This window comes from Melozone crissalis, unplaced genomic scaffold (genome assembly GCF_028551555.1).
Source record: "Melozone crissalis strain CALT ecotype California unplaced genomic scaffold, PUWL_Pcris_2 ptg000043l_1, whole genome shotgun sequence".
In the NCBI taxonomy this organism is placed as follows: domain Eukaryota; kingdom Metazoa; phylum Chordata; class Aves; order Passeriformes; family Passerellidae; genus Melozone; species Melozone crissalis.
In genome coordinates, this window is record NW_026535821.1 from 2680673 (window position 1) to 3255850 (window position 575178).

General features: G+C 50.7%; 1 protein-coding gene across 1 annotated transcript; it reads left to right on the forward strand.

Annotated features, from left to right (window-relative positions):
- Positions 1 to 274737: 274737 nt before the first annotated feature.
- Positions 274738 to 275064, forward strand: LOC128942805 (serine/threonine-protein kinase pim-1-like; the record flags this gene model as incomplete). The annotated part of the gene is made up of 1 exon (XM_054285459.1): positions 274738 to 275064. A coding segment is annotated over one exon (327 nt), but the record flags the coding sequence as incomplete, so codon positions are not given.
- Between the last annotated feature and the right edge of the window lie 300114 nt (positions 275065 to 575178).

Below are 575178 nucleotides of genomic sequence, written 5' to 3' on the forward strand. Positions count from 1 at the left end.
GCAATGGAAAATTGTGGCTGGGAAGAGACAGTCAGTTGTATTGTAGTTTTCCCTTTATTTTATCCCTTCTGTGACCAGTATTATTTCTGTTCTTGTTTGTTCCTTATCTCGTTGCTGTTCCCAATAAATTGTTCTTATCCCAGCCTGGGATCTTTGCCTTTTATTCTTTCCACAAGAGGTGGGAGGGCAGCAAGGGCAGTGTGGTTTTAGCAGGAGCAGGAAATTGAGGAATCCCATTCCTGAACCCCGGCCCATGGAAACCGAGCATCCCAGCTGGTCCCAGCGCTGGTGGCCATGGCAACAGCCTTGGGAGCAGGTCCCTGGCGGGGGTTTGGGAACCTCTTCCCTCTGGTGCCCAGGGACAGGAGCGGAGGGAACGGCTGCAGCTGAGTCGGGGCAGGCTCAGGTTGGATGTCAGGAAAAGGTTTTTGCCCAGAGGCTGCTGGGGCCCTGCCCAGGCTCCCCAGGGAAGGGTCCCAGCTCCAGGGCTCTCTGAGCTCCAGCAGCGTTTGGACAGCGCTGCCAGGCCCAGGCTGGCATTGTTGGGGTGTCCTGTGCAGGGCCAGCAGCTGGACTGGAGGATCCTGATGGGTCCCTCCCAGCTCAGCCAATTCTGTGGTTCTGGGATCCCATGAGCCTGGGGATGGGTCTGCAAATGGTTGCCATGGCAACGGGCTCTGGCTGCAGGCCTGAGCTGGTGTCCATGGCAACCACGCCCGGCATGGGGTCTCCATGGAGCTGCCAAGGGACTGACCATAGCAAAAGGGGTCTGGGGATGGTTGCCATGGAAACTGACCATAGCAACAGGGAGTTTGTGATGGTTGCCATGGAAACTGACCATAGCAACAGGGTCCTGGTTATGGTTGCCTGCTAAGGATCAGATTTGTCACAGACCCTCAGAGGGATTCCATGGGGACTTTCCAAGAGTCTCCACGCTGTTCCAGAGCTGGAATGTCACAGGCACAGACAGGGGCTCCATGGAGACCTCCCAGGGCTTTCTGGGATGGTAAAGAGCTCTTTGGTCAGAGGCAGTCACAGCCATTCCATGGTGACATCCCAGGGCACCTTGGGCTGCAAAGGCACCGATCTGTCACAGGCACTCCCGGGGGCTCCACGGTGACATCCCAGGAGTCCCCAGGATGCCAAAGATCCAGGATGTCCCAGACACTCACAGGAGTTCCTGTCATGGGCACAGTGGGAGCTTCAGACAAAAGCTTTTTTTGTTTATTGGAAAAACTCCTGCTAAATCATGAGGTGGAGAAATGACACTGAACAGCCACCATGGATCCTCAAATCCCTGCAGGGCCCCTAGACTTCTAAAATTCCTTCAAATAGAGGAGACTGGGAGTGGCTGGATCCAATCCCAGCCCCAGACTTTGTCAAAGGTGTAAAGGATTGGAGAGGTGGAATTGAACCTTTAACCCAATTTGTCCCACAGAATTAATGATGGGATACCCAATAGATTTACATAAATATTCCTCTAATTGATTTTAACCATGATTAGAAGAAAGAACTTAACCATATTCATTGAGTCCACAGTTCAGGAGCTATAACAATTATTAGAATATAGTGCTCTAGGAAGCAGTTTTGAAGTCAACAGGGCTTTGCTGGAGTTGTTGGAGTCCATTGCAGGCAGAGCCTCCTGCTCCAGCAAGAACTGCCTTGCCTGTGCCATGAGCAGGGCAGGTCCCACTGCAGGAAAAGCCCCAGGCCAGCCCCAGCACAGGGAAGGGCTCGGGCACAAGGGCAGAGTGCCATGCTGGGAGCTGTGCCAGGGAGAGTCTGAGGCACCAAAGGCACCTTGGCAGCAGCAGCTGCTTGCAGGCCACGGCCAGAAGCCTCCCTTGGCAGCCCAGCCTGGTGGCCACCACTGCAGAGCTGCTGCCTCAGGCCTCATTCCTGGCTGGGCTCTGAAAAGCCACTTCTGCTCCAGGAGCCTGACTGGGAAGCCATTGGCCCCAGCACCTTGGGGACAAGATATTAATGACAAAACTCTTCATGCCAGCAGAGCCAAGGCAGGGGCAGAGGAAAGGCAGAGCCAGGCCCAGGGGACAGGGCTGCCATGGTGATGGCTGCGAGGTCACTGCCCCAGCAGCAGCCTGGCTGCCCTCAGCAGACATTCTGGCCAGAAGCGTTGTGAGGGCTCCCAGGACATCAGAGAACCCACACTACAGGAATTCTGTCACTGGGGAGGAGAGGGTTTCAGTGGGACCCAGTAAAAGTTAAAGAATCTTTGGACTTTGAATCTGATTTTGAGTTTTTTAGAAGTTGTTTGAGCACACTGTCGGGGACTGAGTCTGATGCAAAGAGCAGCAAAGCCCCAGAGGCTCATTAATGTCCCTGTGCTGTGTCTGTGCTGCTGAGCTGGGCCACGCTCCTGGCCCAGAGGCAGCTCCTGGCAAGGGCAGCGCTGCAGAGAGACAGCTCTGGCCAGGAGCAGCTCCTGTGCACAGCCCAGCAGGGCTGGGGCACTGCCAGGGCCCCTCAGGGACACCAGCAGGGCACAGAAAGAGCTCACAGGGGCTCAGCACTGGCAGGGCCTGTGGGACGGCCCCGAGGGGGCTGTGTCACAGCAGCACCTCTGGGGCTGTGTCATAGAGGCACAGAGCAGCTGTGATGTCAGTAAGGGACTGTGTGACAGCACAGAGTGGGTTGTGTGAGGTCATCGAGCAGCTACAGAATCATAGAGGGGTTTGTGTGACATCACAGAGCAGACTGCGACATGATGGCATGGCTGTAAGACATCATAGAGCAGGCTGTGAGTTGCAAATGTGTGCCATGACATCACAGAGTCATCACAGAGAAGGTTTTGTGACATCACTGAGGGGGTTGTGAAATAACAGATGTGGCAGTGACATCATTGAGTAGGGTGTGAGGCCATAGAGCAGATTCTATCATCATGGAGGGTGGCTCTGTAACATGAGAGAGTGAGTTGTGACATCACTGGATGTCTGAGTAACATCACAGAACAGGGTGTGTCATCACAGGACAGTGACATCATGGGATTCCCTTGTGACATCACAGTGATTTCTGTGACATCGCAAAACGGCTGTATGACATCACAGAGAGATATGCCAGCGTTGGCTCTGTGACACAGGATGGCTTTGTGACATCCCAGAGTGGGCTTTGGACATCACAGGGTGCTGTGTGACATCACAGGGTGCTGTGTGACATCACAGGTGGTTGTGTGACATCACAGGGGCTGTGTGACATCACAGGGGCTGTGTGAGGTCACTCTGCCCCGTACCCCTTCACAGTTCCCCCCCAGAGCAGTCCAACCCTGCTCATGCACAGCGGGGTCCCCTGTCCCCCTGGGTCCCCCTGGGTCCCCCCAGCCCCGCAGCCTCCCCCAGAGGATGTTCCACAGGATCGACCCCAGAGCCTGACACGGGGACCAGGGGCCGGGGCCCTGGGGGGGGACAGTGGGATAGGGACCTTCCGGCAGCATCCCCGTGTCCTCCAGGGCCAGAGCCTGGGCCAGGGCTCCTTCACCCTGCTACCAATGAGGCCTTGAGAGCACTGAAAAAATCCCCAATAAGGGAGCAGCAAAAACCAGATTTAATATTAAGGGACAGCAGCACAAAGTTCCTTGGCAAGAGTCACTCTGCTCCTGACTGGACACTTCAGGCACACCAAGGAAACAAAGCAACAACAAAACCAAACAGAATCCAGGCAATCAAACCAGAAATTAACTGAGAACAGTCCCTGTCTGTGTGTGTGACACAAGGACAGTAAGGGCAAGGATAAAAGTAATATGGCCTAAAAGCTTAACAGAGCTCAAACTTAACAGGACTTAACTTATATCTTAACCTTAACTGATACTTTCAACTTCACAGTTTAGCAAAAGAACAGCACTTAACAGTATTTAACGTAACTTAAAAGTTGACTTTGTAATTTAACAGAGGAATAACACTTAACAATTTTTACCTTAGCTAATAAATTAAACTTAACATCTTAGCAAAAGAACAACTCTTAGCAGCATTTAACTTAGCTTAGATCTCCTGACTTAACCTTCTTTGCTGATATCTGGATATCTGCCTGACTCAGCTATCCAAGGCACTCCAACCCCTCAGAGAGCAGCATTTCTGCCACATTTCCCCAGCACAGGCACTCCTGTGTGCACACAGACACAAAGAGTCAGTGCAAGGCACCTGTGAGAAATTCCCCTGAGGGCAGGCAATGCTCCCTGTGGATACTTTGGCATCTCCCCAGTGGGTGAAGGGTTGAGCCTGGAGGAGTCGGGGAATCGGCCCAGGCTCCGTCGTTGTTCAGGATCCCCAAGTGCAGCAAACAGGAGAGTTCCCAGCTGGGAGAGGCCCCACTCAGAGGGAGTCGCTGGCCCAGGAGAGCTCCAAGGGCTCCTTTTGGAGTGCTGTTTATAGGGCCCAAGAGAGGGGCTTCAGTCCCAGCAATGGTTCATCCTGGCCGCACTTGGCACCAACAGCTTCCTTTGCCAGTGTGAGAACAGGGATGTTGTTCCACTGAGGGAACAAAAAAAGTTCCCAGGGCTGCTCCTACAGAAAGCAGGAGCGGGTTGGGCAGCAGCAGTGCCTGGAGCAGACAGTGTTTGTGATGAGCTGCAGGGGAGCTGAGCCCAGGGGCTGTTGGCCAAGGCCGAGGCCCAAGGAGCATTTCTCAGCTGGCAGAGCGGCCTGAGAAGGGGAGGGGGGAATGCAGCAGCACAGGGCCATGGAACCAAAGGGACCATTGTGACACTGTGGGGCCCTGTGAGACCAAGGGACCATTGTGACACTGTGGGGCCCTGTGACACCAAGGGACCAGTATGACACTGTGGGGCCCTGTGAGACCAAGGGACCATTGTGACACTGTGGGGCCCTGTGACACCAAGGGACCACTGTGACTCTGTGGGGCCTCATGGAATCATGGAGAGCACTGTGACATTGCTGGGCCTAATGGAACCAAGGGGACTGTGCTGACGCTGTGTGGCTCCATGGAATGTAGGGATCATTGTGACACTGAGAGGCCCCATCAAACCAAGGATCCATTGTGAATCTGTGGAGCCTTTTGGAATCAGTGAGACAATTGTGACCCTGGGGTTCCTTACAGAACCAAGAGGACCATTGTGATACTCTGGGGCCTTGTGAAACCAAGAGGCCTTTGTGACACTGCAGGACTACATGGAACCAAAGGTCCACTGTGACATTGTGGGACCTCGTGTCATCAGTGGTCCATTGTGACACTGTTGAACCAAGGGAGAACATTGTGACACTGCAAACTCCCAAGGTCCAATGGTCCATTGTGACATTTCAGGGCTCATAAAATAGAGGAGTCACGTGATATTGTGGGGCCAGGAGAACTACGGAGACCATTGTGACACTGGAAAGCCTCATGGATTTGTTGGGACCTTTGTGACACTGCCGCGCCTTATGAAACATAGGGACCACTGTGACACTGCTGGACCCATTGAACCAAGGGTCGGTTGTGACACTGCAGGTCTTCTTGTAATCAACAGGTGATTGTGACACTGTAGGGCCCCATAAAACTAGGGGAACACAGAACAGGTCTGGCTTCACCACCCGTGGTCTGCCTGACTGCTCCAGCCAACCTTGGCACATTGAGAGTCTCCTCATATGCTATTGAAACACTGGGGCTCTGTGCTTTCCTTCTCATGGAAAAGAACTGGCCTTCTCCTCCAGGCACCCATGGCCAGAATTGGGATTTCACCTCCAAAATTCCATATATCCAGAAATTGTTCCAACAGGAAGATTGTCAGGACAAATCTGGCTGGTAATGGTTTCACAAGGGTCACCTTTCATCTGTCCCCAAAACACTGGAGAAGGCTCTGTGCTTTCCCTTCCTATGGGAAAAAACTGTCCTTCTCAGCCAGGGGCCTATGGCCAAGATTGGGATTTCACCTCCAACATTCCCTGTTGTGAGAAACTGGAGGAGATTGTTGCCTCAAAACATTTTGTCAGGGGCGGGGGGGGGGGGGGAGGAAGGGGCAGGTCCTGCCCTGCCCCATAACCCCAATCCCCCCAGAGCCTCTATCCCAGCCCAGCAGTGGCTGCCAGTCCCTGGCACAGCACAGGCAATGCTCCACAGCCACCTCTGCAGCCCCCAGCCCAGCTCCTGAGGGACCAAATGAGCCCAAGTCCACCTGGGGGAAGGGCTCAGGGAGACCAAGGGGTATTGAAGGCTGACTACAAGACAAGCACACATCTTGACCCTACCTCCTCTTGGAATTTCCATCTGAAATGTGCTGGAATCCAGGAGTTGGTACCTCTGTTTGTGCCCCTCTGTATCTTTTCTGCCTTTCTTTCTTTCTGTCATTTCCTTCTATTTCTGTCATTTTGCAAATCTGAGTAATGTAAAATTCAAATAGCTTAGAGTTTGTGAAGTCAAATGTGCCAAGTCAGTGCTTTAAGAAGTGTTCTGTGTTGATTGAATGTTGTATTAAACCTGTTGCTAAAATTTCTCTGACTATCTAAAGTTGCCAGTAAAGGCTGTTTGGTTGTTTGGAGTTCCTGAGAATCTCTTGTTGGTATTTCTCCAGTGCATCCAATTCAGAGGACACAAACAATTGTAATTCCTTTGAAATGTCTCATTAAGAGAATTGTTTGGGAGATGGGGTTTCAGGGCTTGTCTGTCCTGCTTGGCACAGCCCAAGCAGGGCTTTCCCAGCCACATTCCACACTCCATTTCCCACCTGGAGCCACTGATGCCTCTGAGTTGTGCTGCCCCAGCCCCAGGGACGCTCTCCTTGTCTGCCCATTCCCCCATAGTCTCTGGGCAGGGATGGCCTCAGTAGGGGCTGCTGACATCCTCAGCAACTTGGAGGCTGCTGCTGAATTTTCCTGCTCCAGAGGCTTGTTCAGCGTTCAGCTCTTCAGTGCAGGAATTCAGTGTCCCAGGGCTCATTAACATTGAGAACACCTGAACAAGCCAAGCCTCTGGGAATAATTTGATTAAAGTGTTGAGATAATTTGTGGTTGATTAGTCAGATTTCAGAAGCCAATTCAATGTGAATACCCTGAATTTAATAAAACAGCAACAAAATATTTTCTTAGGTCCTGTAATTTATTTTTACTAGTAATTCATTGACATGTGCAATCTCCAATTGACATTGAATCCAAGTACCTCCTCATGCAGTTTGACTGGGTATGAAAATCAAGACCCTTCATGGCTGACAATCAATTTGACTCTGTCCCCAACCCACCATTTCCCCCATCCATGGCTGGCACTCAGAGCAGCCTTGTGCAAATCTGAGCTCCCTCCAACCCACACTGGACCTAGCCAACAGACCACAGTTGAACAGGATACAACTTAATAAAAATTACACAAATAAAATAACAATCACACAATTACAAACTCTTCCCTGAACTATGTGCAATGTCCCAGCAGTGTCTGATGAGTCCACTATTCACAACTGCTTTGCATAATAAAATTAATTTTTGACAAACGTGGTTCTGCAGTAGATATAAACACAATTAAGTTATTGTTTCAGGATTCTTGTCCTGGACTGAGGACAGAACAGCTCAAACAATTCCTGATTTGCGAAGCTGTCTGTGACATAGGAAGGCATCATGGGAACCAAGGAACCGCTGTTGGCAGTAGGGAAACTCATGGAACCAGGGGCCCTGGTGGCACTGCAGAACCAAGAGAGCTGCTGGACCTTGTCCCCTGGCCCTGCACAGCTCCTTGGGAGGCACGGCAGGAGCAGCACCCTGGGAGCCTCGGGAATGCCCCTCTGGGATCCATGGCACATACTCCCAGGGGCTGGAATTCCAGTTCCCAGCCAGGAAAAGATTTTTCTGCCCTTGAAGGCAAAACTCTCAAGAAAGAGCCAAAGGCCAAGTGGAGCAAGATCTTACAGTGACATTTCACTGCCAGCCTTCATAACTTCCCCCATGGTTGTTGTAGCTCCTGGAGTGGGAAATAAATCAGGGCAGGGTCTTTGGTGGGAGCTGCCCTGGGTCAAGGGAGACACTGAGAGAGAAATAAGGCAGGCAAAGAAAGGCAGGAGAGAAAGGAGGACACAAACACAATCAGCTGAGAAGGTGGCACTCTGAAAAACAAAGCGAAACTGATGGAAAATGAATGGGACAGAAATCAATAGTTCTGAAAGTTTTATTTACTATCAAAATACATCCCACACACTCAGACCTACACAATCCTGATCCCACACCCTCAAATTTGGATCCCACTTCTCCCAATCTCCTTTTGACCCCATCTCATCCTGGAGGCTGAGGAATTGAGTAATTTTGGCATGGGACTGAGTTTTTTTGATGTTGGAACAAGCCAGTTTTAAGTGGGATTGAGCCTCTTGAAGGTAAGATTGAGGTGTTTTCAGTGGGACTGAGTCATTTTGAGGTGACAGATCAATCCATCATGACTTTTGGAGTACAAAGATGTGGAGAACACTTCCTGAAATTCCCCAAGAACCAACAAATCTTTTGGAATATGTCCCAAACCCATAAATTCCTGCTCAAGTACCTGTTAAGTGATGGAACTTTTGACATCTTTGATCAATTTCTTTCATTTTAGTCCTATTTCATGTGTTTTTAAGTGATAACGACAAATCAAGAGGAAATTGGGGCCAAACTAAAAGGATAACCAGCCAGGTGTCCTCCCAGAGCAGATCACTGGGAATGTGGGTCAGCAAGGCTCTGCCCAGCGTCGATCCTCGCATGGGGGATGAAGCTAGGAATCACCAGTAAGGGAAGCCCTGCAAATGCTCACATTGGGGCATTTGTAGGGCTTCCCTTACCGGTGATTCCGTTGGTGTCTGGTCAAGTGAGAGCTCATGAAGAAGCTCTTCCCACATTGGGGACACTCATAGGGCCTCTCTCCAGTGTGGATGCGCTGATGGGTGAGGAGAGTGGAGTTGTGCTTGAAGCCCTTCCCACAGTCAGGGCAGCGGAAGGGCCTCTCCTCTATGTGATTCTGCTGGTGGTGGAGCAGATGGGACCTGGTATGAAACCTCTCTGACACTCGCTGCACTTGTATGGCCTTTCCCCAGTGTGGACCCTCTGGTGATGGATCAAGTGGGACTTCTTCGTGAAGCCCTTCACACATTCCCCACACTCATAGGGCTGTTCCATGGTGTGGGTCGTCTGGTGGGAGATCAGGTTAGAGCTCTGGCTAAAGCTCATCCCACACTCCCCACACTCATACTGCTTCTCCCCGGTACGGATGCGCCGGTGCCTGATGAGGTGGGATTTCTGCTTGAAGCCCTTCCCACAGTCAGGGCAGCAGAAGGGCCTCTCATCCGTGTGAATCTGCTGGTGCAGGAGGAGATTGGAGCTGGTCTGAAACCTCTTCTGACACTGGGGATATTCATAGGGCCTCTCCCCAGTGTGGATGCGTTGGTGGGCCACAAGGGTGGAGCTGCAGCTGCAGCCCTTCCCACATTTCCCACACTCATAGGGCCATTCCCAGTGTGGATCATCTGGTGCTGGATCAGGGTGCTGCTCTGCCTGAAGCTCTTCCCACACTCCAAGCACTTGTGGGGCTTCTCCCCATCATGAAGCTGCTCACGGACCACCAGCTCTGAGCTCTGGCTGAAGCTTTGTCCACCTTACTGGTACAGGGTGGGTGTTTCCCCCTCAGAGCATCCTGGGCTGGGTTTGCAGCCCCTCCTCCTGTGGGACATCCAGGGCTTTTCCTCCCCATTGGATTCCTGCACCATGGAGCCACTCAAAACAGCCTCTTCCATGAGGTTCTGCCCTGGGGATTTGTCCTCTCTAATCTCCATCCTCTGCTTCTTGTCTAGTGGAGGAAAGACAAGGACACGATGGGATTTGCCTCCATTCCAGAAGGAAGGGGGAGGAGATCCCCCCAGTGCATCCCCAGCAGGATGGTGTTGGCACCGGGCTTGTCCTGCAGCCGGAGACCATGCTGGGCTGGGAGATGGAGCAGGAGAGAGGGAGAAAGGGGCACTGACTTCCTCCTCCCCTGCCTGGGTGTCCCTGGGCATCTTCCACTTCCTCAAAACCTCCTCCTCCTCCATGCGGCCAAGATCTGGGAATGGGAAATCCTGGTTGGGGGAAAACAAGGAATGAGCACATTGAGTTTGAAGGTCTCTTTGTGCAAGTTTATCTCTAGAAGTCACCAGCCATCTGGTGACCATTAAAAACTCCCAAACACCAAGATTCAGCCCTGAAAATGCCTCCTAGGAGTTCCCTGTCTCTGGTCTCTCCGTTTGGTGTTTGGGGATTCCCCCCTGTTGCAGGTGCTGGGGGTCACACTTGTATTGGGGGTCCCCGTCTACCCGGTCCCTGCCCTCCCCAGGCTGCTGGGAGTCCCAGAAATCCAAAAAGATTTCCCCTTTTCCATCTCCCCACTTAGGGATGCTGGGGATTTTGGGATCCCGGGATCCCTTCTCCCCTTATTCTGTGCTTTGGGGTGCAGGGGCTCCAAGGAGTCCCCCCTGCCCCTCTCCAGGCTTTTGAGGCTCCCACCCATGGCGGCACTCCCCCCTCTCTGGGCTCCCCCCTTTGGGCTCCTGGGGGACACAGGGCTCTGCTCCTCCAGGCTGCCTCTGCTGGCAGCCGCCACCGGCACCCTCCGATGTCCCCCCGAGGGACCTTTTCCGCTCAGCCTTGGACTTCTTCATTCTCCAAACATCCCCCCAAAAAAACCCAAGCCAGGGACCTTCCAGGATATCTGGGCTGAGCTCTCCTGTCCAGGGCACCTGCAGGATGGGGGGTGTTGATCCCATGGGTGGGGGCTGTGAATTCAAGGAGTGCTTAACCTCATGGTTCCTTCTCCTTTCCCTGATCCTCGTTTGTCCCTCCTCTTCCTCTGACTCCTCCTCTTCCATCCCTCCTCCTCCTCCCCCAGCAGCAGCCACACCCTCGGTGCCCTGTTCCTGCAGCCCTCGCAGCGCTCAGCAGGAGCGGGGATGGAGCCGGGACAAGTCGGGATGGGCAGCGCAGGGCTCTCGGCTGCTCCCAGCAACTGCGGGCACAGAGCACCCGGCATGGGGAAAAGGGGAAAACTGGGCAAACTGGGGGCTGCACATCCCAACTGGGCCTTGCTGGGGACCCTGCCTGGGCGCTGCCAGCCCTTGGGGCTCCTCTCGGCACATCTGCCACGGGGGAACCCACACAGGGCTGGTGGATCCCAGCAGTGGCAGCACTGCCAGGGACTGGGCTGGACTGGGATCGTACTGGGAGTGACTGGAACTGTACTGGGTTTGTACTGACATCATACTGGGATCGTACTGGGAGTGGCTGGGACTGTACTGGGTTTCTACTGACATCATACTGAGATCATACTGGGAGTGACTGGGACTGTCGTGGGTTTGTGTCTGGTCAGCTGTTTGTCTCTGCCTGGACAAGCATAGGATGGCTCTGGGGCAGCCCGCACTTCAAAGGACTAGTCTGGACTCTTCAGATTTTCAGTCTTCAAATTGTTTATTATTTCTTATCTACAGAATTTTCTTTCTGCCCAACAGAGGTCTGACTAGCAAGGCAGCCAAGGGCACTCTGACCTCCCACTGGGCAGTTGTCTCCTTTTATACCAAAAACGACATACATCATCCTTACCTTTATTTCTCAATACCTTTCACCCATATTAGCAAGTGCACCTTCACCATGGACCAATCCCAAAGTGCTAACATCACCACAGAAAATGGATTAAGAGAAGAAGAAAGAAGAAGGACAAGACACACCACGATCCCTCCATCTCATCTTCATAACCCCCCTGTACCAAAACCCTAAAATCTATATTTCACCCTGTAAATACATCATTCTTGCACCATTCATTCCCAAGTGACTCTCATGTCCTCAAACAGGTGGCACATCGCTAGAGGGATCGAAGTCAAGCAACCAGATGCTGCTGGCAACATTCCAGGATTTCCGAGCCTCCCATGGGTTCTCTCAGTAACTCTGGATATCCGGAGTGATGTGCTGAGTTCCCACAATTGTCCATTATTACAAGCAGGCTAGACTGTGCATCAGCTAAATATGGCCATTGTGTAGCAAAAACTCCTCAACCTGCAAAATGTCCTCAACAGTTCCCTGCTTTTGTTTTTGCACAAGCCAGACTGATTTAAAAGTACAGTCAATTATTTTCTGCTCAAAGCGCAGTAAGCAAGGCACTATAGCAGAATTGAAAAAAGAATACAGAGTATCATAACACCAAAGCATACTAAGTCCTTGAGCCAGCCTGTTGTTCCCCAGGATTTTAGCCACTCGTCAAAAGAATTCTCAACAACTGTGAACTTTTTCATATTCTCCTTAAGCAATGACAGTTTCTTGTCAATAGATTCAGAGTGGTCAGAGAGATTCATGCAACACATCCCTTCAAAATCTTCACACTCATCTCCTTGTGCTAGCAACAACAAATCTATAGCAGCCCTATCCTGTAACACAGCGTGGTGTATGCTGCCTACATCAGTGGTAAGCTCATTCAGTATTGCAGATGTAATGTTAATTTGTTTTCCTGTCCAACAAGCCAATCGTTTGAATTATGTAAAGGCCTTTGATGAAGCTAATACTGGTGTAAAAAGTGATGCCAATTTAACCGAAGGCCAATTCCACAATTCTACATTATCCTTGCAGTCTGAGCCTAATAGATGCACACTATGTTTTGGACGCTGGAATTTGTGCCTGATGTCAAGCATCTGTTGAATGCTAGGGGCAAACAGAGTCAATTTCCCAAAATAGCATGGTCCTCCTAATGCTTTCTGAGGAATTGCAGGCCAAGCTTAATATCCACAAAAGAGAAAAGAAAGTAGAAAAAAGCTTTGCAGAAGTTATTGTAGAAGAGACTTTTGTCTCAAATGATGTAGAAGCTTTTCCTGTAGTAACTAATGCTGCAAGTAGAGTTTGAAAACCTTTCGATTGGAAGATTTTAGAAAAGTGGAGAGCTGCAATTTCACAGTTTGGTTGAAATCCCAACTTGCACAGTCACTTCTGCAGTGTATTTTTCCATCTAACACAATAATTCCAGCTGATGTGCATACCCTAATAAGACTTAGAATGCCACCCCATCAGCAGGCGATGTGTCATAAAAGCTGGGAAGAAAAGTGTGCTCAAGAAGCAGCAAGGCCTAGAGTGCAGGGTGATCCTCTGTTTGGTTTAACAGCACAACAGTTATACTTGGCAAAGGGCCCTGGGCTACTGCCACTGCCCAGGCTAGGAGCATTGATCAAGTCTTACAGATGAGCCAACAACTAGCATATAATGCATTTCTTGCACTTCCAGATAAGTTACACACTATGTCTTTTACACAGATTTGTCAAAGAAAGAATGAAGACTTTGATACATTTGTAGACAAATTGCATGAAACTATCTGTAATCATTCTGATTTAAATTCAGACACAAAGATACAATTGTATGGACTTTGGGATCATTACTCCATTCCAAATGGCTTTCCCTTCAGTCACAAGAGCCTTCCATCTCTTCCAAAAATTGCCTGCTGAAAGTCTTCTGCTCCCTTCCAAATCAGTTCACAACTCCAGCCTAACCCTTGAAGCATGGACAGATGACTCATCAACTAATTATAGTAGAAAAGAAGGGTATTTATTGCAGCGCTGGAAACATGTGAACTAGTTTCCAAAGACACACAAAAGGAGTTGCAGACTCCTGCTCTCTATTTCTTGTCCTGGTTTAGGGCAAATTTGTTAAAGAATCTGCAAAGGAGGGCCCCTCCAGAAAGCAAAACCCACATGGCCCCTCCCCCCAACCGGTTCGGGAAAAAATTCCTCGGAGAGAAGTGGAAAGAACCTGTTTATTTGACTGGCACAGCACCCCCCGCACACAAAATGAACAATACGAGCTGACACCACTCTGAGAAAGATGACAAAATCAGAAAGTCTCTTTCGGGGTGGTTGCTCTGCTCTCAGTCCCTCCAGCGCTGGGCCAGCTGCTGCAGCCAAACCTTCGGTGTTCCCGGGTCCCAGTCCGGAGCAGGTTCGAGATGGTCACAGGAACAGGAGAGGAGAAACAGTCTGGGAAGGAATTTGGACTGTTTAGCTAAACTAGCTAATAAGCAGAAGCAAAAGCGAGAGCAGAAGCAAGAGCAGAAAAGCAAGCAAGCAAAAGCAGCAAGCTGTGAGCTAGAAGTGAAAACAGCCCTATGTACTGCCTTGTCTCTGTGTCCTGATAAGGGAAACCCAAACAAAACTTCCACTTTTCAGAGTCAGTCTTAAAGGCACAGAACGGATGAATGGGGATACAAGCATCATAACGTCACCCCAGGACATTCCACCCCTTATCCCCATATCATCAACATATTACAACACATCATGCATTATTCACACAAAGTTTCCATCTGTTTCCCCAAAATTACAAGCAATACCCATCATGCCTTCATCATATCCCCACACTGGACCACTGAATCCAGGCCCTATATTACAGAGCTGCAGGATCCCCCCTTTTCACTTTAGTAACTTAAAGCTCCATCTATCACTTGCTCAGACCGTCGACACTTTCACATTTCCTTCTGCATCTTCCACTTGCCCAGACCTTCAACTCTTACACATTTCCTTCTATCTCATGTCTGTATGGTTTAATGTACAGACAATGGCAGTAACATCCAATGAACAGTGATATTGCATATCATTCTATCCCACAATCAGATCTCCCTGAGGTACACATCGTTTTGTTCCATCTCTTTGCATTATCCACCACGTGCAACCTGGTCCCTGAGCAAAGACAACCCCACGAATGGGTTTGTCTCTACTCGAGGCAGAGTTGATCCATACAGTCTTCCCTAACAAACCTCTGATATGTACCACTGGGACTTTGTCTCCTTCTATTACATTCAGGGACTCAGACTGGGCAGGACCTGCTCGGTTGGTGGAACCTCGGGTGTTGACTAACCAGGTGGCCTTTGCTAAATGCTGCTCCCAATTCTTGAAAGATCCCCCACCCAAAGCTTTCAACTGGGTTTTTAGTAGTCCATTGTACCTCTCCACTTTCCCTGCAGCTGGTGCATGGTAGGGGATATGGTACACCCACTCAATGCCATGTTCCCTAGCCTAGGTGTTGATAAGGCTGTTCTTGAAATGAGTCCCATTGTCTGACTCGATCCTCTCAGGGGTGCCATGTCTCCACAGGACTTGCTTTTCAAGGCCCAGGATGGTGTTCCGGGCTGTGGCATGAGACACAGGGTAGGTTTCCAACCATCCAGTGGTGGCTTCCACCATGGTCAGCACGTAGCGCTTGCCCTGGCGTGTCTGGGGCAGTGTGATGGAGTCAATCTGCTAGGCCTCCCCATACTTGTACTTGGACCACCGCCCACCGTACCAGAGGGGCTTCACTCGCTTGGCCTGCTTGATGGCAGCACACGTCTCACAGTCATGGATAACCTGAGAAATACTGTCCATGGTTAGATCCACCCCTTGGTCTCGTGCCCATTTATAGGTGGCATCTCTGCCCTGGTGGCCTGAGGCATCATGGGCCCATCTAGCTAGGAATAACTCTCCCTTATGTTCCCAATCTAGGTCTATTTTGGACACCCCTATCTTTGCAGCTTGGTCTACCTGCTCATTGTTCTGGTGCTCCTCATTGGCCCTACTCTTGGGTACATGGGCATCTACATGGCGGACTTTCACAGGTAGCCTCCCTACCCTGGTAGCAATATCTTTCCACTCATCAGCAGCCCAAATTGGTTTCCCTCTATGTTGCCAGTTAGCCTTTTTCCACCTCTCCAGCCATCCCCACAGAGCATTGGCTACCATCCATGAATCAGTGTAGAGGTAGAGCTTTGGCCACTTCTCTCTCTCAGCAATGTCCAGGGCCAGTTGAACAGCTTTGAGTTCAGCAAGTTGGCTTGATCCACCTTCTCCTTCGGTAGCTTGTGCAACCTGTCGTGTGGGGCTCCATACGGCTGCTTTCCACTTCCGGTTCATCCCTACGATGCGACAGGAACCGTCAGTGAAAAGAGCGTAGCGTGTTTCCTCTGGTGGCAGTTGGTTATAGGGAGGGGCCTCTTCAGCATGTGTCACTGGTTCTTGTTCCTCTTCATCTGTGACACCAAAATTCTCACCTTCGGGCCAATTTGTAATGACCTCCAAAATCCCAGGGCGATTCAGTTTACCTATACAGGCGCGCTGAGTGATGAGAGCAATCCACTTGCTCCATGTAGCACTGGTGGCATGGTGAGTGGAAGGAACTTTGCCTTTGAACATCCACCCCAGCACCGGTAGTCGGGGTGCCAGGAGGAGTTGTGCTTCAGTGCCTTTTACCTCCGAGGCAGCCTGGACTCCCTCATAGGCAGCCAGGATTTCTTTCTCTGTTGGAGTATAGTTGGCTTCAGACCCTCTGTAGCTTCGACTCCAAAATCCCAGTGGTCGACCCCGAGTCTCCTCAGGCACCTTCTGCCAAAGGCTCCAGGACAAGCCATGGTTCCCGGCTGCAGAGTAGAGCATGTTCTTTACCTCTGGTCCTGTCCTGACCGGGCCAAGGGCTACTGCATGGGCAATCTCCTGCTTGATCTGGACAAAGGCTTGTTGCTGCTCAGGGCCCCACTGGAACTTGTTCTTCTTGCGGGTGACCAGGTAAAGAGGGCTCACGATCTGACTGTACTCAGGAATATGCATCCTCCAAAAACCTATTGCACCCAAGAAAGCTCGTGTCTCTTTCTTATTGGTGGGTGGAGACATTGCTGTGATCTTGTTGATGACATCTGTAGGAATCTGACGCCGTCCATCTTGCCACTTCACTCCCAGGAATTGAATCTCACAAGCTGGTCCCTTTACTCTTTTTAATGGCGAAACCAGCTCCCAGGAGGATCTGGATGATTTCCTTCCCTTTCTCGAACACTTCCGCAGCTGTGTTCCCCCACACAATGATGTCATCAATATACTGCAGATGTTCCGGAGCCTCTCCCCTTTCTAGTGCAGTCTGGATCAGTCCATGGCAGATGGTGGGGCTGTGCTTCCACCCCTGGGGCAGTCGCTTCCAGGTGTACTGCACTTCCCTCCATGTGAAGGCAAACTGAGGCCTGCATTCTGCTGCCAGAGGAATGGAGAAAAATGCATTGGCAATGTCTATAGTGGCATACCACTTTGCTGCCTTGGACTCTGGCTCATACTGGAGCTCTAATATGTCTGGCACGGCAGCACTCAGTGGTGGAGTCACTTCATTCAATGCATGGTAGTCCACAGTCAATCTCCATTCTCCTTCAGATTTTCGCACAGGCCAAATGGGGCTGTTGAAGGGTGAGTGGGTCTTGCTGACCACCCCTTGGCTCTCCAGCTCTCGGATCATCTTATGGATGGGGATCACGGCATCTCGAGTGGTCCTATACTGCCGTCGATGCACTATGGAAGTGGCAATTGGCACTTGTTGCTCTTCTCCCGTCAGGCATCCTACTGCAGATGGATTCTCAGACAACCCAGGCAAGGTGTTCAATTGCTGGATGCCCTCTGTCTCTACAGCAGCTATTCCAAATGCCCATCTGAGTCCTTTTGGGTCTTTGAAGTACCCACTCCGAAGGTAGTCTATGCCCAAAATACATGGGGCCTCTGGGCCAGTCCCAATAGGATGCTTCTTCCACTCATTTCCCGTTAGGCTCACATCAGCTTCCACCAAAGTGAAATCCTGGGATCCTCTGTCACACCAGCAATAGAAACAGACTCTGTCCCCACATGTCTTGATGGGATTAATGTGCATTGCGCACCAGCATCGACCAAAGCTTTGTACTCTTGTGGCTCCGATGTGCCAGGCCAACGAATCCACACAGACCAGAAAACACGATTTTCCCTGGCCTCTACCTGGCTAGAGGCAGGGCCCCTCTAAGCCTGGTTATCCTTCTTTCCCTGGGCGTATGTTTTGGATGTTCCTTCGAGAGGATCAGACATGTCATCATCATCATACCTGGCCGGTCGGCTACGGGCTACTGGAGCTGCTTTCCTCCTGGTGGCTTCCTTCAGTTCACGCACCCATCGTGCCAGAACAGCAGTAGGTTTCCTATGCCACCTTCTCATGTTCTCCCCACAATCACACAGGTAGAACCACAGCTCAGCTCATGGGGTGTACCTTCTCTCGCCATCTGGGAAACGTCTGCCTTGGAGACCAGAACCTCGGATCTGTACTGCTGAAATTTGGAGAAGGTCTTCTTTAATCTCCTCTCTAAGCTTCTTATGGTTCTCCTCTATCTTATTCTCTAAGTTCTGCAGACGTGTTTCTACCGCTGCGATTCTGGCATGTGTCGGGCCATGTACAGCATCTGCATGTGCTCGGAGCTTCCTCGCCATGTCAAGCACCGTCTCATCCCTCTCATCCCTCTTCATGATGGCTAAGGCAGAAGCATATTCGTGTGGCCCAAGTCGTACGAGTTTTCGCCACATCACAGACGTGCATGGTACTAAGTCTGGGTTCCTGGTTGTTACATCATCTGAGAAGATAATTTCTGCCACAGCCATTTCTCTCAAGCGTTGGATCCCTTGCTCTATTGTCTTCCACTGAGTTTGCTGCATATAGAGATCTTCTGCACACAGGTATCTTTCTGCTACGCTTCTTAGGACCCGTTCCCAGAGGCTGTGAGGGTTGGTTAGCCCCCCTCATCATTCCTTGGTCTATGACAGTATCCTGTGACAGGGATCCCAAATGCCTGGCTTCAGTGCCATCCAGAATTGTAGCCTCGCCTGCAGCATCCCAGAGACGGACAAGCCAACTAATTATGGATTCATCAGACCTTCGAGTGTAATCCTTCCGTAGGCCATGAAGGTCTTTCAGGGAAAAGGACTCATCTGATCTTGCACCTGCTGCTTTGACTCCTGATTTTATGTCAGAAGGCATTGAGGTTCCGTCTCCTTCATCATCATCATCATCATCATCATCATCCCCTGGTCGATTGGTCGTGTCCGTGCATTTCCCACTTCTAGTGCTGGTAGCAACAGCCATGGGTTTAGCTGCTGGCTTCAAGCCTGGAGTGTTAGCTGCAGCCTGAGTCACCGGGACAGTTGCTGATTTATCTCCCTGCCCCCCTGCCTCTGTCTGCTGCCCGACAGTATCTAGCAGTGTGCGATAAACATATGCCAGGGCCCAGCTCACTGCAATGACCTTCCTCTCCTTAGGCTCATCCTGGTACTTCTCTTTCAGATATTTCCCCACCTCAGCTGGATTCTGAATTTGTTCATGGGGAAAATCCCAGACTATAGGGTCAGAGAATTCCTTCAGGATTTGGCCCATATCCTCCCATTTCCCACATCACTTAGGATTTTCCACACCGGGGTCTACTCCTGAGTCAGGGGTCTCATCAGCCCACCTAGAAATCTCAGCCCTCATTCTAGAGAAGCAGCAGGCTGTATAGAGGAAGGTTATCAGATTGGATACCAGGAAGATGGTCTCTTTAACATTGAGGGGAAACTGAACATCCTTCACTAGTGATGCAACTGATTCATAGGAGAAGGAGGAAAGAAGAGGCTGAAAAACCTCATTCCCTCCTGCTCCTCCTGCAACAAACTGGATGCATAACCATAGCCATGAACCATTCATACCTGGAGCAGACACTAGCATGTTTATAAACTTCTTGCGCATTATTGCCACCAAGCCCAGCAGGATAGCTACTCTGGTCACTGCCCCTCTGATGTAAAAACTACGTATTAGGGGCAATACTAAAGCTATTTCTGGATAAGAAAATAAACCTAGGGACCAGAGAGGTATTAAAATCTCAAAAAACCCTAGGGACCAGAAATGCATGCAAAACTTCACCCCAATAGACATTATCAATTCAAAAACCATGGCTATTAGCTGATTTAAACGAACACAGAGTAATAGCAACCAAAATGCAGTCAAAACAGGGTTTTTCCACCCTCTCTCGAGCCTCACGTTTGGGCACCAATATTTTGTCCTGGTTTAGGGCAAATTTGTTAAAGAATCTGCAAAGGAGGGCCCCTCCAGAAAGCAAAACCCACACGGTCCCTCCCCCCAACCGGTTCGGGAAAAAATTCCTCGGAGAGAAGTGGAAAGAACCTGTTTATTTGACTGGCACAGCACCCCCCGCACACAAAATGAACAATACCAGCTGACACCACTCTGAGAAAGATGACAAAATCAGAAAGTCTCTCTCGGGGTGGTTGCTCTGCTCTCAGTCCCTCCGGCGCTGGGCCAGCTGCTGCAGCCAAACCTTCGGTGTTCCCGGGTCCCAGTCCGGAGCAGGTTCGAGATGGTCACAGGAACAGGAGAGGAGAAACAGTCCGGGAAGGAATTTGGACTGTTTAGCTAAACTAGCTAATAAGCAGAAGCAAAAGCGAGAGCAGAAGCAAGAGCAGAAAAGCAAGCAAGCAAAAGCAGCAAGCTGCGAGCTAGAAGTGAAAACAGCCCTATGTACTGCCTTGTCTCTGTGTCCTGATAAGGGAAACCCAAACAAAACTTCCACTTTTCAGAGCCAGTCTTAAAGGCACAGAACAGATGAATGGGGATACAAGCATCATAACGTCACCCCAGGACATTCTACAGAAAAGGTTTTACATTAGGTTTCTAAGGACCCATAATACATAATTATTACCTGCCTGCTTCGCATTTTTATCAGCTGAATATCTATTACAACTGTGCAATTGTACTCCCTTAACTGGGTTGGTGGGATTTTGAAATGAGGGAGTGGTTGTATGGGAGGAAGAAAGCCATCTTCCTCATGGTGAACTCTTCTCCCATGGCCAGTTGGCAAGACCTTTGGACCTGCTGCTCATGGCCCAAGCCTCTCCTAACTGTTCAATTATTCTTAAGGCAAGTTATTTCTATGGTCTCTGCTCCTTCACTATTGCTTCCTCTATCCCTGTCACTCCTAGCTTTACATTCCTAATATATCTGGTACTCTTTAACTAAGGGACGTGATTTCTTCTAGCTGAATTACTAACTTAGCTTCTCACCTCATTTGAAAATCTTAACTAAAACATGCAATCTTCTACTATCCCAATTCTATTCCCAGCTGGCCCCTCGACTCATCTGCACTTTTCAATTATCCTAATTACATTTTCAGCTAATCCCTTGGCTCACCTCAGGCATGTGGGATCTCAGTCTCTCAGAACTGGGGTGCAGGGTGAACAAGACCCCCCCTGGGGGGCTCGGGAGTCCTGGAATGCTGCCAGAAATGTCTGGTGGCTGGACTTTGATCCCACATGGGAGATGACATCAGTATGAGGACGGGAGGATTTCACTGGGGTGAATGGTGAAGGGACAAGTTAATTGGAGTGTGAGATACAGGGTTTAAGATCCCTGTACAGGGGGGTCTAGAGAGGCAAGATGGAGGGATTGGGGCGTGCCCTTCTCCTTCTTCTTCTTCCTCTAGGCCTCCATCTTCTGTGGTGGAGTTGGCACTCCAGGATTGGACCTTACTAGGGGAACACTGGTTAATATGGGTAGAGGGTATTGGAGAAAAATGATAAATATTGTATACGTAACTCCGGGTATAAAGATAGGTGACGGCCCCAGGGGCTTTCAGTGTGTGCCCATGGCTGACTGCTGAGCAGAACTCTGTCAGGCCAAGAGAAAATCTTTTAGATAAGCAATTAATAAACACCGAGACCGAGAACAAATCTGAAGCTTCTTCTCGTCCTTTCGAACCCGGGGGCCCAAGGCCATCTTTGGGCTTTTTCCCAGACCATCTAAACAGCCCAGAAATCCAACAAGGCACATCCCCAATGCCCTCCCTCCCAGCAGCTCAGAGCTGCATTGCACAGCACTTGCTGTGTGCCAGAGAGCACAAAGCAGGCTGGCCTGGTGGGCCTGAATATTTCTGCCAAACACTCTGCATCTCACACCTTTGCTCAGGCTCAGTGCAGAACTGCAGGATTGCAGGTGCTTCCTCCCAGAGCTGCATGAGGCGCTGGCTCCTGCAGATGTGCCCTGCCAAGCTGTGCCTGCCTCACGCTGGCCTCGCTTCCCTGGCACAAGTGCCGGGCCTGAAGGAGGCTGCCCTGTGCTCCAGCCTGCTGAGCAGCCTGGCTCCCTGCCCTGGTGCCTAGAGTGCTGCACACACTGCTGGCCTTTGCCAGGAGTTGCAGAGCAGCCGGCGGAAGAAGAGGAATCCTCAACCAGCCCAGCGGCCCGCGGCTGCCCTTGGCCTTTCTCTGCTCCTGGGCACACTCCAGACAGCCAGTGCCTCCAGGCCGGGCTGTGCCCAGCACGGATGCGCTTCTCCTCGGCAGCAGCCAGCTGCCACCTGGGCTCTGAGAGCAGAGGATTCGCCCGCTCCCAGGAAGAGGCAGCCAGGGCCCGGCTGCTGCCTCTTGCAGCTCCAAGGGCCTTCTTCCAGCCTGCCTCTGCCGGGGCTCAGGCTGCTCTGGCCTCTGCCGGGGCTCTGCTGGGGCTCCAGTCCAGGCAAGGCCGGGCCCGCTCTCACCTCACAGGCGCTGACAGCTCTGCACCACAGGAGACCTTCCCGAGCACCCTCTCTGATCTTTCTGCTTTCTCACTTGAGCAAGGCTCTCCTCCAGCCAAAGAGATTATTGAATTTAGGGCTCCAAATCCAAGTGGCAGGAACCCCAGTGCTCTCCAGTCACAGCTGAAGACCTGCATCTGCACAGGGTGTTTGGGCTGCCTCATTCTTCCTTTGGTTTTGCTTTCAAATGCCATTGCCCTTTCTGCCTCAACTAGAAGTGTCACAGATGTACCAAAACGGGCCAGTGTGCTGGCCAAGGGCAGTGTGCTCTGGAGATGATGAATGAAGGGTCTTCCCAACTTTCAAAGCACACTGCGAAAAACACCAATCACCAATCACTTTTTTAAAATTTTAAAAAGTTTAATAGCAATAAAATGGTTATTAAGATAAAAATAAAAGTTAGAGTAATAAGAATTTGGACAATCAGATTTAGAACAGTAAAAGACAATAAAAACAAAGACATACGGACAGTCCTGGTGCCTCCTGGGCAATTATGCCCCAAAAGCACACAGGCTAACAAAGGATTAGCCCTTAAAAGCAATAGCCTGTTGCATACTCATATATCTCATACATGATGCATAAATTCTTTTCAAACAAAGGGTGTTCTCTGGTTATTGTCAAGTTCTCCCTCTTAATCCTGTTGGCTCCTCAAAGTCAGGAAGGAGGTGCAAGAAAGTTGGTCTTTTCCAATAAGGATGCAAGAATTCTTCTCTTGGGGCTTTAGGTGTCCTGTTGCTGTTATCTCTGGGCAAAGAATTTCTTGATTATCCCATCCCTTTCGTGAGCTAGTTAAAAAAGTATCTTACATCACATAGTTTCTATTTTACATAATGTTATAACCTAAAATTATATTTACTACTGAAATAATTATCAATATAGTCGGACGGGACGTACATGAGCTTGTCTGGCCTTTGCTGCCTGACTAAATAGTGGCAACTGTGGAATTTTACCCCAGAGACACTGTTGGCTAGCTGGATGCTGCAGCTGGGCACTTGGAGGCAAGTCCAGGCATGCAGGAGCTCAGGTTTACCTTTGGTGGAGAAGCTTTAAGGCGAGGTGAAGGAAAGGAGTCAGTTCTGGTGGAGGGTTTCGATCCAGAGCTTTATTCCTGGCCCACAGGCCTCTGAATCCAGCAATGGCTCTAGGAGAACTCCCAACCACATGGTTTGCTCGCCCTTTTACCCGGGGCAGAGGGGGAGGGAAGGAACACGGGGGACCACCAACCAGGTACGGGGCGGGGAAGTCTCAAGGGGCAGAGGACACCTGGATGGCCCAATGTCCTTCCAGGAGGGGAGGGCATCTTCTTAATTCTGCCAATCACTCAACGCCCTTCTAGAATGCCAGGATTGGCAGACAGCGCTCAGCAGGGGTCAGGGTGTGGAAAGGAGGGATGATTGATACACCTGGAAGGGAATTATCAGGGAGGAACTTGGGGTACCTGAAGCAAACCATGACATCACACCGCAACATACCACACTACTTAAAAAAATACAGTACTACTAACTAAGACAGCATAACACCAATAGTATATTAATTTATATATATATATATATTTATTTTAATGTGTGTGAAGAGCCTATCCTGTAATATGTACTTTTCACAACACCAAAGAAGCCATTTGCACCTTTAAGAGACAGCTGACAACTCAGAAGGAAATGCTCAGCTTGTTCACAGGGTGAGAAAGAAATGATTCTTCCAGATGAGTTAAAGTTTCAGAAACTTTATTTATTTACAATCCTACTCTATAATCCTGTAGGGTGGTATTTACAGAAAAATGGACACGCACTAAATGAACCAACCTAACCTTCTGGAGCTAACTAAACTAACTAACCTTCTAGGACTAGGTCAGGTTTTTAATAAAGCTGCATTCAACTTTGTGGATAAAAAGGTGATGTTGCGAGCAGAAAAAAGAAGCAGAAAAGTTGCTGACAGACAAAGGGGTAGCAACCCAAATAAAATGACCCTTACAGCATCTACCAATTAGATTTAGAAAAAGATGCATGCTTGCCTCAGGACAAAATAGAGCTACCAGTCAAGAGATGCGTGGACAAAGTGCAGCAACCAACCAAACAATGCATTACTATAGAAACCTTTAGGATAGGATCCAATAATAAACTATGTTTAGAAGCACAATAAATGGCTTCTCCTTGATTCACATGGAATTGTGCAGAGTCTTTTGTCTTTTCTCCACATAGTCCTACTCTAAATCCTACTCTACAGTCCTACTCTACAATCCTACTCAAAGATGGCTATGGAGAAAATGGTCCTGATATGATTATAGCACTGTTTGCTTCTCCATCCTCCTCTTCACTGAGATGATGGGTGGTGCCAGGTTGGATGCAGCCTCAGCTGATGTTACAGATGGATGCTGTTCATAAAAAAAACAAAAACCCAAAAAACAGATACAAAAACAAAACAAAAAAAAAAGAAAACAAAGAAAACTCAAAAAACCAAAACCAGTACAAAACAAAACAAAACAAAACAAAACAAAACAAAACAAAACAAAAAAAAAAACAAAACAAAAAAAACCCCCCAAACAACAAAAAGACAAGGAACAGTGAACCATTACTTTCTAACCTCAGTGCTTCACAGGCTCAATGAGGATTGCTCTGGGTCCTAAAAAGACCCAGAAAAAGGAGTAATGGGACCATCTGCTACCCAGCAGTCATGTGCAGGACCCTGCCATCACAGGCAAACCTGGCCCAGAATCCCAGTCATCCATTTATTCAGGTTTCTTTATCTTGTTGGGATTTTTGCCCTGCCAGTGCTCTAGAAATGGCACTTTCTGTCCCTGGGTTTTCTTCCTTTCAGGAAACTCCAATGACTCACATAGGCCCCTGCCACTGAAAGACAGGCACTGTGCTAATTCCCACAGGGACAGAAAGCAGTGTCTACCGTTCCATGCCCTGCCCCTCGTGTGCTGGATGGCACCTTCCTTCCCAGCAGGGCCAGCCCAGAGGCACTGGGCTCTGCAGTTCCCTTTCTGCCACACAGCCTGGCAGTAACCCTGGCACAGTTCCTGTCTGCTTGAGTGTGCCAGGCAGCAGATGGGGATGGGACAAGTCCCTCCCAGCTGTCCCTGTTTGCGTGGCAGAAACCTCTAAGGGTGGGCTGGAGGCACAAACCAGGGCCCCTCAGAGGCTCACAGTGAGCCCCCCACAGCCCCTCCTGCCCACAGCCAAATCTCTGACCCCTAGTCTGGGACTGGCTTCCTTGGGTTCCTCCATCACCATTTCATGTCTCTGTACCCTGCATTGCTCTACTTCAATTCTTTTGCCATTAGATAAAATCGAACACCCCACCAAATCACAAAAGAGGGCAACAGAAAGAGTCAGAGGACAGAGGACCTCTCCTCTAGGGAAATGCGAAGAGAGGTGGAGTTATTCAGTTTTGTGAAGAACAGGCCCCGAGGAGACTTTATTGCCAATTTCCAAGACTTCACAGTGGCTTTGAAGAAAGTGGGGGACACCTTTTTTAACAGGACCAGTTACAATAGGATATGGACAAATATTTTTAAACACAAAGGGCATCTAATCAGAGTAGGTCTAAGGAAGAACTTGCTTACTCGGAGCATGGTGCCACCCTGGCACAGCTTGCCCCAAGAGCTTCTAGGAGCCCCATCCCTGCAACCATTCCGGCTCTGGTGGCAAAGGGCTCTGAGCAACCTGATCTCTTTAAAGATGTCCCTGCTCATTGCAGGACACTTGCACCAGAGGACCTTTACAGGGCCCTGCTAGCCCAGCCCAGTCTAGGATTCCTCACCATTTTCATTTGAAGAGCACCAAGAGTGGAGGTGACGAGGAAGTGGGCTCATCTGCTGCCTTGGGCTTGAGTGGAGGAGGAGCCCATCCCTCAGAGCCTTTTTCACCTGCAGCCCCTTCATATTTTACCTGCAGGAGCTCCTTGGCAGACCAGCGCCGCTCCTCGGCTCTCTGCAGGCAGCAGCTCAGGAAGTCACGCTGAAAAGCCAAGAGGAGCTTGGGCTGCTGCAGCTGTGGAGTCCCTACTGTGACTATCAGGTGTGTAGCCTGGAGAAAAAGGAGACACCAGGCTCCATCTCCTGCCTTCACATCTCTAAGGCTCTCCCAGATCCCTTTGTTTAACCTCTGTTCTGCAGTGGCAGTTTCTGCTCTGGCAGAGACCCAGAGATGACTTTCCTTTACCAACCAAAAACCCAAGCCCCGATGCAGCCACAGCTTTTCCACCATCCTGCAGATCTTGCCTTGGCAGCTGACTTCATTGCCAGACCTAGTTAGTGGGAACTACATCAGCAAAAGGACATTTGCTTCTCTGAGGATTCATACCAGCTTGAGAGGGTTTTTGGAAGAGGGACTGTGCTATACTAACTAATTTCAAGGGTTAGTACATGAAAGGCATCTCTGCAGTGAGGACCTTGTTGGTCCTTTAAGCGCACGTGCCCTAGAACAAAACTCATCAAGCGTTTTGCTTTGTTCTTGAAAAAAATGGGAATTGGAAAAAAAGAAAGGAAATCCATCAGTTAGTACCCAGGTAGGAAAACAAACATTTACAATCTCCTCTTCAACACAGACACATTAAGATGCCTGCACAAATGTATTGGGATGAAAATGCCTGCTTGGGCACACAGGAGCCACCTGCAGCTCTGTCTCTCAGCAGTCTGAAAATTGCAGCTTCCCATTTTTACAGCAAAAGAAAAATTGTCTAGGTCAGAAGAAGGAGAGATGCCATCCCTACGGTCACCCTCTGCTTATTTGGCTTCTCAAGTCAATGCATGAATGGTAGGCCCATTCCAGAAAGTGCCAGGAATCACTGGGACGTTTTGGCAGGCTCTCCCCATCACCAGGCTCTGGCTTGGTGACGGGCAGCATGTGCCTTGGGCTAGGAGAGAAACACGGTCACTGAGTGTTTCAGCAGCACTGCACAAGAAGCAGAAGAGACTCTGTAGACTCTCTCAGAAGAGACTCTGAGACCCTTTACGCCCTCATGCCCAGGTTTGAGGCAGGTTTCCCAGTGAGAAGAAACTGCACAGAGGGTTAGGTCCCTCTCCTAAGACCACAGTTTTAGAAACTTTTTTGGGTTTGGGTTTCCGTCCTTCATTTCTGGAAAGACAACCGTTTTAAGATGCTTTTTTCCTGTTATTAAGGCCATCTACACTGACAAAAGAACTGGAACCACTAACCCAAAGGAAAGTGTTGCCTGAGAATGGAGTTTGTTTGGAGTTTTTTTGCATGTGGTAAGGCTTGAGTTCCCCCACTGATGCACCAAAACTACAGCAGATGCTGATGTGTTGCAGGGACATTTGTAGGAGGGGACCTTGGTGGAAGTAGTTCCAGCAGATGGCAATGGGATTTTGTCCAATGGCACACAGAACATGGGACAGGTGAGAAAGACAGTGGGATCAGTGAGTATTTGCTCCTTACCATGCCAGAATCTTCACTCAAGTAAGGAGGTTCTGGTTCTATCATTTCAATTCCCACAATTCCCAAAGACCATATGTTCACTTTGGGGCCATATGGTTGACCTGTCACCACTTCAGGCGCCATCCACCAAGGAGTCCCAGTTCGCGAGCACCATTTGCTCTGCTCAGGGGTGAGCTGAGTAGAGAGGCCAAAATCAGCTGAGGAGAAAGCAAAATACTGCTTTTATTTGAATTCTATGCAATTAGGAAAGCAAGCAAAAGAATTCCCCAGTAGAAGTTTGAAAATGTGCTGTTGAATCTCCTGGCATTGGCAACTTTAAAAATCCCCACATTTTTTACACTGCCTCCAGTAGTGGCTTTTGTTCTTTGGAAACTTTACATTTGTAACTCCCTCCCTCTGGAAGGGACACACACAGAGCAAGGCCACTCTTGGCTGCTTGTGGTTCCTTATATCTCTGTGCACGTTGCAACTGTGCCTTCAGCTCGCAGCAGGGGTCCCTGCACTGCCACCAGCACCATTTTTGGGGAGCTGGCAGTCATGCCAAGCAGCCCCACACCCACATCCCTGGAATGCTGCACCTGACCAAGAATATACCGACCCAGCTTGACAGAACCGTCGGTTCTGAGAAGGATGTTGTCACTCTTCACGTCTCGATGGATCACATTGTTTGAATGAAGAAAATCCAGTCCTTCCAGGCACTGAGGGAGAAAACAGAAACAGCAGGGCAAAAATGAGTGATGTGATTTCATCACACAAGAAAGGAAATAAAGAATCTAAAAGGTTCCCTCTCCAGGAGAATGGGGAGTAATGGCAGAAGAGTAATGGCCACTGAGAGGAAGAGCTTGCTGCTCCAACACTTGCAGAGCAGGACCTTTCTAAGGAAAGGCATGTCAGCTTTTGAAAGAGCAACAGCACCTGCTGTTGTAGGTTGTCCCCTGCAAACCAGCCAGGATGACTTCTGCATCAGTTCATGTGCTCAGAAGCAAAGAGCATTTTGGCTGCACTCCTATCCTTTTTAGCTGAGGACTGAGAGAAATGAGTCTCTCTCTTTTTTCTTTGCTGTTTGTGTTGCCTTCAAGGCATGGCAACCTTGTTCTCAGTCCGGCACGGTGGCCCAAAGCCCAGGGTCACTCGGTCCATATGCTCCTGACACCAATGTGGTGGACAGCAAATGGCCTTTATTGAGGGGTCACAAGGGTTTTTATAGCTTGGGCAGTCAGTGTCATTTCCTTCTGTTCACGTCTGGCTGGGTGCGGCCAGGTACGGAGCAAAGGTCTGACTGCAGGGGGGCGGGGGTGTGTCCTGACTGACCGTACAGCCCGATTTCTTCCACACGCATGTCCCTAACTCTCCACAGTTTGTTTCAAATCCTGCCACCAGCACCTTTTCTTTTACAGGCAAGGAATGCAGTGAAGACAGACTCCAGGCAAACATTTAGAGAGGCAAGGTGGAGAACAGCAAATACAAACAAGAGACAGAGCGAGAATACAACAGCAGGAGATAAGAGTACTGGCACTGAGTACAGGGAGTGCAGGGGCACTGGCAGGCCTTTCACTTTAGATGCTTTTACTTGCCCATAGCATACCAGCAACACAGAAACAAGCTTGGCACGGGAAATCACTCCAGCTCTGAGCCCCTGTTTCCCAGACAATGCTGCCCAAGCCCTTGGAAACACAGCTGGGATTGCTGACCTCCCGACTGATGGCTGCCATCTCATCTTCAGACAGGCAGGTCTGGCTGATGATATCGCTCAGGACACCTCCATCCATGTACTCTATAACCAGCAAGAGTTCCTCGCCCAGAAGGTAGCTGAAAGTAGGAAACAAGGGCGTGGAGATAAACATGCATGGTTATGTTGATTTTTGCTTCAAGGTTTCTTATTTCCAGATGTCTTTGTGACAAAGACAGAATCAAAGGAATAGATATTCCCTCTTGGCTGTGCATTTTTTGCAATCTGTGCAGTCTCAAGGAGAAAGGCGCAGCTGTGAAAAAGAGATGTCTTAGATGGGCAGCAAATGAAAAGTACAGTTTAGAAACAGCCCAGATAAAAAAACATGTCAGGCATGGTGTTTCTGGAAATAAGCACCTAGTCTTCCTGGCATGCATAGCAATGGCAAAGAGGGGTAACAATCCAAGGGAAATCCACTTTAGGATGGTTCATCTGCACTTAAAAAACTTTAGAAAATCAATCCCAAATAAATGTGGAGGCAGTGAACTTTGAGGCTATTGAGTTAGGAAGATACAGCTGATCCAGGTTTTGAATAATTTTGGAATAATTATCAAACTAGGTGTGCCGAAGACTCATGCAGACAAGATGCACTCTCTTCTCATCCATTGGATATGAGTAGAGAAATATGAATAAATCAAAATTAACAGCTCTACTTGCTCCACTAACCAAAGTGGGTTTTTAACTTCTCATGTTTGCTTTATGTAAACACACATTCATGGGGTAAGACCATGACCTCTCACCTGTCTAAATAATTCACAACATTGGGACTCTAATACCTCTTCATGATCATTATTTCATTAAAGGTTAGCTCCTTCCTCCTCAGTCCTTGAAGATGTATTTTTTTTATTGCCACCTAAAATGACATTGAAAATCAGTAACTTGAGAGGTTGGTGGCACGAGACCACAAGGCACCTGGAGGGAGTGATTTTGCAATGACACAGCTGAGCTGTGCCAAACTGCCTTGTGATTAGGCACTGCAGTAATTAGGAACTGACATTCCAACAGCCCATTTCTGTGCTCCCTTGGGAGCCAGTTACAGGACACATGGGGCCACTGACATTTTGCCTTGACCACTTGGTAACAGCGGTGTCTCAGTTATCACCCACAAACCTCTGACCACACTCTCTGCTGCTTTGTTTGGGATTCAGAAGAAGTAATCCATGCCTTAATACTCTGTGGATACATCTTGTGATATGGGCAGGGCTTAGGGCTTTCAGGGACACCTTGCAGATCTCTCCCTACGTGCACTTCCCAAGTGCAGCATGGCAGGTGGCTAAGGAACTACCAGTGAGTTTCAGATGGATTTGCTGGCAGCCAGAAATGAGAATTCAGGACGCTGAAGCTGTAGCCCCAAAGAGCAGTGAGGCTCTCAAAGGCACCACCTTTGTTTTAGCAATGGAGAGCGAGTGAGCGCGTCCTTCTCTGAAAGGCACCCTCCGTGCCTTCCTTCCGGCAGCTGAGGAGGACAAATTCCCAGATGTGTTCTGTGGGCTGGCACCAGTCTGTGCTTCTTGTGCCTTTTCAGCACAGCTCTGCCCAAAGCTCCAGCCACAGCTCACACCAGAGGGGAAAGCCCTCGAGTGCAGCAGAGTCTGCAGGGGCTGTTGACATTTACCTCTCCTCCTGTGGCAGTGTCGAGTGCTCTATTAACATCTCCAAAACTCCTAGAAACAAAACAGAAGCAGAGAAAGGAGAAGCCATTTAGATCTTGCAGTGAAAGCCAGCCCACACAGGAGATCTCTGCTGGAAGTGTCAATACCTGCAGGATGCAGGAGGGCTCTGCCAGAAGGCAGATGATGCATTTCTCTCTCAAGTGCATGGGCACTGGGCCTGTTCCTGAAGCACTGGGGTTCAACTTCTAAAGGGAGGTTAGTCTTTCCTCTTGGGTTTCACTTTCTAAACAGTGTGGTTTGTATCCTGACCACAGAGTGTTTCCTTCTTCAAACCAGGGGAAAGAATTGTTCCTGGGAACTGTTATCTCACAGCTTTGATAGGGCGTAGGTTGCTCTTTCAGGCAAGCAAGTTTCTTCTCTTTTCTTTAGTGTGCCAGTATGATTTTGAGACATACAAAAAATGCTAAAGAAATTAACACAGAGCTGTCCCACACTTGAGAGACAAGGAGATCTTCCAGGTCCTGTTCCTTGATGCAGGCAAGACCTTGGTAGCAAGGCATCTCTGACAATGCCTTCTGAGCCCACTCACAAATTCTGAGCAGCATTGAGAGATGAGACAATCTAGCCCCAGTGTGTGAACATCTTTGCAGCTGGCCTGACTTCACGCTGGATAGACATTCCACCAGAAAAACACCTGGCCCATGGTTGTACAGGAGTAACTGCAGTTGGACTCACCCTCTGCCAATATATTTCAGATGCGTGTATTTCATCAGGGGATTTTCAGTGGGGTTCACCATTCTCCCTGAGGGAAACAAAATGCAAGATGCTGACTTTAAAGCAGAGATCCCAGCTTCCAGGAGATACAAAAGGTAGCCCCAGTGCCTGGAGCTCTGAGCCCTTTGTGGTCGGCTGGGTAACAACGACCACAACCAGGAAGACAGCTCTGCAGCACAGGTGGCCAGCACAGAGACTGATTTGTACAGTCTTTTGAAGAGTTCTCTTGACAGGAAACAAAGCACAGGGACGTGCAATCCCAGGAGAGGAGGACATCTTCCCCACCTTTCAGCAGTTTGCCAAAAGAAAGCCTTCCCATTTGTAAACCAGAGCAGCTCAAGCTGTAAGCGATCCTGACAGGGCTTTCAGCATCAGGACCCTGACCTGTTTATGAGCAGGCTGAGCTCAAAGATGCCCCTCTCCCAGCTAAGGAAGGCTCCAGCCTCTGCAGTCCCTCCAGCCCTCAGGGGCATGGCAGCGACCACAACAAGGCTGGCAAAGCCCAAGCATGAGCACTGACAGGCACTGATGGGAAGAAGCCAGAGTGAGCCTGAGCCCTGGACAAGCTGTTGTCCCTATTGAGGACACAACAGGATGGGCTTTGAGATCAGCCACACTGAGGCACAGATCAGTGCCCTTTTTGTCCCAACAGGTGATGCAGACACAGAATTCACTGGGCTCTGATCTCAGCCCCACCATGTCTCTTATCTGGGAGCACAGCACTGGCAGCTGTTATGGGCAAAAGCAGATTCATTGGGTTGTGCTGCAGAATCACAAAGGGCTTGATGTGTTCTCCTAGAGACTCATCTGAGCAGGGCCTGGGCCAATGGATAGGATTCTAACAGTTATGGGAAAGAGTGGGAATCAGGTATGGAAAAGTGCCATGGATCTGAGGAATATACCATGGCTGGGCTGGAGGCTCTCTCCTGAGAAATGCCTGAAGTACACTTTTATCTGATCACGCCACTTGGATGTGTCTCCTGGACACATCTTGACAAGCATAAAACTAGAAGATGAAATAAAGGTTGTTATCAAAGTATCTGGTTTTTCTTTGGGGGCACATGGAAAACACCTCATGCTCTCTATTTGTCCTGTAACCTGATGTTCTTTCAAAGTAGTTCTTATTGGCAAAAAGATAGCATTCTCTTATTGACAAAAATATAGCATTCTCATGAAAATAAACTGCAGATGTAGTAGTGGTAACAGTAAGAGTCATAAAAATGACATCAGTAAGACTTGGGGTAAAAGGGCTCCTTCAGGATGGAGAAAACATAACAAAAAACCCCCACCAAAAATAAACAATACAAAAGCAATCCCCCCCCCCGCCAAATAAAAAAAAAAAACCAACCAAAAAGACAAAACTCCAAAGCCAGTCCATTTCTGTGAAGTGTTTTTGCTCTGATGACCAGTTGGAAGTCAGGAGTCTAAGGAGAATTTAGGAAGCTAAAAATTCTGTTCAGTTTGGCCACTAGCACTCAGGACTTGCCTAGATCATTTGCTAGGTCACAGCCTTCTGCAGATCCAAGAACAATTCCTGCTTCAGCCTTTGGCAGAGAGGGAAGCTCAGGCAAACCCAAGCCAGTCCCAGGTACCCTCAGAGGCAGCAGGAACACCCAAAGCGCTCTCTTGCTGCCTCGGAGCACAGCACTTCCTCTGGGGAGTCCTAAATGGCCCTGTGATGCCAAACTCAGGAGGAGCATTTGGTACAGCTCTGCTGACACCTGCACACAACACACTGTCCCTCAGACAAGAAACACCCCAGATGTACCCAGCAGCTCCAGGTACTCCTCCTCAATCTCCTGTTCCCAGGAACTGCCTGAGCTCGAGTTCCCAGGTTTAACAGAAGAGCTTCCTCGAGGTGATGCTGCTGCAGCAGCAGGTTCAGAGCCCATGATGTGCTGGACCTGGAGCATTTCTGGTGGGCACTGTTCCTGTGCCTCACTTCTAACTTGGGGTCCTTCATTCCCACACATTCCCTGCAAGTCTTCGCAGGCTGCCCGGTGAGATGTCAACACTTGCACCTCAAGTCAAACAGAACAAAGCAGTCAGACACTACAGCTTGTCCCTGTCAGCCAGGAGTCATCAACTGTGAGGAAAGGCAAAGAACAGATTGACAGGGGATACAGACAGCTTGTTTCAGCCCTCCATCTGGGTCACTACGTTCCACTGTAGAAACACTTTAAGAAAAAAGGAGAGCAGAAATAGGCCAGAAGAACAGAGAAGCAGTGGAGATTCAGCACACCAGGAAATGTCCTTCAGAGTGACTGTGATACACACTAGAGCAGGATGGCACACAGAGGCATGGCCCCACTCCCTGCTGCTCTGAGTGGAAAGGCAAGAAGGGCAGAAACCACCAGTTTGGTGACTGCAGTGGCTGCATCCCACTTTCACTCATTCTAGAGCCTGAGGGAGGCGATTAAGTTTCTCTCTGACAATTTTCATTTCTTCTTTCAGCCTCTTCTCCCTTGCCCTGTTGCTAGCCTCAGAGTCCTGCAGCTCTGCCTGCACGTGTCGCTTGATAGACTGCAAAGGAGAAGGGAGAGGACATTTCATGAGTGGAGTGGCTGCCACTCTTTCACTCACCTGGTTTTGTTGACCGCTCCTGTGCTGATGGAGATTATCCTCCTGAATTCTTCCCATGTCTTCCTTGTTCCTTCTCTTCATATCCATGATGGCATTCTGAGCTTCGGGCAGCTCTGCTTGTGGCTCTGCCTTGATCTGCTGTGCACACAAATGCAGAGCAAGTGACTGGGAGCTGCCATCAAGCTCAGCTTTTTCCTCTTGCAGCCTCAAAATCACATTTATTCAGCCACTTCTTTCTGCTTCCCTCCCCACATCTGCTTCCATTGCAAACCTCCTGTCCCAGGGCTGATCTCTGCAAATTCCAAGGCCCTGTGCTTCCAGTGCCTGTGGGACTTCCTGGCCTCCTCAGTCCCAAGAGCTCTGGTTTATGCCCCTCTTCCTGCCCTTCCCTCTGTCCCCTGGCCAGTCAGGCTCACCTGGTCATTCTCCTGTGGCTCTTCCACCTGCTGCCTGAGCTGCTCTTCCTGCTCTCGGGCTTGGAACAGCTCTCCCTGAGTCTGGCATGGCATCTCTGATGAAGCAGTGTGCTCCTGCTCTTTCTCTAGAAGCACCTGCACAGAAAGCAAGAGAAGATGGGCTTCAACTTCCCATATGCCCTTTGTGGGCCGAGACTCAAAGACTGCTGGGCTCACACGTTCCCAAAGCACTGTGCTGCTGCTCTCCTGGGTCATTCTCTGCCCGAGGGGAGACACAGATTCCAAAGTGACCCTGGCCTTACAGTCAGGGCCATCTGGGACTGAAGCTCCAACAGCCTCTTAGGCAGCTGACAGGGAAGGGGTGGCATTTCTCAAGGGTCTGGTGAGGGCCTCCCTCTGCTTCTGCCATGTCCTGTTTGTCTTTCAGTAGTGACTGACACCCCACCCTGTCCCACAGCTCCATCCTGGCTCTGCAGGTGGCATCCTGGGTGAGCTCAGCCCTTGTGAGAGACACTTCTGGAGTTCACGTTCTCTTCAGGCCTGCACCAGCATTTCTGCCTTTCTGACATCCACTCTCTTGTTGGAAAACCTGGTCATTCAGGAGATGAGGATGCATGCAAAGATCTCTGATGGAGGTCACAGAGCCTCTATGGCCATCTCAGTATATGGAGGAGGACCAAAGTGTTTCTTCTCCCTCTTTTGTCAACTGAGAATTCTGACCAGCAGAAACAGACACTCTCATAAGGCCCCATTAGCGAATGCACTTACACAGCCCTGAGGAAGCCAGTGAAGGAAACCATGTGTCATGTAATGCATGGCATGTATGACCAGAGTCACCAAAGACCACCTAAACATGGAATTGTTCCACCTCTCTAGGACAGGCAGTAATTGAAAGAATTAACTGGAGACATCAGGGCACAAGAGGCCAGAAGAGGAAAACAACTCTGAATGGAAAAACCATCATATCTGGAGGGGGAAACATCTCCGCCTGCTCAGAACTGGTCGAGGGAAAATGTCTCTAATCCTCTCCAGAAGGGATGGTTTTGGTGATCTTTGTACCTCCAACTGCCTTGGACCAGAGCCAGGAAGATTCAGTTATGTAAATGTTACATAGATAGATAGGTAGGAAGATAGACAGATAGATCTCACTACTATAATCTCCCGTTACTGCCCTCTCTGTTGCTGCACACATCAAAACATGATAGCCAGTGTGCCGATCAGCAGCAATCCTGAGATTGCTCTCCTGTTCCTCAAAAGAGCACACTCTTGGGGAATGTGGAGATTGTAGGTCCTTATGGAAAGGGATCAGACCCAGAGCATTGCAATGGGAACTGCACTCTTTGTGCATCTGTGCGGCAAGTTCTTCTCTTGGACACGACCACACTGATGGTGCTGAAGTGGCTGGAATCAGAAATGCAGCCCAGCCCCTCCCAGCTCCTGTGATCTCTGAGCACCAGCTGGAATGCAAGGGCATTGATTTCCTGCTCAATTCCCAAACACAACACACACTGGTTCCCTGGGCTGCAGAAACTCACAGGCATTGTTAAGCTCAAAATGATCTGTAAGGACATAGGGGCTGGCCTAGAACCACAAAAGCTCCTTCCGCATCAATGTCCCTGCACCAAATGATGAGTTCTCATGCAAAAATACTGTATTCCCCAGAAGTGACACCTTGGAATAGAAACTTCGAGCAGAACCAGTGCCAGTGCTCTATAAGGGCAGGAAATAATTGCGAAAAGAACCTTAGCTGGGAGAAAAAGAAAATTAATAAGCCTCCTCCTCCAAGTAAAGCAAAAAATAACAATTAAAAAAAGAGAGGGAAAGTCAAGTCCAAAAGTGGCTAAATATTTGAATGCACTGAGGAGATTCTCAGGAGACTCCCAATGTCCAGGCTAAAGCTCCCTCAGCACCTCCTCCCTGGCCTTGTGCTGCCCCCCCTTGCCCACCTCCCCTGTCCTTCTGTGCACTCGCTGCAGCCCCTCCATGACTTTCTGCTTCCCAGGGCCCACAGCTGCACACAGCACTCCAGCTGTGGCCGCAGCGCTGCCCAGCACAGGCCACGCTCACTGCCCTGCTCCTGCTGCCCCACTGCTGCTGGCACAGCCACCGTGCCCTTGGCCTTCTTGGCCCCCTGGCCCCACGCTGCCTCATCTGCAGCTGCTCAAGGCCGCCAGCCCTGCGTCCTTTTGGCCCACGCAGCTCCCCAGCCACAAAGGTGCCCATTGCACTTCAGATACTGCATGTGCTGTTTCAAGATGGCTGTCATGTTGTACCACCTCATGTTCCAAGTAGATATCATCAATTTTGATAGGAATAGGATTCTAAGTCCCTCTGTTTAAATTAAAATGATCCAATTCAACTGTACAGGAAATTGCTCTTAATTAAATTTTCCCTATCTGCTGTCAGCAAGCATTGTTCTCTTTTCAAAAGTAGGTTTTTAGTTCTTCAAACTCTGAGAAGGAAATTTAAAAATACCTATCTCTGCCTTTATTATTTTTGCTACAGGCATGAATATGGATTTTCTTTTGGCCTTCCTAGCTGGCCCTGTACAGTCTATTGCTACTGGCCAAGCTTACATCTTCCTCTACAATTCTTAAACACCAGGAACATGAAATGTTCCTTTCTCACTCACCTCAGGATCTTCAGCACTGCTAAATACACGCTTCAGTTGTTCTGTAGTGGGAAGGGAAAATGAACCAGATGCTCTCATGAAACTGCCTGGGCTGCTGAATCCCACAGAACAAGTCAACCCAAACAGAGATGATTTCCTGTTTCACAACATCCCTCTAGGAGACACATTTCATTCACACAGTCAGCAAGAGATCAGGACAATATTCTTGGCTGTGCCTACACTTCGGCCTGTTTTGCCAGTAAATTGCTACAAACAGGACCAAGAAAATGCAAATTCTTCTTTAACACTCAATGCTCCTGTTCTACCAAACACATAAATCTGCTTTTTAAATCCTCTTCTTGAGGACTTTTTTTTTTTTTTTAAATCACTTGCATGCACTAATTCTCATTTACTTGCTGGAAACAGTTGCCAGGAAAAGCTTCCCCAAAATTCCCCTGAGCTGTGGTAGACACTCACTGCTTTAGAGTTTGCACTTCCTTTCAAAGGGAATAACTATTTTAGCACTTGGCAAAAGGTCATGTTAGACAGTCAAATCCTTTCATGACAATATTAAAAAAGAAATAAGCTTTCTCTGAATTCTGGGAACAACTGCAGAGTTTTCACATGGCCTTCCAAGATGCTCTGCCAGTCTACATTTTCAAAGGTGTCTTGCTTGTCCCAGCAACCTGAGGAAATGACAGACTCTGCTGCCACAGACTCTCCCATGGAGGGAACAGAAGCCCTGCAGGTTCCCCTGCAAATGCTGCCCCTGTGGCTACAGACACCCCCTTTTTAGCTGAACGTCATGACAGGAGCTTTACCAAACCAGTGGCATCCTAATGCTCTTTCTCTTTCAAAATCAGAAAGTCAGCCACCAAGAAAGAGAAGGGAGACATGCAAAAGTCAGGTTAGGATGCACCCTAACCTAAGCAGAAGGGAAACCTCTACTTACGTGCAAAGTGTGTCACGTAATATGCAGAAAAAGAAATGCCATAGGCAGCAAAAGCTGCCGTGGCCAGATGGTGAAACATTGTCATTTTTGAAAGTTTTGTAAATAATAGACAAAACAAGGCTCTTGTCAGTGGGCAGCTACCCACTGACAAATTCCCCAACCAGGAGGGTTCTCCTGATCTGAGCAAGCACTAGGGCTGCTCTGACACTCAGGCCTTCCGTGCACCAAGGGTAAAAGGGTAAAAGGTATTGGAAAGAATAGGTAAATATTGTATACGTAATTTTGAGTATAAAGATAAGTGACCGCCCCGGGGGCGAGGAGTGTGCCCATGGCTGGCTTGCTGGGCAGACCTCTGTCGGGCAGAGAGAAAATCTTTTAGATAAACAACCAATAAATACTGAAGTCCGAGAAAGACCTGTAGCCTCTTCTCGTCCTTTGAAGCGCGGGCTGCCCAAGGCCATCTCCGAGCCTTTCCAGGCCATAAAACAGCCGAGAGAACAGACACCAACCATTGCATTACTCATCTAGAACACACAGAACCAGGAGAGAAGCCACTGTTGGCATCACAGCTGAAATGCTTCCTAACAAATCTCCCCACATATTTGCACCTTTATTGGACATGCCCAGGGCTCCGGTGCATGTACATCTCTGCCTTTCTTCCCCTTTGGCAGCAGTCGAACTGGCAGCATCTGCCCGCCAGCAGCAGCTGCCCCAAGCTGGGAACGCCACTGGCACTGCTGATTTCCAGAGGCTTCTGTGTGCCAGGGGAAGCCAAGGCAGGAGCGGGCTGAACGGTGCTGGCGCTGCTGCTGCTCTGTGCCAGAGAGCCCCGGCTGGGCAGGGCACGGTGCCCACTGCGCTGCGGGCTCCTTCTCCTGCCACAGCTGGGCACACCTGGCAACAAGGCATGACAACTTGTGGGCAAGCCAAGGGGTTTCTGGGGCTGCACTGCTCTGCACACACCCAGGTCATCTGCAGCACAGAATTTTAACCCTCAAACAGGTAAACCAAAGGGAAACAGCTGGAAAAGATTTCATTTCAACCATTCCTTATGCTTCAATAGGAATGACCAAAATGAAAGTTTCCAAGCAGGGCCGATCCACACTGCCAGCTCAGTGTGAGAAAAGAGGCATTACTTTATTTCAGTGCTGGGTGTGTGAGGAATCACTTCCCTGAAACATGCACACCCATGTGTTAGTATCCATGGAACTAAGACATTACTTTCATTACTTTTATTCATTACTTTGCTCAAACTCACAGGCTAAACATTCTCCCAAAGTTTTTGACATGTTTAAATCACTTCCCCAAAATTACTGACATTTAGAGTAGGGGTCTCTTGAGGGTCTCTGGTGGTCATGTGGTGAACATCCCGTTCCTCAAATTCTCCTCCCATGGTTAAGAGCCTTCTTCTCCTTGAATGCATTGCAGCTACCTCCTCAGTAGGCCCACTGTCTTTATTCTCAAGGCTAAGACATCCACTTGCACACATTAACCACTGGTGTGAGGGAAGGTACGACTGAGCACTGCCTGTTAAAGCTTAACAAATTCACCATTTGTTGCAGGTCAACACTTCCCCAACATCTCTCGTTCCTTCTCTGGGAATCAAACACAAGCATTTTGTGATCACTGAGCCCAAGGCCGCCTCCAACCCTCCTGTCACCCAGCAGCCCTTCTCTCCTCACAAACAGCAGGCCCAGCAGTGCCTTCCCTCACTGGCTCAGTCACCAGCTGTGTCAGGAGTTCTCTGTCACACACTCCAGGACCATCCTGGACTGGTTGCTCTCCGCTGCACTCGGTTGCCAGCAGACATCCCCACCCTGTTCCATGCCCCGTGCAGAACCCTGCACCTGCTGTCCATGGGCACCTGGAAGGGGAGGCACTCACGGCAGAGATGCACCAGCTGCCCTGGGCAGGAACCAAAACCCTCTGGCGGCACAGCTGCTGGCCTGGGTCTGGCACAGCTCTGCACGCCCCACTCCTCATGGGCTTTGGGCTGGAAATGCAATTGCACTTTCTGCCTCATGGAGAAACACCAGGGCTGCAAAAACAATGGCCAGCAGGCCACATCCCAAAGGCACTGCAGCATGGAGTTGAGAGGGAAGAAGACCCTTCCCCAGTTCCTAATCATACCAAAACCACCATAATGGGGACTTTTATTCTTCTGTATGTAGAGTTGATTCACAGGGTGACAAGGGAATCTTCCAATGGAGTTGAAGTTTGGTAGAGTTTTTTTTCTGAGTCCTACTCAGACTGTTGATTTGAAAATTTAGTTGAAAATATTTTTTAAAAGGCTGTGCAGTCATATGGTTTTGTTCTAATACCAAAATGGCTAGATGAAATGTACTGGCATTTTAATTACATCCAAACTGATTAGTCTGTAAAAGCTTTCCTGCAGAATAGCCACTAAAAAAGAAATGAAAATCTGTGGACTATTGACTTAGCAAATTTCTACTAAACTTATCAGACAATGAGGCATTTTTAGGTAGATCATAGAGCAAATTAATTCCTATGGATAACTTGATTTGGATAAACCTGTTGATTTCAAATGAAAACTGCCTGCAGGTACTAAGTGGAAATCTGAATACTCACTTCTGTGAGCTCAGAATTATTAGATAGTCATTGTTCACCATATTAACAAAAATTAACTTTCTGGCTGTTTTTTTTTTTACTTACAGCCAGCTCTTAAACACTCTTTGTAACATCAAAAAGAGAGTTTGTAGCAATCTGAACCATGGGTTGGTGGAGCATTGCAGAAGGCTCCTATGTCAGCACTAAACGTTCATATTTACCATGGCATCACTTCTTGCCTTTAATTGCAAGCTACAGCTCAGTTCCTGCGGTATAGATTCACACTTGTAGTCTGTATTTGCAGCTGGGTCTTACTTTCCTGTCCAGAAAAAAATCATGCTTGGATCTCAAATCAAAATAAAATGAGGAGAGAGTCAGATTCTGGATAGGTATAGCAAGAATGAAGAGATTTTTTTTGCAAATATGTTGAAAAGTTGTTTGTACATGCTGCAAAAACGGCAGATTAAAGACTTGCACTCTAACTTGCAAGCTGAGGTTTGCCTGTTCTTTCTGGACTGATTTCTTGAGGCCAGACACTGAACCTAATCAGTAAGAAAATCAAAACCACAGGAGTACTTTGGAGAATATTGAAAATTATTCTGTCATGATGCTTTTTGCCTAAAAGTTCTGGCCATCATCCCATTGGAGTAATTAGAGGAGACTGAAGCCATCATACTGTGCCTGTGCACACAGTTCCTTCCCAGGAGTAATCCATGAAGCAACACTGACACATCCACACCAGCAGCTGTTGCCACACAGTCATGAAGCAGAGAATATGTATTTCTGCTACACTAGGACAGCTGAAGATGCCTCTGCTGAGCTAATTTTAGTGACTGCCCACCACAGATGAGACCTTGTGGTCAGTCTCCAACAAGTCAGGGCAGTTAATATTCTGCCTAAATGAAGTAAGTCTAGCAATATATAGACCATGGAGCCTGAGGAAAGCCAGAAGCTGTGGGAGATTTAATTTGTTTCTGTATCTTTCTTTTAACTAATTTATTACAATCAATTATTTAAAGCATGGAAACTTTTGGCATACCATTGGCTGGAAGGTTGGTCAATCTTCCATTCATGACTCCTCTGAAAGTATCACCCCAGTGTTTTTATCAGTAGCCTTTCCATCATCATGGCTCACACAGCATTTCCTGCAGCTCTTCCTGGAGTCAGGGAAAGGCACCAGGAGAAGGGGGAGAAAGCTGTGTGCAGAGACTGTGTCAGCTGAAGAGACATTTGTTTCCTCTGATTTGGCTGAATGGCTGCAGGAACCTTGCTGGCACTGCTGGCGGGGTGGCCTTTTGCAGGGCTGGGCAGAGTTTGGGGCCCAGGATCCCTCCTCTCGGTGGGACACCAGGGTGAGCAGCCCCTGTCCCAGGCAGGAGCAGAGGTTCTGTGGCTCTGCCCTGGGCACAGGGACCTGCCACTGCCATGAGCTCCTGCCGCGGCTCCTCTGGGGCAGCTCCTGCTCTGCAGTGATGATGGGCGCAGCTGGGGGTGGCTGCAATGGAGGGTGGCTTCCAGTGGGCTCTGTTGGTCTGCCACACTGGAGCCAGCAGAGCTGCTGGAAGGAGTCTCCTCTTGTGAGCTGCTGGAGCTGGAGCTGGCACTGGCCACAGAGCCGCTGTGTTCATCCCTGACAGGAGCAGAGCACAGCAGCCTCTGGGCCTCCTTGCTGCACGATGGCAGTGAGGAGGCCATGGACCAGAGGTTCAGTATGTATGACTCAGTTTCCTGATAAACTGTGCTAAGAAAACCCTGCATCCCTCCTGCCAGATCTACGACACTCCAAGAAATCTGTGGGCACATTGGGAACTCAGAATTGTTTGCATTTTGAACAATTGTCTTATGAGTGCTTTTGATTGTTTTTGTCATTTTGTTTTGATTCAGTTGATCCTTCAGAGAAGCTTTCCTAATAATATAAAACACAGGGAACTGTGGAGACCCTGGGGGGGCATTCCCTGGTCTAGGGAGACACAAGAAGCTTCCCTCAAAAAGCTGTTAGACCCCATTTGCTACTTCCCCTGTTCCTGTGTCTGTTCCTGTGCTCCTGAGCCACACCTTCCCTATTCCCTGATTGGCCCCCTTATCTTTGTACTGCCCTGAGATCAGGGTCAGCCCCCAGGCCCCTGTGGAGACAAAGTGAGACCCTCTGTGTGTGGGTGCTGGGACCTGAACATCTCCCTGCACAGCTGAATAAAACATCTGTGGAGATTATGCAAAGGCCCTTTTTGCTTCTTTACCCTGGACTACGGTAGCAGCAATTCAGACTGCTACAGAGGAGAAACTGCAGTACTGGCACCAAGATTTTGGCAACTTGACCATAGGCACAGAGGGCGTGCAGGATGCTGCTCTATGAATTCCTTAACCAGCCATCTCTGGTGCTGGCATATTCCCTCCAGCTTCTGCTGCAGCCAGGGCCACCTTTGGTCCAGTAGATGACATTGTTATTTGAAAAATTTGGCCCACTCCTTGGGCAGGAGGCCATCCACAGGCTCTGGTCCTGCAGCCCCTGCCTAGCTGGGGACAGTGTTCCCTGTGGGGAAGATGGAGCAGCCATCACAGGGTCTGGGGAGCTGTTTTCAGCAAGGTGGCCAGGCTCTCTCCCTGCTGGACTCTAGCAATTGTTTGGGGGAGCTGATGGCCCACTGTATGTAGTCCTGTTCATCCTACTCAGAAAACGTGACAGCTTCTATCATTCCTCTGCAGAGTGGGCACGATGGATTTCTCTTTGCCCACTGCAGGATGCAGCCCAGGCAGAACTGGTGGTGACAGGGCAGAGAAAAATTCACATCCTTCTTAGTGACCTGGCAGATGGGGCAGCTCCATTCTGTCCCCATGGCCATGTCTGTCTGTCCCAGCAGCAGGGAAGAGCTGAGGACCATGAGCTGCTCTCATTTTCAATCTTGCTTGGCCAGAGCCCAAGCTCCAGCCAGAGTGGTCCAGGCTCTGTCAGTGCCCAAATAGAAGCAGAAAGGGATGTTGTATCACAATCCATTCCTTGGTGAAGGAGGTCCATAGCAGCCTCAAGAGGCACCTCAGACACTCAACAGTCAAGGCAGTAATATATGGACAGGACACAGATGGCAGTTCATGGCTGGGAGAGCATTCGTAGACATATCCCAGGACAAATTTCCCAGGAACTCTCCACAGCTCTGGGATCTGCCCATCAGCTCTGTCAGAAGCTTCAGCAGAACAACCAAAGTCCTAAAAAGCAGCTTCCAGACACTTTTCCTACCATCCTGCCTGAGTAGCCGGGTTGCTTGCTGCAAAACACTCTTTTTCTCCTCTTCCCCAATGCCCTGTGGACACTTGCAACCAAAATAAAAAAGCTCCTGGCCCTCTGTGTGATGTGATAATATAGTTTTTATATTTCCATGCTGGGATGAAAGAAAGCTGTGCTGTGCGTCAGGAGAGGCCAGGACCCACCTGGCCTTCCTGCAGGCTGAGGTGGTTCCAGCAGACATCGTGCTGCATTTTTGGGGAATGTGTGAGGGGGAGTGGAGGGGGTGACAGAGAGGCTGAGATCATAGATTGGAAACTCAGCTCCAGAGTGGCAGTGCAGACTCTCCCTGCTGAATGCCTGCTGGGGCTGACAAAGAAGGAAAATGCCCCAATAACAGCCCGGTGGCACTGTGCCTCAGGGACAGGTACAGGGAGGTGACAACAAACAGCAGCATGGCCCGGTCTCACAGCTCCTAGGAAGCAGTGACAGAGGGGCCTCATGTGCCAGAGATTTCAGAAAGGCTGTAATCTCAAATGGCCACTCTGAAACCGCTCTCTTTGCCTCTTGGGTTTGTGAATGCTTTTGACAGCCACAGCATCCTGGGGCAACGCGTTCCACGATTTCATTAAGCACTCCTTGAAAAGCACCTCCCATTGTTCAACTGAGCTGCCAGCCTGGTCATTTCAGAGGTTGCTGCCTTGGTGGAGAGAAAAATCAATCTTCTGCCTTTCAGAGAGCTGAAGGAGAAGGGACTCTTCACCATCCAACACCTGGCTGGGTCCCATTCAGAGCTCCTGCTTTGTAGACTTGGTGAGGTTTGCTTGGCAGTTACCAGCGAGGTAAGAACATTGTTCTGAATTGTCCCCCATACTTCATACACAGTGTGTAGAGTAGGTGTGTGCTTGTTCATCTCCATGTGAGCTCAGGGTCTGCCTTCATTTCTGGTTTAGACCTGAGATTTCTAATGTCTGTCAGCTGTCTGTAGGATCTGTGGGCACATGCAGCTATATTTATTGGCAGGTCGGGTATCTGACACTCATCTTTGAGTGTGGAGCCTTTATAATGCAATGTGCAAATGCAGAAACTGAGACACTAATGACGTTATTTGCCAGAGTCCCAGTCTCTGCCCAAGCTGTAATGCAACACTGTAAATTATTCTGTAGACCAGAGCCTGTGTTTTCCGTTTCCTGGCTGAGTGCTTCAACTGCTGGTGTTGCTTTTTGGAACAGGAGCACCTGACTCTTATACCTTTATGACTTTTGCCTTCATGATTTGAAAGCAGCTCTTGTTTTAATTTTCTAGTAAAAGGGCCTAAAATCAAAGCTGTGGACATTTTAGAAGGGTTAAGTAGAACACTGAATGAAATTTTTATTTTAGGCCTGCAGTAAGCAGGTCTGAAGCCAGAAATTGGTGCCAGAGTAAGTGCCTTTCTGTGCTTGTGCTCTCCTGCTCTTCCTGTACTTTTATGTTTTTCTGGACACAACAGAGTGGGATGTGTTGTCCTTTCCTGGGACTTCTGTTGAAGGCAACTGGTTTTCTTTCCAAGGTGATTCCTATGTTTCCCCTCATGGCTTCCCCAGGTGACCAACGTCTGTTCCAAGGTGTCCTACTCTGCCATTGTCACTCTGGGAGAGCTCTTTGTGACCTTGAAGAAGGACATGGACTCTGAGGTGGATGAGGTTGCTCGGGTCCTTCTCCAGATGGTGTCCAGCTCCCCAGAATTTGTTCAGAAAGCAGCCAGTCAGAGCCTGGGGATCATGGTGGAGAATGCGACTCCTGCACGAGCAATGACTGCTCTCATGGACATGGGAGTCAAGCAGGTTCTTCTTTTAGTGATGTTCTTCACCTTCGTGTGTGTGGGAGGGAGAAGGGATGAGACAGAGAATGAGAATGGTGGGAGGGAAGGGTCCTGTATCCTGCATCTTCTGTGAACTCAGTGACTTGATTCTCTGACCAACTTCTTCTCACTTCTTCCCTCTTGTCACCTATTTCTGCCCTCCTGCAGCCTATTAGTTCTCAGAATCACAGAATTGTAGAATATGGGGAGTGTGATGGGCCCATCAGGACCATCGAGTCCAGCTCCTGGCCTTGCCCAGAGCAGCCCAAGGGTCACACCAAGTGCCTGAGATTGTTGTCCAAATGCTCCTTCAACCCTGTCAGGCTTGGTGCTGTGACCTCTGCCCTGGGGAGCCTGTTCCAGTGCCCAGCCACCCTCTGGGTGAAAAACCCTTTTTCCTGATATCCAAACTAAAGCTCCTCTGACTCAGATTCCTGCTGCTTCCTGGAGTTCTCCCAGTCTGTCAGATTTTCCTAGATGTGGTGACTGATGGAGAAGTGAAAGTGCCTGCAAAGGCCAAGGATAGAGCCTTGTGCTTTTGTGGGCAGAGGGACAATTGCAATTGCAGCTGTGAGCAGTGTTTGGTATTTCACAGCTCTAACCACAGAGGCCCTGGGAAAACCATGTCTCCTCGTGATGCCATTAACTTGAGAAATGAGGAGGGTCCTTGCTGGGGCATGGAGCACATGGGGGACAATCTGCTGGGTGTGGCACAGCCTGCACAGCAGGTGCAGCTCCTGCTAAAGGAGCCTTGTATGACTGTCCTGGCCTTAGAGCTCTACTTTCTATTCAAACTGATGTTTCATGTTAGCCTTGACATGATGAATCACTTTACAGCCACCTTCACAGGCTGACTGCCATGGGACAGTTGAAGCAAATGCTGCCTTAAATGTTGGTTCTGGGCCTGATAGTTCCCAAGAGATGCTCTCTAGAACAGGACAGCCTGGCTAAACTGCCTGCCACCCTTTCCTCAGCTTTGGAATAGGGTGAAACATTCAGATGGATCCATTGCCAAGCCCCAGAGAAGAAACAGGCTGCATTGCTGGATATTCTGCAACTTCACGGCCCACAACGTGTTTTCCCTGCATTTGTTGTTTTCCAAAGTTCTGCAGATTTGGGGATAAATGGCTGGAAAGAGCCTCAATCCTGCTGCAGCTCTGTGTACTGGGTGCCCTCTGATGGATCAGCATCAATTATCCTTAATTTCTAAATTATTCATATGTCATCTATTTCTTTAATCTTTCTCAGAGTAAATACTGTGAAAGTAACTGAGTATCAGACAGTGCAGGGAGACTGAATTCCTCCCTCGTCCGTGCAGGCAGGCCTTGTGTGCAATGCTAACTTTGTGTTTCCCTGAGGCCAGAACCTTCTGCAGGTGTCTGAAGGTGCAGGGAGAGCCCAGGCCCCTTCACCCAGCAAGGGCAGGGAGCAGCTCTGGCCAAGGCCGGCGCTGCTGCTGCTCCTTGTCCCTGTGCCCGGGGTTTGCTCTCTCCTCCCCAGCAGCCGCCCCGCCCCGGTGCGCGAGTGTGCGGCCCAACTCCTCCTGTCCCTGATGGAGAGAATTGGAGTCACCCAGCTCGCAGGCACAGCCAGGGCTGAGAGGCTGCCACACGTGGCAGGGAAGCTTTCTCAGGACTGCCACAAGGACACAAGGTAATGATCTTCATTTCACCTCCCAAAACAGGAAAACCATTTTGTGTCTGGCTGTGAAGGTGAAACCACAACAGAGTGGAAACTAAAGGGAATATGAAGTTATCTCACAGTGTGAATAAGGGTCATAGAATCATGGAATATGCTGAGTTGGAAGGGACCCATCAGGGTCATCGAGTCCATCTCCTTGCCATGTGCAGGACACCCCAAGAGTCACTCCATGTGCTTTAGAGCATTGTCCAAACTCTTCTTGAGCTCTGTCAGCCTTGGCACTGTGACCACTGCTCTGGGCTGCCTGGGCAAATGTCTGTACTGGGAAACCTGAGGTTGGCCAGCAAAAAGGAACATTGCCAACTTTTTCCTGTGCCTTGAAGGATTCTTTACTGAGATCAAAAGAGCTCAGATCAGCCAGTCCAACACTTTTGTTTGGCCTTAGGTGCACAACACAAAGCCAAAGCGTTGGCTAATGTTCATCGCTGAAGGATTCCAAACATCAATTTCTCATTAACTTCAGACTTTCCTAGAAATAGTTCAGGGCTCTTTAGCCAACATATTCAGTCTTTCTAAAGTTGTTCTGAAGATTTCTAGAACGCTGTTATCTTTGGCTCAGTGAGCTCCACATTTCTTCTTGAAAAAAAACTGTGGTTTCCTAGTGGCAAAATCAACCCGAACTGCCAAAATTCCCTTCTTTTTGTGATGAAATTCCCGTTAATAGCTGCCAAGAACATCAGAGCAACTAGCTGCCCCTCTGCATACACATAGTATAGAATAATCAAGAGGATGCATGAGGTGTTTTGTCTTGGCTTCCCTGCCAGTTAAAGAAAGGCAAATTACTGTGCAATGGCAGCAAGACATGTAATAGGCTCTGACAACAAAGCAGATGTGTTTTGCTTGTTCCCTGGGATCCTTTGATGCCACAGAAGCACACCCCCAGTTTCAGAGTGAAATGGTGTTTTTCTGTTGCCCCACATTCTCCTCTTGCCTCTTGTGTTCAGCTGACAGCACTGTGCAGTGTCCAGTGAGGTAAATCTCCCTCTTTGCTGAGTAGGTAATGCCTTCTTGTGCAAGGATTGCACCTGATGAGTTTAAGGTATCAGCCTCTTCTGTTAACACTCTTCCTGTGTTTGTTCACCTTTCTTTCACTTCCTTCCTTCCTTCCTTCCTTCCTTCCTTCCTTCCTTCCTTCCTTCCTTCCTTCCTTCCTTCCTTCCTTCCTTCCTTCCTTCCTTCCCTCCTTCCTGCCTGCCTGCCTGCCTGCCTGCCTGCCTGCCTTAGGCATTATGGACAGGAGATGGTGAAGATGTTGCTCAATCATCAACAATTTCAAATGCTTTTGGAACGATCTCTTCCCACCCATGACCTGGAAGATATTTTGACAAGGATTAAGAAGAAAGTAAGTGCTGGCAGGAGAAATGTCTCCTTTGTGCAAGTATTGTCACAGCTAATATGAGAGCAAACACACCCAATCTGTCTTCAGCTCATTCCTCTTCTGAATCATTTTGCTCCTGGGAATGAGCTGTTAATCCTCAGCCTGTTCATCTGCAGACCACAAAGGAACTGATATTATTAGGGAAAAAGTGAGGTTTCGAATATTTTCAATATCGGTCACAAAGAGGAAAGGCAAAGAGGAGAAAATGGGTTTACATTTAAGCATAAGCCCCCACCATGCTCTCCCTACTCTGCCCCCTGTAAAGCAATTAAGTGAGAACTGTGCTTCTGAAGATAACAGAGTCTTTGCAAAGGACACTGGAAGTAGTAGCGCCAAGAAAATTTCCAAATTTACAAAAGATGCCCTAGTCAATACTAGTTACTACAATTACTGTCTGTCTTTTGGGAATACTGCCCTGCTGTCAAGCCCTGTGGAGCTGGAAGAAGCTTGGTGAATTCAGCAGCATCCAGTGGAAAATCCTTTCTTTGTTTGGGGGAGGATTTTATTTTTTTTATCAACATTACAGAAGGGAGCCTGCCTTTGTGCAGGCACAGGGAGAGTGAGTGTTGAACCAAATGGACTTCCAACACAATGGGCCAACCCCCAAAGAGTCCAGTTTTTTCTGCTGCTTCCTTCAAAAACTCTCGTTGCCTGCCAGTTTGCATTATTCCCATTTCTGCTCATGACTAAGGAATTTGGGATTTTAGACTGCTGCTCAGTGTGGTAGCACCCATAACCTGTATTGGGCTATTGAAAACAAAGAGTTGGCATCACTGAATCTCTGGTCTGTTTCCATCTGTAAGTTAGGAAATGTTTCCCTAAGCCTTGGTAGCAGTGATCCTGGTTCTAACTTGTGTTTTCAACAGGGAATTTCCTGTTCTATATTCTAATGATTGATGGGGTTTCTCTATGTCTTTGTAGGGGATGGAAAACCAGAAGGCTGAAGGCCCATCTGTCAAGGAGCCGGTGAAGGAGAGGAACGATGGCTCAAAGGAGCCCCAGGCCACATTGTCTGCTAGCAAACAGTACTGAGCACTTTTGTCAGATGTGACAAAGCACATGACAAGCTTTACCTGTCTCTTCCTCAGGAAAAACTGTCTGGCAGAGATGAACAATGCCACAGATTGTTTCCTTTCCCTACAAATGCTCCAGGATAAAAAATTTCTACTTGTGCATTGTGCTGAACACAACTTCTCTGGAGGGGTTTCCACAAAAATGGAGAGACAAAAAGACACCCATTGGTTGCAGATCAGATGATCCAGTGCAGTGGCAAGGGCAGTGTTGTGGAGGCTGGGAGAGGGCCAAGTTTCTGCTGCCTGATTTGGGACAAGTAAATTCAAACAGGGCTTATTTTTCATCTGAGTGGAGACTTTTTTAGATGGGTGTTTTCATGAGAAATCTCAGTCTGGAAGCAAGATGCTATTCCACAAAGATGCAGTTCTCATCCGTGTGGTTTGGCCTGGCTGAATCAGGGTTTTCTTACTCTCAAACAGTACCAAGTTTGAGTAGTAAGTAGCAAGGCAATTCCTGAACAACTTCAGTCAACAGGTGTCTCAATGTGGACTTTTTGTCTTGATATTCCTGTCCTTCATGTAATTTGCTTGGTGGACAGCATGTTTGGTTTATTTCCCCCTGTGCTGCAATCAGCATTTAAGACAGGAATTGCTCCTTGCTGTCCCTTCATGGCAGTTGCAGAGCTGCTTGTACCTGTTCTCCTCTGATAGCAGAGGGGATTTATTTAGCTCTGTCCTGCTCAGCAGTGGCAGGAAAGTAATCACATGCCTCAGTAGCACAGCTGGCATCTTCCTGTGCTCATGGAAGAGACAGGTTGATCCAGGAGAATTGTTCCCAGGGGGGTTGTTAAGCTGTGCATCTGGTCTCTAGGGAAGCAAATGAAAGGCGAGTGTAGTTCTGGGATGTCTGGCTTCTGTTTTTATCTCCCTTACTGATTTTCTGAATCCTTCAAATATGGCCCTGTTCATCTCTTCAGATGCATCTGAGCTAATTTTCCAGATTGTCATGCCTGGTTGTAGAGACACTTCTCCAGAGTGATGAGTTCCCTTATTCTAAGACACACACATCCCTTATGAGGAGGCATTTAAACTTGGCAGTAGTGTCTCTCTTTCTCCACAAAGCAATGTGACCTGTGTGCCCTGGTAGCCATCTGAAGATAGATCAGATGCAGCTCAACCTTGGTTTTCCTGAGTGAGCAGTGGTGAGAATGTCACTTGCAGATTGTCTCCTGTAATGATTGTCATGAGGTCCACGTTGTTCTTCAGAGCCTCATGACTTTCCAGCTTAAAATGACATAATTAGGAAAGCTGCTCAAGATGTTTTGCTCACATTTAAATGAAGATATTGTCTGTGGCTGCAGCTCTCTCCATAGAGAGCAGAAGGCACAACTTTCCCAGGCATTGTCCTGAGGAAGGCTGTGAGAAGATCAGAGAAAAAAATTAGAAACAATTCTTATCTTCACTTCTGCACCTGTTGTTGTGAACACGTGGAATGTGTTATGGAGATTTATTTACCAAAGAGTAATTTCTTCATTGGCCACTGGTGATGGTGTTTTGGATTCAATTGACCAGTCTGGTCTGTCTGTATCAGACTGTAAGGGCAATGAGTTTCAGGATAGGATAGGGTAGGATAGGATAGGATAGGATAGGATAGGATAGGATAGGATAGGATAGGATAGGATAGCATAATAAAGTGATTGATCAGCCTTCTGGAATCATGGAGTCAATGCTAATTATTTCCACTATGGGGATGCCATGCTACGATAATTATCACCACCAGGTCCTCATTTGGTTTTATTTCCTAGGGTGAAATCTCCCTCTGATGGACACCTCCTACACTGTGCAAAAGCCCAGGTCACATCACCTCCAGCTGTGGAAGAAACAGAGCTGCTCCAGAAGCTTTACCATCTCCTGGAAGCCAAGGGGTTTCAGACAAGGATGGAAGGAGTGGAACTCCTCCTAGACCTGTGCAAAACCAGCCCCCAGCTCATCTCCACTAACATTGCCCAAGTATGTAGGGTATCTCCACTGCTCCTTTCCTTTAGCTCCTTTCCTAAGCCTGTAGCAGCAGAGTTAATTCAGTGTGTCTTGGCACTCCATCCTGGCTGTTTGGGACCCGCTGGTCCCTCTTACCCAGACAAATGTAATTCAGTTTCAGGCTTCAGGACAAGTTATTTCAGTCCAGCTGTATTTGTCTGGCAGGTGCATATTGATGCTGTTCATCAGATGATGGCAGAATTTTCTGCTGGTGTAACTGCTGCTCTCTCCTACTCCCAGTTGGGTGAAGTGAAGGGAATCCAGCCCCTGAAAGCATGGCAATTGTTCCCTAGACCAAAAACGGGTTTGCATAGGGAAGAGAAGTATCAGGCTGGGTTGGTTTAAACCCAGTTGTTTTTTTTAAAGAATACTTCTATATACTCCATCTTGTCACAGCTCTGGCTACTCGTTTCCATCCTTGTTCCTATTCCTCTTGGTAAAGACAGTGCTCACCCTTCTTGGGGGTCTTTTTCTCTCTTTGGAAAAGGAGGAAAACACCTAAGGACTCATCTCTGCCTTCTCCTCCCAGTAGCTTCTTTTTCCCTTTTTCCAGGAAAAGGTGCCTGATAATGTGGCTGTCAAGGGACTGAACCTGCTCTAATGAGAGCTGTACAGCACATTACATTTCAGAAGTCCACTTGTTACTTAGAGAAATGGTCTGGATCCTGGAAGAGTTGATCAGAGCCCTGCACTTCTCCAGACACTGGCTCTGAGAAAAACAAGAGAAAACTTAGATCTCTTCCAGCCATAGTTTTGGCAAAATCATAACTGCCCTCAGTACTGGAGGCAACTGTATAGAAAACCGGGCATTGTAAACATCTGCTTCCACTCAAAGCAAAGGTACTCTTTAGCATTATAAATGGAATTGATTTAATGATTTCTAGATGGAGAGAAATACCATAGGAACTATCCTGTCCCCAGCCAAAACTCCTAAAAACAGAAGAAAATCTTTCAACCAGCATGAGGCTGTGCCACCATTCCAGTGAGTGGCCCACAGGAAAACAGTGAAATTGTGCAAGCGAGTGCTGACCTGACAGAAAGGATCACTTTCATCTTTGACATTGTTGACTGCTACACCCAGTCTTCAAACAAGGACATTTGAATCCAGCTTTCATGTGGCTTGTTCTCTTCACAGATTTTTGATTATTTTGTCCTGAGAATATCTGACAGCCACAAGGAAGTGAAGCAGAGGGTGCTGGATGTGCTGGCTGAAATCACAGGAGCCCTGAACGATGCCTTGAACCCGGTGATCATTGGTTTGGTGGAAGGAATAACAACGAACCTGAACTCAAAGGATCCCAGGGTTCGTGGGGCAGCTGTGAAAGCACTGGAGGAATCCATTGCTCATTTGGGTAAGGCTGAGCCCTGGCAGGGACTCTCCTCAGCTTCGTCTCTGTCTCTCCTGCACATGAGAGCGCTGAGTGCCTTGACAGCTGCTCTTGTCTGTGGAACACTCCAGCTGACACCCACCAGAGGCTGTGCAGGTGCAGCCCTTATGCACCATCCCCAACAGGCTGGAATGGGATCAGCATTTCCCAACAGTCCCAGGAGCCCTTGGCTCTGTGCTGCTTGTCTGAAGAGCAAGTCCTGGGCTACAGCTTTGCTACAGTTCAGAGGCAAAGGGAGTTTGGAGTTTGCTTGGGCCCCGTCTGACTTCCCAAATGAACAGCTTTGCTGTTGGCATGAAGGGACACTGACCCATCAGAGCTTCTGCAGAGCAGCCACCTGCAAGGCTCTACATTAGAGGCATTAGCTGCCTATTTTCCACTTTTCTTCTTTGTCTTCTCTGTTCAAAGGGGAACTGATAATTCACCAAGTTCATTTGTTTAGAACAAACAGGTATAAACCCAGCTGTCAGTGATGCCTTGTTCCACTTGTTGTTTTGCATGGGGCAAGATGGCCACAGCAATTACCTACATAGGCAAGGGCTGCTGTAAATTCCTTTGCCACACACATTTATGTCAGCTCTGAAAATTCCGTACTGGGGGAATATGCCTGAAAAAAGGAGTGTTGAAGAGGCAGGTCTTCAAGGGGAGTTTCCACTTTCTCCTCCCCAGCTGCTCTGTGAACTCAGGAACTGCCTGACTCAGTGCCTTTTTGTGACCCAAGTATGGGGCTCTTCCTTTTTGCTCTGGGTTGCCAAACCTTTTCACTGCTTCCATGGGACTGAACTCCTGAGGTCCCTGGTGTGAAATGTTTTAACACAGCTCCTGCTACAGCAGACAAGTTTGGATTTACAAATGTGAAGGGAGAGCTTTTCTTTTGGAATTTAAAACCCTGCCAAGCAAGCTGGAAGGAAAGAAGAAAAGGATTCATACATCTGCAGAAATGTACTTTATTTTATAAAATGAGGTTGGCCCTGCCCTTTCTCCTATGACCTGAGAAAAGTGAGCAGAAACGTGTGTTTCCCTTGTAGATAAAGTGTCACTGCTGAAAGAGTTCAGCTACCAATGGAATCATCTGAGTGGTCAAGCCCTGCTGGATGTCACTGAGCGTATCACAGGTATGGCCTCCCCTTCTGAGCCAAGAGCTCTTCCCAGGGAGCATTTACAGGCAATGCCTGTGAGCAGACAGCAGAGCAGCTCCTCCAAACCAGGAGGTGCTGAGCGTGTCCCTGCTGCCCCATAGCCAAGGCAGGTGGGTTTGGCAGGTTTTCCCTGGCTGCTGCAGATCTGGGCAGCATCTGAGATGGGGGCAGCGCTCGGCCCGGGGCTGAGCTCTCACTGGGGCATCTCAGAACCACCTCCAGCAAAGGGAGGGCTAAAAAAGCCCCAGCTGGCTCCTCTCTGGGGAGCTCAGGGACAGCTGTGATCTTTGAGGGGAAATGGTGGCAAATGCTTTTTCAGGGCATCAGTTTGTTTTGTCCTTACAGAATTCTTGTTTTTCTCTTGGAAAGTTTTGAGGCTGAACCGTGCAGAGCCTGGGGGTCACAGCTTAGGCCAGAACTCAACAGAGGTATCAGAGGCACGGGTTTAGTGCAAGGCACCTCTGGGGCACAGGGACAGAAGCAGAGTGCTGAGGCTCCCTGCCTGTGCTGTCAGAGTGGCCTTGGACTGAGCCTTTCAGGGTGTGCAAACAGTGTCTGCCTGTGTCAGTGCTGTCCAAAATGCTACAAATGCAGCTGATAATTGATTCCTCAGAGGAGCTTGCTATGTCAGCAATAGCCAAGGAATGGAAAAAGGATAATCTCAATATATAGCAGAGAAGATGATTGATAGCCTTGCTTTAACTGGGGCTAAATCCACTGCTAATTATGCCAACATCTTTGAATGCAAGGTTTAATACACTTTGTGTCTTCATTAGGAATCTCAAAAGGGCATGTTCAGTGATTGGGAATGTCAAAGGTCCTTTAAAGAGCATTTGAATAAAGTAGATCTCCAGCAATAGGGCATTTAGTTTAGCAGTTCTTTTGACCTCTTTTTCAGAAAAACGATTTAACCATAAATTAGGACTACTTTAGAAAGAGCAGATGCTCGCTCTGCAATTCAGTAGGAACAGACAGGTGCTCCTTACGTTCAGTAGTCACCGATGTCTTCAATTGCATTTAAACTCAAATGAATTCCCATTTTAAAATGGGTACCATAACCCTTTCCTGCTTAGCAGAATTGGTTTTGGGTACTTGCAGGAGCTCTTTCAATGCTGATGACTGCTGGTGGATTAACAGCATAGAGAAAATGTAGTCTCTTCCGCCACAGAATATTAAATGCTGCTAAATAACATTTTGTCTGATCAGAAAATAAGAATGGTCTCCAGAGCATTTCAGGTTTTGATCTCTCAGACAAATCTGCCATGCAAGAAGCCTGTTGGTAGTAACTTTTTGTCTGTGATTGATAAAGTTCAGTTCAGAAAATGGGCAGAGGTTTCAGAGACAATATGAGAAAACACTGTTGTTTTGGTTACATTTCAGTCCCCTGTGTAGCCTTTTTCTTTCTCTATGCCCCTATTTGAGTGGACATTACAAGAAAAAATGCCATTAACGTTGGGAAGGGAAGTGGCATTAAAATGTGGAGATGCCCAAATGCCACAGCAATGGGGTCTGAGTAATTACCTAAGGTTTGAAACAGCTCTTTGTTGGAAGCCCCAAAAGCATTCTGCCAAAGACACCAGCTGGTCACTGATGTTTCTCATCCAGCTGCCAGGCAGCAGCCATCTCTGGTGGGCTGGAGTTTTGAGGTGTGTTCTAACCCTGCCCTTTGCTGTGTGCCACTGAGCACAGGGAAGAGCAAGAATAGACGTTTGGCACTTGACATCAAAGTTACAAAAATGGAATCATCCCTTTTATTAGAAATCTCTCCATTTCCTCTCTATGGTGCATTTCCAAATCTTCAGTGTGGGTTTAGACAATTTGTTAATGGAAATCAAAGGCAATTGGACATTTCATTCATTGTTCATGCAGAAAGAGATTGTGAAATAATTTAGTAAAGGTAGGAAGTCTGCCACGGGGACAAGGCTCTGGTTGGAGCAATTAGTGCTGAGGGGTGGGTGGTTCTGTTTCCAGGATGCTCAGCTGCTTTGCCCGTTTCTGGATCAAGGGGCTCTGGGTGCTGTTTTGCTGCTCTTGGCCAGAGAGGCTGGCAAGAAGCAGAAGCAGAGGTAGATCCTTGTTTGCAGTGAGGCTGGTGGGTAAGGAGCTGTGTCTCTGTCCCGGCAGTGCTTGTGCAGGGGGTTCATGCCAGGAGCCCTGAAGTCGTCCAGCGCGACACCCTGCCCGTGCTCTGGTCCTTCCTGGGGAACAAGGTGCTGCCTGTGCGGAGCGCCAACGTCCTCACCGTGGCCACCAAGCTCGCCTCTGCCCTGTGCAAGGTGATGGGCACCCAGCTGAAGAAATGTGCTGCCAGCAAGCCTCCACATGTGCAGGAAAACCTCTCCAAAATGCTGGGCTGGTGAAGGCAAGATGTTCTCCAGAAGGCTGAGGAAGTGCTGAGTTGGACACCTCTGGATTTGCCTTTTGAGCTATGCCAAAAATGACGAAATCCTAAGGAAGGGTGTTCATCTGCCCCTGCTCTCTCCATTGCCCTTCCTAGTCATGGCATGGGGGGCCTGGAGCAGCTCCCGACTGAGGACAAGGTGAAGGCAATCATGGCTCAGCCTAACACAGAGGTGAGGGGGGAGCTGGGCCAATAACTGCTGGGAGGAAGGGTCTTGTGGCAGCCCAGAGAGGCTGTGCACATTGCCAGGGAACAGCTGTGCCCTGCATGTGCCCCTGCACTGAGCTGTGCTGCTGCCAGTGCCCCTGGAGCTGTAGGGCTGCTGAGCTGTGGGGCAGGCAGAGGAGCAGGAGGGTGCATGTGCAGCTGAGCCATTCCTGGGGAGCACAGGGCTCTGGGCTCCCTGCTGTCCCAGGGCAGCCCAGGGGCCAGGCTGTGCCTGTGCCAGCTCTGGGCAAGTGGCTCAGGGTTGTGCCCCGGCCTGCCTCAGTGTCTGCCAGAAGGAGCATGTTTCCCTGTGCAGCTGTTTAGACATTTCCAGGAAATGTGTCCCAGGAAATATGGAGCTTCAGATGCTTTAGGTTTGCATTGTGGCCTCTGTTAAACTTTGTGTCTCCATTTTGCAGTTCTGACTGGTTACAGTCTTACCAAGAAGTTTTCTCTGGACACTTCCAATGTTCCCTCACCCACAAAGTCCTCACCTCCCATCCAGAAGAGCTCTCTTTCCTCCAAGCTCAGGAAGAAGCTGCCGCCTGTATGGAGAGTGTTTGAAGAACAGGATTGATGCATTAGGCTTGATAGTTACAGATGTACATATGTTCTGATCCTTAGATGTAGTTTTGAATTAATGTATTTTGATTCTGTCTTTAAGTTTTGATGACATAGTTTTAATTCTACATATTGTATTTTGATGATGAAAAAAAAACTAAATTTAAAAAAAAATTAAATAAACCAAGAGGAGAATGTGAGACCAGGATCTGCTAGCCTAGAGATTATGGGAGTGCAGCTCACTCAATGTGCCAGTGTCTCACCACATCCTTTCCTCATTGGGCCTCTCCTCTTCCTCTTTGGCCATGTTTTCTTTGTATCATTTGTGCTGCTCTTTGTTACTTGGAATAACAACGGGGCCACACATTGACCTCTTTGGGGGACAATGGATCCAAAAGATCCTGTCTAGTCAAAGGTTTTCTACCTAGGTGTGTTCTGTGCTCACCAAAGGCCTGAGCAAAGAAACCAAGAGAAGTGTGCCCAAATCCCAAAGCTTTGCTCCTTTGAAATCTCCCACAGATCTGGCTCACAGGTGTCCTCAATCACAATTCCATAGGTAAGAAGAGGTCATGTATTTCACTGGGAAAAGATGCACTGCTTTGGAAAAGCCACCTGTATGTATGTTTACCCAGGACAGCAGTGCATCTGTGTTGTTTGCACCTTGTTTGCAGAAGGATGAGTGCAATGGGAGGCCAATAACAAGCAGCTGCTGGCCGCGTCTCAGGGTTGAGCAGGCAGGGGAGGCTGGGGTTGGGCACAGGCAGCGCCCGGCCCAGGGGCTGAGCCCGCGCCAACCCTTCCCTCCTGCCACTCTCTCCAGCTGGCAGAGGACAGGAGCAGAGCGGCCGAGCACCTGCGCCAGGCCCTGAGCTACCTGGAGAGCCCACAGGAGCCGCTGCGAGAGGCGGCCATCAGGTTCATGGGTGAGTCCCGAGTTCGGGCTCCCTCCCAGGCCTGGCCCGCCGCACCTCGGCCCCAGCCCCAGCTTCTGCCCCGGCAGCACCAGCCGGGCCTGGCGCCATGGAGCCCCGCCTGGCCTGGGCATTGCTGCTGCCGCCCACTGGCAGCCGTGCCCTGGGGCGGCAGCGAACAGCAAGGGCCGGGAGCTGTGCCGCTGGTGCCGTGACAGCCTCTGTGTTCACAGGCATGGCCGGGCGGCGCCTGAGGGGGCAACAGCAAGAGCTGCAGCTGATCTGCACTGGTGAGTGAGTGAGGGCAGCCGGCTGACAGCAGGGGCTGCTGGGGGGAGCTGCAAGCCCTGCCCCGGCTGCGGGGGGCTCTGCTCCCATGGGCAGAGCACACGGAGCTTTCAGGGCCACATGGGTCATTCGTGGCCAGCAGCTTCGGGCTGATCCCCTTGCTCCCTGCTCCCTCCTGGCCATGGAAAGAGCCAACTGGGATGGCTCTTGCAGGGGGCTCTTCTGGGGTCCTCGCAGGTCCACCTCTGACCGTGCCTCTGTTCCTCTCTCTTGCAGCCCTGGAACGCCTGACGGAGGACACGAGCAGTGCTGTGTCACAGCTGGCACTTGAAACACTGCATGTCCTCCTGGCAATACAGCGTGAGCGATATTCCACCATCCAGAGGCTGCACGATCAGCTGCGCAGGGCATGGAGGACTCGTGCTCGCCTGTCGGGGCTCGGCTGCTGCACTGCCAGATGACTGAGGAGGAGAGCTGATCCCGGAGGCTGTCTTTGCTGGGGCAACCTGAGCCAGGGGTAATTTTCCTTTTCTTTAAGATTTTTCTTTTCTTCTTTTCCATTTTTTATCTATATTGTAAATAAATAAATTATAGAGTATATAGAATTATATATATTATTATAGATTATAGATTACTATAAATAATTCTAGAATGTGTTATGATACACAGACTGCCAGGAGCTTTTCTTTGCTGCCCAAGGTCTGCAGGGCAAGAGGCAGGAAAGGGTGAAAAGGAAACTTGTGCTCAGCAGCACAGCACGCTGAGGGGTGATGAGGCCCTGTAGGCACAATTGTTCAGAAGGAGCAATGAAGGGGGAAAAGAGTGCTTGTGCTCAGCCAGCTGCCCAGGTGTGCAGTGGGCAAGGGGAAATGGCCAGAAGCCCCTTGGCCTGTGGTGGTTCTGCTGCAGCCTTTGTGCTGCCCACAGAGCGGCTGGGCAGGGGCCGGGGCTGCGGGGATCCCTGCCAGAGCGGTGCCTGGAGATGGCCACAAGCCCTCTGCCAGGAAGGAAGCTCCATCCGTGTCCTCCTGCCCGTGTGCTGCTGGCTGCCTTGCTGAGGGCTCCCAGGTGCCTCTGGATGGGGCTGCTCTGGAGCTGCTGTGGGGCTGTGGCGCTGCTGCCAGGCAGCTTGGCCAGGCTGGGGCAGCCCCTGAGGGGCTGGGGCGCTGGCAAGCCCTGAGCAATTGGCTGTCAGAGGCCACAAGCAGCCCCCTGGCAGCCGCCTTGATCCTGACAAAGTTGACTTGCAAGACGGATCCTGGGCACTCTGCAACTAACAGCATTGCTGCTGTGGAAAACCCAAATGCAGGGAAATCGCAGACCTTTGGTCTTGTCAGCAAAGCTTAGAATTAAACACAGGATTTGATCGGAGACCTTGGAAAGGGCTTCCAAACTTAGGTGCTAGAAGCGAGAATGAAGATTTCTGGTTTCTAGCAGAGACACGGGGAGGAATGTTGAAGTGGAGGAAAGTTTAGAGTTTTGGAGTCCAAGATCTAGAAAAAATAAAAGTAGTTACAATGGAAAACAAGAAGCTTAGGATGCAGTGCTGTAGGTTTGTGTGTCATAACATGATTGGTTAAGGAAGCTTACACTGTAGCATGAGTCCCTAAGACGAAATATTGAAGGGTTGGCTCCAAAACACAAATATCCTTGTTGGCCGTGTCTTCTTGGCCAAGAAATCCTTCAAAGCTCTTGTAACTACAAGTCTTGTGGCCTTGTGAGCCATACGGTGGAGATGTGAGCCAAACTCACCCTTCCTGTCTATGTAGAGGAGAAGAAAAAGCAATGGCATCATGTAAAAAACTCAGAGATCCGCTCTCTAGCTCGTTCCAAACTCCTTCAACTCCCCCAAAGTAGAATTTAGCTGCAAATAGATGACAGGGACTCTTAGTGATGGCTCTTTGACTCCAGAGCAGCTGCTTTAGAATCTTTCTCATAACCCTGTGTAGTTATGTGCCAGAAATGGATTATTGGAAGAAACTTTCCCAACTGACTTGCGTGGAGGTTTGTTTGAAGGGTATTTGAGGAGAAAAGCTCCCAGCAAAGGTCTGGGCTTTGGCCTAGCTGTGTCCCCTGCTGATTGTGAAGTGTGCCATCAGCAGCAGGGCTTTCTAAGCTGAAAATATCATCAGGACACTTGGACTTGCTCTTTTTAGCCTCTAAAAGCTGGACCCAATTTCGAGGCAGTTTTGGAGACCTCATCTATGGGTGGATGGAGCACCTAGGATTTTCCCAATTGCTGGGAATGGTTCTCCAGGTCCCTGGAGTATCCAGGGCCCTGGTAAGTTCCAGCCCCACACATGCCATGGCAATGAGAAGCAAAGGAACCCAGAGCTTTTTGTGCTGCCTGTGTCACTGCACCGGAGTCATGGAATGGGAACACACAGCCCTTGTGCTGGAGCTGAGCTGCTCTGTCCAGCACTGGTGGCCGCCATCCCAGCTGGTTTTGCTTGTCCCGGTTCCCTGACAGCTGGGGCCCTGGGCAGAGCCCTGAGAGTCTGGTCTTCCCCCAGGGAAGGAGAAGGAGCCCCTGGAGAAGCTGTACCGAGTGGGGATGCTGCTGCTGCTGCTGCTGCTGCTGCTGCTGCTGCTGCTGCTGCTGCTGGAGACAGCGAGGGTGACATCAAGGATGACAAGCTCTTCCTCAGCCTGGCCACTGGAGGCTGAAGGTGATGGACTTTGATTCTGGCACCTTTTTTCAAAGCCAAACTCCACAGGGGATTTGCAGATGAGTCCCCAGCCGGGGAAATTCTCCCAGATTTGGGCATGACCCAGCGTGGTGGGGAACCAAAGACTCCCCCTTTGCTGGGGGCGATGCAAGTAATTCTTCAGTCGCTGCCCGGCTGCTTTTGGCAGGGCCGGATCCTGGGCTGAGGTGGGTACGAAATGGGAGTGGGCTCCTGGCCCTGCCAACAGCCCCCAGCACCCACTGTGCCCCGGGCTGGGGTTTGGGCTGGGGCAGCCAGCCCGACACAAACAAAGCCCCATGGTGGGAGCAGAGGTGGGACTCCAGAACCTGTGCACAGCTGCTTTGCTGTGCAGGCAAGGAAGGGCTTGGGCTGCTCCACTGCCCTTGTTTGCTTTGGGATCATCGTGATTTTGGGGGGCAGTGCAGGGGGGAAGAGAGTAAGTGTGGGCTTCCCTCAGCCATGGCTGGGTTTTTCTCAGACATGCAGGGGTTGGGCCTTCCTCAAGGCCCTGACAGAGATGGGAGTTTTTACCGTTTTTCTTGTTTTCCCTTTTTGCATCTAATCTCTTTTCAATAATGTGTTGTTTGTTTTAGCAGAGGAAGCGTTCCAGGTGGTCCAGTGTGGATGGGGAAGTGCTTGGGAGCAGCTGTGGCGTGGATGGGCCGTGCCCTTGGAGAAGGCTGAGGACATGGTTTGGGAGCAGCTTTTCTTCCAGCCATGGGTGGCGTGAGGTGGGTTGTCGGATTTTTGGGCTGTTTAGATGGTCTGGGAAAAGCCCAAGATGGCCTTGGGCCCCCGGGTTCGAAAGGACGAGAGGAAACTTCAGATTTTTTCTCGGTCTCGGTGTTTATTAATTGCTTATCTAAAAGATTTTCTCTTGGCCTGACAGAGTTCTGCTCAGCAGTCAGCCATGGGCACACACTGAGAGCCCCTGGGGCGGCCACCTATCTTTATACCCGGAGTTACGTATACAATATTTATCATTTTTCTCCAATACCCTCTACCCTTATTAACCAGTGTTCCCCTAGTAAGGTCCAATCCCAGAGTGCCAACACCACCACAGAAGATGGAGGCCTAGAGGAAGAAGAAGAAGGAGAAGGGCACGCCCCAATTCCTCCATCTTACTTCTCTAGACCCCCCTGTACAGAAATCTTAAACCCTGTATCTCACACTCCAATTAACTTATCCCTTCACCATTCACCCCGGTGAAATCCTCCTATCCTCATACTGATGTCATCTCCCATGTGGGATCAAAGTCCAGCCACCAGACATTTCTGGCAACATTCCAGGACTCCCAAGCCCCCCAGGGGGGGTCTCGTTCACCCTGCACCCCAGTTCTGAGAGACTGAGATCCCACAGTGGGTCCCTGTGTGCTTCGCAGGGTGGGATCAGAGCTTTTGGGAGCTGGCAGCGAGCACAGGAGCATCCTACTCTGGGCAACTGCTGAGAGCTGCATTTGCGGTGACTGGCTGCAGGCTGGACACATGTGCTGCCCTCCTGCTCTGCTGCCAAAGGCAGCAGGGATGGGCAGCTCTGGGCACAGCTCTGGGCACAGCCAGCATGGCCTGGGCACCGCAGGCCTTGGCACACGGGGACAGGAGCCCTCAGCTGACGGGCGGTTTCTGCTTTCTCTCCTTGCAGCCGGGCTCTGCGGGTGCTGAGGCTGCTCTGGGCTCTGCCAGGGCTCTGCTGGGCTCAGCCCTGGGCCCAGCTGGGCTGGCTCTGCCCTCACATTGCTCTGACAGCTTTGCATCAGACGAGCCCGTTGCGAGCACAGCGCCTGAGCTTTCTGCTTTGGCAGGTGAGTGAGACTCTGCTGCAGGCCCAGAGATTGCAGCTGGGGACACACATGCAACTGGCAAGGACCCAAACTCTCCACAGTCCCAGCTGAATGCCTGGATCTGTACAGGGTGTTTTGTGTGTCCCGTTCTTCCATCTTGATTGGCTGGAATTGTGCAATTGCACTTTCTTCCTCCTCTAGCAGTGCCACGAGTGGGCCAAAGCTGGCGAGCAGGCCGTGTTCCTGAGGCAGTGCAGTCTGGAGCTGGTGGATGGAGAATTGCCCTTCTGCACTGCCAAACCAGAGCAAAAAGCTGTCAGTGGGACTTTGTGTGTCTAAGAAACTCCTGGCAGTTTCAAAGGGAATGTGCAGCTCATTTGCAGGGTGAGAAGGAAGGTGATCTTCTAAAGGATTTGGGGTTTGACAGAGTTTCCATTCCCAGTCCTGCTTGGAGCTGGAAGGGCACAAAGCAATTTCCTCTTGCTTCAACCACAATTTCAAATACCAGTGTTGGGAACAAAGCCCAAAATCTTTTAAGAGGCTGCTGAGGTCAGTAAGATGGATCCATGCCATCAGCACATTTACAATGTAAAGAACTGAGTTCTCTTTTGAAAAAGATCATTTACCTCTTAATGCAAAGAAGGTGTCTTTGCATTTATGTTTTGTTTTTTTTCACTAACATTGTGTTATGTTTTTTCACTAACACTTGGATTTTATTCTTATGTTTTACAATTTACCTAGATTTTTCCTTTTTCCTTTTTTTCCTTCTAAATAGAAAACATGTCCTACAGAAGAAATGTCCTTTGCTCCTGGTTCCCGTGTGGAGCAGCTCCCTTCCTGCTGGCTGAGCTGCTCAGGCAGAGCCCGGCAGCTCCTGGCCCTGCAGGGCTGAGGCTTTTCCCTGTTGCTGGGCACAGACTGATGGAGCAGCACTGCTGAACACGGGCACACAGAGGGACCAGCAGCAGCTGCCTTTGGCCACCTGAGGCTCCAAGGCCCAAACTCTGATCAGCCAGGGCTGGAAGAGACTGGCAGGATCTGATCCCTGACTCTGGGCCAGGCCTGCACAAATGACCCCACAGCAGCAGCAGCAGCAGCAGCAGCAGCAGCAGCAGATGGAGCTGATTTTGAGCACAGCCCCTGCCCCTCTTCCCTCCTGTGTGCAGCAGTGTCACAGCAGCCTGAGGCACCTGGGAGCCCCCAGTGCCGGCAGGGACTGGAGATGGCAGCCCTGGGCTCCTGGAGGCTGTGCAGGGAACGGAGCTGGGCACTCCCTGTCCATGGGGAGCTTCCAGATGGAAAAGGCAGCTGTGCCCAGGCAGCTCCAAGGGCACAGAAAGGAGGCTCTGGAGCACTGGATCTGTGCCAGTGCCACAGTCCTGGGCAGCAGCCAGCGAGCCCTGGGGGAACAGAGGGCACAGCAAGAGGGACAGAACCAGGCAAGGGCTGAGACTGGAGAGAGCCAGGCCTGGGAGCAGGAGCAGCTGCTCCATTGCACTCTTGGAGAAAGCTCTTGGCTGGTTCAAAGCGCTGAAAGACGTGAAGGGCAGAGAGGAGGCCACAGCAAACAATGCTCCTGTTTGCACAGCCTCCCCTCTCCGTGTCCCAGAAGGAATTGCATGGACTGTGCTCTTCTCTCCAATTGGTCTCATTCAGCATGAGCACCTCAGCACCAGGAGCGGAAGGAGCTGAAGCCTCAGGCCACAGGAGCTGGGCAAGAGGAGACTTTCTGAGCAAAGTAATGCTGCTAAAATAGCCCCAGCTGAATGCAGTGGATATTAGCATGGAGCCACAGAATCCTTTCTGTTGGAAAAGCCCTCTGAGCTCACCCAGTGCAGCCGCTCACCCAGCAGTGCCAAGCCCAGCACTAAACCACGTCCCTGAAGTGCCAAGGTCTGGACACCAGCCCTGAGTGCGGCCTGAACAGCAGGCCCTGAGCCAAAGATGGCCTCTGGATGAACCTTCCAAGCAAAGGTTATCTTTGTATCTGCTCCCTGATGAAATATGCATGGTCATTAGCACTGAGATAGATGTAGCCACTCATTAGTGAAACATGTCTTGACCTTTGTGTATTTAGAAGCCAGACAAGGCCATGAAATCTGACATCTTGTTTGGGGCTGTATGGTCAAAGTCAGCTCCCTTGGTTCCTCCTTGAGCCCTGGCCAGGCTTTGGGAGGAACCCAAGAGGAGGATGAAAGCAGATGTTGCCACACTAGCAGTGCTGTCAGTTTGTTCATTCAGCACTGTCAGAGCTGGGCCCTCTCCCAGCAGGATTGGAGCCTCACCTGGGGCTGGAGGCACCTGCAGGAATGCCCAGTGCCCAGGAGTGGCTCTGCAGCCCTTGGCTGTGACAGCTTCCCCAGCTGCTGTGTGGGTCTGGGGGATGGTAAAGGTTGAGGGTAAATGCTGCTGGATCTTTGTTAATCACTGCTGCAATCTTTGGTGGTGATTGCTGGGTGCATTGCTGAGCTGCTCCTGTTGTGATTCTTTGCTGCTCTGAACTGCAGGAAATGACACTGATTCCTTCAGTTGGAGTCTGTGTCTTTGGTGCTGACCCTGCCCACTGGCAAAACAAAACTGGCACAGTCTGTCCAGATGCCAACAAAATGTCACTTGTTCAGTGTAAATGTGAGGAATCAGTCCCATCAGAAATTCCCAGCTGGGAAGCCCTTTCCTGGAGTTCCCTGGCTCTGGAGTGGGCTGAGGTTGGAGCCCCGTGGGAGCAGTGGGGCAGTTGGGTAAAAGAGGCTGCACCCCTGGATGTCTTCAAATGCATCCAAAAATTGCACATGGAAAAGGAAAAGACCTTGTGGGTTTGGGCAGACAAAGATGAATTTGTTGAGAGTACTAGGAAACAGCACCTTCAGAAGGAACAATGATTGTTGGAATGCTCCCACATGGAGGGAGAGAAGAAGGTTTTAATCTTGAACTGATATGCATTTGTGCAAGTGAAATATCTATATACATAATAATTATATATGTATTTATAGTATAATAAGACCTCAATCTATCTATTTATACAAATTTATTTATGTCTGTATCTATCTATATTTCTATATCACTATCTATCTATGAAATTATATAATAACGTGAAATAGTGCTGACAATACTAATTTGGTAGCTTTGGCTGCTCAGGGATGTAACACTAAATACCCTACAGAACAGGACTGGCCAGGACCCTAATGTCAGTGGTCAACTTTTTGAGATTGTATACAATGAAAAAGGGAGAAAGGGAGAAAATTGTCTATTTTTGACGGGTTGCTGATACTGTGGTGCAGGGTGCTTTGTCTGTTCCTGTGAAAAATACAGTGATTTTGCCTGCAGGGTTTTTCATGTACCAGATTATGCACAAGCTGCAGGATTGGGTGCACGGGTGAAGGGGTTGTTAAAAGAGCAGTTGGAAAAATAAGGAGATGGGAACCTTTGTCCATGGAGAACCAATCTCCCAGATGTGCTCCATGCCCTTCACAATGGCCCACTGGGGAAATGGAACCCCCTGGCTGTGCACGGCTGCCCCCAATTTGCAAATCCAACCATGGGCAGTGAGACTTGGGCTGCCTGGGAAATTGTTCTGGCTGTGATGGCCCCTGGCAGGGCCAGCCCAGAGGCTGCAGGGCTGGGCCTTCATGCACTGGAATTAATTAGGAGAAATTCAAAGCCAATGACAGCTATCAATTCTGAAACAGGAATTCAGATTCCTCCAGGACACTTTGCTTTGGTTACTGCTCCCTTGGAGCTTGGCCTTGCAAAGTGTTCCTGTCATGGCAGGAGGAAATGATGCAGAATATCAAGGAGAAATTACAGTAATTCTGTAAACAATAGTGACCAGGATTGGATTAGTCAACCCTGTGACAGGGTAGTACAATTATTGATACTGCATTTTTAGGAATGATTGTGAAAAAAGGAGATCCACCTCCAATCACCACTGTTTGTGCAAATAAAGGGTTTGGGTGCAGCAGTCCTAATAATGGAGCCAGAGTGTGGGTCCCGAGGCCAAAAGGCCCTCCCAAGGCAGCTGAAGGAGCAACTCCTGGAAAAGACAACTCTTGAGTCCTGAAACCTGGGCAGGAACAATGGGAATGTGTCCCTGCAGCCAAGGATTCTGTGTGAGAACAAGGAGATCTGACAGGATATGGTTTTACACATCCTGCCAGACCAGATCTCCCTGTTTGCCCCAAGGGCCCCTTTGGGAAATGCTCTGATCCACGGGGCTCCATGTGAAGGCTGCTGTGACACTGAGGGACTTGCACAGCAATTCCATCCAGGAGCCTGGGTGCCCCTCAGGGACTGGGACCCAGCCCCTTCCAGACAGAGGGGAAAGGGCCCCCCCAAGCCTTGTTAGCCACTAACAGCATGGGAAAGCTGAACAGCAAAGGGCCTGGGGGCATTATTGTGGAATTAAAAAGGTGCCAGCTCCATGCAAAACAGAATTCTTGTTCCTAATTGGAATGAGATTGAGAAAAAAGAATGAAGAACGGTATCACTGAAGTACTGCTGATGTCTGTAAGATGTACCTTGATAGTCAGCCAGAATCTTTGTCTGCCACAAACACCTCTGGTGTTTCACCAAGGGATTGGTCATCAAAATGTAATGATGGGTTATGATGGATTGCTGAGCTTCTTTTGTAATTCATTGCTAATGATGATGTGCTTTGCTGAGCTTATCCTTTTGTAAATCTTTGCAGCTGTGCATGATATAAATGACACAATTCCTTCAGTTGGTGTCTGTGTCTTTGGTAGTGACCCTGCCCACTGGTGAAACAGGGCCCCCTCTTGCCTAAGTGTTCCCTGGGAAGGCAAAAGCCCTCCCTCCAAAATTCCCCCCTTCCTCCCTGTTCCCCCCTTCATACCCTGAGCATGATGTGCTCTGGTGTGGGGTACCCCGGGGTCAGTTGGGGTCCCCTGTCCTGGCTGTGTCCCTGCCCAGCTGCCCCGCAGCCCCAGCCCCTCCCCAGCGTGGCTGGACAAGGGGCAGGACAGGCCTTGGCTGTGCTGCAGCTCAGCAAGAACAAAACCATCTCTGCGTGCTCAGCCCTGTGCTCAGCACCCGGCCCAGCAGTGTCTCAGTGCCAGGGGCTGTGCCCTCAGTCCCTGCCAGGGGTTTCCATGGCAACTGCCAGGCCAGGTGACCCAGGTGTCCCCCCAGTGCCGGTTGCCATGGAAACAGTGCCCAGCCCTGCCCCTTTCTGTCTGGCTGACCTGGCCTTTGGCCCTGGCAGTGCCGTTGGCTGCTGGTTCCTGGTGCCTGAGCGGCCAGCGCGGCACAGGGCAGGTGGCCATGGCACAGCCCCCAGCAAGGGATCCCCTCTGGCTCTGGGCACTGACACCAGCCCTGAGCAAGGGCCCAGGGCAGCTTTCCATGGCCACCAACCATCACAACAGCTCCAAGCATTGGTTGCCATGGCACCAAACCAAGGAACGGGTCCCCGTGGCCATTGCCATGGCACCTGGTGGCACCAACGAGTGTCACTGCAATTGTACCTGGAACAGCCCGGGCACTGCTTTGTCCCAGGGTTGCCATGGCCGCTGAGGACAGCAACAGCTCTGCAGGCAAGTGGCCATGGAACCTGGCTGCAGAAATGGCTCCTTGGGCTGGTTTCCAAGGAAACCTGAACTGATGGGGGTTGCCATGGCACCCAAACCCAGCAGTGGGGTCATTGCAGTGTCCATGGCAACAGTCCCTTGCAATGGCACCACTGCATGTTGGGATGATGATCCACCCTCACAGCTGGCCCAGGGCAGGTCTGGAGTGCTCCTGGTGGCAGCTTGTGCTTGGCACACACTTGAGGAGGATGTCTGTTTGCAATGGGGAAACTCAGGAGTTTTAGATTGCTTCAAAAATCAAAGAAGGAAAATCCCTCTTTGGCTGTGTGCAGCCAGTTCTTCAAGCAAAGCAGGTTCCAGGTGAGTGAGGAGAGACACAATGGGCTTGGGGAATGTGGAGCAAGGTTGTCTACACTGGCTCAGAGCTCAAGGCACAGCTTCTCTGAGCAGGCCAGGGCTCCTTAGGAGAGTCCCTGGATCAATATCAGTCACTGAATGCTGCAATCACCTCTTGTGTAATAGGAACAGCAATAAAAGACACCCTTTAAAATAGGACTACATATTTCCTGGAAGCTCTTTGAACTATTTCTCCATAACTGTCAAAGGAAACCGTCCTAATGAACTGCACTGGAGCAGAGGGAAATCAAGGCAGAGCCAGGGTTTGTCAGGACTTGCTTGATCCTCATGAGCCTCACTGTGCATTTGGAGCTGAGCCCTTGAACATCAGGGCCTGGCAGGAGATTGCACAAACCTTGCCAGGAGTCAAAGGCAGAGGAAACACCCCAAGTTTCTCCAGGCATTCATGGCTCCCACTGAGGTCCCTCTCCAACACAGGCTCCTCATGCATTCCTTGCAGGAGAGAACTGGTGGCCAGAATGGCACAAAAACCTCTCAGACACTCAGTGTGGAAAGGAAAATCCAAAGCACCTTCAGCACCTTGAGTGTCTCAAAGCATTAATGAGCCCCACTGAGTGTCAGTACAAAGCTCTCCAGGGACTAATTCACGCAGATAATTGGGGCCATGATTGGACAAATATCTCCCAGAGTCTATCCAAAAGGAAATACCAAGTACCTTGAAAGAACTGAAGTACTTTGAAGCATTAATGAGCCCCACTGAGTGGTGTTACTGACAAAGCCTCTCTAAGAACTAACTACAACACATAATTGGAGGCCATGACTGCACAAAGCTCTCAGAGACTCCAAAGCAAAAGCAAAACTCCAAGTCCTTTGAAAAGCCTGAAGTGCCTGCAGGGAGCATTCAGGAGCCCCCAGGGCCATTGCTGAGCAAGGCTCCCCAGGGACTCCTTCCAGCAGATCCTTGAGGCCACTGGGATGTGGGCTAGGGGGAGATGCTGAGGACAGGACAAGGGAGTGACAGTGCCCAGCTTGGCTGGGGCTGTGCCAGGAGGCCCCAGTGCCTCAGGACAAGGTGTCTCCTCCCAGCCCTTGGTGACACAGACCCTGCTGCTGTGCCCCAGGGCACCAAGACTTGGCTTCTCTTTGTCCGCAGCTGCCATCAGTGCCTGCAGTTCTCTGCTCTGCCTGGGGCCTAGGGACACTTTCCCTGTCATGTCCCTTACAGGGATCTCTTCAAAGTACAAGAAACTTCAGTGTTTCAATAGAACTGAGTTCTTGAGGGTTCTTGAAGGTTCTGTGACATCCCAGAGCTGGCTGTGACATCACAGAGTAGGGTCTGAGGCCATAGAACACAGTCTTCCATCATAGAGGGTGGCTCTGTGGCATCAGAGAGTTGGTTGTGACATCACCTGGTGGCTGTGGAACATCATAGAGCAGGCTGTGACATCACAGAACAGATTGTGACATCAGAGGGTGACTTTGTGACATCAGTCTTCTGTGATGTCACAGCACTGCTGTATGACATCGCAAGGTGACATCGAGTTGGCTCTGTGACATCAAAGGGGCAGTGTGACATCACAGAGAAGGCTGTGTGACATAACAGGGGCTCTGTGACATCACAGGGGCAGTGTGACATCACGGGGGCTGTGTGACATCACGGGAGCTGTGTGAGGTCACTGGGAAGGTCACTCTGCCCCGGCCCCCCTCACAGCTCCCCCCAGAGCAGTCCAACCCTGCTCGTGCACAGCGGGGTCCCCTGTCCTCCCGGGTCCCCCCACCCCTGGCCCCGCAGCCTCCCCCAGAGGATGTTCCACGAGATCGACCCCAGAGCCTGACACGGGGACGGGGGGCCGGGGCCCTGGGGGTGGCACAGGGGGACAGGGACCTCCCGGCAGGGTCCCTGTGTCCCCCAGAGCCAGAGCCTGGGCCAGGGCTCCTTCACCCTGTTACGAACGAGGGCTTGAGAGCGCTGAAAAAATCCCCAGCAAGGGAGCAGCAAAAACCAGATTTAATATTAACCAACAGCAGCACAAAGTTCCTTGGCAAGAGTCGCTCTGCTCCTGACTGGACTCTTCAGGCACACCAGGGAAACAAAGCAACAACAAAACCAAACAGAACCCAGGCAATCAAACCAGAAATTAACTGAGAACTGTCCATCTGTGTGGGTGTGTGTGACACAAGGACAGCAAGGGCAAGGATAAAAGGAACACGGCCTGAAAGCTTAACAGAGCTCAAACTTAACCGGACGTTACTTATACATTAACCTTAACTGATAGTTTCAACCTCACAATTTAGCAAAAGAGCAGAGTGTAACAGCATGTAACCTAACTTAAACCTATGACTTCGCAATTTAACAGAGGTATAACATTTAACAATATTGAACTTAACATAAAACTTATATTAAAGGTAACCACTTATCAAAAGAAAAACTCTCAGCAGCATTTAATTTAACTTAGGCCTCGTGATTTAACCTTCCCTACAGGCCTGACTGACTCAGCTATCCAAGGCACAACAACCCCTCAGAGAGCAGCATTTCTGCCACATTTCCCCAGCACAGGCACTCGTGTGTGCACACAGACACCAAGAGTCAGTGCAAAGCACCTGTGAGAAATTCCCCTGAGGACAGGAAATGCTCACTGTGGATCCTTTGGCATCTCCCCAGTGGGCAAAGGGTTGAGCCTGGAGGAGTGGGGGGATTGGCCCAGGCTCTGTCGTTGTTCAGGATCCCCGAGTGCAGCAAACAGGAGAGTTCCCAGCTGGGAGAGGCCTCACTCAGAGGGAGTCGCTGGCCCAGGAGAGCTCCAAGGGCTCCTTTTGGAGCGCTGTGTGCAGGGCCCCAAGAGAGGGGCTTCAGTCCCAGCAATGGTTCATCCTGGCCGCACTTGGCATCAACAGCTTTCTTTGGCAGGCTGAGAACAGGGATGTTGTGCCACGGAGGGAACAAAAACAGTTCCCAGGGCTGCTCCTACAGAAACCAGGAGCTGGTTGGGCAGCAGCAGTGGCTGGAGCAGTGTTTGTGATGAGCTGCAGAGGGGCTGAGCCCAGGGGCTGGGTGCCAAGGCCGAGGCCCAAGGAGCATTTCTCAGCTGGCAGGGCGGCCTGAGAAGGGGAGGGGGGAATGCAGCAGCACAGGGCCATGGAACCAAGGGACCATTGTGACACTGTGGAGCCTTGTGACACCAAGGGACCATTGTGACACTGTGGGGCCCTGTGAGACCAAGGGACCATTGTGACACTGTGGGGCCCTGTGAGACCAAGCGACCATTGTGACACTGTGAGGCCCTATGAGACCAAGGGAGCATTTTGGCAATGTGATGCCTCATGGTGTCATGGAGACCACTTTGACATTGCTGGGCCTCATGGAACCAAGGGGACTGTACTGACGCTGTGTGACTCCATGGAATGTAGGGATCATCATGACATTGAGAGGCCACATCGGACCAAGGGTCCATTGTGATAGCACCGGGCCTCATGGAACCATGGAGACCATTATGACACTTTGTGGTGTCATGGAACCAGGCAGCCATTGTGACACTGTGGGACTCCATGGAACCAAAGGTTCACTGTGACATTGCAAGGCCTCGTGGAACCATGAAAAGACAATTAAGACACTTTACAGCCTCATGGAACCAAAGGGCTATTGTGACACTGAGGGGCCCATGGAATCACAGAGACCATTGTGACACTCAGGGGACTCATGGAGACCATTGTGACACTATGAGGCCCCATGGAATAAGCAAAGCATCGTGAGACTGTGAAGCCTCATGGAACCAGTAAGACCATTGTGACCCTGAGAGGAGCATTGTGATATTGTGGGGCCGCGTGAAACCAAGAGGCCTTTGTGACACTGCAGGGCTGCATGGAACCAAAGATCCATTGTGACACTGCATGGTCTCATGTCATCAGTGGTCCATTGTGACACTGGGCAACCAAAGGAGACCATTGTGACACTGCAGGGTTGCATGGAACCAAACCTCCAGGGCGACACAGAGTGGCCTCCTGTCATCAGTGGTCCATTGTGACACTGTGGAGCCAGAGGAGACCATTGTGACACAGCAAAGCCCCAGGGTCCAAAGGTCCATTGAGACATTGCAGACTTCATGGAACAGAGGAGTCACATGACATTGTGGGGCCTGGGGAACCACGGAGACCATTGTGACACTGCAAGGGCTCATGGAATCCTTGGGACCATTGTGACACTGCGAGGGCTCATGGAATCCTTGGGACCATTGTGACACTGCAGGGCCTTATGACACCTGGGGGCCTCTGTGACATTTTGGGACCCCATTGAACCTGGGGGCCAGTGACACTGCAGGTCTTCTTGCAATCAAGGAGCCATTGTGACACTGCTGGAACCCATGGAATCAAGTCACCATTATGACACTGCGGGGCCCCATGGATCCAAGGAACCATTGTGACAATATGGAGCCCTACAAAACCAAGGGAAAACAGAACAGGTCTGGCTGCTTTGGCTTCCCATGGACTGCCTGACTGGTCCAAGTGACCTTTGCATGTTGAGTGTCACTTCTCATCTGCTGCTGAAACACTAGGGCTCTGTGCTTTCCTTCCCAATGGAAAAGAACTATCCTTCTATCTCCAGGCACCCATGGCCAGAATTGGGATTTCACCTCCAAAGTTCCTTATATCCAGAGATTGTTCCCATAGGCATATTGCCAGGATAAGTCTGGCTGGCAGTAGTTTCACAAGGGTCACCTCTCATCCGTCCCCAAAACATTGGGAAAGGCTCCATGCTCTCCTTCCCATGGGAAAGAACTGTCCTGCTTCTCCAGGTGCCCATGTCGAGACTGGGTTTCCACCTGCAAATTCCCTAAATCCAAAATCTGCAATTACTGACAAGTCTAGCTGGCCTTTGCCTACTGTGGCTCTCACCTGCCTTCCAAATCTTGGGGCTCTGTGCTTTCCTTCCTATGGAAAGAACTATCCTTCTCAGCCAGGTGCCCATGGGCACAATTGGGATTTCACCTCCAGCATTGCCTGTTGTGATAGACTGGAGGAGATTGTTGGCTCTAAACATTTTGTATGGGGGGGAGGAAGGGGCAGGTCCAGCCTTGCCCTGCCCTGTAAGCCCAACCCTGCCCTGCCCTGCGACCCCAATCCCCTCAGGGACCTCTAGTGGGTTTACGGTTTCTACCTGACCTGCGGCACACTGAATCCCCAGCACTGCCATCCCACCCTGGGCACTGGGGCCCTCTTGGCTCTACTCAGTGCTGCTGCTGTACTCGGGGCACCCTAAACCCCACTAGGGACCCGTGTCCCCGCACTCCAGGGATTGTGTGCGACTCACACTGCCCCGATCCTCCACGCACCCGGAGCTCCGTTTGGGGTTTGCGTGCTAACTCACAAATTCACCTGCCACCTTTATTCGAGTTTGGTGCACAGGGAAAACACCAACCAGATATCTTCTAGAGGTCAGGAATTACACAAATTTTTACAGGCAAAGTACAAAAAACCAAGAAACTTTGGAAGAGGATTTCATGCAACATCCAATTACAAAGAAAACACTTATCATAGCAATAACTTCATTAACTTAGTTCATTTGACATAGAAATCAATGAACACGTAAGCTGTTGAGGTACCCAAAAATGTTCCATATAAAGAGCATTAGAAGGAGAAGAATGAGAGAGAGACAGACAGAAGCTCTATAGAAAGACACACATGACTAACAGCTCCTAGGGTTCCAGCGTGTGTGAGACACAAACCCCAGGAGAAGGCGGAGTCCATACCAGGGGCTGACCTTGCACTCCATGTTTTTACGCCTCCAGGCCTTTGTGGGCCTCCCCCCAGGTGGGATTTCTGATCACACAGGCAATCAGGGCTGGGTTAGCACTGTACCCACTGTGAGACTGATTGACAACTCATCCCAGGGTGTCTCAGGACATTGATCTCATCCATCCTCTGATAGTGACTATGGTGACACTGGGGAACCTCATGGAACCATGGGTCAGTTGTGACCAGGTGTGTCCAAGGACACCATGGTAACATCAGGGAATCTCGTGGGAACAAGTGGCCATTGTGATGCTGTGGATCCCCATGGAACCAAGGGAACATGGAACAGGCTGATGCCTTCAGTTTTAGCTGTCATATTTCCAGATTCTCTACTGCATTAGTCTGTAACTCTGGACTTCATACACAGTGTTAGCAAGTTCTCTTCACAGTGTAGTCAGACAAAACAATCCTTTTCCAGCCCCAGAACCGGACACTGTTGCAGCTTCAGGCACAAAAAGTGCAAACAACAGCAAATTGCGGAAAGCAAAATGGGAGGATGGGACTGCATAATCTGAGGCTGTAACTGGACAACTAACCCCAATATTTAAATGGACCAAACCTTATAAAAGTGTGAAAACTCCTGACCAGTCATCCATTTTGAGTGTAGCCTCAACTGGGCTCTTGTCCTGCTCAAGGTGAATCCTTTGAAGGCCTTTTAATAAATCCCAGCAAGAGGAAGAAGCCATGAGAAAGCTGACAACTCTTTGTGAGAACCGAGTTGTGGAGCAGTGAAAAACAACTTGTTTTTCCTGAGAAAGAGCTCTAGGACTGTGGAAAAAAACCTACTTTCCCTGAAAAAGAGCTGTAAGACTGTGATAAACACCAGCCACCCGTATAAACTGTATTTTCCCTCTTAGACAGAAAAATGAAAACTATCTCTCACAAACAACTTTTCCTGCACATACACACCAGGGGTTTGAGTGACCAGTCAATACTGGGTAACAACTTGTTGCTGACCAACTGGGGATAGACAGGGGATGTTCTTAAAAAACCCTACGAAAAGGCCTATAAAAAGACTGTATAAAAATAGCACAGGATCGATCCTTTCTTTTTGCACCATAAAACGTGTCCTGCATCCCTCTATATTGGGCGCTGTTGCAGTGCCCTTTTATTTCATAGCTTTTTGGATGGTCTGTTCCAGTTCACCCCCTGTATGTTGTCTTTCCCCAAACTGGATTATTCCCAGGTTATATCCCTCCCCTTTTACCCTTCAATCATTATAATCCCCACCTTGTATTCCACTGCCTTCCCTATCCATCCCTGTAAACTCTGCCCCTGTTCTGAACCCTTCCGTGTCAGTCTCCTGTAAACCCCTCCCCTGCAGGTTCCACCCCTTGGGAATTCCCCTCATGGATGATGCCCCATTGGCCCATGTGACCTGCCCTCTCCACCCCCTTATCCCATTGGTCCCTGAGATGTATTCCCCTCCTTTTGCTCCTCCCTCCCTGATTTCCTATTGGCTCAGCGATCATGCCCACCCACAGTTCTAGTGCTCTATAAAATCCTGAGCACACTGGTGCTTGAGGCTCTTTGGTGCCTGTTCCCTCTGATGAGTAAAGCTTCCTCAGAATCTCACACCAAAGGCCTCCCTCTCCTCTTTAGTCTGCTCCCTGACGCTGACACCATTCCAGCTGTGGAGCAGGTGGCTCCAAGGTTCAGCTCTCCCTGTTTCAGGGGAAGCTGTTCCCCACTCATGGCACGCAGCACCCCTGAGCCAGCTGTGTAGTCCATCGCGGTGTCAGTCCGGGGCTCCTGCTGGGCTGAGTCTGCCCTCAGGCAGGGCTCAGGTCCCCACAGCATCTCGGTGTCACCTGTGAGCCCCGAGGAGAAGACACCTTTGTGCCCTCTGCTCAGAATTTCACTGCCAGGACAGCAGGAATGCAACCCAAACCTGCCTTCAATCTGCTGGGGTGGGCAACTCCTGCACCAGCGGCTTTCCGGCCATTCTGCTGCTCATGGCCAAGACATTTTCCCTGCCCCTCTGCCAGGGGAATGCCCTGTGCCAGTTCTGCTGTGAGGCTTCCTTGGGGCGATGCTGGCACCAGTGGTTCCTTCAGTATTGGAACTGGAGTCAGCGAACATGACTGGTGAGCTCTCAGGATGGCCGGGGACAACTGATCCACCTGGCCCACCTGAAAATTCACCCAAGTGCTGCTGGAGCCGATGGACCCAGCGGCCAAGAACGACCCAAGAGCCAGGTAGAACCACTCACCCTTTTCCAGGACACTGCGGTGGCTCTACCCCACCGTGGCCAGGCATTACAGTTGACCGTGTAGGGCCCCTCACCCAGGAAACCCCAGAGCCCCACAGTGGCCCATAGACAGGTAGACCCAGCAGCCCCATCCCACCAGGAAACCAAATTTCAAGACCAATAAATAATGTCAACATACTTTTGACATAGGAAGATTTTTTTGGCATTTAAATTCTTTTGAGTAAATCAAGAATTTTGGGGGTTTAGTATTCTATTTGCAGGGTTGCCCAATGAAGGCCGGAATGATGCATTTAACTCCATGTTCTCAGAAGGCTAATTTATTACTTTATAATACTATCTTATAATAAAGTATGCTATACTATACTATACTATACTACACTATACTATACTATACTATACTATACTATGCTGAAGAACAGAGAAAGGATTCTTAGTGAATGTTCAAAAGATAATAATGAAAACTCGTGACTCTTTCCAGAGTCTCGACACAGCTTGGCCATAATTGGCCAATGAGTCAAAATAACTCACACCAGAATCCAATCAAACAATCACCTGTGGGTAAACAATCTCCAAACACATTCTGCACATGAGCACAACACAGGAAAAGCAAATGAGATAAGAATTGTTTTCCTTTTTCTCTGAGGCTTCTCAGCTTCCCAGGAGAAAAATCCTGGGCAAAGGGATTTTTTCAGAGAATGTGAATGCCACAATGTTAGAGATGAGTAATGAGATGGTTGGCTCTCCCAATTAAAGGGTGAACATGATAAGTATGTTAAGAGAAGTTGTACAGATGTATAGTTATGTTACTGCAATATGTCCCCCCCACCCAGCATTGTTATCCCGGGCTGATATTGGTAGTCCGAGCATTTGGGGAGGGGCAGATTGTTCCTAAGAGGCACGGCCTAGCAACACCTGCCCTCCAATGCAGTTCCACGAAAGCAGTCTACACCAATGGACAGTGACCAAGAGTCAACAGACAGCCTTTGGAAGGAACTAGGGCTGCCTGTTGCAGCAGCAAGGATATAAAAGGGAGAGCAGCCATTGTGTGGATGAGCCAGCCACGTGGTTACCAGCCACCAAGTGGGGGAGGCTCCCAGCACTGTAACTTTTTCCTTATTTAATCCTTTTGTTGTAAGTTTTATTAAGTTTTTAATAGACCTTTCAAAATATTGAGAAGTAAATGGTGATTTCTCACGGGGAGAAAAAGTTGTAAAAGAAAGTTTCTTTGAAATTACTTCTTTTTCTTTTAAACCCAGGTCATTCCTACCATGCTGACAGTGAACCACTGCCTTTCTCACCACTTGGACATCCACCCCCCCCATCAAGCCACTCCCCCTGGACTCTGCACAACTCCCAACACACCATTTGTCTGGGGGAAGGCACAGACTGTGTAAAGGTAGCAAAGCCCAGACCTGGCCTGACTTCCCTGGACCACTGGAAAGGAGGAAATTCAGATCCATGGACACACATGGACACAGAGCAAAGCTTTGCTCAAAGGATTTATTGATTCTTGATGATTGATTCTTCAGGGGAAATGGCCCAGGGCTCAAAGAGTTCAGGGGTTTTCTCCAGTGATGATCATCTCCTCATGCCACTGGAGAGGAAAAAGTACACTAGTCCTTCACACGCTAAAAGACAAACCCCAGAACGTGACCTCTGGAGCCCACTGGGACATGGATGGGCTTTGTCTCCAGCCCTGTCCCTGCAGGCACGGCTCACCTAGGCATCCAGAGAGGCAGCCAGGCGCTTCTGCCGCAGGAGAGCCCGCAGCTCTTCAGCCACAGGAGGCTGGGGAAAAGGCAGCATTAGAGACACAATGGGGGCAGCGGGCTGCACTGGGAGGCAGGGGAGAGCAGGCGGGACTTGGGGAAGGGGCTGTGGCAGCAATGGGGTGCAGGAACTGCTGTGCTGCTGCCCAGAAGCACTGGGCTCCTGGCCAAGAGCCACAGTTGGGGCAGGGGCTGCGTCCTGGCTCATCCAGGGGGTCCTGGGGTGACAGGGGTGGAATGCAGCAGGGCCCTGGGCAAAGGCTTCCCTGGGGAGGAGCCCTGGGGCAGGGCATTGTCTGGGCTGTCAGGAGGGGTGCACTGGGCTGTGCTGGGTCACACTGGGATGGCCTGGGCTGTGGTGGCCATGCAATGGGAGGGTCTGGCACCGGAAGAACTCATGGTACCCACCAGAGGTGTCTCCAGGACCGCGACATTGTCTAAATCCAACTGCAGAGAGACCAGGAGACCTCGCTGGTCACTGGCATGTCCCCGGTGCCAGCAAGGGATGGGGGGACAGCACTGCCCCCCAATTCCCTTAGGGGATGCCCTCCAGCAAGGGATGGGGGGACAGCACTGCCCCCCAATTCCCTGAGGGGATGTCCTCCAATGCCAGCAGCCCACTCACCTCCCACAGATCATCTTGGGTTCCTTCCAGGAGTGCCTGGAAAGGAGAACAAAGGCTGGGTCCGGACTGGACCTTGTGGGGCTGGGGTGGGAAATGGGTGCAGGGAGCAGGGTACAGGCAGAGGGATGGGAATTCAGGGCCTCCAAAAAGATCTGTTTGAGGTGGGGGGAGACCCAAAAACATTGAGAGTCCAGGGGACAGGGCTGGGGGTGTGGAAGGAGCAGCGTGTGAGGTACAGGGGAGGAGAAAGGAATTGAGGCGTAGGGACATGGGAGTGCAAGGGAGGGGCTTGGTGGGGACAGGAGAATGAGGACAGGTGGGGACAAAACCAACAGGACTGGGAGATGGTGTGGGATTGCGGGGTGAGTCAGGGAATTGTACAAGGGGACCCCTCTGCAGTGGCCAGGAAGAAAGGCAAAGGATTGAGGGGGGACATGAAAGGAAAGGCCTCAGGAATGGTCAGTGGGAGGGCAGCTGGGGACCCTGAATGGGACACAGAGGAGGGACCAAAAGGGTGGGATGGGAGGCCAGAAAGGGCAGGATGTGGGGACAGCGTTTGGCTGGTGCCTTACCTTGGCCTGTGGATGGAGGAGGATGGAGAAGAGCAGGGCCACGCTGAGCACAGCCACCTTCATCTTCCTCTCGCTCTGGACAGCGCTGCCTGAGGGTGCAGCAGGTGAGGAGCACCTTTATCCCTGCCGGGACTCCTCCCCGCACCCTCCCTGCAAGCCCCCAGGCCAAAGCCCGGCCTGGCACAGCCCCCAGCCCTGGCCACAAGCCCAGCCCTGGCACAGAGTCCATCCCACCCCACCTGTGGCACAGATCCAGCCCCCTTGCTCGGCATCCCTCCAGCTTCCTGCACGGGGCAGCTGCCCCTGGAAGGGCCCAGGCACCTGGGGGGCCAAGGGGGGCAGGCAGGGAGTCAAATGCACCTGGGGACCCTGTGGGGACAACCCCCAGTCCAACACAATCCATCCTCCAACAGCCCCCAGTGCCAGATCCCCCATCTCCTGCTGCCCCTCCCCTCCCAGAGCTTTCCCTGGGGGACACCCCAGAGCTGAGCCCGGCCCCAAACCCAACACGTGGGAGAACAAGGGGAACAAGGGACATGTGATCAGATGGCTGATTGGCATCTCCGGCACTGCAGACACTGGGGAGCACTGGGCAATGCTGATCACCTGCAGACAAGGCTGAGGGCTGGGGAATGGCTCAGCAGTGACAATTCCCACATCCACACAACCCGATACCCCTTTCCCCGCAAATGCCAAACCCGACCAAGCTCCATGCCCAGAGCACTGTCCAGAGGGGAATATGCCCTGCCCTGCCCCTCATCCTGTAACACCTGCAGCCACGGAGCCCTCCCAGAGCTCCTGGGTCATGGCCCTGGCTCTGGGCCCAGGCCAGCACTGGCCCCGAGCAGGATGTGCCCATCCCAGGTACATGGGGAAGTGGGCACCTGTCCCCAGGCAGCCACTCGGAGCTAATTGGGGTAACAGAGGTGCCCTGTGAGGAGGAGGGGTGTTGGTGCCCTGCCAGCATCTCTGACAAGCCCTGTTTACCCAGGGCCTGAGGCACCAGGAGGACATTCAGACATCTTGGGCTTCCGGGAAGGAAAATCCACGGTGAAGTGGTTCTGAAGAGCTGTCTATGGCTGTGATTCCTGTTTGACATTCCAGGGCATTAGTGAAGGGTTCTGCACATCTCTTTCCCCAGGGACAATGTGGATCCATCAGAGAAGTCTTATGACTCAGCTGGGAAAACATTTCAGGCCACTGCCCTGACTGTTTGCTCTGGAACTCACCCAAGGAGGCGCAGGGCCCAAGGGGGAAGATTTTCCATGGGGGTTTTGCTGCTTTGTGCCCTTGGAGAAGACACCAGAGTGTCCTCATGGGGGATTCTTGACCAGATGGACAAGAGCTGTGACATCATTGGTGGGTGGGGTCACCTTGGAGAGAAATTGAGGAAGTGTCTGCAGCGCCCTAAATAGTGAATGAATGGATGAAGGAGATTCTCACTGTCCTGACCCACTATCCAGCACAACCACGTCCAAGGGAAGAGGCCTGGTGGAATCAGGGGGGAAGCAGACCTTGTTGAGCCTGGTGCACACTGGGCAGTGTGGGGTGATCCCCTGCTGGTGTCCCAGCTCTCAGTGCAATACCACCGCTCTGATGGACTGGATCCTTAAGAAACAAAAGAAGTGATCAAGCTCAGGGGAGGAGGGGATCTGGTCGCACTTCTCTTGTCTGGGAGTTTCTCTCCGAGGGGGGACATTCCATGAGAATTGGGATGCGGTAAAGGACAGGGCTGAGGGCAGCTGCTCCCTCTCTCTCTGGGCTTCGGAGGAGGACGCTGGGAGCTGCTGCTTGGAAAAAGGAGTTGGTTGCTGCGGGTGGCCAGAGCAGCTTCCCCAGGCAGGTGCTGTCAGGTGCCTGCAGCACCGAAAGCGTCTCCACTTGGGACTGCCTTGACAACTCCCCCAGCCCAGCAGATCCTGAGCCCGGATGGTGCAATCAAAGCCTCAGCAGAGGGACGAGAGGACTCCTCGCAGAGCAAATCCAGCCGGGTTTACTAAGGGAAAATCCAAGGGTCCAGGGGAAGTGAGGGTGCAGAGGGAAACAGGAGCAAGCAGGAACACAACATCTGCTGAAGGGAACCAGAGGCGAAGAGCCAGGAGCAGGACTGGGGCCAGAGTATATAACTGGAGGAAGGTAGGAGGGGTCAGGGTACAAATGATCCAATGGAGAAGGGAACCAGGGCTGGAGATAAGGTGGGGTGACACAGGATGCACCAATAGGGGAGCAGCAATTTTTTGGAAAAAGAAGACAAAACACAGCAATTTCCTGGTGCCAAGTCTGTCACCACCCAGACCTGGTATTTGATGGCACTGCCCATGCCCAGATCTGGACATTTCCCTGTGCCACCACAGCCCAAGTGCAGCAATTTGCTGGCAAAGAAAGCCAAACCAGGCAAATACCTGGTGCCTACACCAGCCCAATCTTGTGTTTGCAAACACCACCAGTGCCCAGATCTGGAATTTTTCAGATGCCTGCACAGCATAATTCCAGCAGTTTGCTGGCACAGAAAGTTAACATTTGACAATTTCTCAGTGTCATCACATTCCCTTCCAAGATCTGGTGTGCGCTGGTGTTGAAGATTGCAATGCAAGATGTTTTCCATTACCATCTGTATGGCAGATTACCTTTGTCAAGTAGGCAGTTTGCCTTATCTCTCTCTTTGAGTGACCACATTCACACCTCCCTCGGGAGGGGACATCTGCTGATAACAGACTATTGAATGTCACAGCATGACTGATAAGAACTATAACATCCCATTGTGAGATGTTCCACCCAGAGGGAGGAGCCAAGCATTGCTACCCAGATATAATCCAGAGGTTTTTGAGACACCGGCACGGCTTTCTCCACGGGATTCCCCAGAGGAACAGCAGCTGTCTCTTCTACCACTGGGTCTTCAGAAGAAGAATACATCCTTCTCTACAGATCCCCCCTGCTCCAGCAGAACCACATCTGACACTTCAGGAGGGCATCAGCCACATTTCCAATTGGACTGCCACCAACACTGTGACCCACAGGGTGTCAGGTTGGGTTCTGACTCTGTCAGTGTTGTTCCAGTGTACTGCATTGTTTATTTTTTTTTTTTTCCTATTAAAGAACTGTTATTTCCTGCTCCCATATTTTTGCCTGAGAGCCCCTTAATTTAAAATTGATAGCAATTCGGAGGAGTGGGGAGGGTTTACATTCTCCATTTCAGGGGAAGCTCTTGCCTTCCTTAGCAGACTCCTGTCTTTCCAAACCAAGACAGATTTTGGCGCCTAACGTGCGGCTGGAGGGCACAGAAACAAAAAAGGAATAACAGTTCTTGAGTAATCTAATTTTTGTGTGTAGCTATAGAAACCTCATTATGCGACGCCATGTGGTCCAGCTGGCCCTGGTTTGGGTGGCACGTGATCATGGCTGTATTTCTCCCATTTATAGGCCCTTATCTAAACATTGGTCCTATAACCAAGGCTACTATGTCTGTTATCCGGTTTGTTTTATGGGTGAAAAAGGTGAGGAATTAATGGATTTTTAACTTCCTCTGGAAAGCAGGCACACAGATTCACAGCTATCACATACTAACAGTATGTTTTTGAGGTTACTTTAATAATGGCACCTGCTATAAGGAAATGACACCAGGTGAAATCTTCTCCCAACCCTTTAGCCATCTCTTTGGGTCCGCCCCACCAGTTTTTGAAGGGTTCAGATCCACTCTAAATATTAATGATATCATACAGTGGCTGGTGTTGCTGATAGGCCTGCTCTATTTAGCATTTAGAGAGAAGGGGTGACTAACCTGGATAACCACCCTGACACCAACCCCAGAATCTAATACACCACCAGAGTCTAGGGATGCTGCTGCCTCAGACCCTGACCCTGCCCCACATCCCACCCCAGATGTGAACTACCCAGATTGGCTGGGGGGTCTGGTGAAGGAGATACGTGAGATGGGCCGGATGCTGAAGGAATACACTTCCCCAGCTGGTGAGAAGCCCTTCCTCTGCCTTGAAGAGGGAAAGTCTAATAGCGCGGCAGCAGAACCCACAGATGTTGCAACTGTCCAGGTTCCAGCTGAATTGCAAAGGCAGACACAGCCAGCAGCAGTTGCCCCTCTAGAAACAAAGAGATCTAAGACAAAAGCAGAGCACCCAGATAAAAGAAGGCCCTCACAACCCACAGGGGAGCCAGAGGTTGCGATCATCACCAAGTCCCTGATGTACAAAAGTCTCCGTAATCTGTGCAAAGACATTGTATGACAGGGACGTGAGGCTTATACAACCTGGCTACTTCGCATCTGAGATCTTATGAGTACAAGCGTCCAGCTGGATGATGGTGAGGCAAGGAATTTGGGACCCTTGACCCACGACTCAGCTATCAATCAGATTGTTGTAAAGGAGCCAGGGTCTCTTTCCCTCTGGGAGCGGCTTTTAATGAGTGTCAGAGAGAGGTTTGTCCACAGGGAGAGAATGCAGGACCAGCACCATAGAATGTGCTGGAAGACCCTTGAGGAAGGGATTCAACAGCTGAGAGAAGTGGCAGTATTGGAGGGACTCTTTGGGAGGGATGGACAGCATGATAATGACCCCGACAAAGTCAGGTGCACAGGGCAAATGTTGTGGAGACTGGCAAACCTGGGACCATCCCAATACACCACCTTTATTGCAACAATTAATGCTGATAACAACCAAGAGACAGTGGGTTCTGTAGCTAACAAGCTTAAGAATTATGAAAATATGATCAATGGACTGATGCAGGCTCATATGTCTGCTGTGATTAAGGATATCAAAGAGGAGATGAGGGAGGTGGTGAGGGAAGAGGTGAGGAGGAGCAATTCCCACATTGCACCGCTGTGAGTCACAGGCCCCAGAGTCAGAGCCCAACGTTCCCCAGCTAGAGAGAGGGGGGGTACACCCCACGGGCTGACCTGTGGTTTTTTCTGCGTGACCATGGGGAAGACATGGGAAGGTGGGATGGAAAATGCACTTCTGTCCTGGCAGCACGGGTGCGTCAGCTCAAGGAGGGAAACACAAATCAAGGGAACTCCAGTAAAGTGAAGGCAGCCTCAACCTCCCATGACCGAGCTGCTGAGTATGATCTGTCAGGTCCCCTGGAAGGTACCTCTACCATGAATACCCAGGGTTAGAGGGGTCCTGCCTCCAGCCAGTGAGAGGCACGGGAAAAGCGGATTTTCTGCGTGGTGTGGATCTGATGGCCGGGCACATCAGAACCACAAAAGTACAATGCTTTAGTTGATACTGGTGCACAGTGTACCCTAATACCATTGGGACATGTGGGGGCAGAACCTATTTCCATTGCCTGGGTGACGGGGGGATCACAGCAATTGACCCTGTTAGAAGCTGAGGTGAGCCTGACTGGGAAAGAGTGGATAAAACATCCTATTGTGACTGGCCCAGAGGCCTCGTGTATTCTGGGCATAGGTTTCCTCCTGAACGGCTATTACAAAGACCAAAGGGACTCAGATGGGCTTTTGGCATAGCTGCTGTGGAGGCAGAAAACACCAAGCAGTTGAACACTTTGCCTGGACTATCAGAAAACCCGTCTGCAGTAGAACTCCTGAAGGTGGAAGAGCAAAGACCACCAATTGCCACCTAGACAGTGCATCGCCGGCAGTATCAGATGAATCAAGATGCCATGATCCCCATCCACAAAATGATCCGTGAGCTGGAGAGCCAAGGGGTGGTCAGCAAGACCCACTCACCCTTCAACAGCCCCACTTGGCCTGTGCACAAGTCTGACAAAGAATGGAGATTGACAGTGGACTATCGTGGCTTGAATGAAGTGACTCCACCACTGAGCGCTGCTGTGCCGGATATGCTGGAACTCCAGTACAAGCTTGAGTCCAAGGCAGCAAAGTGCTTTGCCACCATTGACATTGCTAACACATTTTTCTCCATTCCTTTGGCAGCAGAATGCAGGCCTCAGTTTGCTTTCACCGTGAGGGGAGTGCAGTATACCTGGAACCGACTGCCCCAGGGGTGGAAGCACAGCCCCACCATCTGCCATGGACTGATCCAGGCTGCACTGGAAAAGGGTGAGGCTCCAGAGCACCTGCAGTACATCGATGACATCATTGTGTGGGGGAACACGGCAATGGAAGTATTTGAGAAAGGAGAGAGGATCATCAGGATTCTGCTAGAAGCCAGCTTTGCTATCAAGAAGGACAAAGTCAAGGGACGGGCCTGAGAGACCCAGTTTCTGGGAGTTAAGTGCCAAGACGGACTGCATCAGATTCCCACTGAGGTCATCAACAAAATCACCGCGATGTCTCCACCAACTAGCAAGATGGAAACAGAAGCTTTCCTGGGTGCCATAGGTTTTGGAGAATGCACATTCCTGAATACAGTCAGATTGTGAGCCTTCTTTACCTGCAAGAGGAACGAGTTCCACTGGGGTCCTGAACAGCAACAAGCCTTTGCCCAGATCAAGCAGGAGATCGCTCATGTGATTGCCCTTGGCCCAGTCAGGACAGGAGCAGAGGTGAAGAACGTGCTCTACTCTGCAGCTGGGAACCATGGCTTGTCCTGGAGCCTTTGGCAGAAGGTGCCTGGGGAGACTCAAGGCCAACCACTGGGATTTTGGAGTCAAAGATACAGAGGGTCTGAAGCCAACTCCACTCCCACAGAGAAGGAAATCTTGGCTGCCTATGAAGGAGTCTAGGCTGCCTCAGAGGTGACTGGTATAGAAGCACAACTCCTCCTGGCACCCTGACTACCGGGGCTGGGGTGGATGTTCAAAGGCGAGGTTCCTTCCACCCACCATGCCACTGACATGACATGGAGTAAATGAATTGCTGTTATCACACAGTGCTCCTGTGTTGGAAACCTGAATCGCCCTGGGATTCTGGAAATAATTACAAACTGGCCCAAAGGTGAGAACTTTTGTCTGACTGATGAAGAGGAACAAGGACCAGTGACACGTGCTGAAGAAGCTCCTCCCTAAAACCAACTGCCACAAGAGGAAACACGCTACGCTCTTTTCACTGATGGTTTCTGTCTCATCACAGGGATGAACCAGAAGTGGAAAGCAGCCGTATGGAGCCCCACCCGACAGGTTGCACAAGCTAGCAAAGGAGAGGGTGGATCAAGTCAACTTGCAGAACTCAAAGCTTTCAGCTGGCCCTGGACATTGCTGAGAGAGAGAAATGGCCAAAGCTCTACCTTTATACTGATCCATGGATGGTAGCCAATGCTCTTTGGGGCTGGCTGGAAAGGTGAAAAAAAGCCAACTGGCAGCCTAGGGGAAAACCCATCTGAGCTGCTGATGAGTGGAGAGACGTTGCCGCTCGGTTAGAGAAGCTACCTGTGAAAGTCCACCATGTGGATGCTCATGTTCCCAAGAGTCGGGCTAATGAGGAACACCGAAACAACGAGCAGGTAAATCAGGCAGCAAAGATAGAGGTGTCAAAGATAGACTTAGATTGGCAACATAAGGGGGAGTTGTTCTTAGCTCAATGGGCCCATGATGCCTCAGGTCATCCGGGTAGAGATGCCACCTATAAGTGGGCACGAGACGAAGGGGTGGATCTAACCATGGACAGTATTTCTCAGATTATCCATGACTGAGACGTGTGCTGCCATCAAGCAGGCCAAGCGAGTGAAGCGTCTCTGGTAGGGTGGGCGGTGGTCCAAGTACAAGTATGGGGAGGCCTGGCAGATTGACTCCATCACACTGCCCCAGACACGCCAGGGCAAGCGCTACGTGCTGACCATGATGCAAGCCACCACTGGATGGTTGGAAACCCACCCTGTGCTTCACGCCACTGCCTGGAACACCATCCTGGGCCTGGAAAAGCAAATCCTGTGGAGACATGTCACCCCTGAGTGAATTGAGTCAGAAAATGAGACCCATTTCAAGAATGGCCTTATCAATGCTTGGGCCAGGGTACATGGTATTGAATATATCATATTCCTTATCATGCACCAGCTGCCAGGAAAGTTGAACAGTGTAACAGATTACTTAAAACAACCCTGAAGGCACTCAGAGGGGGACTTTTAGAAATTGGGAAATGAACTCAGCAAAAGCCAGCTGGACGGTCAACACCAGAAGCTCCATAAATTGAGCTGGTCCTGCCCAGTCTGAACCCCTGCACACAGTGGATGGAAATAAAGTCCCTGTTGTACACATGAAAGGTATTTTAGGAAGGACTGTTTGGATTGATCCCATCTCAGGCAAAGACAAAACCATCCATGGAATTGTTTTTGCTCAATGACCTGTTTACACTTGGTGGGTAATGCAGAAAGATGGAGAAAGCCATTGTGTACAACAGGGAGACCTAGTCTTAAGTGAGAACTGTGTGAAATTTTTTTGTTGTTGTTGTTGTTGTTTGTTTTTTTTTTTTTTTTTTTTGTGGTGCAGATGGAAATAGAAAAAAGGGTGGATAATGTTGAAGATTGCATGCAAGATGTTTTCCATTACCATCTGTATGGCAGATTACCTTTGTCAAGTGGGCAGTTTGCTTTCTCTCTCTTTGAGTGACCACATTCACACCTCCCTCGGGAGGGGACATCTGCTGATAACAGACTATTGAATGTCACTGCATGACTGGTAAGAATGATAACATCCCATTGTGAGATGTTCCGCCCAGAGGGAGGAGCCAAGCATTGCTACCCAGATATAATCCAGAGGTTTTTGAGACACTGGCACGGCTTTCTCCACGGGATTCCCCAGAGGAACAGCAGCTGTCTCTTCTACCACTGGGTCTTCAGGGGAAGAATACATCCTTCTCTACAGATCCCCCTTGCTCCGACAGAACTACAAATGATAGTTCAGGAAGTCTGCAGCCACATTTTCAATTGGACTGTCACCAACACTGTGACCCACAGGGCATCAGGTTGGGTTCTGACTCTGTCAGTATTGTTCTGGTGTACTGCATTGTTTTATTTCATCCTATAATTTTTTTCTTTTCCCCCTTAAAGAACTGTTATTTCCTGCTCCCATATTTTTGCCTGAGAGCCCCTTAATTTAAAATTGATAGCAATTCGGAGGAGTGGGGAGGGTTTACATTCTCCATTTCAGGGGAGGCTCCTGCCTTCCTTAGCAGACTCCTGTCTTTCCAAACCAAGTCACCAATGAACTCCTACCAAATTCGGTGAAACAAATTTATTGGTAAAGGCTGCCTGGCTTATTGCTTGAAACCTGGCTCCCCGGTTGCAGACGGGGCAAAGAGCTCCGGAGTGGAGTGACCACCCACTCCGTTCTCGCCGTAAATGTGGCCCCAATTCGATGGCTCAAAATCCGGATTTTGTCCTTAGGGGGGCGGGGGTGGGTGGTCTGGGGGCTGCCAGTACGCCTGTCCAGGGTATCGGTGGGCACTCAGACTTAGATCCTAGCCTCCCACGAGACACTGAACCATTTGTGCTTGGTGAGGGAAGCGGCAAAAAGGTGAGTGAAGGCACACCAGAGGCATTGCCTCTAGTGCCTGGGGAACACGGAGGGCAGTCACCGGATAACATGGTGAAGGTGACTGTTCCTGACAAAAATCCACCTTGTCCCTGTTGTGTGGTACCCGGGTAAACTCTGTGTTAAGCCTGATTGAACATCTAAAGGAGTCGCACTGGAAAAGGAGGGTTTGCTTTTGGTGTGCCAAGTGTGTAAAGCAAAATATTAACTATCATAGTGTTGTTTGTCATTTTGCAAAATGCAGAGGTCCAGAAACTGAAAGGGTTCCAGCTGGAGAGTGGATATGTGAAGTATGCATCAGAAACTTCAGAACCAAAATTGGCCTGGGACAACACAAAAGATTGGCACACCCATTGATAAGAAACCAAAGGATCATTACTTCCCAACTGAAAGAAACATCAAATCCAGGAGCCCACAAAAGATGCTGGACAAAAGAGGAGGAAGAACTGCTGATAAGACTGGAGGCACAGTTCGAGGGAAACAAAAACATTAATAAACCTATCGCCAAACACATAACAACAAAAACAGCTAAGCAAATTAGTTACAAAAGAAGATTGCTGCCTAGGAACCAACAGATGGAGCTGACAGAGGACCTGAGGTGAGTCATCACACCAGGAGAGCAGCTGAGGGCATGGGAATGGAGCCTGGGTTGAGTCAGCAATCCCAGGCAAGAACCGTGGACAATGGACCTGGGGAGAACCATCCACCAGGGAGGCCAGCTGCCAGAGAGAAAACAATGGATAAATTAAGACGACGCCCTGATAAGGACAACCAGCGCCAGAAACCAGCAGAGGGCGGGGCAGCTGCAGGCTCATTACCAAAAGACAGTCAAGGAACGCTTATCAGCTGGAGCAATTAACCACTTCCCCAGAGCATTCAAGCAATTGATGGACAGCCAGGAGATGCTGGCAATGATTAATCAGGCAGTGCAGGACTGCTTTGGATGCCTAGAATCAATAAGCCAGATAAGAACTGCTACACGTGGTAAAATGGGAAGGAGACCCGGGAGAAGCAACCAAGAAAGCCATTTCAGAAGTGGATGAAGGACAGAGCGATCAAAAAAGGTAATTACCTTTGCTTTCAGCATTTATTCCATCTTGACAGGGGGAAACTAGCAAAAATTATTTTGGATGACGTAGAGTGTTTGTCCTGGGATATATCATCCAGTGAAATTTACTCGGTATTTAAAGCCAGATGGGAAACACCTGGTACTTTTGCTGGCATCAGGGACTTTGAATTTAATGGGAAGGCAGACAACAGCACCTTCAGAGGCTTAATCATGGCCAAAGAAATTGAAAGAAATGTGCAGGAAATGAGCAAGGGCTCGACTCCAGGTCCAGATAGGGTTACTCTTGGGGACATCAAAAAGATGGATCCCAGGTATTCCCGGACGGCTGAGCTCTTCAACTTATGGTTAACATCTGGGGAGATCCCAGACATGGTGAGGGGGTGCAGAACTGTTTTGATTCCCAAATCTACAAAACCGGAACATTTAAAGGACATTAATAACTGGAGGCCTATCACAATCAATTCCATCTTGTTGAGACTATTCTCCAGGATTGTAAAAGCAAGGCTGAGCAAAGCGTGCCCCCTCAACCCAAGGCAAAGAGGCTTTATTAGAGCAGCAGGATGCTCTGAAAACCTGAAACTCCTGCAAACTATACTTCAGACTGCCTAAAGTGAACACAGACCACTGGGTGTTGTATTTGTGGACATCGCCAAGGCTTTTGACACCATAAGCCACCATCACATCATACATGCTTTGCAGCTGAGGGGAGTGGATCCCCACATCATTGGCCTGATGAACAATATGTACAAAGACATCAGTATGTATGTCACCACAAAAATGAACACACACACAGACAAAATCCAGATCCGGGTTGGAGTAAAGCAGGGTGACCCGCTGTCACCCCTTTTATTTAACCTGGCAATGGACCCCGTGTTGTGCAAGCTGGAAGAGAGTGGTAAAGGATTCCACCGAGGACAGAGTATAATAACAGCAGTGGCATTCGCCGACGATCTGGTCTTGTTGAGCGACTCCTGGGAAAACATGAAAACAAATATCAAGATATTAGAGACTTTCTGTGATTTCACCGGTCTCAAAACACAAGGGGAAAAGTGCCACGGCTTCTACATCAAGCCCACGAAAGACTCTTACACCTTCAATAACTGCGCTGCATGGACCATCAACAGCGCACCCCTGAACATGATCAACCCCAGGGAATATAAGAAATACCTTGGCCTACACTTTGACCCCTGGACTGGGATAGCAAAAGCCAACCTCCCCACAAAACTAGAATTCTGGCTTGAATGAATTGATCAAGCTCCACTTAAACCTCTGCAAATACTTGATATCCTCTAAACATACACCATCCCTCGACTGACCTACCTGGCTGACCATTCACAAATGAAACAGGGGCCCTTGAAGCCCTTGCCCAGAAGATCCGAACAGCGGTCAAGGACTGGCTGCAACTACCTCCATGCACCTGCAGTGCCATCTTGTACTCGAGCACGAAGGACGGCGGTTTGGGCGTCACCAAGTTGGCGGGACTGATCCCCAGTGTACAGGCCCGGAGACTGCACTGGATTGCACAGTCCTCGGATGAAACAATGAAGGAGTTCCTAGAGAAAGATCAAATGGAACAACTGTATAAGAAATTGTGGATTCAAGCTGGAGGGGAAAGCGAGAAGATAACCTCAATTTGGGAAGCACTCCCGGCGAATGAACCACCCAACAGTGCAGACACAACCTCGGAGTGGGAAGCACCGACCCTTAAAACTAAATTTCCTAAACCTTGTGATTGGCGGAGAAAAGAATTCAAGAAATGGACCAAATTAGTATCCCAAGGCCGTGGAGTTAAAAGCTTTGAAGGTGATAAAATTAGTAGTGATTTGCTCCAATACTATAGATGCATTCCTCACAGGAAACTCCTCACTACACTACAACTTAGGGCCAACTTCTACCCCACAAGAGAATTTCTCTGCTGGGGTAGAGAGGAAAATTACATCAAGGCCTGTAGGCACTGTGATGCGGACAACGAAACCTGCGCCCTCATCCTCGGCTACTGCCCAGTGATTCAGGACGCTCAAATCAAGAGGCACAATCATATCTGTGAAAGGCTTATTGAGGAGGCGACGAAGAGGGACTGGGTAATGTTCAAAGAACCACCCATAAGGGAAACCATCAAGAAGCTGTACAAACCAGATCTGATATCTGTTAAGGACGGACGTGCATTCATCGTGAAAGTGACAGTACGATACGAAGCCTCCAGAACATCTCTGGAAGAAGTGGCTGCAGAGAAAGTAAACAAGTGCAAACATTTGGAAACCAAGGTGCAAAGCCTCACCAACGCAAAGGACGTTGTTTCTATGGGCTTTCCCCTTGGAGCGCGGGGGAAATGGTACAAGGGGAACTTTGAACTTTTGAGTACACTTGGCCTCTCCAAATCGAGGCAAGCAATGGTTGCAAAGACTTTATCCACAGAAGCACTCCTATCGTCTGTGGAGATTGTACATATGTTCACCAGTAGGGCCAGAAGATTACACGATTCAGGGTAGTGAATTTTTGCATTTTTTGTACTTTGTAATGTTTTGTAGATTTTTATTGCTGTTTTAATAGGTTGATTTTTGTATGCAAATTTTTTTTTTTGTATCACTTTTACACTTTAATAAACTAGAGAGTAGCTAGGTTCGTAAGGAAGCCACAAGCCAGTTAGGTAGCTCATAGTGAGTAGGGACAAAGACTTTAATTCATAACGCATCAATTACCACCCAATTCAGACCAATTTACTGTATTTGAAACAATTTACCGGATTTGTCCAAGGTGGACGGGCCACCTTTATTTAACCCGGAAAAGGAACATATATTATTTATATGTGTTTGAAAAATAGCCAAATGCCTCATCATCTAATTAGTGACGTGCATGAATGGATGAATGGATTCCCACTGTCCCTACCTACTATCCAGTGAAACCACAGCAAAGGGAACGGGCTTGGCAGAATCAGCGGGGAAAGAAGACCCTGTTGAGCTTGACTCTAGTCTGGCACTGTGAAGAGACATGAGAGGTGTAGAATAAGTGGGAGGCCGGGCATGCGCTCGGCAGTGCGGGGTGACGCGCTCGCTGGTGTCCCGGCCATTGGTGAAATACCACTACTCTGATTGTTTTTTCACTTACCCGGTGAGGCAGGGGGGAAACCCTGAGGGGGGCTCTCGCTTCTGGCGCCCACCCCCAGGGTGGCTAACGGCCACTCTATTGGATAGTGAACCCCCATCTCCCAGTCGCTCTATCGACTGATCTGCCTGCAGGCACAGGAATGAGGCTGAGCACTCAGACATCTCTTAGTGGGCAGCAGAGGGCACAGCCGCACAGCAGCCAGTCCTTTCAGGAGTATTGGCAGCCACGGCAGGGCACGGAGGGGCTGCAGGGTGCTTATTTAACACAGCCAGACTGCTCCGGGCACCTCCACCACTGACTCCAGGGACGGCACACTCAGCTGACGGCGCCCTCCCGCCGGGGGCAGCGGCACGGCCCCGGGTGACCAGGGGACATTCTGCTGGAAAAACACCTCTGCCAAGGGTGGCAGCACAGTCCTGAGGGCAGCGGGGCACTCCCTGGGCAGGTCACTCTCACCTGGGGAGGCTCCACGGCTCTGCCTGGTGGCCTCCTGGTGGGCTGTGCCTTCTGCACTCATCCTCTTCCCTTGCTCATCCAGCACAGCGTCTGCTCTCCCTGCTGCCTTCCCCAGTGCCCTGCTTTCTCCGTTAGCCTTGGTGGAGAGCCAGTGAATGCCCCATCCTTGGAAACATTCCAGCTCGGATGGGCTCTGAGCAACATAATGGAGTGAAAGATGCCTCTGCCCCCACCCCACAGGAGGCCCTGTGGTGTCAGCTACTGGAGTGGTCAGGGTCTCTTGTAGGACGCAATTCCCCCAGAGAGCAGAGAGAACACAAACACCACAGCTGGCAGGAACACCCTCCATGGAGATAGGAATATTCTGGATCAACAGGCTCAGGCTGCTGACTTTTGCCCCCTTGTAGATGGACACAAGTGTCTGAAGTTACTGAGAGCCAGGAGGCCCCACAGTGTCTCTGAGTCCCCTTGGTTCCCTGCAATCACACAGTGTCCCAGTGTCCCTTTGGTTCCATGAGGCCCCACAATGTCACCAGAATCCCGGGACACAACAAGGTTCTGGGGGATCCCAATGGATCGTTGGTTCCAACTGGCCTCACTGAGTCACAAGGGCCTCAGGATTCCTTGAGACTCTACAGTGCTACCGTGTCCCTTTGGTTCCACAAGCGACGGCTTCACAATGGTTCCTGAGCATCTTTAGGCACCAGAGTCTCAGAGCATCCCCTCAGTTCCATGAACTCCACAGTGTCACAATGTCCCCTTTGTTCCATTTAGTTCTGCAGTGTCACAAGGATTCCTGGAAAGAATGAGGCCCTGAGGTATCACAATGGATGGTTCCATGAAGTCCCAGAGTTTCACAGTCTCCTCTTGCTTCCATGGATTCTACAAGACCCTGGAGTGTCACAGGGCCCCTACAGTCCCATGAGTCTTCACAGTGTGACAGTGTCCCCAGGAGACACTGCAGTGTGACAATGTCCCCAGGAGGCAGTGCAGTGTCACAGAGGAGCAGCACTGGAGTGGGCACAGCACCAGGGGAGGTTTGGCAGTGCTTCCATGTCTGTGACACAACAGTGGTGGCAACACCAACGTTCCCATCTCTAAGATAACACAGATGTTCAAGACCGAGCATTCCCCTGTCAGTGACACCCCAGTGGTGGCAACCTCAAAGTTCCCCTGTCTGTGACATGACAGCAGTGGCAATACCAATGTGCCCCTGTCTATGACACCAAAGCAATTGCAAGCCCAGTGTTCCCCTCTCTGTGACACCACAGAGGTGGCACCCGCAGCATTCTCCTCTTTATGACAGCACCACAGTGGCAACACCAACATTGCTCTCTCAGTGACACTGCAGGGGTGGCAGCCCCAAATGCTCCCCTGTGACACCACAGCAGTGACTCCCCCAACATTCCCCTCTCTGTGATACCACTGAGTTGGCAGTTCCAGCATTGACTTCTGTAGGACACCACAGGGGCAGCAGCCCCAAGATTACCCTGTCTTTGAGCCCGCAAGGATGGCAGCCCCAACATTCCTCTCTCTATGATACCACAGCAGTGGGAGCCCAAGAATTCCCCTGTCTGTGGAACCCTAGCAGTGTCAGCCCCAACATTTCCCTCTCTGTGACATCATAGTTGTGGCAGCCCCAAGTCCCCCTCTCTGTGACACCAGAGCAGTGGAAGGCCCAGAGTCCCCTGTCTGTGACACCACAGCTTTGGCAGCCCCAACATTCTCCTCTCTATGACTCCACAGCAGAGGCAGCCCCAATGTTCTCCTCTCTATGACTCCACAGCAGAGGCAGCCCCCAGCCCCCAGCATTCTCATGTGTATGATACCATTGTGGTGGCAGCCACAACGTTCCTCTCTCTGTGACGCCTCAGTGGTGGCAGCCCCAGTTGTCCCTTCTATGACACTACAGCAGCACCCACCCCAACATTCCCCTCTCCATGACACCTGAGCTGTGGCAGCCCCAGAGTTCCCCTCTCTGTGACACCACAGCTGTGGCAGTCCCGTTGTCCCGGTTTCTGTGACACCACAGCAGTTGCTGCCCAAACGTTCCCCTCTCTGTGACACTGCAGCTGTGGCAGCAGAACTAAAACAGAAGCAGCAGACGTGGAAGAACAGGGGAGCAGGGGAGGAGCAGAGAAGGAGCAGTGGAACAGTGGTAGATGAGCAGTGTTGGAGCAGCAGTGGAGCAGTGGTGGAGGAGCTGAGGAACTGTGCTGAAACTGCACCACACAGCTTTTGAACAGCAGTGGAGTGAGCATGGAAAAGGAGGAACAGTGGTGGCACAGGAACTACAGCCGTGGAACAGTGGTGGCACAGGAGCTACAGCCATGGAACAGTGGTGGCACAGGAACTGCAGCCATGGAACAGTGGTGACACAGCCCCACAGCTGTGGAGCGGTGCCTGAGATGCTGAAGCTGTGGGACACAGAGCGGCTCCCAGCGCTGTGTCCTGCAGGAGCCGGTCCCGCACACACCACAGCGATGCCCCTCTGGCTGAGCCAGAGCTGGGGGCACAGGTAGGAATTGCTGCTGGGCTGTGCAAGGCGTGGATCGAGTGCAAATAATGGTGACCTGGGCATTTGATCCTGCTCATTGTGGCTGCTTTTGTGCAGTCAGGACCATTCCAGTTCATCTGAAGTCATGAGTCATGAACTCAGGAGAAACTTGGGACATAAGGAATCAAAGTGCCTTCTGTCCTGCTGTCTTGGTTTGAAAGACAGGTGCCTGCTAAGGAAGGCAGGAGCCTCCCATGAAATGGAGAATGTGAACCCTCCCCCTCTGAATTGCTATAATTTTAAATTAAGGGGCTCTCAGGCAAAAAATAAAAAGTATAGGAGCCGGAAATAACAGTTATTTAATAGGGAAGAAAATAAAAGGATAAAATCAACAATGCAGTACAGTCAAACAACACTGACAGAGTCAGAACACAACCTGACACCCAGTTGGTCAGGCTGTTGGTAGCAATCCAATTGGAAATGTGGCTGCAGTCCTCCTGGAGTGGCAGGTGTGGTTCTGTTGGTGCAGGGGCTCCCGTAGAAAAGGGTGTAGTCTTTCTCTGAGGGTCCAGTGGAGGAAAAGGCAGCTGCTATTCCACTGGGAAATCCAGTGGAGAAGTTGTGCTGCTATTCCAGAATCTCCAGATTCTATCCAGTTAGGAATGCTTGGCTCTTCCCTCTAGGCGGAGAATCTCCCAATGGGATGCTGTAATTCTTATCAGCCATGCAGTGACATTCAATAGGCTGTTATCAGCAGATGCCTTCACCCCTGGAGGGAGGAGTGGTTGTGGAAGAGATAAGGAAAACTGCCATACAGATGGCAAATAAAATCCATTTTGCCTTGCAATCTGGGACACCTGCAGAGGAAGACATCTTGGTAGAAGTTGAATGATTTCTGATTTGGGAACCAAAGTGGGTCAATTATTGGCCTGTGGTTTGTTCTCATCCAGAAAGATGTTCCAAAGTACTGCAATTTGGAAATAAAACCAGGAACGTGCTTCTTCGTCTGGATATTGCATATGGACTATAGAGCTATTTGTGGTCAATATGATAAGAAAACAACTGGAAATCTTTTCTTGATTTCACTCTTTCTTCCAGTCTCTGGGATTAGGCCTCCAACACTCCCTGCAGGTCTTCTTTCCATAATCTGCTCCTCCGGAGTTGGGATATGACAAATCAGCAGTGGGAAGAGGGAGGACAATGGACCATTACAACTGCAAACTCCGGGTTTTATAGTCTTTGGATTTCCAGTGCTTAGAAATTGTCATGTATTCAACTGTCTGAACATATCCCACATTTGTCACTTTTTCCGTGGCAGAAAACCTTCCTTTGGCCTTATTTAGGAACCGACCCTGGGAAACACCTCAGTGCAGATGCTTTTTTGTTGGTTTTGCTAAGAGATGACAAGAAAATGAGTACACAGGGCACAGATGAGAGAAAGGGAAGAAACAGTTCCTTTCTTTTCTCTTCCTTGTGGAAACTCTCCTCTAGAGGTTGTGCTCCAGCCGGAGACGTCCTGGGCCAAGGGCTGAGGGAAGTAATTCAGCTGAGGCAGTTGAGGCATCTCCTCCCTGGTCTGTAGCCCTGGGGCTGGGAGGGGACAAAGGTGCCCCCCTTGCAGCCCTTGCAGCCCCTGGAATGGGGGATTCCTCCTGCCTCTGCCAGGTGCTCCTGATCCTGGCGTTAGCCCTGGCCTGGGTGCTCCTGCTCTGAGCTCCCTGCCATGGTCATTGCTGGTGCTGGAGGGCAGGAGGGAGGGATTCAGTGCAAACCTTGGAGGCGCCGGTGGGCTCAGAGATGGCTGGAGGTGACAGTGACAGAGTGACGGGAGGTGCAGATGGACACAGGGGCGAGACAACACCCCAAAGAAAACCTCTTGGAAATTTGGGGGACTTTGAGTGTAAAATACACATGAACACAGACACACAGACAAAGAATACTGCAAAGCATTTCCCAGCTGTCTTAGGTTGGACAGTGGGGGTGTATTCTATTCCTATCTGATGGGGCAGTTATCTTATGTTAATTGGGCAGTTTTCTTTATCTCTTTCACAACCCAACCTCCCTCCCAGGAGATATCTTTTGTTAATGGGCCATTGAGTGCCACTGCATGACTGATAAAATTCCATCATCCCATTGTGAGAAGCTCCACCCAGAGGGAGGAGCCAAGCATTCCTACCTGGATATAATCAGAGGGCTGGAAGACCAGAGTCAGCCTTTTCCACTGGATTGCCAGAGGAAGACCAGGCCCAACACCACCACCACTGGATCTTCAGAGGAAAACCCCACTGTTCTGCAGGATCCCTGCCACCGCCACTGTGACCCACAGGGTGTCAGGTCGTATTCTGAATCTGTTAGTGTTTTTTCCTTGTACTATTGTGTTTATATTTTAATTTTCCTGCTAAATAGCTGTTATTCCTATTCCCATATCTGTTTCCTTAGAGCCCCATAATTTCAAAATTATAACTGTTCGGAAGGAGGTTGTTTACATTTTCCATTTCAAGGGAGGCTCTTGCCTTCCTTAGCAGACACCTGTCTATTCAAACCGAGACAATGCCCCAGGACACCCAGGCGGGTGAGGAGGAAGTCAGTGCCCCTTTCCCCCTTTCTCCTGCTCCATCTCCCAGCCCAGCACAGCCCCCAGCTGCAGGACAACCTCACTGCCAATGCCGTCCTGCTGGGGAAGCACTGGGGAGATCTCCTTCCCCTTGCTTTTGTCACGGAGGCAAATCTCATCCTCTCTTTGTCCTTCCTGCCCCGGACAAGGAGCTGAGGATGGAAACCAGGGTGGACAAATCCCCACAGCAGAACCTCGTGGAAGAGGCTGTTTTGCGCAGCTCCATGGCACAAGAATCCAATGGAGAGGAAAAGCCCTGGAGATCCCACAGGAAGAGGGGCTGCAAACCCAGCCCAGTGTGCTCTGAGGAGGAAAGACCCACCCTGGGCCAGGAAGGTGGACGGAACTTCAGCCAGAGCTCGGAGCTGGTGGTGCATGAGCAGCTTCACAATGGGGAGAATCCCTACAAGTGCTTGGAGTGTGGGAAGAGCTTCAGGCAGAGCAGCACCCTGATCCGCCGCCAGGTGATCCACACCGGGCAATGGCCCTACAAGTGTGAGGAATGTAAGAAGGGCTTCAGCTGCAGCTCAGAACTCATCAGGAACCAACGCATCCACACTGGGGAGAGGCCCTACGAGTGTTCCAATTGTGGGAAGAGGTTTCGGATCAGCTCTCATCTCCTCCTGCATGAGCGGATTCACACTGAGGAGAGGCCCTTCCACTGCCCTGAGTGCGGGGAGGGATTCCAACACAACTCCCACCTCAGCATCCACCAGCGCACCCACACCGGGGAGAGGCCCTACAAGTGTCCCCAGTGTGGGAAGAGCTTCTCAAACAGCTCTACCTTGTCCCGACACCAACGGAGGCACCGGTAAGGGAAGCCCTGCGTGTGCTCCAACTACAGGAGGAGCTTTGTGCACTGGCGCAGCTTCATCCCCCATGGGAGGACCCACATTGGTCAGAACACTGGTGACCCACATTCCCAGTGATCCATGTTGGGAGGACACCTGGCTGGTTATCCTTTTGGCCCTAATTTTCTTCTGATTTGTCTTTATCACTTAAAAACACCTGAAACAGGACTAAAATGAAACTAATTGATCAAGGATGTCTGAAGTCCCACCATTTAACAGGTATTTGAGGTGGAATTTATGGTTTGTGAACATTTGTTCTGTAGGATTTGTGGGTTCTTGGGAGATTTCAGCAAGTGTTCTCCATATCTTTGCACTCCAGAATTCCAGATAGATTGGTCTGTCACCTCAAAATTATTCAATCCCATTGAAAACACCTCAATTTTACCCCAAAATTGACCAATCCATGTCAAAATGCCTTATTCCCACCTAGGAAAAATTCAGTCCCATGACAAATCTACTTGATTCCACAGTGTCCAGGGTGAGATGGGGTTGGAAGGAGATTGGGAGAAGTGGCATCCAAATTTGAGGGTGTGGGATTGGGATTGTGTGGGGCTGGGTGTGTGGCCTGTATTTTGATAGTAAATAAAACTTCCAGAATGACTTATTTCTGTCCCATTCATTTTTTGTCGGTTCCAGTTTGTTTTTCAGAGTGCCACCTTCGCAGCTGTTTGTGTTTTGTGCCCTTCTTTCTCTCCTGCCTTTCTTTGCCTGCTCTGTTTCTCTCTCAGTGTCTCTCTTGACCCAGGGCAGCTCCCACCAAAGACCCTGCCCTGATTTATTTCCCACTCCCGGAGCTACAACAACCACAGGTGAAGCTATGAAAGCTGGCAGTGAAATGTCACTGTAAGATCGTGCTCCACTTGGAGCATCTTTTCCTGCCTGGGAATGGGAATTCCAGCCCCTGGCAGTGTGTGCCATGGATCCCAGAGGGGCATTCCCGAGGCTCCCCGGGTGCTGCTCCTGCCGTGCCTCCCAAGGAGCTCTGCAGGGCCAGTGGACAAGGTCCAGCAGCTCTGTTGGTTCTGCAGTGCCACAAGGGCCCCTGGGTCCATGAGTGTCCTTACTGCCAACAGCGGTTCCTTGGTTCCCATGATGACCTGCTGTGTCACCATGGATATTTGGTGCCATGAAGTTCTTCAGTGTCACAATGGCCTCCCTCGCTCCATGAGCTTCCGCAGTGTTACAATGTCTTCCTTGGATGGGCAGTGTTACCATGGGCCATTGGCTCCATGCAGCCTCGCTGGGTCACCATGGACTCCTTGGTTCCACGAGGTTCTGGGGGTGTCTCCATTGTCTCCTGGGATCCACAGTGCCACCATGGACCGCTGGATCCACGTGGCCCTGCTGTGTCACCATGGCCCCTTGGTTCCATGGCACCCCAGGGTCATAATTGACTCCTTGCTTCCACGTCACCTCCTCAGTGCCAAAATGGCCCCTTCGTTCCATGAGGAACAAAAAAGTTTTGTAGAAACTTTGAAAAATCAATACACCTGGGAGCATCTGTTTGCATTCAAGAGAGAGGCAAAAGGTGAGGATGGCAGGAGCAGCTTCATCTGCAACAGAGATCCAGGGAAACAACAGGGACAGAGAATTCAGGTGCAAGACTCAGAGAATTCTGCTCCCAGAGATCATTTCTGCTCACACTGTCCCTTGTAGAAAGGTGACATCATTCCAGGCAGTCTGGACTGAGCAGGTTGTTTCTGAGGTGGGTTTGTTTTTCAGGAAACCCACTCAGGGTTTTCCATTTGTTCTGGTTTGAAAGCAAAACCAGAGAGAGACTCGATGTCAGAAATACAATTTATTAGGAAAAAAAATCAAAAATCATGCAATAATACATAAGAAAAAACACTGATAAAGTCAGAATATAACCTGTCACTCTCTTGGTCAGGGTGCTGATAGCAGTCCAGTTGGAATGGTGGCTGCAATCCTCCTGGAGTGGCAGATGTGGTTATGTTGGAGCAGTGATCCTGTAGCAGGGTGTAGCCTACCTCTGAAGTTCCAGTGGAAATGGCAGCTGTAGCTCTGGGGAATCCAGTGGAAAGGCAGCTTGTTTTGTCCCAAAGCCCAGATAATATCCAGGGGGGCATGCTTAGCTCTTCCCCCCTGGGTGGAGCATCTCACAATGGGCTGATATCATTCTATGAGTCATGAGGTGGGTCCATTAAACAGAAATGGCTCCTGGAGGGCATTATCTCTGAGTCATGCAGAAAGGCATTGATAGGCCTATTAACAGGAGATAAGGAATAAAACAATACCCCTCCTGTTTCAACAGCTCTTGAGGATGGGAATAGAGTACATCTTTATATTGTAACCTAGGTCGTCTCTCACCAATGCAAGGGTGGGACCGAATAACTTCATATTTGGTGTCATTTCGTGCTCTGCTGGGAGTTTCCTGAGGGCTGGTAGTGCTGTTGGCTTCAAGAACAGTTTGGGTAATGGCTGTGGGACTGAGGGTTGGGTAAAAAACCAGAACAGTATTCTTGTATTTATAATCTTTTGTTACATGTCCAGTTTTCCTGCAGTTATAACAGTTTCCACTGCCTTTATTACATTCTGTATTGTGGGGAAGCACGTTTGCTGCAACCAGCATTTCAATTGCACCCTGGCTGGTGGCCTTGGCTAGGCTGGAGTCTCGGTCTGAGACCGCTTGGAATATGCAAGCATCAACCATCTGAGCAATGGTAGGCTCAGGGTCAAGGGGGAGGCTGTGAAGAACCTTTCTGCAGTCAATACTGGCATTATAGAAAGCTAATTTGCTAATAAGATCATCCTGGACCTTTTGATCATCTACCTGTTTTTCCAGGGCTTTCATAAGGTGCTTTATGAACTTGATATAGTTCTCATCCGGGCCCTGGTGAATGTCAGTGAAGTCAGTGTGGGGTGCAGAATTATCAGGTGTTTGGAGGAGGGTGGACCATGCAGCGCCTTTGAGATCTTCCAGTATTGACTGGGGGAAGACTTCAGCCTGATACTGCAGTCTAGTATAGTCTCCTTCCCTGGTAATGCGGTCCATTGTGAGGCGTTGTCGCCCTTCTTCCTCAACATAACCTTTTGATAACTCATGAACTTTTTTTATCCAAACTCCTTTCCAGAAAATAAATTGATCAGGTGACAATATAATTTTCATACACCGTTTTAAATTTTGTGATACCATTGTGTGGGCAGTAAATGGCATGTCCAGCAAATTGTTAAAATAGGGAGAACCCCTCCCATAATCCTTGGCAGCCTTTACTAAGTCATTCATTTCCCTATGGAGGTAGGGAATCCAAGATTCAGGTGGCACCTGTGCAGTATAAGCAGGGGCCAAAACCTAAATGGGAATCTATTCCCTATGGATTCCCATTTAGGTTTTGGCCCCTGCTTATACTGCACACCACCTGAATCTTGGATATCACCTCCCGGTCCCCCTCCTTTGCAGCTTTTCTCCGCATCCTCTGCCAAGAATCCTTGGGCTCATCCTCACTCTCAGATAAGCTATCACTCTTTTCCTCTGTAGAGGAGGCAGGTCTGCTGGCAGAGGCGCAGGCCTTTCTGCTGACCGGCAATGCCTGGCGTTGAAGGCCTTTGGTAGCCCAAATGGCTTCCTTCCAGTTGGCCCCATGTCCGGTTCCAGTGATGTGGGAACTGGAAGAAGCTGGACTGGAGAAGGGGTCTGGAAGTGGAGAGGTGGAGCCTGCGCCGGGGAGGAGCTTTCTGATGACAGGGGAGGGACCCAATGCAGCGGTGGAATTCAACATTAAGGTGAGACCCGTCACAGAGGAGGCACCTGAAGCAAAGGTGGGAAATGGGGATGAAGGTGGGAGGGAATCTAAAATGGCGGTCTCTCTAACAGGAGTATTGCCATCTTGTGATTTATAGGAAGGAGGATTAGAACTAGGGAATGAAGGAATGTGGGTGAGGGAATATCTCAAGGCAGTATGGCCACTACCACCCTGAGGAGAGGACAGAAAAGGAGGAGAGATGGCAGACAGCAGATGGCTTGTCTGTGCCAAAGGGCGGGCGCCATCTCCCATCCTGTTCTCAGGGAACCTGGGTTCGGGAGCGTGAAGGGCGGGTTGAATAAACCAGGGAAAAGGGTTGGAACCATGAACTCCTTAAATGATCCTATAAATTGAATGAAACAACAGATAAAATTTCCCAACTTTTAAAACCCCTTGTGTTTGTAAAATATAAAACTTTTCCCCGACAGCATCCCAAAACGATAACTGATAGACAGAATCAACAGAGATATCAGGAAGCTCCTCAAATAACCATGAACAATCCCTTTTAAACTCCCTTCAGAAATATAACTCCCCTCTAAATTTAAAACTCTCCAAAACTTCACAAAAACATCCTTTTCAGCTTGGGAATGAGTATTTCCCGTAGCTGCCCCCAATGGAAGAGGGAATGCACACCCACAGGAACAGAAAATCAGACGCCCAAACCCCTGGGAGCTCTCTGCCACTCAGTCACTCACTCTCAGTCTCACAGGCACAATCTCCAGCCAATGTGGGGCTTGTGGGGAGCACCAGAGACAGCTTTCCCTTGCTTGTCCCCACCTGGCATCACTGCCTGCAGGGTTCTGTTCTAGCTGGAACCTGGGGACGCTTTCTCAGTTGTGTCCCTGACAGGGATCTCTTCAAAGTACAAGAAACTTCAGGGTTTCAACAGAACTGAGTTCTTGAGGGTTCTGTGACATCACTGAGGGGATGGTGACATCACAGAGCTGGCTGTAACATCCCAGAGCTGGCTGTGACATCCCAGAGTAGGATGTGAGGCCATAGAGCAGAGTCTGCCATGAGAGAGGGTGGCCCTGTGGCATCAGGGAGTGGGTTGTGACATCACCGGGTAGCTGTGTAACATCACAGAGAAGGCTGTGACATCACAGAACAGATTGTGACATCACAGGGTGACTTTGTGCCATCAGACTTCTGTGGCATCACAGCACTGCTGTATGACATCACAAGGGGACATAGAGTTGGTTCTGTGACATCACAGGGTCAGTGTGACATCACAGGGTCAGTGTGACATCACAAGGGCTGTGTGACATCACAGATGGCTGTGTGACATCACAGGGTCAGTGCGACATCACAGGGGCTGTGTGACATCACAGGGGCTGTGTGAGGTCACTGGGAAGGTCACTCTGCCCCGGCTCCCCTCACAGCTCCCCCCAGAGCAGTCCAACCCTGCTCGTGCACAGCGGGGTCCCCTGTCCCCCCGGGTCCCCCCACCCCTGGCCCCGCAGCCTCCCCCAGAGGATGTTCCACGAGATCGACCCCCGAGCCTGACACAGGGACGGGGGGCCGGGGCCCTGGGGGTGGCACAGGGGGACAGGGACCCCCCGGCAGTGTCCCTGTGTCCCCCAGGACCAGAGCCTGGGCCAGGGCTCCTTCACCCTGTTACGAACGAGGGCTTGAGAGCGCTGAAAAAATCTCCAGCAAGGGAGCAGCAAAAACCAGATTTAATATTAACCAACAGCAGCACAAAGTTCCTTGGCAAGAGTCACTCTGCTCCTGACTGGACACTTCAGGGACACCAGGGAAACAAAGCAACAACAAAACCAAACAGAAACCAGGCAATCAAACCAGAAATTAACCCAGAACTGTCCCTCTGTGTGTGTGTGTGACACAAGGACAGTGAGGGCAAGGATCAAAGGAATATGGCCTAAAAGCTTAACAGAGCTCAAACTTAACAGGACTTAACTTATATCTTAACCTTAACTGATACTTTCAACTTCACAATTTAGCAAAAGAGCAGAGCGTAACAGCATTCAACCTAAATAAAACCTTTTGACTTTGCAATTTTACAAAGGAATAAAACTTTACAATATTTTGCTTAGTTTATAACTTACACTAAAGGTAGCACCTTAGCAAAAGAACACCTTAGCAAAAGAACAACTCTTAGCAGCAATTAACTTCACTTAGGCCTTGTGATTTAACCTTTCCTACAGGCCTGACTGACTCAGCTATCCAAGGCGCTCAAACTCCTTAGAGAGCAGCATTTCTGCCACATTTCCCCAGCACAGGCACTCCTGTGTGCACATGGACACAAAGACTCAGTGCAAGGAACTTGTGAGCAATTCCCCTGAGGGCACGGAATGCTCAGTGAGGATGCTTTGGCATCTTCCCAGTGGGCAGAGTGCTAAGCCTGGAGGAGTGGGGGGATCGGCCCAGGCTCTGTCGTTGTTCAGGATCCCCAAGTGCAGCAAACGGGAGAGTTCCTGGCTGGGAAAGGCCCCACCCAGAGGGAGTCGCTGGCCCAGGAGAGCTCCAAGGGCTCCTTTTGGAGCGCTGTGTGCAGGGCCCCAAGAGAGGGGCTTCAGTCCCAGCAATGGTTCATCCTGGCCGCACTTGGCACCAACAGCTTTCTTTGGCAGGCTGAGAACAGGGATGTTTTGCCACGGAGGGAACAAAAACAGTTCCCAGGGCTTCTGCTAAAGGAACCAGGAGCTGGTTGGGCAGCAGCAGTGGCTGGAGCAGTGTTTGTGATGAGCTGCAGAGGAGCTGAGCCCAGGGGCTGTTGGCCAAGGCTGAGGCCCAAGGAGCATTTCTCAGCTGGCAGGGCGGCCTGAGAAGGGGAGGGGGGAATGCAGCAGCACAGGGCCATGGAACCAAGGGACCATTGTGACCCTGTGGAGCCTTGTGACACCAAGGGACCATTGTGACACTGTGGGACCCTGTGACAACAAGGGACCATTGTGACACTGTGGGGCCTCATGGAATCATGGAGAGCACTGTGACATTGCTGGGCCTCATGGATCCAAGGGGACTGTACTGACGCTGTGTGGCTCCATGGAATGTAGGGATCCTTGTGACACTGAGAGGCCTCATCAAAACAAGGGGCCATTGTGACAGCGTGGGGCTGCATGGAACCATGGAGACCATTTGGACACTTTGGGGTGTTATGGAACCAAGGGGCCATGGTGACACTGAGGGGCACCATGGAAACACAGAGACCATTGTGACACTCAGGGGACTCATGGAAATATGGAGACCATTGTGACAGCGTCGGGCTGCATGGAACCATGGAGACCATTCGGACACTTTGGGGTGGTATGGAACCAAGGGGCCATGGTGACACTGAGGGGCACCATGGAAACACAGAGACCATTGTGACACTCAGGGGACTCATGAAAACATGGAGATCATTGTGACGCTGTGAAGCCTCATGGAATCAGTGAGACCATTGTGATCCTGGGAGGACCATTGTGATATTGTGGAGCCTCATGAAACCAAGAGGCCTTTGTGACACTGCAGGGCTGCATGGAACCAAAGGTCCATTGTGACACTGCAGGGCCTCCTGCCATCAGTGGTCCATTGTGACACTGGGCAACCAAAGGAGACCATTGTGACACTGCAGGGCTGCATGGAACCAAAGCTCCAGGGTGACACAGAGTGGCCTCCTGTCATCAGTGGTCCATAGTGACACTGCGGAGCCAAAGGAGACCATTGTGACACAGCAAAACCCCAGGGCCCAAAGGTCCATTGTGACATTCCAGACCTCATGGAACAGAGGAGTCCTGTGACATTGTGGGGCCTGGGGAGCCACAGAGACCATTGTGACACTGCAAGGGCTCATGGAATCCTTGGGACCATTGTGACACTGCGGGGCCTTATGACACCAGGGGGCCACTGTGACATTTTGGGACCCCATTGAACCTGGGGGCCAGTGACACTGCAAGTCTTCTTGCAATCAAGGGGCCATTGTGACACTGCTGGAACCCATGGAATCAAGTCACCATTAGGACACTGCGGGGCCCCATGGATCCAAGGAACCATTGTGACAATATGGAGCCCCATAAAACCAAGGAAACACAGAACAAGTCTGGCTGCTTTGGCCTCCCATAGACTGCCTGACTGGTCCAACTGACCTTTGCATGTTGAGTGTCACTTCTCATCTGCTGCTGAAACACTGAGGCTCTGTGTTTTCCTTCCCAATGGAAAAGAACTGCCCTTCTGCTCCAGGCGCCCATGGCCAGAATTGGGATTTCACCTCCAAAGGTCCTTATATCTAGGGATTCTTCCAATAGGAATATTGCCAGGACAAGTCTGGCAGGCAGTGGTTTCACAAGGGTCACCTCTCATCCGTCCCCAAAACATTGGGAAAGGCTCCATGCTCTCCTTCCTAAGGAAAGAACTGTCCTGCTTCTCCAGGTGCCCATGGCTGAGATTGGGTTTCCACCTCCAAAATTCCCTAAATCCAAACTCTGCAATTACTGACAAGTCTAGCTGGCCTTGGCCTGCTGAGGCTCTCACTTGCCTTCCAAACCTTGAGGCTCTGTGCTTTCCTTCCCATGGAAAAGAACTGTCCTTCTCAGCCAGGTGCCCATGGCCACAATTGGGATTTCACCTCCAACACTGCCTGTTGTGACAGACTGGAGGAGATCGTCTTCTCTAAACATTTTGTGTATGTGGGGGAGGAAGGGGCAGGTCCAGCCTTACCCTGCCCTGTAAGCACAGCCCTTCCCTGCCCTGTGACCCCAAGGGGCCTCCAGTGGGTTTACAGTTTCTACCTGACCTGCGGCACACTGAACCCCAGCACTGCCATCCCACCCTGGGCACTGGGGCCCTCTTGGCTCTACTCAGTGCTGCTGCTGTACTCGGGGCACCCCAAACCCTGGTAGGGACCCGTGTCCCCGCACTCCAGGGATTGTGTGCGACTCACACTGCCCCGATCCTCCACGCACCCGGAGCTCCGTTCGGAGTTTGCGTGCCAATTCACCAATTCATCTGCCACCTTTACTCGAGTTTGGTGCACAGGAAAAACACCAAGCAGATATTCGTAAGAGGTCAAAATGACACAAAATTCTACTGGCAAAGTGCAAAAAATCAAGAACTTTGGAAGAGGATTTAACGCAACATCAAATTACACATAAAACACTTACCATAGCAGTAACTTCATTAACTTAGCCCATTTATCCTGGAAACATTAAAACATGCAAGCTGTTAGGGTATCCAAAAATGTTCCATAGAAAGAGCATTAGAAGGAGAAGAAAGAGAGAGAGACCGAAAGACAGAAGCTCTTTAGAAAGACACACATATGACTAACAGCTCCTAGGGTTCCAGTGTGGGTGCGACACAAACCCCAGGAGAAGGCAGAGTCCATACCAGGGGCTCACCTTGTGCTCTATGTTTTTAAGCCCCTGGGCCTTTGTGAGCCTCCCCCAGGTGGGATTTGTGATCACACAGGCAATCAGGGCTGGGTTAGCACTGTACCCACTGTGTGACTGATTGACAGCTCATCCCAGGGTGTCTCAGGACATTGATCTCATCCATCCTCTGACAGTGACTATGGTGACACAGGGGAACCTCATGGAACTGTGGGTCAGTTGTGACAATGTGGGTCCAAGGACACCACGGGAGATGTCATAGACAAGTAGAATAATGATAAAAGAAAAGCCTTTTGAAATGAAGCCTTGTTCAGCCATATCAATAGCTGGCCTATCATCTCTTCTGTGTGCAACTAAGCAATTACAAGTTCCCATATGAAGCTATTTTGAGAATGAGACTTTGTGACCATTCTATTCTGAGGGTGAAAAACAAATGCACCTGCAATAACAAGTAATTTGTCCCATGAGAATCAGTGAAGAGGTAAACAATACAATAGAGAGATTTGATGCACAAGTAAAATCTATTTTATTAACCAATAATCAACTAACTGATAAGAAATCTTTGAATGAACTAAAGGTGCACACAAGGTCTGTTAAACTGTGTAAAATGAGTTGTATGAATAAAGACTAAAGAGTTCTTCTCCATCTTAGCTTAGTCCTTTGGGATTTCAGTTCCCCCCTTCTTGACAGCTTTGGGTTCTCCCTTCTTTGGAGCTTTGGGTTCCGCCTTCTTTGGGTCTTTGTCTTCCTTCTTCTCTGAGATTTTGGTTTCCTTCCTCTCTGATACTTTGGTGTCCTTCTTCTCTGATGCTTTGATTTTCTTCCCTTCTGATGCTTTGCTTTCCTTCTTCTCTGGGATTTTGATTTCCTTCCTCTCTGGGATTTTGGTTTCCTTTTTTGGGATTTTGGTTTCCTTATTCTCTCGGGTCTTGGTTTTCCCCTTTGCTGGTATTGGAGGTTGCTTGCCAACAGAGACACTCTTCTTTCCCTTCTTCTGCCTCTCTTCCTCCTTCCTCCTCTCTTCCTCCTCTAAGGCTTTTGCCTCCTCCTGCTCAAGCTTTTGAGCTGGCTCCTTCAGCTCCCTTCTGCAGACAAAACAGAAAATATGGCTGAGAGTCCCACCAGAACCTTGGGCTCCCTAGTCCTGACTGGCCCTGCACTTCATTCCTTGACCCTGAGGCCATTTCCGTGAATTCTCCTCAACCCACATAGGTTGGGAACATCCCAAGTGAGGGCATGGGTGGAAGGGGACCTCCAGGACCAGCCAAACCGGAGCTTTGCCATCATAAGGTGTTGACTGTGCCAGCTCCCTCTGAAGGCACAGCCAGACCCCTCCAGCCCCTGCCAAAGGCTGATCCAGCAGCTCTCTGCACTGGTGCCTGGAAACGCCCTTTGTCTCTTGGCTTCCCAGTTTAAAGCAGAGCACAGATTGCTGACATCTGCTTAGCTCTCCTACAGTTCTTACTCAGCTCATTCAGCCCCCTTCTCCCTGGGCATAGCTGAAGCATGATTTTAAAGAGTTCAGATTTCAGCTGAGGGTTAGAAGCAATTCCCATTGATCAGGATGTAGGTTAGATAGGCAGACCATAGGTTAATGATTATGAGATGCTTAAGCTGGAGCTGATTGTTCTATTATTTACCATTAGGAGCTTCTTTCTAGAGGGAAGTGGAGGAAGTGAACTGTTATAAGAACATCTTGAAACCAGTAGAACAATGGTTAGCACCTGGGCTTGATGTCAATCAATCACTAAGCAGGGGACCTTGGATGGTGCCAGAGGGTCACAGAGACCTGATGAAGACATTCCTGACTTCATCCCTTAAGACCACTGACCCAATTCGAGACCACCAATCCAATTCAAGGGAAGAATTGCACAGGAGTGAAGGACCAATGACCTCATTTGAATACAGAGCAGGGATGGGAGGTGCTGGGGTTGTGCAGATGTATTTTATGTAAGATCTTGGGAAATAAAGAGAGGGCAAAGAACCTTGGACAACGCGGGCACGCCTTTTAGGGACGGCTCTGGTGCCGCCCACCGGTGTTAATAAACATCCCACTGTCTAACTTTAATTAGTTAGAGAGTCTCTGTCCGTGATCTTCGGTTTTAATGACTCCTAGCCTGCTCCTTCATGAGAACAATCCTATCAGTCAGAAAGCAAAGGCTGCAGGAACTCCTCTCCTGCAAGACAGGCTCTTGTCAGGCAGATTTCCTGCTGCAACCCAGCTGGGACCAAGCAAACCAGTGCTGGCTGCCATGGAAACCATTGGAAGCAGCCTCGTCCGTCTCCTCCCCATGAAACCAACTTCACTCTGGCCTGAAGAAGTCCTGATGCACAGGCTTGCTTTAAGCACCTCCACTCCCAGCTCCACACTTGTGCCTGTGTGTCCTGAGCTGGGCTGCCTTGCTGGAGCTGAGCTTCTCCTGTGCTTGCCTACAGCTGCAGCTGCAGGGGAGCCTAAAGGACAGGAGCTTTTCTGGCTGCTCTGCCACCATAAGGAGAACCCTGGCAGATCAGCAGTGCAAGGACTTCATCTGTGGCAGGAGCAGGACCCAAAGCAAGGTTTGCTCTGTGCCCCACACCTGCCCATACCACAATCCCACTGTTCTGGTGAAGAAGGCAGATGATGAAGAAGATGCCACTCAACACCATGGACTTCAAGACACCTCTAGATGCGGTGCCAAGGCAAGCCCAGAGCCCAGCTCTCCGCAGACAGCAGCTAAGCCAGGAGGGCTCGGCACTCAAATAGAGAAGAAGATGTTCTGTCTCAACAGAAGAAGGTCCTTCCTCTCTTGGCAGCCAGGGAGCTCAGAGTGGCCATCCCTGTGTTGCTGCTGGCCTTTGCTCTGCAGCTCCTCTGAGCTCAGAGGCCTTGGAGCAGGGAAGCCCTGCAGGGACAATAACCCATGGCAGAACAGGAACCCATGGAAGGCTGACTCACCTGTCCCTGAGAGGGGCCTGAGAGCCACAGCTGATCTCCTGGGGGCTCAGGGAGGAGTTGACACATGAGGCCTCCCTGGGCACCAGCACCTCGGAGGTGGAGCCTGCCTCCATGTGGCACAGCTCCGGGACATTGCAGGTGGTGTTGAGCTGGCCAGAGAAGGTGGAGGAGACCTGCTGGCTCTCTCCTGGCATGCAGCACACCTGGCAGTGGCAGGATATTGAAAGCCTGGATGGAAGACAGGAGAGATTGAGGTGTTGAGCATGGAAATGGATCCAATGGAGCATCTTGGAGCAAAGTGCAGCTGTAGCCAGAGGGGCCTATTCCCCAAACACTGCCAGAATCACCCTCACCTCATCCTGCATCCATGCCATTGACCAGTGCAGGGACCATGGGGAAAATCTTCTCCCATACTCACAGCTCAATGCATTAATTAGTACATTACATGAAAGTGAACTAGGATGTCTCCTGGCAGTAGAAATTCTCTCTGATGCACAACTTGCCTTTAAAAAGTTTTAAAACTACCTGCTTTTAGAAAAGGAGGAGACTCAGAGTGAGAGCTCTTGGAGCTGAGGGAAGGAGTCCAGCCCAGCTCATCTGACTCCTGAGGCTCTTCCCCTCTCTCTCTGATTTAAATGCTTCTTTCTCAAGGTGCTACAGCAAAAGCTCCTGCAAAAATTTCCTGTGGAGCACCTGAGGAGTTCCAGAGGGAGCAGTGCCCTCCACAGGTGCTGCACAGCGTCCTTGGGCAGCCCTGCAACGTGTCCTGCACGGCCTCTCCAACAAGCAGCTGCTCCAGCAGCACTTTGTGATGGGCCTGCAGGGATGGGAGGCCCCTCTGTGGCCAATGCTGAGGGCCCCCAGTGGCACTGGCAGCTCCAGCCCTGCTTGCCACACTGACAATGGGCAAGGGAGACAGATTCCCTCTTGCCTTCTCTGCTCCCAGGGCAGTGTGCGCCACGTCCAGGGAGCACCTGAATCCCTCCAAGCCTCGAGGCAGGTGAGGGTGCTCAGGAGTTGGTGCTGGCACCCAAAAAACAAGCCATTTTTTATGCTGGGAAGAAGAGACAGCCCCTCTGCAAAGTCTCCCTTTGTCAGACAGCTCCAGGGCCAGCAGTGCAATAGCAGCTCTGGGTGAAAGCAGAGCCCTGCAAACAGGGAGTCTGGCTGCTTTGGGAAGAGGCTCCATGGAGATCAGGATCATCCCAGCTTGCTCTGGGAGGGAAGCTGGAGGTGTTACCATTATAATGCAGAGAAAAGCCTCATCTTACATTGGGAAGGAAACAAGGCAAAAAATCCCACACTCAGCACAGGCCTGTAGGATCTGAGCCAGCTTCTCCAAGGAAAACTCTCCTATTTCTCCCTCCCCCTCAGCCCATGTCCAGCCACTGGCCCTGCTGCCCAGCCCACTGTCAGGGCACAGCACAGCAGGGCAACAAAAAGGGAGCTCAGCATGAGCAGGACTTGGTGCTGGCAGGCTGGGGAGGCAAAGCAAGCAGTAGGTGTACAAGAAAATCTACCTTTGCTCCTGAAGAGTGGGTAAAATCCTGCACTTCTTTCAGGGCTCTGGCTGCCTCCTCCTTTCCAGTCCTGAAGTGCCTCCATCGAGTTGCTGCACAATCCAGACTGGTTCTCCTCTCCTTCGGTGGCTGGCGTTTGAATTTAGGTGGGTGGAGCTCATCTCTGGAAATAAAATAACTATGAACAGGGACCTGCAGTGGGAGGGAGGGAGGGACACCTGCATGAGCAGCTCCTGACCCGGATGCAGCCCCTGGCTGAGTGCTGGCACGTTGAACTGAGAAATGGTTTGATCCAGCCCTTCCCAATCCAGGCTGGGGCAGGTCTGTTCTAAAGGCAGCCCAGGGATGGCACTGAGGTGCTGCAGCAGCTGCAACTGCTTGCATTGAGCAACTACAGAGGACAGGCATTAACACCTGGTGGGGATGCAAAAAGCACAGTGGGAGAGGAAAAGACAGAGAAGGCAGCAAAAAGGTGAGATTTGAGACACCGAGGGGCAGACCCAGCCTGTGCCCAGCCAGCACAGCCCACCCAGTGCCCAAGGCCAGAAACTCGGCAGCTCCACCGGGGATTTATCAGGAATGTTCCCCTGACACCGCTGGGGGGTTGGTTGACATTTTACAACACTCCCAGGTGACTCAGGTCGCATTGCCCATCCATCCATCCATCCATCCATCCATCCATCCATACATACATACATACATACATACATACATACATACACAGGCTGTGGTGCTGGGATCCTGCCAAGCTCTGCCAGCCTTGGGCTTGGGGAGATTTCTGCCAGCCGTCCTGAGCTTCGTAATTGTGCTCTCTGTTCCAGGAAGCAAGCAAGAAAGATTTTAAAAAACCCAAAACAAACCACAACAGACAAACCTAAAAACCTTCAACAGCTCAACCCTGCTCAAGTTTTTTCTTTAGGGACAGCTACCACTCTCCAGCTGAAATGCTGGGCTTTTGGGGAAAAAGAAAATTACATGTTCACCTCCAAATTGAAAAGGATTAAGGTAAGAGAACCTTTCAAACTAAAAATTATTGGCCCAAAGCTTTTATTTTTGCAAGAAATCTCTAGGTAAGACCAGCCTGACAGTTAAACAACTGGTTCTTCTGGTGGGGAGAAACCCTCCTCTTTAAGGGAAGCAGCCTGATAGTTGAAAGCAACTGTTTGGTTAACCTTCAGGCTCCCTGGCACAGCCTGCATTGCCTTTCCTTCCTGTTCACTGATTTACAGGCAGTGCCACGATGGCCCGGGTTCAGATGTTTGGTGCCATCCAGGGAATTTGGCATTGCCATTTCCATATGTTTTAATCAAAGTTTCAGTCCTTGCAAACACTCTTCAAATGCCAGCTTTCCTTTCTTTTACAGAAAGCTCAAGGTTCCCACAAGTCTTCTGACATCCTCTTTTGCACTCAGAGAGATGACATTTTCAAACAGATGTTTCCAAAGTTAACAGCATTTGAAAGAATAATGAACTCAAATGCCCCTGGATTCCAGCTTAGCCCAACTCCATTCTGTGTCAGACACTGAGATTCCCACCTCTAAGGCAGGAGCTGTTTGTGCCCCCCATCCCTCCTGTCCTTCTCCCCAGCAGCCCGTGCCTGTTTTCCCCGGCACAATCCCTGTCCCTGTGCACCCTGCCAGGAGCAGCTGCACACAGGCTCACATCTCCCCTTGCCCTCACCAGGGGGTTTCTCTCATCCCCGAACACGCCGATGAGAACGTTAGTGCGATGATTGCCCAGGGCCTGCACTGCCACCACAACTGGGATCTCTGCTGTGCTCTGGGGCTGCACAATCCCACAGGGCTTGGGGCTGGAGTAGAGCACAGCAGAGTCCTCCTTGCGTTTCTGGAAGGGACACAATGAAACGCAGATTCAGAGGGACTTCTCAAGAAACTTTAGGCTCCTTAACATCCACCACAACAGCAACTTACACACACCTTTAAAACTCCCCAGGACAAAGGTCAAAGGCACAAACAAGATGCAAGTATTGTAGGTTTAGCACTCCCAGGGCATCCTGCAAGGAGGCTGCCAGCACAGGCACTGGTGTCTGTGGCTGCAGCAGCTTTTCACAACCCTCTAAGATCTCCCACAGGAAAACACGCTGACGACTAGAACATCAACTGTTTCCTCAGGAGCTTAAACTGCCTCCTCAAGTTTACAGCTGGGTAGGATCGTGTTCTCAGCAGATCTTTAAGACTGAATAGAAAGCAGCAAGGTCTTATCCAAACCCTTTGTTCCCCTAATAATCTCCTCAGGAATATTTGACAGGAGGAGGTGGATGTGATGCCAAACCTGGGGAATAAGCCCGTAGCAGCCAGGAAGGTGGCTGGGATTCCTAATGAGGATCTTCCTCTCGTAGGGCACCTTCAGGTGGCACTCATCACACAGCAGCACTGGGGAGGACACTTGGAGCTCAGGAACGAGACATCTGGGCAAAGAGATGACCCCAGGACAATCAGAGATACTGAGAGAATGGAGAATGCCTACCCCCAAAGATTGTGAAATGGAGCAGAACACATTGGTCACTGTCAAATGCACACTGAAGAGCCCTACAGGGATAAATTGCCTTCTACCTCTTCCCACTCCAACATGTCTTGTCAAGGAGGGGCAAACCCTGAGAGGCAGCACCCAGAGGCTGCCAAGTGCCCCAGGCAGAGCACTTTGCCCCACAGCTGCCTCAGCCCCTGCTTTACCCAAGAAGGCTTGCAAGGACTCCTGGAACAGTGCCAGTGACCCACGAGCTCTGGGGGAGCCTTGCCAACAAGGATCAGTGCTCCCTAAGGCTCAAGGAACACACAACTCCAGGGTGTCAGTAAAAATGACTCCCTTCTCTGCCATGGTGCTGTTGCCCTGCCTGAGAACTCAGCTCTTTGCCCCAGCCCTGGAGGGCACGAGACAGCAGCTGCCCCACAGAGGGGCTGATCAGGCCCTGCCAGGCCCTGCAGCTCCCTGGCTCCTTCACTGCACAGCTCCAGGCACTGCCTGGCCCCAGCTCCACCTGCTGTACACAATGGCAGCCCAGGCACTGCCTGGATGGCTCTGCCTGGCACAGGGAACAGCACCAGGGAGCTGCATCCCTCTGGGCATCACACTGACACCCACAGCAGCACAGCAGCATGGAATTCTGCTGCAGCAACAACGACTTTTGCTCTCAACTCTGACGACATTAAAGCTCAAAATGGGAAGCAGAGGGAAGGACAAAAACTGGAGCTGACCTGCCACATCAAGGGCTGCTTTCCCCTTGTCAGACCTTGCCCTCCCCACTCTTGCTGGGAGCCACTTCCCCCCTGCCATGTGCCCCCACGGACAGAGCCAGAGCCTGACTCTCAGCAGCTGCTTGCTGTGGCCCAAACCAATGCACCGTGCTCACAACCAGCACAACCCCACCTCTTGCAGCCTGAAGGAGAGGAGGCCCTTGGGAAATTTGTTCCACCTCAAGCACCAAAAACCAGGCCAATCAATGATATCATTCCTGGTGCCTTTAGAAGAGGGCCCATGACCATGCTGGGCTGTGAGCAAACGTGCTTTTCACCACGGGCTGCTGCCCAAGCACTGCTGTTCTCGTGTCCAGCTGGCACAACATGAGGGCATTCAGCAGCACTTCTCCTTGGCAGCTGCAGCCAGCACAGCCTGGGCAAGGCAGTCCCTGGGGGAGGCCAGGCAAGGGCTGGTACCTGGCTGTGATGATCAGGGCTGCCACTCCCTTGCCAATACCCTCCAGGTCCACCAGCAACCTCCGGTAGAACTCCATCACCGTGTTGGAGCACAGGGTAACCTGGTGGAAGAGAAGAACAGTCAATGCTTCCTTACAGAAGCTCATTACCCACGGGTGATAACCTCCAGTTCCTGAGGGAGGATTTGGCCTTCATTCTTCTGCTGCTCCATGTGTAGAGCACAGTCTCAGAGTAACAAAAGCCTTCTGGCAATACCAGATTTGTTAAACACACCTTGCTATCAGGGCACAGGTCAGCTACATTAAAACATTAGACTACAGCTCCAGGCACCACTGCATTCAAATTATGGGGCCAATTTCTCATCTGACTACAAAGACATCCATGCAGAGGAAATCTGACTCGACCACAATGAGTTCAGCTTTACAGCAGGAGGCTGAGGGCAAAGTGTGGCCCAGCAGGTGCTGGGCAGTTCATGGCTGCCCTGGGAGCCTGGGCCCGGGCTGGCTCTGAGAACTCCGGCCCCACACCAGGAGTGGGGAACTGCCCCAGGGTGGGCATTGACCAGAGGCAGAACCCTCAGAACTGCCCCAGGGTGGGCATTGACCAGAGGCAGAACCCTCAGAACTGCCCCAGGGTGGGCATTGAACACAGGCAGAACCCTCAGAACTGCCCCAGGCTGGGCATTGACCACAGGCAGAACCCTCAGAGGCTCTTGCTCTATGCCACAAGAGACAAGCCACCAATGGGACCAGGCAGAGGAGAAAGGAGGAGGATCTCTGTCTTGAAGTTCCACAAGGAAGGGTTTATTCCAAGCAAAAGGATAAAAGCCAAAAGAGCCCTGGACACTCCTGTGCAAGGGCTTTTGTACAGATACAAATCAGGGGGTGAATACAAACAGCAAGCCAAAAGGGAATCCTCAGGGGAGCACTGAGGGGATTACATCAAGTGTCTGGGGCCACTTTGGGTAGGAGGGTGGGGAGGATGGCTCACATGGGCCAATGGAGCCTCCAGGAATAGGGGAATTCCAAAGGGGCATTGCAGACAGGGATTGGCTCCAGGTTAAATTGGCAAAGAAGGTTGGGGAACAAAAGGGGCTGGGTTTGACAGGCAGGGAAAGAGCTGGAACAAGGGGCAGGGAATGGCATGAGGGACAGCTTTGAGGGAAGGTAAATCCCAGGGGTAAACCAACTCGGGGAGAACACGGGGTACCACAGAACAAACCACTTAACAAGGAATCAATACAATAAATTTGAACCGCTACACATGGCTGCAGATTTTTTTGTCTCCACTGGAGCTTCCTGCAGTGAACACAAATCTTTCTGCTCCCCAGGAGGGGGGAAATGACACCACGAAGAAAAGCTCACTGCTTGATACAATGACATCTCTCTAACAGCCACCTTCTGCCCTCATCCTTGCTCTGCCCCGTTCCAATCAAATCAATCGCTCTCAAAAACACAAGAATGGCTTCAGGCCTTGACCAAAAGGTCTGTGAACTCAGGCATATGATTTTGGAAAGCAAACAGTGCTCTTTGAGGAACATCCTGAGTAAGCCAGCTAGCTGAGGCCTCCCAGCAGTGCAGATCCCGGGTCGGTGTCCCTGCGGATCTGATCCATGCTGTCCACAGCCGGCTGCGTGCCATCGTCCGACATGCGGAGCTGGAACGTCAGGGGCACCGCGGAGCTGTTGGTGAGGCGGCAGCGCTGCGTGTAGGGAAAGCCTGGGCAAGGACACAAATATCCATTCAGGCACCCAGCAGGGCATGATCCTGGGGACAAGATCCTGGCAGGATCAAAGTGGGATTGGAGTTGAGCTCTTTATGGTCTGAACTACAGCTCACCCAGAAGCTGCGTGAGGAATTAATCGTCACTTAGTTCCCTTTGACACAGATTCCAGACTGCAGCCTTGAAAATGCCCACTCCTAGCCCTGCTGAACACTGCAAGCTTCTCTCTTTGGGATGGGGACGAGCTCCCTCACCTGCCCCAAACCAGCACCAGTTCTCTCTCAGTGATGAGTGTGCACCCAGACCCAGAATTTACTCTGAGAATTCAAGCTGTCCAATTCCCTGCTCAGCCTGCCAACACTGCCACCTTTTTCAAGACATATAAAGAGTGAGTTGTCAGTGAGAAGAAGCTACAGCAAAAGAAAGTGAGGATGGAATCAGGAACTAGAACGTGAGGCAAAGCACCCTAATGCAGCTTCTCTCTGCAGGATCCTTACGGCATCTCTTGCTTTGGGCCAAACAGCTGAGCACGTGACAGCTCAGAGCCCACTCAACTGGGGGCACAGCCAAGCCTTGCTTTGAGATTAGCAATTAGGAACCAGGTCCCACCTCACCCAACAGACAGGGACATCACAGCCATGCTGCTCACTGAGAGTGCTGCCTGCAAGGGTTCACCCCACTTTGGCTCTGAGATTTGCTTTCCATCCTGCAAAGCAAAGCCAGAGATACAGCCACTGATGGTGGGGATGTCCTGCAGAGCGCGCAGGGCAGCCACAGCCTGCTCTGCACTGCACATCTGGCTGGGCTGGCCAGCTCTGTGGGGAGGAGACTTCTCCCCAGGCCTGCTCACCAAGAGCATCTGGGACACAGATGGGGAGAAAAAACAACTGCAGCTGCAGCCCAGAGCTTCTCTGTGCCCATCCAAGTGGCCACTGCCAGCTCCAGCAGGGACTCCAGCAGGGAGGCAAGAGAGGCACAAAAAGGACAAACCCAGATGTCAAAACCTCCAAGGAGACTGAGGCCAGCACATGCAGACAACAGTCAACAGTTACAAAGAAGCAAAGATACAACAGCTGCCTTCAGCCGAAGAGCCCTTTAGGAATGAAATTGGATTCAGCAGGATCAATCTCCTGCTTCAGAACCATATTTCCATCTCTTGCCTTTCGTGTTTCGTTCCTTCCAAAGGCAACTTGACAAGCGCCTCCGTGGTGATGCAGGCTGGGGAAGAAGCAGCTCAAAAAAGGCAATGAGTTTCCTTCAGAAGTTCATGAACTTCATTGTTCTGGCTTTAGGCTTGGCCGTGAATGTTGCCCTTGGTCTGGGAAGGGGGATAGGGGTTCTGGGAGGTTCTGGGGGGTTTTGGCCCTGGGCTGGGCTTTTCCCTTGGGGGTTTTGGGAGTTGTGGCGTGATGCCGTGGGCGGCTGTGCAGTGGGAGCTGAGGCTGGGCAGGGAGCGGAGCTTCCCTTCCTCCCGCTCGGGGGTCGCAGCTCGGCCGCTGCTGCTGCGGGAGGTTTGTGCTTGGCCCAGGGCTGCCCTGGCTGCAGCTCAGCGCTGGCACCGACCCTGCCTGCCTGTCCCGCCGCTGCTGCTGCTGGGCACTGCCCACATCCCCCTGCCCTCTGGGGCTCTGCAAAAGGAGCATTTCCTCCTTCCCTTCCCTTTCCGCACCGGCTGGGGGGGATCCCTGCCCTGCCAGAGCCCACAGCTCCTCCTGCTGTGACCAGACCTCCACCAAAGGGGAAAAACAGGACTTGGCATCTGGGAAATGTCTGTTCTTGCCTTCTTGTCTGTGCTCTCCTGAGATAGTCTAGCAAAGAACTGTTACTCCTTTTCCCACAGTTTTGCCTGGGAGCCGTGTCTTTTTAAAGGGATAATCATTTGGAGGGAGGGGATCATCCTTCCATTGCAGGAAGATTTCCACCTTCCTTGGCAGACATCTGTCCTTTATAGCAGCACAGACACACCAGAAAATACTGCCTTCCTATTCCTTGCTTCCATTGGATCTCACAATGGCAAAATGCCCCCTGAGGCAGCAGCAGCAGCCCTGCAGTTCACAGCCTGAAGCGGCTGCTGGGGCAGGGCAGGAGTGAGGGATGCTTTTCTGTTGGAAGGCACAGATCCCTGAGGCTGTGTCCCAGCCCAGGGAACACTCACCAAAGGAGATGTCCCCGAAGTCGAGCTCAGCGAGGTCGAAGTGTAAACTCGGTGCAGTGACGCTGCCCCTGCAGGCCGAGGACAGGGCAGGCAATGGCTCGGTTAAAGGCATTGCAAAGGTGCGGCTGTCGTGGCTCAGGGGCACAAAACCCGGGCTCAGGGCACCCTGGGTTTCCAACCAACACAGCCCCGTGTGCTCAGCACAGGGCCCTGGGCACAGGAGGCAGCTCAAGCCAAGGGGCAGCAGCCAACAGCCCCTGATGGGCTCTGGGCACAGGGCAGGCAGGAGAAGCCCCCGGGTTGCTGGGGGTCCCATGAAGGACCCTGAACACACACCCAGACATGGCTCCGTGCCTCAGTTTCCCCATCTGCAATGGCATGGACATCAAGGTGTCCCCACAAACTTCTGTAAGCAGCTCTTCCAGCCACAGCTTCCCTGCTTTGCTCCTTCTGAGCTGCAACTGCTGTTCCCATGGAGGAGCTTTCTCAAGAGAGTTTGACCCACACAATCATTACAGACACTGTTCTGAGACACGAGTCCAGGGCATTCCCAAACATCCTCTGAAAAGAGCAGCAACAGTTCTACCCAGGGCACAGATGAATCCTAGAGGAAAGGACCAGCTTGTCAGCAGTGCACCAGCTGGCACAGCCAAGAGCAAGAGCTTCAACAACCAAACTTGGCTGTCCTGAATCTAGCACAGCACCTCACCTGTCCTTCAACTCAGCCGACACACTCCAAAAGCCACCAACATCCACTGAAATCAGCACTTGAAGCTGCACAACATTCACCAGTTGATTTCATGGTTGATCCAATCAGTGCCCACTCTGCCTTTTGGTTCAAAATCAAGAACCAGTGAACTGTGTCCTCTATTGTATTCACAGGACTGCCCCTGGCTCTGCTCTGCACATCTCAACAAGAGACACCTGCCCTTGCTCAAGGAGCAAGCTGCTTATGCAGAAACACCCCATGGCCACTTTGGGGGAGGGACAGAGGAGAATCAATTATTTGATGGTGAAAGGTTACCTCTTGATTTCCAAATGAAAAAAGCAGCACTTTTCCTCCAAAAACGAAGGCAGCGTCACTGTTTCTCCACTATGGGCACACCTGCTCACCACATTTCTCTTTCTAAGGAAAACCTTCCTCGTTCTACTTTATCCATCTCCCTTATCTCATTGGTATCACCCAGTGCAGATTGCTTTCATTTCTTCACTGCCTGGAGCCAGTGCCGCCCAAGAGCAGCAGCCCAGCTCCAAAGCTGCAGAGCAGCCAGCATCAGCTCTCCTGCTTCCACTCCATTATCCTGCAGCACATGGCTCAGGCTGGCAGGGACAAGGCCTCCTGCCGCTGTGGTGCTGAGCACTGAGCTCTGCCTCCCCTATGATCCGCCCTTCTCCCTTTGGCTGGGCCACGATTGTCTCTTGCCCACGGGATGGTGCCCCAGTCCTTGGCACAGTTCCTGCTGCACAGTTCCTGACTCCCACATCAGCCCTTTGCTGGCTGTGCAAAGGAGGCACCAGAGCCCTCTGGGCACAGGAGCTGGGAGCACAGCTTGTGCCCCACAGCATGGCCATCAGAGGTGAGCTGAGGCTGCTGCTGCCCATCTGGCATGGAGTATTCACACAAGGTTTTACAAACACTGCTGCTGATGCAGAATCAGCCAGGCTGGCCCATCTGCAAAGCCCTGGGGGCCTTGCTGGGGGTTCAGGTGGGACATCCCAGAGCAGCTGCTGCCCAAAGCTGATCCATCCCACTGCCTGCCATGGCCCAAGGCACAGGGAGATCCCTGCAGGGAGGAGTCATTCCAGCTCCCAGCTACCACACAGGGCAGCAGGCAGCCTCACACTAAAGCAATGCCAGCAGCAGAGCAGAGATTCACACCTCAGAAAACACCTTTTTCCTCTGCTCCACCCCAAAAGGAGGTAGGTGGGGGATGTCCCCGAGAAAGCCACAGATGTGCCCACCCAGCACCCAGGGTCCTTACTTGATGGTCAGGATGGCAGGCACAGGAGATCCAGCCACACTGAACTGGAACTCCTCCTCAAAGCTCCCCAGCACGGTGGCACTGAAGGAGATCTGCACAGCCTGGCTCCCACCTGCTGCAATGATGCCCTCCTCGGGGGCAAACTTGAAACACAAACCCACATTTGTGGCTGAAGGGAGACAGGTGAAGGGAGCATCAATAGCTCCTTGGTTCATCAGTTTCACCTGCAGCAGCAAGAAAGCAAAATGGAAATACGTGTGGAATCTTCCCTTCTTGTGAGTTATTGTCTAATGATGCAATGAACACCCAGAAAAGGCAGAAGATGCTTTGTGCTGCTGAATGGCAGAAGTCCAAAGATACAACAGGACAAGTTCTGCCTTTGGGTTTTCACGCAGAGCAGTGGCAACTCCACAGAACTGCAGTCACCCTGGGCTTATCCCATGGACACAGAGCAGTGCCCCTCTGCTCAGCAGCACCAAGCGCATTGAGAGCTGGCCCTGAGAGCAACGTGGGCTGATTGCAGCTGCGTAGGGAATCACCCCAGAGCTGCTGCTGCCCCAGTGAGCACAGCTCCAACAGCACCATCTGCTCATTCACCTTTTCCCAGACCATGAAAACAATATATTGAGAATGAGGCATCAGCATCAAAACGTACAGACAGCACCATCTTTTGGTGAGAAAATTCAGCGTGTCTTTCCCATCCACAGCACAAGATTTTGAAAGTGTCGGCCATGATGCAGCGCCTCATGAAGTTTTTGCAAGCTTGACTCTAGTGGGGGGGAGGCAAATAGGTAGAAAAAAACCTTTGCTTTATTCCCAGGAACACTTTTCTCTTTCTAGAGCCAGAGATGCACCGAGGCTGAAGTGTGGTGAGGGACTGGTCAGCAAGGGAGAGAACTCCCAAGGCTTTCCTGTGATTGCAGCAATAAGCAGAAGACACTTGGCTGGGAGCTGTTGGCAGTGGGCTGAAGCTCAAAGGCAGCCAGTTTGTTGCAGCTGCTTCTGCACAGCCCAGTCCAAAGGTGCCTTGTGTCTGGCACTGCCACAAAAGCCTCTGAACATGCAGCTTTTGGAGCCAGCGATGGTTTCATGTGCCAAGGAGTTGTTTTGCAGGAAGCCTCCCAGCTGATCCCTAAGGAAGGCTGCCCAAAAGCAGGGACTGGGGCTTCAGGAACAACTGACACACCTTTGTGATCCCCCAGATTTCAGCAGTCCATCAAATATTCCCTGCTCACAGCTGCCCAGGTTGGCAGCAATTCCACAGCTGCACCAGGCTTGCTGCTGCCTCAGGAGCCATCAGCATCCATCCCAAGCCCTGCTGCACACCTCATAGACATGGGGGGTGTTGACGAAAACGTTCCCAAGGTTCAGAGTAGGAGAGCTGAGTTCAACCAAGGGTCCTTGGCCTTCCCCTCTGAGCTGCAGGGGCAGCCTGCTCTCACAGCCTGGGGAGAGATGTCCATTGCAGTACAATCATTCCCTCTGCTCCACTGCATTTTCCAGGCTGCCTCAGTGCTAGTCCCCGACTCTGAGCTGGATGCAACCAGCTCCTGATGCTGCAGGAGAAGATATGCACCCTTCTCTTCCCTCAGGACATATCCCCTGAGGCTGACTTGCAATTTCTAACCCGTTTCCTGGGCTGCTTTCCAATTTGAGCCACCAGTTTGCTGAGTTTAAAACATCTCTGGTGCCTGTAGTGACAGGCCATGGAGTTATGGGTAGAAATGGAGAGAAAGGAGATTTAGGCAAGATATTAGGGAAGAAATTTTCCCTGTGAGGGTGGTGAGGCACTGGAGCAGGTTCCCCAGGGACGTTGTGGAGGTTCCAGCCCTGAAAGTGTTCCAAGCCAGGCTGGATGGGGCTTGGAGCACCCTGCTCTAGAGGTAGTTGTCCCTGCCCATGGCAGGGGCCTTGGGACTAGATGATCTCTAAGGTCCATTCCATCCTTACCATACTGTGATTCTGTGGTTTCCTTCCCATGCACCTAGAGGAGCTTTGAAATCCATTCAGTGCAGGCACAAAGCTCCTACAGAGTTTGGCAATTCCCAAACTCCCTGGCCCAGGAGCACAGGACTTTGTTGCCCAAGTGCTCCCCTTGTGACACTCAGCACTGTGTTCTATTGCCACAGACTGAGAGCTGCAAGGTGACAACTGCCACACAGGGAGAGAAGCAGCTGCTGGCCAAGGCTGCTCCCTCTACCAACAGCCCGGGCTCAGGGGGGCTCAGCCCCCTCTGCTCTGCTGCTGTCTGGGCACTGGGAGGTGATCCAGGCTCAGGGAGCCCATTTCTAACTCAGCTCCTGCTTCCTGATGATGGATCCATGGCAAATGGAGCCATCCTGGAGGCCAGGGGCCTGCAGGGGCTGAGTGCTTGTTCACTAAAGCTGTTCTGCTCTGCAGCTCTCTGGCCTTTGAGGGAAGGCTGGCAAAGCCATGGCATGAAAACCTCTCCCTGCACTGCCTGGGCTGTTCTGGGATCACTCAGGCACACACAGCATTCTGAGCCCTGGCCTGGCACGGGAGACTCCCTGGGAGCTGCAGGGCCAGGGGGGATGTGCCAGCACTGCCCTGCTGACCAGGGACTCTTCCCAGCACTTCCATGGGAGCCCAGCGGGCTCAGGCTGGCACCATGGCTTCACTGAGGGGGAGAGAGGCAGGGCAAAGGAGCTGCACCTGAGATGCTGCAGTAAGCCACACTTCCATACTCCAGTGCTTCCAGGGGTTTGAAGGTCACCTTGATTTCAGCTGAACAATTCGGCCCGATTTCTCCCTCCTACAGCAGAAAGAGACAGCAAAACATTGCTTTGCAAACTTCACATTGCTTGTTTTCACCACCCTCCTGTAAGCCTTTGTTTAGAGCATCAGTGATGAGTGAACAACACAAGGAGCCAAGGAAACACTCCAAACCCAGCCCAACACAGCTCTCAATGCTCAGCTGATCAGCTCCCACTCTCCACAATATTCCTGCTGCTCTGACACAAGCTCTTGGGCACATCATGCTGCTGTCAGCTACAGTGGGATGCAACTGCCACTGTGCCCTGCTGGCTCTTGGCCTTAGATGGGCCATAGCTGTAACCAAGAAGAGAACATGATCCCCTTCCTTGCAAATAAAAATATTAGTTTAACCTGTATTGAAAGAAAGCAGAGGCTGGCATTATTCTAGGGTTTACTCCAAGATGAGAAGGGATGTTGCACTGTGCACACACCAGGCATTCATCATCTCTCACAATGCCAGTACTCAGAATCAAGGCTCTGGTTGATGGCAGCATGTGGCAGTTTGCTTGCATCACCAGAAAAGGACAAGGTTTTCTGTCCCTGTGTGCAGGACAACTCCAAAGGCCCATTTCAACCTTCCACCCTTGTGTCCAGGCTCAGAGATGATGCTGGAAGGGACACTCAGAAATAGTGCAAGGCATGGTTACAGGAGGGGATTGGCATTTCTGTCATTAACCTTGGGCTGAATTTGGCCTCCTTTTGCCAGGGAACAATTGCAAGCTCCAGGTCAGTGTGTGAGCTGGCAGTGCTCCAACAGCCTCTGCTGAGCCCCACGTGTGGGGGGAGCCCCTGTCTACAAGAACTGCTCCCTGGGACACTGACAGGACACGCAGGCAGTGCCTTGAGCTCGAGCCTGGCAGCAGAGCTGGGCTTTGTCAGGCTCCCAGCCCTGCCTGGAGCCTGCAGGGCACAAATGCTTTCAGCAGCGAGCCCTGCAGCCTCACCGGAAACTCCATGTCCTCCCTGCCAGCACATGGGGCCAGCTGAGGATCTGCCCAGTGACCGCAGCCGGGGAAGGGGTGAGTGTAGGGAGTAGGGTGGGTGGGAGGAGGAGGAGGAGGTGAAGGAGGAAGAGAAAGTTCTCAGCTATCACTTACCATTGGCTCAATGAAAAAAATGTCATCAGAGAACAGCATGGGGTCTTCTTGCACCTTTGCCATCTTCTCCTGGACCGTGCTGCTCAGGAGGGCACTGTGATCTCCACAAGAGCCCTTCACCTTCTCCATTTCTTTCTCCTCTGGGAAGTTTTCCTGAGACACCTCTTTCGGCAGCCACAACAAACACTTCCTGCAGCCCCAGGGAGAGACAAGGCCAGCAGATGGTTTCATGAGCCACAGATTTGCAGAGAGAAGTGTGAGCGCAGGAGAGCAAAGCACTTGATGAGGAGCAGCAGCAGCTCCCCAGCAAAGGCTGAGCCCAAGCCACGAGGGTCCCACAGGGATCAGAGGACAACTTGCTGTTCCCTGGCCCAGCAGGGAGTTTCACTCCACACTTGCAAGCTCAGCAGAGGTTTCCAAAGCCAGCATCCCTCCAGAGAACCTCCTGCCTCAAAGCCTCTGCCACAGCTGAGGGAGAATCTACCAGCCATTTCAAGTGGCTTTTCCTCCCACTCAGCTGCTCGGGGGGGCACAGAAAGATAACAGAGCACCCACTGCAGCATTTCCCTGCCAAGGGGAGACAAAGCTGGCTTGCAGCTACGTGTTACCAGCATCACTCTCTGTTTCTTCCATTTTGGACCTACCCAGTTCCCTACTCTGCCTTTCACAAGAGCATCCCAGAGAACTTCCACAGGAAATTGATGAATTCAGGCACCGAATCCCTTCAGGGACATTCAAGTTTTTATATGTAATATGCATGAAAACAGAGCCTCTGAGAGGGGAAGGAACTTTGTTGTGCAGGAGGGAGACAGCAAACTCCTAGAGAGACCTTTTCATGAGCCAGAGCTTTTTGGATCCCATCCCAGTGCATGGCACTAGAATGTCCTGAGAGGGAAAGGACCCTGCACTATCTTCTCTCACAAAAAATCCTTTCTGCTCTGAGAGCTCAAAACCTCTCTGACAGCAGCACAGGGACACACAACCAGCCCGCATGGGCAAGGAGCTTTTGAAGGAACTAAGGGGAAAAAAGAGGGTGTGTCACCTTTGGAAAGAGGGACTGGCAACTCAGGAAATGTTTAACGATGTTGCCAGGTCATGTAGAAAGAAGAGAAGAGAGACAAGAGCCCAATTAGGACCTGAGGAAATCCAGTCATCACAATCAACCTTTCCTTCCCAAAATGCCATCCCTGGTTGGAGTATAAATGACCTGGAATGCTGAGTGATGAGCTCCTGAAGCCCAGGGACACACACCCCAGTGCCAGGCATGGTTTACTCGGCCTTAACCATTCAAAAGCACCAACATCCCCTGAGGCCACATGTTAGCTCAGTCTTGGGCCTGAATCTCACTGAAATGCATCTTTCAAACCAACCTCCTCTTCTCTTCATTCTCTTCTTCCTCAGTAGCAAAAGCCTTCCACTGGAAGTGGGCTGTGATGTTACTCCTGTTTTCAATGAACAGGGTTCTGTGGCTTGATATGGTGGTGAAAGTCTTCTCAAGCTCCACGGAATTTGTGCTCAGCCCAACGTTGACATCTACAGCTTCTCCCTGGAGCTTTGTGTGGATTCTTTCTTCACCTGGAACAAAGCAAAGGGGAGTCTTTGCTCAGCTCACTGGCGGATGGAAGCACAAGGAACAGAGCAAGGCACAGGGCACAGAAGAAAGTGTCCCAGTTTTGTGCTGAAGGAGCAGTTCTGTGGACCACTCCATTGATCACATCCTTCAGCTCTGTGTGTACAGCATGAGGATGTCCTGGGCACCTCCTCAAACACCTTATTTCTGAGGGTGTTTGTAGAGATTTGGCCCCAAGGTGACAGGATGGACAGGGAGATTGGTCCATGTGCTCCAGTGACCCACTCAGATCACCAGGATTTCTGCATCCAAGTCCTTCAGGTGACAGGGCTGAGGAGCCCTGCTCAGTCCTGCCTTGCCCAGGCTCTCGCCGGGCATCCCAGGAGACTCCTGTCTCTCCTGATCCCTTGGATCCCTTCTTGCTGACCAGCAAATATGCCTGGGGGCAGGTGGGCAGCAAAAGGAGGCCCAGAGGAACAAGTGAAGTGACAGCCCACAGCAGGAGGGGACACAGGTGAGGAAACACAACCAGCCTGGCTCTGCAATGTGACAAACCACTACAGAATGAGCACCATGAAAATCATCTCCCTGTCCAAACCCACAGCCACATCAGTCTTTAAATATTTTATACTGTTCTGATCTGAAAAACCAAGCTGGAGCATTGCAAATCAAATAAGAAAGGGACAAAGGAAAGATTAGTGAGTACAGAGCAGTTCCTACATTAAGACTGAATGGGATCCCTCAGTCTAGAAATCAAATGGGAGATAGATGTGAGAGGTTTGTAACAGCTTGAACAGCCTGGGAAATGGGGACAGGGAAAAATTTGTTTTGATTTGTAAGAAAAAAAAGGAACTTGAGGGCCTGAAAATGTTATTAGGCAGAAACTACATCTATGTGTAAGGGCCACATAGAGAAAGGGTCCTTGGCAAGCCAGTGGAGAAGCAGCATATGGGACAGAGGTGTGCAAGAAACCCATTGCATTGGAGAGAGTCTGATGGAGACCTCACCTACAGCACTGCCCAGGAATCAAATAAAACTTCACCCAGGCATAGCCACATGGGAGTGGAGAATCAGAGTTCCTCCTTCCTCCACTCAGCAAGTCCCAGCAAAACAGCAGTCAAAAATCTTTGCCTTTCTCAAGCCCCTAAACACCAAGGAGTTCTCAGTTTGCTTTGGGGTAAAGGTGAACAGGGCAGGCACCTCTGGAGGGAATGCAGGGGATGGACAGCAGGCAGCCATGTGCAGAACTGTCCTGTGCCCTGCAGGGCCCAGCACTCACCTGAGCTGCAGCACACGGCCAGGGAGCCGCAATGGGCACCGCTGGCCAGCGGGTGAAATGCCACTGTCACCTGCACGGTGTCACCAGCGCCCAGAGCTCCTGTGGCCGGCACCACGGAGAAAGGACTGCAACACAGAGAGAGGGGTCAGGCCTGGGGGACACCTGGCCATGAGATTCCTGCTGCACTGCAGCTCCCTGCAGCGCCCTTGGCCAAGCAGGGAGCAAACCAAGCACAGGCAGCACAAGAGACAGAACAGACAGGATCACAAACAGCCACTGAGCCTCTGCTGACAAGATCCAGCCCTCACAAGATCCTGGGGGTAAAATGACCTCAGCTCCCCATACTCTGCATCCAGCTCTCTGCAATGAGCCTCAAGGCTCCCACTGCCAGCAATCCCATCAGAGAATGGTTTGTGAAAAGCACAGAGAGGGTTCAGAGCTCTTTGCATGCACAACTTGACACTGACTGCCTCAGGAATTTCTCTTTTCCTGCTGCCTATAAAACTCATCTCAAGAGATGAAAATGTTAGGGCACTCCCTGTCCTGGGAGATTACACCCTAGGAATCAGACAAGGAGAAGGAACTTTTCCCTGAAGACCAAGGAATAGTTCCTGTTGAATTTGCAGTGTGCTTCTTTGGTTTATTTTACCTTGAAATCATCGTGATTTAGCCTAAAAGGGGCAACTTTTCTAAGCATTTCAATGAAAGCTGCTCTAAGAAAAGGAGCAATCAAAACTCTGAAAGAGTGCAAATGCAGATTAGAGCAATACAGTGACATGGAAACCCAATAGGATGATGCCATTTACAGTCTGAAGGGTCCAATCCCAGCTAAATGAAGCACCATGAGCAGGAGCACATCAAGGAAGCAGAACAGGAGGTTTCTGTGTGTTTACCAGCAATGCAGTCTGGGACTCTGGGCTGTCATGCAGGCTGGTAACTGTTTGCTTGGCCCAGCAGAGAAACTCTGTGCAATGTGTTGGAAATAATGATGCAGATGTGTTGGTGCACTTTGGATTTAACAGGAGCAATCAGGATTTAGTCACCAGGTAAACAGCTCTTGCCTGACAAACACAAGACTCTGTGCTTTGATGCTCGGGGACAGCTCAGGGGAAATGTGCTTCTGCCCAGCAGCTGCTGGGCTTTGTGCCCTTCTACAGCCCCAGCGAGGAAACAAAAGTTCCTGGCCTTGGTGCTTTGTTGCTGGTCAATCTGTCACTTCAGATGTGTTCTGGGGACTTTGCTGATGAATGCATCACACACAAAAACAAAGAGAACATCCGCCAAGCTGAACTTTGTTCATGTCAGTAGTAACAGCTGATGAACTCGCTTCAGGTTCTGCTCATTAAGGACCTCTTGCTGTAATTATGGGCTGACCTGTTCCCATTGCCACTGGTGAGAACATCACTGCTGGCTGATGGAGAAGCCTTGGGCCAGCAATGTTCATGTGCTGGACGTGAGACTTTGGAGGGAGGGGAGGAAAGACAAGGCCCCAGCAGCCCCAGAGCCAGATCAGTGCTCGTGCTCCTGCATCTGCCCCGGGGCTGATGCCAGCACGGCTGCAGCTCTGCTGGGGCTGGGGGGATCAGGGCCTGCTGGGGGCAAGGCACAGCATTCTGTTCTTAGTCTTTGGCCAGAAATTTCACCGCAATAGAGAAGCTGCCAGTTAGGGGAATCCCTGGCCACGCTTCAGCACTACCTTCCATTCCATTCCCTTCCCACTCCTGCCCCATGTTACATGCTCCTGCCTTCAGGTGGCAGGATGGGAATAACATTCCAGGGATGACTTCAGGGCTTGCCTGAGAAAGAAGGTGTCTTCTTCTTTTCAAATTATCAGGAGAAGAGGATCCAGCCAAGTTCAGGACTCAGCTGTCAGGACTGGAAAACTGAGTGCAAATCAGCCCCCACATCTCCTCCATCCCTGGGCTGTACCCACCAGACTCCTCTGTTCCTGCTGTAGCACTCATCTCTCACACACACCTGGCTCCCCAAGACCCAAAGACACAAGCTCCACAGCTAAACTTAACTCCTCTGAATTTCAGCCAACATCACTAAACTGCTCCCTGAGCCCACAGCTAGAAGAGCTGTGAAGGAGACATCCCTGACACTGTAAGAACCAAAGGAAAATCACTGCCAAGACATAGGCCTGAAAAGCTAAATTTTGGGCTTTTCTCTGTTAATTGTGAGCTGCTCCTTAAGACACTTCTCATCCTGTTAGATCCATCCTCTCAATGAATCACTACTGCACCTGACAAGCAGAAAAGATAAGGTATGGAGGGGGTTTTAAAAGGTTGTTTTCTTCTGCTTTTATAACTAGGTCCATTGACATGTTTGTTTCCTTGTATGGCATCTAAAGACAGGTCCATGTCTCCCAATGGCACCTTGCAACCCCCAGACACTGCTCTTGCTTTGAGCAGTGTGTTTGCTCAGATGATTTCCAGAGGTCTCCTCCAGGAGCACTGCAAAGCCACGTGCCTGTGGCCTCCCAGAGAATGGCTCTGTTTGGCTGACAGTGCTGAGGAAGCATTTCCGAAGCTGCTTGTGCTCAGCAGGGTGCAAGCCAGCTCCCAACATGTTCCAGCAGCCTGGGAAATCTGGGACACAGAAAGCTCCAAGGCCACTGAAAGCAAGAGCAGATGCCTTCCATCCTGCTCACTTCCAGCCAGGCTGCAGGGCAGCAGATCTGATGCTTGGTTCCTTCTGTAGCTCTTTCCCAACTCCGCTCTCACCCAAAGCTGTTTGCACAGGGACAGATGAGCTGCCTCACCTCTGGGTGCTCAGCTGGTACCGAGCTGCCCGGGCATCGACATTGCGCACCAGCAGAGTCTGCTGGGTGCTGACCTGGACCTGACACTTGGAGAAGTCCAGCTGGGCAGGGAAGTCCAGCACAGCTCGGGCACCAATGGCCCGAATTGGCACAACGATCCTTTCCCTTGCAGTGAGGCACACCAGCTCATGGCAATAATCCTGCAGGAAAAGAAACTGGCTCAGCACAGGACATTTAGTGCCATCCCCATGGCAGAAGAAAAACCATTTCCTATACCCCTTCAAGGCCATCAATTTACCTATTGCACCCTCAAATGAACACGAAGTTCTACTACTATGTCACATTTTAAAGGCACCAGTGCATTTTGCAAAATCTGTCTCAGTGGCATTCAGCTCTTGTGTCACTTGGGTCATACAGATAACAACCCAAGGCCACCATCATTTTTACTCTAAACTTTAATGATGTTAAAGAATTCCTAAGCCCCTTCTAAGCAACATGGAGCTGGGGAACACAGGACATTGCTCTTTAATCTTCTGTATTCCCACTGTCTGAGAATAGGACAAAGTGTTCAACTGACTCTAAGCAGCAAAAGGAAGAGGAGAAAACAGCTGCACCCAAAGACATCCTGCACCTCTGGCTTGGTGCAGAAACATCGGTTGGCTCACAACTCCCCTCTAACTTTGCCTGTCCAACCAAGTCAGGAGAAGAACAGTGCTAAGAGGTAGCAGGATGCTGTTGGAAAGGGCCTCTCTTTGTTTCCCTGCCAGGCTTCCTCCCTTCCATGCCATGCCCTCAACCCTTCTGTATGAACAAGCCTCCAGATCAGAACATGAACCCTCCAGATCCCAGCACTGAGATCAGACTTGCCAGGGCCTCAGCACTGCTGTTCAAACCTCCCCACAAAAGCAGCTTTGGCACAGAATGGGTGCCAGCTGACAGAGCAAGCACAGCGACAGGCATGAAGACAGAGCCCCAGCAGTGTCACTGCCACGGGCTCTGGGCTCACAGCTCTGCCTGCAGCTTGTACCTGCCCTACACCAGCTCCTGCAGGCAGGTGTCCAAGTCCCCTGCAGCTCAGCAACCTCCTGCTGACCAAGGGCACCCAGAGCCCAGTGTGCCTGTGCCAGGCCGGGCTCACGGGCACAGCACGTCCTCTGCCCTGGCCCTGCAGCTGTGCCATGCTCACTTGTGCTCTGGGACAGCACAGCTGCAAGGCTGCACAACAGAGGGGCTGAAAAAGCACCGGCTTTGCTCCAGCCTAGGGGCACGCAGGGAAGCTGTTGGCAGTCCAGGAAGGAGGAAAGCTCTCTGACCTCTTTGTTCCTCTGGTGTTTTCCATCAGAATGATACCCCTTCCACTGGACCTAGAGATGGCCCAACATCTATCAACAGCCCTCTGTCATTTTCATCCTGTTTCCTGTTCATCTTCCCTTGGCAATGCTCAGCAATGTGCACGGAGGGGAAGCAGAGCCTCTCAGGCCTGGCTGCAGTGCCTGCCAGCAGTGCCAAGGTGTGACTGGCTGCAGGCTGCCTGCCCACGCCTGGAGCCCAGCTCACAGCATGCAATGGGCTGGAGCCAGAGTGCAGGGAAAACAATGGCTGTGGAGATCATTGTGTGCTTTGGCTCCTCCAGCCTCACCTGGTTCTTGCTGGGGGTGAAGCGGATGCGCACAGGGGCAGAGGCGCCCGGCGGCACGGCACGGTACGCATCGCTGGAGCTCACCAGCTGGAAGTAAGGTGAGCTCTTCATGGAGACCTTCACCACGTGAAGAAACTGCAGCAAAGACATGAAATTATCATTTTGCCACTTGTGGAAACAGGACGAGAGGAGACCTGTCCATGCCCTGCTAACATCCCTCCCTTGACCCTTTTCCAAAGCACTTTCAGCTGAGCAGGCACAGGCACATCATTCACAAGGCTGAACTTGAATCCCTTCTCTCTGGCTCCAGCATTTGGCCAGGGCCATAGGGCAGTGCCTGCTGGGAAGGAAGGGCTGAGCAGGTCAGCGCCAGCAGGATGGAGACACAGCACCTGAACCAAGTCACCTGCATATTCAACAAGGCCAAAAACCTGCTGGCTTCTGCCTGCACACAGGCATCAAGTTGTCATGTTCCAGAGGGGGAATGTGCTACCTAAAAGCAAACCAGCACATTACTGTGGGGCAAGGAAGAAATTCCCTTCCAGCAGATCAGGTTTGGGTAGGGACCTTCTGGGGATACAGTCAGGCAGGCAGAGCAGCAAGACAGGAGACCAAACACTGTGGTCTTACTGGGAATAAAAGCAAACCTGAAAAGCAAAAGAAGGAATGAACACAGCAAGACAATCCCTAAAACAAGGAGATGGCAAAGAGAATTTAAATGGGCAGTAAAGCAGCAAGGAAGAATCATAAAACCATGAGAGCAACCAGCTTGCCAAAAGTGACAGAAACACAGACAGGCCGTGTCTATTGACCATGGGGCTTCAGAGGCATTTTCTGCCTGGAGAAACAGGACCAGCACTGACTGACAGTGTGGTTCCAGTATGCAAAGCCAATCTTGGCTCTCCAGGGCTTCCTGCTGCCTGTACAGGCAAGCTGGGCTGCTGGGCATTCCTGCCTGCAGCCAGCAGGCCAGGTTCTGCCCTCTGGGGCTCACAGACAGAGCACACATGCATTTTCTAGCACACTGATATCATCAACCCCTGAGCACCAAAATGCTCTCCAAAAGTCTAAACCAGATGATTTGGACTCCCTCCTGTCTCCTCCCACCAGCCCACTCTTGCCACAAGCCTCACTTGAGAAAATGTTTCCCTGACTGAAATTCAAATGGTCTCAAGTTTTCCTCTTTACAGTGGAACACAACTGACAGTTTTCAACTGTTTCCCTCTCAGCTCTCTTGGGAAACTGCAAAACAATCCCAATTTCTTCAGCTGAAGGTGGAAACCTCCAGGAGCACATGGCTTTGGATGTGCTGTGCTTCTGCAAAGGGAAAGCAGCGCACCGTGTTGCTTTTGGAAAAGCTGAGCAGAGCTGGATGAAGCTGAGCAGGAGCCTCAAGTTGCACCTAAAGGCCTCTCACTGCTTCTGCTCCATCACTCTGATTGCAGGGCTCTTGCAGAACACGGTTCCTGCAGGGCCAATGCCATTAATGAGAAGTGATTCCAGCATAAAGTGCAGAAGGCTCAGCCCCTGAGCTTTGCCTGTGAGCTGCACAAAGGGAGCCAAACTGGCTGACAGAGGCAGAGATTCCTACCAGGAGCCAAGATTAACCAAGGACACACAGGGTGTGCTATAGACCCAAAGCAAAGCATGAGAGCAGGTAAGAACTGTACAGCCCTCAACATTCCTGTCAATCCAGAGCTTTCAAGAGAAGGAAACTCCTTTGGGATAGACACCATCAACGCCTGGCCAAAATCTGGGGACAATTCCCAGCAGGAAGATTTCCACCATCTTGCAGAAGAAGGTGCTGAGACATTTTCTTCTGCATGTGCTGCAGCACATAACTTGCTTTGCTCTACACTGAGGGAATGACAGCACTCTCCTCTTCCAGCAGAGTGTTAAAGCTTCGCGTGCCAACACTTACCTTGTCCTTATTCATGAGAGACAGCACCATTTCAGAGACCTCCCGAGCGACGAAGTTCTGAAATACCAGCTCTGGTGGGGAAACCCCAAACCAGCTCTGTTTTGGGGCAGCTGACGGCAGCTGGAGAGGAGAGAGAGCAGGGAGAGCTTCAGCTGCTGGGAGGAAGGTTCATGCAGGAGAATCTTCCACTGATCCCCAGTGAAGTACAGACTCTGGGGGAGCACGTCTGCCCGGCCCACACTGGGCAAACAGTGGCTCACCCACCTCTGCTCTGAGCTGATCCACAGCTGCTGGGCCACACAGAGCAGGCTCAAGCCAAGCTGCTCTTCTGGCATGGATTTCTCCAGGTTTCTTTCTCCAGAATGCCAGGCAGCACTTTCCTAAAACACAGCCCTGTGCCCATGTGGTCACAGAGCTCTGGGGCACTGACTGAGCACTCATGGAGTAAGTAAAACCCATGAATTTACAGGAGACTCCATGGGAAAGGATTTGGGATGTCTTTTACTCTGAGACAGGGAAACCGAGGCCCACACAACTGCAAATATCTTTTTTGCTCTACAACTTAGACATCTGTAAGAAGAGCACAGGACCAGAGGAGGTGTGAGAGATGAGGTGACACTTGGATGAAGCCAAAAGGTTATTAAGCAAAAGAATGGAATTTGTTGGTTCTGTGTGTTATTTGTGGTTTGCATTTGTTCAGGTTGGTTTGTTGAGTGTCACAGTGAGAGGGACAGGGTTGAAGACCTGACCAAAAGGAAGGAGGATGAGAAGGGAGGGGACAGAAAAGTTGGTGCTCAGTAGAGAATGGAAGCTCCTGAGTAGCCATCCAATGGCAAAGGGCACAGGGACCACCCCAGCCGGGTACAAAGGGGATACAAAGATTGCCATTTTCTCAGAGGGTGTGTGTGTGCGCTTGGCTCTCAGGGAGGGAGACATCCCCAGCTCAGCTGAATCCTTACTAAGAAACACTTTTCTTTTGCTTTGATGATTTTGTTCCTTTTCATCGTATTTAATAGTTAGTGTGTTCCAAAGAGAGGAAAAGGCAAAAATAAAAAGACAAATGAGCTGAAAATAAAAAGACAAGTGAGGTGAATGCTGAATGAGGATAAGGTTCAGTTATTTTCTCAGCAACTTGGGTAAAAGTAGAGTTGGTATCTCCTTTTTCAATGGCCTTTAAATGGGTGCTTTCTTGTCATTACTGCGATCTTATTTCATGCCATTCTAGAGGCACGTCTGGAATGACACAACAACAGCAAATGCTTCTGGAGCAGAGACATTGCTTGGAGAAAACTCTGCCCTGCTTTCTCTGCCTTCTCCAGCCACACTGCTGTCACTGCAGAGATGCAAGCAGCTCTCCTCTGTGACTTCACAGCAGACACATTCTGCTGAAGGGAGTGGCTGCAGCACACTGTCCCTTAGCTGTGCCCTTCCCTGAGGTGTTCCCAAGGCTCCCCTCCAGGACAATCCTTTACCTGGATTTTGTCTCTTGCTGCCAATTTCCTGCTCAACAGCCCACCTCAGTCACTTACCCGTTTTGGACTGTGCTTTATACCGAGCTAGTCCTGCCAGAAAGGCAGCTTTAAACACACCTCTGAGTAGGCACTGATCCAGATAAAGCACATCCATTCCCCTCTGCCCAGGGCCAGTCCCCTGGACATCTGGCAGCCGGCAAAATCTAACACCCCATCAGAGTCCAACACATTGTTCCAGCCCAAAGCAGTAATGCAATTTGTTGTGTTCAATCTGAAGTAATTCCTGCAGATCCTTGGCCTTCAAAGGCCAACGCTGCCACTCTGCAGGGAATCCTTTGATCCCGAGCATTTGATGGTGACCACACCAAAGCAAGAGGTGGCTCCTTCAGCAGGAGAATGGCAAAGGGCAATTTTGTGCCTTTGTGTCCCCAGCCTTCCTCCCATTGTTTTAGCAATGGCAGCTGCACTCCAGCACACCCCAGCAGCTTCAGCAGAGGGTATTTGTGTTGGCTTAGTGCAGATCAGGACTCCCAGTCCACCACTCCCAGCACCTTGCAATGACAGCAGGACCTGGACACTGAGGTATTTTGCTGGAGGCAAGCCTGTCAGAAACACACACCCTCTTCAAACTTCATGTGAAACAGAAAGGAAAAGAGCAGGAAAAGGCTACCTTTGGGCGAGTCTCACTCCTGTCTAGAAATGGGCCAATTCTGGGCAGGATACCTTCCCCAGTGCTGGCCTCCTTCTTCCTGCTGAGAAACTTCTCCCTCTGGAACTTAGAGGGAAGCAGCTGAAAGGCAATAGTAAACCAGCTAGAGCCTCAGAGTTGTGCTTGTTCAGAAAGGCTTTTCTTGAACAAGTGGCACTGCTGAATAACTTGTGATCACAGCCACTAGGACAGTCCTGGAAGCCCTGGGAGTTTCCTGCTGAAATACTTAGCATCAGTGAATTAATAATACAGAGTGGAACACATATACTCCAGCCATATGGCTCTGTCCCATTGGCTTCTCCATGATTGCATGGGACATGGTTGGGGATTTCTGCTCTTTGGGCATTTGTTTCCTCTTACGTTTCGTTGGATTGAGGCAGTGTCCTTTCCAGAGAATGGGGAGGAGCTCTCAGAACTGCCTGAACTCCATCCCTGCACAACGCTCAGAACTCACAGCAAGGAGAGATCGCTGCTGGATGAGTCCAAGAGATGCAAGAAAGGAACACTGTACCAAGAGTGAGGTGCACAGGAATGTGTCTAGGTTTTAGTTCTCCCTGTTAATTGTTTTCTCTGTCTGAGCTGACAGAGCCCTCCACAGAAGAAAACAGAGGCATCTCCTTGACAGAGCCTCAGCAGTGGGGCATCTTCAGCCAAGTGAGCTGCAGACAGCAAGGGACCTTTGTGGCCCTGGCTCCAGCGCTGCCTGCAGGGCTGCATCTGTGCCCACACAGGAGCTGGGAGAGAACAGCTGCTTTGGAAGCTCTTCCAGCTGGGACCAGCCGTGCCTCTCAAGGCTTTGGGCAGAGTTTGAGCTTCCCCCCCCGGCACATGCCCAGGTGCCCAAGGGCAGGATGGTCAGAGCAGCACAGGTGAGTGCCCAGCCTGACAGAAGGAATTCCTGTGGCAAAGGGAAAGGGACAGAACACATGCTCAGGCCTTCAGCTGTACATTGGTTTCACTCGGCTCTGCTGGCACAGACAGGCAAGACACAGCTGAAGCATCCTGCTACCTCTTAGCACTGTTCTTCTCCTGACTTGGTTGGACGGGCAAAGTTAGAGGGGAGTTGTGAGCCAACCGATGTTTCTGCACCAAGCCAGAGGTGCAGGATGTCTTTGGGTGCAGCTGTTTTCTCCTCTTCCTTTTGCTGCTTAGAGTCAGTTGAACACTTTGTCCTATTCTCAGACAGTGGGAATACAGAAGATTAAAGAGCAATGTCCTGTGTTCCCCAGCTCCATGTTGCTTAGAAGGGGCTTAGGAATTCTTTAACATCATTAAAGTTTAGAGTAAAAATGATGGTGGCCTAGGGCTGTTATCTGTATGACCCAAGTGACACAAGAGCTGAATGCCACTGAGACAGATTTTGCAAAGTGCACTGGTGCCTTTAAAATGTGACATAGTAGTAGAACTTCGTGTTCATTTGAGGGTGCAATAGGTAAATTGATGGCCTTGAAGGGGTATAGGAAATGGTTTTTCTTCTGCCATGGGGATGGCACTAAATGTCCTGTGCTGAGCCAGTTTCTTTTCCTGCAGGATTATTGCCACGAGCTGGTGTGCCTCACTGCAAGGGAAAGGATCGTTGTGCCAATTCGGGCCATTGGTGCCCGAGCTGTGCTGGACTTCCCTGCCCAGCTGGACTTCTCCAAGTGTCAGGTCAAGGTCAGCACCCAGCAGACTCGGCTGGTGTGCAATGTTGGTGCCCGGGCAGCTCGGTACCAGCTGAGCACCCAGAGGTGAGGCAGCTCATCTGTCCCTGTGCAAACAGCTTTGGGTGAGAGCGGAGTTGGGAAAGAGCTACAGAAGGAACCAAGCATCGGATCTGCTGCCCTGCAGCCTGGCTGGAAGTGAGCAGGATGGAAGGCATCTGCTCTTGCTTTCAGTGGCCTTGATGCTTTCTGTGTCCCAGATTTCCTGGAGGCTGCTGGAACATGTTGGGAGCTGGCTTGCACCCTGCTGAGCACAACAGCTTCGGAAATGCTTCCTCAGCACTGTCAGCCAAACAGAGCCATTCTCTGGGAGGCCACAGGCACGTGGCTTTGCAGTGCTCCTGGAGGAGACCTCTGGAAATCATCTGAGCAAACACACTGCTCAAAGCAAGAGCAGTGTCTGGGGGTTGCAAGGTGCCATTGGGAGACATGGACCTGTCTTTAGATGCCATACAAGGAAACAAACATGTCAATGGACCTAGTTATAAAAGCAGAAGAAAACAACCTTTTAAAACCCCCTCCAAACCTTATCTTTACTGCCTGTCAGGTGCAGTAGTGATTCATTGAGAGGATGGATCTAACAGGATAAGAAGTGTCTTAAGGAGCAGCTCACAATTAACAGAGAAAAGCTCAAAATTTAGCTTTCCAGGCCTATCTCTTGGCAGTGATTTTCCTTTGGTTCTTACAGTGTCAGGGATGTCTCCTTCACAGCTCTTCTAGCTGTGGGCTCAGGGAACAGTTTAGGGTGTTGGCTGAAATTCAGAGGAGTTAAGTTTAGCTGTGGAGCTTGTGTCTCTGGGTCTTGGGGAGCCAGGTGTGTGTGAGAGATGAGTGCTACAGCAGGAACAGAGGAGTCTGGTGGGTACAGCCCAGGGATGGAGGAGATGCGGGGGCTGATTTGCACTCAGTTTTCCAGTCCTGACAGCTGAGTCCTGAACTTGGCTGGATCCTCTTCTCCTGATAATTTGAAAAGAAGAAGACACCTTCTTTCTCAGGCAAGCCCTGAAGTCGTCCCTGGAATGTTGTTCCCATCCTGCCACCTGAAGGCAGGAGCATGTAACATGGGGCAGGAGTGGGAAGGGAATGGAATGGAAGGTAGTGCTGAAGCGTGGCCAGGGATTCCCCTAACTGGCAGCTTCTCTATTGCGGTGAAATTTCTGGCCAAAGACTAAGAACAGAATGCTGTGCCTTGCCCCCAGCAGGCCCTGATCCCCCCAGCCCCAGCAGAGCTGCAGCCGTGCTGGCATCAGCCCCGGGGCAGATGCAGGAGCACGAGCACTGATCTGGCTCTGGGGCTGCTGGGGCCTTGTCTTTCCTCCCCTCCCTCCCAAGTCTCACGTCCAGCACATGGACATTGCTGGCCCAAGGCTTCTCCATCAGCCAGCAGTGATGTTCTCACCAGTGGCAATGGGAACAGGCCAGCCCATAATTACAGCAAGAGGTCCTAAATGAGCAGAACCTGAAGCGAGTTCATCAGCTGTTACTACTGACATGAACAAAGTTCAGCTTGGCAGATGTTCTCTTTGTTTTTGTGTGTGATGCATTCATCAGCAAAGTCCCCAGAACACATCTGAAGTGACAGATTGACCAGCAACAAAGCACCAAGGCCAGGAACTTTTGTTTCCTCGCTGGGGCTGTAGAAGGGCACAAAGCCCAGCAGCTGCTGGGCAGAAGCACATTTCCCCTGAGCTGTCCCTGAGCATCAAAGCACAGAGTCTTGTGTTTGTCAGGCAAGAGCTGTTTACCTGGTGACTAAATCCTGATTGCTCCTGTTAAATCCAAAGTGCACCAACACATCTGCATCATTATTTCCAACACATTGCACAGAGTTTCTCTGCTGGGCCAAGCAAACAGTTACCAGCCTGCATGACAGCCCAGAGTCCCAGACTGCATTGCTGGTAAACACACAGAAACCTCCTGTTCTGCTTCCTTGATGTGCTCCTGCTCATGGTGCTTCATTTAGCTGGGATTGGACCTTTCAGACTGTAAATGGCATCATCCTGTTGGGTTTCCATGTCACTGTATTGCTCTAATCTGCATTTGCACTCTTTCAGAGTTTTGATTGCTCCTTTTCTTAGAGCAGCTTTCATTGAAATGCTTAGAAAAGTTGCCCCTTTTAGGCTAAATCACGATGATTTCAAGGTAAAATAAACCAAAGAAGCACACTGCAAATTCAACAGGAACTATTCCTTGGTCTTCAGGGAAAAGTTCCTTCTCCTTGTCTGATTCCTAGGGTGTAATCTCCCAGGACAGGGAGTGCCCTAACATTTTCATCTCTTGAGATGAGTTTTATAGGCAGCAGGAAAAGAGAAATTCCTGAGGCAGTCAGTGTCAAGTTGTGCATGCAAAGAGCTCTGAACCCTCTCTGTGCTTTTCACAAACCATTCTCTGATGGGATTGCTGGCAGTGGGAGCCTTGAGGCTCATTGCAGAGAGCTGGATGCAGAGTATGGGGAGCTGAGGTCATTTTCCCCCCAGGATCTTGTGAGGGCTGGATCTTGTCAGCAGTGGCTCGGTGGCTGTTTGTGATCCTGTCTGTTCTGTCTCTTGTGCTGCCTGTGCTTGGTTTGCTCCCTGCTTGGCCAAGGGCGCTGCAGGGAGCTGCAGTGCAGCAGGAATCTCATGGCCAGGTGTCCCCCAGGCCTGACCCCTCTCTCTGTGTTGCAGTCCTTTCTCCGTGGTGCCGGCCACAGGAGCTCTGGGCGCTGGTGACACCGTGCAGGTGACAGTGGCATTTCACCCGCTGGCCAGCGGTGCCCATTGCGGCTCCCTGGCCGTGTGCTGCAGCTCAGGTGAGTGCTGGGCCCTGCAGGGCACAGGACAGTTCTGCACATGGCTGCCTGCTGTCCATCCCCTGCATTCCCTCCAGAGGTGCCTGCCCTGTTCACCTTTACCCCAAAGCAAACTGAGAACTCCTTGGTGTTTAGGGGCTTGAGAAAGGCAAAGATTTTTGACTGCTGTTTTGCTGGGACTTGCTGAGTGGAGGAAGGAGGAACTCTGATTCTCCACTACCATGTGGCTATGCCTGGGTGAAGTTTTATTTGATTCCTGGGCAGTGCTGTAGGTGAGGTCTCCATCAGACTCTCTCCATTGCAATGGGTTTCTTGCACACCTCTGTCCCATATGCTGCTTCTCCACTGGCTTGCCAAGGACCCTTTCTCTATGTGGCCCTTACACATAGATGTAGTTTCTGCCTAATAACATTTTCAGGCCCTCAAGTTCCTTTTTTTTCTTACAAATCAAAACAAATTTTTCCCTGTCCCCATTTCCCAGGCTGTTCAAGCTGTTACAAACCTCTTACATCTATCTCCCATTTGATTTCTAGACTGAGGGATCCCATTCAGTCTTAATGTAGGAACTGCTCTGTACTCACTAATCTTTCCTTTGTCCCTTTCTTATTTGATTTGCAATGCTCCAGCTTGGTTTTTCAGATCAGAACAGTATAAAATATTTAAAGACTGATGTGGCTGTGGGTTTGGACAGGGAGATGATTTTTATGGTGCTCATTCTGTAGTGGTTTGTCACATTGCAGAGCCAGGCTGGTTGTGTTTCCTCACCTGTGTCCCCTCCTGCTGTGGGCTGTCACCTCACTTGTTCCTCTGGGCCTCCTTTTGCTGCCCACCTGCCCCCAGGCATATTTGCTGGTCAGCAAGAAGGGATCCAAGGGATCAGGAGAGACAGGAGTCTCCTGGGATGCCCAGCGAGAGCCTGGGCAAGGCAGGACTGAGCAGGGCTCCTCAGCCCTGTCACCTGAAGGACTTGGATGCAGAAATCCTGGTGATCTGAGTGGGTCACTGGAGCACATGGACCAATCTCCCTGTCCATCCTGTCACCTTGGGGCCAAATCTCTACAAACACCCTCAGAAATAAGGTGTTTGAGGAGGTGCCCAGGACATCCTCACGCTGTACACACAGAGCTGAAGGATGTGATCAATTAAGTGGTCAGCTGCCTAATGGCCAGGAGGTGCCAAACTGTTTGGGTCACTGGTGTCCTCTGCCTGCCCTGCAATTCATAACCACCATTTCTCTCACCTCTTATTTCTTCTCCCTGGTACCTCTGCCACTACTTCAGCTTCTCAAACCTTTTTTTCTGTTTCTCCTCCCCTCTGGAAGTTGCCAGATCTTCTCTTCTCTTCCCAAGGAAGTGATGTGGGCTCATTTTCTTTCTCCAGTCTTCACACCTGGTTTGTTCCTTCCATGTGCTGGAAGATGCATTGGCACATGGATGTGGAGAAAACATCAGAGAGTGAACCAAGTCATTTACACCAAGAGAGATTAGATTATGTTATCACTGGGTTGTTTAGAATCATGGAATCAGAGAATCCTTAAAGTTGGGAAAGACCTTCACAATAATCAATTCCAACCATCAACCACACCATCACTATGTTCACCACTAAACCACATCCCAAGTCCCGCATCAACATGTCTTCTGAGCTCTTCCAGGGATGGTGATTCTACCAGTGCCCTGGGCAACCTGTTCCAATGCTTTACAACCTTTTCCAAGAAGAAATGTTCCCTAATTTCCAATCTAAACCTCTCCTGGTGCAAGTTGAGACCTTTTCCTCTTGTCCTGTCCCTGTTCCCATGGGAGCAGAGCCCCACCTGGCTCCACCCTCCTGTCAGGGACTTGTGGAGAGCCACGAGGCTCCCCCTGAGCCTCCTTTTCTCCAGGCTGAAACCTGGGGAAACTCCAACCCACAGTGTGAGTTGATTCAGAGGAACCAACAAATCTGTTTTAGGTACTGGTAAATGATGCTGGCTGTTCTTAGTAGTAAAAACCAGAAAACAAACGAGATATGCCCAGGAGCTCAGTGTGGGGAGTTGTGCTAGGAAAGAGCCCACTCCAGACTCCAATGGCACAAGCATCAGCACCAGATTTTGCCTGGGATAACCTCTGTGAATTCCTCCCTCAACTTAGGCAGCTGAAATAATAATTGATCCACATGAACCAAATCTTGACAGTGGGTACATTTTTCCCCTACTGTCTCCAAACAAAAATCAAACATAAACAGTGAGAAATTATTTCATCTCTACTAATGAGTGGCAGCATGAGAACTCAGCAATATGTTAAGAGAAAATCTCCCTGGTACTCTGAATTACACTTTTCCTGGAGTGAAGCAAGAACCCCTGTGATTGAAAAACTCCCTTTCCAGACTCAGAGATTGTTTTTATAAAGTATTAAAAAAAAAGTATAATGTTCCAAAACTCAGCCAGGAAAGCAGCGGTAATAATTCTTCCCTAATGCCTCTGAAATTAAGCTACACTTAGACTGATTTTTTTCAATTTGGAGTGCATGTATACACAATATTGCTAACATATCCCTGCAGTAGATGTGTGCAGTGTGTGCTGCACTGCCCAGCTGCTGGCTCTGTCACACCAGAAACTGCTGCTCCATCCCCACGGGCTGCAGGCCCCCATGGACAGGGCTGGGGTGTGGGGGCTGCTCCCCTGCATGGCCTCCCCTTCACATCCTTGCCAGAGCCATGGGCAGCTGCCTGTGGCCACCGAGTGCACTCAGGAACTGACCAGTGCTGCTGGAGGCCTTGGTGCTGAGCCCCTGAATCATCTCTCACTCGGACATGCTCACAAACAAAGGAGGAACAGAGCCTCAGTGGCCCGAAGAGCTGCCCACAGAACCAGCAGGACCTGGACCAGTGGCATTGCAGAAGCGGCGCGGGGAGAACATCCAGGCAGGCTGCCAGGGGCTGAGGCTGGGGCAATGGAAAATCTGCAGTGGGAAGGAAGCAACACAGCATCTGGTATTTTGAAACACAGCTAGAGTTTTCCTGTGCATTCTGACTATGAGTCACCAATGGTAGGCTGTGAAATTCCTAATACCTGTCTGGCCCTTGGGGCTGAGCTGTGGGATGAAGCTGTGGGAGGAGACCTGGGAGAGATCCTAGAGTGAGCCAGGGTCCTCCATGTCAGAGCAGAACCTGGAACAGCGGGAAGGGATCCATGGCAGCCTCGCTGCCCCGCTGCTGCTTCCATGCCCTGCAGGGCTGTTTCCCAGCCTGGCCTGGCTGCAGCTTCTCCCCAGCCTCTGCAGGAAGGCATTGGGTATCAGCTGCCACGCAGCCCAAACTCACCAGGGATCCCCTGCATTTTCCCGGTCCCCAGTCACATCCTGAGATGTGGCTGCTTGGAGGAGGTAAAGCCATAGCCAGCCCCAAAGGCCTGGAGGGATCAGGCTTTTAGCGATCCTTATCCATGTTTTGGAGAAGTATTGCCTCCTGAAGAGGCCACCTCCTGGATGTGCAATGATTCCATCTGATCCAGCTGTGCCTCTTCCTTTCTCAAGGGATGGACAGAGGGGCTCTATGGAAGGTGGCATTTCCTGCAGGAAGGGAGGCGATGCCAGGCACAGTCACAGGAGGTAATTGCTGTGCCTCTGGGCCTGAGCCCTGCTGAGGCTTGAGCTGCCCTCTCTGCTGCTTGGCACTGCGGGCACAGCCCAGAGGAATTGTCCCGAGCAGGCTCATGGCACTCGGGTACTGAGCTGTCCTGCTGGGCTCCCTCCCTGGGAGACACGTCCCGAAACCTGGGAACGGCTGCACGGGGTGCCCATGGTGGGGAAAGGGCCGAGGGGGAGGGCAAGGCTCCAGTGTGTCCTGAGAGGGCCTGGCTGTGTGCCCGTGTGCTGTGGGAGCTGTTCCATGGGCAGGTGGGCAAGCAGGAGGGAGGTACGGAGGTTGGGAGTGACAGCAGTGGCACTGCAGCTTTGCCCAAGCATTTAGTGAGGGTTTCCTGCATGGGAGGGAGAGAGCCCCAGGGCCCTGGGCTGCTCCAGCTGCCCCTCCAGGCATGTTGCACAGGACCTGCAAAGAGCGTGGAGAGTGACCAGGAGCCACAGCACAGGCTCCCACAGCCTTACTCCACCCCTTTGCAGTGCCCAATACCCCAAGGGAGAAGGGGATCCCTGCACACCATGGAAATGCTTCTGTAGGATCTGTGCTCCCTTCTCGACTGGGATCATGACTTGGATTAGTTGGAAATGCTGGTGAATGGTACTTTGAAGTCCTTGCCAGATGTTGGAAGCATGTTCTGAATGTACCTTTCCTGACAGAATAATCCGTGGCTGTGTGGCAAGAGTTTACTCATGAGACAGTTCCCTTAAATTTCACTGAAGGATGATCAGTTCTGGAAACCTTGCCCTGCTCCCTTCTGGAGCCCTGAGGGATCCCACAGGATCGCTGTCAGAGGGAGGAAGGGGCAATTTGCTGTCTATCCTCCTCCCATGTGCAATGCCACTGTGGCCTTCTGTGTGCTCTGTGCAGCCACAGAGAACAGCAGAGAGGGAAGGGGCTGGGCCCAGGGCTGTGCCCCGGGGCTGAGCCTTTCTCAGCTCATTTGCTGCCCCCAGGGAGCCTGAGATGCTCCTGCTGCCTCTGCCAAGCCCTGGCCTTGCCTGGGGCTGGGTTTGGAGGTGCTGGCAGCTCCAGGGAGTCCTTTCTGCCCCCAACTGCCCCACAAGGGGCTCCTTCAATCCCAGTATGGGGCCACTGCAGGCACAAGGTCCCCCTGGCCCTGCTCCTGAGTGGAAGGCAGAGCCAAGGGAGTGCCTTGGAGGGCACCAATCACCCAGGTGCCCTCACTGCCACTCGGGCCTGAAGGGGAATCTTCAGCAGTGCCATTGGAGCTGTTCTGTCCTGCCTTTCTTTGCAGCTGAGCTTGTTGGCAAAGGTGATCTGGCTTCCCAACCCACATTCAGGACTGAGCCTCTGGGAGATGGTGAGGGTAGGTCAAGGCCTTTCCCCTGGGAGAGCTGCCAGATCGGAGCCCAAAGCTCGGCCAGGGGGGCATTTCTGCAGGTGCCACGACAGAACCATGGCCGTATGTGCCCTCGCCCTGCACGATCCACTCATAACTTCTGCTCAGCACTGGCAGCTGTTTTGAGGAGGGTGGGCCCTAGCCCAGCTGAAAAAGACCAGATGATTTGTTGATTTTATCCGATTTTGCATAAGCATGACGTCCTGAACATGCCGTTAAAGAAATGGAGAATTTCTCCATCTGTTAAGGTGTACTTTTTGTTTCTCAAGTGATGGGCCAAAATTCAGGACAGAAGGAGGTGTTTCCCCTACGAAGCAGAGACCGATTGGCAGCCCCTGCTGCAGGAAGGAAGGCCAAGCCAAACACAGGTATGGGCACGGGCACAGGCTCAGAAGGTAATTGCTGTGCCAGGCTCATCAGGGCTCAGCCCTTGGCAGGGCTGGGTGGCTGCAGCTCTTCCCCCAGGGCCTGCCCTTGCACGGCCCGGCAGCAGCCAAAGCTGGAGGCGCCTCTGGAGTCCTTGAGGCCTCTGGAGCTCGTTCACAGCCCCGGGGAAAGGGGACTCATGCACCAACGTCCCTCCTGCTGCAGCTGCTCTGGAGCTGGCCCTGAGTGCCCAGAGGCCCAAGGCACAGGAGCAGCCCCGAACGGGAGCCCTGCCGCGAGCCCAAGGCCAGAGCCAGCCTTGGCTCCCGACTGGGCAGGGGCTGCACTGGGTCCTGACAGGGCCTGACTCTGTGCCCTGGGGCTGGGGGAGCTGTCACGGGGCAGGGAGGGCCAGGGCTGGCAGGGGCTGCTCAGGGATGGGTTTGGCCCGTGTCCCTCCAAGCAGTGACTGCCCAAGAAGCTGCGCTGCCCCCGGACTCTCCTCCTGGCCTCCTGGGCTTGGTTGGGTGGCACAGCCTGTGCCAAGGGGCGCCAAGGTGCCTGAAGGCCCCAGCTCTGGGGGAAACGGAGAACGTCCTGCCCGCATCCACCGTGCTGCCAGCTCAGAAGTGCAGCACAGCACGGGCTGCTGTGACCAGCGGCGGGGTCCCCAGGGCTGGGGGAGCCCCGGGGGCAGGCAGCAGCATGGGGCTCCTGAGAAAAAGCAACCCCAGTTGCTTAGTTTTTCAGTTTTAGAAATTAGAAATTTGTAGACATATTTCAAAACATTTTTTCTGTAGAGAGACACCCCCAAATATATCTTCCCAATTACTATAGTGTTTAAAGATTTTTGTAAGTATTTTTAGAATCAAGAGAACAAGTGACCCCATTTTTTCATTCTTAAAAATATTTAGAAATATCTTTTGTAGAGAGCAATCGCCAAATGTTTCGCTCCTGTTTCCACAACACATCTCTATTTTTGAAACTAGTTTTAGTGTTCTGGAAAATATTTTCCCCTTATACAATAAAAAATAAAATTACATTTCAGTGGTAATCTTTATTCTAGGAAGAAGTAAGACCCCTGCAGCCAGCCAGCCTGCTGCAGAGGCTCTTTTCCCGCAGGAGCTTTTTACCTAGTCACGACCAACATACATAAAACCTTTTCCCTGATACTTAAGATTTTTGACAAGCTCACGTCTTAGTCGTCTCAGAATAACTATGAGCACAGTGGGCATCTCTTACCATCTTTGTTTGCTTCTGGTGGAACTCCCTCAGTTCTAGAGCAAGGCCTTCTCTCAGCTTCCTGCTGCCCCCGGGCTCTCCTCCCAGCCTGCTGGGCTTTGTTGGGTGGCACAGCCTGTGCCAAGGGGCACCAAGGTGCCTGCAGGCCCCAGCTCTGGGGGAAACCGAGAATGTCCTGCCCGCATCCAACGTGCTGCCAGCTCAGCAGTGCAGCACAGCACGGGCTGACCCTCCCCATTGCTCCCACAGGTGCAGCTGGAACCACAGCACATGTTCCTGATGCCCAGAAGGGCCTTGGAAGGGGTTTCTGTCAGGAACCAGGCTGCTGGCTGGGGTTCCTGGCAGGCCTGCTTGTTTTGGAGCTTATTTTCATCTTATGCTCTATCCGAATTTGGACTTAAGAGAAGACAGTGAGTGTTTAGTTCACCTTTCCCTCAAACAGCTTCTTTTGAAAGTCTACTGTACATAGGAAACATTGCCAGTGAGGCTGCAGTGTAGGTGTGGCCAGTCCATGATTGTCCAAAGAATTCTGCTGAGGGTTCTGCTGCTGCCCAGAGCTTTCATTGGCCTCCTAATTGCTGGGCCTTGTCCTGGGGGGCCCGCTGGGGCTGCAGCCAGTGCTGGCTCCCACTGAGGCTGCCTGGCCAAGAGCAGCCCCAGGGGCACAGGGCAGAGGCAAAGCACGGTGGGGAGGAGAAAGAGCAGGGACAAGATTGCCCTTGAAAGGCAGAGGCGCTCTGGGGCCCGCTCCTGGCCAGGGAGCCTGGCCAGAGCCGTGCCCTGCTGGCCGGGGCCTTGAGGGACAGCTGTGCAGCTGGGCCAAGCTGTGCCAGCAGCTCCAGCTGTGCTGGGGAGCCTTGCCAGCTCTGGGCCCTACTGTGCAAGAGGCTCCCTGTGTGCCACTGGCAGCTGGGGCCTCAGCTACCCCCTCTTTTCATAGGAGCGCCTCTGCAGCTTCACAAGACCAGCCAAATAACTCAGCCAGGGAGAACTGGACCTGTCATCTCTCATTCCCGTGCCAGTGTCCGTTGTCCCTGCCATGGCTGCAATACCAGTTTGTTGCTGGGGTCATGCTGTTGCCACCACCACCCAGAACAGGACCCTCTACCACCAGTTGGCCTGGCTCTGCTCTACAGCCAGGCCAGGAGGTGCAGCCCTCCAGACAGGGAAGGGCCTGAGTACAGCAATGTCTTTGGGCTTCAGCTCATGTGTCCGTGAGCTACCACCAGCACAGGCGGAGCTGCTTGTCTGGGCACAGCTGTGAGTGGGAAGGCAGTGGCCAAGCATGGGGCTCCTGAGACACCATATTTTGGCTTAGTTCTTCATTTTATTAATTAGAAACTCTTAGAAATAGGTAGGGTTTATTTTTTTCCTAATATAGAAATTGTCAAAAGTTTGCCCCCTTTTTCCATAGTCGGTAAGGATTTTTCAAAGTAATTTTAGAATTCAGAAGAACTTTGAACATTTTTACACTTCTAGAATCAACTGGACTTGTCATCTTGCATTTCCATGCCAGTGTCCATTGTCCCTTCCCCACAGCTGCATTACCAGCTTATTGCTGGGGACATGCTGTTGCCTCCACCATCCAGAACAGGACCCTCTGTCCCCAAAGGTGCCGGCCCTGGTGTCCAGCCAGGCCAGGTGGTGCAGCCCTCCTGCCAGGGAAGGGCCTGAGTCCACCAACATCTTTGGCCTTCAGCTCAGGTGTCTGTGTGCTACCACCAGCGCTGGCAGAGCCGCTTGTCTGGGCACAGCCAGGGCTGGGCAGACAGCTGCTGGGAACGGGGCTCCTGAGAAAAAGCGACCCCATTTTGTCTTCATTTTACATAGCAGAAATTGTTCGGGATTTTTACATAGCAGAAATTGTTCAAAATATTCAGAAACAGTTTTTGTAGAAAAAAATCCCCATATATTTCTTCCCTTTTCCCACAGGAGTTCAGGATTTTTCAAAGTAGTTGTAGAATTCTGAAAAAGGTAGAACACTTAAATACTTGCAGAATAAAAAATAAAACTGAATTTAATTGGTGATCTTTACTCTAAGAAGAACTAAGTCATCACAAAGCACCCAGCATACTGGAGAGGCTCTTTTCCCACTGGACATTCTTACCGAGCGACAACAACCAACTAAAACCTTTTCCCTGATATTTTCTGGGATTTCTGAGAAGCTCACCTCTCAGACTTCAGAGGCAAACTTTGAGCACAGTGGGAATCTCCTGCTGGGCAGGAGGGTCTCTGTGTGCCAGCTGCAACTGGGACCTCAGCAACCTCCTGTCTCAACAGGCGTCCATCTGCAGCTTCACAGGAGCGGCCAAACACCTCAGTCTGGGACACCTGTACCAGACATTCCCCATCGCCATGCCCATGCTCAATGCCCCTGTCGCAGTTGCTTTACCAGCTTGTTGCTGTGCAGGTGCTGCCACCACCCAAACAAGGTCCCCTCCCCCTGAAGGCACTGGCCCTGATCTCTGGCCCCTACTGAAGGTGGGCAGAGCTTGGCCCAGCATTTCTGTTACAATAAAGAGATGGAGCTGTCACCCCAATGTCCGGGTGGCAGCAGCAGCAAAGCCCGCACTGGCTCAGCTCCGTGCCCGGGAGCAGCCATGCATGCCCACAGTGTGGGCAGGCAGGAGCCAGGCAGGGGCTGCTGTGACCAGCGGCGGGGTCCCCAGGGCTGGGGGAGCCCATGCTGAGCGTCCCTGGGCTGAGGGCACATTTCCTTCCCTGGCATCATCTGGGCCTGGACCTCCTCCAGTGGCAAGCCCAGGAAAAGAGGGAAGCCATCAAGAGCATCTCCATGGACACAGTCTGACCCACAATGTCAGCAGGAGACGAATAAGGTTTTGCTGAGCAATGGACCTGGGATACACAAAAACAATCAAGGCAGTCCATTTGTACAGATGCGGGCGCACTCTGGGGGTACAGCTGAAGCCATGAGGTCACAGCAGGCTCAGGGGTCACAGCAGGCTGAGGTCACAGTTGGCTCTGAGGTCACAGAGGTGCCAGACCCGGAGGTTGCACAGCAGCACAAGGAGCGAGCACTCAGTCCTTGAGCACAACTGTTGCGGCAGCAGCGGCAGTGGCAGCAGTGGTGCTGACATTGGGACAGCACTGTCAGGACAGCGGTGGCAGCAAGAGCTACGGGACTGGCAGAGGGCAAGGCACCATGGCCCTTGCTCGGCGCCTCTTCCTCCTGCTCCTCCTGGCCGTGGCCCTGCCTGCCAGGGCTGCCCAGGCTGCTCCACTGAAAGCATGGCGAGCACGTGAGCCGGCAGCCTGGCTCCCCTTTCCCGGGACAGCGCTCCCTGCTCCCTGGGAAGCGCTGGGGATGGTTTTCCCCAGGCCTTTAGGGAAGGTTTCCTCTGGGGGAGGGAGAGAGCCCCCATGGCCCTGGGCAGCCCCAGTTTCCTCTCCAGGGATGAGTCAGAGGGCCTGCAAAGAGGGTGCAGAGTGACCAGGAACCAGGCCAGAGCTCCCTAGGCCCCTGTGCAGTTTGACCTTGCCCATTCACACCTGGCTCCCGTAGCCTTAGCCAACCCCCTTGCAGTGCCCTGTTCCCAAAGGCAGAAGGGGATCCCAGCACACAAAGGAAATGGTTCAGGTCTTTGCTCCATTCTAGATTTGGATCACGCCTTGGAAGATTTGGAAGTCCAGGTGAATGACACTATGAATGTCTTGGCGAATGCCAGAGGCAAGTCCTTATTTTCCCTTTTTACTGGCAAAATAATCAGTGTCCATGTGGCAAGAGCTCACCTATCGGCCATTTTTGTTAACGTTAAGTCACGGCTGAAGAAATCTGTAAAACTTGCCTGCTTCTTTCTGGAGCACTGAGTGATCCCACAGGATTGCTGTCAGTGGGAGGAAGGAGCATTTAGCTGTCCATCCTCCTCCCGTGTGCAATGCCATTGTGTCCTTCCATGTGCTCTGTGCAGTCACAGAGAAGAGTAGAATGGGCAGGGGCCAGGCCCAAGGCTGTGCCCCAGGGCTGAGCCTTGCCTGCAGCCTGAGGATCTCCTACAGTGCCACAGGTGATGTTCTGTCCTGCCTTTCTTTGCAGCTGAACCTGTTGGTGAAGGTGATCTGGCTTCCCAAACCACATCCACGACTGAGCCTCTGGGAGATGGTGAGGGTAGGTCAAGGCCTTTCCCCGGGGAGAGCTGCCAGCTCAGAGCCCAAAGCTCGGCCAGGGGGGCATTGCTGCAGGTGCCAGGACAGAGCCATGCACGTGTGTGCCCTCGCCCTGCGCGATCCCCTCACCGCTCCTGCGGCTCAGTGGTGCCCGTGCAGCTGAGCAGAGATGGCAGAAGCTTCTGCGGCTGATGTGTTACAGATGTGTCTGCAGGGAGGACTTTTCCTGTCCCTGTGATCATTCCTACACAGAAGCCAGGCTCCCGTCGCAGGGGTGAGTAGTGTGTCCCTGCTGACCCCACAGGCTGAGCCCTGCTTTTGTGGCATCCATTCACGGGAAATGGAACCGTGTTGCTCTAAGGCCCTCCAAGGGGAAAGAACAAAGCTACAGGACAGAAGAAACCCCATGAGCCATCTGAACAAATGAGGGAAATGCTGAAGGAAATGCAGCAGGCAGGACAAGGTGGGTTCATTCCCTCAGCCTTCACCTGGGGCTAAGTAGCCGAGGGTTCTGGCTGGACATCTGGACACGCCGAGCCTGGCCCAGCAGGAAGGGATCCATGGCAGCCTCACTGCCCTGCTGCTGCTTCCATGCCCTGCAGGGCTGTTTCCAAGCCTGGCCTGGCTGCAGCTTCTCCCCAGCCTCTGCAGGAAAGCATTGGGCATCAGCTGACAGGCAGACCAAACTGCACCACAGGCATGAGATGCCCTGCAATTTCCCATCTCCTGGCAAATCAGAAGGGGCACCTATATGGAGAAGGGAGAGCCCTGCCCTACCCAAAAAGTTGAAAGGGATTTCCTGAATCTTAACCATGTCTTTGAGAGGCATTGCCTCCTGAAGATGCCACCTCTCCAATGGGGAACAGTCCAATATGATCCAGCTCTCTCTTTTCTCCAGAAGCAGATGGAGAGGCTGTGCAGAAGGAAGCATTTCCTGGAGGAACCAGTGGTTCATGGACAGCCTCTTCTGCAGGAAGGGAGGCGATGCCAGGCACAGCCACAGGAGGTAATTGCTGTGCCCCTGGGCCTGAGCCCTGCTGAGGCTTGAGCCGCCCTCTCTGCTGCTTGGCACTGTGGGCACAGCCCGGACAAGACGGGCACAGCCCAGAGGAATTGTCCCGAGCAGGCTCATGGCACTCGGGTACTGAGCTGTCCTGCTGGGCTCCCTCCCTGGGAGACACGTCCCAAAACCTGGGAGCGGCTGCACGGGGTGCCCATGGTGGGGAAAGGGCAGAGGGGGAGATCAAGGCTCCAGTGTGTCCTGAGAGGGCCTGGCTATGTGCCTGTGTCCTGGGAGATTTGTCCCAGTGGAAAGACGGTTGGAGAGATAGAAGTAGGTAGAAAGGGAGGGAGAAAGGGCAGGAGGGGGACAGGGGGATAGCTGTGCCACTGCCTGCTGCAGTTTTCCCCAGGGATTTAGCAAGAGTTGCAGCTGTGGAAGTGAGAGTTCCCAGGGCCCTGGGTTGCTTCAGCCGTCCCACCATGGATGTTGCACAGGGCATGGAAAGAGGGTGCAGAGTGACCAGGAGCCTGCCCAGAGCTCCCCAGGCCCCTGTGCAGTTTGACCTTGTCCATTCACACCTGGCTCCCACGGCCGTACCCTACCCCCTTGCAGTGCCCAATTCCCAAAAGCAGAAGGGGATCCCAACACACCCTGAAAAATGTTCTCATCTGTGCTCCGTTCTAGATGAGGTTGCTCGAAAGGCTTCCCCATTAGATTGGTTGAGAAAAGTGTTGAAGCCTTTGGAGCCTCCTTCAGGTATGTTCTCACTGTCCTACACAGTAATAATTGTTGACAACTTCACAGCAACCAGGTTAAAAAACTACTGTGGCTGTTGTGTTACAGATGTGTCTGCAGGGAGGACTTTTCCTGCTCCTTTGCTGATTCCTACCGAGAAGCCTGGCTCCCATCGCAGGGGTGAGTAGTGTTGTCCCTGCTGACCCCACAGGCTGAGCCCTGCTTCTGTGGCATCCATTCCTAGGAAATGGAACTACTTTCCGTTAAGGTCCTCTGAGAGGGAAGAACAAAGCCCCAGGACACAAGAAACCACATGAGCCAAACAACATCTTGAAACGAATAGTGACAGAACTGCTAAAAGGGAATGGTGAGAGCATTTCCCTCAGCCTTGTTCTGGGGCTCAGCAGCCGAGGGCTCTGGCTGCACATCTGGACACACCGTGCCCGGAACAGCGGGAAGGGATCCATGGCAGCCTCGCTGCCCCGCTGCTGCTTCCATGCCCTGCAGGGCAGTTTCCCAGCCTGGCCTGGCTGCAGCTTCTCCCCAGCCTCTGCAGGAAGGCATTGGGCATCAGCTGCTGTGCAGCCCAAACTCAGCAGGGATCCCCTGCATTTTCCCGGTCCCCAGTAACATCCTGAGGTGTGGCTGCTTGGAGGAGGGAGGGCCATAGCCAGCCCCAAAGGCCTGGGGGGATCAGGATTTTCCTGATCATAACTCATGTCTTGGAAGAGTATTGCCTCCTGAAGAGGCCACCTCCTGGATGGGCAATGATTCCATCTGATCCAGCTGTGCCTCTTCCTTTCTCATGGGATGGACAGAGGGGCTCTATGGAAGGTGGCATTTCCTGCAGGAAGGGAGGCGATGCCAGGCACAGTCACAGGAGGTAATTGCTGTGCCTCTGGGCCTGAGCCCTGCTGAGGCTTGAGCTGCCCTCTCTGCTGCTTGGCACTGTGGGCAGGGCCCGGACAAGACGGGCACAGCCCAGAGGAATTATCCCCAGCAGGCTCATGGCCCTCGGGTACTGAGCTGTCCTGCTGAGCTCCCTCCGTGGGAGACACGTCCCGAAACCTGGGAGCGGCTGCACGGGGTGCCCATGGTGGGGAAAGGGCTGAGGGGGAGGGCAAGGCTCCAGTGTGTCCTGAGAGGGCCTGGCTGTGTGCCCGTGGGCTGTGGGAGCTGTTCCATGGGCAGGTGGGCAAGCAGGAGGGAGGTACAGAGGTTGGGAGTGACAGCAGTGGCACTGCAGCTTTGCCCAAGCATTTAGTGAGGGTTTCCTGCATGGGAGGGAGAGAGCCCCAGGGCCCTGGGCTGCTCCAGCTGCCCCTCCAGGCATGTTGCACAGGACCTGCAAAGAGCGTGGAGAGTGACCAGGAGCCACAGCACAGGCTCCCACAGCCTTACTCCACCCCTTTGCAGTGCCCAATACCCCAAGGGAGAAGGGGATCCCAGCACACCATGGAAATGCTTCTGTAGGATCTGTGCTCCCTTCTCGACTGGGATCATGACTTGGATTAGTTGGAAATGCTGGTGAATGGTACTTTGAAGTCCTTGCCAGATGTTGGAAGCATGTTCTGAATGTACCTTTCCTGACAGAATAATCCGTGGCTGTGTGGCAAGAGTTTACTCATGAGACAGTTCCCTTAAATTTCACTGAAGGTTGATCAGTTCTGGAAACCTTACCCTGCTCCCTTCTGGAGCCCTGAGGGATCCCACAGGATCGCTGTCAGAGGGAGGAAGGGGCAATTTGCTGTCCATCCTCCTCCCATGTGCAATGCCACTGTGGCCTTCTGTGTGCTCTGTGCAGCCACAAAGAAGAGCAGAGAGGGAAGGGGCTGGGCCCAGGGCTGTGCCCCGGGGCTGAGCCTTTCTCAGCTCATCTGCTGCCCCCAGGGAGCCTGAGATGCTCCTGCTGCCTCTGCCAAGCCCTGGCCCTGCCTTGGGCTGGGTTTGGAGGTGCTGGCAGCTCCAGGGAGTCCTTTCTGCCCCCAACTGCCCCACAAGGGGCTCCTTCAATCCCAGTGTGGGGCCACTGCAGGCACAAGGTCCCCCTGGCCCTGCTCCTGAGTGGAAGGCAGAGCCAAGGGAGTGCCTTGGAGGGCACCAATCACCCAGGTGCCCTCACTGCCACTCAGGCCTGAAGGAGAATCTTCAGCAGTGCCATTGGAGCTGTTGTGTCCTGCCTTTCTTTGCAGCTGAGCCTGTTGGCAAAGGTGATCTGGCTTCCCAGCCCACGTTCAGGATTGAGCCTCTGGGAGATGGTGAAGGTGCGTCAAGGCCTTTCCCCTGGGAGAGCTGCCAGCTCAGAGCCCTAAGCTCAGCCAGGGGGGCATCTCTGCAGGCGCCAGGACACAGCCATGCACGTGTGTGCCCTCGCCCGGCACGATCCACTCACAACTTCAGCTCAACACTTGCAGCTGTTTGGAGGAAGGTGGGCCCTGGCCCAGCGGAAAAAGCCTAGATGATTTGTTGATTTGACCTGATTTTGCATAAGCATGACGTTCTGAACATGCCATCAAAGTAATGAAGAATAGTTCCGTCTGTTAAGGTGTACTTTTTGTTTCTCAAGTGATAGGCCAAAAGGCAGGACAGAAGGAGGTGTTTCCCCAAAGAAGCCGAGGCCAATTGGCATCCCCTGCTGCAGGAAGGAAGGCCAAGCCAAACACAGGCATGGGCACGGGCACAGGCTCAGAAGGTAATTGCTGTGCCAGGCTCAGCAGGGCTCAGCCCTTGGCAGGGCTGGGTGGCTGCAGCTCTTCCCCCAGGGCCTGCCCTTGCACAGCCCAGCAGCAGCCAAAGCTGGAGGTGCCTTTGGCGTTCGTTCACAGCCCCGGGGAAAGGGGACTTGTGCACCAACGTCCCTCCCACTGCAGCTGCTCTGGGGCTGGCCCTGAGTGCCCAGAGGCCCAAGGCACAGGAGCAGCCCCGAGCGGGAGCCCTGCCGCGAGCCCAAGGCCAGAGCCAGCCTTGGCTCCCGACTGGGCAGGGGCTGCGCTGGGTCCTGACAGGGCCTGACTCTGTGCCCTGGGGCTGGGGGAGCTGTCACGGGGCAGGGAGGGCCAGGGCTGGCAGGGGCTGCTCAGGGATGGGTTTGGCCCGTGTCCCTCCAAGCAGTGACTGCCCAAGAAGCTGTTCTGCCCCCGGGCTCTCCTCCCGGCCTGCTGGGGTTTGTTGAGTGGTACAGCCTGTGCCAAGGGGCACCAAGGTACCTGCAGGCTCCAGCTCTGGGGGAAACGGAGAACGTCCTGCCCGCATCCAACGTGCTGCCAGCTCAGCAGTGCAGCACAGCACGGGCTGACCCTCCCCATTGCTTCCACAGGTGCAGAAGCTGGAACCACAGCACATGTTCCTGATGCCCAGAAGGGCCTTGGAAGGGGTTTCTGTCAGGGAACAGGCTTCTGGCTAGGGTTACTCGCAGGCCTGCTTCTCTTGGAGCTGATATTCATCTTATGCTGTGTCCGAATTTGGACTTGCTGGAAGAGAAAAGGGTGAGTGTTTAGTTCACCTTTCCCTCAAACAGCTTCTTTTGAAATTGTATTTCAGACAGTAAACATTGCCAGTGAGGCTGCAGTGTAGGTGTGGCCAGTCCATGATTGTCCAAAGAATTCTGCTGAGGGTTCTGCTGCTGCCCAGAGCTTTCATTGGCCTCCTAATTGCTGGGCCTTGTCCTGGGGGGCCCGCTGGGGCTGCAGCCAGTGCTGGCTCCCACTGAGGCTGCCTGGCCAAGAGCAGCCCCAGGGGCACAGGGCAGAGGCAAAGCACGGTGGGGAGGAGCAAGAACAGGGACAAGATTGGCCTTGAAAGGCAGAGGCGCTCTGGGGCCCGCTCCTGGCCAGGGAGCCTACCCAGAGTCGTGCCCTGCTGGCCGGGGCCTTGAGGGACAGCTGTGCAGCTGGGCCAAGCTGTGCCAGCAGCTCCAGCCGTGCTGGGGAACCTTGCCAGCTCTGGGCCCTGCTGTGCAGGAGGCTCCCTGTGTGCCACTGGCAGCTGGGGCCTCAGCCACCTCCTCTTTCCACAGTTCCACCTCTGGACAGGAGTTGTAAGATGGTGGCTGCACCTCACACCCAAAGAGCAAGAGCAGCTCCTCCAGCAGTTAGAAGAGCCTGGGTAGCCCGTTCAAGAGTTCTGAGAAGAAGACTCCAGAACAGCCATTGTCAAGGAAATCTCCTATTCTCCTGGAGATCCCACTGCCACCTCCTCGTCCCATGTATATCTCCAAGCTACTTCCATCTCTTTTTTGATCCTCCTCTGTCCCATCCTGACTTCTTCTTTAGACCCCAGGAGCAGCCCAGCACCCTCCAGCCCCTCCTGAGACCAACACGTCCCTTCCTGTGCCCCTGAACCCCCTGGTCCTGCCCTCTAAACAACACTGAAGTTATCCCCGCTCTCTGCCAGTCTGGGTGATGGCCCTTTCTTTAGTTGCACTACAGGGAAGGTGCCGTCACCCCAGTGTCTGGGTGGCAGCAGCAGCAAAGCCCAGCCGGCAGCAGCACTGGCTGAGCTCCATGGCCAGGAGCAGCCGTGGATGCCCACGGTGTGGGCAGGCAGGAGCCAGGCAGGGGCTGCTGTGACCAGCGGCGGGGTCCCCAGGGCTGGGGGAGTGCAGGGGGCAGGCAGCAGCATGGGGCTCCCGAGAAAAAGCAACCCCATTTGCTTAGTTTTTCAGGTTTAGAAATTAGAAATTTGTAGAAATATTTCAAAATATTTTTTCTGTAGACAGACACCCCCAAATATTTCTTCCCAATTCCTATAGTAGTTAAAGATTTTTCTAAGTAGTTTTAGAATCCAAAAAAATGACCTCATTTTGTCTTCACTTTTCATTTTTAAAAATATTTAGAAATATCTCTTGTATAGAGAAATCCCCATATGTTTCATTCCTTTTTCCACAAGACATCTGTATTTTTGAAACTGGTTTTAGAGGTCTGGAAAATATTTTCCCCTTATACAATAAAAAAATAAAATTGCATTTCAGTGGTAATCTTTATTCTAGGAAGAAGTAAGACCCCTTCAGCCCGCCAGCCTGCTGCAGAGGCTCTTTTCCCACAGGATCTTTTTATCTGGTCACAACCAACATACATAAAACCATTTCCCAGATATTTCCTGGGATTTTGGACAAGCTAACATCTTAGTCTTCTCAGACAAACTTTGAGCACAGTGGGAATGTCTTCAAGTTACCATCTTTGTTTGCTTCTGGTGGAACTCCCTCAGTTCTAGAGCAGGGCCTTCTCTCAGCTTCCTGCTGCCCCCGGGCTCTCCTCCCAGCCTGCTGGGCTTGGTTGGGTGGCACAGCCATTGCCAAGGGGCACCAAGGTGCCTGCAGGCCCCAGCTCTGGGGGAAACCGAGAATGTCCTGCCCGCATCCAACGTGCTGCCAGCTCAGCAGTGCAGCACAGCACGGGCTGAACCTCCCCATTGCTCCCACAGGTGCAGCTGGAACCACAGCACATGTTCCTGATGCCCAGAAGGGCCTTGGAAGGGGTTTCTGTCAGGGAACAGGCTGCTGGCTGGGGTTCCTGGCAGGCCTGCTTGTTTTGGAGCTTATCTTCATCTTATGCTCTATCCGAATTTGGACTTAAGAGAAGACAGTGAGTGTTTAGTTCACCTTTCCCTCAAACAGCTTCTTTTGAAAGTCTACTGTACATAGGAAACATTGCCAGTGAGGCTGCAGTGTAGGTGTGGCCAGTCCATGACGGTCCAAAGAACTCTGCTGAGGGTTCTGCTGCTGCCCAGAGCTTTCATTGGCCTCCTAATTGCTGGGCCTTGTCCTGGGGGGCCTGCTGGGGCTGCAGCAAGTGCTGGCTCCCACTGAGGCTGCCTGGCCAAGAGCAGCCCCAGGGGCACAGGGCAGAGGCAAAGCACGGTGGGGAGGAGCAAGAACAGGGACGAGATTGCCCTTGAAAGGCAGGGGACAGGAGAATGTCGCTTATCGGAGGAAGCCCCAAAGAGCGGCTGGAAGGGGTGCCAGCTGATCAAGGACCCCCAAGGAGTGGAGGGAGGGTGTATAGGCTGATGGAGTGTCCCGAGGAGCGGTTGGGGAGCGTAGGGGTGTCCATTGGTGGGGAGGAGCAGCCGGAGCGCTTGCACGGTCCGGTGATGGGGAGGCCAGCGGGGCCTGTCAGAGTAGGCTCAGCCCGGCTGGTGGGTACGGCCAACGCCGCCCGCCCGCAGGACCATGGCGCAGTTCCTGTTCGAGGCGGACCTGCGCGGGCTGCTGAAGCTGGACACGCTGATCCCGAATGCGCCGCCTACGCGATGGCAGCGCATGGCCAAGGAGAGTGGCCCCGGGCCCAGTCCCATCGGCGTGTCGCCCATGAAGCCGACCAATTGCTCCTGCAGCTCCAGCAAGACGCCGTCCAAGACACCCGGTGAGCGCCGGCCCCCAGCGACAGAGGTTGAGTGCGGGAGCCTCGCCCAGGATGCTTGTCTGTAGCCATGGGGCTCTGGGCTCCCTGCCACGCTGCCCTACTGGCTGCTGCTGAGGCAGGAGGAGGTGGGCTGTGCTCCTGACAGCCACCCACCTCCTTGCCAGCATTAGGGGCAGAGCTCTTAGCACTGGGGCTGGCGAGCTGCTGTTTGCCCAGCTGAGCCTTGCTGGCACAGCTGTATGCTAGGACGAGTGTGGGCAGGACTGTTAGCTGACAGCTTTAAATCTTGTGAGCGTTTTAGTATCTTCCCCTTATCTGTGGACTCTAGAATTGTTGCACTAGACCCAAGGAGTTGCACCACACTGTCCCTAACCAACTTGGTGGCAGGGAGGAAAATATAAGTTAGTTGTGACTGGGTGGCATGAGACCTCAGAGTCCTACTTGTCTGGTGGGTGTGATGTGGAGGAGTGTTGGGTTTGCTCCCATGAAAGCTCTAATACAGGCTGTTAAATAGCTGTAAGACAATATTTTCATATGTGAATGCAGGTAAATCTGGATCCAAAATTCAAAGCACCCCCACAAAGGCTGGGGGGGATCGCTACATTCCCAAACGCAGCACTATGCAGATGGAGATGGCAAATTTCCTTCTAACCAAAGAGAATGACCCTGATGAGGATTCCCCTACCAAGAAGGTGAGAATGTTGCTAAGTTACAATTACTTCACAACCGCTACTCCTTCCTGCCCCTTTACTCTATCAAGTGGGCACATGGGACTGACAAGTCCCAGCCATCACTACTTGCAGCTCTGGGCTTCAGGAGCCTAGGATGAGATTGAAGCTGTAGAGACTGCCATGCACTCTAAGCCTATGCTGCTTCTAGCAGCAAAATCTACCTTTGACTAATGAGGCTTTAAAATGTAGCAGGCAACAAAAACACAAAGCTGTGAGCCTATGCAAAGTGAAACTGCTGGTGGTAGCTATTCTAGGACAATGTCTCCACAGGGAACACTTCTGGAATGTTTTACACTGTGTTCTGAAATCTGTTTATGAAGCATTTGGTCGCTTTGTGGCTGTGGCTTTTCCCACTGGCAATGACACTGAGTTTGCCATTGTGTGAAAATGTGAGCAGGACGATGTATGTAAGTCTGAGGGAAAACTGCTTTGACCTGCCTCTGTGTGACTGACCCTTGCAGCACAGTCAAACATCTTCAGATTCTAAGAGAAGGGGACTTAGGTGTCTGTTTAAATTGCAGTGTGGGAATTGTTTTAAATGCATTGCACTGAGGGTGATTTGTCTCTGTAGGAGCAACAGAAAGCCTGGGCAGTGAATCTGAATGGTTTTGATGTAGAAGAGGCAAAGATCCTCCACCTCAGTGGAAAACCACAGAATGCTCCAGAAGGTATGATACAGAGTCGTGTGAGCTGAATCAGCAGGAGAGATCAGGTCAGGGGAACAGCAACACAGAGGCTCTGTGTGTGGTCACAGGAGAAATCAACTGGTTTCTGAGAGCTGTACAGGCTGGAGTCTCCTTTCTTACAGTTCCTGAGGTCGAGGGAGGGCATAACAGTTACAGTGAATTTATTTAGGAGAGTTGCTATGACTGCCAGTTGGTCACCTGTTACAGGGCTTGCAAGGGTCTTCAGGGTGGAGAGAGAAATGAGAATCTGACCTCATGTTCAGAAGGCTTGATTTATTATTTTATGATATATATTACATTATTACTGTACTAAAAGAAATAGAAGGAAAGTTCTCAGAAGCTAGCTAAGCTAAGAATAGAAAAAGAATAAATAAACAAATTTCTGTGTCTCAACAGAGAGTGAGACCCAGCTCTGCTCTGAGTGGTCAGTAAATCCAAACATTCACCCAAGACCAATCACGCATCCACCTGCTGCATTCCACAGCAGCAGATAACCATTGTTTACATTTTGTTGCTGAGGCCACAGCTTCTCAGAAGGGAGAAAAATCCTAAAGAAAGGATTTTTATGAAAAGATGTCGGTGACAGTCACCTGTACTGCAGGTTCCAAGCCTTCATGAAGTCTGTAAGAGCATCAAAGTCTCTGCTGTGCATTTTCTAGCTTAAACTGCAACTAAATATAATGGGATTCAAAAACCCAAGTGTTTGTTAAATTTGTTTCCATGAATGAGCAAATTGTAGCTCACCCCTGTTCAGCAGTTCATTCTGCCAGTGATTTTCGTGCACGGCAGGCTTGTGAGTGTTTCTCTTAGGACTTTATTTTCACTCCAAGGGATTCCTAGTTGGGTGAGCAGCACTCAGCTGGGAGGAAACTAACTCAGGTTAACAAACCTGTTCCCCTGCACACAGGCTATCAGAATAACCTGAAAGTGCTCTACAGTCAGAAAATGGCACCTGGATCCAGCAGGAAGAAGAGCAGATATATTCCCTCAAAGCCAGACTGGGTCTTGGATGCACCAGAGATGTTCAATGACTACTGTAAGTAGGCTACAGGGTTGAGTGCTGGGCATCCAGAACATTCTGCATTGGATTGCTGTTCCTAGGACAGTGTGACTGGGCTGTCTGTATTATTTTGTGTACCCAGGCTAGCACAGACCACTTCTGGAGTGTCCCTGTGTGGCCTTACAGGGACAGTGGTCTAGGGCACTGTGTAGGTGCCTTGGAGCAGGGTACCTGGCCCCAGCAGCTGGGCATAGTGACACTCAGAAGGCTGCCCCTCACCTGTACGTGTGTGTGTGCACATGTGCACCCGCGCCTGCTGCATCAGCACGGGTGAAGGGCAGGGCTCTCTAGCCAAGCATGGTGTGACCTGCACTGCTCTTTCAAATTGTAGATCTGAATCTCGTAGACTGGAGCTCCCAGAACTTCCTTGCAGTGGCTCTGGACAACGCTGTTTATCTGTGGAATTACACTACTAGGGAGATTATCCCCCTACTGCAGACAGAGCATCCATATCCTTACATTTCCTCTGTGTCATGGATTAAAGATGGAGACTACCTTGCTGTTGGCACAAGTAGTGCTGAGGTTCAGGTGAATGCAGGACTAAAACTAGAGGTGTTTTCTAGGGATTGACAGAACTGTGGGGCCTTGGCTGGCAGAGGAAGGATGCCATGCACCTGACTTGTCTTCCCTGGTGTGGGGTGGAACTGCCCAGTGTGCAAGGCAGGGTTTGGTCTGGGGGTTTTCTGATAAGTAGCGTAACCTTCTGTGCTATAGTCATGAGATACACATTTTCTCTGTTCCCTTACTGAGTAAGCTGAGAGAGCCTGTGCAGTGAGGTTCCTAGGGCATAGAAACAGGATTGGGTTTCTTCTGAAGAACTTTTTGCTTTGCCTCTCCAGCTATGGGACGTTGAGCAACAGAAATGTCTCCGAACCATGACCAGCCATTGTGGCCTTGTGAGAACCCTCAGCTGGAAAGCTGCATCCTCTCCAGGTAAAGCAGTGGGTCAAGGGCAGTTTCCAGTTGTTGCAAACTCCTATCCCTCAATCTACGTGTGGCATGGGTTAGGGATGGCAGAGAGAAGTTTGTCCTGGCTTGGGATTCTTGTTTAGCCTTATCTGTTGGGGCTGTGAGGAGAAGGCCTCTTTCCTGTATTGCAATTTGTGCTGAAGTTGTAAAGAGCTTGTGTGGGTGTTTCACTCACACCAACAGACCTGTGTTGCTGGTAACACTGGTTGAAACCCAGTGGCAGGTATAGCAGTCTTGCAATAACAAAAATGGATTTGGGTGAAAATGTGCAGCCTGACCCTGCAAGCCTTCTCTTCTCTCTGCAGTGGTGCACAGACTGGGCACATCCATCACCACGATGTCCGAGTGGCTGAGCATCACGTGGCCACCCTTGCTGGCCACACAGACGAGGTGTGTGGACTCAGATGGTCTCTGGATGGCCACTACCTGGCCAGTGGTGGCAGTGACAGTCTCGCGAACGTCTGGCCATGCACCCAAGGTGGGGGTGGAGACTTTGCTCCTGTGCAGACCTTCACTCAGCACCAGGGCACTGTCAAGGTGAGCACAGAGCTGCCACGGGCGGATATGTGTGTGCAAGGCAGGCATGCAGCACTGGCTGGGCGCAGGTTGCCTCTTGTATGTTTTAAAATGAACTCTCCTCGCTCAGGCCTGGCGTGGTGCCCATGCCAGATGAATGTTCTAGCCACTGGAGGTGGCACTAGAGACAGACATATCTGCATCTGGAACGTGTGTTCTGGCGCCTGCCTCAGTGCTGTTGATACCCGTTCCCAGGTGAGATATGAACATCAGCTTGGAGACAAACACCTTCTGGCAGCACACCTACACAGAGCTGCTGGCTCCTCAGGCCCAGAGGCACAGGGAAGGAGGGGGACCATGCTCACCTCCGAGTGGTGAGCATCAGCGCAAGGACCCTGTATCACCTGTGTTACTGCCTCTGTGCAGGTCTCTTCTATCCTATGGTCAACAAACTACAAGGAGCTCATTTCAGCCTATGGCTTTGCACAGAATGAGCTGATTATATGGAACTATCCAACTATGACCAAGGTTGCAGAGCTGCAAGGTAGGTGGACAGGGCCTGGGTGTGGGGGGGCTGTTAGAGGCTGAAGACAGCTGCACTCCTTGGTTTGAGCCTGCAGCATCACTGATACAGGACAGTATCCGGGGCCATGCTGCTAGGAGTAAAGCATGCCCACGGGGCTGTGGAAGAGATACCACTGATCCAAGTGTGTGCTTGGGGTCTGAAATCACACTGCCACAGCCACTGGGGGGACAGCTATGCAAGCTGGCAGGGCTCATGGGAGCATACAGGAGTAAATGTGCATGTGCTGATCAGCTCAGCCTGGATTGCACATTCCTTCTCCTCCTCAGGTCATACTGATAGAATCCTGAACCTGACCATGAGTCCTGATGGTACAACAGTGGCCTCAGCAGCTGCTAATGAAACAGTGCAGGTCTGGAGCTGTTTTGAGATGGATCCCATAAAGAAGAAGGAGAAAAGAGAAGGCAAACAGTGCCAAAAGTGGGATTCTTCACCAGAGCATCCGCTGAGAGCACGGGATTGTTGTGGGGAGGGGGATATTTGGTTTTACACACTGTACAGTATTTTAAATGTCAATGAACTGCTTAACTTGACTTTTTCTTAATGGAGTCTTATGGAAGAAAAAGCCGTGGCTCCTAAACCCAAGTCCTCCCTGAGGCTGGGGATCTGGGCAAGGAGTGGAGACCTAGGTCTTAAGGGCCAGTTTAGAGGCCCCTGAGCTTAGCACAGCCTAGCAGAAGGATGCTGTGCAAGGGCTGTACTTCTGTTTCTGTCCCAGCTAAGACAGATATGTCACCTGCCCCATCTGGATGCTGACTACAAGCATAGCAGCTCCACCACAGGCTCAACTGAAAGCACAGCATGGCTATGGCCTCAGTTTGTGTTGTCCTGGCCTGTCTCACAAGCCCAGAGACACCTTACCATGGCTCTGCAGGCAGATCTCAGTTTGTCTTGTTAGCTACAGGCAGCCATCACTGCCTGCCTATGGTGCTGGAGTAGAATAGCTGTTGGAAAAAAAAGAAGGGAGAGAAATATAGAGCAACAGCTGTAATCACCCCAAAGGCTGGAAAGGGGCTGGCTCTGGCATGAAGCCTGATGCAAAACAAAAGGTTAGCTTACACTGCCACAGCCAGCCTGGATGTCATGCAAGAGCCATGCAAAGCACCACCAACCCTGTGCTCAGCCTTCAGTCACGTATTCTTCCAACAACTCTGATCTCCCTTCCCCTCCTGCTGACAGGAGGCCCTGGTGCCTCACTGAGGCTTCATGCAGGGGAGCCAGCACCAGGGCTCAGCTGACATTTATTGGGGCTTGACTCCCCTACACTTGGAAAAATGCCTTTTTTCCAGGCTGAACTGTGCTGGAGCAAGTTGCAGAAAATATATTTGAGCCCTTACCTGACCAACAACCAGCTCAGCCATGCTGCTTTGCACAGTGGAGCCGCAGTGTCTGAGGTTGTGGGGCTGCACCAGACCCATCAAGCCTGTCCTTCAGCTGCACCAGCATTGCCAGGGGCTGCTGGGGACACCGCACAGCTGATAAGCACCTTGGCTTGTACAAAGCAGCTCCACCAAGCCTGTGCCTCCCATCAGCCCTCAGTGATTAGCTGAGGGTGGATTATTAACTGTTTTCACCTTTCCCTCAGCACAGTGCCACACTGTGCCTAGCACCAGCTCTGCCTCCTGAGCCTTACAGCAGCTGGAACCTTCCAAGGTTCCAACTTGTGCTCTGCCAAAGCCAGTGAGTGTGTAACCACACCCACCACAGCACCCCCACACACACACATAAAGCTGATATGGGGGGCACAGTCTCAAAAACAGCCACTGAGCCAGCACCTTCCCAGCAGTGCTGCTGGTGCATCCCCATTTGGACTCTTGGGAAAGATCAGGAGGTCCAAGGATGTGTCTCCCTCAGACACAAATCCTAGGGCCACAGCTGTCTCTAAAGGGGAAGCAGGCAGGAACCCAGATGCAAGGCTGGGCTCTCACACAGAGCTGTGCTGTTGTTGTAGGAGCCCTGCCCCACACCCCTGCACTTGGTGCTGGGAGTTAGCACAGACTTGCTTTGTGGGGCCACAGCTGATTAGGCCTTCCCTGGTCCCTGACCTGGAAGGAAAGCTTTATATGCCAAAAAGTTCCTGTCATTTTTGCAGTCCCATGTAAGAGCAGCTCAGCTTTCTCACAGACTCTTTCTTTCTCCTTAGCACATGCCCCACACCCAGATGCTGTGCATTACATAGCCCTTAGAAGACCTCTGAGCATTACTAGAGAATAATGATACTGCAGGGTCTTTGACCCCATGCTGGTCTCTTACAGTCCTGGAGTGAGGAGGAGCAGAGGAAGGAAGTGGGCACTGATCCACCAGGCCCAGTAAACACAGCCCTGTAAGGTGTGAATTCAGTTCACAGCATGACAGCATATTAATTACCAAGTACCATGGCCAGCCCATAGAAGAGCACAGCTAACAGTGTTATGAATCAGAAGCTTGACTAGGCCAATATTCAAGCAGCAATCAATTTATTATTTAATATGGCAAAGTATGAGCAATACAGCGCTGGGTACAGTGGGGGAAGTTTTCCCTCCAACTGCACACTGATAATTGAGGATTACAGGTATTCATAGGGGTACTCATCAGTTTTTTTCAGCAGTTTCTATTTCCAATCTTTTACTCATCAGCAATTTTTGTTCAAAATTATTACATCACAATTCTATACACTACTGTGATTTTAATTTCTCAGGATATATCTCAAAGGAGTATCCCCAGATGGTGACGGTCCAGTTTCCAAAAGAAGAAAGATGAATCTCATCTGGTGGGGTCCAACCCCCAAAGATGTGTGTCCACCTTTTAATTGCAGAGACTCCAAATCTCATAACAGTGATGTCCAGCTTCCCTTTGGTCGAAACCATAAACCCTTGAGGTGATGTTCATCTTTCTTTCTCAAACTGTTTTTCTCTGCTTCAATAAGGTGTGAGATAGGCATATTTCCTTTATATATATCCCAAAGCTACAGTTTCAAGGATACAAGTAATATTCTAAAATTATACTTCAAAAGGTTATTATTGCAGAACTCTTTATGGATTAAATGCAAGCAAAAAGCAACATCTATAATACTTTAATTCAAATGCTCCTAAATCAACTAGGGTTAATTTGCAAACAAAAGATAGGTTCCAAAGTCTTTTTCCATGCTTTATTTTCCTCAGTTATTATTAGAATTCACAGCTCTCCCATTGTTGGGGTCCACACATTTTGCATTCACAAATACACACATCACCTGTTTGTGCCTGACACGAAACACAGCTTTGCATCTCACAGCCAAGAAAATGCACTCCTTGCTCTTCTGACACAGCTCTCTCTGTTCATGATGTGGGACAGCAAGTGCTGATGATGTGCAGGAGCTGATGCAAGGGACAGGGATGAGGATGCAGCAGGCACAGTGCCAAGCTGACAGAGGGATGATCTCTGGCAGTGGCACTGAAGGAGAAGAGTTTGCAGGCAGCACAGAAAATGGCTCTTTGTTTCACCTCTTCTTTCAGTGCTGCTAAGAATGTAGCCTGGAGCAAGCTGGGAACACCAGAGCCTGGAGCCCTTTCCCGGCAGGGCTGCATCAGACACAAACCAGCAGGGGACTGAGGAGCCCCTGGGGTAGCAGTGAGCAGCCTCGGGCTCTGCTCACTGCTGCTGGCATTTTCTATTGAACCATCTCCAAGGACTTCTCTTGAGCTCTGTATTTCTAAGGGTTTCCCCCCTTGTTTTTTTTTGTTGTCTCCTGCACCTTTTTTTCTCCAAATTTTCCTATCTTGTCAGCAGCAGCCCCTGTCCGGAACTGGCTCTAAAATATCAGCAAAGTAGCTAGGAACAACAATGGGTGGAATCCTGCGGCTCAGGAATTCGTATGTCAGAGCCCTGCCTCTGCCTCATGTTTTGTCAGGACCTCCTTCTCTGTGCAAAACAAGGGACTAGTGGAGTCTTTTTGCCAAAGAACTCCTGAGAAGCAAATGTTGTGCTAGGTTTCTCAGGAGTGTATCCGTTAAGTTCATTGCTGGCAAACAGAAAGTAAGGCCAGGGTAGCAGAGCAGCTGGGAGCTGGTCACTCCCTGCAAAGGGCTGGTGTAGGATGTGGGAACACCAGGTTCCAGGATGGGCGAGCAGGGTCAATGTGCTCAAGGTGCTGCCAATGAGGTTTGGGTTCACTTAGAGAGTAATCAGGAGCAGTGAGCACTGCAAGATCCAGCTGCAGTCCCCATCCATGTCCCTGTCAGTGATGGCTTTAGGGTGTCTGCAGCCTGGATCCAGAGCGCCCTGGGGGGCTCCTGAGGCTGCCTTTGCACTCAGGGTGAGGATGCCCAGGAGCCCCTGAGGCCGGCAGTGGGCACCAGGGCTGGGGCTTGTGGCCTGGCAGGTGTGGCTCTGGGGGCTGTGACATGCCAGGGCATGGGTCACTGTCACTGCCCTCCGCAGCCCTGGCTTGCTCTGTGATGCTCCAGAGACAATGGCAAGAGGGGGGAATTGGCTAGGTTGGGGTTTTGCCTGAGCCAGAACCTCTAGGCCAAATGCCGAGCAGTAGAAACCCCTGGAGGACCGAGTGAAGGAAGCAGAGGAGGCTCTTCTGCGGTGTAAAGGGCAGCAATTTCATCAGGAGAAATAGGGGGAAGGTTCACAGCTGAGAATTCCCAATGGAACAGATGTTGCAAAAACCCCCACCATCCCTGTGACCGGATTTTTAAAATCTTTCAAAACAGGGGGTGGACACCATACAGTAACCAATAAGCGACTCTTGGGGTGTGGTTTTGAGGGCTACAACAAATCAGAACAAGGGGAGGAGAGAGCGTTGGCATAGGGATTGGATCTTAGGGTGAGGGACAGGGAACTTTCTGGAGCAAAGGGTAGGGTTTGGGCTGATGGATGGGGCAAAGGGGCTGTGTTGACTTGACAGACAGCGAAAAATCTGGTGAGGAGGGAGGGGATTCCTTGAAGGACACTTGGTTAGGAGAGCATAACATAGGGGAGAAGCTAACTGTAATAACTCGGGGAGCACTTGAACATACCACTATATAACAGAACATTTGACTCAATAAACTAACACAGTGCAACACAGAAATTCAGGCTTTCGGCAGCTGAGAGGTGGCACTGTTAGAACCCGCAGCAGCTGGTGAAAGCCATCTCTGTCCTTCAGGTTCTTGCTGTGTGGGAAGGTGTTGCGAGTTGTGGTGGCTGCACTCCCCCTTTGCTGGGAGGATGATCTGTACCAGGGCAGAGCAGAAAGCTGCCATGGTGAGCAAAACATGCTCAGAGCATTACAGTTCAGAGAAGGGCACTGCCCCTGAAGGGCAAACAGCTTGAAAGCATAGAATTCTGTGCAGAACTGTTGCACAGATTTTCTCTTCTAGAACATGCCCATTTTTGTATACTGTAGATGAATACTCTGGGTTTTATAGAATACATGGGGTTTTTTCTTAAGTTTTTTGGGAGAACTCTCAAGTTTATTTCTGTTTGTATTTTACATCCAGCATGCATACAGTTTTTTTTAAATTATTATTATTTTTCTTCAGTAAATACTTAGGGAAAAGTACCTAAGCATTTTTTAATCCTTTGGGATATTGTGATTAATATTCTTAGAAAGAAAACCTTGTTGAACAAGTGTGAAAACACAGAGAGAGGGAAAACAGTATAAAAGTCTTTTAGAACAGGGCATGTAATAAGGACTGCAGAACTGAGTAATTCCTCCAAGTGCAGAATTAGCAAGATATATCCCCAAGAGTAACTGCCAAGATACTTCCTTAAACCAAGGGAAATGTGACCTGCAGCCATACAAAGCACTGCCAAAGCGAATGAAAACCTTTGGAAAACAGGGAATTTTGCCAGTGACATCAGTCTGTCTGGATAACTGAGGGATGCCCATCAATATTGCACTACATTCCTCAATATTTGAAATGTCTTTTCTCCCAATTTCTGCAAAATGAATAAGCTGCAGTTGTTTACCATTAACTTAAGCTCTTAGGGGAATTACCAAGCACCATGTATGTCTTTCTGTAGCTGAGCAGGACTTGAGTTTCCCAAATCTTCTGCAAAGCAGAAGGGAATCACACAGTTACTTGTGCTAATGTTAATGAAGGATTTAATGAAAGCAGGTGAATGAGAGCATTGCATTGTAAAACTTCCACATGCAAGAAAACAGGAGTCCACTTAGAATAAAACATAGAAGGCTAGCATAACATCAGAACAGGATAAAATGAAATTGCTAGACAGGAACTGATGCGTCAGAAATTAGGTGTATCATTTCTGATACATCTGCATGCATTTGCAAGCTAAAACAGAAAAGGAAGGGCAGAGATAATAAGGAAGGAAGATTTTAAAATTGCACTGTGCAGAAGAGACACACAAACCACCAGTGTGAACACAGCTGGGAGATTCAGCTTGGAGATGGATTAGAGTGGAATCCATTCACTGAAGGTCTCTGGTGCACATGAGTGCAAAGACTGAGGAAAAAAGGAGAAAAGTTTAATTTCTGAAAGCTATTTAGATTCCTGGAAGCATTGTCTAGAGATCTAAAAATCTAAAGCCTCAGAGAATCTGAACCTAAACCATCCCCAAATGGATTGATCAGGTATGATGTGCACATCTCTGCTGTTTTCAGAGTCAATGAAATTGACAATGAGTGTCTGGACATTAGAAATGCCCACTCAGATTTTATCTCTATTACTTTAAGAACACCTTAATAAGGCACTTCAGGAACTGAACACTGACATTCTCACCCTGCTCTATTTACTTTACATTTAAATACAGGCTGGTAGAAGGAGAAATCGGGCTTTAATTTCTCCCCAAATTACCTGTTGCACTTTCAGGTTAGGAGTAGATGTAAAATTCAGCTAATCACTCTCTCTATGCATGAATATTCCACTAGTGAACTGACATACAGAACATCCTTTTTCTCTTTTGTACCTTCCTAAATGGTGCCCAATGAACAGGACTCTTGCATAAATCTCACAGAAAATCACAAAAATTGCTGAAATTAACACTCAATTCCCTGATAAAAGCTTCTGAGAAAAGGCTTGAGCGAATCACTGAACAAACTGAAACTTGGAAGAGAAACACACATTTCAGCACTGATCAAGGGGAAAGAAAAAGAAATGCTGTAAAAATTCCAGGTGGAAGTTAAGGAGAAACACAGGAAGCACAGAAAGAACAAGGCCCTGTCTGATGACCTGTGCAAAGTAACTTTGTGCCCCAGCACTGTTGGAGGACATTCCCTGTCATTGGTGCAAGCAGCTGGAGACATAAATGCTGATTGATTTGGGGGCCACAGTCTTGGTAAGTGCAGAGGTGGTTCAATAACCTGACATGAGGGAGTTCCCTCAGAGCAACTGGGATGCCAGAAAGAAGTGAACAGCTCACCACAGCCCGGCCCGCTCAGCTGCTTTTCCTTCTGACCCCCCTGGGGAGGCTCTGACATTTCCTCTTCCCTGATGGAAGTGCAGCTGCTGCCAAGGGAAACGTCCCCACACTCACTCAGTGTTCCCTTTGCTTGCCAGATGTCCCATCCGCTGTCCCTGTCCAGGAGAGCTGCTCTGCTCGGGAGGAGGAGCCTGAACGAGAGCCTGGGAACATCAGCGGCTGCAATCCCTCCTGATCTAGCGCTGTTTATGGATGTGTAGTTGGATTTGGATAGTTACAAGTATAGGGATATTTACATACATGGGCTGATATTTGTATAGGGATAGTATGTGTGTATATTGTTATATTGATGCGTGTATATTCATCTGTTTACATACTTGTACAGCTCTGTAGCTGTGCATTTCTATTGCTGGGGTTGTATGGATTTTTTTATTGGTCCATTGATATTTGTGTATTTATAGACAGGTTTGTTATATTTGTATTATATTGTTGTGTTATATGTCATGAAATATGTAATGCATGTTTACATCTCTGTATTGTTATGCCTATATATGTATTTACTTCTATTTATTATGTATGGAGTTGTATAGTTCTAAAATTCTATTTATTTAGTTCTGGATCTGAGATTCTTTGGAAAGGGATATTGATGTTTCTGTATTTGTATATGGGCTGTATTGTTGTAGTAATATGTAATAAATTTAATTGTTAAACTTCAATTCAGTAACTTCAATATTTGTGTACAGTGAGTTGTTGCAGAGGGTTGCAATAAAGTAATTTTTTTTTCACTGAAGTTGATATTTGTATATATTTACATAGCACAATTATCAGAATAAATTAGATTTTAATCATAAATTGATATTTCTGTGTTTCTATATTGGTAACAAAGGGTTTGTAATTTATAATAAATTTCATTTTTAAACATAAGTTAATGTTTGTGTATTTGTACATTAGTAGTGCGGGTGTAACTATCTGCAATAAATGCAGTGTTTCAACTGAAGTAAGCGTAGATTTGTGCTACCCAAAGCCATGGGCAGATGTAAATGCTGGAGGATTTTGGCCATGCCAATCTCCGGCCATGCCCAGCACATGCCCCACCTGCACTCAGGCTGGGCAGGGGAAGCGCAGATTTGGGCTGGCAGCAGAGCCCCACGTTGGCTCAGAACTCGCTGCAGAGGCTGCTGAGAAAACTCCGGGGCTCCATGAGCACAGAATCCAAGCAGGAGCCACCCGGGGAGGACAAATCCCTCATCCCACGGGCAGCTCTTTAGGAAAGTGCTCCAAGTGTGCCCCTGAAGCTCATCCCGGAGACCAGAAGCCAGCAGGGATCCTGAGCCAGCTCTGCTGCCTTTGGCAGCACTTTGGCAAATGAGCTGCAGCAAGGGGGAGGCAGCAGCGACTGTGACTGCTGCAGGCTGGGGATGAAGGAAGGGCCATGGACACAAGTGCTGAGATGCCCCAAAATCCAGAGGGAGGCTGGAGAGCCGGGAATCAACTTGGCATTTCAGTGCCAAGCTCTCACAGGCACTGAAATGATGGAATCCCTTTGTGTGAAGTGACCTGGAAGAACTGACAGGGAGTTGCTGCTAGGATCAGCAGTAGCAGAAAGCAAAAATGTACAAACACTAGGAGATCATCTAATATCCCCCACAAGCAATGGCTTCAAAAATGATCTCATGTATATATTATATTATGTTATATTATATCATGTTATGTTATTATTATATTAATCAAAATATATAATATATAATATGCATGAAATTTAATGCACATGTATTTTTGGACAGTTTTATTTTTTGATATATATTTTCATTTAAGATGTATATTTGAAATAGTCTTTCAGCTTGGGATAGTGAAGATTTACAACAGTGCAAAACCATCTGCCCACAGAGCAGTCAGCCCCCGGGTGTGTGCATGCACACCCACCCACTGTGCTTGCTCTTCTCAGCACCTCAGGGCTGCTGTTTGCACAGAATTGGGATGAATTTAACTCAACAGAGCCACGAGTGGGGTTTCCAGCTTGTCATGAACACTCATGTGGCAATGAACAACAGAAAGCTCTCAAATCCCATTATCACATGTCGCTTCATTCCTGCTGGGCACTGCGGAACTCTTAAAAGACACAGAAAAGGGGTGGAAAACATTGGCATCATGCTACTGCTGGTGTCCTCCTGGAGGAAAATCTGTTGGGTTTCTTAAGGTGGTAGCTTTCCAAAACCTAGGAATACTGCTCAGTAGTGGTAGCCCAATTCTGAATGGTTTTCTTGACTTGGCAAAGCTGGGGTGTTAACAATGGACTCCGTCCTTGGTTCAAATCACCTGCCCTCACCTGCAGACAAAAGCACCACCAGCAGCAGCAGCAGCTACATCTGTCAGTTTTCTCAAAGAGCTGTGTTAAATTTGGGAGAGGAAAGGAAAACACGACAGACACTGTGGATTAATGACAAGACTCTGAGGAGCAGTTCCAAAGCAAAGGGCAGCAGCTTCTCTCTGGGCCACTCCTTGTGCCCCAAGGCAGCCGGGCTGCCCTGGCTGCCCAGGACCCTGCACCCCGCGGGCTCTGCAGAGCTGCACAGCGGGGAGGCAGCTTCGGGCACCTCAGCCCCTGGGCAGGAGGGGCTGCTTGCTCTGCAGGGCTGCCTGTGGGCAAAAGCAGGGTGCTGGCCTTCTGCTCTTGGCCTCAGCCTGGCCTTGCAGGGCTAATCCTGTTCCCTGTCTCAAATGTGCTAAAGACAGACTTGTTTGTTTGCAGCTCTGCACAGGTGTGATTTGCACCACAAAATACTGAAGGACTAAGGCCTGAACAACAGACCCTGACTGAAGCCTCAACAACAGGACCTGAGCCAAAGCTGCCCTCTAGGTGACCTTTCCAACCCAATATTCTATGTATCTGCTCCTTAACCAAGTGTTATTATCAAAAGGATTGTTGCATCCATCCACTGGTGAAACACGTCTTCACCTTTCTGCATGAGGAAAATGGACAAGGCCACACCTGGCCTTGGTTCCTCCTTGAGCCCTGGCACGCCCTGGGGAGAAAACCAAGAGGAGAATGACACCAGCTGTGCCCCCAGCAGAAGCTCTGGCACATTGCTCGCCCAGCACTGTCAGAGCCGGGCTACTCTCACAGCGCACTCGGGAGCCTCGTGGCTGCCAAAGGTGGAGGCACCGCAGGATTTCCCGGTTCCCGGCTGTGGCTCTGCAGGGCTGGGCTGGGACAGCTTCCCCCAGCTGATGTGCAGCTCTGGATGAAGGGGAAACCATTGGGCTATCTGGTGATGGATCTTCCTTAATCACCAGAGGCACCCTTTTGTAATAATGCTGAGGTGCATTGCTTAGCTTATCCTTTCCTGACTCTTTTTTGCATTTGTGCCTTACAGTAAATTACACTGTTCCTTCAGCTGGTGTCTGTGTCTGCATCTCTGACCCTCTCCACCATCAAAACAAACACACAGCCCGTTTAGCATGTGTGGTGGTTTGACCAGGAAGAAGCGGGAATTCTGGGATGCTGTGGTCAAACCAATGGGTGCTCGGATTTTGATATTGGCACCTGATGTGGCCAGTGGGATCTGGACACACCTCCGAGAAAACACAGGGGTTAAAAGCAGAGCTTCGGCCCTGGGAGGCTCTCTTGGGACTTCGAGGGATGGAGGTCGGATCTCCCTTCCCCCGTCCAGCCGCTGCTGCTGGGCAGGGGAGGGGCAGCCATGTGGTACGCCTGGGCCTGGACAGAGATGGGGGGTGAGGAGGCCCTGGAGGATGGAAGGGTGGAGGAGCCCCAAGAGACATCGGGCAGCCATTCCCCCCCGGAGAGAGAGAGGGAGAGCTGGCGACAACGAATGTGATAGCAGCCGGCCCAGGAGGGGAAAAGGGGGGGAATGCAGCGAGGGAGGAGGTGCCCGGCCGGAGCAGCAGCAAGTGTGGGAGTGCCGGAGTTCTGGGACAGACAGAGACTGAAATTTTTAACTCTTTTCTTTCATGATTGGGGCATTGCAAAAAAATACTGATCCTCCTCGGAGCTGAATAAGACAGGAGATAAGAGATGAGATGAGACAAGGATCTGGCCCGAAGGACATGGAGAAGGCTTGCTGAGTGGAGAGAGAGATGATTGGAGTGGCCTTTTGGCTGGACTCTTCTTGTGTAGCCATAGACTGAACCAGTTTTATTCCTGTGGCACAGAGACTGCATTTAGGGGGAGGCAGTGCCTCAGAACCAGGAGGGTTCATTGTGGGGACCCCTCGGCCCCAGGGGGTTGGATAAAAATGGGGGGGGACAGATGTCCCAAAGCAGAGACTGTGCCTTTTTGGAGTGAGACAAGCCATCCTTAAAAGACAACCCTAAAAGCAGCTCTGGTCCATGCACAGTGGTGAGAGCACTGGGCATGGAAGGAAGATGTCACAAATGGCAAAAGGACTTTCTGGGCAGTGCTGAGTGACATGGAAGCACACGAGGTTTCAGCGTGTTTCCAGGGGAAGCCTGTGGTGTAAGAAGGACTCCTCTCCTCTTCATGGACTGAAGTTTGAATATCCTAAAGGGTGGTGCCAGACTGGGCAGTTGGTGATTTGGGGGAATGTATCGGATTGGGAAATATTGGTGGTGGGGAGGAGGAAAGTGCTTTTTGTAAGGTTTTCAATTTTTTCCCTTATAGTTTTCTTCCTTCTTCTCTTGTAGTTTAGGTAATAAAGTTTTCTTTTTTTCTAAGCTGGAGCTTGCTTTGCTTATTCCTGGTCACATCTCACAGCAGACACCAGGGAGAGGGTATTCTCATGAGGGCACTGGCTCTGTGCCAGGCCCAAACCATGACACTAACCCAAAGGGAAGAGGGAGAGGACTCTTTGTCAGGAAGTGTAGTGACAGGACAAGGGGGGAATGGGATCAAACTGCAAGAGGTGGAAGAGATTTGATGATGGGAAGAAGTTCTTTACTCACAGGGTGCTTGTCCCGGACACAGGGACCAGTGCAGAGAGGCTGTGGATGCCCCATCCCCAGGAACATCCAAGGCCAGGTTGGACAGGGGCCACAGCAACCTGGTGTGCTGGGAGGCTGCTCAGCTTGGAACCAGATGAGCTTTAGGGTCCCTTCCAAGCCAAACCATTCAAGGATTTGATCATTCTGCCATCCCCATCTCCCACTACGCAGTGGGCATGGAATTTCAGTGCATCACAGCTCCCAGAGGGTTCCAGGTGGAATGTCCAGGACCTGGAAATGAGCAGAGCAGACACTTCACTGGCTGCCAAGGGTCAATTGCCACTCGCTGTGTGCTCTGCCCCTCACTGCTGAGGTGTTGCTGCTGACTGGGCTTTTCCTGCCGCCTACTCTGGAGTGCCAGTCGCAGCAGGATGTGCACTGCTGTGCCAGTGGAGGTACAGTGCCATGCCAGGCAGGGGGCACCTGGCTTGGGCAGGCTGCAGCCATGTGGGAATGGATGGTGTGGGACAGGAAGCCCAATGGGGGATTGTGCTGCCCCATGCAGAGTGCCAGAGACACCGTGGAGGAAATGGAAGTGGATATGGAGCTGGAGAGGGAGGAGATGATGGAGGTGGACGAGAAAGATCCTGTTGAGGACATGGAAGTAGAGGAGGGGGACAACATAGAAGAGATGGAGGTTGATGAGGAGGATGACATCGAGGTAATGGAAGTGGACGAGAAGGATGAGGAGGAGCCCATGGTCCTTGGATGAAGATGGAGCCCCACAGGTAAGACAGGCAGATGCTTCCCATGCCCTGCCCACACACACACTGGGTCCCCTGATGCCAGGCTGGGGCTGGGCTGGATGGCCCCGCTCAGGGACATGGTGCCTAAAGGGGGTCTGGATTGTGGTGGCAGAAGCACCAGTCCCGGCCTGCCCTGCGCTTGCCTGGGGCCACGCCAGCCCTGCCAGGCCCGGCCCAGCCCCTGGGGCCCAGCTCCCAGCCCTGCTGGGCCCAGTGCTGCCAGCTGAGTCCAGCTCTGCTGCTTCCTTTCTTCCAGGACTCATGCAGACGATGGCACAGTTGGGATGCCTTTGTGAATACGTTTCAAAGTTTGGAAGTTGCTTGTAAATACGTTCAGTATATTAGAAGTTTTCTGTAAATACGTTTGAAGATTGTTAGTCCATCAGATCCCATGTAAATACGTTCTGTACATTGTTGTTGTTGTTGTTATAAGGATTGTTATAATGAAACTTGTTCTGTAAATCCGAGCTTTTGCCGATCTTCAGCAAATAAATACTGTTTCTTTTTAAAACATCTCTACTTTTTGCCATTCTTTTGGGTGCAGGCAGCGTTTGCACACTTGTGGGTTCCTCTTCATCCGAGTTCGCAGGGCTGGAGGTCCCTGGGGGTGCTGGCACAGGCACCCTGGGGCTGGGGGTCCCTATTCACAGGGGCTCCCACTGACACCACTCCTGCCACTGGGCACTGCTGCTCTTCCTGGCCTGGGGCACAGCGCTGTCCCCAAGAGCTCAGCTCTCACCAGCTCTCACACAGGGGGCTCTCACAGCACTGGCCCCTGCAGTCATTCCACCAAAGCAGGCAGCAAACCTTCAGCCACCCTTCCTGCTGCAGCCACAGGCACTCCTGGGCCCAGAGCCGCCAGCAGGCCACAGCCATGCAAAATCCACCTGCACACTCTCAAGGCCACCACAGACTTGGCAACTGGGGCACCTGCATCTGGGCTGCTGCAGGGGCTGATCTTTAAGCCTTGCAGCCTCCAAAGGCCCTGGGCTCTGCTTCCCAGCCTGCTCTGCACTGCCCTGAGCCCGCCTTGCTCAAGAGACAAAAGCCAAGCCAGGGCATCCTCGCCATGCCCGCATTCCTGCTGCTGGCAGTGGTCACTGGCCCCTGGGCCCCACTCGGGTGACAGCTGCCGGGACAGGCCTCTGCTTTCAGCACAACTGAGCTCCTCACCCAGCAATGAAGTCTCAGGAAGTAGTAGTTTTGTGGAGGTCCAGGGGCCTACCACTGGAACCGCAGTACCTAAGGGCAAAGATAATGAATTAAAGTGAGACACTCCTCTAAATGCAATGATCTTGCCCAAAGGCTTTTGCAGGCCTTTGGGGATTCAACAGGGTTTCTTGGTATGATGAACTTTTTTTTTTCTTTATATGTACTCCCCCAAGTTGTTCTCACCTGTCTTTTCCCCTGTTGGTCCTGGGTTGCTGCATATAAGACCCTTTTATCCCCCATATAAACCCTGTGTTCCCAGCGCCATTTTGTCTCTGGCCCTGGACCCTCTTCAGCACAATCCACAGTGTTTGGAATTCCACACAAAGACCCCTCTCTTGCCCCGTTCATCAGCAGTTTAAGCGAGCCTGCTCCCAGCTCTGGCAGTGCAGGTGTCTCACAGAGGCTGGCTGTGGACATGCCGCAAAAAGTGCTGCCCAAACAGGGACCATCTTTGAAAATTCCTGAGAGCGACTCCAGTGATGATCCGGCTGTTCCACTGTCACTGGATAGAAAAACGCCTCGGGTCAGCCTCCGCCCTGGAGTGGGACCTGAGTTTTATCAGGGCTTGCTGAAGGCAGCGTTGGCACCCTCAAGGGGCAGGAGGGCCAGCTCAGCTGGTGAAGCCCATGGAACATTTTGAAACACCCGCATCCAGAGCGCCAGAGCAGTGAGTTGCGGGACAGTGCAGTGCAGGATCCTTGGGTGATATTTTAGTCCTGTGGGTGGGCGACCCTTTACATAAGGGGCAGCTATGGGTAACCAATTATCCAAAGCTGAGAGGGACATATATGTTCCAGTTAGGGAGGTTCTCCTTTCAGAGGGGAACACTTTTACTAAGGGAAGTTGGAAGCCTTTTGTTCATTGGCTCTTTAAGGAGTTCCCAGACATTTCTGTTGATTCAGTTCTTCATGGAGCATTTTGGGACTCAGTTAGGGGGAAGACTCTTTCTTTTGCAAACTCAGGGAGTGGTAAGAGTCACAAAATTTTACCCAATTTTTCACATGACTTATAGAGTTTTCCCAAGGGTTCAAAGTTCTAATATTCAACCCAGATTTTGTGCTCTGCCCCCAGCATTCCTGAACCCACTGATACCAAGATTAAGATGAGAGACAGAAACTGCTCTAAAGCACAGACGAGCCACCTGCTGTCTGCCATCTCCTCTCCTTCTCTACCCCCTGTCCAGGTCTGTACTGATCACACCGGCCTGGATTCTACCCTAACCCATTCTTCAGTACCTCTTCTCCCTGGATCCCCCTTCAGATAGCTCACAAAATGTCAAAATCCCTCCCACCCCCAGGGATGTCTCATTGGGTCATCCCCCGTGTGAAAAATGCATATATTTTATGATTGGCTTTTCGGAAATATTAAAATGAATATTATACGTGTTGTGTTAGAAAGCAATGCTGTATTAATTTTCTTAAGTACTGTGTTAAATATAGTTTTAGGTTATAAAAATTGTTATGCTATGTAAGATGCATTGTTTAAAAGAAAGGACTTGCAGCAAGATAGCAGCCACAGGACACCTAGATCTTTAAGAGAAAAAGAATTTATTGCCTTCTTATCAGAAGAAACTAACTTCTTCCAGCCTCAGAGGCGCTATTAGGATTAGAGGGAAGAAGTTGACACTGACCAGACAGAATCCTGTGTTTGAATGGAATTTATGCATCATGTATGAAGTGCATTAATATGCAACAGGCTATTGTTTTTGAGGGTTAATGCTTTATTAACGGGTGTCCTTTTTTGGGCTCGTGATGCTCAGAAAAAGGTACCCAGACATCCGTAAGTCTTTGTTTTTCTTGCCTCATATTGTCCTAATTCAATTTGTCCAAATCGTTATTACTCTAATTGTGTTACTATTTTTATAACCATTTTACTACTATTAAGCTTTTAAAATTGTAAAAACAAATGATTGGCATTTTTCACAGGGAAAAACACGTTCAGTCTCCTGTTAAAATGTACAAAGTTTAATAATGGATAATGGGAGACCAGGACCATGGAGCAAAGGTTATTACGGTCAGGTGCATCTTGGCACTCAGCCAGGAGCACCCTGTTACCTTTGGGGATCCCCCTGAAATACCTTTCCTTTACATCAGCCTGTTGCATATTCATAGAACCTCACGCATATCCATAAACTACTTTACATATTCCAGGAACAATTTTACATGGCCCCTCTTGGGTCTGCCTTTTCAGAGCATGTGTGTTTCTTGGCTGTGGTTTTGGCTCCTGCTCTTTATCACCGCCAGTTTTTGGGCCTTGGTCCACTCTGCTTCAGACGGGGAGTGCTGATAGTTGGCAGATCTATACAGGTGTCCACATCCTGTGTGCATTGGATGTGATCCCATCCAAGCAGGCAGTTTAACACAAGCAGCTATTCCACTGAGCTTAATTAACAACAGAAATAAAAACTGTATCTTTACAACAAAGTTACTTTAACACCACGCATATAAAATCCATTTTAATATTTGCGAAAAGCCAATATTATAATATGTATCTATAACATTGCCCATATCTGTCCTTACCCTTTGGTTCCCCTGAGTGCAGCAAGGAGTGGGAACTGCCAGCACGGCACAGAGTTGCTGCCGTCTCTCCATCACCCCGTGTCCCTCTCCCGTAAGAACCTGAATGAGAGATGTGGGACTCCAGGCAGCTCTTCAAAATACAGTTTATTGTATCCAAGATGTTACAGCAGTCCAGGATCGTGGGTGGCAGTGCCTGTGCCTACAGCTGTCAGCTCCAGCTGCACACAAGCCTGGAGACCGTTTAGCTTTGGTTACAGTGCATTATAGACTCTTCTTTGCTGAGCATCTTCACACAGAAGAACCAATCTATACCTTTACTTTTACCTATAGCCTATCATAACTCCTGTAATTACCATATTGATGTTACTATTCTTCAATCACTAAAAGTTAGTATGTGTGTCTCCCTGCCTGTGCTGAGAAGCCCTGATTCCCTGGAGAGCACTGCTTTTGACCTTTGTCCATGGAGAAAGCTTCCAAGGCTTTGGGATGAACTGGAATCTACGAGTGTGTGAAATAGATAGTAGCGTAGTTTATCACAGGATGAAAAACTGAGAGCTTTGGGATTTTAGTATGAGGGTGAACAGAAGACAGGATGGAGGATTTTGGGCATTGTCTGATCTCCTTGTCCTTCATCTACTCCATTTTCTCCTGTGTTGGGAGCACAGGGTGATTGGTTGGAAAGAGCGGCAATGCAGATGCTGAGTGGCAGACAAAGAATTAGTCACTGGCTGAAAGGTAGAAATAAAATGCATTCTAAGATTTAATTGGACAAAATCGTTTTAAAACACCTTGAACCTTGTGTCCTGTGACTTTTGGTGCCTTCTCTTTTTACGCTAAGTCTGGTGTGCAGCCAGCGTGCTGAACTGTTGACGATAGAAAAATAAACAACAACCTAAAGACAAAAAAACCCAAAAGTCCCGTTCGTTTCTCAGTCCTGGCCCAAAACTTTTTAGGGGTGTCCCCATCAGGGGATCCTCGGGGGGGGTTTCACACCTCCTTCCCTCCCCCCCTTCCTGCCCCACTGCTCAGCCCCCTCCAAGCCCTGCACCCGGGGCCCTCACGCGTCACAAAAGGACCCAAAATTATCCCAAATCCACCCAAAATTACCTCAGAGCCCATCCTGAGGAGCTCTGGGGGAATTTTAGGGGAGTTTTGAGGGAATCTGGGGAGATTTTGGCTGGGTTTGTGTGGGGGCCTGAACATATGTATGTATTGTTATGGAGAGAGTCCCTGTTAAGATCTATGTGTGGGTCCTAGTTACTCCAAATGAGCTACAGCTGCAAAGTCCTTAGTTGGGCAGCAGCTGTGGCTCCTGAGGGTAACTAGAATAAATAGGGGTGGGTCGAGAGCCCAGGAGGAGCCCCTGAGAAGACACACGAAGAACTGCACAGCAGAAAAGAGCAGCTTGGTGCAGTGTGTGGGACCTGAGAAATATGACTACAACAAGAATGCAACAGGTTTGCATCCTACATCAAATTTGTTGTCCAGGAGGTACCAAAACCACCCAAAATCCACCCAGAATTGACCCAAAATTACCGGAAATTAACCCAAAATTACATCCAAATCTATCCTGAGGAGGTTTGGGGAAGACTTGTAGGGATTTTAGGGGAATTTTAAGGGGAATTTTGGGTGGGTTTGAATCCTATGCCCACTTCGGCATCCACAAGGTGCCAAAATCACCCAAAATTACCTGAAATTAACCCAAAAATTCATCCTGAGGGGGTTGGGGGGAGGTTTGGGGGTGGAGGAGTTGAGGAGATTTGGGGGTTTGGGGGGCAATTTTAGGGGTGTTTTTGGCAGTCATCATCATCCAAAACACAACACCCCATGCCAAAGCCAAGACCAAACCCTAAGGACTGTGCCCCTCGTGAAGGAGAGATCAAAGAACTGCACCCCTTCTGGGGAGGAGATCAAAAGCCAGAGGAGACTGAGCTATTAACTAAGCAAAAATGTATTCATTTCATCAAGTATCATCATTTCTGTTACTTTATCCTTTGTGATTAGGTCTGGAATGCTTTTCTAGTCCTTGTTAATTTAGCTGAATAATATTCATTTTGGTTTCGTAAACGATTAAGTTATATTCCTGATGTTATATATGAAGTCCCATATGTCTAATTTAATAAACCACAAACTTAAAATTTAGCAGCAGTTTTACTGAGATAAAATAATACAATCAAATAGAACCCAGTAGTTACAAAAAGAAATTTGGCAGTGGTTTGGATAAAGCATAAGCAAAACCGATCGATCGGGGTTTGGGGAGGGCTTCCCACCCTGCCTCACATGCAAAAGGCAAAAGAATCCAAACACAGCTTATATACTGTGTGCTAATACATATTCATCAATATTTTCCTGTAAATCTCCTCCTATTTCCAATTCCTGAAATCTACATCACCACACATACAGCACATGCTCCCGCTGTGGCTAAGGGGGCTTCTGGCTCTTTGGTGCTCTCCTTGGATGAAGGCTGACAGTCTTCCTCGCTGTCCTCTGAATAACTTGACAGGTTGTGCCTGTGCCCCAAGTCCTGTGTTATGTAAGTAAGCACTATGCTCCAATTAAGCCTCATTATTTTATAGATAAGAGCACTATTTTAGACTCCCTGTCTGGAATTGTCCCAGCGTTATTCATGTCACGGCCGATCCTGTCCTGGGAGTTGTCTTAACTTTGTCTTGATGCCAATTCTGACTTGGGAGGCTTCCTAAATTTTGTTCATCAAGGCCATTCCAATCTCCTGTATCCTGTTTCCCACAGGTATCATCTACAAAGAAACCCATTTTCTTCATAACATTAATCACATATACCTTTCCAATTATTTTCCAAAAATATTGAAATAATTACAATTTTGTTAGAACTAATCACATCCATCTATCACAGGAGGCCAAAAGCTTGGAAAAGGATGAAAGAAATTCTCCAATGATGACGATGACAAAAAAATCCCAATTTATTTTTGACAGCAAATGAACACCGGCCACCCTCCAGCCCTCTCAGCCTGGCAGGCCGAGCGGGGCTGTTCCCATGGCATGAGGTGGTGGCAGCCTGCGGAGAGAAACCAGAGAGCCACGGTCAGTCACAGCAGGCTCCTGTCCCCCTGTTCCACCATGGCTGTGCCCAGGCCAGGCTGCTGGCTGTGCTCAGAGCCCAAACCTCCCGAACCATTCTCTGTTTTTAGAGAAGGGCAGTGGGGCAGGCAACGTTCCACCTCCTCTGCTTAATCAGGGCACAGCAACCTCCTCAGCAGCTGCAGGAGCGGCATGCCCGTGTGCCCGCTGCTGCTTGCCCGGAACCCTTCTGCCAGCCCAGCTGTGGAGCCGGGTGCCCACCTCTGGAGAGCTGCTGCCAGGAGAGGAGCCAATCATGCACCAGGTCCTCATCCTTCTGGAAGGGGCTGTCTCTGCAGACCCTGGCCCCTGGGGTAGCGCTGGCACTGGACGCGCTCCCCGGATGCTGCAGGTGCTTCCCTGTCCGGTCCGGGCACCAGGTGTAATCCTCCTGGGGAAAACAAAGAACAATTGCATTAAAGTCAATTCAAAACAAGACCTGGAAACAAGAAAAAGCACAAAGCCTGTCACTGTTTCACGGGCCTGAGGAGGGTCTGACCACTCCATGGGAGAATTAAATCTGTCCACCTTTCCCACCCATAAAGGCACTCCCCACCTTTCCCACCCATAAAGGCGCTCCTTCCTCAAGGGCCTGCAGAGCAGGCCAGCTGGGGCACTGCTTCGGAACTTGCCCCCTCTGCTGCCCCTATCCACATGGATGGATGCTTTTGTCAGGCTGGGTGCCCCCACCTCAGCCCGTGCCAGGCTGGCTGGCAGAAGCTGCCAGCAAGGCCAAGATCTGGCTTCCCTTCCACAACATCAGTCCCGTGTCCCGCCAAAAAGCAGCTCAGCGGCCGGCGGAACAATTAATATTCCCCAGTGCTGCCGAGCGGGGAACCTCCGGTGCATGGCCAGGCCGAGCCCTGCCGTGCCTGGGAGCACCAGCATCCCCCCGCCCCGGTGCCGGCTGGGGACTCATCTTGATTCCATCGGGGCGCAGAGCGTGTCCTCCAGGCAGGGGCCACAGCCAAAGACAATGGGCTCCAGGATGGTGTTCCCAGCTCCACGTCGTGCTCCAGAAGAACATGCCAGCTGTACCTCAGCTTGTGGGGACGTCACGATGCCATTGAGCTGCAGGGGGATGTTTCCCTTGTCCCAGTCTGTGGCACCTTCACCGCACTGCCACCACTTCTCCAATGGGATGGGCAGCATCGATCCGCTCCCTCCACAGCTCACGGGGACCAGCGGAAGCATCTCCTCGGCTACGCTCTCTCCTCAGCGCTGTGGCCACAGGGAAATGCTCTGGGGTTTTCTTCCAGCGCCACAAGACGCGTGCCGCTGCTACATGCTGGCTCCTGGATCCTACTGTGCACAGGGATGAATCTCTGCTGTCTCCTGGGCCAGGCAGGGCTCCTGCAGCCAAGAATGCTCAAAAAGGTCCTCCAGTGATGGCCCGTCTGTGGGGTCCATGCATAAACACCACCTGATGAGGTGCTGGCACTCTGCGGAGAGAAACCAGAAACCGCCGCTCAGCAGGAAGGGGCTCCTGTGCATGCTCTCCCACATTCCACAATGCCCAGGCCACCAGGAGTGCTCAGAGCTACAGCCAAAAGCTTCCTATTGATCCTCTCTTGCAGAGGACACCAGCACAGAGGCACAGGTGCCACCTCCTCCAGCTGAGCCCAGGAGATCCACTCCTCACCAGCTGCAAGAGTAGGACGCTTATGCGCCAGCTGCCCCTCCCAATCCCGTTCTTCCCCTCATGCCTTGAAGGTGCATCCCCACCTTGAGACACCCGTGGCGGGAAGAAGAGCTGGTCCCGGACGATGTCCTCATTGGTGTGGAATGGAAGGTGCCTGCAGACCAGCTCATAGAGCAGGATGCCCAGGGACCAGATGGTGGCTGGCTGGCCATGGTAGCAGCCAAAGAGGATCCACTCTAGTGGGCTGTACTCTGATGTTCCTATGGGACATAGGCGCAGCTCATCAGGCCCATGCTACTCCCTCCCTCCCAGCCAGCTCCCGTTCCACAACAGCCAGCCCCTGCCCTGCCAAAAAGCAACTTGGCTACAGCTGGCTGAAGAAGGATTCCCCCTCCTTCCCTCCCTCCTTCCTTCCCTCCCTCTTCCCCCTCTGCCAGCCAAGGGGGGAACTTTGCTGCCCTGCTGGGCCCCCGGCTTTGGGCTCACCTGACATCTGGGTGTAGAACGTGTCCTGGAGGATCGTGCTGCAGCCAAAGTCGATAAGCTTCGCCTCACCTGTGGCCAGGTAGATGAGGACGTTCTCGGCCTTGATGTGGCGGTGCAGGACACCCCGGCTGCTGCTGCACCACACGGCCTCCAGCACCTGGCGGAGCAGCCCCTGCACCATGGGCTCCGTCAGGAACCGCCGCTTGTGCAGGAAGTACCAGAGGTGCTGACAGCGCTGCGGATGCTCCATGAGCAGCGCGAAGCTCTCGGGCACCTCGAACTAGTCCAGGAGCTGCATGACGCCGCGGAAGCCAGGCCGCGACACCTTCCACAGCAGCGCCGGCTCCAGGGGCACAAGGGCGCCCTTGCACTGCGGGGGGACCGCAATGCCGTCAGCGGGGCCAATGCTGCACCGCACCTCGGGCAGCCCCTGCCCGGCCCCGCCACGGCTCGCCATGGCCTGGCCCGGGGCGCTGCGCGGCCTCCACTCACTCCACGCTTGCGCTTGCTGCCCTCGCTGCCGCCCTGCCGGGCCTCGCCCGGCACGCCCCGCCGGCTCCTCCTGCTGGCCCCGCTCACTCACCAGCCGCGCCCACTCCGAGATGCGCTCCTGGGACACTCGCTTGATGGCCACCTGCGAGCCAAGGCAAGCGGCGGACTTAAGATCACACTTGGTTAAGAGCGTATAAGCCAGAGAACACGCAAAATAAAAAAAACTTTTTTCTTCTCGTACCCTGATCACATGTGTATTTCACGTCTGGCCTAATGGCGACAGTTGCCCCATCTCTGGGTCAAGAAACAAGTATTATCTGACAGGTAACTTGTCAACAAACTGAGAAAGAAATTAGTACCTGGGCATGCAGATTTCTGAAGGGAGGAAAGAAAAGTGTTGACAAGAATAAGCCTGAATTTTAAATGCCTGAAACACTCAAAAATGACATGTTTTGGGATATTGTACCAGATGTTACACAGAGTTCAAGCAAACCACAACTCATTAGTATCTGGACTTCATTGCCCACTATGCTTTGAAATGTTGCTTGAAGGCACTTTGTGTCAAAGATCCAGTTCCTGTAGGCCACTGTAGATGTAGATCAAAATCCTACCAAAAAATCCATGTCCAAACCAGCAAGAGTGAGACTTTTGTCCTTGGCAGTAGCTTCCAGGTGCTCCTGGAAATCCCCAGGCCTAGACACAAAGATGTGTATTCAACGGAGGGAGAGAAGCATCATGCTTAGCTCTAACTGTGACCTTTGCTAGCAGATCTTACTAGCAGGTAACAAATTCCATTTGTTCTGCTCTTAGCCAGAGCCAAGATGGGAATCACAGTTTAGATCACAGGAGAAGATCACAGGAGCCTCAGCTTTTCCAGAAGAGGAGAAATACAAAGGATAGTAAATTTGGGTTGGGTTTTCAGGGTGTTTTTACAAATCCATAGACAAGTGATGAAGCTTAAGAGATGACAGCAAAGGAAAATCAACAGATATGCTGAAAGTGAGTGAAGAGGAAGGAGACTTTAAATTCACTGAAAAGCTGCACAGAAAGCTTCTCTACTTTTTGCAGTTGCTTCAAATTTGAAATGACAAATTCTTGTAGCACTTCCAACTTCTTTTTATTAATTCTAGATTAAAGACAATCAAAACTGTGTACTCCTGCTTACAGTATGCGGTAAAGCACAGGAAGCCATTAGAGTAAGAAAAATTGTGTTTAGAAGGCTGAGGCAGCCTTAGGGGTAGGAGGAATGGGGAGGTGTGGAAATCAGGCCTGTGGGCACCATTCAAGGAGCATCCAGGCCCTGAGCAGTCCCTCACAGTGGGTATCCCAGCAGATGGAGTCCATATGGAGCCACAGCTGGGCGGGAAAAGTGCCGGGCTGGTGAGCCGTGGTTAGCAGGGGCTCCTGCATCAAATTGCTCCCTGATAGGTGTGGTATGCTGTGTGTGTGTGTGCCCAACAGCTGGCAACAGCAGGCTGGCCCAGATGTGGGAAAAGGCCAAGGAAGCAGCAGAGTGGGAATGGGGCTCTGAGGAGGCCCTGGTGGTTGCACACACCCGTGGGGGATGAGGCTGGCCCAGATGGGCCCTGGGACTCTGGGTTGAAAAGGGAGGAAAAGAGAATCAGGGAGGAAGGGCCAGAAGCCGCTATGACAATGCCATTCCATCCCATAGGTGACATAGTGAGAGGAGGGTGGGAACCAAATGGTGATTGCTGCTGATCACCCTGACATCTCCAAGACAAGAGGCCCAGCAAGGACTGCACATCTGCCTCCTAGTGTTGTCCTGAATGTGAGCTCATCTCCTGGCGTTCATTACCCGCAAGTCTCTCAGCTTCCCACGGGCATTCCACACTTCAGGCAAGCAAAGCTGCTTACCTCACTATGTTCTTTGGGCCTCTGAAAGGGACTGTCCCCTTAGCTACAGCCTGGCAAGGAAGGGAGTCTTACAACACTCTGGATATTTTAGACTTTTATTGGCACTCGGGCTGAAACAAAGTATCCCCTCGCCACTTCTCCATCTTCATCCTTCTGTCCTGCAGGTGGCCTGTTCAGGCTGACAGATTGGAGCACCTGCAGGCTCCAGTTGGGCTGCAGCCCAGCTTTTCCTCTCACAGCTTAATTCTTATTATGACAATTCTTTCGTTTCTACTTAAAAGATACCTCAGAGCTTCCCTAAATTAACAACACTCTACTCTAAGCTAAACAATCCTCTATTATCTAAGCTATCTATGTTCCAAATGTTGGGATTCATAAAATTTGAGGGTTTTGAGAAAGTGGTAAAAAAGACAGGCCTCAGACAGCAGATTTGTGAACATTGCTAATACAGCAAAAAGTTTTCTAAGCAGTAGAGCAGACATGAGAAATAGAACAATAAGCCCCTGTGATTTACCCTTATAGGTTGCAACAAGTTTATTTAATGTATATCTTTAGAAGGTTAGTATGAATGAGCCTCTGTGCTTTGTCTCTCATAAACGAGCCATTGTGTTAGAAAATAAGTCCTTATTTTGTTAACTACTGTTACGTGTGTTTCATATGATTGGATAGAATTATTGTCAATATGTTTTGCTCTATGTGTGATTGGCTGAAACTTAGGCTGAGAGGGTTTTATGCTACCCTGTAATGTGACGTTTCCTTGGCATTCCATTTGAATCAGCGAGCTGTAAACATATCCTGTCTCCATTGTCCTAACAATGTACTGAGACTGATGTTTGAAATAAACAGCTCATGACACTGATTCAGAGTGTCCCATTCCGTTTGTGGCTGTATATAGTGTGCCAACAGCACCATAGTCCTTAGAAGTTGATCCCTATATTTCCTAATTTTTTAAACGTTCATCTTTTTGAGAAAGAAAAAACAACAGAGTTTTAAATGGAACCTAACACACCCAACCTAACCTAACCTAACCTAACCTAACCTAACCTAACACACACGTAATCTAACCTAACCTAACCTAACCTAACCTAAGACCTAAACTGAGCAAATATGAAAAATGTCACATTTCCTATCTAGGGCACAGCTCCTCTTAATACTTGGGGGATGGCTGAAGCTCTGCCTCAAGATGACACATCCCCTTTTCCCTCCTCTCAGCTGGCGGGGCATAAGGGTCTCCTCAGGTGCAGGTGTCTCCTCTCCAGTCTTCCTGCACTTGCTTGGCTGAAATGATCAGAGCAGCCAGGATGGAGGCAGGATGGCCTGAGGTCACAAAGGGATGCTGCCCAGAAGAAAAAGAACAAAGAAAGGAACTCTTACTTTCCAGGACCCATCCTCATGGGCTCAAGCAGGATTCCCTGGCTACCAGGAAGACACACCAAGAGCACCGAGGGCAGCATGTCCCCCTGCACCTTCCTGTCCTGGGAGCTGTCTGCGCCACGTGGCCCACACTCCTCCTCATCCCTTCATGCAGGTGTCCTCAGCTGATAGGGCTTTTTGCCCCTTTGCTTTTTCTTACCTGCAGGAGTTCCTGGGCAGAGCAGCGCCTGTCCTCGTCTGCCTGCAGGCAGCAGTGGAGGAAGTTGTGCAGGAGAGCCGAGTGGTGCCTGGGCTTCTGCAGTTTTGGGGGCCCATTCCTTTCTATCAGTTCAAAAACCTACAGCACAAAGATGCAAGAGGACACTGCACCTGCTCCTTTGCTAGCCACATCAGCTCTCTCCATGATAGTGGAGCTCTGGGAAAAGTTAAAGATAGAATCTAAAATGTTAGGCTTTGTGCTTTCCCAGATCAACTGCACCTGCGTAAGCAGTATGATAAAGTACATAATTGTTAGATGTGATGATTGTTTAGTAATTAAATATAATTACTATATAACCAGAAGAAGAATAATGAGAAAATATGTTGGAAATTCAGAGAGGGGCTAAATTTATGTATACAATAGAACAATATAAGTTTAATAATTAACATGAAAGTTATATAAAGATAGAGTATAAAAACATGATCATTTTGGATGTATGGTTGGAATCAAATTTGGGTAATACCCTGATTCCCAGAGCTCTTGAATAAAAAGCACCACATATAATCCCTACGTGAGTATGTGTTTTTGAACACTAACATTTTGGCGACCCAGATGGAACCGTTGTGAGTGCTGCTGAGCGAGTTCGCGACTTGATCACGCTCCAGCCGGCACCGAGGGATTCTTGGGGAGCCCATTGGCCGCGACCGCTCCTGCCGCTCACAACGTCCCCAGGAGAAAGGTAAGGTGCTTTTTTTACTTTGGTTTGGTTTTGGATGCCTGCCAAATAAGACACAGCAAAAGCTACGCTTGGTTGGGCTAAAGGAATTCCTGGTGGTACAAGCCTAGGCGCCGTTCCATAAGACAATCACAAAAGCATTGCGGGTTCAGCATTTGTGGTGTAATTGAAATGGAGAAATTTAAAGGGATTTTGGGCAGTAACACCCCTATCCCGCAAAATTCTCCTTTGAGGTGCTTATTAGCACATTGGAAACAGGGTAACTTTGGGGAAGAATTACGTAAAACTAAGTTGATTGATTACTGTAATTCATGGTGGCCAGAATATGCCTTGGAGAATGGCGAAAAATGGCTAAAATACGGTACTCTGCAATATAACACTATTTCGCGATTAATGTCGTTTTGTAAACAAGAAGGAAAATGGGATGAAGTCCCATATGTTGATCTGGTTTTCTATTTACAGGGAAAGCCAGAATGGCAGGATGAATGTGGATTATTAGTGGTTAAAACATCTGCAAAGTGTGGGGTTTGTGAGGAACGTTGTTTAGAACACTTGGCATTGAAAGAAAGCTTGAGTAGGGAAAATTATACAGATGTTGAATTACAAGTAGCTCCAATAGGAGCTAAGAAAGCTACACTATTTCGCGATTAATGTCGTTTTGTAAACAAGAAGGAAAATGGGATGAAGTCCCATATGTTGATCTGGTTTTCTATTTACAGGGAAAGCCAGAATGGCAGGATGAATGTGGATTATTAGTGGTTAAAACATCTGCAAAGTGTGGGGTTTTTGAGGAACGTTGTTTAGAACACTTGGCATTGAAAGAAAGCTTGAGTAGGGAAAATTATACAGATGTTGAATTACAAGTAGCTCCAATAGGAGCTAAGAAAGCTACAAGAGAACCTAACCCTATCCCACCTGTTTCACCTGTTTCACCTGTCCCTATCCCACTACCTGCTCCTCACCCACCTAGTCCTGAGCCCGTCTCGTCTAGTACACCTTTCCCTCTTTATCCTCCTCTCCCATCATCAACCGGTCCCTCTTCCTCGGAAGATGAGCAAAACCTAACATGATAGAAAGGAGAAAGAGGTATGCGAATGAAAAAGATAGCAATGGTAATGAATCAGTGACCCCAATTGCCCACAGAACCCGGAGTCGGTCAAAGCTCGCCCCAGTTGTGCATAGAAAAGGCATAAGCAAACAAAAACGGACTGTGATTGCCCCCTTACAACAAGGTGTCGGAATAGAAGGGCCAGTATTTGTAAAAGTTCCTTTTTCCGCTGCAGGCTTAGTTATTTGGAAACAGTCAGCCGGAACTTATAGAGAAAATCCTGATAAAATGGCACGTGTAGTAAAAATGGTTATGAAAACTCAAAATGCTGACTGGGATGACATACAAGTAATATTAGATACTCTGATGGATTCTACTGAAAAAGAAATGGTACTTAAGGCAGCCAAAGAGAGGGCAAGAGAAGATATTAGATATGGGCTAGTAACAGGGAATTTAGATGTGAATTTCCCAATTGAGTATCCAAATTGTGACCCTAATTTATTGTGCGATATGAGGAAATTATGTAAATATCAAGAGTGGATCCAAATAGGAGTTCAGAACGCTGTGCCCAAAACTATAAATTGGTCCAAACTATATGAGGTTCGACAGGAAAAGAAGGAATCTCCCACTGCGTTTTTGGAAAGGCTTAAGGAGGTAGCAAGGAAATATACAGACCTCCAAATGGATACAGAGCAAGCAAAGGTTCAGCTCACTCTCATATTCTTGGGCCAATCACAGGATGACATTCGTAGAAAATTGGAAAAATCAGAGGGGGAAGAATTAAGGAATTTGGATAAGTTACTTGAGGTTGCTTGGATGGCATATAGCAAACGGGAAAAAGAAGCTAGTAACAGACAGCAGCAGAATCTATTGGCAGTAATACAAGGAGAAGGTGACCCAAATTTCAGGGGATGTAACAGGAATATCCGCGGTAAGAGACCAGTCACACAAAGGTTAAGCCTGAATCAATGTGTGTATTGTAAGCAGGAGGGGCATTGGAAGTGAAATTGTCCAAGCTTGAATAACCAGTTTGACCAGGGCAATCAGTTCAAGCAGGGAAACGCTGCCAAAGCCATGGTGTTAGGAGAATATAACTAGCTGAACCTGTGGAACAGGTTCAAGAACTCACCACAAATATAGAATAGAATTTAATCCACCAATATTTCCAGTAAAGAAAACAAATATCTGAATATAGGTTAGCGCAGGATTTGAGAGCAATAAATAAAAAGGACATTTATCCAGTGGTAACAAATTCTCACAAATTGCTAACATCCGTAAAGGGGATTTATAAGTGGTTTACTGTAATTGATTTAAAAGATGCCTTTCTCTGCATACCCTTTGAGAAAGAAAGTAGGAAACTGTTTGTTTTTGAGTGGGAAAACCCAGGGAACAGAAGAAAGACCCAGCTCACCTGGACACGACAAGAACTCGCCGACCCTATTTGGAAACTAACTGGCAAAGGAACTGGAGATTTGGACCGAAAATGGGCTAGTACCAAGAGACCAATACTTATTGTTGCAGTATGTTGATGATATACTAATAGCTACAGAAGAAAAAGTAACCTGTATAAAGGTAACCATTGAGATTTAAATTTCACAAGGGCAACAAAAACTAGGTACTAACCATATCCAAGCTATTTGTGCTATTCCAGAGCCCCAGAATTTACATGAGCTGCGAGTCTTCCTCGGGATGGCAGGATGGTGTCGCTTGTGGATCATGGACTGTGGACTGATTGCGAAACCCCTGTATGAAGCTCAGAAGATGCAGCCATTCACCTGGGGCAACCACAGAAAGAAGCCTTCCTAAAATTAAAGGAAGCACTGACAACTGCTCCAGCATTAGGGTTACCTGATCTGTCTAAAGATTTTCAGTTGTTTGTACATGAAAGGCTGCGCCTAGCACTGGGAGTCCTGACCCAACATCTGGGAAGCTGGAAAAGGCTGGTGGGCTACTTTTCCAAACAACTCGACAACATAAGTGCCGGGTGGCCCCCATGTCCGCCGGCAGTCGCAGCTACTGTGATCCTGATACAAGAAGCCAGGAAACTTACTATGGGAAGGCACATAGATGTCTATGTACCACACATGGTAACCACTGTCTTAGAACAAAAGGGGGGCCATTGGCTATCTCCCAGCAGGATGATGAAATTCCATGTAGTCCTGACTGAGCAGGATGTCACATTAAAAACAACTAACCTTTTGAATCCAGCTTTGTTCCTAGGTACCACAACTGAACAAGGCCCATTAGAACACGACTGTGTAGAAGTAATAGAGTACACCCATTCAGCAAGAGAAGACCTGAAAGATGTCCCACTAGAGCAGCCTGAGTGGGAGCTGTTTACAGATGGGAGCAGCTTCGTGGAAAACGGAACCAGATACGCTGGATATGCAGTAACAACAGTCAATACAGCAGTGGAGGCAAAGGCATTACCACCAAATACATCTGCCGTGAAGGCAGAACTGGTTGCTTTAACCAGGGCACTAGAATTAAGTGAAGGGAAAAAGGTAAGTATGTGGACTGACTCAAAATATGCTTTTGGAGTGGTGCATGTACACGGAGCACTATGGAAAGAAGGAGGACTGTTATCTTCTCGGGGTATGCACATTAAACATCAGGATGCAGTCCTGCAATTGATAAAGGCAGTGCAAAAACCTGAACAAGTGGCAATCATACACTGCAAAGCACACCAATCAGGAAACTCCAAAATCTGTGAGGGAAATCGAAAGGCAGACTGGGCAGCCCGACAGGTTGCTCGAGAGGTACAAACAACAATGGCATTGATACCTTTGAAGCTTAATGTATCCCAATTCAATTTGCCTCCAAAACCAAAATATTCAGTAGAAGATGAGAGACTGGCACATTTGCTAAATGCACAAAAGAATTCACAGGGATGGTATGTGACTGCACAAGGACAAATAGTGGTACCCCCCTTGATAATGAGAGAAGTTCTATAAATTAAACATAATGAATGTCACTGGGGAGCAGAGGCATTGGTAAAATTGCTAAAGCAGAGTTTAATTTCAGTACGGATGTTAACAATGGCAAAATCAGTAATGACAAAATGTGATATCTGCTTGAAAAACAACCCAGTGGCCAGGCGACAAGCACAGCTAGAAAGAATTCGGGTAGGAATAGAGCCAGGAGACTATTGGCAGGTAGATTTTGTAGAACTACCAAGGACTCGAGGATACAAATACCTGTTAGTGGGGGTTGACACATTCTCTGGGTGGCCAGAAGCCCTTCCCTGTCGCACAAACCAAGCAAAGGAAACAGTTAAGTGGTTACTACAGGAGATTATTCCCAGATTCAGGGTACTCCTAGGGGTATAATCACATAGGGGACCCCATTTCATAGCTACAGTAGTAAGAGAGGTAAGTAGATTGCTAGGGATAAATTGGGACCGACACACACCATGGAGACCCCAGTCAAGTGGACAGGTAGAGAGGATGAATCAGACACTAAAAAGGCAAACCAGTAAAATATGCCAAGAAGCCAAATTGCAGTGGCCCCAGGCTTTGCCAATAGCACTGTTGAGGATTCGGATAAAGCCTAGGAGTGGGATGTCAGTCAGTCCTTATGAGATATTGTATGGGAAACCATATGAATCTCCTGAACCCTAATGTACACATCACAGGAAAGAAGGAAGTGTATAATTATGTTCTGTCTCTTGGGAAAACTTTAGCTCGGCTCTGGAGTATCCTCGTGTGGAATAGACCACTGACTCTCGAGAACCCAGTCCATAACATACATCCAGGAGACGAGGTGTACATCAAGAACTGGAACAAGGAACCGCTGAAAGAAAAGTGGAGTGGACTCCATCAGGTACTACTGACCACCTTTACAGCAGTCAAAGTAGCCAGTGTGGACCCCTGGATTCACTATACCTGAGTGAAGAAAGTCCATCCTGGATCACAGACTGTATAAACTCTGGAATGAACAAAGGCTGCAGATAAGATGTGTTTAATTGCTTTCAGAACGCTATCAGTAATTGTGCTAATGTTATGGTTATTAATATCTTTGGGATGTGGAGTGCAAAATGATCGACTAACCATTCTTCATTCTAGAATGAAGAGAGAGGTACAAACAGAAACACAGGTGATAAAGGTTTCTAATGCAGTTCGGGCTTAGAATGTAATGATTGGATTAGTCAAAGATTTTGCCAAAATGCAAAACACCAGTCGAATAACTGCCTGTCTGCCAATGCCAAAGACAGCAGGAGACCCAGTAAATTGGAGAATCATAACATCAAAACTACCTGAAATACAAAAGAACAAAACAATTACATGTAAACAGGTACCCGAATCGAGGCAAGTTACAGAAACCACTCTTGTATGGAAATGTGAGGCCAAGGATAGGAAAGATCAGATAGAACCTTGGGACAGTGTGTGGTGTGTGAGTATTCTTCAAAGATTCCAATATATGGCAAAAACCCCTTGGTGTATTAAGTGGGAAGGCCCTGAGAATGAAACAGATCCAGCAATAACGAACACTGACACTAGTAGCAGAACGAGGGCAGACAAAGTAAGTTGGTGGACATGTAATAAAACTTTAAACTGCACTTCAGATGATGTAGAGATAAAGCAGATGCCACCCCTGACAATAGCCCTACAAATTGGTTGTGCTTGCAGAGGGATCAAACATAAACAAGGCAGAGTGAATTATAGAGTAATTATAGGGTGTACCAGGGTTACAGTCTGAGGTCCAGGACAATTTGTATGGGCAGCAAGTGATGGTACCTGGACAACATATCTGCCTGTAGACGGGAAAGTAAAGGAGAATACTTTAGGCCTCCCAACCTTATGTCCAATTTGGAAAAAGTCCCCATTTAATGGAAAACATGAACTTCTGCAGATAAGAGCAAGACGAGAAGTTCTAGACGATGAAAATCCAGATGACATTTGGCAAGAACCCTCTAGTGGAGTGAAATTTGGATGGGCCCTAGAGTCATTGCTTGGTCCTATAGCAAACTATAAGAGCAGAGAGATGCTGTACAAACTTACAAGTCAGGTAGGTAGACTGGCAAGAGTCACCTGGGAAGGATTTAAAGAATTAAATATACAATTACAAGCCACCACAAAAATTACTTTACAAAATCGATTGGCCCTAGATATGTTACTCCTGAAAGAGCATGGAGTATGTGGATTCTTAAAGGGACAAGTTGATCATTGCTGCGTTCATATCCCAAATGTAACTGCAGATGTTGAATGTGACATCAATCAGTTGAAACAAATAGAGCATGAAGCACAAGAAGAGCAAAAGGATTTGGCTACAAGTTGGTTAGGAAAAATCTTTAATAGATTAGGGTGGAATGTGAGTTCATGGATTAAAATCTATCATTGAGAGCGTGACAATCTTAATAATTGTATTCTTAGCAATTTGGTTCGTTTACAGCATCTTAAAGGGAGAGATACAGAAGAAAACGTCCTGGAACCAGAGGATAATAAAGGCACTAACACGAGATCCACGCCCACCATCTTCTGGTTCTCCAGTTCGTAACAGCATCCACGACAATGTTTACATCAACCCTGGATTTGAAGAACCAAGTACGAACTGAGGAATAAAGGACTGTATCAAGTGAACATTTACACCTATAGTGAAGTGAAAGTGCTTTCAAAGGGGGGAGAATGATAGTGGAGCCCTGGAAAAAGTTAAAGATAGAATCTAAAATGTTAGGCTTTGTGCTTTCCCAGATCAACTGCACCTGCGTAAGCAGCATGATATATTATATAATTGTTAGATGTGATGATTGTTTAGTAATTAAATGTAATTCTTATATAACCAAAAGAAGAATATTGAGAAACTATGCTGAAAATTCAGAGAGGGGCTAAATATATGTATACAATAGAACAATATAAGTTTAATAATTAACATGGATTTATATAAAGTATAAAACATGATCCTTTCGGATGTATGGTCGGAATCAGATTTGGGTTGAATATACCCCGATTCCCAGAGCTCTTGAATAAAAAGCACCGCATATAATCCCTATGTGATTATGTGTTTTGAATGCTAACATTGCCAGCAGTTGCTCCAGGTGCTCCTGCCATCAGCCCCTGCAGGAAGGAGCACAGCCCCTAATGCATGTGGGCTTTGGCTCCCTGTGGCACAGAAGCCCCCGGGGGCACAGGTCTCTGGGGCAGCAGACGGGCACCAGCGCTGCCAGGGCTCGGGGGGTGGCAGCTCTGCTTGGCCAGGGACTCTGCTCCAACTGCTGATGGCAGCGCTGCCCGGGCCCCAGGGCTCAGAGCAGCATTGGTGCCCGGGCCTACACGTTCCTTGTGCGTGTCACACCTGTGGGTTTAGGATGGCCACGGGCCGGGACGTGTCCCAAGGAGGCCCTGCCAGCTTCCCTGGAAGGCCCTGTGCCCTTCCCAGCGTGGCTGCGTCGGCAGCCAAGGGGGCTCCTTCTGCTGCCCTGATCCCGCAGAGCAGGGCAGTGTTTGCTGATGCTCTGAGCCCTTCCTAAAGATCCTGTCAGGCTGCCTTAGACACCTGGGGCCAGGCATTCCTTCCAGCCTGGGCCACTTTGGCTGGGCTGGGGGCAGCCCCAGGGCAGGCGGCAGTGTGTGCAAGGGCCCTTGGTGACACACTGCAGCACGGTCACTGTGACATGGAATGGAACCCGGTGTCCAAGGTCCCTTTGTGACACGTGAGAAATAGAAGCGTGCCCGGGTGCTGGGAGAACGCAATGGGACAGGACAGGACAGAGCGGTGCCGTGAGGAGCCCCCGCACAGCGCACTCGTTCGTCTCCCACCTGGAAGTTTTCTGAGGCGTTGTTCTTTTAGCTGAGCTCGAGGCCAGACCACAGGACTTGCTGACCCGTGGTCTCCCTGAGGCTTCTCTTTCGCAGCTGCCCTTGAGGGCAGCGTGTGGGACTTGGTGCCCTTGGAGCATTTCCAAGGTATCTCTTCTGCAAGAAGCTAGTGTCACTGACATGAAGCACAGAACCCCAGGAGTGCCCAATCTGGCCTGGGGGGAAGAGGAGGAAGAAGGCCCTGGAGCTGCTTCACCACTGGTGACTAAACAGTTGGAGCCATTCCAGCCACCACAGGAGGGTGAGTGGCAGAGCTAGGCCACAGGACTAGTGCCTGCAGCCAACCTGACCCCATGCCATGCCATGTCGTGCCATGCCATGCCATGCCATCCCCTGGGGACATGCCCAAGGACAGGACGGAAGAGGGGCCGGGCAGACACCCCGCAGTGGTCGTGCCCCATCCCCTGGGCCATCCCGGGGCTCTCCCTGCCTGGGGATCGCAGGGCTGGGCTGTGTTCTCCGACCTCTCCCGCAGCCCCTCATCTCTGGCTGCGCTTGCTCTTTGCCAGATGCAGCCCTGGAGCGCACACAGGAGCAGGAGTCCAGCCGTGGCCGCTTCCGCAGAACAGCGCAGGTACCTGCAGCCACCCCCACCTGGGCTGGGCCTGCTGTCCCTGCTCAGCCCAGCACCGTGTGTGCAGCACTCCATGCAACATCCCCGGCTTCTTGCCCTTCTCCTACAGTTCGTTTGCAACTTCCTCAAGAGAATTGAGGAGCAAGAGACCATCGCCACGGGCGTAGGCCTCAGACCGTACTCGCCCATCTTCCAAAGCAAGACCAGTGCTGCCTTGCTCTCTATGCTTGTAGAGGAACATTTATACACTCCAAAACAAGTAAGCAGCCTGTGGCCAGGCTTTGATCCTCCCAGCAATTGCTTGGCCTCCCCAGCCACGCGTGCTGGTTGCTGTGAGCCTTTCAGGCCACATGGCAATGGGGTGGGAAGGGAAGCACTTCTCTGGGGAAGCTGGGAACATTGCTCCCTCTGGCAGCTTTCCAAGTCTCCCCGTGCCTTCTCCAGGTGCCTGCCATGGTGAGCTACATCCACCAGTGGCTCATGGCAAATGATTCTGCTGAGCACAGGCTGGACAAGACCCTGCTGCATCTCACCGAAGCACAGCCAAATGACACGGTCATGACGCTCCTGCGTGTGGCCCCATCCTGTGACAGGTATGGGGCCCACCTGCCCACAGAGCTCAGGCCTCCCCAGCCCATCACCCTGTACAGCCTGCCCAGGTGTCTGAGCAACAGAGACTTCCAGGGCCCTCTGGCTGCTCCCTTTCCCAGCGCTGCTACGACAGCCCCTGAGCCTGCTGCCATGCTCCCTTGCCGCCTCTCAGGGCTCTGTCCCCACAGGCCTGGGCTGTCGGGCTGCTGCTGGCAGGGGGGCAGTGGGCCCAGGCAGAAATGGCAGCCAGCTCAGCTGCCCATGGTGCTGTGTCTGACACCCCCCTGAGACACAGCTCTAACCCTGCAGAGCTGCCATGGCCATGTGGAAGACCATCATGGGCTCAGCCAGGACTGTGGAGCTGGCGCAGCTGATCCTCCTGGATGTGCTGGGCAGCTGGCCAGAGTACAGCACCTGCACCTCCGATGGGGACGAAACGGCTGTCTTTGCCCTGGCTGTGAGTTTCTGCAACTGGCCTTTGCTGGCCCCAAGGCTGCCTCTCCAGCAGCTCTCCATCCTCCTTCCCCCACTGCATCTCCCTGCCTCAGGCGCTGGCCTGAAACCTGGCCCAGGGGCAGCTTCAGGCCCACCAGGCCCTGTGCTCCCCCTGCCAAGGTCTCTCCGGGCCTCTCCCTGCTACGCTCGGGCCCTGCCACACGCACACCTCGGCACTGAGCGCTGTCTCGGGGGGCTTTGTCCTTTGCAGGCAACCGTGGTGACGTGGAAGATCCTCCAGGTGCCCTGTCTGCCACGGATATTGAAGGTGTATTTCCCCCGCCTATTGGCGCATCTGCTATTCCAAGTGTTCTTCAGCACTCTGGATATGCCAGAGGCGGTGGACACCTTCTGGAAGGCATGCCAGGAAGAGCACGGCCTTGCCACCAGCCCCAACAGGTGCTCCATGCCACTCCTCCTGTCCCTGCCACGTGGCCTGCCAAGGAGCCAGTGCTGCCAGTGTGACCTGGGCTTTGCTCTGCACACAAGTTTGCAGTGCGCACCCTGAAGTCCCTGCTCTGCCTTCTCCGCTGCGAGGATGTGGTGGTGGCAATGGAGCGCAGGTGTGCCTGGGACACACTGCTCTCTCTTGACACTCACCACTTTGCCATGGCTCTGCTTGCCAGGTGAGACCCCCTTCTCCCCACTGCCTCTGACATTGCTGCTCTGTGCCCAGATGGCCCACAAAGTGTTTGTGGTGGCCATGGGCCAGAGGGCCTTGTCACTAAAGGAACGGCCAAGCAGACTGGAAAAGGCTGGCAGAGGAGGGTGCCCATGAGCAACCAACTGCCAAATGGCCCACGCCCCTTTGCTGGAAGGGTGCTGGGGAAAGATGAGAACTGGATGAGTCACGCCTGGGAGAGGTTTGCCTCACTAGCTCAGGCTCTTGTTTCCTTTTTCCCCTCTTCAGAGAAATTTGCCGCTTAGCCATCCACTTTTGTTCCGCGGTTGCATTCTACCTGCTCGCCATGCTCAGAGAAGAGATGCCATACTGGGATTTCCCTGCCCTGGCATTCCTTGTGGAGGTGAGCCTCAAGGCCAGCGCTGCCTGGCTGAGCTGCCTCCCAGCCCTCTGCCCACTCACAGCCACAGCTGCCAGGACAGTGTAAGCCCGTGCCCTGTGCTGCTGCCTGGGCCCGGCCCTGTGCAGCTCCGGGCTCCTGCCGGACGGCTCCCCTGTCACTGCCCTGTGCCTTTCAGGTCCTCGAGTGCCTGGACTTGAGCCAATGCAGTGACAGCGTTCTGGAGATCCTGGCACAGAACCTGCAGAGCGAGCACATGGCCAGGTGTTACTTAGCACTCTGAGGCCTCGTAGTGCTGGGCAAGAATCCCTTGATGGTGAGAAGGGGGCAGTGGCTGAAGCCGTGCAGGCAGCGGGGGGCTGGGCAACATTGTCGCTTGGCCTTGCATGGGTTTCGGCCGCTAGGTCAGCTGCTCCCAGCTCTCCTGCCTCCCGCTTCAGCTGCCCCAGTGCCTTGGGACAGGCCTGTGGCCTCTGGGCCCTGCGGCAGCAGGGCGGCCTTTCACAAAGTGGTGTTCCGCACAGGCCGAAAAACTGCGGAGCCTGACTGGAAGTCTTGTGGAGCTCCTGGAGGAAAATGACAGTGACATCATCAGGATGAGCATTCTTTTACTGAGATATTTGCTCCTGGATAATGGTGGCCCCATAGCCACCCCCATCGCCCTGCAGCTGGTGGAGGCGCTCCTGCCACTCTTTGACAGCGTAAGGCTCTGTGCCCACAGCCACGGCCACTGGCTGCTGTCCGGACCCTTGGTGCCCTGTGCAGATGCAGGCCTGTGCCCTGGGGGGCCTGAAGCAGCTGATGCCTACGTCTTTTGCCCTTTCCTTTCATCCAGGATGATATCCAGCTGCAGCTGAGCTCCATGGCTGTCTTTCAAGAGATGCTGGACTTATTAACAGAAGAGGGAAGAAAGGCCCTCAAGTCTCACGTGCACCAGAGCCTGCTCCCTCTCTACTTCCACTGCCATGATGAGAATCAGATTGTTGCTGAGGTGAGCACTTGTGGCCACCTGCTGTCCCCCTGGCAGGGGCTTGGGCTGCCTCCTGCCCTGGCACCTTGCGGGCTGCAGCCTCCTCCAGCCTGTGCCACTGGCATGCTCCTGTGCCCTGGACTGTGGGGCCATCTCTGCGTCTCTGCTGCTCTCCAGGCCTCCTGGGAAACGCTGCATTCCTCAGCCAGATTCCTGAAGAGGAGGGACATCGAACAAATGCTACACCTGGATCAGAGCTTTGGTGAGTGCCTGGTAAGAGCAGCCGAGAACCCCCAGCCTCAGCATGGCCAAGGTCCCTGGGGGCGGTGCTCAGTGTGCGGGGCTGGCAGCTGTGCCCGCTGCTGCAGCCCGAGGCCACGCGGGCTCTGCTCCAGGCTCCCGTGGGCCCGAGCCGCGTGGCCTTGGAGCCCCGGCCCGGCAGGGCTGCAGGCCGGCACCGCGGCTCCCCGGGCAGCAGCCGGCCCTCCGCCCCCTCCCCTCGGGAGCCCTTGGCCAGCGGCTGCTGGCCGCGCCTCAGGCCTGTGCGGGCAGGGGAGGCCGGCGCTGGGCGCAGGCAGCACCCTGCCCAGGAGCTGAGCCCACGCCAACCCTTCCCTCCTGCCGCTCTCTCCAGTTGGCAGAGGACAGGAGCCGAGCGGCCGAGCACCTGCGCCGGGCTCTGCGCTACCTGCAGAGCCCACAGGAGCCCCTGTGAGAGGCGGCCATCAGGTTCATGGGTGAGTCCCGAGCCCGGGCTCCTCCCCGGCCCGGCGCAGGTCGGCCCTGGCCCTGCCTGCTGCCCCCGCAGCGCCAGCCCGACTTGGCGCCGTGGAGCCCCGCCTGGCCTGGGCATTGCTGCTGCCGCCCTCTGGCAGCCGTGACCTGGGGCGGCAGCATGCGGCAAGGGCCCGGGCTGAGCCCTGCCCAGACAGCAGCCCGTGTGGCCACAGTGCCGGCAGCGCCGCTGGCAGGGAGCTGTGCCGCTGGGACCGTGACAGGCTCTGTGTTCACAGGCATGGCCGGGCGGCACCTGAGGGGGCAGCAGCAAGAGCTCCAGCTGATCTGCACTGGTGAGTGAGTGAGGGCAGCGGGCTGACCGCTCCAGGGGGCTGGAGGGGGCAGCTGCAAGCCCTGCTCCGGCTGCGGAGGGATCTGCACCCGTGGGCAGAGCACACAGAGATTTCAGGGCCACGTGTGTCATTCATGTCCAGCACCTTCGGGCTGATCCCCTTGCTCCCTGCTCCCTCCTGGCCATGGCAAGAGCCGACCGGGATGGCCCTGGCAGGGGGATCTCCTCGGCTCCCTGCACATGCGGGATCTGACCTTGCCTCTGTTCCTCTCTCTTGCAGCCCTTGAAGAAATGGCCTATGACAGCAGTCCTGCAATCAGAGATGCTGCAGTTGAATCTTGTTTAGTTCTCTGGGCCGTACAGAGAGCTTCCTACTCCCCATGGCGTAAGCTGCGAGATCAATTCCGCAGTGCATGGAGGAAACGGCCTCGTCTGTGCGGCACTGCTTTGCTGTTCTGCTGGAGCTCCGCAGAGAGATGACCTGCAAGACTGTCTGCTAGAGCCATTTGAGCCAGCAGGGATTTTCTTTTTGTTCTTCGAGATTTTTCTGTTTGTATTTTCCTTTTTGTTGAGTATAGAATATCTTAGAGTAGAATAGAATAGAATATCTTACAATACACAGAGTCCCAGGATCTTTCTTTTCCTGCACAGGGTCAGTAGGGCATAGGAGAAGAGGGGGAAAAGGGTGCTTGTGCTCAGCCAGCTGCCCAGGTGTGCGGTGTTGCAGGGAAAATAGCCAGAAGCCCCTTGGCCTTTGGTGGTTCTGCTGAAGCCTTTGTGCCCGCCACAGAGCGACTGGGCAGGGGCCGGAGCTGCGGGGATCTCTGCCAGAGCAGTGCCTGGAGATGGCATCAAGCCCTGTGCCGGGCAGGAAGGGCCATCCGTGTCCTCCTGGCCGCGTGCTGCTGGCTGCATTGCTGAGGGCTCCCAGGCGCCTCTGGATGGGGCTGCTCCGGCGCTGCTGTGGGACTGCGGCGCTGCTGCCGGGAAGCTTGGCCAGGCTGGGGGAGACCCTGAGGGGCTGAGGCACTGCTAAGCCCTGAGCAATTGGCTGTCAGAGGCCATAAGCAGCCCCCTGGCAGCCGCCTTGATCCTGACAGCCGGCTGCTCTGGTGCTTCTAGGTCAGTGGCTAGTGGGAGGGACCCCCTGGAATCAGGCGTGGAACCCTGGTCCTGGCCTTTCAGGGCTGTGAGGCCAGCTGTTGTGGGGCTGGGCGTGTGCCCTCCCTGTGCTCCAGACTGGAGGCCCCTGCCCCTGAGCCTTAGGCATTGAGCTCCACTGCCTGATATCCAAGTCTTGTTCCTGTTGCTGTGGGGGAGGCCGAGCTCTGTGGCTTTAGGCCCCATTGAGCCAGAGAGCAGCAGCTTTGAGCCCAAAGGGGCCACAGAAAGGCCCTCTTGGACCACGGACATTCCTGTCCTTCCCAGGCCAGGGACACATGAGAGTGCAGCGGGCACCTTCAGGGTGCCATGCTGGCTTTGCACTGGGCCACCTCCCTGTGCTGCGCACGGCTGGCTCTTTGCTTTGCTGCTCTCGGCCTTGTGTCGTCGTACTCCTTTGGCTGCCTGCAGCCCTATCAGGAGGCTGAAAGGCCCCATCTCCAACATCTCAAGGGGGAAATGGAGCTCTCCCAGCCCTCAGCCCACGCTGTAAGCAGAGCAGAGCCTTTTCCCCAGCCCTGATGGCTTTCTGCCTGCTTCTGGCCCCTGGCCACCATGACCCTCTGCACTCGCTCTGAGTCACCTACAGCATGGCTGGTGCCTCTTGATTTGCTGACCCTGGCATGTGAGGCTCACTGAGGGAAAGGTGGCTGTCCCAATGCTGAGGGCACACGCGGCTCACTGAGCAGACTTGAGGCTTCCCCAGCAGCTTGCAGGTGCCTTAGGTGTCGTGTTACAGTGCTTGTGCTCCTGCCTCTTCCTGTCTCTCTTCTCACCCTCACCCAACCTGCACCCTCTGACCTACCTTCAAAAAACCCTGTTGCATCAGACACTGTGTCAAGAGCCCTCCTTCGGCTGCCGGTCGAGCGCACATTACAACCTCCGGGCCTGAGAGCAGGGTGGGCTGGGGGAGCTGGTCTCTCAGACCATGAGGGAACGGCTCTCGACAGCACCTGCCCATGGACCTTCCCCGCACCAAATAAAATCATCTCCAAGCTTAGCTAGTAAGCTAGTAAGGTATAAACCATTAATTGCCTGGAAATCTGGCACTAGTCTCTAAGTTCCATTAGGTTTCTTTATTGCTGATGTAGCAGTATTAAATTTTGGCTGCCATTCTTCCAATAGTCCTGATGTCAGGGATTTCATTGATTGTTGGCTCTATTCCTTTCCTAGCTTCTAATCTTCAAGGGTATTGCTTTCTGACTACTGCCTTAACTCTTGTCTGTAGCTCAATTTTCATAGGGTCTGCTCGTTTTGATTTTCCTGGGCTATCAGTATCCCATACTCTTGGGTATACCTGATTCAATACTTCCTCTAACTAGTTCTTCTTGTTTGTTGGTCTGGTGTCAGTTGTCAGTCCTACTGCTAAAACCACTCATTTGTGTTCAGGTACCTTCCATTGAAGTTTTCTTTTTCTAAACGGAAATGTTGCTTCCAAATTTTCAAGCAAATCCCTGCATAGGACAGACTTGGGTGAGTTTGGTAAATAAAGAAACTGATGTATTCCCATTTTCTACTTGATTTTACATTGAAGTGGTTTCAGGAAGAATGCATTTTCTGGCTGGCCAGTGGCTCCTAGTGCTTGAAGATAGTTTTCACTTTTGGGTATCAGTGCTTGATTCAAGAGTGAAAATGTGTCTCCACAATTAGTTAAAAATTCAACTTCTTTATTATTCGTTAGCTGTATTTAAACCGGTAACCTGCTAGGGTAAGAATTGCCAGTCTCGGTCATTTCTTATCATCTACAGTGGCTGCAAGAGTTTTGTGTACTTTGTCTGCTAACTCTGGGCACTGGCCTTATTTCCAGTGTCCTGATTTCTTACAAGATGCACATTGATTTGGCCCCAGCTTGGTCTGTGGCTGCTTTGAACCTCCTCTGCCTCTGCTCTTTTCGTCCCTGCCTCTGCTTCATCCACGCCCACGTCTGGCCTCTGCCTGGTGCCAATCCAGAGCTGCCACCATGGCTGCAGGGAGCTCTTTTTTATTTTCTCTCTCTTGATAAACACTCACTTTCTATGCTTTTCTCATTCATGCCTTTAAGTCTCTCTTGACAGGCTCTTTCAGCTTCTGAAATTTCTGCCTGACATCTGGGCTAGATTGCCCTGACATCAGGGAAACCCACTGCTGCTTCTTTCCCATATCCGACCAGGGATGCAGGGCTGCACATTTACATGCAGCTGCTAAGAGCCTGTCCACAAAGTCAGTGGGTGACTTGTGCTGTCTCTGTGTAACGTTATCTCTTACTGACCAAGTTATTGCTTTTGGAAGGGCATTTTTTAATTCCAATGTGACTACGTCCTGGTATCTAGTTAACATTGCACAGCTGCCTGCATTGTTCGCGTCCCACAAAGGGCTTGCAGTAGGACACAGCTGGTCCATTGTACCTTGCAAGGCTCCACTAGCAATTTGTCCCTGCACACGTGCTCTGGCCACCTTGATCACCAACTCTTTTGCTGGTTTTGTTATCTCTGTCAATATGAAATCACTATCACCTCAGTCTGGCTCTTGACTCTTGACTATGAACTCCAATCTTTTTGCTGCTTTGCTAGCGTTTTCTCTATCCTTTTCAACTTTTTGCCACCAACTCTTGAGGTCACTAGTAGAAAAGCAGATGTTCACCCACATGGCTTCTCCTGGGGGACTCAAGACTTGCCTTAAGGGGGTGACTAAAGGCCAAGCTTTCTTGGTTTTATTCCTTGTGTTGGTTGTCACTGGGGGTCCCTGAAATTGTCCCCTCACCTGGATTATTCATCTCATCCTCACGGCCATTTGGCTTTCATTCAGGTGCCGGAGTGGTTGCCTGAGGTGGAGTGTACCCGTGCTGGCCTGGGCTAACTCAGCTCTAAGTCTTGGACACCTAGAACACAATCTTCCTGGTGAATTTGAGCCTATTTCAAACATCTCTGCCTTATGCTGAGTGCTAAATGACATCTCTTTCTTTTCTGCCTCTTATCTGTTTCCAAAGTTAGGACTAAAGGTCTTGTGGGACCAAATCAAAGCCACATTCTTTCTGACACTTGGGTTTATTCTTCAGGGTAAAAACCATGTCTGCATATATCACTGGATCTCATTTTTCTCCTTGTCTTAAAAATAACATCAACTGTAACAATGGATCATAACGTTCCATTAGGGGGTCACTTTTCAGCATTTTCTAATTGATACTAAGCCTACCATTGGGTAAGAGTATTTCATCAGATTACCTTACATGAAAAATTACCCTCTGGGCCTCCTCCCAAATCTTTCTCATCTGCTAAATTACATTCTAGTGGACTCTTATTAATACCATCTTTACTTCTTGTGTTATTCATTCTTTATGCTAGCTAAATTTCCAAACTTAGCCGGATGTATTAGTACTTGTTGTTTCCTTCTCTTTATCCCCTGTAGACTACACTTAACATACACAGGCTGTCTCTGAGTCACCCAGCACGAATATTCTTTTTGATAGTCCTAACAAGCAGTGAAAACAAAAGGATTCCACATTCCACACAATCTACAAGGATTTGGGGTATGATCGGACATAAAACGAGTTTCTTAAAACACTGCCTAAAGTCATACTCAGGAGTATATACTCATGTAAACCTAGAGGTCACTACCCTTGACTTTGGATGTAGTGTCTAAAAGCTTGAGTGACTGCTCCAAGTTGTTCAAACACTTCTCAAACTCAGACGGGATTGATGCTGTGCCCATTTCCCTGGGGTGTTCCGGTTCGTGTTTATTTATCAGTTATGGTAGAATGGTTTCTTTTCATGTACCCCGTATTTTCCCCAAGTTGGTTTACCCCTAGGTTTTTCCCTCCCTCAAAGCTGTCCCTCATGCCATTCCCTGCTCTTTGTTCCAGCTCCTTCCCTGCCTCTCAAGATAATCCAGCTCTTTATTCCTCAACCTTCCCTGTCACTTTTGCCTTGGACCAATCCCTGACTGCACCACCCCTTTGGAATTCCCTATTGCTGGAAGCCCCTCTGGCCCATGTGACCTACCCTCTCCTCTCATCTGTCCTAATTACTGATGGAATTCCCTCGCTCCTCCCCTGCAGATTCCTTCTTGCTCAATCCTTTGTATCCGCCCCCCTGAGTTGTACCCCGATAAAATCTCATGCACAGAAGTGCTGGCGGCTCTATGCTGCTGAATCCTTCCCTTGGGATAAACCTTTGCCTGTGGAACCTCACCATGGAGGAGCCTCCTCCTTCTCTTTGGCTGCTCCGTGCTGCAGTTAGTAGATCCTGAACCACTGAGCAGTGGCTCAGCAGGTTCAGCCGCAGGCAGAACCCACGCCTTGGCCGTTGCCCACTCCTGGCGCAGCGCCGCAGTTTTCCCAAGAGCCAGCCCGGGCTCCGCTGGGCTGTGTCCATGGGGAACCCGTCCCAGTGCCTGACCGTGCTGCAGCGTGCCACCCAGGGCCCTTGCACACACTGCCTTCTGCCCTGGGGCCGCCCCCAGCCCAGCCAAAGTGGCCCAGGCTGGAAGGAATGCCTGGCCCCCCCAGGTGTCTAAGACAGCCTGCACAGGATCTTTGGGAAGGGCTCAGACCATCAGCAAACACTGCCCGGCTCTGCAGGCACAGTCCTATCCCCATATCTTTCCCTGAGAGCATTTGAATTTCTAAATGAGAATCATTTGAAGGGAGGAGATTTACATTTTCCATTTCAGAGAAGGCTTCTGCCTTCCTTAGCAGGCACCTCTCTCTTCAAACCAAGACAATTGTTTATCATTTTGCTGATGCGCAGTTGCTGGGGAGCCCTGTTTTACACCCGGGACCCGGAGAACCATTCCCAGCAACTGGGAAAATCCTAGGTGGTCCATCCACTCACAGATGAGGTCTCCAAATGTGCCTGAAATTGGGTCCAGCTCTTAGAGGCCTAAAAGAGCAAGTCCAAGTGACTTGATGATATTTTTAGCCCAGAAGGCCCTGCAGCTGATGGCACACTTCACAATCAGCAGGGGACACAGCTAGGCCAAAGCCCAGGCCTCTGCTGGGAGCCTTTCTCCTCAAATACCCTTCAAACAAACCTCCATGCAAGTCACTTGGAAAGTTTCTTCAAATGATCCATTTCTGGCACATGACTACACAGGGTTAAGTGAAAGATTCTAAAGCAGCTGCTGTGGAGTCAAAGAGGCAGCACTAAGAGTCCTTGTCACCTCTTTGTAGCTAAATGCCACTTTGGCGGATTTGAGGGAGTTTGGAACGAGCTAGAGAGCAGAGCTCCGAGTTTTTTAGATGATGCCATTGCTTTTTCTTCACTTCTACACAGACAGGAAGGGTGAGGTTTGCTCACATCTCCACCGCACGGCTCACAGGGCCGCAAGACTTGTAGTTACAAGAGCTTTGAAGGATTTCTTGGCCAAGAAGACACGGCCAACAAGGATATTTGTGTTTTGGACCCAATCTCCAGTATCTCGTCTTATGGACTCGTGCTCTCGGGGTCTCTAGCTGGTCAGAGTGACCCCAAGATAAGTTTGAAAGTCTCTTTTCCCAGCCCGGCGTTCAAAGAAGGAGTCAGAGCTCTTCATTTCCCGGTCCCCAGGTTGTTTATTGTATCTTATCTATAAAATTCTTTCTCCTCTCTTCCAAGGTCCACTCAGCCAGACAGTCTAAGGCACTCTGCCTCCCGTGGAGCGGTGTTATCTTTTTATACTAAAAACAACTACGTGTACAATATTTGCCATTACTTTCCCATACCTATCATCTACATTAGACAGTGAGCTTCTACTCTAAACCAGCCTAAAAGTGCCAACATCACAGCAGAAGATGGAGGCCAAGAAGAAGAAGGAGAAAGGCTCGACATGCCCAGATTCCTCATCTTCCCCCCTGAAGCCCCATTCTAAAACGCCCCAAAATCTATTTCTCCACTCTGTGATAAATTCACTGTCATTCTGCTTAAACCTTTGTGGCTTGTCATTCTTCCTACAAGGTTGGTAATTGTTTTTTCCAAGGGCTAAATCAAAGGCACAGGGGTCTTGGGCTCTGTTCCAAGGCCTCTGAGCCCTCTGACAGGGTCTCGAGTCCTGCAGGGCAGCCAGAGGAATTTCCTGGGTTCCCACATCCTGCTACAGTGTAAGCCTCCTTAGCCAATCATGCTGTGACACACAAACCTACAGCACTGCATCCTAAACTTCTTGTTTACCACTGTAACTGATTTGATTTTTTCTAGATCTTGAACTCTAAAACTCTAAACTTTCCTCCACTTCAACTTTCCTCCCCATGTCTCTGCTATAAACAAGAAATCCGCATTCTCACTTCTAGCACCTAAGTTTGGGAGCCCTTTCCAAGGTCTCCCATCAAATCCTGTGTTTAATTCTAAGCTTTGCTGCCAAGACCAAAGGTCTGAGATTTCCCTGCATTTGGATTTCCAACAACACTGATGCTGTTAGTTCCAGAGTGCCCAGGGTCCCTCTTGCAAGTCAACTCTGGCAGGAACAAGGCGGCTGGCAGGGGGCTGCTTGTGGCCTCTGACAGCCCATTGCTCAGGGCTTGCCAGCGCCCCAGCCCCTCAGGGGCTGCCCCAGCCCGGCCAAGCTGCCCGGCAGCAGCGCCGCAGCCCCACAGCAGCTCCAGAGCAGCCCCATTCAGAGGCACCTGGGAGCCCTCAGCAAGGCAGCCAGCAGCATACGGGCAGGAGCACACGGATGCGCTTTCTGCCTGGCACAGGGCTTGTGGCCATCTCCAGGCACTGCTCTCACAGGGATCCCCGCAGCCCCGGCCCCTGCCCACCCGCTCTGTCACCAGCACAAAGGCTTCAGCAGAAGCACCAAAGGCCAAGGGGCTTCTGGCCATTTCCCCTTGCCCACTGCACGCCTGGGCAGCTGGCTGAGCGCAATCATCCTTTTTCCTTCTCCTCCCCTATGCCCTCCCTACCCCACCCTGCCCCACCCTGCTCACCCCTGCGCCATCCTGCCCCACCCTACTCTGCTCCACCCTACCACACCTTGCACCAGCCTACCACACCGTGCCCCTCCCCTCCCCACCCTGCTGCAGCCCGGCCCTACCTCACCATGCTCCACCCTATACTGCGCCATCCAACCCGGCCCCGCCCTGCCCCACCTTGCCCCACCCAACCCCGCCCTGCCCCACCCTGCCCCACCCTGCCACAGCTAGGTCCTATCATTTCCTGGGGGTCTTTGCACAAATCACCAGCGGGACGGGACTGCTGGGGAACGCGTCTTGAGCTGTTTATCTTCCAGCATCAGTCTCATTACATGGTTATGACAATGGGAAAATGCCAGCAGCTCACATCTGTCGCAGACATCTTTTGTGAAAAATCCTTTCTTAGGATTTTTCTCCTTTCTGAGAAGCTGCAGTTTCAGAAACAAGATGTAAACAATTATTGTCTGCTGATGTAGAATGCAACAGGTTCGCCTGTGATTAGCCTCTCTTCGATAATTATAATTAATGGCCAATCAAGATGGAGCTATCTCGGACAGAGTCTGAGAGAGCTGCCTGTGTTATCATTCTTTTCTATTCTATTCTTAGCTGAGCTAGCTTCTGAGGAAACCTTTTCCTTTCTTTTCTTTTAGTATAGGTTTAATGTAAAAAAAATATATATAATAAAATAAAAAATCAAGCCTTCTGAACATAAAGTCAATATTCTTGTCTCTCCTTTCACCTGAAAACCCCTGTGACCACAGTCACACACATCCCCAGAAGCAGACAAAGAACTTCATGTTAGAATTTACTTTAAAAGTTTTTGACCAATCACACAAAGCAGAAGCATATTGACAAGAGTTCTATCCAAGCGCTGTAAGCGCATGTACCTTCAGTCAAAAAATGCTTGCTTATTTTGAATATAATACCTGCTTGTAAGCATTAACATACAATCCACAGGGCTTCATTATTGAGCTTAAAACTTCCTAATATCTTGGTAGATAAACTTTTCTGTAGCTTAGGGAGGAATTCTAGCCAAGCATTAATACTCAGACAATTGTCCTATTTTTCCTTAGTTTTCTACTTCTTATAAAAACTTTCTGCTGACAAATCTTATAGCTACTGCCTAACTCTAATCGCACTTCTGCTGTCTCTGAGGCCTGCCTTTTGTAGCAATCCTAAAACGCTCTGATTTTCAGGATGCCCACAGGCCCCGGCCCTGCCTGCTGCCCCGGCAGCGCCAGCCAGGCCCGGCGCCGTGGAGCCCCGCCTGGCCTCGGCATTGCTGCTGCCACCCTCTGGCAGCCGTGCCCTGGGGCAGAAGCGTGCGGCAAGGGCCCGGGCTGAGTCCTGCTGGGCCAGCAGCCCATGTGGCCACAGCGCTGGCAGCGCCGCTGGCAGGGAGCTGTGCCGCTGGGGCCAAGATGAACTCTTTGTTCTCAGAGATGGCTGGGTTTCCCATGATGAAGGAGCAGCAGGAAGAGCTCCAGGATCTCAGTCAGGGTGAGTGAGGGCAGTGGCCTGGCCAGGCGAGCTGCAATCCCTGTCCTAGGTACAGTGGGAAAAACTCCACTCCAGAGAAGGAGATGTCAGGCCTGATTCTGGGTTGGAGGGATGAAAAGGACAAAATGCCCATCCTTTTGATGCAGGGGATGCCCTGAATGTGGGAGGCCTGCCTGCCCTTTCCACTGGAGCACCATGCTGAGATACCCTGAGAGCAGCCCAGTGCTCCTTGCTCCTCTCTGCTGACCCGTGAGCATTTCTCTGCTCTTGGGATGGCCCTGGCTGTGTCAGGGCTGCTCCGTGGACACGAGACAGCCGGTCCTGTCGCGCTGGGTCGCAGCAGTGCCTGGCAGCAGCCCTGCACCCATGCCAGGATGCTGGCCAAGAGAGGCCCTGGAAGCTGAGGCAGCTGATTTGAAGCTTTTGCAGATCCACACAGGGGATGGCCACACACAAGGGATGGCCAACAGCACTCCTGAAGGGTCTCCCTAATTCAAAGAAATCGACAGACAAATGCATTGTCCGCCAAAAGCCCTTTTATTGAGGTGGCAGGAGGGCAGGGGTCTGCACGCCGCTAAAATGCTTCTCTGCCACATGTACATTTCAGTGGGATGATGTCAGAAATGGATCTCCAAAATACCATCCATCTTGTCTCTGCTGAGGTGATTCAATAGGCAGGGCGTTAGAAATACATTCTGTCAGATTCCTGTACTTGAAGCTGATGTCCAGGCACTGGCCAGGAGTGGCCTCCATGCCCTAAAGCAGCACTTCTTCCTCATGGCTTCCCTGCACAGGGCTCATTTTACACTTGCCCTTAGTTCTTCTGGTAGAATGTGTCTAAAGCTTTTTGTCAAGTCCCTCTCCTGTCAAGTTAGGCCAGTCAGGTTTTTCTAATGCTAACTGGTGCTAAGTGCTTGTGTAGGTCTGTGCTAAGTACTTGTTTACTTATGTGAATTGCTTGTGCTTATGTCAAACAAAGGCCTTGTTTCATTCAGCTGTTCTCTTTATCCTGATGCAAACTCTTTTGCAAGATCCTCTGGACAGTCCACAGTACATATGTACTGCTCTGCTGCTGTTTTAATTTTCTACCACATCCATAGGTTTATGATGGTTAAGAGGAGAGGGGTAATTTTTTAAAATTAGAACTGGTTTGCTGAGGAAGCTAAAAATCTGAGGAGCTGTTGGTGGTTCCAGATTTGTCCATCACAAGAAGACATCTGACTCATGATGTTCTCTTTCTTTCTCTCTTTTGGTGATGATTTTGGTAACAACTTTGATACCGGATTTGAGTGTCCATCAGGCTCTGTGAGATGCATTTTTGACTTCTGCCACTAGCCATTCTATATTAGGCTGGTACGGCATTTGCTTTAGAATGTTAGCGTCCTGTGCAGTTTGGAATTTGGGCACTTGGTGGTACCCATCATGTGCATTCTGCAGAATCTCAAGAGAAGTTCTAGTGTGGTGCAGCTGAAGTTGCATCCACTTTTGGTTGTTGTGAAATTACAAATAGAGAAGTTAGTAACATTAGTAGTTTCATTCAAAGACTCTATTGTAATAGTTGTGCAAGCAGATCTCACACAGGCACAGCCGCTTCCCATATAACACACCTGTGATTGTGCACGGGTAACTGGGCTCATTTCAACAATACAAGTGCTGCCCTCAGCATGCAGACACCGATCCTCTCTTTTGAGGATCCCTTTGGAATTCCTCTATTGCTGGAACCCCCACTGGCCCATGTGACCTACCCTCTCCTCTCATCTGTCCTAATTAGTGCCAAGCAACTGATGGAATCCCCTCGCTCCTCCCCTGCAGATTCCTTCTTGTTCAATCGTTTGTATCCACCCCCTGAGTTGTACCCCGATAAAATCCCGTGCACAGAAGTGCTGGCGGCTCTTTCGTGCTGAATCTTTCCCTTGGAATAAACCTTGGCCTTTGGAACCTCACAATCGAGGAGCCTCCTCCTTCTCTTTTGCCTGCTCCATGCCGCAGTTAGTAGATCCTGAACCACTGGGCAGTGGCTCACCAGGGTCAGCCGCAGGCAGGACCCACGCCTTGGCCGTTGCCCACTCCTGGCGCAGCGCCGCAGTTTTCCCAAGAGCCAGCCCGGGCTCCGTCAATGGGGAACCCGTCCCAGTGCCCGACCATGCTCTGGGTGAAAAACCTTTTCCTGCTATGGAAATGAAACTTGCCCTGTCCCAGCTCCCTGCCCTTTTCTCCAGTCCTGCCACTGGTCCCAACAGTGACGAGAGCTGCAGCAGCCCCTCTGATTCCCCATCAGGAGGACGTTGAAAACCACAATGACGCCCTTTACCCTCCTCCAGGCTGAACAAAGTGGCCTCAGCTGCATCTAGGCCTTCCCCTCCACACCACACTCCATCCTTGCAGTCCTCCTTTGCATTCTGGCTAATGGCTTCATAACTTTTTCTATTGTGCTGCCCAAAACTGCGCCCGTCTGCTTCCAGCGCTTCTCTTGGCTGCTGCTTCAGGGTGTGGGCACCATCATCAGAGACACAGAACAGCTTCTCCTCCCAGAGTTGTCCTTATCCTCCGCACTTCCACGTCTCTGCCTTGATGTTCACTGGGGAACTTGCCACTTTGTGGCCGCTCCTTGCTGTGCTCAGCAGGGACACAGTTTTGTTTGGACATGAGCTGCCAGAGCAAGACATGCAGCAACTGAAGCTGAGAGTAGCAGAGGCTGGGCAGAATGAGGAAAGGATGTGGTGAGACACTGGCACATTGAGTGAGCTGCACTCCCATAATCTCTAGGCTAGCAGGTCCTGGTCTCACATTCTCCTCTTGGTTTATTTAAATGTTATTTATTTTTTTTTCATCATCAAAATAAAATATATACAGTTAAAAATATGTCATCAAAACTTAAAGACAGAATCAAAAGACATTAATTCAAAACTACATCTAAAGATCAGAACATATGTACAGCTGTAACTATCGAGCTTAACACATCAATCCTGTTCTTCAAACACTCTTCATACAGGCAGCAGCTTCTTCCTGAGCTTGGAGGAAAGAGAGCTCTTCTGGATGGGAGGCGAGGACTTTGTGGGTGAGGGAACATTGGAAGAGTCTGGAGAAAACTTCTCAGTAAGACTGTAACCAGCCAGATCTGCAAAGTGGAGACACAAAGTTAAACAGAGGCCACAATGCAAACCTAAAGCATCTGAAGCTCCATATTTCCTGGGACAGATTTCCTGGAAATGTCTAAACAGCTGCACAGGGAAACATGCTCCTGCTGGCAGACACTTGAGGCAGGCCAGGGCAAAACCTTGAACCACTTGCCCAGAGCTAGCACAGGCACACCCTGGCCCCTGGGCTGCCCTGGGACAGCAGGGAGCCCAGAGCCCTGTGCTCTCCAGGAATGGCTCAGCTGCACATGCACCCTCCTGCTCCTCTGCCTGCCCCACAGCTCAGCAGCCCTACAGCTCCAGGGGCACTGGCAGCAGCACAGCTCATTGCAGGGGCACATGCAGGCACAGCTGTTCCCTGGCAATGTGCACAGCCTCTCTGGGCTGCCACAAGACCCTTCCTCCCAGCAGGGATTGGCCCAGCTCCCCCCTCACCTCTGTGTGAGGCTGAGCCATGATTGCCCTTCACCTTGTCCTCCATCTGGAGCTGCTCCAGGCCCCCCATGCCATGACTAGGAAGGGCAATGGAGAGAGCAGGGGCAGATGCACACCCTTCCTTAGGATTTTGTCATTTTTGGCACAGCTCAAAAGGCAAATCCAGAGGTGTCCAACTCAGCACTTCCTCAGCTTTCTGGAGAACATCTCACCTTCACCAGCCCAGCATTCTGGAGAGGTTTTCCTGCACATGTGGAGGCTTGCTGGCAGCACATTTCTTCAGCTGGGTGCCCATCAGCTTGTAGAGGGCAGAGGTGAGCTTGGTGGCCACGGTGCGGACGTTGGCGCTCCGCACAGGCAGCGCCTTGTTCTCCAGGCAGGACCAGAGCACGGGCAGGGCGTCGCGCTGGACGACTTCAGGGCTCCTGGCATGAACCTCCTGCACAAGCACTGCCGGGACAGAGACACAGCTCCTTACCCACCAGCCTCACTGCAAACAAGGATCTGCCTCTGCTTCTGCTTCTTGCCAGCCTCTCTGGCCAAGAGCAGCAAAATAGCACCAGAGCCCCTTGATCCAGAAACGGGCAAAGCAGCTGAGCATCCTGGAAAGAGAACCACCCACCCCTCAGCACTAATTGCTCCAACCAGAGCCTTGTCCCCGTGGCAGACTTCCTACCTTTACTAAATTATTTCACAATCTCTTTCTGCATGAACAATGAATGAAATGTCCAATTGCCTTTGATTTCCATTAACAAATTGTCTAAACCCACACTGAAGATTTGGAAATGCACCATAGAGAGGAAATGGAGAGATTTCTAATAAAAGGGATGATTCCATTTTTGTAACTTTGATGTCAAGTGCCAAACGTCTATTCTTGCTCTTCCCTGTGCTCAGTGGCACACAGCAAAGGGCAGGGTTAGAACACACCTCAAAACTCCAGCCCACCAGAGATGGCTGCTGCCTGGCAGCTGGATGAGAAACATCAGTGACCAGCTGGTGTCTTTGGCAGAATGCTTTTGGGGCTTCCAACAAAGAGCTGTTTCAAACCTTAGGTAATTACTCAGACCCCATTGCTGTGGCATTTGGGCATCTCCACATTTTAATGCCACTTCCCTTCCCAACGTTAATGGCATTTTTTCTTGTAATGTCCACTCAAATAGGGGCATAGAGAAAGAAAAAGGCTACACAGGGGACTGAAATGTAACCAAAACACCAGTGTTTTCTCATATTGTCTCTGAAACCTCTGCCCATTTTCTGAACTGAACTATATCAATCACAGACAAAAAGTTACTACCAACAGGCTTCTTGCATGGCAGATTTGTCTGAGAGATCAAAACCTGAAATGCTCTGGAGACCATTCTTATTTTCTGATCAGACAAAATGTTATTTAGCAGCATTTAATATTCTGTGGCAGAAGAGACAACATTTTCTCTATGCTGTTAATCCACCAGCAGTCATCAGCATTGAAAGAGCTCCTGCAAGTACCCAAAACCAATTCTGCTAAGCAGGAAAGGGTTATGGTACCCATTTTAAAATGGGAATTCATTTGAGTTTAAATGCAATTAAAGACATCGGTGACTACTGAACGTAAGGAGCACCTGTCTGTTCCTACTGAATTGCAGAGCGAGCATCTGCTCTTTCTAAAGTAGTCCTAATTTATGGTTAAATCGTTTTTATGAAAAAGAGGTCAAAAGAACTGCTAAACTAAATGCCCTATTGCTGGAGATATACTTTATTCAAATGCTCTTTAAAGGACCTTTGACATTCCCAATCACTGAACATGCCCTTTTGAGATTCCTAATGAAGACACAAAGTGTATTAAACCTTGCATTCAAAGATGTTGGCATAATTAGCAGTGGATTTAGCCCCAGTTAAAGCAAGGCTATCAATCATCTTCTCTGCTATATATTGAGATTATCCTTTTTCCATTCCTTGGCTATTGCTGACATAGCAAGCTCCTCTGAGGAATCAATTATCAGCTGCATTTGTAGCATTTTGGACAGCACTGACACAGGCAGACACTGTTTGCACACCCTGAAAGGCTCAGTCCAAGGCCACTCTGACAGCACAGGCAGGGAGCCTCAGCACTCTGCTTCTGTCCCTGTGCCCCAGAGGTGCCTTGCACTAAACCCGTGCCTCTGATACCTCTGTTGAGTTCTGGCCTAAGCTGTGACCCCCAGGCTCTGCACGGTTCAGCCTCAAAACTTTCCAAGAGAAAAACAAGAATTCTGTGAGGACAAAACAAACTGATGCCCTGAAACAGCATTTGCCACCATTTCCCCTCAAAGATCACAGCTGTCCCTGAGCTCCCCAGAGAGGAGCCAGCTGGGGCATTTTTAGCCCTCCCTTTGCTGGAGGTGGTTCTGAGATGCCCCAGTGAGAGCTCAGCCCCAGGCCGAGCGCTGCCCCCATCTCAGGTGCTGCCCAGCTCTGCAGCAGCCAGGGAAAACCTGCCAAACCCACCTGCCTTGGCTATGGGGCAGCAGGGACACGCTCAGCACCTCCTGGTTTGGAGGAGCCGCTCTGCTGTCTGCTCACAGGCATTCCCTGTAAATGCTCCCTGGGAAGAGCTCTTGGCTCAGAAGGGGAGGCCATACCTGTGATACGCTCAGTGACATCCAGCAGGGCTTGGCCACTCAGGTGATTCCATTGGTAGCTGAGCTCTTTCAGCAGTGACACTTTATCTACAAGGGAAACACACGTTTCTGCTCACTTTTCTCAGGTCATAGGAGAAAGGGCAGGGCCAACCTCATTTTATAAAATAAAGTACATTTCTGCAGATGTATGAATCCTTTCCTTCTTTCCTTCCAGCATACTTGGCAGGGTTTTAAATTCCAAAAGAAAAGCTCTCCTTTCACATTTGTAAATCCAAACTTGTCTGCTGTACCAGGAGCTGTGTTAAAACATTTCACACCAGGGACCTCAAGAGTTCAGTCACATGGAAGCAGTGAAAGGTTTGGCAACCCAGAGCAAAAAGGAAGAGCCCCATACTTGGGTCACAAAAAGGCACTGAGTCAGGCAGTTCCTGAGCTCACAGAGCAGCTGGGGAGGAGAAAGTGGAAACTCCCCTTGAAGACCTGCCTCTTCAACACTCCTTTTTTCAGGCATATTCCCCCAGTACGGAATTTTCAGAGCTGACATAAATGTGTGTGGCAAAGGAATTTACAGCAGCCCTTGCCTATGTAGGTAATTGCTGTGGCCATCTTGCCCCATGCAAAACAACATGTGGAACAAGGCATCACTGACAGCTGGGTTTATACCTGTTTGTTCTAAACAAATGAACTTGGTGAATCATCAGTTCCCCTTTGAACAGAGAAGACAAAGAAGAAAAGTGGAAAATAGGCAGCTAATGCCTCTAATGTAGAGCCTTCCAGGTGGCTGCTCTGCAGAAGCTCTGATGGGTCAGTGTCCCTTCATGCCAACAGCAAAGCTGTTCATTTGGGAAATCAGACAGGGCCCAAGCAAACTCCAAACTCCCTTTGCCTCTGAACTGTAGCAAAGCTGTAGCCCAGGACTTGCTCTTCAGACAAGCAGCACAGAGCCAAGGGCTCCTGAGACTGTTGGGAAATGCTGATCCCATTCCAGCCTGTTGGGGATGGTGCATAAGGACTGCACCGGCACAGCCTCTGGTGGGTGTCAGCTGGAGTGTTCCACAGACAAGAGCAGCTGTCAAGGCACTCAGCACTCTCTTGTGCAGGAGAGACAGAGACGAAGCTGAGGAGAGTCCCTGCCAGGGCTCAGCCTTACCCAAATGAGCAATGGATTCTTCCAGTGCTTTCACAGCTGCTCCACGAACCCTGGGATCCTTTGAGTTCAGGTTCTTTGTTATTCCTTCCACCAAACCAATGATCACCGGGTTCAGGGCATCTTTCAGGGCTCCTGTGATTTCAGCCAGCACATCCAGCGCCCTCTGCTTCACTTTCTTGTGGCTGTCAGATATTCTCAGGACAAAATAATCAAAAATCTGTGAAGAGAACAAGCCACATGAAAGCTGGATTCAAATGTCCTTGTTTGAAGAGTGGATGTAGCAGTCAGAAATGTCACAGATGAAAGTGATCCTTTCTGTCAGGTCAGCACTCGCTTGCACTATTTCACTGTTTTCCTGTGGGCCATTCACTGGAATGGTGGCACAACCTCATGCTGGTTGAAAGCTTTTCTTCTGTTTTTAAGAGGTTTGGCTGGGGACAGAATAGTTCTTATGGTATTTCTCTCCATCTATAAATCATTAAATCAATTCCATTTATTAATGCTAAAGACTACCTTTGCTTTGAATGCAAGCAGATGTTTACAATGCCCAGCTTTCTATACAGTTGCCTCAAGTACTGAGGGCAATTATGATTTTGCCAAAACTATGGCTGGCGGAGATCTAAGTTTTCTTTTGTTTGTCTCAGAACCAGTGTCTGGAGAATTGCAGGGCTCTGATCAACTCTTCCAGGATCCAGACCATTTCTCTAAGTAACAGGCGGACTTCTGAAATGTAAGGTGCTGTACAGCTCTCATTAGAGCAGGTTCAGTCCCTTGACAGCCTCATTATCAGGCACCTTTTCCTGGAAAAAGGGAAAAAGCAGCTACTGGGAGGAGAAGGCAGAGATGAGTCCTTAGCTGTTTTCCTCCTTTTCCAAAGAGAAAAAAAGACCTCCAAGAAGGGTGAGCACTGTCTTTACCAAGAGGAAAAGGAACAAGGATGGAAATGAGTAGCCAGAGCTGTGCCTGTGTAAGATAAGATGGAGTATATAGAAGTATTCTTTAAAAAAACATCTGGGTTTAAACCAACCCAGCCTGATACTTCTCTTCCCTATGCAAACCTATTTTTGGTCTAGAGAACAATTGCCATGCTTTCAGGGGCTGGATTCCCTTCACTTAACCCAACTGGAAGTAGGAGAGAGCAGCAGTTACACCAGCAGAAAATTCTGCCATCATCTGATGAACAGCATCAATATGCACCTGCCAGACAAATACAGCTGGACTGAAATAACTTGTCCTGAAGCCTGAAACTGAATTACATTTGTCTGGGTAAGAGGGACCAGCGGGTCCCAAACGGACAGGATGGAGTGCCAAGACACACTGAATTAACTTTGCTGCTACAGGCTCAGGAAAGGAGCTAAAGGAAAGGAGCAGTGAAGATACCCTACATACTTGGGCAATATTAGTGGAGATGAGCAGGGGGCTGGTTTTGCACAGGTCTCGGAGGAGTTCCACTCCTTCCATCCTTGTCTGAAACCCCTTGGCTTCCAGGAGATGGTAAAGCTTCTGGAGCAGCTCTGTTTCTTCCACAGCTGGAGGTGACGTGACCTGGGCTTTTGCACGGGGTAGGAGGTGTCCATCAGAGGGAGATTTCGCCCTGGAAAATAAAACCAAATGAGGACCTGGTGGTGATAATTATCGTAGCATGGCATCCCCATAGTGGAAATAATTAGCATTGACTCCATGATTCCAGAAGGCTGATCAATCACTTTACTATACTATACTATACTATACTATACTATACTATACCATACTATGCTATGCTATGCTATGCTATACTTAACTGTACTATACAGAAACTCATCGCCCTTACAGACACTCTGATACAGACAGACCAGACTGGCCAATTGAATCCAAAACACCATCACCAGTGGCCAATTAGGAAATCACCCTTTGGTAAACAAATCTCCAGAACACATTCCACGTGTTCACAACAACAGGTACAGCAAGTGAAGATAAGAATTGTTTCTCATTCTTTTCTCTGATCTTCTCACAGCCTTCCCCAGGACAATGCCTGGCAAAGTTGTGCCTGCTGCTCTCTGTGGAGAGAGCTGCAGCCACAGACAATACCTTCAGTTAATTGTGAGCAAAACATCTTGAGCAGCTTTCCCAATTTTGTGATTTCAAGCTGGAAAATCATGAGGCTCTGAAGAACAATGTGGACCTCATGACAATCATTATGGGAGACAATCTGCCAGTGACATTCTCACCACTGCTCACTCAGGAAAACCAAGGTTGAGCTGCATCTGATCTATCTTCAGATGGCTGCCAGGGCACACAGGTCACATTACTTTGTGCAGAAAGAGAGACACTACTGCCAAGTTTAAATGCCTCCTCATAAGGGACGTGTGTGTCTTAGAATAAGGAAACTCATCACTCTGGAGAAGTGTCTCTACAACCAGGCATGACAATCTGGAAAAGTGGCTCAGATGCATCTGAACAGATGAACAGGGCCATATTTGAAGGATTCAGAAAATCAGTAAGGGAGATAAAAACAGAAGCCAGACATCCCAGAACTACACTTACCTTTCATTTGCTTCCCTAGAGACCAGATGCACAGCTTAACAACCCCACTGGGAACAATTCTCCTGGATCAACCTGTCTCTTCCATGAGCACAGGAAGATGCTAGCTGTGCTACTGAGGCATGTGGTCACTTTCCTGCCACTGCTGAGCAGGACAGAGCTAAATAAATCCCCTCTGCTATCAGAGGAGAACAGGTAAAAGCAGCTCTGCAACTGCCATGAAGAGACAGCAAGGAGCAAATTCCTGTCTTAAATGCTGATTGCAGCACAGGGGGAAATAAACCAAACATGCTGTCCATCAAGCAAATTACATGAAGGACAGGAATATCAAGACAAAAAGTCCACATTCAGACACCTGTTGACTGAAGTTTTTCAGGAATTGCCTTGCTCCTTACTACTCAAATTTGGTGCTGTTTGAAGATAAGAAAACCATGATTCAGCCAGGCCAAACCACATGGATGAGAACTGCATCTTTGTAGAATGGCATCTTGCTTCCCGACTGAGATTTCTCATGAAAACACCCATCTGAAAAAGACTCCACTCAGATGAAAAAAAATCCTGTTTGAATTTACTTGTCCCAAATCAGGCAGCAGAAACTTGGCCCTCTCCCAGCCTCCACAACACTGCCCTTGCCACTGCACTGGATCGTCTGAGCTGCAACCAATGGGTGTCTGTTTGTCTCTCCATTTTTGTGGAAATCCCTCCAGAGAAGTTGTGTTCAGCACAATGCACAAGTAGACATTTTTTATCCTAGAGCATTTGTAGGGAAAGGAAATAATCTGTGGCATTGGTCATCTCTGCCAGAAAGTTTTTCCTGAGGAAGAGGCATGTAAAGCTTGTCATGTGCTTTGTCACATCTGACAAAAGTGCTCAGTATCGTTTGCTAGCAGACAATGTGGCCTGGGGCTCCTTTGAGGCATCGTTCCTCTCCTTCACCGGCTCCTTGACAGATGGGCCTTCAGCCTTCTGGTTTTCCATCCCCTACAAAGACACAGAGAAACCCCATCAATCTTTGGAATATAAAACAGGAAATTCCCTGTTGAAAACACAAGTTAGAACCAAGATCACTGCTACCAAGGCTTAGGGAAACATTTCCTAACTTAGAGATGAAACAGACCAGAGATTCAGTGATGCCAACTCTTTGTTTTCAATAGCCCAATACAGGTTATGGGTGCTACCAGACTGACAGCAGTCTAAAATCCCAAATTCCCTAGTCTTGAGCAGAAATGGGAAAAATGCAACGAGTGTTCGTGAAGGAAGCAGCAGAACAAACTGGACTCTTTGGAGGTTGGCCCAGTGTGTTGGAAGTTGATTTGGTTCAACACTCACTCTCCCTGTGCCTGCATAAAGGCAGGCTTCTGTGGAAAAATGGCTACATGACAGAGGTCACGTAGACATTCGCATGTTAGCCGATCAGGAGCTGGGAAAGTACCAAACACAGCTAGTTTGAGTTTTTGCACCTGCAAGATAGCGTGTCCTTGGGCCTAGCTGGGTATGATAACAAGTAGACAGAGAGACATGGGAAATAGGGAATGTAGGCCCAAACGAATGAGGAAGAGTTGATGGTATAGTTTAACCAATAGATCGCTTGGCTTACAGAATATTCATAAGCTTAGTACTTGCTGTATAAGTGTCTGATGCTCTCTTCAATAAATGGAACTTGCTTATCACTCATATTGAGTGTCCGAGTCTCCCCTCACCAACAAATGGCCCATCCCCGACAAAGGCCTCATTCTGCAATAGGTAAGCAACAGAAAAAATTAAGAGCATATAGGAGTGAGTGTAGTCACAAGGACCTGGAGAAGAAAGAGCCCCAAAAGGCCAGACATGATGTAATATCACCCATAATAAGGGTAAAATATATGTTGCTATTCATCATGTATCCAAAGAATTATGGAATGGTTTGGGTTGGAAGGGACCTTTAAAGGTCATCTGGAATGACAGAGTACTGACAGCAAGAGAAAAGTATCTTAAGTGCCAGGGAAAACTGTGTTGAAAGCAACCTAAGATTAGAGCCAAAACAGCAACACCTTATCTTTGAACTAAAGATTTATCAATCACTAATGCTGTCTGCCACTAAACCAGGGGCACACTAAACCAGAATCCTCCACTCCAGCTTTGCCATGCTGTGCTATCAGAGCTCTCCATGCTCCCCAGCTCCTGCAGAAACTGGACTTTGTGATGTGACCCCAGCATGGCAGCAGCCCAGGTGAAGCATCACCACTCCTACAGAATAAAGCAGTTTTTACCTGACTATCAAGCAACATCAAACTTCTCTGGGAAGCACTGGGTGCAGGAAAATCAGGGACAGAAAAGGGATGTGCCTGTGGAGCAGAGGGCTGGTAAAAATTCTCATTAGGTTGTTAACAGCTGGTTTCATTAGTCTGCCTACAGACAATCATAATTACTTAGTGGCTACTGCAGGGTGAAAAGCCATTGCAGTTTATTAATGTTCTCAGAGCTGCAAACCTGGCAGTGAAATTATTTTTAAAGTGGCTTGTAAAGTTTGTCTCTTCTCAAAGAACGTGTCAGGCTGATAGACCAGGCTGTGAAATTTATGCCCCAATAAAAGAGAGTTTGAATGCAGTTTAATGGCACCTTGAAATGTTCTGCTCTGAGAAACTGTCCCCAAAGTCCAGGTGGACCTTTCTCCATTGGAACTCTTAGAAATTTGTAGAAGCTATAACTTAGGCATTAATTTTACAGGAGCATTTATAGCCCAAGGGTCAAGAGCAAAGCCATAAAATGCTGCTCAAGCCCTGAGCTTTCTCGAACCAGAGGTAAACTTGTATCCAAAGGTCTGTCTGTAGACCAAATTTGCTCTAGTAGAATTCTGTTTTAGAGCTTAGCCTGCAACAAAGGTAGACTTTTATCTCAGCTTAGTTAAGCTGAGTTTAGCTTAGTTAAGCTTAGTTAAACCACCATAAATTATAATTTCCCCACTATAATACATGTTTTGTCCACTCCTAATTACTCTTTCTTCTTGCCCTAAGCACAATCCTTACTCATACAATACATTTTATGACTCTCATTAAATTTATTATTCTACAGACATATGTTAAAGTTTACCTGAATGAGAGCTTTATCCAGTTCCTGCCAGAGCTAATGGAGAAGATATTTCAGTTTATTCAAAGCAGCTGTTATCTCAAAAAGAGGATGATGCTTAAATTATAATAAAAGTTCTGCCAGAAACAGTATTCCTTTGTTTCCCCCATTCACTAAAAGCCCTCAGTCACTTAGGAACTTTTTAAATAATTTCTAGTATTCACTACATGGCCAATTACTAAAGGAGCTCTGACCCTGCAGTGCAGTTAATGACCATCTCTGACATATTTCTTACATGTATTTTTTTCCCCACCATTTTCTTCAACAGCAGCTAACCAGGTGCCTTGCCCTTTTTATCTCCTGTTTAATCCATTTACTCTCATCCTCCATGGCACAGCACACGATGTTTCCACAGAACCAGCCTGCACCAGACACTATTTCACAACTCACCCATAAAATCCCAATCTTTCACACTTCCACCTCTTCATCTTCCCATCCAGGGAGGGCAGTCAAGGTCAGCCAGATGCAAACGAGGTGTTTGAAACTGAGGTGTGATGAGGCACTGATTGCTTGATGAGCACAGGAGGAGGAAAGGTCTTGGCTGTGCCTTAGTTCTTAAATCATCCTCAGTTGTGCAGGAAAATTAAGGACAGAGCAGTGATGCTCCTCTGACCAGCTTCCCCTTGGCATTGTTCCTGTCACGAAGTCAAAGACAGGCAGGTCACACGTATTCTCTTTCTCTGACTCCTGCTGGGATGACAACATTGAAAAATAAAAAAAAAATATAATGATCAGGGCTTTTCATAGTGTGAACTCAGGATTTCCCACACTCTTGCAAAGGGGGAATTTTCCTCAGGCAAAGGATATGAGAAGGAGCCTCAAATTGTCCAAAATCCCAGTAAAAATATTTTTTCCTATGGAAAGCTTCACCAAAGCTGGTCACACTTCAGGCCCTTTGTGCACCCATTTCCTGCTGTGCATCTCCCAGTGGGGTGTTCCCACTGCTCCAGGGACCCCACACAAACCTTACAGCCTCCCACAAACACACCCCCAGGAGCTGCACCCTTGCCTCCAAACCTGGGTACCTGCATCAGCCACCTCTGTGCTGAGCTGAGCCTGGTTCTCACCAAAAAGAAGGTGCTCAGTTTATCCTTGAAAAGATTGACAACAGCATTCTTGTCTTCTTCAAAAGAGCCATTATTTCACAGCTGTAATCTCCACACTGAGACTTTATTCCCTTAAAGTGTCCAAGTACACAGGCAGCATCAAGGAAGGCACTGAAGTGAGTCAAGTTTAACCCCAAAGAGCTCTCAGCTCCCTGTGAAAGCTCAGACAAGCAGCAGAGAAAGAATGAATGCTCCTGTAATGGCATCTAACAGCCACAGGGCAAGGGAGAAGTTGGGTTTAGAGAATGAAGAAAAAGCACTAAGTAATAAAAGGTGAGAAAAATCCATCACTCGAACAGGTAAACAAAGGTAAACCACTTGAAGAGACAGATTTAAGATGGAGAGAAAAACCCCACAATTAATAGTGTTCATGACACCCAGAGGCAAAACAAGCCCAGGGGATCAGGAAAGAGGTAAGCCTGTGCTCCAAGGAACAGCAGAAATGAAGTGAGAGCTCTGGAGGGACCAAAAGAAAGAGGCACTCTGAAGAAAGGAAAAAATGCCTCCACACAAGGTGCTTTGGTTTTTTTTAAATCAAGAGTCTCTTTTATGACTTTTTAGAAATACAGAAAAATAAAGGTCAGGAGAAGCATAGTTGATTGGGAACATTCCTGCATAGCAGACAAGATATATCCTTGTGCAAATTATTCCATGCAGCACTCACATATTTAATTACTTCTTTTCCTCTTCCTGGGGAAGCAGAGTTGCTTTATTGACTTCCAAGCAATATTTTCTCCCTGCTCCCTGGCTAAGAACAAGCTCCCACCTTGGCAAGGGCTCGCTGGTTTACTTAATGCTCATCACAGCCATGCTAAGGAGAGTGGAGCAGGTTAATTTATCACTTGTTACAATGATTAACTTGTCCAGCTGCCGGGTCCAAGAGCCCCAGAGTGCCTCAGGTTATACAGGGTCACAGAAGGAAAAGCTCCATTGCATTAAGCTGCTGCCACACTGGCCCTCTCTGCCTGTCAAACACACTCAGCTGCTCTTGCACTGCCCTCTGAAAATCCCCCATAAAATACAAGTGAAAATCCCTCATCACCTGTGAGAAAGCACAGCTGGGTTCTGCTCAGAGCATTTCAGACTATGGCGTATTTGTGAGCTCCCCTTGCAAGGGCAGAATCTCAGGAAAACCAAAAGTTTCTTTCCATGGACTCACCATACTCAGGACACTTCCCCTAGACCAGGTTGCTCCAAGCCCCATCCAACCTGGCCTTGAGCACTGCCAAGGGTGACACAACCACAGCTTCTCTGAAACCTGTTCTGCTCCACCCAGATCTAAAATCATACCCAATTTAGCAGCCTCAGACACAGATTTCTATTAAATATCTACATTTTTCTAGGAAAGAAACATGGCAAACCTTGTTTGCATCCAACTTTGCAAAATCAACACAAGCTCTTCAGAAAGGGCTGCCGCCCACTTTTCTTATTTTTCCCCATTTGGTGGAACATTTTCATTCTGCTGTTGTTTGGAGCAATATTTTAATATATCTGGCTGAGCTGCTTAAAATAGTACAGCAAAACACTTGTGTGAGGGGTGGAAAACTGAGCTCTTGCACATCTAGTGTCTCTGTTGTTGGAAGTCTTCAATCCCACTTCTCTGGTGGGATGAAATAGGTGCTACTAATCCAATTTCTAAAGTATCATGCATCAAGCTGACACTGTTTTAAGACTTTAAAAACCCCAGTCAATTTAAACAAACCTCTGCTCCTTTCCATTTTCTCTGTTCCACAGTTTATGACAGAAGACAGGAGAGAAAGATTGTTTTGCGAACAATGTTTTCAGCACTCTAAAAATAATATAAAAACTGCTGTGCCACACTCTCAGCTGTTACAGCCCCAAAAAGCACAGGCTGTCTTTGCTCACAGAGTCACAATTGTGGTGGGATTTCTACCACACCAGAGGACAATCAATTTTTTGTTTTCTCCTGGAAATAACTACAGCACTTCTGGGTAGCAAGGCAAACATGAGCCTCTTTCAATGGCCCTTGAAACTGGCCATGTGAAATGAGGGACACAAAGCCAAAGGCCAGCTGAACCTGTGATCTCTGAATGTCTTCACAATCTTCCCAGGAAGATGAATGGCAATCACTGTTCTGCCAGGGAAACTGCATCTGCTGAGAATGGGGTGTAGAAAATGGGCTTTCTGCTCCTCTCAGAGCCAAAATTCCTACACATTTCTTGTAAGTCCCTCTTAGAAAAGGACCATGTTCAGCTGAGTGACAGTGAAGCAGAATGGCAATCCAGGAATAAATGTTCCTGTGCACAACATCCTCCATTTACATGGATGCTTCCTCACTGGCACACAGGAACAAGGAAGGAACAAAAATGCATCATTGTACATAAAGTCAGATGTGTTGAGGGATGAACAGATCTCACAGGCAAATGGAAACCTTCCCTGAAAACCCAGTCCAGGGAGAGCCTGAGCTGTTTTGTGGTTCTAGGCATGAAGATGCTCAGGATCTTCCACAGATGCTCAGGATTGTGCCTGGATCTTGCTCTGGAAATGCCAGTGGCTCAGCTGAGAGCTGTGGGGATGATTTACACTGCACTGAGAGGGGCCACAGTCCTGCAAGGGTCTTTTATCAGGAGCAAACAGCAGCCTGGAGGGTGGGGAATGCTGGGTCTGAACCACTGCTCATCCTTCACCTTAATGTGGAGCTGCCCCCAAAGTTGCCATGTATCACTTTTTATTTTTCTCCTGTTGGGTATATTTTGGAGCAGCTGTTTTATGTGGCTTTTTATGGTGATCCTGTGGGAAGCAGCCATTTGCCTGATGTGATATCCTCACAACTAACACTAACTCCTCATTCCCTTTGGTTTTATTTGGAGTTTTTTATTTGTTTGATTGGTTTGCATGGGTTTGTTTATTTGGGTTTTTGTCTGTTTTGGTTTGAGCTTTTTATTTGCTTTTTTATAAATGACTGGTTAAGTTGGCATAGCCAAACTCAAGAAAATGTAAACCAGGCTTGACTTTCCAGAAATTACTTTTGGCTGGGTTTAGCTGCATCCCTAGACTCAGGATCACCAGTATATTTGCAGGTTTTGCTCTGCATCATCAGCCTGCCCAGACTCTGCTTGGTGTTTCACAAATGGAGAAGACAGTGGACATTATGCCAAGCTTCCTTTCAAACAGAAAAACCATCAGCATGACAGAAAAGAAGAAAAAAATAAAATTCACCAGTTAGACCAAGTGTCCCACCATCTTTCCCTCCACTGTTATTAATTTTGTACATTTAGAGGCAAATCTGGGTCTAAAACTTCCATCTCTCAGTTCCTGATGCTATTTGCTACCCTTCAGCCTCGACGTCCCCTGATCTGACTGACTGCTGTCCAAGTGGGACTGGGGATGCTCAGCCTGAAAAGAGGAGACATTGGGAGGCCCCACTGTGGCTGTGCAGGACTGGGAGGGTCCCACAGGAAAGAAGGGGACAGAGAGTTCAACAGGGCCTGTGGTGACAGGGCAAGGGGGGTGGCTTTCAACTGCAGGAGGCTGATTGAAGCTGGATCTAAGGAAGCTGCTGTTTTACACTGAGGACAGTGAGGCACTGGCCCAGGCTGGGCACAGAGGCTGTGCATGCCCCATCCTTGGGAACAGGGCTCCCCCAAGGTCTGGGGGAAGATTGCTCAGCTTGGAACAAGATGATCTTCAGGGTCCGTTTCAAGCCCAACCATTCAGGGATCCCCAGTGACCACTTCTGTTGACCCTGGAATCTTGGGATCTGTGTGATGTCACATCCCATGTTCCAACTGGAAGTGCCACCACCCAGCACAGAGAACAACTCAACCACTGGCCCTTGTGTCAGCCAACCGTTCGGTCCGCTCCTGCTCACCCTCGTCACCGTTCTTGCCGCCCTTCTTGTCACCTGCCCGCTGCTACTCCCATCAGTGCTGAGAGCTCCCTAGTGCCTGGATTTTGTCATCCATCACTTCAGGATGCTCACGTTTATCCTTTGTCTCATTTGTCAACTGAGGGAGGTACGGTGCCATTCCATGGAGGTGGACACCTCCAGCTGCCCGAGTGGGCTGCAGCTCTGTGGGGATGGTGTGGGACAGGGACCCCACTCTGAGGTTTTGCCACCTCTGCAGGCTGTCATGGACAGAGAGGAAGAGATGGAGGTGGACATCCAGACTCCTACAGTGGAGGACGTGGAAATGGAGGAAGAAGAGACTGAAGAGGAAGAGATGGAGGTGGATATGGATATGGAAGAAGAGATGGAGGTGGATGTGGAAGAGGAAATGGAAGTGGATGATTATGAGGAAGAGGAGGAGATGGAAGTGGAAATGGAAGAATACATTGAGGACATGGACATTGATATAAAAGATGAGGAAGAGGATATGATTTTGGGATGAAGACCAATGCCAGCAGCAGGACAGGCACGTGATCCCCACAGGCAGAGTGGGTCCCCTGCTGCCCGACTGGAGCTAGGCTGGTCCCTGTGCAGAGACATGGCACCTCGCGAACTGGAGTCTGGTGGCCACACACCGCCTGTCCTGTGCTCACTTTGGGCCACTCAAGCTCCATCCCACAGCCAGCCAGGCTCAGCTCTGGTAGCAGAGTCCTGCTTTGCCCACATGTGCCTACCTGGGGACACATGGAAGAGCCCTCTGTGCCTGACTGCAGTGACCATGGCACCTGCTTTTCTTCCAGCACTGATGAACATTCCGGACAGAGATGCCACCCTTTTGTACATATGTTCTACAGTATTTTGTCTTTAGGCATAGGATTTAGGACTTAAGACATTTTTTTATCTTCTACAAATGAATTTCATATATTTTAGCTAGATAGGTTCTTATGTATATACGTTCTACGGATTGTTGTTGTTACAAGTGTTCTTACATTGTTCAAGTGTTCTGTATTGTTGTTGATGTTCTTCTGTAATAAACAATTTTTTTTTCACACCCCGTTCTCTTACCATTTGCATTGGGCACAGGCAGCATTTGCAAAGTTGTGGTTTCCACTTGCTCCAGGTTCTCAGGGCTGGAGGTCCCCGGGGGAGCTGGCACAGCCACCCCAGGAGTGGGGGCACCTGTGCACAGAGGGGTCCCACTGACAGAGGTCACCCCCTCCCTGCAGTTTCTCTGGACACACCTGGTAGCTGCAGGGGCAAATCCCAGCGTGCCCTGTCCCATGGGATCCCATGTTGGAGCAGGGCTGAGCCTGCCTGCTCCTGCAGAGCCTCAGCCATGGCTCTGCCCTTGGGAGCCCCAGGGCTAAGGAGGGTGCACTGGGCTGTGGGGAACCCCTGTTCCTGAGCACCCTGAGGGGCTGGACCAGCCTGGAGGGAGCCCCAGCCCTACATGGACCAAGATTTCCCTTGGAAACCCCGTCTGTGCCCAGACTCTGGTACAAGCACAACAGGAATTGATCCTCCTAGTTAAAGGTGTTAATTGGCACAAATTTATCCCTTGGACTTTCTAGTACAGTAAATGTCAGCACTTGTAATCCCTGTTCTGCACTCCCTGGTCAGGCACCAAAACATCTGAACCTGACAGAACATCTTTAATTAGCACCAACCTGCAGAGAGCTATGGGGGAGAACCTACCCCCAACACCCAGAGAAACACTTGACATTGATAGTCTGGGGCAGAGCTGAAACTAAAGCATTTTAATGCCAAGAGAGAGGATTTTTTTATTGAACAATAATGAAAGCTTTTGGTCTCCTCACCTGCCACAGATGTGTATTGCCAAGGTTTGCTTCTGGGTTATGACTGATTTTTATTAATCTGTTCAGAACTCTGCTGCTGTTCCTGGCTAAGGTGCAGAGATGATATTTCAGAGCCGGATGAGCTCAGCACAGCTTGTGCAACACACAGTTTCCACACCAGACATTCACGCCATGCAAACTGATACTTTTTCATCTCTGTGCAAAGATGAGTGTTAGGACATCACTGACGTACCAGACACTTCTCAGAGCTGTCCCTTTCATCCAGCTCTCCCCAGTCACTTCACAGACTTCACTCCAAGCAGTTTATCTCTGATAGAGTTCAGTGGCACATGGGATTTAATCCTGGTTTTTCTTCATCTTCTCCTGAGCTGTCTCCAGACACAGTGTGTGGGCACTGTCTGACAGCAGCAGCATTAACGTGTCACCTCCCTCACACTGAGGTTCATGTCACAACTTTTCACCAAAAACAGCAAATAAATGATTCCCACTGTGTCCCACACAACTCCATGGGGAGTTTGTGTGGCTGCAGTTCCAGCACCAGCCCTGCTGCACAGGAATTTCAGGAGGAGATACAGAAGGAATCAGCCATTCACAGAGAAAAACATCAGTTTGCATGGCCCAGATCCCCACAGCACTGCAGACTCTGGTGACCCAGACTCTGCATTTACACTTTGGCCTCTGTGCCTTCCTTTTCTTCTCACTAAACTCCTCCCAGTTTCCCTCATGCTCAGGTTCCCAAGATAATTAAAAGCAGCATTAGGAGCAGAGATAGATGACGGGAACTGTCCCAAGGCTTGATAAAATTTATCTTTTCAGAGAATTCCAGCCAAGGAGAGAGGAAAAGCCTGCATGAAAGAGGTGTGAAATCAAAGCAGTAATCAAATTTAGGTACAATGAGAGAAGCTGAGGAGGTTTTCAATGTTCAGAACAAGATTAGCAGCTCCAGGCACAGGAGGGATGGGACAATTTCCCTGCTGTAACAACTCTGTGATGCAAATTGCATCTCAAACCATTCTCCCCAACTCTGGGACCTCTTCAGCCACAAACGTGGTGCTGAATTTTTTAAAGCAAAGTGGAAGCTGGTCAGGGAGGTGGTCTGCAAATAAAAACCACAGAGGACAGCTGGGAAGCACCACCTGGAGCAGAGAGGGGCAGAGTCTGGCCCTGAGGTGCAGCACAGCCTGAAACTCTAACAAATTAAAGAACTTACCACTTGGGGTTTTTTCCCCCAGGAGCTACAGAAGCTGCTTTATGGAATCCCTGCCTCCTTCACACCGCATCAGCCTGCAGGAGAGCCCAAGGATGAAGATTACAGCCCCTTCAGCTGCTGCTTCCATCTCCTGACTCAAATCTCACCAAAATCTGTCACCACTGGGCCTTCCCAAAGCCTCAGATTCACTCGGTCTGTGCAGGATTTCAGTTCTGAGGAGCACGAAGGGAGATAAAGGCACTTGCAGACACCAGAGAAGCAATTGCTGCCTGAGGTGCATTTCACTGCCCAGGTTAGTGCCTCTAAAACCATCAAAATCAGCCCCTTTGAGAGCACCAAGCCAACAGCAGGACATCAGGGCCTGCACATGGTTGGAAATGCCATTTTTTAATATTCTTCTCTCCGTCTCTCATTTCATGGTGCCATTGCAGGAGTTATTCCCATCACTTGGCAATCAGCTTCAGATGGATTTTTAGTGCTGAGCAAATAAGAGGCAATTTTACTTTGTCTCCAATGAATGAAATTTCACCTAAATCAGACAAACTCTGTGTTCTGAGGCTGGCCAGGCACTAACCACTGCTAGGTCCCCAACCTGGATGTCAAACTGCTTTAATACTGAAAAGTTAAATTTATTTGGCTTTGTGTACAAGATTAGTCTCTCTCAAAAGAATTGGAATCCATATAATTGCATTTCCAAGCACTAAACTCAGACCAGCCACAAAGAGCACAAGAGACAAGAAAAGAAATAGAGATTTCTAAGGAGATGGAAATTGAATGCTGAGTTTTTTCCCATTATAGAAAGTTTCATAAATTATCACCTGCCAGCTCCTTGCCTTCACTTGTGTGGCCACCACTGAATACACTCACAGATAATGTGAAAATGTTTGTCCTACTGAAAAGTGGGACTAGAAGTAGAAAAAGGCTCAGATATCTGAATTAAGACAACATAATGAAAAGAGCTGCCTTATAATAGCAAGATATGATGGACAGCAGGAATGGCTGAAGCCAGCAGAGATAAGTCCATGAACTATTCATGCTACAAAGATTTCTGACAAAACCCCCAATAACCCAAATACAACGTTTTGTCTGGCAGAGCTGATAGGAACCCTGTGCATTTAATTCAGTCATTGGCAGCAAACAGAGATCAGCTTGAAGCTCCTTTGGTCCACTACTACTTATTTTTGCACCCAAAAAATGTAATTACATCTACTCTTTGGGAAGAAATTACTGCTTTGAGTGGTTCAATGCAAAGAGATTCTTCCCATACCCACTCATAATCAGTCACCAAGAGAAATATTTTCTAAAAGGATCTCTTCAAAATTTTGGAGTGACTTTCAACATAAATAACTGGGTTATTTTGCTCAAAATGATAAGGGAATTGAATTGGGCTCCCTCATCTTAAAAAGAAGTGTTTCTTCCTGGTTCTTCACAAAGAGGAACAAAACACTGTTGCAGCAGACTGAAGGGAGGAAGAGGTTTTTTTCTCCCTGAGCTGCACAATAGGAGACAATTTTTTTGCCAAGAGGCAACAAAACCCAGCCGATTTCCAGTTCTTTTAGTCTAAGGGAAAAGCTCTGAGGATCTCAGCTGTGGGAGACACAGAGTGGCAGGAGCAGGGGATCTGCTGGGGGGTTTTTGGGGTGGGGGACAGATTAAAGAAATACTCAAGCGAAACCTGTGAGAGGTCAAGACTCCATCCCTCAGAGGAGAAACTCGATTTGACCCAAATGCCATTCAAATCCAACCAACACTGAGGCATTTCCCCAAGCTCTGCTGAGCCATCAGGTACAACCCAAATCACTCTGTGGGACCAGGGCAGCAGATCCCAGGCATGGGACAGGGATGCTCCCCTGGGAAGTCACCTCCATTGCCCATGGGACTCACAAAATCTGCTTCTAAAGACCCCAACATCCAAAAAACTCCACATTAAAAGTCTTTAATTTGGGGTTTCCCTTCTCCACCTGTCTGCTGTCACTAGGCAGCTGCTCCACTTCAACACCCTTCTGATGAGTATAAATTTTCTCCTGATTCCCAGCCTAAAAAGGAAGTTATTTCCATTTATTCTTCTGCAAGTACTGGGAGCTTGTACCTGCTTTGCTCTTTCACTCCTGGTGTGCACATAAAATGCCAAAGCCAAGAGCATTTCCTTGTTTAAATCATGTCATTTGTCCTTATTATTTCTTTCCCATAAAATTGCATGGATTCGGTGCTGGCTCAACACTCAGAATATTGACAGCACAAAGTCCAGTTCTTACACTGACCTCTCCAAGTTTTGGACCAAGCCTGCAAAGAAGGAAATACAGCAAAGAAATTCCAAACAGGGGCCCTAATAAAGGTAATAAAATGCCACCTGTGTTTGCTGCATGGAAGAATAGTGCTGCTTATTAAATCATTACAAACAATTAAAGCAGCCGAGGGGAGGAAGACAGCACTATCCTTTCCAGCTCCCCAGCCCTCTGCTACTGGCAGGAATTTCAAAATCACAAATCTCCCAGCAGAAATACCTCAGCAATTGATTTGCTGCTCGTGGAACACAGCAGGCACACACCCTGGTTTTCCTGACCAGAAAAGGAGAATTTGCCTCGATATTTTTCCCCGATGTTTTGTGATGTCAAATCCCCCTCCCTGCCCTGAAGTGACATGTTTCTGTAGGGTGGCAGCCCTCTGGAGAGGCACAGAGAGCTTTGTGTCAGTGTAAGGGATCCCCACAAGGGCAGATCCCTAATTCAGGCTCCATCTCTGCTTACATGCAGTTCCTAGCAGAAAATTCATTGCATTTCCCCAGAACAGGTAATTTCAAGCACAGAGCTGTTCTGCCTTCCACAAAAGCAGCGTTCCAGGGATTGCTTTGGAGACCAGCATCAGGAAACACAGCAACACCTAACAGCCAGGACCATCCAAACCCACTTATCAGCTCACCCCCACATCTCCTGGACTCACTTGAATGCCCAGGAGAGTCTGAAGAGCCAACTGTTTTCTAAGAAATGGTTGTGCAATCAAAAGGTAAATGACAGGGACAACCAACCCCACACAGGTGCCCCAGGCAGGAGAAAGAGCAGGAGGGATCCATCCCTTACTGACAGAGGTGCAGCTCAAGTGATGCTCTCTCACTGTTTGGGTTGTCTTTGTTACTTTTACATTAAAAACACATCCTCTCAGGAGACAGTCTCATTTAAATCTTCTACCTCTTTAGCTTTGTACACTCAGCCCATTACATTGAAAGATTTTATCTTAATTTCTTCTCCAGGAAAGAAGTAATTGATCTTTTATTTGTGGCACTTTAAATTGGCATGTTGACTACAAAAATCCACTGCTCATCACATCAAAAGTTGATCCAATAGTGCCAATTACTCCAGTAATGGAGATCTTTAGAAGGATGGGTGGAAAGGAACAGGATCAAAATGGATGGGTCTTCTCAGAGGAAGAAGCAGCATCTGGGAAGACAGCACAGCTTTAAATTAGGATATCTGCTGTGCATGGCAAGACAAAACACAGCCCATTCCTCATCCTGGCTCTGGATGTGGTTCAACCCACTCGTCCCCAGCTCTGGAGGTGTGGTGGAGTCTGATCCTCACTCCCCTGGCAAATGACAGAGCTGAGCTGATCTCAGCCTGGAATCCCTGAGGGTTGACAGCAAGGACTCCTACCAGATGTAACTTGTGTTTGCAACAAGCACAGCATCCACTGGCAGGGAATGATTTGCTCTTCATCCTTCCCACTCTCCAGGTATTTCTCTAGGAAAATCCACTCTCTAATGGGGACAAAGCAGTAGATATGGAAGGCTCTGTGTGCCCCAAAAAGCCACCAGCCTGTTCACCCCACAGCTTTGCCACTCACAGCCACCAGCTCTGCACAGAGCAGGCAGCAAACTGGTGACTACTGGCACTGCCTGTGGTCTGAACTGGGAACTGTGGATCACCATCAAGCTGCAAGTGTTTTCTAGTGGGAAGTATTTTACCCAGTTCCATACAGATTCTGGTTCTGGGTCAGCCCCACAGCAGCTTTGGGGAGTGTTTAGGTCAACAGGATCTCCCCAGGCTGCAGCTGGAGCTTGGGGCCTCCTTCCAAACTACAGCACAGTAAAAAAGATATACGAAGGTCACAATGAAAAATCCTCTGCTTAGCCTTCTTTAGTGTCTCTCAACTCCTAATTGTGATTGTAAAATGCTATTTAGGAAGATCAGACTGATCAAAATCAGGACACCTTTGTGGATTTTTGTAAAAATGTGTTTTGAAGCTTTAAGATGACGGATTTTCACTGAAGTCGTTATTCCTCTTACAAGTTTTTCAGCATCCTGTTGTTTTGACTTTCCACTCTTATCTCCTGCCAACTTTTACCTGCCCAGAGCCAATTGTTTTGCTGACAGCTGCCATGCCCATGTGCCATTTTCTGAGCATCACCTGCATGAAGCCTCAGGGGCTCACTAAGGAAAACTCACTCCTTCATATTCTTTGCAGAACCAGGGAAGATCTTGCTTGGAAGATCTCTTGCCCAATAGAAAAAAAGAGTTTTTTATTCAAACCTACTCTATGTGCCATCACTGATGTATTTTTGACTCAAAGAAATTTGTTTATTTTCTGTTCTTAAATCAGGAGTGAGCAGCTCCATGAGCAGCACCACAGCAGAGGAAACACAAAGAGGCTGTTACTCAAACACCATCTCTGAAGGGATTGTGCTCTGCTTTTCAGATGAGATTAAGAGCTCAATTACAGTAGAGAAAAAGGCTTTCATTAAATCACACATAGAACATAATAAGGACAAATTACAAATCTCTTCAGAAGCAAATCTGTGTCAGACTGCTGGGTAAGGAGGCCCTTTAGGGGAGGCCTTCAGAGGTCTCTCCTGCCCTTCTGAAGAAATGAGTCCTGCACACCTCATCTCACCATGTTTTTGAGGAAAGCTTACAACCAGATTCCTATGGGGCATCCAGTGTGCAAATCCCATGGACAGAAATATCCACTGGCCTCTGGATTTGCAGATGTGAACCTGGAGGTGAGGGACTGGATGCTTTTCCCTCCCCAGAAACCCAAGGCACTGCATGGCAGAGCTCAAAGTGGCCAGCAAAGGGTTACCCAGAATCCTGCACCTGAGAAAGGGGAAGCCCAGGTTCAGTCACAGAGTCGTCACCACTTGATTTTGTTCCCTTGTTATTTTGCTCTCCTGGAATGTATTATGGTTAATTAAAGGCAGTTAGCTAATTGGATGGTAAGCAGATGCTGGTTAAAAAAAACCAAACCACTGTTCCCCTTTGAAATGTCAGATAGGAGATTAATTGAAATTCCCTTTGAAAAGATATCCCCAAACCTCCTAATCTGTTGATGGAAAAAGTCAAGGAAAAGTCAAGGAGAAAAGAAAGAACAATGTTTTTCAGGAGGTTTCACAACTGAGGCAACTGCAACCGCCATCAAGCATTAGGATTGAGGATTGTCATTGCCACACAAGGAAACCTTTCAAAGTCTCAAAATCTTCCACTGAACAGCAGTGCCAGAATGCCCCAAAGCTGAATAACAATCTCATGAAGGCATAATATTTCCACCAAGACCAGGATGAGATGAGTAGGAGAGGATGACTGGGGCTCTTCAAAAGCCAGACCTCAGAGCTGAGACAGGATTTAATCCTGATATCCCTCTGGTTATCCAGAAAAGGATCAAGACATGTGAGGGAGCTCAGAAAGCCAGAGTGCTCAAAAAAGCAGCATGTACACAGAAGGAAGAAGAGAAATGATACAGCTGGATGCTTCCTAATGCTCTTCTTTGGACCGACCTGGTGCAGTGAGTCACAGAAAACTTGCTCTAAACATGAGTGACAGAACTGAAAATGCTCACTGGTAAGTGTGGAGAAATGGCTACATGACAGAGGTCATGTAGACATTCGCTTGTTAGCTGACCAGGGGCTGGGAAAGTACCAAACACAGCTAGTTTGAGTTTTTGCACCTGCAAGATAGCGTGTCCTTGGGCCTAGCTGGGTATGATAACAAGTAGACAGAGAGACGTGGGAAATAGGGAATGTAGGCCCAAACGAATGAGGAAGAGTTGATGGTATAGTTTAACCAATAGTTTGCTTGGCTTACAGAATATTCATAAGCTTATTACTTACTGTATAAGTGTCTGATGCTCTCTTCAATAAATGGAACTTGCTTATCACTCACATTGAGTGCCCGAGTCTCCCCTCACCAACAAATGGCCCATCCCCGACAAAGGCCTCATTCTGCAACAAATGGTGCCTGAACAGTGACCCTATGGACCCTACAGACTCTACAGACCCTACAGACCCTACGGACTTTACAGAAGATTTGGGCCTGCGAGCCACGGTCGGTACAGTATTTGGGTGTCAGTCCCGACGCAGCCCAGGAGGCACAAAAAGCGGGCCCTGCCTTAGGCGACCATACAGAGGAGTCTTGGAAAAAGGCGAAAGGGTGGGCTTCAGTGCCCTGGCAACCTCACAGGAGAGTCCAGCTGACTGAATGCCTGGCGACCTCACAGGAAAGTCCAGCTGATTGAATGCCGTCAACGTTTTGCAAAGGGTTGCAGCAGCGCTGACTATCAGGTTAGAAGGTAATGGAAAGGCAAGAGGCTAATCACCTTTTTAGATGCTTTTTAGAGAAACGAGGATTACAGGGTATAGATTTGCTTTTTAGAAAAGCGGGGACTATAGACTGTTGACTTGGGAAGAGAATTCCAGAGATTGCTGCATATACACTTGCAAAAACGTGCGTTATGGTGCTGGCACTGCAAGTATATGCACAGTGGGTCAGCGACCCTGCTGTGATGGCGGCAGCAGCCACGGCTCGGGGCACCTGCGGGGCTGTGCCACTCCGAACTCGGCATGGGCGCTGTGCCGTGGGGAGCAGCCACGGCGGGCAGCTCACCTGAGATGCTGCGCTGCAGCGGCGGTAGCGGCGGCAGCCGCAGGGGGAGCGGAGCCGCCACTGGGGGAGCGACCCGCGCCGCCATGGGTGCAGTGCTGGGTGCGGTGCAGGCAGTGAGTCAGCCTGCTGACGAGTCTCGCGAAACAAGGAGCCCAGCGCGGGGGGTTCACCCGCTCCGACACAAGCGGCGCAAGACCAGAGCGCTTTTCCAGTGCGAGCGCTTCTCCCTCCGCCCCGCAGCCAGCAGGGGCCTTAGTTTCGACTTGGCAACCTAAACAAACTGTACCTTAACAGACTCCAAGTATAGCTGCGCAGCTCAGCCGGCGCCGCCATGGACAGTGTCTCCGGGGTGCAAAACTTGGTGCGGCCAGCCGGCGCTCAGCGAGCAGCAATACGAACAGCCACAGAGCCCGAGCGAGGCGGGTGGTGCCGTGCCCGCGGTGCGGTGCGGTACGCACCGGCAAGGCTGGGTGTGCGGAACTCAGCGGCAGGTGGGCAGCCCGTGGTGGGGGCCGCTGTGCCCTGCTGGCAGCCTGAAGCGGCGGCGGCGACGGCGCAAAGAGGGCGCAGCGCGGTGGGGGGGGCCCACTGCCGTGGGGCTGCGACTCGCGCCGCCGAAATGCTGCGCTGCGTCCAGCAGCAACTCCGTTAACCCACTGCACCACAGTGACACGAGCAGCAGCGACCCAATCCCAGGGCCTTCTAAGCGTGACTACTTTCCCACCTCCGCCCCGCGGCCGGCAAAAGCTTCAGTTTTAGACCTAACAGCCGTAACAAATGTGACTCTTGTCAAAAAAAGAAAAGATCCCTACTGCAATTAAGAAACCAGTGATAATAAATAAGCGACACCAAGGAGCATTACTATCAAGACGTTCCTCACCTAAGTTTTGTTCTTCCTGTCAGAGACTGTGAAATAGAATGAGTAGTGAATGCGTGGGCCAAATTTCGGCCGATTTGGCTTAGCGTCCATTATTGCTGCCTTAAAATCACCTGTATTAACATAGACTTTAACATCAGAAGCCCGGATAACTCAGTCGGTGGAATATCAAACTCTGAAATTGTATTTTGAAAAATTTAAAAATGTTAAAGACATGTTAAAGCGATTGTATAAGCAAGATGTAATAAGTGTACTTTTTGTATTCTTTGAGCTTTGCTTGGACGTAGTAGATGTAAAAGCAAGCACTGAATTCAAAAGAATTTTTCCACAGCTATACCTTGGACAAACTCCTTATGTTTAGGCGCATTCAAGTGTAAAAATGCTGTAGCAAACACATGAAAGAAGTTGTTTTAGCTTAGTATTTTAGAGTCAGGCCTGTAAGTAAGTTATAGTAAATTCTACATTCTATTCTATTTCTATAGTAGGTTCTATCTGTTGCTAATAGTTTAAGTTAAATTATCTATTTAGTGCCAATAAATGTTAAATACTGTTAAGGTTGTTTTGTTAAGTTTATGTCCTGTTAGGTTTAAGTGCTGTTCAGTTTAGTTTCTGTTAAATTTAGGTGTTATTAGGTTTAAGTGAAGTTAGATTCTGTTACATTTAAATTATATTAAGTTTAAGTTATGTAGAATTTAAAGTCAGTTGATTTCTGTTAAAATTAATTTCTGTTAAATTTAAGTGATTTTACATGTAAGTTCTGTTGATTTGAAAATCTGTTAAGTTTAAGTTCTGTTAAGGCTAAGTTTTGTTAAGGTTAAGGTCTGTTAAACTTAAGTCATGGTAAGTTAAAGTTCGTTGAGATTAATTTCTGTTAAGTTTAAGTAAAGATAAGTTTAAGTGATGTTAAGTTCTGTTAAGTTTAAATATTTTAAGTTTAAGTATTTTAAGTCTAAGTGCTATTAAGTTTAAGTGATGTTATACAGATTTATGCTTTTATGCTAGGCATTTATTTTATGACTTTTGTGCAAGGTGTTGTCGTGAACATCAGAGAAACTCTAGTTAGAAGAGACAATCAGAAGCATTTGTGAGTAGAGCCACTCCTGTTTGAAATATATCTGCTGTTTGAGAATGGAAAGCAAACTTACCAGACAATTGACGCAGATGAAACCTGCGCACATGTTGCTCCTGTAGCTTATTTTTGTAGGTTGTATTGGCACACCTGAGTTTTGTTTGAGCCTTGTAGCAGCATAGAATCCTTTTTGTATCTGTCTTATGGCATATCCTATAAATAGTGATAGCCTTTTCGGTTTGTCTCCCTGGCTTAGATCCCTTGTAAGAGAGAAGCCTTGCTAGTGGAGAACACTGCTTGTAATGTAATAGTTGTTAGAATTGCCTATTCTTGAATTGCAAAGAGTATGACGCAGTTAACCCATCAAACCTTGCCTGTGCAACAAGAAAACAGGGGAATTTTGGAGAAATGGCTACATGACAGAGGTCACGTAGACATTTGCTTGTTAGCCAACCAGGAGCTGAGAAAGTACCGAACACAGCTAGTTTGAGTTTTTGCACCTGCAAGATAGCGTGTCCTTGGGCCTAGCTGGGTATGATAACAAGTAGACAGAGAGACGTGGGAAATAGGGAATGTAGGCCCAAATGAATGAGGAAGAGTTGATGGTATAGTTTAACCAATAGTTTGCTTGGCTTACAGAATATTCATAAGCTTATTACTTACTGTATAAGTGTCTGATGCTCTCTTCAATAAACGGAACTTGCTTATCACTCATATTGAGTGTCCGAGTTTTCCCTTACCGACAAATGCCTCATCCCCGACAGAGGCCTCATTCTGCTACAGAGACCTATTCTACAAAGTTCCCTTAGCCAAGGTGCAAAGCTCTGTCCTTGGAACAAATCATCTAACCATGACCCACCATCTTCCTTAATTGGAGCTGTCAAATCTTTCAGCTTTTGTATGCTTTTGTGGATGGATTCAGATTGATCAGAAAGGTTCATGCAACACAATCCTTCAAATTCCTCACAACCATGTCCATGTGCCTGTAAAAGAAAATCAATTGCTGCTCTGTTCTGTAAAGTTGCATGTCTGACAGCACTAACATCAGTCATCATGTCACTAATTGCAATGGAAGTAGCACTGTCTTCTTTCTTCAGACAACACCCCAATCGGTATAGTGGTTTCATGCCTCGCCCGAGGCAAGTTGATGGAGAAATCAAGTTGATGTACCTCATTTTGCAGGGCCCTAGGGTCTGAAATTGCTATTACAGTTTTCTTTATAATGATGGGCACATCTTTTTTCTCTGTGTTTTCTCTTGATGGCTTACTTAACACTAGGTGCTATCACAGTGAGTTGTCTGATGCTACATGGGCCACATTTAATTTCTGAGGGAATGTCCTGCCAGGCTCTATCTCCACAAATGAGCCAATATTCTGTTGCTTATTGTCATGGGGACTCATCTAGGTCATCTACTCGTCAGCAGTTTCACCCTTAGGGGGCACTGGGGTAGTACAATTGCACCACAAACTTGAGTATCTATCCTCAGGATGATGGGGAGTAACATTTAACTGTGGCTCTCCCTGGTACTGAAACTCAGCACAAAATTCCATCACCAATGAACCAGGAATTCCAATTCTTGAGATTCAGAAGGTGCTTTAAGAGGATCAGGGGCCCAATGATGCCATCTGGTTATGGGATTGGTCTCGTTGGCAGCCTCACACCAATATTTGTCACCATTGGGTATTGGCTACTCCTTGGCTGGCACAGGCACACCGACCAAACAGGTTGCAAAGGGTTTGTCTGGGCTCAAATTGGTCAAACACATGGCGTCTGAGCCTGCTGACTTGGCTAAAGCAAGGCAAACATTCATTTTTGGTTGATCTACAGGCATGTATGCACAGCAAAAGCAAGCAAGCAAAACCAACAAGCGCCAGTATATCATTTGATCAAACTCGGTGTTCCTGTTCAGCTGTTTTTTGGCAAAAGCTTCCCCATCTATTTCAGTTCTCAAGCAAATCTTTTAGCACTTGTTCAGGGACTGGCCAACTATAGGGCACTAACCTTCAATTTTTACAAATTTGGATATCTTAGACTTCTTTTGAACACAATGGACACCACGCTTTTGCTGAAAGAGCTCTATGATACAAACCATTTCCACAGTCCAAAAATCAACATCAAACTCAAGATTTGTAGCTTTCACAGGTTGAACAGGGAACGTCTGGCATGAACCGTAGCTTCTCCGTGCAGCTCACGTCTGCGTGCTCATTTCCCTGCTAGTGGAATTGTCGCTGTGCTCTTTCACATCCTTCGTGGGGACCTACTTAGGTCCAGCACCTGTGCAAATACAAGCATACCCTTTGCCCCAAGCGATTAGTGCAAATGGTCCTTCAATTTGTCCTAACTGAAGGTTTCTGATCAAAACTGAAGGATTTTCTTTCAATTTTGCCTGTGTGCTGTTTGAAAAGTGCCTAAAAATTGGAGGATTAGGTCCTGCAAATGAGCTATTCGAAACATAAAGACGTCTAAAGCTTTGCTCAACCTCATCTGGGGTATTGCTTCGGCCATTCCCCCTTTTGTTGATCTAGAATGGGTTTTAGAGTGTGGTGCGTCCTTTCAACAATTTCCTGACCTGTATGGGAATAGGGAATTCCAAAAGTGTGGCGAACACCCCAGTCCATCAAAAATGTGGCCAATTTTTGAGCTGTGTATGTGGGACCATTTGTCAGTTTTCATCTCGTGGGGGATCAGTTTGGCGAGCTGTGGACCCAGTGACACTGACAAGGACAAAAGCAAAAGACGAGAGGCGCTCTCTCTTCCCGGGACCAAAATCCCACAGCTTTAATGGAGAACAGCTCCAGGAGAGAAAAGGAGTGTCCAAGGGAGGAAAGAGGATGTCCAGGGGAGGAAAGAGAGTGTCCACCTCGTGGCAGAAGACTTTAAACCCTTGGGGAAGGGGGTGGTAGAAAGGAACTGCCATAGTTCAACATGATAAATCACCACACTGTAGTTTTCTGCATAAATTGCTGCACTTGTTGCAAACAAAATCCTAAAATCTCCCCAAACACAACCGTGCAGTCCCAAATGACCACAGTGTGGGAGAAAAACCACTCAACCCCCCTGTATACCCAAGCACCAGGTGTCACAGGGAGCACCAACCCCTGCAATTAGAAAGTCCACACACACAGGCTCACGGGAAAAGGAGTATCTCTTTACGAGGGGACAGAGTGCTCACTTTTCTCAACACATCACACACCATAAATCACAAAAGATCCATCCACATCATCTTCCTCAAACATTCACACACTGAAAACACAACCACAATTACAACACACAGGAAAAATTGCAGCAATAAAACAGGAATTGCTCAATTCACCCCCAGAATTGCTAGCAGGTCCTTATTGACACAGCAAATGCTTTCTGCCAGCAGCCAGACCCAAACCCAAAAGGTACAGGTGTACGTTGTGCACAGGACATCTCTGTGTGACTTGTGAACAGCCCTTTCCCTGTGTACGCCTTACAGGTTACTTTATACAGAGTTAAACGTTCCCTTTCTCCTCAGTCCCAGCAGTCTTGTCTGTCCCCCATGAGGAACAGCCAAGAGCGGAGGTGCCTCCAGGAAAGGAATGTCCTGGCAGCACCCAGAGACATCCAGAGCTCGGTTGTTCTCGCTGGAGCAGAGAAGCGTTCCTGCTGAGGTCACCAAATGAGGTGTGGAATAGAACTCGCCACAGTTAAAGGTAGAAGGTGGTATGTTTATTACAGCCAGGCACACGAGGAGTTGTCTCCTAAAGACATGTGTGAAGAATCACTGCCTCTCTACTATCTAAAAAAGTCTTACATATTAATATAATTCCCAAAATTATTAATACATATTCATTAGGTAAACCCACCTGCTCCCTTTGTATTCAAATGTATTATAACTGAGTCCAAAGTTCCTTCACATTTGCGGATTCTTTCACTTCAAATGGGTTGGTGGCTTTTAAAGTGGCAAATGGTCTCCTTCTGATGAAGGCCAAGATGTCTTCCTCAATTTGACCTCTTTCCTTATGACCTGTTGGCAGGCTTTCGAACCCCTTGGCTATAGCTGAAGTTTCGGGGCCCAGGTGCAGGCTACAGTCCTCTTCTTTGTCACAAAGAAATCCGCATCCCATCCCGCTTCTTTAAACATAGTAAAGACAGGCAAGTGATATATTACCCTAGCCTTAACTACCTTATCTGCTAAAAATTAACCATCCCTTATTATTTCTACTCTTCTTGCTATACTCTTTCCCCCAAACTAAATCTTACTAAAATGTTAACTCTTCCAGTTCTTTTAAATCTTTGATTCATTGGCCTCATCTCACATGTCAGCCATGTGTGAACCGATGCCATAACTGGGAAATTCCACTCTTGAGCAGGAGATGTAAGGCCTGGTTCTGAGCTGGAAGGATGAGAAGGATGAGATGCACAGCGTTTTGATCCAGGGGATGTCCTGAAAGTGCACTGCCTACCTGCCCCTGCTGCTGAGCACCACGCTCCATCTCCTTCTCCTGCTCAGCAAATTTTTAGGAATCCAGGGCTTGGTATGTATTATTTGCTACTGCAACAAATAGAATGAATTTGCTTTGCAATCCCAGTTTTGTCCTGGGTTATTTTGTGCATGGGTCTCCTCCTGAACCCGTGTCAAAGACCGGCAGGGACCTACAGGATGCTCCTATTTTCATGAGAGTAAATTCGGAGAAGTGATTTAAGTATCAATAAGTCAATAAGTATCAATGAGTAAATCAAATAATTTGGGGGAATATTTAGCCTGTGAGTTTCAGCAAAGTATTGAATATGTCTTAGATCCATGGATACAAAGCAGTAAGTGAGATTGCTGGGGGTGCATGTGTTAGGGAAGTGATTCCCCACACACCCAATGCTGAGATCAAGGATTGCCTCTCTTCTAACCCTGAGCTGGCAGCAGGGATCGGGCCCTGCTTGGTAACATTCATTTTGAAGACCTATGTTGAGCAGGTAAGAATGGTCAAAATGAAATCTTTTCCAGCTGTTTCCCTTTGATTTACCTGTTTGAGGGTTAAAATTCTGTGCTGCAGGTGTCCTGGGTGTGTGCAGAGCAGTGCAGCCCCAGAAACTCCTTGGCTTGCCCACAAGTTGTCATGCCTTGTTGCCAGGTGTGCCCAGCTGTGGCAGGAGAAGGAGCCCGCAGCGCAGTGGGCACCATGCCCTGCCCAGCCGGGGCTCTCTGGCACAGAGCAGCAGCAGCGCCAGTGCCGTTGAACCTGCTCATGCCTTGGCTTCCCCTGGCACACAGAAGCCTCTGGAAATCAGCACCGCCAGTGGCGTTCCCAGCTTGGAGCAGCTGCTGCTGGTGGGCAGATGCTGCCAGTTCGACTGCTGCCAAAGGGGAAGAAAGGCAGAGATGTACATGCACCGGAGCCCTGGGCATGTCCAATAAAGGTGCAAATATGTGGGGAGATTTGTTAGGAAGCATTTCAGCTGTGATGCCAACAGTGGCTTCTCTCCTGGTTCTGTGTGTTCTAGACAAGTAATGCAATGGTTGGTTCTGACAATTAAAGAAGCAGATGTTATGTGGATGTTCAAATGTGTAGTGATGGTATTGTAATATATCCTCACATAGTCCTCTTTCTCGTCCCCCTTGTAACAGCCTTGGTAGTCAGGGCATTTGGGGAGGGCTGGCTTGTGACCAGCAGGCAGGGTGTAACAACACCTGACCTCCAGTCAGGATGCAAGAAAGTAATCTCCGCCAATGGACAGCAGAGAAAGAGTTGACTGACAAAACTTTTGGAGGGGGCTAAGGGTATAAAAGGCAGAGCGTCCTTTTTGTAGATGAGCACATGGCTGCTAGTCACAGAGACTCCCAATGCTGCAATTTTTCCTTAGTCAGTCCTTTGTTGAGGTTTACTAAATCTTTAAAATTTTAAAAGTGAGAGTCATTTCTCACATGTGCAATGCTGTGGGCCATTTTCTTGGTCTGGTTTCCTTTGCTTGTGTCCCATCTGAGTGCTCAGCTGGGGTACAGGCTGTAGGTGCTTGGGGCACTCTTGGAGTTCCTCTTGGATCCCCTGAACAACAGGGTTTGGCCCATGAGGGGAATTTTTGCTGCTTTGTGACAGAGAAGAATTTCCCAGGCTCTTTTGTGTTTGCTGTAGGAAATGTTGGTTATTGCTTTGCATAAACTCACAGACCAACAGAGAGCTGTCCCTTTGTGATGTCAGGGCACGGTTGTCACCTTGTTGTAGTGACATCAGAAGGTTGCCTTGGTGCACGGAAGGCCTGAGTGTCAGAGCAGCCCTAGTGCATGCTCACATCAGGAGAACTTTCCTGGTTGGCACCTTTGTAAATGGGTAGCTGCCCACCAACAAGAGTCTTGTGTTTTCCTTTGTCGTGGCGAACTCCCACAACACTGCTACCATGTTTCACCATCTGGCCACGGCAGCTTTTGCTGCTTATGGTGTTTGTTTTTCCACGTATTATGTGACACACTTCTTTCATAAGTACAGGTTTCAATTCTACTTAGGCTAAGGTGTATCCTAACCTGACTTTTGTATGTCTTCCTGCTCTTGCTTGGTGGCTGAGTTTCTGATTTTGAAAGAGAAAGAGCATTAGGATGCCACTGGTTTGGTAAAGCTCCTGTCAAGAGGTTCAGCTAAAAAGGGGGTGTCTGTAGCCACAGGGGCAGCATTTGCAGGGGAACCTGCAGGGCTCCGTTCCCTCCACGGGAGAGTCTGTGGCAGCAGAGTCTGTCATTTCCTCAGGTTGCTGGGTCAAGCAGGACACCTTTGAAAATGTAGACTGGCAGAGCTTCTTGGAAGGCCTTCTAAAAACTCTGCAGTTGTTCCCAGAATTCAGAGAAAGCCTATTTCTTTTTAAATTTTGTCATGAAAGAATTTGACTGTCTAACTTAATAACCTTTTACTGAGTGCTAAAATAGTTATTCCCTTTGAAAGGAAGTGCAAACTCTAAAGCAGTGAGTGTCTGCTCCTGAACCCTAGAGGTGCTGCTGTGCTCTTCCAAAATCGAACTGCTGCTGCTCAGGGGGATTTTGGAAAGCTTTTCTGGGCAACTGTTTCCTGCAAGTTAATGAGAATTAGTGCATGTAACTGAAAAAAACAAAAAAGGACCTGAAGGAGAGGATTTCAGAAGCTCTTTTATGTCTTTGGTAGAACAGGAGCATTGAGTGTTAAAGAAGAATTTGCATTTTCTTGGTCATATTTGTATTCATTTACTGGCAAAACAGGCCAAAGTGTAGGCACAAGCAAGAATATTGTCCTGATCCCTTGCTGGCTGTGTGAATGAAATGCGTCTCCTGGAGGCATGTTGTGAAACGGGAAATCATCCCTGTTTGGGATGACTTGTTCTGTGGGATTCAGCAGCCCAGGCAGTTTTATGAGAGCATCTGGTTCATTTTCCCTTCCCACTACAGGACACCTGAAGCGTGTATTCAGCAGTGCTGAAGAACCGTGAGGTGAGTGAGAAAGGGACATTTCATGTTCCTGGTGCTTAAGAATTGTAGAGGAAGATGTGAGCTTGGCCACTAGCAGTAGACTGTAGAGGGCCAGCTAGGAAGGCCAAAAGAAAATCCATTTTCATGCCTGCAAGAAAAATAACAAAGGCAGAAATGGATATTTTTTGATTTCTATATCAGAGCTTTGAAGAACTACAAACCTAATTTTGCAGAGAGAACCTTGCTTGCTGATGGCAGATAGGGTGGAATATATACATAGGAGGGACTTCCTGTACAGTTGAATTAGGCCATTTTAATTTAAACAGTCTCTTAGAATTCTGTTCCTATCAAACTTTATGATGTCTACTTAGAAGATGTGATTATAGAACAGGAAGGCCATCTTGCCATGGTGCCTGCAGTATCTGAAGGGAAATGGGCACCTTTGTGGCTGGGGAGCTGCGTGGGCCAAAAGGATGCAGGGCTGGTGGCCGTGAGCAGCTGAAGATGAGGCAGCGTGTGGCCAGGGGGCCAAGAAGGCCAAGGACACGGTGGCTGTGCCAGCAGCAGTGGGGCAGCAGGAGCAGGGCAGTGAGCGTGGCCTGTGCTGGGCAGCGCTGCGGCCACAGCTGGAGTGCTGTGTGCAGCTGTGGGCCCTGGGAAGCAGAAAGTCATGGAGGGGCTGCAGCGTGTGCACAGAAGGACAGGGGAGCTGGGCAAGGGGGTGCAGCACAAGGCCAGGGAGGAGGTGCTGAGGGAGCTTTAGCCTGGACAATGGGGGCTCGTGAGGGACCTTCAGGCAGACTGCCATAGATCCCTGCCTTAGATCCATAGATCCAATGCTCAGCACAAGGGGTGTTTCCCTGCCAAACATCCCTTCACTGCATCCAAGTGCTTTAGACACTGGAGTAGGTAACACTTTCATATTTTGTTTGTTTGTTTGCTAGAAGGGGAAGCCTTGTGTAATTTCTCCTTCTGCAGGGAGCAAGGGAGCTTTTTCTCAGTTTTCCTGCCCTTTTCCAGCACTGGCAGAAACACATCACTTTCAGGGTAACGGCTCCCATGTCTTTTGGCAGCCCAGGGAATCAGTGTGTATTGTGTTTGGGAATTGAGCAGGAAATCAATGCCCTTGCATTCCAGCTGGTGCTCAGAGATTAGAGGAGCTGGGAGGGGCTGGGCTGCATTTCTGATTCCAGCCACTTCAGCACCACCAGTGTGATCGAGTCCAAGAGAGGAACTTGCCCGAGCACAGATGCACAAAGAGTGCAGTTCCCAGTGCAATGCTCTGGTTGCATTACATAAGGACCCACATGCTCCAGATTCCCCACGAGTGTGCTTCTTTGAAGCAACAGGAGAGCAATCTCAGGATTGTAGTTGAGCGGGGCACTGGCTACCAAGTTCTGATGTGTGTAGCAGCAGAGAAGACAGTAAAGAGAGATTTCAGTCATGAGATCTGTCTGTCTATCTATCTATCTATCTATGTAACATTTACATAATTAAACCTTCCTGGCTTGGGTCCAAGGCAGCTGGAGGTGCAAAGGTCACCTAAAGCATCCCTTTCAGGAAAGGATTAGAGACATGCTCCCCCGACCAGTTCTGAGCAGGCGGAGATGTTTTCCCCTCCAGATCTGGTGGGTTTTTTCCCCTCAGAGTTGTTTTCCTCCTCCGGCCTCTTCTGCCCTCAAGTCCCCAGTTAATTCTTTAAATTTCTGCCTGTCCTAGACAGGTGCAACAATTCCATGTTTAGGTGGTGTTTGTTGACTCTGGTCACACATGCATTATGTGACACATGGTTTCCTTCACTGGCATCCCCAGGGCTGTGTAAGTGCATTTGTTCATGGGGCCTTAGGAGAGTCTCTTTCCCTCAAGAGCAGCAGCAGCAGCAGCAGCAGCAGCAGCAGCAGCAGCAGCAGCAGCAGCAGCAGCAGCAGGGAGCGGTGGCAGGGTCAGGACGAGGAGCAGGTGGCTGTCCTGGCCCTTTGCTCCCAGGCCCCAGGCCAGGAGGGCTCTGGCTGCAGCAGGGCGCTCTTCAGGCAGCCCCTGGCAGCCTCTGAACGGAGCACGGCACGCTGCCCCCTCCTGCTGGTGCCACTTTTCTTCAGCAATACCCTAGCTCCTCTTCACAAGGAAAAAACTCCAGCAATCTAAAAAGAGATCATTCAAGTACAGTTCTACCTGCCTTTGCATTGTAGTTCAGGGCATGCATTTTTTTGTCTATAATTTCATTATTTTTATGAAAACATGCATTCACATCTTCACATTTTTGTGGTTTTAATTATTCATATACCTAAACACTCCGTTTTCAACTCTTGATTTATTGCAGTTGGTAATTTTGAGGTAGTATATTTTAAAATGTCACAAAACAACACCTTTTGGGTAGTTTTTCTCACTCTTAAAAAAATCCCATACGCCATTTTAGTCTCTGTCTCTCCAAGTTGGTTCATATCGGCCTATTTTAAATCAGGGCTACAATATTTTTATAGGATTTAGAGAGGTCCAATGAAATGCACACCAGTGATTCCTCTTGTGGAACATCAGGGCCCTACCATAAAGGCTCTATTTACTTTTTTTTTTCTCTCATTAGCTCAACTGCAAACACATGTTTAGTTGCAAACTTACACAAGATGAGCAAAATCAAAATGATGTGATGGGCCTTTGGGAGCTCCTTGCTGATCTTTCTGCTTCTTCAGCTGAGCAAGGCTCTGATCGAGGCAAAGAGATTGCACTTAGTGCTACACAACCATTTGGCTGGAACTCTGCTGATTTCTAGGAACAGCTGGAGGCCTCTATCTCCCCAGGATGTTTTGGCTGAGCCAAGCTTTGCTGGGTTTTGGCTGCAAATACCTTTTGCCCTTGCTTTCTTATATCCACAAGTACCATGGCTGGGCAAAAACTGCCACGTGGGCCATCTTCCAAAGGCACTTTGGCCTGGAGTTTGTGAATGAACGAGAGCCTCATCCACTTCCAAACCACATGAAAAAAATCATGAAAGAGAACTTCCCATCCTTAACAAACAACTGACAATTCACAAGTGGATGTAGAGCTTCTTTACGCAATGAAAAGGAAGGCAATCTTCCAATGGAGTTGTGCTTTCGCGAGTTTTTCTTCTGACTCCCACTCCCAGCTGGCACTGGAAAAAGTCACGTCTCTGCAAGCGTCAGTGTCTTCTGTCTGCCTTGAGTTGTTTTGCTGCAACAATCAGAACAGGCATCAGGCTGCAGAGAGGCTCAGCTGATGCTAGCAACAGGAGCTGCCCCAAGGAGAAAAAAGACATGAACTTTTACCTCCCAAACCCATCTCCCCAGAGGCTCAAGCAGGATTCCTCTGGTTCCCAGAAATACAAAGAAATAGGGCTGAGAAGACCCTTTGCAGCTATGTGTTCATGCCCAAGACTTGACTGATGCCATTTGAGTTTTGCCTTTTTTCTTTTCTCTCTTTTCTGTATTCCCTGTGCATCAATTTAGAGCTCTGTAGGCTACTCGATTAGTGACTACTTTTCCCAGTCCTTTTCCATGGCCTTTGCCTAAGCAGAAAGACAAACTTCCAGAGCTCCAAGCGCCAGGGGGTAGAAGACCCCAGTGTTATCTTGGTTCTTCCTGGGACAGACCCCTCCAGGGAGCTGGTGGACTCACCATCCCTGCAAGCCTTTGAAAGAAGACTGGATGTGGCACTCGGTGCTGTGCTTTAGTTGAGGTATTAGGCCACAGATTGGACTGGATCATCTTGAAAGTGTCTGTCTTCCAAGCCAGGGATTCTGTGATTCTGTGACTGAGGCAGCTTTTCCTGCAGCCCTGGAAAGGGCTGCGGGGGCCCTTGGCCAAGGACGGGGATCAGGGCTCGTGGAAAAGAAGCAAAGGGCTCAAGGCAAAGGCTGACAGGGCAGAGCTGCCCCAGCGCGGCGCAGAGCGAGCCTCATGTCCTCCTCCTCAACCTGCGCCCTCTGCGCTGCACTCTGCGGCGCCGGCGGCTCCTCTCGCTGCGGGGCTCCAGGGCGTGCTGGGGGCCGGGCCCCTCGTCTTCGGGAAGCGCCGGAGCCTCGGAGGCGAGCGGCTGCTGCTGTGGCCGGCAGGGGAGAGCTGCGGCTGTGGCCCCAGGCACGGCGAGCTGCTGCGATGGCCGGCTCCTGCCGCGGCTCCTGCCTCTGCTGCGGGCTCTGCTCCTGCCCTGTGCGCACAGACACGGCCGAGGGCTGCCCGGCAGCTCCGTGCCGCTCCGCAGCGGGCCCGGCCGGGCTGCTGCTCTCTGCGGCCTCTGCCCGCCGCTGCCGGCCCCGGTGCGCTCCCGCCTGCCTCTGCCGCAGCCGGGCTCACACGGGAGGCAGCACATTACCGCTGGCTCGGAAAAGCCCTGCCCGCAAACCGCCCGCCACGGCCTCGGCCTCAGGGCACAGGCTGCCGGCGTCCTCGCAGCTGCGAGCCGGCCCGGGCCGCCTGCCAGCCTCGGCCACAGCTCCCGCCTGTGTCTCCATGGCCGTGGCTGCTCGGCACAGCGGGCTGAGCACAGCCAGCGCCAGCAGCAGCTCCTCACGGGCCCAGGCCCTGGGCGCTCCGAGCCCACCCAACCCCGAATTCCAGCCCTGAGGGGCTTTGCGTCCCAATGCATCCCCTGGGGACAGCAGAGTCGGCCACTGAGCTCAACCCATGGTGACACCACCAAGTGACCAATGGAAAATTCACCAAATCCTCATCAGAGACAAGACAAAACTCCCATAGTCCCTGACAGCCTGAAGCAACTGCCAATTCCAGATCATTCCATCCATGTATGAAAAGAGGCTTTTGCATTAAAGCAGAAAAGACTTATCGAAAAGGAGGGCAAGAACAAACAACAAAGTTATTTGGACTCATGCTTCTTGTGTCCGTTAGAAAGGCCAAGAAAATGCACTCCTTGCTCTTCTGACACAGCTCTCTCTGTTCATGATGTGGGACAGCGAGTGCTGATGATGTGCAGGAGCTGATGCAAGGGACAGGGACGAGGATGCAGCAGGCACAGTGCCAAGCTGACAGAGGGATGATCTCTGGCAGTGGAACTGAAGGAGAAGAGTTTGCAGGCAGGACAGAAAATGGCTCTTCGTTTCACCTCTTCTTTCAGTGCTGCTAAGAATGTAGCCTGGAGCAAGCTGGGAACACCAGAGCCTGGAGCCCTTTCCAGGCAGGGCTGCATCAGACACAAACCAGCAGGGGACTGAGGAGCCCCTGGGGTGGCAGTGAGCAACCTGGGGCTCTGCTCACTGCTGCTGGCATTTTCTATTGAACCATCTCCAAGGACTTCTGTTGTGCTCTGTATTTCTAAGGGTTTTCCCCCTTGGTTTTTTTTTTGTTGTCTCCTGCACCTTTTTTTCTCCACGTTTTCCTATCCTGTCAGCAGCAGCCCTTGTCCAGAACTGGCTCTAAAATATCAGCAAAGTAGCTAGAACGACAATGGGTGGAATCCTGCGGCTCAGGAATTCGTATGCCAGAGCCCTGCCTGTGCCTCATGCTTTGTCAGGACCTCCTTCTCTGTGCAAAAACTAGGGATTAGTGGAGTCTTTTTGCCAAAGAGCTCCTGAGAAGCAAATGTTGTGCTAGGTTTCTCAGGAATGTATCCATTAAGCTCATTGCTGGCAAAGAGAAAGTAAGGCCAGGGTAGCAGAGCAGCTGGGAGCTGGTCACTCCCTGCAAAGGGCTGGTGCAGGATGTGGGAACACCACGTTCCAGGATGGGCGAGCAGGGTCAATGTGCTCAAGGTGCTGCCAATGAGGTTTGGGTTCACTTAGAGAGTAGTCAGGAGCAGTGAGCACTGCAAGATCCAGCTGCAGTCCCCATCCATGTCCCTTTCAGTGCTGGCTTTAGGGTGTCTGCAGCCTGGATCCAGAGCGCCCTGGGTGCTCCTGAGGCTGCCTTTGCACTCAGGGTGAGGATGCCCAGGAGCCCCTGAGGCCGGCAGTGGGGACCAGGGCTGGGGCTTGTGGCCTGGCAGGTGTGGCTCTGGGGGCTGTGACATGCCAGGGCATGGGTCACTGTCACTGCCCTCCGCAGCCCTGGCTAGCTCTGTGATGCTCCAGGGACAATGGCAAGAGTGGGGAACTGGCTAGGTTGGGGTTTTGCCTGAGCCAGAACCTCTAGGCCAAATGCCGAGCAGTAGAGACCCTTGGAGGACCGAGTGAAGGAAGCAGAGGAGGCTCTTCTGCGGCATAAAGTGCAGCAAATTCATCAGGAGAGGCGGGGGGAAGGTCGTGCAGGCAAGAATTCCCAAAGGGAACAGATGTTTAAAAAACCCCCACCATCCCTGTGACCGGATTTTTAAAATCTTCCAAAACAGGGAGTGGACACCATACAGTAACCAATAAGCGACTCTTGGGGTGTGGTTTTGAGGGCTACAACAAATCAGAACAAGGGGAGGAGAGAGTGTTGGCATAGGGATTGGATCTTAGGGTGAGGGACAGGGAACTTTCTGGAGCAAAGGGTAGGGTTTTGGCTGATAGATGGGGAAAAGGGGCTGGGTTGTCTTGACAGACAGGGAAAAATCTGGTGAGGAGGGAGGGGATTCCTCGAGGGACACTTGGGTAGGAGGGCATAACATAGGGGAGAAGCTAACTGTAATAACTCGGGGAGCACTTGAACATACCACTATATAACAGAACATTTGACTCAATAAACTAACACAGTGCAACACAGAAATTCAGGCTTTCGGCAGCTGAGAGGTGGCACTATTAGAACCCGCAGCAGCTGGTGAAAGCCATCTCTGTCCTTCAGGTTCTTGCTGTGTGGGAAGGTGTTGCGAGTTGTGGTGGCTGCACTCCCCCTTTGCTGGGAGGATGATCTGTACCAGGGCAGAGCAGAAAGCTGCCATGGTGAGCAGAACATGCTCAGAGCATTACAGTTCAGAGAATGGCACTGCCCCTGAAGGGCAAAAAGCTTGAAAGCATAGAATTCTGTGTGGAACCATTGCACAAATTTTCTCTTCTAGAACATGCCCATTTTTGTATGCTGTAGATGAATGCTCTGGGTTTTATAGAATACATGGGGTTTTTTTCTTAAGGTTTTTGGGAGAACTCTCGAGTTTATTTCTGTTTGTATTTTATATCTAGCATGTATACAGTTTTTTTATTATTAGTTTTCTTTAGTAAATACTTAGGGAAAAAATACCTAAGCATTTTTTAATCCTTTGGGATATTGTGATTAATATTCTTAGAAAGAAAACCTTGTTGAACAAGTGTGAAAACACAGAGAGATGGAAAATAGCATAAAAGTCTTTTAGAACAGGGCGTGTAATAAAGACTGCAGACCTGAGTAATTCCTCCAAGTGCAGAATTAGCAAGATATATTACTGTGATAAATAGGTATGATTTGTGCTGATAAAGATTGAAACAGTAATCAATAATGATACTGTAATTAATATTTGAGAATAATAAAATAGTTAAAAGTTGTGATGCCAAGGAGGAGAGGGAGAGGAGGGGCTCCACCCCCCCAAAATGAGCCTTGCTTGGTCTTATCCTAGGCAAGCTATTACAGCTCCAGAGCTCGGTCTCCTAGGGGACTGGGTGCCAGAAGCCAGCTCGCTCTCAGACCAAGGCCGCAGGACAGCCCTAGCAAGCAGGGAGTATTCAGCTCTTAGTGATTAGGCAGCTCTTGTGATTTCAGCATTGCTTGCTAGGTAGCTTTTCCCTTGGCCTAAGGCTCCAGCAGACAGTAGAGAGAGAAGAAGATGCCGGCTGTTCCACAAGTATGGCTTTAATGGAGGGGTTCGTGAAGGGTCTCAGCTCTTCTTCTTCCGAGTTAGTAGGGGTACAGTATGCTACTTTTATACCCTTGGCCCGGATCCAATCCTGACCAATGGCAAAGGTGTTAGAGTGACCATCAGTGACCAATAGTAGGGTTAACAACATATTGCCTTACATGGCTATAGGGATAAGGTACAAGGCAGATGTCCCTGGAGACAGGAAACTTCTTTGCCGCTGTGTCAGCTTTCTATTCTCCAAGGGGCCCTGGCTAAAGCTGAGGGGTTTACTACACCCCCCCTTCCCAGCAGATGTTCTCAAGGACCACAGGAAAGAAGCTGAAGATACAGTTGCTGAAAATGACCAAGAACCTGGTTGGGTACCAGAAAATGCTAATTATAAGGGATTTATTGCCTTGATATGTAGATGCAGTGATACGTTAGTCTTGGCTTACATTGTACTGGCTTGATGCGCATGTGTAACCCAAAGGTGAATTAAAAGACAAAGAGGAAGAGGAGAGGTCTTCATCCAAAATGACCCCTAAAGACTTGTGTGAACACCAAACCGAGTGGTGGCGCATGCGTGATAAGGGTGGTAATGAGGGCGGAGATAGAGATATGATGAACCGAAAATGAGAAGAGATGGTATTGACACAGGACATATAAGGGGTGATTTTCATTTGGCAAGCTTGTACGTGAGGTGGCAAGAGTCCCAGAACTCTGCCCTCCGTACCCCGCGGTTGTCGTTTGTTTATGCACTATTATTGGAACCAAATTATCTCTTATTTTAATCAAATTGTATTGTATCAAATTTTAATTTTTTTATTTTAACTATTCAATTAAAATTGTTACTACTTTTAATATTGTTTAGCTTTTTAATGATGGGATAATTGAGCAAACGTAACAATTTTGGTGCCGATACCCGGGACTCTCTTAAATCTGAGGAGGTGGATAGCTTCTGGGAAGGAGCTCCCCACCAGACTTTTAAGTGGTCCCAAGGCTAGACCACTCTCCCTTGGGAAAAGAGAGTCTTTTTTACAATAATGCATAAGCAAATTAGTTTTTAAGAGCACGCAAGAGAGGCTCCCATCAGAGTGCCGGCTTGTAGGAGAGAGAGTACCCATAGAAAACTGCTTTGTGCACGAAGACCCTTGTGAGAAAAGGAGGCTGTGAATATCATGAGGTTTTGGGTCGGGGGGCGGCTGTATGCATGTGTGAGTGTGTGTGGAGTGTCTGAGATGGGGGCTGGGCAGTCCCGGACCCCCGAAGCGAGTGGGACCTTCCAGTACCGCGTTTTCGCGCTGTCCGAGAGGAGGCCGGCCGGGAAAGGAGGGAAATGAAAGAAAAGTGAATGAGTGGGGACCCCGGGAGGGTTTGACCCAGGGGGAAGGAGGGGATCCCTGGTCCAGGCACCTGTGGGAAGGTCCTTGGGCAGGAGGGATTGACTCAGTGGGGAGACTGAGAGAGTGAATGAAGAGGTTCAATTTCTTTGGATGGGTTGGTAGCAGGCAATTTAGTATGTGATTAGATGGTGAGAGGATGGGGCTAATAGATTGAGAAAGAGGAAGAGATAGGAGTGGAACAAGTAGATTGCAGAGGGAGAGATAGGAGTGGAACAGGTAGATTAAAAAGGCAGTGTGGCAGAGTAGTAAGTGAGGAAGTTGAGCCACGAGGTGAGTGTGGGAAACTAAGACTCTCCTGGTACCAGGGATTTCTTAGTTTGTTGCCGCCAGAAATGGGTCAGGGAAAAAGTAAGTTCCTTGACCCAGGGGCTGCGAATTGTAGGAAAAATTTGCAGTGGTTTGAGGTATCTGGGAACCGTGAGGGGGGTTCTCGGGGGGGGAGCATTCCTCAGGACAGCCCACTGGGGATGATGATACGGTTGTGGGATGAATGAGAATCCCAAAGGAGAAAAAGTAAACAGAAAATAGTTAAGTATTACATGTTTAAATGGACAAAAGAAATGATCCAGAAAGATAATTTATATTGGCCCAAGTTCAGATCATTTGAGGATTGGATTTGCCAGGCTCTAAATATGTATGTGAGTTCAAAAGACCCTGTTAACCAGGAAGAGAGTAAGTATGCTGCCTTTTAGAGTCCTGAGGGGCGGCATCAGGAAGAAGCTGGAAAAATTAGAACACTGGCAGGACAGGGGACTTCAGGAGTTACTGAGAGAAGCACAAAGGGTGTGTGTGAACAGAGATGAGAAAAAGCAGAAAGCAGATGACAGAATTTTGGTGGTGGCAGTTAGAGAAATGCAGGCAGCTTTGAATACAGAAAAAAAGAAAAAAAAGAAAAAAAATCTGCAGGGAAAAACAAACTGCAGATGTCAGGATCTATTTTTAAGAACACGGGACCTGTGTGTTTTTTCCCGCCACAAGAAAGGGCACTTACAAAATTCTTGCCCTGCCTTGAAGGGTGCAGGACCCACCTGTTTTTACTATTATAAAAAGGAGCACCTACAAAAAAAGTTGCGGGAAAAAACAGCACGATGAGGAAACTTTTCAGGGAGGTCAGGGGCTCTGTTTAATGAAGGCGACAGAAACGCCACCAGAAGAGCCCTTGATAAGTTATATTTTTAGTAAATATAGGAGTTTCTCAGTCGACAGTGACAAAATTACCCCAGGGATGTGAGATAAGTCGTGAGCGAGTTTCAGTAATTGGAATTACGAGAGAAGCTTTCCCTGTTCCTGTAATAAAAGGAGTGCAAATTAAAAGAGATGAAAAATTTGGAGTAAATGATTTATTGTTGATATCAGAGGCCAAGAATAATTTGTTAGGCAGAGATCTAATAATAGCCTTAAATTTACAGATAAAACCCTGTGAAGGAAAACTTAAAATTTATTCTTTAACTGAAGAAGATAATCTAGAAATTAATGACACGGGTTGGCATTCAGGTGAAGTGGGAAAAAGTTTAGGGTAAAGGAGTCTGGTCCCCTTAGTCCCTCCTGGTCAGCACAAGCCTGTGAATTGTATGCATTACTCTGTGCATTATTAATACTAAAAGGGCAAGAAGGGACTATTTATACAGACTCCAAATATGCTTTTAGCGTAGTACATACTTTTAGAAAAATTTGGAAAGAAAGGGGACTTATAAGCACTCAAGGGAAAGGGTTAGTACACGGGGAATTGATAATTCAGATACTTGAAGCTTTAAAAGGCTCAAAGAAAATAGCAGTAGTTCATGTAAAGGAACACCAGAGAGGGAGGGATATTAGGGTCAGAGAAATAATTTGGCCAATGAAGAAGCAAAAAGAGTGACCTTAAGAAAAAGAGATACTGAAATAATGATCTTACAAAAAATAGAAATTCAGCAGGAGACACTTTCCCTTCCGCTAGCAGAACTGGCAACTATAAAGAAATTAGGAGCAACATTTAGGGAGGGAAAGTGAGTTTTTCTTGATGGCAGGATTATGATGCCAAAACCAGTGGCACATTAGATCTTAGATAACTTGCATAGACGGACACACTGGGGAACAAGAGCCTTTTGTGATCACTTTTTAAAATTTTATGGGTGTATAAGGATATTTGAAATTGGAAAGCAAATTACCCAGGGGTGTCTCACCTGTCAAAAAGTAAAAAAGAAAGTGTTAAAAACCCCTCCCTCTGGAGGATGCAAAAGAGCCTACAAGCTATTTGAAAAGATCTAGGTTGATTTTATAGAATTGCCTAAAGTGGGTCAGTGGAAATATTTGTTAGTTATAATAGATGAATTAACTCAATGGGTTAAAGCATTTCCAGCAGCTCGGGCTACAGTTCAAACTGTAGCTAAAATATTGTTGGAACATGAAATTCCAAGAATGTGATAATATGGTGGGATTTAAGTTGATTTATATTAACCCTGATTTATTAAGAATGAACTAGGCATCCTGGATGGCTGCTAACCGCAATTCCCTTGAGCTCGGAGGCAGAAGAACGCCGGTGGAAAAAGAATAAAAGACTTTCTGAATCAGTGGGAATGGCCTAAAAAGATTGAAGATCTCCTCCAGGGTCATGCACCAGCAACATTATTAGAATTGATTACAGAACTGCAATTCCAGAAACTGAGATTGATAACAGCTGTTGTTGAAAGAGAGCAGAGACAAGTAAAACATTGGGAGTGCAGTAAACATGGTTTAAAGTGTCATCCCTGAATATGTATTGTTTGCACACTTTGCTTTAACTCATGGTGGAAAGTAAGAGAGAAGAAAAGAAGAGACAATTTATTTGCTTGCTTTGCTATGATTATGTATTTAGCCAGCTAACTATAGAACGTATTGTTAATAATTTTTTTTGGGATACCTTTGAGACTGGGAGATGAGACCCTTCCAGCAGCAATTAGATTAATAGAAAACTTAGATCAATTGGTTCTTGCTATATTTGCTATAGCACAAATAAGAGAACGAGCAACTCATAATATTATAGACCAGTGTCTCAAAATTGATAGTTGTGGCGGAGAAGAAGTCTATACACCACATCATAGGCGCATTCCAGGGGCACATTGGCGCCGCGAGTGTGCCTATTGGAGATGGTGACTTAATGCACTCCCCGCCCCTGAAGCACAAAATAATTAGAAAAATCTTCTTGTAGTTGGCACATCCCTGAAATTTTGGAAAATACAGGTTTATGGTATTCCGGCCTAATCTTTTCCCTGTTCTTTTTGTTTTAATTATTGCTTCTTAACCAGCTAGAACTGGAAAACGGCATTTAAAAAGAGACAAGCAAACTCTGTGGGGCTATGGGTACCAAAAATACTAAAAGCACCGGTGACTAGATGCCGGGATATTACCTTTGCTACCAAGAAGACTGGCATCTCGGCCCTTGGCTGCAACCCAAGGGGCCTTGAGAAAGGTAAAATGGTAGATTTCCTGAGGATTATTTTCACTGTGATCATTCTGGTACCCTGGGCAGTTGGCCAAAGCCAGAAAGCCACACTGGACAGAGTTTCAGCAATGAAAAAGCAAACAAGGCAAAAACCAAGTCCCAGCAATTGCAACATTTGTGACTATTGTAATCAACCTGTGTGGATTAAGGACAAGGTGGAATCTGTGTTTGTAACACACCCATATGCTAGTTCTGCCTGCTACAATCGCAGCAGTGTTATAGATGTTTGTATTAAGGAAGGAAAGATGTATTGGGTAGAAAAAAAATTGGGATATAATGGACGAGCTCCTTATCCCCCTAGTAATCAGATTGGCCCTCAATATGAAAGGTTTTTTTGTTTTGAAAGAAATCATAATAAAGATGATCCAAGTATAAGAATAGGAGGCCGGGCACTAAAAGAAAAATTGAAAAAGAAAATAAAAGAAAAAAAAAGAAACAAAGGGGAATAGAAGAAAGAACAAGAGAAAAGAGTCAACAGAATTAGCTGAATTGTATGAACAGCTAAAACAGTACTTCAAAGATTGGAATTTGCCAGCCTTGAATAAGAATCGGTTTGTAGGATTGATGCAAAGGATTGCTACAGAATTGGAATTATCCAAATGTGAGATTTGTAGAGGTCTAAAAAATGGCTAAAAGATGGCCGTAGAAAAGTGAGAGCTTAGCTCCAGAGCAATTTTTAAAGTAGAACCACACCCAAATTTCTGGAACATTGAAGAGACCTGAAGGATGGATTTTAAGCCATCAAGTAATTGGAACCATTTGTATAACTTGAGAAGGAAGGAAATTTAATAAAATAGTAGGGCATACTCCTTGTAAATCCACGTTGGTGGTTAATATGGATAATCATTCAAAAATTTGGCGACCTGAAAACCCCATTGGATATTGGGGACCAATAAAAGAAATAAATTGTGAATAAGATGAACAGATTAATGTATGCTGGTACAGAAGTCCTGGAGCTAACCCCTACCAGTCCATCAACAGCCTGAGGTCTTATTGGGAACAACCTGAGAAAACTGATAAGAAATGGAAAGCCCCAGATGGGATATATTAAATTTGTGGGCAACGAGCATACAGTGAGTTATCTCAAAAATGGGGAGGAACTTGTACTTTGGGAGTAATACAACCCTCCTTCTTTGTTTTACTGAGGTCTAGGAGCAATGTGCTAGGAACTCCACTGTATGAAACCCTGCAGTGGAATAAAGGAGATTTGAATTTAAATTTTCCAACAGCAGGAGGGAATCAAAACTGGGGGGAGGACAAATAGCCTGCAGAACAAATTATAGCATATTATGACCCAGCAACATGAGCTCAGGATGGGTCATGGAGATATAGGACCCCAGTTTATCTGTTGAATCGATTAATAAGGCTCCAAGCAGTAGTAGAGGTGGTGTCAAATCGCACCTCCGATGCTTTAAAAATGTTGGCCAGGCAATATACACAAATGTGGGTGTTTGTGTACCAAAACAGGATCACCCCAGACTATCTGTTAGCAAAAGAAGGAGGAGTTTGTAGGAGATTTAATGAATCTGAGTGCTATGTAGAAATTAATAATTATGGAGAAGCTATCACAGAACTTGCAAAAAAGATTAAAAGAGTAGCTCATGTGCCGGTACAAAAGTGGAATTCAATCTTGAAAACAGATTGGTGGGGAAACCTCTTTAGAAGTGTTTGGAGGAAAATGTTAGAGTTCATGTTGTTATGCTCAATTCTAGGACTTATGTTTCTGCCTTGTATGATTTTGTATTTTATTAGGCTAATTCACTCAGTGATTCAAAAGATGCAAATTTCAACAATGTCTCTAGATTCAGAATCAGCAGAAAAAGGAAAACCAAGATCTATAATGGTATTAAAAGCTAAATCAACCCCTGTTAAAGACAAAAAGGACTTAAAAAGATTGAAATAGACCAGGACATGCTAACTAAACTTGAAAGTGTGAAAGACTAGAAGCAGTAATAGAAATGCTAGAAAAGTTTGAAGCTGAAAAGGGACAACAAGAAAACCAAAATTCTGAAAAATATAAAAGACATCAGGGCACAGCTTTGTAAATGTAGCACCAATCATAATGATCAAAAAGAGAAATGAGAGATTTGTGATAAATAGGTATGATTCGTGCTGATAAAGATTGAAGCAGTAATCAATAATGATACAGTAATTAATATTTGAGAATAATAAAATAGTTAAATGCCAAAGAAGAGAGGGAGAGGAGGGGCTCCACCCCCCCCCCCCTCCCCTTCCCAGCAGATGTTCTCAAGGACCACAGGAAAGAAGCTGAAGATATAGTTGCTGAAAATGACCAAGAACCTGGTTGGGTACCAGAAAATGCTAATTATAAGGGATAAGGGATTTATTGCCTTGATATGTAGATGCAGTGATACGTTAGTCTTGGCTTACATTGTACTGGCTTGATGCGCATGTGTAACCCAAAGGTGAATTAAAAGACAAAGAGGAAGAGGAGAGGTCTTCATCCAAAATGACCCCCAAAGACTTGAGTGAACACCAAACCGAGTGGTGGCGCATGCGTGATAAGGGTGGTAATGAGGGCAGAGATAGAGATATGATGAACCGAAAATGAGAAGACATGGTATTGACACATGGCATATAAGGGGTGATTTTCACTTGGCAAGCTTGTACGTGAGGTGGCAAGAGTCCCAGAACCCTGCCCTCCGTACCCCGCGGTTATCGTTTGCTTATGCGCTATTATTGGAACCAAATTATCTCTTATTTTAATCAAATTATATTGTATCCAATTTTATATTTTTTTTATTTTAACTATTCAATTAAAATTGCTACTACTTTTAATACTATTGGGTTTTTTTATGATGAGATAATTGGACAAACATAACACTTTCCATTTTCATTTCACCTGTGGAAAGCTGTTTCACTTCCCCAGGAATCTTCTCCACACTCCTGTCTGCCCTTTTCAAGAACCTTTCCTGGAGAACGAGGTGCAGCTTCTGTCACAAGATGTGCCCCCAACTGCAGCTTGTCTTGTCTTTCCACACCGTGAGCAGCATGACTTCTCCAGCAAAGCCAGACAAATGTTTGGATTCCTTGACAACTTGTCCTTTCTTTTCCTTGTGGGCTGGGCAATTGTGCCATTGCTGAGTTTTCCATTGTGCCTGTTCTAACCCAAGAAAACAGGAGGTTTTATTGGGGACTTGCTGGGGAATGCAAGCCTGATCGAATGCAGAAAGAATCTCCAGGACACTCTGGGAGCTCCCTGGGCTGGGCTCAGGTTCCCGCTGGGACTCTGCAGAGGGCAGGGCTCCAACTGGGATCAGCAGCAGTGCAAAATACCTCTGGGCATCTCCATTTTCTGCTGCTCCGAGGAAGCAATGAAGCCAGCCAACTTCAGTATTTTCGTTCTCCTGGTGGATTTTTTCATTTGATTTGCCACTCCAGAGGCAATTTCTGTGATGGTCTCTGTAGGTTGATTCTATTTCAACAGCACCAGCAGCAGGGCTGTGTTTGAGTGCTGCAAAAGTGGTCTGTGATGCTTTCATTCCCCTCGACTTGGTGCTCAAGGACTTGTGAGCATTTCAGTCTCTGCTAATCATGATGCCTGTGACAAAAACACTGAGTTCACCATCACAAAAGCACAGTGGGCAGCAGTGATTGAAAGAGGCAAGTGCAGTTGTACTGATAAAATTCAGGTGGCAAGCAGAAGAGGGCCAAGAGCAACCGTGATCTGGAATTCCCAAGGCAAAGGCACCAGCAGCCTCCTGCTGTCAGCTCAGGGTGAGTAAAATAGCCTTGAAAACAGCGCTGGAGCCCGATCCTTTCTTCCTCTGAGGGCTGGCTCAGGGCAGCACAGGCGGGCCCTGAGCAGTCAGGGCTGTGTGTGGGTGATTGCTGCTCTGCTCCAGAATTGAGCTGAAAAAAGCCCTTGGGAGCCGAGGCAGGAGCAGGCGGGAAGGGGCCGGCGCTGCTGCTGCTCCTGGCCGGGAGCCCCGGCTGGGCCGGGCCGGCGCCCCCTGCGCTGCGGCTGCTGCTGCTGCCAGAGCCGGGCGGGACTCGGGGACAGGGAACGGACACGGGGGGACAGCAAAGGCCTGGCGGCTGCAGGGATGGTGGCGCTGGGGCCAGCGCCAGCACAGAGCTTCAGCCCGCAGTTAACCCCGAGGGAAATGCTGGGGAAACGCTCCATTTCAGCTTTCTTTGCTTGTTGCTGTAATGAAGGGACTGAAATGAAAGGGGAACAAGCAGGGCCCGACCCCTCCTCTGGGAGGAGCCCCAGGACTGGGCCTGTAAGGGGCCGTGAGGGGCTGTGAGGGGCCGTGAGGGTGTTATGAATCAGAAGCTTGACTAGTCCAATATTCAAGCAGCAATCAATTTATTATTTAATACGGTAAAGTATGAGCAATACAGCGCCAGGTACAGTGGGGGAAGTTTTCCCTCCAACTGCATACCGATAATTGATGGTTACAGGTATTTACAGGGGTACCCATCAGTTTTTTTCAGCAGTTTCTATTTCCAATCTTTTACTCATCAGCAATTTTTATTCCAAATTATTACATCACAATTCTATAAACTATTGTGATTTTAATTTCTCAGGATGTATCTCAAAGGAGTATCCCCAGATGGTGACGGTCCAGTTTCCAAAAGAAGAAAGACTAATTCCATCTGGTGGAGTCCAGCTCCCCAGATATGGGTCCACCTTTTAATTGCAGAGACTCCAAATCTCATAACAGTGATGTCCAGCTTCCCTTTGGTCGAAACCATAAACCCTTGAGGTGATGTTCATCTTCCTTTTTCAAGCTGTTTTTCTCTGCTTCAATAAGGCATGAGAGAAGCATATTTCCTTTATATATATTCCAAATCTACAGTTTCAAGGATACAAGTAATATTCTAAAATTATACTTCAAAAGGTTATTATTGCAGAACTCTTTATGGATTAAATGCAAGCAAAAAGCAACATCTATAACACTTTAATTCAAATGCTCCTAAATCAACTAGGGTTAATTTGCAAACAAAAGATAGGTTCAAAAGTCTTTTTCCATGCTTTATTTTCCTCAGTTATTACTAGAATTCACAACTATCCCATTGTCAGTATCCACACATTTCTCATTCACAAGTACACACGTTGCCTGTTTGTACCACGAAAGACAGCTTTGCATCTCACAAGGGGTTGTGAGGGGCCGTGAGGGGCTGTGAGGGGCCATGTGGGGCTGTGAGGGACCATGAGCAGCTGTGAGGGGCCCTTGCCCCTCTATGGAGAACTGTCATTCCTGTCCAGGAACCCATGGCTGAAATGGAATTCCACCCCAAAACTCCCCATATATCCAAGGGTTGCTTTCAGACAAAAGCTGCAAGGACAGACAGGTCTGGCTTGCCTTGGCCTCTGGGGACTGCTTCTCATGTGCCTTCAAAACCCTGGAGTTCTGTGATTTCCTTCCTATAGGAAAGAACTGTCCTCATTGTCCAGGTGCTCCTGGCCTCAAGCACTTGACCACTATACAGGGATGCAGTTCGACTAGAAAGTCTCACAGATATGTATGCTTGGCTGAAAGATTTTTGAATGTAATGTCTGAAGACGAATATAAATGAAAGCAAGTTTTGATATAAAAGAAAAGAATTGATGAGCCAGTCTTTTTGGATAGCTAAGAAGGCAAAGTGTATGTTAGTTAGAAGGGGTTTTTATGACTTAGAGCAAAGGATAAGCCCACCTCAAACAAGAAGATTTTACCAAGCAGAAAGATAGCACAGGCAAACAAGTCAGCAAATTTTGCAAGTAGAAAAAAGGTCTCAGAATTTTCCACTGCAAGAAAACTGGAAAACAACTTTTAGCTTAAACTTTAATGTACTAACTTTTAGTGATTGGAGAATAGTAACATGAATATGGTAATGATAGTAGTTATGATTGGCTATAGGTAAAAGTTAAGGTATAGATTGGTTCTATTTTGTGAAGATGGTCAGCAAAGAAAAGTATATCATGCATTTGTAACCTAAACTAAGGGTCTCCAGGCCTGCAGCTGGAGCTGACAGCTGTAGGCACAGGCTCTGTCACCCATGACTCTGGACTGCTGTATCACCTTGGATACAATAAACTGCACTTTGAAGAGCCGCCTGGCATCCCACATCCGTCATTTCAGCTCTCACAAACTGGTGTTGCCCGGAACTGCCAGTGCCCAGATCCAGAAATTTCCTGGTGCTGGTGCAGCCCAAGTGCAGCAATTTGCAGGCAAAACCCCCCAAAATCTGGCAATTTTCCACTGCTGGCTCTGTTGCTGCCCAGACCTGGAGTTTCCCAGCACTGCCATTGCCCAGATGCAGAAATTTCCCAGTGCTGGCAAAGCCCAAGTGCAGCAATTTGCTGGCACAGAAATCAAAAACCTGGCAAATACCTGGGGCTGGCACCACCCAGATCTGGTGTTTTCCAGCACTGCCAGTGTCCAAACATGGCATGGCAATTTCCTGGTGCTGGCCCAGCCCAATTCCAGCAATTTGCTGGCAATGAAAGCCTAAATCAAGCAAATACCTGGATTTAAAAGGTATTTAAAGCAACCCAATCTCATGTTTGCTGACACCGCCAGTGCCCAGATCCGGAAATTTTCAGATGCCTGCACAGCATAATTCCAGCAATTTGCTGGCAGAGAAGGTTCGCATTTGGCAATTTCCCGCTGCCAGCACATTCCCCACCCAGATCTGGTGTGCACTGGCACTGCCAGTGCCCACATCTGGCAATTTCCCGATGCCAGCAAAACCCAAAGGCAGCAATTTTCTGGCAAAGAAAGCCCAAACTTGGCAGCGCCCAGATCTGCTGTGTTTGGGTTGGTTTAAAAGAAGGAGACCTCGGCTTAAGGCTGTGGGAAAACCCTCTTTAGGGTGAGCAGGAGCTCCCGCCCATAATCTTCTTGTTCAGTTATGCAGATTGTTACTAGAAAGTTCTGAGTTCTCTTTGCTACCATTGGTTACTTTTTGCCGCAAAATTGTAATATTCTTAATCATTCCTTCCTCTTGGATCCTTCCCTCAGATCCCACCTTAACCCCTCCCCATAAATAAATGTATAAATATCCCTGCTAGATCCTGGATCCAGGCTTTTTTCTGCTTCTCTCTCTGTACTGTGCACGCCATCCTGTTTGTTGTGTTTGCCTTCAGTAAAGTTCTGTTTCCACACAACCAGATGAAAGCAGTCTCTGTCTGTAAAGTGGCCAGAGCTGGTTCTCAGGGAAACCACTGGTCAACGGTCCGGACGAGGACCAGAAGGTTTCACTGGTGTTTGCTGGCACTGCCAGTGCCCCGATCTGGAAATTTCCCTGTTCCAGCACCACCCATGTCCAGCAATTTGCTGGCACAGAAAGCTAAAACCTGTGGCAGCTTCCTGCTACTGGGTCTGGCACCACCCACATCTTGCGTTTGCTGCACCAGTGCCCAGATTTGGAAATTTCCCGGTGCCAGCAGAGCCCAAATCTGGCAGATTTCTGTCACTGGCAATGACACCACCCAGATCTAGTGTTTGCTGGCAGCGCCAGCACCCAGATCTGAAAACTTCCTGGTGCTGGCACAGCCCAAGTCCGGGGAATTGCTGGCACAGAAAGCCAAACTTTGGAAATCTGCAGGTTCTGGCACCAGCATCATCCAGATCTGGTGTTTGCTGGGACCGCCAGTGCCCAGACTTGGAAATTTCCTGATGCCTTCACAGCCCAGGTCTAGCAATTTGGTTTTAGCTAGCTGGGGCAGAGAAGTTCCTCGGACTGTGACTTTCCTTTTTCTTGGAATTGTTTAAACCCGCTCTGGAGGGAAGTCTTTTCCTCAGCTAGTAGGGGGAGGGGCCGCTGGAACTTGCTTTCTAGACTGACCCCTTTTGGAGGTTTCCTTCCAAAATTTGCCTGAAACCAGCACAAACAGTCACAATGAAAACTTCACCAGTGGCACAACTCCCCAGGAAAAGAACGGACATGTAAAGTTCTCCTAACATTTGTCCTGCTTTGCTGCAAAAGTCCTGCTGCACACACTGTGCACTGTGGAAAGCTAAGAGAAGCTGCAGCTGGTGGCAAATCTTGTGACAGAGGCTCAACCTTGTTCTCCATGAGAGATTCTTGAGAAGAGCAGACAGCAGATGATTCCTGGAAAACTGAAACAGCTTTCCAGAAGGGAAATGAAAATGAAAGAAACAATCCAAGATGTTTTCCTCTATTTATTTCTATGCTCCTCTTTTCCATGTTGCACTGCTTCTCCATCCCATTCATTCCAAATGCACCTCAGCTCTAAAATCTGTGACTTGGCAAGTTTTAGACACTCTAAAATACGATGAGCTACACACAGTTTTCCTTTCCACACAGGAAAGCAACACTGGAGGTGTAAGTGCAGTGCTTGGGTCAGGTAGGAATCCTACCCCAAGGGAAGGTGGCCCGGCAGTGTCTGACTCTCAGCAAGGACAATGCACAGCAGCGAGGAAGGAGATCGCTGTGCCAGTGTGCAGGAGTCAGGGCTCCGCATCTGGGCTCAAGGCTGCAAAGTTCCCGTGTTTGGGCAGACGGAGGGGCTGTCCCCGGGGCGCGCGGGGCTCGAACGTGGGGCTCGTGGGGCGAGCGGGGAACGGACACGGGGACGAACGGCCCCGGTGCTTCAGTTGCAGCAGCGGCAGCGGCGGCAGCAGCAGCAGCGGCGGCAGCAGTAGCGGCAGCAGCAGCAAAACAGATAGTTTTGAATAGTCTTTCTCTCTCTCTCTCTTTCTCTTTCTCTCCCTTTCCCGCTGTCGGGCACCCTTCTCTCGGGGTCCCCTGCCCGGCGTCCCTCTCCTCTCCCCGCCTCCCTCTCCCCTGCCGGGCCGGGCCATGCCCCCGGCCCGCCCCCGGCCCCGGGCGGGGCTGCCCCGTGCCCGGCCCCGGCCGTCCCGCCGCGGTCTCGCCTCCGTCCGGCTCTGGCCGTACTGGCGGTGGCGCTGCTGGGCGGGCATCAGTGCCTGGGGCGGGGGCGTTATCGCCGCCCTTTGCCTCCGCCTGGCCCAAGCCCGGCCCCGGACCCGACGCAGGGTCCAGTCCCGAGCCCGGCCCCGGCCCCGGCCCCGGCCCCGGCCCCGGCCCCCGCTCCTCCCGCGGCCCGCGGAGGACACAGGCGGCGCGGCCGCTCCCGCCGCCTCCGCTGCGGCTTCCCCGGCCCGAGCTCCGCCGCTCGGCAGCGCGGCCGCCAGCCCAGAGCCTCCCGTGCCGCGTTCCGAAGATGGAACGCCTGGGCATGGCCGGCCCGGGGCGGGTGAGGGGCGCTCGGGGGCCGTTGCTGGCCCCGGGCCGAGCGCTGACAGCCGCGTCCCGCCCGCAGGGACGGCGCAGGAGGCCCTGCAGGAGCGGTACAGGCTGGGATCGCTGCTGGGGCGCGGCGGCTTCGGCAGAGTCTTCGCGGCCACGAGGCTCTCGGACGGCGCCCCGGTGAGCGGCGGGGCCGGCGGCGGGCTCAGGAGGAGGGGATGGAGGAGGAGGAGGGCGGAGGGCGGAGGATGGGGCTCGCAGTGCGGGCGGCGAGCTCACCCCGCTGCTGCCCTTGGCTTGCAGGTGGCCATCAAAAGGGTGCCACGGAACCGCGTCCGGCACTGGGGCGAGCTGGTGAGTGAGCGGGGCCAGCAGCCGGGGCTGCCGGCCGGGGATGAGCCGGCGCCCGGCACGGTGGGAGCCACCAGGACGCCCCCAGAGAGAGCGGGCGTGGGGCCAGCGCAGGGCGCAGAGCATCCCGGGCTGGCTGAGGGCTTCCCCAGGCCTGGCACTGCAACGGCCCCACTGACGGCATCGTGCTTCTCCCGCAGCCCGACGGCACCAGCGCACCCCTGGAGATCGTGCTGCTGGCCAGGGTGTCCACTGGCTTCCCCGGTGTGGTCCAGCTGCTGGAGTGGCTCGAGCTCCCCAGCTGCATCGTGATGGTGCTGGAGCGGCCAGAGCGGTGTCAGGACCTGCATCATTTCATTCGGGCACGGCGGTTCCTGCCTGAGGAGGAGGCACGGGAGCTGTTCCGCCAGGTGCTGGAGGCCGTGCGGCACTGCACCAGCTGCGGGGTCCTGCACCGCGACATCAAACCAGAGAACATCCTGGTTGACCTGGACACCGGGCAGGCCAAACTCATTGACTTTGGCTGTGGCACCTACCTGCAGGACACAGTCTACACTCACTTTGCAGGTGAGCCTGCAGAGGGCTGTGCTCCCGCTGCTGACATCTCATGGCCCAACATCTCCCAGCCCAAGCTGGCTGTGGCAGCGGGGATTCTCCCTTTTGCTGCCAGTCAGGGCACTGAATCTTCAGCTGGGTTGCTTTAGAGCAGGGCTGGGTGGGCAGCCATCTTCCAGCCCTGCTGGCAGCCTTTGCCAGCCACTCTACCCAGGACTAGGGCTGGGCTGGGGCAGCCAGCCCAACCAAAAGCCCCGTGGGTGGGGGTAGCAGAGAGGGAGGGCGGAACCTTTGCCCCAGCCACTTTGGTATGCAGATGACAGGAAGGGCTTGGGCTGCTTCACTCGCCCTGTTTCCCTTGGCTTCATAATATTTTTGGGGAAATGCAGGCAGGGAGGATAAGGGCATGTTTTTTCCCCAGCATGGAGTGGGTTTTTCCTTTGCATGTCATGGTCGGGCCTAGCCAGGGCTGCCCTCTTCCAGCACCAGAGGCTTCTTTTCCAACCCTAACTTTGTGCACAAGTCCCAGATGCTGGCGAGAGGGCAGTGGTCACGCCGTGTGCCCCTGATGCAGCCCCCACACACCCAGGGATGCTGGGGCCAGGCTCTGGGAGCAGCAGCATCCCCCTGATGAACTCCATCTGTATTCCATAGGAACACTGTCCTACAGCCCCCCGGAATGGAACGACTTTGGCTGGTACCATGGCGAGGCAGCAACAGTCTGGTCCCTGGGCATCCTGCTGCACCAGATGGTCTGCGGGGAGCACCCTTTCAGAAGGGGCCAGAACCTCAGCTGGGGCCAGCTCCCGCTGCCACAAAGGCTCTCTCAAGGTGGATACTCTTCTCTGGGCATGGGGGGAATCCCAGTGCTGGGAGCCAGCAGCCGGCTAGTGGGCATCCCGCTCTGGCAGCTGCTGAGGAGGTGGCACATGTCCTGCTCTCCTCCAAAACAGGGAATTGATGGGAAAGTTTAGGCCCAGCTCTGAGCACATCCAGCATGGCCTGGGCGTGGGAATAGTGGGGCAAAGCAGACAGGAGCCTTCTCTGGCTGACCGGCAGTTTCTGCTTTCTCTTCCCAGAGTGCAAAGACCTGATCAGGTGGTGTTTATCCGTGAACTCCTTGGACAGACCCGCACTGGAAGACCTGTTCTGTGATCCTTGGATGTGGGATATTCCTCTGCCATAGAAGAAGGGAGAGAGCCACAGGCACACTTTGATCCAGGGCCCTGGTAAGTTCCTGCTCCACATATGCCTTGGCAACGAGAAGCAAAGGAACCCAGAGCTTTTTGTGCTGCCTGTGTCACTGCACCGGGGTCATGGGATGGGAACACACAGCCCTTGTGCTGGGGCTGAGCTGCTCTGCCCAGCACTGGTGGCCACCATCCCAGCTGGTTTTGCTTGTCCTGGTTCCCTGACAGCTGGGGCCCTGGGCAGAGCCCTGAGAGGCTGGTCTGCCCCCAGGGAAGGAGAAGGAGCCCCTGGAGAAGCTGTACCGGGTGGGGATGCTGCTGCTGCTGCTGCTGCTGCTGCTGCTGCTGCTGCTGCTGCTGCTGCTGCTGCTGCTGGAGACAGCGAGGGTGACATCAAGGATGACAAGCTCTTCCTCAGCCTGGCCACTGGAGGCTGAAGGTGGTGCACTTTGATTCTGGCACCTTCTTCAAAGCCAAACTCCACAGGGAATTTGCAGATGAGTCCCACCTGGGAAATTCTGCCAGATCTGGGCATAACCCAGCGTGGCAGGGAACCAAAGACTCCCCCTTTGCTGGGGCAGATGCAAGTAATTCTTCAGTGGCTGCCCAGCTGCTTTTGGCAGGGTGAGGCATGGGCTGGGGTGGGTACGAAATGGGATTGGGCTCCTGGCCCTGCCAACAGCCCCCAGCACCCACCGTGCCCCGGGCTGGGGCTGGGGCTGGGGCTGGGGCAGCCAGCCCGACACAAACAAAGCCCCATGGTGGGAGCAGAGGTGGGACTCCAGAACCTGTGCACAGCTGCTTTGCTGTGCAGGCAAGGAAGGGCTTCGGCTGCTCCACTGCCCTTGTTTGCTTTGGGGTCACCGTGATTTTGGGGGGCAGTGCAGGGGGGAAGAGAGAAAGTGTGGGTTTCCCACAGCCATGGCTGGGTTTTTCCCTGGCATGCAGGGGTTGGGCCTTCCTCAAGACCCTGACAGAGATAAGACTTTTTACCAATTTTCTTGTTTTCCCATTTTGTCTCTAAACTCTTTTCAATAATGTGTTGTTTGTTATTCCAGAGGAAGCATTCCAGGTGGTCCAGTGTGGATGGGGAAGTGCTTGGGAGCAGCTGTGGTGTGGATGGGCCGTGCCCTTGGAGAAGGCTGAGGCTGTGGTTTGGGAGCAGCTTTTCTTCCAGCCATGGGTGGCGTGAGGTGGGTCCCTGTGTGCTTGGCAGGGTGGGATCAGAGCTTTTGGGAGCTGGCAGCGAGCACAGGAGCATCCTGCTCCAGGCAGCTGCTGAGGGCTGGATGTGCCGTGGCTGGCTGCAGGCGGGGCACATGTGCTGCCCTCCTGCTCTGTGCCTTTGGCAGCAGGGATGGGCAGCTCTGGGCGCAGCCAGCATGGCCTGGTCATCGCAGGCCTTGGCACAAGGGCACAGGAGCCCTCAGCTGACGGGCGGTTTCTGCTTTCTCTCCTTGCAGCCGGGCTCTGCGGGTGCTGAGGCTGCTCTGGGCTCTGCCAGGGCTCTGCTGGGCTCAGCCCTGGGCCCAGCTGGGCTGGCTCTGCCCTCACATTGCTCTGACAGCTCTGCATCAGACCAGCCCGCTGCGAGCACAGCGCCTGAGCTTTCTGCTTTGGCAGGTGAGTGAGACTCTGCTGCAGGCCCAGAGATTGCAGCTGGGGACACGCATCCAATTGGCAAGGACCCAAACTCTCCACAGTCCCAGCTGAACGCCTGGATCTGTACAGGGTGTTTTGTGTGTCCCATTCTTCCTTCTTGATTGGCTGGAATTGTGCAATTGCACTTTCTTCCTCCTCTAGAAGTGCCACGAGTGGGCCAAAGCTGGCGAGTGGGCCGTGTTCCTGAGGTACTGCAGTCTGGAGCTGATGGATGGAGAATTGCCCTTCTGCACTGCCAAACCAGAGCAAAAAGCTGTCAGTGGGACTTCGTGTCTCTAAGAAACTCCTGGCAGTTACAACAGGAATGTGCAGCTCATTTGCAGGGTGAGAAGGAAGGTGATCTTCTAAAGGATTTGGGGTTTGACAGAGTTTCCATTCCCAGTCCTGATTGGAGCTGGAAGGGCACAAAGCAATTTCCTCTTGCTTCAACCACAATTTCAAATACCAGTGTTGGGAACAAAGCCCAAAATCTTTTAAGAGGCTGCTGAGGTCAGTAAGATGGATCCATGCCATCAGCACATTTACAATGTAAAGAACTGAGTTCTCTTTTGAAAAAGATCATTTACCTCTTAATGCAAAGAATGTGTCTTTGCATTTATGTTTTGTTTTTTTCACTAACATTGTGTTATGTTTTTTCACTAACACTTGGATTTTATTCTTATCTTTTACAATTTACCTAGATTTTTCCTTTTTCCTTTTTTTCCTTCTAAATAGAAAACATGTCCTACAGAAGAAATGTCCTTTGCTCCTGGTTCCCGTGTGGAGCAGCTCCCTTCCTGCTGGCACAGCTGCTCAGGCAGAGCCCGGCAGCTCCTGGCCCTGCAGGGCTGAGGCTTTTCCCCATTGCTGGGCACAGACTGATGGAGCAGCACTGCTGAACACAGGCACACAGAGGGACCAGCAGCAGCTGCCTTTGGCCACCTGAGGCTCCAAGGCCCAAACTCTGATCAGCCAGGGCTGGAAGAGACTGGCAGGATCTGATCCCTGACTCTGGGCCAGGGCTGCACAAATGACCCCACGGCAGCAGCAGCAGCAGCAGCAGCAGCAGCAGCAGCAGCAGCAGCAGATGGAGCTGACTTTGAGCACAGCCCCTGCCCCTCTTCCCTCCCGTGTGCAGCGGTGTCACAGCAGCCTGAGGCACCTGGGAGCCCCCAGTGCCAGCAGGGACTGGAGATGGCAGCCCTGGGCTCCTGGAGGCTGTGCAAGGAACGGAGCTGGGCACTCCCTGTCCATGGGGAGCTTCCAGATGGAAAAGGCTGCTGTGCCCAGGCAGCTCCAAGGGCACAGAAAGGAGGCTCTGGAGCACTGGATCTGTGCCAGTGCCACAGTCCTGGGCAGCAGCCAGCGAGCCCTGGGGAAACAGAGGGCACAGCAAGAGGGACAGAACCAGGCAAGGGCAGAGACTGGAGAGAGCCAGGCCTGGGAGCAGGAGCAGCTGCTCCATTGCACTCTTGGAGAAAGCTCTTGGCTGGTTCAAAGCGCTGAAAGACGTGAAGGGCAGAGAGGAGGCCACAGCAAACAATGCTCCTGTTTGCACAGCCTCCCCTCTCCATGTCCCAGAAGGAATTGCATGGACTGTGCTCTTCTCTCCGATTCGTCTCGTTCAGCATGAGCACCTCAGCACCAGGAGCTGAAGGAGCTGAAGCCTCAGGCCACAGGAGCTGGGCAAGAGGAGACTTTCTGAGCAAAGTAATGCTGCTAAAATAGCCCCAACTGAATGCAGTGGATATTAGCATGGAGCCACAGAATCCTTTCTGTTGGAAAAGCCCTCTGAGCTCACCCAGTGCAGCCGCTCACCCAGCAGTGCCAAGCCCAGCACTAAAAAACGTCCCTGAAGTGCCAAGGTCTGAACACCAGCCCTGAGTGCGGCCTGAACAGCAGGCCCTGAGCCAAAGATGGCCTCTGGATGAACCTTCCAAGCAAAGGTTATCTTTGTATCTGCTCCCTGATGAAATATGCATGGTCATTAGCACTGAGATAGATGTAGCCACTCATTAGTGAAACATGTATTGACCTTTGTGTATTTAGAAGCCAGACAAGGCCATGAAATCTGACATCTGGCCTTGTTTGGGGCTGAAGGATCAAAGTCACCTCCCTTGGTTCCTCCTTGAGCCCTGGCCAGGCTTTGGGAGGAACCCAAGAGGAGGATGAAAGCAGATGTTGCCACACTAGCAGTGCTGTCAGTTTGTTCCTTCAGCACTGTCAGAGCTGGGCCCTCTCCCAGCGGGGTTGGAGCCTCACCTGGGGCTGGAGGCACCTGCAGGAATGCCCAGTGCCCAGGAGTGGCTCTGCAGCCCTTGGCTGTGACAGCTTCCCCAGCTGCTGTGTGGGTCTAGGGGATGGTAAAGGCTGAGGGTGAATGCTGCTGGATCTTTCTTAATCACTGCTGCAATCTTTGGTGGGGATGGCTGGGTGCATTGCTGAGCTGCTCCTGTTGTGATTCTTTGCTGCTCTGAACTGCAGGAAATGACACTGATTTGTTCAGCTGGAGTCTGTGTCTTTGGTGCTGACCCTGCCCACTGGTAAAACAAAACTGGCAGAGTCTGGCCAGATCCCAACAAAATGTCACTTGTTCAGTGTAAATGTGAGGAATCAGTGCCATCAGAAATTCCCAGCTGGGAAGCCCTTCCCTGGAGTTCCCTGGCTCTGGAGTGGGCTGAGGTTGGAGCCCCGTGGGAGCAGTGGGGCAGTTGGGTAAAAGAGGCTGCATATGAAATATCTATATACATAATAATTATATATGTATTTATAGTATAATAAGACCTCAATATATCTATTTATACAAATTTATTTATGTCTGTATCTATCTATATTTCTATATCACTATATATCTATGAAATTATATAAGAATGTGAAATAGTGCTGACAATACTAATTTGGTAGCTTTGGCTGCTCAGGGATGTAACACTAAATACCCTACAGAACAGGACTGGCCAGGACCCTCATGTCAGTGGTCAACTTTTTGAGATTGTATACAATGAAAAAGGGAGAAAGGGAGAAAATTGGCTATTTTTGCAGGGGTTGCTGATACTGTGGTGCAGGGTGCTTTGTCTGTTCCTGTGAAAAATACAGTGATTTTGCCTGCAGGGTTTTTCATGTACCAGATTATGCACAAGCTGCAGGATTGGGTGCACGGGTGAAGGGGTTGTTAAAAGAGCAGTTGGAAAAATAAGGAGATGGGAACCTTTGTCCATGGAGAACCCATCTCCCAGATGTGCTCCATGCCCTTCACAATGGCCCACTGGGGAAATGGAAACCCCCAGGCTGTGCACGGCTGCCCCCAATTTGCAAATCCAACCATGGGCAGTGAGACTTGGGCTGCCTGGGAAATTGTTCTGGCTGTGATGGCCCCTGGCAGGGCCAGCCCAGAGGCTGCAGGGCTGGCCCTTCATGCACTGGAATTAATTAGGAGAAATTCAAAGCTAATGAGAGCTGTCAATTCTGAAACAGGAATTCAGATTCCTCCAGGACACTTTGCTTTGGTTACTGCTCCCTTGGAGCTTGGCCTTGCAAAGTGTTCCTGTCATGGCAGGAGGAAATGATGCAGAATATCAAGGAGAAATTACAGTAATTCTGTAAACAATAGTGCCAGGATTGGATTAGTCAACCCTGTGACGGGGTAGTACAATTATTGATACTGCATTTTTAGGAATGATTGTGAAAAAAGGAGATCCACCTCCAATAACCACTGTTTGTGCAAATAAAGGGTTTGGGTGCAGCAGTCCTAATAATGGAGCCAGAGTGTGGGTCCCGAGGCCAAAAGGCCCTCCCAAGGCAGCTGAAGGAGCAGCTCCTGGGAAAGACAACTCTGAGTCCTGAAACCTGGGCAGGAACAATGGGAATGTGTCCCTGCATCCAAGGATTCTGTGTGAGAACAAGGAGATCTGACAGGATATGGTTTTACACATCCTGCCAGACCAGATCTCCCTGTATGCCCCAAGGGCCCCTTTGGAAAATGCTCTGATCCACAGGGCTCCATGTGAAGGCTGCTGTGACACTGAGGGACTTGCACAGCAATTCCATCCAGGAGCCTGGGTGCCCCTCAGGCACTGGGACCCGGCCCCTTCCAGCCAGAGGGGAAAGGGTCCCCCAAGCCTTGTTAGCCACAGACAGCATGGTAAAGCTGAACAGCAAAGGGCCTGGGGGCATTATTCTGGAATTAAAAAGGTGCCAGCTCCATGCACAACAGAATTCTTGTTCCTAATTGGAATGAGATTGGGAAAAAAGAATGAAGAACGGTATCACTAAAGTACTGCTAATGTCTGTAAGGTGTACCTTGATAGTCAGCCAGAATCTTTGTCTGCCACAAACACCTCTGGTGTTTCACCAAGGGATTGGTCATCAAAATGTAATGATGGGTTATGATGGATTGCTGAGCTTCTTTTGTAATTCATTGCTAATGATGATGTGCTTTGCTGAGCTTATCCTTTTGTAAATCTTTGCAGCTGTGCATGATATAAATGACACAATTCCTTCAGTTGGTGTCTGTGTCTTTGGTAGTGACCCTGCCCACTGGAGAAACAGGGCCCCCTCTTGCCTAAGTGTTCCCTGGGAAGGCAAAAGCCCTCCCTCCAAAATTCCCCCCTTCCTCCCTGTTCCCCCCTTCATACCCTGAGCATGATGTGCTCTGGTGTGGGGTACCCCGGGGTCAGTTGGGGTCCCCTGTCCTGGCTGTGTCCCCTGCCCAGCTCCTCCGCAGCCCCAGCCCCTCCCCAGCGTGGCCGGACGAGGGGCAGGACAGGCCTTGGCTGTGCTGCAGCTCAGCAAGAACAAAACCATCTCTGCGTGCTCAGCCCTGTGCTCAGCACCCGGCCCAGCAGTGTCTCAGTGCCAGGGGCTGTGCCCTCAGTCCCTGCCAGGGGTTTCCATGGCAACTGCCAGGACAGGTGACCCAGGTGTCCCCCCAGTGCCGGTTGCCATGGAAACAGTGCCCAGCCCTGCCCCTTTCTATCTGGCTGACCTGGCCTTTGGCCCTGGCAGTGCCGTTGGCTGCTGGTTCCTGGTGCCTGAGCGGCCAGCGCGGCACAGGGCAGGTGGCCATGGCACAGCCCCCAGCAAGGGATCCGCTCTGGCTCGGGGCACTGACACCAGCCCTGAGCAAGGGCCAGGGCAGCTTTCCATGGCCACCAACCATCACAAGGGCTCCGGGCATTGGCTGCCATGGCACCAAACCAAGGAACGGGTCCCCGTGGCCATTGCCATGGCACCCGGTGGCACCAACAAGTGTCACTGCAATTGTGCCTGGAACAGCCCGGGCACTGCTTTGTCCCAGGGTTGCCATGGCCGCTGAGGACAGCAACAGCTCTGCAGGCAAGTGGCCATGGAACCTGGCTGCAGAAATGGCTCCTTGGGCTAGTTTCCAAGGAAACCTGAACTGATGGGGGTTGCCATGGCACCCAAACCCAGCAGTGGGGTCATTGCAGTGTCCATGGCAACAGTCCCTTGCAATGGCACCACTGCATGTTGGGATGATGATCCACCCTCACAGCTGGCCCAGGGCAGGTCTGGAGTGCTCCTGGTGGCAGCTTGGGCTTGGCACACACTTGAGGAGGATGTCTGTTTGCAATGGGGAAACTCAGGAGTTTTAAATTGCTTCAAAATCAAAGAAGGAAAATCCCTCTTTGGCTGTGTGCAGCCAGCTCTTCAAGCAAAGCAGGTTCCAGGTGAGTGAGGAGAGACACGATGGGCTTGGGGAATGTGGAGCAAGGTTGTCTACACTGGCTCAGAGCTCAAGGCACAGCTTCTCTGAGCAGGCCAGGGCTCCTTAGGAGAGCCCTTGGATCAATATCAGTCACTGAATGCTGCAATCACCTCTTGTGTAATAGGAACAGCAATAAAAGACACCCTTTAAAATAGGACTACATATTTCCTGGAAGCTCTTTGAACTATTTCTCCATAACTGTCAAAGGAAACCGTCCTAATGAACTGCACTGGAGCAGAGGGAAATCAAGGCAGAGCCAGGGTTTGTCAGGACTTGCTTGATCCTCATGAGCCTCACTGTGCATTTGGAGCTGAGCCCTTGAACATCAGGGCCTGGCAGGAGATTGCACAAACCTTGCCAGGAGTCAAAGGCAGAGGAAACACCCCAAGTTTCTCCAGGCATTCATGGCTCCCACTGAGGTCCCTCTCCAACACAGGCTCCTCATGCACTCCTTGCAGGAGAGAATTGGTGACCAGGATGGCACAAAAACCTCTCAGACACTCAGTGTGGAAAGGAAAATCCAAAGCACCTTCAGCACCTTGAGTGTCTCAAAGCATTAATGAGCCCCACTGAGTGTCAGTACAAAGCTCTCCAGGGACTAATTAACGCAGATAATTGGGGCCATGATTGGACAAATATCTCCCAGAGTCTATCCCAAGGGAAGCACTAAGTACCTTAAAAGAACTGAAGTACCTTGAAGCATTAATGAGCCCCACTGAGTGGTGTTACTGACAAAGCCTCTCTAAGAACTAACTACAACACATAATTGGAGGCCATGACTGCACAAAGCTCTCAGAGACTCCAAAGCAAAAGCAAAACTCCAAGTCCTTTGAAAAGCCTGAAGTCCCTGCAGGGAGCATTCAGGAGCCCCCAGGGCCATTGCTGAGCAAGGCTCCCCAGGGACTCCTTCCAGCAGATCCTTGAGGCCACTGGGATGTGGGCTAGGGGGGATGCTGAGGACAGGACGAGGGGGTGACAGTGCCCAGCCTGACTGGGGCTGTGCCAGGAGGCCCCAGTGCCTCAGGACAAGGTGTCTCCTCCCAGCCCTTGGTGACACAGACCCTGCTGCTGTGCCCCAGGGCACCAAGACTTGGCTTCTCTTTGTCCGCAGCTGCCATCAGTGCCTGCAGTTCTCTGCTCTGCCTGGGGCCTGGGGACACTTTCCCTGTCGTGTCCCTTACAGGGATCTCTTCAAAGTACAAGAAACTTCAGTGTTTCAATAGAACTGAGTTCTTGAGGGTTCTTGAAGGTTCTGTGACATCCCAGAGCTGGCTGTGACATCACAGAGTAGGGTCTGAGGCCATAGAACACAGTCTGCCATCATAGAGGGTGGCTCTGTGGCATCAGAGAGTTGGTTGTGACATCACCTGGTGGCTGTGGAACATCATAGAGCAGGCTGTGACATCACAGAACAGATTGTGACATCAGAGGGTGACTTTGTGACATCAGTCTTCTGTGATGTCACAGCACTGCTGTATGACATCACAAGGTGACATCGAGTTGGCTCTGTGACATCAAAGGGGCAGTGTCACATCACAGAGAAGGCTGTGTGACATAACAGGGGCTCTGTGACATCACAGGGGCAGTGTGACATCACGGGGGCTTTGTGACATCACAGGGGCTGTGTGAGGTCACTGGGAAGGTCACTCTGCCCCGGCCCCCCTCACAGCTCCCCCCAGAGCAGTCCAACCCTGCTCGTGCACAGCGGGGTCCCCTGTCCCCCCGGGTCCCCACACCCCTGGCCCCGCAGCCTCCCCCAGAGGATGTTCCACGAGATCGACCCCAGAGCCTGACACGGGGACGGGGGGCCGGGGCCCTGGGGGTGGCACAGGGGGACAGGGACCTCCCGGCAGGGTCCCTGTGTCCCCCAGAGCCAGAGCCTGGGCCAGGGCTCCTTCACCCTGTTACAAACGAGGCCTTGAGAGCGCTGAAGAAATCCCCAGCAAGGGAGCAGCAAAAACCAGATTTAATATTAACCAACACCAGCACAAAGTTCCTTGGCAAGAGTCGTTCTGCTCCTGACTGGACTCTTCAGGCACACCAGGGAAACAAAGCAACAACAAAACCAAACAGAACCCAGGCAATCAAACCAAAAATTAGAGAACTGAGAACTGAGAACTGTCCCTCTGTGTGTCTGTGTGTGACACAAGGACAGCAAGGGCAAGGATAAAAGGAACACGGCCTGAAAGCTTAACAGAGCTCAAACTTAACCGGACATTACTTATACATTAACCTTAACTGATAGTTTCGACCTCACAATTTAGCAAAAGAGCAGAGCGTAACAGCATGTAACCTAACTTAAACCTATGACTTCCCAATTTGACAGAGGTATAACATTTAACAATATTGAACTTAACATAAAACTTATATTAAAGGTAATCACTTAGCAAAAGAAAAACTCTCAGCAGCATTTAATTTAACTTAGGCCTTGTGATTTAACCTTCCCTACAGGCCTGACTGACTCAGCTATCCAAGGCACAACAACCCCTCAGAGAGCAGCATTTCTGCCACATTTCCCCAGCACAGGCACTCGTGTGTGCACACAGACACCAAGAGTCAGTGCAAGGCACCTGTGAGAAATTCCCCTGAGGGCAGGAAATGCTCACTGTGGATCCTTTGGCATCTCCCCAGTGGGCAAAGGGTTGAGCCTGGAGGAGTGGGGGGATCAGCCCAGGCTCTGTTGTGGTTCAGGATCCCCGAGTGCAGCAAACGGGAGAGTTCCCGGCTGGGAAAGGCCCCACCCAGAGGGAGTCGCTGGCCCAGGAGAGCTCCAAGGGCTCCTTTTGGAGTGCTGTGTGCAGGGCCCCAAGAGAGGGGCTTCATTCCCAGCAATGGTTCATCCTGGACGCACTTGGCATCAACAGCTTTCTTTGGCAGTGTGAGAACAGGGATGTTTTGCCACGGAGGGAACAAAACCAGTTCCCAGGGCTGCTGCTAAAGGAACCAGGAGCTGGTTGGGCAGCAGCAGTGGCTGGAGCAGTGTTTGTGATGAGCTGCAGAGGAGCTGAGCCCAGGGGCTGTTGGCCAAGGCCGAGGCCCAAGGAGCATTTCTCAGCTGGCAGGGTGGCCTGAGAAGGGGAGGGGGGAATGCAGCAGCACAGGGCCATGGAACCAAGGGAGCATTGTGACACTGTGGAGCCTTGTGAGACCAAGGGACCATTGTGACACTGTGGGGCCCTGTGAGACCAAGGGACCATTGTGACACTGTGGGGCCCTGTGACACCAAGGGACCATTTTGGCAATGTGAGGCCTCATGGTGTCATGGAGACCACTTTGACATTGCTGGGCCTCATGGAACCAAGGGGACTGTACTGACGCTGTGTGACTCCATGGAATGTAGGGATCATCGTGACATTGAGAGGCCGCATCGGACCAAGGGTCCATTGTGACACCACCGGGCCTCATGGAACCATGGAGACCATTATGACACTTTGTGGTGTCATGGAACCAGGCAGCCATTGTGACACTGTGGGACTCCATGGAACCAAAGGTTCACTGTGACATTGCAAGGCCTCGTGGAACCATGAAAAGACAATTAAGACACTTTACAGCCTCATGGAACCAAAGGGCTATTGTGACACTGAGGGGCCCATGGAATCACAGAGACCATTGTGACACTCAGGGGACTCATGGAGACCATTGTGACACTATGAGGCCCCATGGAATAAGCAAAGCATTGTGAGACTGTGAAGCCTCATGGAACCAGTGAGACCATTGTGACCCTGGGAGGAGCATTGTGATATTGTGGGGCTGTGTGAAACCAAGACGCCTTTGTGACACTGCAGGGCTGCATGGAACCAAAGATCCATTGTGACACTGCATGGTCTCATGTCATCAGTGGTCCATTGTGACACTGGGCAACCAAAGGAGACCATTGTGACACTGCAGGGCTGCATGGAACCAAAGCTCCAGGGCGACACAGAGTGGCCTCCTGTCATCAATGGTCCATTGTGACACTGTGGAGCCAAAGGAGACCATTGTGACACAGCAAAGCCCCAGGGTCCAAAGGTCCATTGAGACATTGCAGACTTCATGGAACAGAGGAGTCACATGACATTGTGGGGCCTGGGGAACCACGGAGACCATTGTGACACTGCAAGGGCTCATGGAATCCTTGGGACCATTGTGACACTGCAAGGGCTCATAGAATTCTTTGGGACCATTGTGACACTGCGGGGCATTATGACACCTGGGGGCCACTGTGACATTTTGGGACCCCATTGAAACTGGGGGCCAGTGACACTGCAGGTCTTCTTGCAATCAAGGGGCCATTGTGACACTGCTGGAACCCATGGAATCAAGTCACCATTATGACACTGCGGGGCCCCATGGATCCAAGGCACCATTGTGACAATATGGAGCCCCATAAAACCAAGGGAAAACAGAACAAGTCTGGCTGCTTTGGCTTCCCATGGACTGCCTGACTGGTCCAAGTGACCTTTGCATGTTGAGGGTCACTTCTCATCTGCTGCTGAAACACTAGGGTCTGTGCTTTCCTTCCCCATGGAAAAGAACTGTCCTGCTCCAGGCACCCATGGCCAGAATTGGGATTTCACCTCCAAAGTTCCTTATATCCAGAGATTGTTCCCATAGGCATGTTGCCAGGATATGTCTGGCTGGCAGTAGTTTCACAAGGGTCACCTCTCATCTGTCCCCAAAACACTGGGGGAGGCTCCATGCTCTCCTTCCCATGGGAAAGAACTGTCCTGCTTCTCCAGGTGCCCATGGCTGAGATTGGGTTTCCACCTGCAAATTCCCTAAATCCAAAATCTGCAATTACTGACAAGTCTAGCTGGCCTTGGCCTACTGCGGCTCTCACCTGCCTTCCAAATCTTGGGGCTCTGTGCTTTCCTTCCTATGGAAAGAACTGTCCTTCTTAGCCAGGTGCCCATGGGCACAATTGGGATTTCACCTCCAGCATTGCCTGTTGTGATAGACTGGAGGAGATTGTTGGCTCTAAACATTTTGTATGTGGGGGAGGAAGGGGCAGGTCCAGCCTTGCCCTGCCCTGTAAGCACAACCCTTCCCTGCCCTGTGACCCCAAGGGGCCTCCAGTGGGTTTACGGTTTCTACCTGACCTGCGGCACACTGAACCCCCAGCACCGCCGTTCCACCATGGGTACTGGGGCCCTCTTGGCTCTACTCAGTGCTGCTGCTGTACTCGGGGCACCCCAAACCCTGGTAGGGACCCGTGTCCCCGCACTCCAGGGATTGTGTACGACTCACACTGCCCCGATCCTCCACGCACCCGGAGCTCCGTTTGGGGTTTGCGTGCTAACTCACCAATTCACCTGCCACCTTTACTCGAGTTTGGTGCACAGGGAAAACACCAGCCAGATATCTGCAAGAGGTCAGGAATTACACAAATTTTTACAGGCAAAGTACAAAAAGCCAAGAAACTTTGGAAGAGGATTTCATGCAACATCCAATTACAAAGAAAACACTTATCATAGCAATAACTTCATTAACTTAGTTCATTTGACATAGATATCAGTGAACACGTAAGCTGTTGAGGTACCCAAAAATGTTCCATATAAAGAGCATTAGAAGCAGAAGAAAGAGAGAGAGACAGACAGAAGCTCTATAGAAAGACACACATATGACTAACAGCTCCTAGGGTTCCAGCGTGTGTGAGACACAAACCCCAGGAGAAGGCAGAGTCCATACCAGGGGCTGACCTTGCACTCCATGTTTTTAAGCCTCCAGGCCTTTGTGGGCCTCCCCCCAGGTGGGATTTCTGATCACACAGGCAATCAGGGCTGGGTTAGCACTGTACCCACTGTGAGACTGATTGACAGCTTATCCCAGGGTGTCTCAGGACATTGATCTCATCCATCCTCTAATAGTGACTATGGTGACACTGGGGAACCTCATGGAACCATGGGTCAGTTGTGACCAGGTGTGTCCAAGGACACCATGGTGACATCAGGGAATCTCGTGGGAACAAGTGGCCATTGTGATGCTGTGGATCCCCATGGAACCAAGGGAACATAGAACAGGCTGATGCCTTCAGTTTTAGCTGTCATATTTCCAGATTCTCTACTGCATTAGTCTGTAACTCTGGACTTCATACACAGGGTTAGCAAGTTCTCTTCACAGTGTAGTCAGACAAAACAATCCTTTTCCAGCCCCAGAACCAGACACTGTTGCAGTTTCAGGCACAAAAAGTGCAAATAACAGCGAATTGAGGAAAGCAAAATGGGAGGATGGGACTGCATAATCTGAGGCTGTAACTGGACAACTAACCCCAATATTTAAATGGACCAAACCTTATAAAAGTGTGAAAACTCCTGACCAGTCATCTATTTTGAGTGTAGCCTCAACTGGGCTCTTGTCCTGCTCAAGGTGAATCCTTTGAAGGCCTTTTAATAAATCCCAGCAAGAGGAAGAAGCCATGAGAAAGCTGACAACTCTTTGTGAGAACCGAGATGTGGAGCAGTGAAAACCAACTTGTTTTTCCTGAGAAAGAGCTCTAGGACTGTGGAAAACAACCTACTCTCCCTGAAAAAGAGCTGTAAGACTGTGATTAACACCAGCCACCTGTATAAATATAAACTGTATTTTCTCTCTTAGACAGAAAAATGAAAACTATCTCTCACAAACAACTTTTCCTGCACATACACACCAGGGGTTTGAGTGACCAGTCAATACTGGGTAACAACTTGTTGCTGACCAACTGGGGATAGACAGAAGATGTTCTTAAAAAACCCTACAAAAAGGCCTATAAAAAGACCGTATAAAACTAGCACAGGATCGCTCCTTTCTTTTTGCACCATAAAACGTGTCCTGCATCCCTCTATATCGGGCGCTGTTGCAGTGCCCTTTTATTTCATAGCTTTTTGGATGGTCTGTTCCAGTTCACCCCCTGTATGTTGTCTTTCCCCAAGCTGGATTATTCCCAGGTTATATCCCTCCCCTTTTACCCTTCAATCATTATAATCCCCACCTTGTATTCCACTGCCTTCCCTATCCATCCCTGTAAACTCTGCCCCTGTTCTGGACCCTTCCCTGTCAGTCTCCTGTAAACCCCTCCCCTGCAGGTTCCGCCCCTCGGGAATTCCCCTCATGGATGATGCCCCATTGGCCCATGTGACCTGCCCTCTCAACCCCCTTATCCCATTGGTCCCTGAGATGTATTCCCCTCCTTTTGCTCCTCCCTCCCTGATTCCCTATTGGCTCAGCGATCATGCCCACCCACAGTTCTAGTGCTCTATAAAATCCTGAGCACACTGGTGCTTGAGGCTCTTTGGTGCCTTTTCCCTCTGATGAGTAAAGTTTCCTCAGAATCTCACACCAAAGGCCTCCCTCTCCTCTTTAGTCTGCTCTCTGACACTGACACCATTCCAGCTGTGGAGCAGGTGGCTCCAAGGTTCAGCTCTCCCTGTTTCAGGGGAAGCTGTTCCCCACTCATGGCATGCGGCGCCCCTGAGCCAGCTGTGTACTCCAGCACGGTGTCAGTCCGGGGCTCCTGCTGGGCTGAGTCTGCCCTCAGGCAGGGCTCAGCTCCCCCACAGCATCTCGGTGTCACCTGTGAGCCCTGAGGAGAAGACACCTTTGTGCCCTCTGCTCAGAATTTCACTGCCAGGACAGCAGGAATGCAACCCAAACCTGCCTTCAATCTGCTGGGGTGGGCAACTCCTGCACCAGCGGCTTTCTGGCCATTCTGCTGCTCATGGCCAAGACATTTTCCCTGCCCCTCTGCCAGGGGAATGCCCTGTGCCAGTTCTGCTGTGAGGCTTCCTTGGGGCGATGCTGGCACCAGTGGTTCCTTCAGTATTGGAACTGGAGTCAGCGAACATGACTGGTGAGCTCTCAGGATGGCCGGGGACAACTGATCCACCTGGCCCACCCCAAAATTCACCCAAGTCCTGCTGGAGCCGATGGACCCAGTGGCCAAGAATGACCCAAGAGCCAGGTAGAACCACTCACCCTTTTCCAGGACACTGCGGTGGCTCTACCCCACCGTGGCCAGGCATTACAGGTGACCGTGTAGGGCCCCTCACCCAGGAAACCCCAGAGCCCCACAGTGCCCCGTAGACAGGTAGACCCAGCAGCCCCATCCCGCCAGGAAACCAAATTTCAAGACCAATAAATAATTTCAACATACTTTTGACATAGGAAGATTTTTTTTGGCATTTAAATTCTTTTGAGTAAATCAAGAATTTTGGGGATGTAATATTCTATTTGCAGGGTTGCCCAACGAAGGCAGGAATGATGCATTTAACTCCATGTTCTCAGAAGGCTAATTTATTACTTTATAATACTATCTTATAATAAAGTATGCTATACTATACTATACTATACTATACTATACTATACTATACTGAAGAACAGAGAAAGGATTCTTAGTGAATGTTCAAAAGATAATAATGAAAACTCGTGACTCTTTCCAGAGTCTCGACACAGCTTGGCCATAATTGGCCAATGAGTCAAAATAACTCACACCAGAATCCAATCAAACAATCACCTGTGGGTAACCAATCTCCAAACACATTCTGCACATGAGCACAACACAGGAAAAGCAAATGAGATAAGAATTGTTTTCCTTTTTCTCTGAGGCTTCTCAGCTTCCCAGGAGAAAAATCCTGGGCAAAGCGATTTTTTCAGAGAATGTGAATGCCACAGTGTTAGAGATGAGTAATGAGATGGTTGGCTCTCCCAATTAAAGGGTGAACATGATAAGTATGTTAAGAGAAGTTGTACAGATGTATAGTTATGTTACTGCAATGTGTCCCTCCCACCCAGCATTGTTATCCCGGGCTGATATTGGTAGTCCGGGCATTTGGGGAGGGGCAGATTGTTCCTAAGAGGCACGGCTTAGCAACACCTGCCCTCCAATGCAGTTCCACGAAAGCAGTCTACACCAATGGACAGTGACCAAGAGTCAACAGACAGCCTTTGGAAGGAACTAGGGCTGCCTGTTGCAACAGCAAGGATATAAAAGGGAGAGCAGCCGTTGTGTGGATGAGCCAGCCACGTGGTTACCAGCCACCAAGTGGGGGAGGCTCCCAGCGCTGTAACTTTTTCCTTATTTAATCCTTTTGTTGTAAGTTTTATTAAGTTTTTAATAGACCTTTCAAAATATTGAGAAGTAAATGGTGATTTCTCACAGGGAGAAAAAGTTGTAAAAGAAAGTTTCTTTGAAATTACTTCTTTTTCTTTTAAACCCAGGTCATTCCTACCATGCTGACAGTGAACCACTGCCTTTCTAACCACTTGGACATCCACCCCCCCCCATCAACCCACTCCCCCTGGACTCTGCACAACTCCCAACACACCATTTGTCTGGGGGAAGGCACAGACTGTGTAAAGGCAGCAAAGCCCAGACCTGGCCTGACTTCCCTGGACCACTGGAAAGGAGGAAATCCAGTTCCATGGACACACATGGACACAGAGCAAAGCTTTGCTCAAAGGATTTGTTGATGCTTGATGATTGATTCTTCAGGGGAAATGGCCCAGGGCTCAAAGAGTTCAGGGGTTTCCTCCAGTGATGATCATCTCCTCATGCCACTGGAGAGGAAAAAGTACACTGGTCCTTCACACCCTAAAAGACAAACCCCAGAACGTGACCTCTGGAGCCCACTGGGACATGGATGGGCTTTGTCTCCAGCCCTGTCCCTGCAGGCACGGCTCACCTAGGCATCCAGAGAGGCAGCCAGGCGCTTCTGTCGCAGGAGAGCCCGCAGCTCTTCAGCCACAGGAGGCTGGGGAAAAGGCAGCGTTAGAGACACAATGGGGGCAGCGGGCTGCACTGGGAGGCAGGGGAGAGCAGGGGGGCCTTGGGGAAGGGGCTGTGGCAGCAATGGGGTGCAGGAACTGCTGTGCTGCTGCCCAGAAGCACTGGGCTCCTGGCCAAGAGCCACAGCTGGGGCAGGGGCTGTGTCCTGGCTCATCCAGGGGGTCCTGGGGTGACAGGGGTGGAATGCAGCAGGGCCCTGGGCAAAGGCTTCACTGGGGAGGAGCCCTGGGGCAGGGCATTGTCTGGGCTGTCAGGACGGGTGCACTGGGCTGTGCTGGGTCACACTGGGATGGCCTGGGCTGTGGTGGCCATGCAATGGGAGGGTCTGGCACCGGCAGAACTCGTGGTACCCACCAGAGGTGTCTCCAGGACCGCGACATTGTCTAAATCCAACTGCAGAGAGACCAGGAGACCTCGCTGGTCACTGGGATGTCCCCGGTGCCAGCAAGGGATGCGGGGACAGCACTGCCCCCCAATTCCCTTAGGGGATGCCCTCCAGCAAGGGATGGGGGGACAGCACTGCCCCCCAATTCCCTGAGGGGATGTCCTCCAATGCCAGCAGCCCACTCACCTCCCGCAGATCATCTTGGGTTCCTTACAGGAGTGCCTGGAAAGGAGAACAAAGGCTGGGTCCGGACTGGACCTTGTGGGGCTGGGGTGACACACAGGTGCAGGGAGCAGGGTGCAGGCAGAGGGATGGGAATTCAGGGCCTCCAAAAAGATCTGTTTGAGGTGGGGGGAGACCCAAAAACACTGAGAGTCCAGGGGACAGGGCTGGGGGTGTGGAAGGAGCAGCGTGTGAGGTACAGGGGAGGAGAAAGGAATTGAGGTGTAGGGACATGGGAGTGCAAGGGAGGGGCTTGGTGGGGACAGGAGAATGAGGACAGGTGGGGACAAAACCAACAAGACTGGGAGATGGTGTGGGATTGGGGGGTGAGTCAGGGAATTGTACAGGGGGACCCCTCTGCAGTGGCCAGGAAGAAAGGCAAAGGATTGAGGGGGGACATGAAAGGAAAGGCCTCAGGAATGGTCAGTGGGAGGGCAGCTGGGGACCCTGAATGGGACACAGAGGAGGGACCAAAAGGGTGGGATGGGAGGCCAGAAAGGGCAGGATGTGGGGACAGCATTTGGCTGGTGCCTTACCTTGGCCTGTGGATGGAGGAGGATGGAGAAGAGCAGGGCCACGCTGAGCACAGCCACCTTCATCTTCCTCTCGCTCTGGGCAGCGCTGCCTGAGGCTGCAGCAGGTGAGGAGCACCTTTATCCCTGCTGGGACTCCTCCCCGCACCCTCCCTGCCAGTCCCCAGGCCAAAGCCCGGCTTGGCACAGCCCCCAGCCCTGGCCATAAGCCCAGCCCTGGAACAGATTCCATCCCACCCCACCTGTGGCACGGATCCAGCCCCCTTGCCCGGCATGCCTCCAGCTTCCTGCATGGGGCAGCTGCCCCTGGAAGGGCCCAGGCACCTGGGGGGCCAAGGGGGGCAGGCAGGGAGCCAAATGCACCTGGGGACCCTGTGGGGACAACCCCCAGTCCAACACAATCCATCCTCCAACAGCCCCCAGGGCCAGATCCCCCATCTCCTGCTGCCCCTCCCCTCCCAGAGCTTTCCCTGGGGGACACCCCAGAGCTGAGCCCGGCCCCAAACCCAACACGTGGGAGAACAAGGGGAACAAGGGACATGTGATCAGATGGCTGATTGGCATCTCCGGCACTGCAGACACTGGGGAGCACTGGGCAATGCTGATCACCTGCAGACAAGGCTGAGGGCTGGGGAATGGCTCAGCAGTGACAATTCCCACATCCACACAACCCGATACCCCTTTCCCCGCAGATGCCAAACCCAACCAAGATCCATGCCCGGAGCACTGTCCAGAGGGGAATATGCCCTGCCCTGCCCCTCATCCTGTCACACCCGCAGCCACGGAACCCTCCCAGAGCACCTGGGTCATGGCCCTGGCTCTGGGCCCAGGCCAGCACTGGCCCCGAGCAGGATGTGCCCATCCCAGGCACATGGGGAAGTGGGCGCCTGTCCCCAGGCAGCCACTCAGAGCTAATTGGGGTAACAGAGGTGCCCTGTGAGGAGGAGGGGTGTTGGTGCCCTGCCAGCATCTCTGACAAGCCCTGTTTACCCAGGGCCTGAGGCACCAGGAGGACATTCAGACATCTTGGGCTTCCAGGAAGGAAAATCCACGGTGAAGTGGTTCTGAAGAGCTGTCTATGGCTGTGATTCCTGTTTGACATTCCAGGGCATTAGTGAAGAGTTCTGCACATCTCTTTCCCCAGGGACAATGTGGATCCATCAGAGAAGTCTTATGACTCAGCTGGGAAAACATTTCAGGCCACTGCCCTGACTGTTTGCTCTGGAACTCACCCAAGGAGGCGCAGGACCCAAGGGGAAAGATTTTCCATGGGGGTTTTGCTGCTTTGTGCCCTTGGAGAAGACACCAGAGTGTCCTCATGGGGGATTCTTGACCAGATGGACAAGAGCTGTGACATTATTGGTGGGTGGGGTCATCTTGGAGAGAAATTGAGGAAGTGTCTGCAGGGTCCTAAATGGTGAATGAATGGATGAAGGAGATTCTCACTGTCCTGACCCACTATCCAGCAAAACCACATCCAAGGGAAGAGGCCTGGTTGAATCAGGGGGGAAGCAGACCTTGTTGAGCCTGGTGCACACTGGGCAGTGTGGGGTGATCCCCTGCTGGTGTCCCAGCTCTCAGTGCAATACCACCGCTCTGATGGACTGGATCCTTAAGAAACAAAAGAAGTGATCAAGCTCAGGGGAGGAGGGGATCTGGTCGCACTTCTCTTGTCTGGGAGTTTCTCTCCGAGGGGGGACATTCCATGAGAATTGGGATGCGGTAAAGGACAGGGCTGAGGGCAGCTGCTCCCTCTCTCTCTGGGCTTCGGAGGAGGACGCTGGGAGCTGCTGCTTGGAAAAAGGAATTGGTTGCTGCGGGTGGCCAGAGCAGCTTCCCCAGGCAGGTGCTGTCAGGTGCCTGCAGCACCGAAAGCGTCTCCACTTGGGGCTGCCTTGACAACTCCCCCAGTCCAGCAGACGCCTGAGCCCGGATGGTGCAATCAAAGCCTCAGCAGAGGGACGAGAGGACTCCTCGCAGAGCAGATCCAGCTGGATTTATTAAGGGAAAATCCAAGGGTCCAGGGGAAGTGAGGGTGCAGAGGGAAACAGGAGCAAGCAAGAACACAACATCTGCTGAAGGGAACCATAGGCGAAGAGCCAGGAGCAGGACTGGGGCCAGGGTATGTAACTGGAGGAAGGCAGGAGGGGTCAGGGTACAAATGATCCAATGGAGAAGGGAGCCGGGGCTGGAGATAAGGTGGGGTGACACAGGATGCACCAATAGGGGAGCAGCAATTTTTTGGAAAAAGAAGACAAAACACAGCAATTTCCTGGTGCCAAGTCTGTCACCACCCAGACCTGGTATTTGATGGCACCGCCCATGCCCAGATCTGGACATTTCCCTGTGCCACCACAGCCCAAGTGCAGCAATTTGCTGGCAAAGAAAGCCAAACCAGGCAAATACCTGGTGCCTACACCAGCCCAATCTTGTGTTTGCTGGCACCACCAGTGCCCAGATCTGGAATTTTTCAGATGCTTGCACACCTTAATTCCAGCAGTTTGCTGGCACAGAAAGTTAACATTTGACAATTTCTCAGTGTCAGCACATTCCCTTCCAAGATCTGGTGTGCGTTGGTGTTGAAGATTGCCATGCAAGATGTTTTCCATTACCATCTGTATGGCAGATTACCTTCGTCAAGTAGGCAGTTTGCTTTATCTCTCTCTTTGAGTGACCACACCTCCCTGGGGAGGGGACATCTGCTGATAACAGACTATTGAATGTCACTGCATGACTGATAAGAACTATAACATCCCATTGTGAGATGTTCCGCCCAGAGGGAGGAGCCAAGCATTGCTACCCAGATATAATCCAGAGGTTTTTGAGACACCGGCATGGCTTTCTCCACGGGATTCCCCAGAGGAACAGCAGCTGTCTCTTCTACCACTGGGTCTTCAGAGGAAGAATACATCCTTCTCTACAGATCCCCCCCGCTCCAGCAGAACCACATCTGACGCTTCAGGAGGGCGTCAGCCACATTTCCAATTGGACTGCCACCAACACCCTGACCCACAGGGTGTCAGGTTGGGTTCTGACTCTGTCAGTGTTGTTCTAGTGTACTGCATTGTTTATTTTATTTTTTTTTTTCCTATTAAAGAACTGTTATTTCCTGCTCCCATATTTTTGCCTGAGAGCCCCTTAATTTAAAATTGATAGCAATTCGGAGGGGTGGGGAGGGTTTACATTCTCCATTTCAGGGAAAGCTCTTGCCTTCCTTAGCAGACTCCTGTCTTTCCAAACCAAGACAGATTTTGGCACCTAACGTGCGGCTGGAGGGCACAGAAACAAAAAAGGAATAACAGTTCTTGAGTAATCTAATTTTTGTGTGTAGCTATAGAAACCTCATTATGCGACGCCATGTGGTCCAGCTGGCCCTGCTTTGGGTGGCATGTGATCATGGCTGTATTTCTCCCATTTATAGGCCCTTATCTAAACATTGGTCCTATAACCAAGGCTACTGTGTCTGTTATCCGGTTTGTTTTATGGGTGAAAAAGGTGAGGAATTAATGGATTTTTAACTTCCTCTGGAAAGCAGGCACACAGATTCACAGCTATCACACACTAACAGTATGTTTTTGAGGTTACTTTAATAATGGCACCTGCTCTAAGGAAATGACACCAGGTGAAATCTTCTCCAAACCCTTTAGCCATCTCTTTGGGTCCGCCCCACCAGTTTTTGAAGGGTTCAGATCCACTCTAAATATTAATGATATCATACAGTGGCTGGTGTTGCTGATAGGCCTGCTCTATTTAGCATTTAGAGAGAAGGGGTGACTAACCTGGATAACCACACTGACACCAACCCCAGAATCTAATACACCATCAGAGTCTAGCAATGCTGCTGCCCCAGAGCCTGACCCTGCCCCACATCCCACCCCAGATGTGAACTACCCAGATTGGCTGGGGGGTCTGGTGAAGGAGATACGTGAGATGGGCCAGATGCTGAAGGAATACACTTCCCCAGCTGGTGAGAAGCCCTCCCTCTGCCTTGAAGAGGGAAAGTCTAATAGTGCGGCAGCAGAACCCACAGATGTTACAACTGTCCAGGTTCCAGCTGAATTGCAAAGGCAGACACAGCCAGCAGCAGTTGCCCCTCTAGAAACAAAGAGATCTAAGACAAAAGCAGAGCACCCAGATAAAAGAAGGCCCTCACAACCCACAGGGGAGCCAGAGGTTGCGATCATCACCGAGTCCCTGATGTACAAAAGTCTCTGTAATCTGCACAAAGACATTGTATGACAGGGACGTGAGGCTTATACAACCTGGCTACTTCGCATCTGAGATCTTATGAGTACAAGCGTCCAGCTGGATGATGGTGAGGCAAGGAATTTGGGACCCTTGACCCACGACTCAGGTATCAATCAGATTGTTGTAAAGGAGCCAGGGTCTCTTTCCCTCTGGGAGCGGCTTTTAATAAGTGTCAGAGAGAGATTTGTACACAGAGAAAGAATGCAGGACCAGCACCATAGAATGTGCTGGAAGACCCTTGAGGAAGGGATCCAACAGCTGAGAGAAGTGGCAGTATTGGAGGGACTCTTTGGGAGGGATGGACAGCATGATAATGACCCCGACAAAGTCAGGTGCACAGGGCAAATGTTGTGGAGACTGGCAAACCTGGGACCATCCCAATACACCACCTTTATTGCAACAATTAATGCTGATAACAACCAAGAGACAGTGGGTTCTGTAGCTAACAAGCTTAGGAATTATGAAAGTATGATCAATGGACTGATGCAGGCTCATGTCTCTGCTGTGATTAAGGACCTCAAAGAGGAGATGAGGGAGGTGGTGAGGGAAGAGGTGAGGAGGAGCAATTCCCACATTGCACCGCTGTGAGTCACAGGCCCCAGAGTCAGAGCCCAACGTTCCCCAGCTAGAGAGAGGGGGGGTACACCCCACGGGCTGACCTGTGGTTTTTTCTGCGTGACCATGGGGAAGACATGGGAAGGTAGGATGGAAAACACACTTCTGTCCTGGCAGCACGGGTGAGTCAGCTCAAGGAGGGAAACACAAATCAAGGGAACTCCAGTAAAGTGAAGGTAGCCTCAACCTCCCATGACCGAGCTGCTGAGTATGATCTGTCAGATCCCCTGGAAGGTACCTCTACCATGAATACCCAGGGTTAGAGGGGTCCTGCCTCCAGCCAGTGAGAGGCACGGGAAAACTGGATTTTCTGGATGGTGTGGATCCGATGGCCGGGCACATCAGAACCACAAAAGTACAATGCTTTAGTTGATACTGGTGCACAGTGTACCCTAATACCATTGGGACATGTGGGGGCAGAACCTATTTCCATTGCCAGGGTGACGGGGGGATCACAGCAATTGACCCTGTTAGAAGCTGAGGTGAGCCTGACTGGGAAAGAGTGGATAAAACATCCTATTGTGACTGGCCCAGAGGCCCCGTGTATTCTGGGCATAGGTTTCCTCCTGAACGGCTATTACAAAGACCAAAGGGACTCAGATGGGCTTTTGGCATAGCTGCTGTGGAGGCAGAAAACACCAAGCAGTTGAACACTTTGCCTAGGCTATCAGAAAACCCGTCTGCAGTAGGACTCCTGAAGGTGGAAGAGCAAAGACCACCAATTGCCACCTAGACAGTGCATCGCCGGCAGTATCAGGTGAATCAAGATGCCATGATCCCCATCCACAAAATGATCCGTGAGCTGGAGAGCCAAGGGGTGGTCAGCAAGACCCACTCACCCTTCAACAGCCCCACTTGGCCTGTGCACAAGTCTGACAAAGAATGGAGATTGACAGTGGACTATCATGGCTTGAATGAAGTGACTCCACCCCTGAGCGCTGCTGTGCCAGACATGCTGGAACTCCAGTACGAGCTGGAGTCCAAGGCAGCAAAGTGCTTTGCCACCATTGACATTGCTAACACATTTTTCTCCATTCCTTTGGCAGCAGAATGCAGGCCTCAGTTTGCTTTCACCGTGAGGGGAGTGCAGTATACCTGGAATCGACTGCCCCAGGGGTGGAAGCACAGCCCCACCATCTGCCATGGTGCCACTGATCTAGGCTGCACTGGAAAAGGGTGAGGCTCCAGAGCACCTGCAGTACATCGATGACATCATTGTGTGGGGGAACACGGCAGCGGAAGTATTTGAGAAAGGAGAGAGGATCATCAGGATTCTGCTAGAAGCCAGCTTTGCTATCAAGAAGAACAAAGTCAAGGGACGGGCCTGAGAGACCCAGTTTCTGGGAGTAAAGTGCCAAGACGGACTGCATCAGATTCCCACTGAGGTCATCAACAAAATCACTGCGATGTCTTCACCAACGAGCAAGATGGAAACACAAGCTTTCCTGGGTGCCATAGGTTTTGGAGAATGCACATTCCTGAATACAGTCAGATTGTGAGCCCTCTTTACCTGCAAGAGGAACGAGTTTCACTGGGGTCCTGAACAGCAACAAGCCTTTGCCCAGATCAAGCAGGAGATCGCTCATGTGATTGCCCTTGGCCCAGTCAGGACAGGAGCAGAGGTGAAGAACGTGCTCTACTCTGCAGCTGGGAACCATGGCTTGTCCTGGTGCCTTTGGCAGAAGGTGCCTGGGGAGATTTGAGGCCAACCACTGGGATTTTGGAGTCAAAGATACAGAGGGTCTGAAGCCAACTCCACTCCCACAGAGAAGGTAATCTTGGCTGCCTATGAAGGAGTCCAGGCTGCCTCAGAGGTGACTGGTACAGAAGCACAACTCCTCCTGGCACCCTGACTACCGGGGCTGGGGTGAATGTTCAAAGGCGAGGTTCCTTCCACCCACCACGCCACTGACACGACATGGAGTAAATGAATTGCTGTTATCACACAGTGCTCCTGTGTTGGAAACCTGAATCGCCCTGGGATTCTGGAAATAATTACAAACTGGCCCAAAGGTGAGAACTTTTGTCTGACTGATGAAGAGGAACAAGGACCAGTGACACGTGCTGAAGAAGCTCCTCCCTAAAACCAACTGCCATAAGAGGAAACACGCTACGCTCTTTTCACTGATGGTTCCTGTTTCATCATAGGGATGAACCAGAAGTGGAAAGCAGCCGTATGGAGCCCCACCCGACAGGTTGCACAAGCTACCAAAGGAGAGGGTGGATCAAGTCAACTTGCAGAACTCAAAGCTCTTCAGCTGGCCCTGGACATTGCTGAGAGAGAGAAATGGCCAAAGCTCTACCTTTATACTGATCCATGGATGGTAGCCAATGCTCTTTGGGGCTGGCTGGAAAGGTGAAAAAAAGCCAACTGGCAGCCTAGGGGAAAACCCATCTGAGCTGCTGATGAGTGGAGAGACGTTGCCGCTCGGTTAGAGAAGCTACCTGTGAAAGTCCACCATGTGGATGCTCATGTTCCCAAGAGTCGGGCTAATGAGGAACACCGAAACAACGAGCAGGTAAATCAGGCAGCAAAGATAGAGGTGTCAAAGATAGACTTAGATTGGCAACATAAGGGGGAGTTGTTCTTAGCTCAATGGGCCCATGATGCCTCAGGTCATCAGGGTAGAGATGCCACCTATAAGTGGGCACAAGACCAAGGGGTGGATATAACCATGGACAGTATTTCAGAGGTTATCCATGACTGAGATGTGTGCTGCCATCAAGCAGGCCAAGCGAGTGAAGCTGCTCTGGTAAGGTGGGTGGTGGTCCAAGTACAGGTATGGGGAGGCCTGGCAGATTGACTCCATCACACTGCCCCAGACACGCCAGGGCAAGCGCTACGTGCTGACCATGATGCAAGCCACCACTGGATGGTTGGAAACCTACCCTGTGCTTCACGCCACAACCTGGAACACCATCCTGCGCCTTGAAAAGCAAATCCTGTGGAGACATGTCACCCCTGAGTGAATTGAGTCAGAAAATGAGACCCATTTCAAGAATGGCCTTATCAATGCTTGGGCCAGGGTACATGGTATTGAATATATCATATTCCTTATCATGCACCAGCTGCCAGGAAAGTTGAACAGTGTAACAGACTACTTAAAACAACCCTGAAGGCACTCGGGGGGGGACTTTTAGAAATTGGGAAATGAACTCAGCAAAAGCCAGCTGGACGGTCAACACCAGAGGCTCCATAAATTAAGCTGGTCCTGCCCAGTCTGAACCCCTGCACACAGTGGATGGAAATAAAGTCCCTGTTGTACACATGAAAGGTATTTTAGGAAGGACTGTTTGGATTGATCCCATCTCAGGCAAAGACAAAACCATCCATGGAATTGTTTTTGCTCAATGACCTGTTTACACTTGGTGGGTAATGCAGAAAGATGGAGAAAGCCATTGTGTACAACAGGGAGACCTAGTCTTAAGTGAGAACTGTGTGAAATTTTTTTGTTGTTGTTGTTTTTGTTTTTGTTTTTGTGGTGCAGATGGAAATAGAAAAAGGGGTGGATAATGTTGAAGATTGCATGCAAGATGTTTTCCATTACCATCTGTATGGCAGATTACCTTTGTCAAGTGGGCAGTTTGCTTTATCTCTTTCTTTGAGTGACCAGATTCACATCTCCCTTGGGAGGGGACATCTGCTGATGACAGACTATTGAATGGAAGTACATGACTAATAAGAACTATAACATCCCATTGTGAGATGTTCCACCCAGAGGGAGGAGCCAAGCATTGCTACCCAGATATAATCCAGAGGTTTTTGAGACACCGGCACGGCTTTCTCCACGGGATTCCCCAGAGGAACAGCGGCTGTCTCTTCTCCTACTGGATCTTCACAAGAAGAATACATCCTTCTCTACAGATCCCCCTTTCTCCAACAGAACCACAAATGATACTTCAGGAAGTCTGCAGCCACATTTTCAATTGGACTGTCACCAACACTGTGACCCACAGGGCGTCAGGTTGGGTTCCTACTCTGTCAGTGTTGTTCTGGTGTACTGCATTGTTTTATTTCATCCTTTAATTTTTTTCTTTTCCCCCTTAAAGAACTGTTATTTCCTGCTCCCATATTTTTGCCTGAGAGCCCCTTAATTTAAAATTGATAGCAATTCGGAGGGGTGGGGAGGGTTTACATTCTCCATTTCAGGGGAGGCTCCTGCCTTCCTTAGCAGACTCCTGTCTTTCCAAACCAAGTCACCAATGAACTCCTACCAAATTCGGTGAAACAAATTCCTTGGTAAAGGCCGCCTGGCTTATTGCTTGAAACCTGGCTCCCCGGTTGCAGACGGGGCAAAGAGCTCCGGAGTGGAGTGACCACCCACTCCGTTCTCGCCGTAAATGTGGCCCCAATCCAATGGCTCAAAATCCGGATTTTGTCCTTAGGGGGGTGGGGGTGGGTGATCTGGGGGCTGCCAGTACGCCTGTCCAGGGTATTGGTGGGCACTCAGACTTAGATCCTAGCCTCCAACGAGACACTGAACCATTTGTGCTTGGTGAGGGAAGCAGCAAAAAGGTGAGTGAAGGCACACCAGAGGCATTGCCTCCAGTGCCTGGGGAACACGGAGGGCAGTCACCGGATAATATGGTGAGGGTGACTGTTCCTGACAAAAATCCACCTTGTCCCTGTTGTGTGGTACCCGGGTAAACTCTGTGTTAAGCCTGATTGAACATCTAAAGGAGTCGCACTGGAAAAGGAGGGTTTGCTTTCGGTGTGCCAAGTGTGTAAAGGAAAATATTAACTATCATAGTGTTATTTGTCATTTTGCAAAATGCAGAGGTCCAGAAATTGAAAGGGTTCCAGCTGGAGAGTGGATCTGTGAAGTATGCGGCAGAGACTTCAGAACCAAAATTGGCCTGGGACAACACAAAAGATTGGCACATCCTTTGATAAGAAACCAAGAAAGGATCATTGCTTCCCAACTGAAAGAAACATCAAATCCAGGAGCCCAGAAAAGATGCTGGACAAAAGAGGAGGAAGAACTGCTGATAAGACTGGAGGCCCAGTTCAAGGGAAACACAAACATTAATAAATCTATCGCCGAACACATAACAACAAAAACAGCTAAGCAAATTAGTTACAAAAGAAGATTGCTGCCTAGGAAACCAACAGATGGAGCTGACAGAGGACCTGAGGTGAGTCATCACACCAGGAGAGCAGCTGAGGGCATGGGAATGGAACCTGGGTTGAGTCAGCAATCCCAGGCAAGAACCGTGGACAATGGACCTGGGGAGAACCATCCGCCAGGGAGGCCAGCTGCCAGAGAGAAAACAATGGATAAATTAAGACGACGCCCTGATAAGGACAACCAGCGCCAGAAACCAGCAGAGGGCCGGGCAGCTGCAGGCTCATTACCAAAAGACAGTCAAGGAACGCTTATCAGCTGGAGCAATTAACCACTTCCCCAGAGCATTCAAGCAATTGATGGACGGCCAGGAGATGCTGACAATGATTAATCAGGCAGTGCAGGACTGCTTTGGATGCTTAGAATCAATAAGCCAGATAAGAACTGCTACACGTGGTAAAATGGGAAGGAGACCCGGGAGAAGCAACCAAGAAAGCCATTTCAGAAGTGGATGAAGGACAGAGCGATCAAAAAAGGTAATTACCTTTGCTTTCAGCATTTATTCCATCTTGACAGGGGGAAACTAGCAAAAATTATTTTGGATGACGTAGAGTGTTTGTCCTGGGATATATCATCCAGTGAAATTTACTCAGTATTTAAAGCCAGATGGGAAACACCTGGTACTTTTGCTGGCATCAGGGACTTTGAAATTAATGGGAAGGCAGACAACAGCACCTTCAGAGGCTTAATCATGGCCAAAGAAATTGAAAGAAATGTGCAGGAAATGAGCAAGGGCTCGACTCCAGGTCCAGATAGGGTCACTCTTGGGGACATCAAAAAGATGGATCTCAGGTATTCCCGGACGGCTGAGCTCGTCAACTTATGGTTAACATCTGGGGAGATCCTAGACATGGTGAGGGGGTGCAGAACTGTTTTGATTCCCAAATCTCCAAAACCGGAACTTTTAAAGGACATTAATAACTGGAGGCCTATCACAATCAATTCCATGTTGTTGAGACTGTTCTCCAGGATTGTAAAAGCAAGGCCGAGCAAAGCATGCCCCCTCAACCCAAGGCAAAGAGGCTTTATTAGAGCAGCAGGATGCTCTGAAAACCTGAAACTCCTGCAAACTATACTTCAGACTGCCTAAAGTGAACACAGACCACTGGGTGCTGTATTTGTGGACATGGCCAAGGCTTTTGACACCATAAGCCACCATCACATCATACATGCTTTGCAGCTGAGGGGAGTGGATCCCCACATCATTGGCCTGATGAACAATATGTACAAAGACATCAATATGTATGTCACCACAAAAATGAACACACACACAGACAAAATCCAGATCCGGGTTGGAGTAAAGCAGGGTGACCCGCTGTCACCCCTTTTATTTAACCTGGCAATGGACCCCCTGTTGTGCAAGCTGGAAGAGAGTGGTAAAGGATTCCACCGAGGACAGAGTAGTATAACAGCAGTGGCATTCGCCGACGATCTGGTCTTGTTGAGCGACTCCTGGGAAAACATGAAAACAAATATCAAGATATTAGAGACCTTCTGCGATTTCACCAGTCTCAAAACACAAGGGAAAAAGTGCCACGGCTTCTACATCAAGCCCACGAAAGACTCTTACACCTTCAATAACTGCGCTGCATGGACCATCAACAGCGCACCCCTGAACATGATCAACCCCAGGGAATATAAGAAATACCTTGGCCTACACTTTGACCCCTGGACTGGGATAGCAAAAGCCAACCTCCCCACAAAACTAGAATTCTGGCTTGAATGAATTGATCAAGCTCCACTTAAACCTCTGCAAATACTTGATATCCTCTAAACATACACCATCCCTCGACTGACCTACCTGGCTGACCATTCACAAATGAAACAGGGGCCCTTGAAGCCCTTGACCAGAAGATCCGAACAGCGGTCAAGGACTGGCTGCAACTACGTCCGTGCACCTGCAGTGCCATCTTGTACTCGAGCACGAAGGACGGCGGTTTGGGCGTCACCAAGTTGGCGGGACTGATCCCCAGTGTACAGGCCCGGAGACTGCACTGGATTGCACAGTCTTCGGATGAAACAATGAAGGAGTTCCTAGAGAAAGATCAAATGGAACAACTGTATAAGAAATTGTGGATTCAAGCTGGAGGGGAAAGCGAGAAGATAACCTCAATTTGGGAAGCACTACCGGCGAATGAACCACCCAACAGTGCAGACACAACCTCGGAGTGGGAAGCACCGTCTCTTAAAACTAAATTTCCTAAACCTTGTGATTGGCGGAGAAAAGAATTCAAGAAATGGACCAAATTAGTATCCTAAGGCCGTGGAGTTAAAAGCTTTGAAGGTGATAAAATTAGTAGTGATTGGCTCCAATACTATAGATGCATTCCTCATAGGAAACTCCTCACTACACTACAACTTAGGGCCAACTTCTACCCCACAAGAGAATTTCTCTCCTGGGGTAGAGAGGAAAATTACATCAAGGCCTGTAGGCACTGTGATGCGGACAACGAAACCTGCGCCCTAATCCTCGGCTACTGCCCAGTGATTCAGGACGCTCAAATCAAGAGGCACAATCATATCTGTGAAAGGCTTATTGAGGAGGCGAAGAAGAGGGACTGGGTAGTGTTCAAAGAACCACCCATAAGGGAAACCATCAAGAAGCTGTACAAACCAGATCTGATATCTGTTAAGGACGGACGTGCATTCATCGTGAAAGTGACAGTACAATACGAAGCCTCCAAAACATCTCTGGAAGAAGTGGCTGCAGAGAAAGTAAACAAGTGCAAACATTTGAAAACCAAGGTGCAAAGCCTCACCAACGCAAAGGATGTTGTTTCTATGGGCTTTCCCCTTGGAGCGCGGGGGAAATGGTACAAGGGAAACTTTCAACTTTTGAGTACACTTGGCCTCTCCAAATCGAGGCAAACGATGGTTGCAAAGACTTTATCCACAGAAGCACTCCTATCATCTGTGGAGATTGTACATATGTTCACCAGTAGGGCCAGAAGATTACATGATTCAGGGTAGTGAATTTTTGCATATTTTGTACTTTGTAATGTTTTGTAGATTTTGATTGCTGTTTTAATATGTTGATTTTTGTATGCAATTTTTTTTTTTGTATCACTTTTGCATTTTAATAAACTAGAGAGTAGCTAGGTTCGTAAGGAAGCCACAAGCCAGTTAGGTAGCTCATAGTGAGTAGGGACAAAGACTTTAATTCATAACGCATCAATTACCACCCGATTCAGACCAATTTACTGTATTTGAAACAATTTACCGGATTTGTCCAAGGTGGACGGGCCACCTTTATTTAACCCGGAAAAGGAACATATATTATTTATATGTGTTTGAAAAATAGCCAAATGCCTCGTCATCTAATTAGTGACGTGCATGAATGGATGCACGGATTCCCACTGTCCCTACGTACTATCCAGCAAAACCACAGCAAAGGGAACGGGCTTGGCAGGATCAGCGGAGAAAGAAGACCCTGTTGAGCTTGACTCCAGTCTGGCACTGTGAAGAGACATGAGAGGTGTAGAATAAGTGGGAGGCCGGGCATGCGCTCGGCAGTGCGGGGTGACCCGCCCGCTGGCGTCCCGGCCGTTGGTGAAATACCACTACTCTGATTGTTTTTTCACTTACCCGGTGAGGCAGGGGGGCAAACCCTGATGGGGGCTCTCGCTTCTGGCGCCCACCCCCAGGGTGGCTAATGGCCACTCTATTGGATAGTGAACCCCCATCTCCCAGTCGCTCTATCGACTGATCTGCCTGCAGGCACAGGAATGAGGCTGAGCACTCAGACATCTCTTAGTGGGCAGCAGAGGGCACAGCCGCACAGCAGCCAGTCCTTTCAGGAGTCTTGGCAGCCACGGCAGGGCACGGAGGGGCTGCAGGGTGCTCATTTAACACAGCCAGGCTGCTCCGGGCACCTCCACCACTGACTCCAGGGATGGCACACTCAGCTGACGGCGCCCTCCCACCGGGGGCAGCAGCACGGCCCCGGGTGACCAGGGGACATCCTGCTGGGAAAACACCTCTGCCAAGGGTGGCAGCACAGTCCTGAGGGCAGCAGGGCACTCCCTGGGCAGGTCACTCTCACCTGGGGAGGCTCCACAGCTCTGCCTGGTGGCCTCCTGGTGGACTGTGCCTTCTGCACTCATCCTCTTCCCTTGCTCATCCAGCACAGCGTCTGCTCTCCCTGCTGCCTTCCCCAGTGCCCTGCTTTCTCCGTTAGCCTTGGTGGAGAGCCAGTGAATGCCCCATCCTTGGAAATATTCCAGCTCGGATGGGCTCTGAGCAACATAATGGAGTGAAAGATGCCTCTGCCCCCACCCCACAGGAGGCCCTGTGGTGTCAGCTACTGGAGTGGTCAGTGTCTCTTGTAGGATGCAATTCCCCCAGAGAGCAGAGAGAACACAAACACCACAGCTGGCAGGAACACCCTCCATGGAGATAGGAATATTCTGGATCAACAGGCTCAGGCTGCTGACTTTTGCCCCCTTGTAGATGGACACAAGTGTCTGAAGTTACTGAGAGCCAGGAGGCCCCACAGTGTCTCTGAGTCCCCTTGGTTCCCTGAGATCACACAGTGTCCCAGTGTCCCTTTGGTTCCATGAGGCCCCACAATGTCACAAGAATCCCGGGACACAACAAGGTTCTGGGGGATCCCAATGGATCGTTGGTTCCAACTGGCCTCACTGAGTCACAAGGGCCTCTGGACTCCTTGAGACTCCACAGTGCTACCATGTCCCTTTGGTTCCACAAGCGACAGCTTCACAATGGTTCCTGAGCATCTTTAGGCACCAGTGTCTCAGAGCATCCCCTCAGTTCCATGAACTCCACAGTGCCACAATGTCCCCTTTGTTCCATTTAGTTCTGCAGTGTCACAAGGATTCCTGGAAAGAATGAGGCCCTGAGGTATCACAATGGATGGTTCCATGAAGTCCCAGAGTTTCACAGTCTCCTCTTGCTTCCATGGATTCTACAAGACCCTGGAGTGTCACAGGGCCCCTACAGTCCCATGAGTCTTCACAGTGTGACAATGTCCCCAGGAGACACTGCAGTGTGACAATGTCCCCAGGAGGCAGTGCAGTGTCACAGAGGAGCAGCACTGGAGTGGGCACAGCACCAGGGGAGGTTTGGCAGTGTTTCCATGTCTGTGACACCACAGTGGTGGCAACACCAACGTTCCCATCTCTAAGATAACACAGATGTTCAAGACCGAGCATTCCCCTGTCAGTGACACCCCAGTGGTGGCAACCTCAAAGTTCCCCTGTCTGTGACATGACAGAAGTGGCAATACCAATGTGCCCCTGTCTATGACACCAAAGCAATTGCAAGCCCAGTGTTCCCCTCTCTGTGACACCACAGAGGTGGCACCCGCAGCGTTCTCCTCTTTATGACAGCACCACAGTGGCAACTCCAACATTGCCCTCTCAGTGACACTGCAGGGGTGGCAGCCCCAAATGCTCCCCTGTGACACCACAGCAGTGACTCCCCCAACATTCCCCTCTCTGTGATACCACTGAGTTGGCAGTTCCAGCATTGACTTCTGTAGGACACCACAGGGGCAGCAGCCCCAAGATTACCCTGTCTTTGAGCCCACAAGGATGGCAGCCCCAACATTCCTCTCTCTATGATACCACAACAGTGGGAGCCCCAGAATTCCCCTGTCTGTGGAACCCTAGCAGTGTCAGCCCCAACATTTCCCTCTCTGTGACATCATAGTTGTGGCAGCCCCAAGTCCCCCTCTCTGTGACACCAGAGCAGTGGAAGGCCCAGAGTTCCCTGTCTGGTGACCCTGCAGCTTTGGCAGCCCCAACATTCTCCTCTCTATGACTCCACAGCAGAGGCAGCCCCCAGCCCCCAGCATTCTCATGTGTATGACACCATTGTGGTGGCAGCCACAACGTTCCTCTCTCTGTGACACCTCAGTTGTGGCAGCCTCAGTTGTCCCTTCTATGACACTACAGCAGCAGCCACGCCAACATTCCCCTCTCCATGACACCTGAGCTGTGGCAGCCCCAGAGTTCCCCTCTCTGTGACACCACAGCTGTGGCAGTCCCGTTGTCCCAGTTTCTGTGACACCACAGCGGTTGCTGCCCGAACGTTCCCCTCTCTGTGACACTGCAGCTGTGGCAGCAGAACTAAAACAGAAGCAGCAGCCGTGGAAGAACAGGGGAGCAGGGGAGGAGCAGAGAAGGAGCAGTGGAACAGTGGTAGATGAGCAGTGTTGGAGCAGCAGTGGAGCAGTGGTGGAGGAGCTGAGGAACCGTGCTGAAACTGCACCACACAGCTTTTGAACAGCAGTGGAGTGAGCATGGAAAAGGCGGAACAGTGGTGGCACAGGAACTACAGCCATGAAACTGTGGTGGCACAGGAGCTACAGCCATGGAACAGTGGTGGCACAGGAACTGCAGCCATTGAACAGTGGTGGCATAGGAACTGCAGCCATGGAACAGTGGTGGCACAGGAGCTACAGCCATGGAACAGTGGTGACACAGCCCCACAGCTGTGGAGCGGTGCCTGAGATGCCAAAGCTGTGGGACACAGAGCGGCTCCCAGCGCTGTGTCCTGCAGGAGCCGGTCCCGCACACATCAGAGCGATGCCCCTCAGGCTGAGCCAGAGCTGGGGACACAGGCAGGAATTGCTGCTGGGCTGTGGAAGGCGTGGATCGAGTGCAATTAATGGTGACCTGGGCATTTGATCCTGCTCATTGTGGCTGCTTTTGTGCAGTCGGGGCCTTTCCAGTTCATCTGAAGTCATGAGTCATGAACTCAGGAGAAACTTGGGACATAAGGAATCAAAGTGCCTTCTGTCCTGCTGTCTTGGTTTGAAAGACAGGTGCCTGCTAAGGAAGGCAGGAGCCTCCCATGAAATGGAGAATGTGAACCCTCCCCCTCTGAATTGCTATAATTTTAAATTAAGGGGCTCTCAGGCAAAAAATAAAAAGTATAGGAGCCAGAAATAACAGTTATTTAATAGGGAAGAAAATAAAAGGATAAAATCAACAATGCAGTACAATCAAACAACACTGACAGAGTCAGAACACAACCTGAAACCCTGTTGGTCAGCCTGTTGGTAGCAATCCAATTGGAAATGTGGCTGCAGTCCTCCTGGAGTGGCAGGTGTGGTTCTGTTGGTGCAGGGGCTCCCGTAGAAAAAGGTGTAGTCTTTCTCTGAGGATCCAGTGGAGGAACAAGCAGCTGCTATTCCACTGGGAAATCCAGTGGAGAAGTTGTGCTGCTATTCCAGAATCTCCAGATTCTATCCAGTTAGGAATGCTTGGCTCTTCCCTCTGGGCGGAGAATCTCCCAATGGGATGCTGTAATTCTTATCAGCCATGCAGTGACATTCAATAGGCTGTTATCAGCAGATGCCTTCACCCCTGGAGGGAGGAGTGGTTGTGGAAGAGATAAGGAAAACTGCCATACAGATGGCAAATAAAATCCATTTTGCCTTGCAATCTGGGACACCTGCAGAGGAAGACATCTTGGTAGAAGTTGAATGATTTCTGATTTGGGAACCAAAGTGGGTCAATTATTGGCCTGTGGTTTGTTCTCATCCAGAAAGATGTTCCAAAGTACTGCAATTTGGAAATAAAACCAGGAACGTGCTTCTTCATCTGGATATTGCATATGGACTATAGAGCTATTTGTGGTCAATATGATAAGAAAACAACTGGAAATCTTTTCTTGATTTCACTCTTTCTTCCAGTCTCTGGGATTAGGCCTCCAACACTCCCTGCGGGTCTTCTTTCCATAATCTGCTCCTCCGGAGTTGGGATGTGACAAATCAGCAGTGGGAAGAGGGAGGACAATGGACCATTACAACTGCAAACTCTGGTTTTTGTAGTCTTTGGATTTCCAGTGCTTAGAAACTGTCATGTTTTCAACTGTCTGAACAAATCCCACATTTGTCACTTTTTCCATGGCAGAAAACCTTCCTTTGGCCTTATTTAGGAACCGACCCTGGGAAACACCTCAGTGCAGATGCTTTTTTGTTGGTTTTGCTAAGAGATGACAAGAAAATGAGCACACAGGGCACGGATGAGAGAAAGGGAAGAAACAGTTCCTTTCTTTTCTCTTCCTTGTGGAAACTCTCCTCTAGAGGTTGTGCTCCAGCCAGAGACTTCCCGGGCCAAGGGCTGAGGGAAGCAATTCAGCTGAGGCAGTTGAGGCATCTCCTCCCTGGTCTGTAGCCCTAGGGCTGAGAGGGGACACGGGTGCTCCCCTTGCAGCCCTTGCAGCCCCTGGAATGGGGAATTCCTCCTGCCTCTGCCAGGTGCTCCTGGTCCTGGCGTTAGCCCTGGCCTGGCTGCTCCTGCTCTGAGCTCCCTGCCATGGTCATTGCTGGTGCTGGAGGGCAGGAGGGAGGGATTCAGTGCAAACCTTGGAGGTGCCAGTGGGCTCAGAGATGGCTGGAGGTGACAGTGACAGAGTGACGGGAGGTACAGATGGACACAGGGACAAGACAACACCCCAAAGAAAACCTCTTGGAAACTTGGGGGACTTTGAGTGTAAAATACACACGAACACAGACACATAGACACAGAATACTGCAAAGCATTTCCCAGCTGTCTTAGGTTGGACAGTGGGGGTGTATTCTATTCCTATCTGATGGGGCAGTTATCTTATGTTAATTGGGCAGTTTTCTTTATCTCTTTCACAACCCATCCTCCGTCCCAGGAGATATCTTTTGTTAATGGGCCATTGAGTGCCACTGCATGACTGATAAAATTCCATCATCCCACTGTAAGAAGCTCTGCCCAGAGGGAGGAGCCAAGCATTCCTACCTGGATATAATCAGAGGGCTGGAAGACCAGAGTCAGCCTTTTCCACTGGATTGCCAGAGGAAGACCAGGCCAAACACCACCACCACTGGATCTTCAGAGGAAAACCCCACTGTTCTACAGGATCCCTGCCACTGCCACTGTGACCCACAGGGTGTCAGGTCATATTCTGAATCTGTCAGTGTTTTTTCTTTGAACTATTGTGTTTATATTTTAATTTTCCTGCTAAATAGCTGTTATGCCTATTCCCATATCTGTTTCCTTAGAGCCCCATAATTTCAAAATTATAACAGTTCGGAAGGAGGTTGTTTACATTTTCCATTTGAAGGGAGGCTCTTGCCTTCCTTAGCAGACACCTGTCTATTCAAACCGAGACAATGCCCCAGGACACCCAGGCGGGTGAGGAGGAAGTCAGTGCCCCTTTTCCCCTTTCTCCTGCTCCATCTCCCAGCCCAGCACAGCCCCCAGCTGCAGGACAACCTCACTGCCGATGCCGTCCTGCCGGGGAAGCACTGGGGAGACCTCCTTCCCCTTCCCTCTGTCACAGAGGCAAATCTCATCCTCTCTTTGTCCTTCCTGCCCCAGACAAGGAGCTGAGGATGGAAACCAGGGTGGACAAATCCCCACAGCAGAACCTCGTGGAAGAGGCTGTTTTGCTCAGCTCCATGGCACAAGAATCCAATGGAGAGGAAAAGCCCTGGAGATCCCACAGGAAGAGGGGCTGCAAACCCAGCCCAGTGTGCTCTGAGGAGGAAAGACCCACCCTGGGCCAGGAAGGTGGATGGAACTTCAGCCAGAGCTCGGAGCTGGTGGTGCGTGAGCAGCTTCACAATGGGGAGAATCCCTACAAGTGCTTGGAGTGTGGGAAGAGCTTCAGGCAGAGCAGCACCCTGATCCGCCACCAGGTGATCTACACCGGGCAATGGCCCTACAAGTGTGAGGAATGTGGGAAGGGCTTCAGCTGCAGCTCAGAACTCATCAGGAACCAACGCATCCACACTGGGGAGAGGCCCTACGAGTGTTCCCATTGTGGGAAGAGGTTTTGGATCAGCTCCCATCTCCTCCTGCATGAGTGGATTCACACTGAGGAGAGGCCCTTCCACTTCCCTGAGTGCAGGGAGGGATTCCAACGCAACTCCCACCTCAGCGTCCACCAGCGCACCCACACCGGGGAGAGGCCCTACAAGTGTCCCCAATGTGGGAAGAGCTCCTCAAACAGCTCTACCTTGTCCTGACACCAACGGAGGCACCGGTAAGGGAAGCCCTGTGCGTGCTCCAACTGCAGGAGGAGCTTTGTGGGCTGGCGCAGCTTCATCCCCCATGGGAGGACCCACATTGGTCAGAACACTGGTGACCCACATTCCCAGTGATCCATGTTGGGACAACACCTGACTGGTTATCCTTTTGGCCCTAATTTTCTTCTGATTTGTCTTTATCACCTAAAAACACCTGAAATAGGACTAAAATGAAAGTAATTGATCAAGGATGTCTGAAGTCCCACCATTTAACAGGTACTTGAGGTGGAATTTATGGTTTGAGAACATTTGTTCTGTAGGATTTGTGGGTTCTTGGGGGATTTCAGCAAGTGTTCTGAGACAGAGTAAAGATCCATTCTGAATTAGGTGAAGTGTCTAAGAAAGGTGAAAAGTCTGTGAGGCCAAAGCTGAAGGAAAAGCTCGCATGCCGAGACAGCAAGGAGACAGCAAGGAGACAGAGAAAGAAAAACAGAAAGACCACAAGGTCGATTTGCCCCCGACTTAGAAATTCCTTTGATAAAGAAGAACTGGTGCTAAATGTCACGCAGAATGAATATGTATGAACTTATTGTGAAACTGTATGCATATGCATTTGGAAGGGGGATAAAAGAAGACCCGAGGTCTTCAGAGGTACGCATGCCTTTTTGGGGGACTTGTGTCCGGCACACGTCGTAATAAAAGCATACCGGGCTTTACAACTTTTACAAAGTTGTGAGGTTTCTTCTTTTCTCCACAAAACAGTTCTCCATATCTTTGCACTCCAGAATTCCAGATAGATTGGTCTGTCACCTCAAAATGATTCAACCCCATTGAAAACACCTCAATTTTACCCCAAAATTGACCAATCCATGTCAAAATGCCTTATTCCCATCTAGGAAAAATTCAGTCCCATGACAAATCTACTGGATTCCACAGTGTCCAGGGTGAGAGGGGGTTGGAAGGAGATTGGGAGAAGTGGCATCCAAATTTGAGGGTGTGGGATTGGAATTGTGTGGGGCTGGGTGTGTGGCCTGTATTTTGATAGTAAATAAAACTTCCAGAATGACTGATTTCTGTCCCATTCATTTTTTGTCAGTTCCAGTTTGTTTTTCAGAGTGCCACCTTCGCAGCTGTTTGTGTTTGTGCCCTTCTTTCTCTCCTGCCTTTCTTTGCCTGCTCTGTTTCTCTCTCAGTGTCTCTCTTGACCCAGGGCAGCTCCCACCAAAGACCCTGCCCTGATATATTTCCCACTCCCGGAGCTACAACAACCAGAGGTGAAGCTATGAAGGCTGGCAGTGAAATGTCACTGTAAGATCGTGCTCCACTTGGCCTTTGGCTCCTTCTTAAGAACTTTGCCTTCCAGGGCAGGAACATCTTTTCCTGCCTGGGAACTGGAATTCCAGCCCCTGGCAGTGTGTGCCATGGATCCCAGAGGGGCATTCCCGAGGCTCCCAGGGTGCTGCTCCTGCTGTGCCTCCCAAGGAGCTCTGCAGGACTGTAGAAGTCCATCCGAAAATCCTTCATTTTTTGCCTCACAATTGTCATGAGAAAAAGACCACTGAAGCGTTAAAAACTGTTGAGCCAGTTGGGAAAGAAAGTCTTATGCTTATTTCGTGTGTTCACACGTGGTGTTTGCAGAACATGCCATGCTGTACTCAAAGGGGGCATGCTGCCCTTTTTTGAACAATGGAACTGGACTTTCTTCCAATCTCCTGACTTGGCTGGACTGAGCTCTGGGGTGGCTCCCCCCCTCCATGAGAAGACCCCTCTTGCCTGTCTTCAACCACCGTGACGGACCAACAGAGATGCGAATCCCCTCATCAAGGAACCAAGAACCCCTCTGGCGCCCTACTGGCACCCCCATGGCCCCGCCCCCGGCAACCTCCTTCCAGAGACTGGGACTATACCCCCTCCCAACTCAGGGAGGGGGGAAAACCTGCCCAGAGTAAAACATACCTGTGAGCATTCGGCCATGAAAACAATGGAACAGTCTCACCCCCTCCTCCTGGTCCTATTCTTCTCCCCTCCATGGAAACCTAATTTTGGCCACCCTTCCTCCAACCAAGAACAGTATATCTTGGGGTTCAGTTTGACTGCCTCTCTGAGATCTCCCCAAGACGTGTATCAGCAAGTTTTGGCGGCGGGACCCCGAAGACATCACATTTTGGTAGCTATACCCCATTCCCTAACCTTCTTTCCTCTCTTTTTCCCTTGTCCTACCCTTCTCTTCCCCGGATCCCCTAACCAAACGCATATTTAGCTGTGGTTATTGTCAATAAAATTGCATCTTGTTGATTTGTTACTGCAAAACCCCTGTTCCTTTGTTGGTTATTTTTGCACCCAAAAATCATTCGTCACCCATTCATTTCGGGGGAATAAATCCCCTGGAAAGGGGTGATCCCTTAGCAATTGCCACTGCCCCTGACCAAATCCTAGAAAGTGTACAAAAGACTGCATGTTTGCAAATGATTCATGAGAAAAAATTAATTCCTGGTTTTGAATCCCCAATGCAATTGCCTGTGAAGCCTGAAATTCTGACCCCTTTAATTCGTGGGCTTCCAGAAACATTGAAATCAACAGCATTCACTATTCAAAAAACAGTTATGGCTCTAAGCCCAATAGATAGATTAGAAAGACTTCTTAACAACTCCACTCATCAGTCTGAGTCCACTGACACTGCACCTTCGCCCTGTACACCAACACAGACCCCCACAACACCATCTGACACATCTAGCAGCAGCCGCAAGACTTGGACATGGGGTGAGGTAGCAGTTGATTTAATAAACTATTGTAGACAGTATGGGCCTGTAAAAACCCTGGAAGAAAAATCAGAAAAAACAAAAGGTGTCCGGTTTATGGGAACCCCTAACACTGAAAACACAGAACCAGGAAAACAGATTTCCAACAGACAACACTGGTGGATGCTGGGAATAAAGAAAGGGGTTCCCCGGGACATAATGGATGGTTTACCACTTGAAAAATTGCAGAAAATCATAACTAACTGGAATTTCAGAAGAACAAATACCCAGCCAAGTGCCCCGATCCCCCTCCCTCACCAGAAACTAACAAATACTCCTACCAATACACAGTTCAGTACACACAGTACATCACAGTCTTTCACACAGAACACAGGCAATGAGCCAAAGTTAACCCTTCCCCAATTTCTCCCTCGGAACCTGGGCAGTGAGGCTGCGTCTCAGCCTCTCCCTCAGAACACAGCCAGTGAGCCAAGATTAACTCTTTCTCAGCTTCTTTCACAGAACTTGGACAGTGAAACCCTGGCTGCGTGTCTCCTGAAAAGCACCAGCAGTGAGCCAGAAGTAACTCTTTCGCAACTTCTTTCACAGAGCCTAAGCAACATAACTGCCCACCCGCCCGTGCCCCAAAACACAAACAGTGAATCTTCACCAACAGAGCTTTCGAGAAACTAGTATCTCCACCGCTTACAGGTGAGCGAAGGGGTGGAAGTTGGGTTTACTTACGAATGCTCACAAAAAATAAATCAGGAGACATGTTAATTACAGCAATCACGGGCCCTAAAAAAGTTCTGGTAGCCTACATTGTTGATACGGGAGCCCAGATTTCTGCACTAAGACATAGAGATGCGCAGAAGTGTGGAGTTGTTCCAACAAAAAGGCAATGCTGCATTCTTAATGCTTTAGGAACCATAGAACCCATGAATGTTGCTTTAGTCAAAGTAACACTCCCTGGAGAAGAAAATCAATTGGTTGTCAAAATGGTAATTGGGGACATACCAAATAATCTGCTAGAGATGGATGTCCTCTCAGGAAGGCAGTGGGAAGACACCGAGGGTTTCCTGTGGTCTTTTGGCACTCCGCCACTTAACATTAAACTGCTTCAGACCGCACCCGCACTGCCTTACAGTAAAACAATCAATGTGAAACAGTATCTCTTGCCTTCTGGAGCTAGAGAAGGCATCAAACCAGTTATTCAGGAATTGCGTGATCAAGGAATAATTATTAACACACGCTCCCCATACAATTCACCCGTGTGGCCAGTCCAAAAGCCTAACGGGAAGTGGAGGCTTACGGTCGACTACTGTAGGCTGAATGCCAACACTGACCCTCTGACTGCAGCAGTGCCAAATTTAGCTGAACTGATAACATCAATACAAGAAAAGGCTCACACAATCATGGCAACCATAGATGTCAAAGACATGTTCTTCATGATACCTATACAGCCAGAGGACATGGATCGCTTTGCATTCACATGGGAGGGACAGCAGTACACATTCACTAGACTCCCTCAGGGATACAAACACTCTCCAACACTAGCACACCATGCTTTAGCTAAGGATTAGAAAAAATACCTAAACCTGACACTGTAGCTGTGTACCAATACATTGATGACATTTTGGTGGGAGGAGAGGAAATTAAAGAGGTGGGGGATCTCCAGCAGAATATAATCTCTCATCTGGAGAGCCTTGATTTAAAGATTCCCTCAGAGAAAATTCAAAAGCCTTCTCAGGAAGTAAAATTCCTGGGAATTTGGTGGCGATCTGGCAGCACATGCATCCCACCTGACACTTTAACTTCTCTAGAGCAGATGAAAATGCCTGAAAACAAAAAAGACCTCCAGCAAGCCTTAGGACTGTTAGTATTCTGGAGGAAACACATCCCAGATTTCTCAATCATTGCTAGGCCCCTTTACAATTTACTGAGAAAAGGAGTCAAATGGGATTGGACTCCTTCTCAGCAGGAAGCACTGCAATTACTGATTTTTGAAGCCACTGCACATCAGGCATTGGGGCCCATTCACCCTAAAGACCCTTTCCAAGTGGAATGGGGATTTGCCTCCTCAGGGCTATCAATACACATCTGGCAGCGAGGTCCTGAGGGTCCAACAAGGCCTGTCAGCTTCTTTTCCCGTGGTTTTAAAGATGCTGAGAAGAGATACACTACCTGGGAAAAGGGATTGTTTGTTGTTAGCTCAGCTCTCATTGAAGTGGAGAAAATCACAAGGCAGCAAGCTATCATCTTGAGAGGTCCCTTCAAGGTAATTAAAGCTGGTACAAATGGGACCCCTCCACCTGACGGCATAGCCCAAAAGTCGTCAATCAGGAAATGGGATGCTCAAATAGAGTATTACTGCAATAGCTTTTCTGTCACAGAAGGTGCTGCAAAATTCTTGGCAATACAAGACACTGAGAGCCTGGATAGTAGCCAAGACAAACCTGCTTCTGTAATAAAAATAGCACCACCATTCTCACCTGAAATAGCAGCAAACTGTTGGTTTACAGATGCTTCCTCAAAGCAGGAAGGAAAAATTTGGAAATATAAGGTGGCTGCCTTACATATTTCATCTGGTGAAAAGATTATCACAGAAGGGGACGGCAGCACTCAGGTAGGAGAACTCATAGCCCTCTGGAGTGTTTTCCAGCGTGAGGCACAAAACACTTCTCCTGTTTACATCTATGCTGATTCATATGTGGTATACAAAGGCTGAACTGAGTGGCTCCCTTTCTGGCAACAGAATGGCTGGGAAGTTAACAGAATCCCAGTGTGGCAGAAAGATAAGTGGAAAGAAATCCTAGAAATCACCAGTAAAGGAAACTTTCTGGTTGGTTGGGTAGCTTCTCACCAAACTGATGGGAATCAAGCAGGTGAATGGAACAACAGAGTTGATGAACTAGCAAGGCTTAGCCCCCTGAAAAAAGAAACTATTTCAGAGGATTGGAATCAACTGTTAGAATGGTTACACGTAAAAAGGCAGCACACAGGGGCCAAAGATCTGTATCAGGAAGCACACGCCCGCGGCTGGCCAGTCACCAGGGAAATGTGTAAAACATGCATATCGGCCTGCGAACAGTGCCGCAAGCGACTGGAAAGGCATCCTTTAGAGGATGATCCTCTGCATTTGAGGAAAGGTAAAGGCTTGTGGGATGCGTGGCAGGTAGATTATATTGGTCCTTTTAAGAAATCAGGAGGTAAACATTTTGTGTTAGTAGGAGTGGAAATTGTATCTGGGTTGGTACGAGCTGATGCTTTTAAAAGGGCCACAGGTGAAAATACAGTTAAAGCTTTGCAGGGATGGTTTGGAACTTTTCCAAAGCCACAAGAAATTCAGTCTGACAACGGGTCTCACTTTACTGCCAAGGTGGTTCAGGATTGGGCCAGAGCCGAAGGCATAAAGTGGACCTTTCATACTCCTTACTACCCTCAGGCTAACGGAATCGTGGAAAGGACAAATGGCCTTTTAAAGTGGTTCCTTAAGCCCCAGAAAGCAAGCTGGGACTGTTGGCTGTGGGAGGCTGTTAAAGGGCTAAATAGCAGGTGGGGAGTGAACGGCTGCCCCAAAGTCACTGCTTTTTACCCCACACCTCCAAGCATCATCCCTTCACTGGAAGGTCCCGACGATGCAAACAATCCATCACATTACCCTGGACAACCTGTCTTAGTGGACCTCCCCACGGTGGGCGAGGTACCACTTGTGCTGAAAACCCCTCTGAATAAATATGCATGGGTAGCCTCTGACGCTCTTGGAAAAGAGCACCGCATACACACACGCTGGATAATCCCCTCATTTTAAACTCCTTTCTGCCTGTCAGTGGCCGGATTTTTTGTTGTTCTTGCTTTTACAGGTGAACCCCGAGGGACATGAGAATCGTCTGAAAACATGATAACCTTGCTAATACTTTTCTGCATTTTACCGCAATTTCATGGACAACCCCCTGGTGAGCAGCTGTGGCCTGAAGCCATCGTTCAGCACACCAGTGTCCTTGGAACCTATCCCAAGGGCCGTTACCCGAGCCTGGCAACCCTAGTGCAGCATGACTCCAAGGTGTACCACCCGAATGAGTGGAGGTGGGATCAGAATGAGTTGATGAGAACCCTGACGGGAACGGTTGGTGAGTCAATTACGGTAACATGCAGAAAGGTGGAAGGAACCCTCCATGAAAAGGCCACCTCCATCATAGTTGCTGGAAATTTTATGGAAGCAGGTGGAAGGAATCATCTGGACATCCCCTCAGCAAAATTGTGTCCCACAAAGAAATGGGGGTGTTCCAAAAAAGAAAGTCCCCTTACTTTGTGTTGCCACCAGGAACATGTTGGTAGTTATGTTTCTAGTACCAAAACCACCAATGTTGCAATTACAAAAGATTGTAATGATGAATCACTTGATTGCTGGTACAGTTTTGCTTTGATCAAACCCACTTATGTGACATGTCGTTGGGAGAATGGCACAGCTAGTCCATTAGGACTAAGAGGCTTGGTTTACACATTCAAGATAAACACTGTACCAAAACCCACACCGAGTGCTGTAATTACACTCTCTCAGACCCAAAGTGTGAACCTTTTTTCTAACGTCACACCCCAATTGGCAGAGGTAGCAGGGAACTCCTTCGAGTGGCCCTGGTCTTAAGCCTTCCTGCAATGTACCGGATCTATGGGAGATGTCACGGGTCTAACTTGCTAACAGTAGTCACACATGAGGATAAGTTGTACACCAGACAAGAATGGGAGAAACACAAAACCTGGCAGCTTCAAGGAGTAGTAGGTGAACTAATTAGTGTTGGGTGTCGAATGGTTAATGGGTCTAATTACAGCAAAGCAATGTCAATCAGTGCTTCCACAGATCGGGAAAACGAACAGAAGCAAATCTGTACGCACCCAAGCGTAAGAGGATTGCTGGCACAGCTTCACATTAACCGACACTACAGAGGTAATTTGTCTCTGGGCCAAGGATACTCAAGGCCTTTCTTTTAAATTTGTAATAAATGCTGAAACTACTGTTACCACTGTTACCACTGTTACCACTTCACCCATACCACCAGTCATACTCATCCCAATAATTTTCGAGATTGGGCCTTATGTGATCAGGAAAACTGGCCAACAACAAATATTGTTCAATCCGGCATGGTCTCTCAAACAGGCAAAATTGCTAATGCAGAACAATGTTTCAGATATTCAGCCAGCCTGTTCTCTGTTCCTGCAAACCTCTTTTGAAGGCTGGACCACTTGACTTCGGAAATGAAGCTCCTTTAAAACTAGAACACCAAGGGATGTGACCGGTGTTGTGGGTACAGGATTGGGAATTCTGAATAGCATGTATTCTGAAGTACTAATGAACAAATTGGCTACTACAACTAGAGACCTGACCAGATTGCAGCAACCACTGAGGTCATCTCTGTCAGCCTTAGGGATGCACCAGTGGCTGCTGTCAAACATTTTGCCAAATTGGGAAAGAGTGAATGTGAATGATCACAAATTGGTAATTGATGCACTTAGTGCTACACAGAACAATGTTTCCTTAGCCCTCAGCTGTATCCAGGCACAATTGTGGATGCAATCGGTCTCTGCTGCAATTATAAGAGAGGGTGAGGAAGGCACCTTCCCCACAGAAATTCGGAAGATAATCTGGGACAGTGCCACTGAATTTGAAAGAGAATTCCAATCCTGGTGGAACCTGGTGAACTTTACCTATAACCCCATTTCAAACACAGCCACTGCTTTTGTCTTAACCATACGCAATGCCTCTGTACATTTGGTCTTCCCTGTTATTGTATTAGGATTAAACCATGACGGAGCTGTTCTCTATCCTACTGAACATAGGGGATGGGCCCATCAGGTCGATGACAAATGGCAAACTGTTAATCTGGAAACTTGTATTGTCCGAGAACAGCAAGGGTTTATCTGCGAAAGCAATGCAATTGTAGCTCAGGATATCTGTTTGGACACAGAGCAAAACATCTGTCATTTTGAGATTCGTCCACATGAGGATACCCAGACAGTTCTTATATACATAGGCAATGGCTGTGCATGCTTTAGAACGACATGTGATTCTGTTTTTGTAGAAGATGTTGTGGTAGATACAAAGAATCATTCAAACTTTTGTGCTTGTAACTTTACTAAGATAGTAGGATGTGATTTCTCTTACGAAGCTCCAGTTACTTCTCACCACCTGTTGCAATCCAACTACACACTGATCCAGAAGCTGATGCCCACTCCTATCGGAATGAACCTCACCCTCGTGAGACAACTGCTACTCCATTGGGACCTGGTTGACATCCTCGAGAAAATCAAGGAGAACAGACAGAAGACTCTGGTGACTGTTCATCACAACGTGAGACAAATACACCGGGTTATGGAGAGGGTAAAGCAGGATGCTGAGCATAGGTGGTGGGATACTCTCTTTGGGTGGTCATCTACTGCCACAGGTATTCTGAACAGTGTGTGCCATCCAATTGTTGTTCTTTTGATCCTAGTTACGCTTGGCTTTGGCAACTTGTCAGCAGCTCTATTCATTCTGAATTGGAACATGATGAAAAAGCTTAAGAGACTGTCAACTGTAGTCAATGCACACCGCTTAACTGATGTACTCTATACAAGAGATGTCCCCAAAACACTTGATACGAAACAGTTATGAATTAAGCATATGTGCTTTAGAGAAACTTCTTAATTATAAAGTATGATTTACAGAAAGTTACTTTAATTTTTAGAAAATAATTTTAAAAGACAATGATTATACTGTGATTTGCTTATTGTTTTGATTATTTGTGATTTGTTTTAATCATTTTTGAAATTGTTAAACAAATGATATTGCTTTAATTGATTAATGTTTTTGAAATTGGTAAAATTAATCATAATTTTTTGAAATTGTTATAACAAATAACCACGTGTGAAATTGTTATGATGATCAATATTAATTATGTTTATGTTTATTGGTTCCCCCTTTCCCTCTTTCTTTCTTTTCCTTCTCTTCCCCTTTTATCCCCTCTCTCCTGTCACCCCTATTTTCCGGGGTTATGCTACCGACGTGCAACGAGTTTCAAAGACACTCTAGAGCACTGCTGATGAAGATTCCTCAAGACAATCGTGAGTCACGGGGTCGTGTGGAAGTCCATCCGAAAATCCTTCATTTTTTGCCTCACAATTGTCATGAGAAAAAGACCACTGAAGCGTTAAAAACTGTTGAGCCAATTGGGAAAGAAAGTCTCATGCTTATTTCGTGTGTTCACACGTGGTGTTTGCAGAACATGCCATGCTGTACTCAAAGGGGGCATGCTGCCCTTTTTCTGAACAATTGGACTGGACTTCCAAACTCCAGGCCTGGTTGCACTGAGCTCTGGGGTGGCTCCCCCCCCCTCCATGAGAAGACCCCTCTTGCCTGTCTTCAACCACCGTGACGGACCAACAGAGATGCGAATCCCCTCATCAAGGAACCAAGAACCCCTCTGGCGCCCTACTGGCACCCCCATGGCACCCCCATGGCACCCCTCCTGGCAACCTCCTTCCAGAGACTGGGACTATACCCCCTCCCAACTCAGGGAGGGGGGAAAACCTGCCCAGAGTAAAACATACCTGTGAGCATTCGGCCATGAAAACAATGGAAAAGTCTCACCCCCTCCTCCTGTTCCTATTCTTCTCCCCTCCATGGAAACTTAATTTTGGCCACCCTTCCCCCAACCAAGAACAGTATATCTTGGGGTTCGGTTCGACTGCCTCTCTGAGATCTCCCCAAGACGTGTACCAGCAAGTTTCGGCGGCGGGACCCCGAAGACATCACGTTTTGGTAGCTATACCCCATTCCCTAACTTTCTTTCCTCCCTTTTTCCCTTGTCCTACCCTTCTCTTCCCCGGATCCCCTAACCAAATGCATATTTAGCTGTGGTTATTGTCAATAAAATTGCATCTTGTTGATTTGTTACTGCAAAACCCCTGTGCCTTTGTTGGTTATTTTTGCACCCAAAAATCATTCGTCACCCGTTCATTTCGGGCGGACCTTCACAAGGGCCAGCAGACAAGGTCCAGCAGCTCTGTTGGTTCTGCAGTGCCACAAGGGCTCCTGGTTCCATGAGTTTCCCTACTGCCAACAGCGGTTCCTTGGTTCCCATGATGCCCTGCTGTGTCACCATGGATATTTGGTGCCATGAAGTTCTTCAGTGTCACAATGGCCTCCCTCACTCCATGAGCTTCCGCAGTGTTACAATGTCTTCCTTGGATGGGCAGTGTCACCATGGACCATTGGCTCCATGCAGCCCTGCTGGGTCACCATGGACTCTTTGGTTCCATGAGCTTCTGGGGGTGTCTCCATGGTCTCCTTGGATCCACAGTGTCACTATGGACCACTGGATCCACGTGGCCCTGCTGTGTCACCATGGCCTCTTGGTTCCATGGGACCCCAGGGTCATAATTGACTCCTTGCTTCCACGTCACCTCCTCAGTGCCAAAATGGTCCCTTCGCTCCATGAGGAACAAAATAGTTTTGTAGAAACTTTGAAAAATCAATACACCTGGGAACATCTGTTTGCATTCAAGAGAGAGGTAAAAGGTGAGGATGGCAGGAGCAGCTTCATCTGCAACAGAGATCCAGGGAAAGGACAGGGACAGAGAATTCAGGTGCAAGACTCAGAGAATTCTGCTCCCAGAGATCATTTCTGCTCACACTGTCCCTTGTAGAAAGGTGACATCATTCCAGGCAGCCTGGACTGAGCAGGTTGTTTCTGAGGTGGGTTTGTTTTTCAGGAAACCCACTCAGGGTTTTCCATTTGTTCTGGTTTGAAAGCAAAACCAGAGAGAGACCCAATGTCAGAAAAACAATTTATTAGGAAAAAAAAAATCAAAAATCATGCAATAATATATAAGAAAAAACACTGATAAACTCAGAATATAACCTGTCACTCTTTTGGTCAGGGTGTTGATAGCAGTCCAGTTGGAATGGTGGCTGCAGTCCTCCTGGAGTGGCAGATGTGGTTCTGTTGGAGCAGTGATCCTGTAGCAGGGTGTAGCCTACCTCTGAAGTTCCAGTGGAAATGGCAGCTGTTGCTCTGGGGAATCCAGTGGAAAGGCAGCTTGTTTTGTCCCAAAGCCCAGATAATGTCCAGGGGGGGATGCTTAGCTCTTCCCCCCTGGGTGGAGCATCTCACAATGGGCTGATATCATTCTATGAGTCATGAGGTGGGTCCATTAAACAGAAATGGCTCCTGGAGGGCATTATCTCTGAGTCATGCAGAAAGGCATTGATAGGCCTATTAACAGGAGATAAGGAATAAAACAATACCCCTCCTGTTTCAACAGCTCTTGAGGATGGGAATAGAGTACATCTTTATATTGTAACCTAGGTCATCTCTCACCAATGGAAGGGTGGGACCGAATAACTTCATATTTGGTGTCATTTCGTGCTCTGCTGGGAGTTTCCCGAGGGCTGGTAGTGCTGTTGGCTTCAGGAACAGTTTGGGTAATGGCTGTAGGACTGAGGGTTGGGTAAAAAACCAGAACAGTATTCTTGTATTTATTATCTTTTGTTACATGTCCAGTTTTCCTGCAGTTATAACAGTTTCCACTGCCTTTATTACATTCTGTATTGTGGGGAAGCACGTTTGCTGCAACCAGCATTTCAATTGCACCCTGGCTGGTGGCCTTGGCTAGGCTGGAGTCACGGTCTGAGACCGCTTGGAATATGCAAGCATCAACCATCTGAGCAATGGTAGGCTCGGGGTCAAGGAGGAGGCTGTGAAGAACCTTTCTGCAGTCAATACTGGCATTATAGAAAGCTAATTTGCTAATAAGATCATCCTGGACCTTTTGATCATCTACCTGTTTTTCCAGGGCTTTCATAAGGTGCTTTATGAACTTGATATAGTTCTCATCCGGGCCCTGGTGAATGTCAGTGAAGTCAGTGTGGGGTGCAGAATTATCAGGTGCTTGGAGGAGGCTGGACCATGCAGCGCCTTTGAGATCTTCCAGTATTGACTGGGGGAAGACTTCAGCCTGATACTGCAGTCTAGTATAGTCTCCTTCCCTGGTAATGCGGTCCATTGTGAGGTGTTGTCGCCCTTCTACCTCAACATAACCTTTTGGTAACTCATGAACTTTATTTATCCAAACTCCTTTCCAGAAAATAAATTCATCAGGTGACAATATAATTTTCATACACCGTTTTAAATTTTGTGATACCATTGTGTGGGCAGTAAATGGCATGTCCAGCAAATTGTTAAAATAGGGAGAACCCCTCCCATAATCCTTGGCAGCCTTTACTAAGTCATTCATTTCCCTATGGAGGTAGGGAATCCAAGATTCAGGTGGCACCTGTGCAGTATAAGCAGGGGCCAAAACCTAAATGGGAATCTATTCCCTATGAATTCCCAGGGGCCAAAGCCTAAATGGGAATCTATTCCCTATGGATTCCCATTTAGGTTTTGGCCCCTGCTTATACTGCACACCACCTGAATCTTGGATACCACCTCCCAATCCCCCTCCTTTGCAGCTTTTCTCCGCATCCTCTGCCAAGAATCCTTGGGCTCATCCTCACTCTCAGATAAGCTATCACTTTTTTCCTCTGTAGAGGAGGCAGGTCTGCGCAGGCCTTTCTGCCAACCAGCAATGCCTGGCGTTGAAGGTCTTTGGTAGCCCAAATGGCTTCCTTCCAGTTGGCCCCATGTCTGGTTCCAGTGATGTGGGAACTGGAAGAAGCTGGACTGGAGAAGGGGTCTGGAAGTGGAGAGGTGGAGCCTGCGCTGGGGAGGAGCTTTCTGATGACAGGGGAGGGACCCAATGCAGCGGTGGAATTCAACATTAAGGTGAGACCCATCACAGAGGAGGCACCTGAAGCAAAGGTGGGAAATGGGGATGAAGGTGGGAGGGAATCTAAAATGGCGGTCTCTCTAACAGGAGTATTGCCGTCTTGTGATTTATAGGAAGGAGGATTAGAACTAGGGAATGAAGGAATGTGGGTGAGGGAATATGTCAAGGCAGTATGGCCACTACCACCCTGAGGAGAGGACAGAAAAGGAGGGGAGATGGCAGACGGCAGATGGCTTGTCTGTGCCAAAGGGCGGGCGCCATCTCCCATCCTGTTCTCAGGGAACCTGGGTTCGGGAACTTGGAGGGCGGGTTGAATAAACCAGGGAAAAGGGTTGGAACCATGAACTCCTTAAATGATCCTATAAATTGAATGAAACAACAGATAAAATTTCCCAACTTTTAAAACCCCTTGTGTTTGTAAAATATAAAGCTTTTCCCTGACAGCATCCCAAAACAATAACTGATAGACAGAATCAACAGAGATATCAGGAAGCTCCTCAAATAACCATGAACAATCCCTTTTAAACTCCCTTCAGAAATATAACTCCCCTCTAAATTTAAAGTTCTCCAAAACTTAACAAAAACATCCTTTTCAGCTTGGGAGTGAGTATTTCTCGTAGCTGCCCCCAATGGAAGAGGGAATGCACACCCACAGGAACAGAAAATCAGACGCCCAAACCCCTGGGAGCTCTCTGCCACTCAGTCACTCACTCTCAGTCTCACAGGCACAATCTCCAGCCAACGTGGGGCTTGTGGGGAGCACCAGAGACAGCTTTCCCTTGCTTGTCCCCACCTGGCACCACTGCCTGCAGGGTTCTGTTCTAGCTGGAACCTGGGGACACTTTCTCAGTTGTGTCCCTGACAGGGATCTCTTCAAAGTACAAGAAACTTCAGGGTTTCAACAGAACTGAGTTTTTGAGGGTTCTGTGACATCACTGAGGGGATGGTGACATCACAGAGCTGGCTGTAACATCCCAGAGCTGGCTGTGACATCCCAGAGTAGGATGTGAGGCCATAGAGCAGAGTCTGCCATGAGAGAAGGTGGCTCTGTGGCATCAGGGAGTGGGTTGTGACATCACCGGGTAGCTGTGTAACATCACAGAGAAGGCTGTGACATCACAGAACAGATTGTGACATCACAGGGTGACTTTGTGACATCAGACTTCTGTGGCATCACAGCACTGCTGTATGACATCACAAGGGGACATAGAGTTGGTTCTGTGACATCACAGGGTCAGTGTGACATCACAGTGTCAATGTGACATCACAAGGGCTGTGTGACATCACAGATGGCTGTGTGACATCACAGGGTCAGTGCGACATCACAGGGGCTGTGTGACATCACAGAGGCTGTGTGAGGTCACTGGGAAGGTCACTCTGCCCCGGCTCCCCTCACACTTCCCCCCAGAGCAGTCCAATCCTGCTCATGCACAGCGGGGTCCCCTGTCCCCCCGGGTCCTCCCACCCCCGGCCCCGCAGCCTGCCCCAGAGGATGTTCCACGAGATCGACCCCAGAGCCTGAAACGGGGACGGGGGGCCGGGGCCCTGGGGATGGCACAGGGGGACAGGGACCCCCCGGCAGTGTCCCTGTGTCCCCCAGGGCCAGGGCTCCTTCACCCTGTTACGAACAAGGGCTTGAGAGCGCTGAAGAAATCCCCAGCAAGGGAGCAGCAAAAACCAGATTTAATATTAAGGGACAGCAGCACAAAGTTCCTTGGCAAGAGTCACTCTGCTCCTGACTGGACTCTTCAGGCACACCAGGGAAACAAAGCAACAACAAAACCAAACAGAATCCAGACAATCAAACCAGAAATTAACGCAGAACTGTCCCTCTGTGTGTGTGTGTGACACAAGGACAGTGAGGGCAAGGATCAAAGGAATATGGCCTAAAAGCTTAACAGAGCTCAAACTTAACAGGACTTAACTTATATCTTAACCTTAACTGATACTTTCAACTTCACAATTTAGCAAAAGAGCAGAGTGTAACAGCATTCAACCTAAATAAAACCTATGACTTTGCAATTTAACAAAGGAATAACACTTTACAATATTTTGCTTAGCTTATAACTTACACTAAAGGTAGCAACTTAGCAAAAGAACACCTTAGCAAAAGAACAACTCTTAGCAGCAATTAACTTCACTTAGGCCTTGTGATTTAACCTTTCCTACAGGCCTGACTGACTCAGCTATCCAAGGCGCTCAAACTCCTCAGAGAGCAGCATTTCTGCCACATTTCCCCAGCACAGGCACTCCTGTGTGCGCATGGACACAAAGAGTCAGTGCAAGGCATCTGTGAGCAATTCCCCTGAGGGCACGGAATGCTCACTGAGGATGCTTTGACATCTTCCCAGTGGGCAGAGTGCTGAGCCTGGAGGAGTGGGGGAATCAGCCCAGGCTCCGTCATTGTTCAGGATCCCGGAGTGCAGCAAACAGGAGAGTTCCCGGCTGGGAAAGGCCCCACCCAGAGGGAGTCACTGGCCCAGGAGAGCTCCAAGGGCTCCTTTTGGAGTGCTGTGTGCAGGGCCCCAAGAGAGAGGCTTCAGTCCCAGCAATGGTTCATCCTGGCCGCACTTGGCATCAACAGCTTTCTTTGGCAGTGTGAGAACAGGGATGTTTTGCCACTGAGGGAACAAAACCAGTTCCCAGGGCTGCTGCTAAAGGAACCAGGAGCTGGTTGGGCAGCAGCAGTGGCTGGAGCAGTGTTTGTGATGAGCTGCAGAGGAGCTGAGCTGTGGGGCTGTGGGGCCTCATGGAATCATGGAGAGCACTGTGACATTGCTGGGCCTCATGGATCCAAGGGGACTGTACTGACGCTGTGTGGCTCCATGGAATGTAGGGATCATTGTGACACTGAGAGGCCTCATCAAAACAAGGGGCCATTGTGACAGCGTTGGGCTGCATGGAACCATGGAGACCATTTGGAGACTTTGGGGTGTTATGGAACCAAGGGGCCATGGTGACACTGAGGGGCACCATGGAAACACAGAGACCATTGTGACACTCAGGGGACTCATGGAAACATGGAGACGATTGTGACGCTGTGAGGCCTCATGGAATCAGTGAGGCCATTGTGATCCTGGGAGGACCATTGTGATATTGTGGAGCCTCATGAAACCAAGAGGCCTTTGTGACACTGCAGGGCTGCATGGAACCAAAGGTCCATTGTGACACTGCAGGGCCTCCTGCCATCAGTGGTCCATTGTGACATTGGGCAACCAAAGGAGACCATTGTGACACTGCAGGGCTGCATGGAATCAAAGCTCCAGGGTGACACAGAGTGGCCTCCTGTCATCAGTGGTCCATAGTGACACTGTGGAGCCAAAGGAGACCATTGTGACACAGCAAAGCCCCAGGGTCCAAAGGTCCATTGTGGCATTCCAGACCTCATGGAACAGAGGAGTCCTGTGACATTGTGGGGCCTGGGGAGCCACAGAGACCATTGTGACACTGCAAGGGCTCATGGAATCCTTGGGACCATTGTGACACTGCAGGGCCTTATGACACCTAGGGGCCACTGTGACATTGTGGGACCCAATGGAACCTAGGGGCCAGTGTGACACTGCAGGTCTTCTTGTAATCAAGGGGCCATTGTGACACTGCTGGAACCCATGGAATCAAGTCACCATTATGACACTGTGGGGCCCCATGGATCCAAGGAACCATTGTGACAATATGGAGCCCAGCAAAACCAAGGGAACACAGAACAAGTCTGGCTGCTTTGGCCTCCCATAGACTGCCTGACTGGTCCAAGTGACCTTTGCATGTTGAGGGTCACTTCTCATCTGCTGCTGAAACACTGAGGCTCTGTGCTTTCCTTCCCAATGGAAAAGAACTGCCCTTCTGCTCCAGGCGCCCATGGCCAGAATTGGGATTTCACCTCCAAAGGTCCTTGTATCCAGGGATTCTTCCAATAGGAATATTGCCAGGGCAAGTCTGGCAGGCAGTGGTTTCACAAGGGTCACCTCTCATCCGTCCCCAAAACATTGGGAAAGGCTCCATGCTCTCCTTCCTAAGGAAAGAACTGTCCTGCTTCTCCAGGAGCCCATGGCTGAGATTGGGTTTCCACCTCCAAAATTCCCTAAATCCAAACTCTGCAATTACTGACAAGTCTAGCTGGCCTTGGCCTGCTGAGGCTCTCACTTGCCTTCCAAACCTTGAGGCTCTGTGCTTTCCTTCCCATGGAAAAGAACTGTCCTTCTCAGCCAGGTGCCCATGGCCACAATTGGGATTTCACCTCCAACACTGCCTGTTGTGACAGACTGGAGGAGATCGTCGGCTCTAAACATTTTGTGTGGGAGGGGGGGAGGAAGGGGCAGGTCCAGCCTTGCCCTGCCCTGTAAGCACAGCCCTGCCCTGCCCTGTGACCCCAAGGGGCCTCCAGTGGGTTTACGGTTTCTACCTGAACCGTGGCACACTGAACCCCCAGCACCGCCGTTCCACCCTGGGCACTGGGGCCCTCTTGGCTCTACTCAGTGCTGCTGCTGTACTCGGGGCACCCCAAACCCTGGTAGGGACCCGTGTCCCCGCACTCCAGGGATTGTGCGCGACTCACACTGCCCCGATCCTCCACACACCCGGAGCTCCGTTCGGGGTTTGCGTGCCAATTCACCAATTCATCTGCCTCCTTTACTCGAGTTTGGTGCACAGGAAAAACACCAAGCAGATATTCGTAAGAGGTCAAAAGGACACAAAATTCTACTGGCAAAGTGCAAAAAATCAAGAACTTTGGAAGAGGATTTAACGCAACCTCAAATTACACATAAAACACTTATCATAGCAGTAACTTCATTAACTTAGCCCATTTATTCTGGAACCATTAAAACATGCAAGCTGTTAGGGTATCCAAAAATGTTCCATATAAAGAGCATTAGAAGGAGAAGAAAGAGAGACAGAAAGACAGAAGCTCCATAGAAAGACACACATATGACTAACAACTCCTAGGGTTTCAGTGTGGGTGCGACACAAACTCCAGGAGAAGGCAGAGTCCATACCAGGGGCTCACCTTGTGCTCTATGTTTTTAAGCAGCCGGGCCCTTGTGAGCCTCCCCCAGGTGGGATTTGTGATCACACAGGCAATCAGGGCTGGGTTAGCACTGTACCCACTGTGTGACTGATTGACAGCTCATCCCAGGGTGTCTCAGGACATTGATCTCATCCAGCCTCTGACAGTGACCATGGTGACACAGGGGAACCTCATGGAACCGTGGGTCAGTTGTGACAATGTGGGTCCAAGGACACCACGGGAGATGTCATAGACAGGTAGAATAATGATAAAAGAAAAGCCTTTTGAAATGAAGCCTTGTTCAGCCATATCAATAGCTGGCCTATCATCTCTTCTGTGTGCAACTAAGCAGTTACAAGTTCCCATGTGAAGCTATTTTGAGAATGAGACTTTGTGACCATTCTATTCTGAGGGTGAAAAACAAATGCACCTGCAATAACAAGTAATTTGTCCCATGAGAATCAGTGAAGAGGTAAACAATACAATAGAGAGATTTGATGCACAAGTAAAATCTATTTTAGTACCCAATAATCGACTAACTGATAAGAAATCTTTGAATGAACTAAAGGTGCACACAAGGTCTGTTAAACTGTGTAAAATGAGTTGTATGAATAAAGACTAAAGAGTTCTTCTCCATCTTAGCTTAGTCCTTTGGGATTTCAGTTCCCCCCTTCTTGACGGCTTTGGGTTCTCCCTTCTTTGGAGCTTTGGGTTCCGCCTTCTTTGGGTCTTTGTCTTCCTTCTTCTCTGGGATTTTGATTTCCTTCCTCTCTGGGATTTTGGTTTCCTTTTTTGGGATTTTGGTTTCCTTATTCTCTCGGGTCTTGGTTTTCCCCTTTGCTGGTATTGGAGGTTGCTTGCCAACAGAGACACTCTTCTTTCCCTTCTTCTGCCTCTCTTCCTCCTTCCTCCTCTCTTCCTCCTCTAAGGCTTTTGCCTCCTCCTCGACCTTTTGAGCTGGCTCCTTCAGCTCCCTTCTGCAGACAAAACAGAAAATATGGCTGAGAGTCCCACCAGAACCTTGGGCTCCCTAGTCCTGGCTGGCCCTGCACTTCATTCCTTGACCCTGAGGCCATTTCCATGAATTCTCCTCAACCCACATAGGTTGGGAACATCCCAAGTGAGGGCATGGGTGGAAGGGGACCTCCAGGACCAGCCAAACCTGAGCTTTGCCATCATAAGGTGTTGACTGTGCCAGCTCCCTCTGAAGGCACAGCCAGACCCCTCCAGCCCCTGCCAAAGGCGGATCCAGCAGCTCTCTGCACTGGTGCCTGGAAACGCCCTTTGTCTCTTGGCTTCCCAGTTTAAAGCAGAGCACAGATTGCTGACATCTGCTTAGCTCTCCTACAGTTCTTACTCAGCTCATTCAGCCCTATTCTCTCTGGGCATAGCTGAAGCAGGATTTTAAAGAGTTCAGATTTCAGCTGAGGGTTAGAAGCAATTCCCATTGATCAGGATGTAGGTCAGATAGGCAGACCATAGGTTAATGATTATGAGATGCTTAAGCTGGAGCTGATTGTTCTATTGTTTACCATTCGGAGCTTCTTTCTAGAGGGAAGTGGAGGAAGTGAACTGTTATAAGAACATCTTGAAACCAGTAGAACAATGGTTAGCACCTGGGCTTGATGTCAATCAATCACTAAGCAGGGGACCTTGGATGGTGCCAGAGGGTCACAGAGACCTGATGAAGACATTCCTGACTTCATCCCTTAAGACCACTGACCCAATTCGAGACCACCAACCCAATTCAAGGGAAGAATTGCACAGGAGTGAAGGACCAATGACCTCATTTGAATACAGAGCAGGGATGGGAGGTGCTGGGGTTGTGCAGATGTATTTTATGTAAGATCTTGGGAAATAAAGAGAGGGCAAAGAACCTTGGACAACGCGGGCACGCCTTTTAGGGACGGCTCTGGTGCCGCCCGCCGGTGTTAATAAACATCCCACTGCCTGACTTTAATTAGTTAGAGAGTCTCTGTCCGTGATCTTCGGTTTTAACGACTCCTAGCCTGCTCCTTCATGAGAACAATCCTATCAGTCAGAAAGCAAAGGCTGCAGGAACTCCTCTCCTGCAGGACAGGCTCTTGTTAGGCAGATTTCCTGCTGGAACCCAGCTGGGACCAAGCAAACCAGTGCTGGCTGCCATGGAAACCATTGGAAGCAGCCTCGTCCGTCTCCTCCCCATGAAACCAACTCCAGTCTGGCCTGAAGAAGTCCTGATGCACCGGCTTGCTTTAAGCACCTCCACTCCCAGCTCCACACTTGGCCTGTGTGTCCTGAGCTGGGCTGCCTTGCTGGAGCTGAGCTTCTCCTGTGCTTGCCTACGGCTGCAGCTGCAGGGGAGCCTAAAGGACAGGAGCTTTTCTGGCTGCTCTGCCATCATAAGGAGAACCCTGGCAGATCAGCAGTGCAAGGACTTCATCTGTGGCAGGAGCAGGACCCAAAGCAAGGTTTGCTCTGTGCCCCACGCCTGCCCATACCACAATCCCACTGTTCTGGTGAAGAAGGCAGATGATGAAGAAGATGCCACTCAACACCATGGACTTCAAGATACCCCTAGATACGGTGCCAAGGCAAGCCCAGAGCCCAGCTCCCCACAGACAGCAGCTAAGCCAGGAGGGCTCAGCACTCAAATAGAGAAGAAGATGTTCTGTCTCAACAGAAGAAGGTCCTTCCTCTCTTGGCAGCCAGGGAGCTCAGAGTGGCCATCCCTGTGTTGCTGCTGGCCTTTGCTCTGCAGCTCCTCTGAGCTCAGAGGCCTTGGAGCAGGGAAGCCCTGCAGGGACAATAACCCATGGCAGAGCAGGAACCCATGGAAGGCTGACTCACCTGTCCCTGAGAGGGGCCTGAGAGCCACAGCTGATCTCCTGGGGGCTCAGGGAGGAGCTGACACGCGAGGCCGCCCTGGGCACCAGCACCTCGGAGGTGGAGCCTGCCTCCATGTGGCACAGCTCCGGGACATTGCAGGTGGTGTTGAGGTGGGCAGAGAAGGTGGAGGAGACCTGCTGGCTCTCTCCTGGCTGCAGCACACCTGGCAGTGGCAGGATATTGAAAGCCTGGATGGAAGACAGGAGAGATTGAGGTGTTGAGCATGGAAATGGATCCAATGGAGCATCTTGGAGCAAAGTGCAGCTGTAGCCAGAGGGGCCTATTCCCCAAACACTGCCAGAATCACCCTCACCTCATCCTGCATCCATGCCATTGACCAGTGCAGGGACCATGGGGAAAATCTTCTCCCATACTCACAGCTCAATGCATTAATTAGTACATTACATGAAAGTGAACTAGGATGTCTCCCGGCAGTAGAAATTCTCTCTGACGCACAACTTGCCTTTAAAGAGTTTTAAAACTACCTGCTTTTAGAAAAGGAGGAGACTCAGAGTGAGAGCTCTTGGAGCTGAGGGAAGGAGTCCAGCCCAGCTCATCTGACTCCTGAGGCTCTTCCCCTCTCTCTCTGATTTAAATGCTTCTTTCTCAAGGTGCTACAGCAAAAGCTCCTGCAAAAATTTCCTGTGGAGCACCTGAGGAGTTCCAGGGGGAGCAGTGCCCTCCACAGGTGCTGCACAGCGTCCTTGGGCAGCCCTGCAATGTGTCCTGCACGGCCTCTCCAACAAGCAGCTGCTCCAGCAGCACTTTGTGATGGGCCTGCAGGGATGGGAGGCCCCTCTGTGGCCAATGCTGAGGGTCCCCAGTGGCACTGGCAGCTCCAGCCCTGCTTGCCACACTGACAATGGGCAAGGGAGACAGATTCCCTCTTGCCTTCTCTGCTCCCAGGGCAGTGTGCACCACGTCCAGGGAGCACCTGAATCCCTCCAAGCCTCGAGGCAGGTGAGGGTGCTCAGGAGTTGGTGCTGGCACCCAAAAAACAAGCCATTTTTTATGCTGGGAAGAAGAGACAGCCCCTCTGCAAAGTCTCCCTTTGTCAGACAGCTCCAGGGCCAGCAGTGCAATAGCAGCTCTGGGTGAAAGCAGAGCCCTGCAAACAGGGAGTCTGGCTGCTTTGGGAAGAGGCTCCATGGAGATCAGGATCATCCCAGCTTGCTCTGGGAGGGAAGCTGGAGGTGTTACCATGATGATGCAGAGAAAAGCCTCATCTTACATTGGGAAGGAAACAAGGCAAAAAATCCCACACTCAGCACAGGCCTGTAGGATCTGAGCCAGCTTCTCCAAGGAAAACTCTCCTATTTCTCCCTCCCCCTCAGCCCATGTCCAGCCACTGGCCCTGCTGCCCAGCCCACTGTCAGGGCACAGCACAGCAGGGCAGCAAAAAGGGAGCTCAGCATGAGCAGGACTTGGTGCTGGCAGGCTGGGGAGGCAAAGCAAGCAGTAGGTGTACAAGAAAATCTACCTCTGCTCCTGAAGAGTGGGTAAAATCCTGCACTTCTTTCAGGGCTTTGGCTGCCTCATCCTTTCCAGTCCTGAAGTGCCTCCATCGAGTTGCTGCACAATCCAGACTGGTTCTCTTCTCCTTCGGTGGCTGGGGTTTGAATTTAGGTGGGTGGAGCTCATCTCTGCAAAATAAATAACTATGACCAGGGACCTGCAGTGGGAGGGAGGGAGGGAGGGACACCTGCACGAGCAGCTCCTGGCCAGGATGCAGCCCCTGGGTGGGTGCTGGCACGTTGAACCGAGAAATGGTTTGATCCAGCCCTTCCCAATCCAGGCTGGGGCAGGTCTGTTCTAAAGGCAGCCCAGGGATGGCACTGAGGTGCTGCAGCAGCTGTACCTGCTTGCATTGAGCAACTACAGAGGACAGGCATTAACACCTGGTGGGGATGCAAAAAGCACAGTGGGAGAGGAAAAGACAGAGAAGGCAGCAAAAAGGTGAGATTTGAGGCACCGAGGGGCAGACCCAGCCTGTGCCAAGCCAGCACAGCTCACCCAGTGCCCAAGGCCAGAAACTCAGCAGCTCCACCGGGGATTTATCAGGAATGTTCCCCTGACAACGCTGGGGGGTTGGTTGACATTTTACAACACTCCCAGGTGACTCAGGTCGCATTCCCCATCCATCCATCCATCCATCCTTCCATACATAGACAGGCTGTGGTGCTGGGATCCTGCCAAGCTCTGCCAGCCTTGGGCTTGGGGAGATTTCTGCCAGCCGTCCTGGGCTCCGTAATTGTGCTCTCTGTTCCAGGAAGAAAGCAAGAAAGATTTTTAAAAAACCAAAACAAACCACAACAGACAAACCTAAAAAACCTTCAACAGCTCAACCCTGCTCAAGTTTTTTCTTTAGGGACAGCTACCACTCTCCAGCTGAAATGCTGGGCTTTTGGGGTAAAAGAAAATTACATGTTCACCTCCAAATTGAAAAGGATTAAGGTAAGAGAACCTTTCAAACTAAAAATTATTGGCCCAAAGCTTTTATTTTTGCAAGAAATCTCTAGGTAAGACCAGCCAGACAGTTAAACAACTGGTTCTTCTGGTGGGGAGAAACCCTCCTCTTTAAGGGAAGCAGCCTGATAGTTGAAAGCAACTGTTTGCTCAAACTTCAGGCTCCCTGGCACAGCCTGCATTGCCTTTCCTTCCTGTTCACTGATTTACAGGCAGTGCCACGATGGCCCAGGTTCAGATGTTTGGTGCCATCCAGGGAATTTGGCATTGCCATTTCCATATGTTTTAGTTGAAGTTTCAGTCCTTGCAAACACTCTTCAAATGCCAGCTTTCCTTTCTTTTACAGAAAGCTCAAGGTTCCCACAAGTCTTCTGACATCCTCTTTTGCACTCAGAGAGATGACATTTTCAAACAGATGTTTCCAAAGTTAACAGCATTTGAAAGAATAATTAATTCAAATGCCCCTGGATTCCAGCTTAGCCCAACTCCATTCTGTGTCAGACACTGAGATTCCCACCTCTAAGGCAGGAGCTGTTTGTGCCCCCATCCCTCCTGTCCTTCTCCCCAGCAGCCTGTGCCTGTTTTCCCCGGCACAATCCCTGTCCCTGTGCACCCTGCCAGGAGCAGCTGCACACAGGCTCACATCTCCCCTTGCCCTCACCAGGGGATTTCTCTCATCCCCGAACACGCCGATGAGAACGTTGGTGCGATGAGTGCCCAGGGCCTGCACTGCCACCACAACTGGGATCTCTGCTGTGCTCTGGGGCTGCACAATCCCACAGGGCTTGGGGCTGGAGTAGAGCACAGCAGAGTCCTCCTTGTGTTTCTGGAAGGGACACAATGAAATGCAGATTCAGAGGGACCTCTCAAGAAACTTTAGGCTCCTTAACATCCACCACAACAGACACTTACACACACCTTTAAAACTCCCCAGGACAAAGGTCAAAGGCACAAACAAGATGCAAGTATTGTAGGTTTAGCACTCCCAGGGCATCCTGCAAGGAGGCTGCCAGCACAGGCACTGGTGTCTGTGGGTGCAGCAGCTTTTCACAACTGTCGCCTTCTGATGCAAGGCGAGGCGACCTGGTTCTGAGGAAACGGCACGGCAACCCAAACTCTCCAGGGTCACTCGGGCCAAGAACACACGCAGGCACCAGTATGGTGGACGGTTCAAGACCTTTATTGTCCCGTCTCGTCGGGTTTTATACTGGGGGAGTTTTCTCTCTACGTCAGGGGGTCTTACTTTACTGTAATTGGTTAGTAAGGAGTCGAAAGTTACTAATGTTAGGGGGGACTACATTCTTGGGTGATCCCTTATCACTAGAAGTTAGGGGGAGAGGGATCCTACTGCTTTCCGTGACATCGCGAGATTTTCCGAGCGCCTAACCCTATCAACTACATCTCCCCCCCTTTTTCTACAAATGAGCAAAGTAGTCATATACATAGGTACTGAGATGAGGCATGGGGTTGTTGACAAAGAAAGGGGTTTGGTAAACTTTAGTAGGAGATCTTGTGACTGGCAGTGTTCCCTGGTCAAATTCACAGCAGTTGTTGCCGGCCTATGTTCGGGATGTTGGCCCGTTCTAGGCGGGTCTGAACGAATGAGACTAGCTTGTTCAGCAGGCATGGTCCGAAGGTGACAGCTAAAAGTAACATTGCCAATGGACCTATTAGGGTAGAAATTAGGGTGGTTAGCCATGGTGATCGACTGAACCAGGACTTGAACCAAACCTGTTGGGCTTCCCTGTCTTTCTGTCTCTGAGCCAGTCTGTTTCGGAGTTCTGCCATGGAGTCTCTCACGACTCCCATGTGGTCTGCATAGAAGCAGCACTCCTCCTTCAAGGCGGCACACAGGCCCCCTTGCTGCATGAACAGGAGGTCTACACCTCGCCTGTTCTGCAAGACCACTTCTGAGAGTGAGGAGACTGACTTCTCTAGAAAGGAGATGGATTTCTCGATCCTCTGCAGGTCCTCGTCGATTGTTGCCTGCAGCTGTGACAGTCCTTGGTGTTGGGTCGCCAGGGCTGAGACTCCTGTGGCCGTTCCGGCTGCTCCTAGGCCGAGCAGCATTGCGATAGTTATACCTGCTACTATTTCTCTTTTGTGGAGCCGGCTGAGTTCCTCGAAAAGGTGGTACACTTCTTCATCTGTGTGGTACAGGACCCTAGGAACAATCAGGACTTGGACACAAAAGTTGTTAGAGTCATCGAATTTGGCAAGGAACACACAGGGACTCACTCCAGATCGCTGGCAAACCCACATCCCAGATGCGGATGGCACTGCCCATTTATTGTTTTTCCCGTTGGGTTTGACAACATCGGTGCAGACGTTGCCTTTCTGCCTAGCTAGGGTTGCATTGCCAAAGCATCTGCCCTGGCCTGTGACTTGACTCAGGGTGATTCCTTTGCAGGGGGTATCCCATCTACATTGGTTCGGTGCATCTGCTGTGGAGTAACTGAAGGGAGTGTTTAAAGCGACTCCTTCGTAAAAGGGAGGTTCAACATCGTAACAAAGCCAGCAGGATTTGGTTAGGTTAGGGTAAGATTCGTTCAGGGATAGGAAGGGAGCTTCTAACATACGAAGGATTGGGTCTGAGTCTGACTCGGCTAAACGGCCTATCTGAAAGGCTTCTGCATGGCCGGTCGGGATATCAGCGACCCTTGTGGGCAAGGCTTTGGGGCGAGTCGCGTTTCTCCCTTTCGGCACACTTTTAATCACTTTGTTGGGTCCGACCGCTCGGGATGCCGACGGTTGGAGCCTAATAATTCGCACGTTCACTCTCTCTTTTGACCCTTGAAGGACTACTGTCCACGTTCTGCCTGTTGCCCAGCTAGGGTGATGTGGCACGAAGGATGGGGTGTTTGGTGCGGTGATTTCTTTGAGCACTTTGTGACTACTAAGGTGTTGCATGACCCACCTGAATGGCCGATGGGGGTAGTGGTCTGGGCTGACTTGCCCTCTGGCAACAAACCCCAACAGCAAAATCACACAGAGACACCATTGATGCTTGGGTCTCACCCGCGCGGGTCTCTCGGGCGCTGCCCGGCGGCCTGGTAGTCTGCCGCCTTCCTCTGGAATGGGGATGTACGCGTCATGAGGACGTCCCACGAGCAGGTCCTGCAAACAGAAACTCGCAACTCTCATCAGTCTCATTCTGCTCGTTATGGAGGTCCGGTTTAATTGACCCAAGTGGACACCACTTAGTTTGCCGTCCTCTTTGACAGCTGCGTACCCTCTCCCCGTGAGCATCAACCTCCAGCCCCGTTCCCATTCGCCTAGCTCGTTTCTAATTACCACCTGTGGGCCCCCTGCTCCTGTTTCTGCTCCCAGGCCTTCTGATCCTCCCTTTTCCATTTGCTCCAGTCGCTCCAGCTGCCTCTGGCCCTGCTGGTACAGCTCCTCAGCCCTCAATGCCCGCTCCTCTACATTCTGCTCCATCTGTTTCACAATGCCCTGCTGGGCTCTCATCAGCCCCTGTTTCCTCTGGCGCTCCAGCTCCTCCTGGGCCTCCATGCCCTTCTCCCGCTCCATTTCCATCATCTCGTTCAGGCGCTTCTCTTCCTCTGCCAGTTCCTCGAGGATCATCTGCTTCTCCAGGACTTGCTTGTCCCAGATCATGTTGCACTTGGCACTGAGGAACAGCGCGTTCAGTTCCCGCACATCTTCCTCTTCCTCCAGCTTCATCCTTGTTGCTCGCTGTGGCAGCTTCTGCTTCCCCTGCTGCAGCTCTTCATCCACGTCTCTCCCACGGTCCCTCTCGTCCTCCAGCTCTGCCTTTCTCTGCTCCTCGATCTGGGCCTTTTTCAGGGCTTCCTGCAACGTCCAGACGCCTTTCGCTGCGGCGTCCGCTTTGTCGTTGCCGATCTGGAGGTGGCTGTTGATGTGAATGACTGACACGGTGCCCTGTTGCGAGGAGGGTGCTTCTTCCAGCATCAGGGCTGCTGCTGATGTTGGCACTCCTGGTCCCTTTTTTGTGTGAGGTGTTAAAGCCACCAGCTGGGTGCTTTTCCACGCCCGGGACTGCCCTCCCACCCCGTTCACTGGAGGGACTTCTTTGAATTGCCAACGTCCGGGCCAATGTGCTTGGGGAATGATCGTTCAGTCTGATCCTGTGTCTGCCCAGAACTGAAACCCTATGACGTGGGGATCTTGACTGCCGTAAAGGCGGCATGTCCCCCACACCATCAGGGGTTCCTTCCCTATTTTCATGGCCAGGGCCACCCAGGGACCCCCCTCTGGGGGCAATGAGGAGGAATCTAACGCTGCCTGAAGTCTGTCCACAAACTGAGTGAAGCTCTCACTTTCACTCTGTCTTATGGTAGACCACGGGGCAGGTTTAGCCACTACTTTGGAGGCAGAACGAATGGCCTCTCGGGCAGCCCGGGTGGTTGTCATAACTTCATGGGCCCTTAATCCCTCAGCCTGGGCCTGGGGGGTGATCATCGTGGGGTCTCTACCCACCAATCTCTGTATACTGGAGCCGTGCAGTGGATGGTCAGGCCCCGTTATCTGGGCCAGCTCCTTTGTGCATTGGTCCTCCCACTCTTGTTTAAAAACAATCATTCCTGCCCCATCAAAAATCATTCTGCACGTCTGCTTGATGTCAAAGGGAAGCATGTCATCCCCTCCAAAAACCCCATCTATGAGCGTGTTAACCATGGCAGAATTAATCCCTTGTCTGCAATCGCTTTAATAATTGCCTGTACCTCTTTTGGATTCACTGGAGAATAGGTCCCTTCTTTGGTTTTCGCCTGTCCCCCCCACACGGACAGGAAACACTAGCTTGGCTGAAGGGGTGTACTCGGCGCAGGCTATCTTTATTTTTCGCCAATCTGTAAGAGGGGTCCGGTCTTTCTCTGATAATCCCTTCACCCATGCGGGAGCACTGTGACTAGAGATCTTGTATGCTGCTGCTCTCCCTCTGTTAAGGCTAGTATCCGAAATGGAGCTCCCCGACTCCCTCTCGGACTCGTCCCGGCTCGAGTCTGAGTCGGAGTCGGAAGTGGAATGGCCGAGCACTTCCGGGCTGCTCTGCCTTTTTCTCGGGCTCCGACCCCGCCCCCTCCTGCGGGGGGCGGACCATTCCCTCCCCCTGGGGTCTCCCCGCCTCCTGCTGGGGGAGGTCCTTGCCTTATACGGGCTTAATTTGAATAGAGCACTCTGATTGGTCTCACCCCTCGCCGCGGGGACCGCCCCCCCTCCCCGCTCTCCCGCGCATGCGATGTTAAGCGGGCTGATCCCACTTCCGCCCTTTGTCCCCTCTTCTCTTCCGCCCTGACCACGCGGCCGGCCGCCATCTTCGAGCCCATACGGCGGCGGAGAGATGTTATCGATCCGGGCGGTTTCTGACCGTCCCGCCGCTTCCCGCGCCTCCTCCGTCAGCCCCCCCCAAAAACACTGCGCCCGTTGCTCTGCCTCCTGTGCTGGGTCGACAATCGGCGGGGGGGGAATGGGTAGAGGAGCCGTGGTTTTGTCGGGAGGCTCCGGCGGGGGGCTGGGATCTGGCGGGCTTCGCGGGGGGGTTGGGGGGTCTCCCGGGGGTTTTGGGCTCGGGCTCGAGGGGAGGTGGGACGCGCCTAGCCCCCGCACATCCCCATCTGCAATCTGATCGCTTTCCGGGGTGGTCTGTGTCGCTGCCCCCACCCCTAGCTGCGGAGTGGCTATTAAGTAGCTTCTGGCAGCTTTCCAGGTTTCTTCCTCTTGTCGAGCTTTTTGCAGAGCCCGGATGACTCTGCCCCACGATTTTAGGGCTTTCCCCGAGCCTGAACACATGGTATCCTCAGCCAGGGTTTTCGTACAATTATCCCACACCTCTGGGTGTAAAATACCCACGGAGCTCTCTATAGCCCCCAGCTTAATCAATCTCGACAATGCGAGAGTCACATCTTTAAGCTTACAATCTATTCCCCATTGTGTGCACACTTCACTTACGACCTTTGAGACTGCTTCCATGATTCGAGGGCGTCCCCTCCGCTGCACAAGGCCAGCTGTGCAGCCGCCGTCCTCTGTCCAGGCAATCCCCGTTCCCCGGGCACTGGTTCGATCCCGGGTGTCGGCACCACTTGTCGCCTTCTGATGCAAGGCGAGGCGACCTGGTTCTGAGGAAACGGCACGGCTACCCAAACTCTCCAGGGTCACTCGGGCCAAGAACACACGCAGGCACCAGTATGGTGTACGGTTCAAGACCTTTATTGTCCCGTCTCGTCGGGTTTTATACTGGGGGAGTTTTCTCTCTACGTCAGGGGGTCTTACTTTACTGTAATTGGTTAGTAAGGAGTCGAAAGTTACTAATGTTAGGGGGGACTACATTCTTGGGTGATCCCTTATCACTAGAAGTTAGGGGGAGAGGGATCCTACTGCTTTCCGTGACATCGCGAGATTTTCCGAGCGCCTAACCCTATCAACTACACACAACCCTCTAAGATCACCCACAGGAAAAAACCCTGAGGACTAGAACATCAACTGTTTTTTCAGGAGCTTAAACTGCCCCCTCAAGTTTGCAGTTGGGTAGGTTCCTGTTCTCAGCAGATCTTTAAGACTGAATAGAAAGCAGCAAGGTCTTATCCAAACCCTTTGTTCCCCTAATAATCTCCTCAGGAATATTTGACAGGAGGAGGTGGATGTGATGCCAAACCTGGGGAATAAGCCCGTAGCAGCCAGGAAGGTGGCTGGGATTCCTAATGAGGATCTTCCTCTCGTAGGGCACCTTCAGGTGGCACTCATCACACAGCAGCACTGGGGAGGACACTTGGAGCTCAGGAACGAGACATCTGGGCAAAGAGATGACCCCAGGACAATCAGAGATACTGAGAGAATGGAGAATGCCTACCCCCAAAGATTGTGAAATGGAGCAGAACACATTGGTCACTGTCAAATGCACACTGAAGAGCCCTACAGGGATAAATTGCCTTCTACCTCTTCCCACTCCAACATGTCTTGTCAAGGAGGGGCAAACCCTGAGAGGCAGCACCCAGAGGCTGCCAAGTGCCCCAGGCAGAGCACTTTGCCCCACAGCTGCCTCAGCCCCTGCTTTACCCAAGAAGGCTTGCAAGGACTCCTGGAACAGTCTCAGTGACCCACGAGCTCTGGGGGAGCCTTGCCAACAAGGATCAGTGCTCCCTAAGGCTGAAGGAACACACAACTCCAGGGTCTCCGTAAAAATGATTCCCTTCTCTGCCATGGTGCTGTTGCCCTGCCTGAGAACTCAGCTCTTTGCCCCAGCCCTGGAGGGCACGAGACAGCAGCTGCCCCACAGAGGGGCTGATCAGCCCCTGCCAGGCCCTGCAGCTCCCTGGCTCCTTCACTGCACAGCTCCAGGCACTGCCTGGCCCCAGCTCCACCTGCTGTACACAATGGCAGCCCAGGCACTGCCTGGATGGCTCTGCCTGGCACAGGGAACAGCACCAGGGAGCTGCATCCCTCTGGGCATCACACTGACACCCACAGCAGCACAGCAGCATGGAATTCTGCTGCAGCAACAACGACTTTTGCTCTCAACTCTGACGATATTAAAGCTCAAAATGGGAAGCAGAGGGAAGGACAAAAACTGAAGCTGACCTGCCACATCAAGGGCTGCTTTCCCCTTGTCAGACCTTGCCCTCCCCACTCTTGCTGGGAGCCACTTCCCCCCTGCCATGTGCCCTCATGGACAGAGCCAGAGCCTGACTCTCAGCAGCTGCTTGCTGTGGCCCAAACCAGTGCACGGTGCTCACAACCAGCACAACTCCACCTCTTGCAGCCTGAAGGAGAGGAGGCCCTCAGGAAATTTGTTCCACCTCAAGCACCAAAAACCAGGCCAATCAATGATATCATTCCTGGTGCCTTTAGAAGAGGGCCCAGGACCATGCTGGGCTGTGAGCAAACGTGCTTTTCACCACGGGCTGCTGCCCAAGCACTGCTGTTCTCGTGTCCAGCTGGCACAACATGAGGGCATTCAGCAGCACTTCTCCTTGGCAGCTGCAGCCAGCACAGCCTGGGCAAGGCAGTGCCTGCGGGAGGCCAGGCAAGGGCTGGTACCTGGCTGTGATGATCAGGGATGCCACTCCCTTGCCAATACCCTCCAGGTCCACCAGCAATCTCCGGTAGAACTCCATCACCGTGTTGGAGCACAGGTGGAAGAGAAGAACAGTCAATGCTTCCTTACAAAAGCTCATTACCCACGGGTGATATCCTCCAGTTCCTGAGGGAGGATTTGGCCTTCATTCTTCTGCTGCTCCATGTGTAGAGCACAGTCTCAGAGTAACAAAAGCCTTCTGGCAATACCAGATTTGTTAAACACACCTTGCTATCAGGGCACAGGTCAGCTACATTAAAACATTAGACTACAGCTCCATGCACCACTGCATTCAAATTAAGGGGCCAATTTCTCATCTGACTACAAAGACATCCATGCAGAGGAAATCTGACTCGACCACAATGAGTTCAGCTTTACAGCAGGAGGTTGAGGGCAAAGTGTGGCCCAGCAGGTGCTGGGCAGTTCATGGCTGCCCTGGGAGCCCGAGCCCGGGCTGGCTCTGAGAAGTCCGGCCCCACGCCAGGAGTGGGGAACTGCCCCAGGGTGGGCATTGACCAGAGGCAGAACCCTCAGAACTGCCCCAGGGTGAGCACTGACCACAGGCAGAACCCTCAGAACTGCCCCAGGGTGGGCATTGACCTCAGGCAGAACCCTCAGAACTGCCCCAGGGTGGGCATTGACCAGAGGCAGAACCCTCAGAACCAGAACTGCCCCAGGGTGGGCATTGACCACAGGCAGAACCCTCAGAACTGCCCCAGGGTGGGCACTGACCACAGGCAGAACCCTCAGAACTGCCCCAGGGTGAGCACTGACCACAGGCAGAACCCTCAGAACTGCCCCAGGGTGAGCACTGACCACAGGCAGAACCCTCAGAACTGCCCCAGGGTGAGCACTGACCACAGGCAGAACCCTCAGAACTGCCCCAGGGTGGGCATTGACCACAGGCAGAACCCTCAGAACTGCCCCAGGGTGGGCATTGACCAGAGGCAGAACCCTAAGAACCAGAACTGCCCCAGGGTGGGCACTGACCAGAGGCAGAACCCTCAGAACCAGAACTGCCCCAGGGTGGGCATTGACCACAGGCAGAACCCTCAGAACCAGAACTGCCCCAGGGTGGGCATTGACTACAGGCAGAACTCTCAGGGCCTCTTGCTCTACGCTGCAAGAGACAAGCCACCAATGGGACACGGCAGAGGAGAAAAGAGGAGGATCTCTGTCTTGAAATTCCACAAGGAAGGGTTTATTCCAAGCAAAAGGATCAGAGCCAAAAGAGCCCTGGACACTCCTGTGCAAGGGCTCTTGTACAGATACAAATCAGGGGGTGAATACAAACAGCAAGCCAAAAGGGAATCCTCAGGGGAGCACTGAGGGGATTACATCAAGTGTCTGGGGCCACTTTGGGTAGGAGGGTGGGGAGGATGGCTCACATGGGCCAATGGGGCCTCCAGGAATAGGGGAATTCCAAAGGGGCATTGCAGACAGGGATTGGCTCCAGGTTAAATTGGCAAAGAAGGTTGGGGAACAAAAGGGGCCGGGTGTGACAGGCAGGGAAAGAGCTGGAACAAGGGGCAGGGAATGGCATGAGGGACAGCTTTGAGGGAGGGTAAAGCCCAGGGGTAAACCAACTCGGGGAGAACACGGGGTACCACAGAACAAACCACTTAGCAAGGAATCAATACAATAAATTTGAACCGCTACACATGGCTGCAGATTTTTTTGTCTCCACTGGAGCTTCCTGCAGTGAACACAAATCATTCTGCTCCCCAGGAGGGGGGAAATGAGACCAAGAAGAAAAGCTCACTGCTTGATACAATGACATCTCTCTAACAGCCACCTTCCGCCCTTATCCTTGCTCTGCCCCGTTGCAATCAAATCAATCGCTCTCAAAAACACAAGAATGGCTTCAGGCCTTGGCCATAAGGTCTGTGAACTCAGGCATATGATTTTGGAAAGCAAACAGTGCTCCCTGAGGAACACCCCGAGTAAGCCAGCGAGCAGAGGTCTCCCAGCAGTGCAGATCTCTCAGTGCCAGGATGCTCCAAGCTGGCACCAGAGCTAAAGCCCTCCCACCCTGCAGTGCAGCTCCAGCCCTGGTGCTGCAGCGGCTGTGGCCGGGCTCTTGCCGTACCTCGATGTCCTGGTGTCCCTGGGGGAGGATGGTGCCTTGGCTGGGATTCAGGGTGAACTCCCTGGGCTCCACATGGAAATGGATTCCCTTGCTCCAGGCCGGGTCGGTGTCCCTGCGGATCTGATCCACGCTGTCCACAGCCGGCTGCGTGCCATCGTCCGACATGCGGAGCTGGAACGTCAGGGGCACCGCGGAGCTGTTGGTGAGGCGGCAGCGTTGCGTGTAGGGAAAGCCTGGGCAAGGACACAAATATTCATTCAGGCACCCAGCAGGGCATGATCCTGGGGGCAAGATCCTGGCAGGATCAAAGTGGGATTGGAGTTCAGCTCTTTATGATCTGAACTACAGCTCACCCAGAAGCTGCGTGAGGAATTAATCGTCACTTAGTTCCCTTTGACACAGATTCCAGACTGCAGCCTTGAAAATGCCCACTCCTAGCCCTGCTGAACACTGCAAGCTTCTCTCTTTGGGATGGGGACGAGCTCCCTCACCTGCCCCAAACCAGCACCAGTTCTCTCTCAGTGATGAGTGTGCACCCAGACCCAGCATTTACTCTGAGAATTCAAGCTGTCCAATTCCCTGCTCAGCCTGCCAACACTCCCACCTTTTTCAAGACATGTAAAGAGTGAGTTGTCAGTGAGAAGAAGCTACAGCAAAATAAAGGGAGGATGGAATCAGAAACTAGAACGTGAGGCAAAGAGCCCTAATGCAGCTTCTCTTTGCAGGATCCTTAAGGCATCTCTTGCTTTGGGCCAAATAGACTGAGCACGTGACAGCTCAGAGCCCACTCAACTGGGGGCACAGGCAAACCTTGCTTTGAGATTAGCAATTAGGAACCAGGTCCACTGTCGCCTTCTGATGCAGGGCGAGGCGACCTGGTTCTGAGGAAATGGCACGGCGGCCCAAACTCTCCAGGGTCACTCGGGCCAAGAACACATGCAAGCACCAGTAGGGTGGACGGTTCAAGATCTTTATTGTCCCGTCTCGTCGGGTTTTATACTGGGGGAGTTTTCTCTCTACGTCAGGGGGTCTTACTTTACTGTAATTGGTTAGTAAGGAGTCGAAAGTTACTAATGTTAAGGGGGACTACATTCTTGGGTGATCCCTTATCACTAGAAGTTAGGGGGAGAGGAATCCTACTGCTTTCCGTGACGTCGCGAGATTTTCCGAGCGCCTCTCCCTATCTACTACTTCTCCCCCCGCTTTTTCACAAATGAATGAAGTAGTCATATACATACGTACTGAGATGAGGCATGAGGTTGTTGACAAAGAAAGGGGTTTGGTAAACTTGAGTAGGAGATCTTGTGACTGGCAGTGTTCCCTGGTCAAATTCACAGCAGTTGTTGCCGGCCTATGTTCGGGATGTTGGCCCGTTCTAGGCGGGTCTGAACGAATGAGACTAGCTTGTTCAGCAGGCATGGTCCGAAGGTGACAGCTAAAAGTAACATTGCCAATGGACCTATTAGGGTAGAAATTAGGGTGGTTAGCCATGGTGATCGACTGAACCAGGACTTGAACCAAACCTGTTGGGCTTCCCTGTCTTTCTGTCTCTGAGCCAGTCTGTTTCGGAGTTCTGCCATGGAGTCTCTCACGACTCCCATGTGGTCTGCATAGAAGCAGCACTCCTCCTTCAAGGCGGCACACAGGCCCCCTTGCTGCATGAACAGGAGGTCTACACCTCGCCTGTTCTGCAAGACCACTTCTGAGAGTGAGGAGACTGACTTCTCTAGAAAGGAGATGGATTTCTCGATCCTCTGCAGGTCCTCGTCGATTGTTGCCTGCAGCTGTGACAGTCCTTGGTGTTGGGTCGCCAGGGCTGAGACTCCTGTGGCCGTTCCGGCTGCTCCTAGGCCGAGCAGCATTGCGATAGTTATACCTGCTACTATTTCTCTTTTGTGGAGCCGGCTGAGTTCCTCGAAAAGGTGGTACACTTCTTCATCTGTGTGGTACAGGACCCTAGGAACAATCAGGACTTGGACACAAAAGTCGTTAGAGTCATCGAATTTGGCAAGGAACACACAGGGACTCACTCCAGATCGCTGGCAAACCCACATCCCAGATGCGGATGGGACTACCCATTTATTGTTTTTCCCATTGGGTTTGACAACATCGGTGCAGACGTTGCCTTTCTGCCTAGCTAGGGTTGCATTGCCAAAGAATCTGCCCTGGCCTGTGACTTGACTCAGGGTGATTCCTTTGCGGAGGGTGTCCCATCTACATTGGTTCGGTGCATCTGCTGTGGAGTAACTGAAGGGAGTGTTTAAAGCGACTCCTTCGTAAAAGGGAGGTTTGACATCGTAACAAAGCCAGCAGGATTCAGTTCGGTTAGGGTTAGATTCATTCAGGGATAGGAAGGGAGCTTCTAACATACAAAGGATTGGGTCTGAGTCTGACTCGGCTAAACGGCCTATCTGAAAGGCTTCTGCATGGCCAGTCGGGATATCAGCGACCCTTGTGGGCAAGGCTTTGGGGTGGGTCGCGTTTCTCCCTTTTGGCACGCTTTTAATCACTTTGTTGGGTCCGACTGTTCGGGATGCCGACGGTTGGAGCCTGATAATTCGCACATTCACTCTCTCTTTTGACCCTTGAAGGACTACTGTCTACGCTCTGCCTGTTGCCCAGCTAGGGTGATCTGGCTGCAAAACTGTCATGTTGTAGTCTGTGCATTTCTGAGATTTGGGGATTTTATGGCGATATCGATGGAAGTTTCCAGGTATGAAGATGGGTGTTTTGCAACCGATGGGTGCCCAGGGGAACTGTAAGAATTTGTCGGGCTCTTGTGGATCCCACCCAGGCCCCGACGGTCTGGCATCTGTGACAATGGTTTCGCAACCCCAGTGCCCACAATGTCCCCACCCTGGGTGATTGCAGTAGCTTTTCCCAGGGTTTGAAGCTGGGCACCAATAGGATAGGTACATGTGTGTGGAGTGTGGGGAATAGGGGTCTACCTTTGGTCATTCTGGAAACAGGTCGATGATGCGGAGCACGAAGGATGGGGTGTTCGGTGTGGTGATTTCTTTGAGCACTTTGTCACTACTAAGGTGTTTCATGACCCACGTGAATGGCCGATGGGGGTAGTGATCTGGGCTGGCTTGCCCTCTGGCAACAAGCCCCAACAGCAAAATCACACAGAAACACCATGGATGCTTTGGTTCCACCCAGAACTGAAACCCTATGACGTGGGGATCCTGACTGCTGTAAAGGCGGCATGTCCCCCACACCATCAGGGGCTCCCTCCCTCTTTTCATGGCCAAGGCCACCCAGGGATCCCGCTCTGGGGCGTCCCCTGCTGGTTCTGTGACACCGGCCCGGCTTGTGGTGGTGGGGGGTGTGAAAGCATTACTGGTGGTGTTGTGCAGTTCTGGCATTGCGATGTAGGTGGGGATGCAAAATTGACTGCTCCCTGTGGGGGCATGGGGTATGAGGGTCCCCTGCCCCACTGGGGGTTGCTGAAGCTGGGCCACTGCACATTCCAGGTGGGAGGGGGCTGAACACGGCCCGGCCACCCCCTCCCTCCCCCCGTTTCCCTGAAGCTTGGATCTGCATTCTTTAGCTAAATGTCCCTCTTTCCCACATGCCCAGCACGGTCCTCTAAGTTCTCCTTCTCCTGGTGGAGCAGCTGCTGATAGGTGCCTTGGCTGGGGGCAGTTTACTGCCAAGTGGCCTGCCTGGCCACACTCAAGGCACGCCATCACACTGGTTATTGCAGTGTGGACTGCTGCTTGGATGGGAGCAAGGTGTTCCTCCTTTGCAACGTGTCCGATCATGGCAGCTATGTTGGCCCCAGGTGGCAGTGATCTTAGAATGTCCTTGGTGGCTGAGTTGCATTGCTGGCGTAGGCAGTCTGCCAGCACCGGACCCTTAGCCTCTGAGGGTAATGAGGAGGAATCTAATGCTGCCTGAAGCCTGTCCACAAACTGAGTGAAGCTCTCACTTTCACTCTGTCTTATGGTAGACCACGGGGCAGGGTTAGCCACTACTTTGGAAGCAGAACGAATGGCCTCTCGGGCAGCCCGGGTGGTTGTCATAACTTCATGGGCCCTTAACCCCTCAGCCTGGGCCTGGGGGGTGATCATAGTGGGGTCTCTACCCATCAATCTCTGTATACTGGAGCCGTGCAGTGGATGGTCAGGTCCCGTTATCTGGGCCAGCTCCTTTGTGCACTGATCCTCCCACTCTTGTTTAAAAACAATCATCCCCGCACCATTGAAAATCATCCTACACGTCTGTTTGATGTCAAAGGGAAGCATGTCATCCCCCCCAAAAACCCCGTCTATGAGTGTGTTAACCATGGCAGAATTAATTCCCTTGTCTGCAATCACTTTAATAATTGCCTGTACCTCTTTTGGATTCACTGGAGAATAGGTCCCTTCTTTGGTTTTCGCCTGCCCCCCCACACGGACAGGGAACACTAGCTTGGCTGAAGGGGTGTATTCGGCGCAGGCTATCTTTATTTTTCCCCAGTCTGTGAGCAGGGTCCGGTCTTTCTCTGATGACCCCTTCACCCAAGCGGGAGCGCTGTGACTAGAGACCTTATATGCTGCTGCTCTCCCTCTGTTAAGGCTAGTATCCGAACCGGAGCTCCCCGACTCCCTCTCGGACTCGTCCCGGCTCGAGTCTGAGTCGGAGTCGGAAGCCGAGTGGCCAAGCACTTCCGGGCTGCTCTGCCTTTTTCTCAGGCTCCGATCCCGCCCCCTCCTGCTGGGGGTGGACCGTTCCCTCCCCCTGGGGTCTCCCCGCCCCCTGCTGGGGGAGGTCCTTGCCTTATATGGGCCTAATTTGAATAGAGCTCTCTGACTGGTCTCACCCCCCACCGCGGGGACCGCCCCCCCTCCCCGCTCTCTCGCGCATGTGATGTTAAGCGGGCTGACTCCATTTCCGCCCTTTGTCCCCTCTTCTCTTCTGCCCTGACCATGCGGTCAGCCGCCATCTTCGAGCCCATACGGCGGTGGAGAGATTTTATCCATCCGGGCGGTTTCTGACCGTCCCGCCGCTTCCCGCGCCTCCTCCGCCAGCCCCCCCCAAAAACACTGCGCCCGTTGCTCTGCCTCCTGTGCTGGGTCAGCAATCGGCGGGGGGGGGGATGGGTAGAGGAGCCGCGGTTTTGTCGGGAGGCTCCGCGGGGGGGCTGGGATCTGGCGGGCTTCGCAGGGGGGTTGGGGGGTCTCCTGGGGGTTTTGGGCTCAGGCTCGAGGGGAGGTGGGACGCACCTAGCCCCCGCACATCCCCATCTGCAATCTGATCACTTTCCGGGGTGGTCTGTGTCGCTGCCCCCACCGCAAGCTGTGCAGTGGCTATTAAGTAGCTTCTCGCAGTTTTCCAGGTTTCTTGCTCTTGTCGAGCTTTTTGCAGAGCCCGGATGACTCTGCCCCACGATTTTAGGGCTTTCCCCGAGCCTGAACACATGGTATCCTCGGCCAGGGTTTTTGTACAATTATCCCACACCTCCGGGTGTAAAATACCCACGGGGCTCTCTATAGCCCCCAGCTTAATCAATCTCGACAATGCGAGAGTCATATCTTTAAGCTCACAATCTATTCCCCATTGTGTGCACACTTCACTTATGACCTATGTGATTATTTCCATGATTTGAGGGCGTCCCCTCCGCTGCAGTCGGACCCGCCGCTACAGCTGCCGTCCTCTGTCCAGGTGAAACCCCGTTCCCCGGGCACTGGTTCGATCCCGGGTGTCGGCACCACTAGTCGCCTTCTGATGCAAGGCGAGGCGACCTGGTTCTGAGGAAGTGGCACGGCGACCCAAACTCTCCAGGGTCACTCGGGCCAAGAACACACGCAAGCACCAGTATGGTGGATGGTTCAAGACCTTTTTTTGTCCCGTCTCGTTGGGTTTTATACTGGGGGAGTTTTCTCTCTATGTCAGGGGGTCTTACTTTACTGTAATTGGTTAGTAAGGAGTCGAAAGTTACTAATGTTAGGGGGGACTACATTCTTGGGTGATCCCTTATCACTAGAAGTTAGGGGGAGAGGGATCCTACTGCTTTCCGTGACATCGCGAGATTTTCCGAGCGCCTCTCCCTATCTACTACAGTCCACCTCACCCAACAGATGGGGACATCACAGCCATGCTGCTCACTGAGAGTGCTGCCTGCAAGGGTTTACCCCACCTTGGCTCTGAGATTTGCTTTCCATCCTGCAAAGCCAGAGATACAGCCACTCATGGTGGGGATGTCCTGCAGAGCCCGCAGAGCTGCCACAGCCTGCTCTGTGCTGCACATCTGGCTGGGCTGGCCAGCTCTGTGGGGAGGAGACTTCTCCCCAGGCCTGCTCACCAAGAGCATCTGGGACACAGATGGGGAGAAAAAACAACTGCAGCTGCAGCCCAGAGCTTCTCTGTGCCCATCCAAGTGACCACTGCCAGCTCCAGCAGGGACTCCAGCAGGGAGGCAAGAGAGGCACAAAAAGGACAAACCCAGATATCAAAACCTCCAACGACACTGAGGCCAGCACATGCAGACAACAGTACACAGTTACAAAGAAGCAAAGATACAACAGCTGCCTTCAGCCAAAGAGCCCTTAGGAATGAAATTGGATTCAGCAGGATCAGTCTCCTGCTTCAGAAACATATTTCCATCTCTTTCCTTTCGTGTTTCATACCTTCCAAAGGCAACCCTACAAGCACCTCTGTGGTGATGCAGGCTGGGGAAGAAGCAGCTCAAAAAAGGCAATGAATTTCCTTCAGAAGTTCATGAACTTCATTGTTCTGGGTTTACGCTTGGCCGTGAATGTTGCCCTTGTTCTGGAAAGGGGGATAGGGGTTCTGGGGGGTTTTGGGGGGTTTTGGCCCTGGGCTGGGCTTTTCCCTTGGGGGTTTTTGGGAGTTGTGGCATGATGCCATGGGCAGCTGTGCAGTGGGAGCTGAGGCTGGGCAGGGAGCAGAGCTTCCCTTCCTCCCGCTCGGGGATCGCAGCTCGGCCGCTGCTGCTGCGGGAGGTTTCTGCTTGGCCCGGGGCTGCCCTGGCTGCAGCTCAGCGCTGGCACCGACCCTGCCTGCCTGCCCCGCTGCTGCTGCTGCTGCTGGGCACTGCCCACATCCCCCTACCCTCTGGGGCTTTGCAAAAGGAGCATTTCCTCCTTCCCTTCCCTTTCCGCACCGGCTGGGGGGGATCCCTGCCCTGCCAGAGCCCACAGCTCCTCCTGCTGTGACCAGACCTCCACCAAAGGGGAAAAACAGGACTTGGCATCTGGGAAATGTCTGTTCTTGCCTTCTTGTCTGTGCTCTCCTGAGATAGTCTAGCAAAGAACTGTTATTCCTTTTCTCACAGTTTTGCCTGGGAGCCCTTTCATTTCAAAGGGATAATCATTTGGAGGGAGGGGCTCATCTTTCCATTGCAGGAATATTCCCACCTTCCTTGGCACACATCTGTCTTTTAAAGCAGCACAGAGACACCAGAAAATACTGCCTTTCTATTCCTTGCTTCCATTGGATCTCACAATGGCAAAATGCCCCCTGAGGCAGCAGCAGCAGCAGCCCTGCAGTTCAGAGCCTGAAGAGGCTGCTGGGGCAGGGCAGGAGTGAGGGATGCTTTTCTGTTGGAAGGCACACATCCCTGAGGCTGTGTCCCAGCCCAGGGAACACTCACCAAAGGAGATGTCCCCGAAGTCGAGCTCAGCGAGGTCGAAGTGTAAACTCGGTGCTGTGACGCTGCCTCTGCAGGCCGAGAACAGAGCAGGCAATGGCTCGGTTAAAGGCATTGCAAAGGTGCGGCTGTCGTGGCTCGGGGGCACAAAACCTGGGCTCACGGCACCCTGGGTTTCCAACCAACACAGCCCCGTGTGCTCAGCACAGGGCCCTGGGCACAGGAGGCAGCTCAAGCCAAGGGGCAGCAGCCAACAGTCCCTGATGGGCTCTGGGCACAGGGCAGGCAGGAGAAGCCCCCGGGTTGCTGGGGGTCCCATGAAGGACCCTGAACACACACCCAGACATGGCTCCGTGCCTCAGTTTCCCCATCTGCAATGGCATGGACATCAAAGTGTCCCCACAAACTTCTGTAAGCAGCCCTTCCAGCCACAGCTTCCCTGCTTTGCTCCTTCTGAGCTGCAACTGCTGTTCCCATGGAGGAGCTTTCTCAAGAGAGTTTGACCCACACAATCATTACAGACACTGTTCTGAGACACGAGTCCAGGACATTCCCAAACATCCTCTGAAAAGAGCAGCAACAGTTCTACCCAGGGCACAGATGAATCCTAGAGGAAAGGACCAGCTTGTCAGCAGTGCACCAGCTGGCACAGCCAAGAGCAAGAGCTTCAACAACCAAACTTGGCTGTCCTGAATCTAGCACAGCACCTCACCTGTCCTTGAACTCAGCAGACACACTCCAAAAGCCACCAACATCCACTGAAATCAGCACTTGAAGCTGCACAACATTCACCAGTTGATTTCATGGTTGATGCCAATCAGTGCCCACTCTGCCTTTTGGTTCAAAATCAAGAACCAGTGAACTGTGTCCTCTATTGTATTCACAGGACTGCCCCTGGCTCTGTTCTGCACATCTCAACAAGAGACACCTGCCCCTGCTCAAGGATAAAGCTGCTTATGCAGAAACACCCCATGGCCACTTTGGGGGAGGGACAGAGGATGATCAATTATTTGATGGTGAAAGGTTCACTCTTGATTTCCAAATGAAAAAAGCAGCACTTTTCCCCCAAAAACAAAGGCAGTGTCATTGTTTCTCCACTATGGGGTGACCTACTCACCACTTTTCTCTTGCTAAGGAAAACCTTACCTCTTCTTCTTTACCCATCTCCATTATCTCATTGGTATCATCCAGTGCAGATTGTTTTCATTTCTTCACTGCCTGGAGCCAGTGCCGCCCAAGAGCAGCAGCCCAGCTCCAAAGCTGCAGAGCAGCCAGCATCAGCTCTCCTGCTTCCACTGCATTATCCTGCAGCACATGGCTCAGGCTGGCAGGGACAAGGCCTCCTGCCGCTGTGGTGCTGAGCACTGAGCTCTGCCTCCCCTATGATCCGCCCTTCTCCCTTTGGCTGGGCCACGATTGTCTCTTGCCCACGGGATGGTGCCCCAGTCCTTGGCACAGTTCCTGCTGCACAGTTCCTGACTCCCACATCAGCCCTTTGCTGGCTGTGCAAAGGAGGCACCAGAGCCCTCTGGGCACAGGAGCTGGGAGCACAGCTTGTGCCCCACAGCATGGCCATCAGAGGCGAGCTGAGGCTGCTGCTGCCCATCTGGCATGGAGTATTCACACAAGGTTTTACAAACACTGCTGCTGATGCAGAATCAGCCAGGCTGGCCCATCTGCAAAGCCCTGGGGGCCTTGCTGGGTGTTCAGGTGGGACATCCCAGAGCAGCTGCTGCCCAAAGCTGATCCATCCCACTGCCTGCCATGGCCCAAGGCACAGGGAGATCCCTGCAGGGAGGAGTCATTCCAGCTCCCAGCTACCACACAGGGCAGCAGGCAGCCTCACAATAAAGCAATGCCAGCAGCAGAGCAGAGATTGACACCTCAGGAAACACCTTTTTCCTCTGCTCCACCCCAAAAGGAGGTAGGTGGGGGATGTCCCCGAGACAGCCACAGATGTGCCCACCCAGCTCCCAGGGTCCTTACTTGATGGTCAGGATGGCAGGCACAGGAGATCCAGCCACACTGAACTGGAACTCCTCCTGAAAGCTCCCCAGCACGGTGGCACTGAAGGAGATCTGCACAGCCTGGCTCCCACCTGCTGCAATGATGCCCTCCTCGGGGGCAAACTTGAAACACAAACCCACATTTGTGGCTGAAGGGAGACAGGTGAAGGGTGCATCAATAGCTCCTTGGTTCATCAGTTTCACCTGCAGCAGCAAGAAAGCAAAATGGAAATACGTGTGGAATCTTCCCTTCTTGTGAGTAATTGTCTAATGATGCAATGAACACCCAGAAAAGGCAGAAGATGCTTTGTGCTGCTGAATGGCAGAAGTACAAAGATACAACAGGACAAGTTCTGCCTTTGGGTTTTCATGCAGAGCAGTGGCAACTCCAAAGAACTGCAGTCACCCTGGGCTTATCCCATGGACACAGAGCAGTGCCCCTCTGCTCAGCAGCACCAAGCGCATTGAGAGCTGGCCCTGAGAGCAACGTGGGCTGATTGCAGCTGCGTAGGGAATCACCCCAGAGCTGCTGCTGCCCCAGTGAGCACAGCTCCAACAGCACCATCTGCTCATTCACCTTTTCCAGACCATGAAAACAATACATTGAGAATGAGGCATCAGCATCAAAACATACAGACAGCACCATCTTTTGGTGAGAAAACTCAGCGTGTCTTTCCCATCCACAGCCAAGATTTTGAAAGAGTCTGCCATGATGCAGTGCCTCATGAAGTTTTTGCAAGCTTGACTCTAGTGGGGGGGAGGCAAATAGGTAGAAAACCCCTTTGCTTTATTCCCAGGAACACTTTTCTCTTTCTAGCGCCAGAGGTGCACCGAGGCTGAAGTGTGGTGAGGGACTGGTCAGCAAGGGAGAGAACTCCCAAGGATTTCCTGTGATTGCAGCAATAAGCAGCAGACACTTGGCTGGGAGCTGTTGGCAGTGGGCTGAAGCACAAAGGCAGCCAGTTTGCTGCAGCTGCTTCTGCAGAGCCCAGTGCAAAGGTGCCTTGTGTCTGGCACTGCCACAAAAGCCTCTGAACATGCAGCTTTTGGAGCCAGTGATGGTTTCATGTGCCAAGGAGTTGTTTTGCAGGAAGCCTCCCAGCTGATCCCTAAGGAAGGCTGCCCAAAAGCAGGGACTGGGGCTTCAGGAACAACTGACACACCTTTGTGACCCCCCAGATTTCAGCAGTCCATCAAATATTCCCTGCTCACTGCTGCCCAGGTTGGCAGCAATTCCACAGCTGCACCAGGCTTGCTGCTGCCTCAGGAGCCATCAGCATCCATCCCAAGCCCTGCTGCTCACCTCATAGACATGGGGGGTGTTGACGAAAATGTTCCCAAGGTTCAGAGTAGGAGAGCTGAGTTCAACCAAGGGTCCTTGGCCTTCCCCTCTGAGCTGCAGGGGCAGCCTGCTCTCACAGCCTGGGGAGAGATGTCCATTGCAGTACAATCATTCCCTCTGCTCCACTGCATTTTCCAGGCTGCCTCAGTGCTAGTCCCCGACTCTGAGCTGGATGCAACCAGCTCCTGATGCTGCAGGAGAAGATATGCACCCTTCTCTTCCCTCAGGACATATCCCCTGAGGCTGACTTGCAATTTCTAACCCATTTCCTGGGCTGCTTTCCAATTTGAGCCACCAGTTTGCTGAGTTTAAAACATCTCTGGTGCCTGTAGTGACAGGCCATGGAGTTACGGGTAGAAATGGAGAGAAAGGAGATTTAGGTGAGATTTTAGGGAAGAAATTTTCCCTGTGAGGGTGGTGAGGCACTGGAGCAGGTTCCCCAGGGATGTTGTGGAGGTTCCAGCCCTGAAAGTGTTCCAAGCCAGGCTGGATGGGGCTTGGAGCTCCCTGCTCTAGGGGAAGGTGCCCCTGCCCATGGCAGGGGCCTTGGGACTAGATGATCTTTAAGGTCCATTCCATCCTTACCATACTGTGATTCTGTGCTTTCCTTCCCATGCACCTAGAGGAGCTTTGAAATCCATTCAGTGCAGGCACAAAGCTCATACGGAGTTTGGCAATTCCCAAACTCCCTGGCCCAGGAGCACAGGACTTTGTTGCCCAAGTGCTCCCCTTGTGACACTCAGCACTGTGTTCTATTGCCACAGACTGAGAGCTGCAAGGTGACAACTGCTACACAGGGAGAGAAGCAGCTGCTGGCCAAGGCTGCTCCCTCTACCAACAGCCCGGGCTCAGGGGGGCTCAGCCCCCTCTGCTCTGCTGCTGTCAGGGCACTGGGAGGTGATCCAGGCTCAGGGAGACCATTTCTAACTCAGCTCCTGCTTCCTGATGATGGATCCATGGCAAATGGAGCCATCCTGGAGGCCAGGGGCCTGCAGGGGCTGAGTGCTTGTTCACTAAAGCTGTTCTGCTCTGGAGCTCTCTGGCCTTTGAGGGAATGCTGGCAAAGCCATGGCATGAAAACCTCTCCCTGCACTGCCTGGGCTGTTCTGGGATCACTCAGGCACACACAGCATTCTGAGCCCTGGCCTGGCACGGGAGACTCCCTGGGAGCTGCAGGGCCAGGGGGGATGTGCCAGCGCTGCCCTGCTGACCAGGGACTCTTCCCAGCACTTCCATGGGAGCCCAGCGGGCTCAGGCTGGCACCATGGCTTCACTGAGGGGGAGAGAGGCAGGGCAAAGGAGCTGCACCTGAGATGCTGCAGTAAGCCACACTTCCATACTCCAGTGTTTCCAGGGGTTTGAAGGTCACCTTGATTTCAGCTGAACAATTTGGCCCGATTTCTCCCTCCTACAGCAGAAAGAGACAGCAAAACATTGCTTTGCAAACTTCACATTGCTTGTTTTCACCACCCTCCTGTAAGCCTTTGTTTAGAGCATCAGTGATGAGTGAACAACACAAGGAGCCAAGGAAACACTCCAAACCCAGCCCAACACAGCTCTCAATGCTCAGCTGATCAGCTCCCACTCTCCACAATATTCCTGCTGCTCTGACACAAGCTCTTGGGCACATCATGCTGCTGTCAGCTACAGTGGGATGCAACTGCCACTGTGCCCTGCTGGCTCTTGGCCTTAGATGGGCCATAGGAGTAACCAAGAAGAGAACATGATCCCCGTCCTTGGAAATAAAAATATTAGTTTAACCTGTATTGAAAGAAAGCAGAGGCTGGCATTATTCCAGGGTTTACTCCAAGATGAGAAGGGATGTTGCACTGTGCACACACCAGGCATTCATCATCTCTCACAATGCCAGTACTCAGAATCAAGGCTCTGGTTGATGGGAGCATGTGGCAGTTTGCTTGCATCACCAGAAAAGGAAAAGGTTTTCTGTCCCTGTGTGCAGGACAACTCCAAAGGTCCATTTCAACCTTCCACCCTTGTGTCCAGGCTCACAGATGATGCTGGAAGGGACACTCAGAAATAGTGCAAGGCATGGTTACAGGAGGGGATTAGCATTTCTGTCATTAACCTTGGGCTGAATTTGGCCTCCTTTTGCCAGGGAACAATTGCAAGCTCCAGGTCAGTGTGTGAGCTGGCAGTGCTCCAACAGCCTCTGCTGAGCCCCACGTGTGGGGGGAGCCCCTGTCTACAAGAACTGCTCCCTGGGACACTGACAGGACACGCAGGCAGTGCCTTGAGCTCCAGCCTGGCAGCAGAGCTGGGCTTTGTCAGGCTCCCAGCCCTGCCTGGAGCCTGCAGGGCACAAATGCTTTCAGCAGCGAGCCCTGCAGCCACACCAGAAACTCCATGTCCTCCCTGCCAGCACATGGGCGCAGCTGAGGATCTGCCCAGTGACCGCAGCCAGAGAAGGGGTGGGTGTAGGCAGTAGGGTGGGTGGGAGGAGGAGGAGGAGGCGGAAGAGAAGGAGGAAGAGAAGGTTCTCAGCTATCACTTACCATTGGCTCAATGAAAAAAATGTCATCAGAGAACAGCATGGGGTCTTCTTGCACCTTTGCCATCTTCTCCTGGACCGTGCTGCTCAGGAGGGCACTGTGATCTCCACAAGAGCCCTTCACCTTCTCTGTTTCTTTCTCCTCTGGGAAGTTTTCCTGGGACACCTCTTTCGGCAGCCACAGCAAACACTGCCTGCAGCCCCAGGGAGAGACAAGGCCAGCAGATGGTTTCATGAGCCACAGATTTGCAGAGAGAAGTGTGAGCGCAGGAGAGCAAAGCACTTGAGGAGGAGCAGCAGCAGCTCCCCAGCAAAGGCTGAGCCCAAGCCACGAGGGTCCCACAGGGATCAGAGGACAACTTGCTGTTCCCTGGCCCAGCAGGGAGTTTCACTCCACACTTGCAAGCTCAGCAGAGGTTTCCAAAGCCAGCATCCCTCCAGAGAACCTCCTGCCTCAAAGCCTCTGCCACAGCTGAGGGAGAATCTACCAGCCATTTCAAGTGGCTTTTCCTCCCACTCAGCTGCTCGGGGGGGCACAGAAAGATCACAGAGCACCCACTGCAGCATTTCCCTGGCAAGGGGAGACAAAGCTGGCTTGCAGCTACGTGTTACCAGCATCACTCTTTGTTTCTTCCATTTTGGACCTACCCGGTTCCCTACTCTGCCTTTCACAGGAGCATCCCAGAGCACTTCCACAGGAAATTGATGAATTCAGGCACCGAATCCCTTCAGGGACATTCAAGTTTTTATATGCAATATGCATGAAAACAGAGGCTCTGAGAGGGGAAGGAACTTTGTTGTGCAGGAGGGAGACAGCAAACTCCTGGAGAGACCTCTTCATGAGCCAGAGCTTTTTGGATCCCATCCCAGTGCATGGCACTAGAATGTCCTGAGAGGGAAAGGATCCTGCACTATCTTCTCTCACAAAAAATCCTCTCTGCTCTGAGAGCTCAAAACCTCTCTGACAGCAGTACAGGGACACACAACCAGCCCGCATGGGCAAGGAGCTTTTGAAGGAACTAAGGGGAAAAAAGAGGGTGTATCACCTTTGGAAAGAGGGACTGGCAACTCAGGAAATGTTTAAGGATGTTGCCAGGTCATGTAGAAAGAAGAGAAGAGAGACAAGAGCCCAATTAGGACCTGAGGAAATCCAGTCATCACAATCAACCTTTCCTTCCCAAAATGCCATCCCTGGTTGGAGTATAAATGACCTGGAATGCTGAGTGCTGAGCTCCTGAAGCCCAGGGACACACACCCCAGTGCCAGGCATGGTTTACTTGGCCTAAACCATTCAAAAGCACCAACATCCCCTGAGGCCATGTTAGCTCAGTCTTGGGCCTGTATCTCACTGAAATGCATCTTTCAAACCAACCTCCTCTTCTCTTCATTCTCTTCTTCCTCAGTAGCAAAGGCCTTCCACTGGAAGTGGGCTGTGATGTTACTCCTGTTTTCAATGAACAGGGTTCTGTGGCTTGACATGGTGGTGAAAGTCTTGTCAAGCTCCACGGAATTTGTGCTCAGCCCAACGTTGACATCTACAGCTTCTCCCTGGAGCTTTGTGTGGATTCTTTCTTCACCTGGAACAAAGCAAAGGGGAGTCTTTGCTAAGCTCACTGGCTGATGGAAGCACAAGGAACAGAGCAAGGCACAGGGCACAGAAGAAAGTGTCCCAGTTTTGCGCTGAAGGAGCAGTTCTGTGGACCACTCCATTGATCACATCCTTCAGCTCTGTGTGTACAGCGTGAGGATGTCCTGGGCACCTCCTAAAACACCTTATTTCTGAGGGTGTTTGTAGAGATTTGGCCCCAAGGTGACAGGATGGACAGGGAGATTGGTCCATGTGCTCCAGTGACCCACTCAGATCACCAGGATTTCTGCATCCAAGTCCTTCACGTGACAGGGCTGAGGAGCCCTGCTCAGTCCTGCCTTGCCCAGGCTCTCGCCAGGCATCCCAGGAGACTCCTGTCTCTCCTGATCCCTTGGATCCCTTCTTGCTGACCAGCAAATATGCCTGGGGGCAGGTGGGCAGCAAAAGGAGGCCCAGAGGAACAAGTGAAGTGACAGCCCACAGCAGGAGGGGACACAGGTGAGGAAACACAACCAGCCTGGCTCTGCAATGTGACAAACCACTACAGAATGAGCACCATGAAAGTCATCTCCCTGTCCAAACCCACAGCCACATCAGTCTTTAAATATTTTATACTGTTCTGATCTGAAAAACAAAGTTGGAGCATTGCAAATCAAATAAGAAAGGGACAAAAAAAAGATCAGTGAGTACAGAGCAGTTTCTACATTAGGACTGAATGGGATCCCTCAGTCTAGAAATCAAATGGGAGATAGATGTGAGAGGTTTGTAACAGCTTGAACAGCCTGGGAAATGGGGACAGGGAAAAATTTGTTTTGATTCGACACAAAAAAGGAACTTGAGGGCCTGAAAATGTTATTAGGCAGAAACTACATCTATGTGTAAGGGCCACATAGAAAAAGGGTCTGTGGCAAGCCAGTGGAGAAGCAGCATATGGGACAGAGGTGTGCAAGAATCCCATTGCATTGGAGAGAGTCTGATGGAGACCTCACCTACAGCACTGCCCAGGAATCAAATAAAACTTCACCCAGGCATAGCCATATGGTAGTGGAGAATCAGAGTTCCTCCTTCCTCCACTCAGCAAGTCCCAGCAAAACAGCAGTCAAAAATCTTTGCCTTTCTCAAGCCCCTAAACACCAGTGAGTTCTCAGTTTGCTTTGGGGTAAAGGTGAACAGGGCAGGCACCTGTGGAGGGAATGCAGGGGATGGACAGCAGGCAGCCATGTGCAGAACTGTCCTGTGCCCTGCAGGGCCCAGCACTCACCTGAGCTGCAGCACACGGCCAGGGAGCCGCAATGGGCACCGCTGGCCAGCGGGTGAAATGCCACTGTCACCTGCACGGTGTCACCAGCGCCCAGAGCTCCTGTGGCCGGCACCACGGAGAAAGGACTGCAACACAGAGAGAGGGGTCAGGCCTGGGCGACACCTGGCCATGAGATTCCTGCTGCACTGCAGCTCCCTGCAGCTCCCTTGGCCAAGCAGGGAGCAAACCAAGCACAGGCAGCACAAGAGACAGAACAGACAGGATCACAAACAGCCACTGAGCCTCTGCTGACAAGATCCAGCCCTCACAAGATCCTGGGGGTAAAATGACCTCAGCTCCCCATACTCTGCATCCAGCTCTCTGCAATGAGCCTCAAGGCTCCCACTGCCAGCAATCCCATCAGAGAGTGGTTTGTGAAAAGCACAGAGAGGGTTCAGAGCTATTTGCATGAACAACTTGACACTGACTGCCTCAGGAATTGCTCTTTTCCTGCTGCCTATAAAACTCATCTCAAGAGATGAAAATGTTAGGGCACTCCCTGTCCTGGGAGATTACACCCTAGGAATCAGACAAGGAGAAGGAACTTTTCCCTGAAGACCAAGGAATAGTTCCTGTTGAATTTGCAGTGTGCTTCTTTGGTTTATTTTACCTTGAAATCATCGTGATTTAGCCTAAAAAGGGCAACTTTTCTAAGCATTTCAATGAAAGCTGCTCTAAGAAAAGGAGCAATCAAAACTCTGAAAGAGTGCAAATGCAGATTAGAGCAATACAGTGACATGGAAACCCAAAAGGATGATGCCATTTACAGTCTGAAGGTTCCAATCCCAGCTAAATGAAGCACCATGAGCAGGAGCACATCAAGGAAGCAGAACAGGAGGTTTCTGTGTGTTTACCAGCAATGCAGTCTGGGACTCTGGGCTGTCATGCAGGCTGGTAACTGTTTGCTTGGCCCAGCAGAGAAACTCTGTGCAATGTGTTGGAAATAATGATGCAGATGTGTTGGTGCACTTTGGATTTAACAGGAGCAATCAGGATTTAGTCACCAGGTAAACAGCTCTTGCCTGACAAACACAAGACTCTGTGCTTTGATGCTCAGGGACAGCTCAGGGGAAATGTGCTTCTGCCCAGCAGCTGCTGGGCTTTGTGCCCTTCTACAGCCCCAGTGAGGAAACAAAAGTTCCTGGCCTTGGTGCTTTGTTGCTGGTCAATCTGTCACTTCAAATGTGTTCTGGGGACTTTGCTGATGAATGCATCACACACAAAAACAAAGAGAACATCCGCCAAGCTGAACTTTGTTCATGTCAGTAGTAACAGCTGATGAACTCGCTTCAGGTTCTGCTCATTAAGGACCTCTTGCTGTAATTATGGGCTGACCTGTTCCCACTGCCACTGGTGAGAACATCACTGCTGGCTGATGGAGAAGCCTTGGGCCAGCAATGTTCATGTGCTGGACGTGAGACTTTGGAGGGGGGAGAGGAAAGACAAGGCCCCAGCAGCCCCAGAGCCAGATCAGTGCTCGTGCTCCTGCATCTGCCCCGGGGCTGATGCCAGCACGGCTGCAGCTCTGCTGGGGCTGGGGGGATCAGGGCCTGCTGGGGGCAAGGCACAGCATTCTGTTCTTAGTCTTTGGCCAGAAATTTCACTGCCATAGAGAAGCTGCCAGTTAGGGGAATCCCTGGCCATGCTTCAGCACTACCTTCCATTCCATTCCCTTCCCACTCCTGCCCCATGTTACATGCTCCTGCCTTCAGGTGGCAGGATGGGAATAACATTCCAGGGATGACTTCAGGGCTTGCCTGAGAAAGAAGGTGTATTCTTCTATTCAAATTATCAGGAGAAGAGGACCCAGCCAAGTTCAGGACTCAGCTGTCAGGACTGGAAAACTGAGTGCAAATCAGCCCCCACATCTCCTCCATCCCTGGGCTGTACTCACCAGACTCCTCTGTTCCTGCTGTAGCACTCATCTCTCACACACACCTGGCTCCCCAAGACCCAAAGACACAAGCTCCACAGCTAAACTTAACTCCTCTGAATTTCAGCCAACACCACTAAACTGTTCCCTGAGCCCACAGCTAGAAGAGCTGTGAAGGAGACATCCCTGACACTGTAAGAACCAAAGGAAAATCACTGCCAAGACATAGGCCTGGAAAGCTAAATTTTGGGCTTTTCTCTGTTAATTGTGAGCTGCTCCTTAAGACACTTCTCATCCTGTTAGATCCATCCTCTCAATGAATCACTACTGCACCTGACAGGCAGTAAAGGTAAGGTATGGAGCGGGTTTTAAAAGGTTGTTTTCTTCTGCTTTTATAACTAGGTCCATTGACATGTTTGTTTCCTTGTATGGCATCTAAAGACAGGTCCAGATCTTCCAATGGCACCTTGCAAGCCCCAGACACTGCTCTTGCTTTGAGCAGTATGTTTCCTCATATGATTTCCAGAGGTCCCCTCCAGGACCACTGCAAAGCCACGTGCCTGTGGCCTCCCAGAGAATGGCTCTGTTTGGCTGACAGTGCTGAGGAAGCATTTCACAAGCTGCTTGTACTCAGCAGGGTGCAAGCCAGCTCCCAACATGTTCCAGCAGCCTCCAGGAAATCTGGGACACAGAAAGCTCCAAGGCCACTGAAAGCAAGAGCAGATGCCTTCCATCCTGCTCACTTCCAGCCAGGCTGCAGGGCAGCAGATCCGATGCTTGGTTCCTTCTGTAGCTCTTTCCCAACTCTGCTCTCACCCAAAGCTGTTTGCACAGGGACAGATGAGGTGCCTCACCTCTGGGTGCTCAGCTGGTACCGAGCTGCCCGGGCACCGACACTGCGCACCAGCCGAGACTGCTGGGTGCTGACCTTGACCTGACACTTGGAGAAGTCCAGCTGGGCAGGGAAGTCCAGCACAGCTCGGGCACCAATGGCCCGAATTGGCACAACGATCCTTTCCCTTGCAGTGAGGCACACCAGCTCGTGGCAATAATCCTGCAAGAAAAGAGACTGGCTCAGCACAGGACATTTAGTGCCATCCCCATGGCAGAAGAAAAACCATTTCCTATACCCCTTCAAGGTCATCAATTTACCTATTACACCCTCAAATGAACACTAAGTTCTACTACTATGTCACATTTTAAAGGCACCAGTGCACTTTGCAAAATCTGTCTCAGTGGCATTCAGCTCTTATATCACTTGAGTCATACAGATAACAGCCCTAGGCCACCATCATTTTTACTCTAAACTTTAATGATGTTAAAGAATTCCTAAGCCCCTTCTAAGCAACATGGAGCTGGGGAACACAGGACATTGCTCTTTAGGCTTCTATATTCCCACTGTCTGAGAATAGGACAAAGTGTTCAACTGACTCTAAGCAGCAAAAGGAAGAGGAGAAAACAGCTGCACCCAAAGACATCCTGCACCTCTGGCTTGGTGCAGAAACATCGGTTGGCTCACAACTCCCCTCTAACTTTGCCTGTCCAACCAAGTCAGGAGAAGAACAGAGCCAAGAGGTAGCAGGATGCTGTTGGAAAGGGCCTCTGTTTCCCTGCCAGGCTTCCTCCCTTCCATGCCATGCCCTCAACCCTTCTGTATGAACAAGCCTCCAGATCAGAACATGAACCCTCCAGATCCCAGCACTGAGATCAGACTTGCCAGGGCCTCAGCACTGCTGTTCAAACCTCCCCACAAAAGCAGCTTTGGCACGGAATGGGTGCCAGCTGACAGAGCAAGCACAGCGACAGGCATGAAGACAGAGCCCCAGCAGTGTCACTGCCACGGGCTCTGGGCTCACAGCTCTGCCTGCAGCTTGTACCTGCCCTACACCAGCTCCTTCAGGCAGGTGTCCAAGTCCCCTGCAGCTCAGCAACCTCCTGCTGACCAAGGGCACCCAGAGCCCAGTGTGCCTGTGCCAGGCCGGGCTCACGGGCACAGCACATCCTCTGCCCTGGCCCTGCACCTGTGCCATGCTCACTTGTGCTCTGGGACAGCACAGCTGTGAGGCTGCACAACAGAGGGGCTGAAAAAGCACCGGCTTTGCTCCAGCCCAGGGGCACGCAGGGAAGCTGTTGGCAGTCCAGGAAGGAGGAAAGCTCTCTGACCTCTTTGTTCCTCTGGTGTTTTCCATCAGAAGGATACCCCTTCCACTGGACCTAGAGATGGCCCAACACCTATCAACAGCCCTCTGTCATTTTCATCCTGTTTCCTGTGCATCTTCCCTTGGCAATGCTCAGCAATGTGCAGGGAGGGGAAGCAGAGCCTCTCAGGCCTGGCTGCAGTGCCTGCCAGCAGTGCCAAGGTGTGACTGGCTGCAGGCTGCCTGCCCACGCCTGGAGCCCAGCTCACAGCATGCAATGGGCTGGAGCCAGAGTGCAGGGAAAACAATGGCTGTGGAGATCATTGTGTGCTTTGGCTCCTCCAGCCTCACCTGGTTCTTGCTGGGGGTGAAGCGGATGCGCACAGGGGCAGAGGCGCCCGGCGGCACGGCACGGTACGCATCGCTGGAGCTCACCAGCTGGAAGTAAGGTGAGCTCTCCATGGAGACCTTCACCACGTGAAGAAACTGCAGCAAAGATATGAAATTATCATTTTGCCACTTGTGGAAACAGGATGAGAGGAGACCTGTCCATGCCCTGCTACCATCCCTCCCCTGCCCCTTTTCCAAAGCACTTTCAGCTGAGCAGGCACAGGCACATCATTCACAAGGCTGAACTTGAATCCCTTCTCTCTGGCTCCAGCATTTTGGCCAGGGCCATGGGGCAGTGCCTGCTGGGAAGGAAGGGCCGAGCAGGTCAGCGCCAGCAGGATGGAGACAGAGCACCTGAACCAAGTCACCTGCATATTCAACAAGGCCAAAAAACCTGCTGGCTTCTGCCTGCACACAGCCATGAAGCTGTCATATTCCAGAGGGGGAATGTGCTACCTAAAAGCAAACCAGCACATTACTGTGGGGGAAGGAAGAAATTCCCTTCCAGCAGATCAGGTTTGGGTAGGGACCTTCTGGGGATACAGTCAGGCAGGCAGAGCAGCAAGACAGGAGACCAAACACTGTGGTCTTACTGGGAATAAAAGCAAACCTGAAAAGCAAAAGAAGGAATGAACACAGCAAGACAATCCCTAAAACAAGAAGATGGCAAAGAGAATTTAAATGGGCAGTAAAGCAGCAAGGAAGAATCATAAAACCATGAGAGCAACCAGCTTGCCAAAAGTGACAGAAACACAGACAGGCGGTGTCTATTGACCATGGGGCTTCAGAGGCATTTTCTGCCTGGAGAAACAGGACCAGCGCTGACTGACAGTGTGGTTCCAGTATGCAAAGCCAATCTTGGCTCTCCAGGGCTTCCTGCTGCCTGTGCAGGCAAGCTGGGCTGCTGAGCATTCCTGCCTGCAGCCAGCAGGCCAGGTTCTGCCCTCTGGGGCTCACAGACAGAGCACACATGCATTTTCTAGCACACTGATATCATCAACCCCTGAGCACCAAAATGCTCTCCAAAAGTCTAAACCAGATGATTTGGACTCCCTCCTGTCTCCTCCCACCAGCCCACTCTTGGCACTAGCCTCACTTGAGAAAATGTTTCCCTGACTGAAATTCAAATGGTCTCAAGTTTTCCTCTTTACAGTGGAACACAACTGACATTTTTCAACTGTTTCCCTCTCAGCTCTCTTGGGAAACTGCAAAACAATCCCAATTTCTTCAGCTGAAGGTGGAAACCTCCAGGAGCACATGGCTTTGGATGTGCTGTGCTTCTGCAAAGGGAAAGCAGAGCACCGTGTTGCTTTTGGGAAAGCTGAGCAGAGCTGGATGAAACTGAGCAGGAGCCTCAAGTGGCACCTAAAGGCCTCTCACTGCTTCTGCTCCATCACTCTGATTGCAGGGCTCTTGCAGAACAGGGTTCCTGCAGGGCCAATGCCATTAATGAGAAGTGATTCCAGCATAAAGTGCAGAAGGCTCAGCCCCTGAGCTTTGCCTGTGAGCTGCACAAAGGGAGCCAAACTGGCTGAGAGAAAAATAAATTCCTACCGGGAGCCAAGATTAACCAAGGAGACACAGGGTGTGCTATAGACCCAAGGCCAAGCATGAGAGCAGGTAAGAACTGTACAGCCCTCAACATTCCTGTCAATCCAGAGCTTTCAAGAGAAGGAAACTCCTTTGGGATAGATGCCATCAACGCCTGGCCAAAATCTGGGGACAGTTCCCAGCAGGAAGATTTCCACCATCTTGCAGAAGAAGGTGCTGAGACATTTTCTTCTGCATGTGCTCCAGCACATAACTTGCTTTGCTCTACACTGAGGGAATGACAGCACTCTCCTCTTCCAGCACAGTGTTAAAGCTTCACTTGCCAGCACTTACCTTGTCCTTATTCATGAGAGACAGCACCATTTCAGAGACCTCCCGAGCGACGAAGTTCTGAAATACCAGCTCTGGTGGGGAAACCCCAAACCAGCTCTGTTTTGGGGCAGCTGACGGCAGCTGGAGAGGAGAGAGAGCAGGGAGAGCTTCAGCTGCTGGGAGGAAGGTTCATGCAGGAGAATCTTCCACTGATCCCCAGTGAAGTACAGACTCTGGGGGAGCACGTCTGCCCAGCCCACACTGGGCAAACAGCGGCTCACCCACCTCTGCTCTGAGCTGATCCACAGCTGCTGGGCCACACAGAGCAGGCTCAAGCCAAGCTGCTCTTCTGGCATGGATTTCTCCATGTTTCTTTCTCCAGAATGCCAGGCAGCACTTTCCTAAAACACAGCCCTGTGCTCATGTGGTCACAGAGCTCTGGGGCACTGAGTGAGCACTCAAGGAGTAAGTAAACCCATGAATTTACAGGAGACTCCATGGGAAAGAATTTGGGATGTCTTTTACTCTGAGACAGGGAAACTGAGGCCCACACAACTGCAAATATCTTTTTTGCTCTACGACTTAGACATCAGTAAGAAGAGCACAAGACCAGAGGAGGTGTGAGAGATGAGGTGACACTTGGCTGAAGCCAAAAGGTTATTAAGCAAAATAATGGAATTTGTTGGTTCTGTGTGTTATTTGTGGTTTGCATTTGTTCCGGTTGGTTTGTTGAGTGTCACAGTGAGAGGGACAGGGTTGAAGACCTGACCAAAAGGAAGGAGGATGAGAAGGGAGGGGACAGAAAAGTTGGTGCTCAGTAGAGAATGGAAGCTCCTGAGTACCCATCCAATGGCAAAGGGCACAGGGACCGCCCCAGGCGGGTACAAAGGAGATACAAAGATTGCCATTTTCTCAGAGGGTGTGTGTGTGTGCGCTTGGCTCTCAGGGAGGGAGACATCCCCAGCTCAGCTGAATCCTTACTAAGAAACACTTTTCTTTTGCTTTGATGATTTTGTTCCTTTTCATTGTATTTAAAAGTTAGTGTGTTCCAAAGAGAGGAAAAGGCAAAAATTAAAAGAAAAATGAGCTGAAAATAAAAAGACAAGTGAGGTGAATGCTGAATGAGGATAAGGTTCAGTTATTTTCTCAGCAACTTGGGTAAAAGTAGAGTTGGTATCTCCTTTTACAATGGCCTTTATATGAGTGCTTTCTTGTCATTACTGCGATCTTATTTCATGCCATTCTAGAGGCACGTCTGGAATGACACAACAACAGCAAATGCTTCTGGAGCAGAGACATTGCTTGGAGAAAACTCTGCCCTGCTTTCTCTGCCTTCTCCAGCCACACTGCTGTCACTGCAGAGACACAAGCAGCTCTCCTCTGTGACTTCACAGCAGACACATTCTGCTGAAGGGAGTGGCTGCAGCACACTGTCCCTTAGCTGTGCCCTTCCCTGAGGTGTTCCCAAGGCTCCCCTCCAGGACAATCCTTTACCTGGATTGTGTCTCTTGCTGCCAATTTCCTGCTCAACAGCCCACCTCAGTCACCTACCAATTTGGACTGTGCTTTATACCGAGCTAGTCCTGCCAGAAAGGCAGCTTTAAACACACCTCTGAGTAGGCACTGATCCAGATAAAGCACATCCATTCCCCTCTGCCCAGGGCCAGTCCCCTGGACATCTGGCAGCCTGCAAAATCTAACACCCCATCAGGGTCCAACACATTGTTCCAGCCCAAAGCAGTAATGCAATTTGTTGTGTTCAATCCGAAGTAATTCCTGCACATCCTTGGCCTTCAAAGGCCAATGCTGCCACTCTGCAGGGAATCCTGTGACCCCAAGCATTTGATGGTGACCACACCAAAGCAAGAGGTGGCTCCTTCAGCAGGAGAATGGCAAAGGGCAATTTTGTGCCTTTGTGTCCCCAGCCCTCCTCCCATTGTTTTAGCAATGGCAGCTGCACTCCAGCACACCCCAGCAGCTTCAGCAGAGGGTATTTGTGTTGCCTTAGTGCAGATCAGGACTCCCAGTCCACCACTCCCAGCACCTTGCAATGACAGCACGACCTGGACACTGAGGTATTTTGCTGGAGGCAAGCCTGTCACAAACACACACCCTCTTCCAACTTCATGTGAAACAGAAAGGAAAAGAGCAGGAAAAGGCTACCTTTGGGCGAGTCTCACTCCTGTCTAGAAATGGGCCAATTCTGGGCAGGATACCTTCCCCAGTGCTGGCCTCCTTCTTCCTGCTGAGAAACTTCTCCCTCTGGAACTTAGAGGGAAGCAGCTGAAAGGCAAAAGTAAACCAGCTAGAGCCTCAGAGTTGTGCTTTTTCAGAAAGGCTTTTCGTGAACAAGTGGCACTGCTGAATAACTTGTGATCACAGCCACTAGGACAGCCCTGGGAGCCCTGGGAGTTTCCTGCTGAAATACTTAGCATCAGTGAATTAATAATACAGAGTGGAACACACATACTCCAGCCATATGGCTCTGTCCCATTGGCTTCTCCATGACTGCATGGGACATGGTTGGGGATTTCTGCTCTTTGGGCATTTGTTTCCTCTTACGTTTCGTTGGATTGAGGCAGTGACCTTTCCAGAGAATGGGGAGGAGCTCTCAGAACTGCCTGAACTCCATCCCTGCACAACGCTCAGAACTCACAGCAAGGAGATATCGCTGCTGGATGAGTCCAAGAGATGCAAGAAAGGAACACTGTACCAAGAGTGAGGTGCACAGGAATGTGCCCAGGTTTTAGTTCTCCCTGTTAATAGTTTTCTCTGTCTGGGCTGACAGAGCCCTCCACAGAAGAAAACAGAGTCATCTCCTTGACAGAGCCTCAGCAGTGGGGCATCTTCAGCCAAGTGAGCTGCAGACAGCAAGGGACCTTTGTGGCCCTGGCTCCAGCGCTGCCTGCAGGGCTGCATCTGTGCCCACACAGGAGCTGGGAGAGAACAGCTGCTTTGGAAGCTCTTCCAGCTGGGACCAGCCGTGGCTCTCAAGGCTTTGGGCAGAGTTTGAGCTTCCCCCCCCCACATGCCCAGGTGCCCAAGGGCAGGATGGTCAGAGCAGCATAGGTGAGTGCCCAGCCTGACAGAAGGAATTCCTGTGGCAAAGGGAAAGGGACAGAACACATGCTCAGGCCTTCAGCTGTACATTGGTTTCACTCGGCTCTGCTGGCACAGACAGGCAAGACACAGCTGAAGCATCCCACAGTGTTCCCTATTGCACCAGGACAGCCCCAGCAACAGCAGCACAGCACAAAGGGCTGGGCAGGGGCTCTGCAGCGTCACAGCACTGCTGGACAACAGGGGCAGGGAGAGCAGGGACACCAGGGCAGTGCCAGCCTTAACACAGCCCCAGTGGGTACTCACAGTATTAGGCTTCAGCCCTTCCCTGGACAAAAGACGAGGTGTTGGTGTCTTCTTTGGCAATCCAGACGCCATTTCCAAGGGACGATGTCGCAGGTCAGCGACAATGCCTCAACAAAACTGGAAGGAGCAACAATGGAACTCTGAAAATCCACAACCCAATTCGTGGCAGATTCAAGGCATATTCTGCTGCTAAAAATGTTACATTACTTGAAAGTAGCTAAGTGCTTGTTTGGTGCAAGTAGCCAGTATAGTTAGGCCTCTAGTTGGACTGTATTTGAACTATATGGCTACCTTGTGCAATTCAAAGTTAGATCATACTGAAACCTGGAGCTAAAAATCTGAACATTAATAACAGTTTGAACAGACAGAGCTGTAGCTTAAATATTACTCAAAAATAGCTAGAGTGGGCCTCCTCTTCTTTAGGCTAAAGCACCCTTGCTCTCTCAGCTGGTCCTCACAGCTGAGACACTAATGAGAGACTGGAATGTTATGGCTAATGGCTTAAATATCATTATAAAGGACTTTCTGCCCATTGTGACAAAACTGTGTAAAGAAGCTGCGACCACCCAAGCCCACCCTTCCCTGAAAATGCCTCCTGACTGGAACTAGGCACTGTGAGTTAAGCTGCCTCAGGGACCTTGAGACAAGGTCAAGGTGACACTACTGTCCCATTACCTCAGGTCTGGGGAGAAATAACAAGGCTGAGGAGAAAAACCTATCCACAACAAAGCCAAACCCAGCAGCTGTCCTGAAAATCACCTCTGTCTGGGTTCAGGCTGGGGAAGTCATAGCCACAGACTCTTCTGCTGAGGCCAGGTTTGCACACAAACCTCCCAGCAAAGACCTCCAAAGTGCCTCCAGACCCATTCCGGAGGCCTTGCACCAGACGACTGCAGGGCATGCAAAGTAACACAACAAATCAGAAAATCCAGAACCCAACTCATGGCAGATTTGAAGGATATATGGATGCTAAAGATTTTGTATTTTCTGAAAGTAGCAAGAGACAGAGTCCAACTTGCCCCAATCCTGGGAGGCACCTGGGCAAGGTATCACCTTGCCCAAATCTCCATTAATCCATTGGAGTCTTACATTTTGCCAGACCTCACCACAGAGAAGACCACAAGAGGATTTAATGGTAGGCCAATGGGATCCATGGAATGGTGATATTTTCTACTAAATCTCTCTCTGTCACTCTCTTTCTCCTCCCCCCCTTCCCAACCTCCACTCCTCTCCCACTTTTTCTTTTCTTTCTCTCTCTTTCTCCCTCACATTTACTGTTCCATAAAATTGACTTTGGCATATGGTCTCGTTTGCACTTCAATACAGAGGCATCTCCCTAAAAATTTTAAAACCCAGATGATAAAAACCCACTGAAACTTGAACAGAACTCATTCACCTTTAAGCAGTTTAAGCAGTTACTATAGGACAAAAATGTATAGACTACTATCTTTAGAAAATGTTGCATTTCTTCAGTAAAAAAAGCACTATCAGTAGTCCATTTATAGTTCATCCTCTCAGGTGTACATGTCACTGAACTACTGCGCCAGAAGACTGACACGATCACATCCTCTATTTCCCTTTGGCATTCTCTTTCAGAGCACAGATGGAACAAAACCAAAAAGTTCAACTTTAGTCGGTCTTTACCTTCAAATGAAATTCAGGACTCCCTAGCAGACACCAGTGTTCTGCACGCTGCGGATCTTTTCGCAGAGGCCAATGCTCTGCACCTTTAGCAATTCTCTACGCCGACAATTCCCCTGGCGAATGGCCCGGTGCAGCCGCCTGCAGGAGCCCAGGCTGCGCACACCCAGCCAGGGCCGCGCTCTCAGGCAACTGAGGCCGCGCCGCTGTCACAGACGCTGAGGGCCCGGGCGCGGTTACCGGGCAACCGCGGCACCGAGTGCGGGGCCGGGCGGGGCCGCAGGGATTTGCAAAGAAGATTGGCACTGCGGCGACTAACTGCAGTTTGGGGCTTCCGAAGAGTCTTTGTGTAACTAATGAAAGGTTAAAATGTGGTGACGAAGGCACCTATGCCAGGTCTGTACATTGCTCTTTGCAGCACTAGTATCCGACTCTGGCTGGAACAGCAGGAGGGGCTGAGGCAGCAGGGAAGGGGGCTCAGCCTGGAGAAAAGGAGGCTCAGGGGGAACCTTCTGGCTCTGCACAACTCCCTGAAAGGAGGGGACAAGAGGCTGCTGCAAGTTCAGGCAGCGCCGGAGCCGCCTGGCTCCCCCTCTCCTCCCCCGCTCCGCCTCTTCCTCCCTCCCTCCTCCTCCTCCTCCGCTCCCGCAGCCCTCGCAGCCCCCGGGAGGGGCGGGGATGGAGCCGGGACAGGTCGGAATGCAGAGAGGCCTTGGGGGATGCCAGGACTGGGAGTGACTGGGCTGTACTGGGATCATCCTGGGAGCAGCTCCTGGGTGACTGAGTTCTACTGGGATCATCCTGGGATCACACTGGCAGTGAGGAGGAGCAGCGCGATGGCTCCAGCGCTGGGGCTGAGGGCGCTCCTGGGGGGGCCAAGGGGGAGTGGGACCTCGGCACCGGGACCCTGAACCGCCACTGCCAGCACCGGTGAAATAAACAAAAGGGCCAGGAGACTTCTTCTCCTTTTTAATGCCTTTATTAAAAGTGATCAGCTCAGGATTGGGCGGCTCGACGGATCTGCAGCATCCGTCGTCTCTCCCAAGGCGACTCAGAGAAGGAGGATATGCACAGCTCTGTCCACTAGGGGCAGAGCTGGGGATCACGTCCTCGTGGGAGCCTTTAGGGCCTGCTGATCCCGTCAGATGGTACTTTTGCCGGCTCAGTCGGCCTGGTCTCACCGCCGGGGTCGTCTCTCTCTTGGTCAGGGCGAGAGGCTCTGAAGGTGTTCCGCATCTCTGCAGGCTCAGCATTCGGCTCCTCACGTCCAGACATCACTCCAGTCTCTCAACTCTTAGGTGGCTCGTTGTTTTGGGGTCTTCTCTGTACACCGGGGGACCCATGCTGCATTGTGGTCTTGGAGTCACTTTGCATAGCCCCCCCTCACCTTCTCAGGTCTCTTCTACTGTTCGGGAAGGTTCCCACCCTTCTGGGAAAGGTACAACTTAGCCTCGGGCGAGGCTCTGCTGATACAAAAGGAGCGATTAGCCACAACGACTCGTGATTACAATAACAAAAAAAGAAGAACTTCAGCTGGAATCACTGGAAGGGTTCCAGCCAGGGGCTGGTGGCCCCAGGGTGTCTGACAGCACTGTGGAGGTGGCTCCTCACACAGCAGACCTGGGAAAGAGACAAGGACATGAGTTCAAATAGCTCACGGCAATGGTTGGCAGGAGCTCCTGAGAAATTCTTCTCCTTAGTTCTGATGGGCAACAACAAAACAAATTTGGTGGGTGCAGCTATTGATCATCTTCAGGTGAGCTCAAAGCAGAACTCTTCCTCCAACCCCTGCTGGAGATTATCTGCTCTGTAGTGCGGCCCACTGGCCTCAGAGCCTTTCAGAGCAGTGCGTTTCTGCTGCCACGGGCCGTGAAATGAGATGTCCTGGCTGGTGCAGTTGTGTTTGAGGGAGCTGGGACACCTCTGAACAGCCAGGACACTCATGAGCATCACTGGGGACCAAGTATTAATTAGAATGTAAAATTTCATCTGCAGTCATCTTGCATTACTGCTGTTAAGAGGACAAATCTTCCATTGCCCTGTGATTTCTGAGTGTGCAGAGTCATGGCTAAAGCTGGGCTGGAGACAAGAAAGAGAAGTTTTGGCCAATTGGCCACCAATTCATGTGTGAGTGGTATTCAGCACCCAATTTGCTTTGCAGAACCAGTAAAGGTGAGAGGCTCTTGTAAACCTGGAAAAACATGTTTGTGCTACAGCACTTGATTCCAAAATTCTCCTAGGAAAGAACAAACACACCTTTGTAAAAAACATTGTGTGGTTTCTATTGCCCATCCCTCTACTGTGTGAGAAGCTGCCTGGAGAGCAATACTTGTTCAGCTGATGTTCTGAAGGGATTGATTCAGAAGCTATGACAAAAATGCAGTATGAGCAAAAGACCAGCTTCAGTTTATAGAGTCAGGCATCACAAAAGCTGGAAAGGATCTCCAAGGTAAATGAGTCCAGTCCTTGATCTGATATCTGCACTTAGCTGATCTGCAGGGACCTCTGTGATGCCATTTTTAGTGAGTTCACCTATGGAGTTTATGGGGTGAGCACAAGAAACAGAGCCCAGATTTGACACATGAACAAAATATGTGGGATTTCAAACTCCCCACAGCCCTCGGGTCACCTGTGCAGCTGCTCACCTCTTGCCTGGGACCAGCTGCTGTGAGCACCACAGAGACACAGGATTTTAGCCTCCAAAGGCATCTGTGGTTTGACTCCCTCATCTGTGTGTCACAGGGCCCAGAAGATCAGCTCTCTGCTGCAGGGAGCTGGCAATTCCTCTATTTAGCACTTTCCTGGCAGTGCAAGAGGTAAGAATGGGAGAGGTGGACAGCAAAGTCCAGCTTCATCATTTCTGGTAAGATCAGATGAAAATACTGAGGAGTTATTTTAATGTGAGAATAGGGAATAGTTTTAATATTCAAGATGATTAATTTACAACAAATTCTAAGTAGATTAACTATACATACACCATGTTTCTTTCCCCAGATGATCATTTATCCACATAACTTTGCAAACCAACAATTAGAGCAGCATTCCCTGTGCTCTGATAATACTCTCTGGTGTTCCCCGGCTCAGGCTGCTCAAGTGAACGAGGCATGGGCTGTGCAGCAGCTGAGCGTGGCTGTAACAGCATCGTGGAGTCACGAAGCATCATGCAGGAAAGCCTGGGGCTCCTGTGCCAATGGAGTTTCAGGGCAAAACTTGTAGTAGGCTGGTGTCTTCTTGCTTCCAGTCTTTTCCTCCTGGCTCTTAAATAGTGGCCAGAGGATGAGGTTGGTTGGGGCTTGGTTTATCTGCAGTTCCAAAGCAGTGCATCACTCTGCAGTCCTGTGAGGGAAGCCTTTGGTATCTTTCCAGTCTTTAGTTTTCCTCAATTATTTATCTGAGGGTTGCTTAATTGCTAAGTCTCCTACTTTTAGATAATATGGGGAGGTGTGAAGGAATGCTGTTCAGACACCAACTGGTCCCTTCTCAGCTTCAAAGTGCAAATAGAAATTCTCTCCCTGTTCTGTCTCTCGGGCTGCGGTGACACCGATGGCTCTTGCTGAGCTCTTGCCAAGGCTGTAGCCAGGGCACAGCCCTTTCCCATCTCCTCCTGGGCAGCAGGAGCCCTCTGGGACTGGTTTTGAGAGCTGTGTCCTGAGAGGAGTGCAGGCAATGCGTGCAGGAGGAACCTGGGGTGGATTCTGTGTGTCATATTTCAGCAGACGTTCGCTGCAGCCTGCTGCAGAGTGAGACAGTTCCTGGTGTCTGTGTAACCAGGTACTTGGTCAGATGTTAAGAAGAAATTCCTGCCTGTGAGGGTGGGCAGGCCCTGGCACAGGGTGCCCAGAGCAGCTGTGGCTGCCCCTGGATCCCTGGCAGTGCCTAAGGCCAGGCTGGACACTGGGGCTTGGAGCAGCCTGGGACAGTGGGAGGTGTCCCTGCCATGGCAGGGGTGGCACTGGGCGGGCTTGGAGGTCCCTCCAGCCCAAACCAGTCTGGGATTCTGTGATTCTTCTGTCTTTATTTTCACTTGTGAATTGATTCCAAGTCTACAGTGGTTTCAATGCCTGAAACCCCTCACTGGGGCTGCTCCATCCCTGTGTGCACCTGGAGGAGGAGATGGTGAGCACGCAGCTTACAGTCCTGCTGCCCATTCTCCCAAAGCTATAAACACCAGGCTTTTCTCAAGTTTTCTATTTTCATTCCACTCTCACCCCTCAAAGTCTTGCCTATTTGTCAGTCCTTGAATAAGCCCCATTTCTCTCTGGCATGGTGGGAATGTGCAGGATTTCTGCTGGGTGCCTTGATGCCTATAGGTTTTGGGGTCAATGAGCTTCTGCAGAGCTGTGCTCATGCTGGAAGTTAAACCTTGTCTTTAAAGAGTCTGGAAGAGCAGTAAGGAGGATTTTAAGTTCCTCACAGCAGAAGCTGTGTCCACTTGGCACCTACAGCCATTCCAAGGCAGACTGTGAAGTCTCCAGAACAGTTTGATGATGCAGTGTTGAAACAACTTTCTGCCAGTGCTGGTGAACTGCCATGGCTTGGCTGAACTACCTATAGCTGAAGAACCACATATGAATTTGCATTTTCAGAGGGAATTTCCCGTGAAGTTTGAATGCGCTTTTTTAGTGACAGCAGCCTATTCAACACTGCCTTGGCTCACCTGAAGCACTCTTGGCTTTCACTGAGTGTCCACGTTCACATTATGGCTGTTGAATTATCAGAGAAGCTGTTCTTGTTTTCCAAAAAACTGTTCTGAATTCTCCACTAAATGCTAAGCAGAGCTCTGTTGTGCTGCCATTTTTGGTGAGGTTTCAAATGGTTTATTTTTGTGCTATGATGAATTTTAATAATTGCTATAAGTATGCTATTAGTCAAAATGAGGGAGAAAGAAACCCAATTATTAAACTAGACTTCTGTGACTGGAATCTACAGCTGATATATTAAAGCCCAACTGTCATGCTTAAAAATTAACTCAACCCGCTGGCAATACTGGAAGAGAAAATGAACATTATTAATGAGATAACTGATCATTATTTCTTTTCCCTCCCACCATTAGAGCAATATGTTGCAGTGTATCAATAAACAGTAATTTGATATCATATACACTGCGTGCTTTCAGCAGTGCTTTGCTATCTCCTGCTTTCCCAACACCACTTCTATGGAATTAATGCTTTTTTCCAAGTCTTCCTTTGCTGCCGTGGGCTGTGTAAGGCCTGAGGGAGCCAGTACCGGCTGCAAATGTTACTCAAAATGCCCTGTTTGCACCTGAACCCAAGAGGAATGATCCACATCCCCACTGACAGGGACCTATTTGTGAGGACTTTCTGAGCACTCTGAAGCTTCTGATTCAGCTTCTCACTCAGCACAGCTCCTCCTCCTGCTGCAGCCGAAACCTTGGCATTGTGGTAGAGTAAATGCCCCTCAGGCCCAGTGGATTGGGAGACAGTTCTCTGCGCAGTAAGGCACCTGTCCACCCTGAAAGGTGTGCTGATATCACCTGGAAAGGCCCACCTTTGGTGGAGAAGCTTCATGACCAAGATTCTCCCCAAATTATTTCAATAAATGGTGTCTTTCAGTGATAAATGTTTTTGCAGAGGATGGATAGGTTCTGCTTAAGCTGTGTCCTCAGTCACATGTGGGAGCAATGTCACAGGCTGTGCCACCCAACCAAGCCCAGCAGGCCGGGAGGAGAGCCCGGGGGCAGCAGGAAGCTGAGAGAAGGCCCTGCTCTAGAACTGAGGGAGTTCCACCAGAAGCAAACAAAGATGGTAACTTGAAGAGATGCCCACTGTGCTGAAAGTTTGTCTGAGAAGACTAAGACGTTAGCTTGTCAAAACTCCCAGGAAATATCTGGGAAAAGGTTTTATGTATGTTGGTTGTGACTAGGTACAAAGCTCCTGCGGGAAAAGAGCCTCTGCAGCAGGCTGGCTGGCTGCAGGGGTCTTACTTCTTCCTAGAATAAAGATTACCACTGAAGTGCAATTTTTTTTTTTATTGTATAAGGGGAAAATATTTTCCAGAACTCAAAACCAGTTTCAAAAATACAGATGTGTTGTGGAAACAGGAACGAAACATTTGGGGATTTCTCTCTACAAAAGATATTTCTAAATGTTTCTAAAGATGAAAAGTGAAGACAAAATGAGGTCACTTTTCCTGGATTCTAAAACTACTTAGAAAATCTTTAACGACTATAGGAATTGAGAAGGAATATTTGGGGATGTCTCTCTACAGAAAAAATATTTTGAAATATTTCTACAAATTTCTAATTTCTAAACCTGAAAAACTAAGCAAATGGGGTTGCTTTTTCTCAGGAGCCCCATGCTGCTGCCTGCCCCCGGGGCTCCCCCAGCCCTGGGGACCCCGCCGCTGGTCACAGCAGCCCCTGCCTGGCCCCTGCCTGCCCACACTGTGGGCATCCACAGCTGCTCCTGGCCATGGAGCTCAGCCAGTGCTGCTGCTGGCTGGGCTTTGCTGCTGCTGCCACCTGGACACTGGCTGTCAGTTCCATCTCTTTATTGCAATAGAAGAAGGGGCCATCAACTACTCCTGCAGAGGTGGGTCAATGTCTGTGTTGTTTAGAGGCCAGGACCAGGGGGCTCGGGGGCAGAGGAAAGGACATGTTGGACTCAGGAGGGGCTTGGAGGGTGCTGGGCTGCTCCTGGGGTCTCTAAAAGAACTCGGGAATGGGTTGGGATGGGACAGAGGAAGATCAAAAAAGAGATAAAGGCAGCTCAGGGATACGCATGGGCAGTGGAGGTGGCAGTTGTGAGGAATGAAATCGTGGGGATGAGAGCTCTTTTTCAGAGTAGTAATTGGTAGTTGATGTTAATGAAGTTGATAAGGTCTTAATTTGAAGTGTTGGTCTGTTGTTAAACATTGAAGGTTAGAGTTCTGGGACTTGCCTTCAGTTGCCGTTGCTAACTGTTACTATTTTACCCTGTATTTGTATCTCTCCTTGTCGTACTCTGTATTTGTACCCCTTGCTAGTCTTTTGTACTCCTTGTTAGTTAAACTTTGAATGTTAGTATTGTAAGACTTGCCTTTAATTGCTGCTGTTCGATGTTGCTATTTTACCCTGTATTTGTATCTTTCCCCATCATAATCTGTATTTGTTCCCCTTTCTGTCTCACCCGGGATTTGTATCGTTCCCCTCGGGAACCACTTCCCCTACTCCCCTGCTCCCAGGAGGACTTGCACCCGGACTGAATTCAAATGAGAGGCTGTGGGAACTCTATGAACCCTCTCAACACAACGAACTAGCATACAAACTTTGACTTTAGCCCATCAGAACCACACTAAGTCACCCACTCTTGGCCAGAGCCGGATTCTGTCCTGTCACCATAATTTTGATAGTACCCAGCTTGGAAGATACCCCTCGGCTGCGAGCCAATATTTGCCTTCCTAAGGACTCTGGTGAGGACGGAAGCCCCAGCTCTGCCGAGAGACAAAGCTGTACTCCTCCTCCTCCTCAGCGTCGTCCAGTGGGAGCAGTGGCGGTGTGCGCGACCCCTCGGGTTCCCCAGCCAGAGCTGTCTTTAATAAAGGCCTTTTTAAAGGAGCTGCTCTCCTGACCCTATTTATCACAGCTTGGGGACTCCTCTGGGATAGCCACACCCGAAGAGGACCGAGGACAGGACAGCCGCCCGCCCTATTGGGCCTCCAGGGAACAGCTGGCTACGCCGGACCTCTGAAGACAGCCTGGGACTGGCAACGCAGAGGAGCGCCGGGACCTGGGAAGAACCGGTGGCGGGAGTTGGAGGCGAGCGAGTGGCGAGTGAGTGAGACGGGGGCTGGCAGCTCGGACCCCCGACGTCAGTGAGGGCCCCAAGTACCGCGTTTCTGGACTCCCCAGAGGGGGCCAGCCGGGAATGGGGGGTAGTGAGTGGAATCGGTGGTTGAGGCGCCTCCAAAAGGGGTAGGACCCCCCCTCCTGGTTAGGAGGGGTACAAGGGAGGGGCCAGAGGGAGCCCCGTTGGGACCTAACCCCAGACCTAGCCTTAGGGTACAAGGGAGGGGCCAGAGGGAGCCCCGTTGGGACCTAACCCCTGGGAAGTGAAAGGTGAAGCCCGTGAGTGTGGGTGACGTTCCCCTCTTTTTCCCGAGTATGTGAGTAAATTCCTCATACTGACCAGTGTGAAAGTGAATGACTGCTTGATCAGTAAAAGAATATTAAGTGTTGTTTTGCCCGTCTGTAGTTTTTGTTCAGGTAGGGGCACCTTAAGATTTCAGTTAAGAACCAAATTAGAGTCAGTATGGGAAAGTGTTTGAGTAAAAGAATATTTGGAAGGGAAGATAGGAAAAAAGAGAAGAATATTCCCCTTGATAGTCCTCTGGGACAGATGCTAGATCAATGGGACACTCAGGAGGCCACAAAAGGCTTAGACAAAATAAAAATGATTCACTATTGTATGGAAGTCTGGCCTAAGTTAAACCTGCAGGGGGAGTGGCCGTGTGTCCTGGGTTGACTATATGATGCTTCTGTCCCCAATCGTCTCATTCTGTTTATGTCGAATAATAAGTTTTGCACCTTTAAGAGTGTTCCAGAGAGTGAAGGGGGGGAGAGAAGAAGCACGCAGTTTGTTTTCAGACACTCTACTCCACTCCCCCACATTCCTGCTCCTGGACTGTGTTTTCTGCGAACAGACAGACAGCGGGACAGAGCTCTTCTTTTGCTTTTTAGTTAGTGTTAGCTAGCTGAGGCAAAGAAGTTCCCTGGACTGTGTTTTTTCCTTTTTCTTTGGACCTCTTGAAACTGCTCTGGACTGAACACCCAGGAGAGCACCGGCAGCTGCACCTGTGGCCCACGGGGCCGGGCCTGGCCTGTGACAATTCCAGCACCGGAGGGACCGATCAGAGACTGAGTGAGCTGAGCTTCAACCCGGGGATGGGCTTTTCTCAGTTTGTCGTCTCTTTTAGAGTGGCAAGGGGTCTCATTGTTTGATATTGTTTTAGTTTTATTGTTTAATAAACAGGTTTTTTTCCACCTTTCTCCAAGGAGGTATTTTTCCCTCCCGCACCAGTTGGGGGGAGGGGCCGATTGAATCTGCTTTTCCCACCGGAGCTCCTTCGAGGGATTCTTCCCCAAATTTGCTCTAAACCTGGACAAATACATGAATTGGCGCCCAATGCATGGCTGGAAAAGCTGGAAAAAAGCTCTATTAAGTGTGTGTTTCTTGTTGTTAAAGCAGTTAGTAGCCATGCTGCTTGGACCCCTGATGTCTCTGGTTGTGAAAGCCTTTGTATGGCTCTGGGCTCTAGACCTTTTTGAGGTTTCAATACCTTTCTGGTCACTAGGATTATTGTCCTTAACGAGTAATTTTTACGGTAGAGGGCCTACGGATTGGAATAGCTGTTGTGCTGGCCTTGGTGATAATGATTTATAAAGCATTTACAAAGATACTGGCCTCTGTTTACGATATGTATGGTTTATGGTTTCTTCATCCTACCCTGCATCCCAATTCCAGTAGTAGGTTTTGGGAATTTATTAGTAATTACACTCAGTCTGTTAGAGGAGGAGCCAAGAATGAGACTTTCCAGCCTTCCCTTTCCTTCTTCTCCTTTGGATAGGTTATGTCACTTTTTGAGAATGTTCAGTTTCCCCTGAATGTTAAAGAGACCATCTTTCTGGTATTTAATCTGGTAAGCTTCCTCTATATGGTCTGCAGCTTCTCTAGAATGCGGGCTGAGATATCCAGAGGAGCTGGTGAGACCCCTGGCCCAGAAGCAGATGCAGGCGTGAAAAATCCTGAGTGGTGTGGACAATGGGAAAATATAGGCCAAACCCTTAGGAATTTTCTGATCCTGTAGACTGGGATTTTCCACGGGACCAAATTCAGAAAGCAGCAGAAGTGGGGAAATACCTAAAAGAGAAGTGCCATGACGATTCTAAGGAGAAAAGCCTACCTGCAATAAGCTGGGCCCTGGCCTATGCTTATCACACTTTGTTAGATAGTGTAGGGCAGCAGACAGAGGCAAGGGGGCAGGGAGATAAATCAGCTATCCCAGTCACTCAAGCTGTAGTCAACAGCCCAGGCTCGAAGCCAGCAGCCAAACCAGATAGTGAGCCTAAGCCAGCATCTAAACCCATGGCTGTTGCTACCAGTACTAGAAGTGGGAAAAAATGCATGGAAAAAACTAATCGACCAGTGGATGATGATGATGGTGATACAGGAGAAGAAACCTCGATGCCTCCTGACATAAAATCAGGAGTCAAAGCAGCAGGTGCAAGATCAGATGCAAATATTGAGTCTTATTCCCTGAAGGACCTTCGTGGCCTAAGGAAGGATTACACCCGACGACCTGGTGAATCCATAATTAGTTGGCTGGTCCATCTCTGGGATGCTGCAGGCGAGGCTACAATTCTGGATGGCACTGAAGCCAGGCATTTGGGATCCCTGTCACAGGATCCTGTCATTGACCAAGGAATGATGAGCGGGGCTAACCCTCACAGCCTCTGGGAACGGATCCTAAGAAGTGTAGCACAAAGATACCTGTGTGCAGACGATCTCTATATGCAGCAAACCCAGTGGAAAACCATAGAACAAGGGATTCAACGCTTGAGGGAAATGGCAGTGGCTGAGATTGTCTTCTCAGATGATGGAAACATTGTAAATCCAGACTTGGTACCATGCACATCTGTGATGTGGAGAAAACTTGTACGACTTGGGCCACGAGAAAACGCTTCTGCTTTAGCCATAATGAAGCGGGATGATGGTGAGGAGATGTGCTGGATATGGCAAAGAAGCTCCGAGCGTATGCAGACACTGTGAATGGCCCAACACATGCCAGAATTGCAGCGGTGGAAACACGTCTGCAAAAATTAGAATACAAGATGGAGGAGGGTCACAAGAAACTGAGGGAGGAGATTAAAGAGGGCTTTCTCCAAATCTCGGCAGTGCAGATCAGAGGTTCTGGTACCCAACGCAGATGTTCTCCAGATGGCGAGAGAAGGTACACCCCACGAGCTGAGCTGTGGTTCTACCTGCGTGATTGTGGAGAACACATGGGGAGATGGCACAGAAAACCTACCACTGCTCTGGCACAACGGGTGTGTGAACTGAAGACTCAGCGAGGAAGTTCCAAAAGGGAAGCAGCTCCAGTGGCCAGTAACTGAACTGTCACATATGACGATAATGACAATATTTTTGATCCCCTTGAAAGACCCTCCAAGGCATATGCCCAGGGAAAGAAGGATAACCAGGCTTAGAGGGGCCCTGCCTCTAGCCAGGTAGAGGCTGGGGAAAACTGTGTTTTTTGGACTGTGTGGATTCATTGGCCTGGCATATCTGAACCGCAAGTATACAAAGCTTTGGTTGACACTATTGCACAATGTACATTAATCCCATCGAGACATGTGGGGACAGAGTCTGTTTCTATTGCTGGTGTGAGAGGGGGATCCCAGGATTTTACTTTGGTGGAAGCTGAGGTGAGCCTGACTGGAAATGACTGGAAGAAACACTCTATTGTGACTGGCCCAGAGTCCCCATGCATTTTAGGCATAGACTTCCTCCGAAGTGGGTATTTCAAAGACCCAAAGGGACTCAGATGGGCATTTGGAATAGCTGCTGTAGAGACAGAGGGTGCCAAGCAGTTGAGCAGCTTGCCTGGACTGTCACAAAGCCCATCTGCAGTAGGTCTCCTAGTGGTCTCCCAGAAGGTGGAAGAGCAACGAGTGCCAATTGCCACCTCAACAGTGCACCACTGACAGTACCGAACGAATCGAGATGCTGTGATCCCCATCCACAAAATGATCCGAGAGCTGGAGAGCCAAGGGGTGCTCAGCAAGACCCACTCACCCTTCAACAGCCCCATCTGGCCTGTGCGAAAATCTGAAGGAGAATGGGGATTGAGAGTGGACTATCGTGCATTGAATGAAGTACCTCCACCCCTGAGCGCTGCTGTACCAGACAGGCTGGAACTCCAGTATGAGCTGGAGTCCAAGGCAGCAAGGTGGTACGCCACTATAGACATTGCCAATGCATTTTTCTCCATTCCTCTGGCAGCAGAATGCAGGCCTCAGTTTGCTTTCATCTGGAGGGGCGTGCAGTACACCTGGAACCGACTGCCCCAGGGGTGGACGCACAGCCCCACCATCTGCCATGGACTGATCCAGGCTGCACTGGAAAAGGGTGAGGCTCCAGAACATCTGCAATATATTGAGGACATCGTTGTGTGGGGGAAGACAGCAGCAGAGATGTTCGAGAAAGGGGAGAAAATCATCCAGATTCTTCTAAAAGCTGGCTTCGCCACCAAGAAGAGCAAAGTCAAGGGACCTGCTCAAGAGATCCAGGTTCTGGGAGTGAAGAGGCAAGATGGACGGCATCAGATTCCCACCGATGTCATCAACAAGATCACAGCAATGTCTCCACCCACCAATAAGAAGGAGACACAAGCTTTCCTAAGCGCCGTAGGTTTTTGGAGGATGCATATTCCCGAATACAGTCAGATTGTGAGCCCTCTCTACCTGGTCACCCGTAAGAAGAACACTTTCCACTGAGGCCCTGAGCAGCAACAAGCCTTTGCACAGATCAAGCAGGAGATTGCTCATGCAGTAGCCCTTGGCCTAGTCAGGACTGGACCAGAGGTGAAGAATGTGCTCTACTCTGCAGCTGGGAACGATGGCTTGTCCTGGAGCCTTTGGCAGAAGGTGCCTGGGGAGACTCGAGGCCGACCACTGGGATTTTGGAATCAAAGCTACAGAGGCTCTGAAGCCAACTACACTCCAACAGAGAAAGAAATCTTGGCTGCCTATGAAGGAGTCCAGGCTGCCTCAGAGGTAACAGGCACTGAAGCACAACTCCTCCTGACACCTCAACTACCATTACTGGGGTGGATGTTCAAAGCAAAAGTTCCCTCTACGCACCATGCCACCAGTGCTACATGGAGCAAGTGGATTGCTGTTATCACACAGCGCGCCTGTATTGGAAAAATGAATCGCCCTGGGATTCTGGAAATAATTACAAACTGGCCGGAAGGTGAAAACTTTGGTCTCGCTGATGAAGGGGAACAAGAAGTGACACGAGCTGAGGAAGCTCCACCATACAACTGACTGCCAGCAGAAGATACACTATATGCTCTCTTTACTGATGGTTCGTGCCGCATTGTGGGAATGAACCAGAAGTGGAAAGCAGCCGTATGGAGCCCCACAGGACAGGTGGCAGAGGCCACTGAAGGAGAAGGTGGATCAAGCCAACTTGCTGAACTCAAAGCTGTTCAACTGGCCCTGGACATTGCTGAGAGAGAGAAGTGGCCAAAGCTCTACCTTTATACTGATTCATGGATGGTAGCCAATGCTCTGTGGGGATGGCTGGAGAAGTGGAAACAGGCTAACTGGCATTGTAGAAGAAAACCAATTTGGGCTGCTGAAGATTTGAAAGACATTGCTACCAGAGTAGGGAGGCTACCTGTGAAAGTCCACCATGTGGATGCTCATGTTCCCAAGAGTAGAGCTAATGAGGAGCACCAAAACAATGAGCAAGTAGACCAGGCTGCAAAGATAGGGGTGTCAAAGATGGACTTAGATTGGCAACATAAAGGAGAGTTATTCCTAGCTCAATGGGCCCATGATGCCTCAGGTCATCAGGGCAGGGATGCCACCTATAAGTGGGCACGAGACCAAGGGGTGGATTTAACCATGGACAGTATTGCTCAGGTTATCCATGACTGTGAGACGTGTGCTGCCATCAAGCAGGCCAAGCAAGTGAAGCCCCTGTGGTACGGTGGGTGGTGGTCCAAGTACAAGTATGGGGAGGCCTGGCAGATTGACTCCATCACACTGCCCCAGACACGCCAGGGCAAGCGCTACGTGCTGACCATGGTGGAGGCCACCACTGGATGGTTGGAAACCTACCCTGTGTCTCATGCTATGGCCCAGAACACCATCCTGGGCCTGGAAAAGCAAAATCTGTGGAGACATGGTACCCCTGAGAGGATTGAATCAGACAATGGGACTCATTTCAAGAACAGCCTTATCAACACCTGGGCTAGGGAACATGGCATTGAGTGGGTGTACCATATCCCCTACCATGCACCAGCTGCAGGAAAAGTAGAGAGGTACAACGGACTGTTAAAAACCACATTGAAAGCATTAGGTGAGGGACCTTTCAAAAACTGGGAGCAGCATCTGGCAAAAGCCACCTGGATAGTTAACACCCGAGGCTCTACTAACTGAGTGGGCCCTGCCCAATCTGAGCCTTTGCAGAGAGCAGATGGAGACAAAGTCCCAGTGGTACATGTCAGAGGTTTATTAGGGAAGACAGTTTGGATTAATCCTGCCTTGAATACAGACAAACCCATTCGTGGGGTTGTTTTTGCTCAGGGACCAGGTTGCACATGGTGGATAATGCAAAAAGATGGAAGAACACAATGTGTACCTCAGGGAGATCTGATTGTTGGATAAAACCTGTGTAAATATCACTGTTTGCTGAATGTTATTACCATTGTCTGTGTATAGCTGTATAATGGATGTATCATGTATGTACTTGTAGAGTTAGAATTTATATTAGTTTTAGTAGTAAGCAGACGATATGGGGATAAGGGGTGGAATGTCCTGGGTTGACCATATGATGCTTTTATCCCCAATCTTCTCTTTCTGTTTATGTTGAATAATAAGTTTTGCACCTTTAAGAGTGTTCCAGAGAGTGAAAGGGGGGAGAGAAGAAGCGCGCAGTTTGTTTTCAGACACTCTACTCCACTCCCCCACATTCCTCCTCCTGGACTGTTGCTGTCTGCGGACAGACAGCGGGACAGAGCTCTTCTTTTACTTTTTAGTTAGTGTTAGCTAGCTGAGGCAAAGAAGTTCCCTGGACTGTGTTTTTTCCTTTTTCTTTGGACCTCTTGAAACTGCTCTGGACTGAACACCCAGGAGAGCACCGGCAGCTGCACCTGTGGCCCACCAGGCCGGGCCTGGCCTGTGACAATTCCAGCACCGGAGGGACCGATCAGAGACTGAGTGAGCTGCAACCCAGGGACAGGCTTTTCTCAGTTTGTCATCTCTTTCAGAGTGGCAAGGGGTCTCATTTTTTGATATTGTTTTGGTTTTATTGTTTAACAAACAGGTTTTTTTCCACCTTTCTCCAGGGACGTATTTTTTCCTCCCGGACCAGTTGAGGGGAGGGGCCGATTGGATCTCCTTTTTTCCCACCGGAGCTCCTTCGGGGGATTCTTCCCCAAATTTGCTCTAAACCTGGACGGGGCTCTGGCTGCCTCCTCCTGTCCAGTCCTGAAGTGCCTCCATCGAGTTGCCGGGCAATCCAGACTGGTTCTCATCTCCTTTGGTGGTTGGGGTTGGAATTTAGGTGGGTGGAGCTCATCTCTGGAAAATAACTATGAACAGGGACCTGCAGTGGGACGGAGGGAGGGACACCTTCACGAGCAGCTCCTGGCCAGGATGCAGCCCCTGGCTGAGTGCTGGCACGTTGAACTGAGAAATGGTTTGATCCAGCCCTTCCCAATCCAGGCTGGGGCAGGTCTGTTCTAAAGGCAGCCCAGGGATGGCACTGAGGTGCTGCAGCAGCTGTACCTGCTTGCATTGAGCAACTACAGAGGACAGGCATTAACACCTGGTGGGGATGCAAAAAGCACAGTGGGAGAGGAAAAGACAGAGAAGGCAGCAAAAAGGTGAGATTTGAGACACCGAGGGGCAGACCCAGCCAGTGCCCAGCCAGCACAGCCCACCCAGTGCCCAAGGCCAGGACCTCAGCAGCTCCACCAGGGATTTTTCAGGAATGTTCCCCTGACACCGCTGGGGGATTGGTTGACATTTTACAACACTCCCAGGCGACTCAGGTCGCATTCCCATCCATCCATCCATCCATCCATCCATCCATCCATCCATCCATCCATACATACATACATACATACATACACAGGCTGTGGTGCTGGGATCCTGCCAAGCTCTGCCAGCCTTGGGCTTGGGGAGATTTCTGCCAGCTGTCCTGAGCTCCATAATTGTGCTCTCTGTTCCAGGAAGAAAGCAAGAAAGATTTCAAAAAACCCAAAACAAACCACAACAGACAAACCTAAAAAACCTTCAACAGCTCAACCCTGCTCAAGTTTTTTCTTTAGGGACAGCTACCACTCTCCAGCTGAAATGCTGGGCTTTTGGGGAAAAAGAAAATTACATGTTCACCTCCAAATGGAAAAGGATTAAGGTAAGAGAACCTTTCAAACTAAAAATTATTGGCCCAAAGCTTTTATTTTTGCAAGAAATCTCTAGGTAAGACCAGCCTGACAGTTAAACAACTGGTTCTTCTGGTGGGGAGAAACCCTCCTCTTTAAGGGAAGCAGCCTGATAGTTGAAAGCAACTGTTTGGTCAAACTTCAGGCTCCCTGGCACAGCCTGCATTGCCTTTCCTTCCTGTTCACTGATTTACAGGCAGTGCCACGATGGCCCGGGTTCGAAGTTTCAGTCCTTGCAAACACTCTTCAAATGCCAGCTTTCCTTTCTTTTACAGAAAGCTCAAGCTTCCTAGAAGACTTCTGAATACCACTTTTGCGCTCAGAGAGATGACATTTTCAAACAGATGTTTCCAAAGTTAACAGCATTTGAAAGAATAATGAACTCAAATGCCCCTGGATTCCAGCTTAGCCCAACTCCATTCTGTGTCAGACACTGAGATTCCCACCTCTAAGGCAGGAGCTGTTTGTGCCCCCATCCCTCCTGTCCTTCTCCCCAGCAGCCTGTGCCTGTTTTCCCCGGCACAATCCCTGTCCCTGTGCACCCTGCCAGGAGCAGCTGCACACAGGCTCACATCTCCCCTTGCCCTCACCAGGGGGTTTCTCTCATCCCCGAACACGCCGATGAGAACGTTGGTGCGATGAGTGCCCAGGGCCTGCACTGCCACCACAACTGGGATCTCTGCTGTGCTCTGGGGCTGCACAATCCCACAGGGCTTGGGGCTGGAGTAGAGCACAGCAGAGTCCTCCTTGCGTTTCTGGAAGGGACACAATGAAACGCAGATTCAGAGGGACCTCTCAAGAAACTTCAGGCTCCTTAACATCCACCACAACAGCAACTTACACACACCTTTAAAACTCCCCAGGACAAAGGTCAAAGGCACAAACAAGATGCAAGTATTGTAGGTTTAGCACTCCCAGGGCATCCTGCAAGGAGGCTGCCAGCACAGGCACTGGTGTCTGTGGGTGCAGCAGCTTTTCACAACCCTCTAAGATCTCCCACAGGAAAACACGCTGACGACTAGAACATCAACTGTTTTTTCAAGAGCTTAAACTGCCTCCTCAAGTTTACAGTTGGGTAGGATCCTGTTCTCAGCAGATCTTTAAGACTGAATAGAAAGCAGCAAGGTCTTATCCAAACCCTTTGTTCCCCTAATGATCTCCTCAGGAATATTTGACAGGAGGAGGTGGATGTGATGCCAAACCTGGGGAATAAGCCCGTAGCAGCCAGGAAGGTGGCTGGGATTCCTAATGAGGATCTTCCTCTCGTAGGGCACCTTCAGGCGGCACTCATCACACAGCAGCACTGGGGAGGACACTTGGAGCTCAGGAACGAGACATCTGGGCAAAGAGATGACCCCAGGACAATCAGAGATACTGAGAGAATGGAGAATGCCTACCCCCAAAGATTGTGAAATGGAGCAGAACACATTGGTCACTGTCAAACGCACATTGAAGAGCCCTACAGGGATAAATTGCCTTCTACCTCTTCCCACTCCAACATGTCTTGTCAAGGAGGGGCAAACCCTGAGAGGCAGCACCCAGAGGCTGCCAAGTGCCCCAGGCAGAGCACTTTGCCCCACAGCTGCCTCAGCCCCTGCTTTACCCAAGAAGGCTTGCAAGGACTCCAGGAACAGTCTCAGTGACCCACGAGCTCTGGGGGAGCCTTGCCAACAAGGATCAGTGCTCCCTAAGGCTCAAGGAACACACAACTCCAGGGTCTCCGTAAAAATGATTCCCTTCTCTGCCATGGTGCTGTTGCCCTGCCTGAGAACTCAGCTCTTTGCCCCAGCCCTGGAGGGCACGAGACAGCAGCTGCCCCACAGAGGGGCTGATCAGCCCCTGCCAAGCCCTGCAGCTCCCTGGCTCCTTCAGTGCACAGCTCCAGGCACTGCCTGGCCCCAGCTCCACCTGCTGTACACAATGGCAGCCCAGGCACTGCCTGGATGGCTCTGCCTGGCACAGGGAACAGCACCAGGGAGCTGCATCCCTCTGGGCATCACACTGACACCCACAGCAGCACAGCAGCATGGAATTCTGCTGCAGCAACAACGACTTTTGCTCTCAACTCTGACGACATTAAAGCTCAAAACGGGAAGCAGAGGGAAGGACAAAAACTGGAGCTGACCTGCCACATCAAGGGCTGCTTTCCCCTTGTCAGACCTTGCCCTCCCCACTCTTGCTGGGAGCCACTTCCCCCCTGCCATGTGCCCTCATGGACAGAGCCAGAGCCTGACTCTCAGGAGCTGCTTGCTGTGGCTCAAACCAATGCACCGTGCTCACAACCAGCACAACTCCACATCTTGCAGCCAGGAGGAGAGGAGGCCCTCAGGAAATTTGTTCCACCTCAAGCACCAAAAACCAGGCCAATCAATGATATCATTCCTGGTGCCTTTAGGAGAGGGCCAGGACCGTGCTGGGCTGTGAGCAAACGTGCTTTTCACCACGGGCTGCTGCCCAAGCACTGCTGTTCTCGTGTCCAGCTGGCACAACATGAGGGCATTCAGCAGCACTTCTCCTTGGCAGCTGCAGCCAGCACAGCCTGGGCAAGGCAGTGCCTGCGGGAGGCCAGGCAAGGGCTGGTACCTGGCTGTGATGATCAGGGATGCCACTCCCTTGCCAATACCCTCCAGGTCCACCAGCAATCTCCGGTAGAACTCCATCACCGTGTTGGAGCACAGGGTCACCTGGTGGAAGAGAAGAACAGTCAATGCTTCCTTACAGAAGCTCATTACCCACAGGTGATAACCTCCAGTTTCTGAGGGAGGATTTGGCCTTCATTCTTCTGCTGCTCCATGTGTAGAGCACAGTCTCAGAGTAACAAAAGCCTTCTGGCAATACCAGATTTGTTAAACACACCTTGCTATCAGGGCACAGGTCAGCTACATTAAAACATTAGACTACAGCTCCAGGCACCACTGCATTCAAATGAAGGGGCCAATTTCTCATCTGACTACAAAGACATCCATGCAGAGGAAATCTGACTCGACCACAATGAGTTCAGCTTTACAGCAGGAGGCTGAGGGCAAAGTGTGGCCCAGCAGGTGCTGGGCAGTTCATGGCTGCCCTGAGAGCCCGAGCCCGGGCTGGCTCTGAGAACTGCGGCCCCACGCCAGGAGTGGGGCACTGCCCCAGGGTGGGCATTGACCACAGGCCGAACCCTCAGAACCAGAACTGCCCAATGGTGGGCACTGACCACAGGCAGAACCCTCAGAACTGCTCCAGGGTGGGCATTGACCACAGGCCGAACCCTCAGAACCAGAACTGCCCAATGGTGGGCACTGACCACAGGCAGAACTCTCAGAACTGCCCCAGGGTGGGCGTTGACCAAAGGCAGAACCCTCAGAACTGCCCCAGAGTGGGCATTGACCACAGGCAGAATCCTCAGAACTGCCCCAGGGTGGGCATTGACCACAGGCAGAACCCTCAGAGCCTCTTGCTCTACGCTGCAAGAGACAAGCCACCAACGGGACCAGGCAGAGGAGAAAGGAGGAGGATCTCTGTCTTGAAGTTCCACAAGGAAGGGTTTATTCCAAGCAAAAGGATCAAAGCCAAAAGAGCCCTGGACACTACTGTGCAAGGGCTTTTGTACAGACACAAATCAGGGGGTGAATACAAACAGCAAGCCAAAAGGGAATCCTCAGGGGAGCATTGAGGGGATTACATCAAGTGTCTGGGGCCACTTTGGGTAGGAGGGTGGGGAGGATGGCTCACATGGGCCAATGGGGCCTCCAGGAATAGGGGAATTCCAAAGGGGCATTGCAGACAGGGATTGGCTCCAGGTTAAATTGGCAAAGAAGGTTGGGGAACAAAAGGGGCTGGGTTTGACAGGCAGGGAAAGAGCTGGAACAAGGGGCAGGGAATGGCATGAGGGACAGCTTTGAGGGAAGGTAAATCCCAGGGGTAAACCAACTCGGGGAGAACATGGGGTACCACAGAACAAACCACTTAACAAGGAATCAATACAATAAATTTGAACCGCTACACATGGCTGCAGATTTTTTTGTCTCCACTGGAGCTTCCTGCAGTGAACACAAATCATTCTGCTCCCCAGGAGGCGGGAAATGACACCACGAAGAAAAGCTCACTGCTTGATACAATGACATCTCTCTAACAGCCACCTTCTGCCCTCATCCTTGCTCTGCCCCGTTCCAATCAAATCAATCGCTCTCAAAAACACAAGAATGGCTTCAGGCCTTGACCATAAGGTCTGTGAACTCAGGCATATGATTTTGGAAAGCAAACAGTGCTCCCTGAGGAACATCCCGAGTAAGCCAGCTAGCAGAGGCCTCCCAGCAGTGCAGATCTCTCAGTGCCAGGATGCTCCAAGCTGGCACCAGAGCTAAAGCCCTCCCACCCTGCAGTGCAGCTCCAGCCCTGGTGCTGCAGCGGCTGTGGCCGGGCTCTTGCCGTACCTCGATGTCCTGGTGTCCCTGGGGGAGGATGGTGCCTTGGCTGGGATTCAGGGTGAACTCCCTGGGCTCCACATGGAAATGGATTCCCTTGCTCCAGGCCGGGTCGGTGTCCCTGCGGATCTGATCCACGCTGTCCACAGCCGGCTGCGTGCCATCGTCCGACATGCGGAGCTGGAACGTCAGGGGCACCGCGGAGCTGTTGGTGAGGCGGCAGCGCTGCGTGTAGGGAAAGCCTGGGCAAGGACACAAATATCCATTCAGGCACCCAGCAGGGCATGATCCTGGGGGCAAGATCCTGGCAGGATCAAAGTGGGATTGGAGTTGAGCTCTTTATGATCTGAACTACAGCTCACCCAGAAGCTGCGTGAGGAATTAATCGTCACTTAGTTCCCTTTGACACAGATTCCAGACTGCAGCCTTGAAAATGCCCACTCCTAGCCCTGCTGAACACTGCAAGCTTCTCTCTTTGGGATGGGGACGAGCTCCCTCACCTGCCCCAAACCAGCACCAGTTCTCTCTCAGTGATGAGTGTGCACCCAGACCCAGCATTTACTCTGAGAATTCAAGCTGTCCAATTCCCTGCACAGCCTGCCAACACTGCCACCTTTTTCAAGACATATGAACAGTGAGTTGTCAGTGAGAAGAAGCTACAGCAAAAGAAAGTGAGGATGGAATCAGGAACTAGAGCGTGATGCAAAGCACCCTAATGCAGCTTCTCTCTGCAGGATCTTTAAGGCATCTCTTGCTTTGGGCCAAACAGACTGAGCACGTGAAAGCTAAGAGCCCACTCAACTGGGGGCACAGCCAAGCCTTGCTTTGAGATTAGCAATTAGGAACCAGGTCCCACCTCAGCCCACAAATAGGGACATCACAGCCATGCTGCTCACTGAGAGTGCTGCCTGAAAGGGTTTACCACACTTAGGCTCTGAGATTTGCTTTCCATCCTGCAAAGCCAGAGATACAGCCACTCATGGTGGGGATGTCCTGCAGAGCCCACAGAGCAGCCACAGCCTGCTCTGCAGTGCCCATCTGGCTGGGCTGGCCAGCTCTGTGGGGAGGAGACTTCTCCCCAGGCCTGCTCACCAAGAGCATCTGGGACACAGATGGGGAGAAAAAGCAACTGCAGCTGCAGCCCAGAGCTTCTCTGTGCCCATCCAAGTGACCACTGCCAGCTCCAGCAGGGACTCCAGCAGGGAGGCAAGAGAGGCACAAAAAGGACAAACCCAGATGTCAAAACCTCCAAGGAGACTGAGGCCAGCACATGCAGACAACAGTCAAGAGTTACAAAGAAGCAAAGATACAACAGCTGCCTTCAGCCAAAGAGCCCTTAGGAAAGAAATTGGATTCAGCAGGATCAATCTCCTGCTTCAGAAACATATTTCCATCTCTTGCCTTTCGTGTTTCATACCTTCCAAAGGCAACTTGACAAGCGCCTCCGTGGTGATGCAGGCTGGGGAAGAAGCAGCTCAAAAAAGGCAATGAGTTTCCTTCAGAAGTTCATGAACTTCATTGTTCTGGGTTTAGGCTTGGCCGTGAATGTTGCCCTTGGTCTGGGAAGGGGGATAGGGGTTCTGGGGGGTTTTGGCCCTGGGCTGGGCTTTTCCCTTGAGGGTTTTGGGAGTTGTGGCATGATGCCATGGGCGGCTGTGCAGTGGGAGCTGAGGCTGGGCAGGGAGCGGAGCTTCCCTTCCTCCCGCTCGGGGATCGCAGCTTGGCCGCTGCTGCTGCGGGAGGTTTGTGCTTGGCCCGGGGCTGCCCTGGCTGCAGCTCAGCGCTGGCACCGACCCTGCCTGCCTGTCCCGCTGCTGCTGCTGCTGCTGCTGCTGGGCACTGCCCACATCCCCCTGCCCTCTGGGGCTTTGCAAAAGGAGCATTTCCTCCTTCCCTTCCCTTTCCGCACCGGCTGGGGGGGATCCCTGCCCTGCCAGAGCCCACAGCTCCTCCTGCTGTGACCAGACCTCCACCAAAGGGGAAAAACAGGACTTGGCATCTGGGAAATGTCTGTTCTTGCCTTCTTGTCTGTGCTCTCCTGAGATAGTCTAGCAAAGAACTGTTATTCCTTTTCCCACAGTTTTGCCTGGGAGCCCTGTCATTTCAAAGGGATAATCATTTGGAGGGAGGGGCTCAATTTTCCATTGCAGCAAGATTCCCACCTTCCTTGGCAGACATCTGTCCTTTAAAGCAGCACAGAGACACCAGACAATACTGCCTTTCTATTCCTTGCTTCCATGGGATCTCACAATGGCAAAATGCCCCCTGAGGCAGCAGCAGCAGCAGCCCTGCAGTTCACAGACTGAAGAGTCTGCTGGGGCAGGGCAGGAGTGAGGGGTGCTTTTCTGTTGGAAGGCACACATCCCTGAGGCTGTGTCCCAGCCCAGGGAACACTCACCAAAGGAGATGTCCCCGAAGTCGAGCTCAGCGAGATCGAAGTGTAAACTCGGTGCAGTGACGCTGCCCCTGCAGGCCGAGGACAGAGCACGCAATGGCTCAGTTAAAGGCATTGCAAAGGTGCGGCTGTCGTGGCTCGGGGGCACAAAACCCGGGCTCAGGGCACCCTGGGTTTCCAACCAACACAGCCCCGTGTGCTCAGCACAGGGCCCTGGGCACAGGAGGCAGCTCAAGCCAAGGGGCAGCAGCCAACAGTCCCTGATGGGCTCTGGGCACAGGGCAGGCAGGAGAAGCCCCCGGGTTGCTGGGGGTCCCATGAAGGACCCTGAACACACACCCAGACATGGCTCTGTGCCTCAGTTTCCCCATCTGCAATGGCATGGACATCAAGGTGTCCCCACAAACTTCTGTAAGCTGCTCTTCCAGCCACAGCTTCCCTGCTTTGCTCCTTCTGAGCTGCAACTGCTGTTCCCATGGAGGAGCTTTCTCAAGAGAGTTTGACCCACACAATCATTACAGACACTGCTCTGAGACACGAGTCCAGGACATTCCCAAACATCCTCTGAAAAGAGCAGCAACAGTTCTACCCAGGGCACAGATGAATCCTAGAGGAAAGGACCAGCTTGTCAGCAGTGCACCAGCTGGCACAGCCAAGAGCAAGAGCTTCAACAACCAAACTTGGCTGTCCTGAATCTAGCACAGCACCTCACCTGTCCTTGAACTCAGCAGACACACTCCAAAAGCCACCAACATCCACTGAAATCAGCACTTGAAGCTGCACAACATTCACCAGTTGATTTCATGGTTGATCCAATCAGTGCCCACTCTGCCTTTTGGTTCAAAATCAAGAACCAGTGAACTGTGTCCTCTATTGTATTCACAGGACTGCCCCTGGCTCTGCTCTGCACATCTCAACAAGAGACACCTGCCCTTGCTCAAGGAGCAAGCTGCTTATGCAGAAACACCCCATGGCCACTTTGGGGGAGGGACAGAGGAGAATCAATTATTTGATGGTGAAAGGTTACCTCTTGATTTCCAAATGAAAAAAGCAGCACTTTTCCTCCAAAAACAAAGGCAGCGTCAATGTTTTTCCACTATGGGCGCACCTGCTCACCACTTTTCTGTTGCTAAGGAATAACTTCCTTGTTCCTCTTCACCATCTCCATTATCTCATTGGTATCATCCAGTGCAGATTGTTTTCATTTCTTCACTGCCTTGAGCCAGTGCCTCCCAAAAGCAGCAGCCCAGCTCCAAAGCTGCAGAGCAGCCAGCATCAGCTCTCCGGCTTCCACTGCATTATCCTGCAGCACATGGCTCAGGCTGGCAGGGAAAGGCCTCACGCTGCTGTGGTGCTGAGCACTGAGCTCTGCCTCCCCTATGATCCGCCCTTCTCCCTTTGGCTGGGCCAGGATTGTCTCTTGCCATGGCACCAGCCCACGGGATGGTGCCCCAGTCCTTGGCACAGTTCCTGCTGCACAGTTCCTGACTCCCACATCAGCCCTTTGCTGGCTGTGCAAAGGAGGCACCAGAGCCCTCTGGGCACAGGAGCTGGGAGCACAGCTTGTGCCCCACAGCATGGCCATGAGAAGTGAGCTGAGGCTGCTGCTGCCCATCTGGCATGGATTATTCACACAAGGTTTTACAAACCCTGCTGCTGCAGCAGGATCAGCCAGGCTGGCCCATCTGCAAAGCCCTGGGGGCCTTGCTGGGTGTTCAGGTGGGACATCCCAGAGCAGCTGCTGCCCAAAGCTGATCCATCCCACTTCCTGCCATGGCCCAAGGCACAGGGAGATCTCTGCAGGGAGGAGTCATTCCAGCTCCCAGCTACCACACAGGGCAGCAGGCAGCCTCACACTAAAGCAATGCCAGCAGCAGAGCAGAGATTCACACCTCAGGAAACACCTTTTTCCTCTGCTCCACCCCAAAAGGAGGTAGGTGGGGGATGTCCCAGAGACAGCTACAGATGTGCCCACCCAGCTCCCAGGGTCCTTACTTGATGGTCAGGATGGCAGGCACAGGAGATCCAGCCACACTGAACTGGAACTCCTCCTCAAAGCTCCCCAGCACGGTGGCACTGAAGGAGACCTGCACACTCTGGCTCCCACCTGCTGCAATGATGCCCTCCTCGGGGGCAAACTTGAAACACAAACCCATGTTGGTGGCTGAAGGGAGACAGGTGAAGGGTGCATCAATAGCTCCTTGGTTCATCAGTTTCACCTGCAGCAGCAAGAAAGCAAAATGGAAATACGTGTGGAATCTTCCCTTCTTGTGAGTAATTGTCTAATGATGCAATGAACACCCAGAAAAGGCAGAAGATGCTTTGTGCTGCCGAAGGGCAGAAGTACAAAGATTCAACAGGACAACCTCTGCCTTTGGGCTTTCATGCAGAGCAGTGGCAACTCCACAGAACTGCAGTCACCCTGGGCTTATCCCATGGACACAGAGCAGTGCCCCTCTTCTCAGCAGCACCAAGCGCATTGAGAGCTGGCCCTGAGAGCAACGTGGGCTGATTGCAGCTGCATAGGGAATCACCCCAGAGCTGCTGCTGCCCCAGTGAGCACAGCTCCAACAGCACCATCTGCTCATTCACCTTTTCCCAGACCATGAAAACAATACATTGAGAATGAGGCATCAGCATCAAAACGTACAGACAGCACCATCTTTTGGTGAGAAAACTCAGCGTCTTTCCCATCCACAGCCAAGATTTTAAAATTGTCTGCCATGATGCTGTGCCTCATGAAGTTTTTGCAAGCTTGACTCTACTGGGGGGGAGGCAAAGAGATAGAAAACCCCTTTGCTTTATTCCCAGGAACACTTTTCTCTTTCTAGAGCCAGAGACGCACCGAGGCTGAAGTGTGGTGAGGGACTGGTCAGCAAGGGAGAGAACTCCCAAGGATTTCCTGTGATTGCAGCAATAAGCAGCAGACACTTGGCTGGGAGCTGTTGGCAGTGGGCTGAAGCTCAAAGGCAGCCAGTTTGCTGCAGCTGCTTCTGCAGAGCCCAGTGCAAAGGTGCCTTGTGTCTGGCACTGCCACAAAAGCCTCTGAACATGCAACCTTAGGAGCCAGTGATGGTTTCATCGGCCAAGGGGTTGTTTTGCAGGAAGCCTCCCAGCTGATCCCTAAGGAAGGCTGCCCAAAAGCAGGGACTGGGGCTTCAGGAACAACTGACACACCTTTGTGACCCCCCAGATTTCAGCAGTCCATCAAATATTCCCTGCTCACTGCTGACAGGTTGGCAGCAATTCCACAGCTGCACCAGGCTTGCTGCTGCCTCAGGAGCCATCAGCATCCATCCCAAGCCCTGCTGCTCACCTCATAGACATCGGGGGTGTTGACGAAAACGTTCCCAAGGTTCAGGGTAGGAGAGCTGAGTTCAACCAAGGGTCCTTGGCCTTCCCCTCTGAGCTGCAGGGGCAGCCTGCTCTCACAGCCTGGGGAGAGATGTCCATTGCAGTACAATCATTCCCTCTGCTCCACTGCATTTTCCAGGCTGCCTCAGTGCTAGTCCCCGACTCTGAGCTGGATGCAACCAGCTCCTGATGCTGCAGGAGAAGATATGCACCCTTCTCTTCCCTCAGGACATATCCCCTGAGGCTGACTTGCAATTTCTAACCCATTTCCTGGGCTGCTTTCCAATTTGAGCCACCAGTTTGCTGAGTTTAAAACATCTCTGGTGCCTGTAGTGACAGGCCATGGAGTTACGGGTAGAAATGGAGAGAAAGGAGATTTAGGTGAGATATTAGGGAAGAAATTTTCCCTGTGAGGGTGGTGAGGCACTGGAGCAGGTTCCCCAGGGATGTTGTGGAGGTTCCAGCCCTGAAAGTGTTCCAAGCCAGGCTGGATGGGGCTTGGAGCACCCTGCTCTAGAGGGAGTTGTCCCTGCCCATGGCAGGGGCCTTGGGACTAGATGATCTTTAAGGTCCATTCCATCCTTACCATACTGTGATTCTGTGCTTTCCTTCCCATGCACCTAGAGGAGCTTTGAAATCCATTCAGTGCAGGCACAAAACTCCTACAGAGTTTGGCAATTCCCAAACTCCCTGGCCCAGGAGCACAGGACTTTGTTGCCCAAGTGCTCCCCTTGTGACACTCAGCACTGTGTTCTATTGCCACAGACTGAGAGCTGCAAGGTGACAACTGCCACACAGGGAGAGAAGCAGCTGCTGGCCAAGGCTGCTCCCTCTACCAACAGCCCGGGCTCAGGGGGGCTCAGCCCCCTCTACTCTGCTGCTGTCTGGGCACTGGGAGGTGATCCAGGCTCAGGGAGACCATTTCTAACTCAGCTCCTGCTTCCTGATGATGGATCCATGGCAAATGGAGCCATCCTGGAGGCCAGGGGCCTGCAGGGGCTGAGTGCTTGTTCACTAAAGCTGTTCTGCTCTGGAGCTCTCTGGCCTTTGAGGGAATGCTGGCAAAGCCATGGCATGAAAACCTCTCCCTGCACTGCCTGGGCTGTTCTGGGATCACTCAGGCACACACAGCATTCTGAGCCCTGGCCTGGCACGGGAGACTCCCTGGGAGCTGCAGGGCCAGGGGGGATGTGCCAGCACTGCCCTGCTGACCAGGGACTCTTCCCAGCACTTCCATGGGAGCCCAGCGGGCTCAGGCTGGCACCATGGCTTCACTGAGGGGGAGAGAGGCAGGGCAAAGGAGCTGCACCTGAGATGCTGCAGTAAGCCACACTTCCATACTCCAGTGCTTCCAGGGGTTTTAAGGTCACCTTGATTTCAGCTGAACAATTTGGCCCGATTTCTCCCTCCTACAGCAGAAAGAGACAGCAAAACATTGCTTTGCAAACTTCACATTGCTTGTTTTCACCACCCTCCTGTAAGCCTTTGTTTAGAGCATCAGTGATGAGTGAACAACACAAGGAGCCAAGGAAACACTCCAAACCCAGCCCAACACAGCTCTCAATGCTCAGCTGATCAGCTCCCACTCTCCACAATATTCCTGCTGCTCTGACACAAGCTCTTGGGCACATCATGCTGCTGTCAGCTACAGTGGGATGCAACTGCCACTGTGCCCTGCTGGCTCTTGGCCTTAGATGGGCCATAGGAGTAACCAAGAAGAGAACATGATCCCCGTCCTTGGAAATAAAAATATTAGTTTAACCTGTATTGAAAGACAGCAGAGGCTGGCATTACTCTAGGGTTTACTCCAAGATGAGAAGGGATGTTGCACTGTGCACACACCAGGCATTCATCATCTCTCACAATGCCAGTACTCAGAATCAAGGCTCTGGTTGATGGCAGCATTTGGCAGTTTGCTTGCATCACCAGAAAAGGAAAAGGTTTTCTGTCCCTGTGTGCAGGACAACTCCAAAGGTCCATTTCAACCTTCCACCCTTGTGTCCAGGCTCACAGATGATGCTGGAAGGGACACTCAGAAATAGTGCAAGGCATGGTTACAGGAGGGGATTAGCATTTCTGTCATTAACCTTGGGCTGAATTTGGCCTCCTTTTGCCAGGGAACAATTGCAAGCTCCAGGTCAGTGTGTGAGCTGGCAGTGCTCCAACAGCCTCTGCTGAGCCCCACGTGTGGGGGGAGCCCCTGTCTACAAGAACTGCTCCCTGGGACACTGACAGGACACGCAGGCAGTGCCTTGAGCTCCAGCCTGGCAGCAGAGCTGGGCTTTGTCAGGCTCCCAGCCCTGCCTGGAGCCTGCAGGGCACAAATGCTTTCAGCAGCGAGCCCTGCAGCCACACCAGAAACTCCATGTCCTCCCTGCCAGCACATGGGCGCAGCTGAGGATCTGCCCAGTGACCGCAGCCAGAGAAGGGGTGGGTGTAGGGAGTAGGGTGGGTGGGAGGAGGAGGAGGAGGCGGAAGAGAAGGAGGAAGAGAATGTTCTCAGCTATCACTTACCATTGGCTCAATGAAAAAAATGTCATCAGAGAACAGCATGGGGTCTTCTTGCACCTTTGCCATCTTCTCCTGGACCATGCTGCTCAGGAGGGCACTGTGATCTCCACAAGAGCCCTTCACCTTCTCCATTTCTTTCTCCTCTGGGAAGTTTTCCTGGGACACCTCTTTCGGCAGCCACAGCAAACACTTCCTGCAGCCCCAGGGAGAGACAAGGCCAGCAGATGGTTTCATGAGCCACAGATTTGCAGAGAGAAGTGTGAGCGCAGGAGAGCAAAGCACTTGAGGAGGAGCAGCAGCAGCTCCCCAGCAAAGGCTGAGCCCAAGCCACGAGGGTCCCACAGGGATCAGAGGACAACTTGCTGTTCCCTGGCCCAGCAGGGAGTTTCACTCCACACTTGCAAGCTCAGCAGAGGTTTCCAAAGCCAGCATCCCTCCAGAGAACCTCCTGCCTCAAAGCCTCTGCCACAGCTGAGGGAGAATCTACCAGCCATTTCAAGTGGCTTTTCCTCCCACTCAGCTGCTTGGGGGGGCACAGAAAGATCACAGAGCACCCACTGCAGCATTTCCCTGGCAAGGGGAGACAAAGCTGGCTTGCAGCTACGTGTTACCAGCATCACTCTTTGTTTCTTCCATTTTGGACCTACCCGGTTCCCTACTCTGCCTTTCACAGGAGCATCCCAGAGCACTTCCACAGGAAATTGATGAATTCAGGCACCGAATCCCTTCAGGGACATTCAAGTTTTTATATGCAATATGCATGAAAACAGAGGCTCTGAGAGGGGAAGGAACTTGGTTGTGCAGGAGGGAGACAGCAAACTCCTGGAGAGACCTTTTCATGAGCCAGAGCTTTTTGGATCCCATCCCAGTGCATGGCACTAGAATGTCCTGAGAGGGAAAGGATCCTGCACTATCTTCTCTCACAAAAAATCCTCTCTGCTCTGAGAGCTCAAAACCTCTCTGACAGCAGTACAGGGACACACAACCAGCCCGCATGGGCAAGGAGCTTTTGAAGGAACTAAGGGGAAAAAAGAGGGTGTATCACCTTTGGAAAGAGGGACTGGCAACTCAGGAAATGTTTAAGGATGTTGCCAGGTCATGTAGAAAGAAGAGAAGAGAGACAAGAGCCCAATTAGGACCTGAGGAAATCCAGTCATCACAATCAACCTTTCCTTCCCAAAATGCCATCCCTGGTTGGAGTATAAATGACCTGGAATGCTGAGTGCTGAGCTCCTGAAGCCCAGGGACACACACCCCAGTGCCAGGCATGGTTTACTTGGCCTAAACCATTCAAAAGCACCAACATCCCCTGAGGCCACATGTTAGCTCAGTCTTGGGCCTGTATCTCACTGAAATGCATCTTTCAAACCAACCTCCTCTTCTCTTCATTCTCTTCTTCCTCAGTAGCAAAGGCCTTCCACTGGAAGTGGGCTGTGATGTTACTCCTGTTTTCAATGAACAGGGTTCTGTGGCTTGACATGGTGGTGAAAGTCTTGTCAAGCTCCACGGAATTTGTGCTCAGCCCAACGTTGACATCTACAGCTTCTCCCTGGAGCTTTGTGTGGATTCTTTCTTCACCTGGAACAAAGCAAAGGGGAGTCTTTGCTAAGCTCACTGGCTGATGGAAGCACAAGGAACAGAGCAAGGCACAGGGCACAGAAGAAAGTGTCCCAGTTTTGCGCTGAAGGAGCAGTTCTGTGGACCACTCCATTGATCACATCCTTCAGCTCTGTGTGTACAGCGTGAGGATGTCCTGGGCACCTCCTAAAACACCTTATTTCTGAGGGTGTTTGTAGAGATTTGGCCCCAAGGTGACAGGATGGACAGGGAGATTGGTCCATGTGCTCCAGTGACCCACTCAGATCACCAGGATTTCTGCATCCAAGTCCTTCACGTGACAGGGCTGAGGAGCCCTGCTCAGTCCTGCCTTGCCCAGGCTCTCGCCAGGCATCCCAGGAGACTCCTGTCTCTCCTGATCCCTTGGATCCCTTCTTGCTGACCAGCAAATATGCCTGGGGGCAGGTGGGCAGCAAAAGGAGGCCCAGAGGAACAAGTGAAGTGACAGCCCACAGCAGGAGGGGACACAGGTGAGGAAACACAACCAGCCTGGCTCTGCAATGTGACAAACCACTACAGAATGAGCACCATGAAAGTCATCTCCCTGTCCAAACCCACAGCCACATCAGTCTTTAAATATTTTATACTGTTCTGATCTGAAAAACAAAGTTGGAGCATTGCAAATCAAATAAGAAAGGGACAAAAAAAAGATCAGTGAGTACAGAGCAGTTTCTACATTAGGACTGAATGGGATCCCTCAGTCTAGAAATCAAATGGGAGATAGATGTGAGAGGTTTGTAACAGCTTGAACAGCCTGGGAAATGGGGACAGGGAAAAATTTGTTTTGATTCGACACAAAAAAGGAACTTGAGGGCCTGAAAATGTTATTAGGCAGAAACTACATCTATGTGTAAGGGCCACATAGAAAAAGGGTCTGTGGCAAGCCAGTGGAGAAGCAGCATATGGGACAGAGGTGTGCAAGAAACGCATTGCGTTGGAGAGAGTCTGATGGAGACCTCACCTACAGCACTGCCCAGGAATCAAATAAAACTTCACCCAGGCATAGCCACATGGGAGTGGAGAATCAGAGTTCCTCCTTCCTCCACTCAGCAAGTCCCAGCAAAACAGCAGTCAAAAATCTTTGCCTTTCTCAAGCCCCTAAACACCAAGGAGTTCTCAGTTTGCTTTGGGGTAAAGGTGAACAGGGCAGGCACCTGTGGAGGGAATGCAGGGGATGGACAGCAGGCAGCCATGTGCAGAACTGTCCTGTGCCCTGCAGGGCCCAGCACTCACCTGAGCTGCAGCACACGGCCAGGGAGCCGCAATGGGCACCGCTGGCCAGCGGGTGAAATGCCACTGTCACCTGCACGGTGTCACCAGCGCCCAGAGCTCCTGTGGCCGGCACCACGGAGAAAGGACTGCAACACAGAGAGAGGGGTCAGGCCTGGGCGACACCTGGCCATGAGATTCCTGCTGCACTGCAGCTCCCTGCAGCGCCCTTGGCCAAGCAGGGAGCAAACCAAGCACAGGCAGCACAAGAGACAGAACAGACAGGATCACAAACAGCCACTGAGCCTCTGCTGACAAGATCCAGCCCTCACAAGATCCTGGGGGTAAAATGACCTCAGCTCCCCATACTCTGCATCCAGCTCTCTGCAATGAGCCTCAAGGCTCCCACTGCATGCAATCCCATCAGAGAATGGTTTGTGAAAAGCACAGAGAGGGTTCAGAGCTATTTGCATGAACAACTTGACACTGACTGCCTCAGGAATTGCTCTTTTCCTGCTGCCTATAAAACTCATCTCAAGAGATGAAAATGTTAGGGCACTCCCTGTCCTGGGAGATTACACCCTAGGAATCAGACAAGGAGAAGGAACTTTTCCCTGAAGACCAAGGAATAGTTCCTGTTGCATTTGCAGTGTGCTTCTTTGGTTTATTTTACCTTGAAATCATCGTGATTTAGCCTAAAAGGGGCAACTTTTCTAAGCATTTCAATGAAAGCTGCTCTAAGAAAAGGAGCAATCAAAACTCTGAAAGAGTGCAAATGCAGATTAGAGCAATACAGTGACATGGAAACCCAATAGGATGATGCCATTTACAGTCTGAAGGGTCCAATCCCAGCTAAATGAAGCATCATGAGCAGGAGCACATCAAGGAGGCAGAACCGGAGGTTTCTGTGTGTTTACCAGCAATGCAGTCTGGGACTCTGGGCTGTCATGCAGGCTGGTAACTGTTTGCTTGGCCCAGCAGAGAAACTCTGTGCAATGTGTTGGAAATAATGATGCAGATGTGTTGGTGCACTTTGGATTTAACAGGAGCAATCAGGATTTAGTCACCAGGTAAACAGCTCTTGCCTGACAAACACAAGACTCTGTGCTTTGATGCTCAGGGACAGCTCAGGGGAAATGTGCTTCTGCCCAGCAGCTGCTGGGCTTTGTGCCCTTCTACAGCCCCAGTGAGGAAACAAAAGTTCCTGGCCTTGGTGCTTTGTTGCTGGTCAATCTGTCACTTCAAATGTGTTCTGGGGACTTTGCTGATGAATGCATCACACACAAAAACAAAGAGAACATCCGCCAAGCTGAACTTTGTTCATGTCAGTAGTAACAGCTGATCAACTCGCTTCAGGTTCTGCTCATTAGGGACCTCTTGCTGTAATTATGGGCTGACCTGTTCCCATTGCCACTGGTGAGAACATCACTGCTGGCTGATGGAGAAGCCTTGGGCCAGCAATGTTTATGTGCTGGACGTGAGACTTTGGAGGGGGGAGAGGAAAGACAAGGCCCCAGCAGCCCCAGAGCCAGATCAGTGCTCGTGCTCCTGCATCTGCCCCGGGGCTGATGCCAGCACGGCTGCAGCTCTGCTGGGGCTGGGGGGATCAGGGCCTGCTGGGGGCAAGGCACAGCATTCTGTTCTTAGTCTTTGGCCAGAAATTTCACCACAATAGAGAAGCTGCCAGTTAGGGGAATCCCTGGCCACGCTTCAGCACTACCTTCCATTCCATTCCCTTCCCTTCCCACTCCTGCCCCATGTTACATGCTCCTGCCTTCGGGTGGCAGGATGGGAATAACATTCCAGGGATGACTTCAGGGCTTGCCTGAGAAAGAAGGTGTATTCTTCTATTCAAATTATCAGGAGAAGAGGACCCAGCCAAGTTCAGGACTCAGCTGTCAGGACTGGAAAACTGAGTGCAAATCAGCCCCCACATCTCCTCCATCCCTGGGCTGTACTCACCAGACTCCTCTGTTCCTGCTGTAGCACTCATCTCTCACACACACCTGGCTCCCCAAGACCCAAAGACACAAGCACCACAGCTAAACTTAACTCCTCTGAATTTCAGCCAACATCACTAAACTGTTCCCTGTGCCCACAGCTAGAAGAGCTGTGAAGGAGACATCCCTGACACTGTAAGAACCAAAGGAAAATCACTGCCAAGACATAGGCCTGGAAAGCTAAATTTTGGGCTTTTCTCTGTTAATTGTGAGCTGCTCCTTAAGACACTTCTCATCCTGTTAGATCCATCCTCTCAATGAATCACTACTGCACCTGACAGGCAGTAAAGGTAAGGTATGGAGCGGGTTTTAAAAGGTTGTTTTCTTCTGCTTTTATAACTAGGTCCATTGACATGTTTGTTTTCTTGTATGGCATCTAAAGACAGGTCCAGATCTTCCAATGGCACCTTGCAATCTCCAGACACTGCTCTTGCTTTGAGCAGTATGTTTCCTCATATGATTTCCAGAGGTCCCCTCCAGGACCACTGCAAAGCCACGTGCCTGTGGCCTCCCAGAGAATGGCTCTGTTTGGCTGACAGTGCTGAGGAAGCATTTCAGAAGCTGCTTGTACTCAGCAGGGTGCAAGCCAGCTCCCAACATGTTCCAGCAGCCTCCAGGAAATCTGGGACACAGAAAGCTCCAAGGCCACTGAAAGCAAGAGCAGATGCCTTCCATCCTGCTCACTTCCAGCCAGGCTGCAGGGCAGCAGATCTGCTGCTTGGTTCCTTCTGTAGCTCTTTCCCAACTCTGCTCTCACCCAAAGCTGTTTGCACAGGGACAGATGAGCTGCCTCACCTCTGGGTGCTCAGCTGGTACCGAGCTGCCCGGGCACCAACATTGCACACCAGCCGAGACTGCTGGGTGCTGACCTTGACTGGACACTTGGAGAAGTCCAGCTGGGCAGGGAAGTCTAGCACAGCTTGGGCACCAATGGCCCGAATTGGCACAACGATCCTTTCCCTTGCAGTGAGGCACACAAGCTCGTGGCAATAATCCTGCAAGAAAAGAGACTGGCTCAGCACAGGACATTTAGTCCCATCCCCATGGCAGAAGAAAAACCATTTCCTATACCCCTTCAAGAGCATCCATTTACCTATTGCACCCTCAAATGAACACTAAGTTCTACTACTATGTCACATTTTAAAGGCACCAGTGCACTTTGCAAAATCTGTCTCAGTGGCATTCAGCTCTTGTGTCACTTGAGTCATACAGATAACAGCCCTAGGCCACCATCATTTTTACTCTAAACTTTAATGATGTTAAAGAATTCCTAAGCCCCTTCTAAGCAACATGGAGCTGGGGAACACAGGACATTGCTCTTTAGGCTTCTATATTCCCACTGTCTGAGAATAGGACAAAGTGTTCAACTGACTCTAAGCAGCAAAAGGAAGAGGACAAAACAGCTGCACCCAAAGACATCCTGCACCTCTGGCTTGGTGCAGAAACATCGGTTGGCTCACAACTCCCCTCTAACTTTGCCTGTCCAACCAAGTCAGGAGAAGAACAGAGCCAAGAGGTAGCAGGATGCTGTTGGAAAGGGCCTCTGTTTCCCTGCCAGGCTTCCTCCCTTCCATGCCATGCCCTCAACCCTTCTATATGAACAAGCCTCCAGATCAGAACATGAACCCTCCAGATCCCAGCACTGAGATCAGACTTGCCAGGGCCTCAGCACTGCTGTTCAAACCTCCCCACAAAAGCACCTTTGGCACGGAATGGGTGCCAGCTGACAGAGCAAGCACAGCGACAGGCATGAAGACAGAGCCCCAGCAGTGTCACTGCCACGGGCTCTGGGCTCACAGCTCTGCCTGCAGCTTGTACCTGCCCTACACCAGCTCCTTCAGGCAGGTGTCCAAGTCCCCTGCAGCTCAGCAACCTCCTGCTGACCAAGGGCACCCAGAGCCCAGTGTGCCTGTGCCAGGCCGGGCTCACGGGCACAGCACGTCCTCTGCCCTGGCCCTGCACCTGTGCCATGCTCACTTGTGCTCTGGGACAGCACAGCTGTGAGGCTGCACAACAGAGGGGCTGAAAAAGCACCGGCTTTGCTCCAGCCCAGGGGCACGCAGGGAAGCTGTTGGCAGTCCAGGAAGGAGGAAAGCTCTCTGACCTCTTTGTTCCTCTGGTGTTTTCCATCAGAATGATACCCCTTCCACTGGACCTAGAGATGGCCCAACATCTATCAACAGCCCTCTGTCATTTTCATCCTGTTTCCTGTGCATCTTCCCTTGGCAATGCTCAGGAATGTGCAGGGAGGGGAAGCAGAGCCTGTCAGGCCTGGCTGCAGTGCCTGCCAGCAGTGCCAAGGTGTGACTGGCTGCAGGCTGCCTGCCCACGCCTGGAGCCCAGCTCACAGCATGCAATGGGCTGGAAGCAGAGTGCAGGGAAAACAATGGCTGTGGAGATCATTGTGTGCTTTGGCTCCTCCAGCCTCACCTGGTTCTTGCTGGGGGTGAAGCGGATGCGCACAGGGGCAGAGGCGCCCGGCGGCACAGCACGGTACGCATCGCTGGAGCTCACCAGCTGGAAGTAAGGTGAGCTCTCCATGGAGACCTTCACCACGTGAAGAAACTGCAGCAAAGACATGAAATTATCATTTTGCCACTTGTGGAAACAGGACGAGAGGAGACCTGTCCATGCCCTGCTAACATCCCTCCCTTGACCCTTTTCCAAAGCACTTTCAGCTGAGCAGGCACAGGCACATCATTCACAAGGCTGAACTTGAATCCCTTCTCTCTGGCTCCAGCATTTGGCCAGGGCCATAGGGCAGTGCCTGCTGGGAAGGAAGGGCTGAGCAGGTCAGCACCAGCAGGATGGAGACACAGCACCTGAACCAAGTCACCTGCGTATTCAACAAGGCCAAAAACCTGCTGGCTTCTGCCTGCACACAGCCATGAAGTTGTCATGTTCCAGAGGGGGAATGTGCTACCTAAAAGCAAACCAGCACATTACTGTGGGGCAAGGAAGAAATTCCCTTCTGGCAGAGCAGGTTTGGGTAGGGACTTTCTGGGGATAGAGTCAGGCAGGCAGAGCAGCAAGACAGGAGACCAAACACTGTGGTCTTACTGGGAATAAAAGCAAACCTGAAAAGCAAAAGAAGGAATGAACACAGCAAGACAATCCCTAAAACAAGGAGATGGCAAAGAGAATTTAAATGGGCAGTAAAGCAGCAAGGAAGAATCATAAAACCATGAGAGCAACCAGCTTGCCAAAAGTGACAGAAACACAGACAGGCCGTGTCTATTGACCATGGGGCTTCAGAGGCATTTTCTGCCTGGAGAAACAGGACCAGCACTGACTGACAGTGTGGTTCCAGTATGCAAAGCCAATCTTGGCTCTCCAGGGCTTCCTGCTGCCTGTACAGGCAAGCTGGGCTGCCGGGCATTCCTGCCTGCAGCCAGCAGGCCAGGTTCTGCCCTCTGGGGCTCACAGACAGAGCACACATGCATTTTCTAGCACACTGATATCATCAACCCCTGAGCACCAAAATGCTCTCCAAAAGTCTAAACCAGATGATTTGGACTCCCTCTTGTCTCCTCCCACCAGCCCACTCTTGGCACAAGCCTCACTTGAGAAAATGTTTCCCTGACTGAAATTCAAATGGTCTCAAGTTTTCCTCTTTACAGTGGAACACAACTGACATTTTTCAACTGTTTCCCTCTCAGCTCTCTTGGGAAACTGCAAAACAATCCCAATTTCTTCAGCTGAAGGTGGAAACCTCCAGGAGCACATGGCTGTGGATGTGCTGTGCTTCTGCAAAGGGAAAGCAGCGCACCGTGTTGCTTTTGGAAAAGATGAGCAGAGCTGGAGGAAGCTGAGCAGGAGCCTCAAGTGGCACCTAAAGGCCTCTCACTGCTTCTGCTCCATCACTCTGATTGCAGGGCTCTTGCAGAACAGGGTTCCTGCAGGGCCAATGCCATTAGTGAGAAGTGATTCCAGCATAAAGTGCAGAAGGCTCAGCCCCTGAGCTTTGCCTGTGAGCTGCACAAAGGGAGCCAAACTGGCTGACAGAGGCAGAGATTCCTACCAGGAGCCAAGATTAACCAAGGACACCCAGGGTGTGCTATAGACCCAAGGCCAAGCATGAGAGCAGGTAAGAACTGTACAGCCCTCAACATTCCTGTCAATCCAGAGCTTTCAAGAGAAGGAAACTCCTTTGGGATAGACACCATCAACGCCTGGCCAAAATCTGGGGACAGTTCCCAGCAGGAAGATTTCCACCATCTTGCAGAAGAAGGTGCTGAGACATTTTCTTCTGCATGTGCTCCAGCACATAACTTGCTTTGCTCTACACTGAGGGAATGACAGCACTCTCCTCTTCCAGCACAGTGTTAAAGCTTCGCGTGCCAGCACTTACCTTGTCCTTATTCATGAGAGACAGCACCATTTCAGAGACCTCCCGAGCGACCAAGTTCTGAAATACCAGCTCTGGTGGGGAAACCCCAAACCAGCTCTGTTTTGGGGCAGCTGACGGCAGCTGGAGAGGAGAGAGAGCAGGGAGAGCTTCAGCTGCTGGGAGGAAGGTTCATGCAGGAGAATCTTCCACTGATCCCCAGTGAAGTACAGACTCTGGGGGAGCACGTCTGCCCAGCCCACACTGGGCAAACAGTGGCTCCCCCACCTCTGCTCTGAGCTGATCCACAGCTGCTGGGCCACACAGAGCAGGCTCAAGCCAAGCTGCTCTTCTGGCATGGATTTCTCCAGGTTTCTTTCTCCAGAATGCCAGGCAGCACTTTCCTGAAACACAGCCCTGTGCCCATGTTGTCACAGAGCTCTGGGGCACTGACTGAGCACTCATGGAGTAAGCAAAACCCATGAATTTACAGGAGACTCCATGGGAAAGGATTTGGGATGTCTTTTACTCTGAGACAGGGAAACCGAGGCCCACACAACTGCAAATATCTTTTTTGCTCTACAACTTAGACATCTGTAAGAAGAGCACAGGACCAGAGGAGGTGTGAGAGATGAGGTGACACTTGGCTGAAGCCAAAAGGTTATTAAGCAAAATAATGGAATTTGTTGGTTCTGTGTGTTATTTGTGGTTTGCATTTGTTCAGGTTGGTTTGTTGAGTGTCACAGTGAGAGGGACAGGGTTGAAGACCTGACCAAAAGGAAGGAGGACGAGAAGGGAGGGGACAGAAAAGTTGGTGCTCAGTAGAGAATGGAAGCTCCTGAGTAGCCATCCAATGGCAAAGGGCACAGGGACCGCCCCAGCCGGGTACAAAGGGGATACAAAGATTGCCATTTTCTCAGAGGGTCTGTGTGTGCGCTTGGCTCTCAGGGAGGGAGACATCCCCAGCTCAGCTGAATCCTTACTAAGAAACACTTTTCTTTTGCTTTGATGATTTTGTTCCTTTTCATTGTATTTAAAAGTTAGTGTGTTCCAAAGAGAGGAAAAGGCAAAAATAAAAAGACAAATGAGCTGAAAATAAAAAGACAAGTGAGGTGAATGCTGAATGAGGATAAGGTTCAGTTATTTTCTCAGCAACTTGGGTAAAAGTAGAGTTGGTATCTCCTTTTTCAATGGCCTTTAAATGGGTGCTTTCTTGTCATTACTGCGATCTTATTTCATGCCATTCTAGAGGCACGTCTGGAATGACACAACAACAGCAAATGCTTCTGGAGCAGAGACATTGCTTGGAGAAAACTCTGCCCTGCTTTCTCTGCCTTCTCCAGCCACACTGCTGTCACTGCAGAGATGCAAGCAGCTCTCCTCTCTGACTTCACAGCAGACACATTCTGCTGAAGGGAGTGGCTGCAGCACACTGTCCCTTAGCTGTGCCCCTCCCTGAGGTGTTCCCAAGGCTCCTCTCCAGGACAATCCTTTACCTGGATTGTGTTCTGTGTCTCTTGCTGCCAATTTCCTGCTCAACAGCCCACCTCAGTCACCTACCCGTTTGGACTGTGCTTTATACCGAGCTAGTTCTGCCAGAAAAGCAGCTTTAAACACACCTCTGAGTAGGCACTGATCCAGATAAAGCACATCCATTCCCCTCTGCCCAGGGCCAGTCCCCTGGACATCTGGCAGCCGGCAAAATCTAACACCCCATCAGAGTCCAACACATTGTTCCAGCCCAAAGCAGTAATGCAATTTGTTGTGTTCAATCTGAAGTAATTCCTGCAGATCCTTGGCCTTCAAAGGCCAACGCTGCCACTCTGCAGGGAATCCTGTGACCCCGAGCATTTGATGGTGACCACACCAAAGCAAGAGGTGGCTCCTTCAGCAGGAGAATGGCAAAGGGCAATTTTGTGCCTTTGTGTCCCCAGCCTTCCTCCCATTGTTTTAGCAATGGCAGCTGCACTCCAGCACACCCCAGCAGCTTCAGCAGAGGGTATTTGTGTTGCCTTAGTGCAGATCAGGACTCCCAGTCCACCACTCCCAGCACCTTGCAATGACAGCAGGACCTGGACACTGAGGTATTTTGCTGGAGGCAAGCCTGTCACAAACACACACCCTCTTCAAACTTCATGTGAAACAGAAAGGAAAAGAGCAGGAAAAGGCTACCTTTGGGCGAGTCTCACTCCTGTCTAGAAATGGGCCAATTCTGGGCAGGATACCTTCCCCAGTGCTGGCCTCCTTCTTCCTGCTGAGAAACTTCTCCCTCTGGAACTTAGAGGGAAGCAGCTGAAAGGCAAAAGTAAACCAGCTAGAGCCTCAGAGTTGTGCTTGTTCAGAAAGGCTTTTCGTGAACAAGTGGCACTGCTGAATAACTTGTGATCACAGCCACTAGGACAGCCCTGGGAGCCCTGGGAGTTTCCTGCTGAAATACTTAGCATCAGTCAATTAATAATACAGAGTGGAACACACATACTCCAGCCATATGGCTCTGTCCCATTGGCTTCTCCATGACTGCATGGGACATGGTTGGGGATTTCTGCTCTTTGGGCATTTGTTTCCTCTTACGTTTCGTTGGATTGAGGCAGTGACCTTTCCAGAGAATGGGGAGGAGCTCTCAGAACTGCCTGAACTCCATCCCTGCACAACGCTCAGAACTCACAGCAAGGAGATATCGCTGCTGGATGAGTCCAAGAGATGCAAGAAAGGAACACTGTACCAAGAGTGAGGTGCACAGGAATGTGCCCAGGTTTTAGTTCTCCCTGTTAATTGTTTTCTCTGTCTGAGCTGACAGAGCCCTCCACAGAAGAAAACAGAGGCATCTCCTTGACAGAGCCTCAGCAGTGGGGCATCTTCAGCCAAGTGAGCTGCAGACAGCAAGGGACCTTTGTGGCCCTGGCTCCAGCGCTGCCTGCAGGGCTGCATCTGTGCCCACACAGGAGCTGGGAGAGAACAGCTGCTTTGGAAGCTCTTCCAGCTGGGACCAGCCGTGGCTCTCAAGGCTTTGGGCAGAGTTTGAGCTTCCCCCCCCGACATGCCCAGGTGCCCAGGGGCAGGATGGTCAGAGCAGCACAGGTGAGTGCCCAGTCTGACAGAAGGAATTCCTGTGGCAAAGGGAAAGGGACAGAACACATGCTCAGGCCTTCAGCTGTACATTGGTTTCACTCGGCTCTGCTGGCACAGCCAGGCAAGACACAGCTGAAGCATCCCACAGTGTTCCCTATTGCACCAGGACAGCCCCAGCAACAGCAGCACAGCACAAAGGGCTGGGCAGGGGCTCTGCAGCTTCACAGCACTGCTGGACAACAGGGGCAGGGAGAGCAGGGACACCAGGGCAGTGCCAGCCTTAACACAGCCCCAGTGGGTACTCACAGTATTAGGCTTCAGCCCTTCCCTGGACAAAAGACGAGGTGTTGGTGTCTTCTTTGGCAATCCAGACGCCATTTCCAAGGGACGATGTTGCAGGTCAGCGACAATGCCTCAACAAAACTGGAAGGAGCAACAATGGAACTCTGAAAATCCACAACCCAATTCGTGGCAGATTCAAGGCATATTCTGCTGCTAAAAATGTTACATTACTTGAAAGTAGCTAAGAGCTTGTTTGGTGTAAGTAGCTAGTATAGTTAGGCCTCTAGTTGGACTGTATTTGAACTATATGGCTACCTTGTGCAATTCAAAGTTAGATCATACTGAAACCTGGAGCTAAAAATCTGAACATTAATAACAGTTCGAACAGACAAAGCTGTAGCTTAAATATTACTCAAAAATAGCTAGAGTGGGCCTCCTCTTCTTTAGGCTAAAGCACCCTTGCTCTATCAGCTGCTCCTCACAGCTGAGACACTAATGAGAGACTGGAATGTTATGGCTAATGGCTTAAATATCATTATAAAGGACTTTCTGCCCATTGTGACAAAACTGTATAAAGAAGCTGCGACCACCCAAGCCCACCCTTCCCTGAAAATGCCTCCTGACTGGAACTAGGCACTGTGAGTTAAGCTGCCTAAGAGAACTTGAGACAAGATCAAGGGGACACTATTGTCCCATTACCTCAGGTCTGGAGAGAAGTAAACAAGGCTGAGGAGAAAAACCTATCCACAACAAAGCCAAACCCAGCAGCTGTCCTGAAAATCACCTCTGTCTGGGTTCAGGCTGGGGAAGTCATAGCCACAGACTCTTCTGCTGAGGCCAGGTTTGCACACAAACCTCCCAGCAAAGACCTCCACAGTGCCTCCAGACCCATTCCTGAGGCCTGCACCTGACCACTGCAGGGCATGCAAAGTAACACAACAAATCTGAAAATCCAGAACCCAACTCATGGAAGACTCAAAGGATATACGGGTACTAAAGATTTTATATTATTTGAAACTAGCAAGAGACAGAGTCCAACTTGCCCCCCCCCCCCCGGGAGGTACCTGGGCAAGGTATCATCTTGCCCAAATCTCCATTAATCCATTGGAGTCTTACATTTTGCCAGACCTCACCACAGAGAAGACCACAAGAGGATTTAATGGTAGGCCAATGGGATCCATGGAATGCTGATATTTTCTACTAAATCTCTCTCTGTCACTCTCTTTCCCCTCCCCCCCTTCCCAACTTCCATCCCCCTCCCACTTTTTCTTTTCTTTCTCTCTCTTTCTCCCTCACATTTACTGTTCCATAAAATCCAGACCATTGACTTTGGCATATGGTCTCGTTTGCACCTCAACACAGAGGCATCTCCCTAAAAATTTTAAAACCCAGATGATAAAAACCCACTGAAACTTGAACAGAACTCATTCACCTTTAAGCAGTTTAAGCAGTTACTATAGGACAAAAATGTATAGACTACTATCTTTAGAAAATGTTGCATTTCTTCAGTAAAAAAAGCACTATCAGTAGTCCACTTATTGTTCATCCTCTCAGGTGTACATGTCACTGAACTACTGCGCCAGAAGACTGGCATGATCACATCCTCTATTTCCCTTTGGCATTCTCTTTCAGAGCACAGATGAAACAAAACCAAAAAGTTCAACTTTACTCGGTCTTTACCTTCAAATGAAATTCAGGACTCCCTAGCAGACACCAGTGTTCTGCACGCTGCGGCGCTTTTCGCAGAGGCCAATGCTCTGCACCTTTAGCAATTCTCTACGCCGACAATTCACCTGGCGAATGGCCCGGAGCAGCCGCCTGCAGGAGCCCAGGCTGCGCACACCCAGCCAGCGCCGCGCTCTCAGGCAACTGAGGCCGCGCCGCTGTCACAGACGCTGAGGGCCCGGGCGCGGTTACCGGGCAACCGCGGCACCGAGTGCGGGGCCGGGCGGGGCCGCAGGGATTTGCAAAGGAGATTGGCACTGCAGCGACTGACTGCAGTTTGGGGCTTCCCAAGAGTCTTTCTGTAACTAATGAAAGGTTAAAATGTGGTGACAAAGGCACCTATGCCAGGTCTGTACATTGCTCTTTGCAGCACTAGTATCCGACTCTGGCTGGAACAGCAGGAGGGGCTGAGGCAGCAGGGAAGGGGGCTCAGCCTGGAGGAAAGGAGGCTCAGGGGAGACCTTCTGGCTCTGCGCAACTCCCTGACAGGAGGGGACAAGAGGCTGCTGCAAGTTCAGGCAGCGCCGGAGCCGCCTGGCTCCCCCTCTCCTCCCCCGCTCCGCCTCTTCCTCCCTCCCTCCTCCTCCTCCTCCGCTCCCGCAGCCCTCGCAGCCCCCGGGAGGGGCGGGGATGGAGCCGGGACAGGTCGGAACGCAGAGAGGCCTGGGGGGATGCCAGGACTGGGAGTGACTGGGCTGTACTGGGATCATCCTGGGAGCAGCTCCTGGGTGACTGAGTTCTACTGGGATCATCCTGGGATCACACTGGCAGTGAGGAGGAGCAGCGCGATGGCTCCAGCGCTGGGGCTGAGGGCGCTCGTGGGGGGCCAGGGGGGAGTGGGACCCCCGGCACCGGGACCCTGAACCGCCACTGCCAGCACCGGGACCCCCCTGCTCCCCTTAGCCTGCAGAGGGGCCCCCTGAATTCCCCTGTTGTGGACATCAGGACCCTCTGCTCTCTTTTCCCCGGGCATCCCATGGCTCCCAGCCTCCAGACTTGGCGTGGGCTTGACTCTGGGACACCGTGGAACGCCTTGGTCTCCCATTCCTGCCTTTCCCAGGCACACCTTTCTGCAAAACCAGAGACCCCCTGAGCTCCCCCTTTCCGAACATCCCGGGTGACCCCACTCTGGTCCCCCCTTTTTGGGAAACCCTGGACTCCCCTTTCCTGGGCTCAAGGACCCCCTGGAACTCCATTCTACCTCTCCACGTCCCTGCCCTCCCCCCCTCATTTTCATGACCCTGAGATCCCCCTGGCACCCCCATTCCTGAGAACCCAGACCCCCCTGCATCTCTTCATCGAGCACCAACGCAACCTTTTCCCGGCCCCCCCACCTCTCCCAGCCCCCAGCCCCACCCATTTCTCTGGCCTGGGACCAGAAGTGCAACTGACTGAAAACAAATGTGACAGAAAGCAATAATTTTGCGCCTTTTATTTACTATTGAAATACAATTTCCTCCCTTTCTCACAAATCTCCTCCCAGTGTCATTCAGCAGGGTGGTCAGAAAGTCCTTAATTCTGGGTGGGTGTTCCAAGCTGCAGCCACAAGGAAACAGGGAATGGGGATTTTCCTGCTCCTGGGAAGTTTGACATCCTCAGCTGAGGAGAGGAGGCACCAGAAGGAAAGGGCAGCTGGGCTTCATCTTTCCACAGGGAAGAGGGGGGGAAAAAATCTCTCATCCTGTCTGCAGCTTCTCCCACAGGGATGTGAGGGCTGATCCCAGAGCCCTAAGGATCACAGTCAGGGCTGCCCTCAGGGAATGCTTGCCTGGTATGGTGGGGCAGTGTGCAAGCACCTGGATCTTGGGGCACCCAGCTGCCCCTCATGTTTGGAGGTGCCTGAGGAGGGCTGGGATGATGCCAGGGACATCCTGCAGTGACATCCCCTCTGCCCCGCTCTGGTTGAGCTCAGTCCCAAACCTGACCCTGATCCTGCTCTCAATCTCACTCCACGTTTAGACAAACTCACAGTTCTGTATTTAATCACATCCCAATTCCAAACTTGTCTAGCCCCAGACCACAACCCAACCCCAGCCCAAAGCCAATCCCATGTCTAGCCTTAACCCCAATCCCAGCTCTAATCCAAATCTCAGCCCCAACTCCAACTCAGCCCCAATTCCAGCCCCTTCCTAAATCCTCAGCCCCAAATCAAATCCCAGGTTCTGCCGTTCTGGGGGTTTGCGGGTGTCTCTGTCCCTCTGACTCCGATGATGTTTGGCTGGGGTCCCACCAGGGCTGAGAGGGACAGAGACTGCCCCGACCTCCGCAGGTGTGAGAAGGTCGGAGAGCCCCCCCAGCCCCAAGCACCCTCATCCGTGAGCAGCACGCCTGCCGTGTCCTTTCTCCGGTGACAGCACAGACATTCCTTTGTGCCCAGGTCTGTGCCAGCCCCGCACACAGCACTGCTCTGCGGCAATGGGGACACGGGAAACGGTGCCCGTCGTGTGTCCCCTTTGTGTTGCCGTGTGTCCCCCCATGTCTGGCTGTGTTCCCCCGGCCAGGGAGCTGCTATGGCCCGGGATGGCCGGGCCCAGCCGCCAGGCCTCGCCGGCAGCGGGCAGGAGCCGGCCCGGGCTGCGGGACACGGCGGGGCTGCCTGGCTGGAAAGCAGCTCTGGCTCCCGCCAGGGAGCTGTGGGCAAGGGGCTGCCGGCTGTGCGGGACAAAAGCCGCTGGGCCAGCCCCTAACGCTGCCCCGCAGAAAGGAAGGGGAGGAGGGAGCTCGGAATGTGGCAGTGCAGAGATGAAGGGACAAGTGCCCTTGGGGGCTGCGGGTCGGGGCCAGCCCTCGGGCACGGCTCTGAGCGGCTCCTGAGCCGGCATGAGGGCTGCCTGTAAGGATTGCAGGCGGCAGCCAAGAGCAGCATCGCTGGCATTGCCAGCCAGGCCCCATGGCCATCTGCCCGTGCCTTCGCAGCCCGTGAGGGCCGCGGGCTCTGCAGTGCGGCTCCTGCTCCCACAGCCGGCCGGGAGCCTCAGGGCTACCCCGCAGGCGCCGCGGGAGCAGCAGCGGCCTCAGGGCCTGGCCCGGGGCTCGAACTACTCAGCCCGGGGGCAGAACCACAGCAGGGGGGAAGGAGCTGAAGGAGCACCAGGGAGCCTGGGGAGAGGCAGGCTGTGAGACAAGGCTCTGCCCGTAATTTTAACAGTTTTTATTAACCTAATAACTATATACAACCAACTTAGTTATTATATACAAGTAAAAAGTCAAGTTCCTTATGACAGTTGTCACAGGTGTTTCTCGCTTCGGACAAGATGTCCCAGGTCGAGCATTGGGCGCTGAGTCCTTTCCAGCTGACCAGGGGCTGTTGATGTCTGGCGGGGCTGGAGAGGCTGCTCGAGCCCTGGGGCCCATGAGAGCTGTCGAGGAGCTGTGCCTGGCCGGTGCTGTCCTGAGGCGGCAGGGCCTGGGCGGTGAAGGACAAGGGTGAGCCGCCACAGGTGCTGGCCCCAGCACACCAGGACTCAAGGTCTTGTCCCACACTGGGCATGGCCATTCTCCCACGTTACTCCAGCTCCAAGCTCAGTTGCCCCATGTGCCAGTCCTCCTGCTCCATTCTGCCCCTTCCTTCTTACCCCAGACGCAAAATACCCATGCCACATTACCCAGCTCTGTACACAGAGCCCCACTCATCCCCCAGCTAGCACCCTGCACATAATCAGCCCCCTGTCGTCACTGACCCCCTTGCCCTGACAGGGCCATATCTGACACATCCTGTGTCCTGGTCGCCGTGCGATGCTGGTCATTACGGCCCCTCGAGATGTGTCCATCACCGTGCAGCAGGGTCACACTAGGCTGAGGAGGAGAGGGCAGCTGGCTGCAATGCAGGGCCCAATCCAGCACCCCCCAATAATCCTCCCAACCCAGGTCTCCCTGGGGACTGAAGGCACAGATTCCTCCTGGATAGTCAGCAATGCTTAAAGCCTCAGTCACCATTCTGTGTCTCTACCTTCATCACACCTACCTTGTTGTGGTGTACCAGGAGACGCTGCAGCTGTGCCCTTGTATGTGGGGAAGCCTTGATGTTCTGCATCGTGAAACTGCTGCTTTGATGGTCCCCAGAGATCTGAGGCATACGGGGGACACTGGCACAGACCAGCGGCCTCCTGTGGGATGGGACAGAGGAGGCTCAGTGCCCAGCCCTGTGGCATGCAGGGCATCACCCTGCTGTGCCAGGGAGGGAACTAGCAGTGCTGCTTGCAGGGGCATGTCCCTGCCAGCTCCTGTCCACCTGCTGCAGGAGCCCCGAGCCCATCCCACCAGGCTTGATCTGCTGGCTCTGTCCCCACAACAAGGTGTGCTGGCCATGGCCATGGCAGGTCCCTGTGCACAGGACACCAGCTGGCAGGAGCTGCGCTGTCCCAGCTGCAGGGATTGGTTTTGGGAACTCCTTTCACAGGAGGCACACAACTCCCCACCAAGCCTGAGCTCAGACTGAAAACAGACACAGCTCATCAGATGTGCTTTCAGCAACCTTGGGACAGAGAAGTGGGCCAGACAGAGCAGTGCAAGGCAAGGAATGCAAAAGCCCCCAGCCCTGGGGCAAGCACTGGCCCTCCACAGCTGCCTTCTGCTCCCCTACCCTGCTCCGTCCCCCCAGGCTCCTCTGCCCCAGCCCAGGTGCAGAGCCCTCCTTGCTGTGTCAGGGCTACCCTGCACCCCAGGCGCGGGGAACGTGTCCTCAGAGCCCTTACCTTTGGCTGGGTGGTGGCTCCTTGCTAGGGGGCATCGGCTGCAAATACGGGAGTTTTTCGGGGTGCCTGGGGAGGGCAGGAGTCACAGGTGTGTGGCAGGGGACAACGAACCTGTTCCTGTTGGAGGCAGCAACCCAAGGCCATGGGATTGTAGCCCATGGCATCTCGCTGCCTGTAGCCCTTGGGATGAGCCCCCATAGGCCCTGCTGATGGGCAGGGCTGCACAGGGGGCTCCCCACATCAGCCCCTCCCAAGCAGACACTGTCACCCCTGTGCCCAGCACAGCGGGTCACTGCTGGCACCCACCCCCCCCCCCCATGCCAGCCCTGCTGCCCCTGATGCACTGGTGCTACTCACTGGCCAGGAACCTGCACGCTGAGCATGCGGTCACAGGACAGACACGTGAAAGGGACTGGCAGCTGCCTATGGAGGGTGAGGGAAGAGGGCCAGCTGAGCTCCTGGGGCCACAGGCCTGCAGCACACAGGCAGCTCTGAAAGAGAATGCCAAAGGGAAATAGAGGATGTGATCATGCCAGTCTTCTGGCGCAGTAGTTCAGTGACATGTACACCTGAGAGGATGAACAATAAATGGACTACTGATAGTGCTTTTTTTACTGAAGAAATGCAACATTTTCTAAAGATAGTAGTCTATACATTTTTGTCCTATAGTAACTGCTTAAACTGCTTAAAGGTGAATGAGTTCTGTTCAAGTTTCAGTGGGTTTTTATCATCTGGGTTTTAAAATTTTTAGGGAGATGCCTCTGTGTTGAGGTGCAAACGAGACCATATGCCAAAGTCAATGGTCTGGATTTTATGGAACAGTAAATGTGAGGGAGAAAGAGAGAGAAAGAAAAGAAAAAGTGGGAGGGGGATGGAAGTTGGGAAGGGGGGGAGGGGAAAGAGAGTGACAGAGAGAGATTTAGTAGAAAATATCAGCATTCCATGGATCCCATTGGCCTACCATTAAATCCTCTTGTGGTCTTCTCTGTGGTGAGGTCTGGCAAAATGTAAGACTCCAATGGATTAATGGAGATTTGGGCAAGATGATACCTTGCCCAGGTACCTCCCGGGGGGGGGGGGCAAGTTGGACTCTGTCTCTTGCTAGTTTCAAATAATATAAAATCTTTAGTACCCGTATATCCTTTGAGTCTTCCATGAGTTGGGTTCTGGATTTTCAGATTTGTTGTGTTACTTTGCATGCCCTGCAGTGGTCAGGTGCAGGCCTCAGGAATGGGTCTGGAGGCACTGTGGAGGTCTTTGCTGGGAGGTTTGTGTGCAAACCTGGCCTCAGCAGAAGAGTCTGTGGCTATGACTTCCCCAGCCTGAACCCAGACAGAGGTGATTTTCAGGACAGCTGCTGGGTTTGGCTTTGTTGTGGATAGGTTTTTCTCCTCAGCCTTGTTTACTTCTCCCCAGACCTGAGCTAATGAGACAATAGTATCACCTTGATCTTGTCTCAAGTTCTCTTAGGCAGCTTAACTCACAGTGCCTAGTTCCAGTCAGGAGGCATTTTCAGGGAAGGGTGGGCTTGGGTGGTCGCAGCTTCTTTATACAGTTTTGTCACAATGGGCAGAAAGTCCTTTATAATGATATTTAAGCCATTAGCCATAACATTCCAGTCTCTCATTAGTGTCTCAGCTGTGAGGAGCAGCTGATAGAGCAAGGGTGCTTTAGCCTAAAGAAGAGGAGGCCCACTCTAGCTATTTTTGAGTAATATTTAAGCTACAGCTTTGTCTGTTCGAACTGTTATTAATGTTCAGATTTTTAGCTCCAGGTTTCAGTATGATCTAACTTTGAATTGCACAAGGTAGCCATATAGTTCAAATACAGTCCAACTAGAGGCCTAACTATACTAGCTACTTACACCAAACAAGCTCTTAGCTACTTTCAAGTAATGTAACATTTTTAGCAGCAGAATATGCCTTGAATCTGCCACGAATTGGGTTGTGGATTTTCAGAGTTCCATTGTTGCTCCTTCCAGTTTTGTTGAGGCATTGTCGCTGACCTGCAACATCGTCCCTTGGAAATGGCGTCTGGATTGCCAAAGAAGACACCAACACCTCGTCTTTTGTCCAGGGAAGGGCTGAAGCCTAATACTGTGAGTACCCACTGGTGCTGTGTTAAGGCTGGGACTGCCCTGGTGTCCCTGCTCTCCCTGCCCCTGTTGTCCAGCAGTGCTGTGAAGCTGCAGAGCCCCTGCCCAGCCCTTTGTGCTGTGCTGCTGTTGCTGGGGCTGTCCTGGTGCAATAGGGAACACTGTGGGATGCTTCAGCTGTGTCTTGCCTGGCTGTGCCAGCAGAGCCGAGTGAAACCAATGTACAGCTGAAGGCCTGAGCATGTGTTCTGTCCCTTTCCCTTTGCCACAGGAATTCCTTCTGTCAGACTGGGCACTCACCTGTGCTGCTCTGACCATCCTGCCCCTGGGCACCTGGGCATGTCGGGGGGGGAAGCTCAAACTCTGCCCAAAGCCTTGAGAGCCACGGCTGGTCCCAGCTGGAAGAGCTTCCAAAGCAGCTGTTCTCTCCCAGCTCCTGTGTGGGCACAGATGCAGCCCTGCAGGCAGCGCTGGAGCCAGGGCCACAAAGGTCCCTTGCTGTCTGCAGCTCACTTGGCTGAAGATGCCCCACTGCTGAGGCTCTGTCAAGGAGATGACTCTGTTTTCTTCTGTGGAGGGCTCTGTCAGCTCAGACAGAGAAAACAATTAACAGGGAGAACTAAAACCTGGGCACATTCCTGTGCACCTCACTCTTGGTACAGTGTTCCTTTCTTGCATCTCTTGGACTCATCCAGCAGCGATATCTCCTTGCTGTGAGTTCTGAGCGTTGTGCAGGGATGGAGTTCAGGCAGTTCTGAGAGCTCCTCCCCATTCTCTGGAAAGGTCACTGCCTCAATCCAACGAAACGTAAGAGGAAACAAATGCCCAAAGAGCAGAAATCCCCAACCATGTCCCATGCAGTCATGGAGAAGCCAATGGGACAGAGCCATATGGCTGGAGTATGTGTGTTCCACTCTGTATTATTAATTGACTGATGCTAAGTATTTCAGCAGGAAACTCCCAGGGCTCCCAGGGCTGTCCTAGTGGCTGTGATCACAAGTTATTCAGCAGTGCCACTTGTTCACGAAAAGCCTTTCTGAACAAGCACAACTCTGAGGCTCTAGCTGGTTTACTTTTGCCTTTCAGCTGCTTCCCTCTAAGTTCCAGAGGGAGAAGTTTCTCAGCAGGAAGAAGGAGGCCAGCACTGGGGAAGGTATCCTGCCCAGAATTGGCCCATTTCTAGACAGGAGTGAGACTCGCCCAAAGGTAGCCTTTTCCTGCTCTTTTCCTTTCTGTTTCACATGAAGTTTGAAGAGGGTGTGTGTTTGTGACAGGCTTGCCTCCAGCAAAATACCTCAGTGTCCAGGTCCTGCTGTCATTGCAAGGTGCTGGGAGTGGTGGACTGGGAGTCCTGATCTGCACTAAGGCAACACAAATACCCTCTGCTGAAGCTGCTGGGGTGTGCTGGAGTGCAGCTGCCATTGCTAAAACAATGGGAGGAAGGCTGGGGACACAAAGGCCCAAAATTGCCCTTTGCCATTCTCCTGCTGAAGGAGCCACCTCTTGCTTTGGTGTGGTCACCATCAAATGCTTGGGGTCACAGGATTCCCTGCAGAGTGGCAGCGTTGGCCTTTGAAGGCCAAGGATCTGCAGGAATTACTTCAGATTGAACACAACAAATTGCATTACTGCTTTGGGCTGGAACAATGTGTTGGACCCTGATGGGTTTTAGATTTTGCCGGCTGCCAGATGTCCAGGGGACTGGCCCTGGGCAGAGGGGAATGGATGTGCTTTATCTGGATCAGTGCCTACTCAGAGGTGTGTTTAAAGCTGCTTTTCTGGCAGGACTAGCTCGGTATAAAGCACAGTCCAAACGGGTAGGTGACTGAGGTGGGCTGTTGAGCAGGAAATTGGCAGCAAGAGACATGGAACACAATCCAGGTAAAGGATTGTCCTGGAGAGGAGCCTTGGGAACACCTCAGGGAAGGGCACAGCTAAGGGACAGTGTGCTGCAGCCACTCCCTTCAGCGGAATGTGTCTGCTGTGAAGTCAGAGAGGAGAGCTGCTTGCATCTCTGCAGTGACAGCAGTGTGGCTGGAGAAGGCAGAGAAAGCAGGGCAGAGTTTTCTCCAAGCAATGTCTCTGCTCCAGAAGCATTTGCTGTTGTTGTGTCATTCCAGACGTGCCTCTAGAATGGCATGAAATAAGATCGCAGTAATGACAAGAAAGCACCCATTTAAAGGCCATTGAAAAAGGAGATACCAACTCTACTTTTACCCAAGTTGCTGAGAAAATAACTGAACCTTATCCTCATTCAGCATTCACCTCACTTGTCTTTTTATTTTCAGCTCATTTGTCTTTTTATTTTTGCCTTTTCCTCTCTTTGGAACACACTAACTTTTAAATACAATGAAAAGGAACAAAATCATCAAAGCAAAAGAAAAGTGTTTCTTAGTAAGGATTCAGCTGAGCTGGGGATGTCTCCCTCCCTGAGAGCCAAGCGCACACACACACACCCTCTGAGAAAATGGCAATCTTTGTATCCCCTTTGTACCCGGCTGGGGCGGTCCCTGTGCCCTTTGCCATTGGATGGCTACTCACGAGCTTCCATTCTCTACTGAGCACCAACTTTTCTGTCCCCTCCCTTCTCGTCCTCCTTCCCTTTGGTCAGGTCTTCTACCCTGTCCCTCTCACTGTGACACTCAACAAACCAACCTGAACAAATGCAAACCACAAATAACACACAGAACCAACAAATTCCATTATTTTGCTTAATAACCTTTTGGCTTCAGCCAAGTGTCACCTCATCTCTCACACCTCCTCTGGTCCTGTGCTCTTCTTACAGATGTCTAAGTTGTAGAGCAAAAAAGATATTTGCAGTTGTGTGGGCCTCGGTTTCCCTGTCTCAGAGTAAAAGACATCCCAAATCCTTTCCCATGGAGTCTCCTGTAAATTCATGGGTTTTGCTTACTCCATGAGTGCTCAGTCAGTGCCCCAGAGCTCTGTGACAACATGGGCACAGGGCTGTGTTTCAGGAAAGTGCTGCCTGGCATTCTGGAGAAAGAAACCTGGAGAAATCCATGCCAGAAGAGCAGCTTGGCTTGAGCCTGCTCTGTGTGGCCCAGCAGCTGTGGATCAGCTCAGAGCAGAGGTGGGGGAGCCACTGTTTGCCCAGTGTGGGCTGGGCAGACGTGCTCCCCCAGAGTCTGTACTTCACTGGGGATCAGTGGAAGATTCTCCTGCATGAACCTTCCTCCCAGCAGCTGAAGCTCTCCCTGCTCTCTCTCCTCTCCAGCTGCCGTCAGCTGCCCCAAAACAGAGCTGGTTTGGGGTTTCCCCACCAGAGCTGGTATTTCAGAACTTGGTCGCTCGGGAGGTCTCTGAAATGGTGCTGTCTCTCATGAATAAGGACAAGGTAAGTGCTGGCACGCGAAGCTTTAACACTGTGCTGGAAGAGGAGAGTGCTGTCATTCCCTCAGTGTAGAGCAAAGCAAGTTATGTGCTGGAGCACATGCAGAAGAAAATGTCTCAGCACCTTCTTCTGCAAGATGGTGGAAATCTTCCTGCTGGGAACTGTCCCCAGATTTTGGCCAGGCGTTGATGGTGTCTATCCCAAAGGAGTTTCCTTCTCTTGAAAGCTCTGGATTGACAGGAATGTTGAGGGCTGTACAGTTCTTACCTGCTCTCATGCTTGGCCTTGGGTCTATAGCACACCCTGGGTGTCCTTGGTTAATCTTGGCTCCTGGTAGGAATCTCTGCCTCTGTCAGCCAGTTTGGCTCCCTTTGTGCAGCTCACAGGCAAAGCTCAGGGGCTGAGCCTTCTGCACTTTATGCTGGAATCACTTCTCACTAATGGCATTGGCCCTGCAGGAACCCTGTTCTGCAAGAGCCCTGCAATCAGAGTGATGGAGCAGAAGCAGTGAGAGGCCTTTAGGTGCCACTTGAGGCTCCTGCTCAGCTTCCTCCAGCTCTGCTCATCTTTTCCAAAAGCAACACGGTGCGCTGCTTTCCCTTTGCAGAAGCACAGCACATCCACAGCCATGTGCTCCTGGAGGTTTCCACCTTCAGCTGAAGAAATTGGGATTGTTTTGCAGTTTCCCAAGAGAGCTGAGAGGGAAACAGTTGAAAAATGTCAGTTGTGTTCCACTGTAAAGAGGAAAACTTGAGACCATTTGAATTTCAGTCAGGGAAACATTTTCTCAAGTGAGGCTTGTGCCAAGAGTGGGCTGGTGGGAGGAGACAAGAGGGAGTCCAAATCATCTGGTTTAGACTTTTGGAGAGCATTTTGGTGCTCAGGGGTTGATGATATCAGTGTGCTAGAAAATGCATGTGTGCTCTGTCTGTGAGCCCCAGAGGGCAGAACCTGGCCTGCTGGCTGCAGGCAGGAATGCCCGGCAGCCCAGCTTGCCTGTACAGGCAGCAGGAAGCCCTGGAGAGCCAAGATTGGCTTTGCATACTGGAACCACACTGTCAGTCAGTGCTGGTCCTGTTTCTCCAGGCAGAAAATGCCTCTGAAGCCCCATGGTCAATAGACACGGCCTGTCTGTGTTTCTGTCACTTTTGGCAAGCTGGTTGCTCTCATGGTTTTATGATTCTTCCTTGCTGCTTTACTGCCCATTTAAATTCTCTTTGCCATCTCCTTGTTTTAGGGATTGTCTTGCTGTGTTCATTCCTTCTTTTGCTTTTCAGGTTTGCTTTTATTCCCAGTAAGACCACAGTGTTTGGTCTCCTGTCTTGCTGCTCTGCCTGCCTGACTCTATCCCCAGAAAGTCCCTACCCAAACCTGCTCTGCCAGAAGGGAATTTCTTCCTTGCCCCACAGTAATGTGCTGGTTTGCTTTTAGGTAGCACATTCCCCCTCTGGAACATGACAACTTCATGGCTGTGTGCAGGCAGAAGCCAGCAGGTTTTTGGCCTTGTTGAATACGCAGGTGACTTGGTTCAGGTGCTGTGTCTCCATCCTGCTGGTGCTGACCTGCTCAGCCCTTCCTTCCCAGCAGGCACTGCCCTATGGCCCTGGCCAAATGCTGGAGCCAGAGAGAAGGGATTCAAGTTCAGCCTTGTGAATGATGTGCCTGTGCCTGCTCAGCTGAAAGTGCTTTGGAAAAGGGTCAAGGGAGGGATGTTAGCAGGGCATGGACAGGTCTCCTCTCGTCCTGTTTCCACAAGTGGCAAAATGATAATTTCATGTCTTTGCTGCAGTTTCTTCACGTGGTGAAGGTCTCCATGGAGAGCTCACCTTACTTCCAGCTGGTGAGCTCCAGCGATGCGTACCGTGCTGTGCCGCCGGGCGCCTCTGCCCCTGTGCGCATCCGCTTCACCCCCAGCAAGAACCAGGTGAGGCTGGAGGAGCCAAAGCACACAATGATCTCCACAGCCATTGTTTTCCCTGCACTCTGCTTCCAGCCCATTGCATGCTGTGAGCTGGGCTCCAGGCGTGGGCAGGCAGCCTGCAGCCAGTCACACCTTGGCACTGCTGGCAGGCACTGCAGCCAGGCCTGACAGGCTCTGCTTCCCCTCCCTGCACATTCCTGAGCATTGCCAAGGGAAGATGCACAGGAAACAGGATGAAAATGACAGAGGGCTGTTGATAGATGTTGGGCCATCTCTAGGTCCAGTGGAAGGGGTATCATTCTGATGGAAAACACCAGAGGAACAAAGAGGTCAGAGAGCTTTCCTCCTTCCTGGACTGCCAACAGCTTCCCTGCGTGCCCCTGGGCTGGAGCAAAGCCGGTGCTTTTTCAGCCCCTCTGTTGTGCAGCCTCACAGCTGTGCTGTCCCAGAGCACAAGTGAGCATGGCACAGGTGCAGGGCCAGGGCAGAGGACGTGCTGTGCCCGTGAGCCCGGCCTGGCACAGGCACACTGGGCTCTGGGTGCCCTTGGTCAGCAGGAGGTTGCTGAGCTGCAGGGGACTTGGACACCTGCCTGAAGGAGCTGGTGTAGGGCAGGTACAAGCTGCAGGCAGAGCTGTGAGCCCAGAGCCCGTGGCAGTGACACTGCTGGGGCTCTGTCTTCATGCCTGTCGCTGTGCTTGCTCTGTCAGCTGGCACCCATTCCGTGCCAAAGGTGCTTTTGTGGGGAGGTTTGAACAGCAGTGCTGAGGCCCTGGCAAGTCTGATCTCAGTGCTGGGATCTGGAGGGTTCATGTTCTGATCTGGAGGCTTGTTCATATAGAAGGGTTGAGGGCATGGCATGGAAGGGAGGAAGCCTGGCAGGGAAACAGAGGCCCTTTCCAACAGCATCCTGCTACCTCTTGGCTCTGTTCTTCTCCTGACTTGGTTGGACAGGCAAAGTTAGAGGGGAGTTGTGAGCCAACCGATGTTTCTGCACCAAGCCAGAGGTGCAGGATGTCTTTGGGTGCAGCTGTTTTGTCCTCTTCCTTTTGCTGCTTAGAGTCAGTTGAACACTTTGTCCTATTCTCAGACAGTGGGAATATAGAAGCCTAAAGAGCAATGTCCTGTGTTCCCCAGCTCCATGTTGCTTAGAAGGGGCTTAGGAATTCTTTAACATCATTAAAGTTTAGAGTAAAAATGATGGTGGCCTAGGGCTGTTATCTGTATGACTCAAGTGACACAAGAGCTGAATGCCACTGAGACAGATTTTGCAAAGTGCACTGGTGCCTTTAAAATGTGACATAGTAGTAGAACTTAGTGTTCATTTGAGGGTGCAATAGGTAAATGGATGCTCTTGAAGGGGTATAGGAAATGGTTTTTCTTCTGCCATGGGGATGGGACTAAATGTCCTGTGCTGAGCCAGTCTCTTTTCTTGCAGGATTATTGCCACGAGCTTGTGTGCCTCACTGCAAGGGAAAGGATCGTTGTGCCAATTCGGGCCATTGGTGCCCAAGCTGTGCTAGACTTCCCTGCCCAGCTGGACTTCTCCAAGTGTCCAGTCAAGGTCAGCACCCAGCAGTCTCGGCTGGTGTGCAATGTTGGTGCCCGGGCAGCTCGGTACCAGCTGAGCACCCAGAGGTGAGGCAGCTCATCTGTCCCTGTGCAAACAGCTTTGGGTGAGAGCAGAGTTGGGAAAGAGCTACAGAAGGAACCAAGCAGCAGATCTGCTGCCCTGCAGCCTGGCTGGAAGTGAGCAGGATGGAAGGCATCTGCTCTTGCTTTCAGTGGCCTTGGAGCTTTCTGTGTCCCAGATTTCCTGGAGGCTGCTGGAACATGTTGGGAGCTGGCTTGCACCCTGCTGAGTACAAGCAGCTTCTGAAATGCTTCCTCAGCACTGTCAGCCAAACAGAGCCATTCTCTGGGAGGCCACAGGCACGTGGCTTTGCAGTGGTCCTGGAGGGGACCTCTGGAAATCATATGAGGAAACATACTGCTCAAAGCAAGAGCAGTGTCTGGAGATTGCAAGGTGCCATTGGAAGATCTGGACCTGTCTTTAGATGCCATACAAGAAAACAAACATGTCAATGGACCTAGTTATAAAAGCAGAAGAAAACAACCTTTTAAAACCCGCTCCATACCTTACCTTTACTGCCTGTCAGGTGCAGTAGTGATTCATTGAGAGGATGGATCTAACAGGATGAGAAGTGTCTTAAGGAGCAGCTCACAATTAACAGAGAAAAGCCCAAAATTTAGCTTTCCAGGCCTATGTCTTGGCAGTGATTTTCCTTTGGTTCTTACAGTGTCAGGGATGTCTCCTTCACAGCTCTTCTAGCTGTGGGCACAGGGAACAGTTTAGTGATGTTGGCTGAAATTCAGAGGAGTTAAGTTTAGCTGTGGTGCTTGTGTCTTTGGGTCTTGGGGAGCCAGGTGTGTGTGAGAGATGAGTGCTACAGCAGGAACAGAGGAGTCTGGTGAGTACAGCCCAGGGATGGAGGAGATGTGGGGGCTGATTTGCACTCAGTTTTCCAGTCCTGACAGCTGAGTCCTGAACTTGGCTGGGTCCTCTTCTCCTGATAATTTGAATAGAAGAATACACCTTCTTTCTCAGGCAAGCCCTGAAGTCATCCCTGGAATGTTATTCCCATCCTGCCACCCGAAGGCAGGAGCATGTAACATGGGGCAGGAGTGGGAAGGGAAGGGAATGGAATGGAAGGTAGTGCTGAAGCATGGCCAGGGATTCTCCTAACTGGCAGCTTCTCTATTGCGGTGGAATTTCTGGCCAAAGACTAAGAACAGAATGCTGTGCCTTGCCCCCAGCAGGCCCTGATCCCCCCAGCCCCAGCAGAGCTGCAGCAGTGCTGGCATCAGCCCCGGGGCAGATGCAGGAGCACGAGCACTGATCTGGCTCTGGGGCTGCTGGGGCCTTGTCTTTCCTCTCCCCCCTCCAAAGTCTCACGTCCAGCACATAAACATTGCTGGCCCAAGGCTTCTCCATCAGCCAGCAGTGATGTTCTCACCAGTGGCAATGGGAACAGGTCAGCCCATAATTACAGCAAGAGGTCCCTAATGAGCAGAACCTGAAGCGAGTTGATCAGCTGTTACTACTGACATGAACAAAGTTCAGCTTGGCGGATGTTCTCTTTGTTTTTGTGTGTGATGCATTCATCAGCAAAGTCCCCAGAACACATTTGAAGTGACAGATTGACCAGCAACAAAGCACCAAGGCCAGGAACTTTTGTTTCCTCACTGGGGCTGTAGAAGGGCACAAAGCCCAGCAGCTGCTGGGCAGAAGCACATTTCCCCTGAGCTGTCCCTGAGCATCAAAGCACAGAGTCTTGTGTTTGTCAGGCAAGAGCTGTTTACCTGGTGACTAAATCCTGATTGCTCCTGTTAAATCCAAAGTGCACCAACACATCTGCATCATTATTTCCAACACATTGCACAGAGTTTCTCTGCTGGGCCAAGCAAACAGTTACCAGCCTGCATGACAGCCCAGAGTCCCAGACTGCATTGCTGGTAAACACACAGAAACCTCCGGTTCTGCCTCCTTGATGTGCTCCTGCTCATGATGCTTCATTTAGCTGGGATTGGACCCTTCAGACTGTAAATGGCATCATCCTATTGGGTTTCCATGTCACTGTATTGCTCTAATCTGCATTTGCACTCTTTCAGAGTTTTGATTGCTCCTTTTCTTAGAGCAGCTTTCATTGAAATGCTTAGAAAAGTTGCCCCTTTTAGGCTAAATCACGATGATTTCAAGGTAAAATAAACCAAAGAAGCACACTGCAAATGCAACAGGAACTATTCCTTGGTCTTCAGGGAAAAGTTCCTTCTCCTTGTCTGATTCCTAGGGTGTAATCTCCCAGGACAGGGAGTGCCCTAACATTTTCATCTCTTGAGATGAGTTTTATAGGCAGCAGGAAAAGAGCAATTCCTGAGGCAGTCAGTGTCAAGTTGTTCATGCAAATAGCTCTGAACCCTCTCTGTGCTTTTCACAAACCATTCTCTGATGGGATTGCATGCAGTGGGAGCCTTGAGGCTCATTGCAGAGAGCTGGATGCAGAGTATGGGGAGCTGAGGTCATTTTACCCCCAGGATCTTGTGAGGGCTGGATCTTGTCAGCAGAGGCTCAGTGGCTGTTTGTGATCCTGTCTGTTCTGTCTCTTGTGCTGCCTGTGCTTGGTTTGCTCCCTGCTTGGCCAAGGGCGCTGCAGGGAGCTGCAGTGCAGCAGGAATCTCATGGCCAGGTGTCGCCCAGGCCTGACCCCTCTCTCTGTGTTGCAGTCCTTTCTCCGTGGTGCCGGCCACAGGAGCTCTGGGCGCTGGTGACACCGTGCAGGTGACAGTGGCATTTCACCCGCTGGCCAGCGGTGCCCATTGCGGCTCCCTGGCCGTGTGCTGCAGCTCAGGTGAGTGCTGGGCCCTGCAGGGCACAGGACAGTTCTGCACATGGCTGCCTGCTGTCCATCCCCTGCATTCCCTCCACAGGTGCCTGCCCTGTTCACCTTTACCCCAAAGCAAACTGAGAACTCCTTGGTGTTTAGGGGCTTGAGAAAGGCAAAGATTTTTGACTGCTGTTTTGCTGGGACTTGCTGAGTGGAGGAAGGAGGAACTCTGATTCTCCACTCCCATGTGGCTATGCCTGGGTGAAGTTTTATTTGATTCCTGGGCAGTGCTGTAGGTGAGGTCTCCATCAGACTCTCTCCAACGCAATGCGTTTCTTGCACACCTCTGTCCCATATGCTGCTTCTCCACTGGCTTGCCACAGACCCTTTTTCTATGTGGCCCTTACACATAGATGTAGTTTCTGCCTAATAACATTTTCAGGCCCTCAAGTTCCTTTTTTGTGTCGAATCAAAACAAATTTTTCCCTGTCCCCATTTCCCAGGCTGTTCAAGCTGTTACAAACCTCTCACATCTATCTCCCATTTGATTTCTAGACTGAGGGATCCCATTCAGTCCTAATGTAGAAACTGCTCTGTACTCACTGATCTTTTTTTTGTCCCTTTCTTATTTGATTTGCAATGCTCCAACTTTGTTTTTCAGATCAGAACAGTATAAAATATTTAAAGACTGATGTGGCTGTGGGTTTGGACAGGGAGATGACTTTCATGGTGCTCATTCTGTAGTGGTTTGTCACATTGCAGAGCCAGGCTGGTTGTGTTTCCTCACCTGTGTCCCCTCCTGCTGTGGGCTGTCACTTCACTTGTTCCTCTGGGCCTCCTTTTGCTGCCCACCTGCCCCCAGGCATATTTGCTGGTCAGCAAGAAGGGATCCAAGGGATCAGGAGAGACAGGAGTCTCCTGGGATGCCTGGCGAGAGCCTGGGCAAGGCAGGACTGAGCAGGGCTCCTCAGCCCTGTCACGTGAAGGACTTGGATGCAGAAATCCTGGTGATCTGAGTGGGTCACTGGAGCACATGGACCAATCTCCCTGTCCATCCTGTCACCTTGGGGCCAAATCTCTACAAACACCCTCAGAAATAAGGTGTTTTAGGAGGTGCCCAGGACATCCTCACGCTGTACACACAGAGCTGAAGGATGTGATCAATGGAGTGGTCCACAGAACTGCTCCTTCAGCGCAAAACTGGGACACTTTCTTCTGTGCCCTGTGCCTTGCTCTGTTCCTTGTGCTTCCATCAGCCAGTGAGCTTAGCAAAGACTCCCCTTTGCTTTGTTCCAGGTGAAGAAAGAATCCACACAAAGCTCCAGGGAGAAGCTGTAGATGTCAACGTTGGGCTGAGCACAAATTCCGTGGAGCTTGACAAGACTTTCACCACCATGTCAAGCCACAGAACCCTGTTCATTGAAAACAGGAGTAACATCACAGCCCACTTCCAGTGGAAGGCCTTTGCTACTGAGGAAGAAGAGAATGAAGAGAAGAGGAGGTTGGTTTGAAAGATGCATTTCAGTGAGATACAGGCCCAAGACTGAGCTAACATGTGGCCTCAGGGGATGTTGGTGCTTTTGAATGGTTTAGGCCAAGTAAACCATGCCTGGCACTGGGGTGTGTGTCCCTGGGCTTCAGGAGCTCAGCACTCAGCATTCCAGGTCATTTATACTCCAACCAGGGATGGCATTTTGGGAAGGAAAGGTTGATTGTGATGACTGGATTTCCTCAGGTCCTAATTGGGCTCTTGTCTCTCTTCTCTTCTTTCTACATGACCTGGCAACATCCTTAAACATTTCCTGAGTTGCCAGTCCCTCTTTCCAAAGGTGATACACCCTCTTTTTTCCCCTTAGTTCCTTCAAAAGCTCCTTGCCCATGCGGGCTGGTTGTGTGTCCCTGTACTGCTGTCAGAGAGGTTTTGAGCTCTCAGAGCAGAGAGGATTTTTTGTGAGAGAAGATAGTGCAGGATCCTTTCCCTCTCAGGACATTCTAGTGCCATGCACTGGGATGGGATCCAAAAAGCTCTGGCTCATGAAAAGGTCTCTCCAGGAGTTTGCTGTCTCCCTCCTGCACAACCAAGTTCCTTCCCCTCTCAGAGCCTCTGTTTTCATGCATATTGCATATAAAAACTTGAATGTCCCTGAAGGGATTCGGTGCCTGAATTCATCAATTTCCTGTGGAAGTGCTCTGGGATGCTCCTGTGAAAGGCAGAGTAGGGAACCGGGTAGGTCCAAAATGGAAGAAACAAAGAGTGATGCTGGTAACACGTAGCTGCAAGCCAGCTTTGTCTCCCCTTGCCAGGGAAATGCTGCAGTGGGTGCTCTGTGATCTTTCTGTGCCCCCCCAAGCAGCTGAGTGGGAGGAAAAGCCACTTGAAATGGCTGGTAGATTCTCCCTCAGCTGTGGCAGAGGCTTTGAGGCAGGAGGTTCTCTGGAGGGATGCTGGCTTTGGAAACCTCTGCTGAGCTTGCAAGTGTGGAGTGAAACTCCCTGCTGGGCCAGGGAACAGCAAGTTGTCCTCTGATCCCTGTGGGACCCTCGTGGCTTGGGCTCAGCCTTTGCTGGGGAGCTGCTGCTGCTCCTCCTCAAGTGCTTTGCTCTCCTGCGCTCACACTTCTCTCTGCAAATCTGTGGCTCATGAAACCATCTGCTGGCCTTGTCTCTCCCTGGGGCTGCAGGAAGTGTTTGCTGTGGCTGCCGAAAGAGGTGTCCCAGGAAAACTTCCCAGAGGAGAAAGAAATGGAGAAGGTGAAGGGCTCTTGTGGAGATCACAGTGCCCTCCTGAGCAGCATGGTCCAGGAGAAGATGGCAAAGGTGCAAGAAGACCCCATGCTGTTCTCTGATGACATTTTTTTCATTGAGCCAATGGTAAGTGATAGCTGAGAACATTCTCTTCCTCCTTCTCTTCCGCCTCCTCCTCCTCCTCCCACCCACCCTACTCCCTACACCCACCCCTTCTCTGGCTGCGGTCACTGGGCAGATCCTCAGCTGCGCCCATGTGCTGGCAGGGAGGACATGGAGTTTCTGGTGTGGCTGCAGGGCTCGCTGCTGAAAGCATTTGTGCCCTGCAGGCTCCAGGCAGGGCTGGGAGCCTGACAAAGCCCAGCTCTGCTGCCAGGCTGGAGCTCAAGGCACTGCCTGCGTGTCCTGTCAGTGTCCCAGGGAGCAGTTCTTGTAGACAGGGGCTCCCCCCACACGTGGGGCTCAGCAGAGGCTGTTGGAGCACTGCCAGCTCACACACTGACCTGGAGCTTGCAATTGTTCCCTGGCAAAAGGAGGCCAAATTCAGCCCAAGGTTAATGACAGAAATGCTAATCCCCTCCTGTAACCATGCCTTGCACTATTTCTGAGTGTCCCTTCCAGCATCATCTGTGAGCCTGGACACAAGGGTGGAAGGTTGAAATGGACCTTTGGAGTTGTCCTGCACACAGGGACAGAAAACCTTTTCCTTTTCTGGTGATGCAAGCAAACTGCCAAATGCTGCCATCAACCAGAGCCTTGATTCTGAGTACTGGCATTGTGAGAGATGATGAATGCCTGGTGTGTGCACAGTGCAACATCCCTTCTCATCTTGGAGTAAACCCTAGAGTAATGCCAGCCTCTGCTGTCTTTCAATACAGGTTAAACTAATATTTTTATTTCCAAGGACGGGGATCATGTTCTCTTCTTGGTTACTCCTATGGCCCATCTAAGGCCAAGAGCCAGCAGGGCACAGTGGCAGTTGCATCCCACTGTAGCTGACAGCAGCATGATGTGCCCAAGAGCTTGTGTCAGAGCAGCAGGAATATTGTGGAGAGTGGGAGCTGATCAGCTGAGCATTGAGAGCTGTGTTGGGCTGGGTTTGGAGTGTTTCCTTGGCTCCTTGTGTTGTTCACTCATCACTGATGCTCTAAACAAAGGCTTACAGGAGGGTGGTGAAAACAAGCAATGTGAAGTTTGCAAAGCAATGTTTTGCTGTCTCTTTCTGCTGTAGGAGGGAGAAATCGGGCCAAATTGTTCAGCTGAAATCAAGGTGACCTTAAAACCCCTGGAAGCACTGGAGTATGGAAGTGTGGCTTACTGCAGCATCTCAGGTGCAGCTCCTTTGCCCTGCCTCTCTCCCCCTCAGTGAAGCCATGGTGCCAGCCTGAGCCCGCTGGGCTCCCATGGAAGTGCTGGGAAGAGTCCCTGGTCAGCAGGGCAGTGCTGGCACATCCCCCCTGGCCCTGCAGCTCCCAGGGAGTCTCCCGTGCCAGGCCAGGGCTCAGAATGCTGTGTGTGCCTGAGTGATCCCAGAACAGCCCAGGCAGTGCAGGGAGAGGTTTTCATGCCATGGCTTTGCCAGCATTCCCTCAAAGGCCAGAGAGCTCCAGAGCAGAACAGCTTTAGTGAACAAGCACTCAGCCCCTGCAGGCCCCTGGCCTCCAGGATGGCTCCATTTGCCATGGATCCATCATCAGGAAGCAGGAGCTGAGTTAGAAATGGGCTCCCTGAGCCTGGATCACCTCCCAGTGCCCAGACAGCAGCAGAGCAGAGGGGGCTGAGCCCCCCTGAGCCCGGGCTGTTGGTAGAGGGAGCAGCCTTGGCCAGCAGCTGCTTCTCTCCCTGTGTGGCAGTTGTCACCTTGCAGCTCTCAGTCTGTGGCAATAGAACACAGTGCTGAGTGTCACAAGGGGAGCACTTGGGCAACAAAGTCCTGTGCTCCTGGGCCAGGGAGTTTGGGAATTGCCAAACTCTGTAGGAGTTTTGTGCCTGCACTGAATGGATTTCAAAGCTCCTCTAGGTGCATGGGAAGGAAAGCACAGAATCACAGTATGGTAAGGATGGAATGGACCTTAAAGATCATCTAGTCCCAAGGCCCCTGCCATGGGCAGGGACAACTCCCTCTAGAGCAGGGTGCTCCAAGCCCCATCCAGCCTGGCTTGGAACACTTTCAGGGCTGGAACCTCCACAACATCCCTGGGGAACCTGCTCCAGTGCCTCACCACCCTCACAGGGAAAATTTCTTCCCTAATATCTCACCTAAATCTCCTTTCTCTCCATTTCTACCCGTAACTCCATGGCCTGTCACTACAGGCACCAGAGATGTTTTAAACTCAGCAAACTGGTGGCTCAAATTGGAAAGCAGCCCAGGAAATGGGTTAGAAATTGCAAGTCAGCCTCAGGGGATATGTCCTGAGGGAAGAGAAGGGTGCATATCTTCTCCTGCAGCATCAGGAGCTGGTTGCATCCAGCTCAGAGTCGGGGACTAGCACTGAGGCAGCCTGGAAAATGCAGTGGAGCAGAGGGAATGATTGTACTGCAATGGACATCTCTCCCCAGGCTGTGAGAGCAGGCTGCCCCTGCAGCTCAGAGGGGAAGGCCAAGGACCCTTGGTTGAACTCAGCTCTCCTACCCTGAACCTTGGGAACGTTTTCGTCAACACCCCCGATGTCTATGAGGTGAGCAGCAGGGCTTGGGATGGATGCTGATGGCTCCTGAGGCAGCAGCAAGCCTGGTGCAGCTGTGGAATTGCTGCCAACCTGTCAGCAGTGAGCAGGGAATATTTGATGGACTGCTGAAATCTGGGGGGTCACAAAGGTGTGTCAGTTGTTCCTGAAGCCCCAGTCCCTGCTTTTGGGCAGCCTTCCTTAGGGATCAGCTGGGAGGCTTCCTGCAAAACAACCCCTTGGCCGATGAAACCATCACTGGCTCCTAAGGTTGCATGTTCAGAGGCTTTTGTGGCAGTGCCAGACACAAGGCACCTTTGGACTGGGCTCTGCAGAAGCAGCTGCAGCAAACTGGCTGCCTTTGAGCTTCAGCCCACTGCCAACAGCTCCCAGCCAAGTGTCTGCTGCTTATTGCTGCAATCACAGGAAATCCTTGGGAGTTCTCTCCCTTGCTGACCAGTCCCTCACCACACTTCAGCCTCGGTGCGTCTCTGGCTCTAGAAAGAGAAAAGTGTTCCTGGGAATAAAGCAAAGGGGTTTTCTATCTCTTTGCCTCCCCCCCAGTAGAGTCAAGCTTGCAAAAACTTCATGAGGCACAGCATCATGGCAGACAATTTTAAAATCTTGGCTGTGGATGGGAAAGACGCTGAGTTTTCTCACCAAAAGATGGTGCTGTCTGTACGTTTTGATGCTGATGCCTCATTCTCAATGTATTGTTTTCATGGTCTGGGAAAAGGTGAATGAGCAGATGGTGCTGTTGGAGCTGTGCTCACTGGGGCAGCAGCAGCTCTGGGGTGATTCCCTATGCAGCTGCAATCAGCCCACGTTGCTCTCAGGGCCAGCTCTCAATGCGCTTGGTGCTGCTGAGAAGAGGGGCACTGCTCTGTGTCCATGGGATAAGCCCAGGGTGACTGCAGTTCTGTGGAGTTGCCACTGCTCCGCATGAAAGCCCAAAGGCAGAGGTTGTCCTGTTGAATCTTTGTACTTCTGCCCTTCGGCAGCACAAAGCATCTTCTGCCTTTTCTGGGTGTTCATTGCATCATTAGACAATTACTCACAAGAAGGGAAGATTCCACACGTATTTCCATTTTGCTTTCTTGCTGCTGCAGGTGAAACTGATGAACCAAGGAGCTATTGATGCACCCTTCACCTGTCTCCCTTCAGCCACCAACATGGGTTTGTGTTTCAAGTTTGCCCCCGAGGAGGGCATCATTGCAGCAGGTGGGAGCCAGAGTGTGCAGGTCTCCTTCAGTGCCACCGTGCTGGGGAGCTTTGAGGAGGAGTTCCAGTTCAGTGTGGCTGGATCTCCTGTGCCTGCCATCCTGACCATCAAGTAAGGACCCTGGGAGCTGGGTGGGCACATCTGTAGCTGTCTCTGGGACATCCCCCACCTACCTCCTTTTGGGGTGGAGCAGAGGAAAAAGGTGTTTCCTGAGGTGTGAATCTCTGCTCTGCTGCTGGCATTGCTTTAGTGTGAGGCTGCCTGCTGCCCTGTGTGGTAGCTGGGAGCTGGAATGACTCCTCCCTGCAGAGATCTCCCTGTGCCTTGGGCCATGGCAGGAAGTGGGATGGATCAGCTTTGGGCAGCAGCTGCTCTGGGATGTCCCACCTGAACACCCAGCAAGGCCCCCAGGGCTTTGCAGATGGGCCAGCCTGGCTGATCCTGCTGCAGCAGCAGGGTTTGTAAAACCTTGTGTGAATAATCCATGCCAGATGGGCAGCAGCAGCCTCAGCTCACTTCTCATGGCCATGCTGTGGGGCACAAGCTGTGCTCCCAGCTCCTGTGCCCAGAGGGCTCTGGTGCCTCCTTTGCACAGCCAGCAAAGGGCTGATGTGGGAGTCAGGAACTGTGCAGCAGGAACTGTGCCAAGGACTGGGGCACCATCCCGTGGGCTGGTGCCATGGCAAGAGACAATCCTGGCCCAGCCAAAGGGAGAAGGGCGGATCATAGGGGAGGCAGAGCTCAGTGCTCAGCACCACAGCAGCGTGAGGCCTTTCCCTGCCAGCCTGAGCCATGTGCTGCAGGATAATGCAGTGGAAGCCGGAGAGCTGATGCTGGCTGCTCTGCAGCTTTGGAGCTGGGCTGCTGCTTTTGGGAGGCACTGGCTCAAGGCAGTGAAGAAATGAAAACAATCTGCACTGGATGATACCAATGAGATAATGGAGATGGTGAAGAGGAACAAGGAAGTTATTCCTTAGCAACAGAAAAGTGGTGAGCAGGTGCGCCCATAGTGGAAAAACATTGACGCTGCCTTTGTTTTTGGAGGAAAAGTGCTGCTTTTTTCATTTGGAAATCAAGAGGTAACCTTTCACCATCAAATAATTGATTCTCCTCTGTCCCTCCCCCAAAGTGGCCATGGGGTGTTTCTGCATAAGCAGCTTGCTCCTTGAGCAAGGGCAGGTGTCTCTTGTTGAGATGTGCAGAGCAGAGCCAGGGGCAGTCCTGTGAATACAATAGAGGACACAGTTCACTGGTTCTTGATTTTGAACCAAAAGGCAGAGTGGGCACTGATTGGATCAACCATGAAATCAACTGGTGAATGTTGTGCAGCTTCAAGTGCTGATTTCAGTGGATGTTGGTGGCTTTTGGAGTGTGTCTGCTGAGTTCAAGGACAGGTGAGGTGCTGTGCTAGATTCAGGACAGCCAAGTTTGGTTGTTGAAGCTCTTGCTCTTGGCTGTGCCAGCTGGTGCACTGCTGACAAGCTGGTCCTTTCCTCTAGGATTCATCTGTGCCCTGGGTAGAACTGTTGCTGCTCTTTTCAGAGGATGTTTGGGAATGTCCTGGACTCGTGTCTCAGAGCAGTGTCTGTAATGATTGTGTGGGTCAAACTCTCTTGAGAAAGCTCCTCCATGGGAACAGCAGTTGCAGCTCAGAAGGAGCAAAGCAGGGAAGCTGTGGCTGGAAGAGCAGCTTACAGAAGTTTGTGGGGACACCTTGATGTCCATGCCATTGCAGATGGGGAAACTGAGGCACAGAGCCATGTCTGGGTGTGTGTTCAGGGTCCTTCATGGGACCCCCAGCAACCCGGGGGCTTCTCCTGCCTGCCCTGTGCCCAGAGCCCATCAGGGACTGTTGGCTGCTGCCCCTTGGCTTGAGCTGCCTCCTGTGCCCAGGGCCCTGTGCTGAGCACACGGGGCTGTGTTGGTTGGAAACCCAGGGTGCCCTGAGCCCGGGTTTTGTGCCCCCGAGCCACGACAGCCGCACCTTTGCAATGCCTTTAACTGAGCCATTGCGTGCTCTGTCCTCGGCCTGCAGGGGCAGCGTCACTGCACCGAGTTTACACTTCGATCTCGCTGAGCTCGACTTCGGGGACATCTCCTTTGGTGAGTGTTCCCTGGGCTGGGACACAGCCTCAGGGATGTGTGCCTTCCAACAGAAAAGCACCCCTCACTCCTGCCCTGCCCCAGCAGACTCTTCAGTCTGTGAACTGCAGGGCTGCTGCTGCTGCTGCCTCAGGGGGCATTTTGCCATTGTGAGATCCCATGGAAGCAAGGAATAGAAAGGCAGTATTGTCTGGTGTCTCTGTGCTGCTTTAAAGGACAGATGTCTGCCAAGGAAGGTGGGAATCTTGCTGCAATGGAAAATTGAGCCCCTCCCTCCAAATGATTATCCCTTTGAAATGACAGGGCTCCCAGGCAAAACTGTGGGAAAAGGAATAACAGTTCTTTGCTAGACTATCTCAGGAGAGCACAGACAAGAAGGCAAGAACAGACATTTCCCAGATGCCAAGTCCTGTTTTTCCCCTTTGGTGGAGGTCTGGTCACAGCAGGAGGAGCTGTGGGCTCTGGCAGGGCAGGGATCCCCCCCAGCCGGTGCGGAAAGGGAAGGGAAGGAGGAAATGCTCCTTTTGCAAAGCCCCAGAGGGCAGGGGGATGTGGGCAGTGCCCAGCAGCAGCAGCAGCAGCAGCAGCGGGACAGGCAGGCAGGGTCGGTGCCAGCGCTGAGCTGCAGCCAGGGCAGCCCCGGGCCAAGCACAAACCTCCCGCAGCAGCAGCGGCCAAGCTGCGATCCCCGAGCGGGAGGAAGGGAAGCTCCGCTCCCTGCCCAGCCTCAGCTCCCACTGCACAGCCGCCCATGGCATCATGCCACAACTCCCAAAACCCTCAAGGGAAAAGCCCAGCCCAGGGCCAAAACCCCCCAGAACCCCTATCCCCCTTCCCAGACCAAGGGCAACATTCACGGCCAAGCCTAAACCCAGAACAATGAAGTTCATGAACTTCTGAAGGAAACTCATTGCCTTTTTTGAGCTGCTTCTTCCCCAGCCTGCATCACCACGGAGGCGCTTGTCAAGTTGCCTTTGGAAGGTATGAAACACGAAAGGCAAGAGATGGAAATATGTTTCTGAAGCAGGAGATTGATCCTGCTGAATCCAATTTCTTTCCTAAGGGCTCTTTGGCTGAAGGCAGCTGTTGTATCTTTGCTTCTTTGTAACTCTTGACTGTTGTCTGCATGTGCTGGCCTCAGTCTCCTTGGAGGTTTTGACATCTGGGTTTGTCCTTTTTGTGCCTCTCTTGCCTCCCTGCTGGAGTCCCTGCTGGAGCTGGCAGTGGTCACTTGGATGGGCACAGAGAAGCTCTGGGCTGCAGCTGCAGTTGCTTTTTCTCCCCATCTGTGTCCCAGATGCTCTTGGTGAGCAGGCCTGGGGAGAAGTCTCCTCCCCACAGAGCTGGCCAGCCCAGCCAGATGGGCACTGCAGAGCAGGCTGTGGCTGCTCTGTGGGCTCTGCAGGACATCCCCACCATGAGTGGCTGTATCTCTGGCTTTGCAGGATGGAAAGCAAATCTCAGAGCCTAAGTGTGGTAAACCCTTTCAGGCAGCACTCTCAGTGAGCAGCATGGCTGTGATGTCCCTATTTGTGGGCTGAGGTGGGACCTGGTTCCTAATTGCTAATCTCAAAGCAAGGCTTGGCTGTGCCCCCAGTTGAGTGGGCTCTTAGCTTTCACGTGCTCAGTCTGTTTGGCCCAAAGCAAGAGATGCCTTAAAGATCCTGCAGAGAGAAGCTGCATTAGGGTGCTTTGCATCACGCTCTAGTTCCTGATTCCATCCTCACTTTCTTTTGCTGTAGCTTCTTCTCACTGACAACTCACTGTTCATATGTCTTGAAAAAGGTGGCAGTGTTGGCAGGCTGTGCAGGGAATTGGACAGCTTGAATTCTCAGAGTAAATGCTGGGTCTGGGTGCACACTCATCACTGAGAGAGAACTGGTGCTGGTTTGGGGCAGGTGAGGGAGCTCGTCCCCATCCCAAAGAGAGAAGCTTGCAGTGTTCAGCAGGGCTAGGAGTGGGCATTTTCAAGGCTGCAGTCTGGAATCTGTGTCAAAGGGAACTAAGTGACGATTAATTCCTCACGCAGCTTCTGGGTGAGCTGTAGTTCAGATCATAAAGAGCTCAACTCCAATCCCACTTTGATCCTGCCAGGATCTTGCCCCCAGGATCATGCCCTGCTGGGTGCCTGAATGGATATTTGTGTCCTTGCCCAGGCTTTCCCTACACGCAGCGCTGCCGCCTCACCAACAGCTCCGCGGTGCCCCTGACGTTCCAGCTCCGCATGTCGGACGATGGCACGCAGCCGGCTGTGGACAGCGTGGATCAGATCCGCAGGGACACCGACCCGGCCTGGAGCAAGGGAATCCATTTCCATGTGGAGCCCAGGGAGTTCACCCTGAATCCCAGCCAAGGCACCATCCTCCCCCAGGGACACCAGGACATCGAGGTACGGCAAGAGCCCGGCCACAGCCGCTGCAGCACCAGGGCTGGAGCTGCACTGCAGGGTGGGAGGGCTTTAGCTCTGGTGCCAGCTTGGAGCATCCTGGCACTGAGAGATCTGCACTGCTGGGAGGCCTCTGCTAGCTGGCTTACTCGGGATGTTCCTCAGGGAGCACTGTTTGCTTTCCAAAATCATATGCCTGAGTTCACAGACCTTATGGTCAAGGCCTGAAGCCATTCTTGTGTTTTTGAGAGCGATTGATTTGATTGGAACGGGGCAGAGCAAGGATGAGGGCAGAAGGTGGCTGTTAGAGAGATGTCATTGTATCAAGCAGTGAGCTTTTCTTCGTGGTGTCATTTCCCGCCTCCTGGGGAGCAGAATGATTTGTGTTCACTGCAGGAAGCTCCAGTGGAGACAAAAAAATCTGCAGCCATGTGTAGCGGTTCAAATTTATTGTATTGATTCCTTGTTAAGTGGTTTGTTCTGTGGTACCCCATGTTCTCCCCGAGTTGGTTTACCCCTGGGATTTACCTTCCCTCAAAGCTGTCCCTCATGCCATTCCCTGCCCCTTGTTCCAGCTCTTTCCCTGCCTGTCAAACCCAGCCCCTTTTGTTCCCCAACCTTCTTTGCCAATTTAACCTGGAGCCAATCCCTGTCTGCAATGCCCCTTTGGAATTCCCCTATTCCTGGAGGCCCCATTGGCCCATGTGAGCCATCCTCCCCACCCTCCTACCCAAAGTGGCCCCAGACACTTGATGTAATCCCCTCAATGCTCCCCTGAGGATTCCCTTTTGGCTTGCTGTTTGTATTCACCCCCTGATTTGTGTCTGTACAAAAGCCCTTGCACAGTAGTGTCCAGGGCTCTTTTGGCTTTGATCCTTTTGCTTGGAATAAACCCTTCCTTGTGGAACTTCAAGACAGAGATCCTCCTCCTTTCTCCTCTGCCTGGTCCCGTTGGTGGCTTGTCTCTTGCAGCGTAGAGCAAGAGGCTCTGAGGGTTCTGCCTGTGGTCAATGCCCACCCTGGGGCAGTTCTGAGGATTCTGCCTGTGGTCAATGCCCACTCTGGGGCAGTTCTGAGGGTTCTGCCTTTGGTCAACGCCCACCCTGGGGCAGTTCTGAGAGTTCTGCCTGTGGTCAGTGCCCACCATTGGGCAGTTCTGGTTCTGAGGGTTCGGCCTGTGGTCAATGCCCACCCTGGAGCAGTTCTGAGGGTTCTGCCTGTGGTCAGTGCCCACCATTGGGCAGTTCTGGTTCTGAGGGTTCGGCCTGTGGTCAATGCCCACCCTGGGGCAGTGCCCCACTCCTGGCGTGGGGCTGGAGTTCTCAGAGCCAGCCCGGGCTCGGGCTCTCAGGGCAGCCATGAACTGCCCAGCACCTGCTGGGCCACACTTTGCCCTCAGCCTCCTGCTGTAAAGCTGAACTCATTGTGGTCGAGTCAGATTTCCTCTGCATGGATGTCTTTGTAGTCAGATGAGAAATTGGCCCCTTCATTTGAATGCAGTGGTGCCTGGAGCTGTAGTCTAATGTTTTAATGTAGCTGACCTGTGCCCTGATAGCAAGGTGTGTTTAACAAATCTGGTATTGCCAGAAGGCTTTTGTTACTCTGAGACTGTGCTCTACACATGGAGCAGCAGAAGAATGAAGGCCAAATCCTCCCTCAGAAACTGGAGGTTATCACCTGTGGGTAATGAGCTTCTGTAAGGAAGCATTGACTGTTCTTCTCTTCCACCAGGTGACCCTGTGCTCCAACACGGTGATGGAGTTCTACCGGAGGTTGCTGGTGGACCTGGAGGGTATTGGCAAGGGAGTGGCATCCCTGATCATCACAGCCAGGTACCAGCCCTTGCCTGGCCTCCCGCAGGCACTGCCTTGCCCAGGCTGTGCTGGCTGCAGCTGCCAAGGAGAAGTGCTGCTGAATGCCCTCATGTTGTGCCAGCTGGACACGAGAACAGCAGTGCTTGGGCAGCAGCCCGTGGTGAAAAGCACGTTTGCTCACAGCCCAGCACGGTCCTGGCCCTCTCCTAAAGGCACCAGGAATGATATCATTGATTGGCCTGGTTTTTGGTGCTTGAGGTGGAACAAATTTCCTGAGGGCCTCCTCTCCTCCTGGCTGCAAGATGTGGAGTTGTGCTGGTTGTGAGCACGGTGCATTGGTTTGAGCCACAGCAAGCAGCTCCTGAGAGTCAGGCTCTGGCTCTGTCCATGAGGGCACATGGCAGGGGGGAAGTGGCTCCCAGCAAGAGTGGGGAGGGCAAGGTCTGACAAGGGGAAAGCAGCCCTTGATGTGGCAGGTCAGCTCCAGTTTTTGTCCTTCCCTCTGCTTCCCGTTTTGAGCTTTAATGTCGTCAGAGTTGAGAGCAAAAGTCGTTGTTGCTGCAGCAGAATTCCATGCTGCTGTGCTGCTGTGGGTGTCAGTGTGATGCCCAGAGGGATGCAGCTCCCTGGTGCTGTTCCCTGTGCCAGGCAGAGCCATCCAGGCAGTGCCTGGGCTGCCATTGTGTACAGCAGGTGGAGCTGGGGCCAGGCAGTGCCTGGAGCTGTGCACTGAAGGAGCCAGGGAGCTGCAGGGCTTGGCAGGGGCTGATCAGCCCCTCTGTGGGGCAGCTGCTGTCTCGTGCCCTCCAGGGCTGGGGCAAAGAGCTGAGTTCTCAGGCAGGGCAACAGCACCATGGCAGAGAAGGGAGTCATTTTTACGGAGACCCTGGAGTTGTGTGTTCCTTGAGCCTTAGGGAGCACTGATCCTTGTTGGCAAGGCTCCCCCAGAGCTCGTGGGTCACTGGCACTGTTCCAGGAGTCCTTGCAAGCCTTCTTGGGTAAAGGAGGGGCTGAGGCAGCTGTGGGGCAAAGTGCTCTGCCTGGGGCACTTGGCAGCCTCTGGGTGCTGCCTCTCAGGGTTTGCCTCTCCTTGACAAGACATGTTGGAGTGGGAAGAGGTAGAAGGCAATTTATCCCTGTAGGGCTCTTCAATGTGCATTTGACAGTGACCAATGTGTTCTGCTCCATTTCACAATCTTTGGGGGTAGGCATTCTCCATTCTCTCAGTATCTCTGATTGTTCTGGGGTCATCTCTTTGCCCAGATGTCTCGTTCCTGAGCTCCAAGTGTCCTCCCCAGTGCTGCTGTGTGATGAGTGCCACCTGAAGGTGCCCTACGAGAGGAAGATCCTCATTAGGAATCCCAGCCACCTTCCTGGCTGCTACGGGCTTATTCCCCAGGTTTGGCATCACATCCACCTCCTCCTGTCAAATATTCCTGAGGAGATTATTAGGGGAACAAAGGGTTTGGATAAGACCTTGCTGCTTTCTATTCAGTCTTAAAGATCTGCTGAGAACACGATCCTACCCAAGTGTAAACTTGAGGAGGCAGTTGAAGCTCCTGAAAAAACAGTTGATGTTCTAGTCGTCAGGGTGTTTTCCTGTGGGAGATCTTAGAGGGTTGTGAAAAGCTGCTGCACCCACAGACACCAGTGCCTGTGCTGGCAGCCTCCTTGCAGGATGCCCTGGGAGTGCTAAACCTACAATACTTGCATCTTGTTTGTGCCTTTGACCTTTGTCCTGGGGAGTTTTAAAGGTGTGTGTAAGTTGCTGTTGTGGTGGATGTTAAGGAGCCTGAAGTTTCTTGAGAGGTCCCTCTGAATCTGCGTTTCATTGTGTCCCTTCCAGAAACGCAAGGAGGACTCTGCTGTGCTCTACTCCAGCCCCAAGCCCTGTGGGATTGTGCAGCCCCAGAGCACAGCAGAGATCCCAGTTGTGGTGGCAGTGCAGGCCCTGGGCACTCATCGCACCAACGTTCTCATCGGCGTGTTCGGGGATGAGAGAAACCCCCTGGTGAGGGCAAGGGGAGATGTGAGCCTGTGTGCAGCTGCTCCTGGCAGGGTGCACAGGGACAGGGATTGTGCCGGGGAAAACAGGCACAGGCTGCTGGGGAGAAGGACAGGAGGGATGGAGGCACAAACAGCTCCTGCCTTAGAGGTGGGAATCTCAGTGTCTGACACAGAATGGAGTTGGGCTAAGCTGGAATCCAGGGGCATTTGAGTTCATTATTCTTTCAAATGCTGTTAACTTTGGAAACATCTGTTTGAAAATGTCATCTCTCTGAGTGCAAAAGAGGATCTCAGAAGACTTGTGGGAACCTTGAGCTTTCTGTAAAAAAAAGGAAAGCTGGCATTTGAAGAGTGTTTGCAAGGACTGAAACTTCAATTAAAACATATGGAAATGGCAATGCCAAATTCCCTGGATGGCACGAAATATCTGAACCTGGGCCATCATGGCACTGCCTGTAAATCAGTGAACAGGAAGGAAAGGATATGCAGGCTGTGCCAGGGAGCCTGAAGTTTGACCAAACAGTTGCTTTCAACTATCAGGCTGCTTCCCTTAAAGAGGAGGGTTTCTCCCCACCAGAAGAATCAGTTGTTTAACTGTCAGGCTGGTCTTACCTAGAGATTTCTTGCAAAAATAAAAGCTTTGGGCCAATAATTTTTAGTTTGAAAGGTTCTCTTACCTTAATCCTTTTCAATTTGGAGGTGAACATGTAATTTTCTTTTTCCCCAAAAGCCCAGCATTTCAGCTGGAGAGTGGTAGCTGTCCCTAAAGAAAAAACTTGAGCAGGGTTGAGCTGTTGAAGGTTTTTTAGGTTTGTCTGTTGTGGTTTGTTTTGGGTTTTTTAAAATCTTTCTTGCTTGCTTCCTGGAACAGAGAGCACAATTACGGAGCTCAGGACGGCTGGCAGAAATCTCCCCAAGCCCAAGGCTGGCAGAGCTTGGCAGGATCCCAGCACCACAGCCTGTGTATGTATGGAAGGATGGATGGATGGATGGTTGGATGGGTGGATGGATGGATGGATGGATGGATGGATGGATGGATGGATGGGGAATGCGACCTGAGTCACCTGGGAGGGTTGTAAAATGTCAACCAACCCCCCAGCGGTGTCAGGGGAACATTCCTGATAAATCCCTGGTGGAGCTGCCGAGTTTCTGGCCTTGGGCACTGGGGGGGCTGTGCTGGCTGGGCACAGGCTGGGTCTGCCCCTCGGTGTCTCAAATCTCACCTTTTTGCTGCCTTCTCTGTCTTTTCCTCTCCCACTGTGCTTTTTGCATCCCCACCAGGTGTTAATGCCTGTCCTCTGTAGTTGCTCAATGCAAGCAGTTGCAGCTGCTGCAGCACCTCAGTGCCATCCCTGGGCTGCCTTTAGAACAGACCTGCCCCAGCCTGGATTGGGAAGGGCTGGATCAAACCATTTCTCAGTTCAACGTGCCAGCACTCAGCCAGGGGCTGCATCCTGGCCAGGAGCTGCTCGTGCAGGTGTCCCTCCCTCCGTCCCACTGCAGGTCCCTGTTCATAGTTATTTGTTTTCCAGAGATGAGCTCCACCCACCTAAATTCAAACCCCAGCCACCAAAGGAGAGGAGAACCAGTCTGGATTGTGCAGCAACTCGATGGAGGCACTTCAGGACTGGAAAGGAGGAGTCAGCCAGAGCCCTGAAAGAAGTGCAGGATTTTACCCACTCTTCAGGAGCAGAGGTAGATTTTCTTGTACACCTACTGCTTGCTTTGCCTCCCCAGCCTGCCAGCACCAAGTCCTGCTCATGCTGAGCTCCCTTTTTGCTGCCCTGCTGTGCTGTGCCCTGACAGTGGGCTGGGCAGCAGGGCCAGTGGCTGGACATGGGCTGAGGGGGAGGGAGAAATAGGAGAATTTTCCTTGGAGAAGCTGGCTCAGATCCTACAGGCCTGTGCTGAGTGTGGGATTTTTTGCCTTGTTTCCTTCCCAATGTAAGATGAGGCTTTTCTCTGCATCATCATGGTAACACCTCCAGCTTCCCTCCCAGAGCAAGCTGGGATGATCCTGATCTCCATGGAGCCTCTTCCCAAAGCAGCCAGGCTCCCTGTTTGCAGGGCTCTGCTTTCACCCAGAGCTGCTATTGCACTGCTGGCCCTGGAGCTGTCTGACAAAGGGAGACTTTGCAGAGGGGCTGTCTCTTCTTCCCAGCATAAAAAATGGCTTGTTTTTTGGGTGCCAGCACCAACTCCTGAGCACCCTCACCTGCCTCGAGGCTTGGAGGGATTCAGGTGCTCCCTGGACGTGGCGCACACTGCCCTGGGAGCAGAGAAGGCAAGAGGGAATCTGTCTCCCTTGCCCATTGTCAGTGTGGCAAGCAGGGCTGGAGCTGCCAGTGCCACTGGGGGCCCTCAGCATTGGCCACAGAGGGGCCTCCCATCCCTGCAGGCCCATCACAAAGTGCTGCTGGAGCAGCTGCTTGTTGGAGATGCCGTGCAGGACACGTTGCAGGGCTGCCCAAGGACGCTGTGCGGCACCTGTGGAGGGCACTGCTCCCCCTGGAACTCCTCAGGTGCTCCACAGGAAATTTTTGCAGGAGCTTTTGCTGTAGCACCTTGAGAAAGAAGCATTTAAATCAGAGAGAGAGGGGAAGAGCCTCAGGAGTCAGATGAGCTGGGCTGGACTCCTTCCCTCAGCTCCAAGAGCTCTCACTCTGAGTCTCCTCCTTTTCTAAAAGCAGGTAGTTTTAAAACTTTTTAAAGGCAAGTTGTGCATCAGAGAGAATTTCTACTGCCAGGAGACATCCTAGTTCACTTTCATGTAATGTACTAATTAATGCATTGAGCTGTGAGTATGGTAGAAGATTTTCCCCATGGTCCCTGCACTGGTCAATGGCATGGATGCAGGATGAGGTGAGGGTGATTCTGGCAGTGTTTGGGGAATAGGCCCCTCTGGCTACAGCTGCACTTTGCTCCAAGATGCTCCATTGGATCCATTTCCATGCTCAACACCTCAATCTCTCCTGTCTTCCATCCAGGCTTTCAATATCCTGCCACTGCCAGGTGTGCTGCAGCCAGGAGAGAGCCAGCAGGTCTCCTCCACCTTCTCTGGCCACCTCAACACCACCTGCAATGTCCCGGAGCTGTGCCACATGGAGGCAGGCTCCACCTCCGAGGTGCTGGTGCCCAGGGCGGCCTCACGTGTCAGTTCCTCCCTGAGCCCCCAGGAGATCAGCTGTGGCTCTCAGGCCCCTCTCAGGGACAGGTGAGTCAGCCTTCCGTGGGTTCCTGCTCTGCCATGGGTTATTGTCCCTGCAGGGCTTCCCTGCTCCAAGGCCTCTGAGCTCAGAGGAGCTGCAGAGCAAAGGCCAGCAGCAACACAGGGATGGCCACTCTGAGCTCCCTGGCTGCCAAGAGAGGAAGGACCTTCTTCTGTTGAGACAGAACATCTTCTTCTCTATTTGAGTGCCGAGCCCTCCTGGCTTAGCTGCTGTCTGCGGGGAGCTGGGCTCTGGGCTTGCCTTGGCACCGCATCTAGAGGTGTCTTGAAGTCCATGGTGTTGAGTTGCATCTTCTTCATCATCTGCCTTCTTCACCAGAACAGTGGGATTGTGGTATGGGCAGGCGTGGGGCACAGAGCAAACCTTGCTTTGGGTCCTGCTCCTGCCACAGATGAAGTCCTTGCACTGCTGATCTGCCAGGGTTCTCCTTATGGTGGCAGAGCAGCCAGAAAAGCTCCTGTCCTTTAGGCTCCCCTGCAGCTGCAGCTGTAGGCAAGCACAGGAGAAGCTCAGCTCCAGCAAGGCAGCCCAGCTCAGGACACACAGGCCAAGTGTGGAGCTGGGAGTGGAGGCTGCTTAAAGCAAGCCTGTGCATCAGGACTTCTTCAGGCCAGACTGGAGTTGGTTTCATGGGGAGGAGATGGATGAGGCTGCTTCCAATGGTTTCCATGGCAGCCAGCACTGGTTAGCTTTGTGCTTGGTCCCAGCTGGGTTCCAGCAGGAAATCTGCCTGACAAGAGCCTGTCTTGCAGGAGAGGAGTTCCTGCAGCCTTTGCTTTCTGACTGATAGGATTGTTCTCATGAAGGAGCAGGCTAGGAGTCGTTAAAACCGAAGATCACGGACAGAGACTCTCTAACTAATTAAAGTTAGACAGTGGGATGTTTATTAACACCGGCAGGCGGCACCAGAGCCGTCCCTAAAAGGCGTGCCCGCGTTGTCCAAGGTTCTTTGCCCTCTCTTTATTTCCCAAGATCTTACATAAAATACATCTGCACAACCCCAGCACCTCCCATCCCTGCTCTGTATTCAAATGAGGTCATTGGTCCTTCACTCCTGTGCAGTTCTTCCCTTGAATTGGGTTGGTGGTCTCGAATTGGGTCAGTGGTCTTAAGGGATGAAGTCAGGAATGTCTTCATCAGGTCTCTGTGACCCTCTGGCACCATCCAAGGTCCCCTGCTTAGTGATTGATTGACATCAAGCCCAGGTGCTAACCATTGTTCTACTGGTTTCAAGATGTTCTTATAACAGTTCACTTCCTCCACTTCCTTCTAGAAAGAAGCTCCTAATGGTAAACAATAGAACAATCAGCTCCAGCTTAAGCATCTCATAATCATTAACCTATGGTCTGCCTATCTGACCTACATCCTGATCAATGGGAATTGCTTCTAACCCTCAGCTGAAATCTGAACTCTTTAAAATCATGCTTCAGCTATGCCCAGGGAGAAGAGGGCTGAATGAGCTGAGTAAGAACTGTAGGAGAGCTAAGCAGATGTCAGCAATCTGTGCTCTGCTTTAAACTGGGAAGCCAAGAGACAAAGGGCGTTTCCAGGCACCAGTGCAGAGAGCTGCTGGATCAGCCTTTGGCAGGGGCTGGAGGGGTCTGGCTGTGCCTTCAGAGGGAGCTTGCACAGTCAACACCTTATGATGGCAAAGCTCAGGTTTGGCTGGTCCTGGAGGTCCCCTTCCACCCATGCCCTCACTTGGGATGTTCCCAACCTCTGTGGGTTGAGGAGAATTCACGGAAATGGCCTCAGGGTCAAGGAATGAAGTGCAGGGCCAGCCAGGACTAGGGAGCCCAAGGTTCTGGTGGGACTCTCAGCCATGTTTTCTGTTTTGTCTGCAGAAGGGAGCTGAAGGAGCCAGCTCAAAAGCTTGAGCAGGAGGAGGCAAAAGCCTTAGAGGAGGAAGAGAGGAGGAAGGAGGAAGAGAGGCAGAAGAAGGGAAAGAAGAGTGTCTCTGTTGGCAAGCAACCTCCAATACCAGCAAAGGGGAAAACCAAGACCCGAGAGAATAAGGGAACCAAAATCCCAAAAAAGGAAACCAAAATCCCAGAGAGGAAGGAAATCAAAATCCCAGAGAAGACGGAAAGCAAAGCATTAGAAGGGAAGAAAATCAAAGCATCAGAGAAGAAGGACACCAAAGTATCAGAGAGGAAGGAAACCAAAATCTCAGAGAAGAAGGAAGACAAAGACCCAAAGAAGGCGGAACCCAAAGCTCCAAAGAAGGGAGAACCCAAAGCCGTCAAGAAGGGGGGAACTGAAATCCCAAAGGACTAAGCTAAGATGGAGAAGAACTCTTTATTCTTTATTCATACAACTCATTTTACACAGTTTAACAGACCTTGTGTGCACCTTTAGTTCGTTCAAAGATTTCTTATCAGTTGGTTGATTATTGGTTAATAAAATAGATTTTACTTGTGCATCAAATCTCTCCATTGTATTGTTTACCTCTTCACTGATTCTCATGGGACAAATTACTTGTTATTGCAGGTGCATTTGTTTTTCACCCTCAGAATAGAATGGTCACAAAGTCTCATTCTCAAAATAGCTTCACATGGGAACTTGTAATTACTTAGTTGCACACAGAAGAGATGATAGGCCAGCTATTGATATGGCTGAACAAGGCTTCATTTCAAAAGGCTTTTCTTTTATCATCATTCTATCTGTCTATGACATCTCCCGTGGTGTCCTTGGACCCACATTGTCACAACTGACCCACAGTTCCATGAGGTTCCCCTGTGTCACCATGGTCACTGTCAGAGGCTGGATGAGATCAATGTCCTGAGACACCCTGGGATGAGCTGTCAATCAGTCACACAGTGGGTACAGTGCTAACCCAGCCCTGATTGCCTGTGTGATCAGAAATCCCACCTGGGGGAGGCTCACAAGGGCCCGGGGGCTTAAAAACATAGAGCACAAGGTGAGCCCCTGGTATGGACACTGCCTTCTCCTGAGGTTTGTGTCGCACCCACACTGGAACCCTAGGAGCTGTTAGTCATATGTGTGTCTTTCTATAGAGCTTCTGTCTTTCTGTCTCTCTCTCTTTCTTCTCCTTCTAATGCTCTTTATATGGAACATTTTTGGATACCCTAACAGCTTGCGTGTTTTAATGTTTCCAGGATAAATGGGCTAAGTTAATGAAGTTACTGCTATGGTAAGTGTTTTATGTGTAATTTGATGTTGTGTTAAATCCTCTTCCAAAGTTCTTGATTTTTTGCACTTTGCCAGTAGAATTTTGTGTCATTTTGACCTCTTACGAATATCTGCTTGGTGTTTTTCCTGTGCACCAAACTCAAGTAAAGGTGGCAGATGAATTGGTGAATTGGCACGCAAACCCCGAACAGAGCTCCGGGTGCGTGGAGGATCGGGGCAGTGTGAGTCGCGCACAATCCCTGGAGTGCGGGGACACGGGTCCCTACCAGGGTTTGGGGTGCCCCGAGTACAGCAGCAGCACTGAGTAGAGCCAAGAGGGCCCCAGTGCCCAGGGTGGAACGGCGGTGCTGGGGGTTCAGTGTGCCGCGGTTCAGGTAGAAACCATAAACCCACTGGAGGCCCCTTGGGGTCACAGGGCAGGGAAGGGCTGTGCTTACAGGGCAGGGCAAGGCTGGACCTGCCCCTTCCTCCCCCACATACACAAAATGTTTAGAGCAGACGATCTCCTCCAGTCTGTCACAACAGGCAGTGTTGGAGGTGAAATCCCAATTGTGGCCATGGGCACCTGGCTGAGAAGGACAGTTCTTTTCCATGGGAAGGAAAGCACAGAGCCTCAAGGTTTGGAAGGCAAGTGAGAGCCTCAGCAGGCCAAGGCCAGCTAGACTTGTCAGTAATTTGGATTTAGGGAATTTTGGAGGTGGAAACCCAATCTCGACCATGGGCACCTGGAGAAGCAGGACAGTTCTTTCCTTAGGAAGGAGAGCATGGAGCCTTTCCCAATGTTTTGGGGACGGATGAGAGGTGACCCTTGTGAAACCACTGCCTGCCAGACTTGCCCTGGTAATATTCCTATTGGAAGAATCCCTGGATACAAGGACCTTTGGAGGTGAAATCCCAATTCTGGCCATGGGCGCCTGGAGCAGAAGGGCAGTTCTTTTCCATTGGGAAGGAAAGCACAGAGCCTCAGTGTTTCAGCAGCAGATGAGAAGTGACACTCAACATGCAAAGGTCACTTGGACCAGTCAGGCAGTCTATGGGAGGCCAAAGCAGCCAGACTTGTTCTGTGTTCCCTTGGTTTTGTGGGGCTCCATATTGTCACAATGGTTCCTTGGATCCATGGGGCCCCGCAGTGTCATAATGGTGACTTGATTCCATGGGTTCCAGCAGTGTCACAATGGCCCCTTGATTACAAGAAGTCTTGCAGTGTCACACTGGCCCCTAGGTTCCATTGGGTCCCACAATGTCACAGTGGCCCCTAGGTGTCATAAGGCCCTGCAGTGTCACAATGGTCCCAAGGATTCCATGACCCCTTGCAGTGTCACAATGGCCTCTTTGGCTCCCCAGGCCCCACAATGTCACAGGACTCCTCTGTTCCATGAGGTCTGGAATGCTACAATGGACCTTTGGACCCTGGGGTTTTGCTGTGTAACAATGGTCTCCTCTGGCTCCACAGTGTCACAATGGACCACTGATGACAGGAGGCCACTCTGTGTCACCCTGGAGCTTTGGTTCCATGCAGCCCTGCAGTGTCACAATGGTCTCCTTTGGTTGCCCAATGTCACAATGGACCACTGATGGCAGGAGGCCCTGCAGTGTCACAATGGACCTTTGGTTCCATGCAGCCCTGCAGTGTCACAAAGGCCTCTTGGTTTCATGAGGCTCCACAATATCACAATGGTCCTCCCAGGATCACAATGGTCTCACTGATTCCATGAGGCTTCACAGCGTCACAATGGTCTCCATGTTTTCATGAGTCCCCTGAGTGTCACAATGGTCTCTGTGTTTCCATGGTGCCCCTCAGTGTCACCATGGCCCCTTGGTTCCATAACACCCCAAAGTGTCCAAATGGTCTCCATGGTTCCATGCAGCCCCACGCTGTCACAATGGTCTCCATATTTCCATGAGTCCCCTGAGTGTCACAATGGTCTCTGTGTTTCCATGGTGCCCCTCAGTGTCACCATGGCCCCTTGGTTCCATAACACCCCAAAGTGTCCAAATGGTCTCCATGGTTCCATGCAGCCCCACGCTGTCACAATGGCCCCTTGTTTTGATGAGGCCTCTCAGTGTCACAATGATCCCTACATTCCATGGAGCCACACAGCGTCAGTACAGTCCCCTTGGATCCATGAGGCCCAGCAATGTCACAGTGCTCTCCATGATTCCATGAGGCCCCACAGTGTCACAATGGTCCCTTGTTGTCACAGGGTCCCACAGTGTCACAATGGTCCCTTGGTGTCACAAGGCTCCACAGTGTAACAATGCTCCCTTGGTTCCATAGCCCTGTGCTGCTGCATTCCCCCCTCCCCTTCTCAGGCCGCCCTGCCAGCTGAGAAATGCTCCTTGGGCCTTGGCCTTGGCCAACAGCCCCTGGGCTCAGCTCCTCTGCAGCTCATCACAAACACTGTCTGCTCCAGCCACTGCTGCTGCCCAACCAGCTCGTGGTTCCTTTAGCAGCAGCCCTGGGAACTGTTTTTGTTCCCTCAGTGGCACAACATCCCTGTTCTCACACTGCCAAAGAAAGCTGTTGATGCCAAGTACATCCAGGATGAACCATTGCTGGGACTGAAGCCCCTCTCTTGGGGCCCTGCACACAGCGCTCCAAAAGGAGCCCTTGGAGCTCTCCTGGGCCAGCGACTCCCTCTGAGTGGGGCCTCTCCCAGCCGGGAACTCTCCCGTTTGCTGCACTCGGGGATCCTGAACAACCACAGAGCCTGGGCCGATCCCCCCACTCCTCCAGGCTCAACCCTTTGCCCACTGGGGAGATGCCAAAGGATCCTCAGTGAGCATTCCGTGCCCTCAGGGGAATTGCTCACAGGTGCCTTGCACTGACTCTTTGTGTCAGTGTGCACACAGGAGTGCCTGTGCTGGGGAAATGTGGCAGAAATGCTGCTCTCTGAGGGGTTGTTGTGCCTTGGATAGCTGAGTCAGTCAGGCCTGTAGGAAAGGTTACATCACAAGGCCTAAGTGAAGTTAATTGCTGCTAAGAGTTGTTCTTTTGCTAAGGTGTTCTTTTGCTAAGTTGCTACCTTTAGTGTAAGTTATAAACTAAGCAAAATATTGTAAAGTTTTATTCCTTTGTAAAATTGCAAAGTCAAAAGCTTTTATTTAGGTTGAATGCTGTTACGCTCTGCTTTTTGCTAAATTGTGAAGTTGAAAGTATCAGTTAAGGTTAAGATATAAGTTAAGTCCTGTTAAGTTTGAGCTCTATTAAGCTTTTAGGCCATATTCCTTTTATCCTTGCCCTCACTGTCCTTGTGTCACACACACACACACAGAGGGACAGTTCTGGGTTAATTTCTGGTTTGATTGCCTGGGTTCTGTTTGGTTTTGTTGTTGCTTTGTTTCCCTGGTGTGCCTGAAGTGTCCAGTCCGGAGCAGAGTGACTCTTGCCAAGGAACTTTGTGCTGCTGTCCCTTAATATTAAATCTGGTTTTTGCTGCTCCCTTGCTGGGGATTTCTTCAGCGCTCTCAAGCCCTCGTTCGTAACAGGGTGAAGGAGCCCTGGCCCTGGGGGACACAGGGACACTGCCGGGAGGTCCCTGTCCCCCTGTGCCACCCCCAGGGCCCCGGCCCCCCGTCCCTGTGTCAGGCTCGGGGGTCGATCTTGTGGAACATCCTCTGGGGGAGGCTGCAGGGCCGGGGGCAGGGGGACCCGGGGGGACAGGGGACCCCGCTGTGCACGAGCAGGGTTGGACTGCTCTGGGGGGAGCTGTGAGGGGAGCCGAGGCAGAGTGACCTTCCCAGTGACCTCACACAGCCCCTGTGATGTCACACAGCCCCTGTGATGTTGCACTGACCCTGTGATGTCACACAGCCATCTGTGATGTCACACAGCCCTTGTGATGTCACACTGACCCTGTGATGTCACAGAACAAACTCTATGTCCCCTTGTGATGTCATACAGCAGTGCTGTGATGCCACAGAAGTCTGATGTCACAAAGTCACCCTGTGATGTCACAATCTGTTCTGTGATGTCACAGCCTTCTCTGTGATGTTACACAGCTACCCGGTGATGTCACAACCCACTCCCTGATGCCACAGAGCCACCCTCTCTCATGGCAGACTCTGCTCTATGGCTTCACATCCTACTCTGGGATGTCACAGCCAGCTCTGGGATGTTACAGCCAGCTGTGTGATGTCACCATCCCCTCAGTGATGTCACAGAACCCTCAAGAACTCAGTTCTGTTGAAACCCTGAAGTTTCTTGTACTTTGAAGAGATCCCTGTCAGGGACACAATTGAGAAAGTGTCCCCAGGTTCCAGCTACAACAGAACCCTGCAGGCAGTGATGCTGCCAGGTGGGAACAAGCAAGGGAAAGCTGTCTCTGGTGCTCCCCACAAGACCCACGTTGGCTGGAGATTGTGCCTGTGAGACTGAGAGTGAGTGACTGAGTGGCAGAGAGCTCCCAGGGGTTTGGGTGTCTTATTTTCTGTTCCTGTGGGTGTGCATTCCCTCTTCCATTGCGGGCAGCTATGGGAAATACTCATTCCCAAGCTGAAAAGGATGTTTTTGTGAAGTTTTGGAGAGTTTTAAATTTAGAGGGGAGTTATATTTCTGAAGGGAGTTTAAAAGGGATTGTTCATGGTTATTTGAGGAGCTTCCTGATATCTCTGTTGATTCTGTCTATCAGTTATCGTTTTGGGATGCTGTCGGGGAAAAGTTTTATATTTTACAAACACAAGGGGTTTTAAAAGTTGGGAAATTTTATCTGTTGTTTCATTCAATTTATAGGATCATTTAAGGAGTTCATGGTTCCAACCCTTTTCCCTGGTTTATTCAACCCACCCTTCACGTTCCCGAACCCAGGTTCCCTGAGAACAGGATGGGAGATGGCGCCCGCCCTTTGACACAGACAAGCCATCTGCTGTCTGCCATCTCCCCTCCTTTTCTGTCCTCTCCTCAGGGTGGTAGTGGCCATACTGCCTTGAGATATTCCCTCACCCACATTCCTTCATTCCCTAGTTCTAATCCTCCTTCCTATAAATCACAAGACGGCAATACTCCTGTTAGAGAGACCGCCATTTTAGATTCCCTCCCACCTTCATCCCCATTTCCCACCTTTGCTTCAGGTGCCTCCTCTGTGACAGGTCTCACCTTAATGTTGAATTCCACCGCTGCATTGGGTCCCTCCCCTGTCATCAGAAAGCTCCTCCCCGGCGCAGGCTCCACCTCTCCACTTCCAGACCCCTTCTCCAGTCCAGCTTCTTCCAGTTCCCACATCACTGGAACCGGACATGGGGCCAACTGGAAGGAAGCCATTTGGGCTACCAAAGGCCTTCAATGCCAGGCATTGCCGGTCAGCAGAAAGGCCTGCGCCTCTGCCAGCAGACCTGCCTCCTCTACAGAGGAAAAGAGTGATAGCTTATCTGAGAGTGAGGATGAGCCCAAGGATTCTTGGCAGAGGATGCGGAGAAAAGCTGCAAAGGAGGGGGACCGGGAGGTGATATCCAAGATTCAGGTGGTGTGCAGTATAAGCAGGGGCCAAAACCTAAATGGGAATCCATAGGGAATAGATTCCCATTTAGGCTTTGGCCCCTGGGAATCCATAGGGAATAGATTCCCATTTAGGTTTTGGCCCGTGCCTATACTGCACAGGTGCCACCTGAATCTTGGATTCCCTACCTCCATAGGGAAATGAATGACTTAGTAAAGGCTGCCAAGGATTATGGGAGGGGTTCTCCCTATTTTAACAATTTGCTGGACATGCCATTTACTGCCCACACAATGGTATCACAAAATTTAAAACGGTGTATGAAAGTTATATTGTCACCCGATGAATTTATTTTCTGGAAAGGAGTTTGGATAAAAAAAGTTCATGAGTTATCAAAAGGTTATGTTGAGGAAGAAGGGCGACAACACCTCACAATGGACCGCATTACCAGGGAAGGAGACTATACTAGACTGCAGTATCAGGCTGAAGTCTTCCCCCAGTCAATACTGGAAGATCTCAAAGGCGCTGCATGGTCCAGCCTCCTCCAAACACCTGATAATTCTGCACCCCACACTGACTTCACTGACATTCACCAGGGCCCGGATGAGAACTATATCAAGTTCATAAAGCACCTTATGAAAGCCCTGGAAAAACAGGTAGATGATCAAAAGGTCCAGGATGATCTTATTAGCAAATTAGCTTTCTATAATGCCAGTATTGACTGCAGAAAGGTTCTTCACAGCCTCCCCCTTGACCCTGAGCCTACCATTGATCAGATGGTTGATGCTTGCATATTCCAAGCGATCTCAGACCGTGACTCCAGCCTAGCCAAGGCCACCAGCCAGGGTGCAATTGAAATGCTGGTTGCAGCAAACGTGCTTCCCCACAATACAGAATGTAATAAAGGCAGTGGAAACTGTTATAACTGCAGGAAAACTGGACATGTAACAAAAGATTATAAATACAAGAATACTGTTCTGGTTTTTTACCCAACCCTCAGTCCCACAGCCATTACCCAAACTGTTCTTGAAGCCAACAGCACTACCAGCCCTCAGGAAACTCCCAGCAGAGCACGAAATGACACCAAATATGAAGTTATTCGGTCCCACCCTTCCATTGGTGAGAGACGACCTAGGTTACAATATAAAGATGTACTCTATTCCCATCCTCAAGAGCTGTTGAAACAGGAGGGGTATTGTTTTATTCCTTATCTCCTGTTAATAGGCCTATCAATGCCTTTCTGCATGACTCAGAGATAATGCCCTCCAGGAGCCATTTCTGTTTAATGGACCCACCTCATGACTCATAGAATGATATCAGCCCATTGTGAGATGCTCCACCCAGGGGGGAAGAGCTAAGCATGCCCCCCCTGGATATTATCTGGGCTTTGGGACAAAACAAGCTGCCTTTCCACTGGATTCCCCAGAGCAACAGCTGCCATTTCCACAGGAACTTCAGAGGTAGGCTACACCTTGCTACAGGATCACTGCTCCAACATAACCACATCTGCCACTCCAGGAGGACTGCAGCCACCATTCCAACTGGACTGCTATCAGCACCCTTGTTGGAGAGTTTTTCAAGAATGACTTAAGGAAAGGGCCATGGGACATACAATTGAGAGAAAAGTAAGAGGTAAAAGTAAAAGCAGTTTCTAACAGCTCTCAGCCTTCTGATTAGTGCAAACAATTAGACTCTCTCAGGCATCATTCTATAAACAATAAAGTTCTCAGCTTGTCTTCCCATGGCAAGCAGAACACCGTCCTTGGGAAGGCCTGCCATCCTGAGAACAGATGCAGAAGTTTTGGGAACACTGGTTTCTGTTTTAGTTTCTAGTTTCTGGTTTTGGTTTCTGTTTTGAATAAACAATTGTAGGTATTCTAAAACAAAGGGAGTGGTTAGAAGTTTCTCTGTTAGCCTATCATGACATTGGATTACAGAATATTCATGGCGTTCGTTAGCACTGTTATTTAAGGTGATTGATTGATCAATAAAGTTGGAGTTCGATGCATTACCAGGATGGTCGCTCTCCCCTTCACTTCAATATATGGTGACCTCCGACCGTGATAGCGAACACCACGGGGAAGCGAACGCCACGCGAAGTGAAGACAGGTTCGGGTTCCGTAAGATCGAAACTGCAGCCGGAACGGCGAAGAAGCGCGGAGGACAAAGCGGAGGGTAACCCGCCGGCCCGCGCCGCGCTGCGAGCGACTATACAGATAGGCTCGTCCGATACATGCGGCCGCGACCTTGATTTGAAGAGCTGCAACGTGCGCACATAGGTATGGAAAGGCAAGCCGCATATGAACTTTTTATTACCCTTTTGCAAAAACGGCAAATTAAGGGAATAGATTTACAGAAAGAGTTACCAGGCCTTTTAGTTTATGGCCTAGAAAGGGGGATCTTTATAAATCCTCATACAGTTCACAGATTGTTGGAGTGGCGTAAATTTGGTGATTTATTGTGGCAGGCTACGTTAGATGATGATAAAACTGCTAAGAAGTGGGGTAAATTATGGCGGGTCGTTAACACCGAGCTTTTGCAAAATCAAGCTGAAAAAAGGGCTGCTCACCAGGCTACTGCCGCTTACGATCGTAACAAAGAATGTCATCAAGATAGGGAATTTGATAAGAACGCGGGAATTCCTCTTGGCCCCGCGACGCGGACAGTTTTATTACCTGCCTCACCACCTCCTTCGGAAAGCCAGGCTATGAGTCATACTATGAGCCAGGCGCAGTCCGCCTCGCTGCCCGCCGCGCAGCCCCCCTTAACGAGCCAGCCTACAAACCAGGCTACGCAGACGGCTTTAGTACCCGCGTCGCAGCCCCCCCTAACGAGCCAAGCTCCGCGGGGTGCCCTGTTGTCTGCTTTGCCGCAGGCTACACAGAGCACCTCTGACTCTCCCGTACCTGCTGCGTCTCAGCAGCTGGGGCCAGATACGTGTACTCCATTCCCGACAAGCAATCAGCCGGTCCCTGGGTCTGAAAACGACTTGGTGGCGGCGATTGCGAGGGAAAGACGGGACGCGTGGGCTGCCCTGGCCAAAGATGCAATTGACAAGGGAGATCAAGAGCTGATAAGTTCGGCTCGAGAATTGGCTTGTCCGGTTGTCTTTAACCCCCAGCCTGGAGGAGGTTTTCAAGCCACAATTAGCGCTCTTGACTGGAAGCTGTTATCTCAGTTGCGAGCTACTGTTAGTCAGTTTGGCTTTAAGAGTGAACCAGCTAAGCAAATGCTCGATTATATTTTTGACACCAGTATCCTTCTTGTTAATGATTGTCGTGGGATAGTTAAATTAATTTTTACTCAACATCAACAATTGCTGTTTAACGCCCACTGGCAAGCTTTAGCTAATGAGTGTGTGGCAGTTCAAAGACAGCCGGGAGATCCCTTGCATGGTATCACTATTAATGAGCTTATGGGGCTGGGGCCTTTTCTTCGTACTGATGCACAAGTTTTAATAGGTCCGGAAAAGTGCCGGGAGGCAATGCGGTTAGTCAGACTCGCGATAGATAAGGTAAAGGAACCAGGAGGGATACCAGTGTATATGGGAATTAAGCAAGGCAAAGATGAGACCTTTGGCGCTTTTGTTGATAGAGCTGCGGCTGCAATTGAGAGAGCCGGAGTAGCAGAATTTATGCGCGAGGCTCTCCTTAAACAGTGTTGTATTCAAAATTGTAACTCTGCTACTAGAAACATACTTAACACCTTAGGTGCAAATTGGACTATCGAGGAAGCATTAGAAAGGATGGCTCTCATTCCCACTGGCCAGCAGGCTTTTGTGGTAGATGCACTTAAACAGATAGCAGTAGGCTTGCAAGAACAGGCAAAGTCCTCTCAGAATCAGGTATTAGCCGCTTTTGCACCTCTTCAAACGTCCGCTGCGTTTGCAACATCAAATAAAGAGGGCCGCACGAAATGCTGCGAAGGCACGGGCCGCTTGCGCCGGGAATGCCAAGCACCAACAGAAGTCATCGCTGCATCATCGGTACCTTTTCCTGCCCCTAATCCCCCGCAACAGGAAGCCTTCAACCCGACACCACAGGAAGCCACCGCGGGCGAAGCTGAACCGCTGCGAAGGGAGTGACCCGCAGCGCAAAGCAGAGATGAATTAGCAGAAGGATTCAACAGGACTTTGGACTTATAGTTACAGTAAAGGGATTTTCCATATGGTTTACGGATTAATGGAAATGTGTGAATTCGGTGATTTATGGTAGAATTGCAGTGCTGTGCTACTCCGAACTCGGCATGGGCGCAGCGGAGGCAGCGGCGGGAAGATCAAAAGCCGCCGCCGCAGGAGCCGAGCCGCGCCGCCCCCGAGAGCGGAGCCACTGCGCGGGAGCAGCCACGCCGCCCCAAGAGCGGAGCCGCCGCCGCAGAAACCAAGCCGTGCCACCCCGAGAGCCGCGCCGAAAGTGAACAAAGAGCGCCGCGGGGGGAGCGACCGGAGCCGCATCGCCCTCATGTGTGAACTGGGGGCCAGATGTCCACGGGCGGCCAGTTGCTGCTTGGGAACAGTAACTGGACATCAGAGAGCAGGTGATGGAGGAGCAATCATGCTGTGCATTGATAGTTTTCGTCCTGCTGTTTAGATCGACCAACATCTTTTCTGGGCTCTGATGAGTGTCCAGCGCCATCCATTTTCAGGGCTAGTTACACACTCCTTAGCGGATTCCGACTTCAGAGTGCTTTTTCGAGCGGGAGCGTTTCTCCCTCTGCCCCGTAGCCGGCAAAAGCTACAGTTTAAGATCTAACAGCCGTAATAACTGTGACTCTTGTCAACAAAAGAAAAGATTCCTATTGCAATTAAAAGACTAGTGAAACTAAACAAACAACACCAAGGAATATTGCTGTCAGGATGTTTTTCACCTAAGTTAGTAAAGATCTTTTGTTCTCCCCAGCACAGACTGTAAAGCAGAAATCAGCGTAAAGGCCGATTTGGCTCGGCATTGGTTATGCTGTCTTGGAAACATCTGTATTACCAGAGACTTTGAACATCAGAAGCCCGGATGGCTGGGCCGGTGGAACATTAGACTTTAAAGCTGTGTTTTGAAAAGCTTAAAAATGTTGAGATGTGTTGGATTGATTGTATGAGTGAGATGTTGTGAGTGTGTTTTTGGTATAAATGCTGCAGCAAAGAGGTGAGAAAGGTTGTTTTGGTTGAGTGTTTTGGAGTCAGGCCTGTGAGTGAGTGATAGTAAATGTTATATATTATTTCTATAGTAAGTTTTATCTGTTATTAAGTAGTTTAAGTTAGGTTATCAATTAAGTGCCATTAAATGTTAAGGTTAAAATTGTTGAGCTTGTTTTCGGTTGGGTTCGAGGTCTTCTAAGTTTAAATTATATATAGGTTTGAGTTGTGTGGGATTTGAAGAAAATTAATTTTTGCTAAGTATTATTAAGTAAGTTAAGTTAGATTCTGTTAAGTTTGAATTAGATTTAAGTGATTTTACATGATTTGCAAATAAGTCTGTTAAGTTAAATATTTTAAGTGCCTTAAATGCATACTATCTTTTCACCACTCCAAATTAACAAAGGACTGAGAATCACCCAGTTGATGCCATTTGAGCCAAATGACTAAAGGATTACAAACTGAAAACTGACTTTGAACATTTCTGGGAAGCTCATGAAAAAAGGTGGATGTGATAACTTCAAGGACAGAAAGAATCATTTTCAGGCTTTTTCACCTTCTCTCCAGGTTCGCATGAATGAAAACAGTTAACAGCTTTCTTTTCTTAGTCCAATTACCACCTGTTGTGCAATGCCTGATAAGGCCTTAACACGCCGTTGCTGGACGACCAGAGAACTGATTGACATTATTGAATCATTATCATCTTTACATATACGAGGACTGGCAAAAGAGGACTGTCTTGAATGTCACAGCCCAAATTGTGCTGCTTGGGTTGCACTGTGTTGTAGGGGTTGTGATCAGTTGTTACTTTTTCATTTATGGTGCCACACCTGTAATTATAGGCACATCTGGGAACATAATTGGAAGCAGGCACTACGGAATGAGACAGGGCTAAACACTGCTTCAGCTTCAGACCTTTATAAATCTCATGAGCAAAAATCTTGGCTTATTATCGATGGGAGGTACAGTGTATTTTGAAAAAGGTTAAAGATCAAAGTGCTTCATATATAACCTCAATAAGGTGTAGAAAACTGGTGCCTTTAACACAACATTCTCTTGTAGGCCCTATAAGAAGAGATCCCAATCAAGCATTAGATAATTGCAGTTCAGCTTTGATTACTCTAAATTTCCAAAGGATGAGTCAGCATAAACAGACATGGGCTACTCTGGATTCATCTCTAAACCTGGAAATAGTGTCTAAACAGCTTTATAACCAGTGTAAAGGCTCTACTATTATGACACCTAGGAAATTACCCACAGGGATATTTTTAATTTGTGAAGATAGAGCCTGGAATGGAATACCAGCCCAGGCGCAGGGTGGATCTTGTTATTTAAGCAAGTTATCATTATTCCACCTCTGAGCACTGGTTCTGATCCTTCTCCGCAGGATCACATTTCTGACACTGAGTGTCCTGTTTGTCCTCAGGCCTTTGGTGCAGCTGAGCCCTGGCAGAGCGGGGTCTGCACTTCTCTTGACATCTGGTAATGCCTCCTCCACAAGAGTTTCTATGAGGAAAAACTTCACCATTATCTTACCTTGTTGCATTCAAAAAGATGGTTGGTAGGATGGTAGAGAAAACCTGGCAACCTAACCACTTTTCTCTCAAAGAAAAAAAACAGGGGAAATGTTGGAGAGTTTTTCAAGAATGACTTAAGGAAAGGGCCATGGGACATACAATTGAGAGAAAAGTAAGAGGTAAAAGTAAAAGCAGTTTCTAACAGCTCTCAGCCTTCTGATTAGTGTAAACAATTAGACTCTCTCAGGCATCATTCTATAAACAATAAAGTTCTCAGCTTGTCTTCCCATGGCAAGCAGAACACCGTCCTTGGGAAGGCCTGCCATCCTGAGAACAGATGCAGAAGTTTTGGGAACACTGGTTTCTGTTTTAGTTTCTAGTTTCTGGTTTTGGTTTCTGTTTTGAATAAACAATTGTAGGTATTCTAAAACAAAGGGAGTGGTTAGAAGTTTCTCTGTTAGCCTATCATGACATTGGATTACAGAATATTCATGGCGTTCGTTAGCACTGTTATTTAAGGTGATTGATTGATCAATAAAGTTGGAGTTCGATGCATTACCAGGATGGTCGCTCTCCCCTTCACTTCAATACACCCTGACCAAGAGAGTGACAGGTTATATTCTGACTTTATCAGTGTTTTTTCTTATGTATTATTGCATGATTTTTCATTTTTTTTCCTAATAAATTGTATTTCTGACATCGAGTCTCTCTCTGGTTTTGCTTTCAAACCAGAACAAATGGAAAAGCCTGAGTGGGTTTCCTGAAAAACAAACCCACCTCAGAAACAACCTGCTCAGTCCAGACTGCCTGGAATGATGTCACCTTTCTACAAGGGACAGTGTGAGCAGAAATGATCTCTGGGAGCAGAATTCTCTGAGTCTTGCACCTGAATTCTCTGTCCCTGTCGTTTCCCTGGATCTCTGTTGCAGATGAAGCTGCTCCTGCCATCCTCACCTTTTACCTCTCTCTTGAATGCAAACAGATGTTCCCAGGTGTATTGATTTTTCAAAGTTTCTACAAAACTTTTTTGTTCCTCATGGAACGAAGGGGCCATTTTGGCACTGAGGAGGTGACGTGGAAGCAAGGAGTCAATTATGACCCTGGGGTGCCATGGAACCAAGGGGCCATGGTGACACAGCAGGGCCACGTGGATCCAGTGGTCCATGGTGACACTGTGGATCCCAGGAGACAATGGAGACACCCCCAGAACCTCGTGGAACCAAGGAGTCCATGGTGACCCCGCGGGGCTGCATGGAGCCAATGGCCCATGGTGACACTGCCCATCCAAGGAAGACATGGTAACACTGCGGAAGCTCATGGAGCGAGGGAGGCCATTGTGACACTGAAGAACTTCATGGCACCAAATATCCATGGTGACACAGCAGGGCATCATGGGAACCAAGGAACCGCTGTTGGCAGTAAGGACACTCATGGACCCAGGGGCCCTTGTGGCACTGCAGAACCAACAGAGCTGCTGGACCTTGTCCACTGGCCCTGCAGAGCTCCTTGGGAGGCACGGCAGGAGCAGCACCCGGGGAGCCTCGGGAATGCCCCTCTGGGATCCATGGCACACACTGCCAGGGGCTGGAATTCCCATTCCCAGGCAGGAAAAGATGCTTCAAGTGGGGCAGGAAAAGATGCTCCAAGTGGAGCATGATCTTACAGTGACATTTCACTGCCAGCCTTCATAGCTTCACCTGTGGTTGTTGTAGCTCCGGGAGTGGGAAATAAATCAGGGCAGGGTCTTTGGTGGGAGCTGCCCTGGGTCAAGAGAGACACTGAGAGAGAAACAGAGCAGGCAAAGAAAGGCAGGAGAGAAAGAAGGGCACAAACACAAACAGCTGCGAAGGTGGCACTCTGAAAAACAAACTGGAACCGACAAAAAATGAATGGGACAGAAATAAGTCATTCTGGAAGTTTTATTTACTATCAAAATACAGGCCACACACTCAGCCCCACACAATCCCAATCCCACACCCTCAAATTTGGATGCCACTTCTCCCAATCTCCTTCCAACCCCATCTCACCCTGGACACTGTGGAATCAAGTAGATTTGTCATGGGACTGAATTTTTCCTAGGTGGGAATAAGCCATTTTGACATGGATTGGTCAATTTTGGGGTAAAATTGAGGTGTTTTCAATGGGATTGAATCATTTTGAGGTGACAGACCAATCTATCTGGAATTCTGGAGTGCAAAGATGTGGAGAACACTTGCTGAAATCCCCCAAGAACCCACAAATCCTACAGAACAAATGTTCACAAACCATAAATTCCACCTCAAATACCTGTTAAATGGTGGGACTTCAGACATCCTTGATCAATTACTTTCATTTTAGTCCTGTTTCAGGTGTTTTTTAAGTGATAAAGACAAATCAGAAGAAAATTAGGGCCAAAAGGATAACCAGCCAGGTGTCCTCCCAACATGGATCACTGGGAATGTGGGTCACCAGTGTTCTGACCAATGTGGGTCCTCCCACGGGGGATGAAGCTGCGCCAGTGCACAAAGCTCCTTCTGCAGTTGGAGCACACGCAGGGCTTTCCTTACCAGTGCCTCCGTTGGTGTCGGGACAAGGTAGAGCTGTTTGAGAAGCTCCTCCCACACTGGGGACACTTGTAGGGCCTCTCCCCGGTGTGGGTGCGCTGGTGGATGCTGAGGTGGGAGCTGTGTTGGAATCCCTCCCCGCACTCAGGGCAGTGGAAGGGCCTCTCCTCAGTGTGAATCCGCTCATGCAGGAGGAGATGAGAGCTGATCCGAAACCTCTTCCCACAATTGGAACACTCGTAGGGCCTCTCCCCAGTGTGGATGCGTTGGTTCCTGATGAGTTCTGAGCTGCAGCTGAAGCCCTTCTTACATTCCTCACACTTGTAGGGCCATTGCCCGGTGTGGATCACCTGGCGGCGGATCAGGGTGCTGCTCTGCCTGAAGCTCTTCCCACACTCCAAGCACTTGTAGGGATTCTCCCCATTGTGAAGCTGCTCATGCACCACCAGCTCCGAGCTCTGGCTGAAGTTCCGTCCACCTTCCTGGCCCAGGGTGGGTCTTTCCTCCTCAGAGCACACTGGGCTGGGTTTGCAGCCCCTCTTCCTGTGGGATCTCCAGGGCTTTTCCTCTCCACTGGATTCTTGTGCCATGGAGCTGCGCAAAACAGCCTCTTCCACGAGGTTCTGCTGTGGGGATTTGTCCACCCTGGTTTCCATCCTCAGCTCCTTGTCTGGGGCAGGAAGGACAAAGAGAGGATGAGATTTGCCTCCGTGACAAAAGGAAGGGGAAGGAGATCTCCCCAGTGCTTCTCCGGCAGGACGGCATTGGCAGTGAGGTTGTCCTGCAGCTGGGGGCTGTGCTGAGCTGGGAGATGGAGCAGGAGAAAGGGGGAAAGGGGCACTGACTTCCTCCTCACCCGCCTGGGTGTCCTGGGGCATTGTCTCGGTTTGAATAGACAGGTGTCTGCTAAGGAAGGCAAGAGCCTCCCTTGAAATGGAAAAGGTAAACAACCTCCTTCCGAACAGTTATAATTTTGAAATTATGAGGCTCTAAGGAAACAGATATAGGAATAACATCTATTTAGCAGGAAAATTAAAATATAAACACAATAGTACAAAGAAAAAACACTGACAGATTCAGAATACGACCTGACACCCTGTGGGTCACAGTGGCAGTGGTAGGGATCCTGCAGAACAGTGGGGTTTTCCTCTGAAGATCCAGTGGTGGTGGTGTTGGGCCTAGTCTTCCTCTGGCAATCCAGTGGAAAAGGCTGACTCTGGTCTTCCAGCCCTCTGATTATATCCAGGTAGGAATGCTTGGCTCCTCCCTCTGGGTGGAGCTTCTCACAATGGGATGATGGAATTTTATCAGTCATGCAGTGACACTCAATGGCCCATTAACAAAAGATATCTCCTGGGAGGGAGGTTGGGTTGTGAAAGAGATAAAGAAAACTGCCCAATTAACATAACTGCCCCATCAGATAGGAATAGAATACACGCCCACTGTCCAACCTAAGATAGCTGGGAAATGCTTTGCAGTATTCTTTGTCTGTGTGTCTGTGTTCGTGTGTATTTTACACTCAAATTCCCCCAAATTTCCAAGAGGTTTTCTTTGGGGTGTTGTCTTGCCCCTGTGTCCATCTGCACCTCCCGTCACTCTGTCACTGTCACCTCCAGCCATCTCGGAGCCCACCGGCGCCTCCAAGGTTTGCACTGAATCCCTCCCTCCTGCCCTCCAGCACCAGCAATGCCCATGGCAGGGAGCTCAGAGCAGGAGCACCCAGGCCAGGGCTAACGCCAGGATCAGGAGCACCTGGCAGAGGCAGGAGGAATCCCCCATTCCAGGGGCTGCAAGGGCTGCAAGGGGGGCACCCGTGTCCCCTCCCAGCCCCAGGGCTACAGACCAGGGAGGAGATGCCTCAACTGCCTCAGCTGAATTACTTTCCTCAGCCCTTGGCCCAGGAAGTCTCCGGCTGGAGCACAACCTCTAGAGGAGAGTTTCCACAAGGACGAGAAAAGAAAGGAACTGTTTCTTCCCTTTCTCTCATCCGTGCCCTGTGTGCTCATTTTCTTGTCATCTCTTAGCAAAACCAACAAAAAAGCATCTGCACTGAGGTGTTTCCCAGGGTCGGTTCCTAAATAAGGCCAAAGGAAGGTTTTCTGCCACGGAAAAAGTGACAAATGTGGGATATGTTCAGACAGTTGAAAACATGACAATTTCTAAGCACTGGAAATCCAAAGACTATAAAACCCGGAGTTTGCAGTTGTAATGGTCCATTGTCCTCCCTCTTCCCACTGCTGATTTGTCACATCCCAACTCCGGAGGAGCAGATTATGGAAAGAAGACCTGCAGGGAGTGTTGGAGGCCTAATCCCAGAGACTGGAAGAAAGAGTGAAATCAAGAAAAGATTTCCAGTTGTTTTCTTATCATATTGACCACAAATAGCTCTATAGTCCACATGCAATATCCAGATGAAGAAGCACGTTCCTGGTTTTATTTCCAAATTGCAGTACTTTGGAACATCTTTCTGGATGAGAACAAACCACAGGCCAATAATTGACCCACTTTGGTTCCCAAATCAGAAATCATTCAACTTCTACCAAGATGTCTTCCTCTGCAGGTGTCCCAGATTGCAAGGCAAAATGGATTTTATTTGCCATCTGTATGGCAGTTTTCCTTATCTCTTCCACAACCACTCCTCCCTCCAGGGGTGAAGGCATCTGCTGATAACAGCCTATTGAATGTCACTGCATGGCTGATAAGAATTACAGCATCCCATTGGGAGATTCTCCGCCCAGAGGGAAGAGCCAAGCATTCCTAACTGGATAGAATCTGGAGATTCTGGAATAGCAGCACAACTTCTCCACTGGATTTCCCAGTGGAATAGCAGCTGCCTCTTCCTCCACTGGATCCTCAGAGAAAGACTCCACCCTTTTCTACGGGAGCCCCTGCACCAACAGAACCACACCTGCCACTCCAGGAGGACTGCAGCCACATTTCCAATTGGATTGCTACCAACAGCCTGACCAACAGGGTTTCAGGTTGTGTTCTGACGCTGACAGTGTTGTTTGACTGTACTGCATTGTTGATTTTATCCTTTTATTTTCTTCCCTATTAAATAACTGTTATTTCCGGCTCCTATACGTTTTATTTTTTGCCTGAGAGCCCCTTAATTTAAAATTATAGCAATTCAGAGGGGGAGGGTTCACATTCTCCATTTCATGGGAGGCTCCTGCCTTCCTTAGCAGGCACCTGTCTTTCAAACCAAGACAGCAGGACAGAAGGCACTTTGATTCCTTATGTCCCAAGTTTCTCCTGAGTTCATGACTCATGACTTCAGATGAACTGGAATGGTCCTGACTGCACAAAAGCAGCCACAACGAGCAGGATCAAATGCCCAGGTCACCATTAATTGCACTCGATCCACGCCTTGCACAGCCCAGCAGCAATTCCTACCTGTGCCCCCAGCTCTGGCTCAGCCAGAGGGGCATCGCTCTGGTGTGTGTGGGACCGGCTCCTGCAGGACACAGCACTGGGAGCCGCTCTGTGTCCCACAGCTTCAGCATCTCAGGCACCGCTCCACAGCTGTGGGGCTGTGTCACCACTGTTCCATGGCTGTAGCTCCTGTGCCACCACTGTTCCACGGCTGCAGTTCCTGTGCCACCACTGTTCCATGGCTGTAGTTCCTGTGTAACCACTGTTCCATGGCTGTAGTTCCTGTGCCACCACTGTTCCATGGCTGTAGCTCCTGTGCCACCACAATTTCATGGCTGTAGTTCCTGTGCCACCACTGTTCCTCCTTTTCCATGCTCACTCCACTGCTGTTCAAAAGCTGTGTGGTGCTGTTTCAGCACAGTTCCTCAGCTCCTCCACCACTGCTCCATTGCTCCTCCAACACTGCTCATCTACCACTGTTCCACTGCTCCTTCTCTGCTCCTCCCCTGCTCCCCTGTTCTTCCACGGCTGCTGCTTCTGTTTTAGTTCTGCTGCCACAGCTGCAGTGTCACAGAGAGGGGAACGTTCGGGCAGCAACCGCTGTGGTGTCACAGAAACTGGGACAACGGGACTGCCACAGCTGTGGTGTCACAGAGAGGGGAACACTGGGACTGCCACAGTTCAGGTGTCATGGAGAGGGGAATGTAGGGGTGGCTGCTGCTGTAGTGTCATAGAAGGGACAACTGGGGCTGCCACCACTGAGGCGTCACAGAGAGAGGAACGCTGTGGCTGCCACCACAATGGTATCATACACATGAGAATGCTGGGGGCTGGGGGCTGCCTCTGCTGTGGAGTCAGAGAGGAGAATGTTGGGGCTGCCAAAGCTGGGAGCCGCTTGTGGTGTCACAGACAGGGAACTCTGGGCCTTCCACTGCTCTGGTGTCACAGAAAGGGGGACTTGGGGCTGCCACAACTATGATGTCACAGAGAGGGAAATGTTGGGGCTTACACTGCTAGGGTTCCACAGACAGGGGAATTCTGGGGCTCCCACTGCTGTGGTATCATAGAGAGAGGAATGTTGGGGCTGCCATCCTTGTGGGCTCAAAGACAGGGTAATCTTGGGGCTGCTGCCCCTGTGGTGTCCTACAGAAGTCAATGCTGGAACTGCCAACTCAGTGGTATCACAGAGAGGGGAATGTTGGGGGAGTCACTGCTGTGGTGTCACAGGGGAGCATTTGGGGCTGCCACCCCTGCAGTGTCACTGAGAGGGCAATGTTGGGCTTGCCACTGTGGTGCTGTCATAAAGAGGAGAATGCTGCGGGTGCCACCTCTGTGGTGTCACAGAGAGGGGAACACTGGGCTTGCAATTGCTTTGGTGTCATAGACAGGGGCACATTGGTATTGCCACTGCTGTCATGTCACAGACAGGGGAACTTTGAGGTTGCCACCACTGGGGTGTCACTGACAGGGGAATGCTCGGTCTTGAACATCTGTGTTATCTTAGAGATGGGAACGTTGGTGTTGCCACCACTGTTGTGTCACAGACATGGAAGCACTGCCAAACCTCCCCTGGTGCTGTGCCCACTCCAGTGCTGCTCCTCTGTGACACTGCACTGCCTCCTGGGGACATTGTCACACTGCAGTGTCTCCTGGGGACATTGTCACACTGTGAAGACTCATGGGACTGTAGGGGCCCTGTGACACTCCAGGGTCTTGTAGAATCCATGGAAGCAAGAGGAGACTGTGAAACTCTGGGACTTCATGGAACCATCCATTGTGATACCTCAGGGCCTCATTCTTTCCAGGAATCCTTGTGACACTGCAGAACTAAATGGAACAAAGGGGACATTGTGACACTGTGGAGTTCATGGAACTGAGGGGATGCTCTGAGACTCTGGTGCCTAAAGATGCTCAGGAACCATTGTGAAGCTGTCGCTTGTGGAACCAAAGGGACATGGTAGCACTGTGGAGTCTCAAGGAATCCAGAGGCCCTTGTGACTCAGTGAGGCCAGTTGGAACCAACAATCCATTGGAATCCCCCAGAACCTTGTTGTGTCCCGGGATTCTTGTGACATTGTGGGGCCTCATGGAACCAAAGGGACACTGGGACACTGTGTGATCGCAGGGAACCAAGGGGACTCAGAGACACTGTGGGGCCTCCTGGCTCTCAGTAACTTCAGACACTTGTGTCCATCTACAAGGGGGCAAAAGTCAGCAGCCTGAGCCTGTTGATCCAGAATATTCCTATCTCCATGGAGGGTGTTCCTGCCAGCTGTGGTGTTTGTGTTCTCTCTGCTCTCTGGGGGAATTGCATCCTACAAGAGACACTGACCACTCCAGTAGCTGACACCACGGGGCCTGCCCGGCCTCCCACTTATTCTACACCTCTCATGTCTCTTCACAGTGCCAGACTAGAGTCAAGCTCAACAGGGTCTTCTTTCCCCGCTGATTCTGCCAAGCCCGTTCCCTTTGCTGTGGTTTCGCTGGATAGTAGGTAGGGACAGTGGGAATCCATTCATCCATTCATGCACGTCACTAATTAGATGATGAGGCATTTGGCTATTTTTCAAACACATATAAATAATATATGTTCCTTTTCCGGGTTAAATAAAGGTGGCCCGTCCACCTTGGACAAATCCGGTAAATTGTTTCAAATCAGTAAATTGGTCTGAATCGGGTGGTAATTGATGCGTTATGAATTAAAGTCTTTGTCCCTACTCACTATGAGCTACCTAACTGGCTTGTGGCTTCCTTACGAACCTAGCTACTCTCTAGTTTATTAAAATGTAAAAGTGATACAAAAAAAAAATTGCATACAAAAATCAACATATTAAAACAGCAATAAAAATCTACAAAACATTACAAAGTACAAAAAATGCAAAAATTCACTACCCTGAATCGTGTAATCTTCTGGCCCTACTGGTGAACATATGTACAATCTCCACAGATGATAGGAGTGCTTCTGTGGATAAAGTCTTTGCAACCATCGCTTGCCTCGATTTGGAGAGGCCAAGTGTACTCAAAAGTTCAAAGTTCCCCTTGTACCATTTCCCCCGCGCTCCAAGGGGAAAGCCCATAGAAACAACGTCCTTTGCGTTGGTGAGGCTTTGCACCTTGGTTTCCAAATGTTTGCACTTGTTTACTTTCTCTGCAGCCACTTCTTCCAGAGATGTTTTGGAGGCTTCGTATCGTACTGTCACTTTCACGATGAATGCACGTCTGTCCTTAACAGATATCAGATCTGGTTTGTACAGCTTCTTGATGGTTTCCCTTATGGGTGGTTCTTTGAACACTACCCAGTCCCTCTTCTTCACCTCCTCAATAAGCGTTTCACAGATATGATTGTGCCTCTTGATTTGAGCGTCCTGAATCACTGGGCAGTAGCCGAGGATGAGGGCGCAGGTTTCGTTGTCCGCATCACAGTGCCTCCAGGCCTTGATGTAATTTTCCTCTCTACCCCAGCAGAGAAATTCTCTTGTGGGGTAGAAGTTGGCCCTAAGTTGTAGTGTAGTGAGGAGTTTCCTGTGAGGAATGCATCTATAGTATTGGAGCCAATCACTACTAATTTTATCACCTTCAAAGCTTTTAATTCCACGGCCTTGGGATACTAATTTGGTCCATTTCTTGAATTCTTTTCTCCGCCAATCACAAGGTTTAGGAAATTTAGTTTTAAGGGTCGGTGCTTCCCACTCCGAGGTTGTGTCTGCACTGTTGGGTGGTTCATTCGCCGGTAGTGCTTCCCAAATTGAGGTTATCTTCTCGCTTTCCCCTCCAGCTTGAATCCACAATTTCTTATACAGTTGTTCCATTTGATCTTTCTCTAGGAACTCCTTCATTGTTTCATCCGAGGACTGTGCAATCCAGTGCAGTCTCTGGGCCTGTACACTGGGGGATCAGTGCCGCCAACTTGGTGACGCCCAAACCGCCGTCCTTCGTGCTCGAGTACAAGATGGCACTGCAGGTGCACGGAGGTAGTTGCAGCCAGTCCTTGACCGCTGTTCGGATCTTCTGGTCAAGGGCTTCAAGGGCCCCTGTTTCATTTGTGAATGGTCAGCCAGGTAGGTCAGTCGAGGGATGGTGTATGTTTTGAGGATATCAAGTATTTGCAGAGGTTTAAGTGGAGCTTGATCAATTCATTCAAGCCAGAATTCTAGTTTTGTGGGGAGGTTGGCTTTTGCTATCCCAGTCCAGGGGTCAAAGTGTAGGCCAAGGTATTTCTTATATTCCCTGGGGTTGATCATGTTCAGGGGTGCGCTGTTGATGGTCCATGCAGCGCAGTTATTGAAGGTGTAAGAGTCTTTCGTGGGCTTGATGTAGAAGCCGTGGCACTTTTCCCCTTGTGTTTTGAGACGAGTGAAATCGCAGAAGGTCTCTAATATCTTGATATTTAGGGGTGACAGCGGGTCACCCTGCTTTACTCCAACCCGGATCTGGATTTTGTCTGTGTGTGTGTTCATTTTTGTGGTGACATACATACTGATGTCTTTGTACATATTGTTCATCAGGCCAATGATGTGAGGATCCACTCCCCTCAGCTGCAAAGCATGTATGATGTGATGGTGGCTTATGGTGTCAAAAGCCTTGGCGATGTCCACAAATACAACACCCAGTGGTCTGTGTTCACTTTAGGCAGTCTGAAGTATAGTTTTCAGGAGTTTCAGGTTTTCAGAGCATCCTGCTGCTCTAATAAAGCCTCTTTGCCTTGGGTTGAGGGGGCACGCTTTGCTCAGCCTTTTTTTTACAATCCTGGAGAATAGTCTCAACAAGATGGAATTGATTGTGATAGGCCTCCAGTTATTAATGTCCTTTAAATGTTCCGGTTTTGTAGATTTGGGAATCAAAACAGTTCTGCACCCCCTCACCATGTCTGGGATCTCCCCAGATGTTAACCATAAGTTGAAGAGCTCAGCCGTCCGGGAATACCTGGGATCCATCTTTTTGATGTCCCCAAGAGTAACCCTATCTGGACCTGGAGTCGAGCCCTTGCTCATTTCCTGCACATTTCTTTCAATTTCTTTGGCCGTGATTAAGCCTCTGAAGGTGCTGTTGTCTGCCTTCCCATTAATTTCAAAGTCCCTGATGCCAGCAAAAGTACCAGGTGTTTCCCATCTGGCTTTAAATACCGAGTAAATTTCACTGGATGATATATCCCAGGACAAACACTCTACGTCATCCAAAATAATTTTTGCTAGTTTCCCCCTGTCAAGATGGAATAAATGCTGAAAGCAAAGGTAATTACCTTTTTTGATCGCTCTGTCCTTCATCCACTTCTGAAATGGCTTTCTTGGTTGCTTCTCCCGGGTCTCCTTCCCATTTTACCACGTGTAGCAGTTCTTATCTGGCTTATTGATTCTAGGCATCCAAAGCAGTACTGCACTGCCTGATTAATCATTGTCAGCATCTCCTGGCTGTCCATCAATTGCTTGAATGCTCTGGGGAAGTGGTTAATTGCTCCAGCTGATAAGCATTCCTTGACTGTCTTTTGGTAATGAGCCTGCAGCTGCCCCGCCCTCTGCTGGTTTCTGGCGGCGGTTGTCCTTAGCAGGGTGTCGTCTTAATTTATCCATTGTTTTCTCTCTGGCAGCTGGCCTCCCTGGTGGATGGTTCTCCCCAGGTCCATTGTCCACGGTTCTTGCCTGGGATTGCTGACTCAACCCAGGTTCCATTCCCATGCCCTCAGCTGCTCTCCTGGTATGATGACTCACCTCAGGTCCTCTGTCAGCTCCATCTGTTGGTTTCCTAGGCAGCAATCTTCTTTTGTAACTAATTTGCTTAGCTGTTTTTGTTGTTATGTGTTCGGCGATAGGTTTATTAATGTTTTTGTTTCCCTCGAACTGTGCCTCCAGTCTTATCAGCAGTTCTTCCTCCTCTTTTGTCCAGCATCTTTTGTGGGCTCCTGGATTTGATGTTTCTTTCAGTTGGGAAGTAATGATCCTTTGGTTTCTTATCAATGGGTGTGCCAATCTTTTGTGTTGTCCCAGGCCAATTTTGGTTCTGAAGTTTCTGACGCATCCTTCACATATCCACTCTCCAGCTGGAACCCTTTCAGTTTCTGGACCTCTGCATTTTGCAAAATGACAAATAACACTATGATAGTTAATATTTTCCTTTACACACTTGGCACACCGAAAGCAAACCCTCCTTTTCCAGTGCGACTCCTTTAGATGTTCAATCAGGCTTAACACAGAGTTTACCCGGGTACCACACAACAGGGACAAGGTGGATTTTTGTCAGGAACAGTCACCTTCACCATGTTATCCGGTGACTGCCCTCCGTGTTCCCCAGGCACTAGAGGCAATGCCTCTGGTGTGCCTTCACTCACCTTTTTGCCGCTTCCCTCACGAAGCACAAACAGTTCAGTGTCTTGTGGGAGGCTAGGATCTGAGTCTGAGTGCCCACCGATACCCTGGACAGGCGTACTGGCAGCCCCCAGACCACCCACCCCCGCCCCCCTAAGGACAAAATCCGGATTTTGAGCCATCGAATTGGGGCCACATTTACGGCGAGAACGGAGTGGGTGGTCACTCCACTCCGGAGCTCTTTGCCCCGTCTGCAACCGGGGAGCCAGGTTTCAAGCAATAAGCCAGGCGGCCTTTACCAATAAATTTGTTTCACCGAATTTGGTAGGAGTTCATTGGTGACTTGGTTTGGAAAGACAGGAGTCTGCTAAGGAAGGCAGGAGCCTCCCCTGAAATGGAGAATGTAAACCCTCCCCACTCCTCCGCATTGCTATCAATTTTAAATTAAGGGGCTCTCAGGCAAAAATATGGGAGCAGGAAATAACAGTTCTTTAAGGGGGAAAAGAAAAAAATTATAGGATGAAATAAAACAATGCAGTACACCAGAACAATACTAACAGAGTCAGAACCCAACCTGACGCCCTGTGGGTCACAGTGTTGGTGACAGTCCAATTGAAAATGTGGCTGCAGACTTCCTGAACTATCATTTCTAGTTCTGTTGAAGCAAGGGGGATCTGTAGAGAAGGATGTATTCTTCCCCTGAAGACCCAGTGGTAGAAGAGACAGCTGCTGTTCCTCTGGGGAATCCCGTGGAGAAAGCCGTGCCCGTGTCTCAAAAACCTCTGGATTATATCTGGGTAGCAATGCTTGGCTCCTCCCTCTGGGCGGAACATCTCACAATGGGATGTTATCATTCTTACCAGTCATGCAGTGACATTCAATAGTCTGTTATCAGCAGATGTCCCCTCCCGAGGGAGGTGTGAATGTGGTCACTCAAAGAGAGAGAAAGCAAACTGCCCACTTGACAAAGGTAATCTGCCATACAGATGGTAATGGAAAACATCTTGCATGCATTCTTCAACATTATCCACCCTTTTTTCTATTTCCATCTGCACCACAAAAAAAAAAAAAAACAAAAACAAAAACAACAACAACAACAAAAAAATTTCACACAGTTCTCACTTAAGACTAGGTCTCCCTGTTGTACACAATGGCTTTCTCCATCTTTCTGCATTACCCACCAAGTGTAAACAGGTCATTGAGCAAAAACAATTCCATGGATGGTTTTGTCTTTGCCTGTGATGGGATCAATCCAAACAGTCCTTCCTAAAATACCTTTCATGTTTACAACAGGGACTTTATTTCCATCCACTGTGTGCAGGGGTTCAGACTGGGCAGGACCAGCTCAATTTATGGAGCTTCTGGTGTTGACCGTCCAGCTGGCTTTTGCTGAGTTCATTTCCCAATTTCTAAAAGTCCCCCCTCGAGTGCCTTCAGGGTTGTTTTAAGTAGTCTGTTACACTGTTCAACTTTCCTGGCAGCTGGTGCATGATAAGGAATATGATATATTCAATACCATGTACCCTGGCCCAAGCATTGATAAGGCCATTCTTGAAATGGGTCTCATTTTCTGACTCAATTCACTCAGGGGTGAAATGTCTCCACAGGATTTGCTTTTCCAGGCCCAGGATGGTGTTTCAGGCGGTGGCGTGAAGCACAGGGTAGGTTTCCAACCATCCAGTGGTGGCTTGCATCATGGTCAGCACGTAGCACTTGCCCTGGCGTGTCTGGGGCAGTGTGATGGAGTCAATCTGCCAGGCCTCCCCATTCTTGTACTTGGACCACCGCCCACCTTACCAGAGCAGCTTCACTCGCTTGGCCTGCTTGATGGCAGCACACGTGTCAGTCATGGATAACCTGAGAAATACTGTCCATGGTTAGATCCACCCCTTGGTCTCGTGCCCACTTATAGGTGGCATCTCTACCCTGATGACCTGAGGCATCATGGGCCCATTGAGCTAAGAACAACTCCCCCTTATGTTGCCAATCTAAGTCTATCTTTGACACCTCTATCTTTGCTGCCTGATTTACCTGCTCGTTGTTTCGGTGTTCCTCATTAGCCCGACTCTTGGGAACATGAGCATTCACATGGTGGACTTTCACAGGTAGCTTCTCTAACCGAGCGGCAACGTCTCTCCACTCATCAGCAGCTCAGATGGGTTTTCCCCTAGGCTGCCAGTTGGCTTTTTTTCACCTTTCCAGCCAGCCCCAAAGAGCATTGGCTACCATCCATGGATCAGTATAAAGGTAGAGCTTTGGCCATTTCTCTCTCTCAGCAATGTCCAGGGCCAGCTGAAGAGCTTTGAGTTCTGCAAGTTGACTTGATCCACCCTCTCCTTTGGTAGCTTGTGCAACCTGTCGGGTGGGGCTCCATACGGCTGCTTTCCACTTCTGGTTCATCCCTGTGATGAGACAGGAACCATCAGTGAAAAGAGCGTAGCGTGTTTCCTCTTGTGGCAGTTGGTTTTAGGGAGGAGCTTCTTCAGCATGTGTCACTGGTCCTTGTTCCTCTTCATCAGTCAGACAAAAGTTCTCACCTTTGGGCCAGTTTGTAATTATTTCCAGAATCCCAGGGCGATTCAGGTTTCCAACACAGGAGCACTGTGTGATAACAGCAATTCATTTACTCCATGTCATGTCAGTGGCATGGTGGGTGGAAGGAACCTTGCCTTTGAACATCCACCCCAGCCCCGGTAGTCAGGGTGCCAGGAGGAGTTGTGCTTCTGTATCAGTCACCTCTGAGACAGCCTGGACTCCTTCAAAGGCAGCCAAGATTTCCTTCTCTGTGGGAGTGGAGTTGGCTTCAGACCCTCTGTATCTTTGACTCCAAAATCCCAGTGGTTGGCCTCGAGTCTCCCCAGGCACCTTCTGCCAAAGGCTCCAGGACAAGCCATGGTTCCCGGCTGCAGAGTAGAGCACGTTCTTCACCTCTGCTCCTGTCCTGACTGGGCCAAGGGCAATCACATGAGCGATCTCCTGCTTGATCTGGGCAAAGGCTTGTTGCTGTTCAGGACCCCAGTGGAACTCGTTCCTCTTGCAGGTAAAGAGGGTTCACAATCTGACTGTATTCAGGAATGTGCATTCTCCAAAACCTATGGCACCCAGGAAAGCTTCTGTTTCCATCTTGCTCGTTGGTGAAGACATCGCGGTGATTTTGTTGATGACCTCAGTGGGAATCTGATGCACTCCGTCTTGGCACTTTACTCCCAGGAACTGGGTCTCTCAGGCCTGTCCCTTGACTTTGTCCTTCTTGATAGCAAAGCTGGCTTCTAGCAGAATCCTGATGATCCTCTCTCCTTTCTCAAATACTTCCATTGCCGTGTTCCCCCACACAATGATGTCATCGATGTACTGCAGGTGCTCTGGAGCCTCACCCTTTTCCAGTGCAGCCTGGATCAGTCCATGGCAGATGGTGGGGCTGTGCTTCCACCCCTGGGGCAGTCGGTTCCAGGTATACTGCACTCCCCTCCAGGTGAAAGCAAACTGAGGCCTGCATTCTGCTGCCAAAGGAATGGAGAAAAATGTGTTAGCAATGTCAATGGTGGCAAAGCACTTTGCTGCCTTGGACTCAAGATTGTACTGGAGTTCCAGCATATCCGGCACAGCAGCGCTCAGTGGTGGAGTCACTTCATTCAAGCCACGATAGTCCACTGTCAATCTCCATTCTTGTCAGACTTGTGCACAGGCCAAGTGGGGCTGTTGAAGGGTGAGTGGGTCTTGCTGACCACCCCTTGGCTTTCCAGCTCACTGATCATTTTGTGGATGGGGATCATGGCATCTTGATTCATCTGATACTGCCGGCGATGCACTGTCTAGGTGGCAATTGGTGGTCTTTGCTCTTCCACCTTCAGGAGTCCTACTGCAGACGGGTTTTCTGATAGTCCAGGCAAAGTGTTCAACTGCTTGGTGTTTTCTGCCTCCACAGCAGCTATGCCAAAAGCCCATCTGAGTCCCTTTGGTCTTTGTAATAGCCGTTCAGGAGGAAACCTATGCCCAGAATACACGGGGCCTCTGGGCCAGTCACAAAAGGATGTTTTATCGACTCTTTCCCAGTCAGGCTCACCTCAGCTTCTAACAGGGTCAATTGCTGTGATCCCCCCGTCACCCAGGCAATGGAAATAGGTTCTGCCTCCACATGTCCCAATGGTATTAGGGTACACTGTGCACCAGTATCAACTAAAGCATTGTACTTTTGTGGTTCTGATGTGCCCGGCCATCAGATCCACACCACCCAGAAAATCCACTTTTCCCGTGCCTCTTACTGGCTGGAGGCAGGACCCCTCTAACCCTGGGTATTCATGGTAGAGGTACCTTCCAGGGGATCTGACAGATCACACTCAGCAGCTCGGTCATGGGAGGTTGAGGCTGCCTTCACTTTACTGGAGTTCCCTTGATTTGTGTTTCCCTCCTTGAGCTGACGCACCCGTGCTGCTGTCACAGGACAGAAGTGCATTTTCCATCCCACCTTCCCATGTCTTCCCCATGGTCACGCAGAAAAAACCACAGGTCAGCCCGTGGGGTGTACCCCCCCTCTCTCTAGCTGGGGAACGTTGGGCTCTGACTCTGGGGCCTGTGACTCACAGCGGTGCAATGTGGGAATTGCTCCTCCTCACCTCTTCCCTCACCACCTCCCTCATCTCCTCTTTGAGGTCCTTAATCACAGCAGAGACATGAGCCTGCATCAGTCCATTGATCATACTTTCATAATTCTTAAGCTTGTTAGCTACAGAACCCACTGTCTCTTGGTTGTTATCAGCATTAATTGTTGCAATAAAGGTGGTGTATTGGGATGGTCCCAGGTTTGCCAGTCTCCACAACATTTGCCCTGTGCACCTGACTTTGTCGGGGTCATTATCATGCTGTCCATCCCTCCCAAAGAGTCCCTCCAATACTGCCACTTCTCTCAGCTGTTGGATCCCTTCCTCAAGGGTCTTCCAGCACATTCTATGGTGCTGGTCCTGCATTCTCTCCCTGTGGACAAACCTCTCTCTGACACTCATTAAAAGCCGCTCCCAGAGGGAAAGAGACCCTGGCTCCTTTACAACAATCTGATTGATACCTGAGTCGTGGGTCAAGGGTCCCAAATTCCTTGCCTCACCATCATCCAGCTGGACGCTTGTACTCATAAGATCTCAGATGCGAAGTAGGCAGGTTGTATAAGCCTCACGTCCCTGTCATACAATGTCTTTGCACAGATTACGGAGACTTTTGTATGTCAGGGACTCGGTGATGATCGCAACCTCTGGCTCCCCTGTGGGTTGTGAGGGCCTTCTTTTATCTGGGTGCTCTGCTTTTGTCTTAGATCTCTTTGTTTCTAGAGGGGCAACTGCTGCTGGCTGTGTCTGCCTTTGCAATTCAGCTGGAACCTGGACAGTTGTAACATCTGTGGGTTCTGCGGCCACACTATTAGACTTTCCCTCTTCAAGGCAGAGGAAGGGCTTCTCACCAGCTGGGGAAGTGTATTCCTTCAGCATCCGGCCCATCTCACGTATCTCCTTCACCAGACCCCCCAGCCAATCTGGGTAGTTCACATCTGGGGTGGGATGTGGGGCAGGGTCAGGCTCTGGGGCAGCAGCATTGCTAGACTCTGATGGTGTATTAGATTCTGGGGTTGGTGTCAAGGTGCTTATCCAGGTTAGTCACCCCTTCTCTCTAAATGCTAAATAGAGCAGGCCTATCAGCAACACCAGCCACTGTATGATATCATTAATATTTAGAGTGGATCTGAACCCTTCAAAAACTGGTGGGGCGGACCCAAAGAGATGGCTAAAGTGTTGGGAGAAGATTTCACCTGGTGTCATTTCCTTATAGCAGGTGCCATTATTAAAGTAACCTCAAAAACATACTGTTAGTGTGTGATAGCTGTGAATCTGTGTGCCTGCTTTCCAGAGGAAGTTAAAAATCCATTAATTCCTCACCTTTTTCACCCATAAAACAAACCGGATAACAGACACAGTAGCCTTGGTTATAGGACCAATGTTTAGATAAGGGCCTATAAATGGGAGAAATACAGCCATGATCACGTGCCACCCAAACCAGGGCCAGCTGGACCACATGGCGTCACATAATGAGGTTTCTATAGCTACACACAAAAATTAGATTACTCAAGAACTGTTATTCCTTTTTTGTTTCTGTGCCCTCCAGCCGCACGTTAGGCGCCAAAATCTGTCTTGGTTTGGAAAGACAGGAGTCTGCTAAGGAAGGCAAGAGCTTCCCCTGAAATGGAGAATGTAAACCCTCCCCACTCCTCCGCATTGCTATCAATTTTAAATTAAGGGGCTCTCAGGCAAAAATATGGGAGCAGGAAATAACAGTTCTTTAATAGGAAAAAAAAAAAAATAAACAATGCAGTACACTAGAACAACACTGACAGAGTCAGAACCCAACCTGACACCCTGTGGGTCAGGGTGTTGGTGGCAGTCCAATTGGAAATGTGGCTGACGCCCTCCTGAAGCGTCAGATGTGGTTCTGCTGGAGCAAGGGGGATCTGTAGAGAAGGATGTATTCTTCCTCTGAAGACCCAGTGGGAGAAGAGACAGCTGCTGTTCCTCTGGGGAATCCCGTGGAGAAAGCCGTGCCGGTGTCTCAAAAACCTCTGGATTATATCTGGGTAGCAATGCTTGGCTCCTCCCTCTGGGCGGAACATCTCACAATGGGATGTTATAGTTCTTATCAGTCATGCAGTGACATTCAATAGTCTGTTATCAGCAATTGTCCCCTCCCGAGGGAGGTGTGGTCACTCAAAGAGAGAGATAAAGCAAACTGCCTACTTGACAAAGGTAATCTGCCATACAGATGGTAATGGAAAACATCTTGCATGGCAATCTTCAACACCAACGCACACCAGATCTTGGAAGGGAATGTGCTGACACTGAGAAATTGCCAAATGTTAACTTTCTGTGCCAGCAAACTGCTGGAATTAAGCTGTGCAAGCATCTGAAAAATTCCAGATCTGGGCACTGGTGGTGTCAGCAAACACAAGATTGGGCTGGTGTAGGCACCAGGTATTTGGCTGGTTTGGCTTTCTTTGCCAGCAAATTGCTGCACTTGGGCTGTGGTGGCACAGGGAAATGTCCAGATCTGGGCATGGGCGGTGCCATCAAATACCAGGTCTGGGTGGTGACAGACTTGGCACCAGGAAATTGCTGTGTTTTGTCTTCTTTTTCCAAAAAATTGCTGCTCCCCTATTGGTGCATCCTGTGTCACCCCACCTTATCTCCAGCCCCGGCTCCCTTCTCCATTGCATCATTTGTGCCCTGACCCCTCCTGCCTTCCTCCAGTTATATACCCTGGCCCCAGTCCTGCTCCTGGCTCTTCGCCTCTGGTTCCCTTCAGCAGATGTTGTGTTCTTGCTTGCTCCTGTTTCCCTCTGCACCCTCACTTCCCCTGGACCCTTGGATTTTCCCTTAATAAATCCAGCTGGATCTGCTCTGCGAGGAGTCCTCTCATCCCTCTGCTGAGGCTTTGATTGCACCATCCGGGCTCAGGCGTCTGCTGGACTGGGGGAGTTGTCAAGGCAGCCCCAAGTGGAGACGCTTTCGGTGCTGCAGGCACCTGACAGCACCTGCCTGGGGAAGCTGCTCTGGCCACCCGCAGCAACCAATTCCTTTTTCCAAGCAGCAGCTCCCAGTGTCCTCCTCCGAAGCCCAGAGAGAGAGGGAGCAGCTGCCCTCAGCCCTGTCCTTTACCGCATCCCAATTCTCATGGAATGTCCCCCCTCGCAGAGAAACTCCCAGACAAGAGAAGTGCGACCAGATCCCCTCCTCCCCTGAGCTTGATCACTTCTTTTGTTTCTTAAGGATCCAGTCCATCAGAGCGGTGGTATTGCACTGAGAGCTGGGACACCAGCAGGGGATCACCCCACACTGCCCAGTGTGCACCAGGCTCAACAAGGTCTGCTTCCCCCCTGATTCCACCAGGCCTCTTCCCTTGGATGTGGTTTTGCTGGATAGTGGGTCAGGACAGTGAGAATCTCCTTCATCCATTCATTCACCATTTAGGACCCTGCAGACACTTCCTCAATTTCTCTCCAAGGTGACCCCACCCACCAATGATGTCACAGCTCTTGTCCATCTGGTCAAGAATCCCCCATGAGGACACTCTGGTGTCTTCTCCAAGGGCACAAAGCAGCAAAACCCCCTAGGAAAATCTTCCCCCTTGGGCCCTGCACCTCCTTGGGTGAGTTCCAGAGCAAACAGTCAGGGCAGTGGCCTGAAATGTTTTCCCAGCTGAGTCATAAGACTTCTCTGATGGATCCACATTGTCCCTGGGGAAAGAGATGTGCAGAACTCTTCACTAATGCCCTGGAATGTCAAACAGGAATCACAGCCATAGACAGCTCTTCAGAACCACTTCACTGTGGATTTTCCTTCCTGGAAGCCCAAGATATCTGAATGTCCTCCTGGTGCCTCAGGCCCTGGGTAAACAGGGCTTGTCAGAGATGCTGGCAGGGCACCAACACCCCTCCTCCTCACAGGGCACGTCTGTTACCCCAATTAGCTCCGAGTGGCTGCCTGGGGACAGGCGCCCACTTCCCCATGTGCCTGGGATGGGCACATCCTGCTCGGGGCCAGTGCTGGCCTGGGCCCAGAGCCAGGGCCATGACCCAGGTGCTCTGGGAGGGCTCCGTGGCTGCGGGTGTGATAGCATGAGGGGCAGGGAAGGGCATATTCCCCTCTGGACAGTGCTCTGGGCATGGAGCTTGGTCGAGTTTGGCATCTGCGGGGAAAGGGGTATCAGGTTGTGTGGATGTGGGCATTGTCACTGCTGAGCCATTCCCCAGCCCTCAGCCTTGTCTGCAGGTGATCAGCATTGCCCAGTGCTCCCCAGTGTCTGCAGTGCCTGAGATGCCAATCAGCCATCTGATCACATGTCCCTTGTTCCCCTTGTTCTCCCACGTGTTGGGTTTGGGGCCGGGCTCAGCTCTGGGGTGTCCCCCAGGGAAAGCTCTGGGAGGGGAGGGGCAGCAGGAGATGGGGGATCTGGCCCTGGGGGCTGTTGGAGGATGGATTGTGTTGGAGTGGGGGTTGTCCCCACAGGGTCCCCAGGTGCCTTTGACTCCCTGCCTGCCCCCCTTGGCCCTCCAGGTGCCTGGGCCCTTCCAGGGGCAGCTGCCCCATGCAGGAAGCTGGAGGCATGCCGGGCAAGGGGGCTGGATCTGTGCCACAGGTGGGGTGGGATGGACTCTGTGCCAGGGCTGGGCTTGTGGCCAGGGCTGGGGGCTGTGCCAAGCCGGGCTTTGGCCTGGGGACTGGCAGGGAGGGTGCGGGGAGGAGTCCCGGCAGGGATAAAGGAGCTCCTCACCTGCTGCAGCCTCAGGCAGCGCTGCCCAGAGCGAGAGGAAGATGAAGGTGGCTGTGCTCAGCGTGGCCCTGCTCTTCTCCATCCTCCTCCATCCACAGGCCAAGGTAAGGCACCAGCCAAATGCTGTCCCCACATCCTGCCCTTTCTGGCCTCCCATCCCACCCTTTTGGTCCCTCCTCTGTGTCCCATTCAGGGTCCCCAGCTGCCCTCCCACTGACCATTCCTGAGGCCTTTCCTTTCATGTCCCCCCTCAATCGTTTGCCTTTCTTCCTGGCCACTGCAGAGGGGTCCCCCTGTACAATTCCCTGACTCACCCCCCAATCCCACACCATCTCCCAGTCTTGTTGGTTTTGTCCCCACCTGTCCTCATTCTCCTGTCCCCACCAAGCCCCTCCCTTGCACTCCCATGTCCCTACACCTCAATTCCTTTCTCCTCACCTGTACCTCACACGCTGCTCCTTCCACACCCCTAGCCCTGTCCCCTGGACTCTCAATGTTTTTGGGTCTCCCCCCACCTCAAACAGATCTTTTTGGAGGCCCTGAATTCCCATCCCTCTGCCTGCACCCTGCTCCCTGCACCTGTGTGTCACCCCAGCCCCACAAGGTCCAGTCCGGACCCAGCCTTTGTTCTCCTTTCCAGGCACTCCTGTTAGGAACCCAAGATGATCTGCAGGAGGTGAGTGGGCTGCTGGCATTGGAGGGCATCCCCTAAGGGAATTGGGGGGCAGTGCTGTCCCCCCATCCCTTGCTGGAGGGCATCTCCTAAGGGAATTTGGGGGCAGTGCTGTCCCCCCATCCCTTGCTGTCGCCGGGGACATCCCAGTGACCAGCGAGGTCTCCTGGTCTCTCTGCAGTTGGATTTAGACAATGTCGCGGTCCTGGAGACACCTCTGGCGGGTACCATGAGTTCTGCCGGTGCCAGACCCTCCCATTGCATGGCCACCACAGCCCAGGCCATCCCAGTGTGTCCCAGCACAGCCCAGTGCACCCCTCCTGACAGCCCAGACAATGCCCTGCCCCAGGGCTCCTCCCCAGTGAAGCCTTTGCCCAGGGCCCTGCTGCATTCCACCCCTGTCACCCCAGGACCCCCTGGATGAGCCAGGACGCAGCCCCTGCCCCAGCTGTGGCTCTTGGCCAGGAGGCCAGTGCTTCTGGGCAGCAGCACAGCAGCTCCTGCACCCCATTGCTGCCACAGCCCCTTCCCCAAGGCCCCCCTGCTCTCCCCTGCCTCCCAGTGCAGCCCGCTGCCCCCATTGTGTCTCTAATGCTGCCTTTTCCCCAGCCTCCTGTGGCTGAAGAGCTGCGGGCTCTCCTGCGGCAGAAGCGCCTGGCTGCCTCTCTGGATGCCTAGGTGAGCCGTGCCTGCAGGGACAGGGCTGGAGACAAAGCCCATCCATGTCCCAGTGGGCTCCAGAGGTCAGATTCTGGGGTTTGTCTTTTAGGGTGTGAAGGACCAGTGTACTTTTTCCTCTCCAGTGGCATGAGGAGATGATCATCACTGGAGGAAACCTCTGAACTCTTTGAGCCCTGGGCCATTTCCCCTGAAGAATCAATCATCAAGCATCAACAAATCCTTTGAGCAAAGCTTTGCTCTGTGTCCATGTGTGTCCATGGAACTGGATTTCCTCCTTTCCAGTGGTCCAGGGAAGTCAGGCCAGGTATGGGCTTTGCTGCCTTTACACAGTCTGTGCCTTCCCCCAGACAAATGGTGTGTTGGGAGTTGTGCAGAGTCCAGGGGGAGTGGGTTGATGGGGGGGTGGATGTCCAAGTGGTTGGAAAGGCAGTGGTTCACTGTCAGCATGGTAGGAATGACCTGGGTTTAAAAGAAAAAGAAGTAATTTCAAAGAAACTTTCTTTTACAACTTTTTCTCCCTGTGAGAAATCACCATTTACTTCTCAATATTTTGAAAGGTCTATTAAAAACTTAATAAAACTTACAACAAAAGGATTAAATAAGGAAAAAGTTACAGCGCTGGGAGCCTCCCCCACTTGGTGGCTGGTAACCACATGGCTGGCTCATCCACACAATGGCTGCTCTCCCTTTTATATCCTTGCTGTTGCAACAGGCAGCCCTAGTTCCTTCCAAAGGCTGTCTGTTGACTCTTGGTCACTGTCCATTGGTGTAGACTGCTTTCGTGGAACTGCATTGGAGGGCAGGTGTTGCTGAGCCGTGCCTCTTAGGAACAATCTGCCCCTCCCCAAATGCCCAGACTACCAATATCAGCCCGGGATAACAATGCTGGGTGGGAGGGACACATTGCAGTAACATAACTATACATCTGTACAACTTCTCTTAACATACTTATCATGTTCACCCTTTAATTGGGAGAGCCAACCATTTCATTACTCATCTCTAATACTGTGGCATTCACATTCTCTGAAAAAATCCCTTTGCCCAGGATTTTTCTCCTGGGAAGCTGAGAAGCCTCAGAGAAAAAGGAAAACAATTCTTATCTCATTTGCTTTTCCTGTGTTGTGCTCATGTGCAGAATGTGTTTGGAGATTGTTTACCCACAGGTGATTGTTTGATTGGATTCTGGTGTGAGTTATTTTGACTCATTGGCCAATTATGGCCAAGCTGTGTCGAGACTCTGGAAAGAGTCACGAGTTTTCATTATTATCTTTTGAACATTCACTAAGAATCCTTTCTCTGTTCTTCAGTATAGTATAGTATAGCATAGTATAGTATAGTATAGTATAGTATACTTTATTATAAGATAGTATTATAAAGTAATAAATTAGCCTTCTGAGAACATGGAGTTAAATGCATCATTCCTGCCTTCGTTGGGCAACCCTGCAAATAGAATATTACATCCCCAAAATTCTTGATTTACTCAAAAGAATTTAAATGCCAAAAAAAATCTTCCTTTGTCAAAAGTATGTTGAAATTATTTATTGGTCTTGAAATTTGGTTTCCTGGTGGGATGGGGCTGCTGGGTCTACCTGTCTATGGGGCACTGTGGGGCTCTGGGGTTTCCTGGGTGAGGGGCCCTACACGGTCACCTGTAATGCCTGGCCACGGTGGGGTAGAGCCACCGCAGTGTCCTGGAAAAGGGTGAGTGGTTCTACCTGGCTCTTGGGTCGTTCTTGGCCGCTGGGTCCATCGGCTCCAGCAGGACTTGGGTGAATTTTGGGGTGGGCCAGGTGGATCAGTTGTCCCCGGCCATCCTGAGAGCTCACCAGTCATGTTCGCTGACTCCAGTTCCAATACTGAAGGAACCACTGGTGCCAGCATCGCCCCAAGGAAGCCTCACAGCAGAACTGGCACAGGGCATTCCCCTGGCAGAGGGGCAGGGAAAATGTCTTGGCCATGAGCAGCAGAATGGCCGGAAAGCCGCTGGTGCAGGAGTTGCCCACCCCAGCAGATTGAAGGCAGGTTTGGGTTGCATTCCTGCTGTCCTGGCAGTGAAATTCTGAGCAGAGGGCACAAAGCTGTCTTCTCCTCGGGGCTCACAGGTGACACTGAAATGCTGTGGGGGAGCTGAGCCCTGCCTGAGGGCAGACTCAGCCCAGCAGGAGCCCCGGACTGACACCGCGATGGACTACACAGCTGGCTCAGGGGTGCTGCGTGCCATGAGTGGGGAACAGCTTCCCCTGAAACAGGGAGAGCTGAACCTTGGAGCCACCTGCTCCACAGCTGGAATGGTGTCAGCGTCAGGGAGCAGACTAAAGAGGAGAGGGAGGCCTTTGGTGTGAGATTCTGAGGAAGCTTTACTCGTCAGAGGGAACAGGCACCAAAGAGCCTCAAGCACCAGTGTGCTCAGGATTTTATAGAGCACTTGAACTGTGGGTGGGCATGATCGCTGAGCCAATAGGGAATCAGGGAGGGAGGAGCAAAAGGAGGGGAATACATCTCAGGGACCAATGGGATAAGGGGGTGGAGAGGGCAGGTCACATGGGCCAATGGGGCATCATCCATGAGGGGAATTCCCAAGGGGCGGAACCTGCAGGGGAGGGGTTTACAGGAGACTGACAGGGAAGGGTCCAGAACAGGGGCAGAGTTTACAGGGATGGATAGGGAAGGCACTGGAATACAAGGTGGGGATTATAATGATTGAAGGGTAAAAGGGGAGGGATATAACCTGGGAATAATCCAGTTTGAGGAAAGACAACATACAGGGGGTGAACTGGAACAGACCATCCAAAAAGGTATGAAATAAAAGGGCACTGCAACAGCGTCCGATATACAGGGATGCAGGACACGTTTTATGGTGCAAAAAGAAAGGATCGATCCTGTGCTATTTTTATACAGTCTTTTTATAGGCCTTTTCGTAGGGTTTTTTAAGAACATCCCCTGTCTATCCCCAGTTGGTCAGCAACAAGTTGTTACCCAGTATTGACTGGTCACTCAAACCCCTGGTGTGTATGTGCAGGAAAAGTTGTTTGTGAGAGATAGTTTTCATTTTTCTGTCTAAGAGGGAAAATGCAGTTTATACGGGTGGCTGGTGTTTATCACAGTCTTACAGCTCTTTTTCAGGGAAAGTAGGTTGTTTTCCACAGTCCTAGAGCTCTTTCTCAGGAAAAACAAGTTGTTTTTCACTGCTCCACAACTCGGTTCTCACAAAGAGTTGTCAGCTTTCTCATGGCTTCTTCCTCTTGCTGGGATTTATTAAAAGGCCTTCAAAGGATTCACCTTGAGCAGGACAAGAGCCCAGTTGAGGCTACACTCAAAATGGATGACTGGTCAGGAGTTTTCACACTTTTATAAGGTTTGGTCCATTTAAATATTGGGGTTAGTTGTCCAGTTACAGCCTCAGATTATGCAGTCCCATCCTCCCGGTTTGCTTTCCTCAATTTGCTGTTGTTTGCACTTTTTGTGCCTGAAGCTGCAACAGTGTCCGGTTCTGGGGCTGGAAAAGGATTGTTTTGTCTGACTACACTGTGAAGAGAACTTGCTAACCCTGTGTATGAAGTCCAGAGTTACAGACTAATGCAGTAGAGAATCTGGAAATATGACAGCTAAAACTGAAGGCATCAGCCTGTTCCATGTTCCCTTGGTTCCATGGGGATCCACAGAATCACAATGGCCACTTGTTCCCACGAGATTCCCTGATGTCACCATGGTGTCCTTGGACACACCTGGTCACAACTGACCCATGGTTCCATGAGGTTCCCCAGTGTCACCATAGTCACTATCAGAGGCTGGATGAGATCAATGTCCTGAGACACCCTGGGATGAGCTGTCAATCAGTCACACAGTGGGTACAGTGCTAACCCAGCCCTGATTGCCTGTGTGATCAGAAATCCCACCTGGGAGGAGGCCCACAAAGGCCTGGAGGCTTAAAAACATGGAGTGCAAGGTCAGCCCCTGGTATAGACTCTGCCTTCTCCTGGGGTTTGTGTCTCACACACGCTGGAACCCTAGGAGCTGTTAGTCATATGTGTGTCTTTCTATAGAGCTTCTGTCTGTCTCTCTCTCTTTCTTCTCCTTCTAATGCTCTTTATATGGAACATTTTTGGGTACCTCAACAGCTTACGTGTTCATTGATTTCTACGTCAAATGAACTAAGTTAATGAAGTTATTGCTATGATAAGTGTTTTCTTTGTAATTGGATGTTGCATAAAATCCTCTTCCAAAGTTTCTTGGTTTTTTGTACTTTGCCTGTAAAAATTTGTGTAATTCCTGACCTCTTGCAGATATCTGGCTGGTGTTTTCCCTGCGCACCAAACTCGAGTAAAAGTGGCAGGTGAATTTGTGAGTTAGCACGCAAACCCCAAACGGAGCTCCGGGTGCGTGGAGGATCGGGGCAGTGTGAGTCGCACACAATCCCTGGAGTGCGGGGACACGGGTCCCTAGCGGGGTTTAGGGTGCCCCGAGTACAGCAGAAGCACTGAGTAGAGCCAAGAGGGCCCCAGTGCCCAGGGTGGAACGGCGGTGCTGGGGATTCAGTGTGCCGCAGGTCAGATAGAAACCGTAAACCCACTGGAGGTCCCTGGGTGATTGGGATCGCAGGGCAGGGCAGGGCTGGGCTTACAGGGCAGGGCAAGGCTGGACCTGCCCCTTCCTCCCCCACATAGAAAATGTTTAGAGCCAACAATCTCCTCCAGTCTATCACAACAGGCAATGCTGGAGGTGAAATCCCAATTGTGCCCATGGGCACCTGGCTGAGAAGGATAGTTCTTTCCATAGGAAGGAAAGCACAGAGCCCCAAGATTTGGAAGGCAGGTGAGAGCCACAGTAGGCCAAGGCCAGCTAGACTTGTCAGTAATTGCAGATTTTGGATTTAGGGAATTTGCAGGTGGAAACCCAGTCTCGACCATGGGCACCTGGAGAAGCAGGACAGTTCTTTCCCATGGGAAGGAGAGCATGGAGCCTTTCCCAATGTTTTGGGGACGGATGAGAGGTGACCCTTGTGAAACTACTGCCTGCCAGACTTATCATGGCAATATGCCTATGGGAACAATCTCTGGATATAAGGAACTTTGGAGGTGAAATCCCAATTCTGGCCATGGGCGCCTGGAGCAGAAGGATAGTTCTTTTCCATTGGGAAGGAAAGCACAGAGCCCCAGTGTTTCAGCAGCAGATGAGAAGTGACCCTCAACATGCAAAGGTCACTTGGACCAGTCAGGCAGTCCATGGGAAGCCAAAGCAGCCAGACCTGTTCTGTTTTCCCTTGGTTTTATGGGGCTCCATATTGTCACAATGGTTCCTTGGATCCATGGGGCCCTGCAGTGTCGTAATGGTGACTTGATTCCATGGGTTCCAGCAGTGTCACAATGGCCCCTTGATTGCAAGAAGACCTGCAGTGTCACTGGGCCCCAGGTTCAATGGGGTCCCAAAATGTCACAGTGGCCCCTAGGTGTCATAAGGCCCTGCAGTGTCACAATGGTCCCAAGGATTCCATGAGCCCTTGCAGTGTCACAATGGTCTCCGTGGTTCCCCAGGCCCCACAATGTCATGTGACTCCTCTGTTCCATGAAGTCTGCAATGTCTCAATGGACCTTTGGACCCTGGGGCTTTGCTGTGTAACAATGGTCTCCTCTGGCTCCACAGTGTCACAATGGACCACTGATGACAGGAGGCCACTCTGTGTCGCCCTGGAGCTTTGGTTCCATGCAGCCCTGCAGTGTCACAATGGTCTCCTTTGGTTGCCCAGTGTCACAATGGACCACTGATGACATGAGACCATGCAGTGTCACAATGGATCTTTGGTTCCATGCAGCCCTGCAGTGTCACAAAGGCGTCTTGGTTTCACACAGCCCCACAATATCACAATGCTCCTCCCAGGGTCACAATGGTCTCACTGGTTCCATGAGGCTTCACAGTCTCACAATGCTTTGCTTATTCCATGGGGCCTCATAGTGTCACAATGGTCTCCATGAGTCCCCTGAGTGTCACAATGGTCTCTGTGATTCCATGGGCCCCTCAGTGTCACAATAGCCCTTTGGTTCCATGAGGCTGTAAAGTGTCTTAATTGTCTTTTCATGGTTCCACGAGGCCTTGCAATGTCACAGTGAACCTTTGGTTCCATGGAGTCCCACAGTGTCACAATGGCTGCCTGGTTCCATGACACCACAAAGTGTCATAATGGTCTCCATGGTTCCATGAGGCCCGGTGGTGTCACAATGGACCCTTGGTCCGATGCGGCCTCTCAATGTCATGATGATCCCTACATTCCATGGAGTCACACAGCGTCAGTACAGTCCCCTTGGTTCCATGAGGCCCAGCAATGTCAAAGTGGTCTCCATGACACCATGAGGCATCACATTGCCAAAATGGTCCCTTGGTCTCACAGGGCCTCACAGTGTCACAATGGTCCCTTGGTCTCACAGGGCCCCACAGTGTCACAATGGTCCCTTGGTGTCACAAGGCTCCACAGTGTCACAATGCTCCCTTGGTTCCATGGCCCTGTGCTGCTGCATTCCCCCCTCCCCTTCTCAGGCCACCCTGCCAGCTGAGAAATGCTCCTTGGGCCTCGGCCTTGGCCAACAGCCCCTGGGCTCAGCTCCTCTGCAGCTCATCACAAACACTGCTCCAGGCACTGCTGCTGCCCAACCAGCTCCTGGTTTCTGTAGGAGCAGCCCTGGGAACTGTTTTTGTTCCCTCCGTGGCACAACATCCCTGTTCTCACACTGCCAAAGAAAGCTGCTGATGCCAAGTGCGGCCAGGATGAACCATTGCTGGGACTGAAGCCCCTCTCTTGGGGCCCTACAAACAGCACTCCAAAAGGAGCCCTTGGAGCTCTCCTGGGCCAGCGACTCCCTCTGAGTGGGGCCTCTCCCAGACGGGAACTCTCCCGTTTGCTGCACTCGGGGATCCTGAACAACCACAGAGCCTGGGCTGATCCCCCCACTCCTCCAGGCTCAACCCTTTGCCCACTGGGGAGATGCCAAAGGATCCACAGTGAGCATTTCCTGCCCTCAGAGGAATTTCTCACAGGTGCCTTGCACTGACTCTTGGTGTCTGTGTGCACACACGAGTGCCTGTGCTGGGGAAATGTGGCAGAAATGCTGCTCTCTGAGGGGTTGTTGTGCCTTGGATAGCTGAGTCAGTCAGGCCTGTAGGGAAGGTTAAATCACGAGGCCTAAGTTAAATTAAATGCTGCTGAGAGTTTTTCTTTTGCTAAGTGGTTACCTTTAATATAAGTTTTATGTTAAGTTCAATATTGTTAAATGTTATACCTCTGTTAAATTGGGAAGTCATAGGTTTAAGTTAGGTTACATGCTGTTACACTCTGCTCTTTTGCTAAATTGTGAGGTTGAAACTATCAGTTAAGGTTAATGTATAAGTAACGTCCGGTTAAGTTTGAGCTCTGTTAAGCTTTCAGGCCGTGTTCCTCTTATCCTTGCCCTTGCTGTCCTTGTGTCACACACACACAGACAGAGGGACAGTTCTGAGTTAATTTCTGGTTTGATTGCCTGGGTTCTGTTTGGTTTTGTTGTTGCTTTGTTTCCCTGGTGTGCCTGAAGTGCCCAGTCAGGAGTAGAGCGACTCTTACCAAGGAACTTTGTGCTGCTGTTGGTTAATATTAAATCTGGTTTTTGCTGCTCCCTTGCTGGGGATTTTTTCAGCGCTCTCAAGGCCTCGTTCGTAACAGGGTGAAGGAGCCCTGGCCCAGGCTCTGGCCCTGGACGACACAGGGACCCTGCCGGGAGGTCCCTGTCCCCCTGTGCCACCCCCAGGGCCCCGGCCCCCCGTCCCCGTGTCAGGCTCGGGGGTCGATCTCGTGGAACATCCTCTGGGGGAGGCTGCGGGGCCAGGGGTGGGGGGACCCGGGAGGACAGGGGACCCCGCTGTGCACGAGCAGGGTTGGACTGCTCTGGGGGGAGCTGTGAGGGGGGCCGGGGCAGAGTGACCTTCCCAGTGACCTCACACAGCTCCCGTGATGTCACACAGCCGCCGTGATGTCACACTGCCCCTGTGATGTCACAGAGCCCCTGTTATGTCACACAGCCTTCTCTGTGATGTGACACTGCCCCTTTGATGTCACAGAGCCAACTCGATGTCACCTTGTGATATCATACAGCAGTGCTGTGACATCACAGAAGACTGATGTCACAAAGTCACCCTCTGATGTCACAATCTGTTCTGTGATGTCACAGCCTGCTCTATGATGTTCCACAGCCACCAGGTGATGTCACAACCAACTCTCTGATGCCACAGAGCCACCCTCTATGATGGCAGACTGTGTTCTATGGCCTCAGACCCTACTCTGTGATGTCACAGCCAGCTCTGGGATGTCACAGAACCTTCAAGAACCCTCAAGAACTCAGTTCTATTGAAACACTGAAGTTTCTTGTACTTTGAAGAGATCCCTGTAAGGGACACGACAGGGAAAGTGTTCCCAGGTCCCAGGCAGAGCAGAGAAGTGGAGGCACTGATGGCAGCTGCGGACAAAGAGAAGCCAAGTCTTGGTGCCCTGGGGCACAGCAGCAGGGTCTGTGTCACCAAGGGCTGGGAGGAGACACCTTGTCCTGAGGCACTGGGGCCTCCTGGCACAGCCCCAGCCAGGCTGGGCACTGTCACCCCCTTGTCCTGTCTTTAGCATCCTCCCCTAGCCCACATCCCAGTGGCCTCAAGGATCTGCTGGAAGGAGTCCCTGGGGAGCCTTGCTCAGCAATGGCCCTGGGGGCTCCTGAATGCTCCCTGCAGGGACTGCAGGTTTTTCAAAGGACTTGGAGTTTTGCTTTTTCTTTGGAGTCTCTGAGAGCTTTGTGCAGTCATGGCCTCCAATTATGTGTTGTAGTTAGTTCTTAGAGAGGCTTTGTCAGTAACACCACTCAGTGGGGCTCATTAATGCTTCAAGGTACTTCAGTTCTTTCAAGGTACTTGGTATGTCCCTTTGGATAGACTCTGGGAGATATTTGTCCAATCATGGCCCCAATTATCTGCGTTAATTAGTCCCTGGAGAGCTTTGTACTGACACTCAGTGGGGCTCATTAATGCTTTGAGACACTCAAGGTGCTGAAGGTGCTTTGGATTTTCCTTTCCACACTGAGTGTCTGAGAGGTTTTTGTGCCATCCTGGCCACCAATTCTCTCCTGCAAGGAGTGCATGAGGAGCCTGTGTTGGAGAGGGACCTCAGTGGGAGCCATGAATGCCTGGAGAAACTTGGGGTGTTTCCTCTGCCTTTGACTCCTAGCAAGGTTTGTGCAATCTCCTCCCAGGCCCTGATGTTCAAGGGCACAGCTCCAAATGCACAGTGAGGCTCATGAGGATCAAGCAAGTCCTGACAAACCCTGGCTCTGCCTTGATTTCCCTCTGCTCCAGTGCAGTTCATAGGACGGTTTCCTTTGACAGTTATGGAGAAATAGTTCAAAGAGCTTCCAGGAAATATGTAGTCCTATTTTAAAGGGTGTCTTTTATTGCTGTTCCTATTACACAAGAGGTGATTGCAGCATTCAGTGACTGATATTGATCCAGGGACTCTCCTAAGGAGCCCTGGCCTGCTCAGAGAAGCTGTGCCTTGAGCTCTGAGCCAGTGTAGACAACCTTGCTCCACATTCCCCAAGCCCATCGTGTCTCTCCTCACTCACCTGGAACCTGCTTTGCTTGAAGAACTGGCTGCACACAGCCAAAGAGGGATTTTCCTTCTTTGATTTTTGAAGCAATCTAAAACTCCTGAGTTTCCCCATTGCAAACAGACATCCTCCTCAAGTGTGTGCCAAGCCCAAGCTGCCACCAGGAGCACTCCAGACCTGCCCTGGGCCAGCTGTGAGGGTGGATCATCATCCCAACATGCAGTGGTGCCATTGCAAGGGACTGTTGCCATGGACACTGCAATGACCCCACTGCTGGGTTTGGGTGCCATGGCAACCCCCATCAGTTCAGGTTTCCTTGGAAACCAGCCCAAGGAGCCATTTCTGCAGCCAGGTTCCATGGCCACTTGCCTGCAGAGCTGTTGCTGTCCTCAGCGGCCATGGCAACCCTGGGACAAAGCAGTGCCAGGGCTGTTCCAGGTACAATTGCAGTGACACTCGTTGGTGCCACCAGGTGCCATGGCAATGGCCACGGGGACCCGTTCCTTGGTTTGGTGCCATGGCAGCCAATGCCCGGAGCCCTTGTGATGGTTGGTGGCCATGGAAAGCTGCCCTGGGCCCTTGCTCAGGGCTGGTGTCAGTGCCCCGAGCCAGAGGGGATCCCTTGCTGGGGGCTGTGCCATGGCCACCTGCCCTGTGCCGCGCTGGCCGCTCAGGCACCAGGAACCAGCAGCCAACGGCACTGCCAGGGCCAAATGCCAGGTCAGCCAGACAGAAAGGGGCAGGGCTGGGCACTGTTTCCATGGCAACCGGCACTGGGGGGACACCTGGGTCACCTGGCCTGGCAGTTGCCATGGAAACCCCTGGCAGGGACTGAGGGCACAGCCCCTGGCACTGAGACACTTCTGGGCCGGGTGCTGAGCACAGGGCTGAGCACGCAGAGATGGTTTTGTTCTTGCTGAGCTGCAGCACAGCCAAGGCCTGTCCTGCCCCTTGTCCAGCCACACTGGGGAGGGGCTGGGGCTGCGGGGGAGCTGGGCAGGGACACAGCCAGGACAGGGGACCCCAACTGACCCCGGGGTACCCCACACCAGAGCACATCATGCTCAGGGTATGAAGGGGGGAACAGGGAGGAAGGGGGGAATTTTGGAGGGAGGGCTTTTGCCTTCCCAGGGAACACTTAGGCAAGAGGGGACCCTGTTTCACCAGTGGGCAGGGTCACTACCAAAGACACAGACACCAACTGAAGGAATTGTGTCATTTATATCATGCACAGCTGCAAAGATTTACAAAAGGATAAGCTCAGCAAAGCACATCATCATTAGCAATGAATTACAAAAGAAGCTCAGCAATCCATCATAACCCATCATTACATTTTGATGACCAATCCCTTGGTGAAACACCAGAGGTGTTTGTGGCAGACAAAGATTCTGGCTGACTATCAAGGTACACCTTACAGACATCAGCAGTACTTTAGTGACACCGTTCTTCATTCTTTTTTCTCAATCTCATTCGAGTTAGGAACAAGAATTCTGCTGTGCATGGAGCTGGCACCTTTTTAATTCCAGAATAATGCCCCCAGGCCCTTTGCTGTTCAGCTTTACCATGCTGTCTGTGGCTAACAAGGCTTGGGGGGGGCCCTTTCCCCTCTGGCTGGAAGGGGCTGGGTCCCAGTCCCTGAGGGGCACCCAGGCTCCTGGATGGAATTGCTGTGCAAGTCCCTCAGCGTCACAGCAGCCTTCACATGGAGCCCCGTGGATCAGAGCATTTTCCAAAGGGGCCCTTGGGGCAAACAGGGAGATCTGGTCTGGCAGGATGTGTAAAACCATATCCTGTCAGATCTCCTTGTTCTCACACAGAATCCTTGGATGCAGGGACACATTCCCATTGTTCCTGCCCAGGTTTCAGGACTCAGAGTTGTCTTTCCCAAGAGTTGCTCCTTCAGCTGCCTTGGGAGGGCCTTTTGGCCTCGGGACCCACACTCTGGCTCCATTATTAGGACTGCTGCACCCAAACCCTTTTTTTGCACAAACAGTGGTGATTGGAGGTGGATCTCCTTTTTTCACAATCATTCCTAAAAATGCAGTATCAATAATTGTACTACCCTGTCACAGGGTTGACTAATCCAATCCTGGTCACTATTGTTTACAGAATTACTGTAATTTCTCCTTGATATTCTGCATCATTTCCTCCTGCCGTGACAGGAACACTTTGCAAGGCCAAGCTCCAAGGCAGCAGTAACCAAAGCAAAGTGTCCTGGAGGAATCTGAATTCCTGTTTCAGAATTGATAGCTCTCATTAGCTTTCAATTTCTCCTAATTAATTCCAGTGCATGAAGGCCCAGCCCTGCAGCCTCTGGGCTGGCCCTGCCAGGGGCCATCACAGCCAGAACAATTTCCCAGGCAGCCCAAGTCTCACTGCCCATGGTTGGATTTGCAAATTGGGGGCAGCCGTGCACAGCCTGGGGGTTTCCATTTCCCCAGTGGGCCATTGTGAAGGGCATGGAGCACATCTGGGAGATGGGTTCTCCATGGACAAAGGTTCCCATCTCCTTATTTTTCCAACTGCTCTTTTAACAACCCCTTCACCCATGCACCCAATCCTGCAGCTTGTGCATAATCTGGTACATGAAAAACCCTGCAGGCAAAATCACTGTATTTTTCACAGGAACAGAAAAAGCACCCTGCACCACAGTATCAGCAACCCATCAAAAATAGCCAATTTTCTCCCTTTCTCCCTTTTTCATTGTATACAATCTCAAAAAGTTGACCACTGACATGAGGGTCCTGGCCAGTCCTGTTCTGTAGGGTATTTAGTGTTACATCCCTGAGCAGCCAAAGCTACCAAATTAGTATTGTCAGCACTATTTCACGTTATTATATAATTTCATAGATAGATAGTGATATAGAAATATAGATAGATACAGACATAAATAAATTTATATAAAAAGATATATTGAGGTCTTATTATACTATAAATACATATATAATAATTATGTATATAGATATTTCACTTGCACAAATGCATATCAGTTCAAGATTAAAACCTTCTTCTCTTGCTCCATGTGGGAGCATTCCGAAAATCATTGTTCCTTCTGAAGGTGCTGTTTCCTATGTACTCTCAACAAATTCATCTTTGTCTGCCCAAACCCACACGGTCTTTTCCTTTTCCATGTGCAATTTTTGGATGCATTTGAAGACATCCAGGGGTGCAGCTTCTTTTACCCGACTGCCCCACTGCACCCACGGGGCTCCAACCTCAGCCCACTCCAGAGCCAGGGAACTCCAGGGAAGGGCTTCCCAGCTGGGAATTTCTGATGGGACTGATTCCTCACATTTACACTGAACAAGTGACATTTTGTTGGGATCTGGCCAGACTGTGCCAGTTTTGTTTTGCCAGTGGGCAGGGTCAGCACCAAAGCCACAGACTCCAGCTGAAGGAATCAGTGTCATTTCCTGCAGTTCAGAGCAGCAAAGAATCACAACAGGAGCAGCTCAGCAATGCACCCAGCCATCCCCACCAAAGATTGCAGCAGTGATTAAGAAAGATCCAGCAGCATTTACCCTCAGCCTTTACCATCCCCCAGACCCACACAGCAGCTGGGGAAGCTGTCACAGCCAAGGGCTGCAGAGCCACTCCTGGGCACTGGGAATTCCTGCAGGTGCCTCCAGCCCCAGGTGAGGCTCCAACCCCGCTGGGAGAGGGCCCAGCTCTGACAGTGCTGAATGAACAAACTGACAGCACTGCTAGTGTGGCAACATCTGCTTTCATCCTCCTCTTGGGTTCCTCCCAAAGCCTGGCCAGGGCTCAAGGAGGAACCAAGGGAGGTGACTTTGACCATACAGCCCAAAACAAGGCCAGATGTCAGATTTCATGGCCTTGTCTGGCTTCTAAATACACAAAGGTCAATACATGTTTCACTAATGAGTGGCTACATCTATCTCAGTGCTAATGACCATGCATATTTCATCAGGGAGCAGATACAAAGATAACCTTTGCTTGGAAGGTTCATCCAGAGGCCATCTTTGGCTCAGGGCCTGCTGTTCAGGCCACACTCAGGGCTGGTGTCCAGACCTTGGCACTTCAGGGACGTGGTTTAGTGCTGGGCTTGGCACTGCTGGCTGAATGGCTGCACTGGGTGAGCTCAGAGGGCTTTTCCAACAGAAAGGATTCTGTGGTTCCATGCTAACATCCACTGCATTCAGCTGGGGCTATTTTAGCAGCATTACTTTGCTCAGAAAGTCTCCTCTTGCCCAGCTCCTGTGGCCCGAGGCTTCAGCTCCTTCAGCTCCTGGTGCTGAGGTGCTCATGCTGAATGAGACGAATCGGAGAGAAGAGCACAGTCCATGCAATTCCTTCTGGGACATGGAGAGGGGAGGCTGTGCAAACAGGAGCATTGTTTGCTGTGGCCTCCTCTCTGCCCTTCACGTCTTTCAGCGCTTTGAACCAGCCAAGAGCTTTCTCCAAGAGTGCAATGGAGCAGCTGCTCCTGCTCCCAGGCCTGGCTCTCTCCAGTCTCTGCCCTTGCCTGGTTCTGTCCCTCTTGCTGTGCCCTCTGTTTCCCCAGGGCTCGGTGGCTGCTGCCCAGGACTGTGGCACTGGCACAGATCCAGTGCTCCAGAGCCTCCTTTCTGTGCCCTTGGAGCTGCCTGGGCACAGCAGCCTTTTCCATCTGGAAGCTCCCCATGGACAGGGAGTGCCCAGCTCCGTTCCTTGCACAGCCTCCAGGAGCCCAGGGCTGCCATCTCCAGTCCCTGCTGGCACTGGGGGCTCCCAGGTGCCTCAGGCTGCTGTGACACCGCTGCACATGGGAGGGAAGAGGGGCAGGGGCTGTGCTCAAAGTCAGCTCCATCTGCTGCTGCTGCTGCTGCTGCCGTGGGGTCATTTGTGCAGCCCTGGCCCAGAGTCAGGGATCAGATCCTGCCAGTCTCTTCCAGCCCTGGCTGCTCAGAGTTTGGGCCTTGGAGCCTCAGGTGGCCAAAGGCAGCTGCTGCTGGTCCCTCTGTGTGCCTGTGTTCAGCAGTGCTGCTCCATCAGTCTGTGCCCAGCAATGGGGAAAAGCCTCAGCCCTGCAGGGCCAGGAGCTGCTGGGCTCTGCCTGAGCAGCTCAGCCAGCAGGAAGGGAGCTGCTCCACACGGGAACCAGGAGCAAAGGACATTTCTTCTGTAGGACATGTTTTCTATTTAGAAGGAAAAAAAGGAAAAAGGAAAAAACTAGGTAAATTGTAAAAGATAAGAATAAAATCCAAGTGTTAGTGAAAAAACATAACACAATGTTAGTGAAAAAAAACAAAACATAAATGCAAAGACACCTTCTTTGCATTAAGAGGTAAATTATCTTTTTCAAAAGAGAACTCAGTTCTTTACGTTGTAAATGTGCTGATGGCATGGATCCATCTTACTGACCTCAGCAGCCTCTTAAAAGATTTTGGGCTTTGTTCCCAACACTGGTATTTGAAATTGTGCTCGAAGCAAGAGGAAATTGCTTTGTGCCCTTCCAGCTCCAAGCAGGACTGGGAATGGAAACTCTGTCAAACCCCAAATCCTTTAGAAGATCACCTTCCTTCTCACCCTGCAAATGAGCTGCATATTCCTGTTGTAACTGCCAGGAGGTTCTTAGAGACACGAAGTCCCACTGACAGCTTTTTGCTCTGGTTTGGCAGTGCAGAAAGGCAATTCTCCATCCATCAGCTCCAGACTGCAGAACCTCAGGAGCACGGCCCACTCACCAGCTTTGGCCCACTCGTGGCACTTCTAGAGGAGGAAGAAAGTGCAATTGCACAATTCCAGCCAATCAAGAAGGAAGAATGGGACAGACAAAGCACCCTGTGCAGATCCAGGCATTCAGCTGGGACTGTGGAGAGTTTGGGTCCTTGCCAGTTGCATGTGTGTCCCCAGCTGCAATCTCTGGGCCTGCAGCAGAGTCTCACTCACCTGCCAAAGCAGAAAGCTCAGGCGCTGTGCTCGCAACGGGCTGGTCTGATGCAAAGCTGTCAGAGCAATGTGAGGGCAGAGCCAGCCCAGCTGGGCCCAGGGCTGAGCCCAGCAGAGCCCTGGCAGAGCCCAGAGCAGCCTCAGCACCCGCAGAGCCCGGCTGCAAGGAGAGAAAGCAGAAACCGCCCGTCAGCTGAGGGCTCCTGTACCCTTGTGCCAAGGCCTGCGGTGACCAGGCCATGCTGGCTGTGCCCAGAGCTGTGCCCAGAGCTGCCCATCCCTGCTGCCAAAGGCACAGAGCAGGAGGGCAGCACATGTGCCCAGCCTGCAGCCAGCCACGGCACATCCAGCCCTCAGCAGCTGCCCGGAGCAGGATGCTCCTGTGCTCGCTGCCAGCTCCCAAAAGCTCTGATCCCACCCTGCCAAGCACAAAGGGACCCACCTCACGCCAGCCACGGCTGGAAGAAAAGCTGCTCCCAAACCACGGCCTCAGCCTTCTCCAAGGGCACGGCCCATCCACACCACAGCTGCTCCCAAGAACTTCCCCATCCACACTGGACCACCTGGAACGCTTCCTCTGGAATAACAAACAACACATTATTGAAAAGAGTTTAGAGACAAAATGGGAAAACAAGAAAATTGGTAAAAAGTCTTATCTCTGTCAGGGTCTTGAGGAAGGCCCAACCCCTGCATGCCAGGGAAAAACCCAGCCATGGCTGTGGGAAACCCACACTTTCTCTCTTCCCCCCTGCACTGCCCCCCAAAATCACGGTGACCCCAAAGCAAACAAGGGCAGTGGAGCAGCCCAAGCCCTTCCTTGCCTGCACAGCAAAGCAGCTGTGCACAGGTTCTGGAGTCCCACCTCTGCTCCCACCATGGGGCTTTGTTTGTGTCGGGCTGGCTGCCCCAGCCCCAGCCCCAGCCCGGGGCACAGTGGGTGCTGGGGGCTGTTGGCAGGGCCAGGAGCCCAATCCCATTTCGTACCCACCCCAGCCCATGCCCCACCCTGCCAAAAGCAGCTGGGCAGCCACTGAAGAATTACTTGCATCTGCCCCAGCAAAGGGGGAGTCTTTGGTTCCCCGCCACGCTGGGTTATGCCCAGATCTGGCAGAATTTCCCAGGTGGGACTCATCTGCAAATTCCCTGTGGAGTTTGGCTTTGAAGAAGGTGCCAGAATCAAAGTGCACCACCTTCAGCCTCCAGTGGCCAGGCTGAGGAAGAGCTTGTCATCCTTGATGTCACCCTTGCTGTCTCCAGCAGCAGCAGCAGCAGCAGCAGCAGCAGCATCCCCACCCGGTACAGCTTCTCCAGGGGCTCCTTCTCCTTCCCTGGGGGAAGACCAGGCTCTCAGGGCTCTGCCCAGGGCCCCAGCTGTCAGGGAACCAGGACAAGCAAAACCAGCTGGGATGGCGGCCACCAGTGCTGGGCAGAGCAGCTCAGCCCCAGCACAAGGGCTGTGTGTTCCCATCCCATGACCCCGGTGCAGTGACACAGGCAGCACAAAAAGCTCTGGGTTCCTTTGCTTCTCATTGCCATGGCATATGTGGAGCAGAAACTTACCAGGGCCCTGGATCAAAGTGTGCCTGTGGCTCTCTCCCTTCTTCTATGGCAGAGGAATATCCCACATCCAAGGATCACAGAACAGGTCTTCCAGTGCGGGTCTGTCCAAGGAGTTCACGGATAAACACCACCTGATCAGGTCTTTGCACTCTGGGAAGAGAAAGCAGAAACTGCCGGTCAGCCAGAGAAGGCTCCTGTCTGCTTTGCCCCACTATTCCCACGCCCAGGCCATGCTGGATGTGCTCAGAGCTGGGCCTAAACTTTCCCATCAATTCCCTGTTTTGGAGGAGAGCAGGACATGTGCCACCTCCTCAGCAGCTGCCAGAGCGGGATGCCCACTAGCCGGCTGCTGGCTCCCAGCACTGGGATTCCCCCCATGCCCAGAGAAGAGGATCCACCTTGAGAGAGCCTTTGTGGCAGTGGGAGCTGGCCCCAGCTGAGGTTCTGGCCCCTGCTGAAAGGGTGCTCCCCGCAGACCATCTGGTGCAGCAGGATGCCCAGGGACCAGACTGTTGCTGCCTCGCCATGGTACCAGCCAAAGTCGTTCCATTCCGGGGGGCTGTAGGACAGTGTTCCTATGGAATACAGATGGAGTTCATCAGGGGGATGCTGCTGCTCCCAGAGCCTGGCCCCAGCATCCCTGGGTGTGTGGGGGCTGCATCAGGGGCACACGGCGTGACCACTGCCCTCTCGCCAGCATCTGGGACTTGTGCACAAAGTTAGGGTTGGAAAAGAAGCCTCTGGTGTTGGAAGAGGGCAGCCCTGGCTAGGCCCGACCATGACATGCAAAGGAAAAACCCACTCCATGCTGGGGAAAAAACATGCCCTTATCCTCCCTGCCTGCATTTCCCCAAAAATATTATGAAGCCAAGGGAAACAGGGCGAGTGAAGCAGCCCAAGCCCTTCCTGTCATCTGCATACTAAAGTGGCTGGGGCAAAGGTTCCGCCCTCCCTCTCTGCTACCCCAACCCACGGGGCTTTTGGTTGGGCTGACTGCCCCAGCCCAGCCCTAGTCCTGGGCAGAGTGGCTGGCAAAGGCTGCCAGCAGGGCTGGAAGATGGCTGCCCACCCAGCCCTGCTCTAAAGCAACCCAGCTGAAGATTCAGTGCCCTGACTGGCAGCAAAAGGGAGAATCCCCGCTGCCACAGCCAGCTTGGGCTGGGAGATGTTGGGCCATGAGATGTCAGCAGCGGGAGCATAGCCCTGTGTAGGCTCACCTGCAAAGTGAGTGTAGACTGTGTCCTGCAGGTAGGTGCCACAGCCAAAGTCAATGAGTTTGGCCTGCCCGGTGTCCAGGTCAACCAGGATGTTCTCTGGTTTGATGTCGCGGTGCAGGACCCCGCAGCTGGTGCAGTGCCGCACGGCCTCCAGCACCTGGCGGAACAGCTCCCGTGCCACCTCCTCAGGCAGGAACCGCTGTGCCCGAATGAAATGATGCAGGTCCTGACACCGCTCTGGCCGCTCCAGCACCATCACGATGCAGTTGGGGAGCTCGAGCCACTCCAGCAGCTGGACCACACCGGGGAAGCCAGTGGACACCCTGGCCAGCAGAACAATCTCCAGCGGGGCACTGGTGCCGTCGGGCTGCGGGAGGAGCACGATGCCGTCAGTGGGGCCGATGCCGTGCCAGGCCTGGGGAAGCCCTCAGCCAGCCCGGGATGCTCTGCGCCCTGCGCTGGCCCCACGCCCGCTCTCTCTGGGGGCGTCCTGGTGGCTCCCACCGTGCCGGGCGCCGGCTCATCCCCGGCCGGCAGCCCCGGCTGCTGGCCCCGCTCACTCACCAGCTCGCCCCAGTGCCGGACGCGGTTCCGTGGCACCCTTTTGATGGCCACCTGCAAGCCAAGGGCAGCAGCGGGGTGAGCTCGCCGCCCGCACTGCGAGCCCCATCCTCCGCCCTCCGCCCTCCTCCTCCTCCATCCCCTCCTCCTGCGCCCGCCGCCGGCCCCGCCGCTCACCGGGGCGCCGTCCGAGAGCCGCGTGGCCGCGAAGACTCTGCCGAAGCCGCCGCGCCCCAGCAGCGATCCCAGCCTGTACCGCTCCTGCAGGGCCTCCTGCGCCGTCCCTGCGGGCGGGACGCGGCTGTCAGCGCTCGGCCCGGGGCCAGCAACGGCCCCCGAGCGCCCCTCACCCGCCCCGGGCCGGCCATGCCCAGGCGTTCCATCTTCGGAACGCGGCACGGGAGGCTCGGGGCTGGCGGCCGCGCTGCCGAGCGGCGGAGCTCGGGCCGGGGAAGCCGCAGCGGAGGCGGCGGGAGCGGCCGCGCCGCCTGTGTCCTCCGCGGGCCGCGGGAGGAGCGGGGGCCGGGGCCGGGGCCGGGGCCGGGGCCGGGGCCGGGCTCGGGACTGGACCCTGCCTCGGATCTGGGGCCGGGCTCGGGCCAGGCGGAGGCAAAGGGCGGCGATGCCGCCCCCGCCCCAGGCACTGATGCCCGCCCAGCAGCGCCACCGCCAGTACGGCCAGAGCCGGGCGGAGGCGAGACCGCGGCGGGACGGCCGGGGCCGGGCACGGGGCAGCCCCGCCCGGGGCCGGGGGCGGGCCGGGGGCATGGCCGAGCCCGGCAGGGGAGAGGGAGGCGGGGAGAGAAGAGGGACGCTGGGCAAGGGACCCCGAGAGAAGGGTGCCCGACAGCGGGAAAGGGAGAGAAAGAGAAAGAGAGAGAGAGAGAGAGAAAGACTATTCAAAACTATCTGTTTTGCTGCTGCTGCCGCTACTGCTGCCGCCGCTGCTGCTGCCGCCGCCGCTGCCGCCGCTGCAACTGAAGCACCGGGGCCGTTCGTCCCCGTGTCCGTTCTCCGCTCGCCTCACGAGCCCCACGTTCGAGCCCCGCGCGCCCCGGGGACAGCCCCTCCGTCTGCCCAAACACGGGAACTTTGCAGCGCTGAGCCCAGATGCAGAGCCCTGACTCCTGCACACTGGCACAGCGATCCCCTCTCTCGCTGCTGTGCATTGTGCTTGCTGAGGGTCAGACACTGGCGGGCCACCTTCCCTTGGGGTAGGATTCCTACCTGACCCAAGCACTGCACTTACACCTCCAGTGTTGCTTTCCTGTGTGGAAAGGAAAACTGTGTGTAGCTCATGGTATTTTAGAGTGTCTAAAAGTTGCCAAGTCACAGGTTTTAGAGCTGAGGTGCATTTGGAATGAATGGGATGGAGAAGCAGTGCAACATGGAAAAGAGGAGCATAGAAATAAATAGAGGAAAACATCTTGGATTGTTTCTTTCATTCTCATTTCCCTTCTGGAAAGCTGTTTCAGTTTTCCAGGAATCATCTGCTGTCTGCTCTTCTCAAGAATCTCTCATGGAGAACAAGGTTGAGCCTCTGTCACAAAATTTGCCACCAGCTGCAGCTTCTCTTAGCTTTCCACAGTGCACAGTGTGTGCAGCAGGACTTTTGCAGCAAAGCAGGACAAATGTTAGGAGAACTTTACATGTCCGTTCTTTTCCTGCTGGGCTGGGGAGTTGTGCCACTGGTGAAGTTTTCATTGTGACTGTTTGTGCTGGTTTCAGGCAAATTTTGGGAGGAAACCTCCAAAAGGGGTCAGTCTAGAAAGCAAGTTCCAGCGGCCCCTCCCCCTACTAGCTGAGGAAAAGACTTCCCTCCAGAGCGGGTTTAAACAATTCCAAGAAAAAGGAAAGTCACAGTCCGAGGAACTTCTCTGCCCCAGCTAGCTAAAACCAAATTGCTAGACCTGGGCCGTGAAGGCATCAGGAAATTTCCAAGTCTGGGCACTGGCGGTCCCAGCAAACACCAGCATCTGGATGATGCTGATGCCAGAACCTGGAAATATCCAAAGTTTGGCTTTCTGTGCCAGCAAATCCCTGGACTTGGGCTGTGCCAGCACCAGGAAGTTTTCAGATCTGGGTGCTGGCGCTGCCAGCAAACACCAGATCTGGGTGGTGTCATTGCCAGTGACAGAAATCTGCCAGATTTGGGCTCTGCTGGCACCGGGAAATTTCCAAATCTGGGCACTGGTGCAGCAAACGCAAGATGTGGGTGGTGCCAGACCCAGTAGCAGGAAGCTGCCACAGGTTTTAGCTTTCTGTGCCAGCAAATTGCTGGACATGGGTGGTGCTGGAACAGGGAAATTTCCAGATCGGGGCACTGGCAGTGCCAGCAAACACCAGTGAAACCTTGTGGTCCTCGTCCGGACCGTTGACCAGTGGTTTCCCTGAGAACCAGCTCTGGCCACTTTACAGACAGAGATGGCTTTCATCTGGTTGTGTGGAAACAGAACTTTACTGAAGGCAAACACAACAAACAGGATGGCGTGCACAGTACAGAGAGCGAAGCAGAAAAAAGCCTGGGTCCAGGATCTAGCAGGCATATTTATACATTTATTTATGGGGAGGGGTTAAGGTGGGATCTGAGGGAAGGATCCAAGAGGAAGGAATGATTAAGAATATTACAATTTTGCGGCAAAAAGTAACCAATGGTAGCAAAGAGAACTCAGAACTTTCTAGTAACAATCTGCATAACTGAACAAGAGGATTATGGGCGGGAGCTCCTGCTCACCCTAAAGAGGGTTTTCCCACAGCCTTAAGCCAAGGTCTCCTTCTTTTAAACCAACCCAAACACAGCAGATCTGGGCGCTGCCAAGTTTGGGCTTTCTTTGCCAGAAAATTGCTGCCTTTGGGTTTTGCTGGCATCAGGAAATTGCCAGATGTGGGCACTGGCAGTGCCAGTGCACACCAGATCTGGGTGGGGAATGTGCTGGCAGCGGGAAATTGCCAAATGCGAACCTTCTCTGCCAGCAAATTGCTGGAATTATGCTGTGCAGGCATCTGAAAAATTCCGGATCTGGGCACTGGCGGTGTCAGCAAACATGAGATTGGGTTGCTTTAAATACCTTTTAAATCCAGGTATTTGCTTGATTTAGGCTTTCATTGCCAGCAAATTGCTGGAATTGGGCTGTGCCAGCACCAGGAAATTGCCATGTTTGGACACTGGCAGTGCTGGAAAACACCAGATCTGGGTGGTGCCGGCCCCAGGTATTTGCCAGGTTTTGTATTTCTGTGCCAGCAAATTGCTGCACTTGGGCTTTGCCAGCACTGGGAAATTTCTGCATCTGGGCAATGGCAGTGCTGGGAAACTCCAGGTCTGGGCAGCAACAGAGCCAGCAGTGGAAAATTGCCAGATTTTGGGGGGTTTTGCCTGCAAATTGCTGTACTTGGGCTGCACCAGCACCAGGAAATTTCTGGATCTGGGCACTGGTAGTTCCGGGCAACACCAGTTTGTGAGAGCCGAAATGAGGGATGTGGGACACCAGGCGGCTCTTCAAAGTGCAGTTTATTGTATCCAAGGTGATACAGCAGTCCAGAGTCATGGGTGACAGAGCTGTGCTACAGCTTTCAGCTCCAGCTGCAGGCCTGGAGACCCTTAGTTTAGGTTACAAATGCATGATATACTTTTCTTTGCTGAGCATCTTCACAAAATAGAACCAATCTATACCTTAACTTTTACCTATAGCCAATCATAACTACTATCATTACCATATTCATGTTACTATTCTCCAATCACTAAAAGTTAGTACATTAAAGTTTAAGCTAAAAGTTGTTTTCCAGTTTTCTTGCAGTGGAAAATTCTGAGACCTTTTTTCTACTTGCAAAATTTGCTTACTTGTTTGCCTGTGCTATCTTTCTGCTTGGTAAAATCTTCTTGTTTGAGGTGGGCTTATCCTTTGCTCTAAGACATAAAACCCCCTTCTAACTAACATACACTTTGCCTTCTTAGCTATCCAAAAAGACTGGCTCATCAATTCTTTTCTTTTATATCAAAACTTGCTTTCATTTATATTCGTCTTCAGACATTACATTCAAAAATCTTTCAGCCAAGCATACATATCTGTGAGACTTTCTTGTCAAACTGCATCCCTGTATAGTGGTCAAGTGCCTGAGGCCAGGAGCACCTGGACAATGGGGACAGTTCTTTCCTATAGGAAGGAAATCACAGAACTCCAGGGTTTTGAAGGCACATGAGAAGCAGTCCCCAGAGGCCAAGGCAAGCCAGACCTGTCTGTCCTTGCAGCTTTTGTCTGAAAGCAACCCTTGGATATATGGGGAGTTTTGGGGTGGAATTCCATTTCAGCCATGGGTTCCTGGACAGGAATGACAGTTCTCCGTAGAGGGGCAAGGGCCCCTCACAGCTGCTCATGGTCCCTCACAGCCCCACATGGCCCCTCACAGCCCCTCACGGCCCCTCACAACCCCTTGTGAGATGCAAAGCTGTGTTTCGTGTCAGGTACAAACAGGCGATGTGTGTACTTGTGAATGAGAAATGTGTGGATACCAACAATGGGATAGTTGTGAATTCTAGTAATAACTGAGGAAAATAAAGCATGGAAAAAGACTTTTGAACCTATCTTTTGTTTGCAAATTAACCCTAGTTGAATTAGGAGCATTTGAATTAAAGTGTTATAGATGTTGCTTTTTGCTTGCATTTAATCCATGAAGAGTTCTGCAATAATAACCTTTTGAAGTATAATTTTAGAATATTACTTGTATCCTTGAAACTGTAGCTTTGGAATATATATAAAGGAAATATGCTTATCTCACGCCTTATTGAAGCAGAGAAAAACAGCTTGAAAAAGGAAGATGAACATCACCTCAAGGGTTTATGGTTTCGACCAAAGGGAAGCTGGACATCACTGTTATGAGATTTGGAGTCTCTGCAATTAAAAGGTGGACCCATATCTGGGGAGCTGGACTCCACCAGATGGAATTAGTCTTTCTTCTTTTGGAAACTGGACCGTCACCATCTGGGAATTCTCCTTTGAGATAGATCCTGAGAAATTAAAATCACAATAGTTTATAGAATTGTGATGTAATAATTTGGATTAAAAATTGCTGATGAGTAAAAGATTGGAAATAGAAACTGCTGAAAAAAACTGATGGGTACCCCTGTAAATACCTGTAACCATCAATTATCGGTATGCAGTTGGAGAGAAAACTTCCCCCACTGTACCTAGCGCTGTATTGCTCATACTTTATCACATTAAATAATAAATTGATTGCTGCTTGAATATTGGACTAGTCAAGCTTCTGATTCATAACACCCTCACGGCCCCTCACAGCCCCTCACGGCCCCTTACAGGCCCAGTCCTGGGGCTCCTCCCAGAGGAGGGGTCGGGCCCTGCTTGTTCCCCTTTCATTTCAGTCCCTTCATTACAGCAACAAGAAAAGAAAGCTGAAATGGAGCGTTTCCCCAGCGTTTCCCTCGGGGTTAATTGTGGGCTGAAGCTCTGTGCTGGCGCTGGCCCCAGCGCCACCATCCCTGCAGCCGCCAGGCCTTTGCTGTCCCCCCGTGTCCGTTCCCTGTCCCCGAGTCCCGCCCGGCTCTGGCAGCAGCAGCAGCCGCAGCGCAGGGGGCGCCGGCCCGGCCCAGCCGGGGCTCTCGGCCAGGAGCAGCAGCAGCACCGGCCCCTTCCCGCCTGCTCCTGCCTCGGCTCCCAAGGGCTTTTAACAGCTCAGTTCTGGAGCAGAGCAGCCAGCACCCACACACAGCCCTGACTGCTCAGGGCCCGCCTGTGCTGCCCTGAGCCAGCCCTCAGAGGAAGAAAGGATCGGGCTCCAGCGCTGTTTTCAAGGCTCTTTTCACTCACCCTGAGCTGACAGCAGGAGGCTGCTGGTGCCTTTGCCTTGGCAGTTGGAGATCACAGTTGCTCTTGGGCCTCTTCTGCTTGCCACCTGAATTTTATCAGTACAACTGCACTTGCCTCTTTCAATCACTGCTGCCCACTGTGCTTTTGTGATGGTGAACTCAGTGTTTTTGTCACAGGCATCATGATTAGCAGAGACTGAAATGCTCACAAGTCCTTGAGCACCAAGTCGAGGGGAATGAAAGCATCACAGACCACTTTTGCAGCACTCAAACACAGCCCTGCTGCTGGTGCTGTTGAAATAGAATCACCCTACAGAGACCATCACAGAAATTGCCTCTGGAGTGGCAAATCAAATGAAAAAATCCACCAGGAGAACGAAAATACTGAAGTTGGCTGGCTTCATTGCTTCCTCGGAGCAGCAGAAAATGGAGATGCCCAGAGGTATTTTGCACTGCTGCTGATCCCAGTTGGAGCCCTGCCCTCTGCAGAGTCCCAGCGGGAACCTGAGCCCAGCCCGGGGAGCTCCCAGAGTGTCCTGGAGATTCTTTCTGCATTCGATCAGGCTTGCATTCCCCAGCAAGTCCCCAACAAAACCTCCTGTTTTCTTGGGTTAGAACAGGCACAATGGAAAACTCAGCAATGGCACAATTGCCCAGCCCACAAGGAAAAGAAAGGACAAGTTGTCAAGGAATCCAAACATTTGTCTTGCTTTGCTGCAGAAGTCGTGCTGCTCACGGTGTGGAAAGCCAAGAGAAGCTGCAGTTGGGGGCACATCTTGTGACAGAAGCTGCACCTCGTTCTCCAGGAAAGGTTCTTGAAAAGGGCAGACAGGAGTGTGGAGAAGATTCCTGGGGAAGTGAAACAGCTTTCCACAGGTGAAATGAAAATGGAAAGTGTTATGTTTGTCCAATTATCTCATCATAAAAAAACCCAATAATATTAAAAGTAGTAGCAATTTTAATTGAATAGTTAAAATAAACAAAAATTAAAATTTGATACAATATAATTTGATAAAAATAAGAGATAATTTGGTTCCAATAATAGCGCATAAGCAAACGATAACCACGGGGTATGGAGGGCAGGGTTCTGGGACTCTTGCCACCTCACGTACAAGCTTGCCAAATGAAAATCACCCCTTATATGTCATGTGTCAATACCATCTCTTCTCATTTTCGGTTCATCATATCTCTATCTCCGCCCTCATTACCACCCTTATCACGCATGTGCCACCACTCGGTTTGGTGTTCACACAAGTCTTTGGGGGTCGTTTTGGATGAAGACCTCTCCTCTTCCTCTTTGTCTTTTAATTCACCTTTGGGTTACACATGCGCATCAAGCCAGTACAATGTAAGCCAAGACTAACGTATCACTGCATCTACATATCAAGGCAATAAATCCCTTATAATTAGCATTTTCTGGTACCCAACCAGGTTCTTGGTAATTTTTAGCAACTGTATCTTCAGCTTGTTTCCTGTGGTCCTTGAGAACATCTGCTGGGGGGGGGGGGGGGGGGTGGAGCCCCTCCTCTCCCTCTCTTCTTTGGCATTTAACTATTTTATTATTCTCAAATATTAATTACTGTATCATTATTGATTACTGTTTCAATCTTTATCAGCACGAATCATACCTATTTATCACAAATCTCTCATTTCTCTTTTTGATCATTATGATTCGTGCTGCATTTAAAAAGCTGTGCCCTGATGTCTTTTACATTTTTCAGAATTTTGGTTTTCTTGTTGTCTCTTTTCAGCTTCAAACTTTTCTAGCATTTCTATTACTGCTTCTAGTCTTTCACACTTTCAAGTTTAGTTAGCATGTCCTGGTCTATTTCAATCTTTTTAAGTCCTTTTTTTCTTTAACAGGGGTCGATTTAGCTTTTAATACCATTATAGATCTTGGTTTTACTTTTTCTGCTGATTCTGAATCTAAAGACATTGTTGAAATTTGCATCTTTTCAATCACTGAGTGAATTAGCCTAATAAAATACAAAATCATACAAGGCAGAAACATAAGTCCTAGAATTGAGCATAACAACATGAACTCTAACATTTTCCTCCAAACACTTCTAAAGAGGTTACCCCACCAATCTGTTTTCAAGATTGAATTCCACTTTTGTACCGGCACATGAGCTACTCTTTTAATCTTTTTTGCAAGTTCTGTGATAGCTTCTCCATAATTATTAATTTCTACATAGCACTCAGATCCATTAAATCTCCTACAAACTCCTCCTTCTTTTGCTAACAGATAGTCTGGGGTGATCCTGTTTTGGTACACAAACACCCACATTCATGTATATTGCCTGGCCAACATTTTTAAAGCATCGGCGGTGCGATTTGACACCACCTCTACTACTGCTTGGAGCCTTATTAATCGATTCAACAGATAAACTGGGGTCCTATATCTCCATGACCCATCCTGAGCTCATGTTGCTGGGTCATAATATGCTATAATTCGTTCTGCAGGCTATTTGTCCTCCCCCCAGTTTTGATTCCTACCTGCTGTTGGAAAATTTAAATTCAAATCTCCTTTATTCCACTGCAGGGTTTCATACAGTGGAGTTCCTAGCACATTGCTCCTAGACCTCAGTAAAACAAAGAAGGAGGGTTGTATTACTCCCAAAGTACAAGTTCCTCCCCATTTTTGAGATAACTCACTGTATGCTCGTTGCCCACAAATTTAATATATCCCATCTGGGGCTTTCCATTTCTTATCAGTTTTCTCCGGTTGTTCCCAATAAGACCTCAGGCTGTTGATGGACTGGTAGGGGTTAGCTCCAGGACTTCTGTACCAGCATACATTAATCTGTTCATCTTATTCACAATTTATTTCTTTTATTGGTCCCCAATATCCAATGGGGTTTTCAGGTCGCCAAATTTTTGAATGATTATCCATATTAACCACCAACATGGATTTACAAGGAGTATGCCCTAATATTTTATTAAATTTCCTTCCTTCTCAAGTTATACAAATGGTTCCAATTACTTGATGGCTTAAAATCCATCCTTCAGGTCTCTTCAATGTTCCAGAAATTTGGGTGTGGTTCTACTTTAAAAATTGCTCTGGAACTAAGCTCTCACTTTTCTATGGCCATCTTTTAGCCATTTTTTAGACCTCTACAAATCTCACATTTGGATAATTCCAATTCTGTAGCAATCCTTTGCATCAATCCTACAAACCGATTCTTATTCAAGGCTGGCAAATTCCAATCTTTGTAGTACTGTTTTAGCTGTTTATATAATTCAGCTAATTCTGTTGACTCTTTTCTCTTGTTCTTTCTTCTATTCCCCTTTGTTTCTTTTTTTTTCTTTTATTTTCTTTTTCAATTTTTCTTTTAGTGCTCGGCCTCCTATTCTTATACTTGGATCATCTTTATTATGATTTCTTTCAAAACAAAAAAACCTTTCATATTGAGGGCCAATCTGATTACTAGGGGGATAAGGAGCTCGTCCATTATATCCCAAATTTTTCCCTACCCAATACATCTTTCCTTCCTTAATACAAACATCTATAACACTGCTGCGATTGTAGCAGGCAGAACTAGCATATGGGTGTGTTACAAACACAGATTCCACCTTGTCCTTAATCCACACAGGTTGATTACAATAGTCACAAATGTTGAAATTGCTGGGACTTGGTTTTTGTCTTGTTTGCTTTTTCATTGCTGAAACTCTGTCCAGTGTGGCCTTCTGGCTTTGGCCAACTGCCCAGGGTACCAGAATGATCACAGTGAAAATAATCCTCAGGAAATCTACCATTTTACCTTTCTCAAGGCCCCTTGGGTTGCAGCCAAGGGCCGAGATGCCAGTCTTCTCGGTAGCAAAGGTAATATCTCGGCATCTAGTCACCGGTGCTTTTAGTATTTTTGGTACCCATAGCCCCACAGAGTTTGCTTGTCTCTTTTTAAATGCTGTTTCCCAGTTCTAGCTGGTTAAGAAGCAATAATTAAAACAAAAAGAACAGGGAAAAGATTAGGCCGGAATACCATAAACCTGTATTTTCCAAAATTTCAGGGATGTGCCAACTACAAGAAGATTTTTCTAATTATTTTGTGCTTCAGGGGCGGGGAGTGCATTAAGTCACCATCTCCAATAGGCACACTCGCGGCGCCAATGTGCCCCTGGAATGCGCCTATGATGTGGTGTATAGACTTCTTCTCCACCACAACTATCAATTTTGAGACCCTGGTCTATAATATTATGAGTTGCTCGTTCTCTTATTTGTGCTATAGCAAATATAGCAAGAACCAATTGATCTAAGTTTTCTATTAATCTAATTACTGCTGGAAGGGTCTCATCTCCCAGTCTCAAAGGTATCCCAAAAAAAATTATTAACAATACGTTCTATAGTTAGCTGGCTAAATACATAACCATAGCAAAGCAAGCAAATAAATTGTCTCTTCTTTTCTTCTCTCTTACTTTCCACCATGAGTTAAAGCAAAGTGTGCAAACAATACATATTCAGGGATGACACTTTAAACCATGTTTACTGCACTCCCAATGTTTTACTTGTCTCTGCTCTCTTTCAACAACAGCTGTTATCAATCGCAGTTTCTGGAATTGCAGTTCTGTAATCAATTCTAATAATGTTGCTGGTGCATGGCCCTGGAGGAGATCTTCAATCTTTTTAGGCCGTTCCCACTGATTCAGAAAGTCTTTTATTCTTTTTCCACCGGCGTTCTTCTGCCTCCGAGCTCAAGGGAATTGCGGTTAGCAGCCATCCAGGATGCCTAGTTCATTCTTAATAAATCAGGGTTAATATAAATCAACTTAAATCCCATCATATTATCACATTCTTGGAATTTCATGTTCCAACAATATTTTAGCTACAGTTTGAACTGTAGCCCGAGCTGCTGGAAATGCTTTAACCCACTGAGTTAATTCATCTATTATAACTAACAAATATTTCCACCGACCCACTTTAGGCAATTCTATAAAATCAACCTAGATCTTTTCAAATAGCTTGTAGGCTCTTTTGCATCCTCCAGAGGGAGGGTTTTTTAACACTTTCTTTTTTATTTTTTGACAGGTGAGACACCTCTGGGTGATTTGCTTTCCAATTTCAAATATCCTCATGCACCCATAAAATTTTAAAAAGTGATCACAAAAGGCTCTTGTTCCCCAGTGTGTCTGTCTATGCAAGTTATCTAGGATCTAATGTGCCACTGGTTTTGGCATCATAATCCTGCCATCAAGAAAAACTCCATTTCCCTCCTTAAATGTTGCTCCTAATTTCTTTATAGTTGCCAGTTCTGCTAGCGGAAGGGAAAGTGTCTCCTGCTGAATTTCTATTTTTTGTAAGATCATTATTTCAGTATCTCTTTTTCTTAAGGTCACTCTTTTTGCTTCTTCATCAGCCAAATTATTTCTCTGACCCTAATATCCCTCCCTCTCTGGTGTTCCTTTACATGAACTACTGCTATTTTCTTTGAGCCTTTTAAAGCTTCAAGTATCTGAATTATCAATTCCCCGTGTACTAACCCTTTCCCTTGAGTGCTTATAAGTCCCCTTTCTTTCCAAATTTTTCTAAAAGTATGTACTACGCTAAAAGCATATTTGGAGTCTGTATAAATAGTCCCTTCTTGCCCTTTTAGTATTAATAATGCACAGAGTAATGCATACAATTCACAGGCTTGTGCTGACCAGGAGGGACTAAGGGGACCAGACTCCTTTACCCTAAACTTTTTCCCACTTCACCTGAATGCCAAGACATGTCATTAATTTCTAGATTATCTTCTTCAGTTAAAGAATAAATTTTAAGTTTTCCTTCACAGGGTTTTATCTGTAAATTTAGGGCTATTATGAGATCTCTGCCTAACAAATTATTCTTGGCCTCTGATAACAACAATAAATCATTTACTCCAAATTTGTCATCTGTTTTAATTTGCACTCCTTTTATTACAGGAACAGGGAAAGCTTCTCTCGTAATTCCGATTACTGAAACTCGCTCACGACTTATCTCACATCCCTGGGGTAATTTTGTCACTGTCGACTGAGAAACTCCTATATTTACTAAAAATATAACTTATCAAGGGCTCTTCTGGTGGCATTTCTGTCCCCTTCATTAAACAGAGCCCCTGACCTCCCTGAAAAGTTTCCTCATCGTGCTGTTTTTTCCCGCAACTTTTTTTTGTAGGTGCTCCTTTTTATAATAGTAAAACCAGGTGGGTCCTGCACCCTTCAAGGCAGGGCAAGAATTTCGTAAGTGCCCTTTCTTGTGGCGGGAAAAAACACACAGGTCCCGTGTTCTTAAAAATAGATCCTGACATCTGCAGTTTGTTTTTCCCTGCGGATTTTTTTTCTTTTTTTTCTTTTTTTCTGTATTCAAAGCTGCCTGCATTTCTGTAACTTCCACCACCAAAATTCTGTCATCTGCTTTCTGCTTTTTCTCATCTCTGTTCACACACACCCTTTGTGCTTCTCTCAGTAACTCCTGAAGTCCCCTGTCCTGCCAGTCTTCTAATTTTTCCAGCTTCTTCCTGATGCCGCCCCTCAGGACTCTAAAAGGCAGCATACTTACTCTCTTCCTGATTAACAGGGTCTTTTGAACTCACATACATATTTAGAGCCTGGCAAATCCAATCCTCAAATGATCTGAACTTGGGCCAATATAAATTATCTTTCTGGATCATTTCTTTTGTCCATTTAAACATGTAATACTTAACTATTTTCTGTTTACTTTTTCTCCTTTGGGATTCTCATTCATCCCAAAACCGTATCATCATCCCCAGTGGGCTGTCCTGAGGAATGCTCCACCCCGAGAACCCCCCTCACGGTTCCCAGATACCTCAAACCACTGCGAATTTTTCCTACAATTCGCAGCCCCTGGGTCAAGGAACTTTTCCCCTGACCCATTTCTGGCGGCAACAAACTAAGAAATTCCCGGTACCAGGAGAGTCTTAGTTTCCCACACTCACCTCGTGGCTCAACTTCCTCACTTACTACTCTGCCACACTGCCTTTTTAATCTACCTCTTCCACTCCTATCTCTCCCTCTGCAATCTACTTGTTCCACTCCTATCTCTTCCTCTTTCTCAATCTATTAGCCCCGTCCTCTCACCATCTAATCACATACTAAATTGCCTGCTACCAACCCATCCAAAGAAATTGAACCTCTTCATTCACTCTCTCAGTCTCCCCACTGAGTCAACCCCTCCTGCCCAAGGACCTTCCCACAGGTGCCTGGACCAGGGATCCCCTCCTTCCCCCTGGGTCAAACCCTCCCGGGGTCCCCACTCATTCACTTTTCTTTCACTTCCCTCCTTTTTCGGCTGGTCTCCTCGCGGAGAACGTGAAAACGCGGTACTGGGAGGTCCCACTCGCTTCGGGGGTCCGGGACTGCCCAGCCCCCATCTCAGACACTCCACACACACTCACACATGCATACAGCCGCCCCCCGACCCAAAACCTCATGATACTCACAGCCTCCTTTTCTCACAAGGGTCTTCGTGCACAAAGCAGTTTTCTATGGGTACTCTCTCTCCTACAAGCCGGCACTCTGATGGGAGCCTCTCTTGCGCGCTCTTAAAAACTAATTTGCTTATGCATTATTGTAAAAAAGACTCTCTTTTCCCAAGGGAGAGTGGTCTAGCCTTGGGACCACTTAAAAGTCTGGTGGGGAGCTCCTTCCCAGAAGCTATCCCCCTCCCCGGATTTAAAAGAGTCCCGGGTATCGGCACCAAAATTGTTACATTTGCTCAATTATCCCATCATAAAAAAGCCAAACAATATTAAAAGTAGTAACAATTTTAATTGAATAGTTAAAATAAAAAAAATTAAAATTTGATACAATATAATTTGATTAAAATAAGAGATAATTTGGTTCCAATAATAGCGCATAAACAAACGATAACCGCGGGGTACAGAGGGCAGAGTTCTGGGACTCTTGCCACCTCACGTACAAGCTTGCCAAATGAAAATCACCCCTTATATGTCCTGTGTCAATACCATCTCTTCTCATTTTCGGTTCATCATATCTCTATCTCTGCCCTCATTACCACCCTTATCACGCATGCGCCACCACTCGGTTTGGTGTTCACACAAGTCTTTGGAGGTCGTTTTGGATGAAGACCTCTCTTCTTCCTCTTTGTCTTTTAATTCACCTTTGGGTTACACATGCGCATCAAGCCAGTACAATGTAAGCCAAGACTAACGTATCACTGCATCTACATATCAAGGCAATAAATCCCTTATAATTAGCATTTTCTGGTACCCAACCAGGTTCTTCGTCATTTTCAGCAACTGTATCTTCAGCTTCTTTCCTGTGGTCCTTGAGAACATCTGCTGGGAAGGGGGGGTGTAGTAAACCCCTCAGCTTTAGCCAGGGCCCCTTGGAGAATACAAAGCTGACACAGCGGCAAAGAAGTTTCCTGTCTCCAGGGACATCTGCCTTGTACCTTATCCCTATAGCCATGTAAGGCAATATGTTGTTAACCCTACTATTGGTCACTTATGGTCACTCTAACACCTTTGCCATTGGTCAGGATTGGATCCGGGCCAAGGGTATAAAAGTAGCATACTGTACCCCTACTAACTCGGAAGAAGAAGAGCTGAGACCCTTCACGAACCCCTCCAATAAATCCATACTCGTGGAACAGCTGGCGTCTTCTTCTCTCTCTACTGTCTGCTGGAGCCTTAGGCCAAGGGAAAAGCTACCTAGCAAGCAATGCTGAAATCACAAGAGCTGCCTAATCACTAAGAGCTGAATATTCCCTGCTTGCTAGGGCTGTCCCGCGGCCTTGGTCTGAGAGCGAGCTGGCTTCTGGCACCCAGTCCCCTAGGAGACCGAGCTCTGGAGCTGCAATAGCTTGCCTAGGATAAGACCAAGGAAGGCTCATTTTGGGGGGGGTGGAGCCCCTCCTCTCCCTCTCCTCCTTGGCATCAAAACTTTTAACTATTTTATTATTCTCAAATATTAATTACAGTATCATTATTGATTACTGTTTCAATCTTTATCAGCACAAATCGTACCTATTTATCACAGTAATATATCTTGCTAATTCTGCACTTGGAGGAATTACTAAGGTCTGCGGTCTTTATTTCACACCCTGTTCTAAAAGACTTTTATGCTATTTTCCCTCTCTCTGTGTTTTCACACTTGTTCAACAAGGTTTTCTTTCTAAGAATATTAATCACAATATCCCAAAGGATTAAAAAATGCTTAGGTATTTTTTCCCTAAGTATTTACTGAAGAAAAATAATAATAAAAAAACTGTATACATGCTAGATATAAAATACAAACAGAAATAAACTTGAGAGTTCTCCCAAAAACCTTAAGAAAAAAACCCCATGTATTCTATAAAATCCAGAGTATTCATCTACAGCATACAAAAACGGGCATGTTCTAGAAGAGAAAATTTGTGCAACAGTTCTGCACAGAATTCTATGCTTTCAAGCTTTTTGCGCTTCAGGGGCAGTGCCATTCTCTGAACTGTAATGCTCTGAGCATGTTCTGCTCACCATGGCAGCTTTCTGCTCTGCCCTGGTACAGATCATCCTCCCAGCAAAGGGGGAGTGCAGCCACCACAACTCGCAGCACCTTCCCACACAGCAAGAACCTGAAGGACAGAGATGGCTTTCACCAGCTGCTGCGGGTTCTAATAGTGCCACCTCTCAGCTGCCGAAAGCCTGAATTTCTGTGTTGCAGTGTGTTAGTTTATTGAGTCAAATGTTCTGTTATATAGTAGTATGTTCAAGTGCTCCCCGAGTTATTACAGTTAGCTTCTCCCCTATGTTATGCCCTCCTACCCAAGTGTCCCTCGAGGAATCCCCTCCCTCCTCACCAGATTTTTCCCTGTCTGTCAAGACAACCCAGCCCCTTTGCCCCATCCATCAGCCCAAACCCTACACTTTGTTCCAGAAAGTTCCCTGTCCCTCACCCTAAGATCCAATCCCTATGCCAACGCTCTCTCCTCCCCTTGTTCTGATTTGTTGTAGCCCTCAAAACCACACCCCAAGAGTCACTTATTGGTTACTGTATGGTGTCCACTCCCTGTTTTGAAAGATTTTAAAAATCCGGTCACAGGGATGTTGGGGGTTTTTTCAACATCTGTTCCCTTTGGGAATTCTTGCCTGCACGACCTTCCCCCCGCCTCTCCTGATGAATTTGCTTCCCTTTACACCACAGAAGAGCCTCCTCTGCTTCCTTCACTCGGTCCTCCAGGGTCTCTACTGCTCGGCATTTGGCCTAGAGGTTCTGGCTCAGGCAAAACCCTATCCTAGCCAATTCCCCCCTCTTGCCATTGTCTCTGGAGCATGACAGAGCTAGCCAGGGCTGCGGAGGGCAGTGACAGTGACCCATGGCCTGGCATGTCACAGCCCCCAGAGCCACACCTGCCAGGCCACAAGCCCCAGCCCTGGTGCCCACTGCCGGCCTCAGGGGCTCCTGGGCATCCTCACCCTGAGTGCAAAGGCAGCCTCAGGAGCCCCCAGGGCGCTCTGGATCCAGGCTGCAGACACCCTAAAGCCAGCACTGAAAGGGAAATGGATGGGGACTGCAGCTGGATCTTGCAGTGCTCACTGCTCCTGACTACTCTCTAAGTGAACCCAAACCTCATTGGCAGCACCTTGAGCACATTGACCCTGCTTGCCCCTCCTGGAACGTGGTGTTCCCACATCCTGCACCAGCCCTTTGCAGGGAGTGACCAGCTCCCAGCTGCTCTGCTACCCTGGCCTTACTTTCTGTTTGCCAGCAATGAACTTAACAGATACACTCCTGAGAAACCTAGCACAACATTTGCTTCTCAGGAGTTCTTTGGCAAAAAGACTCCACTAATCCCTAGTTTTTGCACAGAGAAGGAGGTCCTGACAAAGCATGAGGCAGAGGCAGGGCTCTGGCATATGAATTCCTGAGCCACAGGATTCCACCTATTGTCGTTCTAGCTACTTTGCTGATATTTTAGAGCCAGTTCTGGACAAGGGCTGCTGCTGGCAGGATAGGAAAACGTGGAGAAAAAAAGGTGCAGGAGACAACAAAAAAAAAAACCAAGGGGGAAAACCCTTAGAAATACAGAACTCAAGAGAAGTCCTTGGAGATGGTTCAATAGAAAATGCCAGCAGCAGTGAGCAGAGCCCGAGGTTGCTCACTGCTACCCCAGGGGCTCCTCAGTCCCCTGCTGGTTTGTGTCTGATGCAGCCCTGCCTGGAAAGGGCTCCAGGCTCTGGTGTTCCCAGCTTGCTCCAGGCTACATTCTTAGCAGCACTGAAAGAAGAGGTGAAACAAAGAGCCATTTTCTGTCCTGCCTGCAAACTCTTCTCCTTCAGTTCCACTGCCAGAGATCATCCCTCTGTCAGCTTGGCACTGTGCCTGCTGCATCCTTGTCCCTGTCCCTCGCATCAGCTCCTGCACATCATCAGCACTCGCTGCCCCACAGAACAGAGAGAGCTGTGTCAGAAAAGCAAGGAGTGCATTTTCTTGGCCTTTCTAACAGACACAAGAAGCATGAGTCCAAATAACTTTGTTGTTTGTTCCTGCCCTCCTTTTCGATAAGTCTTTTCTGCTTTAATGCAAAAGCCTCTTTTCATACATGGATGGAATGATCTGGAATTGGCAGTTGCCTCAGGCTGTCAGGCACCATGGGAGTTTTCTCTTGTCTCGGATGAGGATTTGGTGAATTTTCCATTGGTCACTTGGTGGTGTCACCATGGGCTGAGCTCAGCGGCCGACTCTGCTGTCCCCAGGGGATGCATTGGGACGCAAAGCCCCTCAGGGCTGGAATTCGGGGTTGGGTGGGCTCGGAGCGCCCAGGGCCTGGGCCCGTGAGGAGCTGCTGCTGGCGCTGGCTGTGCTCAGCCTGCTGTGCCGAGCAGCCGCGGCCATGGAGACACAGGCGGGAGCTGTGGCCGAGGCCGGCAGGCGGCCCGGGCCGGCTCGCAGCTGCGAGGACGCCGGCAGCCTGTGCCCTGAGGCCAAGGCCATGGCGGGCGGTTTGCGGGCAGGGCTTTTCCGAGCCAGCCGTAATGTGCTGCCTCCCGTGTGAGCCCGGCTGCGGCAGAGGCAGGCGGGAGCGCGGTGGGGCCGGCAGCGGCGGGCAGAGGCCGCAGAGAGCAGCAGCCCTGCCGGGCCCGCTGCGGAGCGGGATGGAGCTGCCGGGCAGCCCTCGGCCGTGTCTGTGCGCACAGGGCAGGAGCAGAGCCCGCAGACGAGGCAGGAGCCGCGGCAGGAGCCGGCCATAGCGGCAGCTCGCCGTGCCCGGGGCCGCAGCCGCAGCTCTCCCCTGCCAGCCACAGCAGCAGCCGCTCGCCTCCGAGGCTCTGGCGCTTCCCGAAGACGAGGGGCCCGGCCCCCAGCACGCCCTGGAGCCCCGCAGCGAGAGGAGCCGCCGGCGCCGCAAAGGGCAGTGCAGAGGGCGCAGGGTGAGGAGGAGGACATGAGGCTCGCTCTGGGCCGCGCTGGGGCAGCTCTGCCTTGTCAGGCTTCGCCTTGAGCCCTTTGCTTCTTTTCCATGAGCCCTGATCCCCGTCCTTGGCCAAGGGCCCTAGCAGCCCTTTCCAGGGCTGCAGGAAAAGCTGCCTCAGTCACAGAATCACAGAATCCCTGGCTTGGAAGACAGACACTTTCAAGATGATCGAGTCCAATCTGTGGCCTAATACCTCAACTAAAGCACGGCACTGAGTGCCACTTCCAGTCTTCTTTCAAAGGCTTGCAGGGATGGTGAGTCCACCAGCTCCCTGGAGGGGTCTGTCCCAGGAAGAACCAAGATAACACTGGGGCCTTCTACCCCCTGGCGCTTGGAGCTCTGGAAGTTTGTCTTTCTGCTTAGGCAAAGGCCATGGAAAAGGACTGGGAAAAGTAGTCACTAATCGAGTAGCCTACAGAGCTCTAAATTGATGTGCAGGGAATACAGAAAAGACAGAAGAGAAAAAAGGCAAAACTCAAATGCCATCAGGAAAGTCTTGGGCATGAACACATAGCTGCAAAGGGTCTTCTCAGCCCTATTTCTTTGTATTTCTGGGAACCAGAGGAATCCTGCTTGAGCCTCTGGGGAGATGGGTTTGGGAGGTAAAAGTTCATGTCTTTTTTCTCCTTCGGGCAGCACCTGTTCCTAGCATCAGCTGAGCCTCTCTCCAGCCTGATGCCTGTTCTGATTGTTGCAGCAAAACAACTCATGGCAGACAGAAGACACTGACACTTGCAGAGACGTGACTTTTTCCAGTGCCAGCTGGGAGTGGGAGTCAGAAGAAAAACTCCCAAAAGCACAACTCCATTGGAAGACTGCCTTCCTTTTCATTGCGTAAAGAAGCTCTAGATCCACTTGTGAATTGTCAGTTGTTTGTTAAGGATGGGAAGTTTTCTTTCATGATTTTTTTCATGTGGTTTGGAAGTGGATGAGGCTCTTGTTCATTCACAAACTCCAGGCCAAAGTGCCTTTGGAAGATGGCCCACGTGGCAGTTTTTGCCCAGCCATGGTACTTGTGGATATAGAAAAGCAAGGGCAATGGTATTTGCAGCCAAAACCCAGCAAAGCTTGGCTCAGCCAAAACATCCTGGGGAGAGAGAGGCCTCCAGCCTAGAAATCAGCAGAGTTCCAGCCAAATGGTTGTGTAGCACTGAGTGCAATCTCTTTGCCTGGATCAGAGCCTTGCTCAGCTGAAGAAGCAGAAGGATCAGCAAGGAGATCCCAAAGGCCCCTCACATCATTTTGATTTTGCTCATCTTGTGTAAGTTTGCAACTAAACGTGTTTGCAGTTGAGCTAATGAGAGAAAAAAAAAGTAGATAGAGGCTTTACGGTGGGGCCATGATATTCCACAAGAGGAATCACTGGTGTGCATTTCATTGGAGCTCTCTCAATCCTATAAAAGTATTGTAGCCCTGATTTAAAATAGGCCGATACGAACCAATTTGGAGAGACAGAGACTAAAATGGCTTATGGGGTTTTTTTTTAAGAGTGAGAAAAACTACCCAAAAGGTGTTGTTTTGTGACATTTTAAAATATACTACCTGAAAATTACCAACTGCAATAAATCAAGAGTTTAAAATGCAGTGTTTAGGTATATGAATAATTAAAACCACAAAAATGTGAAGATATGAATGCATGTTTTCATGAAAATCATGAAATTATAGACCAAAAAACCACATGCCCTGAACTACAATGCAAAGGCAGGTAGAACTGTACTTGAATGATCTCTTTTTAGATTGCTGGAGTTTTTTCCTTGTGAAGAGGAGCTAGGGTATTGCTGAAGAAAAGTGGCACCAGCAGGACGGGGCAGCGTGCCGTGCTCCGTGCAGAGGCTGCCAGGGGCTGCCCAAAGAGCGCCCTGCTGCAGCCAGAGCCCTCCTGGCCTGGGGCCCGGGAGCAAAGGGCCAGGGCAGCCACCTCCTCCTCTCCTGACCCTGCCATCGCTCCCTGCTGCTGCTGCTGCTGCTGCTCTTGAGGGAAAGAGACTCTCCTAAGGCCCCATGAACAAATGCACTTACACAGCCCTGGGAATGCCAGTGAAGGAAACCATGTGTCACATAATGCATATGTGACCAGAGTCAACAAACACCACCTAAACATGGAATTGTTGCACCTCTCTAGGACAGGCAGAAATTTAAAGAATTAACTGGGGACTTGAGGGCAGAAGAGGATGGAGGAGGAAAACAACTCTGAGGGGAAAAAAACCCACCAGATCTGGAGGGGAAAACATCTCTGCCTGCTCAGAATTGGTCGAGGGAGCATGTCTCTAATCCTCTCCTGAAAGGGATGCTTTAGGTGACCTTTGCACCTCCAGCTGCCTTGGACCCAAGCCAGGAAGGTTTAATTATGTAAATGTTACATAGATAGATAGATAGATAGATAGGTAGATAGATAGATAGATAGATAGACAGACAGATCTCATGACTGAAATCTCTCTTTACTGTCTTCTCTGCTGCTACACACATCAGAACTTGGTAGCCAGTGCCCCGCTCAACTACAATCCTGAGATTGCTCTCCTGTTGCTTCAAAAAAGCACACTCTTGGGGAATCTGGAGCATGTGGGTCCTTATGGAATGCAACCAGACCCAGAGCATTGCTGGGAACTGCACTCTTTGTGCATCTGTGCTCGGGCAAGTTCCTCTCTTGGACTCGATCACACTGGTGGTGCTGAAGTGGCTGGAATCAGAAATGCAGCCCAGCCCCTCCCAGCTCCTGTGATCTCTGAGCACCAGCTGGAATGCAAGGGCATTGATTTCCTGCTCAATTCCCAAACACAATGCACACTGATTCCCTGGGCTGCCAAAAGACACGGGAGCCGTTACCCTGAAAGTGATGTGTTTCTGCCAGTGCTGGAAAAGGGCAGGAAAACTGAGAAAAAGCTCCCTTGCTCCCTGCAGAAGGAGAAATTACACAAGGCTTCCCCTTCTAGCAAACAAACAAACAAAATATGAAAGTGTTACCTACTCCAGTGTCTAAAGCACTTGGATGCAGTGAAGGGATGTTTGGCACTGAAACACCCCTTGTGCTGAGCATTGGATCTATGGATCTAAGGCAGGGATCTATGGCAGTCTGCCTGAAGGTCCCTCAGGAGCCCCCATTGTCCAGGCTAAAGCTCCCTCAGCACCTCCTCACTGGCCTTGTGCTGCCCCCCCTTGCCCAGCTCCCCTGTCCTTCTGTGCACACGCTGCAGCCCCTCCATGACTTTCTGCTTCCCAGGGCCCACAGCTGCACACAGCACTCCAGCTGTGGCTGCAGCGCTGCCCAGCACAGGCCACGCTCACTGCCCTGCTCCTGCTGCCCCACTGCTGCTGGCACAGCCACCGTGCCCTTGGCCTTCTTGGCCCCCTGGCCCCACGCTGCCTCATCTTCAGCTGCTCACGGCCGCCAGCCCTGCGTCCTTTTGGCCCACGCAGCTCCCCAGCCACAAAGGTGCCCATTTCACTTCAGATCCAGCAGGCACCATTGCAAGGTGTACATCCTGGGTTTAGCATTACTAGAAAGCAGTCAAGGACTTGCAGCTTTGCTCCCATTCTGGGCTCCAATACAGTTTTCAAAGCAGACTACACAATAGAAAGTATCAACAGACAAAGTCAGTGTCTGGTTTTTGCCTCAGAAGAAGTATTCAGAACTACTCACTTTGTTTCTTTTGCCACACTAGACAAGAATGGCCCCTCACAGCTTCATGGACAACACAGTCATCTCCTTGCAGCTTATCAAGGACCAAGAAACAGGCAGACTCAGAGCACCTATCTGCTCTGCTACTGGCTGCTCTGCCTGAAGAGGCAAAAGAGCAACCTGGCAACAAAGGCACCAAAATCCCTGACTTCAAGCAGCAACTCTACATCCCCAGTGTGTCTCTGAAATACTCCCAAGTAAGCACACCCAAGAAGTTTGTGGGGACAAAGTACTGCAAAGAACTTGTGTGGTCAGATCAACATTTTTTTGTGCCTGCAGCTACTTGGCCAGTTTGTGCAGGGGGACAGGTCTCTCCAAGCCACAGTGTCCCCTGTGTATCCAACAAGGCTGAGCACAGTGTCTGTGACATGCTCCCTGCTCTGGGAACAGGGAGCCTTCGTGCTTCAGGCTGGCCCCTATCAAAATGCCAGGAAGCTGGTGCCTAAACATGACAGACCAAAGCCCATTGTCCAGCTGTCACAGGCTGGGGGCAATCACTGGGTCCTGGCAGGACTCCAGCACTCAGCATCCTCAGCCCTGCTAGCAACAGTAAAGTGCTGGCTGGTCAGAAACTTGCAGCTCTGCCCTGCACTAAAGACAGCAGCACACACAGCTGGCACTTACTGGCTCAGAATGTTCAGGCTGTGGTGTGAGCACTGATGGAGGCTGGTGCTCATCCACCTCATTTGCCTCCTCTTCGGCCTCCTCTCCATGAGCAGAGGGGGCCAGAGGAGAGACTGCTGTTGGTTCTGTGATCTGTGGACAGACAGCAGTGTGGGGGACAGAAAGTTACCTATAATTTATAACCTTATTTCTATTCAGCACTTTATTCTATTCAGCTCTATTTCTACAACCAGCTCTACTAAGGACAAATCAGAAACTTTGATAACAATGGGATTCTAAGTCACTGTGGCTAAATTTAAATGGGCTAATTCAACAGAATTGCTAATAGTTCTGAATTAGACATTACGCCCTGGCTACTATCGAGAAGCAACATTCTCTCTGCAACATGAGCTTTTCATTCCTTGAAAGTTCTGAAATGGAAAATTAGGAAATAGCCATAGATGCCTTTGTTATTGCTGCTGCAGACATGGAAATGGATTTTCTTTCAGCCTTCCTAGCTGGCCCTCTACACTCTACTGCCACAGGCCAAGCTCTCAGCTTGCTCTACAATTCTTAAGCACCAGGAACATGAAATGTTCCTTTCTCACTCACCTCAGGATCAGCACCTCTGAATACACGCTTCAGGTGACTTGTAGTGGGCAACGGAAAATGAACAAGTGCTGTGAGAAAACTGCCTGGGCTGCTGAATCTCACAGAAGAGAAGAAGTCAACCCAAACAGAGAGTATTTTTCTTGATCAACATCCCTCCACGTGACATAGTTCTTTCACACAGCCAGCAAGAGATCAGGACAATAATCTTGGTTGTGCCTACACTTCAGCCTGTTTAGCCAGTAAATGAATAAAAATATGATCAAGAAAATGCAAATTGTTCTTTAACACTCAATGCTTCTATTCTGTTCTGTCCAACAGATAAAGCAGCTTTTGTTCTCTTGTCTTTCAGGTACTTTAAAAAAAAAAAAAAGAAGTTGCATGCACTAATTCCCATTAAGTTGCTGAAAACAGTCACCCAGAAAAACGTGCCCCAAACCCCCCTGAGCTGTGGCAGTTCTATTGTGAAACAGCACAGCAGCAGCTCCAGGCTCAGGAGCAGACACTCACTGCTTTGGTGTTTGCACTTCACTGCAAAGGGAATCACTCTTTTAGCACTCAGCCAAGGGTCAAAACGGACAGTCAAATCCTTTCATTACAAAATTTGGAATAAAAGAAGCTTTCCCTGAGTTCTGGAGAGAGCTACAAAGTCTTTAGAAGGCCTTCTGAGAAGGCCTCCCAGTCTGCATTTTGTAAGTTGTCCTGCTTGTCGCAGCAAACTGAGGAAATGACAGACTCTGCTGACACAGACTCTCCCGTGGAGGGAACGGAAGCCCTGCAGGTTCCCCTGCAAATGCTGCCCCTGTGGCTACAGACACCCCCTTTTTAGCTGAATGCCTTGACAGGAGCTTTACCAAACCAGTGGCATCCTAATGCTCTTTCTGTTTCAAAATCAGAAACTCAGCCCCCAAGAAAGAACAAGAAGACATACAAAAGCCAGGTTAGGTTACACCCTAATCTAAACAGAGTTGAAACCTCTACTTACTTGCCAGGCTGGTAATGAAATAGGCAGAATAAACAGTGCCATACACAGTGCAAACTGCAGCAGCGAGTTGGTCAATCATTGTAGCACTGTTGTTCAAGTCTACTCCAACACTACAAAAACCAAGACTCCTGTCAGAGTGCAGCTACACGCTGACAAAGGCCACAATCAGGAAGATGCGCCTGATCTCAGCAAGCCCTAGGGCTGCTTTGGCACTGAGACCTTCCGTGCACCAAGGCAACCTTCTGATGTCACCATGAAAATACGGCAACCATGCCCTGATATCACAAAGTAAAGTATGACAAAGCAAAGCATCACAAAGCATGTTAGTCTGTGAATTTATGCAAAGCAATAACCAACCTTCCCTACAGCAAACACAAAAGAGCCTGGGAAGTTCTTCTCTGTCACAAAGCAGCACAAACTCCCTTCATGGGCCAAACCCTGTTGTTCAGGGATCCAAGAGGAATACCAAGGGTGCCCCAAGCACCTACAGCCTGTACCCCAGCTGAGCACTCAGATGGGACACAAGCAAAGGAAACCAGACCAAGAAAATGGCCCACAGCATTGCACATGTGAGAAATGACTCTCACTTTGAACATTTTAAAGGTTTACTAAACCTTAACAAAGGACTGAATAAGGAAAAATTGCAGCATTGGGAGTCTCTGTGACTAGCAGCCATATGCTCATCTACAAATAGGATGCTCTGCCTTTTATACCCATAGCCCCTCCAAAAGTTTTGTCAGTCAACTCTTTCTCTGCTGTCCATTGGCGGAGATTACTTTCTTGCATCCGGACTGGAGGTCAGGTGTTGTTACACTCTGCCTGCTGGTCACAAGCCAGCCTTCCCAAAATGCCCTGACTACCAAGGCTATTACAAGGGGGACGGGAAAGAGGACTATGGGAGGATATATTACAATACCATCACTGCACATTTGAACATCCACATAACATCTACTTCTTAATTGTCAGAGCCAACCATTGCATTACTTGTCTAGAATACACAGAACCAGGAGAGAAGCCACTGTTGGCATCACAGCTGAAATGCTTCCTAACAAATCTCCCCACATATTTGCACCTTTATTGGACATGCCCCGGACTCCGGTGCGGGTACATCTCTGCCTTTCTTCCCCTTTGGCAGCAGTCGGACTGGCAGCACCTGCCCGCCAGCAGCAGCTGCTCCAAGCTGGGAACGCCACTGGCGGTGCTGATTTCCAGAGGCTTCTGTGTGCCAGGGGAAGCCAAGGCAGGAGCGGGCTGAATGGTGCTGGCGCTGCTGCTGCTCTGTGCCAGAGAGCCCCGGCTGGGCAGGGCACAGTGCCCACTGCGCTGCGGGCTCCTTCTCCTGCCACAGCTGGGCACACCTGGCAACAAGGCATGACAACCTGTGGGCAAGCCAAGGGGTTTCTGGGGCTGCACTGCTCTGCACACACCCAGCACACCTGCAGCACAGAATTTTAACCCTCAAACAGGTAAACCAAAGGGAAACAGCTGGACAAGATTTCATTTTGACCATTCTTACCTGCTCAACATAGGTCTTCAAAATGAATGTTACCAAGAAGAGCCTGATCCCTGCTGCCAGCTCAGGGTTAGAAGAGAGGCAATCCTTGATCTCAGCACTGGGTGTGTGGGGAATCACTTCCCTAACACCTGCACACCCAGCAGTCTCACTTACTACTTTGTATCCATGGATCTTAGACATATTCAATACTTTGCTGAAACTCACAGGCTAAATATTCCCCCAAATTTTTTTATTAACTCATTGATACCTTTTGCCTTATTGATACTTAAAGCACTTCTGAGTTCTTTAATTATCTGACATATTTACTGACATGAGTATAGGAGTGTCCTGTAGGTCCCTGCTGGCCTTTGTCACAGGTTAAGGAGGAGACCCATGCACAAAATAACCCAGGACAAAACGGGGCTTGAAAAGAAAATTCATTCTATTTGTTGCAATAGCAAATAATAGACAGCAACCACTGGATTCCTAAAAATCTGCTGAGCAGGAGAAGGAGGTGGAGCGTGGTGCTCAGCAGCAGGGGCAGGTAGGCAGTGCACTTTCAGGACATCCCCTGGATCAAAATGCTGTGCATCTCATCCTTCTCACCCTTCTAGCTCAGAACCAGGCCTTGTATCTCCTGCTCAGGAGTGGAATTTCCCAGGTATAGCATCGGCTCACACATGGCTGGCATGTGAGATGAGGCCAATGAATCCAGGATTTAAAAGAACTGGAAGAGTTAAAATTTTAGCAAGATTTAGTTATGGGGAAAGAGTATAGGAAGAAGAGTAGAAATAATAAGGGATGGTTAATTTTTTGCAGGTAAGGTAGTTAAGGCTAGGGTAATATATCACTTGCCTGTCTTTACTATGTTTAAAGAAGCGGGATGGGATGCGGATTTCTTTGTGACAAAGAAGAGGACTGTAGCCTGCACCTGGGCCCCGAAATTTCAGCTTTAGCAAAGGGGTGCGAAAGTCTGCCAACATGTCATAAGGAAAGAGGTCAAATTGAGGAAGACGTCTTGGCTTCATCAGAAGGAGACCATTCCCCACTTTGAAACCCACCAACCCATTTGAAGTGAAAGACTGCAGAAATGTGAAGGAACTTTGGACTCAATTATAATACATTTTAATTCAAAAGAGGGTAGGCAGTGTTATCTAATGAATATGTGTTAGGTTTTTTGGGAATTATATGAATGTGTAAGATATTTTAGATGAGTAGAGATGAGAGAGAGAGCCAGTGATTCTTCACACATGTCTTTAGGAGACAACTCCTCCTGTGCCTGGCTGTAATAAACATACCACCTTCTACCTTTAACTGTGGTGAGTTCTATTCCACACCTCATTTGGTGACCGCGGCAGGAACGCTTCTCTGCTCCAGCGAGAACAACCGGGCTCTGGACGTCTCTGGGCGCTGCCAGGACATTCCTTTCCTGGAGGCACCTCCACTCTCGGCTGTTCCTTGTGGGGAACAGACAAGACTGCTGAGACTGTGGAGAAAAGGAACATTTAACTCTGTATAAAGTAACCCGTAAGGTGTATGCAGGGGAAGGGCTGTTCACAAGTCACACAGAGATGTCCTGTGCACAACGTACACCTGTACCTTTTGGGTTTGGGTCTGGCTGCTGGCAGAAAGGATTTGCTGTGTCAATAAGGACCTGCTAGCAATTCTGGGGGTGAATTGAGCAAATCCTGTTTTATTGCTGCATTCTTTCCTGTGTGTCGTAATTGTGGTTGTGTTTTCAGTGTGTGAATGTTTGAGGAAGATGATGTGGATGGATCTGTTGTGATTTATGGTGTGTGTTGTGTTGAGAAAAGTGAGCACTCTGTCCCCTCGTAACGAGATACTCCTTTCCCAGTGAGCCTGTGTGTGTGGACTTTCTAATTGCAGGGGTTGGTGTTCCCTGTGACACCTGGTGCTTGGGTATACAAGGGGGTTGAGTGGTTTTTCTCCCACACTCCCACACGGTTTTGTTTGGGGAGATTTTAGGATTTTGTTTTCAACAAGTGCAGCAATTTATGCAGAAAACTACAGTGTGGTGATTTATTATGTTGAACTATGGTAGTTCCTTTCTACCACCCCCTTCCCCAAGGGTTTAAAATCTCCTGCCACAAGGTAGACGCTCTCTTTCCTCCACTGGACATCCTCTTTCCTCTCCTGGACACTCCCTTTCTCTCCTGGAGCTGTTCTCCATTAAAGCTGTGGGACTTTGGTCCTGGGAAGAGAGAGCGCCTCTCGTTTTTTGCTTTTGTCCTTGTCAGTGTCACTGGGCCCAGAGCTCACCAAACTGATCCCCCACGAGATGAAAACTGACAAATGGTCCCACATACACAGCTCAGAAATTGGCCACATTTTTGATGGACTGTAGCGTTTGCCACACTTCTGGAATTCCCTATTCCCACACAGATCAGGCAATTGTTGAAAGGATGCACCACACTCTAAAACCCATTCTAGGTCAACAAAAGGGGAAGTGGCCCAAGCAACACCTCTGATAAGGTTGAGCAAAGCTTTATATGTCTTTATGTTTTGAATAGCTCATTTGCAGGACCTAATCCTCTAATTTTGAGGCACTTTTCAAACAGCACACAGGAAAAATTGAAAGAAAATCCTTCAGTTTTGATCAGAAACCTTGAGTTAGGACAAATTGAAGGACCATTTTCGCTAATCACTTGGGGCAAAGGGTAGGCTTGTATTTGCACAGGTGCCAGACTTAACTGGGTCCCTGCGAAGGACGTGAAACTGTCTCATACACAAGAGTGCACTGACAATTCCACCAGCAGGGAAATGAGCACGCAGACGTGAGCCGCACGGAGAAGCGATGCTTTATGCCAGACATTCCCTGTTCAGCCTGTGAAAGCTACAAATCTTGAGTTTGATGTTGATTTTTGGACTGTGAAAATGGTTTGTATCATAGATCTCTTTCATCAAAAGCGTGGTGTCCATTGTGTTCAAAAGAATTCTAAGATATCCAAATTTGTAAAAATTGAAGGTTAGAGGGACAGTTTAGTGCCCTATAGTTGGCCAGTCCCTGACCAAGTGCTAAAAGATTTGCTTGAGAACTGAAATAGATGGGGAAGCTTCTGCCAAGAAACAGCTGAACAGGAACATGGAGCTTGATCAAATGATATACTGGCACTTGTTGGTTTTTCTTGCTTGCTTTTGCTGTGCATACATGCCTGTAGATCAACCAAAAATGAATGTTTGCCTTGCTTTAGCCAAGTCAGCAGGCTCAGACACCATGTGTTTGACCAATTTGAGCCCAGACAAACCCTTTGCAACCTGTTTGGTCGGTGTGCCTGTGCCAGCCAAGGAGTAGCCAATACCCAATGGTGACAAATATTGGTGTGAGGCTGCCAACGAGACCAATCCCATAACCAGATGGCATCACTGGGCCCCTGATCTTCTTAAAGCACCTTCTGAACCTCAAGAATTCAAATTCTTGGTTCACTGGTGATGGAATTTTGTGCTGAGTTTCAGTACCAGGGAGATCCACAGTTAAATGTTACTCCCCATCATCCTGAGGACAGATACTCAAGTTTGTGGTGCAATTGTACTACCCCAGTGCCCCCTAAGGGTGAAACTGCTGACGAGTAGATGACCTAGATGAGTCCCCATGACAATGAGCAACAGAATATTGGCTCATTTGTGGAGATAGAGCCTGGCAGGACATTCCCTCAAAAATTAAAGGTGGCCCATGTAGCATCAGACAACTCACTGTGATAGCACCTATCGTTAAAAAAGCCATCAAGAGAAAACAGAGAGAAAAAAGATTTGTCCATCATTATAAAGAAAACTGTAATAGCAATTTCAGACCCTAGGGCCCTGCAAAATGAGGTACATCGAATTTATTTCTACATCAACTTGCCTAGGGCGAGGCATTGAAACCATTACACCGATTGGGGTGTTGGCTGAAGAAAGAAGACAGTGCGACTTCCATTGCAATTAGTGACATGATGACTGATGTTAGTGCTGTCAGACATGCAGCCTTACAGAACAGAGCAGCAATTGATTTCCTTAGCAGCCATTCCATGTGGTCAGTGTCACCCCCATGTTCCACACTGTCACTGTCAGCTTTGACAGCTTTTGGACTGTGTTTGAGAAGTCAAATTTTTCTGACTGTTGAAGGGCTTTGGGGCCCAGAGTTCTTGTTAGGAACAAGGGATTAAGTGTGTGAGCCATGGAGTTGTTGGACCAGGTGTTTTGTGTAAGTGGTGAGAAGGGTTTCTTCCTTTCTGTTTCTCTTTCAAGGGGAATATTAATGTTGCCCCTGAGTCCTCAGGAGGGCAGCCTGTGGACAGAGATGCAGCAGAGGGAGCTTTGCCTGGCACCGAGAGCTGTGGGAACAATTCCCAGGAGCCCGACGAGCCTGGTAAGGACAGAGCCCCCACTGGTTTAGAGAGGGGTGAGATGGCTGCTCTGAGCCTGCTCTGGCAGTGAGGGAGATGAGAAGGGTTGAGTTCCTCTCTGCAGGCTTGGTGCTTCCTGGTGCCTTGAGTTCAAATCCTGCACTGGCACAACCTGCCTGAGCCCTGCCCTCCACGCTCCTCCAGAGGCTCTGGCACTGAGTCCTCTGTGGGAATCCACAAAATTAGAGGGTTTTGGGAAAGCTGAAAAAGGCAGGTCTCAGATACAGTAGAGCTGTTTACAGCTAAGCAGCAGCCATGAGATAGGTCAGCAGAAAAATTATTTAACCTGTAGAAAAGCAAGGACAAATAGAACAATGATCTGTGTATTAATGCTGGTCTAGAAGACCCCTCTAAGCTACAGAAAAGTTTATCTAGCAAGATATTGGGAAGGTTGAAGCTTAATAATGGAGCTCAGTGCATTGTGTTTTAAGGCTTCCAAGTAGGTATTGTATTTGACATAAGCGAGCATTGTTTTAACCAAAGGTACCTGTGCTTATAGTGATTGGATAGAACTACTGTCAATGTGCTTTTGCTTTGTGTGATTGGTCAAAAAACTTATAAAGTAAGTTGTAACGCTAAGTTCTTTGTCTACTGCCTGGGATGTGAGCTGCTGGCATCTTCCCATGGTCATACCCATGCAATGAGACTGATGCTGGAAAACAAACAGCTCGAGGCGCGTTCCACAGCAGTCCCGGCCCATTCGTGATTTCTACATAGCCCCTGCCAGCGTCAAATGGCACGGCTTGATTTGCAGGGCAGGCAGTCTTAAACATCTGCAATATCCTATCAGAGTCCTAGTATGGCTTCATTCAAAGAAAGAGGAGAGTGCACCTAACACTGACCACTTGTTAGGCAATATCTTCCACCTTGCCCTTGTACCCCTACAGAGAGGCTGTCTGCAAAATGCCCAGAACACCATCCAAATCTGCAGCAAGGACAGGAAAAGCAGGCAGAGAATCTTTCTGTTTTCAAGGTCCCCCTTCCTAGGCGACTTGACCCTTTCTACCTGATTCTCACTTGAGATCTACCCATGATAGAGCACTGCAGGAAAACACTTTAAAGGATCATTAATCAGGACCTGCTTGGAAAGCAAGGGTAGAAACTCTTTCCCTCCCTGATGGACTGTGGGCTGGCAACTGCTGCTCTGAAGATGTGCAGCTGCTCCTCTCTGGAGAGGCCATGGAAGGGCTGTGATGGTCTATGGGAACCAGAGGAACGATGAGCTCAGGTTGGCATTGAAGCTTCATGGGAACAAGCAGAATGAAGAGCTCACAGTGGAGATGAAATTTGCCTGTGCCTGGCTCCTCCGAGGAAACCCCAAGAAGTCCAGATGAAGCAAACACCTTCTCCCAAGCAGCCAGGAAAACCTCAGAGTCCTGAGCACCTGCACTTAGCCTGGAAGGGCCTGGAGGCAGCTCTGAATCCTCAGGTGAGGCAGCACTGAGGTCCTGGTATGAGAGCGCTGTGTAGCAGTGAGGGAAGGAAAAGGGAAGCAAAGGGAAGGCTGGGTCACTATTGGTCTTTGGGTGTGTTTCCCTTGGCAGCAACTGTACTTCTTTCAGGGAAAACAAAAGCTCCCTGAATTGTTAAAACTGAAAATCAGGAACAAAGACTCTCTAACTAGTCAAAGTTACAAAGTGGTACGTTCATTACGCCAGCGGGCGGCACAGGAGAGGGTCATTCCCCAAATGCGTGACTGCTGGCCGGGCTCGGCTCGGCTCGGCACAGCACAGCAGGATCCAGCAGGACAGGGAAGGGCAAGGGAGGCAGGGAAGGGCAGGGCAGGGCACTGGGAGCAGTGACAGGCTCTGTCCCCACGCTGCATGCCGTGCCTGGGTCACCATCGGGGGCAGAGAGGAAGGACATTGCTCTTGGCTGCAGAAAGGAGGAAAAGGGAGAGTTAGAAAACATTCATTTGGACTCCTTTTCAGCAGACTAGCTGGTTTCATCTCACCATGTCTCCCTGTCTTTGGCAGAATTGGCACATTTCTCGTGATTCGGAGTCAGCTACAGCAGCAGGAAGGGGCAGCAATTTTGTCAGCATTGATATCCAAGCCAAAGTGCTGCCCCATGGATGGATGTTGCTTTCTTCAAGAGATTTCTGGCCTTGAGTTGTAGTGAATTCATACTGGTGTCTTCCCAAACAGACTTGCTTTTTTCTTTCCTCAGGAATCACCTCTTCTTTTTCTTCCCCCTATCTGGGGAGAGCTCCAATGCAAATGCCTCCTGCAGCCAAGTTCTGCCACTGTAGACTGACAAAGGAGATCTTGCAGTGGGGAGAGACTCCCTAGAGCTGCTGTGGAGAGCTGAAGGGGGAAGCTTTGTCCCTTAGTCTTGAAGTCTTGTTGGGGAGCTGCTCGTGCTCAGGGGGACAGACACTTATGATGTTTATCCAAGCCTTGTAGGTTCATTCCTGAGCTTCCTGACACACCACCGAGACTTTGGGGTTGTCATATTGGCAAACAAATTACAGTCTGGGCGCTTCTTGAAATGCTTCAGTTATTCTTTTTTTGCTTTTCTGCAGAAATGTTGTCACCATCTATTCCTTCCAGAGAATCTTTTCCTACTTTTTGGGGGATTCCTTTTGCTGCCCTCCCAGATCAGTCCAATTCCCAGGGCTCCTTCCCAAAGTGAGCTGCAGCCCATGCCCTCCACTCTCCAGCTGGAACAGAAGGAAGCACAGAGTTTGCTGTTGTGGCAGTGGAGCTTCTCTCTCCTGCCTGCTTTCCCTTTGGGACAGGTTGGTGTGTGCTCATTTGGTAAAGGCAGGTTTAAACTCTGAAGCAGTTGTGTTTCAAACTGCTCCCTTCTCCAGCTCTTCTGTGGGTATCCTTGGACAAAAGGCCTCTTGGTGGGAGCTGCCAGTGGCAGGTTAAGGAAGGAGGTTGATATTTCAGGGCTGTGACTGCTGAAAGCAGCTGGTTTCTGGAGGTGTCCAGAGCTGGGAGTGGCTCATTTCTCACCTGCCTGCAGAAAAGGAAGTTGCAAAGTGGGAATTTCATTTGTGGAGGTAGGTCTCAGGGGTGTTTGTCAAGAGACAGGCTGGCAGAGAGGCAGGTCTCATGCTAAACTGGCTGTGTGTTTGTTTTGGTGGTGGGGAGGGTCAGAGATGCAGACACAGACACCAGCTGAAGGAACAATGTAATTTACTGTAATGCAAAAGTGCAAACAAGAGTCAGGAAAGGATAAGCTAAGCAATGCACCTCAGCATTATTACAAAAGGGTGCCTCTGGTGATTCAGGAAGATCCATCACCAGGTAGCCCAATGGTTTCCCCTTCATCCAGAGCTGCACATCAGCTGGGGGAAGCTGTCCCAGCCAAGCCCTGCAGAGCCACGGCCAGGAACCGGGAAATCCTGCGGTGCCTCCACCTTTGGCGGCCACGAGGCTCCCGAGAGCGCTGTGAGAGTAGCCCGACTCTGACAGTGCTGGGCGAGCAATGTGCCAGAGCTTCTGCTGGGGGCACAGCTGGTGTCATTCTCCTCTTGGTTTTTCTCCATGAGCCTGCCTAAGAACCAAGAGAGCTGGCTTAGATCCAGCACCTCCAGGCAGGGCCAGACATGGCCTTGTCAAGATTCTAAATGCTGAAAGGTTTCCCCAGGGAGTGGACACCTCGATCCTACTGCTAACAACACTTTTGTAATGGGTGGATACATAGATCCACTTGCTGTTTGTGTCCTTACCAAGTGCACCGGTAGGGTTGAGTTGCTGAGCACATGCACAGTTCCATGCAATGCCTTGTGTTCCTGAAAGCTGTACATCCCAGTCTCCTCTGCAGAAGACACAGGCTATGAAAACAAGGCCAACTTGTTACCTAGGTTTTCTTCCCTCAGGACTTGTTTGACACAATATTTTTTCGAAGGACTGCATTTGCCTCTCCTCAGCTTTCTTATTTAAAGAAGAGAGCTGAAGGAGTTTCAGGCATGAGAGTGCCTGATCTCTCTTTCCCTCTAATGGCTCTGCCTCTCAGAGTCCCGGTTACCTGCCAGTGCTTTGGCACGGGAGTCATTCCTTCCCTAAACTCCATTCCCTAAACACAAGTGGACTTGAACTGCAAAGCCTCTCTTTGCAGTGGGATTGCTTTTGCCCTACAGCCTCCATGGGCAAGGGCTTTGTGGGAGCAGGGGCCATCAGAGCCTGTGTCCTGAAACAGAGCCAGGAAAAGGAGCAGATCCTGCTGCCTTCTGCTACTGCTGATCCTAGCAGCAAGTCCCCTGACAGTTCCTTCAGGGAACTTCACACAAAGGGCTTCCATCATATCAGTGCTTGTGAGACCTTCTTGCTTCCCAGTTGTCCTCGATTTTGGAGCATCTCAGCACTTGTGTCCATGGCCCTTCCTTCATCCCCAGCCTGCAGCAGTCACAGTCACTGGTGCCTTCCCCCTTGCTGCAGCTCATTTGCCAAAGTGCTGCCAAAGGCAGCAGAGCTGGCTCAGGATCCCTGTTGGCTTCTGGTCTCTGGGATGAGCTTCAGGGGGACACTTGGAGCACTTCCTAAAGAGCTGCTTGTGGGATGGGGGGTGGATTTGTCCTCCCCGGTGTCAGACACTGAAATACAATAGTTTATGCTTTAAACATTTTTATGAAAGACTTTGACCTACTACAGCAGAGCTTTGTTACAAAAGCTGCAGAGATGACCACCACATCCTGAATTGGGCTCTGAGAGGCCCTACAGGGTTCTCTGATGAAGAGGAGATAAAGTAACAGCTCAGGGGCATTCAGGAAGCACAAGCCAATGCTTTCAGGGTGGAGATGACAGCCCCAGGGCTATCAGCTGCCAGGTTCACACAGACCCTGGCACCAAAGCTGGGGGCAGAGAGGCTTTGGGTGAGTGCTGGAAAGCCTCTGGTGAGAGGCAGTGGCCGCCCATCCTCTGCTGGGCAGAGCCCAGCTGTGGGGCCCTTCACAGGGGGAAAGCTTGTCCACAACAGAGGGGGTGATGTGCCCCATCAAAGGGCCCCCAAAGGGGTGCCCAGACCCTGCACCAGAGCACTGCAGCACGATGCCACAGACCCTCAGGGCAGCAAGGGACAGTGTCCAGCTGGCCCCCCACAAGGGAGGCACCTGGGCATTCCACCTCTCAAAGCATGCGTTAATCCAGGGAATCCCTCACTCGTCAGGATGTGTGGCAGTGTGGTGTGGGACCCTCACCACCAAGGAGACCAGATGGAGGAGAGCAGCGAGACATGGTGGGACCCTTGGATGGGTGATAAAGCTGTCACACATAACCCCTGCCACCCTCTCCCTGTCCCCCCACCACCCATGCACACTTCCTTCTCCTCCTTTCTTTTCTCTTTGTTTCTCTTTGCCTCTTTTACTATTCAGTAAATTACACCAATTTAGCACAAATCACAGAACACCCATCACGACTGACAAATGGCATTTCTTGCAGATTGCTACAGCCACACTGCTGATCCACAAATACGCAAGAATCAATTTCAGCTGAAAAATGTTGTTTATTACAAATTGCTACACCCACGCTGACAATACAGAACTATACAAATCTCAATTTAGGTTAAAACCAGGAATTTATTAGATTATTACAACCAGTCTGTGTAAAAATATACAAATACTAACTTCACTTAACAAAACTAAATTTATTGCCAAACTCCACAACAACTCACTATACACAAAGATCAATTAGGCGTTTAACAACTTAATTTATTACATATAACTACAAACGAATAAATAGCAACACAACTGTATATATAGGAAACAGAACTAAACACAGACATAACAACATCCTTGTATACTTAGATAGAAATATACACATAGATGTAATTACAAACAAATACGTATATATACACGTACATATACACAGAGTATACATCCCTAAACAGCACACATACAGAAATAGTCCTATACAAATGGGAACCCACAAATGTGCATATCCAAATGATAATCCATCTCTAGACATTTATACGTAACAGACACGTCTAGAGATGGATAGACATGTCTATCCAAATGGATAATGCAATTCTAGACATGTCTACACGGAACTCAAAGCAGAGGGATCCCAGCTGCCCCATCTTCAAAGCCTCTCGCTTGGTCTCCTCCTCCCGTGCAGAGCAGCTCCCCTGGACAGGGACAGCAGATGGGACATCTGGCAAGCAAAGGGAACACTCAGTGAGTGTGGGGACCGTTTCCCTTGGCAGCAGCTGCACTTCCATCAGGGCAGAGGAAATGTCAGAGCCTCCCCAGGGGGTCAGAAAAAGAAAGCAGCCGGGCGGGCCGGGCTGTGGTGAGCGCAGCCGCGGCGGGACTGTCCCGCAGCCCGGCAGAGCCGGCACAGCTCCTGGGCCCTGCCGGCACAGCTGCCTTGCCCAAGGACAGTCCCTGTGCCAGCTGGGGCAGCTGCGCTGAGCAGCCCCAGCACGGGCAGGGCCCGCTCCTGCCCCGCCGGGCAGTGCCCACGGCCACAGCCCACGGCAGCCTCAGCCCCACCTGCCTCCCCGGGCCTGTGGCCTCAGCCGGGCTCTCTCCAGGCTGGCAGCAGCTGGGCCCCGTTCACTGCTCTCGCTGCTGGCCTTCAGCTCCTCCCTGCTGGCTCCCGTCAGTCTCCGGCTGTCCTCAAGGTCTTCATGGCAGCTGTGGCAAAAGTGGAGGCTCTGGAATTGCTTCCAAGGCCTGACAGAGCTGCAGCCCCGGAGCCCTCTGTGCTCTCTGCTGGCCCCCTCTATCCCCTCAACCCCATCATGCTCTTGGTGAAGCCCCAGCCACCTTCAGTTTCTTCAGCCCCTCACAGTCCTCTCACGCCCCTCAGTCCCTTCTGAGCCATCCCGTCCCCTGAGACCCACCAGCCCTCAGCCTGTGCCACTTCCCTGTCACCTCGGTGCCACCATGGCCTGCGGCTGCCCCACAGCCCTCAGCCCCAGCAGCAGCTCAGGGTCACCGTCCCTTCAGCGCCACGGCCCCCTCAGCCCCCTGAGCCCCCTCAGTCTCACCGTCCTTCAGCAGCTCCTCAGGGACAGTGCCTGGGGCCAGCGGCAGCTCCCACCGCTCCAGGGACAGCCGGGGCTGGAAGTGCTGCTCCGCCCAGCCCGGCCGCCAGCTCGGACCCAGCACAGGGACAGGGGACACAGGGGGCACCGGGGGAAAAGCAAGAGGTGAAAAAGGCAGCCGAGGGGAAAAAGAGGTACAAATGCAGCCTAGGCCTACACAAACAGCAATCCTTCCATCAATCTCTCCATCTAAACATTCCTATTCCTCTTACTATATAACTATACACATTTATAAATCTAACTTCATATATATATATATATATATATATATAAAAATATAAATATTTTACTCTACACATATAAAATTCTAACTCTGAAAATCTATAAATGTCTACACATTTATAGATGTAAATATACATCTATAAATGTATATATATAATAAAATATAATTATATCCCATCTATAACTATATACATATCCACATTTAACTATACCGATCTATCAATATATGTCTACATAAATAGAACACTATCATCTATAAATGGAATTATAACCACTAATAAATAACCATATAAATCTATAAATATATCTACAAACAGAGGAGTTCTACCTGCCTGATGGTCACAGGCTCTCCCCTGTCTCTTCCAGCCCTCCTGGAGATGTTGGTCAGATGGCATCTGGGAAGCAAAGGGAACACTCAGTCAATATTGGCCCTTCTGCACCTTTCCCTTGGGCAGCAATTGTCCTTCTACCAGGGGCTGTCAAAGATGACCTGAAAGGCAGACTCTCACTTGGCAATTTGAAGCAATGTGCCCTTAAAAGAATGGGACCATTCCAAGTGTTCAAAAGTGTGCTTCAAAACACTGAAGTATCTCGATAAAGTCTCAGCCCCACAGTGCAAAGGGCACCCAGGAGAGCTCGAAACACAGACAGTCCCCGCTGCCACAAGGAAGCCCGGCCTTGTTCTTTCTCTGAGCTGACAGAGAGACCTCAGTCCTCCCTGAAATGGCTGAAGCTGAAGGTGCTGGGAGCTGAGTCATGAACCAGCTCCATTACCTGGCATCTACAAACTGCCCTCTGCAGTGAGCAGCAGCTGCTCCAACTCGACCATCAGCTCTGGCAGGAAGGGCTGGGAGGGACAGAGCTCCCTAACAGGTCTGCAGGCTGCACCAGCTGGGCTAAGGAATGGATCCACAGTGCTCCTTCTCTCCTCTTAGGCCTCCCTAATCAGGGGTCATTCAAGCTTTTCCTTCTGATACTGGAGTTACTGTGATTTTTCAATTGGTTGGCCTCTGATGCTGTGCTCCTTGTTTTTCTTGTGGGTCAGGACCAATACCAGCAGACTGGTGCTACATTCAGTCAGTGATTTGGACTTCTACCCTGACTTTTTGCTCTTTTTTTCCCCTGTTCCTTCAAGAGTCGCTCAGCCTGGCCACCACTGGCACCTTGCAGTAAATTTATCCACCAACTTCAGCAAAAACTGGGACACCCGGCATGGTGACACAACTCGCACAAGGTCAGGTTTATTCCCTGCTCTCTGCCCCAGCAGAGGACTCAGTGTCAGAGCCTCCGGAGAAGCGTGGAGGGCAGGGCTCAGGCAGGTTGTGCCAGCGCAGGATTTGAACTAAAGGCACCAGGAAGCACCAACCCTGCTCAGAGCAGCCATCTCACCCCTCTCTAAACCAGTGTAGGCTCTGTCCTTACCAGGCTCCTCGGGCTCCTGGGAACTGTTCCTGCAGCTCTTGGTGTCAGATGTAGCTTCCTCTGCTGCAGCTCTGTTCACAGGCTCCCCTCCTGAAGAATCAGGGGCAACACCAACATTTTCCTGAGCAGAAAAACAGAAAGAAAGGAACCCAAAGATCACTCACTATTCTGCTGGAATTGTATCAGGGATACAATAACTCTCCTTCTCCACTCCCAAAGGACATGGAGCACAGAGGAGGGAACACTGTCCACATAGTTCACATGACAAGCCTTTTAAACTCAGGATTCAGGGGGCCAAGGTGAAACTGAAGCTCTTACAAAATCACCTTTGAGATAAAACATGAACACAGAGAACCAGAAGACACCACGTGAGGGGACGTGCCCCCACGCTCTGACCCTGCCTTATCCCAGAGCTGTGAGAAATCAGCCAGCACAAAGCCAGGGGCTCTCCTTGCTGCCAGCACAGCTGCCAGCCCTGCCCAGGGCTGTGTGCTACAAACCCACAGGCAAAGCACACATTTCTGCCTGGCAGTCTCAGCACCCCCAGCCAACTGCTCACACAACCCATCACAAGGTGCTGCTTCTCGGAGCCCTCTGCTGCCGCCCCGCGTGTGTCATCCAGGCAAACATTGATGCACCCAGGCTATTTCCAGGATCACATTTGTGATCAGTGGCAAAAAGCTGTATATCGTTATGGTAGGGAAAAAAACCAACCCAAAAGACAGGAAAAGCCAGACAACCAAGTAGTGTTTCTGTTCCACTGAGGAAGCAAATGGCCACAATGAAGCAAATTACCTTTGGACACAAAGATATTCTCCCTATGACCAGTTTCAGAATATTCATCTCTTCTGCCATAGTCCATCCATCAGAACCCTAAAGATTCTAAAGATGGTTCTGAGCCTGCAATGTTTCCTTTTATTATGGAATAAAATGCTTCTCTAAACTGCTATGTGTGACTTTACAGAAGACAAAAGTCGTCACTTGAGAATAAGGTATTGGTAAATCCAAAAAATCCCACTCCCCCCCTTGAGTCATCATCACAACTGTACTGCAGGCAATGGGTCAGCACATCAACAGAAAGACAGACATTCTTTGGCCAACAGTGTAATAATCTGCAAAGGACAGAGAGCTGCAGCTGCAGCCCAGCCCCAGCCACGGCTCTGGGAGCACCTACATGCACGGCAGGGCTCACACAGCAGCAGCAGCTGCAGCCCAGCCCTTGCTTTGCCTTGGCCTTCCCACCCAAAAGAGGCACAGCCCACATCTGCTGCAGCTGCAACAGAGGCACCTCTGGCATGCCCCTCCCTGCACGGGACACTTGGCCTTCAGTGCCACTTCTCCAAACACTCTTGTCCTCTTTCCCAGCAAGTAAAACCTCTTCTTCATTTCTTCTTCATCTCCTCTTTTAGAAATCTTTCTTTACCAAGAATAATTCAATAACTAAATAATAATGATATAAGTTCAATTAAAGAAGCCTTTGCTTGTCAACCATGTAACAAGGTTCAAAAGCTCTCAGTCCACCCCCTTTTATCCCCATCCAATGGAATTACCTGCGCAGAGGGAGATCTTTCAGACAGGGACCTCCTGATCTCCCGAATCATTTTCTCTACAGCAAGGCCCAGATCTGCTGGTGGCCATTCCTCCTCCCCAGGTGCGTTCTGTGCTGAGCTGGAGGCCGTCCATGCTGCACAAGCTGCACTGCCGGGCGGAGCACTGGGCCCTGAAGTGCCCAGGGTGGCTGCAAGAATCCAAACACATTGGTCAGGCTCCACAACGTGGCTGTGGGACACAGAGCTCTAGTGCTGCTGTGGATCAAACATCACGGGAAGCACACAGCAAAACCAGGCAAAGAATCTTTTGGCCTCCTAGGTGCCCCTTCCTAGTAGGCTCGACAACTTCTAGCCGAGAATGGCAGAGCCTTGAGGCAAACTACTTCAAACGGTCACTTTTCAGGACCTTTTGGAAAAACAAGGTTACAACTCTTTTCGTACCTTGTGCGTCGTAGGCTGGGGGCTGCTGCTCCCTGTGGAGCTGCTGGAAGCTGCAGGGCTGGATGGCGAGCACCTCCCGCTCGGCCGGAGGCAGCTGCTCCCTGTGGAGCTCCTGGAAGCGGCTGCGGGGCCCCTCCCGCCCGAGCGGCAGCGGCCGCTCCCCGTGGAGCCCGAGCAAGTGGCAGGGCGGGATGCCGAGCACCTCCCGCTCGGCGGGCAGCGGCCGCTCCCCGTAGAGCTCCTGGAAGCGGCTCGGCCCCTCCCGCCGGGCCGGCAGCGCCCCCTCCCTGTGCAGCAGGTGGAAGCTGCAGGGCGGGCGCCGGGCGAGCAGCGGCCGCTCCCCGGGGGGCTGCTGGAGGCGGCCGGGCCGGGGGCTGCGCAGCTCCCGCCCGTCCGGCAGCGGCCGCTCCCTGTGCAGCAGGAGGAAGCCGCTGGGCGGGCGCCCGGCCGGCAGCGGCGGCCGCTCCCTGGGCAGCGGCGTGAAGCGAGCGCGCCTGTGCCGCCCGTCCGGCAGCGGCCGCGCCCCGGGGGGGTGCTGGGAGCAGCGGGGCGGGCGCCTGCGGCCATCCCGGGCCGCCGCCGGCCGCTGCCTGTTGGCCGCGCTCCGCCGCTTGATGCGGAGCAGGAGGTCGGGGCGGTCGCGGCGAAAGCAGGGGTTGCTGTAGTGGAGCCAGGCCCCGGCATCGCCCGGCGCAGCCGAGCCGAGCCAGCCCGGCACCTTGCGGAAGCCGTAGCGGTAGAGCTGCCGCACGAAGCTGCGGAACTGCGTGGCCCTGAAGGTGTGCGGGACCGGGGCCGGCCCATGGCCACGGCCCCTGTGGGCGCGGCCCGAGCTGAGCAGCTCCCGCTCCAAGAGGGAGCGGTCGATGAGCAGCCCCTGGGCGCGGCTGTCCCAGCGCACGGAGCGGACGCGGGGGCTGTTCACCAGGCGCCAGAGCTTGGCGGGGAAGGTGCGGGCGCTGAGCCCGGCGGGCAGCGGCAGCTCCGCCATGGCGTCGACTGCCGACTGTGGCCACAACGCCCGCAGCGCAACGGCCGCGGCTGCGCCGGCGGCGCGCGGCCTGAGGGGGGCGCTGCGCTCGGGCCCGCGCGAGCCCAGCGCCCCCCGGCGCGGGCCGGACTTGGCGGGGACGCGCGCGGCAGAGCCGGAGCTGCTTGGCACAGCACGGCACGGCACGGCACAGCACAGCACAGCACAGCAGGTTATCCCCACGCTGCATGCCGTGCCTGGGTCACCATCGGGGACAGAGAGGAGGGACATTGCTCTGTCTTGGCTGTGGAAAGGATGAAAAAGGGTGATTAGAAAACATTCATTTGGACTCCTTTTCAGCAGACTAGCTGGTTTTATGTCACTGTGTCTGCCTGTCTTTGGCAGTGTTGGCACATTTCTCGTGATTCGGAGTCAGCTACAGCAGCAGGAAGGGGCAGCAATTTTGTCAGCATTGATATCCAAGCCAACGTGCTGCCCCATGGATGGATTTTGCTTTCTTCAAGAGATTTCTGGCCTTGAGTTGTAGTGAATTCATACTGGTGTCTTCCCAAACAGACTTGCCTTTTTCTTTCCTCAGGAATCACCTCTTCTTTTTCTTCCCCCTATCTGGGGAGAGCTCCAATGCAAATGCCTCCTGCAGCCAAGTTCTGCCACTGTAGACTGACAAAGGAGATCTTGCAGTGGGGAGAGACTCCCTAGAGCTGCTGTGGAGAGCTGAAGGGGGAAGCTTTGTCCCTTAGTCTTGAAGTCTTGTTGGGGAGCTGCTCGTGCTCTGGAGGACGTACACCAATGATGTTTATCCAAGCCTTGCAGGTTCATTCCTGAGCTTCCTGACACGCCACAGAGACTTTGGGGTTGTCATATTGGCAAACAAATTACAGTCTGGGCGCTTCTTGAAATGCTTCAGTTATTCTTTTTTTGCTTTTCTGCAGAAATGTTGTCATCATCTATTCCTTCAAGAGAATCTTTTCCTACTTTTTGGGGGATTCCTTTTGCTGCCCTCCCAGATCAGCCCAATTCCCAGGGCTCCTTCCCAAAGTGAGCTGCAGCCCATGCCCTCCACTCTCCAGCTGGAACAGAAGGAAGCACAGTTTGCTGTTGTGGGAGAGGAGCTTCTCTTTCCTGCCTGCTTTCCCTTTGGGACAGGTTGGTGTGTGCTCATTTGATAAAGGCAGGTTTAAACTCTGAAGCAGTTATGTTTCAAACTGCTCCCTTCTCCAGCTCTTCTGTGGGTATCCTTGGACAGAAGGCCTCTTGGTGGGAGCTGCCAGTGGCAGGTTAAGGAAGGAGGTTGATATTTCAGGGCTGTGACTGCTGAAAGCAGCTGGTTTCTGGAGGTGTCCAGAGCTGGGAGTGGCTCATTTCTCACCTGCCTGCAGAAAAGGAAGTTGCAAAGTGGGAATTTCATTTGTGGAGGTAGGTCTCAGGGGTGTTTGTCAAGAGACAGGCTGGCAGAGAGGCAGGTCTCATGCTAAACTGGCTGTGTGTTTGTTTTGGTGGTGGGGAGGGTCAGAGATGCAGACACAGACACCAGCTGAAGGAACAATGTAATTTACTGTAATGCAAAAGTGCAAACAAGAGTCAGGAAAGGATAAGCTAAGCAATGCACCTCAGCATTATTACAAAAGGGTGCCTCTGGTGATTCAGGAAGATCCATCACCAGGTAGCCCAATGGTTTCCCCTTCATCCAGAGCTGCACATCAGCTGGGGGAAGCTGTCCCAGCCCAGCCCTGCAGAGCCACGGCCGGGAACTGGGAAATCCTGCGGTGCCTCCACCTTTGGCGGCCACGAGGCTCCCGAGTGTGCTGTGAGAGTAGCCCGGCTCTGATCGTGCTGGACGAGCAATGTGCCAGAGCTTCTGCTGGGGGCACAGCTGGTGTCATTCTCCTCTTGGTTTTCTCCCCAGGCCTGCCCAGGGCTCAAGGAGGAATCAAGGCCAGGTGTGGCCTTGTCCATTTTCCTCATGCAGAAAGGTGACGATGTGTTTCACCAGTGGATGGATGCAACAATCCTTTTGATAATAACACTTGGTTAAGGAGCAGGTACATAGAACATTGGGTTGGAAAGGTCATCTAGAGAGCAGCTTTGGCTCAGGTCCTGTTGTTGAGGCTTCAGTCAGGGTCTGTTGTTCAGTCCTTAGTCCTTCAGTATTTTGTGGTGCAAATCACACCTGTGCAGAGCTGAAAACAAACAAGTCTGTCTTTAGCACATTTGAGACAGGGAACAGGATTAGCCCTGCAAGGCCAGGCTGAGGCCAAGAGCAGAAGGCCAGCACCCTGCTTTTGCCCACAGGCAGCCCTGCAGAGCAAGCAGCCCCTCCTGCCCAGGGGCTGAGGTGCCCGAAGCTGCCTCCCCGCTGTGCAGCTCTGCAGAGCCCGCGGGGCGCGGGGTCCTGGGCAGCCAGGGCAGCCCGGCTGCCTTGGGGCACAAGGAGTGGCCCAGAGAGAAGCTGCTGCCCTTTGCTTTGGAACTGCTCCTCAGAGTCTTGTCATTAATCCACAGTGTCTGATGTGTTTTCCTTTCCTCTCCCAAATTTAACACAGCTTTTTGAGAAAACTGACAGATGTAGCTGCTGCTGCTGGTGGTGGTGCTTTTGTCTGCAGGTGAGGGCAGGTGATTTGGACCAAGGACAGAGTCCATTATTAACACCCCAGCTTTGCCAAGTCAAGAAAACCATTCAGAATTGGGCTACCACTACTGAGCAGTATTCTTAGGTTTTGGAAAGCTACCACCTTAAGAAACCCAACAGATTTTCCTCCAGGAGGACACCAGCAGTAGCATGATGCCAATGTTTTCCACCCCTTTTCTGTGTCTTTTAAGAGTTCCGCAGTGCCCAGCAGGAATGAAGCGACATGTGATAATGGGATTTGAGAGCTCTCTGTTGTTCGTTGCCACATGAGTGTTCATGACAAGCTGGACACCCCACTTGTGGCTCTGTTGAGTTAAATTCATCCCAATTCTGTGCAAACAGCAGCCCTGAGGTGCTGAGAAGAGCAAGCACAGTGGGTGGGTGTGCATGCACGCACCCGGGGGCTGACTGCTGTGTGTGCAGATGGTTTTGCACTGTTGTAAATCTTCACTATCCCAAGCTGAAAGACTATTTCAAATATACATCTTAAATGAAAATATATATCAAAAAATAAAACTGTCCAAAAATACATGTGCATTAAATTTCATGCATATTATATATTATATATTTTGATTAATATAATAATAACATAACATAATATAATATAACATAATATAATATATACATGAGATCATTTTTGAAGCCATTGCTTGTGGGGGATATTAGATGATCTCCTAGTGTTTGTACATTTTTGCTTTCTGCTACTGCTGATCCTAGCAGCAACTCCCTGTCAGTTCTTCCAGGTCACTTCACACAAAGGGATTCCATCATTTCAGTGCCTGTGAGAGCTTGGCACTGAAATGCCAAGTTGATTCCCGGCTCTCCAGCCTCCCTCTGGATTTTGGGGCATCTCAGCACTTGTGTCCATGGCCCTTCCTTCATCCCCAGCCTGCAGCAGTCACAGTCGCTGCTGCCTCCCCCTTGCTGCAGCTCATTTGCCAAAGTGCTGCCAAAGGCAGCAGAGCTGGCTCAGGATCCCTGCTGGCTTCTGCTCTCCGGGATGAGCTTCAGGGGGAGACTTGGAGCACTTTCCTAAAGAGCTGCCTGTGGGATGAGGGATTTGTCCTCCCCGGGTGGCTCCTGCTTGGATTCTGTGCTCATGGAGCCCCGGAGTTTTCTCAGCAGCCTCTGCAGCGAGTTCTGAGCAACGTGGGGCTCTGCTGCCAGCCCAAATCTGCGCTTCCCCTGCCCAGCCTGAGTGCAGGTGGGGCATGTGCTGGGCATGGCCGGAGATTGGCATGGCCAAAATCCTCCAGCATTTACATCTGCCCATGGCTTTGGGTAGCACAAATCTACACTTACTGCAGTTGAAAGATTGCATTTATTGCAGATAGTTACACCCGCACTACTAATGTACAAATACACAAACATAACTTATGTTTAAAAATGAAATTTATTATAAATTACAACACCTGTGTTACCAATATAGAAACACAGAAATATCAATTTATGATGAAAATCTAATTTTTTCTGAGAATTGTGCTATGTAAATATATACAAATATCAACTTCAGTGAAAAAAAAATTACTTTATTGCAACCCTCTGCAACAACTCACTGTACACAAATATTGAAGTTACTGAACTGAAGTTTAACAATTAAATTTATTACATATTACTACAACAATACAGCCCATATACAAATACAGAAACATCAATATCCCTTTCCAAAGAATCTCAGATCCAGAACTAAATAAATAGAATTTTAGAACTATACAACTCCATACATAATAAATAGAAGTAAATACATATATAGGCATAACAATACAGAGATGTAAACATGCATTACATATTTCATGACATATAACATGACAATATAATACAAATATAACAAACCTATCTATAAATACACAAATATCAATGGACCAATAAAAAAATCCATACAACCCCAGCAATAGAAATGCACAGCTACAGAGCTGTACAAGTATGTAAACAGATGAATATACACGCATCAATATAACAATATACACACATACTATCCCTATACAAATATCAGCCCATGTATGTAAATATCCCTATACTTGTAACTATCCAAATCTAACTACACATCCATAAACAGCGCTAGATCAGGAGGGATTGCAGCCGCCGATGTTCCCAGGCTCTCGCTCGGGCTCCTCCTCCCGAGCAGAGCAGCTCTCCTGGACAGGGACAGCAGATGGGACATCTGGCAAGCAAAGGGACACTGAGTGAGTGTGGGGACGTTTCCCTTGGCAGCGGCTGCGCTTCCATCAGGGAAGAGGAAATGTCAGAGCCTCCCCAGGGGGGTCAGAAGGAAAAGCAGCCGAGCGGGCCAGGCTGTGGTGAGCTGTTCACTTCTTTCTGGCATCCCAGTTGCTCTGAGGGAACTCCCTCATGTCACATTATTGAACCACCTCTGCACTTATCAAGACTGTGGCCCCCAAATCAATCAGCATTTATGTCTCCAGCTGCTTGCACCAATGACAGAGAATGTCCTCTAACAGTGCTGGGGCACAAAGTTACCTTGCACAGGTCATCTGACAGGGCCTTGTTCTTCCTGTGCTTCCTGTGTTTCTCCTTACCTTCCACTTGGAATTTTTACAGCATTTCTTTTTCTTTCCCCTTGATCAGTGCTGAAATGTGTGTTTCTCTTCCAAGTTTCAGTTTGTTCAGTGATCCTCTCAAGCCTTTTCTCAGAAGCTTTTACTATGGAATTGAGTGTTAATTTCAGCCATTTTGGTGATTTTCTGTGAGATTTATGCAAGTGTCCTGTTCACTGGGCACCATTTAGGAAGGTACAAAAGAGAAAAAGGATGTTCTGTATGTCAGTTCACTAGTGGAATATTCATGCATAGAGAGAGTGATTAGCTGAATTTTACATCTACTCCTAACCTGAAAGTGCAAGAGGTAATTTGGGGAGAAATTAAAGCCCGATTTCTCCTTCTACCAGCCTGTATTTAAATGTAAAGTAAATAGAGCAGGGTGAGAATGTCAGTGTTCAGTTCCTGAAGTGCCTTATTAAGGTGTTCTTAAAGTAAGGGAGACAAAATCTGGGTGGGCATTCCTAATTTCCAGACACTAACTGACAATTTCATTGACTCTGAAAACAGCAGAGATGTGCACATCATACCTGATCAATCCATTTGGGGATGGTTTAGGTTCAGATTCTCTGAGGCTTTAGATTTTTAGATCTCTAGACAATGCTTCCAGGAATCTAAATAGCTTTCAAAAATTAAACTTTTCTCCTTTTTTCCTCAGTCTTTGCACTCATGTGCACCAGAGACCTTCAGTGAATGGATTCCACTCTAATCCATCTCCAAGCTGAATCTCCCAGCTGTGTTCACACTGGTGGTTTGTGTGTCTCTTCTGCACAGTGCAATTTTAAAATCTTCCTTCCTTATTATCTCTGCCCTTCCTTTTCTGTTTTAGCTTGCAAATGCATGCAGATCTATCAGAAATGATACACCTAATTTCTGACGCATCAGTTCCTGTCTAGCAATTTCATTTTATCCTGTTCTGATGTTATGCTAGCCTTCTATGTTTTATTCTAAGTGGACTCCTGTTTTCTTGCATGTGGAAGTTTTACAATGCAATGCTCTCATTCACCTGCTTTCATGAAATCCTTCATTAACATTAGCACAAGTAACTGTGTGATTCCCTTCTGCTTTGTAGAAGATTTGGGAAACTCAAGACCTGCTCAGCTACAGAAAAACATACATGGTGCTTGGTAATTCCCCTAAGAGCTTAAGTTAATGGTAAACAACTGCAGCTTATTCATTTCACAGAAATTGGGAGAAAAGACCTTGCAAATATTGAGGAATGTAGTGCAATATTGATGGGCATCCCTCAGTTATGCAGACAGACTGATGTCACTGGCAAAATTCCCTCTTTTCCAAAGGTTTTCATTCGCTTTGGCTGTGCTTTGTATGGCTGCAGGTCACATTTCCCTTGGTTTAAGGAAGTATCTTGGCAGTTACTCTTGGGGATATATCTTGCTAATTCTGCCCTTGGAGGAATTACTCAGTTCTGCAGTCCTTATTGCATGCTCTGTTCTAAAAGACTTTTATACTGTTTTCCCTCTCTCTGTGTTTTCACACTTGTTCAACAAGGTTTTCTTTCTAAGAATATGAATCACAATATCCCAAAGGATTAAAAAATGCTTAGGTGTTTTTCCCTAAGTATTTACTGAAGAAAAATAATAATAATTAAAAAAAAACTGTATGCATGCTGGATGTAAAATACAAACAGAAATAAACTTGAGAGTTCTCCCAAAAAACTTAAGAAAAAACCCCATGTATTCTATAAAACCCAGAGTATTCATCTACAGTATACAAAAATGGGCATGTTCTAGAAGAGAAAATCTGTGCAACAGTTCCGCACAGAATTCTATGCTTTCAAGCTTTTTGCCCTTCAGGGGCAGTGCCATTCTCTGAACTGTAATGCTCTGAGCATGTTCTGCTCACCATGGCAGCTTTCTGCTCTGCCCTGGTACAGATCATCCTCCCAGCAAAGGGGGAGTGCAGCCACCACAACTCGCAGCACCTTCCCACACAGCAAGAACCTGAAGGACAGAGATGGCTTTCACCAGCTGCTGCGGGTTCTAACAGTGCCACCTCTCAGCTGCCGAAAGCCTGAATTTCTGTGTTGCAGTGTGTTAGTTTATTGAGTCAAATGTTCTGTTATATAGTGGTATGTTCAAGTGCTCCCCGAGTTATTACAGTTAGCTTCTCCCCTATGTTATGCCCTCCTACCCAAGTGTCCCCCGAGGAATCCCCTCCCTCCTCACCAGATTTTTCCCTGTCTGTCAAGACAACCCAGCCCCTTTGCCCCATCCATCAGCCCAAACCCTACCCTTTGCTCCAGAAAGTTCCCTGTCCCTCACCCTAAGATCCAATCCCTATGCCAACGCTCTCTCCTCCCCTTGTTCTGATTTGTTGTAGCCCTCAAAACCACACCCCAAGAGTCACTTATTGGTTACTGTATGGTGTCCACTCCCTGTTTTGAAAGATTTTAAAAATCCGGTCACAAGGATGGTGGGGGTTTTTGCAACATCTGTTCCTTTGGGAATTCTCAGCTGTGAACCTTCCCCCTATTTCTCCTGATGAAATTGCTGCCCTTTACACCGCAGAAGAGCCTCCTTTGCTTCCTTCACTCGGTCCTCCAGGGGTTTCTACTGCCCGGCATTTGGCCTAGAGGTTCTGGTTCAGGCAAAGCCCCAACCTAGCCAGTTCCCCACTCTTGCCATTGTCCCTGGAGCATCACAGAGCTAGCCAGGGCTGCGGAGGGCAGTGACAGTGACCCATGCCCTGGCATGTCACAGCCCCCAGAGCCACACCTGCCAGGCCACAAGCCCCAGCCCTGATCCCCACTGCCGGCCTCAGGGGCTCCTGGGCATCCTCACCCTGAGTGCAAAGGCAGCCTCAGGAGCCCCCAGGGCGCTCTGGATCCAGGCTGCAGACACCCTAAAGCCAGCACTGAAAGGGACATGGATGGGGACTGCAGCTGGATCTTCCAGTGCTCACTGCTCCTGACTACTCTCTAAGTGAACCCAAACCTCATTGGCAGCACCTTGAGCACATTGACCCTGCTCGCCCCTCCTGGAACCTGGTGTTCCCACATCCTGCACCAGCCCTTTGCAGGGAGTGACCAGCTCCCAGCTGCTCTGCTACCCTGGCCTTACTTTCTGTTTGCCAGCAATGAACTTAACGGATACACTCCTGAGAAACCTAGCACAACCTTTGCTTCTCAGGAGCTCTGTGGCAAAAAGACTCCACTAGTCCCTTGTTTTGCACAGAGAAGGAGATCCTGACAAAGCATGAGGCAGAGGCAGGGCTCTGGCATACGAATTCCTGAGCCGCAGGATTCCACCCATTGTTGTTCCTAGGTGCTTTGCTGATATTTTAGAGCCAGTTCTGGACAAGGGCTGCTGCTGACAGGGTAGGAAAATTTGGAGAAAAAAAGGTGCAGGAGACAACAAAAAAAAACAAGGGGGGAAACCCTTAGAAATACAGAGCTCAAGAGATGTCCTTGGAGATGGGTCAATAGAAAATGCCACCAGCAGTGAGCAGAGCCCGAGGTTGCTCACTGCCACCCCAGGGGCTCCTCAGTCCCCTGCTGGTTTGTGTCTGATGCAGCCCTGCCTGGAAAGGGCTCCAGGCTCTGGTGTTCCCAGCTTGCTCCAGGCTACATTCTTAGCAGCACTGACAGAAGAGGTGAAACAAAGAGCCATTTTCTGTCCTGCCTGCAAACTCTTCTCCTTCAGTGCCACTGCCAGAGATCATCCCTCTGTCAGCTTGGCACTGTGCCTGCTGCATCCTCATCCCTGTCCCTTGCATCAGCTCCTGCACATCATCAGCACTCGCTGCCCCACAGAACAGAGAGAGCTGTGTCAGAAGAGCAAGGAGTGCATTTTCTTGGCTGTGAGATGCAAAGCTGTGTTTCGTGTCAGGCACAAACAGGCGATGTGTGTATTTGTGAATGCAAAATGTGTGGACCCCGACAATGGGAGAGCTGTGAATTCTAATTATAACTGAGGAAAATAAAGCATGGAAAAAGACTTTTGAACCTATCTTTTGTTTGCAAATTAACCCTAGTTGATTTAGGAGCATTTGAATTAAAGTGTTATAGATGTTGCTTTTTGCTTGCATTTAATCCATAAAGAGTTCTGCAATAATAACCTTTTGAAGTATAATTTTAAAATATTACTTGTATCCTTGAAACTGTAGCTTTGGAATATATATAAAGGAAATATGCCTATCTCACACCTTATTGAAGCAGAGAAAAACAGTTTGAGAAAAAAAGATGAACATCACCTCAAGGATTTATGGTTTCGACCAAAGGGAAGCTGGACATCACTGTTATGAGATTTGGAGTCTCTGCAATTAAAAGGTGGACACACATCTGGGGAGCTGGACCCCACCAGATGAGATTCATCTTTCTTCTTTTGGAAACTGGACCGTCACCATCTGGAGATACTCCTTTGAGATACATCCTGAGAAATTAAAATCACAGTAGTGTATAGAATTGTGATGTAATAATTTCGAACAAAAATTGCTGATGAGTAAAAGATTGGAAATAGAAACTGCTGAAAAAAACTGATGAGTACCCCTATAAATACCTGTAATCCTCAATTATCAGTGTGCAGTTGGAGGGAAAACTTCCCCCACTGTACCCAGCGCTGTATTGCTCATACTTTGCCATATCAAATAATAAATTGATTGCTGCTTGAATATTGGCCTAGTCAAGCTTCTGATTCATAACACTGTTAGCTGTGCTCTTCTATGGGCTGGCCATGGCACTTGGTAATTAATATGCTGTCATGCTGTGAACTGAATTCACACCTTACAGGGCTGTGTTTTCTGGGCCTGGTGGATCAGTGCCCACTTCCTTCCTCTGCTCCTCCTCACTCCAGGACTGTAAGAGACCAGCATGGGGTCAAAGACCCTGCAGTATCATTATTCTCTAGTAATGCTCAGAGGTCTTCTAAGGGCTGTGTAATGCACAGCATCGGGGTGTGGGGCATGTGCTAAGGAGAAAGAAAGAGTCTGTGAGAAAGCTGAGCTGCTCTTACATGGGACTGCAAAAATGACAGGGACTTTTTGGCATATAAAGCTTTCCTTCCAGGTCACGGACCAGGGAAGGCCTAATCAGCTGTGGCCCTACAGGGCAAGTCTGTGCTAACTCCCAGCACCAAGTGCAGGGGTGTGAGGCAGGGCTCCTGCAACAACAGCACAGCTCTGTGTGAGAGCCCAGCCTTGCATCTGGGTTCCTGCCTGCTTCCCCTTTAGAGACAGCTGTGGCCCTAGGATTTGTGTCTGAGGGAGACACATCCTTGGACCTCCTGATCTTTCCCAAGAGTCCAAATGGGGATGCACCAGCAGCACTGCTGGGAAGGTGCTGGCTCAGTGGCTGTTTTTGAGACTGTGCCCCCCATATCAGCTTTATGTGTGTGTGTGGGGGTGCTGTGGTGGGTGTGGTTACACACTCACTGGCCTTGGCAGAGCACAAGTCAGAACCTTGGAAGGTTCCAGCTGCTGTAAGGCTCAGGAGGCAGAGCTGGTGCTAGGCACAGTGTGGTACTGTGCTGAGGGAATGGTGAAAACAATTAATAATCCACCCTCAGCTAATCACTGAGGGCTGATGGGAGGCACAGGCTTGGTGGAGCTGCTTTGTACAGGCCAAGGTGCTTATCAGCTGTGCAGTGTCCCCAGCAGCCCCTGGCAATGCTGGTGCAGCTGAAGGACAGGCTTGATGGGTCTGGTGCAGCCCCACAACCTCAGACACTGCGGCTCCACCGTGCAAAGCAGCATGGCTGAGCTGGTTGTTGATCAGGTAAGGGCTCAAATATATTTTCTGCAACTTGCTCCAGCACAGTTCAGCCTGGAAAAAAGGCATTTTTCCAAGTGTAGGGGAGTCAAGCCCCAATAAATGTCAGCTGAGCCCTGGTGCTGGCTCCCCTGCATGAAGCCTCAGTGAGGCACTAGGGCCTCCTGTCAGCAGGAGGGGAAGGGAGATCAGAGTTGTTGGAAGAATACATGACTGAAGGCTGAGCACAGGGTTGGTGGTGCTTTGCGTGGCTCTTGCATGACATCCAGGCTGGCTGTGGCAGTGTAAGCTAACCTTTTGTTTTGCATCAGGCTTTATGCCAGAGCCAGCCCCTTTCCAGCCTTTGGGGTGATTACAGCTGTTGCTCTATATTTCTCTCCCTTCTTTTTTTTCCAACAGCTAGTCTACCCCAGCACCATAGGCAGGCAGTGATGGCTGCCTGTAGCTAACAAGACAAACTGAGATCTGCCTGCAGAGCCATGGTAAGGTGTCTCTGGGCTTGTGAGACAGGCCAGGACAACACAAACTGAGGCCATAGCCATGCTGTGCTTTCAGTTGAGCCTGTGGTGGAGCTGCTATGCTTGTAGTCAGCATCCCGATGGGGCAGGTGACATATCTGTCTTATCTGGGACAGAAACAGAAGTACAGCCCTTGCACAGCATCCTTCTGCTAGGCTTTTCTAAGCTCAGGGGCCTCTAAACTGGCCCTTAAGACCTAGGTCTCCACTCCTTGCCCAGATCCCCAGCCTCAGGGAGAAGGACTTGGGTTTAGGAGCCACGGCTTTTTCTTCCATCAGACTCCATTAAGAAAAAGTCAAGTTAAGCAGTTCATTGACATTTAAAATACTGTACAGTGTGTAAAACCAAATATCCCCCTCCCCACAACAATCCTGTGCTCTCAGCGGATGCTCTGGTGAAGAATCCCACTTTTGGCACTGTTTGCCTTCTCTTTTCTCCTTCTTCTTTATGGGATCCATCTCAAAACAGCTCCAGACCTGCACTGTTTCATTAGCAGCTGCTGAGGACACTGTTGTACCATCAGGACTCATGGTCAGGTTCAAGATTCTATCAGTATGACCTGAGGAGGAGAAGGAATGTGCAATCCGGGCTGAGCTGATCAGCACATGCACATTTACTCCTGTATGCTCCCATGAGCCCTGCCAGCTTGCATAGCTGTCCCCCCAGTGGCTGTGGCAGCGTGATTTCAGACCCCAAGCACACACTTGGATCAGTGGTATCTCTTGCACAGCCCCGTGGGCATGCTTTACTCCTAGCAGCATGGCCCCGGATACTGTCCTGTATCAGTGATGCTGCAGGCTCAAACCAAGGAGTGCAGCTGTCTTCAGCCTCTAACAGCCCCCCCACACCCAGGCCCTGTCCACCTACCTTGCAGCTCTGCAACCTTGGTCATTGTTGGATAGTTCCATATAATCAGCTCATTCTGTGCAAAGCCATGGGCTGAAATGAGCTCCTTGTAGTTTGTTGACCATAGGATAGAAGAGACCTGCACAGAGGCAGTAACACAGGTGAGACGAGGTCCTTGCGCTGATGCTCACCACTCGGAGGTGAGCATGGTCCCCCTCCTTCCCTGTGCCTTTGGGCCTGAGGAGCCAGCAGCTCTGTGTAGGTGTGCTGCCAGAAGGTGTTTGTCTCCAAGCTGATGTTCATATCTCACCTGGGAACGGGTATCAACAGCACTGAGGCAGGCGCCAGAACACACGTTCCAGATGCAGATATGTCTGTCTCTAGTGCCACCTCCAGTGGCTAGAACATTCATCTGGCATGGGCACCACGCCAGGCCTGAGCGAGGAGAGTTCATTTTAAAACATACAAGAGGCAACCTGCACCCAGCCAGTGCTGCATGCCTGCCTTGCACACACATATCCGCCCGTGGCAGCTCTGTGCTCACCTTGACAGCGCCCTGGTGCTGAGTGAAGGTCTGCACAGGAGCAAAGTCTCCACCCCCACCTTGGGTGCATGGCCAGACGTTCGCCAGATTGTCATTGCCACCACTGGCCAGGTAGTGGCCATCCAGAGACCATCTGAGTCCACACACCTCCTCTGTGTGGCCAGCAAGGGTGGCCACGTGATGCTCAGCCACTCGGACATTGTGGTGATGGATGTGCCCAGTCCGTGCACCACTGCAGAGAGAAGAGAAGGCTTACAGAGTCAGGCTGCACATTTTCACCCAAATCCATTTTTGTTGTTGCAAGACTGCTATACCTGCCACTGGGTTTCAACCAGTGTTACCAGCAACACAGGTCTGTTGGTGTGAGTGAAACACCCACACAAGCTCTTTACAACTTCAGCACAAATTGCAATACAGGAAAGAGGCCTTCTCCTCACAGCCCCAACAGATAAGGCTAAATAAGAATCCCAAGCCAGGACAAACTTCTCTCTGCCATCCCTAACCCATGCCACACGTAGATTGAGGGATAGGAGTTTGCAACAACTGGAAACTGCCCTTGACCCACTGCTTTACCTGGAGAGGATGCAGCTTTCCAGCTGAGGGTTCCCACACAGCCACAATGGCTGGTCATGGTTCGGAGACATTTCTGTTGCTCAACGTCCCATAGCTGGAGAGGCAAAGCAAAAAGTTCTTCAGAAGAAACCCAATCCTGTTTCTATGCCCTAGGAACCTCACTGCACAGGCTCTCTCAGCTTACTCAGTAAAGGAACAGAGAAAATGTGTATCTCATGACTATAGCACAGAAGGTAACGCTGCTTATCAGAAAACCCCCAAACCAAACCCTGCCTTGCACACTGGGCAGTTCCACCCCACACCAGGGAAGACAAGTCAGGTGCATGGCATCCTTCCTCTGCCAGCCAAGGCCCCACAGTTCTGTCAATCCCTAGAAAACACCTCTAGTTTTAGTCCTGCATTCACCTGAACCTCAGCACTACTTGTGCCAACAGCAAGGTAGTCTCCATCTTTAATCCATGACACAGAGGAAATGTAAGGATATGGATGCTCCGTCTGCAGTAGGGGGATAATCTCCCTAGTACCGTAATTCCACAGATAAACAGCGTTGTCCAGAGCCACTGCAAGGAAGTTCTGGGAGCTCCAGTCTGTGAGATTCAGATCTACAATTTGAAAGAGCAGTGCAGGTCACACCATGCTTGGCTAGAGAGCCCTGCCCTTCACCCGTGCTGATACAGCAGGCGCGGGTGCACATGTGCACACACACACGTACAGGTGAGGGGCAGCCTTCTGAGTGTCACTATGCCCAGCTGCTGGGGCCAGGTACCCTGCTCCAAGGCACCTACACAGTGCCCTAGACCACTGTCCCTGTAAGGCCACACAGGGACACTCCAGAAGTGGTCTGTGCTAGCCTGGGTACACAAAATAATACAGACAGCCCAGTCACACTGTCCTAGGAACAGCAATCCAATGCAGAATGTTCTGGATGCCCAGCACTAAACCCTGCAGCCTACTTACAGTAGTTGTTGAACATCTCTGGTGCATCCAAGACCCAGTCTGGCTTTGAGGGAATATATCTGCTCTTCTTCCTGCTGGATCCAGGTGCCATTTTCTGACTGTAGAGCACTTTCAGGTTATTCTGATAGCCTGTGTGCAGGGGAACAGGTTTGTTAACCTGAGTTAGTTTCCTCCCGGCTGAGTGCTGCTCACCCAACTAGGAATCCCTTGGAGTGAAAATAAAGTCCTAAGAGAAACACTCACAAGCCTGCCGTGCACGAAAATCACTGGCAGAATGAACTGCTGAACAGGGGTGAGCTACAATTTGCTCATTCATGGAAACAAATTTAACAAACACTTGGGTTTTTGAATCCCGTTATATTTAGTTGCAGTTTAAGCTAGAAAATGCACAGCAGAGACTTTGATGCTCTTACAGACTTCATGAAGGCTTGGAACCTGTAGTGCGGGTGACTGTCACCGACATCTTTTCATAAAAATCCTTTCTTTAGGATTTTTCTCCCTTCTGAGAAGCTGTGGCCTCAGCAACAAAATGTAAACAATGGTTATCTGCTGCTGTGGAATGCAACAGGTGGATGCGTGATTGGTCTTGGGTGAATGTTTGGATTTACTGACCACTCAGAGCAGAGCTGGGTCTCACTCTCTGTTGAGACACAGAAATTTGTTTATTTATTCTTTTTCTATTCTTAGCTTAGCTAGCTTCTGAGAACTTTCCTTCTATTTCTTTTAGTATAGTAATAATGTAATATATATCATAAAATAATAAATCAAGCCTTCTGAACATGAGGTCAGATTCTCATTTCTCTCTCCACCCTGAAGACCCTTGCAAGCCCTGTAACAGGTGACCAACTGGCAGTCATAGCAACTCTCCTAAATAAATTCACTGTAACTGTTATGCCCTCCCTCGACCTCAGGAACCGTAAGAAAGGAGACTCCAGCCTGTACAGCTCTCAGAAACCAGTTGATTTCTCCTGTGACCACACACAGAGCCTCTGTGTTGCTGTTCCCCTGACCTGATCTCTCCTGCTGATTCAGCTCACACGACTCTGTATCATACCTTCTGGAGCATTCTGTGGTTTTCCACTGAGGTGGAGGATCTTTGCCTCTTCTACATCAAAACCATTCAGATTCACTGCCCAGGCTTTCTGTTGCTCCTACAGAGACAAATCACCCTCAGTGCAATGCATTTAAAACAATTCCCACACTGCAATTTAAACAGACACCTAAGTCCCCTTCTCTTAGAATCTGAAGATGTTTGACTGTGCTGCAAGGGTCAGTCACACAGAGGCAGGTCAAAGCAGTTTTCCCTCAGACTTACATACATCGTCCTGCTCACATTTTCACACAATGGCAAACTCAGTGTCATTGCCAGTGGGAAAAGCCACAGCCACAAAGCGACCAAATGCTTCATAAACAGATTTCAGAACACAGTGTAAAACATTCCAGAAGTGTTCCCTGTGGAGACATTGTCCTAGAATAGCTACCACCAGCAATTTCACTTTGCATAGGCTCACAGCTTTGTGTTTTTGTTGCCTGCTACATTTTAAAGCCTCATTAGTCAAAGGTAGATTTTGCTGCTAGAAGCAGCATAGGCTTAGAGTGCATGGCAGTCTCTACAGCTTCAATCTCATCCTAGGCTCCTGAAGCCCAGAGCTGCAAGTAGTGATGGCTGGGACTTGTCAGTCCCATGTGCCCACTTGATAGAGTAAAGGGGAAGGAAGGAGTAGCGGTTGTGAAGTAATTGTAACTTAGCAACATTCTCACCTTCTTGGTAGGGGAATCCTCATCAGGGTCATTCTCTTTGGTTAGGAGGAAATTTGCCATCTCCATCTGCATAGTGCTGCGTTTGGGAATGTAGCGATCCCCCCCAGCCTTTGTGGGAGTGCTTTGAATTTTGGATCCAGATTTACCTGCATTCACATATGAAAATATTGTCTTACAGCTATTTAACAGCCTGTATTAGAGCTTTCACAGGAGCAAACCCAACACTCCTCCACATCACACCCACCAGACAAGTAGGACTCTGAGGTCTCATGCCACCCAGTCACAACTAACTTATATTTTCCTCCCTGCCACCAAGTTGGTTAGGGACAGTGTGGTGCAACTCCTTGGGTCTAGTGCAACAATTCCAGAGTCCAGAGATAAGGGGAAGATACTAAAACGCTCACAAGATGTAAAGCTGTCAGCTAACAGTCCTGCCCACACTCGTCCTAGCATACAGCTGTGCCAGCAAGGCTCAGCTGGGCAAACAGCAGCTCGCCAGCCCCAGTGCTCAGAGCTCTGCCCCTAATGCTGACAAGGAGGTGGGTGGCTGTCAGGAGCACAGCCCACCTCCTCCTGCCTGAGCAGCAGCCAGTAGGGCAGCGTGGCAGGGAGCCCAGAGCCCCATGGCTACAGACAAGCATCCTGGGCGAGGCTCCCACACTCAACCTCTGTCGCTGGGGGCCGGCGCTCACCGGGTGTCTTGGACGGCGTCTTGCTGGAGCTGCAGGAGCAATTGGCCGGCTTCATGGGCGACACGCCGATGGGACTGGGCCCGGGGCCACTCTCCTTGGCCTTGCGCTGCCATCGCGTAGGCGGCGCATTCGGGATCAGCGTGTCAAGCTTCAGCAGCCCGCGCAGGTCCGCCTCGAACAGGAACTGCGCCATGGTCCTGTGGGCGGGTGGCGTTGGCCGTACCCACCGGCCGGGCTGAGCCTACTCTGACAGGCCCCGCCGGCCTCCCCATCACCGGACCGTGCAAGCGCTCCGGCCGCTCCTCCCCACCAACGGACACCCCTACACTCCCCAACCGCTCCTCGGGACACTCCATCAGCCTATACACCCTCCCTCCACTCCTTGGGGGTCCTTGATGAGCCGGCACCCCTTCCAGCCGCTCTTTGGGGCTTCCTCCGATAAGCGACATTCTCCTGTCCCCTGCCTTTCAAGGGCAATCTCGTCCCTGTTCTTTATCCTCCCCACCGTGCTTTGCCTCTGCCCTGTGCCCCTGGGGCTGCTCTTGGCCAGGCAGCCTCAGTGGGAGCCAGCACTGGCTGCAGCCCCAGCGGGCCCCCCAGGACAAGGCCCAGCAATTAGGAGGCCAATGAAAGCTCTGGGCAGCAGCAGAACCCTCAGCAGAGTTCTTTGGACAGTCATGGACTGGCCACACCTACACTGCAGCCTCACTGGGAATGTTTCCTATGTACAGTAGACTTTCAAAAGAAGCTGTTTGAGGGAAAGGTGAACTAAACACTCACTGTCTTCAAATAAGTCCAAATTCGGACAGAGCATAAGATGAAGATAAGCTCCAAAACAAGCTGGCCTGCCAGGAACCCCAGCCAGCAGCCTGTTCCCTGACAGAAACCCCTTCCAAGGCCCTTCTGGGCATCAGGAACATGTGCTGTGGTTCCAGCTGCTGCACCTGTGGGAGCAATGGGGAGCGTGAGCCCGTGCTGTGCTGCACTGCTGAGCTGGCAGCACAGTGGATGCGGGCAGGACATTCTCCGTTTCCCCCAGAGCTGGAGCCTGCAGGCACCTTGCTGCCCCTTGGCAATGGCTGTGCCACCCAACCAAGCCCAGCAGGCTGGGAGGAGAGCCCGGGGGCAGCAGGAAGCTGAGAGAAGGCCCGGCTCTAGAACTGAGGGAGTTCCACCAGAAGCAAACAAAGATGGTAACTTGAAGACATTCCCACTGTGCTCAAAGTTTGTCTGAGAAGACTAAGATGTTAGCTTGTCCAAAATCCCAGGAAATATCTGGGAAATGGTTTTATGTATGTTGGTTGTGACCAGATAAAAAGCTCCTGTGGGAAAAGAGCCTCTGCAGCAGGCTGGCGGGCTGAAGTGGTCTTACTTCTTCCTAAAATAAAGATTACCACTGAAATGCAATTTTATTTTTTTATTGTATAAGGGGAAAATATTTTCCAGACCTCTAAAACCAGTTTCAAAAATACAGATGTCTTGTGGAAAAAGGAATGAAACATATGGGGATTTCTCTATACAAGAGATATTTCTAAATATTTTTAAAAATGAAAAGTGAAGACAAAATGAGGTCATTTTTTTGGATTCTAAAACTACTTAGAAAAATCTTTAACTACTATAGGAATTGGGAAGAAATATTTGGGGGTGTCTGTCTACAGAAAAAATATTTTGAAATATTTCTACAAATTTCTAATATCGAAAAGTGAAATACTAAGCAACTGGGGTTGCTTTTTCTCGGGAGCCCCATGCTGCTGCCTGCCCCCTGGGCTCCCCCAGCCCTGGGGACCCTGCCGCTGGTCACAGCAGCCCCTGCCTGGCTCCTGCCTGCCCACACGGTGGGCATCCACGGCTGCTCCTGGCCACGGAGCTCAGCCAGTGCTGCTGCCCGCTGGGGTTTGCTGCTGCTGCCACCCAGACACTGGGGTGACGGCACCTTCCCTGTAGTGCAACTAAAGAAAGGGCCATCACCTAGCCTGGCAGAGAGCGGGGATAACTTCAGTGTTGTTTAGAGGGCAGGACCAGGGGGTTCAGGGGCACAGGAAGGGACATGTTGGTCTCAGGAAAGGCTGGAGGGTGCTGGGCTGCTCCTGGGGTCTAAAGAAGAAGTCAGGACGGGACAGAGGAGGATCAAAAAAGAGATGGAAGTAGCTTGGGGATATACATGGGACGAGGAGGTGGCAGTGGGATCTCCAGGAGAATAGGAGATTTCCTTGACAATGGCTGTTCTGGAGTCTTCTTCTCAGAACTCTTGACAGGGCTACCCAGGCTCTTCTAACTGCTGGATGGGCTGCTCTTGCTCTTTGGGTGTGAGGTGCAGCCACCATCTTACAACTCCTGTCCAGAGGTGGAACTGTGGAAAGAGGAGGTGCTGAGGCCCCAGCTGCCAGTGGCACAAAGGGAGCCTCTTGCACAGCAGGGCCCAGAGCTGGCAAGGCTCCCCAGCACTGCTGGAGCTGCTGGCACAGCTTGGCCCAGCTGCACAGCTGCCCCTCAAGGCCCCGGCCAGCAGGGCACGGCTCTGGGCAGGCTCCCTGGCCAGGAGCGGGCCCCAGAGCGCCTCTGCCTTTCAAGGGCAATCTTGTTCCTGTTCTTGCTCCTCCCCACCGTGCTTTGCCTCTGCCCTGTGCCCCTGGGGCTGCTCTTGGCCAGGCAGCCTCAGTGGGGGCCAGCACTGGCTGCAGCCCCAGCAGGCCCCCCAGGACAAGGCCCAGCAATTAGGAGGCCAATGAAAGCTCTGGGCAGCAGTAGAACGCTGAGCAGAGTTCTTTGGACCGTCATGGACTGGCCACACCTACACTGCAGCCTCACTGGCAATGTTTACTGTCTGAAATAAAATTTCAAAAGAAGCTGCTTGAGGGAAAGGTGAACTAAACACTCACCCTTTTCTCTTCCAGCAAGTCCAAATTTGGACACAGCATAAGATGAATATCAGCTCCAAGAGAAGCAGGCCTGCGAGTAACCCTACCCAGAAGCCTGTTCCCTTACAGAAACCCTTTCCAAGGCCCTTCTGGGAATCAGGAACATGTGCTGTGGTTCCAGCTGCTGCACCTGTGGAAGCAATGGGGAGGGTCAGCCCGTGCTGTGCTGCACTTCTGAGCTGGCAGCACGGTGGATGCGGGCAGGACGTTCTCCGTTTCCCCCAGAGCTGGAGCCTTCAGGCACCTTGCTGCCCCTTGGCAATGGCTGTAACACTCAACAAAGCCTAGCAGGCCGGGAGGAGAGCCCGGGGGCTGTGCAGCTTCTTGGGCAGTCGCTGCTTGGAGCGACACGGGCCAAACCCATCCCTGAGCAGCCACTGCCAGCCCTGGCCCTCCCTGCCCCGTGACAGCTCCCCCAGCCCCAGGGCACAGAGTCAGGCCCTGTCAGGACCCAGCGCAGCCCCTGCCCAGTCGGGAGCCAAGGCTGGCTCTGGCCCTGGGCTCGCGGCAGGGCTCCCGCTCGGGGCTGCTCCTGTGCCTTGGGCCTCTGGGCATTTAGGGCCAGCTCCAGAGCAGCTGCAGCGGGGGGGACGTTGGTTCACGAGTCCCCTTTCCCTGGGGCTGTGAACGAACTCCAACGGCACCTCCAGCTTTGGCTGCTGCCGGGCCGTGCAAGGGCAGGCCCTGGGGGAAGAGCTGCAGCCACCCAGCCCTGCCAAGGGCTGAGCCCTGCTGAGCCTGGCACAGCAATTACCTTCTGAGCCTGTGCCCGTGCCCATGCCTGTATTTGGCTTGGCCTTCCTTCCTGCAGCAGGGGATGCCAATTGGCCTCGGCTTCTTTGGGGAAACACCTCCTTCTGTCCTGCCTTTTGGCCTATAACTTGAGAAACCAAAAGTACACCTTAACAGACGGAACTATTCTTCATTACTTTGATGGCATGTTCAGAACGTCATGCTTATGCAAAATCAGGTCAAATCAACAAATCATCTAGGCTTTTTCTGCTGGGCCAGGGCCCACCTTCCTCCAAACAGCTGCAAGTGCTGAGCAGAAGTTGTGAGTAGATCGTGCAGGGCAAGGGCACATACGGCCATGGCTCTGTCCTGGCGCCTGCAGAGATGCCCCCCTGGCTGAGCTTTGGGCTCTGAGCTGGCAGCTCTCCCAGGGGAAAGGCCTTGACCTACCTTCACCATCTCCCAGAGGCTCAATCCTGAATGTGGGCTGGGAAGCCAGATCACCTTCACCAACAGGCTCAGCTGCAAAGAAAGGCAGGACAGAACAGCTCCAATGGCACTGCTGAAGATTCTCCTTCAGGCCCGAGTGGCAGTGAGGGCACCTGGGTGATTGGTGCCCTCCAAGGCACTCCCTTGGCTCTGCCTTCCACTCAGGAGCAGGGCCAGGGGGACCTTGTGCCTGCAGTGGCCCCACACTGGGATTGAAGGAGCCCCTTGTGGGGCAGTCGGGGGCAGAAAGGACTCCCTGGAGCTGCCAGCACCTCCAAACCCAGCCCCAGGCAGGGCCAGGGCTTGGCAGAGGCAGCAGGAGCATCTCAGGCTCCCTGGGGGCAGCAAATGAGCTGAGAAAGGCTCAGCCCCGGGGCACAGCCCTGGGCCCAGCCCCTTCCCTCTCTGCTCTTCTCTGTGGCTGCACAGAGCACACAGAAGGCCACAGTGGCATTGCACATGGGAGGAGGATGGACAGCAAATTGCCCCTTCCTCCCTCTGACATCGATCCTGTGGGATCCCTCAGGGCTCCAGAAGGGATCAGGGCAAGGTTTCCAGAACTGATCATCCTTCAGAGGAACTTAAGGGAACTGTCTCATGAGTAAACTCTTGCCACACTGACACAGATTATTCTGTCAGGAAAGGTACATTCAGAACATGCTTCCAACACCTGGCAAGGTCTTCAAAGTACCCTTCACCAGCATTTCCCACTAATCCAAGTCATGATCCCAGTCGAGAAGGGAGCACAGATCCTACAGAAGCATTTCCATGGTGTGCAGGGATCCCCTTCTCCCTTGGGGTATTGGACACTGCAAGGGGGTGGGGTAAGGCTGTGGGAGCCTGTGCCTCCTGGTCACTCTCCACGCTCTTTGCAGGTCCTGTGCAACATGCCTGGAGGGGCAGCTGGAGCAGCCCAGGGCCCTGGGGCTCTCTCCCTCCCATGCAGGAAACCCTCACTAAATGCTTGGGCAAAGCTGCAGTGCCACTGCTGTCACTCCCAACCTCTGTACCTCCCTCCTGCTTGCCCACCTGCCCATGGAACAGCTCCCACAGCCCACGGGCACACAGCCAGGCCCTCTCAGGAAACACTGGAGCCTTGCCCTCCCTCTCTGCCCTTTCCCCACCATGGGCACCCCGTGCAGCCGCTCCCAGGTTTCGGGACGTGTCTCCCACAGAGGGAGCTCAGCAGGACAGCTCAGTACCCGAGTGCCATGAGCCTGCTGGGGACAATTCCTCTGGGCTGTGCCCGTCTTGTCCGGGCTGTGCCCGCAGTGCCAAGCAGCAGAGAGGGCAGCTCAAGCCTCAGCAGGGCTCAGGCCCAGGGGCACAGCAATTACCTCCTGTGACTGTGCCTGGCATCGCCTCCCTTCCTGCAGGAAATACCACCTTCCATAGAGCCCCTCTGTCCATCCCTTGAGAAAGGAAGAGGCACAGCTGGATCAGATGGAATCATTGCAAAACCCGGAGGTGGCCTCTTCAGGAGGCAATACCCTTCCAAGACATGGGTAATGATCAGGAAAATCCAGATCCCCCCAGGCCTTTGGGGCTGGCTATGGCCCTCCCTCCTCCAAGCAGCCACACCTCAGGATGTTACTGGGGACCGGGAAAATGCAGGGGATCCCTGGTGAGTTTGGGCTGCGCGGCAGCTGATACCCAATGCCTTCCTGCAGAGGCTGGGGAGAAGCTGCAGCCAGGCCAGGCTGGGAAACAGCCCTGCAGGGCATGGAAGCAGCAGCGGGGCAGCGAGGCTGCCGTGGATCCCTTCCCGCTGTTCCGGGCACGGTGTGTCCAGATGTGCAGCCAGAGCCCTCGGCTGCTGAGCCCCGGGACAAGGCTGAGGGAAATGCTCTCACCATTCCCTTTCAGCAGTTCTGTCACTATTCGTTTCAAGATGTTGTTTGGCTCAT